This window comes from Pleurodeles waltl, chromosome 7 (assembly GCF_031143425.1).
Source record: "Pleurodeles waltl isolate 20211129_DDA chromosome 7, aPleWal1.hap1.20221129, whole genome shotgun sequence".
Lineage (NCBI taxonomy): Eukaryota > Metazoa > Chordata > Amphibia > Caudata > Salamandridae > Pleurodeles > Pleurodeles waltl.
This window is the reverse complement of record NC_090446.1, coordinates 498,645,533-499,222,248: the sequence shown is the minus strand read 5'-3', so window position 1 is coordinate 499,222,248 and position 576,716 is coordinate 498,645,533. Positions and strand designations below refer to the sequence as shown.

The following is a 576,716-nucleotide window of genomic DNA, read 5'->3' as shown; positions in this document are numbered from 1 at the left end:
TCCTGCCACACGGTATCAGCAAACCGCGCTATGTGGGTTGCAATGTTATCAGCCTCCGCCAGTGGGTGTTGCGCATTGTTTCTCCAGCTGAATGCGTCGATCTTCCAGCCGCTATGCAGGTGGAGCGTAGATTTGATTACAGGGCTACTCATGTCGGTGGCACAACCAGTGCTACACTCCCAGTAGTAGCATTTGATTTACAGGCCCTGGGCACCTCTAGTGCACTGTACTAGGGACTTACTAGTAAATCAAATATGCCAATCATGAAAAGCCAATTACATACACATTTTACATAGGAACACTTGCACTTTAGCACTGTATAGCAGTGGTAAAGTGCCCAGGGTAACAAAAACAGCAAAAACAGAGTCCAACACACATCAACAACCTGGGAAACAGAGGCAAAAAGTTGGGGGGACCACGCCAAGGATGCCAAGTCTAACACGTGCCCCCCCAGCTGAAAGTGGGGAGCACCAAGGCGGAAGAATCTGGACAGACCATCAGCATTGGCGTGTTCTGTGCCAGGGTGGTGTTCCACCGTAAAGTGCATCCCCTGTAGGTAAATGGACCACCTCAACAGTTTGGGATTCTCACCCCTCATCTGCATTAACCATCTGAGAGGCATGTGGTTGGTCTGAATCTGGAAGTGAGTCCCAAACAGGTAGGGTCTTAGCTTCTTCAGCACCCAGACCACAGCAAAAGCTTCACGCTCTATGGCACTCTACCTACATTCCCTGGGAAGTAACCTCTTGTAATGAAGGTTACAGGTTGATCTAGGTCCTCTTCATTAAGCTGTGAGAGTACGGCTCCAATACCATCCGAGGCATCTGTTTGCACAACAAATTCCTTGGAATAGTCAGGTGTGTTCAGCACAGGTGCTGTGTACATGGCAGCTTTCAGGGCATCAAAAGCCGTCTGGCAAGACTCAGTCCAGATCACCTTTCTGGGCTGGCTTTTGGAAGTCAACTCAGTCAAGGGAGCAACAATTGTGCCATACCCCTTGACAAACCTTCTATAGTATCCCGTGAGACATAAAAAGCTCTCTCACTTCAGTCTGTATCTTGGGAGGCTCCCAAGCCAGAATGGTATCAATCTTAGGCTATAGGGGTGCCACCTGGCCACTCCCCACTTGGTGTCCCAAATACACCACAGAACCCTGCCCTATTTGTCACTTGGTTGCCTTAAGAGTGAGGCCTGCCTTTTGCAGGGCCTCCAACACTTTGCAGAGGTGTTGCAAATGTTCCTCCCATGTGGAACTGAAGACAGCAATGTCATCCAGGTAGGCAGCACTGAACTCATCCAGCCCAGCCAACACCTGGTTTACCAACCTCTGAAAGATGGCAGGGGCATTTTGTATCCCAAATGGTATCACCGTAAACTGGAAGTGCCCATCAGGGGTATAAAATGCAGACTTCTTCTTGCCCCTCTCAGTCAAGGCAATTTGCCAATACCCAGACATTAAAACAAACGTGCTGAGGTATTTGGCAGCTCCCAACTGATCTATGAGCTCATCAGCTGCGGGGATGGGGTGCGCATTAGTATTACTGACAGCATTAAGACTCTGGTACTCCATGCAGAACTGGAGTTCAGGGTGGCACCAGGAGCAGCAGCTTTTGGGACCAAAACCACAGGGCTTGCCCAAGCACTGCTGGAATGCTTAATAACCTCTAGGGTTAACATCTTGGATACCTCATCCTTGATGCTAGCCCTGACTTTGTCCGTCACCTTGAAAACCTTTTGTTTAATGGGTGTACTCTCCCCAATGTCCACATCATGTGTGCACAAGTGTGTGACCCCTGGGATCAAGGAGAACAGTGAGGCGAACTGTCCCAGCACCTGGCGACTGTCCCTCTGCTATTCAGCAGTCAGGGAGGGGGAGAGGTTCACTCCCTCCACAGACCCATCTTTCTCTCCTGCAAACAGGAGGTCAGGAAGAGGCTCACTCTCCTCCTCCACCCTGTAATCTGTCGCTTGGGGCTTGGACAATTCAGTCCGCTCAAAGTGTGGCTTGAGCCGGTTCATGAGCAGGACCTTCTAAGGGTTCCCAGGAGTCTGCAAGTCCACCAGGTAGGTGACTTCACTCTTACGCTCCACCACCTCAAATGGCACAGTCCACTTGACCTGGAGCGCCCTAGGCTCGACTGGGGCCGTCACCCACACCTTTTGACCAGGTTGAAACTTGACCAGAGTGGCATTCTGGTCATACCAGCCTTTCATATCATCCTGGCTTACTTCTAGGTTCTTCTGTGCGAGACTCCTGAAGCGGACAGTCTGGTTTCTCCGAACCAGCATGTAACTGAATACATCCTGGGGGGTTTACTAGGAGCTTTTTCCAAAGCATCCTTTACCAGACTTAACGGTCCCCTCACAGGGTGGCCATAGATCAGCTCAAAGGGACTAAAGCTAAGTCCCTTTTGAGGCACCTCCCTGTAAGCGAACAGAAGGCATGGCAAGAAGACGTCTCACTTCCGCCTCAAGGACTCTGACAGGCCCATGATCATGCCTGTAAAGGAACGGTTGAATCTCTCAACCAGACTATTGCTTTAGGGGTGGTAAGGTGTGGTGAACTTGTAGGTTAAACCACACACCTTCCACAGAGACGTACAACACTTTATTCGGTATGAAAATATTCAACCATAAAAACAAATAACAATACAATACATAAAACCAAATTAGCAATAAATCAATATATAAAAATGTCAATCCAAGATTCATTTAAAAAAAAAAAAAAAACATCAATATTGAGAATTATAAAAACCATTCTTAAAAGTACTCTAAATTACTGCCCAAGTGATAGCTCCCTTCAGAAAAGATCCCAGCCCCTGTCACACCAATACATCAGAAACCATTCGCAGCCACAAAAAGGCAGGGCGATATTGCACAAAACCCTTGGGCCGCTGCAGGGGGAATAAAAAACAATGCCTAAAAGGTGCATAAAAAACACAAAACAATGTAAAATGAGTCAAGGTCTGCAAAGACACCCCATCGCAGGTACGAGGTCTAATGGATTTTTCATCATACTGGCCTAGCGGGAAGCATAAATTACTTCTAATAACCCCAAGGCGAAATCATGTAAAATCATCACTAATCTCTAAAAGATAGGGCTCATGGCCCGCTCCCATCTTAAGCATGATAAAATCCCTAACAGATTTTTTCCTTAAAACCTCCTCCTCTCTTTTGGCCCCCAGGATTCTCATATAATTATCCTTTACCCAGTTTTTATCACGGCTGGTCAGACCATCTGGAGTCTCAAACATATCAGGCCGCCCCAGTTCGTAGGCCACCTTTCTTATATACATCAGCCAGGGGATATTCTTCACATGATCACAAGCCAAGCAATCCCGTAAAATCTCTCTATTAAAAGAGGCATACTCATTAATCCAAATAGAGATTCATAACAAGAGGGGAGTAAGATGGATGGTGTCTTGTACAAACTCGAGATCTAATTCCAAATGAAGGCAAAAACCAGAGGTGTTTTGGCCAACTCCCTGTAACCTTCTGCAAAAACTATTTTCTTCTACAGCAAGGGCTTGAGTGTCCATATACCCCCAAAGTGCAGCACCATACAACAGGAATGGGAGACATATATGCCTGTAAACTTCTAACACAGACTTAATGGGTTTGTTTCCTACTCTAGCAGCAAAGTCAAATGTAGCACCAACTGTAGCATAAAAAAGTGTTCCTCTTCTGGCAATACAGGGTTTCCATCTACCTTTATCATCAAAGATAACCCCTAAATAGGGGAAGTCGTGGACCCTGCTAATAGTTTGCTCTTTGATCTTCAACTCCCCCACCCTGCTAAGAGGTTTTCCGCAGACCATAAAATGTGATTTTTTACAATTAATCTCTAAGTCCAGAGCTGACATAAAAGAAACATAGGCTCTAACTGCTTCACGGAGGCCATTCATAGTGCAAGCCATAAGGACTGCATCATCCGCATAAATCAATACAGGGACACTATTACCATTAACCTTAGGAACATCCCTACAGTGTTCCACCAAAAAATCAAACAATCCATTTGTATAGAAAAGAAAGAGAGTAGGGCCCAGGACACAATCCTGGTGTACGCCGCTATTAAGCTTGAAAGCATCCAAACACTCCCCATTTGTCCCCACCATCACATTTGCAACCGTTCGTAAGTGGAGGTACTGAAGCAACTCCACAATGTTAAGATCCATCCCTAACTGATTAAGCCTCTCCCACAGTTTAGCCCGATTTACCTTATCAAAGGCACAGCTGAGGTCCATAAAGGCAAGATAAAGGGTGCCCTTCCTGGCTTGAGTATATTTTCCAATCAGCATCAGCAGATTTAGGCACTGTTCCTGGGTACCAAGCCCTTCCCTAAAGCCATACTGGGCCCGGCTCAGAATTTCATTATCGGCCATCCAGGGCTCAATGCGCCTTAAAATAATCCGACCCATGATTTTCGCTGTAGAATCAAGGAGGGAAATAGGGAGATAAGACTTGGGATTATTCTGGTCCCCCTTTTTAAACACTGGAATGGTACAGGCCGATCTCCAAGAGGCGGGAATTCCCACAGTGACTGCTGCATCGAGAACATTTAGCAGGATAGGCACCCACAGAGACTTCATATACGTTGATATGAAGTTGGCACCCCTATCGGACACCACTTCCTTGGGGAACCCAATATGGGTACAAAACTCCCATCAAGGCACGGCCCACCACAGGGGCGGCGATTGATCGTAAAGGAATGGCTTGCGGTTACTGGGTGGCATGGTCTACCAAGATCAGGATAAACCTGTTGCCCATGGCTGTCTTGGGATCCAGAGGCTCCACAATGTCAATACCAACCCTTTCAAAGGGGGTACTAACAACAGGAAAAGGTTGGAGGGGAGCTTTACATTTCCCCCCACTCTTGCCACTTACCTGACAAGTTGGGCAACACCTACAATGAGCAGCAGAGTGCCTGCGCATTTAGGGCCAATAAAGGTGGGTGACAAGCCGCTCAAAGGTCTTGTCCTGCCCTAAATGACCAGCTCAAGGCACGTCATGAGCCAGACCCAGTAGGAAGGCTCTAAAGCACTGGGGTACCACCAGCACACAGGCTGACCTTGTCTCAGGAACCTTGGGCTCACTATATAGGAGGCCATCCCCCCAGTAAATCAAATGTGATCCAGGCTCCCTGCCAGATGCCTGGTCTGCAGTCTACTGCCACAAACCCTCCAGAGTAGGGCATGACTTCTGTGCCTCACTGAATGCTTCCCTGGTGGTCCCTCCTTCCTGCTGCCACTTTGACATCTCAGGGACCTCACCCAGTTCAGCCACCTGTGCCCCTGTAGGCTCCAGGGCTGCCCCCTCAGGTTCAGCTCCTCCTGGACAGTGGGAACTTCTGGGGCCGGTTTCCCGTGTCCCTTGCCCCTCCCCCTTCTGGCAGACACCTGGGCCTCTCTTTCAGGCTCCAGGGTCTCCTGATCACCCTGATGGGCTGCCATGGACCTGGTGGATATGCATACCCACCCAGGCAAACCCAACATCTCCAAGTGTGACCTGTGTTCCACCTCGTTCCAAGGAGAATCCTCCAGGTCAGTGCCAAGCAAACAATCCACAGGCATGGTTGGACTCACAGCTACCTTCAAGGAACCTGAGACCCCCCCCCCCGACATTCAAAGTGAGCCTGCGCCACTCTGCACAGGAGCTCTGAGTTGTCCACAGCAATAACTTGGTGAAGTACCCAGGGATCTATCTGTTCTTCAGACACCAGGTGACTTCTCACTGTAGTCACACTGGCTCCTGTGTCCCTCAGGGCCTCCACCCTCTGTCCATTGATGGTCACCCACTAGTGTTCTCAGGCACTAAGGTTCTCTGAACCATCTCACTGTCCCCTAATGAGACAAGGGTCATCTCAGCTGGCTCCCGCCCACCTGGAACAAACTCCTCCCCAAGTGCTACACTAGCCATTCCCTGGGACTGTGCACCAGTAGGTGCCGGTGTACTTTTGGGGCATTTGGGGTCCCCCCTCACATGACCCACTTGGTCACATGCATAGCACTTACGTGGGGGAACCCCTGCCACAGGTTTCCCTTTGGAAAACCATGGCTTCTTCTCACTGGGGGGGGTGGGAATCCTTACCCTGGGAATCAGATTGGGGCCCTTTAGAGAACTCCCCCTGTTTACCCTTACACCCCTTTCTTCTGAAAGGGACCCTGCCCACCCTTGGCGTGGTCTCCCCATACCTCTTCTGGACCCTGGTGCTCTCCCAGCAGTCCACTTCCTGCGCAAGCTTCCTGGGGTCAGTCAGCTTACTGTCAATCAGATGCTGGCGCAGCTCTGGAAAACATAAACTGTACAAGAGCTCTCAAGCAATCAGATTGTAAAGCCCCTCATACGTTGTCACCTTACTGCCCTTCACGCAACCGTCCAGTGACCTCAGAATGAATCAACACATTACAACCATGTTTGAGATTCCTTTTTCTTATAGGACCTAAGCTTGTCCTTATACTGATCAGGGATGAAACCATACCTAGTGATCAGGGTGTCCTTCATAATAGGGTAAATGAGCCCCTGGGGATCCCCTAAGGATGTCAGAGTATCCCTTCCCTCTACCTCAACGTGCTTTCACAGACCCGCCCCCAATGAGCTTCAGGGGCCAGATTCATATGGAGAGCAGACTCATACCCCTTAAACCACAACAGTATGTCATCCTCCCTCTTGTAATCCTTCACAAGGTCCTTAGGAATGTGCACCCTGCTCTCAGGCTGCACTGTGTTATTGCTGCCACCATCCCTTCTAGACTGGCTCCTCTGATCCAACTCCCTCAAGTTGAGCTCACGAGCCAACAATAACTTTTTTCATCTATGGCCAACCTCATTTTCTCCAACTCCAACTGGTGAGCCCTCTCTGCCTGTCTGTTCTGCAACTCTTCAGGAGTCAGCCCCTTAGATGAGACACTGCTACCTGCCCTAGAGATCCTCCCCCCGGACAGAACAGGCCCACTACAATACCATTGTGGATACTCTGCACCTCCTCCTCAACCTCATCTACTGTGTGCCCCTCCGCTTCCTTGGATGCCACCCAGGCCCTCAGTGCCTTTTGCAGCTCCTCCATCCTGGTGGAGCTCTTAATGCGACAGGCAAGATCCTTTCAGAATTGTTTCAATTGGGCCACTGTGTAACTCTTCAGTTTCCCTAAATCAAAAGAAGCCCCAGCCGATGCATCTCCAGACTGAGACATGATGAAAAGCCAACAGAAGTGCAAAGTTCCAAAGGCAGAAAACAAGTTCCCAATGAATTTCAAAAGTCAATCAAGGATTACCACAAAATGGAAGTAGGGAAAAATCCAAAAAAGAGAAAAAGCTAAATCACAGTGTATGTGGTCACGTAGTGGTCTGCACTGAAAACAAATCACTGTATGTCAAGTACAAATACAAGTCCAATCCCAACCGTTGATCACCAGTATAAGAATGGGGTCTTTGGTTGGCAGTCAAGTTACCCCCTGTCCAAACAAGGACCCTCACTCTAGTCAAGGTAAAGGAGAATCACCCTAAGTTAACCCCCGATCACCCCCTTGGTAGTTTGGCGCAAGCAGGCAGCTTAACTTAAGAGTCTAGGTGTAAAATATTTGTACCAACACACACCGTAACTCAGTTAAAACACTACAAAATGACACGACAAAGGTTTAGAAAAATAGGTAATGTTTATGTAAATAAAACAAGTCCAAAACAACAAAAATCCACCATACACAAGTCAAGTTATAAATTAAAAAGCAAAAAGAGTCTTAAATCCTTAGAAAAAAGAGCTAATGCTGTTAGCGTGAAAAAGTACCTGGGTTGCTTCAAAATAACACGGCACGGGCGAGCATGCGTCGGAAAAGGCCAGCAATGTGTTGATTTCTCAATCACAAGCGAGACCGTACATCGTTCCTCCTCCAGTCAAGTCGGCGTGCATCATTTTTACTTTCCGCAGGAGAGTGGTGCATTGATCCAAACAGGCCCCTCGGGTCTGGACAGGCTTTGCATAGTTTTTCCGTGCCCAGTGATGTTTGCGTTGAAAATTCTACTGCATGGTATCAGTAAAACCGCACTATGTGGGTTGTGACATTATCAGCCCCCGTCAGCGGGTGTTGCATGTCGTTTCTCCAGCCGCGTGCATCGATCTTCCAGCCGCGATGCAGGTGGAGCATAGATTTCAGCTGCGAAGCTGGAGGCGCGTTGTTTCTCAGCCGCGTCTCGGAAGATGCATGAAAATGTTCCCTGCACGGCTGTCTGTGTGTGGATTTTCAGTCTTGGTCTGCCAGCTTCACCTTTCAAGGCCCTAGGAACTGGATAGGGCACCACTTGGCAGGGCAGGAGTCTCAGCAGAGAGCCCAGGTGCTGGCAGGAGAAGTCTTTGATGGCCCTGAGACTTCAACAATAGGAGGCAAGCTCAGGACAAGCACTTGGAGATTTCTTCACAAGTAGGAATGCACAACAAAGTCCAGTATTTGTCCCTTTGCACAGGCAGAAGCAGCAACTGTAGGATAGCTCAACAAAGCACAGTCACAGGCAGGGCAGCACTGCTCCTCGGCTCTTCAGCTCTTCTCCAGGCAGACATTACTCTTGATGTCCAGTAGTGATCGAATTTTCAGGGGTTTAGGTGCTCTTCTTATACCAATTTTGGCCTTGGAAGTAGGCCTACTTCAAAGGAAAGTCTCTCTTCTTTGTGAGATCCTGCCTTGCCCAGGCCAGGCCCCAGACACACACCAGGGGGTTGCAGACTGCATTGTGTGAGGGCAGGCACAGCCCTTTCAGGTGTAAGTGACCACTCCTCCTCTGCCTCCTTGCACAGATGGCTCATCAGGAAATGCAGGCTACACCCCAGCTCCCTTTCTGTCACTGTCTAGAGAGAGGTGCAAACAGCCCAACTGTCAAACGAACCCAGACAGGGAATCCACAAACAGGCAGAGTCACAGTATGGTTTAAGCAAGAAAATGCCCACTTTCTAAAAGTGGCATTTTCAAACACACAATCTCAAAACCAATTTACTAAAAGATGTATTTTTAAATTGCGAGTTCAGAGACCCCAAACTCCAGATGTCTATCTGCTCCCAAAGGGAATCTGCACTTTAATCATTTTTAAAGGCAGCCCCCATGTTAACTTATGAGAGAGATAGGCCTTGCAACAGTGAAAACCAAATTTGGCAGTATTTCACTGTCAGGACATATAAACCACATTTGTATATGTCCTACCTTCAACATACACTGCTCCCTGCCCATGGGGCTACCTTGGGCCTACCTTAGGGGTGTCTTACATGTAAGAAAAGTGAAGGTTTAGGCCTGGCAAGTCGGTACAAGTCAAATTGGCAGTTTAACACTGCACACACAGACACAGCAGTGGCAGGACTGAGTCATGATTACAGGGCTACTCATGTGGGTGGCACAACCAGTGCTGCAGGCCCACTAATAGCATTTGATTTACAGGCCCTGGACATAACTAGTGCACTGTACTAGGGATTAACTAGTAAATCAAATATGCCAATCATGGAAAGCCCATTATATACACATTTTATGGAGGAGCACTTGCAGTTTAGCACTGGTTAGCAGTGGTAAAGTGCCCAGAGTAACAAAAACAGCAAAAACAGAGTCCAGCACACATCAACAACCTGGGAAACAGAGGCAAAAGGTTAGGGGAGACCACACCAAGGATGCAAAGTCTAACAGGGTGTGTAAACACTATTGTGCCTCTTATCTCCCAAACATTTGTTCAACTGTATATTTTGGAGAGGGTTAGATTTGCTATCACAGGTCTCCATTAAACATTGGGGACAGTGTACCAGTAGTTGGGTGGCAAAATTACCTTTCTATTTAAAGTTTTAGGTCTTTGCTACAGACAGCTTACGCTGTTTGTTGAAGACCTATGGTTTATAACACTTTACACATATATAGAGTGGGCTTTCCGTGAAGTCCTTGCCCGTGACTGGATACATTTTTTTTCGTTTCACTTCCCTGCTCCTGATTTGCTGTCTGTCTGAATTTCTTGTGTTTTCCATTCAGAAGAGGTTAGGGCTCACAATATTTTGCTTGGGTGATGTATCCTTCCAGTGCTGACATCACACCTTACTTCTTTGAAGTGAATGGACAGGACTATTACCTCTCCCTCTCTCACTACTACCCTCTTCTTCCCCAATACTCTCTCCTTACCCCTTCCCACTTCTACTTAGAGTCCTTTTGCCTCCGCATCCTCGTTTACTATTTTAACTTTTTTGCTGGTGAGAAATTAAATAGAAATCACTTAGGAAGTCAGTGAAAGTCTGAACATAGTTTACTTGCCAACACAGCACATCAGCAAGACTACGTAGGATATCTGGCTTGGATGGACCAGGGCACCACCATTAAAGTATTCATTTGAGGACATATGCTTTCGAGTATAACTTTCACATTGCTTTTCAAAGTTTTTCACTAAACTGGAGTAAATGAAAGTAAAGCGTGATCAAAACCAATATGGTCATTCATATCTCTGGTACAGGCCTGCTCTTCTGCATAACAACCTAGCTGTGTCTCCTTAAAATGTCTCTAAACAAGAGGCAGGAAGAGCTGGTTTCAGCTAGATAATGAGGCACCGTTTAGGCAGCCTTGATTGAAAATCTCTGGGAAATCCCTGGTGGAATAAAAGGCCTGTCTGGCCCTGCCGAATGTGCCTCTATTTCTGCGTTTTTCCCTCTGATTCCGCACTTTGTATTTCCGCTTTGCTCTGCCATCCTCGGCGTCTCTGTGCCTCTATTTCTGCGCTTTTCCCTCTGATTCTGCACTTTGTATTTCCTGCTTTGCTCTGCCATCCTCAGCGTCTCTGTGCCTCTATTTCTGCGCTTTTCCCTCTGATTCTGCACTTTGTATTTCCCGCTTTGCTCTGCCATCCTCGGCGTCTCTGTGCCTCTATTTCTGCGCCTTTCCCTCTGATTCTGCACTTTGTATTTCCCGCTTTTGCTCTGCCATCCTCAGCGTCTCTGTGCCTCTATTTCTGCACTTTTCCCTCTGATTCTGCACTTTGTATTTCCTGCTTTGCTCTGCCATTCTTAGCGTCCCTGTTGTTGTGACTGTGCCCTCCCACTGTTTCTGATTTCATCCCTCCTGTAGCCTCTTACCTTCCGTTGCTTTTTCTGCATTATTTCTTTGTACTTTCAGCTTTTCCCACTGTTTCCTCCTCGCCGGGCCATCTAGAACCTGGTGCGATCCCCCTGCTCTGTTTACTCCCTGCCCCCTCCCGCCCCCATTTGCTCTCCCGTTCCCGCCCGCCTCCCGCCTCCCAGCTGCCCCTCCCTACCACCTCGCCCTCTTAATGGCGGTCGCTGCGCGACGCAGGTGAGAGAACCCTGACCTTTCGGCCGGAGCTCGCTCCCCTGCGCCGACAGCTCCACCTTGCTGCAACGCCTCTCCCCATCCCCGCCCACGCGACCGATCGCGAGTTTGAAGCCCCCGTCCTCTTCCCTGGTGGCCAGCGGAGCTGGTAAGCGCCAACCCAGTGCTCTGTGCCTCTGCTATCTGTGCCCTCTATCCAATACGTCCACTTTGTATTTTCCGCTTTGCTCTACCATCCTCGGCATCTCTGTGCATCTATTTCTGCGCTTTTCCCTCTAATTCCACACTTTGTATTTCCCGCTTTGCTCTGCCATCCTCGGCGTCTCTGCGCCGCTATTTCTGCACTTTTCCCTCTGATTCTGCACTTTGTATTTTCCGCTTTGCTCTGCCATCCTCGGCATCTCTGTGCCTCTATTTCTGCGCTTTTCCCTCTGATTCTGCACTTTGTATTTCCCGCTTTGCTCTGCCATCCTCGGCGTCTCTGTGCCTCTATTTCTGCGCTTTCCCCTCTGATTCTGCACTTTGTATTTCCCGTTTTGCTCTGCCATCCTCGGCGTCTCTGTGCCTCTATTTCTGCGCTTTTCCCTCTGATTCTGCACTTTGTATTTCCCGCTTTTGCTCTGCCATCCTCAGCGTCTCTGTGCCTCTATTTCTGCGCTTTTCCCTCTGATTCTGCACTTTGTATTTCCTGCTTTGCCCTGCCATTCTTAGCGTCCCTGTTGTTGTGACTGTGCCCTCCCACTGTTTCTGATTTCATCCCTCCTGTAGCCCCTTACCTTCTGTTGCTTTTTCTGCATTATTTCTTTGTACTTTCAGCTTTTCCCACTGTTTCCTCCTCGCCGGGCCATCTAGACCCTTGTGCGATCCCCCTGCTCTGTTTACTCCCCGCCCCCTCCCGTCCTCATTCGCTCTCCCGTTCCCGCCCGCCTCCCAGCTGCCCCTCCTTCCCACCTCCCCCTCTTAATGGCAGTCGCTGCGCGACGCAGGTGAGAGAACCCTGACCTTTCAGCCGGAGCTCGCTCCCCTGCGCCGACAGCTCCACCTTGCTACGACGCCTCTCCCCATCCCCGCCCACGCAACCGATCGCGAGTTCGAAGCCCCCGTCCTCTTCCCTGGTGTCCAGCGGCGCTGGTATGTGCCAACCCAGTGCTCTGTGCCTCTGCTATCTGTGCCCTCTATCCGATCCCTCCACTTTGTATTTTCCGCCTTGTTCTACCATCCTCGGCATCTCTGTGCCTCTATTTCTGCGCTTTCCCTCTTATTCCGCACTTTGTATTTCCCGCTTTGCTCTGCCATCCTCGGCGTCTCTGTGCCTTTATTTCTGCGCTTTTCCCTCTGATTCTGCACTTTGTATTTCCCGCTTTTGCTCTGCCATCCTCGGCGTCTCTGTGCCTCTATTTCTGCGCTTTTCCCTCTGATTCTGCACTTTGTATTTCCTGCTTTGCTCTGCCATTCTTAGCGTCCCTGTTGTTGTGACTGTGCCCTCCCACTGTTTCTAATTTCATCCCTCCTGTAGCCTCTTACCTTCCGTTGCTTTTTCTGAATTATTTCTTTGTACTGTCAGCTTTTCCCACTGTTTCCTCCTTGCCGGGCCATCTAGACCCTTGTGCGATCCCCCTGCTCTGTTTACTCCCCGCCCCCTCCTGCCCCCATTCGCTCTCCCGTTCCCGCCCGCCTCCCGCCTCCCAGCAGCCCCTCCCTCCCACCTCCCCCTCTTAATGGTGGTTGCGCCGCTGGTGCGCTGGAGGCGCGCCAGAGGCAAGCCCGTCTGCGCCCGTCCGTGCCCGAACCGCGCCCAGCGCCAGTCCCCCTGGCCCTGCCAGCCAAAAGCCCCCCAGACTATACTACCACCCCCACTCTCTCCTTTACCTCAACCCCGTAGTCCACCCCAACTGCTTCCTAACCACCCCCACACACACACAAGGCCCCTTCTCCTGCCGCACCTGCCTATTCTCCTGCTCCACCCCAACGCACCGCACCACAACACCAAACACTCCAGCCCCCACACAACAACCCCCGCACCTACCAACACACCCCACAACCCACACAAGCCCCACGCCAAAGCCACCCCCACTCTCAACAACACCACAAACATCCATACAAACACTATCACACACCACAACAAGCACACCATCCGCAACCACCTCTACTGCCTACTACTGAACACCCGGTCCCTACACAAACATGCCATAGAACTCTGGGACCTCAGCACATCACACTCACCCGACATCGTCTTCCTCACTGAAACATGGACAAACCCCACATCCGAGCCAGACATAGCCATAGCCACCCCGGAAGGCTACAAACTCCAACGCAGAGACCGCCCCAACAAACCAGGAGGCAGCATCACCATCCTCCACAGAGACACCATCAAGGTCACCACCAACACCCTCGACACCCTCAACAACGCAAAACACATGCACTTCCTCATCCACGTCAACAACACCACCACCCTCAGAGGCACACTCATATACAGACCCCCGGGGCTGCGCCCCCCATTCTGTGACACCATCGCGGACACCATCAGCACACACGCTCTCACCTCCACAGACTACATACTCCTCGGCGACTTCAACTTCCACCTAGAAAACCCTCACGATCACAACTCCTCTTCCCTCCTAGATAACCTTTCAAACCTAGGACTCAAACAACTGGTCACAGCTCCCACCCACTCAGCCGGACACACACTCGACGCAATTTTCACATCAAGCCAACACGTCACCTACACCCACACAACTCCAATGGACTATCACTAATGCGTCCACTTCTCCTACAACACACCTCCCAAACACCACCACCATCACACCACACCCTACCGCATGTGGGACAAGATCCCCACGGAGCACCTAATCTACCAACTGACGCAAACCCCCCCAACATAACCAACCCCAACACCGCCGCTCACAACCTCAACGAATGGATCACCTCCTGTGCCGACAATCTCGCCCCCCTCAGAAAAAACATCACTACCCGCAATATCAAGAACGCACCATGGTTCACCACTGAACTCCACGAATCCAAACGCAAATGCCGCAAAGCAGAGAAAATCTGGAGACAAGAACCCACCACCACTAACTTCACCACCCTCAAAACCACCACACGCATCCACCACCAACTCATACGCACCGCCAAAAGAGCACACTACAAGGAACGCATTGACAACAACTCCCATAGTAGCAAGGAACTCTTTACCATCATCAAAGAGCTCTCCAAACCCAAGGCCAGCAACCTAGACCCCACGCACACACAAACCCTCTGCGACTCCCTCTCAGATCGCTTCCACCACAAAATACTAGACATACATAACAGCTTCACACCACACACGTCCCCCTCTCACACCACTCACCCCACACACACAAACCCACCACACACATCCCACAACCTACTCACCACCTGGGCCCCCACCACCGACGAAGAAACTGAAACCTCTATGAACTCCATTCACTCTGGCTCCCCCTCCGACCCATGCCCCCACCGTATATACAACAGAGCCAGCTCCGCCATCGCCCCCATACTCCGAGCCACAATCAACAGCTCTTTCGAAACCGCCACCTTCCCAGACCTTTGGAAACACGCGGAAGTCACTGCGCTCCTAAAAAAAAAACAAAGCCAACCCAGACGACCTCTCCAACTACCGCCCAATCTCCCTCCTCCCTTTCCCAGCCAAGGTTACGGAAAAAATAATCATCTCCCGCCTATCCCACTTCCTCGAGACAAACAACACACTTGACCCTTCCCAATCTGGGTTCCGCAAGAACCACAGCACAGAAACCGCTCTCATAGCATGCACTGACGAAATCAGATCCAGAGTCGACATGGGCGAAACCGTAGCACTCATACTCCTGGATCTCTCCGCAGTCTTTGACACTGTTTGCCACCACACACTCAGCACACGCCTTCACGATGCAGGGATAAGACACAAAGCCCTGGACTGGCTCACCTACTTCCTCACCAACAGAACCCAAAAAGTCAGTCTCCCCCCCCTTCCAATCTCCCGCCACCAAAATCACCTGCGGAGTCCCCCAAGGCTCCTCCCTCAGCCCCACACTATTTAACATCTACATGACCCCACTAGCCAACATCATCAAACGACACGGAATCACCATCTTCTCATACGCTGATGACACTCAACTCATCCTCTCCCTCACCCGCAACCCCAACACTATCAAATCCCACATACACAACGCACTCCTCGACACCGCCACATGGATGACAGCCAACCACCTAAAACTCAACTCAAGCAAAACCGAAATAATCCTCTTTGGCCCACACAAAAACACTTGGGACCCCTCATGGTGGCCCACCACGTTAGGCCCCGCACCCACCCCCGCCAACCACGCACGCAACCTCGGCATCATCCTGGACTCCTCCCTCTCGATGACCCAACAAATCAACGCTCTCACCTCCTCATGCTTCAACACACTCCACATACTGAAAAAAACATTCAAGTGGATCCCCACAGAGACCAGAAAGACTGTCACTCACGCACTCATCAGCAGCAGACTTGACTACGGAAACGCCCTCTACGCTGGCACCACACTAAAACTCAAGCGCAAACTACAGCATTTCCAGAACTCAGCGGCACGACTCATCCTCGACCTCCCCTGACACGAACACATCTTACCACACCTCAAATCCCTCCACTGGCTCCCCATAGACAAAAGGATCACCTTTAAGATCCTCATCCTCGCACATAAATCACTCCACAACACAGGCCCTGACTACCTCAATGAAAGAGTCACCTTCCACACGCCCACACGCCACCTCCGCTCAGCCGACCTCTCTCTCGCCTCTGTCCCCCGCATCAAACACACCACCCCCGGGGCCAGATCCTTTTCCTACCTTGCACCCAAAGCCTGGAACTCCCTCCCAACCCACCTCCGCAAGACCCAAAAACTACTTCTTTTCAGGAAGAGCCTCCAGACTTGGCTTTTCGAACAGTGATCCTCCCAGCCCCATCCCCCTCCCCCCAGCGTCTTGAGACCCTCACGGGTGAGTAGCGCGCTTTATAAATCTCTTTGATTGATTGATTGTTTGAATGTGCTCTTATCGTGGTCCTTTCACTGTGGCCTGGTGTGGCCTTTTGCTGTGCCATGGTGTGTTTGGAGGTGTAAATAGTGAAAGATAGGTCACTGGGCTTATAAAGGCACTATTGTAATTGTTGCAGAAAGATGTACAAAGTGTGGCCTGTGTGGAAATGTTTCAGTGATGCATTGAAGTGAACATTAACATGCGTGGAGTGAAGGGTTGATACCTGAATCACGTATCAAGATATAGTTTGAGCATAATATTCTGGTGAAAATGTTGTGAGTGCAAAAATACCATGGGACACAATGTGCCAGGTAAGCAATTTTTTAATGTTTCACAATAATACTGATTACAAATATGACATTAAATATTGTGGCGTATAGCACAATTTTACTACATGTGTGTGCTACAATTTTATATATAAATACTGGTTAGAGCATTGTTTTATGATAGTATAATTTTTTCATATCTTTTCAGTTTGTGGGTTTTATTGAGAATTGGCTGGGTAGTGTTTTATTTTATAGATATTTTAATTAATTTCAAATTATTTTTGTTTAATGCTTTTCATTTAAATTGATATTTAATTTCATGAATGAAAGTTTTTTTATTGTTATTAAAATATTGGGACACATTTATTTGTGTTTTGTATTTTTTTAATACCAAATTAGGCATTTTGGGGTGAATTGGATGGGTTGATTACTACTATAGTTATATAGTAATTTTTACCAGGTTTGACATTGCTCACAGACAACACTTTGTTCTTTGTTTCTTCTTTCACCTCTTTAGCTGGGGGTGCTAGATTCATTTAAATTAATTATCCCTTCTCTTTTCTGGTAATGCTCAGACATTTAAAGATTGATTATGTAATAAGCATAAAGTCATTGCGCAATATGAGAGGTAGCTGTTTTGTGGACTGGTAATGCATTGTAATGTAGTCTTGTTTCAAGAGGTGAGTCTTCAACTCTTTCCTAAATTGGAGCAGTAACAGAGTGGTCCTGGTGGATACAGGGATGTTGTTCCATATCTTGGGTGCATAGATGGAAAAGGAACGCTGCCTTGTTTGACCTGATCGTTTTACTTTTTTACACTTCTAGACTACAGTCTGATGGTGTAATTTTGACTGTGCCAAGAACCACCAGAAATGTTGAGCTTTTCTGCAGTGTAAGCATGGGTGCAGGTTTTGGTCACTCTGTAAATGATGAGGCTGGTTTTTGAAGATGATGTGGGCCAGCAAGGGGAGCCAATTGAGCTCCATCACCATGGGGGTCATGTGATGATATTTCTTCAGACCCTGAATGACGTATGCTGTAGCCTGTAAGGTGACTTTAAGTGGTGCTTATAATCATCAACTTCATTTGGGGCACCAGGAGTCACAGCTACAAACCCTGACTTTTCCCTTATGATGCCAAGCACTGCTTTTGTACCTCTGGCCTCAAAGATGGGAAATCTTTGTCAAGAACAGAGGGGTGGCTCGTCCTTCAAGGGGTGGGATCCACCCCACCTTTCTGTTTATTTTGTATGCTAATAATGAATAATAGTGCAAAACAATGGAGCACAAATCATTGGAACAAGACCTTCATTGGCACCTGTGGTAAGTAAAATAAAATACTTTTAAACTTATGTTGTGTGTATGCACATGAGAGTGCATTCATGTGAGGCTGTGTGAAAATCTGTCTATATGTGTTAGTATGTGTGTGAAAAGGAATGAGTGACAGTTAGTGAATAAGAATGAGGGAGATTGGAGAACAGCTTTATCAAGTGATTGTTCTTGTGGAAAGTAACACAAAGTGATGTAAACAGGTTCTCAACCTAGATAAAGCCTTGGTAAAGTATTCACTTTGCAGTACAAACCTTGTTTATGCTGGAGTAGCCTTAAATTTGCCCAAACAGCAGTTTGTGCTTCTTTGCATCTAAGCAAACTACAACTTACTATATACTACAAATTGTTGTTAGACAGAGTTTTGTGCTGAAAACTATTGCCTCCTTGAGGCAGGTGTTAGGCGGGAGAAATGATTAATTTCTCCTATAGTCCACACATAGCATGTGTGCTGCACAAAAGTTTAAAAGTATGTCTAGTATTTGGTACTGGAAATGTATCCTTCCAGTAGAAAATCTGTGTTAGACATTACACACACAGCTTTGCACTATGGTACAAATGTGTGCTTGCGGTGCTAGGCAGCCTGTTTGTGAGCTAGCACAGGGGAAGAGACAGCAGTGCCCTCCAAGTATAACACACATTGTATTATTTTTCCAGTAAATGCGCCTTTGTCATACTACCATGCAAGGTCAACAGTTCAGTGCAAGCCCACCCTCCTCTTGTAATCAGGACTCCCCAGGCATGTTTGCCTCCTAGCTCTAGTCCCATACATTTGGGGGGGGAGGGGTCTAGCTTCCAAAAGGGGTGCTTTCATTGATAACTGTAAGGAAACAGTTCCCTCCCCCCACTTTTTTCTCCCATTTGGAATACTAGCTGCTCGTTTTTCAACTTCGAGAGTACACTGAGGCCTGCAAACCAGACCTCTGTGCCAGTGTTTTAATCCCATACAAAGTACATGTCAAATTGGATACACCGAATTGGCAAGGCCTGACTCTAAGACAGGAGGTCCTCTTAGGGCTGTAGCACTATTTTTGCCACCCTTTTTGTAACAAGGTACCAAATGGCTCCCGGCCAAATCCACCTTATCCCTTAACATTATATATGTCTCCCCTAGTAAAGCCTATGGAGTCCTATGGCAGAGAGCTATATTTTGTTAAATAAGACATATGTTTTCTCATGTGTCTCAACAGCAGCACTTCCAAATTGTCGTTTTGCTGTGGGTAAAGTGGGTAGCCCCATTGGCTAACACAAGGTTACCTGGTGGCACCTGTGGCATCCTGACCCTCAGATCCTGCCAAAATTGGAGAGAGTACTGAAGAATGACTGCCCAGCTGCCCTTGGACCCACCCAAAAAGAGGCACCACACTCGGAAGGCCTGCACCTGCTGCACTTTGGACTAGCAAAGATTGGACTGTGCCTGCGGTTCCTTGCTTGGGGAAAAAATGATTCCAGACATCCAACAAAGGCAGTGACTCCAAGGATCAGTCAGGTGATCTCCTGGAACCAGCTCCCAGGACACGAAAGCTGAAGTTGCCCAAGTTGCAAAGTTGGGAGCCACAGCAGACGTTTTGCTGCAAGCAGTCACCAAGCACTCAAGAGGACAAACCTGAGACAGCCAAAACCTGTGTCTGCTGAGTCTGAGAGTGCTATCCAGGACTGGATTCATTGTACCCAAGGGACCCTAGCCCCGACCAATGGATTTTTCTCCAACCGTGGTGCAGACTGAGCAGTAGTCCAACAGCGACTGGCCGGCTATTGCAACATAGAGGACTTCGAAAGACCCAACCTCTGTGAACAAGTTCTCACTACTACACCGGTAGACTGCAGATTCACCACAAAGGCACTACCATTAACTGCACCACAACTGGAGCATCCAATGAGCATCTTTTTGCCTGCATCTCTCACCATCAAGACCACTCCATTGATGGCTGTGGCGTTCATCCTGTGAAGTTTGGATCTTGCATTAAAAACACTGTTGTGGCCAGATAACTGTGCTCAGTATCCTTTCTAGCCCCCTAGACCTCTGTCCTGCCAGACTTGGTCACCCACCTTATACCGGAGTTGTTGAATTACCTTTTACAACTTTTCAAAAGTTTCCAAACTTTTTGTTGGCCAATGCTTGTTTGTGGTTGATGGAAAAGTTAGTGATTAACTCTAAAATGTGTATCTCCGGAATCCTCTGTTGGATTTTGATGTTTTAGGTCTCTAAAAATTCATAAAAATCAAATCTATTTTTATAAATTGGCATCTTGTTTTTTTCATGTTAGGTCACTTTCTTCTTCTTTTGTTTGGTGTTACCAAATGCTTTACACATTGCTTCTTTTCAAAGCCTTACTGCTTACAGCCACAGCTACTCAGGGTTGAGGTTATGGTTAAGTACACGTACCTGATTGGACCCAAGACGGTATTTGCATGTGCAGTGCATGATGATGCCTTTCATCCATATCATATAGTACACCCAAATCCTTAGAATTGCACTGCTAAAATCTCAGCCCATACGCAACACACTATCTCAGCCACACAGTCCAGCGTCAATCAAGTACTGACAGTGATATACACCACTGTCTTTTGGTTTTAGGTCAATAATCTGTTTGCACAGTGCTGCTATCTGGTTCCACAGTGCTGCTAGAGCGCTTTGTGTGATTTTGACAAACATGTTGTCTACCACGAGACTGACCAAAATCATGCGAGATTTTGGCAACTCTCGGTTATCTTAGCCATGGTCAGTATTTAAACTGTGCCCAGACTTACTCACATGCTTTGCCTTAAGGACTTCGAAGAATAAGGTTCTCCTCATCATCTCACACCTACCTGAATGCATCCAGCGAGGACGCCAGCTTATTCAGGAACCTGACTGCTTCTTCGTCTTGAGTCTTCCGTCCAGTCTCCAATTTCTGATCCTCCGGCCACCTGCAGAATTGCCTGCAAAGAAAAGAAAGACAGTAAGTGTGCTCGCCTACTTTAGAAGATCAAGATTAAGGTACACACTTTTCTAGTCAATTGTGCCTAGCTACGCGTTAAGAAAGACAAGAGTCAAGAGAATAATAACCAATCAACATAAAATTGTACTTGACGGCATTGGATTTCCAGAAAATCAGAATACATGACCATTCCTCTAAACAGGCTTCTTTACAAAACCTCCAGGAACTAAGTGATAAGAGATATTATATTTACAGCGTCTTTGGTGTGAAAGAAAAACCTTAGAGAAAGTCGGGAACTTGAAAACTACAGTCAGTTGTCATTTAAGTAGATGAATGAAACAGTGTAACAATTGCATGATTTCTAAGACTGTTACAAACAAAATGTAAGTAAGTAATATTTGTTTTATAGATTGATCTGACAAACGAAACCCACAGAAGACTCAGAGAGGATCATGTGACGTGTTAATAAGGCCCTATGCAAATGCCATCCGACATACCTGAGCAAGATGATCGCTGGTAGATACTTGTGAGTGCAAGTTTGGAAGATTAGTTAGGAATTTCACAACAGAAAACCACTAAAACTAATAGGATCCTTTGCCTTTGAAGGTTCAACAGCAGCTCATTGGGGGACCCAGAATAGTGCTACAAAACAAAACTCTTTTCTCTAGTCCTGACCAGTCGTCCTTGTCAATTTGAACATGCACCAGTAAGAAAGGTTGGGCATAAGGAGTTTGGTCCATATCATCTCTGCAGAGCCACAACGCAGACGCACAAGGTAAGGATTGCATTGTTAGATCTGACATACACTGAATGTCATTGAGTATAAGTGAGTCAATGAGAATGAGTGAGTGAAAGAGTACCTGCAAGTGAACGAGAGTGAGAATGAATGAATGAGAAGGAGTCCTAGAGAATGGGAGGGGAGTGTAAGCAAGAATGAGTTAGAGTGAGTGACATTGAGCATGCTTAACTGTGAGTGAGAATGATTACATTTGAGTGAGGATAAGTGACAATGAGTGAGTGAGAGCAAGAATGAGTGTGATGAGAATGTAGGGCCTGATTACAACTTTGGCAGAGGGGGTTAATCCGTCCCAAATGTGACGGATATCTCGCCCGCTGTATTACGAGTTCCATGGGATATAATGGACTCGTAGTACGGCGGGCGGGATATCCCTCAAATTTGGACAGATTAACCCCCCTCCGCCAAAGTTGTAATCAGGCCCGTAGTTATGGTAGATGAGATTAAGTGAGTGTGAATGAATGAGTTAGATTGAGAAGTGGGAACGAGTGAGAATGAGTGAGAATAAGAGTGAGTCTGAGTTAGTGAGTGAGATTGGATACAAAAGAGTGAGTGAAAATGATTGAGTGAGAGTAACAGTGAGTGCAAGAGAGTGAGTGAAAGTAAGAATAAATGTTATTGTGAGGTTTTATGTGTTGAAAATAAACTTTCAACTCCTTGCACCCCATGAGTGATAGAGCCTTGCAAATTATCATTCAAATCAAAAATCAAAAGGGGTAATTTAAGCCAATAACATAGTTCATATTTAATATACTGTCTATATAATTTATTACATGTGAACATAACTACTACTTTTTTAATTAAATCTTTTTATCTCTTCCCAAGATTCATCAATACCATTTCTTGTTGCAGTGTACACTAGGGCAACTGTTAACTCATGTCAGGTTGTACGTTAAATAATTGACCTTCCTAGTGCTAGTCTGTGTGTTGTGGCGCTATATTTTCTTCAAATTATTAGTTTTTCCAGTACTACAAAGAGAAACAAGTAATGTTCACCTGGCACAGCACATTAGCACCCTAATGTAGGTGGTATTTAGAATACACATCTGTCTATGTTGCATCATATTACTCATTCGGTTATTATGGAACTCCAATTATGTCAATTATTGTGATGTCATCAGGGTTAAGGTCCTGTGACATAATTTCCGGGGAAGATTGAGGGTCAAAGATTATATCATGTCACTTTCTGTCATGCCATTAAGATCAAGAGTGTGTGGTGTCCCCACTGCCATTTTATGGAGAAGGAAGAAATGTAGACTCGAATGAATAAAATAGAAGTAGAGCATGTTATTCCAATTCTGAAATCGGGATCTCTCCTCCACTGGATGGATTCTCCATCAACTTCTTCAAACTTTCAGCAAAAGGGTGGGATGGGGGGTTGGGTTTAGCCGAACCCCTGGCAAGATGGCCACCTTAGCCGCCATCTCATGACCTACTCCACAATTTCTAAAAAAAATAAGATACAGTAGGGCAGAAGGGCCCTGAATAAACAGAGACCACTGTTTATCAGAAACCCTTGCTGCCTGCTTTGGGCCCAGTAAATTGGAATGCAGTATCCTGTTAAGTTGTGCAAGTTGCCACCTGTAACGACAGAGACCCATGGAGGCAGGTTGGGCATGAGGGAGCCAGGGAGATCGCAGTGCATGGTAGGAGATCCCTGGACGAGGTGGCCCCACTGGAAAAAAACACAAGAGCATAATGAGAATCTAGAGCCCCTCCGGCGGGCAACTGTTGTGATGCTGGGCTGCCTGGAGGCTGCGCAGTGCTGCTTTATATAAGTTGCATGGGGCTGGAGACATAAAAACGCAATGACAAACCCTGGCTGCATATGGAGATGTCAATACAGCAGTGGGCACGTGAGGGAGATAATTGAAAAAAAGGTATACCACATAAACAGTCAAACACGTGGGTCTACTGCGTTTACTACTGAGATGAATAAGCAATATAAATAACTCTTAGCCCTTCATCTATTAAAAGTTTACAACAAAGCACTGGGGCTTGGCCTACTCCCCCTACTACTAGGGCACTAGGGAGTCAATAATAATGCCTCTCCTTAAGCCTGGGAAGGATGACAAAAGGACCACTCAAACCATGTGTTATCTTTATTTATTCAAGAAAATAAAATATTAGCTAAAATTGTTTCTATGAGGCTCAATCCAGTATGTAAATAAACTGGTACTCCCTGAGCAAATTTAGTTTCACACCAATCTAAAGGTAGAGTAAGAGTAAATAAAACTCTGACTCTTAGCTTCTCCATCAGTAGGGGAACAGGACAGGGGTGTCTTCTATCACTTTTTTGCTTGTTTTTTGCAGTAGAACCTCGGCTTGTAACCTCAGAAATCATTCACACAGTGGAAATCTCTTCTCTTGACAGACAGATTTTACTCTCACTATAAGCAGATGACGTATTGGTTTTCATCAAGACACAATATGACAATCTGGTCCCACTGATAAGGGAGATTATAACACTTTGAGGGTTCTTGGGACCAAAAATTAATTTGGGTAGAATCGAACTCTTTGCACTGATGCCTTGTACTGCTCATCTATCATTGGAATACCTTTTTAATGGTGTACTGACGCCAATAAATACATGGGTATCAAGAGTGGAATCTTTGAGGATGCCATAATCTGATATATTAAGAATATGGTTTTGGACAGATTGAAATCAAAGTAGGGACTTGGATAAGACTGCCTTTAGCCATGGTGGGACAGGTTGTGATCAGAAAAATGGCAATCTTTGCGAAATGTGTTTATCTGTTAACAAATATTCCAGTACCCCAATAACAAATTATTTGGGGAGCTTAAATATGTACTTGTACAACTAATATGCACTTGAAACCAGCCTAGGTTGAAGTAGGAAGTTGTTACCAGACCCACTAGTGAAAAGTGGATTGGGGGGTCCCAGATTTCCAAAAGTACCACCTTGTTTGCACAAACCCAGTTGCCGTGTATTCGACAAGTTCAGTACCCCAAATACCACACCTTGTCATCAACAAAGATCAAATTGAAAAGGGATCTCTAAAGACTGTATTATATACACCACAATCTGGGCCTGTGTCTTAATACATATTGTTTGATGTACCCCTTGGGAGTGGCGAACTTTGGCAGGCAAGGTGTGAATTGTTATATTGTACTCTCCTGAAATTATCCTATTACGTAATCCACTTTTGATGTTCACATTGGAACTCTCAGTTGTAAACTCTAATAAAAAAGGAGTTTTCTTTTCAAAGATTTGTCAATTGTTCCCAGATGGTGAGTTTATGTCGCTAAATAATTTCAAATCGTAGGCTGAGATTAATTCTTTAGACCTTTTCACATATTTTCTGAATTACACTTGGTTAGATCAGTATAACCATACTTCTGTAGCAGCCACAGGACTATCGCCCACTGATGAATATTACCACTTTTGTTAGTGACTGGAAATGGGCCTTGAAGTTATATTGAATATGTTCAGACACAATGAAGACAACAACTTCCCTGTGGGGTGACAATGGGAACTGGCTCTTAATATCACTATAGAGGATTAAATATTGTTGCTTGCAGTTATGGTGGTATCAAGCATTTACAGACACAAACTATTGCACTTTAAATATATGAAAAGAATGTACAAAAATGGGACAAAGTACCTTGTGCCTTACATTTCAAGTCAGAGAGGATTTTTATAATGAAATAGAGGAATGAGCCCGAAGCTGAAGATTCTTTATAAGGTCCTTATCATGTATGCCACGTGGTACTTTATCCCATATAATTCATGGTCACACCATTACCTTTCCCACAAACCACTTAAAACCCTGGTGCGTAGCTCTTTGATTTGAAAAAGCTAGCATGTTATAAACATAAGACCTCTAGTGCAAAATCAAACACATCAAAAAACTGTTAGGTATTTATTGCAAACACATATTAGAAACAGTTCAATACAAGCCAGTTTTGTTTTAAAAAATAAACTCTGGTTGTACAAAACGTGCACAAACATGCAGAAACACACTAGCTTTTCTCTAGTTATCTAATGAGTGCTAAAAATAAACATGTTCTCTCTGCTTGTCATTATAAACTAAAATAATATAGCAGAAGAAAGAATAAAAATGTTCCATTGGTTGCTTTAAACAAATGCTTCTCTTCGACCTGTCCTGCCTTTAATCTCGGCTGCTGGCCCGGGCAGCAGCCATTGTGACATCAGAACTCTGACGCCTTTCGTGATAATCGACAACTGAGTGCGTCATAAGGCGCAGACTGCAAAGAAGTTAGAGGCAGGCATTAATGCACGGATTACAGAATCCAATGTAATGTATTCCAATAACACTGAGTAAAACTCATCCTATCGCAGCATCAGATTGCCGCTGCAATGCACGAAGGGAAGCGGGATTTGTACACCTCGCCTGGGAGTGTCTTCCCATAAACACAAATTGTAAAGAACAATTTCAATCCTTTGCTAGTGTTACTGATGCACCAGTCGGCCGGCCTTTCTCATATTTAAAGGAAATAGCCAATATGATTATGAGGACTATATATCGCCACTCTGAAGGAAATGAAGGGGCGTGGTTGCCGGATATAATACAGTATTGATATATTTGTCACGGTTAGGGTGAAGGAGGCTGCTGTACTGAGGTTGTTTTACTATGGAAGAGTTTAAATAAAGTTTAAAAAACCTTCAGCAAACAACACACTTCCATAGTAGTAAAAATGTATACATTTCGGAATACGAATGGGAAGTGAAAGTATCGGGCAAGAAGGGGCTCTAGTTTGTGAAGAAACCACATCAATGTTAAAGTCCGCTGAGCAGAAAACATGCAGAGGTGCAGTTTCATGAGGTGCTCGGCGAGCCATGTTCACACAGTGGTTCACTGCATAGCCAGAGGCTGAATAATTGTTCTCACAGACTTCCGGGTTGCTTTAACGAAAAGTGTAACACAAAACCTTTTGTGGCTGGGTTTTGTATCCATTGATGGGGGCAACCCGACCCCTGGCTTTCTGCTGGCACGGAGGTTTCATAGGTCTGTATGTCTCAAGGACAAGGTAGATAAGATAGAGAAGGGACGGGTGCAATTCTCCTTCGTGAAATTGTGAAAGGCCACGCTTCTGAACTGCAACTCAGTTGGTAACTACACACCCCTTTCTAAAGGTGCAATGTGGACTATGTGTGAGCTTGTCTTGAAGGTTCATTTCAACAAAGGTAAATATACATTTTATTTCTACAATGCCTATTTCCGTAATAAGCAAACTGTTTTAGCCCAGTTTGCTTTTTTCCCACTATTTTGTGAATGTATTATAAACAAGCAACAGAAAACGGACATAATCAATTTAACAAGCATAGGCAAAACCAATAGGTATGGTGCTGGTCGCTGGCCTTTTTGTAATTCTTGTTTTGTTTTGTCACAGTTTTTGCAAAACATTATTGTTCAGGAAGCTGCTGAGCCCTCATCAATCTAAACAAAAACAACGGCTAAAGCCAAAAATGTTGGGTTGGTGTCAAAAAAGCACACATTGCCAAAATAGTTCCTTTATAAAGGTTGTGTGTTGATGTGCTCCTTGTGAAAGGGCAGTATACAGTAACACATAGTGAACTTAACAATAGCTGAAGTGGGCTGACACATTGTCCCTTAATGCATGTTGGGGTGGGTGTAAAAAAATGTAAATGACAGAACTTCTGACTAATGGATGAAGTCTGGCTGAAAATACATATACGTTACTATGTTAAACACATAATTTCAGTCAAATAAAAAGGTATTGGATGACACAGACATACACATTTTAATTGGTCTGGCATTGACTGCCAGCGTCTTGCTTTTGGGAAAGAAAGAAAGAAAGAAAGAAAGAAAGAATGACAGAAAGAAGAAATAACACACAGCTGGAGTTGCAAAATTAGGGTTGCAAGGATGGAGCACTCTCTTGAGTTTATATGCAAAGTTCATGTGAGGTGCTGGTGGGCCGTTAACGAGCAAACAAAGCCCACAACAGCATTGGCAGGAGACAGGAACTGATAAAGCTGGAATGTGTCCTGTGCTCTCATCTGGTAGAAAGCATCCTGCTATCACATCAGGCTCTACAAACTAAGGCAACACTAAAGTAATAATAAAGTAAAAACACAAAAACTAGCATTAATGGGGAACTACCTTATGTGTGGACATCCTCCTTGTGAAAGGGCTAAATGCTGTCACTCAAAGTGAAGTTAGACTGTGGCTGAAGATGGCTGACCTATTGCCCCCATGCTGTAGTGGGCAGAAGCAAACTGTGAATGACACAAAAACCGACCAATGGACAGAGCAATGGATGAAGAGAGGTGGCTGAAAGTCCCTTTATGTAATTATATTAGACATATAACTTAAGTAAAATCAAGAGGTCTTAGCTAAAGAAAGACCTAAACATGTAGTGCTTCTGAGGAGGCATGAAAAGCATATAGGGCTGGGGCAGAATCAGATGAATGTGAAGCAGAGTCCAACCCATGACTGATTATGCTCAATCTCTACAGTATCTGCCTTTCAAGTGCACTCACTGTGAGAAATGTCTTCTCCAGATTTCTCTATAGGCTAGCCTGGCTCAGTAGCTTTGTATTTGCTTTGTACAATCATACACAGAAGTGAAAGTGTGCATATTCTCTCAGTGCTCTGCAGTAGACGCCAAGCAGATCAAAGCACTATAAATTGGATACAATGAAGCAATCTAATAAGTAAAGAAAAAGGTATGGTTTGTATGATGAGGAAGTCTCAGGTAATTACTGTTAAATGTATCCTGCCAAATACATATCACTGAAAAAGAAACAATAAATTATACTTAAAGGGGCAAAATCACTTATGTTTTGTGTAAGTGAGTGTTATGCTTACAGCTGCGAGATCCTCATTCAGAGCTCAGAATCTGTGAAAAGCTTACTGTATGTGTAGAGATAGCCACAATCGTGAATTTTCCACATGGTGTGTAAACATTCCACGTTGTAAATGACACTGGGGCATATTTATAAGCCACTAGCGCCACCTTGCACCACATTAGTGTCATTTTATTTTATGCTAATATGGCCCATCGAGGCCAAAATCCTCACGCCATATTTACAAAGTGGCGCAATGCATGCATTGCACCACTTTGTAACCCTTTGCGCTACATTATGCCTGCACAAGGCATAATGTATGCAAATGGGGGGGGGTTCCCCTGTTAGAGGGGCCAAAAAAATGGCACAAGGAAATATAACAGATTTCCTTGCGTCATGTTTTATGGGACCTTTTAACTCCTGCTCAAAGCAGGCATTAAAAGGGGGCTTCCATTATTTACAATGGGCCCCTACATACCCTGCAAGGGTAGCGCCAATATTTTGTTGCTACTCCTGCAGAGTACATCAATAGCGTCAATAAAAATTACGCTATTGCCCCCTACCCTGCGCCATGGTGTGCCATTATTTAGATACGGCGCACACATGGTGGCGGTAGGGGAGTGCTAAGGGGTGCTAGGAAAGTGGTGCTTTTACTTAACTATGACCCTAAATTGGTGTCTCCAGCGGTGTCAGTTGAGTGTTCCAGCAAAAGCTGTCAACACCCACAGAGGTGAGACTTTATGGGCAGGCAAGGCAAATTATGTGGAAGCAACTAAGATTTACCAACCAGACATTAGAAAAGCTGAAGCTACCAGACTCCTCATCTTTCTTTACAGGGTGATAGACGACCTTCAAAACTAAGCTGGAAACTTCCCCAACGCCGTCCTATCACGAATTGCATCCTGTTTATAACTAGATCGGGAATATTTGCAAAGATATGGCGCAAGAAGAGGCCCCGATTCCCCCTCACTTGAGTTGGTGAAGGTGATTGCCAGTTTAACCCTTTCCTTCCCATTCCCGATGGGGAATCTGCAGACATAATTGCTAAGAGATGCCTGTCAGGTAATCCGCAGAACACATGCCCTACTAGATTTGTGACACAACTGTTCCCTCTGCTAATTTCTAGTTTTGCACCAATCTCTAATGGTTCTTTTGCGAGTGGCGAGGGCCCGGACGAGGGAAAAAGCATCTTTGTTAAAACAATGCTTAAAAAGCTACTCTCAATAAACAGGACTACAGTAATTACCATCCCATCTCTCTAACACGATCATGGAGAGGCTAGGGTATATTCAGCCCCATGAGTTTGTTGTCACGGAATCCCTTCCAAAGGGCTTTTGCCCTGGTAGGGTAGAGAAGTGGTAGTAATGTTGGTGCTTAGAGTGTTGGTATTGTTGGATCTGTCTGCCATGATCTGTCTGCCATGATCGACCACTCCATTCTCATGTCCAGGCTCAAAGATGTAGGCTTAGGGAGAGGCCTTCATTCCGGTACAATTGTATGCTGATCAGATACATCTATAACCTCAGACACTGCCTGGACAGTCATCTTTCATTAGATATGCAAGTTTCCAAGGTGTCCAGCTCATGTTTCCATCAGATAATACTTTTCAAGATGCTCTCCCCTTTCTTATACCACAAAATCATATTGCTATGGTTAACGCTGTAATTCAATCAAGGCTCAACTAAAGGAATGTCATCTGTTTCAGGTCAACAGTAAAGATCTTCGCAAGTTTTCAGTGAGCCTAGAACATAGTTACTAGGGTCCAGTAGGGTCTCTAAAAGCAAGGCTACGTATGCCACTTTATTAAAAGTTGGCACTGCCTGCCTGTTAAGTAGAAAGTTGCATTTACAGCTCTGGATATTACTGGCAAAGCAGTATACAGTGAAACCTCCTAAATTGTTGGCCCATTCATTTAAATGTCGCTCACCCCTTAAATCAGCCTGCTCTGTGCATACATGAAAACTTTATGGACCTAAGACCCACAATACCACCTCTGGCAATCAAATCTTTTCCATTGTTGTAGGGAGGTCCTGGAACACCCTCCCTTTGCGTTGCCGGCAGAAAAAAATATTTCCTTCAGCTACAAGGTACAAATCTGGCATTTCTCTTCACCAGAACAAATTAGGAGCCCTCAAACTGTGGCAGTTAGAATTCTTAGCTCCTTCTCCAGCATTTTGTTTTTTTGTTTGCTTCATACAGTTCTTTTTCAGTTTGCTTTAGCCTAGTGTTATGTTACGTTTAGCCTGTGCCCAGTAGAAATACATATTCATACTGTATAAGTAAACCATAATATAACATATTATAACATAACAACTGCAATCAAGTATCCCAAAAACCTCCCTGTCAATAAGAGCATGGTTTGAAAACATAAAAAGAAATAGAAGAAAAGCAAACCCCATGATGACCTAATGCACTAAAATCTCTTTCTTCATCATGCAGACAACTGAAAATCTCAGTCAAAGCCAAATGCTATACCAACATATCAACAAACCATCTCACAGAGACAAAAACACTCTGTAAGTCAATCAAGCATTGTGTTAACCTCCCTCAGAGTCACAAGACCAACACTACTCAGGGAAGTGCTCTTTCAACTTATTCTTCAGTGACACAACACAGACTTTTAAAAGCACATCAACAGCATTAAGCCTCCCTCCTTCTCACGACACATCCCACTGTGGAAAACCTCAGAGTGGTTACATTCACTCTTCTTTCTAACAAACATCAGCAACATCCTCGAGTCCCTCAAAACCACCTCTTATAAAGAGGTTTCCCTACCCTCATCAAACTCCTCAGTGGGGAAGTTGTCTCACCACTGCTCACCTAAGTCAATGCCTCCTTCACCCAAGGTGTATTCTAAGGCTCTCAAGATTGGCCAGACTGAGCAACTGCTCTCCTCCAACTAAAGCATTTCTCCTCAAACTCTATCTTCTGGATGAAGGCAATTCCATGCCCCAAAGATTCTCCAGACTCAACACTGCCCCTGCCAAGAGGCATTCTACATGACACACATGGCTTATTGATTGCCTGGAGAAATTAGACCCCAACCTAGATTGAACTCCACTGGCTCATACTCACATCGTCTTCAAGGACAGTCCCATGACCTACAAGGCCACCATGACTTACTCACCACCTTTCTCACTTCCAGACTCACTACCTCTGGAAGATCTTGATATACTCATAGCGGGGAGATGAAAAAATGCAAGAAAAGGACAAGGAAACAGGCTTTATCCATCTAGGCATCCGGGATTTAGAAGACTATCTATGTAACCATCAGAACATACCCACCTCTCCTCCAATTCAGGAAAGAACTCATGACTCACTTTTAAAAGAACATGACATCTTGTTGCCTTAGAAAGTATTTTCCTGTTACTGATTACTGTTCCCTCCCTCCCTTTCTACCACTCTGTTCATGACGACCTTCATGAGCTAGCTCTAACAAGCATAATGGCAGATCTAACACTGCAAATGGTGTAGATGAATCAGCATCATCTTCCATGGACTTATCACACCATGTCAGACCTGGTGGTGGAGCCTGCCTTAACTACCGTGCGGAACATCTGCCATGTCTAACCCCAAAGCAATAGACTGAGCTCAGTTTTTTTGCATGTTCACCGTTATGTTTCCAGATAAATCAGTCTGTTATCACCAGCAACAAAGAATGAGTTACAATGCCCTCTTACTAGTTTAAAAAGAGGAAATAGAAAAAATTAAGGGGCATATTTATACTCTGGTTGCAAAACTTTTGATGCAAATTCCGCGCAAACCTAATACCATATTTATACTATGGCACCCGACATCGCCGACGGTTAAAATTCCTCCGTGTGCGTCATTTTCTGGATGCATTAATGACATGCAAGTTAGGCGTTCCTGTCCAAATATGACTTTTAGGCCTGTGCGCCTTATTTATACTCCTGCGTCATTTTGATGCACAGGAGGGGGCGGCCCTTAAAAAATGGCGCACAGCCTGATGTGCGCCGTTTTTTAACGCCTGGGTAAGGGTAGGCGTTAAGGAACCTGTGGGCTCATTTCCATGGTCTCTGACCATGGAAGGAGTCCACAGGTGCCCTTCCCTGCCTCCAGGGACACCCCCTGTCACCCTCGCCCACCCCTGGAGGACACCCATGGATGGGGGGACCCATCCCAGGTAAGTACAGGTAAGTTGAGGTGAGTATAATTTTTTTTTTTTTTTTAACTTGGGCCCTCCTACATGCCACTGGGTCCAATGGCCATGCCCAGGGGACAGAGGTCCCCTGGGCATGGCCATTGGGCAAGGGGGCATGACTCCTGCCTTTGCTAAGACAGGAGTCATTTCAATGGGGGTTGTGCGTCAAAAAATGAGGCAAGTCCGGTTAGAGCCATGATTTTTGACTCTGACCCGACCTGCACCATTTTTTGACGCACAACCCCCCATTCTTCCCTATGGCGGCGCTGCCTGGTTATAGTCATTTTTTTTTTACTCTGACCAGCCCGCAGCGCCGGCTATCGTCAATCCATAAATAAGGCGCCCGCCTGGCGCGTTGGAATGGCGTTAGCAGGCGGTAAATTCTTTTATGCAAACCAGCGCCGACGCTGGTTTGCGTCAAAAAGTATAAATATGGGCCTAGATCTCTAGTGCACAGACCCGCAATTCAGATCAGGAGATACAGTGTAAGGATATGCACACAAAGTCTGTTTTCTCTTTCTGGAAACTAAAAATTGAAAGGGTAACTGTAGAACCTAGCCAGAATTCAATTGAGAACATCTTCCTGGGTGGAGGATGAAAGAGGCAAAGCCATACCGGAACTGCGGAACATAGGTGAAAACAAAGAAAAGTTTTTTCCATTCTTACAAGTTAAATTAAGATAGAAGTATGTGTTTATAGCACTAAAGCAGAGGCAATAGGAGTAATCTGCTGCATCGTTCATGGTCTCACATAATCACTAGGACAGCGACGGTAAAAAGAGGTGCAGAATTCCTAAAGAAATCATTATACTTTAGGCTCCCTTCACTACAATGCATCACTAGCAACACTTTACTGGTGATATCTGAAACAACATTTTGTGCTTTCAAAGAGTAGACGTGCGCCAATCCCAACTTTTCACTCATGCGATTAGTAACGGAAAGTCAGTGGCTATGGTTCCTAGAGGAGAACCTTAGGGTTGTACTGGTGAGATATTTATCCTTTGAGGAAAAAAAATGCCCACCTCAATTACACAGCTAGATTTCACGAATGTTGAAAGCTCCCAAAGTTATTTGCTAAAGGAGACACAGTCTAGAAGCTCTAAGGCCCTCATGTATAAATATTTTGGGAGTATGCAAACAACCAGATTCACAGAATCAGGGTGTTTGTGACTGCAGAAAAGCATTTTGTAATGTACAGAAGTCGAATTGCGATTCAGAAACTTGTTACTTAATCTCAATTTGGTTCTGTGACTTGGTATTAGGAAAGGGCGTGTTTAGGGCGTCCTTCCAATTACAGAATTGCGCGGTATGTATTAATGTTTTGCAAACAAATTCTGGTTGCAAAACATTAACAATTTGCCACCTCCTGGAATATGGGCAGGTTGTCGCAGATGTCCCTAGAACAGTAACCCACAATTTTACATCTTGTTTACAGAATTAAGACCTAGCCTTAACAGAGACGCTAGTACATGGGAGTTACCTAACCATAACTAGGCTGTTCCTGTGCATTCAGCAAAAAACATAACTGTTCCGAGGGACATCATGACTGACTTTGGGACCCTTCCTCTTAAAACTCCTCGTCCATAAAAAGACATGGATGGGTCCCTCCCATGGATGTCATTTAGGGGTTACCAGGGGTCGCTGCTGAGCCCCCTGGCTTGCCCTTTGTGACCCCTGGCACTTCCACTGCGACCCCTGGTCTCTAGAAGTGGCAAATTCAGTGTCAGGAACACAGTGGCAGCTCAACCTTATGGGCGCCAGCTGGGGCTGCAATCTTTTTATTTTCTGTCAGTTTGTTATTACACGTATATAACTCACTATCAGTGTAATAAACATGGAGTGCAATTATCTGAAATATGCCCTTCCGTGGCAGCTGAGATATGTAAAAGTGCTTTCAAATGTATATTGTGAGTGTGCTTGCAGGTGAGAGTGTGTTTATGTGAGAGAGAATGTATGGAAGAGTAACTGTGTATGTATGTGTAAGTATTTGTGTGAGTGAATTGGAGGTCAAAATATCGTGTGATGTCATTTCCGCTACCCCTGGCAGTTCGGTGAATTGACTTCCATGGTCCCTCCTTATGGGAGAACCTCGCTGACCGCCCTCCCATACCGGGAGTTCCTGTGCACGGGGCCCAGCTGCCCTAAGGATACCTACCTCAGGCACCCCCTGCACCTACATTACTCAGCACCCAAGGGCCTGTGCAGGCTTGCACCAACAGCACCTGCGTGGGTGTTTGCCACGTAAGGACCGGGTGTCAGCGACGGCCCTCAACCCCGCACTGCTAGAACCTCATTTTGACTTGCTGCCAGCACCCCTAGGAGGGTCCAGTGATGCTGCTGTTATTTTGGTATGAAAGGACGTTGTACATGAACCCAGAATGTCCCCACCAATCATGACTTAACCCGTAACAATGCCAACAAGTTATCAAGAAATATTTTGTTACCTTCCCTAAACAAGTGGACCCCATCGTACAAGAAAAACTGTTCGCCCTTGATGCAACTCTGAGGAATAATGAAAGCCAAGCCGTCCTAAACACCTTACCAACCTTCCTGTTCAACCACTTAACAGAGTCATTGAGGACTCTGATCAACTTATCACCTCTCCAATTTAGCCAAGGAACAATATTTGACCATTTCAATCACACTCTCAGGAAACTTTTTTGCAAGCCAGCCAATCTCTGGGATACCCAGCTCAAATAAGTTCTTCCTTCCAAGCTCTCTCAGATAATTGCCTCCAAGATGCATGATTATAATCCCTGGGAGCATAAACCCCTGGGTCAAGATTCTGTACAATGCAGTCCTCAAATGGGCCAGGCGCAACCCTCTGTGACCACAGAAAGTCAGCTGATATCCTTCTTCCTTAGCCCTTGCCACATTTCACCTGTGGAATAGAAAGCCTTTCATTGCCTCACATAGGAGTGGCCCAATACTAGCACCTCTTTAACACTCCCCACATTGACAGGAGGCAACAAAGTTTTCAGCGGCCCCCTCAACTCCTCACGTCTTCCACCTGCATCAACAGTAGAATACAATAAAGGAACGGGTAGTTTCAGAACCTCACAACAGGTTTAATCTCATATAGCAATGGTAGCAGTCAGATTTCCACCTGCACTGCACCAGCCCCATCGCCGCAGCAGCGGTGGCAGACCAAATCCTAAATCAATGAGGGCTGTATTCAGTAAGGTCCAATGCTGCTTCCTTCAGGGCAACACTAAGCACTCCACAAAACTGAAACCTTGTGAGCGGTGTCCTGTCCTCATGAATCGAAAGGGGGCAATCAGTCCTTTGTGGACAGTGGGCCAAAAAGGCTTTCATGTTGCCTAGGGAAAAACACTCATTCCCCGGGTCCTATGTAGCAGAATATGGCCACCCCAACCCATCTAGTTTTAGGACAGGTAATAGTGATTGACAAGGAGCTGTTTAGACACTGAATATTTGCTTGCTGCAGGCCACCACTCCTGTCTCCTTTATGTCTGGTCACCAACTCTCCCACCCTCAATACCCTATAAAATGATTTGCCTCCCTCCAACTGCTGCCAACCCTTCAATGCTCCCTGAATCAGCAAAGTCTTTGTTCCATCTGTGGACTATAGCATCTAGGAAAAGAAGGGTATTGCCGCAATATGCCAATATGGCTGGTGAAGGATACCATTCGCCCCACCTCTCTCGAAGAACCCAGAAATGCCATTTGTGTCTTGGGTGAGAACCAATCCCCAATCCGAGCACACTTCAGAAACTTGCAGAATGTTCAATATGCCACCTCATAGGCATGCCTCGTCCTCGGGGCTAAACTGGCAGCCACGAGGTCTGGTGAACTAGGGCACCAAGTCGCAACAGTTGCTCCGGGAACGGTGTCAGAAACTCTGCTTCTTGGTGGTGGTACTTGAAGGCCTGCATCTTAAAACAAGATAGAGCATCCACTGTATTGTTCAACATACCAGGCATTTGTTTGGACTTTAAACAGAGAAGTACCTCTTCCATCTGCCTCTGGATCATTTTGCCCTTGGCTGCTGGTTGGTTAATGCATTCCACCCAGTCTTGTTGTCTGATCAGAATATTGCAGACTGATTGCAGAACTGCCCTGGCCAAATCATGAGGGCCACCAAAATGGAAAGAGGTAAAGGAAACCAATGTTTGTCACCAACCCAGTATCCACCCACTCCTTTGGCCACTGTTGAGCACACCATGAGGTACCTAGAATGGTGCCGAAGCTCTTGCTGCCAGCAGAATCTGTAAACAAACCTATCTCCTCATTGATCCTGGCTGGACTTGGCCACACTACTGAACCATTAAAGTCTCTCAAAAATGCCTCCCAGAATCTCACATCCTAGTGGTCCTCACTTGACAACCTAGTATGGGGTACTTCAACTTCAGGCCAGACGTGACTTGGGCAATGGATCGGGAAAAGGGCAGCCCATAGGAATGATGCAGGGAGCAAAATGTAACTGCCCCACTACAACCTGCAAGGTCACCTTAGCCGCAAGGCATTCGTTCAATGCCTGAGAAATGGCCTTAACATTTTCCCCAAGGGAGCCTAGCTATGGCTGCCACAGAATCCAAATAAATACCCAGGATTTTAATAGTTGTAGCTGGCCCACAAGTCTTACCTTGCACCAGGCACACTCATAAGATCCTCATGAGCTCCAGGAAGGACTGAAAGGCTCACTCACACTCTGCCATACTGAGGGAACCCAGAAAAAGGAAATCATCAAAGTAATGTAATACCCACCGGTGCCCTGACCTGATCCTTGGGATGCCTATCATTTCTAATGGGTTGCACACTGCGACCTACCTCATTAATATTCATGAGGTAGGTCAATCTGCGACCCACTAGGAATCACTATTTAGAAGTACAAATAATTATTACATTAGAAACGGAGATTTCCTAATTGGAATTCGGTAAAAATTGCAGTTCGGAGATCGCATTTCATAGTTTTTGTACATCTGGTCCTAGCAGTGCCCCTTTTATGTTTAGTATCCAGATCCTGGAGTAACACTCTACCCAGTTTTGTCTCCCTTTGAGTCCTGAGCCCGTGCTGGTGAGAGATAGACTTCAGCACTTAGCCACTGGATTCGCAGCAAGGATTCTTAGAAGAGCCACTAGCCCAGGGTTCTTCATGGTATCTGGCGGCACGTTGGACTGATGAATATAGCTTGACAAGCCAATGTGTCTTGAGGAAGCCCAGATACCCAAATACCAATATAGTGTTGAACAGATGCCAGTGCGGTATAGTGAAGCACTTCTCTTGGAAATAAAGTTTTCACAACATGTTGTGATTTGCTTTCCATTTTATTAGACACACTGGGGCATATTTACAAGAAGTGAAGCATCACTGCAGTAATACAGCAATGCATCAGAAAAACTTGTGCTTCAGTACGACATTTCCTAATGCCATGGATGCATTGTATTTACAGCGCACCATGGCGTAAGGTCCCATGGTGTGTCCATAAAAAAGACGCATCTGCGGGAGGGATGTCATAGGAAACACTGGCCCATGTGCTGCAGAAGTAACGCATAGATGCTTGCGTTACCCTTGAGTGCGTAATGCGATAGGAACCCTTCAAAAAGTGGCGCATTTAAAAAAAACATTTCCTCATACATCTAAACGAAGATATGGAGCAGACAGTGCAAAAACCCCAACAACCCCAGCACCAGCCAGGATGTCCAGATAGAAATCCAGGGGATTAAAGGGAGAGTAATTTTAGTGAGGAGGATAATCAAATACTCATAACAGAGGTGACAAAATATGAACATCAATTTTCATCACCTCAAAATTGCCATTAGGGAAGTAAGAGGTCATTTGGAAGTCTATAGTGGATAAAATCAACAGTTTAGGGCAATCAAAATGACAGTGACAGACTGTAAGAAGTGCTGGCATGATTACAAGGACCGAGGAGAAACTGGCCAGCAACCTGAAGGCAGCCACGCAGGCTTGAGGAGGAGGATCTGAGGTCCTGGAGAATCTGATGTCTTTGGAGGAGCAGGTGGCAGCAGTGATCAGGAGTTGGTGGCAGAAGTTGAAGGACCCAACAGGGCAGCATGGGATGATCCACAGGGTAAGTGGCAACAAGGGGCAATATCACCAAATATGCATCTCCAGCGCAGCATGCTCTGTTTCTGCGCTGCACTGTGCTCAGTGCAAGGTAAAGGGATGGTAATGGACACGTCCAGACACCCATCATAGAAATGTAAGTCCAACTAACCAGTCACATGTTTCACAGCCCAGTCTAGCTCTGTCAAATTTGTCCAGTCCATGGGTGATATGCAGTACCAGTCCAGGTTCACCTTTGTATAATGGGACATGTTGGGCAATGTTTAACATTAGTGACCAGGACTGCAAGTCCAACAATACCAAGCAAAAAGATACAGGCATATTTAGAACAAAGTAGCGCAGGGCTTCGCAGCAAGTGACCTTGCTGCATTGCCCTGCTTCACAGGGAAAGGGCAGGAATACGCTGTAGATTCATTATATGGTAAATGTATGTCCCTTCCCCCTGCACTGGGCCCAATTGGCTGAATACTGCCAATGCTGGTGTCTGTGTTGGATGCAGGATTGTGTTTGGGCAGGAAGGGACACCTTCCTTCACAAAAACAATCCATAGAGACATTTTCCTCTGTCTATGTGTGCAGTAGAATGTAGCACACATGGAAAAAACAAGGTGAAATGAAAATATGTTTCCTCCTAACCCATGGGGAGACGTATGGTTTTGATTCCTTCTCAAGTTTACACACCCTCGTAAATCTGGGAATGCGTCAAAACTCATGGCTGTTGTGTCAAAAAAAACACTGCAATGCCCACGGAATATGCAGATTAAGACAATGCAGCCACTTGTGCTGCCTTGCCTTACTTGATATCTACAAATTCACACAAAGTGGCTTTACAAGTCCTCATAGATATGGTTATGGTTATGGTATGCTGGAGCAGCAACAAAAACTGACACACTGGGGGTTCATGGGGCTTATAAGCATGCTCTCTGGACTAGAACAACACAACATGGTAGGACACTAGAATCCTGGGCACACAGACTTGGATAAAGCATGCCTTCTTGCACCATTAGACTAGTGGGCTTTTTCCTTGGGGCTATACAGCAACATCTGGCATAAAGCAATGGAGTGGAATGGGTTGTCAGGGAATAAACCCCTCATCTGAGATGGAAGCCGTGTGTTGGGCATGTGAAGTACCACCACATAAGAGCCACGTCCATAGTCACTAGCATGAAACTCATTGCACACGGCTGCTCTGATGAATGGTGTAAGCATACAGGTGTAGCCTGCCATGGCAATCAACACCCTAACGCCTGTTATGTACAGAATCTTAGTGGGGTGCATGTGATGCATAAAATATGAACCTGTGTGTTTGTACAAACAATAGATAGAGTGTAAGACTGGTGGGCCTCTGGTAGTGCTGTTCAATGTAGGTGTGACTGAGCACGTTGAACTGGCACTGTGTTATAATGGGGCACATTGCATATAATTGGGGCACATTGCATAGCAAGGAGGTGAGAAGTGGCACGTGTACTGCAAGGGAGCCTGAGCAATACATATGCACTGATGTGTCTGATAGTGGCACACTTCTGCTGCAGCTGGGAAGGGATAACATAAAAGAGGGTATAGATGTACTACATTCTACATGTTATGTGGACCAGGGTGAAGAAGTAGCTTGTGTAATGAGTGAAACAAAAGAACAACTTTCATACCAGGCCACATATGGCAAAGCAGAAGAATGTTAAACGGAATTTTGAAGTGACTGGATGATCCAGGTTGCCCGACTATGTGCATGATTCTGTGATTGTTGTAGGCAGAGAAGTATGGTTCTGGTTGTGTGGCTAACCAGCGTAGGAACATGTCAATGAATATAAGCCTATGTGGGTGCAGCTTAAAACATAGCCCTTAAATAAAGGCAGCCATGTTGGGCAATTGGAAGTGGTGAATCTTATTGTAGGGTTTGGCGTCACATGACAGTCAATGTATGATCAGGCATCCATCTGTGTGTGACACTAAGTGGAATGCCTGAGCCTAAATGAGGATGGCCAGAGGAGAAATGGACATGTACAAGTAATTTGGGCAGAGTCAAACATACTCTGCAGATAACCAAATCTGGCAATGATAAAATGGGGAGAATGTCAGTCCCAGCTAACTACCTAGTTTCACTGGGCCTATCCCCTCAGAGGTAGCATACACTGGCAACTGTTTTCACAGATAGCACAACCATGGTAGGGCATGCACTTACACATTCTTGCAGTGCAGTAAGCTTGCTAGCTATGTAGAGTAGTGTGGATGCATGACCAATATGATCCTTGCCCACATGAATGCACAATGTGAATGCAAGACAGCACAACAAGGCAGACTGCCGTAATGTAAGGTGTACAAGGCTGACAGTAGGATCCAATTAAATAAATCATCACACCCACTTCACTTTCGCAGGAGGTGTGGCCTGAGTAGTGGCCAGAGGGAATGCATGGCACCCTGGTGACTTGGTGCAATGTGTACAGTAGTGCTGTCAATACATGAAAACACATTAACTATACCCATCACGGAAAAGAATGATAATCTCCAAGGCAGATTTTGATCTTACCTCAACTTTCCTGCACTAGCAGGGTAGCAAGCTGTGTAACTGTGCTGTAATGTGTGGTGTGACAGAAACAGTAACCCTTTTCACACAGTGATGTGTGAACAATGCACAGAGACTGCCATCTGAAAGGTTACTACAGTGCCACTTGGCCTCAAAACCTAAAAGTCACATAGGTACTACACATCAATGTTGAAATGAAAGTGGATGAGGATAAATAATGTATGTCAGCCAGATTACTTATCTCAACATCTAGCAAAGATCTCCATTAACATACCTCCATTTTATTGCAGAGCAAAAAACTACTTACCAGCTGCCTGTCCTGGATTACCAATCTGCTGCCAATGGCATTCGGCCCCCTGGACAAGGACACATTTCAGCAAATCCTGGGCTACATTGTATCACCTTCTCTGGTTGTGGGAGGGGCTAACAGTGTCAATGGGTCTCCAGAGGAACTGTCTACAAGGGGATCGACCCCATCTGCGAGCCCCAGGCCAGCACTGGAATCTGAGGACTGCCTGGTAGTCTTCCAAGCGGCAGGTGTCCAGTGACAAATGGCAGATGAGGTGTGGGTGGGGATGGAAACCGCTGTGGGCACCCTCACAAATATATATACAGCATCCATCCTAGGAAGGAATGTTGTTTTGTGATGCTTAGCTTGCTCACATGGTCACATAAGTTCATCTGATTCATACGCCTAGCTACTGGTACATGTATGGATCCCAAAGCATTTTGGTTAGTGAATGGAATTAATGTCTGATCATGCCTTTAATCTTTCACACTGTACCAACTGTGGTAGTTGTAGGGAAGTGCCATCTTGCCTGGCATGTTACCCCCATTTTTACTGTATGTATGTTTGTTTTTGCCTATGTGTCACTGGGATCCTGCTAGCCAGGAGCCCAGTGCTCATAAAGTGTGCCCTGTATGTGATCCCTGTGTGGTGCCTAACTGTATCACTGAGGCTCTGCTAACCAGAACCTCAGTGTTTATGCTCTCTCTGCTTTTAAAATTGTCACTGCAGGCTAGTGACTAATTTTACCAATTCTCATTGGCACACTGGAACACCCTTATAATCCCCTAGTACATGGTACCTAGGTACCCAGGGTATTGGGATTCCAGGAGATCCCTATGGGCTGCAGCATTTCTTTTGCCACCCATAGGGAGCTCAGACAATTATTACACAGGACTGCCACTGCAGCCTGAGTGAAAATAACGTCCACGTTATTTCACGGGCCATTTTACACTGCACTTAAGTAACTTATAAGTCACCTTTTGTCTAACCTTCACTTAGTGAAGGTTAGGTGCAAAGTTTCTTAGTTTGAGAGCAACCTTGCACTAGCCAAGGTGCCCCTACATTGTTCAGGGCAATTTCCCCGGACCTTTTGAGTGCGGGGACACCATTACATGCGTGCACTACATGTAGGTCAATACCTATATGTAGCGTCACCATGGTAACTCCAAACATGCCCATGTAACATGTCTAGGATCATGGAATTGTTACCAAAATACCATTCTGGTATTCGGGGGACAATTCCATGCATTCCTGGGTCGCCAGCATAGAGCCCGGGTACTGCCAAACTAACTTTCTGGGGTTTCCTCTCTAGAGCTACCGCTGCTGCCAACCCTCAGACAGGTTTCTGCCCCCCTAGAGCCTGGGCAGCCCAGTCCCAGGAAGGCAGAACAAAGCATTTCCTCAGAGAGAGGGTGTTACACCCTCTCCCTTTCGAAATAGCCTCCCCTGGCCTCTGGAAATGCTTTGAAGGGCACAGAAGGTGCCCTCCTTGCATAAGCCAGTCTACACCGGTTCAGGGATCCCACCAGCCCTGCTCTGGTGCCAAACTGGACAAAGGAAAGGGGAGTGACCACTCCCCTGACCGGCACCTCCCAGGGGAGGTTCCCAGAGCTCCTCCAGTGTGTCCCAGACCTCCGCCATCTTGGATGCAGAGGTGTGAGGGCACAATGGACACCTCTGAGTGGCCAGTGCCAGCAGGTGACGTCAGAGACCCCTGCTGATAGGTGCTTACCTTTCTCTGTAGCCAATCCTCCTCTGAGGATTATTTAGGGTCTCTCCTGTGGGTATCTCACCAGATAACAAATGCAAGAGCTCACCAGAGTTCCTCTGAACTTCTCTCTTCGACTTCTGCCAAGGATCAACCGCTGACTGCTCCAAGACACCTGCAAAACCGCAACAAAGTAGCAAAAAGACTACCAGCAACATTGTAGCACCTCATCCTGCCAGCTTTCTTGACTGTTTCCTGGTGGTGCATGCTCTGAGGGCCGTCTGCCTTCACCCTGCACCGGAAGCCAAGAAGAAATCTCCTGTGGGTCAACGGAATCTGTCCCCTGCCAACACAGGCACCAAACTTCTTCATCACCAGTCCTCTGGGTCACCTCTCATCTTGACGAGCGTGGTCCCTGGAACACAGGAGCTGGATCTAAGTGTTCCCGACAGTCCAGTGGCCCTTCTGTCCAAATTTGGTGGAGGTAAGTCCTTGCCTCCCCACGCCAGACAGTAATCCTGCGTACTGCGTGAACTGCAGCTGCTCGGGCTTCTGTGCACTTCTGCAAGACTTCCTTTGTGCACAGCCTAGCCCAGGTCCCCAGCTCTCCGTCCTGCATTGCCCAACTCACTGAGTTGGACTCCGATTTCGTGGGACTCCCTTTTGTCGTGCTGAGTCGACCGTCATGCTCAGATCTTCTAAACACCTGTTCAGGTGCTGCTGCAGGTGCTGCCTGCTTCTGTGTGGTGTATCCGTGTTGTTGGATGCCCCCTCTGTCTCCTCCTCCAAGGGGAGACGTCCTGGTCCTTCCTGGGCCCTGGCAGCACCCAAAACCTTAAACCGCAACTCTTGCAGCTAGGAAGGCTTGTTTGCGGTCTTTCTGCGTGGAAACAACTCTAAATCCTCCAGCGTGCCGTGGGACATCTTCTGACCAAAGTAGAAGTTCCTGGCACCTTTTGTTCTTGCAGAATCTTCGGCTTCTTCCACCCGGAGGCAGCCCTTTTGCACCTTCATCCGGGGTTTAGTGGGCTCCTGCCTCCCCCCCCCAGACACTTGTGTGACTCTTGGACTTGGTCCCCTTCCTTTGCAGGTCCTCAGGTCCAGGAATCTGTCTTCAGTGCTTTGCAGTCAGTTGTTGTCTTTGCAGAATCCCCTATCTCGACTTTACTGTCTTTCTGGGGTAGTAGTGTAACTTTACTCCTACTTTTCAGGGTCTTGGTGTGGGGTATCTTGGACACCCTTAGTGTTTTCTTACACTCCCAGCGACCCTCTACACTACACTAGGCCTGGGGTCCATTCGTGGTTCGCATTCCACTTTTGGAGTATATGGCTTGTGTTGCCCCTAGGCCTATTGTCTCCTATTGCATTCTATTGTGTCCTACAGTGTTTGCACTACTTTTCTAACTGTTTACTTACCTGATTTTGGTTTGTGGGTATATTTTGTGTATATTACTTACTCCTAAGGGAGTATATCCTCTGAGATACCTGAGATGGCATATTGTCACTAAAATAAAGTACCTTTATTTTTAGTAACTCTGAGTATTGTGTTTTCTTATGATATAGTACTAAGTGATTTAAGTGGTATAGTAGGAGCTTTGCATGTCTCCTAGTTCAGCCTAAGCTGCTCTGCTATAGCTACCTCTATCAGCCTCAGCTGCTAGAACACTTCTAATCTACTTATAAGGGATAACTGGACCTGGCACAAGGTGTAAGTACCACAAGGTACCCACTATAAGCCAGGCCAGCCTCCTACAGTAGTGATGAAAATCTTATTCTGCATGTATGGGCATAGTATGATGTGAGCACAATAGCAGGACTATTACATTTGAAAACATGTTTACTGTGTTTAGTTTCCCATAAACATATAATGTTAACTACTGCAATGTTGTCTGGGATATGTTACACCCCAACCCCATCTGTGTCATTCTCAAATTTGGACTTTGGGAAAAATACCGTGGCCCTCATTACAAGTGTGGCGGTCGGACCGCCGCAGATAGGGCGGCCCGACTGCCCTATTATGACCGTGGAAGATGGGCCACGGTCCGACTGCCAGCACCGCTAGGTTGCCGCCTGTCGGCAGCCTAGCACTCAGAATCCGCCAGGCAGTTCTGCAAGCAGAGCTGCCCCGGGGATTACAAGTCCTCTTTCTGCCAGCCTTTGCATGGTGGTCTCACCGGCATTCAAAGGCTGGCAGAAAGGGGTGTTGGGCTCCATGGGGGCCCCATCGTGCTTTTCACTGCCTGAATTACGGACAGTGAAATGCGCGACAGATGCTGTTGCACCCAACACACCTTATCATTGCCGCCAGTTCGATTACGAACCAGCGTCAATGTTGTGGTGAGTTTTCTTCTGGGCCAGTGGATGGAAACGCTGTTTTCGCCTGCTGGCCCAGCAGAAAACTCCTAATAAGGCAGCCAGCATAACGCCCACACTGGCCGTCAAAGCCGTAATGAGGGCCCATGTCTTGAAAATCTCAGCCCATCTCATGTAACTTTTCTGTCACAGATTTTTGAGAGATATTTGTAACTTTCTGTCCATGGAATGGGTGCTGGTGATGGTATATGTGCTATAAGCATCCACACTGTAGCTGGTCAAACCTTACCACAGCAGAATATGAATCATCAATCATGTGAGCCATGCATACATTGGTAATACATACACATTGACATTTGTCCCTATCTATTATGCATGCCACAATGTACTACTTCATTTGTGATTTTTACATGTAAGGAAATTTGTTTACAGGTGAATGCTAATAACCCTTACACATCTCAATTCTGCCAACATCAGAGATCACACACAATACTTAAAGAGCAGAGAGAACATTCATTAACACTCACTGATAGCATTATGACCTCTGAAGGTGTCCAGCTCAGAAAGTGTGTATGTTGCAGGTCCACCTACAAGACAATAATATGGTACATTGCTCTGTGAATATTTAACATGTAGATATGAAGCACAGTACATTGGCTTCACAAATGTCTGGTATTGTCTGCACTTTGGACATGTAGCATATGGTAAAGTTGACATGGCTTAATGATGAACATATGTATACAGTGTTTAAGGATAATATCAGACAATCACATCTCTAGTGCACATAGTGCAGACCATGTGCAGACCATTCTTCCTTGTTATATGGTGCAAGTGTGCATGGCTTTGATGGCTATATGAACAGTCAAATTTAACAGACCACACTCTGCAAGGTATTAATTTTGCTGGGGCAGCCTCAACTCTATACATGTTCTGAACAATGCAAGACACATCAGACAGTCAACATGCGTGTTTTTCTTCTTTACTTAGCTCATTGCATGTTACAAGTGCAGGATAAATAAACATTAACCTTTCATGCCCTGTACAGGATAATTTGTGAATTGTGAGCATCTTTCCAAACACGCATATATGAAGTTAATTAGGGTGAACCGAATACCCTGTCCATCCTGCGGCGTGATGAAATGTGAGTGTGCTTCCCTGCAACATACATTGCGGATTGCCCCCATGGTCTGGAGCCAGTAATGAGCTAGCAAGCCAGAGGACAACACTTCCTACACAGTGCTGTAAGGGCTCCCAACACTGTGGGTCTCTCCTGCATGGTATGGTCTGTTGAGGCTATTGTTAGGCCACTGTGAACAGGCCCTTGGCACATGGTGTTCTCATTTAACTGAATTAGCCTGTATTATGGCATTCTACCCCTGATAATATGATGCTTCAAGTAGAATAATCAATGCCAGAATTTTACTAAAGACACACAGCTACATGCTTATGGAATATATGTACTTTCCAGCCGGGTCACCAACTTTCGATCCGAAATGATCAATCAGATCAGCTTCCGGGCTTACCACTTCTGCCCACCTGTGCTTCAACTGGTGGACAGTGCGGTCTACTCCAAAAACATGACTCATGTGGTACCAGACTTTCTCTAACTGCTCTTTTCGCTCTCTGGTAGGTTATTCATGACTCACCCTACCTCCAATAGATATCATGTGCGGGACAGAGTGGACCAGATGCCAAAGCAGGCCCCCAAACCCATCCTCGTGCAGGTCCTTGGCTCTGTCCATACCGACATTTCCCTACCCAAACACCCCACCCTTAACAGTAACTAAATTAAAACTAACCCTTACCCCTACCACTAAAGCTACAAACCACTAAATAGACTTACACTCAACAATACAATGACAAAACATTATGAAAGACAAATATAATGCACAAATAACAACATGTAAACACAACAGGGACAGCACAGACACCAACAAGACCAAATTTGCAATCCAGAACAAGAGTACACACCTAAAACCTCCAAAAGCCAGCACAGACAAAAAGACTGTAAGGTAAAATAACTTCACACTTCCTAGTTTACAGCATGGCATAGCCATGGCATAATTTCATGGTTGGATGCTACATGTTTTTTACAAATGGGTAATTTTTTTCTGATGCATTTGTATAGAAATAGCCAATGAATGATCAATGCACAACATGTGCCAATGCACAATGCATTGTTTTTCACGCATTGGCGTTGTTGGGTGTCTTCTGTCCGATGCTCTGGGTGCAATGCTTTGCACAAATGGCCAATGCATGTGTTTTGATTGATGCAACTAGCCTATTGTGTATGGTATAGTGTAGTGAATTGTGCAATGCAGGTAAACACTCCCAGGGCTGACTCTTCTTACTCATCATTTCTTACCTGAATGCATGAAAACTTGAAATGTGTTGCATGTCTATGTTAAAAGTGTGCATATGTGTGACTCGTTGCATTTATGGTGCAGACATTGCGACTGACTGTATATTTATGTAAAATACATATTGTGAATTGTGGGGACCTTTACATTATTTATAGGTATTACAGTTTGTATTATGTTTAGATGAATGTAGATAGCTGCGAAAAAGGCCTTTTTTCTTCGTATATATATTCGTGTCCTATGCAAATTAAATACATACTGTTATACATGATTATCCACAAAGTTAAAAAACATACTACCTGTCTGCATTCCGCCAAAGATGTGTTACAGATGCCATTCACGCTCAGGGAACAACATACACTGGCTGCTTCAGCCAGTCTACAGTGTATTTGGCATCGAGCTCACAGATTGAATTTAAAGATATGAAAGTTATGTGGCTAGGCCTATATGATTACAAACACAAACAAGGTCCCCTCATTGTGATTCTTTGCCACTCAAGCCACACTACCTGCTTGTAACTCTAGGATACACAACCAATATATACTTTACATTTGCTCATAACCCATTATAACCACAGGTGCTGATATGAAAACAAATGTTCACAGGATATAAAATCTATATCACCATAAACAACCTTGTCTCACTGTATAATTATAAAAATATTTTATTTATTTATGGAGCTGATCTTGTGATTACTACTGCAAAACATCATCCACACCTTTAAAATTGTAATCACATTACAACACCATATCATAATAATGCAATGCATTTTTACATATTACAGTTTGTGAATCACACGCCTTTGCCAATCTATTCACCGTAGTGCACAACAATTTTTGAAAGGAATTCTTAAACATACATTTAAGTAAAAAAGCTGTTGACACAGAGTTACGGTGTTTTTTAAGCTGATCTACCCAGCCTTCATCAGTATATATCAATGCCAAATTACATGGAATTTCTACCATACATGGAAATATGAATTCATCAATAATTTCCATATAGCCCTTACTTTACAGGATTACTATATATCAACTGACATAAGTTATGTCCATATGTATCAAAATCCTGAGTTGCAGAAGAGGGGCCATATTTATAGTAAACTCTTTTCCAAATGGTATTTTCAAACTGATCTACCCTACTATTAGCAAGACATATCAAGAAATAACACAGGAATTAATCCATAATTTCCCCACTCCCATATATACCTGTAGTGCTTAATGTGAGCCTGTGGGTGCCGGTGAGGGGCGCTGCCATGTATTTCTAGGGACCAGTATTTATTTCTTTTCATCAAACCACAAAGACTGGAGGAGGAGAAAATCCATTGTCAATGGAGAAAGCAGACCTGTGAGAGTGAGATAAGGGGGAGGGGAGGGAGTGCCTGGCAGGGAATTAAAGAGGCCTGAGGTGGATTCGGGAGAGCGTGCCTTGGGTATTTGGTATGCTGACTTTTTATAGCGCCCAGCTGCTGGTATATGACCAATGCTTTGTGCACCAGCACTTTTTATTTTACAAATAAATTACTGTGTACCTGTACTGTAAGTTGTTGCTACATTTCAGTTAGCATACCATTTTTACATATATATCGCCATCCTGGGTTACAAAAAAGGGGGGTCATGTATGTAATAAGCCTCTTGTCCAATTGAGGTTACTACTGCTCTGTATTTTAATCATTACTAATATGGAATTCATTTGTAGACTTCATTCCTACAATAAGTTTCTGCAGTATTAAAATAATCAACCACTGGAAGTTGCATCCATCCTCATCGTGTTGTTCTGGAAGGTCCTAGGGCTAGAAGCTTCTGCCTAGTAAGTGGCAAATATCCATCATTATGGACCGTATTTTTAATATTGACTACTTTAATTCAAGATTATATGAACCTTTACTTACTTCTGTAGTATAATTTTGCATTGTACTCTCTCATTCGGTCATTAGGTCTCCGCACTACATACAGGCCCAAGGTTCCAATGTACTATGAAATCAAAGATGTAGTAGCATGTCATAATGTCCTGTTCTAAGTTGGAGCCTTCTTATGCTTATATTTAACAACTGGCAGATGCTGGTTTCACTCACCTGTGTCTTCATACAGTTTACCGAAGGAACACCTGCACTATGCTTTTTAAGACTTTTCCTCAGTCCGTTGGTTTACGAGGGACCCGTACTCAATCATGTAATAGCTGGCCACTTTGTACTTTATGCAGACATATGTAAGTTGGAAATAATTTGTGCTTATTATTTCTACAATATCATAACCTTCTTATTATCTACATACAAATTATTCCGGTTTAACCTTCCTTGTTTATTTTTAAACTCTTTACAACTCTATTACAAGTTTCTTTCAATTGTCCACAAAATGTATATCTTCTATATTGGACAATCTGTTCTCTATTATCATTTTTATTGTTATTGTGACCAATATGATGTATTGGCACCTATGTAACACGAGGTTCTTCAACCCGTTAGGTGCGTGTGTTCTCCAGTGGGCGACACACACACTCACCCTCCCAGGTGCGGGTCACGTCCATTGGCCGACATCAGGGACGGCTTTAAAAAATCCTCCGGAGCTCTGCCCCGGAGGATTATTTTTAAATGCTCTTGGGAAATGCGGAAGAGTTTCCACGTCTGATCCTGCACTACCTCCCGTACATCTGTGATATCAACATGCTGCAAGCAGGTAAGCATCTCTCCACACTCCGGTGGGGGGAAAAGGCCGAAACTGGGTCCCCAGATGCCAGGAGGACATCAATGAAAAGGGGAGAGTCTCCCCTTTCCATTGATGTCTTCCTGGCACTTTTTCCTGGCCATAGAGCACAGCGCAGCTGCGATCCAGGGCTAGCAAACTTCCTAGGCCCCAGGGATCTTGTCTGAGGGGTTGGCCCGAGTAAGTAGTATTTTTTTTTTAAATGGTTCTTCACTAGGGGGGAGTAAAAATAACAAATTAAAAACAAATAAAAAAAATGATGGGATCTGCCCTCCTGACACGGGTCGACCCCCTAGGTGGGCATTATTTATAGAAAAAAGAATAGTTTCCCCGCATGGGCCAATAGCGCCCCCCCAGGGGATATTAAAAAAAAATCATTGAATATGTTGTAGTCGGCGCTCCTGACATGGGTTGACTACCCTATGGGGGCATACTTTTTTTATACATGTGTGGTTTGCCTTGGGGTCACGATCGACCCCAGGGAAAGCACACATGTACAAAAAAAGTGATATAGAGAGAGACTCTCTCTATATATTTTATATATATATATATATATATATATATATATATATATATATATATATACAGAGAACTCTCTCTCTCTATATAAATGTATATATCACTTTTATTTTTACATGTGTTGTTTTCTGGTACATGAGGTCGGCTCCCAGGGAAACCACACATATATATAAAAAAAGTGATATATATATAAATATATATATATATATTTATTTATAGAGAGAGATTTCTCTCTCTATAAATATATATGTATATAGACTCTCTCCACACACACATATATATATATATATATATATATACATATATATATATATATATATATATATATATATATATATGTATATTTATGAACATATATATAGGGGTATCTCTATAAAAGATACAAATGGATCTATTATATCTTTCAGGAATATATAGCTTTTAGGCAGCAATAAAAATGTCAAGATAACTCTTGTTGTTATGTTCCTGCTAGAGAAAGAGATCGGACTTTTGTCTAGTGGCAGTTTGACACCATAAAGTAGCGAAGATGATTTATATGCCTGCTCCAAAGAACAGATCTGTATTTTATGTGAATAGCTGAGTGGATTAGTAAAGGCAGGCATTATCTGCGCTTCAAAACACATTACATGTGTGGGCAAGAGGGGATATGGAGAGATGAAGGGCACTTTTGCTGGGTGGTAGTGAGGGAATCGGAGGAGGAGGTCATGGGAGGGGGAGCACCAACAATGATTGATGACCTGGGTACCACCAGCGCTAAAGGCTGTGATGATAGGTATGTGGTAAGGTGAAGTAATAGTGTGCCTTTGTTGTTTTTTTTCAGTGTCTTCAGAGAATCTACTGATTGAAAGAAGAAGCAAAGGTAAGGTGACTGACATTTACTGTTGCACTCATAACACGCACCCACCCACCCACCAACAATGTTGTGACCCTATCTGCCTTCTACATAGGCCAGTGCTTTTGAGGGACAGTTTAGCCAGTAGCAGAGATGGCGCCTCATTGGATGACTGCTGCTCAAGCCCTAACTCAGATTGTGGAGGACAGCTACTGAGATAGCATCTAAGGGAGAGGACAAGGTAGCAGAACCTGGGAGTGATTTTTCATTCATCAGAGTCACATCTGACCACTCCTCTACCAGTGATTCTGAGGGAGATGATGAGGACAGTTGCACTGTCCCTTCACAAGCACAGTCTGTGCAGCGGGACAACAGCAGGTTAGCCCAACCCAGAGAGCAGGTGTGTGCGGCGGCAAGCACAGGCAGAGTTCTCTCTTGGCAGTCCCCCAATTTAGTTCAGCTCCAAATTCCACCTTTTACTGGTGACGATGGATGTAAGGTCGATACTGTCAACATTTTGCCAATTTACTACATCCATCTCTTTTCGGATGTTGACTTCCTTCTGCAAATTGTGCAGCAAAGAAAGTTGCATGCTGAAGAATTTCTGAGGGAGCAGGGAGGCACTCTAGGGCTCCGTTCCGGGGCACGCCAGTGGACTCCCACTTCGCTGGCAGAGTTGAAGATATTTTTGGGCCTTATGCTCAAAATGGGTTTAGTGCAGAAACCCACCTTACAGTCCTACTGGATGACTGGCACAGTTTGGGTAACGCCTATCTTCGCACCATATATGAGCAGAAATAGTTGTGTGCTATTGCAGAGCATGCTGCATTTCAATGACAATTCTGCTGCATTACCCCGGGACCATACAGACAATGACAGGTTGTTCAAAATTCAGCCTGTCGTGGAACATTCGTCTGTCATGTTTCCAGAGATCTGTACTCCTGGAAAGAATATAGCAGTTGATGAGTCCTCAATCCTGGACAAAGGGAGGCTTCTGTTCAGGCAGTACATTGCAAGCAAAAAAAGCTTGCTATTGCATCAAGCTGTACATGCTATGTGAGAGCTGAACTGGCTATGTGTACAACTTGAGAATGTATACAGGGAAGGACTCCACACTAAACCCTGTTGGCTGCCGTCCCACGCTAGGGGTCATAGAAAAGATTATATGGGAGCTTGTCCAGCCACTCCTTCACAAAGGTTATAACCAATATGTGGACGATTTCTATACAGGAGTAGAGCTGTTCAGGGAGCTCTACAAAGCTGGCACCTTGGCCTGTGGTACAGTTCGTTGTCACTGCAAAGGATTCCTGCAGGACCTTGTTTGTAAGCAGCTCCAGAAATCCCAGAGTACATCGTTGCATCCCAACAAACTGCTTGCAGTCAAATTCTCAGATAGGTGTGATGTGTACTTGCTCACTACAATTCATGACTAGAGCACTTCCCCCATCATGATTTGGGGTCAGATGGCCGAAGTCCACAATCCCACCTGTATACTTAATTACAATAAGTACATTGGCGAAGTGGACAAGAACGACCAGGTTCTCCAACCATACAATGTGAGCCGTAAAACCTGCACTTGGTACAAGAAACTGTTTACCCACCTAATCCAGATGGCAGCATACAATGCGTTTGTTGTGTATCGTCAGACAGCCACAGGATGACTCATGTCTTTCCTTGACTTTCAGTTGTCTGTGATTGAAAGCCTCACTGCTGCTACAGGAGCCGCAGCCTCCAATTCATATGTTCTTAGGATGTGGCAAGGCTACAGGAGCGACACTTTGCTGATCGCACTCCTAAAACACCAAAAAAGGATTGAACACGTCGTTGATGTAAAGTGTGTGCAAAGCAGGGAAAGAGGCAGGGGAGTCATGTTTACTGTCCCAATTGCCCATGCCCTGTGTTTTCCTACTTGCTTTATGTTATATCATACTAAAGCAAACTTTTGGGAGGTGGCGCTGCTATTGGGTAAACTTTGCAGTGGCGGTGCATGGATACCTAATGTCCATGGGCCACTACTTCGTTAGGCAAGCAGCCACAGAATTGTAGTTCATCTACTTCAGGACATCATGGACTTCCTTATGGCCTGTGCAACACCTTTGTTCACCATCAGAATGTGGTAGGTGTCCTGTTCGATGATTGACGTGCATTACAGTCCCCCAATGCTCATACTAGTGGACAGAACATATGCCACATTGTCACAGAGTACTATGTGTGGCAAAATGATAAAGGCTTGACTGAATTCTGAAGTGCTTGTTAGGGAACTTATGTATACTGCACAAAGACCGCCCCAATTACCAACGAGAACCAGAGTAAGTGAAATAAGTCAAATAAATGCCTTGTGGGATATATTCACCAATATTTCTACCTGTTTGAAAGTGTGCAAACTCAATTTGTAGCTCCACTTTCGAAGCAAAAGTAGAAGTGTTGGTGAATGAGTCCCACAGGATATTTTATGGCTTTTTACTTTAGAGACATTAGGTAGTATTCACCATCATGTCTACCTTAGATTCATCAGTAGATATGCTTGCTCATTGAGGAATAGGTCCCGCAAGGCATATTTGGACACCCCCAACTTGCATCCACAAACTGGAAGTAGTTGGATTTACCACAGTAAGGGGGTGATTTAGGGTGCCCCTAGAAACCCCTTGTGCCACATTAGTGTCAATTTGTTTTTTACGCTCATGTGGCCCAAGAAGGCCAAAATCACTGTGCAGGATTTACAAAGTGGCACAATGCATGGGTTGCACCACTTTGTAACCCTTTGCGCTACATTATGCCTGCATAGTGCATGCAAAGAGGGTATACGCCATAAGGGTGGCTGAAAAAATGGCACAAAGAACTCTAAGAGATTTATTTGTGCCATATTTTTCAGCACTTTTAACACCTGCTCAGAGCAGGCATTAAAGGAGGCACACCATTGTTTTCAATGGGCTTCAATGGGCTTCAATGGGCTTTGCAGGATTAGCATTTTTTACGCTAGTACTGCAAAGCTCAGAACTAGCGTCAAAAATGTTGATGCTAGTTTCCCTAATGACCGCCATTGTGAGCTATATCTTAGATACGGCGCACACATGGTAGCATTAGGGAAGTGCTAAGGGGTGCAAAGAAAGTGGTGCTGCACTGGGTGCAGCACCACTTTCCTTAAATCAGGCCCTGTGTGCTGATGGCGCATGAAAAGCATGTTTTCTTGAGCTTCAACTAGCTAGGGATGGGAGGCACTAGTATAAGTTCACTTGGCAAATATACAGGACTAGTCAGGACTCTGGTGAGAACAGAGACATGAACGGGTAAGAAAAGCTTACGGTAGGTGCGCTTTCCCATTGATAATGCTTAGGTAGAAGGCAGATAGTAAAGGTAGTACAGATACATATCATTTAAACCTATGGATTGAAACCCATGGGTGCCCCTATCAAGCTAAAATACTATGACACACGTGAGTTAGTGTTTGACTTGCTTGCCAAGTTTATCCTCCGTCAGAAGTTAGTAGATGTTCCATTTGCTGTATGATAAGTGCATTACAGTCACAGCCCTGCATATAATGGTAGCTGGGACATATGCTACGTTCTCACAGACTACCCTGTGTGCCAAACACTACCCTTCTTCATAGTTTCTTTAGGGAACTTCGTGGAAATTCCCCAGCATGTCTGCCTTAGTTTCAAAGGTAGATATGCTTGCTCAGTTTGAGGAATAGGCCTCACAAGGCATAATCGACCACCCACAACTTGCATCCACAAACTGGATGGAGTTGGATTTTAGTACAGTGAGGCCCATAGATATACTTTTTTAGCGCCACATTTGCGTTAAAAAGTGGCACAAATGTGGTGCTAAAAAAGTATAAATACGGGCCTTAGTGCGCTAAAGACGCATGAAAAACATGTGTTCCTGAGCCTCATGTGGCTGTCATGGGAGCCAATAGCAAAGGTTCCTTATGCGTGTGTTTGGTAATGTTCAGGAAGAAGGAGGTGGTTACTTGACAGGCGGTAACATGTAATCAAACTTATTTCGTCCTGTGGTGAATTAAGTGATGGGCCCTTGTCTGGTGGCAGTAAGTTAATGTGAATGCAATGATCAGTTGGATTGGGCCTTGCCTGGCGGTATGAAAGTTCTGTGTGTTGTTGGTGAATGGCGTGTGAATGGACCATAAAGCAGTTGGTGCAGTGAAGGGGCTTTATGGATCACCTTCAGAAGGCTTGGTTTTAATATTCAGATACTTTGATAAGTATTTATGCTTTTTAGCCAGAATTTCTGGAGGTGCTAAAACCCACCAGTATGAGTGGTGGATTAACTTTAACATACTAGTGCCAGGGGAGTCCAAGGGTGCAGAACTTGTGTGGTTCTGATCATTTTTACCTCACCCAGAATCCCCTGCAAATCACAAACTTTGCTTAAAAAACACATTTTCCTTGCATTTCTGTGAGGGTAAGTCCTAGGATCTGCAGGCAGCCACGAATTTCCTACCACCCAGTGTTCCCCTAAGTGTCCTGAGAAAAACGTTGCCTCACCTGTGTGGCGGAGCAAGTGGCCATGACAGGGAAAGGCCCAAAATATATTGCGGAGACATCATAATTATGTATCACAAAAAAATTGGTTTTGTAAGGCCTGTGTTTTTGGTCCTGGGCTCCAACCTACCAAACCCAGACATTTCTGAAAACTAGACACCTGGGGGAGCCCACAGAGGTGTGACTTGGGTGGATTCCCCTACGTTTTCTTACCTATAATACCCTGCAAAGGTGAAACGTTGATTAAATCACAGTTTTTCCTTGCATTTCTGTCATGTAAACTACAGGAAGGTGCAGGGATCCACAGAAGTCCTACCACCCAAAGGTTCCTCCGGTATCCTCATAAAAACGCCACCCCACTTGTATCCCGCATCAGGAATGGATTACACCAGGGCCAACATTATGCTAGGAGTATCACTGACCCCTGTGTTATCCATTTTTGTCATGGGCCCTAGGCCCAGGCACACCAGTGGGGTAGTGTTTTTACTGGGGCAAGCTGGGGAACACTGTGTAGTAAGAAGTTTCTGGATCCCTGCACATTGCTGTAGTTTACGTCACAGAAATGCAAGCACAAATAGCGTTTTATTCAATGTTTTACCTTTGCAGGGTAATCTGGTTAAAAAAACTTTGGGGAACCCACACCTTCCTGGACTCTCCTTGATGTCTACTTTTCAGAAATGTCTGGGTTTGATAGGTTTCCCAAAATGGTTTCCAATCCAAGGACTAATCAATACACCCACGTTAGTTATCATTATCGCCACAATAGGTTTTTGGGCCCTTACATGTCACGGGCACTTGGCCTACACACACAAGTGATGTACTGTTTTTATCGGGGGACCTGGGGTAATACTAGCTAGAAGGAAGTCTGAGGCTCTCCCCAGATTGCAGAAATTTGCAGCACCAAAATGTGAGGAAAATTAGTTTTTTTTTAGCCAAATTATGAGGTTTGCAATGGATTCTTGGTCACAGAACCGGGTGAGAGCCCCACAAGTCACCCCATTCTGGATTCCCCTAGGTGTCTAGTTTTCACAAATGCATAGGTTTACCAGGATTCCCTAAGTACTGCCTGATATAGAGCTCAAAATCCACAGCTAGGAACTTTGCAAAAACTGCATCAGTTTTCATTGAAAAAATGTGATGTGTCCACGTTGAGCTTTGGGGTGTTTCCTGTTGCGGGAAATAGACCTACCCACACAAGTGAGGCACCATTTTGATCGGGAGACTTAGGGGAACACAGAATAGAAGACCAAGGGCTATTGTGAATTGTACATTTGTGCCTTCCAAATGTAAGATGGTGTGTAAGAGAGAAGTAATTTTGAGAAATGCCCTGTAGTTCACATGCGAGTATGGGTACCCCCAAAAGTAGAGATGTGCAAATAACCAGTGCTTCTAAACTCCATATCTTGTGCCCATTTCAGAAATACACAGGTTTCCCTGATACCTATTTTTCACTCTTTATATTTTACCAAATGAATTGCTGTATAGCCAGTATACAATGAAAACCCATTGCAAGGTGCAGCTCATTTATTGGCTCTGGGTTTCTTGGGTTGTTGTTGAACCTACAAGCCCTACATATCCTCACAACCAGAAGGGTCCAGCAGACGTAACGCTATATTGCTTTAAAAAATCTACCATAGCTGGAAAAAGTTACAGAAAATGGAAACAGAAATGACTGGTTGTTTTCAAGTCAATTTCAGTATTTTTTTATTTGAACTGTTACTTTCTACAGGAAAACCTTGAAGGATCTACACAAATGACCCCTTGCTGAATTCAGAATTGTGTTTACTTTCCTGAAATGTATAGCTTTCCCATTTCTGTTACTAACTGGAAGGAGGTTGAAAGCTGGTAAATGGTGATTTTAGCACTACAAACCCTTGATTGATGTCATTTGCAAGGAAAAAAATAGATGCTTCCTTCTGCAGCACTATTTCCCATTTTTCCCAAAACACCCACATTTTAGGTGTATTCAGGTAAATTTCTCAGCCCTCACCAGGGGAACTGACAAAATCTGGGTACCTTTAGAATCCCCAGGATGCAAATTTGCCTGGAATCCCTGTTCAACTCAGACATTCCACTTTTTTATATACGCCTCATATTTATGGCCGCAGTGAGAAATACTTTCTGCATTTATCGTCCCTGCTTGTTTGTGTTTGTGCTCTACTTGCACAACTCATGACGCTAGCAGAATCGGGCTCATACTTAAAATATATCTCAAGCTGCCCTGATTTGTGGTCTACACTGCCCGACTCACTGCCAGGATAATGTCAGGCTTGTATTTGGTGTATCCACACCATCTACTGTACTAAAGCCCATACCATTATTATACTACAATATAGAACAAATGACACAATTTATCTCACAATAGAAAGGAGTTCTAATGAATCCCTTTAATCCTGCCTCTTTATTTGATCTCACTTGTAGGTTAAAGTAATACCGTACTGTCGTCTCTATAGCAGCCGTTGTGTCAGAATCATCTGTTTGTAACTTATTTCACTCTATTTTGAAAGATATCATTCTTTTATGGGTTTTGCGACATTTGACAGTTGTGCTTAATGAGAATTCTCTCTACCAGTTCCCCAAACAATTACCACATGCCGGTCCTCTCCTCACCTGTAAATTCATCGGTGCTGGTTCCACCAAAAAGAGTGTGGCCATATTGTTAGGGTCTCCTTTTATACTGTGGTTCTCTGCCACCTGAGACCAATTACCTGATTCCATAATGTCATAATACCTTAATCTGGATCTTTACACCATTGAAAGGCACACACAATGTCTTGACATGTTTAACTTGCACTCCCCTACTACAAATGTGCCATCTCAGTCGGAAAGTACAGAAATGGTTATTTTGGCATACATTATTTACTGTTCTTAGGTCTGTTATGTACTTCAGATATACCTACTAACCATTAGGCCATTCCCATCTCTCCCATTCTGGAAGCTCTCATTGATGATGGAATGCCTAAAGTTGTAGGCATCATGAACACTCCCAGAATATTTGGCCAGCACCTTAGTAAACATCCCCAGATGGTCCACAATTGCCTATACGTTCATGGAGTATGTGTGCTTTTGACTGCGGAACAGCTGTGAGGTTGCAGCACAAGAAACCAGTTGCACATGTGTGCAGTCCATAGCCCCCAAGACATGCGGAAAGCCAGCAATGGCATAAAAGCCTTGCTTTGTGTCCAACTGTTGTTGCTGTGTCTTGGGGAACATGAGGCACTGGGGTGTCAGGCTGATGATTGCATCAAGGACGGTGAGTAGAAAGGCCAAAATAGATGGCTGGAAGATTCCTGACACTCTGGCTGTGGTGTCCTGGAATGACTCAGATGCCAGCATGTGGAGAATTGCCATCTGCTTGACCTAGGGAGGGAATTTGGTGGACCTCTGAGATGTTGCCTGCAGCCTTGGTGCAATCTGATGCAGAAGCTGCATAATCAATTCCTTCCTGAGTCTGTAGTAAGTGATGACGTCCTCCTCCCTGAGGTCAACGACGGTAGTTCTCTGGCAGTACAAATGCTCCCTTCTCATGCGCTGCCTACGTGGTGGTGGTGGTGGAGGTGGTGGTGGTGGTTGTGGTCTCCTCGCTAATCCAAGTTGAAGTATCAGCACCTCCATGGCGTAGTTGAGCTTGCCAAAGCGATTTTGTGTGTTTTCTGTTAATGTAATTTTTTACATCTGGGTTGCTGAAGCGGAGACATTTGACGCATTTCAGGCTCTGCGAGTGGCTTGCCGAGGATGCATCACTTTTTCCTAAAGTTATAAATATTACTGAATTACATTAGGATTCACAAAGGAACGCCTACCTTGCATATTTTAAGCAAGTTGGTTCAGGCACAGGTATATTTTGATGCATGCCTACAACCTGTGACTCATTGGCCTAAATGCATCACCTTGTAAATATAGAGAACTGACTGGGCTGCCAGAGCGTCAACAATAATGATAAATTGGCAAAGCAAGCTCCTTCTAAATTTCCACACCCCATCCTGAGTTCTCTAGCCCTGCACAGAACTGTTGCTTCAGAAGGCCAATAAAAGAGAATCCAATGAAGTTTAAAATGGGGTCATAAGTGGTGTGAGACAACTTTTTGAACTTAGCTGACCTTGAAAATCCATACAGATCAAATGGATCATGACTAAGTGGATATGGTGAGGACTGTTTTATAAGTGTCAGAGATCATGATCCTCTCACAGCTAACACTGACAGCCAGCAGCCTAGCCCAGGCTGTATTGAGAAAAGTTGTGGCATGCAACATATTTAATATATCAGAATGCTAAATGCACATTTGCAATTCAAGATCATAGCTTTTGATTGGGGTCTTCATACAAAGGAAGATAGCCCCTCGCTAAACAGAACAAAGAGGAATGCATGGGAAGATGCATGAAGGACTCAATCAAATGCAAGAAGCAAAACCAGATGTGTTACACTTGAATGCAGCTGGCAATTGCAAGCTATTTTATGACTGGTCACCTTAATGTGAATAAGGTAACAATTTAGGCGTGAACCTGTCACCAATGGATTTTGGGACAGGTACTTGGTCAAAGTACCGTGGGAAACAAGGATTTGGTTAAATAAAAACATAAATGGAACAGTGTACACACAATTCAAGTATAGACTTTTTTGGATGTTTATGCTGATCTTTAAATGGTCACCAGGATGATCCAAAGTGCAGGGAAACAGACACATGTGTAGTGAATCCATTTTAGTTTCCCACTAGGCACAGGAGTTAGCTTAGCCTTTGGCTTACAGGCCTGCTGCCCCTGTCATCTTGTGACCTTTTAGCGCATTAGCATGCTCTGTTTTATTTCATTTATTTTATTACTTCTTTTAGCTTGCTGTCATTGCTTACATTTTATAAGAAATATTTTGATGTTCATTATCAGTGCCATTCTGAGAAGGCGTCATCAGCGTCACTATCAGTGATACATGTAGGTATTGTCAATATGTCCCTCTCTCTCCTACATGTGATAAGAACGTCATGTGATATGTGATTGCTGACACAAGTCTGCCACATTATCAGTTGTTTAGGAACATACCTTTGTCAGAGATCCTACATGCTCTGTATATATACATCTCACAAGGAAAAGGTCATTAGGGAGGTTCCTTACAGATGCCATCTATGCTGCACATCACCTTGATGCAGAATTCAGCCTGTGTGTCACAGTGGACCTAGAGACCTCATTCCAAGGTAACAACGGGTTGGGGGGCACTTCTCATGGACATGGTACTGGCGGATTAGGTTTATCAGGCCTAGCTCTCACTAGGGTAGAGAATTAGGCTTTCTTGGCTAGGAATTTTATATCTAATGTTTATTGTAAGATGATGGCGGTTTTCATATTCACAACTCTCATCTTCACAATTCTGCTTTTATTACTGTTCATTGTCCTAATCATTGCAGCACATGCGTTTTATCATAGATTGCAGTGTTTTCAATAAATATATTGAAAACTCTCCTGCATCTCCTTCATTGCCTATGTGTGTATGAGACTTATTGCTAACAAGAGAAAATGGTAACTTCCGTTCCACCACGACTTCCCTAAGAGGTCTTATTTAGAGTCCATGCATAAGGCTGCCAAAAATCATCTTTACTTTCTGAGTTTTGATGAGGTACTGCATGTTAGCCGAGAGGGATGGGCTGATAGATGTGACTTGCTGTAGAAGTGACTCATTCACCTACAAACAAAAGTGCTGTCATCCGTAAATCAGCACTCTTGCTAAGTCCAACTACGACACATGGTGTGACAGTCGTGGTAATTAGTTATGCTGGCACCTAGGAGATATATACCAATAAATTCAGGGCATTAGTCACTGGGTGTGACAAGGTTGAGATACCCTCTCCAGGTTATGAGTTACAGTGAATGATTATGCCCAGTGCATAGAAAGAAGGTGACAGTCAGAGATTGGTCATGTCAGGACCCATGTGCTGGTTACACAAAGTAATTTGTAAGTGGTTGAAGATACAGGGGAGGAGAAGCAGGTTCAGAGGAAAGATGCTGTTGGCCAGAAGGAAAGATGCCATAAGTCTCCCATGGTGAATAACAAAAAATATAAAAAGCAATAAGTCCCAAAGCAGGCCTATGCATATATATTAGGGCACTAGTGCAGGTGATGACAGCAGCAGAGGGCCAATCCTAGTAGATAAAATAGAATGTATCAATCAATGAAAGACAAAGATAGGCCTGATTATGAGTTTGTCAGTCGGACCACCAGGCCACCTAGGTGGCAGTCCCAAAAAGACTACTGCACCGACGGTCTCCAGACCGCTGTATTACGATGTTTGCAGCCTGAACTGCAAAACACCAAAACAAATAGCTGCCCGCCAGCTGTGCAGCAGCCTACAATCTTGGCGGTGCACACTCCATCACCATCATGGCTGCATGGAACCACTGAAACCATTACAAAAACACAGTCAACCTGGTGGTCTCCTTGAGGGGATCAGCTGACGGTGCTTGGCCACTGCAGAACTCATTCAGCAAAGACACAGACAAGTGCCTATTTGATGGATTAAAAAACAACACAGCTAACATGCCCAGTGGACACACCTGCAAATCACACTTCAAAACACATACCTTCCCAGACCATTATTCTTTGCCTCTTCACTGCAAGAAAGCGACCAGAGCCCATCGATTTTCACAACATTGATAGGTAAGGCACCCATTTATTCACTATCCTATTTGACCCCTTTCACACTCTTTTGTCCATTTACTCCCTATATCTCTTTTTTTTGCTAAGTAAGTCCCTATCACCCACTTTAATCTACATCCATGTCACATCCCAAAAAAACCCTGTTTTTCTGAAGATGAGTTGAGAGTCATGATGGATGAAATCATAAGAGTAGAGCCACAATTGTTTGGAGAAAAAGTCCAGCATACTCCTCTCACTGAAAAAATGGAAATGTGGCAAAGGATAGTTGACAGAGTGCATGCTGTAGGCACCACCCTGTGCACAAAGGAAGACATTAGGAAGAGGTTTAATTACCTGAGGGGGAAGGTGCATTCCCTGGCCTCGCAGCAACACCTGGATTCCCGGAAGACTGGTGATGATCCTCCCAGTGTCCTATTACAACTCTTTCCCTGGGCGGAGAAGGACTTGGCCACCCTGCATCCTGAAGGCTTGACAGGACCAGCTGGAGGACTGGAGTCTGGCGAGTTACAACACAAAAACTGTCACAAATCTTCAATGTCTGCCATGCTCACATCTCACCTTTTGCCACTGCGTTGTTCATCTACTTTCGCAACATGCAATATCCAGAGTTGCAGAGATGTAAGCTTGTTAATGTGCATTGTCGTACATAACATCACATGTATCAATCCACATTACATGCCATATGTGGGAATGGGGTCTGTAAGTGTTTTAATATCAAACGATCATCCCAGGACCCATGGTATGTGTCAACATGTAAATGTATGGTCCAACCTCACTGTAGTGCGGCAACAGATATTTAAGACTAAACATTTGTCAAGTGTTGGGAAGTACAGAGTGGCATGATTACAACTACCAGATGTTCCTGTTTCTGTACCTCTAACCAACAGGCATTTCTGCACTTGTTTATATACACCTTTGTGCCATCTCTCAAATGATGTACCCTCCCCTGGGAGTTTAGCATTTGTGTAGAGTGGGGAGGCAGCATGTGACATGACAACTACCAGGAGTCCCTGTTTCTGTACTTCAAACCAACAGGCCTTTGTGCATTTGTCCACATACACCTGTGTGCCATCTCTCAAATGATGTTGACTCACATGGGAGTGAGCAATCTACATATCATGCTCCACGCAGAGACATGTCTGTCTACCTAGCTTGCTCTTGTCTTGGTATCCCAAAATGAAACTACTGATGACAGGAATGACACCTTAACAAGTTTGTATATCAAGTATTTCTAAAGCATTAAGCTGCTTCATCAAATTGATAGTGGCAGTTAACACATTGACTCAGCACTGCTCATATGATAGCTACAGCTGCATATACAACAAAGTTGTATGTTCACCTGTATCTCACAAAACTAGGACTTGGAATGGTCAAATACATTTGTCTCCTTTCCAAAGTGTTGGCTTAACTGTTTCTAATAAGTCATGTACATTCCCTCATCTAAAGTGCAATTGATCAGCACATCTAATAAGCTGATTGAGTCTAATATTTTCTGCAAGGTTCACACATGTCATGTCAACAACTCCAATACCAGGGGAACCTAACACAATCAGCAAACATACCACTCAAGATTGTACAACTTACAGTGACACAAACCCTTTGGATGTAGATCACACACTTTACCTAATAACAATGTACTCTATTTTTCAACAGGTGGAGCTGGCACAGCACCTTGCCCGACATTGCCTACCATTCAAATTCCCAACCTACCTCTGGATACAGCCCTCAATGATGATGACATTCCTGGATATGTGGACATGGTTGATGGTCCTTACCATCATGCAGCCTGGTCTTGCTGTGCTCACAAACCTTCCACCCCAATTGCTTCAACATCACAGAAAACAACTTGTACCCCAACCTGTGTACCTAAGACACTTACTGTTTATCTTTTTGTTAAACATAGACATATAAGCTTAACAAACGAGGTGCAGTATACACAAAAATCCTTATCGGTTAGCTAGCCATGTGCACAGTACTCCCCAAATGTCTTGACCTTTCCGTCTCGCCTTTCTCCCCTTACGTTCATACAGTGCATGTTCGAGCTGATAAACCGAAAAAAGTCGACCCAACCACGACTGAAATGCTGGAGGTTGCTGGTCGAAGTATAAATCATTTTATTTTATAATATTGTGCCTGAAGTGCAGCAGACAATAAGATGCTATGACCTAGCCCAAAAGATTCATAAAATTCTGCCTCATTCACATTAAGTTGGGCTTCCCACTTCTTACAATGCTTCTGCAGATCATCTGTGAGCTCATCATTGAGTCTGGCATAAGCTGTCTTTCTAGTAAACCTATCTCTATTTACCAACATCTCCATCATGTGGCATTTTACAAATCCAGCTGCACCCCCCGTTTTCTTATGTATAAAATTCCTAACTTGTAAGTATTTGAAGAATCCCCTCTGCTCTAGACCGAATTTCTCCCGGAGGTACTCTAATGTGCATACTGTGGATCCAACAAAGAGGTCCCCTAACCTTTGTACCCCTTGTCTATTCCACCGATCGATGTAGTTATCCCTAAATATCTCAGGAAGCGATGTGTTATTTGAAATCATCGTATAATAATTATATCTACCAAGTCCCATTCTTTTCCGCCAGGGATTGCAACACTTATATGCAGCATTTAAGACCTTAAACCGCGTCTTCTTATAATAACTGGGTTCCATAAATGCCAAGAGTACACCCCTAGCCAAAGATCCTATTAGTAATTCGTATATATCCGGGAGATACCCTTCACTACTCGTGGGTCTTCTATCGTTAAACAGAGGATGCATGAACTGGAGTGCAGCGGCCAGCTGGTATGATTTAAAGTTTGGAAGGGACCAACCACCTTCTCCCTAGATAGCATCATATATCTACCCACCCTCCTGATCTTACCATACGACCAGATGAACTGCATCACCATTTGATCCAGCATGTTAAACCAAGATTTCTCAAACTCCAACGGGATAGCCCAGAATAAATATAAAACCTTGGGGAGAAACATCATCTTCACCAAATTACACCGCCCCACAATTGACATATGCAAGTTATTCCATCTACCAAAATTACATCTAGCTTTTTTTATGATCTGCAATAAATTAGACTGAACTATCTGCTCTACATTGGGTCTAATACCGATCCCTAAATATACTACCCACTATCTGGGTCTTATCTTTATTAAGCAAATAACCAGATACCATCCCAAAAACATGTGCGACCTCTTCTATTTCTTTGAGGGCCACGTCTGGATTGGCGGTGACAACTGCAACATCATGAGCATAAGCTAATATTTTGGTGCCCCAACCATTGAGAATCACAGGCTGAATGGCTATATTCTTTTAGAGTTCTGAAGAAATGGATCAATATATAAAGCGAATAGCAAGGGTGAGCACGGGCATCCCTGCCTTGTATCACGTTCAATCTGAATATCACTGGATTGACTGCATAACATTTGGATTCTAGCACTTGCGTATCTATACAGGGCCTTGAGTGCTATAATGAAGCTGTCTCCCAAACCATAGACCTGCAATATTTCCCACAAATATTCCCAGCGGACTCTGTCAAATGCCTTCTCTGCATCTAGCAGAATCATTGCCATAGGCTCCTCTGCGACATGGGTGGCATCAAACAAACCCATACTGGTTCTGCGTTACCAATTTATATATGCAAGAAGAATAACTAGTTGCTAGGATTTTAGAATAAATCTTTACATCGCTATTAAATGAGAGTAATGGGCCTACACGTGCCCAGGCTGAGGGGATCTTTACCCTTCTTAGGAAACACTACTAAATAGCAGTGCCCCAGGATGGGGGAGGATTGCCCCCTTGCTGCACTTGGGTGAAAATTTCTAGCATCACTGGTAACAATAATGTCTTAAAATGCTTATATAATTCTAATGGGATACCATCCGTCCCTACCGCCTTACCGCTTGAGAGCCCACACACTGCCCCTTCCAACTCCTCCATTGTGACCTTTTTACCCAATGACTTTTGTTCCTCAGAGGTAATCTTACCCCCAATGGTCTCGTTCAACCAACCGCAATGGGCTTGTTACCCACCTGTGGGAGTGGCTTGTAAGGTTCAGTGTAATACTCCCGGAAAACTTCCCTGATTAGGTCGGGGTCTGTGACTTCCTTCCCCAGCTTGTTTTTAATCTTCAAGATTGAGCTACATGTGGCCCTTTGGCGAGCCCGTACAGCTAATAAATGACCAACTTTCTCACTAACTTCATAGCACTCCTTCCGCCTTGCTAAATATTTTTGCGCCGCACTTTCCACCGAACGTTCATCGATTAACATTTTGGCTATTGCTATTTGCTGTAGGACGTCCTTAACATCTGTACCACCCTCGACCGCCACAATAAGTTGCCTTTCTGCTTTGTAGAGCTTTGTAAGGAGCTCCTGTATCTGACCTGCTATTTGTTTCTGTCGCCTTATACTAAAGCTGAGCGTTTACACCTTATTCCAGCTTTCAATGTATCCACACTATCTCCGCTGGGGCAGACCCCCTGTTGACTTCCAGAAATTCCCTCAACCATGTTTCCATGTGTTGTAAATGAGCGGGGTTATTCAATAGTCCTCTCTCGAATTTCCAGCCTTTCCTATCACTCCACCTGCCCACTCTCTTAACCTCCAAAAGTACGCGGTTATCATCTGAAATAAATCGTGGGAATAACTTAATTTCCGCCCCCGCCAAGAGTTCAAGCAAAATTAGAAAGTAATCTAGCCGGGCCAGTTTCCTATGAGGAGCAGAAAAATATGTATATGCCAGATACATCCCCTTCATTGCCAACCATGCATCTACCAGACCCACTTCCTTTAACAAATTCCTAAGGGCCTGAAATACTCTTGGTTTCCGTCCCAAGTACTTTTCAGTCTTAGCATTCTTTACCTTATGTGATCTATCCCATGCCCCACTGAAATTCAAATCCCCGCACACAATGTACGGGCAGGCCATACTGCTAATTCCACTGAAATTAAGTTTAGCAGAGACGGGTCCTCAAACACCATATAACAAGCAAAGCGTAAACTTTCCTTTATCCAACAAGCACTCCACAATAGCCCATCTTCCTAGCTCATCGACCCTCCTCCTGGTAGCTTTACATTTAGTATTACTTGCTAAGATAGCCACCCCTTTTGTCTTAGTCCTCTGTTCGGTACATGCCAGAAGCTGCAAACCAAGGGGCTCCAGCAATGCTTTATCAGAATATTCGATGTGTGTTTCTTGCAGGCAATATATGTCTACTTTTAATGTTTTACAGTCTTCAGCTACTTTCCTTCTCTTGCGGGGATCATTTAAACCACATATATTTATGGAAGCTAACTGGAAAACGGCCATGTATAAAACTCCAATGAATTTCTCCCGGTGTCATCATATTTCACTATAAAGTCCCTGTTCTTATAACTACGCCTGTAGTCCATTACCTCAGTCCTCCCACCCAAACCACTGGGCATTAGGCCAGCCTGTATCTTATTCCTGCACTTCATCTGCTTTCCCTCAAGTAACCATTTTGTTTCTTTTTTAATCCCATCTGCTGAGCCCTCCATCTACACCCACCCCCCAACTTCCCCACCCCCTCCCACCCCTCAACCCCCCACCTCTACTTCTACTATTACACCTCCCCTTCTTGCTTTCCTCAACTGCCAGCAACCACCCTCCCCCTCTCTGACCCCCCATCGCCCGGAGCAATTAGACCACCTCTGGCCTGGATGGTGGTTACCCAGGATGTCAGCCGTAACCCGCCCCCCCCTAGACTGCTGAGCTTCCTACATATTTAGCTGCCCCTGCCATCCTTTCCGCTGAGATACCTTAAACCCCTGCCTGTTTCTACGGGGCTTTCAATTCCATCAAGTATTCTTTTGCCTGAATCTCAGAGGTAAACATTATAACTTTCCTGTTTACCACTGTCTTAAGCTGAGCGGGGGCCAGCAGATAAGCCTCCCCTCCCCTATCATGGAAGAGTTTAATCAGTTGTCGTAATCTACACCTTCACTCCACGGTGGCGTGGCAATAGTCTGGACGAGTAAAGAAAGTAACATTATCCACATAGCGTGGGGCATCCGGCTGGGCTTTTTCGAAGATGGCCTGCCTTAACAGATAATTGTCAAAAAACACCAATATAGCTCTTGGGTATTTAGATTCCACATTGCGATCCCCCTCCTGTCTAACTACTGGGAATCTATGTACCCTTTGAATCTCCCTCTCCCAGTCCCACTTCTTAAGCTCTGGAAAAGCACTCTGCAGGAGCTTGACCATATACGCCTTGATATCGTTGCCCTCCACCCCTTCTTCAACCCCCAAAAAATGCAAGTTATTTCTCCTTTGCCGGTTCTCAAAATCTTCTAGTTTCCACATAATGTCAGTTAATTGACCTCCATGTGTTTCCGTCTGCTCTTTTACGGCCTCGATATCCACCTCCACCGCAGCCGTTCTGTTCTCCATTGCACTTAATTTTTCCTCAATTTCTGTGCAGGACTTCACAACTTTGCGGACCACACCCTGTAAATGCTTGGTAGCGATCCAAGTCCTCCGGCTCTCAGTCCTTTTCTCTATTTGGAGTTCCCTTATTGTGTCATAAATCATCTGTAGCATTTTTGCTTCTGTGCCGGTCGCGCTATTACTAGAGGCCAAACATTCCACACCCCCATCAATATTGGGGGGTGGGTCAAGCATGGAAACTGTCTCCAATCCCGTCAATCTGTTCCCTGAGTAGTCCCATTTGAATGAGGGCTCTACTCCCCCCATTGCTCCGGACCATGTTTTTATGCATCTATGTTGCCGTCGCTGAGGCCGCACTGTGGACACTTCTGCTGACAAGGCACTCTCGGACTCTGAAGGTGTGCTACCTACCACTACACTGTGGTTGCAACCACTGCTGGAAGCTTCAGAGTCCTCAGTTAGCAAATAGAACTTATCTCCACCGTCCCTCGACCAGTCAGGGACCTGTTTGCTCCTTCCGGTTTTCCTGGCTTCTACATGCAGCAATTTAACATTGCTGATACCCTCCGTTAAATCCTTTGAACATAATGCAGGGGATGTGCCAGCGAGATTATGAGCAGCCTGAATGCCGCGGTTTATCTCCACAATTGGTAGCTGTGCACTATCCCTGCATGATACCAGAGCATTTGTGCCATTTAACACCATTTGCTCTTTGCCATACCCCCGTTCGGGTATTAACTGCTCCTCAGCATCTTGTGGCCAGAACGGGGGAAGGTTACTCACGGAGGGCCCTTCCTTGTTTCCTTTACCTTGCTCAATCTCTTCTCTAACTGCCTTGGGATTCTCTTTGGTAGAGTCTGTCGTACCTTGTGGATGAGATAGAGAGCTGTCAACACCATTCTCTTGGGCCCCGCTGGTTAGAAAGTTCATAATAGTGGGCTGTGACTTGCCCTTCCCCCTGGAATCAAGCGGGCTGTACTGGTACTATCCTTGCCATCTATGGTATCTTTAGTGGTTCCACCTCCGACTCTACCACCCAGTTTAGTTCCTCCTGAGATAGGCCGCCTGTTGGTCGGGCCTGTATCCCTGCTGTCTTTTCCAGTGAGTGTTGGCCGGGCGCCCTCCCCTTTATCTCCAAAGTTCCGTACAGTTTTAGGAGCCATAATCACTCTTATGAGCCACGGGAGAGCCCGAAATGTTTTAACAAGCCTTCAGTTCCAACAATCTGTGCTCCTTGCGACAGATTTACTGATATTCCTCAATAATGTGACAGGTGCGCGCGATGAGCCATCACAGAAGCCAAACCGCGCTCCTTCAAACCCACCGTCCTTATCCGAATAACAAAGCCCTATCAGCATTAGAATCTACCAACCAGAGAACCCCTTGCTAATATTCGCTGCCCGGGTAGCCACAGTTTTCAGTCACACCTTACGATTCATTACTGTGCCTGGGAAGCAGCTCTTCCTACCTTCCATGGGCTTTCTTCGAAGTCGCCGTAAAATTCCAACTTTTCATTACGAGCGTAGCGCTGCAACGGCTCTCCTCCGCAGTTCCTCTGCTCCACAGTCTCCGCTGCTTCCTAGAACTGAGTGCTGATTCAGGAGTCTAGCCCCGAGTGCTGGGCGCTCTCAGCCAGAAAATAGGGGGGGGGGGGCGTTACCGGCACTCTGTGCCGCATCTGCTCCTCCACCGACAATGCACCAGTCTCACCGCCGGCATCCGGGGGGTGGCAGGGCTTAACGGCTGTCACTTACGCGGCCACCATCTTGCTCTTCCCTAAGACAGTTATTGCTAATATCTTGTGCCCCCCGGTCTTGGATCCGGAGGTGGAAATCAACAATCCTGACACTGACGGGCCAGGACCCACTTGCAAAGGTTACTCTGTGCCAAGAGCAGAGGTTTTGTGGGAGTAGGGTCAGTGAGAGGGATGCTGTGGGCCGTTTGAGTGAGGCTACTGGGACTCCACATGACCAGGATACCATCAGCCAAGTCTTGGTGGTCTATCAGAAGTCCTAGTGCGTGATGGGCAAGCTGCTGATCGAACTACAGGAAATGAAGCAGCTGCAAAGGGACATGAAGCAACATATGGAGGACCATAATTTCATCATGGCTACCCTGAGCAGGGCTTTTCCCCCAACATCTACCCCGTTCTGTGGACAAACTACATGAAGCCCAAACACATCTGCAGCAGACACAGGAAGGGAGGCCCTGCCAGAGGACCAACCACTCTCAGACACCCCTGCCTCTGCAGCAGCTGAACCCGACCACCCTCGCAAGCAGGGCTGTCCATGTAAAAATCCAGGAGGTGCGGATGGCAAGACACCCACCACTGACATCAAGAAGCCTCATCCTTAATGTCCTCATTTGTGTGTCACACATTTACACTGTGGACTGATCCTGAACCCCATTCCATTTCTGATGGGAGGAGTACTCTGAACTTTGGACTTCCCATGGTGTGGCATCAACTCCTATGATTTCATTTACCATGAATAACCTCTATGCTTTTTATTTTTGTTACTTTTTATCACAAGTTTGTTTTCATCCTTAACATTGTAATAAATTCACCAGTCACAAACTTATGAACTGCTCTCTTAAATGTCACATTTAGCAATATAGATATGTAAGAACATATGAACCATACAATGAAAAAACAAGCTACTTGTGTAAGTTGGGATATGCTGCATGTACACAGTGTCCAGTGCAGGATTACGACCATTCCACAAAAACACATACATATAATTGTCTTGTCAAAGAAGACATTTTATTATATTGTTCAACTCATAGGCGGTCAATATGTATGAAACATAGCAAAAAATACATGATTGAATCATACTGGGTGAATTATCGAATTTACAGGTCTCCAGACCATGAAAGGAATGGATATATCAGACATTGTGCTGTAAAATAGGCAAATATGAAATTGATTGATGTCATCAGCTAGAGCCATGTTGCCTAACTCATAAAAATAATCCAATATCATATAATGGAAGATTTGGACATATGGCAGTACAACAGTTTCTGATCACAGGGTCATTACAATCCAGTGCTTCTGCATCTGCTGGTATGCCAAAAACAAATGTCAGTGATGTGCCGCAGGCATTTTGGCCTACAATTATGAAACACATCAGTAGCTACATATAGTTCATACAAAAAGGGTGTTTAGCCAATGTGAAGAGAAACTTACATGAATTCAGCCTAGGACTACATATATTCTGACCACATGATGACACACATGATGGATCAGGGCCACCACATGACAAGGAACAAGTCCAATGGCACTTCCATCCTATCACTGCACAAGTTGTCTCGCACAGGTCTTGTACACCCAAAGTCTGTAACCTACATTCCCAGGAACAATCCATGTCCACTTTTGTATGTCCTACCAGCATCATATACCTGCCAATGTCACAACTCGGAGATATCCCAATGAAGATGTCATGGTGAAGATACCTGAACAAACGCAACAACAAGGAGTATAGATATCAAACCATACATATGACATGGCAATCGTCTGGAGAACAAGTCCATGTTATAAATCTCACATAAACAAAGCAACACCTCCAAATGTGATTGTGTCAAAAGCTTGCTCATCAGACACACTTTGCCAGTATTCACCAGAGCTGCTTCCGAACTTTTCCAACAAGTATACGCCTCACAAGAGTTCATTGTACAGTCGAAGTCTTGACACCTCATGACGTATTTACAGTCATGAGAAGAAGCTGTTGATTAGATCTTGTTGCAAGTTGTCTCCTTCCTCTTCACCACTATCATCCCCATTTGGCATTTCCGGATCCTCACCCAGTGGCACCGCAGGCTCCTCTTCTTCTGGGATGTTCCTTTTCAGGGCGATGTTATGGAGCATGAAGCACACCACAGTGATTTGACACACCTTTTCGGGTGAGTAGAGGAGGGCTCCCTTAATCTTATCCAGACAGCGAAATCTGTCCTTCAGGAACCCAAAGGCCCACTCAATTGGCCATGCCGTGTTCTTCCATGGGACTCATTGAAGCAGACTTCCCCTGGAGTAGTTCAATTCCTCAGCAGTGTTAACAGCCAAGGACGGATGGGATATGCTGAGTCTCCTGTTTTATAGTGAGACATAAGTACCAAAATGAGTTACCCACTTTCTGATTGTTGCACCTGAGATTGCACAGACAAGCTGTAACTTACCAACATGCCAGGCCCTCTCCAATTGCAATTGTGAGATTTGCTGGAGTATGGTGCTGTTCGGCATAACAAAGGAATCTTGGGCCGAACCTGGGAACAGGGTACAGAAATTTGAAATGTACAGATCTGACAAGCAGACAACTTGTATGTTGATCGAACGGAAGTGCTTCCTGTTTGGATAGACCTGTTCACTGGCATGCAGCGGCACCAATGCAATATGGGAGCCATCAATGGCCCCCACAACATGTGGGAGGCGACCAAATCCATAGAAGCCAACCTTCACATTGGCTAAATCCTGATGTCTGGGGAACCTGCTATAGGTGTCAATGTTTTTCATCATTGCTGATACCATGTCTTTTAAATTGCCACTAAACATAAGTTGTGACAAACTAATAGATATAGTCCCTGTATATTGAAATGACATTGTGGCCGGGAAGTGTAATACTGCCATGTGTCTCACAATGGGTGGTACACATGTTGTATTATTGTTTAGATGCATTAGATCTGGCTCCATCTGACGACATAGATCTAGGTTTGTTTGCCTATTCAGACCGAACTGCTTTATCATGTCACGTTCTTCCATGGTCTGGAGCTCTGGAAATGGACACTATAATGGAGGTTGTAGCGTTCTCCCTCTCCCAGGGTACATATTTGTGGAATTAAATGAGTTAGAGCATTAGTCACTGTGTCCAGACCAACATATCTGATGAGTAAGAACAAAGTCATGTGACAAAACATTACTGACTTGAAATACATTACACCCATTACACATCAAAACTGTCTACTACTCAAGGTCCAGCTATGATTCCCATGGTTGTCCAGACATGTGTCTCAACATATATGTGCAGATAACATACCTATCTGCTCCTCTTCTGCCCCTTGATATTGTAAAGTTCCGACAGCCAAAAATACCGTCACTTGTGGATACAGTGCACTGTGGTTAAATGGCATTTATGACCAGCAACGCACTACACTGATGATTGTGTAGGAGAATCTACAATCTTATATCTGTGGGGATGTTGATAAACATTAATAGATGTTGTGATGCATTTAACAGTCACCAAACCTGTAGTTTCAACTGTCCAAATGGCGGATGCCTGACCTCGTTCATTGGACTTTAGGAACCTTCCGCTGCTGGCCGAAGTTGACCACACTGTGGGCAGTTCAAACCGCGATGGACACAGCCAAAGGGTAACGTTGTTGACTGTGACACCAATGCCAGCCCTTTCATTGTCATCTAAGTCTTACGGTGTAGTCTGTACCATGTTAGTTGCCTGTATGGACTGTATGCAGCAGGTCAATGTGCCTGATTGTAAAGGTGCCTATACAGGTATGCACAAGTAGTTTGCCCATCAGAAGGTCAAAATGGAGTGCTGTGTTTCCTAGTGGTTCACATCACAATACATGTTGCTTAGCCCCGGGCTACCTGATGGAAGTGGGCTTGCTTAGCCAGTGTAGGCCATTACCAGTTTGTGGATAGTCAGCAGATGACTCCAAAAGTGTGTATTTATGTTCCTGTACTTATCACCATGTGTGCTTTACACATGTTGTGTGTTAACAATCACAAAATGCTTGTGCTAGGTGTTTCCTAAATATGTGTTAAACAACCAGTTCCCCTAAAAAAGTGCAATTGTGACCTCCTCATTTGTCTATTACATCCATATAGGTCAATGCCCTTCAGATGCAAGGGATTTAGAGAGCCATCACTCGGAAGATGCGACCCTGAGTGTCTATCGCTGGGGGAGCATCCAATGTCGAAAAAGGTGGGATGACCTCAGACGCTGGCCCCCGAAGATCATGGAGGTCCAGCTGGGGCTGTCCCGCCAAAGTGGGCAGGGCACACACGGGACCCTGCCCCCCAATGGCCTGCATACTGGCAGTTGCCTATCCCGAGCTTGATGGGTGTTTGAGAGGCGCACAGCAGCTACAAAGGAGTGAATCCTGGGCAGATTCATACTTGTTACATTGCCAGGTTGATGTTTTAGAGGCAGCCATCTCACTATGAGTATTGGAGAGGGACAATGTGCGATACACAAGATGAGGTATTGTTTTTGTAGGTATGTTAGTTGGTGCATGGAGATGTACCTTTACCCTTGTCCTAGTGACCAGGGATACAACAGAGCACAGTCCGCTACCAATATACTCTTTTGGGCAGACAGATGGCTGAGTGCAGTGGTCAATCCTCCCATGCTGTTTCATGTTGTGGATATAATTTGTACCTACCAGTCCACTTGTCTTCAGTATGTCAGCCCAGGAATCAAACAACATGAGGTAATGGATCACAGTACTCAGTCATGTGTTTGCTCAGGAGAGTATATTGGCATCTGTACCCAACAGACCGCTTGTCTTCAGTGTGTCAAAAGTGCTGGTGCCTCAGTACTGTCTCTCATGTGGTGGTGGTCATCATACATGTGATATAGCATACATTGTCCTTTGTATGCAGTCACTGAGCAATACTTTCCCTGGTAAGTAGGGAGTTTATAGTTAAATGATTTAGGCAACATCATTTTTTACATCAGTACTTGTGCCTACATGTTAGCATGTGTACCTGGCACTTTGTTAGTATCATTTCCACTACTGTTTCATACATGAATTACCTGTCTTCATGAGGTGATGTCTGATTCTATCAGAAATGTTGGAATCATATCCAATAAAATGTGTGTTTGCGTGACAAAAAGGTACAGAGATGTGTGTACCCATTGGGAAACATATTAAAGGCCCTCTTCAGATATTAGAGATTCCCTGAGCCACAACAAAATTCAATGGACTATTGCCTTTTATACAATGTTGTCAGGGTGTTCTCAGCAGTACCAATCAAAACAGATAATTTTCCTAGGCCTAGCTGGTTCATTGCGCTGTGGATATTTGAAGACAAATATCCCAGACATTTTGACCAGATCACCGCCAGTGTACTTTTCTGTGCAAGATGTGTTATCTAGCAAAGTGACAGTAGTACACCTTCCATTACATTATTTAGACAATGTACATATTGGAAGGTTACCATTGGTGAGTTTTTACGGTGTGACATGGGTGTTTCCATGTCACCTTCTTTGGGCTATTATACTTCTTACTGCAACATCACTGGATTATTTACATCATTTTATCATGATGTGGTACTGTGTATATGTACATTTGCTGATTACAGGACCTTGTGTGGAATCTGTGAGAATGTCCTTGGCATTCCCATTATATTTGATGCCAACAGGCTAGAGAAGGGTGCTACAAGTGCAAAACTATTCAAGGCGACAAGGTCGCCTATTTGATCCATGGGCATTGTGAGTGGACAACTTCACTCATGCAATTGGAGTTGTCTGTGGTTTTGATTTTTCTATGTGCAAATGTTTACAGTTCATGTATGTGGTGTTGCAAATGTTGGTGGCACTTCTGAGGACCTTGTGGCTGGGGGCTATTGTACATTATGGTAATGTTTTGTAAGCAAAGCTGTTGTTCAAATGTGTTCAGGCACATGGACTGACTCTATTTGTATTTGTCATATCAGCATCATCACAGGCAAGCGGCGGAGACAGGGCCAACATCAGTGGGGAAGCAGCTAGCCACAGTATCTCCGGTCATGCAACATCAGGCAAGGAGGGACCTAGTGGCTTAGAGGGTAAGGGGAGTGCCACAGAGGAGACAGGCTCCACATCATCTTCTTCCGAGCCGACCTCCAGTGGATGCTCCCTAGTGGTGGCAGAACACTCAGGACCTACACCTGCTCCATCCTTGTCCACCATCCCCAGTTCTAGCTCCATCTTCCCTATTGCCCCCCCCCCCAAGTTGGCCAGGCCTGCCCCACCAAGAGGGTAGCCATCTCCTTCGTGCCACACACCTCACCCCCTGCCCCTGCTATCCCTGCCTCCCTGATTAAGGAGGCTATTGACCTCTTGAGATCATCTCTGTGGGTCAGACTGCTATTCTGACTGCCATCCAGGTGCAGGGCACCAAGCTCTAACAGATAGTTGTGTTGTGAGGCTATTTTAGTGAGCTCCTATGGGCACGTTATTTTAGCAATAGGCCTGACGCTCGTGCCCTTTAGGCTACTAATAATTCATTTTAATTTCTGAGCAGAAGCTTCATTCTGTGGTGATGTTTTATTTGTTTTATCTCATAGACGTTTAGCCTAGAAACTGTTTTAATTCTTCTTAGTAGGACATTCTCGTTCTGTACCATGCTCAAGGCTGTACCTGATATTGTTGTCAGTACAAAATAGGAACACCACAGTCTTTGCAACTTCATGAGAAACGTACGTATTCTTACATTAGGACAGTTTTCTCAGAACACCAGCTGTTTTATTTAAAAATATCCTTCTGCCCCCTGTACATTAGGGGCAGAGTTCCAGCCGGTAAACTGACACTGCATGCTGTCACTTCACTGCAGCTGTCTGCTGAGATTTGATGTATTTTCCACTTACATGGGAGAGGATTGTCAGTAAACCAACAGCCCTCTTTGCTACTGCCATATGCAGGTATGGGGAATGATGTCTTCTTTGGGATCCTGAAGGGTGGATTATGGCTAACACTTCTGTACTCTAGTAGTACCCTAGTAGTATAAAGAGAAATTCTAACCCATAGCATTCTGACCGTATGGTGGGACTTTTCTTATGTTTCACTTTCTTTGTCACCGCATTGCCATTATCATGTTTTATCATCCTAATCATTGCAATATATGCTATTTTATCTAGAACGCACTTGATTCAATAAAGCACATTGAAACAATTTCTGCTTCTGCTTCTCTTTGCATGTATAAGACAAATGTAACTGAGAGAAAAAGATGAGATCTGTTAGACCATGATTTCCCTTAGAAATCAGAATGTCATGCGCACAGCTGCCACAAATTACTGCCACTTCCAGGTGTTGGTGAGGTATTGCTAGCTGGCCGGAAGGGTAAGGCCGACAGTTGTCACACAGTGTAGAATTGGACTCAGTTCCCCACAACCTGGTGGTGCTGCTGCCCGAGTCCAGCAGTCTCATTAGCCTGATGAGAGCCAACACAACAGTTGCATACCTGGAAGGCATTCACAGTGATATGTCTACCCTAGAGATTTCTTTTCAGTCTCTGGACTCCTTCCTCATAGCAGCCTTCCACCCCCCACAATCCTCCTCCCACCACCTTCCTCTTCCCCATCCAATTTCCCTAGTCCCATGCCAGTCCAAATCACACTCACACATTCACATGCACACTCCTCAATAGCCAGAAACAGCACACATAAACACAAATACCACAAGACACACAAGCATGCAGGCACTCAACAGTCACTCACCCCACTCTCAACCACCACCATATCCACCTTACCCCAGATACCACCCCAACACCCACAGACACAGCCACCACATCCACCATATCCACAGACACCATCCCAACACACACTGACATAGCCACCTCATCCACCATACCCCCAGACACCACCCCAACACCCACAGCCACCACTCGCACTATACCTCCAGACACCACTCCCACCCACACAGTCACATCCACCACTCACACCTTTCCCAAGCCACAGCGCAGTCCACTAAATGCCCACACTCATATTATATTACATAAAATTCCAAACTTCCTAGGGGACCAGCAATATACTGCTACTGTGCCACCCACTACTTAATTTTAAACAAGTGTTTGCACAAAGCATTATTTACAATCTACCTTTTTTCTTTTTCTTTTTCTTGATATAGCTACTCCTGCTGGTCCACCAGGCAGGAGAAAGAGGTCCATCTGTGGCGGCAGAGGCTGGAGACCATCTGGGCAGAATACTGGTGGTTGGTGGTCTTGGAGAATGAAGAGACAGAAATAGCTGCCTCTAACCCAGGTCCCAGTTCAGCTCACCAACCCCAGCCTCCCGGACATTACATCGCTGGCACCGCCGTCAGTTGACAGGAGCCATGACAAGAACTGCTGCCACCTCCTTCCACTCTGACAGGGGATTGCTTGAACACATCCTGCAGTGGATGGACAGAATGGAGAGTGGGCTCAGGCAGGATAGAGCAGAACCTGGACCAGCACTGGACCCAAATAGAGCATGGTGTCTTCTGGGACCTTTTTAAATGTTTTGTTTTGGTGGGAGGGACTTGTGGGTGGAGTGGGTAGGAAGGGAGTTGGGACCGGGTTTTTCACTTCACACTTTCATTGGAATTTTGAGGACGGGCCATTTGTTTGGTGAGAGGGGTAGGCCTGTTGTGGGCAGAAATGGTGGGCTTTCTTAGTTGTAAGAAATTAAAGGGGATCATTTATTTTACTTCATTTATGCCTCCAATGTTTACTTTGGTGTTTTAGTTTGCACTGCTGTCTTTTAGTGTAGCCTGTTTTTGAAATCTGCAAAAAGATTGTATGTCCTTTACTTATACTCTTGCTCTACTGCCCTCTATAACTAAATTGACCTCTACGGGATGACTGCATTGCCTATTTTGCCTACAAAAACCTATATACACACAAACAATATGTTCTTCAGTAGAGTTAATTACTAATTAGTTCAGTTTATTTCAATCCATAGTTCTTATCTTACCTGAATAGATGAAGCGAGGGCTGATACCATATTCTCCTTTCTGCAGGGTTTTCCCAAGGTGGCATCTTCTCTTAACTTAGGGGGGTAGTAGTAGTAGCAGGCTAGTGTGCTAACAGCGAAAACACAAGGTGCCACTCCCACCTGTGCAAACTCCAACTGCAGGATTCATCAAATGGCTATCCATCACTGTCAACTAGATTGAAAGAAAACAGAGAGTTAGTGTGTCATAGATTATATCGTAACTTTAGGAAGACTAAGATCAGACTACCACTTTGACAATATTTGACACACAACAAAGAAGACCTGCTATGAGAATAAATCTAGCAATATCATCTTCTTCTGAGCAATGGGGAGTATTTAAAAACTAAACTTAGGAAATGTAATACTTTAGCCAGGAGCAGTGGGCTCAGAGTCAAGGGTGGTTGGATAAGGTTAAGAGTTTACGCAACACACAACACAAGGCCTTGATGATGATGTTGATGGGGCAGATGTGGAATATTTTTCAGGTAATAGAAGGTCATGCAGTAATCTGGTGTCACTTTCACCACATCCGCCCCAGCAAGTGTGTGATCTGTTTGTGGTGTAAAATTAGGTTACACCTCAATAAATCACACAGCCCGGGGGAAGAGGGAATGGATGGAAAAAGGGATTTGGGGAAGGTTTGAGACAGACAAACACTGCACAAAAGAAACCACAATAATAATAATCATAGGGCGTTGAGCAGCACACCATCACCAATCTGTTGTGGAAGGGAACAATTAAGGGATAATTATGACACAGTTCAGTTAAAGGCATTGCAAACAGTCCTTCATAAATACAAATTATGAAGGATTCAAGTTAACCCACCCAGTTCTAGAAAATTATGATTGTTAAAAAGAAAATGATACTGTATTACCAAATTTGGAATGTCCGTCACTCTTGGGTGCCTGAATGAACCCGTCTGGTAGGTAAGCTGGAGTGTTGAGCTTTCACCAAGTTTTGTTCGTGCAGGACAGGACTAGGAGAAGGCCTATGTATTGAAAAACAGTAACTGTGTTACAGAGCAAAGGAGAAGGACAAAAGGAAGAAAGGTAAGCTTCATGAGGAGTCAGGAGTGTACCAAGAAGACTCAAAGGCAGATCAAGAACATAAGGAGAATTTTCACATTTGAGCCAGCAATGTAGCCAACATACACTCAGCAGCATTTTCCAGGCCAATGCAGCTCTCTCCAGTCCCCAGAGCTTAGAGAGGACTAGGACTCAGAGTCTTCACATTCATTATGGTTTCTCTTTGAAGTCACTAATGTTCTCCTTCTAGCTGTTGAGATAGTCCAACCCTGAGTCCTTCCATCCTCCTCCTACTTCTCCAGATTCTGAAACAAAGTGAGGTAGACGTGTGTAGTGCACTGCTGTTGAACAAATAGAGAAACAGAATTGGAGCATTTTGTGTAGAGTTTGTTTGCTAATTAAAGTGACTGGTCTGGCCTCTGAGGAACCATAAGAAAAGAGTGGACCCTGCAGGTAAATTTCACTATGTTTGAAAGGCCAATCACTTTAAATGATCACCCGTCAGCCCCCAAATATTGCAAGTCATTGAAATCAAGTTTACAAATTTGTTGAACTCCCTCTCTCACTGTCAGCCACCACATACATCATCACTCACAATCACACAATACATCATGACTCATAGATCCAATAGTTAGTAGTTACCTCTTGCTCTTCCAAACTAAGCATGGTGGGTGATACAAAATATTATCTCATTTGAGGGTAGCAATATATTGGAATTTGGCATTGGCTCTGGCAGTCTTTTAATCAATGATCTTCTTAGGCAGACCAGCTAGAAGATGTAAAAATAAAAAAAGATAGGCAGTGGCATGTGAGAGAGGCACGCATTGGCTTGAATCTCCTGAAGGAAATGTGAGAGCTTTTTCACGGGTCCAACTCTAACCTGGCCATATATGTGACTGTGATATTTTTTTTTGCAAAGAAAGCTAGACGTTTAACAAGAAGTAATTAAAAAGTTCTATGGTGGCACTGGCATACTTGGTCTGGAAGTAGAGTTCAGCCTCAAACTCAGGTGGTTCACCCAGAAGCTGGTCAGCAAGCACACTTCATTCTGTCCAGTCCTCCTCTTCCTCCTCGTGTAGTGTCTCAGGAACAGTGTAATCAGGTGGTATAAAAAGTTGGTTCATTTTGATCATGATTAAAATCTCCATGTTTTGAAGAGAGAGACTGGTCCTTCTCACTGTAAAAATTGTGAGAGCGGCACTGAACGCATGTTCAGCAGACACACTGGCTACAGGACAAGCATGATACAATTTTGTCAGCCTGCTGAGCTATGGCCATTGGCTCATCTTGCCATACAAATACACAAATGGGTTTTGATCCACAGACACCTCTTTTGGGTCATCTGGATACTCCTGGAACAGCCTCTGACGTGTCATTGGTGCTGCAACCTCTTTTGCCTTCACAAGTGCATTCATCTACTGAGTTAAGGGTTGGGGCAGGTCTCTGCTGGGGCCTTACAAATATGTAAACTGGTGGTTAGTTCTGTGCCAGGGCAGGTTGTATAGTAATGTCAGATTTTCCTGTGCTGGCTTCCACAATGACAGGCTCGTCATCATCATCCTCCTCGCCATCATCCCGTTCCATGATTATAAGGCTTTTCTTTTCCCTTGCTTTCCCTGGCATCTTTCTCACTCTGCTGGGATCCGCTCCATGTCCCTATCATCCTCATCAGAAGTGTTGCTTGGGAAGATGGTGTAGTAGTACCCTTCCTTTTTCTTGCTGGAGATCCGGGAGCCACTGATTCTAAAGAAGAGTTTGTTGTTCAGCAGGAAGCTTGACCTCCTGTTCTGCTCCAACTTTAGGAAGATCTACTATTGCTGGCTGTGGCTCCTGGCTGTCCACTTTGCTCTGTTTCCTGAAACCCCTGGGGACTAGTTTGCAAAAGGGACAAATCTAATTCAACATCACTGTTCATCATCAGTGCCATAATGGCAGTGGCTGCTTCAATGACAGACATGGTTTTGTGCTTATGTTGGGGTGATGCTGTTGATGTGGGAGTGCTGTTCCCAGGTTCCTCCCAGAGGGCCGGTGTGGTAGGCACACGCCTCATGAAAAAGGTTGCAGTCGGCACACCATTGGTGGAAAGCTGCTTCTTCTCAATGACCACTTTCTTGGGATCAACTTTTTTTTGGGGCCATCTTAAAGTTCTCAGTTGGCAGTGGCACTAAACTGCACTAGGGTTGTGGATTGGAGGTCTAACTGTACAGGCCTCCTCTTTGGCAGCACTGCAGGTGATGTGATATCTGTTTTCTTGTGCACCTAAAAGCAACCAAGCAAGAAAAACACACAGTTATTAAAACATGGCCTTGTTGCAGGTTCAAATAGTAGAGACAAATGCAATATTAGTGAGGTTGGTCACTTCTTCTTCTTTAATACTTTATTCAGTACAAATAGACCATAAAAGACATTTAATAAATACAGCCATACAAACTTCGCAAGCAAATAAAACATTATTGATACAAGTTCCGAATTCCAAAAGCAGCATGTATATAATTTAACATAGCCTGTATTGTCTCTTCATCTCCCAACTTGTGCAAATACAAATAAGCAAGCTGGCTAGTTCTAATACTTTTAGCTAAAAGAACAGGACGTAAAAAACGTTTCCTTGGAATAATACAAAAAATATAAAAAAGTATAAAGTGCAATGTACTTTGAGATGATTTTCCATCACAACAACATAGTGGAAGATTCTTAAACCAAGTTCCACAGGAGGGAAATGCTGCCAGGTAGTGCAATGTATTCAAGCGTAACCTGGTAAGTAAAAACTTTTTACGTTCAGAACTAGTAATATCCAGATATAACATTGGTTGTGATTGCTGAGGCTGGGTCGACTCCTGGTTTCTCTCTAAACATTGGGTCCCTTATTTGCTGCCAATATATTTCATTTACCCTTTTTATGTCCCTGTTTGTTATAAGATTCGGCTTAGAAAAGAACTCCCCTACCCCAAGGGAGAAAAACAGAGAACCCACATATCTAAGCCAAGGTATATTCAATGATCTTGTTAACGAGAGGCAGTCCTGTATCACCATCCGACATAAATGAGTTTCCGGTCTCGCCCAAATTTTTAACTAGAGTAATACTGGTTGGAGCTTTATAAAATCGTATATTACCCTCAAGCCCACTTCATCATGACAGAACTTTACCGAAGTTGATTGCGGGACTGCTAATAACCTCCTTAGGAACTTATTTTCTACAACCTGGATACTTGATAAATCAGCATAGCCCCAAACCCCTGCTCCAAATGTTGCGATAGAAAGACATTTGCTAGAAAATACAGTCATCATCTCTTTTATGGGTTTATGCTCCAGCTTTTTTGAAAATCTAAAACCGGCATCTATAGCTCTTTGAAATTGTATTAGGCGTACATTTACTAAAAACTTCCAATTAAAATCAACATCAAGACGAACCCCCAAATACGTAAAATGTATAACCTTAGATATTTCTTCCCCCTCCAAAATAAATTTTTTGGTTTTTGCTAGCTTTCGCCTACTCATCACAAATGACTTTGATCTATTAGTTTTAAGGCCAAGATTTCCCATAAAAGCATTAAAAGCATTCAATAGAATTTGAACACCATTTGCTGTCCTTGAGATGAGTACAGCATCATCCGCGTAAAGCAGTACTGGAATTGGGGAATTATTAATGCTTGGAAGGTCCTACCCCATCTCACAGAGAAATTTCTCTAGTCCATTTATATAAAGAAGAAAAAGAAAGGGGGCCAGCACACAGCCCTGTCTTACCCCTTTTAATGAGGAAAACTTATCTGTTAAATCACCCTCCTGGGAGTAACGAACTCGTGCTGAGGTACATGCATGGAGTCTGCTGAGTAAGACAATTATATCCTTGTCCATCCCCCATTTTTGACATGACCATCCACAATTTATCTCGATTAACTGTATCGAAAGCACATGATAAGTCCATAAATGCTAAATGCACACACCCTTTTTTGACTTTCGTATATTTCTGTACTATCAAAGTATGATTGAGTGTTTGTTCAACTGTGCCCAGCCCAGGTCGAAACCCAAATTGCACTTCTGAGAGGCAATTAGTCTCCATTGCCCAATTTTCCAGCCTATTTAGGATCACTCGGCCTAAAATTTTTACCGAGCTATCCAAAAGAGAGATTGGTCGATAACATAAGGGGTATGCAATATCCCACTTTCTAAAAATCGGGACAATGATCGCCTCTCTCCAGGTATCTACTAGTGGGCCTGTCATAGCAGATCTCAAAACATTAGTAAGGAATGGTGCCCAAAAATCTGGTAGCACTGCAGTTTTTTGGCCATATACTTTGTCAAGGAAGAAAAAGCATAAACAATTTCATGAGGGGGAATATTTTCACCCAAAGCTATCATGACATCAGTCCACTTGTTCGCAATTAAATCTTTGAAAAAACTGTTACTGTCTATTTTCCCCCATTTAATAGTCAGGCCTTTACGAGCTGAAAACTTCATATCTGGATATCGCTTCTCTTTTCTTGAGACATTGTTCAATCCCAAACTTTTTTCTATAATTAGCGTATTATAATCACTAACACAAGTTAGCATCACCCTGAATTTCCCCAAAAAAGGGATAAGCTCTTTAGAATAAATAATAACATCAATTGTAGTTTGGGTGTCACCTCTTATAAACGTCGGTACCCCCTCTACTAGTGGAGTCGGGAAGAGCAAAAAATTGGCTACTATCAGACGATTTAAGGTGGGAATGTTTGAAGTGTTGAATGGGACAATCATATTTGTCATAGAGCCCACAGCAATCTGAAAGCTCTAATTCACAGCGATGGATGTTAAAATCTCCAGCCCAAATTATTCTTAAATCCTTCTTACTTGTGTTCAAGGCCTGGTGTATTATCATTTCAAGGCTATCAGTCACACTAGTATCCGAATGGTCAAAGTTATTATTGTAATAATTAACCAACAACACATCAAATGGCTCCAAAAGTTTCAAAATTAGAGCCAAAAAATAGGGGATGTGCCAATTACACGCACCTCCACACCCCTTGCCATTACAGATACAAAGGTGGCTAATCCTCCCTTGGGCCTACCTGCAGGGGATTTAGTTGCAGGAACACTGTATGTAGTGTAGCCATTAACATGCGGCGGCTCTATGAGCCATGTCTCTTGACAACAGATACAAAAATTGGTTGTCACTAATCCCAGCCAATCAGGGTTTCCCATTTTTTATTTAAATCCTGCCACATTCCAGGAAATAATCCCTGAAACTCTTGTACCTAATACACTGGGAACTCCCTCAGATTGCAGGTAAGGCTGGTGTAATATATTTGTCTCAGAGTTATCCTCTGAGTGAGACCTTGTTACTAATGGTCAATCTAATTGCTCTAGAGAGACCAAGGGCTCGAACCTATTAGACAGCGTCCGGGCAGTATCATACCACTTGGGTCCACCAGAATGACTGGGAATCTGTGCTTCGAGACGATTTATATCGAGAAATTTAGGGGGAGCTGGAGGTAAAATAAACTCAGTTAAACGTTTGACTTTTATGAATCCTATAGATTGCATTGTGGTTGAGAGATGTTGGTACAAGATATTAATTATCCGGGTAGTTCTAAAATGTATAATTATACAATCCCCCTGCGAAGTTTTAAGCGATTTGCCAACCCAAGGGACCCGTCTCACAGTTATAATATCCTTACAAATATCGGGCCTCTGCCCCAAAAACTTCCCAACCTAATGTGTAACTTTATTTAACAAGGATGTGTGAGACTCCGAGTTTTCCAAAATTATAACATATGGAGCACAAACCAGTGGAATCTTTGGGTATGGTATTTCGGGTTTTATGAGGACCTGACCCTCACAACTCTCTTGATTGTCTCTTCCCCGCTGTAACAACCTATTTGTGGAATTTTCTGCATCCACAGAATTAAAAAAAATTGTGGCTGAGATCAGGGGAAAGTTTTGCCTACCTTTTTGATTTAATAGAGTAACTGGGATAGATGGACATGGAGAGTCAGTACAGCTAGACTGGGTTTCCGCCCCCGGTTCCATCCTCAGTTGTGGCGATTTCAGTATCACTGATATAGAGGCAACCTTCTCCTCAAGAACAGCCACCTTCTCCAGAACTAGGGAGCATAGCTTTCTAATATCATCTAGCTGGCTATCAATATGATTAAGAAATTCATTGGGATTTTCATGGTTTTCATATCTCTTGTCTGTTTCCCCGTAGATTTCTTCTGTGGTTTAGATTGTAGCTTCCCCTTACTATTCTCTGTATCTACTAAAGCCTTTTCAGATACACTGGGTTTTACAGGGGGCAGGGCCGAATCTATAAAAGAATCTAAAATGTGAGGAGAAGTCAATTGCCTACTCTTCTTAATGGGTGGGCTCTCAGGGGTTATGGAATTAATTTGGTCAGCTTGCGGATCCTTGTCCCTTATGACACAGGGACTTCTTATCCTATTTGATAACGAGTTTACTTGAGGAGCTTTTACTTCTATCACTCCTTTCCCTGTTTTCTCAAATGTTGATTCTAGGGTGGCTTCCACCTTTCCTATTTCCGTCTCTCCACCCTCCTCCGACGTTGCCCAGCAACCAAGTCCAAACAAAGGAAGTGAATCGGCGCGTCCCGTGAAGCGGGAGCGCCAGCAGCGCTTTATGTGCTCTGCCCCGGAGTCTCTCCGCCCTCCTCCGACGTTGCCCAGCAACCAAGTCCAAACAAAGGAAGTGAATTAGCGCGTCCCGTGAAGCGGGAGCGCCAGCAGCGCTTTATGTGCTCTGTCCCAGAGTCTCTCCGTCCTCCTCCGACGTTGCCCAGCAACCAAGTCCAGTCCAAACAAAGGAAGTGAATCGGCGCATCACTTTTGTAATAAATACCTATTTAATCAAACATTGCAAAACTAAACTATGCCAACACAACATAACATTGTATTTAAAACCAGGTAGCACAACATGCAGATATAGCTCTTTACTTTATTTCTATCTGTAAATGAGACACCTGTGGTAGTCAGAGAGAGGTCTATTGGTAAATGGAATGCATCCTTCTCAACACCCGCTCAGTCCACAAGCACGCCATCGAACTCTGGGACCTTCTTGACTCATCCTCCCCGGGCATCACCTTCCTGAGGGAGACCTGGATGAACCCATCCTCAGCACCCGACATCGCCACAGCCATCCCGGACAGTTACAAGATCACCCGGAGAGACCGCACCAACATACTGGGAGGAGGGATCTCCATCGTCCACAGGAACACCATCAGAATCTCGACCAACACCGAAGACACCCTCAGCACCGCCAAACAAATGCACTTCCTAATCCACTTCGATCCCAAGACCACCCTCAGAGGAACCCTCATCTAGAGACCCCCCAGATGTCGACCACCGTTCAGTGACTCCATCGCCGATGTCGTCAGCCCTCAAGCCCTCAAGCCCTTGCTTCTACAGACTACATCCTCCTCAGAGACTTTAACTTCCACCTCAAGAACACCAATGACAGCAACTCCACAGCCCTGCTCGACAATCTAGCCAACCTCGGACTCAAACAGCTTGTCACGTCACCCACCCACTCTGCCAGACACATGCTCAACCCCATCTTCTCCGCCAGCAACCACGTCACCTTCAGCCACACCACTGAACTCCACTGGACCGCATCCACTTCGCCTTCGAGAAACCCACCAAGTACCACCACCCGCAACGGGTTCACCTCCGCAGCTGGAACAAGGTCACCAACAACCAGCTGATCTCCACCCTCACCCGAGCCCCACCAGCCGACACCACCAACACCGACACAGGTGCCCGCAACCTCAGGCAATGGATCGACAACTGCACCAATGCTCTCACCCCGATCAAGAAGCCCTCTTACAACTGCACCATCAGAAAAGTCACCTGGTTCACCGCCGACCTCCGGACCTCCAAACAGACTTGCCAAAAACTCGAGAAGAAGTGGTGCCAAGAACAGACACCGACACCCACACAGCCCTCGAGAACTCCATCCGCAGGCACCACCAGCTCATCCGGACCGCAAAGAGATCTTCCTTCAAGGAACACATCGACAACAACGTGCACAACAGCAAAGAGCTCTTCAACATTATGAAGGAACTCTTCAACCCCAGCTCCAGCACCAACGACATCTCACCTTCACAGGACCTCTGTGACTCCCTTGCCACCTTCTTTAACTGCAAGATCGCAAACATCCACAACAGCTTCAACACCAAGACCCCACCGGCAATCGGCAACACCTCAGACTCACCGCCCCAAAGCCACACCAACCTCCTGCTCTCCTGCACCCACGTCAGCAACGATGACACCACCCAAGACATGAACACCATTCACTCCGGTTCACCATCTGACCCCTGCCCGCACCACATCTTCATCAAAGTGAGCTCCATCATCGGTCCCCAACTCTGGATGATCATCAACAGCTTCTTCAAGACCGCCACATTACCAGAAAGCTGGAAGCACGCCGAGATCAACACCTTACTCAAGAAACCCACAGCGGACCCAAAGGACCTAAAAAACTACCGGCCCTCTGCCTGCTCCCATTACCGGCAACGGTCATCAAGCAGATCGTCAACAGGCAACTGATCCACCTCCTTGTGGAAAACAACATTCTGGACCCGTCCCAATCCGTTTTTCGCAGCAACCACAGCATCGACACCACCCTCATCACCGCCACCGACAACATCAGGACCCTACTGGACAAAGTAAAAACCACGCCCCTCATTCTTCTGGACCTCTCAGACGCCTTTGACACCGTCTGCCACCACACCCTATGCACACGCCTCCACGAAGCAGGGATCAGCGACAAAGCCCTGGACTGGATCACCTCCTTCCTCACCAGCAGAACCCAGAGAGTCCGCCTCCCTCCTTTCTGTTCTGAAGCCATCAAGACCATCTGCGGCGTACCCCAAGGATCTTTCTTCAGCCCGACTCTCTTCAGCGTCTACATGGCACCGCTCACCAACATCATCCAATCTCACAACCTCAACATCGTCTCATATGCCGACGACATCCAGCTGATCCTCTCCCTCACCAAGGACCCCGCCACCGCCAAAACCAACCTCCACGAAGGAATGAAGGCCATCGCCAACTGGATAGATAACAGTCGCCTAAAACTGAACTCGGACAAGACAGAGGTCCTCATCCTCGGCCCCACCCCCTCTGTCTGGGTGCGTCTCGTGGTGGCCGACCACACTGGGAGCCGCACCGACACCCACCAACCACACACCCAACCTGGGCCTGGCTCTCCATGACCCAACAAGTCAAAGCCGTCTCAACGTCCTGCTTCAACACCCTCTGCATGCTCCGGAAGACCTTCAGGTGGATCCCCATCGAAACCAAAAGGACGGTCGTCCAGGCCCTGGTCAGCAGCAGACTGGACTACGGCAAAGCTCTCTACGCGGGAACCACGGCCAATCACCAGAAAGACTGCAACGCATACAGAACGCCTCCGCACACCTCATCCTCGACATTCCCCACCGCAGCCACATCTCAGCCCACCTGAGAGACCTACAGTGGCTCCCCGTCAACAAGAGGATCACCTCCTTCAAGCTACTCACCCATGCCCGCAAAGCACTCCACAACACCAGACCAGCATACCTCAATGAACGACTCACCTTCTACACCCCGAACCGACAGCTCTGCACCGCCGACCTCTCCCTCGCCACTGTTGCACGCATTCACAGGACCACCACCGGCGGCAGATCATTCTCCTACCTCGCTGCCAAGAACTGGAACACCCTCCCCATCCACTTACAGCAGACCAAGGACTTGCTGACCTTCAGGAGGCACCTCAAGACCTGGCTGTTCGAGTAGTAGTATCTCCCCCTCCTCCCCCTCAAGCACCTTGAGACCCACGTGGGTGAGTAGCACGCTCTACAGATGTACTGATTGATTGATTGATTGAATAATCCTTTAAAAACCTATGGTGGCAAGGTGGTCCAGGGGAAATTGAATAATTTATTTAAAAAATGATTAATGTTGCTGATGTGTCTGCAGTGTGTCCAGGAGAAAATGGAATTATTATACACCCTAAAGAAACCGAATGCTATAACGCAAGTGTGTGTCTTTGGCAAATGGATGGATGAATGAAAGGATAGATAGATGGATGGATGGATGAATGGATGGATGAATGGATGGATGGATGGAGGAATGGAGGGATGGATGGATCGAGGCAAAATACAGAATTATATAAAGTGAAAAAAAATATAAATATATAAAAAAAAAATAACTCAAATAAAAACTGAAAAACCAGTAATTGGAAAAAAAATAATTTAAAAAAATAAAAGATTAAAGTAACAATGTAAAATAAAAAAATAAAATACAAAATTAGAATGAAAAATCAAATAAAAAACTAAAATAAAAAATAAAATAAAAGATTCAAATAGAAAATTCGAATCAAAAATTGAAATGTAATCTTAAAATAAACAAAAGATCAAAAATGGACGATGTTTGCATGCAAGCCTATGACAAATGCACACTGGCTGCATGCACAAAATGTCTGCCAGCCACATGGTCGAACAACAACATCAAGGAGCAGGAGGCATGGCAAACAAAGGACACATGCAGGCGTTTGGCAAAGGGACACTGGCTGGATGAACAAAGTGGCCACTAGCCTCATGGTCAAAAAACAACAACAAGGAGGCACGGGAAACAAAGAACACATGCAAGCCTATGGCAAAGAGACATTGGCTGGATGCACAAAATGGTCATCAGCCACATGGTCGAACAAACAACTGCAAACAAGGAGGTATGTAGAACAGAGAACACATGCAAACCTATGGACATAGACTACACAAAATGGCCCCTGGCCACTCAGCATGGAGTACCGGGACAAATGGTGGATGATGACAAACACACACATAACGCACACACTGGCCTTAAGGAGGCATGGTGGTAACACTGAAGAAAACACTACCATTAATTCAGCAATGCAAAACAAGAAAATTAACTGAGCTATACAAATTTCACAACAACAGTACCAATGCCATCAAATATTACCCCACAACATATACACGTTTTGCAAAAAAATGAAATGCAAACAATAGCCAATATTTTTTATTTAATCCAATGCCATCCCTTCCCTAAATGAAGTTTGTTTTAAAAACACATAAAACTGAAACATTTATTTCATGCACTGATGACTATTAGTACTGGGCCTACTGGTTAGATGACCCGTTGGAAATCTAGGCCACATAGTAAAATAATATTGCCAATGTTCCAAACATGTAGAAAAGGTACCAAGTTGTGCAACAATTTTCCTTTACAAAAGATGAAAAATCAATGAAATGCTAAATAAATAATAACTTGGCCCATACTTAAACTCCATGCCTCCCACCACCATAACATTTTAAAATCAAAATAAAATGCAAAGAAATACTGGTGCAAGCCCAAGCAAACAAGCAACACCCTCATACAATAGTTTTTTAACGTACTTGTGTGATTTGACAAAAACAAAGTCCTTAAATCCAAAAGTGTCTCTAGGAGACAAAGGGTGTGATACTTGCACCTCGGAATCCAAAAGTGACGAGGAGATGGAAAGGTCACTGGAAGGAGCCTGCTGGACAGGAAGAGGAAGTTGGAGTATCTGGGGCACTTCCTTCCTATTTGAAAAAATAAGAAAAGGCTTCTCAAACTAAGAAACAACTTGAAGGGTCCATTGGAGAAGAAAATCCACTCAAAAACCTCTTTCTGACTGGATTTAGATGCATCTTGAGTAGCAAATCTACTCCAGATGTCTTCGCACTTGCTGCCGGGGGTGTTTTGCCCATTGACACGGCCGGAAGCAATGCGGATAAACGCAAAGTCTAGTGCGCTCAGATGGAAGCAGTGCAAGTGAATGCAAAGTCTTGCATTCCCTTGCTAGCAGCCCAAGAGTACTGTGGCGCTCGCTCGTGGGGGTCAAAACCAAATCTCGTGTGCTGGAATGAATTCCGCTGTGCACTGGATTGCTGAATTCAGGAACTCCGTGCAACACCAGGTTGTGCAAAGTGCCCGAAATCCACAAGCTCCGCCGGCTGAGCAGAGGTCTATGCTCAGGCCTATTAACCTGTTGGCTGCGGGCGTCGGCCACTGGCCGACGCCCACATTCCTTCCCTGGTGCGGGTCACGACCAGTGGCGACACCAGGGAGGGACGCACACGAGGATTTTTTTAAATTTTTTTATAACCCCGGGGGACACGGAAGCTTCTGTGTCTCCCCTCCACCCCCCACCCGCCCCTTTTGAGGCGTGCTGACGTTACAAAGTTGATTTCCCCATCGGAGCAGGAAGCAGCCTTGCGGCCGCTTCCTGCTCCAATGGGGAAAACGGCCTTCCCCACGTTCGGGAAGGCCTCATAAGAAAGGGGAGAGTCTCCCCTTTCTTACGAGGCCTTCTGAAACTGTTTCCTGGCCCCCGATCGCAGCACAGCTGCGATCGGGGGCCAGGAAACACCTCTAGACGCCAGGGATATCACTTGGGGGGGTCGGCCCCCTCGGAAAACTGGCCGCCCCCCCCCCGGGGGCATATTTTTTTTTAAAGAAAGGTAGGTGCCCCCTGGGGGGGCGCGGTCGCAACCCCCACCCACCCCCGGGGATTTTTTTTTTCCGAAAAAATAAAAAAATATAAATAAATGGACAGGGGATCGCCCGTGGGCAGGGCGACCCCCTGTGGGGGCAATATTTTTTTTAGATGTTGTAGGGTTTCCCTGGGGGGCATTTTGGCCCCCAAGGAAACCATACAACAACTAAAAAAAATAGATCTATATATATAGATAGATATATCTATGTAGATATATCTATGTACATGGATATATCTATAGATATATCTATGTAGATAGATATATATATAGAGATAGATCTATATATATATCAATCAATCAAAGAGATTTATAAAGCGCGCTACTCACCCGTGAGGGTCTCAAGGCGCTGGGGGGGTTTAGGGGGGGGGGAAGGGGCTGAGAGGATCACTGTTCGAAAAGTCAGGTTTTGAGGCCCTTCCTGAAAAGAAGTAGGTTTTGGGTCTTGCGAAGGTGGGTTGGGAGGGCGTTCCAGGTTTTGGGTGCAAGGTAGGAGAAGGATCTGCCCCCGGTGGTGGTTTGTTTGATGCAGGGGACTGAGGCGAGAGAGAGGTCAGCTGAGCGGAGGTTTCGTGTGGGGGTGTGGAAGGTGACTCTCGTTGAGGTAGGCAGGGCCTGTGTTGTGGAGTGATTTGTGTGCGAGGATGAGGATCTTGAAGGTGATCCTTTTGTCAATGGGGAGCCAGTGGAGGGATTTGAGGTGTGGAGAGATGTGTTCGTGTCGGGGGAGGTCGAGGATGAGTCGTGCTGCTGAGTTCTGGATGCGCTGTAGTTTGCGCTTGAGTTTTAGAGTGGTGCCGGCGTAGAGGGCGTTTCCGTAATCAAGTCTGCTGCTGATGAGTGCATGAGTGACAGTTTTTCTGGTCTCTGTGGGGACCATTTGAATGTTGTTTTCAGTATACGGAGTGTGTTGAAGCATGAGGAGGTGAGAGCGTTGATTTGTTGGGTCATCGAGAGGGAGGAGTCTAGGATGATGCTGAGGTTGCGTGCGTGGTTGGCGGGGGTGGGTGCAGGGTCTAGCGTGGTGGGCCACCATGAGGGGTCCCAGGTGTTTTTGTGTGGGCCAAAGAGGATTATTTTGGTTTTGCTTGAATTGAGTTTCAGGTGGTTGGCTGTCATATATATATCACTTTTGTCAATATGTGTGTGGTTTCCCTGGGGGGGAAAAGGGTCAGACTTGTCTAGTGGCAGTTTTAGTGCCATAAAGAAGCGCAGAAGGTTTATATGCCTACTGCAAAGAGCAAATCTTTATTTTATGTAAATAGCTGAGTACATTAGTAAAGTCAGCCATTACCTGCGCTATAATACCAATGAAATGTATGTGCGGGGTGGAGGGCGGCTATGGAGAGATGAAGGGCACTTTTGCTGGGTGGTAATGAGGGAATCTGAGGAGGAGGGAGTGGGAGCACCAATAATGATTGTTGGACTGGGCGCAGGAGGTGCTAAAGACTGTGACGAATGGTATGTGACAAGCTGTTTTTTGAGTGTCTTGAAAGAACGTGCTGATTGAGGGAAGAAGCGCAGGTAAGGTGGCCTCTACTGTTGCACGTATCTCACACACACCATTGATTTTGTGACTGTCTACGTAGGCTTGTGTTTTAGAGCAACAGTTTAGCCAATAGCAGAGATGGCATCTTGATGGATGACTGCTGCCGGCACTCGGGTTATAGAGGACAGCTCTGACATAGGATCAGGGACTGAGACATCAGATACTGAGACAGCATCTGAGGGATAGGACAATGGCGCAGACTCCGGGAGTGATTTTTCAGTCGAAGGAGTCCCATTCGATAACTCCTCTTCCTGTACATTATGAGGGAGGTGATGAGGACAGTCCTGCTGTCCCTTCGCAAGCTGTTTGTGCAACTGGGTAATAGTGGGTTAGCCCAACCCAGAGAGCAGGTGAATGCGGCGGCAAGCAGAGAGAGAGAGAGTGCTCTCTTGGGAGCTCCCCAATTTAGTTCAGCCCCAAATTCCACCACCCAAATCGTATTGTGGAGACATCAAAATTATCTATGGCAAAACAAACTGGTTTTGTAAGACAGGCACCTGTGTTTTTGGTCCTGGGTTCAGCGGCCATATAGAGAAACACACTAAACCCAAACATTTCTGGAAACTAGACATTCAGGGGAGTTCACAGAGGTGTGACTTGTGTGGATTCCTCAAAGTTTTCTTACCCAGAATACCCTGCAAAGCTGAAAGGTTGAATAAAAACTCTATTTTTCTCGCATTTCTGTCACACAAACTACAGGAATATACTGGGATCCACAAAATTGCTACCACCCAGTGACTCCTCACCTGTCCTGATAAAAACACTACCCCACTTGAGTGCCTACACCTAGTGCCTGCGTCAGGAATGGATCACCCCAGGGTCAACAGCTGCCTCATGTAAGGACCAACATTGACCGTTGTGTGATCTATTCCTGTCGCGGGCACCAGGCCTACCCACACAAGTGAGGTATCATTTTTATCGGGAGACTTGGGGGAACGCTGGGTGGAAGGAAATTTGTGGCTCCTCTCAGATTCCAGAACTTTCTGTCACCGATATGTGAGAAAAACGTGTGATTTTAGCCACAGTTTGAGGTTTGCAAAGGATTCTGGGTAACAGAACCTGGTCAGAGCCCCACAAGTCACCTCATCTTGGATTCCCCTGGGTTTATAGTTTTCAAAAATGCGCTGGTTTGCTAGGTTTCCCCAGGTGCCGGCTGAGCTAGAGGCCAAAATCCACAGGTAGGCACTGTTTTCTATGAAAAAATGTGATGTGTCCACGTTGTGTTTTGGGGCATTTCCTGTCGCGGGCGCTAGGCCTACCCACACAAGTGAGGTATCATTTTTATCGGGAGACTTAGGGGAACGCTGGGTGGAAGGAAATGTGTGGCTTCTCTCAGATTCCAGAACTTTCTGTCACTGAAATGTGAGGAAAACGTGTTTTTTTAGCCACGTTTTGAGGTTTGCAAAGGATTCTGGGTAACAGAACATGGTCAGAGCCCCACAAGTCACCCCATCTTGGATTCCCCTAGGTCTCTAGTTTTCAAAAATGCACAGGTTTGGTAGGTTTCCCTATGTGCCGGCTGAGCTAGAGGCCAAAATCTACCGGTAGGCACTTTGCAAAAAACAGCTCTGTTTTCTGTCAAAAAATGGGATATGTCCACGTTGTGTTTTGGGGCATTTCCTGTCGCGGGCGCTAGGCCTACCCACACAAGTGAGGTATCATTTTTATCGGGAGACTTGGGGGAACACTGGGTGGAAGGAAATGTGTGGCTCCTCTCAGATTCCAGAACTTTCTGTCACTGAAATGTGAGGAAAATGTGTTTTTTTAGCCACGTTTTGAGGTTTGCAAAGGATTCTGGGTAAAAGAACCTGGTCAGAGCCCCACAAGTCACCCCATCTTGGATTCCCCTAGGTCTCTAGTTTTCACAAATGCACAGGTTTGGTAGGTTTCCCAATGTGCCGGCTGAGCTAGAGGCCAAAATCTACAGGTAGGCACTTTGCAAAAAACAGCTCTGTTTTCTGTCAAAAAATGGGATGTGTCCACATTGTGTTTTGGGGCATTTCCTGTTGCGGGCGCTAGGCCATCCCACACAAGTGAGGTATCATTTTTATCGGGAGACTTGGGGGAACGCTGGGTGGAAGGAAATTTGTGGCTCCTCTCAGATTCCAGAACATTCTGTCACTGAAATGTGAGGAAAACTTCTTTTTTTAGCCACGTTTTGAGGTTTGCAAAGGATTCTGGGTAACAGAACCTGGTCAGAGCCCCACAAGTCACACCATCTTGGATTCCCCTAGGTCTCTAGTTTTCAAAAATGCACAGGTTTGGTAGGTTTCCCTATGTGCCGGCTGAGCTAGAGGCCAAAATCTACAGGTAGGCACTTTGCAAAAAACAGCTCTGTTTTCTGTCAAAAAATGGGATGTGTCCACGTTGTGTTTTGGGGCATTTCCTGTCGCGGGCGCTAGGCCTACCCACACAAGTGAGGTATCATTTTTATCTGGAGACTTGGGGGAATGCTGGGTGGAAGGAAATTTGTGGCTCCTCTCAGATTCCCGAACTTTCTGTCACTGAAATGTGAGGAAAATGTGTTCTTTTAGCCACATTTTGAGGTTTGCAAAGGATTCTGGGTAACAGAACCTGGTCAGAGCCCCACAAGTCACCCCATCTTAGATTTCCCTAGGTCTCTAGTTTTCAAAAATGCACAGAGTTGGTAGGTTTCCCTAGGTGCCGGCTGAGCTAGAGGCCAAAATCCACAGCTAGGCACTTTGCAAAAAACAGCTCTGTTTTCTGTCAAAAAAATGGGATGTGTCCATGTTGTGTTTTGGGGCATTTTCTGTCGCGGGCGCTAGGCCTACCCACACAAGTGAGGTATCATTTTTATCGGGAGACTTGGGGGAACATAGAATAGCAAAACAAGTGTTATTGCCCATTATCTTTCTCTACATTTTTTCCTTCCAAATATAAGAGAGTATGTAAAAAAGACGTCTATTTGAGAAATGCCCTGCAATTCATATGCTAGTATGGGCACCCCGGAATTCAGAGATGTGCAAATAACCACTGCTCCTCAAAACCTTATCTTGAGCCCATTTTGGAAATGCAAAGGTTTTCTTGATACCCATTTTTCACTCTTCATATTTCAGCAAATGAATTGCTGTATACCCAGTATAGAATGAAAACCAACTGCCGGGTGCAGCTCATTTATTGGCTCTGGGTACCTAGGGTTCTTGATGAACCTACAAGCCCTTTATATCCCCGCAACCAGAAGAGTCCAGCAGACAAAATGTTATATTGATTTCAGAAATCTGACATCGCAGGAAAAAGTTACAGAGAAAACATAAAGAAAAATGGCTGTTGTTTTCAGCTCAATTTCAATATTTTTTTATTTCAGCAGGAAAACCTTGTAGGATCTACACAAATGACCCCTTGCTGAATTCATAATTTTGTCTAGTTGTCAGAAATATTTAGCTTTCCGGGATCCAGCATTGGTTTCACACCCATTCCTGTCACTAACTGGAAGGAGGCTGAAAGCACCAAAAATAGTAAAAATGGGGTATGTCCCAGTAAAATGCCAAATTTGTGTTGAAAAATATGGTTTTCTGATTCATGTCTGCCCGTTCCTGAAAGGTGGGAAGATGGTGATTTCAGCACCAGAAACCCTTTGTTGATGGCATTTTCAGGGAAAAAAACACAAGCCTTCTTCGGCAGCCCTTTCTTCCCATTTTTTGGGAAAAAACTAAATTTTCACTGTATTTTGGCTAATTTCTTGGTCTCCTCCAGGGGAAACCACAAACTCTGGGTACCATTAGAATCCCTAGGATGTTGGAAAAAAAGGACGCAAATTTGGCGTGGATAGCTTATGTGCACAAAAAGTTATGAAGGCCTAAGCACGAACTACCCCAAATAGCCAAAAAAGGGCTCAGCCCTGGGGGGGGGGGGAAACGGCCCAGCAGCTAAGGGGTTAAATATTCAAATCCTTTCATGGTGTACCAAGCCAATGAAACCTGACTTTTCCCAAGAGTTGGGCAATTTGTTTTTCAAAATGTGGTATGGGTACCCCCATTTCAAGAATTACCTCCATTGTGCCTGGGCCCGCATTTTGTCCTGGGTACCCCTTATATAAAAAATTACATAAAATATGCCAGTGCCAGAATTTTGCTAATTTATGCTGTCTGTATACCATAAGTGAACCTCATGCCAAAATTTACCTCAATATGTCTGGACCAACATTTTGTCATGGTTGCCACCCTCCAATATGCCAGGCTGTCCACCTTTACTCCAAGAATTTCCTTCATTGTGCTAGCACCAGTATTTTGCCATTGATGTCCATATGCCATGAATTTCCTTAAGTATGCCAATATTTTTCAACAGGTGCCCTACATGCCATGAATTATCTCTAGTATGACAGCACCAGTAATTTACCATTGGTGACCTTTATGCTGAGATTTACCCCCAATGTGTGAGTGCTGTATTTTATCATAGGTGTCTGCCATGCTAAGAACTGCTACAAGTTTGTCAGGACCAGTATTTTGCCCTGGGTGGCTCTATACAACAATAATTACCTTCAGTATGCCTGGCTAACAACAAACTAGCAAGCATCACATCACGTTGTCGCTCATACTCACATTCACTCATTCACACTCATTCTTTCATTCACACTCACTCATTCCTTCTCACTCACACTGTCTCACATCCCCTTTCACTCATTTTTATTCATTCTCACTTACTTCCATTCACTCTTAATTTCACTCATTCATACTTATCGACACTGCTGTACTAAAAGGTTGTGCTGGGATTGTGCCACATTTGTGTTGCAAATATAGCACAACGTGTTTGTGGGGGTTATTATCCAACACCAATCAGGATTTGCATTGGGTAGTATCCCAAAGTAAAATAAAGTTGAGCGATGAGCTGCTTTTCCTTATTTTTCATCAAGTGGGTGTTCAACGGGGTTTGAAGCAAATCCCTATCTGCAAACATTGGTAGACAGGAATTAGCACCAAAATCTTATGGTTCCTCGAAGCAGACATAACAAGGAAAACATTTTTAATTTCCCCTCATCTTTCCAATTTTGCATGTGTGCATCATTGTGCAGCATACACACGAAGAGGAAAAAGCCTTAAAGCATAGTTGTTTGTTGTTCTGACAACTTCCAGTAAACAAAAACCTATATTTCAGAGAACACACGCCCTTGCACTATGGCAGAAGGTTAGGTGCATTGGCACATGGCTGTCAAAAGTGCGTCAGAGCATGGGGAGAGAAAAAAATGCACCATATATTAGTAGATATAGAACATTTGTTTCTCTCTCCTTTTGACGCAAGGCAGGACAGAAACTTTGAAGCAGCGTTGTCTTGCTTCAAAGAATAGTAAATCTTGTTCTCCATCTTAAACAACCTCTCTTGACTACCTTTCACTGACTCTCGCTCATTTCCACTCACACAGACACACATGGGTACACGTATATAATTTCACTTACACATACACACTCTCACATCAACATACTCTCACTTGCAAGCATGCACACAACACACAGTTAGAACCATCTTTACTTACCGAAGCTGCCACCAAAGGTCCTAACTGTGCGCCATTTTTTGATTAGACCAACAGTGAATAATAGATAACATTCACTATTAGAATAATAAAAAATAGGCAGAAAATAAAGAATGCAAGAATTCTTGGCACTCGCTCTGTGACCTCTGAGGCCATGGCTCACAAAGGTAGCATCAGAGGTCGCAAGGGGCAAGCCAGGTGTGGCAGCTGCCACCCTTGGTGACCACTAAATGATAGCCATGACCAAGTGGTAGATCCATTGCTTCTTTGTAGGACCTTAAAGCAGACAGTTCTTTGTGCGGCTCTGTAGATTAGTGCACCGGGCATGGGTCAGCGGAATAGGCAAGTGCAGCAGACACACTGGTTGCACACGGAAGACAGACCCTTCTGCACCTAGAGTTCGCAACACTCCCAAAATTCTGGTCTACTTTTTTGTCAACTTACACCTTTGACTATCTACTCAATTTAGGAGCTTTCATCTTGGCACGCACTAAGCGCCATTCAACATTTTTCGATTCATCACCTTAATGGTCCAGATTAATGCATGCTATGTATCTTTACCTTATGCACTCATGTAGAGGTTGCTATGCCTCCCCACACCACAGATAAATCTCCACCCTCAAACTCAGACCAATCTTTTACTACTCCTGAGATACTCAAACCTTGACTTGTGAATGTCACATCATTTTCTAAACATCATTAGATATCTTTAATTCAAACTACAAATTTATCATGGCTTTCCTCGCGGAAACCTGGACCAATGAATCATGAGCCTTCCTACCCAGACTTTCCTCTGGCTATAGCTAAAGGCTTTTCATCAAGTTCATCACAACCTACTCTTACACAAAAGTATTGGTATAGCTATTATTTTTCACTCTACTTTTGGCTGGTCAGTCAAAAAGCTCAGTTATCTCTCTGAAGTCAAAGGTATGGTCTTTCATTTTAAAATAACCCCTAATTTTTCCTTTTATGTGTTTATCCATTACACATCTGGGTATTCTTCATCTTTTATTATCTCTCTCTCAGAGATCAATGACTCCCTCTGTGTCCAATACTCCAACTTCATCCTTTTGGGTGGCTTGCGCACACATGCTTAAGATACCAACAACCCTCACTCCAGGTCCCTTTTGGATTCTGTGTTTGCTTTACATTTTTCTCCAATTAGTCAAGCACTTGATGCATGCAGGAGGGCACATGACCAATGTACTCTTTTCCAAACTCTTGCTTATGCAAGTATCATGATCATTACCTCTTACCTCCTCTGGCCATATCATAGCCCCTTTTAATTTTCTCATAGAAACCCGCAGGAGAACGCCCCTTGCAGCTCTTAGTGGCAACATTCTAGATAAGTTAATTCATTCAACAGTTAGCTCGCATCTGCCCACAGCAGGGGCACTCTCCAGCCTGCCCTGCAACCAACCCTAATGCTGCCTGCTGATTGCAGGCAGCATGAAAGCTAAGTTAAGTTTGGCTAGAGTGGCCTGGCCTGGTGCTCCAAGGCAGACTGAGAGCTCTGTCTGCTGTCTCTAACCCAGCAACACAGTGCCAGATTGGAGAGAACGCAGTACGCATGTGTGTTTGGACAGCCCAAAACAGCCGGCCAAACACACATGCACACTGAGGGGAATGCACACCACTCCCCCTCTGTGCTCGTCATCCCCTTCCCAGTAATCTGTTGATCTTGCTTTGCGAAAACCACTCTGGGTTTTTCCGAGACAAGATCGACAAAATACACTGAATTTTGAAGCTCAAGCTGACAGTTTTAGGCACCCAGACCCCTCTTCCTCTCACTTCCTTTCTTTCAACAAATGTTAAAATGCTTTTCTAGCCTGCAAATTGGACTCACTTTTGGACCCCTTTCAATCCCACATCTTGACTATGGCAGTCCATGTCATCAATCCTATCGTGAATGCAATTTTCAACACCTTCTTTTCAATAGCAACCATCCCCAGATTTAGAACCAAGCCCAAGTAGTACCCCTCCAAAGAAGTGATCTGTGGACACTTCTGTAGGAGGCTGGACTGGCTTGGGTACTTACACCTTGCACCAGGCCCAGGTATCCCTTATTAGTGTACAGGGTGTCTAGCAGCTTAGGCTGATAGATAATGGTAGCTTAGCAGAGCAGCTTAGGCTGAACTAGGAGACGAGTGAAGCTCCTACAGTACCACAAATGTCATATGCACAATATCATAAGAAAACACAATACACAGATATACTAAAAATAAAGGTACTTTATTTTTATGACAATATGCCAAAAGTATCTCAGTGAGTACCCTCAGTATGAGGATAGCAAATATACACAAGATATATGTACACAATACCAAAAATATGCAGTATAGTATTAGAAAACAGTGCAAACAATGTATAGTTACAATAGGATGCAATGGGGACACATAGGGATAGGGGCAACACAAACCATATACTCCAAAAGTGGAATGCGAACCACGAATGGACCCCAAACCTATGTGACCTTGTAGAGGGTCACTGGGACTGTAAGAAAACAGTTAGGTTTAGAAAAATAGCCTACCCCAAGACCCTGAAAAGTGAGTGCAAAGTGCACTAAAGTTCCCCAAAGGACATAGAAGTCATGATAGGGGAATTCTGCAGGAAAGACACAAACCAGCAATGCAACAACGATGGATTTCCAGTCGAGGGTACCTGTGGAACAAGGGGACCAAGTCCAAAAGTCACAAGCAAGTCGGAGATGGGTAGATGCCCAGGAAATGCCAGCTGTGGGTGCAAAGAAGCTGCTACTGGACAGTAGAAGCTGAGGATTCTGCAGGAACGACAAGGGCTAGAGACTTCCCCTTTGGAGGATGGATCCCCCAAGCCGTGGAGAGTCGTGCAGAAGTGTTTTCCTGAAGAAAGACCGCCAACAAGCCTTGCTAGTTGCAAGTCGTGCGGTTAGGGTTTTTGGATGCTGCTGTGGCCCAGGAGGGACCAGAATGTCGCCAATTGCGTCTGGGGACAGAGGGGGCGCCCAGCAAGACAAGGAGCTCTCTCAGAAGCAGGCAGCACCCGCAGAAGTGCCGGAACAGGCACTACGAAGAGGAGTGAAACGGTGCTCACCCGAAGTCGCACAAAGGAGTCCCACGTCGCCGGAGGACAACTTAGAAAGTCGTGCAATGCAGGTTAGAGTGCCGTGGACCCAGGCTTGGCTGTGCACAAAGGATTTCCGCCGGAAGTGCACAGAGGCCGGAGTAGCTGCAAAAGTCGCAGTTCCCAGCAATGCAGTCTGGCGTGGGGAGGCAAGGACTTACCTCCACCAACTTGGACTGAAGAGTCACTGGACTGTGAGAGTCACTTGGACAGAGTTGCTGGATTCAAGGGACCTCGCTCGTCATGCTGAGAGGAGACCCAGGGTACCGGTGATGCAGTTCTTTGGTGCCTGCGGTAGCAGGGGGAAGATTCCGTCGACCCACAGGAGATTTCTTCGGAGCTTCTAGTGCAGAGAGGAGGCAGACTACCCCCACAGCATGCACCACCAGGAAAACAGTCGAGAAGGCGGCAGGATCAGTGTTACAGAGTTGCAGTAGTCTTCTTCGCTACTTTGTTGCAGTTTTGCAGGCTTCCAGCTCGGTCAGCAGTCGATTCCTTGGCAGAAGGTGAAGAGAGAGATGCAGAGGAACTCTGATGAGCTCTTGCATTCGTTATCTAAGGAAATCCCCAAAGCAGAGACCCTAAATAGCCAGAAAAGAGGGTTTGGCTACTTAGGAGTGAAGATAGGCTAGCAACACCTGAAGGAGCCTATCAGAAGGAGTCTCTGACGTCACCTGCTGGCCCTGGCCACTCAGAGCAGTCTAGTGTGCCAGTAGCACCTCTGTTTCCAAGATGGCAGAGGTCTGGAGCACACTGGAGGAGCTCTGGGCACCTCCCAGGGGAGGTGCAGGTCAGGGGAGTGGTCACTCCCCTTTCCTCTGTCCAGTTTCGCGCCAGAGCAGGGCTGAGGGGTCCCTGAACCGGTGTAGACTGGCTTATGCAGAAATGGGCACCATCTGTGCCCATGAAAGCATTTCCAGAGGCTGGGTGAGGCTACTCCTCCCCAGCCCTGACACCTTTTTCCAAAGGGAGAGGGTGTAACACCCTCTCTCTGAGGAAGTCCTTTGTTCTGCCATCCTGGGCCAAGCCTGGCTGGACCCCAGGAGGGCAGAAGCCTGTCTGAGGGGCTGGCAGCAGCAGCAGCTGCAGTGAAACCCCGGGAAAGGCAGTTTGGCAGTACCAGGGTCTGAGCTACAGACCCGTGGGATCATGGGATTGTGCCAACTATGCCAGGATGGCATAGAGGGGGCACTTCCATGATCATAGACATGTTACATGGCCATATTCGGAGTTACCATTGTGAAGCTACACATAGGTAGTGACCTATGTGTAGTGCACGTGTGTAATGGTGTCCCCGCACTCACAAAGTCCGGGGAATTTGCCCTGAACAATGTGGGGGCACCTTGGCTAGTGCCAGGGTGCCCACACACTAAGTAACTTTGCACCTAACCTTTACCAGGTAAAGGTTAGACATATAGGTGACTTATAAGTTACTTAAGTGCAGTGGTAAATGGCTGTGAAATAACGTGGACGTTATTTCACTCAGGCTGCAGTGGCAGGCCTGTGTAAGAATTGTCAGAGCTCCCTATGGGTGGCAAAAGAAATGCTGCAGCCCATAGGGATCTCCTGGAACCCCAATACCCTGGGTACCTCAGCACCATATACTAGGGAATTATAAGGGTGTTCCAGTAAGCCAATGTAAATTGGTGAAATTGGTCACTAGCCTGTTAGTGACAATTTGGAAAGAAATGAGAGAGCATAACCACTGAGGTTCTGATTAGCAGAGCCTCAGTGAGACAGTTAGTCACTACACAGGTAACACATTCAGGCACACTTATGAGCACTGGGGCCCTGGATGACAGGGTCCCAGTGACACATACAACTAAAACAACATATATACAGTGAAAAATGGGGGTAACATGCCAGGCAAGATGGTACTTTCCTGCACAACCCCCCCCAAACGAAGGACAATAAGACTAGCCATGACCTGATGAGTCTTCATTGTCTAAGTGGAAATATCTGGAGAGTCCATCTGCATTGGAGTGGCTACTCCCAGGTCTATGTTCCACTGTATAGTCCATTCCCTGTAGGGATATGGACCACCTCAACAATTTAGGATTTTCACCTTTCATTTGTTTTAGCCAAAGTAGAGGTTTGTGGTCTGTTTGAACAATGAAGTGAGTGCCAAACAGGTATGGCCTCAACTTCTTCAGAGCCCAGACCACAGCAAAGGCCTCCCACTCTACGGCAGACCAACGCTTTTCTCTAGGGGTCAACCTCCTACTAATAAAAGCAACAGGTTGATCCTGGCCCTCAGAATTAAGTTGTGATAGGACTGCCCCTACTCCTAATTCAGATGCATCAGTTTGGACATATAATTTTTTAGAGTAACAAGGGCTTTTCAGGACAGGTGCAGAGCACATGGCCTGCTTCAGCTCCTCAAAAGCTTTCTGACAGTTTGCTGTCCATAATACCTTTTTAGGCCTTTTCTTTGAAGTGAGGTCATTAAGAGGGGCTGCAATGGAGCCATAGTTCTTTATGAACCTCCTATAGTACCCAGTGAGGCCTAAAAAGGCTCTCACCTGAGTCTGAGTAGTAGGGGGAACCCAATCTATAATAGTTTGGATTTTCCCCTGAAGTGGTGCAATCTGTTCCCCACCAACAGGGTGTCCCAGATAAACCACCTTCCCCTGCCCTATCTGGCACTTTGAAGCCTTGATAGTGAGGCCTGCGTTTTGCAGGGCCTCCAAAACTTTCCATAGGTGGACCAGGTGATCATCCCAGCTGGAGCTAAAGACAGCTATATCGTCTAGATATGCTGCACTAAAAGCTTCCAGCCCTTGCAGGACTGTGTTCACCAACCTCTGAAAAGTGGCAGGTGCATTTTTCAATCCAAAAGGCATTACTGTGAATTGGTAATGGCCTCCAATGGTTGAAAATGCAGTTTTTGCTTTTGCATCTTCTGATAATTTGATCTGCCAATACCCTGCAGTCAAGTCAAAAGTGCTTAGATACTTGGCAGATGCCAGTGTATCTATGAACTCATCTGCCCTGGGTATAGGGTGAGCAACAGTTTTGGTTACCTGGTTGAGACCTCTGTAGTCAACACAAAACCGCATTTCCTTTTTTCCATCTTTGGAATGTGGTTTTGGTACAAGTACCACAGGAGAAGCCCATGGGCTTTCAGAGTGCTCAACCACTCCCAGTTCTAGCATTTTCTGCACCTCTTGCTTTATGCAGTCTCTGACATGGTCAGGCTGCCTATAGATCTTACTTTTGACAGGCAAGCTGTCTCCAGTATCTATAGTGTGCTCACACCTAGAAGTGGTGCCTGGCACAGTAGAGAAGAGTTCAGAAAACTGACCCAGGAGATTTATGCAGTGGTCTTTTTGCTCAGCAGTAAGACAATCTGCCAAAACTACACCTTCCACTAGAGCATCTTGTTCTGTGGAAGAGAAGAGATCAGGGAGAGGGTCACGCTCTTCTTCCTGTCCCTCATCAGTTGCCATGAGCAGGGTGAGATCAGCCCTGTCATAGTAGGGTTTTAGGCGATTGACATGGAGCACCCTAAGGGGACTCCTGGCAGTGCCCAAGTCAACTAAGTAGGTGACTTCACCCTTTTTCTTAACAATTGTGTGGGGTCCACTCCATTTATCTTGGAGTGCTCTTGGGGCCACAGGCTCCAAGACCCACACTTTCTGCCCTGGTTGGTACTGAACCAAAACAGCCTTCTGGTCATGCCATTGCTTTTGGAGCTCTTGGCTGGCCTGAAGGTTTTTACTGGCCTTTTTCATGTACTCAACCATCCTTGATCTGAGGCCAAGCACATAGTCCACTATGTCTTGCTTTGGAGCTTTTAAAGGTTGTTCCCAACCCTCCTTAACAAGTGTTAGGGGACCTCTCACAGGGTGACCAAAAAGAAGTTCAAAGGGGCTGAAGCCCACTCCTTTCTGGGGTACCTCCCTGTAAGCAAAAAGGAGGCATGGTAAAAGGATATCCCATCTCCTGCGGAGTTTTTCTGGGAGTCCCATAATCATGCCTTTGAGAGTTTTGTTAAATCTCTCTACTAGTCCATTTGTTTGTGGATGATAGGGTGTGGTGAATTTGTATGTCACCCCACACTCCTTCCACATGGCCTTTAAGTAAGCAGACATGAAATTACTTCCCCTGTCTGATACCACCTCTTTTGGGAAGCCCACCCTGGAAAAGGTTCCCAGGAGGGCCTTTGCCACTGCAGGAGCTGTAGTGGTCCTTAGAGGAATTGCTTCAGGATATCTGGTGGCATGGTCCACTACCACCAAGATAAACCTATTGCCTGAAGCAGTAGGAGGGTCAAGGGGGCCAACTATGTCAACCCCTACCCTTTCAAAGGGAACCCCAACCACAGGTAGTGGAATAAGGGGTGCCTTTGGAGTGCCACCTGTTTTGCTACTGGCTTGACAAGTTTCACAGGACTCACAAAAATCTTTTGTGTCCTCAGACATTCTAGGCCAATGAAACAGGGGAACAAGCCTGTCCCAAGTTTTCATTTGCCCCAAATGTCCAGCTAAGGGAATGTCGTGAGCAAGAGTTAGGAGGAACTTTCTGTACTCCTGAGGAATCACAAATCTCCTGGCAGCTCCAGGTTTTGGATCCCTTGCTTCAGTGTACATGAGGTTGTCCTCCCAGTAAACTCTGTGAGAGTCACTGACATCCCCATTTGCTTGTTTGACAGCTTGCTGCCTTAGACCCTCTAGCGTGGGACAGGTATGCTGTGCCACACTCAGCTCCTCCCTGGCAGGCCCCACTTCACCCAAAAGCTCAGCAGTGTCTGCTTCCAGCTCCTCTGGTGTAGGTTCTGCACAGGGTGGAAATTCTTCTTCCTCAGAAGTAGAATCCACTGTAGAGGGAGGGATAGTAGGTAGTGCTTTACTTCTAGTAGCCCTAGCTTTAGGGAGCACTTGGTCCATTCTTCCAGGATCCAAGTCACCCTGTCCTTTTTGCTTTTTGGCCTGAGCCCTGGTCAAAGCAAAAATATGCCCTGGAATGCCCAGCATTGCTGCATAAGCCTCCAACTCCACTTCTGCCCAAGCTGATGTCTCTAAATCATTCCCTAATAGACAGTCTACAGGTAAATCTGAGGCAACCACAACTTTCTTTGGGCCAGTAACCCCCCCCCAGTTGAAATTCACAACAGCCATGGGGTGGCTAAGGGTGTTGTTATGAGCATCGGTTACTTGGTACTGGTGACCAAGTAGGCGTTGTTCAGGGTGGACCAGTTTCTCTATTACCATTGTAACACTGGCACCTGTGTCCCTGTAGGCCTGAACCTCAACACCATTTATTAGGGGTAGTTGCTTGTACTTATCCATGTTAAGGGGACAATTAACTAAGGTGGCTAAATCAATAGCCCCCTCAGAAACTAAAACAGCCTCTGTGGTCTCCCTAACAAGACCAACCCCAACTAAGTTACCAAAAGTGAGCCCAGCTACTCCCTTAGATTGGCTATTAGTAGGTTTGCTCCCACCACCACTGCTATTAGTAGGGACACTAGGTGTAGCAGTAGGGGTTGTAGTGGTAGGAGGCTTGGTGCTTTTCTTTGGACAACTGGGATCTGTTGTCCAATGGGCTTTTATTTTACATAAATAGCACCATGGTTTCTTTTCTTTGTTTTGATTTGAAGAGGATTTGGACCCACCACCCCCACCAGAGTGTTTTTGTGGGCCTGATGAAGACTCATTTTTAGATTTGTCCCCACCCTTGTCAGAAGACTTACCATTCTTCTTCTTATTGCCATCTTTGTCACCCCCTGTATGAACTTTTCTGTTCACCCTTGTTCTGACCCATTTGTCTGCCTTCTTTCCCAATTCTTGGGGAGAGGTCAGATCAGAGTCCACCAAGTACTGGTGCAACAAATCAGACACACAATTATTAAGAATATGCTCTCTCAGGATCAAGTTATACAGGCTTTCATAATCAGTAACATAACTGCCATGTAACCACCCCTCCAAGGCCTTCACTGAATGGTCAATGAAATCAACCCAGTCTTGTGAAGACTCCTTTTTGGTCTCTCTGAACTTCATCCTGTACTGTTCAGTGGTTAAGCCATAACCATCCAGGAGTGCATTCCTAAGAACTGTACAATTATTGGCATCACTTTCTTTCACAGTAAGGAGCCTATCCCTACCCTTTCCACTAAATGATAGCCATAGGATAGCAGCCCACTGCCTTTGAGGGACATCCTGTACAACACAGGCCCTCTCAAGTGCAGCAAACCACTTGTTAATGTCATCCCCCTCCTTATAAGGGGGAACTATCTTGTGCAGATTCCTAGAATCATGCTCTTTTGCAGGATGACTATTGGTAATACTGCTGCTGCCACCATGGGTTTCTAAACCCAATTGCTGTCTCTCTTTCTCTACTTCTAAGGACTGTCTATCCAAATCCAGCTGTTGCTTCTTGAGCTTCAGTCTGGTTTGTTCCACTCTCAATCTATTGAGCTCCCTTTCTAACAATCTGTCATCAGGGTGGGTGGGTGGGCCATTCCTTGAAACAGAAGTATGGTGAGAATGAACAGAAGGAGACCCATCCCTTACTGAAGGCATCCTAACAGGTTGGTTAACAGAAACATCACTTCTACTGTGCTGAGAAGGAATACTCTTGCTATGATGTGAGACAACACTATCAGTATGGTGTGACTCTACATCAGTACCAACTATGCTAGGCTGTCTACTAATGGGCAGGCTAGGAAGTTTCTTTCCTGAATCTTTTTCTAGGGGAGTCCCTGGATCAGATTGTGAACCATTAGCTACTTTTTCAACAGATGGGGCACCTTTGGCCTTATCTTGTTCTATAAGCATGTTAACCAATAGTTCTCTGGGGGGATTCTTCCCTACACTTAAACCTCTTTCTATGCAGAGACTCCTTGCTCCTTTCCAGCCAAGTGATCATAAGCAATTTTGGACAGATCAACAGTTTGGCCTGTACCAGACATTTTAGAAAGTGTTTAAGTGACAGAAAAAGTGAGAAAAAGTTTTTTAGAACTTTTGAAAGAACAGAAAAAAAAACTTTAAAAACTTTTAAGAACTTTTTAGAAAGTTAGAGGTACTTTTCAGCACTTAGAAAAGAGTGAAAAGAGGAAATGCAAAACTTTTTGGTTAGGTGTACATACACTGAACTTGTTTTGTATATTTTTCTCTTATGAAAAGTACAATGACAAAAGTGGTAAGTAGTTGCAAAGGACTTATCCCACCGCTGCACAACCAATGTAGGAGGCTGGACTGGCTTGTAGTGAGTACCAAGGGGTACTTACACCTTGCACCAGGCCCAGGTATCCCTTATTAGTGTATAGGGTGTCTAGCAGCTTAGGCTGATAGATAATGGTAGCTTAGCAGAGCAGCTTAGGCTGAACTAGGAGACGAGTGAAGCTCCTACAGTACCACAAATGTCATATGCACAATATCATAAGAAAACACAATACACAGATATACTAAAAATAAAGGTACTTTATTTTTATGACAATATGCCAAAAGTATCTCAGTGAGTACCCTCAGTATGAGGATAGCAAATATACACAAGATATATGTACACAATACCAAAAATATGAAGTATAGTATTAGAAAACAGTGCAAACAATGTATAGTTACAATAGGATGCAATGGGGACACATAGGGATAGGGGCAACACAAACCATATACTCCAAAAGTGGAATGCGAACCACGAATGGACCCCAAACCTATGTGACCTTGTAGAGGGTCGCTGGGACTGTAAGAAAACAGTTAGGGTTAGAAAAATAGCCCACCCCAAGACCCTGAAAAGTGAGTGCAAAGTGCACTAAAGTTCCCCAAAGGACATAGAAGTCGTGATAGGGGAATTCTGCAGGAAAGACACAAACCAGCAATGCAACAACAATGGATTTCCAATCGAGGGTACCTGTGGAACAAGGGGACTAAGTCCAAAAGTCACAAGCAAGTCGGAGATGGGCAGATTCCCAGGAAATGCCAGCTGTGGGTGCAAAGAAGCTGCTACTGGACAGTAGAAGCTGAGGATTCTGTAGGAACGACAAGGGCTAGAGACTTCTTCTTTGGAGGATGGATCCCCCACGCTGTGGAGAGTCGTGCAGAAGTGTTTTCCTGAAGAAAGACCACCAACAAGCCTTGCTAGCTGCAAGTCGTGCGGTTAGCGTTTTTGGATGCTGCTGTGGCCCAGGAGAGACCAGTATGTTGCCAATTGCGTCTGGGGACAGAGGGGGCGCCCAGCAAGACAAGGAGCCCTCTCAGAAGCAGGCAGCACCCGCAGAAGTGCCGGAACAGGCACTACGAAGAGGAGTGAAACGGTGCTCACCCGAAGTCGCACAAAGGAGTCCCACGTCGCCGGAGGACAACTTAGAAAGTCGTGCAATGCAGGTTAGAGTGACGTGGACCCAGGCTTGGCTGTGCACAAAGGATTTCCGCTGGAAGTGCACAGAGGCCGGAGTAGCTGCAAAAGTCACGGTTCCCAGCAATGCAGTCTGGCGTGTGGAGGCAAAGATTACCTCCACCAAACTTGGACTGAAGAGTCACTGGACTGTGGGAGTCACTTGGACAGAGTTGCTGGATTCAAGGGACCTCGCTCGTCGTGCTAAGAGGAGACCCAGGGTACCAGTGATGCAGTTCTTTGCTGCCTGCGGTAGCAGGGGGAAGATTCCGTCGACCCACGGGAGATTTCTTCGGAGCTTCTAGTGCAGAGAGGAGGCAGACTACCCCCACAGCATGCACCACTAGGAAAACAGTCGAGAAGGCGGCAGGATCAGCGTTACAGAGTTGCAGTAGTCGTCTTCGCTACTTTGTTGCAGTTTTGCAGGCTTCCAGCGCGGTCAGCAGTCGATTCCTTGGCAGAAGGTGAAGAGAGAGATGCAGAGGAACTCTGATGAGCTCTTCCATTCGTTATCTAAGGAAATCCCCAAAGCAGAGACCCTAAATAGCCAGAAAAGAGGGTTTGGCTACTTAGGAGAGAAGATAGGCTAGCAACACCTGAAGGAGCCTATCAGAAGGAGTCTCTGACATCACCTGCTGGCCCTGGCCACTCAGAGCAGTCTAGTGTGCCAGCAGCACCTCTGTTTCCAAGATGGCAGAGGTCTGGAGCACACTGGAGGAGCTCTGGGCACCTCCTAGGGGAGGTGCAGGTCAGGGGAGTGGTCACTCCCCTTTCCTTTGTCCAGTTTCGTGCCAGAGCAGGGCTGAGGGGTCCCTGAACCGGTGTAGACTGGCTTATGCAGAAATGGGCACCATCTGTGCCCATGAAAGCATTTCCAGAGGCTGGGGGAGGCTACTCCTCCCCAGCCCTGACACCTTTTTCCAAAGGGAGAGGGTGTAACACCCTCTCTCTGAGGAAGTCCTTTGTTCTGCCATCCTGGGCCAAGCCTGGCTGGATCCCAGGAGGGCAGAAGCCTGTCTGAGGTGTTGGCAGCAGCAGCAGCTGCAGAGAAACCCCGGGAAAGGCAGTTTGGCAGTACCAGGGTCTGAGCTACAGACCCGTGGGATCATGGGATTGTGCCAACTATGCCAGGATGGCATAGAGGGGGCAATTCCATGATCATAGACATGTTACATGGCCATATTCGGAGTTACCATTGTGAAGCTACACATAGGTAGTGACCTATGTGTAGTGCACGTGTGTAATGGTGTCCCCGCACTCACAAAGTCCGGGGAATTTGCCCTGAACAATGTGGGGGCACCTTAGCTAGTGCCAGGGTGCCCACACACTAAGTAACTTTGCACCTAACCTTTACCAGGTAAAGGTTAGACATATAGGTGACTTATAAGTTACTTAAGTGCAGTGGTAAATGGCTGTGAAATAACGTGGGCGTTATTTCACTCAGGCTGCAGTGGCAGGCCTGTGTAAGAATTGTCAGAGCTCCCTATGGGTGGCAAAAGAAATGCTGCAGCCCATAGGGATCTCCTGGAACCCCAATACCCTGGGTACCTCAGTACCATATACTAGGGAATTATAAGGGTGTTCCAGTAAGCCAATGTAAATTGGTAAAATTGGTCACTAGCCTGTTAGTGACAATTTGAAAGAAATGAGAGAGCATAACCACTGAGGTTCTGGATAGCAGAGCCTCAGTGAGACAGTTAGTCATAACACAGGTAACACATTCAGGGCACACTTATGAGCACTGGGGCCCTGGCTGGCAGGGTCCCAGTGACACATACAACTAAAACAACATATATACAGTGAAAAATGGGGGTAACATGCCAGGCAAGATGGTACTTTCCTACAACTTCTGTCCTAGCCAACATCAGGCCTAAATTCCTTCCCCTTTCAACCTCTAAAATAGTAGAAAAATAGGTCAATACTCAGATATCTCATTATCTTGGGATACATTCACTTCTCCATGACTCCCATGACTCACAATCAGGTTGCAGGCCACAGCGCAGTACAGAAACAGCCTTACTTGCAGGATCTGAGCACTTAAAATCTGCATTGGACATAGGCTGAACCTCCACCTTCGTGCACCTCAATCTGTCTGCAGCTTTTTACATTGTGTGTTCCATGCCAAACTATTGCAAAGACTCGCTAACTTAGGTATGAATTGCAAAGGATCTGCTCTTTCCATACCAATAGATGCAAATCAGTCTCTTTTCCTCCTTTTTCTTCCTCTTCTACTTTTTCAAATACAGGATACTGTGAACGCTGAATTTATTACTAATGAATTTGATATATTATGAGTTAAGAATTTGCATAGAATTTGGCTAATAAAGAAAATAACGGTCGATTTGGAAAATGTGAGTACTTTAGTGGCAACCATTAAATATGTAATGCTTTTAGAGAATGCATATTAATGATCAAAGTGTATGTGTAGAGAAATTATAGTAGCATGTTATATTAATGATTTGATGTTACTTATTTTCTTATTAATTGTAGGCCTTAAATGAGTGAGCTCTGGGCTTAGTTTGCACAGCCTCATATTAAGCTGCAATGTCTGAATAAAAATCATGGGAATGTATGTTCAAAGAAATAGCGATGTATTGTTCACACTATGTTGACCAAACATTTAGCAGATTTAATTAACTTTCTCATGAGAACTGCTTGCTAGAATGTCTTGCACTAGCAGTCTCTACTTTGTAAAGTTTGATGCGTGAAACAGCGATGTTCCCAGGAACCAACAATGGATGCACTGACTGGAGTACGGATTGTTACAAGAATGTTACGTGATGAGCCGGATGATGGGAACAGGAAAAGAGGAGACAATCATTGACATGTGAAAGGCAGCTTAGTTATATCTTAGATTTGGGGTTTAATTATTATTGGATTGACTGTAAACATACTATTTTCTGACCAGTTGCAACGTGGGAAGTTCTTTAGGAGATTTTAATTCAGCCTGACTGCACAGAGAAGAGGGGTGCCTTTTCTATTTTGATTTTCCTCGTAGAGGTTCTGTTTGAGGAGCTGGACAGTTAATGATGGCTTTAATTTTAAACTTTGACTTTCAAGCTTAATGGTAAATAGTGAATGCTGTCCATTAGAGATTTCCTCTTGGATGGGTCGGATTGCTTTGAGTCCCCTGTGTCTGAACCATTCCCTTTCATTGCCCTTTTTGCTGAAGATAACCAGATGGATGTCCAACTGATGAAGACAATCGAAGCTTGCTGATCTATCTGAGGAGAGGTATACCAAAATGCTATTGTCTTGTTTGAAAGTTATATTCTTTGTTTCTGTGTACCAACCGCTATTTTGATAGGGCCATAGTTAAACTTTTTCAAAACTAACTTTGACTAAAATTGTTTTGCATGAAGCCCAAACATGCTATTCTAATCAGTAGGTTAGTTAGGTAGACACTGGAAATGCTAACAAATTATTACAAAAAAAAAGCTGATATTGTTCATTTGCTGAATCTAGATGAATGCCATTTCTAATGCACAGTTATTCTTGCTATTTATTTGTACTGTGATTTTTGAATGCCTAATACTCAATGCTTTAGCCAAATTGAGATTCTTTAGAAAATGTGGTCGACTAGTGTTGTTTGTGTATGTCTATCAGTTGGTTTTGAGACTAATTTATGTGATATTAGCATTGTTATTGTAGGGAAATAAACATTTTAACTTTTACTAAAGGTGTGCTTATTCATGGCTGAATGAGTCATGTTGCGTGATAATTATTGAATCCAGAGATATTTGTTGGTGATTATTGCTTATGATGTTGTATTTTTATTGAAAAAGGACCTATGGTGGAATCACTCTAAGCATAGTCAAAAGATCTATCAAAGCCTCTAGTGCGTCCTCTTATAAATTAACAATAAAAGGACCAAATAAAGGCTGACGCACTAACAATACCACAGGGCAAATCCCTCAGTCCCACACTTTTTGTTTTTGACCCACTAGCTAAACATGTTCAGACATTTGAACTCAGGCCCATATTTATTCTTGTTTACGCATTTGCGTCATTGTTTGTGACGCAAAAGCAGCGCAAATTTACAAAATACAATTGTATTTTGTAAGTTTGCGCCGATTTTGTGTCAAAAAACGACGCAAATGCGGCGTTAAAAAAGTATAAATATGGGCCTCAGTGTCATCTCCTATGAGGTGACATGCAATTGATTGTTTATTTTGAGGACAATTCTCTGCTGGCCGGAGACTCTTTTAAAGATTGCCTCACTGCTGTTGTCTCTTGGATCAAAAATAGCAGTCTGGAGCTAAAATCCCCAAAAATAAGAAATTCTGATGTGTGGCTCCTTAAACTCCACCTGGTTTCAATCATGAGGCCACCTGGTAACTTGGTAAAGTTCCCCCTCTCACCACTGTGGCTATGAATCTGGGTGGTCAAATTTGATAAAAACTTATCTTTTAACCTTCAAATCTCAGCTGTTGTGGCCACGTTTTTGCTTTTCTATGTCCTCTGAAGAAACATCTTGGACATTTTTTCTCCTGCCAAGCGCACAACTATTGCAAACCCTGTTTCCTGCTGGACTGAACTGTACCAATCCCCTGTAACTTGGTCTTCGCAAATATCTTACACACCATCTACAACTAGTGCAAAAAGTGACAGCCAGACTCAATCCTGAAGTGCCCCGGTACCAGGCAGCTTCTCATTGTCTCAAGGTACTACACTGACTTCCAGGGCAGAAAGAATACTTTCTAAAGCCTTTATGATCACCCATAGAACATTTCCCAAAAGGCCCTAGTTATTAGCTTGATTTTCTCCAACCATATTGTCCTTCTCACCCCTTGATATCCTTGAATTCAAACCTTAGTCAGATCCCTAGGGGGCATGTCTTTATTCGCTTCATTGCCAATTGGTGGAACACACTTCCTCCCAATCTCTGTCTGATTCCAAAAAAACGGAAAAGCTAGCTGTTTGCAGCCCTCTAACTATTCTTCTCAGCTTGACCTCTCTCTACTTTTCAGCGCCAGAGTATCCTTTTCAGGCAGCTTTTCGTACTTTACAAAACCTCTTCCTTGTAAGGAGTAGGGGCCTACATTACAGTCCTAACACGTTATGAGACAGAGGTAAATGACTAGGATTTTCTTGCCTGAGTCTTCTTCAGCTAACAGCTTGTCATTAAGAAATTAGCTATGTAGTTTAGGCACCTATCAACATTAGGACTGGTAGAGGCTTCTGGCCGCATGCCTGCAATGTAAACATTAAAATAAAGAAATGACTAAAAACGGAGATAAAGGGAGAGAAATAAACTAAGATCATAACATTTATATCCATAAAGCATCAATTTCTTATTCTTTGAATAAACCTTGGAGCGTTGGAAGCAGGTCTGGCTTTAGGGGGTTGCAACTGGTGGAGCCTCACATGGCGCTGACCTGAGGGGGGAGGGGGCACTGTGTTTAGCAATAACTTAAGATTTTAAAGCCCCTACTGCTGAGTTCCTTCGGCGTCCAACCCTCAGGCATCCATAATAATTTCAAGGTAACACTTGTGATTAATATTCTTGCTAAGGAGAGAGATCAAGGTTTTGTCTAGTGGCTGTTTTCACTCGCCATAAGGTAGCGCAGATGATTAATATGCCTGCTGCAAAAAAACAGAACCGCATTTTAAGTTAATAGCTGAGTGGATTAGTAAAGCAAGCCCTTACCAGCGCTTTAAAACAAATGAAAAGCATGTGAGAAAAGGGCTATGGAGAGATGAAGGGCACTTTTGCTGGGTGGTAGTTAGGGAATCCAAGAAGGGCATGGGGGAGCGCCTGGAAAAAGACTTGGCCACCTGGCACCATTACCGCTAAAGCCAGCCCTGGGTGAGCGCCTCTGATTGTCTATTTAACTCTCTGATCCCCATATGCATTGAAGTTACCACTATAAAAAACACCTCTAACACAATGACCCAAATATCCCTGAAATGTATTTAGTAGCCTACAGCTCACTAAAAGTCAGTGATGTTCCACATCTCTGTGAAATCGATGCTGTAGGTACATAAAAATATGTAAGTATATATTTACTATTCTGAACGCCACACCTGCATAATTTAGCAATACACATATTGTGAAGGGACATAAATATGCACTTAAGAATGGTAGTTTTATAATTAACTGTAAATACAAACCTTCACAATATCCTTGGCTGTAGCAAATACTATATGATATATGAGGGTGCGATATCTAAATTCTGATAATCTGGAAAAATATCGAATCATTTAATAAACCTTAACTTTTCAAAATACACTGCTGCAAATACACGACTCTCAAGTTCCTCACTATCACCGCCTCATCATCATTCTGAACTGAAAACCTCACCAAATAGTCCAGTTTTGCGGCAAAAAGTTTAGCACCTGCTTGCGTCTTTAACAATGCCAGCTGGTTGCTGTGTTTAATGAATGGCACAAGCCGGCGCTATCTTGGGCTAGCGTCTTAGAAGAAGACGCTAGCTGGGTGGGGGGGTGGCGGTAGGGAAGGAGGGGGTTGTGCTTCAGAAAATTACGCTAGCCTGGTTAGAGGCAAAAAAATGCCTCTAACCAGACTAGCGCCATTTCCTGGCGCACAGCCATAAAAAACATGACTCATGTCTTAGGAAAGACAGGAGTCATGCCCACCACCCCAATGGCCAGCACAGGGGACAAGTGTCCCCTGGGCATGGCCATTGCACCCTGTGTCATGCAGGGGGCCCCAAGTTAGGGCCCCCAATGTCACTTAAAAAAAAAAAAACTTACCAATGCTTACCTGGGATGGGGTCACCCATCCTTTGGTGTCCCTCTGATGTGGGTGGGGGTGTTCCTGGGGATGGGGAGGGCACCTGTGGACCCATTCCATGGTGTTTAACCATCGAGATGGGTCCACAGGTCCCCTAACGCCTGGTCTGACCCAGGCGTTAAATAATGGAGCAAAGCAAGATTTGCACCAATATTTAGCCCCTCCTTCCACACGTGTGACATTTTAGCATGGGTGATAAATATGGAGCTATGGGATAGCACCATTTTCTAGATGGGAACACATACCTTGCATCTCATTGACGCAAGTTATGTGAATGCATCCAAAAAATTGTGCCAGCTCTTATAGTTTGACGTTAGACGTGTCTAACAGCAAAATATAAATATGGAATTAGGTTTGTGCCGAATTTGCATTAAAAAATATGCAAATTTGGTCCGAATTGTTTTCTATGAGTGACGTCCATTGCTATTTTACCACATACATAAATGGTTTTATACCATGTGCTCTAGGTTCCACAGCTATTTAAATGCTTGCAAGAATGCATAGGCTAGGGACACAGATTACTTCATGCATCAATTCAGAGAGTGAAAATTGCATGTCTACATTATGTATTTCAGTGATATGAGGTATGGTACTCTTGCCCATTGAGAAACACACAATAGGCAATATATGCTTAGTTATATTGATCATGAGATGTGTAATTACATGGGGCATGAGATGTGCATTCATCCAGACCACTAGTCGTGCAGTTACACTAAGCCCTAACTGTGCTGACAGAGAGGGTGCTGTTTGTGCAATTACTCACAGAGCTAGCAGTGTAGGTATAGGGCACTAGTTGAGCAATCACATGGAACACTTTTCATGCTTATACAGTGTAAACTAACCTCCTAGTAGTGCAGTCTTAGGGAACCTTGACCTGCCGGCTGGTCAATTGCAGTTAGCACATTTCTCTTCTGGGGTGGGTGGGACTGAAAGGTTATGGGTTTCATAAGTGTTTTTTTTTTTTTTATAGTGGTGTTCTACTCACAAAAACAGTGCCTGTGAGATATCACAAGGTTGAACTTGCGTTGAGAGACACCCTGTTACGATTTGTTTTGAAGTTTGCAAGATACTCAGTGTGAGTGTACGTTGAAAAACACCAGGTTATGTATTAAAGGATGTGCAGTTGAAAGAGATCTACAAATTCACAATATGTCCTTGTTAGAAATGGGGTCTTTGGTTGGCAGTCAGGTTGACCCCTGTCCAAGCAAGGACCCTCACTCAAGTCAGGGCAAAGGAGAAACACACCTGGTTCACTCCCGCTCACCCCCTTGGTAGCTTGTCACGAGCAGAAAGGCTTAACTCAGAAGCAACGTGTAAAGTATTTGTACCAACACACACAGTAATACAGTGAAAACAGTACAAAATGGACACAACACCAGTTTAGAAAAATAGCTAATATTTGTCTAACAGGACCAAAATGACAAAAATCCAACATACACAAGCAAAGTTATGAATTTTTAAAGATTAAACACAAAAATAGCACTTAGAAACACAAATGCTTCATTTTAGGTGATATTGCTTTGTCGTGACAGAGTCGTTCTCAACAATCTGACGCCGTGGTGTCGGTCACGGAGTCACACGGACCCCCAGGTACAGTACCTTGTGAAAATGAGGAAACAAGCCGGTGCACGTAGTCGGGGATCGCGGCATCGCTGGATCCGAGGTGACATCAGTTCCGGTGCTGCAAAGCAAAGGAGTGGAGGTGTCACAAAGAGGCGTTGGGTATTTGGTGCGGAGCCGTAGAGGTGAGGCAGCATTGGTGCGAAAGGTTGGAGCTGTGCACTTCCGGCAGAGTCACAGACTTTGGCAGGGCTGTAGTGGCATCGGGCCTGGGGGGTCATCACATCCGAGCGAGGACCATGGCTTCGGTTGCAGGCGGCATCACAGGATTCACAGTTGCGTTGGTCCGGAGTCATCCGAAGTCAGTTCACTTGGTTTTCTTTGGTTTTCCACCAGCTTCTCCTTTCAAGGGCCCGGGACTGGATTAGGCACCACTTGGCAGGGCAGGATCTCAGCAGAGAATCCAGGTGCTGGCAGAGGAAGTCTTTGATGGCCCGAGACTTCAGAACAGGGGGCAAGCTCAGTCCAAGCCCTTGGAGATTAATCTCGAGCAGGAATGCACAACAAAGTCCAGTCTTTGTCCCCTTTCACAGGTAGAAGCAGCAATTGCAGGATAGCCCAACAAGGCACAGTCACAGGCAGGGGCAGTACTTCACTTCAGCTCTTCAGCTCTTCTCCTTGGCAGAGGTTCCTCTTGAATTCAGAAGTGATCTAAAAGTCTGTGGTTTTGGGTACAATACTGATATCCCTTTCTGCCTTTGACCATAGGCAAACTTTAAAGGAGAGTCTCTCTGTTGTTTACAGGATCCTGCCTTGCCCAGGTGAGGCCCCAGACACACACCAGGGGGTTGGAGGCTGCATTGTGTGAGGGAGGCATAGCCCATTCAGGTGTAAGTGACCACTCCTCCCTCCACTCCAGCCCAGATAGCTCATCAGGATATGCAGGCTACACCCCAGCTCCCTTTGTGTCACTGTCTAGAGGAGATTCACAAACAGCCCAACTATGTGTCTGAACCAGACAGGGAACCCACAAAAAGGCAGAGTCACAGAATGGTTAAAGCAAGAAAATGCCTTCTTTCTAAAAGTGGCATTTTCAAACTAACCATCTAAAAACCAACTTCACTAACAGATGTATTTTTAAATTGTGAGTTCCGAGACCCCAAACTCCATATTTCTATCTGCTCTCAAAGGGAAACTGCACTTTAAGAATATATAAAGGCAGCCCCCATGTTAACCCATGAGAGAGGTAGGCCTTGCAACAGTGAAAAGCAAATTTGGCAGTACTTCACTGTTGGACATGTTAAACACATCAGTAAATGTCCCACCTTTAACATACAGAGCACACTGCCCCTGGGGCCACCTAGGGCCTACCATAGGGGTGCCTTACATGTATAAAAAGGGAAGGTTTGGACGTGGCAAGTGGGTACACTAGCCAGGTCGAATTGGCAGTTTAAAACTGCCCACATAGACACTGCAGAGGCAGGTCTGAGACATGTTTACATGGATACTCATGTGGGTGGCACAACCAGTGCTGCAGGCCCACTAGAAGTATTTGATTTACAGGCCCAGGGCACCTCTAGTGCACTTTTCTAGGGTCTTACTAGTAAATCAAATATGCCAATTATGTATAGGCCAATTTCACACTCAATTTCACATAGGGAGCACTTGCACTTTAGCACTGCTCAAAAACAGAGTCAAGCACCCATCAACAACCTGGGAAGCAGAGGCAAAAGTTAGGGGAGACCACACCATGGAAGCCAGGTCTAACAGTCCTGATGTTATGGGATCAGTTGGGGTTGAAAGGCACCCATTGCGTATTGCTAGACTAAGGGTTGAAGAAGAATGGTCATTGTGTATTGATACACTAGGATTGAAATACACCCAATGCTGGCACATTCAACAGAAAATATAGCATTTTTGGGTTGAAAGACATCCATGGCAAAGAGGTATCAGTTGATTGTTTAGCGTATTTTCTTGTACATTTTTTGTGTGGTGGTTTATGTGGTATATGTGCATGTGTTTAAGGCTACTCAGGTTCACTTTGTGTGAATTGTACAGGTTTGCAGGAGATGCTTAGAGGGACGTTTAGGAGATATGCTGCTTTGCTGCTGGAATGTCTACCGTGCAGACATAATAACCTGGATTTAAGTATTAACAATCCATGGTTGCTTTATTTTGACACCATTATGGCAGTATGTTGTAACTTAGTGTAGTAGATGCATGTCTGAGGTCTATGTGATGTGTGTCTATACTGTAACTTAGCAAGAACTATGTTTACTTTTGTGTGCATATTGTTGTCTCTCCAGTAACATAATAACCTGAGTCATGAAGGCATAGTTGTGGTATGCCATTTGTGTTTAATGCATGTTGTGCTTCCCTCAGGTGACAGGAGAACCTGAGCTGTCAGGGTGTCTCTGCAGTTTTCCCTATTTGTATTATTGTTGTGGTGACATGTCTCTGGTGTGGTAGTTGTGTGGCTTTGTACCTCGCCTAGTAGAGGTGCTGTCCTCTAGGTTTAAAGAGGCCTGAGTCGTCAGGACATTGCTGGGAAGTGCCCTTTAGGTTTGCTTTTTGTTGTACCCTGTGCCTCAAGTTGCAAGGGTGTAGCTCTGTGCATGATGTGATGGGGTGTTGTCCCTCAGATGTAAGATCGCCTGAGTGGTCAAGGTATTGCTGAGGTATGCCCTGGTTGTATACTTGATGTTATACATCAGCCTGTATGATTTTCTATTGATAGCTATGTGAGTTATACATAGAGTGATTTGGTGTTTAATGTTAAAATATGTACTAATGCTTCGAATGGGTCATGTGTGGTTGCATGTGTGTGTGTTGTGTCAGGAGAGAGGTATGTGGTATCCTGTTTAAGATGAGTGAACAGGTGCCCGAGTGTGGGATGTTAGTGCTTGGAATTGTCACCATCTTTTGGGTCCCCAAGTGACTGTTGGTCGAGGCGTGTAGACCTGGAGGCTGAACAAGATACACTTAGCTTTTAGTGGGGTGCCTGTCTGTGACCTGATACTTGAAGTAAAGTATAGAGTCATAAATCTGGCTCTGCGTAGTGTCGATGTCACCAAGTAATGATGAACTACAGGAGCCCGCTTAAGTATGTACCTATTGCCAAAAAGTACTCGTATCGATCCACATTGTACTTGAATCACGTTAGAGTGTGATGACTTTTTAATGAAGAAGCAGAGGCACAGTAGACCACAGTATGCACAACAGCTTGAAGAGCAGCCTCAAATGACTCACACACATTCCACCATCCCAGCATTCTGCTCAGAAGATAGAACTCCTGCAGAGCGGACTGCACCTCACACCACATCATTTGTACCACAAAAAGACTCACCCCCCAAGATACTACATTCCTGATTTGGATTTGATTAGGGATTGTATGGAAGATGTAAGCCCAATTTAACAGGTATTTGTGAGATGGTCATTCTAAGACCATATATGCCACCATTGGCAATTTAGGCTCTAGGGGCAACCGCTTTTTTGACAGTCTTATGACCTACTGGTGTTAGACTGAAATCTTACAGCTTTCCAGTGACTGTTGCCCATACTTACGCTCTTTCAATTGCAAATGGTGAGGTTAGATAGCAAAAACTAGTTGTAAATTTGCATCTGATGTTTGAGACCTATCTCCAATTCTGCTACGCGACAGATGTACTAATTGTCACATTAGAATATCTGTAGCTTCAGGGGCTTAACATCCTGTCTAATAAATATTAAATTACTAAGTGCGAACCTCTGGGATTGGCCACAAATTCAGGGGTGGCAGATTGCAAGCATGCTGAGGGAGTACTAGTCATGGGATGCATAGGACTGGTACTCATAGTCCTGTGTATGCCATTAAATATTCAGTAGTACAAGTACCAGAATGCAAACAAAAAACATAAACGTGATGAGCTACTAACAGATGGAAATGGGAAACTAGAGGTGTCTGTTTAAACTGGCATTAATACTGGGACTGAAGGAACTGAGCAGGAGGATGGAAGCAGGGGCAGAGTAACACGGGCAGAAGGCAGTGGTATAAAAAGCTTAATTTCAGGTCCATGAATTACCAAGATTCCTCTGGTCTGCACAGGAATTTAAATGCGCTCCTCACTACCTCTACTAGAGGTACCTAAATAGCGTTAGTGAGTGTAAGGATAGCCACGGTCATCAAAGCTTACTCATTTATGTCATCACATTATTTCTCATAATGTCATTGACATCAGACGCGCCACTATCATTTGTTCTGATCAGGGTCCCTTTCATATCTTGGGACTTTTAATTACGTTAATGTAGGGGTCGGGGCGTTTTGATGCATTTTCCATTGATGTCACCAAACTACTAATTAGTGGTTTTGATACTTAAAAAATCACACCTCTTTTTGCTTGTGAAATGCTGAACAAAGATGACTCCAAAGGGTCTGTGTTGGCTGCCTTTAGAGTGGATAACAGTTTACCTGGAATGTTCTGGTAGTATGCCACGCAGTACTTCATCTGTCATACAACTTTGCCTTGTTTAGCTATCTCTGTGCAAATTACAGCAAGGAATAGACTTCCGAAAGGAACATGCTTTGAGGTGAAGCAGCTTCACACCAGCTTTAATTTGAGGTTCAAATAGGAGGTTGCTTTCGAAGATCACCACTAGATTCCTAACAGAAGGTGTGTAGGAAAGTAGCCGCTTTCTAGCCTCGTTACCCCCACTTTTAGCCTGTTTGTGAGTATATGTCAGGGTGTTTTTACTGTCTCACTGGGATCCTGCTAGCCAGGGCCCAGTGCTCATAGTGAAAGCCCTATGTTGTCAGTGTGTTTAATATGTGTCACTGGGATCCTGCTAGTCAGGACCCCAGTGCTCATACGTCTGTGGCCTATATGTGTTCCCTGTGTGGTGCCTAACTGTATCACTGAGGCTCTGCTAGCCAGAACCTCAGTGTTTATGCTCTCTCTGCTTTTAAAATTGTCACTGCAGGCTAGTGATTAATTTTACCAATTCTGATTGGAATACTGGAACACCCTTATAATTCCCTAGTATATGGTACATAGGTACCTAGGGTATTGGGGTTCCAGGAGATCCCTATGGACTGCAGCATTTCTTTTGCCACCCATAGGGAGCTCAGACAATTCTTACACAGGCCTGCCACTGCAGCCTGAGTGAAATAATGTCCACGTTATTCCACAGCCATTTTACACTGCACTTGAGTAACTTATAAGTCACCTATATGTCTAACCCTCACTTGGTGAAGGTTAGGTGCAAAGTTACTTATTGTGTGGGGGCACCCTGGCACTAAGTCAATACCTATATGTAGCGTCACCATGGTAACTCCGAACATGGCCATGTAACATGTCTAGGATCATGGAATTGTCACTCCAATACCATTCTGGTATTGGGGGACAATTCCATGCATCCCTGGGTCTCTAGCACAGAACCCGGGTAATGCCAAACTGCCTTTCCGGGGCCTCCACTGCAGCTACTGCTGCTGCCAACCCCTCAGACAGGTTTCTGCCCCCTGGGGCCTGGGCAGCCTGGTCCCAGGAAAGCAAAACAAAGGATTTCCTCTGAGAGAGGGTGTTACACCCTCTCCCTTTGGAAATAGGTGTAAAGGGCTGGGGAAGAGTAGCCTCCGCCAGCCTCTGGAAATGCTTTGATGGGCACAGATGGTGCCCTCTCTGCATAAGCCAGTCTACACCGGTTCAGGAATCCCCCAGCCCTGCTCTGGGGTGAAACTGGACAAAGGAAAGGGGAGTGACCACTTCCCTGACCAGCACCTCCCATGGGAGGTGCCCAGAGCTCCTCCAGTGTGTCCTAGATCTCTGCCATCTTGGATACAGAGGTGTTGGGACACAATGGACATCTCTGAGTGGCCAGTGCCGGCAGGTGACGTTAGAGACCCCCTCTGATAGGTGCTTACCTTTCTCAGTAGCCAATCCTCCTTTTTGGGCTATTTAGGGTCTCCCCTCTGGGCTATTCCTCAGATAACGAATGCAAGAGCTCACCAGAGTTCCTCTGCACTTCCCTCTTCTGCCAAGGATCGACCGCTGACTGCTCCAGGATACCTGCAAAAATGCAACAAAGTAGCAAGAAGACTACCAGCAACATTGTAGCACCCCATCCTGCCGGCTTTCTCGACTGTTTCCTGGTGGTACATGCTCTGATGGCTGTCTGCCTTCACCCTGCACTGGAAGCCAAGACGAAATCTCCTGTGGGTCGACGGAATCTTCCCCCTGCTAACGCAGGCACCAAACCTCTGCATCACCGGTCCTCTGGGTCCCCTCTCATCCTGACGAGCGTGGTCCCTGGAACACAGGAGCTGGGTCCAAGTGTCTCCCACAGACCAGTGGCCCGTCTGTCCAAATTTGGTGGAGGTAAGTCCTTGCCTCCCCACACCAGACAGTAATCCTGTGCACTGCGTGATCTGCAGTTGCTCCGGCTTCTGTGCACTCTTCCAAGGATTCCTTTGTGCACAGCCTAGCCTGGGTCCCCAGCACTCCGTCCTGCATTGCCCAACTCGCTGAGTTGGACTCCGACGTCGTGGGACCCTCCTTTGTGACTCTGAGTTGACCACTGTCCTCAGATCTTCTAAGTGCCTGTTCCGGTACTTCTGCGGGTGTTGCCTACTTCTGCGGGGGCTCTCTGAGTTGCTGAGCACCCCTTCTGTCTCCTCCTCCAAGGGGCGACATCCTGGTCCTTCCTGGTCCCCAGCAGCACCCAAAATCCTCAACTGTGACTCTTTCAGCTAGCAAGGCTTGTTTGCAGTATTTCTGTGTGGAAACACTTCTGCAACCTCCAGCAAGCCATGGGACATCTTCTGACCAAAGGAAAAGTTCCTGGCACTTTCCGTTGTTGCAGAATCTTTGGCTTCTTCCACCCAAAAGCAGACCTTTTGCACCTTCATCCGGGGTTTAGCGGGCTCCTGCCCCCGGACACTTGCGTGTCTCTTGGACTTGGTCCCCTTCCTTTACAGGTCCTCAGGTCCAGGAATCCGTCTTCAGTGTTTTGCTGGTGCTTGTGGTTCTTGCAGAATCCCCTATCACAACTGTTCTGTCTCTCTAGGGTAGTAGGGTAACTTTACTCCTTCTTTTCTGGGTCTTGGGGTGGGGTATCTTGGACACCCTTACTGTTTTCTTACAGTCCCAGTGACTCTCTGCAACCTCCCATAGGTTTGGGGTCCATTCGTGATTCGCAATCCACTTGTGGAGTATATGGTTTGTGTTGCCCCTAGACCTATGTCTACCAATTGCATTCTATTGTGATTCTACATTGTTTGCACTACTTTTCTTACTGTTACTTACATGTTTTGGGTTTGTGTACATATAATTTGTGTATATTATTTACCTCCTAAGTGAGGGTATCCTCTGAGATACTTTTGGCATATTGTCACTAAAATAAAGTACCTTTATTTTTAGTAACTCCGAGTATTGTGTTTTCTTATTATATTGTGCTATATGATATAAGTGGTATAGTAGGAGCTTTGCATGTCTCCTAGTTCAGCCTAGGCTGCTTTGCCATAGCTACCTCTATCATCCTAAGCTGCTAGAAACACCTCTATTCTACTAATAAGGGATAACTGGACCTGGAACAAGGTGTAAGTACCACAAGGTACCTCTATAAGCCAGGCCAGCCTCCTACAAGGTGTAGAACCTTAAGTGTCATCATACGCAGTCACAACTTGATTACCTTTGGGAATTGTTTGGATAATCAGAAAACTCTCTCAAGAATTGAGTGTTTTCAGCTCCAAACTTACTAATTTGTTGTGGTGTCAGTGTTTAATTTGTGCCTGTGGGTTCCGGTGGTCAGCACTGGCACTTAATTGCTAACACCAGCACTTATGACAGTCTGCCACATGGTGATGCTGTTTGACTAATTTAGAGATTAATTCAATATCCATTAAAATGACTAATGCCTGCCTCCCACGCCATACTTGCACCTTTGTAGGCCTGAAATAGTCTAAATTATCATACTTGTAGGAGTGTGATGGTTAGTAGTCTTGCACATACTGTCATGGCAGCTCTGGCAGGGGCAATGGGTGTTGCAATCTGCAGAGGCCTCCTGACGATTGCCCTGGCACTTATTTGTTCCCAAATTAAGCACTGTGTGGCATTACTCTAGTATGAAGCCAAATGGGGTGGAAGACAACCAAAATAACTGCCTCTCCAACCAACCTTTGTAGCTAAGCAAGGCTCAAAACTCAGACTATAATCCACTCAAAATGGATGTACTGTGTGCAATAGTACTGGAAGACTGCAGTCTGTGAAATCCTGATGGCCTCTCACCCTATTAAAGACTGGCTAACAACACACACGCACCTTGCACTGATGTCTGGACACTAACAACAGAAATGAATGAAAACAGCAAGAGAAAAACATTCAGTATCAAATCCGATCGTAACACATTCAATACTCAAAGTGACCGATCCTTTTTGAGAGACTAGCACTGAAAGCTGCACATGTCACAGATGCAGCAGCACCAATCCTGAGCATTTGAGCCTAGAAGTGCCTAGGTTCTGTCTCAATGCCCTACAGCGATGCAGAGCATACCTTTGCAAATTGTAGGTGTGATAAAGGCAGTTGTACTCGTGGATGAGTAAACCTTTGGCTTACCCAGTTGGACATGCGGTCATGAACTCTTTCAGTGTATTCACAAGAAATCAAGATATGTGATAGGGTTTTTCAAGCACCACCAGACCACGCTTTAAACATGCATACCTGAGCAGAATGCGTGATCCCTCAAAATGGGGGTGGTCCACCTGGAGCCACCCTAGATAGTTACTCTATGGTTTCCCTATAAGCTCCTCCTTGAATTGCTCCATAGAAAGCCAGTGAATATGTCAACTTGAACAACAGCAACTTACTCATTCATGGAAATAGGGAGGTTGTGCCACGACCTGCACTAACATCTCTGTATCCCATTGCCATTTTACTCTAGATTTTGTTAACTCCGTCCCTAGTGCCTCTTGTGCATGAGCGTATAATCTAGTCACTACTTTGGGGGGCTTGGGATCCGCAACAACCATGGAATGTGCTTGCATTTCAGGTGGTTCCTGCAACTCATCCCCCAGCAGTGTGCGCATAGCACGGCGTGCCCGGTATAACTGATGAGTGCATGAGTGAGGAAGTTTCCTGTATTTGTACCTTGATTGCTGCCCAGGTGCGCATTAACCCTTCATTAAAAAAATCCCCCACCGACTGCACTTTTGTCTCGCCCTAGCGGGAACCATGTGCACCATTCAATTGGTATGTGAGGAGAATATAATCGGGGAAACGCTTGTCTAGCCATGAGGTTCTGCCATGTGTGAATGGTAGTGTTGAGGAAGTCAAGTGTTCCATGTCTACGGACTGGGGATAATGGACAATGATAGCCTAATCCATCTTTCCACATTTTCAGTCAGCTTTTGTATTGCTTTTCCGTAATTGTCCCTCACGTCTATTTGTGAGTGTGTGTGTATTTGGATGCCTAAGTAGAGCACAGAGTCTGTTTCCCATTTGAGAGGGAAATCCATGACTATTGTAGTTGTGGCCCGTGCAAGGGGGAATGCTAAAGATCTATCCCAGTTAATCCGAAAGCTGGAAAGGGTGCCAAATTTTATAACCTCTTGGGAGTGCAGGTGAAAGGTATGTCTAGGGTTACATATGTACAGCAAAGTGTCATCTGCATATGCAGAGACAATCAGATTATATCCTGGAAATTGGATGCCCCTGTGCCCATGATATTCACGCAGCACAGAAGCCAGCGCTCCGCAGCCAATGCGTACAGCAGGGGCGATAATGGACATCCCTGCCTGGTGCCTTTGGTGATGGATATGGCCTCTGAGATAGATCCATTAATTCTAACTCTGGCTACGGGAGCTGTGTAGAGGATTTGAACTAGTTGTGTAAAAATTTCTTCCACCCCTATGCGGCACAGCACTACCAGCATGAAGATCCATTCCAATCAGTCAAATGCCTTTTCGGCGTTGATGAAGACTGCTATCGCACTCACCTCTGGGTCTATGTGTTGTATAGCACCAAATACTGTTTGCTAATTTGCCGTTAGGTTGCGGCCGGGGATAAATCCTGCTTGTTCTAACTTCACTACTTTCAGCAGCACTGTCGCCAGCCTATCTGCCAGGATTTTAGCGTAGATTTTTGTGCCGACGTTGAACATGGATAGCGGTCTATATGAGGAGCATTGTGTGGGGGGGTTTTACCAGGTTTATTAGTGTAATAATTAGTGCTTCTCTCATTGAGGGTGGCATTTCTGTAGCACCTGCTATTTTCTCATACAGTGTCATCAAGTGTGGGACCAATAAGTCTTGATACGTCTTATAAAATGACACTGTGAGTCCATCTGGACCGGGGGTCTTACGGTCAGCCATATTATTAAGGGCTTTACGTACTTCGCCATTTGTAGCGGTGCCATTAAATATTCTCTGTCGGCATTAGTCGACCATGGCATGTTGATCTGCGTTAGGTAATCTGTGATTGCGTCTATGTCCGGGGATATCTTTGTGGTGTACAGCTTTGCATAGTATTCGCAAAAGCAGTTAACTATCTTTGCTGGGTCTTTAATGAGGATACTGTCTTCTTCCTGTACTTCAAGGATTGTCTCTCTCTCTCTACTGGGGCACATCATACCTGCCAGTGTCACACCAGGTCGTTGCCCCTCCCCATAAATGCGGGCCAACGCATACTTCCCCATGCGTTGAACCTCGCTTTGTGCTATATCGTTGAATTCTGTTAGTTTCTCATAGATTTGACCCAGTAATCGCTTGTTTTTTCTTGTCAGGTGCTCCCTTTCCAGCTGTGCTATCTCCCGCTCTAACAGGGCCAGTCGGCTACGAATTGACTTCAGAAACCCTGCCTGCTTAGCTATTGTGATCCCACGGATATTTAGACTTTGAACACTTCCCACACTGTGCCAAACTTAGGAACTGAGCCTATATTTACTTGAAAATATTATTTGATCTCCTTAGCCAGGTTGTCTTACAGTACAATGCTGCATCCAGTAACGAGTATGGCGGAAAATGCCACATGAATGGGGCGACCCGACGCAACTCGAGTAGGAGGGGGACTGGTGCATGACCTGAATATGTTGGGCCATGGCTCATGTGTGTGCGTTCTGGGGACAAGGCTTCTCGACACCAACCAAAAGTCTATGTGCGTATGCAGATCATGCACTGTCGAGTGGTGTGTGTATCCGCCCCTATCAGGGTGTCTGTGTCTCCAAATGTTCACTAGCCCATTATCTGATGCAATGGCGGGCACCGTTCTCACGGCGGCGGCCGGCCCACTGTTTTTGCCCCCTGATCGATTTATTTCCAGGTCTAGTAAGCAGTTGAAATCGCCTTCCCATATTTGCGGTAGGCTCCCCCATGCAGCAGCTTTCGTGGCTAAGTCTGTGTAGAACGGGGAGTCATCATAATTGTGACCCGTAGAGCCCGACAAGTAGGAAACTGAGTTCTCCTTTGCTGCATCGTGCCAGGACGCATCTACCCTGTGGATCAGTCTGGAGTTCCTGAATATGTATGCTAGTTTGTTTAACTGCCCATATCATTTTTCCCCGGACATGTGAAGTGAACCCAGGTGTCAAAATCTGACCCCTCCAGCCTTTGAATGTGAGGGCCTTGCTATCAGGGACTAGGTGTGTCTCCTCTAGTATTGCCAGGTCTACTTTGTGCCTTTGAAGGTAGACTACCACCTTCTTCACTTTTCTGCTAACATTCAGCCCTCTAAAATTCCATGTTATCAACCTCACGGTATTGGCACTCCCTTGTTTGGTAGTCTCCAAAGCTTGCTCAGTTATGTTATGCATGTTGTGCCATATTCTGTTACCTTTTCGTATCTACTGTGAGTTGACAACTGTCACATTACCCCAACAAACCCCTTTGATGATCTAACAAACATGTCTCACGCCCCACCACTTTGCTGTTCACCACTACCGGTAGCTTGGCTGCATATAACATATGGTAGTCCATTTGTAGCTCCCTCAATTGGCGTTTTGCCTGGGTGAATTGGCGCCTCACTTCTTGGACCTGCTGCAAAAATTTGGATAGAGAGATATGTCCATTCCCTCATGTTGTAGTGTCTTTAGCTCTCTCGCTTGTCACAGGGTGGCATCTCAGTCCCTATAGTTTAGTAATCTGGCTACCACAGGTCTGGGCGGTGCCCCCCGGGGGGGCATGTTGCCAGTGATTGGTACGCCCTCTCCACCACAAACATCTCTGAAAAAGTTTGACCATACTTATATTTCTCCATGTTATCAATGGAAGTGGATTCAGCAATACCCATAATGTGCAGATTGTTCCTCCGAGAGTGGACTTCCAAATCTTTGACTTTCATCTGTAAGGCCGCCAATATCTTGTGCGTGTCAGATTGATCTGTTGTCATGGTTGCGTGGTCATTTTCCATATCCGATATGCGGCGCTCTGCCACATCAAGTCGCTCTGCTTGTTTATCGAGCCTTTCTGTCATTCTATCCATCCTGAACAACAGTGAATCGATTTTACCACTGATTGTAGCCAGACTTTTCTGCATTGCTGCCAGTATCTGTTTAAGTTCTGGTTCAGTTTCTGCATTTGTGGAGCACGCGCTGGGGTCCGGAGTGTTCATTTGCTTCTCATGTGTTTTATTTGCTTTCCTTTGATCGAAATGGAGATTGGGCTGTTTTTTGTCGGTTTAGCCCATGATGGTAGGCTAGCCATGGGGACCCGGGCGGAGGAGGGCAATTACCAGTTTATTGTTTTTGCAGCCACCCAAGCAGTAGCAGTCGCACTCAGTTGCGGCTGTAGATCTGCTTACACTAGTTTCAGGATGCTCTGCATCCCGTCCGCTCCGCTCGGGTCTGCCTGCTAGCCAGAGTGCTCCTGATCGCACTTGGGCTGCAGCGTCTTTGGCCCCCCTCACGTTCCAGCTGGCCATCGCCATCTTTCCCAGGGGGACAGCTCAATCCGAGGGGTGCCCCTGCCACCCGGATCCCCACTTGCCCACCTGTTCAGGTCACCTCGGACACCTCGGCTCTGCTGGGCAGCCTCCAGGCCTCCCAAGTTTCCTCCGCTGCTAGGCCTTGCATTCTCCAGGCCACACTCGAGATCGCTGCGTACAATATCTCAGGCCCCAATGGACGCCAGGGCCCCAGGGACAAATCAATCCACTCCTCACACACGGGGGCCTCCGGGGACGCACAGCATGAGGGGTCTACAGTGTTTTAGGCTGCAGGATTATGTTCGGATTGATGGTGGCTGGTAGAGCTTGTTTATTGTGCGGACATCTTGTTCATAGGCAAGTCTCACCTCCCTGGTGGCTGCATTTAATACTTTTTGGGTATAGCGCCTGTACCCAGGTGAAATGCCTACTGGTCTAGCTGTAAAAAGACTTGGGGCTGATGTGTGACACCACATGTTTCCTCTTTGAGTGGTTGTGATGTTTGAGATCCATATTACCTAGTTTGTGCAACACTAATTTGGGAACATTGATGCATGAAAGCATGATAAATGGTTTGGACACGTTAGCGATAAACCTGTGATGTGGGTTAACTATCAACTACCTAAGGGTGAATATACAAGCAATTGGCGCTCTACCTCAATATTTACCTCTTCTCATAAATCTAGTGGTGCCAATAACTAGAACCTCACCCTCACTAAGGTTCCAATTGACAATGAAATTGTCACCCAATAAACATACTGCAATGGCACACGCTACTTCTTAGTTTGTATCCTTGCCAATAATAAAGACAAGCCTCCTCCAAATGACTCCAAATGTTGCATCCAATCGTCTTTTATTCTTCTTCAAATGACTTCCAATATCCGTTCAAAATTCCAACCATAATCATTAATTCACAGTCCATACGTCAACACGTGTTTCATCTGGGGACTACCCCTTGACTTCATCAGGACTTCCTACAACAGATATTACATTACATTCATAAGTAACAAAATTTTATGTAATCCATAACATATCCCTTAATTTCCAAAGTGCCATAGGTATTACAAAATTATAATGTGGAAACCGTGCTCTTCCCTACATATGCATCAATATGTTTGTATAATGAAACCGAAATTATCAGTATATCAGTTGTACACACTAATGTAATATGTATAATGGTGCTTTTTGTGTAACAATATTTAGGTTTTCACACCCAAATTCTGATAATAAGTAACCCCTTCACACACCATCACAATGGTGAAATCATAACCCCGCAATGGTGGGGAGCAAGCAAAAAAGGGTTTTATAACCATGTGCCAAATACCTCTCTGTGTCCTCAGAGGTACCTACCCATATCACAACAAATTTGTGCTTCCAACCATCCTTGTAACTCAATTTTCACCAAATAACTCGTCTGCATTTAAGATATAATTTCTAATTAATATTTCCTCCTATGTCAATAACTATCAATTGTATACTAATTCAAAATAGTGAGTTATGATACCCCCATGCCTTTTACCTAACTGTTCGTATCCAAACTCCGTGTCTCCTGTCAATAAGTGCTATGATGCCTATGAATCGGCGTATCATGAAATTATAAATTAAACTTGATGACCACAGCCTCCCAATCAGGTAAAACGAACGTATTTCTTGCTAAGAGTGCCCTTACCTTCATGTCTGTTGCAAGTTCTATCCGCAAGTGCGTCGGAAGAACTGTCAAAGAATTGCAGAGTGTCTACTTCGGCGTTTTAATACCCGCCCCCTAAGTACCAAAACAAAGAAAGGACTTTCTGCCCCACATCAACACTGAAGACGGACTCGTCTTCATCTCGAGTGTTTACTCTCCTTCTTCAATGGCTCCCAAGTGCCAAATGCAATATTAGAAAGTAAGAAAAGACCAGTAATCTTATATAAACAAAAAAGACTAACTCGTCTTCCTAAACATACTTTCTCCCTACGATGTCATAATCATTCGCCACATAACATCGTGAAACCTAATTACCACATCATTAGTGCTCATTTACCTCCATATTAACCACATAATGGTATCTACAAACTGGTACACAGTATAATTAAATCTAATAATCAAACCTATGTTCCGTAAATTAGCAATCATATCTTAATGCATATCTCCATACTGTTTACAGTTAAAGAATATTCAATAGCTGCTCTACAACACTCAATTGTGACAGTTGTAATGAAAATAAAAATAGATAAAAATAGATATAAAAATTTGCCACCACAATTATTTACCAGATTCATATGAGAAAAAGGAAAAAGCTAAATTTAAAACGCCAACACTTTGCAATATTGTGCAGTATCACCAAAATATATATCATTAATAGTGTTAACAATCCTTGAAGCCATATAGTTGTATCTGATCTGCTCTATTTATCTATCCCCCAGGAAGTATTCCATCTCATAGTCAGAATTCAGACCCTGCTCCACTGCCCCTAGACGCATAATCCAAACGGATTCCTTCCTTCTTAGCATTAATTCTCTATTTCCACCACGTGGATTTTGTTTACACCAATCAAATCCAAAGAACTTAAAGTATTTATAGGTTCCCTATAACTCACATGCTTTCATATGAGAAGCTATAGGATAACGTTCATCTTCCTGGCGTATAGCTCTCCAATGTTCCGAGATTCTTATCCTACGGGGATGAATGGTACTGCCCACATATATCTTACCACACTTGCAAACCAGCATATATACCACAAATGTAGTATTGCAATCTATGTGAGATTTAACATCATATTTGTTACCTCCGATACCATAAAAATCCTTTTTTGCATGCCACGCCCACCTACACATTGCACAATTACCACATTCAAAGAAACCTAAACTCTCTGAGTTCAACCAATTAGGCTTTGTTTTCCCTCCCAAATAACTCGGACTCAAAAGATTATTTAGTGTATTACCTCTTCTATATGATACCTCTGGTTTCTGACAAATATGTTTTTTCAGAGTTTGATCTTGAATAAGGATGGTCCAGTGTTTCCTCATGATTTTCAGTAACCTAAATGAACTGTCCGTATAATCTAGTATTATCATGACTTTCTTATCATCCTTCTTCAATTTTTCTTTCTTTCCAGACTCATTGTGTGCTAATGTATGGGATCGAGATATTTTACATGCTTTTTGTTGCGACCTCTTCACAATGTCCTTAGGGTATCCCCTAGCAATAAATCTATGTCCCATATCCTCAATGCACTTATAAAAATCACTGTTCTTACTACAATTACGTCCCGCTCTGACCATTTCCCCGAAGGGTATTGCCTCTATTTGATACTTTGGATGTGCACTTGTAGCATGTAACACTGTATTACACAACGTCAATTTTCGGTACAACCTACTTTCTATCTTGTTATTTTCCACAAACAGTTCCACATCTAAAAAGTCAATACATGTCTCACTATATTTGTACATGATCTTAATGTTCACCTCATTGTCATTAAGATAATCACAAAATCTTATTAAAGTCTCTTCATTGCCTGTCCAAATCATGAAGCAATCATCAATGTGTCTCCCCAATATAAGATGTGTGTTTGCCACTCAGCTGCTCCTGAGCCCCACACCCATTTCTCTTCAAACCATCCCATAAATAAATTATCATATGAGGGAGAAAATCTCGACCCCATCGCCACCCCCTGTTTCTGTTTGAACCAATCTTTTTTTAAAAGAAAGTAATTATGATTCAGGATAAGATCAGTCATTTGTAATATCATTTGAGTATGCTCCATTAAGCTAGCTGATCTCCTATTGAGCATATATTGAATGGCTTGCATTCCACATGCATGTTGAATACTGGTGTACAAGGCCACCACATCCAGAGTGACCATGATCATACCAGGCTCCCACTGTATATCCAATAATAGGCTTAATATGTGTTTAGTGTCCTTAAAGTATGAGGGGAGATTACAGACAAAAGGTTGTAAGAATATGTCAACGAACTCCGATAATCTTTCTGTAGGACCCCCCCATACCCAAAACTATCTGTCTTCCTGGTGGGAACTCACACTGTTTATGTATTTTCAGCAACGTATAAAGACAAGGAAATTTGTGACGATTTACAAGATGGTGGGATGCAATAACACTGAAACAGTATAAGAAACTAGATAGAATACCTAGGGGCTTAAGATCACATGTTTTCCCCACATACAATGATTTGGATGTAGATTTATTGAGGAGGTGGGAGGAGGAATTAAAATCTAATTCAATGAAACTCATTGATATTTTTATACAAAACGCAGAGAGAAAAGTTTTGAAATTTCAATCGGAGATTGAGGCATTAGAAATAGATATAAGAGAGTTAAATCTAAAGGAGGCAACTGAGAAGAATTATGATATTTTAAATGATGTGATAATGAAATTTCAGGATGAGATCAAACGTAGAAAAGCTAGGAAACAGAAGAGAGATGAGATGGATTACTTGAGTGGCAGAGTATTTACGTTTTCAAGCAAGTATGATCATTTAGTAAGAGATGTGTTACCCAGAATACAATCCATGAATTCTATGGATTCTGCATCCACTTCTAGAAGTAGTCTAGCGACTAGTTCTAGTGATACGGAGGGAGTGGAGGCGCACACATTTAAGCGGGACACGCAAGGGGGCACTTTTTTACAAGAACTCAAGAGAATAAAACAGGGCAACTGGGAACTGAATCAAAAGAAAAGTCGGGGAGGAAGACAAGAAGAGGGAAAAGAGGTAAGGGCAGAAGAAACGTACTCAGGCATGAGGACAAGACCATGGGACAAAAAGAAATGAGTTCCCCTGAGGAGGCAGACAACAATGTGGTGAATATATCCACAAAAGATTTATCTCTGGATATGGTGCGACTTCTGAATAAGGGATTGGGGTTTTGTCCTAACTTCAGAGGTGACACATGCAAATCAAAGATAGATTTATTTAAGTACGTGAGAAAGTTGAAATTGAAGAAATGTTTTGATATGCAAACAATGAAGGTGGGGGTACCTCATCAAGAAACATCAGTACACCGTGGGCTATCCATTCAAGACCTGCATGATACAATGGCACTGATGTCCATCACAGATTACGAGGAACATCCGACAACTATATCTAAAGTGTTGCAGCAGTTGAATGTGATGTCAGATGTACATGTTACAAGTGGACTAAAATAAAAATCAACTTGGGTACCCCAACTAGTTATGGATAATAGTATTGATGTGTTTTTCAAACTGGTATGGCGGGATTTGAACAGAGAGGAAGCCAAATGTAAAAGATCTATAAGATCTAATCTAAGATTTGAAGAATATTCTGCATTAAAAAGCTTGAAGTTAGATGATGATTTGGTTATTAAAAGAGCAGACAAAGGGGGCAAAATAGTGGTGATGGACCGTGAAGGTTATGAAAAGGAGATATATACACAACTTTATGATACGAACTGTTATGAAAGAGTGCTATATAACCCTATGACGTGGCTATCCGTAAAGATAAATGGTTTACTTAAAGGATGGTATGATAAGAATTTACTAGACGATGAAGAATATTCATACTTACTTGTAAATCGTCCCAAATTTCCTTGTCTTTATACGTTGCCGAAAATACATAAACAGTGTGAGTTCCCACCAGGAAGACCGATAGTTTCGGGTTTGGGGGGTCCTACAAAAAGATTATTGGAGTTCGTTGACATATTCTTACAACCTTTTGTCTGTAATCTCCCCTCATACATCAAGGACACTAAACACATATTAAGTCTATTATAGGATATACAGTGGGAGCCTGGTATGATCATGGTCACTCTGGATGTGGTGGCCTTGTACACAAGTATTCAACATGCATGTGGAATGCAAGCCATTCAATATATGCTCAATAGGAGATCAGCTAGCTTAATGGAGCATATTCAAATGATATTACAAATGATTGATCTTATCCTGAATCATAATTACTTTCTTTAAAAAAAAAGATTGGTTCAAACAGAAAGAGGGGGTGGCGATGGGGTCGAGATTTTCTCCCTCATATGCTAATTTATTTATGGGATGGTTTGAAGAGAAATGGGTGTGGGGCTCAGGAGCAGCTGAGTGGCAAACACATATCTTATAATGGGGGAGACACATTGATGATTGCTTCATGATTTGGACAGGCAATGAAGAGACTTTAATAAGATTTTGTGATTATCTTAATGACAATGAGGTGAACATTAAGTTCATGTACAAATATAGTGAGACATGTATTGACTTTTTAGATGTGGAACTGTTTGTGGGAAATAACAAGATAGAAAGTAGGTTGTACCGAAAATTGACGTCGTGTAATACAGTGTTACATGCTACGAGTCCACATCCGAAGTATCAAATAGAGGCAATACCCTTCGGGGAAATTGTCAGAGCGAGACGTAATTGTAGTAAGAACAGTGATTTTTTATAAGTGCATTGAGGATATGGGACATAGATTTATTGCTAGGGGATACGCTAAGGACATTGTGAAGAGGTCGCAACAAAAAGCATGTAAAATATCTCGATCCCATACATTAGCTCACAATGAGTCTGGAAAGAAAGAAAAAATGGAAGAAGGATGATAAGAAAGTCAGGATAATACTAGATTATACAGACAGTTCATTTAGGTTACTGAAAATCATGAAGAAACACTGGACCATCCTTACTCAAGATCAAACTCTGAAAAAACATATTGGTCAGAAACCAGAGGTATCATATAAAAAAGGTAATACACTAAATAATCTTTTGAGGCCGAGTTATTTGGGAGGGAAAACAAAGCCTAATTGGTTGAACTCAGAGAGTTTGGATTTCTTTAAATGTGGTAATTGTGCAATGTGTAGGGGGCGTGGCATGCAAAAAAGGATTTTTATGGTATCAGAGGTAACAAATATGATATTAAATCTCACATAGATTGCAATACTACATTTGTGGTGTATATGCTGGTTTGCAAGTGTGGTAAGATTTATGTGGGCAGTATTATTCGTCCCCTTAGGATAAGAATCTCGGAACATTGGAGAGCTATACGTCAGGAAGATGAACGTTATCCTATAGCTTCTCATATGAAAGCATGTGAGTTATTGGGAGCCTATAAGGACTTTAAGTTCTTTGGATTTGATTGGTGTAAACAAAATCCACGTGGTGGAAATAGAGAATTAATGCTAAGAAGGAAGGAATCCGTTTGGATTATGCGTCTAGGGGCAGTGGAGCAGGGTCTGAATTCTGACTATGAGATGGAATACTTCCTGGGGGATAGATAAATAGAGCAGATCAGATACAACTATATGGCTTCAAGGATTGTTAACACTATTAATGATATATATTTTGGTGATACTGCACAATATTGCAAAGTGTTGGCGTTTTAAATTTAGCTTTTTCCTTTTTCTCATATGAATCTGGTAAATAATTGTGGTGGCAAATTTTTATATCTATTTTTATCTATTTTTATTTTCATTACAACTGTCACAATTGAGTGTTGTAGAGCAGCTACTGAATATTCTTTAGCTGTAAACAGTATGGCGATATGTATTAAGATATGATTGCTAATTTACGGAACATAGGTTTGATTATTAGTTTTAATTATACTGTGTACCAGTTTGTAGATACCATTATGTGTTTAATATGGAGGTAAATGAGCACTAATGATGTGGTAATTAGGTTTCACAATGTTATGTGGAGAATGATTATGACATTGTAGGGAGAAAGTATGTTTAGGAAGACGAGTTAGTCTTTTTTGTTTATATAAGATTACTGGTCTTTTCTTACTTTCTAATTTTGCATTTGGCACTTGGGAGCCATTGAAGAAGGAGAGTAAACACTTGAGATGAAGACGAGTCTGTCTTCAGTGTTGATGTGGGGCAGAAAGTCTTTTCTTTGTTTTGGTACTTAGGGGGCGGGTATTAAAACGCCGAAGTAGACACTCAGCAATTCTTTGACAGTTCTTCTGACGCACTCACGGATAGAACTCGCAACGGACATTAAGGTAAGGGCACTCTTAGCAAGAAATAAGTTTGTTTTACATGATTGGGAGGCTGTGGTCATCAAGTTTAATTTATAATTTCAGGATACGCTGATTCATAGGCATCATAGCACTTATTGACAGGAGACAGGGAGTTCGGATACGAACAGTTAGGTAAGAGGCATGGGGGTATCATAACTCACTATTTTGAATTAGTATACAATTGATAGTTATTGAAATAGGAGGAAATATTAATTAGAAATTATGGCCCATATTTATACTTTTTGACGCTAAACTGCGCTAACGCAGTTTAGCGTCAAAAAATTTTGCGCCGTCTAACGCCATTCTGAAGCGCCATGCGGGCGCCGTATTTATGGAATGGCGTTAGACGGCGCAATCAGACCGGCGCTGCCTGGTTTGCGTGGGAAAAAACCACGTAGACCAGACAGCGCCGGCGTAGGGGGAAAATGGCGTATGGGCGTCTTAAAATGGGGCAAGTCAGGTTACGTCGAAAAAATCGTCGTAACCCGACTTGCGCCATTTTTTTTCGACGCCCATCCCCCATCAACATGACTCCTATCATTGTAAAGATAGGAGTCATGCCCCCTTGCCCAATGGCCATGCCCAGGGGACTTCTGTCCCCTGGGCATGGTCATTGGGCATAGTGGCATGTAGGGGGGCACAAATCAGGCCCCCCTATGCCACAAAAAATTAAAAAAAAAATACTTACCTGAACTTACCTTAATGTCCATGGGATGGGTCCCTCCGTCCTTGGGTGTCCTCCTGGGGTGGGCAAGGGTGGCAGGGGGGGTCCCTGGGGGCAGGGGAGGGCACTCTGGGCTCATTTTGAGCCCACTTTTCCCTTAACGCCATGCCTGACCCAGGCGTTAAAAAGCGGCGCAAATGCGCCGTTTTTAGCCACGCCCACTCCCGGGCGTCTCTTTTGCCCGGGAGTATAAATACCACGTAAAGGCCTGGGAGTCATTTTTTAAGACGGGAACGCCTCCCTTGCATATCATTAACGCAAGGAAGGGGTTCACGCTAAAAAATGACGCACATTCCGGGAACTTTGGCGCTAGACGCCTCTAACGCCATAGTATAAATATGGCGTTAGTTGGCGTTAGTTTAGCGTCGAATTTGCGTCGAAAAAAACGACGCAAATTCGGCGCAAACGGAGTATAAATACGGGCCTATATCTTATATGCAGATGAGTTATTTGGTGATAATTGAGTTACAAGGATGGTTGGAAGCACAAGTTTGTTGTGATATGGGTAGGTACCTCTGAGGACACAGAGAGGTATTTGGCACATGGTTATAAAACCCTTTTTTGCATGCTCTCCACCATTGCAGGGTTATGATTTCACCATTGTGATGGTGTGTGAAGGGGTTACTTATTATCAGAATTTGGGTGTGAAATCCTAAATATTGTTACACAAAAAGCACCATTATACATATTACATTAGTGTGTACAACTGATATACTGATAATTTCGGTTTCATTATACAAACATATTGATGCATATGTAGGGAAGAGCACGGTTTCCACATTATAATTTTGTAATACCTATGGCACTTTGGAAATTAAGGGATAAGGTATGGATTACATTAAATTTTGTTACTTATGAATGTAATGTAATATCTGTTGTAGGAAGTCCTGATGAAGTCAAGGGGTAGTCCCCAGACGAACCACATGTTGACGTATGGACTGTGAATTCATGATTATAGCTGGAATTTTGAACGGATATTGGAAGTCATTTGAAGAAGAATAAAAGACGATTGGATGCAACATTTGGAGTCATTTGGAGGAGGACTGTCTTTATCATTGGCAAGGATACAAACTATGAAGTAGCGTGTGCCATTGCAGTATGTTTACTGTGATGAGGGTTATCCTTATCTTTTGTGGGCATTTCTTTATTTGCAAAAGTAGAATTTTTAAGATAGAGGATAAATGCTGCCCACCAATGAGAACACAGACAGCCCTTTAAAGAAAGCCCAGCTCAAGCTCTTCTGGGCTACACTGTTGGTGCTGCTAACCTTGCCCACGGGGATGTCCCTAGATAGTTCAATGAGTGCAAGAAAATAGAGCTACAAGTGCAGAGGAGAGGAGTGGTGTCTCTGACTGGTGAGGACATCCTTTTGTCAACCACCTTTTGTTATTTCTGCTTTCCTTGGCTCGGGTGCTGTCTGGGTGCACCTTGGTAGCCAGACCTAAACAGTCTTGCCTGGCCAATGCAAGCCCTTTTTGCCTCTGGGCATGCACGTTCCTGCAGGTCAAACTGCAGTCTGTCCACCTTCACCAAACACTTTGGCTCCTCCTTGAGTGAGGAGGAGTCACTGACCAAGACCTTGTGTGACCCCAGGTCATGTACAATTCCCATTTTAAGGGACCCACCCAACCTAAAAGATGGCCTTATCTTCGTAGCTACAATGTTTTCTTTGCTTCAGGTTATTTGTGGTTACAAACAGTAGGGTTGCGAACAGAAAACTCAACAATGAGTAATCTGTTATTGTATCATTGCCAACATGGTCAGACCATTCCAGTGTTAAAGTAACTGTAGCACTCTCACTGTGTTTTCGCTTTCAGGAATGAGCAGGCGTTTGCAAATATTTAGTGATCCTGAACAGTATGTAGAGTGTATGGCCTCGGGCATAAGGTTTGGTATCTGTCATGTGCGATGCCTTCTCCTTGCTGACTGTGAACTCTCTCCTAGCTATTTCATGTGCGCTTCCTAACCCAAAATAAAAAACTAAACTGTTTTAGGTGTGCAGCAGCAGCTCGAGTGGGCCATCCCATTTAGGAAAACCTAATGGGGTGAGGAGGGATCCCACTTTTAGAAAAATGGACAACAAGTAAGGTGATAGGCTGCCTCATGGAAGTGGACCATGCAAGCCAATCACAGCTTTGTTACTGAGTGGACACTTACCTCCCCCCCCATTTGACCTGCCTTTATTCATACTGTTGCTTAAAAAAAGTTCTAAGGAAGCAGCACAAGAAACAAGCATTGGTAAATGCATTAAGTTTCTCCTATGTGATTAATATTATCATTTTTGTGTTGTAAGATTTAGCTTGGTGAGCAGCTGTGCAAAATAAGTTACGGAAACTCCATAAAAGTGTCATGACTTGTTTATTGAGAAAGCCAATATATTGTGCAGTAAATAGTGGTAATATGATGCCGAAAGATTAGGTGAATGGCGGTGGACCAAGAAAAAAAAATATGCAGTGGCCAAACATGTTTGAAATGCGTGCCATACTTGAACAAGCTCGTTAACTAAACTTGCAAAGAGCTGTGAAATGCTCTGACCCCACCTCAAAAAGAGAACTGGAAAAAGAGTAAAGAGTGTAAGACACACAATATTCCATATAATGAACTCGGTCACCTGTAAGTGTCTGTGCAAGTTCATGTTGTGGGTGGCTGTTTATAATGCAGCAGGTTTAAAAGCTCTGGAGCAGAGGATAAAAGGCAGTGTGTATATCACACAGTGCCTGTCACTGGGGCAGGGCACAAAGGTGTTCAGAATACATGCTCATGTACCCCTTGGTGAGAGAGGACGGTCTTTGCAGAGTACAAGAAGAAGCAAACTCAAAGTGCTCAGAAAAGCCAGGCTTCAATGGAAGAAAGAGTAGCTACCATAACTGTTGGCAGAGTCGTTTTCATACCTTTAAAGGAACGGGTGTCACGAAATGGAGAGAGGCTGATGTCACAGCTCTGTGCGCCTCTGCAGAATATTCACTGTCACCTGCTACTCCTATCTCCCACAGAAGAACACTCCGGCACCAGCCATCCAACAGATGTAAACATGGAGAAAGGACTGCAGAAGATGTTTCCTCATAGCGTTGCAACTAAGGCCACGGTTGTAAAATGTTATTCCTAGTTTTGTAGTCTTCACCAGCGCACTGAGGGAGGTATTTGCTGGTGCCCACTATCCCCTTAGCAATTACAATTAATTAAGTCCCAAAATATTACATTTTGTTTTAAATAGATGTATGTTTCTTATTTTCAATAGTTTAAAAGTAATATTTAAACCATTATTCGGAATGCACGCATGTCAGAGAGATGTTTCAAGAAAGACTAGAGTGAGAGCAGCCTGCCTGTGCCTCATTGTTCTGCTACAGAGGCTGTGTGAGCGCAACATAAACAAGAGCAGACATGAAACTGACGCGTCGGAATGGATGCACCTCAAAGAGATGTACTTTCATTGAAAGCAACATCCTGAGAGGTGGCGAAATGTAAATCATGCTGTGTGAGTGCGACAAAGATAATAATAATAACAATAAGAGAAGAGCCGGAATAAAACTAATGAGGCACATGCAGTTCCATATGATGGGGGCCGCGCGCAAGCGCTGTGCAGGCAAAACATGAAAAGAAAAGTTCTGCTTCAAAAGCCGATGAAAACAGTGCTTGAGTCGTGGAACACTGATAAGCGCAAACATACAAGGAAGAACAGGAAATAGCATGCTATAAACAATAGAAACAGAGGGAAAGTAAGTGGCAAGCACACAAACCAATGAAAAACAAGGAGGTAGAACGTAAGCCCCTTTTAAGATATATATTAACAATAGATTTCACAAGCACAGTGCAAGCCCTGTGCAGGTGAACCCTTAAAAAGTGTGCAGAAAGCATTGTGTATGCTAACCCACATGTAAATAAAAATGCTCAGTTTGGAAAAGTCGCTGCCCCATTTCATGTATCAGTGAACCTCCAATGGTGAAAAGTGTTGACACTAGTGATTTTACCACTGCACTATGTTGCATTACAGTAGTATTGTACATTATGTTTTGTCTACTTTGTGCTATTTCCTTTCTATTAATACTTCATCCATGGTCTGATATTTTTATCTAAGTACTGTGTACCTTACTTAGGACTTGAAAGCAGCTCATCCATGTCTGCTGGGAGAGTCAAGGAGGTTCAGAAGTTCACTTTTCTATCACAGGTCAAGTACCTAAAGTATGAGTTGGGGGCTAATCCTGCACTTTTGAGAGATTATGGTTGTCCCTTTAACTACCATGAACAACCCTTTATTATCTTGATATCCAGCATTATCAACCCAGTGCAAAACCCACCGATCAATTGTGGTGACACAAACACGCACTACTGAGACTGACGGATGCCATCTACTCAGAGCCAAACCTACTGACTTGTGAGTGATGTTGTTGGTACCAAACTTTTTGCATTGCTCTTTGACTCATAAAAAAAACGGCCTGCAATTAACTTTCTCGAAATCTAGTCATGTGTTGGCGACCCTATTATTTTACTAGCACTTTTAAAAGAGTACACCAACTAGGTGGCACTAATCAAACAATATTTCTTACTCATTAGTTAAAATCTGAATTTTTGCTGTAATATGTATGTATCCAATGACTCCTGTATTGACGTGTTTTAGCTTCCCTCTTCCAGATCTGTCGCTTTCAGATGATGTTGTTTTATTTTATATATTACAAAAATACAGTAGCAAATCATTAATAAGTATTTTTGTGAGAGGCTTCTGTTGAGTTTACATTTAATAATATAACACTTTGAGATGTCTTCATAATCTTTCCCAACAACAGGTTCTTCTGCAACCATGCTTCCTTTTCACCTCAGTAGTGCTAATTACATCCCAGCATCAGAGCCTTCTCGAACCACACTTTTACCTACCTTCAGTCATCTTAATAACATCTCCTAATCCCATGGTGTGGAGAGAAGTCAATAGGCCCCTTCGTAAGCAGTGCCCTCCAAAATATTATTGTTTGTGTTCTGTAGAGGATTTGGAGAACACACTACGACTGAGAGGGTATCTTGGTGCTCAAAAACAGGACAGTTTTGGAGTACATGTCAGAAAACTAATTATGCTTAAGCCTTCTCAAATATAAATGCTTTTAGTTCTTTCCTGAACCGAGGATTTATAAGAATTGATCTTGGACTCAGTTGCAGAAAGTTCCAGAGTGTGGGAGCCAATACTGAGAAAGAGCCAGTACTGAGAAAGAGCATCCAAAAAGAGCATCCACCTAAACAAGCTTTATGAAATTTAGAAACTTAACGCAGAAGTTGCTCAGCAGACCAGAGAGGTCATGGCCAAGTGGGGGGGCAATGAAAATTAAAGAAGGTCCATAAAAAAGTGATAAACACCACAAAAGATTTCGGAGGAAATTCGAGTTTGAAATGGTAACCAATTCAAGGACTTCAAAGTGGAGGAAGATTAGCTAAATCAAGGTGCCCTACATGTGAGATGGGCTACATGATTTTGTATAGACTGCAGACTAAGAGTCTGATTATGATGTGGTCGGTGTAGTCTGACCTGTGCGTAAACCCCTCTTTATGCATGATTTGGCATTACAAGTTAAAAGTTATTTAACATAGCTTATAATTATTGGATGTGTTAAAGTTCATAAGGCTTGTTACATTTCGACAACATACGGGGCTCATTTATGACAATGTGAACAACCGAACAAAGTTAATTTAGGAGAAAATTGTGATTAACAGTGTTAAAATCCTGTGCTGGGTCTAAGAGAATCAGGGTGCTGACACTTCAATCTTCAACCTCAGCGGCAAGACAAAGATGGTTGAGAACTGCATTGGTGACAGTCCAACTGACAAAGAGAACTGCAGCTTGCTGATCGATCGGAGGAGAGGTATGCCGAAATGCTTTTGTCTTGGTTGTAAAATATATTATTTGTTTCTATGTACCAACTGCTGTTTTGATAGGGCTATAGTTAGAATTTTTCCAAATTAACTTTGAATAAAATTGTTCTGCATGAAGCCCAAACATGCTATTCTAATCAGAAGGTTAGTTAGGGAGACACTGGAAATGCTCCGTGATATTAGCATTGTTATTGTAGGGAAATAAACATTTTAAGTTTTACTAAATGTGTGCTTATTCATGGCCGAGTGAGTCATGGTGTGTGACAATTATTGAATCCATACATAATTTTTGGTGATTATTGATTATGATGTTGTAGTTGCAATAAAAAGCACTTATGGTGGAATCACTCTAAGCGTAGTCAAAAAGTCTATCGAAGCCTCTAACGCAATCCCCCTATAAATTAACAATAAAAGGACCAAACAAGGACTGACGCGCTAACAATACCACAAGGCTAATCCCTTAGTCCCACACTTTTTGTTTTTGACCCCATTAGCTAAATGTGTTCAGACATTTGAACTCAGTGTCAACTCCTATGGGGGTGACATGCAATTAAATGTTTCTTTTGAGGACATTTTCTGCTGGCTAAAAACTTTTTTTAAGAATGCCTCACTGCTGTTGTCTCTTGGATGAAAAATAGCAGTCTGGAGCTAAAATCCCCAAAAAAGAGATTCCTATCTTTGACGCCTCAAACTCCACCTGGTTTCAGTCATGAGGCCACCTGGTAACTTGGTAAATTTCCCGCGCTCACCACTGTGGCTATGAATCTGGGGGTCAAATTTGATAACAACTTATCTTTTAACCTTCAAATCTCATCTGTTTTGGCCAAGATTTTGCTTTTCTATGTTCTCTGAAAAAACATCTTGGACATTTTTTCTCCTGACACTCGCACAACTATTGTAAACCCTGTTTACTCCTATCTTACACACCATCTACAACTTGTGCAAAAAGTGACAGCCAGGCTCAATCCTGAAGTGCCCTGGTACTAGGCAGCTTCTCACTGTCTCAAGGTACTACACTGACTTCCAGGGCAGAAAGGATACTTTCTAAAGCCTTTATGATCACCCATAGAACATTTCCCAAAAGGCCCTTGTGATTAGCTTGATTTAGTCCAACCATATTGTCCTTCTCACCCCTTTATATCCTTGAATTCAAACCTTCTTCAGATCCCCAGGGGGCATGTCTTTATTCGCTTCATTGCCAATCCGTGGAACACACTTCCTCCAAATCTCTCTCTGATTCCATCAGAAACCTGCTTCCAAAAAAACTGAAAACCTAGCTGTTTTCAGCCATCTAACCATCCTTCTCAGCTTGTGAAGGGACACAGAAATGCACTTAAGCATAGTAGATTTATAATTAACTGTAAATACTTACCTTCACAGTATTACTGTGGCTGTAGCCAATATTTTATGATATTTTGAGGGCGCGACACCTAAATTACGATTTTATAGAAAATATCGAATCATTTAATCAACCTGGGAATTAGGGCAGTCTGTGTGGGCCACACTGGGACTGACCTCGGTGCCTCTGAGAGTGCATGCACGCCTCTGCAGCAGAGCCATTAACCCACCGGCCTCTTTTGCTACTTGAGTAAGTACAACCATTTGCCTGAAAACGACGCGGTGACTTTACATCTCTCTAGAATTGATACAGTGATGCTCCCCTGTCACTGAAAGTGGTGCTTTGACATCCAAAACGTCCTCAAATGCATGCCCAAATGCCCCGGGGGGACAGACCTCCCTCCGGTCGGCTCTCCCCCAACCCTCCTTTGTGATTTAAAAACCTCAGCCTAGGGTTTCCTGTTGAACGCTCTCCGTGTGCATCCTGCACTGACGGAGCAATATATCAGTGGGGACGAGGTCGTGATTTAAGGTTACGGGGGAGACAGGTTCTTGGAGGGGTGGGGCGAGGTGAGCTAGCTTTGCCGGGGAGGGCCAGCCTCTCACAAAACCTTCCATCCGTCTCATTTTCAATTAAATAGGGTTTGGAAAAAGCCATCAGTCGCCCTCGGGACAGGCTGCGATCAATAGTTTGCATCTGTCGCCGCAGCTTATCACTGCTGGGAAGGGAGATGCTCAAACAAACAGGACGGGCAGCTCAACCTATTGCCCCTCCCACCCCCTCCGTTTGGAGAGAGAGTGCTCCCAAGGATCAGCGACCTTTGTGAGTCGGTGCACCAGCAAGCGGCCCTGTGCAGCCGCACTCCAACCACCTGTGGGTTCTTCGCATCGCCTCCCAGCACTAGGGACTTTCACCACCCTTTCCTGCCTTGGCACCGATTAGGAATTAGGCGGTGCAAAATTACGCTATGGGATTTCGCTCTTCCTGTTTCTGAGTTGCTAGTTTCTTCCTTACCTGGTTTTTCCGACTGATAATTCTGGTTGTATGAATCGTGTGATGCTTTGGCTGCAGCAACAACTAAACCTCATAAACCTTTCTTTTCTTTTTTTTTTGTTGCAGCGAGAGCAAACAACGCCCCCTCATTGATTAAATTTCCCCTTCGCTCATCTAATTCTTCCACTCCCCCTCTTCCCACCCAGAGAAAGTGACAAATGTATGTGTTAAACCCCACATAATTGTGAATTCCTTGTGGTTTTACTACCAGAAACAAGCATTTGCAATGAAATCGGCCAGTAGTGTAGTCCTCCCCCACCAGAAGCAGAAGCTGCAAACCTTTCACAACGAAAGGATAATAAACTATGTTTATTATCCTTTCGTTGTGAAAGGGGCGGGGCAATGTGGGATGATGAAGACGAGGGAAGTGCACTGTGCACTCCCCTCAGTGCGCATGTATGTTTGGCCGGGTGTCTCGGGATGGCCAAACGCACATGCGCACTGTGCTCTCTCCAGCCTGGCACTGTGCTGCCGGGCTGCAGCGAGCAGGCACATGCTCCCAGTCTGCCTAGGAGCGCCATGGCTGGGTACTCCCAGCCAATCCTAACTCTACTCTGAGCAGTGTCCAGATTCACCTCAGGGAAGGCTAGGAGTCTATGCTGTGCCTGCCTACAGTGATGAGGGAAAGAGGAGCGGCGCTTCATGGCGGCAACAGAGCAGGTAAGTTTTTATTTAATTTTATTAAATGTTCTCCCGCCCCATGCCCCCCATGGGCCTCACTACTTCAGAGCGCAGCAAGCAACCCTAATCGGTCTCACATTTGCTCCAGTTAGAGCGATTGGCGTTGTAATATCCTAACTGGACTTTTCTTTCCACATAATTTGAAAATGAAAAGTAAAACAAAAGCAAGCCGATTCAAAGCGCTACTGCAGCCAGGAGCATGAGCGCAAAGGAGAGACACAAAAGGAAAAAGAAGTTCACTCACAGTCAAACATATCGCCAATCGTGCAATTATCCATGTAACAGGGTCAGTCTGCAAGGCAGTAACAAAACCTCCCCAAGGAAGGTAAAACGTAGTTACCAATGATAACAAAGGATTTTTGAAAGGCACGCCCACAAACGAGTGAAAGTGATGGGTGTGAGGTGGGCGTGGTTAAAAGCCCACAATAGTAACAACAGTTCAAAGCGCTTGCACGCTCAACCTAAAAATGACCCTCCTATGGGGTTTAACTCTTAATCAGAAGGTACTGGGGTTGATGTATTATACAGTAATGGTAGAATTTGCTTGTGAATTTACTATTCCCACAGTATCGTCCTATCAGTGCCCTAGAGGTGGGCTGGTCACTGAAAGCTTGAGCTCAGCTTGAGGTGATCTTGAGGTCCTCTTGAACCCTTGTGCCGAAAACATGTTGAATTTTCATGGCAGGAGAGGTATGGCCTAGGGAATAGAGCAGCCACTTTCAAACATGGAGAACTAGTTTTGAATCCCAGCTTCAAACCTTTATCCTGTGATTCTGGACAAATCGTTTCATTTCAAAACTTTATTTGGTTCATAATGAACAAACCATGCAATTATCATATCAGTTATTTAGAAAGATGAGTAAAACATCCATCTCACAAAAGGAAACCAGTTCACAAATTTGCGTATAAACATAAGAGCTTGATTAATACAAAATTGTTAAAATGTATCTAACAAAACACCTAACATAATACATAAGAGGGCAGACTCCAAGTCACATAATAAAATCGTCGGGCACATTAATTAATTCAACAAATCTCAAACAAGGAGCACCTTGGAAAGAAACATAGAAACCCCGGTGCTTAATTTGAGCCGGTGGTTGCCAGTGGTGGCCAGCAGCACTTATTTTTGGGCACCAGCAGTTATTTTTCCTCTTCAGACATTTCCTGAGAGCAGGAGAGGGATAAAAACACACAAAACAGAAAGATGGAGGATAAGACAAACAAAAAACCCATCAACAAGAAAGCAGGAACATGTATGTCACCGGGTACGTCAGTGACGACACAAAGGCAGTGGGATATGAGGTCAGGTGAGTTTTATTTATTCTGTTACTTCTGTTAATTCTGGAGTGACATATAAGCTATTGATGTGGTATTGTTCGTTTTTCGTCTGTTTTCCGCTGGATTTCATGTCTTCTTCTTTTCCTCTTTCTTACAGGGCTCCCAGGAGGCGCCCATGGGGAAGAACAAGAGAAAGCATCGGTAAGTTCCTTTCCTTTATCCCCGCGTTCTTTGTTTTCCTACTCTTCCCTATTTCTTCTCTCTGGTCTGAATAGTTTTCCTCCCTTTCTTCTCTAGTACTTTCCTGTTCTTTTATCATCTGATAGGGTCTTCTATGTAGTTCGTTGCCGGCTTCTGTGTTGTTTTTTTTTCTCTAGCCACAACTTTCTGTTGTACTGTTCTTTATTTATTTCTGTATCTCAGCCCTCTTGGGTTGCCCTTCCTTTCTATCTTTAGCCTCTTGTCTTCCTCTCTCACTTTCTGACCCCTTTTTGCTTTCTGTCTCTTATGATTTCCTCAGCTGTTTGCTGGTATCCTTTCTACTTTCCTGTTGCCTTTTGCCTCTTTCACTTTATCTTTGTTTGTTCTCTCCTACCTCCTTTCCCCCCCTTTTTGTGGTCTCTTTGCTTCCTTCCCGCTCCTCCTTGTCTTTCTTCCCCACTCCCCCTCTTACTTCCCCTCCACTCCTATAGCAAGTTTATACGTGGTGAGATTGATTTGTTCTATAACTTCGTATGGTCCTTGCCATCGGGCCAGTAATTTGTTTTCACAACTGGGCAACAATACCAACGCTTTATCTCCCACTCTAAGACTACGGAGGGTATTTTTGGAGTCATATGCTCTTTTCTGTTTGTTTTGGGCCTTTCCTAAAGCGGTGTGGGCTTCCTCCCATACCGTATGTAGGTTATCCCTCAACTCCCTGGTGTATGTAAGGATATCTTTGACCTCTTCCTCTGATGCTTCCCAGTGTTCTGCTAACATTTCTAAAAGTGTACAGGGTTGCCTCCCAAACAACAACTCAAAAGGGCTATGTCCTGTGGAGGCCTGGACATGTGTGCGTATGGCATAAAGAACCAATGGTAGCTTCTTTTCCCAGTCCTTGACTGCTTCGGAAATACTTTTTCAGAGTAGTGTTTTGATAGTCTTATTATACCGTTCTACTAACCCGTCTGTCTGTGGATGATATACCAAGGTTCTTATCTGTTTGACCCCTAGGGAGTGGCATATATTGGCCATAATTTGCAAAATAAATGGAGTTCCCTGGTCTGTAAGTATTTCCTTTGAAAAACCTATGCGGGAGAAAAACTCGATCATGGCCTGCGCAATGGTTTTCGTATGCATGCTGGAGATAGGTATAGCCTCGGGATACCTGGTCGCGTAGTCGACCAGGACTAGGAGGTACTGGTGTCCTTTCACCGACTGGGTTAAGAGGCTTACAATGTCTAGTACGACTTGAGAAAAAGGGGTTTCAATAATAGGGAGGGGTTGTAGAGGGGCCGGCCCATGAGGGGATGGATTCATTAGTTGACATTTGGGGCATTCATAACAGAGTTTCCTGATATCCCCAAATATCCCCGGCCAATAGAACCGTCGTAATATCGCTGCCTCTGTCTTTTCTCTCCCCATATGTCCCTCCCCATTATCCCCATGTGCTAAGTGTAAGACCTGTTCTCTGTGTGTTTGGGGAACTACCAGTTGAGACGCTCTTCCTACTGTGTTGGGTGTACATCTATACAACAAGTTATTTTCTATTGTGAAGGTAGGACCTACCGATCGTCTGTCTGGGTGTAGGGCCTGTTCCCAGGCGTTTTTCAGGGTGGGGTCCTCTCGTTGTGCTTGTCTAAAGTCCCCCCGCTGGTTTGTGGTACGGATTCGTGGTTCTCCAGAGTCTGGGGGTTTTGATATTCCTGTCGTTGTTCCCTCTTTTGTTTTCGGCTGAGTTTCTTTCTCAGGGGTCTTGCTTCTATCTTGATTGTTCCAAACGGTGCTTCTTCCACCAGGTGTTGGTTATATGTTCTTGGCAGGCCTTTTCTAAGAGAGGGGTGAAGTTCACATAGTCCGTACCGAGGATAAGATCCTCGCCCAAGTTTGGGATCATCCCCACGGTAATTGTTTCATCGGTCCCTCTCCAATTGAGATGGACCATAGCCAGAGGATACAGCCGTTGGTCTCCATGGACGCATGTTATCAGGACATGGGATTGAGGGGTCCATTGCTCAGGTGTCTCCAGATCCTGTCTAACCACACTTTGACTACACCCTGAATCTACTAGAGCTTTTCTTTCTATGTCATTAAGATAGACCGTTAGCGTATATTTGGGCCTCTTATTGCCAGACCATAATACTCAACTCTTCATCATTCCGATCTCCATGGGCTCCTCCGTTTCTTTCTTCAATGGACAGTTACGGGCGATGTGTCCCCATTCTGAACAATGGAAACACTGGGGTCCAGTTGTGGGATGACTTGGAGCAGAGGAAGAGGTAGGGATTGCCCGATCAGAGCCATGTAGCGTCATGGTTTGTGGATGTATGGGTTTCACTGGGCCCGAACGTGGGGTGGTGATGGTCGTTGGTTTGGAGGGGACACTGCAAAAATCTGGGGCCCGATGATAGGCACAGGCAGGGTCTATTGTGGTGTGATTGGTTAAGCAAGGGTGTTGACGGACCCAATTTCGGGTGCTGGGAGGAAGGGCCTCCAAATACTGTTAGAGTATGATCGCATCAAACATCTCCTCTTTTGTAGTCTCCGTGGGATGCAACCATTTTCCCCCAGCATGGTGTACCCAGTAATACAAAGTGCGGGGATTCTCCTGGTGTTGCCACTTAGTCTGTCGAAACTTAGCCCTATAACTTTCCTTATCTAATCCTATACGCTCTAGGATTGCCTTCTTTATCTCATTGTAGGGGGTGGTCCCTCCGGGATTTACCGCTTGATAGGCGGCTTGTAGTTGCCCAGTTACCAAGGGTGCTATATACTGTCCCCACTTATCCTCAGGCCAGTTGGCAGTACTTGCTACCCTCTCAAAATTCGTAAAAAATGAATCGGGATCCTCCTGTTCTTGGTACTTCTGAAGGACACTGCTAGGCATGTTAGGATCTACTTTGGTGTGCGCAATGGTGTTGGTCAATTTTACCACAGCGGTCTCATGGACCAATTGATTGTTGGCCATGATGGTGGCCTGGCTTTTCAGTGCTGTTTGCAGTGCCTCTCGCTCTTCTTTGGCTTCCTTGAGTTGTTGTTCCCAGACCAATTGTAAATTGCGTTGAACTTCGGCCAGTTGTGCTATCATGTCCGCCAGTGTGGGTTTCTCCTCCATGGCGTCGGGCTTCTTACGACAAAATCCCACTTCTGACACCACTTGTCACCGGGTATGTCACTGACGACACGAAGGCAGTGGGAGATGAGGTCAGGTGAGTTTTATTTATTCTGTTACTTCTGTTAATTCTGGCGTAACATATAAGCTATTGATGTGGTATTGTTCGTTCTTCGTCTGTCTTCCGCTGGATTTCACGTCTCCTTCTTTTCCTCTTTCTTACAGGGCTCCCAGGAGGCGCATATGGGGAAGAACAAGAGAAAGCATCGGTAAGTTCCTTTCCTTTATCCCCCTGTTCTTTGTATTCCTACTCTTTCCTATTTCTTCTCTCTGGTCTGAATAGTTTTCCTCCCTTTCTTCTCTAGTACTTTCCTGTTCTTTTATCATCTAATCTGGTCTTCTCTGTAGTTCGTTGCCGGCTTCTGTGTTGTTTTTTTTTCTGTATCCACAACTTTCTGTTTTACTGTTCTTTATTTATTTCTTTATCTCAGCCCTCTTGGGTTGTCCTTCCTTTCTATCTCTAGCCTCTTGTCTTCTTCTCTCACTTTCTGACCCCTTTTTGCTTTCTGTCTCTTATGATTTCCTCAGCTGATTGCTGGTATCCTTTCTACTTTCCTGTTGCCTTTTGCCTCTTTCACTTTATCTTTGTTTGTTCTCTCCTACCCTCTTCCCCCCCCCTTTTTGTGGTCTCTTTGCTTCCTTCCCGCTCCTCCCTGTCTTTCCTCCCCACTCCCCCTATTACTTCCCCTCCGCTCCTTCACCCAACCGCAATTGTTTCCCTATCTCAGTTTCTGGACGCACATGAGTAGACCACGCTTCTCCTGAAGCGTGGCTGGAAGCTTTGCTGTGCGCCTCCTGTGCCACAGCTGGTGTTGTCGATAGCCCCAGGCACTTTCCTTCAGGTTCCCGCCTCCGTCCGCGTGCTTGCTCTTTTTCAGTTGTCGTGCCGCCGTCTGTCTTTGTACCTGCCCAGTCTTGCTTCTTTCGCTCCTCTCCCTCCCTTCGCCGTCCGTCCTCTTCTCCTTTTCTGTTTCCTCTGGCGCGCGATTCGGTTGCGGCTGCCCCTTTGACACCGGAAGTCCAAGGGGACTGGCTGTTCCGTCGTCAAGTTCCGGGGTAGAGCCGGCAGCGACAGTACATGTTGCGTTCGCGGACGGGCCGAATAGTGCCGGCCCGTCACAATGTAAGAGTGAGATAACGAGGCAGGGAGCACTTGGCAGCACATTAAGGCTGCCTAAGGGAGTTTCAGGACTAAACACCCTTGGTATTAAACATGCTGATATTTTATAGCAGTGGCCGCAGGTGTCTGAACAGCGTTTCGGGCACTGGAACTTAATATTTTACAAATAAAACACTGATCAATGCTATAACACACAGTTGCATCCCCTAGGCTATACATATACCTAAAAGTCACATGGTGATGGATAATTCTTTCTTGTAAAAAGAGAGGTTTATGATAGAATTTCCTGGTGGTTAAATAAAGCCTGCAAAAAAGCGATAAGTGCTGGATTGACTGCTCTGACTGATTATCACAAAGGCATTTCCGAGTAATAGTTCCCCACTGTTAGAAATGGGGGTCTTTGGTTGGCAGTCAGGTTACTCCCTGTCCAACAAGGACCCTCACTCCAGTCAGGGTAAAGGAGAATCAACTTTAGCTAACCCCGCTCACCCCCTTGGTAGCTTGGCACGAGCAGGATGCCTTAACTTCAGAGTTTAGGTGTAAAGTATTTGTACCAACACACACAGTAACTTAGTGAAAACACTACAAAATGACACAACACAGGTTTAGAAAAATAGGAAATATTTATCTAAACAAAACAAGACCAAAATGCCAAAAATCCAACATACACGTCAAGTTATTAATTTTAAAAGCAAAAGAGTCTTAAATCCTTGAGAAAACAGTAAAAACACTGTTAGTGTTAAAAAGTACCTGAGTAGCGTCAAAATAAGACGCAAGGGCGACTGTACGGCGAGCGTTGCGTCGATTTCTCACCCGCAATTGAGACCGTGCATTGTTTCTCCTCCTCCGGTCGGGTCGGCGTGCGTCATTGTTGCTTTCCGCAGGATAGTGATGTGTCGATCCGGGCAAACACTCATGTCCGGGCAGGCTTGGTGCCGTTTTTCCGCACCCAGCAAGGTTTGCGACGAAAATCCTGCTGCACGGTATCAGCAAAACCGCACTATGTGGGTTGTGACGTTATCAGCCTCCGTCAGCAGGTATTGCATGTCGTTTCTGCAGCTGCGAGTGTCGATCTTCCAGCTGCTGTGCCGGTGGAGCGTAGATTTCTGCCGCGAAGCCGGCGATGCGTTGTTTTTCCGCCACGTCTAGGAAGGTGCATTGATATTTTCCCTGCATGGCGGTCTGTGTGTGGATTTTCAATCTTGGTCTGCCAGCTTCACCTGTTAAGGCCCCGGGACCTGGCAGGGCACCACTTGGCAGGGCAGGAGTCTCAGCAGAGAGTGCAGGTGCTGGCAGGAGAAGTCTTTGATGGCCCTGAGACTTCAACAACAGGAGGCAAGCTCAGGACAAGCCCTTGGAGATTTCTTCACAAGCAGGAATTCACAACAAAGTCCAGTCTTTGTCCCCTTGCACGGGCAGAAGCAGCAACTGCAGGATAGCTCGCCAAAGCACAGTCACAGGCAGGACAGCACTTCTCCTCAGCTCTTCAGCTATTCTCCAGGCAGAGGTTCCTCTTGATTTCCAGAAGTGATCTAATTTTCAGGGGATTGGGTGCCCTTCTTATACCCAGTTATGCCTTTAATGTAGGCCTACTTCAAAGGAATGTCTCTCTTGTCTGTGAAATCCTGCCTTGCCCAGGCCAGGCCCCAGACACACACCAGGGGGTCGGAGACTGCATTGTGTGAGGGCAGGCACAGCCCTTTCAGGTGTAAGTGACCACTCCTCCCCTCCCTCCTAGCACAGATGGCTCATCAGGATATGCAGGCTACACCCCAGCTCCCTTTGTGTAACTGTCTAGAGAGAGGTGCAAACAACCCAACTGTAAAACTAACCCTGATGGGGAATCCACAAACAGGCAGAGTCACAGAATGGTTTAAGCAAGAGAATGCCCACTTTCTGAAAGTGGCATTTTCAAACACACAATCTCAAATCCAACTTTATTAAAAGATGTATTTTTAAATTGTGAGTCCAGAGACCTCAAACTCCACATGTCTATCTGCTCCCAAAGGAAATCTACGCTTTAATCATTTTTAAAGGCATCCCCATGTTAACCTATGAGAGAGATAGGCCTTGCAACAGTGAAAAACTAATTTGGCAGTATTTCACTGTCAGGACATATAAAACACATTAGTATTTGTCCTACCTTAAACATACATTGCACCCAGCCCATGCGGCTACCTAGGGCCTACTTTAGGGGTGCCTTACATGTAAGAAAAGGGAAGGTTTAGGCCTGGCAAGTGGGTACACTTGCCAAGTTGAATTGGCAGTTTAAAACTGCACACACAGACGCTGCAGTGGCAGGTCTCAGACATGATTACAGGGCTACTCATGTGGGTGGCACAACCAGTGCTGCAGGCCCACTAGCAGTATTTGATTTAAAGGTCCTGGGCACCTCTAGTGCACTGTACTAGGGACTTACAAGTAAATCAAATATGCCAATCATGGATAAACCAATCAACAATACAAGTTACACAGAGAGCATATGCACTTTAGCACTAGTTAGCAGTGGTAAAGTGCTCAGAGTTCAAAAGCCAACAAAAACAGGTCAGAAAAAATAGGAGGCAGGAGGCAAAAAGATTGGGGATGACCCTGCATAAGGAAAAAAATCCAACACCCACCCTTCATGTTTTGGAAATACAGTCATACAATGAAAAATAAGATGAAAGCGAGTTAAAAGGTACCTATGCTGAACATTATTGGTTGTCGTAAGACACGATTTACAACTGGGCTGGTCATTCAGTACGGTATAGCGACTCACTGACACATTATGGAGATTTGTTTGGGCCCTTTTCTCATGTCACAATGAACACATACTCCTTTAGATCTCTTTTGGAGTAACTAGGGACGTTCTCCAAGTGTACCTAAAGATCCCTTTCTGTCTACCCCAGGCTCAACAATGCCTGTTTTATACACCGTAACCATGGGATTTTGTTTATCTTATCTAGGCTCATATAGTCCATAATGATTGATCTAGTGAACATAGGCCCTCATTACGACCCTGGCAGTGAGTGATAAAGTGACAGTAATACCGCCAACAGGCTGGTGGTAATTACCGCCAAATTATGACCATGGCAGTGATAACTCCCATAGACAGCCAATCTACCACACCAACCACCAGGGCGGAAACAACACTCACCACGACGGTAGCTGTCAACAGCCAGGCGGAAGACAAAGTACTGCCCACCATATTAAGACACAGCAAACCGCCACCTTTTCAGCGGTGGTACCAACGCCATCAAAAGCCTGGCAGAAACACATCACAGAAGAGAAAGGACTCACCATCGGAGACACAGTGAGGAACAACGCTGCCATGGAACCCAAACTGCAAGTTTTCCCAATGATCTTCTACGTTATGCTCCACCTGGAACACCAACGCCGACGACAACGGTGAGTACAGCCACCTAGCACACAAGGGAGGACGGAAGGATAACGACAGTGACACACACACGCAGGACACACACCGACACACACCGACACCATACACACAACCAGCTGTACACGTAAAACAATTTGCCCGATACACGGCAGAATAATGCAAGGACAACAGGAATGGACAAAAGTGGTTGCATTCAAATAAACTTCTAAAATAATGTATTGATTTGTCAATGAAACAGATATGCACACATGTGTACAAAGGGACACTGCCCAGTCCAATGTTCAAAGGGCCCAAACAGCCACTGGGCACAGTCTAAGGCCCAACTTGAATCCTGACTTCATCGGGACAGAACTCTGAAGGGGCATCAGTTTGCAAATGGACAGGCACCTCAGGGGGAGGGGGCACCTTAGCAGGATGCAGGAACAAGCCCACTGGTTCTGGAGGGGGCTCCATACCCATTCCTCCTGGGCAGCCTCTGCAGTTGGTGATGGGTGCAGTGTGTTGGTGGACGGAGGTGCCTCCTGGGCAGGCCCTACAGTTGGTGATGGCTGCACTTCCTCAGCTGATGGTGGGGGCCCGGTGACAGCTAGAGGTGTCACCCTAAAAGCCCACGCTGGAGTAGAAGGCTTTGTCTTCTCCATTACATGGGACGATGGAGGTGTGGTATCCTTACCACCACGAGTAGGTGGTGGCACCACTGTCCCTGTGGACTGTTTGGCTAAGGTGTTGGGCAGGCTCTTTGGTACCCTGCTCATACGGGTACGACGGGGAGGGGAGCGGTCAAATTGGGCAAGGAAAAGCTTCTTAGGGATGGTGGGGCGGGAAGAGGTAGGAGTGATGGGAGTGGAGGTAGAGGGAGTGGTTGTAGGAGGTGAATCTCTGCTGGATTTGGGTGCAGGTGCATGGGCTGTATGCTAATGTGAGGTGGATGGCTGTTGGGTGTGTGAGTGTTTGCGTTTGTGTCCTTTAGGAGGTGGGGGACAGACAGGGTGGGAGAGGACAGATGTGATGAGTGCATGGCTGTTGTGGAGGTGTCTGTTAGTGAGGTGTGTGTGCTGCTTGGTGTGGTGATGTTGGTGGTGGATGTTGATGTAGAGCATGCATGTGTGAGCGTGGACATGACTGGGAGGGAGGTGGAGGAGGAGGAGGAGGAAGGGGTGGCAGTGAGGCAGTGGATGTTGTCATGTCTGCAACTGTATTGTGTCTGCATGAGTGTTTGTGTGATGAAATGTGGTGCTTGTGTTTGCCTGTGACACTCTTGGGCGTTGTCTTGTGTGCATGCTCGTCTATATGTGTATCTGGGATGGGTTGGGGTTGAGGATAATGGGACTGGGAAGTGGTAGTTGGAGCTGGGATGGCAGAAAGAGGGACAATGGCTGCCATCAGAGAGGAGGCCAGAGCCTGAATCGATTTCTGTTGGGATGCCAGTCCACCGTAAATGCCCTCCAGGAATCCATCTGATTGCTGCATCTGGGATGCCAGCCCCTGGATGGCATTCCCAATGGTTGATTGCCCTACAGAGATGGATCTCTGGAGGTCAATAGCCTCCTCACTCAGGGCAGCAGGGCTCAGTGGGGCATGGCCTGAGGTACTTAGGGTGAAAGAGATGCCCACCCTCCTGGGTAAGCGGGCACAGGCAACTCGCTGAGGGGCTGCTGGGAGGGCGGTGCTGGTACGGGGGTGGCAGCTGTACCTGCAGCTGGGGTGGACACATAGGTGTCTGCCACCACCAGGGAGCTCCCATCAGAGGAGGTATCTGGTTCTGTGTTGTCTCCTCTAGTTTCTGCAGTGGTGCTCCCCTCGCCCTCCGCCCCCCTGGTTTCCTTGGCGTCGGTGGACTCTGCCTCCTTGGTCCTGTAGGATACAGCTCCCTCTGTCACCAGTGCCCCTGCTCCTCCGCCAGATGATGGTAATGCACACAAGGACAGAATGAAAAAACAAGAAAGGGGAGAGAAAGACAAAGGATACACTGGGTTAATGACTGCAACAACACCACTATTGGCATACACATCACCGTCACACACAGGTAACAGGCTTAAGCACTATGCATTGCACTACCAGTGATATGGCTAGTCACTAAGGTAAGATGAGGACCACATACCATCAACTGCAGCACCCCTGGGACCCACGATGCCTTGGCTGAAATTGACTGCTAACAACCTGTATTTGCCATACACCCATTACCCTTCAGATGACCTACGCTGCAATGTCTGGTCTGGCCTTAGGGGCACCCACTAACACACATCCATCACCCGGATACCACCCCAACAGCCAAAATATGTAATGGTACCCACTGTACTCACCCCCTTGTGACTACTGTGATTCCCTCAAGTGCCCCTTCCTCGTTGGGACGCCATACCCAGCTGGGCCTCCGCGGTCTTCCGTGCCCAGCGTCTCAGGTCCTCCCACCGTTTCCGACAGTGGGTGCTCTGCCTGTCATAGACCTCCAGGGTCCGCACGTCCTTGGTGATGGCATGCCATAGTCCCGTCTTTTGATGGGCGCTAACCTGCAGAGGCAATACAGACACCATTAAACAAACAGTCCAGCCTGTCACACAAATGGCCCACCATACCTGTTTCCATCACCATTGGCACACACATAGCCCAGCGCACACCATGTACACCACCACAAGACATTCCCCCATCCCCCACCCCCTTACACAATGCTTGCACACACATCTCCATTCATCCTTCACACATGCATTGTGTCCAAAGGGTACTCACCTGTTGGTCTGGGGGCCCATACAGCTGTCCGTACTGGGGTAGGACCCCATCCACCAGTCGCTCCAACTGCTCCGAAGTGAAGGCTTGGGCCCTTTCCCCAGTCACAAGGGCCATGGTAGGTTCCAGACACAGGTCACAGCAACACACGCAGTGTAGGTGTTCTCCTGTTGAAAGTCCAGGAAACAAGTGAGGAATCAGATAGAAAATGGCGGTCACGTCCGCGGAGGTGTACACCATCATGGCCGGCGTAGATCCCCATTGGCCACTGTACTCCATAGAGCCCCATAATATCCAATGAGGAATTGCACGGTGGAGTAAGACCGCCTTCCGCCACGACGCCCAACATCGGCGGAGTTACCTCACTTCCACCTGCCCCTACATACAGGCGGTCGCCATTTCGAGGGGGGGGGGGAACAGTCATATCGACAATTACTGCGTCACAGATTAGATTGGCACATATTTTGCCATTAATACTGTCCCAATACAGAAGTGCACCATGTGGACTGCAGTTTTGGTTTCATTGTTCCAATTGTGACAGCCTTCTCACTCGTGTGTACCTTAGATACCTACCGCTGCAGATGAATAGGAGGTAGAGACATACCCTCGTGTACAGACCCCTGGTGGACATTATCCACACCTATAGACACAGAGCTGTGTGCCCAATTGGTACCTGACCTGATCTCATCTATCCATCATCCAACTGGAATCCCCCTCTTTTACAAGTGTTATCAGTGCTCCATTTATTGGCAACTGGTTCTTTCCAAGTGGCAGTGGGCTTGGCAGCAGGAATGCCACAGCCAATGTTCTGGTAAAACACATGGGTGTTCCCCCAGGTGGAAGATTTGGCCACTGTGAAGGCCGGATTCTATGCAATGGGACAAATCCCCAATATTATTGGGGCAATTGATGGTACACATATTGCGTTTGTCCCTACCAGAATGAATAGGTGTTCAGGAATCGTAAGAGTTTCCACTCAATGAATGTGCAGATCTTGTGCCTGGAGGACCTGTACATCTTCCACATCAATGCTAAGTATCCTGGGTTGGTGCATGACCCCTTTGTTCTGAGGAATAGCAGCATCCCAAATGTGATGGCCCAACTACAGAGGCACAGGGTGTGGCTAATAGGTGAGCCTTGGTCCCCACCCACTGTATGTTAATGCATGCCTCTGGTTTTAACCCCATGGGATTGTGTGTGGCTAAATGTGCTCCCGCAATACTTGCTGGTGACTCTGGCTACCCAAATCTATTGTGGTAGCTAACCCCTGTGAGGAATGCCAGGACAGGGGCAGAGGAACGTTATAATGAGGCCCATGGGTGAGCCAGATGGATCATCGAAAGGACCTTCGGCCTCCTGATGGCCAGGTTCAGGTTCCTCCATCTGACAGGTGGATTCCTGTGCTACTCACACGGGAAGGTCTGCCAGATAGTGGTGGCATGCTGCATGTTGCACATCCTGCCCCCCTGACACCATGTACCCTTTCTGCAGGAGGAGGAGACCGGAGATGCCCCTGTGGCAGCAGTAGACCATGATGACAGTGAGGAGGAAGAGGCTGAGGATGAGGATGAGGACAACAGAACATCAGTTATCCTTCAGTACTTCCAATGACACATAAGTGAGACAGTGCAACTGATAATTAATCTGACTATTGATGTATTCTGTGTGGCTGTTGCATGATGGCATTAACTTCCATTTATCTCTACTTACTGTCACCTATGGCTTGACATTTTACAGATGTTGGTGATATAACAACTGTGTACTGATGTGCTGAGTACAGCCAGCTACAGGTCATTATATCTATGCTCTCACAGTGTACAGTTCATTTGCAATGGATGTGACTATTTCCATAAATACACATTTTCAACACATAACATACTAGTAGTCGAGTTGTGTTCAAGGGTGTTTATTGTAGTGCTAAGAAATTGAGGGAAAAGTGCAATGGAATGGGGTGATAATGGAGGAAAGTCCAGAGTATTCTTCCAGTCTGTTTGTAGCATAGAAGCAGTGTCCATGGAGCCATTGGAAGGGGAGAAAAGGCAGTTCAAAGTGGACATGGTGACAGTGTGGGACACAAGGGGGACAATCAGGAGATTTCATTTCCTGGTGGTGGTCTTGGGAAGTGTCTCTGGCTTCTGCCTGGGTCGCAGGGAACGTTTGTGGGGTGGTTCACCTTCTGCAGGGGGAGGGATGCTGGTGGCCTGTGGGTCCTGTGGCAGGGCCTCCTGCCCACTAGCTGCGGCGGAAATGGAGGGCTGGTCAATGGACTGACTAGTGGAGGGGCCCGCTGGTGTGCTGTTGCCTCCCTCATGATGTTGGCCATGTCTGCCAGCAGCCCTGCTATGGAGATCAGGGTGGTGTTAATGGCCTGCAAGTCCTCCCCGATCCCCTGATACTGTTCCTCCTGCAGCCGCCTGTTCTCCTGCACGTTGTCAAGGATCTGGCCCATCGTGTCCTGGGAATGTTGGTAGGCTCCCTGGTCCTGTCCTCCCACTGGCGCACAGCAGTCCTCCCAGTGTCCCTGTTGGCCTGTGCCTTCTGTCCCCTGAATGGTGTGCCCACTGTCAGTGCCACTGACCCCAGGTCCCTGATTGTCTTGGGGCGAGGTATGGCCTGGAGTCCTTGTACAGGTAGGCACAATGTTGATTGACATGTCCTGGGGACAGAGGTGTGGGTACACTGGGTGGGTGCTGTGGTGTGGGATACTGAAGTGGGTCTGTGAGTGGGCTTGGGTGACCGACTGTCCAGTGGTCCCTGATGGGCCAGGTAGGTCATCCAGATCCTGAAGTCCAGAGTTACTGTCATCACTGGGGGCATCGTCTGCTGGGGGATTAAATAGTTGTGGCACCTGCTCTCCACTGACATTGGCTGGGGTACCTGTGGGGATGTAAGTGATGTATTATGCTTTATTTGTACATCCCTGGCTTCCCCTCTATCGTTGATGTTGCCCTGCCACCTTTGTTTGTGTATGTTGAGGTATTGTGGGATTGTTAGTTTCCCCATGCTGTGCATGCTTTTGTGATGGATGTCCATGCAGGGCTGGGAGGGCTGTCAATGCATTGGTATGGCAAGCAGGGCCTGGCATTGGGGTTAGTCTATGTGTAGGTGCAGTATGTGGGATGGAGTGGAGTGATGGGAGTGAGGGTGAGAGGATGTGATGGCATGCAGGTATGGGGGTGATAAGTAGTAAATGTCGACTTACCAGTGTCCAGTCCTCCTGCTACACCAGCGAGTCCCTTGGGATGCAGTATTGCCAAGACTTGCTCCTCCAATGCTGTGAGCTATGGGGGAGGAGGTGGGGGTCCACCAGCATTCCTCTGTATGGTGAGCTGGTGCCTTGGTGCTAGGGAACGTACCTTCCCCGTAGGTCATTCTACCTCTTCCTTAAGTCTTTCCTTGTTCCTGGGTGGTGTCCCACTGTGTTCACCCTGTCCACGATTCTCCGCCATAGCTCCATCTTCCTGGCCATGGATATTTGCTGTACCTGTGCTCCAAACAGCTGTGGCTGTGCCCTGACAGTTTCCTCAACCATGACCCTTAAACTCCTCATCAGTGAAACGGGGGAGCCTTTGTGGGGACATGGGTGTTGTGTGGTGTGTGTTGTTGAGAGTGTGTTGAGTAATGTAGTGGGGTGTGTGATGTGGGGTGCGTGAGGGATGTATTGGTGTAAGTGGTGTGTGTGTCTAGTTGTCGCAGTGGTCTTGGTGTCAGTCTGGTGGCAATGATTTGTATTCTTAAAGGGTTGTGGGTAATGTGAGTGTGTTTTTTATAGTGGTGTGGGTGTGTGGGTGTGGTGTGTATATGAGTGTCAGGTGTGTGTTTTTAGTATTGGCCAATGTGGTGGTGTTTTGTATGTGGGTGTCCATTCTGAGTGCGGCGGTATGTACCGCTAATGGTTTACCACTGTTGAATGTCTGCCGTGGTGATTCGTTGGTCATAATGTGGTGGGTGTTGTTTTGATGGTGTAACGGTATGGGTGTTGGTACTGCCACTTCATCACTGACCTTTGGGCTTGCGGATTTGTGTATGTGGATGAATTCTGTCGGTTTGATGTGTGTGTGTCATAATTTGGCAAAGAGATATTCGCCACGCGGGGTATGTTGGCAGCAGTCAGCATGGCACTAAGCGGCATTTACCGCCAATGTCACAATGAGGGCCATAGTCTCTTTTTTGGGCCATACAGATCGCCATAATAAAAGCGGTTTGCTTTCTAGGGTGTCTGATAGAAAGTCAGCTCCTACTTCCCAATGAACAATAGATTCTAGCATAGAATGGGGTGCAGCTAACAACCTCCTTAGAAATTGGTTTTCTCTATTTTGGAGAATGTCCCCGATACTCCATATCCCCTGCCCATATACTGCAGCAGAAATTGTTTTTGCATTGTAGAGGGTTAGCAGCTTTACAATGGGTTTGGTTTCTAGAGGCAAATCTGGTAAAACCTTCATTATTTCTGATCATGTTAGATACACAGATTTCCCTGTGGTGCTTTCGATCCAATTTAGAGGACAACTGAATCCATAAATAGCTAAAGGTATTTGTACTTTGTAGTTTTCTCTCATTGATGAAAAAAGTGTTATGTTTCCCTCTAGCTCGACCACAGCTCGTATTGTACATTTTTGCAATGTTAATTTTTATACCTCTCCCTTCCATAAAATCTGAGGAATCTATTAAAACCTGTAGGCTGTTTGAGTAAGTGCCAAGATGGCCGTGTCATCAGCGTACAAAAGTATTGCAGTCTGCCACCTCCCAATCAGAGGGATATCCACGCCAGCTGCCTTGAACGTTTCTTCCACACCATTTATGTATAGGGAGAAGAGGAAGGGTCCTGCCCATGCCAAAGGATGGGGTCAATTCACCCTGCATTCCAAAACAGATTCTGGATGTTATTATACAAGTGGGCAAAAAGACAGATTGTCTCCTGTGGTGCCCCTATATTATCCATGTATTCCCAGAATATCTTATGATCGACCAGGTCGAATGCACTGCTTAGATCGGAAAGCACATGTGGAGTGACCTCTTTGGATGGTGTATACTTTCCCATCAAGAGGTTCAGGTTGAGTGATTTTGGACAAATCACTTAATTGCTCTGTGGCTAAAAAAAGTGTAACACAGTTTGGTTCTGTTGGAAAGCATTCTAATTTTCTTGGGCCAGTTTCGCACTATAACAACTACAAAATGCCTATACAAAAATTCCCATAAAAATGTCTGTCACCCATTTTCCAACCTCATGCACCAAGAATTAAAGGCAAGTTATTAACATTTGGGCCCTGATTACAACCTTGGTGGTAAATGTTGCCTACCGACGTGCTCACGGCCGCCAACATACTGTGACCGCAGCGGTATACCGCTATAGGTATTATGACCCACACGTGGAAATCCCCCACTATACAGACACCCTCACAAGTCTGCCAGTACAAAGGTCAGTGATAAACTGGCAGTGCCAAAACCCACACCATTACGCCAACAGGAATACGCCCACAGTACCAGGACCCACGAATCAACGCAGCAGTCTTTCAACCGTGGTAAACCATTGACGATACACACCACTGCGCTCAAAATACACACACACTAACAAAATTGCACCACATTGGACATTTCAAACTACACACATCTGACGCACATACATACACCACACCCACACACTCACAGCACTATAAAACACACACCCACATTACCCACAACCCTTTCAACAAAAAAAAAGGATTGCCAACGGAGAGAGAGAGACAAGCCAGGAGCAGCCACTCACCCATACACCATCCACACACCTCACAGCACACACCACAACACATCACCCCACACATCCTCACACATACCACTTACACCACATCCATGGCAGCCCAAAGACACTCCAGGTTTTCAGAGGAGGACCTAAGGGTTATGGTAGAGCCACAGCTATTCGGATCACAGGTGCAGCAGACGTCCATTGCAAGGAAGATGGAGCTATGGTAGAGAGTCGTGGACAGGGCCAATGCTGTGGGACAGCACCCCAGAACAAGGGATGACATCAGGAAGAGGTAGAACGACCTATGGGGGAAGGTGCGTTCCATAGTTGCAAGACACCAGGTAGCCGCTGTGGAGGACTGGCGGTGGACCCCCACCTCCTCCTCCACAACTAACAACAAGGGAGGAGCAAGTCTTGGCAATTATGCATCCTGAGGGCCTCGCAGGAGTAGCAGGAGGACTGGACTCTGGTAAGTCAAATCTTTACTACTATATCCCCCAACCTACCTGCATGCCATCACAAACTCCTCCCCTACCCTCACCCCCATCACTCCACCACCTCACAAGTACCCCACTATCACAACCTACCCATCCCAATACCAAGCCATGCATGCAACACCTATGCATGGACACCCATCACAGACCTGCATGGACACCCATCACTAAAGCCTGCCCATCAGAGACAATCACCTAGCCCACCAAATCACCACGCACACAAGCCAAAGCTGACAGGGCTATCACAACCGTACAGGGAAACACACCCATGCACAAGATGGCACACTCAGATACAATAACACTGCATTTACATCCCCACAGGACCCCCACTCAATGTCACCGGAGAGGAGATGCCACCAACATCCAGTACCCCCACAGAAGAGGCCCACAGTGATGACAGTAGCTCTGCACGCCTGGATCACGATGACCAACCTGGCCCATCAGGGACCTCTGGACAGTCGGTTACCCTGACACAGTTCCATTCCACCACAGAGCCTCCCCTCTCAGGAAACACCAGCACAGCACCCACCCAGCAGGCCCATACCACTGTCCCCAGGACACGTCAATCAGCAGTGTGTCCACCACTACAGGGACCCGTAGCAACCCCACAAACCCAAGAAAATCAGGGACCTGGGGTCAGTGGCAGTAGGCACACGGTTCAGGGGACAGAGGCACAGGACAACAGGGAAGCTGGGAGGACTGCTGTGTGACAGGGGGAGGACAGGCCGAGGGAACCCACTCTCCACAAGGCACTTACAGGGATCCTGGGAGCATACCAACATTCCCAGGTAACCTTGGGCCAGATACTGGCCAAGTTGCAGGAGACCCAGCGGCTGCAGGAGGGACAGTACCTGGGGATCAGGGAGGACCTCAAACACATCCACACCATCCTGGTCACCATTGCAGGGGTGCTGGCTGAAATGGCCAACACCATGAGGGAGGCAGTGGCACAACAACGAACCCCAACCACACCGATGAACAGCCCTCCACCTTTGCCGGCGCTTGTGGACAGGAGGCCTCGCCACTGGAACAACAGGCCACGCCACTGGAACAACAGGCCACCAGCCCCCCACCCCCTGCAGAAGGAGAACCACCCCGCAAACGGTTCCTACGATCCAGGCAGAAGCCAGAGAACATTGCCAAGACCCCCGCCAGGAAATAAGACTCTCCTGATTGTCACCCTTCTGTCCCACTCTGTCACCCTGTCCACCTTGAACAGCCATTGCTCCCCTTCCTATGCCCATTGGACAATGCACCTGTGATACCAAGAGATTGGACTCTAACTGGACATTCCTCCACCATCACACCAGCCCATTGCACATCCCCCTTTAATTATTAGCACTTAAATAAACACCCTTGGAACAAATACAATTCTGGAGTCTGTCAATTGATTGAAATATGTATTAGTACAACATTCTGAAAACATAGCAATTCATATGTACAGTAATTTATACATTGGTATGGCCTGTAGTGGGCAGCAGTAAACATACCAGGAGCCAGCGTGGGGCACAGAGATCTGAAAATAGAGATGCCAAAGGGTACAGTAAGTGGCCATAGACATAGGGAAATCAGGCTGCCATGTACAATGTCCAACAGAAAACTGAAAGTAAAGTGAAGTTACAGTGTCTTACCTGTGTGTCACTGGAAGTACTGCTTTATGATATTACTTCTTTTGTCCACATCTTCTTCTTCTGCCTCCTCTTCCTCACTGTCTACAGGCTCCAATGCTGCCACATGACCATCTACAGGCTCATCCTCATGCAGAAAAGGCACCTGGCGTCTCAAGGCCAGGTTTTGCAACATGCAACATGCAACGATGATCTGGCACACCTTCTTGGCTGTGTAGTACAGGGATCCACCTATCAGATGGAGGCACCGGAACCTGGCTTCAGGAGGCCAAAGGTTCTCTCAATAATCCTCCTTGTTCGCCCATGTGCCTCATTGTAACGTTCCTCTGCCCTTGTCCTGGGATTCCTCACTGGGGTCAGTAGCCATGAAAGGTTGGGGTAACCAGAGTCACCTGCAAATATCGAGGGACAACTGTTAGACACACACTAACCCTTAGGGACAACCCCATACCCAGACACCAACATATACTGGGTGGGGACCTTGGGCTCACCTATTAGCCACACCCGGTGCCTCTGTAGTTGAGCCATCACATATGGGATGCTGCTATTCCTCAAGATAAAGGCGTCATGCACAGAGCCAGGATACTTGGCATTCACATAGGAGATGTACTTGTCAGCCAAACACACCATCTGCACATTCATAGAGTGATACCTTTCTCTATACGGAAACACCTGTTCATTTCTCCGGGGGGGGGGAGGGGACAAATGCTATATGTGTACCATCAATGGCACCAATGATGTTGGGGATATGTCCCAGGGCATAAAAGTCAGCTTTCACTGTGGCCAAATCCTCCACCTGGGGGAATACGATGTAGCTGCGAATGTGTTTCAGCAGGGCAGACAACACTCTGGTCAACACATTGGTGAACATTGGCTGAGACATCCCTGATGCCATGGCCACTGTTGTTTGGAAGGAACCACTTGCCAGGAAATGGAGCACTGACAGGACCTGCACTAGAGGGGGGATACCTGTAGGCTGGCAGATAGCTGACATCAGGTCTGGCTCCAATTGGGTACACAGTTCTTGGATTGTGGCCCGATCAAGTCTGTAGGTTAGGATAATGTGTCTGCGCTCCATTGTCGCAAGGTCCACCAGGGGTCTCTACACTGCTGAATGTCTCCATCTCATATTCATCCTCAGCGGTTGAAGCCTAGGGAGGAAAGCGGTGAGCAGAGGGTCATATTCACACATCAATAGCAATAATGATGTATCTCTTCATTCATAGAACCACTATGTGAATCCGAGAGTCAGTTGATGTGCCAATGCCTGCCATGACACAGTTAGGTGCCATCGCCTGTGCCCCCCTGAAATGGCGGCTGCCTGACCTGTGAGGAGGGTCAAGTGCAAATGAGGTAATTCCGGTGGCGTTGTGCGCCGTTGCGGTAGGCGGTTGATGACCGCCGTGCAACTTCGCATTGGTTATCATTGGGCCCTATGGGTTCCAGGAGCCAATGGCGATGTACACTGGCGGTGACGGTACGCACCGCCGCGGACGTGACCGCCATTTTCTATCTCTTCACTCACTTGCTACCTGACCTTCAACAGGAGAGGACCTACACTGCAAGTGCTGCTGTGACCTGTGTCTGGAAGCGACAATGGCTCATGTGTCTGGGGAAAGGGCCCCTGCCTTCACTGCGGAGGAGTTGGAGAGACTGGTGGATGGGGTCCTACCCCAGTACACTTTACTCTATGGTCCTCCAGACAAACAGGTGAGTACACTGTGAGCATGATGTGTGGGCCATGAATGTATGGAGTGCTGTATGTGTAAGCCACATGTAGAGGGGGGCTGAGGTGTCCTTGGCAGAGTGCTGCATGTATGGTGGTCAATGTATGTGCGTTAGTGGATGGGAGGGATATGGTGGGCCATGAGTGTGATGCTCCGGATGGTATTACTAATCCCTTTTCTGCTGTATTTTTCCTGCAGGTCAGCGCCCATCAGAAAAAGGGTACTTGGCATGCCATCGCCAAGGAGGTGCAGCCCCTGGGGGTCTTTGACAGGAGTAGCACTCACTGCCGCAAACAGTGGGAGGACCTGCGCTGCTGGGCAAAGAAGACGGCGGAGGCCCAGCTGGGGCTGGCCTCCCAACGAGGAAGGGGTGCCTGTCGTACCCTGACCCCCCTGATGTTCTGCATCCTGGCAGTGGCCTTTCTATAGTTGGATGGGCACCTGAGGGCATCACAGCAGCCACAAGGGGGTGAGTACAAATTCAGAATCATGAGTTGGTGCGCATTAAGGTTTTACCTGGGTGGGGGATGTGGACTGTTAGTGCCCCTAGGCCAGGACAAACATGGCAGGGTAGGTCCCTTGTTGGGCAGGCTCTGAAGCACTTCAAACCCAATGGTGTTAGTGGGCATCTACTACTGGGCAGGGTCCTGTAGGTTTCAGGTGTGCAGCTGATGGCATTATGCCATATCCCCCATGGGCTGGTGACTAACATTGTAACTGGTAGTGCATGGCCTAGTGCATAGGGCAGCTCCCTGTGTGTTGTGTACGCCAACGGTAGTGTTGTTGCTGGCATTGACCAAGTGTATCCTCTGTCTCTTCCTCCCCTTTTTGTTTTGTCAACCTGTCCTTGTCTGCATTAGCATCATCTTGCGGAGGAGCAGAGACACCAGCGACGGATGGAGCTGAATCCCACATGGGCCTGGAGGCTGAATCCACCGAGGGTGAGGGCACCAGTGGGACGGAGGGCGAGGGGAGCACCACGACGGAGACAGGAGGGGACACTACAGACAGCAACTCCTCCTCCCTGGTGGTGGCGGACACCTCTGTGCCCACCCCAACAACAGGTACAGCCGCCACCCCCCTACCAGCACCGTCCTCCCAGTTGCCCCTCAGCGTGTTTCCCGTGGAGGGTGGACATCTCCTTCACCCCAGGCCCCAGTAAGCCCTGCTGCCCTCAGTGAGGAGGCTATTGACCTCCTGATATCCCTCACTGTTGGGCAGTCAACCATTCTGAATGCCATCCAGGGTGTCGAGAGGCATTTGCAACAAACAAATGCATACCTGGATGGCATTCACTCTGGCGTGGTGGCGCAACAGAGAGCGTTTCAGGCTCTGGCCTCTGCACTGATGGCAGCCATTGTCCCTGTCTCTAGCCTCCCCCCTCCAACTTCCTCTACCAATCCCCTCATCCTCAGCCTATCCCAAGCACACCTTCAGACCAGCATTCACCCAAATCAACACAAAAAAGTGGCTCAGGCAAACACAAGCACCACACTTCATCTCACAGGCACTCACATGAGCACCATCCCCATGCAGACACACCAACATCCACTGCCTCCACTGTGTCCCCCTCCTCCTCATCCTCATCCTCCACCTCCCTCCCAGTAGCATCTCCACTCACACCTGCATGCACTACATCCTCATCCAGTACCTCCATCACCAACACGCCCATCACTACACACCCCTCACTGGCAGTCACCAGCCCCACATCCATGCACACGTCCCCTGTGTCCTCTCCACTGTGTCTGTGACCCCTCCTCCCAAAGTACACAAACGCAAGCACACACCCACCCAACAGCCATCCACCTCACCACTGCATCCAGCTCATGCACCTGCACCCAAAACAGCAGACTGCCACCTCCTACAACCGCTCCCTTTTCCTCCACTCCCAAACCTTCACCCTCTTCCCACCCCAATGTCCCTAAGAAGCTTTTCCTAGGCAACATTGACCTGTTCCCTACCCCCCCATCCTTCCCCTCGGGCCAGGGTAGCCAAAACCCAGCCCAGCACCTCAGCCACCAAGTCCACGTCCGCTGTGGTTCCTTCAGCTGTCAGAGGCTCAAAGGGGGCACTCGTCATGCCAGCCAGTGTGCCACCAACCCCTGCCAAGGCAAAGTACATTCCGCCACCTGGGAAGGTGAAGAAGGGGACAGCATCCAGTAAGGGGAAGGAGCCACAACCTCCCAGCAAGTCCACCTCAAAGACTCCAGCTGCCAGACCCAAGGTGACACCACCATCTGCCAAGGGCAGGAAGGGGCACAAAACACCAGGCAAGGCACTTCAGCCGTCCGAGTCTGCAGGTGAAGGCCTGGTGGCTACCAGCACAAACGCCAGCACCGCCACCTGCACCGCCGCAAGCACCACCACAAGCACTGCCACCTGCACCACCACAAGCACCACTACTATCAGCAGCAGTATCCCCAGTGGGCAGCCGTCCAAGGCTGCAGGACAAGGGCTGAAGCCCCCCCCACCACCACTGGCAGCACCAGCACCTCCACCGCAGCCAGCACCGCCACCTGCACTGCCGGAAGCACCGCCGCAAGCACTGCCACCTGCACCGCTTGCAGTAGCATCACTGCCAGCAGCAGCATCCCCAGTGGCCAGCCGTCCAGGGCTGCAGGAGAAGGACTGGAGCCTCCCCCACCACTGGCAGCACCCCCACCCAGAACAGGCACTACAACCACTGTGCAGCCGTAGCCGCCGGCGGATGGACAGTAGCCCTGCCTCCATGGACTATCATGCATCCTGACCACTGCAAATCTTGTGGCTCTGACACCCAGGTGAGGGACTGTGACCTGGCACCCCCCAAGTGGTGCATCACTGGGCACGAAGCCCCTTCCAGAACCAGTGGAGAAAGGCATCTACTCACCCTATCCTTTGCAGGATGAAGCAGACTGGGCACAAAACCCCCTCCAGAACCAGTGGAGAAAGGCATCCACTCACCCTATCCTTGGCAGGATGAAGCTGATTGGGCACAAAGCCCCCTCCAGAACCAGTGGAGAAAGGCATCCACTCACTCTAACCTTGGCAGGATGAAGCTGACTGGGCACAAAGCCCCCTCCAGAACCAATGGAGAAAGGCATCCACTCACCCTATCCTTGGCAGGATGAAGCACACTGGGCACAATCCCCCCCCCCCCAGAACCAGTGAAAGAATGGAAGAAGCCATCCACTTGAAAGACTATGGCCTTGCACTCCCCAGGACCAAGCAGTGGGCAAACTACCCACTTGAGAGACAGTGGCTTTGCACTCCACATAACCAGTCAGTGGGCAAACCACCCACTTGAGAGACTGTGGCTTTGCACTCCCCAGGACCAAGCAGTGGGCAAACCACCCACTAGAGAGACTGTGGCTTTGCACTCTCCAGGACCAAGCAGTGGGCAAACCACCCACTTGGGAGACTGTGGCTTTGCACTCCCCAGGAGCAAGCAGTGGGCAAACCACCCACTTGAGAGACTTGAGAGACTGTGGCTTTGCACTCCCCAGGACCAAGCAGTGGGCAAACCACCCACTAGAGAGACTATGGCTTTGCACTCCTGAGGACCAGGCAGTGGGCAAATCACCCACTGGAGAGACTTGAGAGACTGTGGCCTTGCACTCCCCAGGACATCGCTGTGGGCATGGAGCCCCCTCCAGGAGCAGGGGCGTTGTACCATCTTCTGGCTGAGGTGCCCCCCCTTCTCTGTCCCCCTGAGGTGCTTGTGTGTTTTCGACCTGATGCCCCTGCAGTGTTCTCTCTGTTTTGAGGCAGGAGTCAAGTGTGGGCCTGGCCTATGTGTTATGGCCCAGTGGGCCACAGACTAGTTTTGTGTATATTGTATATATTGTACATACTGTTTATTTATTTATGAACGTAATTCTCTAAAATCCTAATATTACACTAATTTGACTCAATTTCTTTTGATCTTGTGTTATTCAAGAGGGTTACGGGGTGTATTTGTAATGTTGTTGCGAGTTTTTGTGTGTATGGTGTTGGGGGTGAGGGTGGGGTGGGGATGTTGCGTGTTGCATGTGTGTGTCACTCTCTTTTTCCTCCCCCCATCTCCTGTATACTAGGTGCTGTACTCACCATGGTCGTCGTTGCCGCCGTTGGTACTCCTGATATATGAGAAGATACACCAGCATGGGAAGGACGTGCAGCTCAGGCTCCATGGCATCCTGATTCTTCCTTGAGTGTCGAGAGGTGAGTGGTTCCCCTTCCAAGTTCTGTTTCCGCTGTGCTTTTGATGGTGTTGGTACCGCCCTGGAAAAGCTGGCAGATGGGCGGGTTGTAATGGGGTGGGCGGTACATTGTCTTCCGCCTGGCTTTTGGCGGTTACCGCCGTGGTGTTTGTTGCTACCTTAGTGGCGGTCCGAGTCTTAAAGTGGCTGTATGTGTTGGCGGTTTCTGCCATAGTCATGATTCCATTTTTTTTACCGCTGGCCTGTTGGCGGTATTATCGCCGCTTTAACACCGTCCGCCAGGGTTGGAATGAGGGCCTTGATGTACAAAAGGAGAAAGAAAGAGAAATCTGTGTAGTGGCTGAATTGCACAGCTTGAAACCATAAAACCTGGGATCAGTACAGGTTTCCTGCTTGACAGAATTATATGATCCTAGCCAAATATTTTATTTCACAATGCCTCTGTTTTCTTCATCTTCATTATCAAATATGAAAGCGCCTTCAAATATGTGAGTTCAGGATGTGCACCATACATAAACCTCTTGTGTACGTATTAATAGCCTATAATGTTGCTCCAGCTATAATAAGAATCTAGGCCACACATAGGCTTCACCTGACAGCTGACTTGCATCTCAGTTCATTAATAGCATTTTCATCATGGCTGGGGGTGGAGGCTTGGGGGTTCAGGAATGTTTCTAAGCTCATGCTTAAAACAAACACTTTTAATGCATTCCTCTCAAAGCAGCAATATAATGTGACATACTAAGTTAAAATGCTTCCACATGTTGAAGAGACTAGATCATATTTTTTACTTTATGTTTGTTGCCGGATTTACATGCCAAATATTTTCATGACTTGGCTCGTGCATGAGCTCTTTGAGCCAAACCAGACACTTGGCTCAACTTATCTCTCCCTGTTAATTTTTTAGGTTTCCCATCCTTATTGCTACACACCTTATACTTTTAGTAACATGGGGTAATGACATGCTGAGGAGCAATGGGCCATCCCTCGTCACTAAGGGAGGAATTTGAGTCACTCATTAAGGAAAGATTTTTCTCCTCATACTGACAGTGGCTTATATCTGTTTATTTCACGTCTCCCCTATTTATTTTCCACGGCCTCGGTTGTCAGGAGGTATAAACTACTATATGCAGATGGTCTTCGTAGGCTGAGGATGTTTATATAATGCGCCCCCTTCCTCCCATGAGCCATTTCCTACAAAGAACCTTGTTGGCGTTCTATAAGTATAGTTACTGCACAAAATATCACAATTAAAATTTTACTTAAAATAGGCATAAACCATACATGTGTCACCAGCAAAAATGTGATCTTATCAGGATCCCCCAAACAAAGGGGTGTATATTGAGGCGCTATTAGAGAGGAGCATCATGGTCAAAACAGTGCTGTGTTTTAGTTTAAAAAAAAATCAGATTGGCAATGAGCCACTTTATAAATGGTCATCAGTACAGAGACATTCTACAGCATAAGTGTTAGACTTTTCATCCTTGGCGTGGTCTCCCTTAACTTTTTGCCTCTGTTCCCCAGGTTGTTGATGTGTGCTGGACTCTGATTTTACTGTTTTTGTTACTCTGGGCACTTTACCACTGCTAACCAGTGCTAAAGTGCAAGTGCTCCTGTTTAAAATGTGTACGTAATTGGTTCTCCATGATTGGCATATTTGTTTTACTGTTAAGTCCCTAGTAAAGTGCACTAGAGGTGCCCAGGACCTGTAAATCAAATGTTACTAGTGGGCCTGCAGCACTGATTGTGCCACCCACACAAGTAACCCTGTAATCATGTCTCAGACCTGCCACTGCAGTGTCTGTGTGTGTATTTTTACACTGTAAATTCGACTTGGCAAGTGTACCCACTTGCCAGGCCTAAACCTTCCCTTTTCTTACATGTAAGGCACCCCTAAGGTAGGCCCTAGGTAGCCCCAAGGGCAGGGTGCAGTGTATGGCTAAGGTAGGACATATAGTAATGTGGTTTATATGTCCTGACAGTGAAATACTGCCAACTTCGTTTTTCACTGTTGCAAGGCCTGTCTCTCTCATAGGATAATATGGGGGCTACCTTTAAATATGATTAAAGTGAAGATTCCCCTAGAGAGTAGATGGACAAGTGGAGTTTGTGGTCCCTGAACTCACAATTTATAAATACATCTTTTAGTAAAGTTGATTTAAAGATTGTGCGTTTGAAAATGCCACTTTTAGAAAGTTAGCATTTTCTTGCTTAAACCATTCTGTGACTCTGCCGTGTTTGTGGAGTCCCTGTCTGGTTCAGTTTGACAGTTGGGTTGTTTTTCACCTCACACCAGACAGTGACACAAAGGGAGCTGGGGTGTAACCTGCATTTCCTGATTAGCCATTTCTGCTAGGAGGGAGGGGTGGAGTGGTAACTCTCATCTGAAAGGACTGTGCCTGCCTCTGACAATGCAGACTCCGACCCCCTGGTGTGAGTCTGAGGCCTTGCCTGGGCAAGGCAGGATTTCACAAGTAGGTGTGAGTCCCCTTTAAAGAAAGGTGACTTCAAAGACTAAAATGGGTATAAGAAGGGCACCCAAATCTACAGACTTGAGAAACACTTCTGGAACCAAGAGGAACCTCTGCCTGGAGAAGAGCTGATAGCTGAGGAAAAAGTGCTGCCCTGCCGGTGACTGTGCTTTGTGGAGCTTTCCTGCAGTACTGCTTCTGCCAGAGTAAGAGGGCAAAGACTGTACTTTGTGTGCCTTCCATCTTGTGAAGAAATCTCCAAGGGCTTGATTTAGAATTAGCCTCCTGTTGTTTGAAGTCTCAGGGACAGCAAAGACTTCTCTCTGCCAGCACCTGGAGTCTCTGGAGAGACTCCTGCTCTGACAAGTGGTGCCCGATCCAGTCCCTGGGCCCTTGAAAAAAAAGCTGGTGGAAATCCAAGGAAATCGACTTCGGACGACTCCGGACCGACGCCGCTGCAGAATCCGGAAACGCCGCCTGCACCCGACGCCGTGACCTTCGCTGGAACGCGACGCTCTTTGCAGGCCCGATGCTGCAGCAGCCCCGCTGACGTCCGCGACTCCGTGGAAGTCACTGCACCACGTCGTGACCGACGCCGCTCGAAGTTCACGGATTCAGCGTTTCGCACAGACGCTGCGATTCCCGACTTCGCTCATCGGCTTGTTTTCACTCTTCACCAAAGGTACTGTACTTGGGGGTCTACACGACTCTGTGTCCGGCGCCGCTGGTGTCGGCTTGTTGGGAACGACTCTGTCACGACGCCGTGTTAACATCTCATCGAAGCATTTTTTGTTTCTACACGCTATTTTTGAGTTTAATCTCTAAAAATTCATAACTTGACTTGTGTATGTTGGATTTTTGTCATTTTGGTCTTGTTTTGTTTAGATAAATATTTCCTATTTTTCTAAACTGGTGGCCTGAAGGAGGCCTTACTCACCAGGTATGGTCTCACCCCTGAGCAGTACAAGGAGAAGTTTAGATCCTACAAGAGAAAGGAATCCCAAACATGGTTGGAATGTGTTGATTCTTTTTGCAGGTCACAAGATGGTTGGGTGAAGGGCAGTAAGGTAAACACGTATGAGGGGCTTTACAATTTAATTGCTTGGGAGCACTTGTACAGTTTATGTTTTCCAGAGCTGCGCCAGCACCTCATTGACAGCAAGCTGACTGACCCCAGGAAGCTTGCGCAGGAAGCGGACCGCTGGGAGAGCACCAGGGTCCAAAAGAGGTATGGGGGAGACCACGCCAAGGGTGGGCAGGGTCCCTCTCAGAAGAAAGGGGGGGTAAGGGCAAACGGGGGAGTCCTCTAAAGGGCCCCAAACTGATTCCCAGGGTAAGGATTCCCAACCCCCCAGTGAAAAGAAGCCATGGTTGTCCAAAGGGAAGCCAGTGGCAGGTGGCCCCCCACGTAAGTGCTATGCATGTGACCAGGTGGGTCATGTGAGGGGGGACCCCAAATGCCCCAAAAGTACACCGGCACCCACTGGTGCACCGTCCCAGGGTTTGGCCAGTGTAGCGCTTGGGGAGGAGTTGGTTTCAGGTGGGTGGGAGCCAGCAGAAATGACCCTTATCTCACTAGGGGACAGTGAGATGGTCCAGAGAAACCTAGTGCCTGATAACACTAAGAAATACAGGCAATGGGTGACCATCAATGGAAAGAGGGTGGAGGCTCTGAGAGACACAGGAGCCAGTGTGACTACAGTGAGGAGTCACCTGGTGTCTGAAGAGCAGATTGATCCCCGGGTACTTCACCAAGTAGTTGCGGTTGACAACTCTGAGCGCCTCTGCAGAGTGGCGCAGGCTCCCTTTGAATGGGGGGGGGGTCTCAGGTTCCTGGAAAGTAGCTGTGAGTCCAACCATGCCTGTTGATTGTTTGCTAGGTAACGACCTGGAGGATACCCCTTGGAAGGAGGTGGAACACAGGTCTCACTTGGAGATGTTGGGTCTGCATGGGTGGGTATGCGTATCCACCCGGTCTATGGCAGCCAATCAGGTAGTCAAGAGCCCCTGGAGCCTGAAACAGTGGCCCAGGGGACCGCCAAGAAGAGGAAGGGCAGGGGGCGCGGGAAACCGGCCCCAGAAGTTCCCACGGTCCGGGAGGAGGCAGAGCCTGAGGGTGATGCCCCGGAGCCTACAGGGGAACAGGTGGCTGAACTGGGGGAGGTCCCTGAGCTGTCGCAGTGGCAGCAGGAAGGGGGACCCACCAGGGAAGCATTCTGCACAGCGCAGAAGGAGTGCCCTACTCTTGAGGGGCTACGGCAGCAGGCTGCAGCCCAGGCGGCTGGCGAGGCACCAAGTACTCACCTGATATATTGGGAGGATGGCCTCCTGTATAGTGAGGATAAGGTTCCTGAGCCTGGGTCAGCTCGTATGCTGGTGGTACCCCAGTGCTTCAGGGCCTTCCTGCTGGGTTTGGCTCATGATGTGCCTTTGGCAGGACATCTAGGGCAGGACAAGACCTATAAGAGGCTTGTCTCCCACTTTTACTGGCCCTTGATGCACAAGCAGTCAGCTGCTTATTGTAGGTCTTGTCAGACTTGTCAGGCAAGTGGCAAGAGTGGGGGGAAATGCAAAGCTCCCCTCCAACCTTTACCTGTAGTCAGTAGTCCCTTTGAAAGGGTCGGAATTGACATTGTGGGGCCTCTGGATCCCAAGACAGCCATGGGCAACAGGTTCATCCTGGTCTTGGTGGACCATGCCACACAGTACCCAGAAGCCATTCCTCTAAGGACGGTCACTGCCCCTGTGGTGGGACGTGCCTTGATGGGAGTTTTTACCCGCATGGGGTTCCCCAAGGAAGTGGTATCTGATAGAGGTACAAACTTCATTTCCACTTATATGAAGTCTCTGTGGAAGGTGTGTGGGGTAACCTACAAGTTCACCACCCCTTACCACCCCCAAAGTAATGGTCTGGTTGAGAGATTCAACCGCACCTTGAAAGGCATGATTCAGGGCCTGTCAGAGCCCTTGAGGCGTAAGTGGGACGTCCTCTTGCCATGCCTTCTGTTCGCTTACAGGGAGGTGCCTCAAAAGGGACTTGGCTTTAGCCCCTTTGAGCTCATCTATGGCCACTCTGTGAGGGGACCGCTCAGTCTGGTGATGGAGGCTTTGAAGAAAGCTCCTAGTAAACCACCCCAGGATGTATTTAGCTACATGCTGGCACTAAGAAACCAGACTGCCCGCTTCAGAAGTCTCGCTCAGGAGAACCTGGAAGCAAGCCAGGAGGATATGAAACGGTGGTACGACCAGAATGCCACTCTGGTTGAGTTTCAGCCTGGAAAAAAAAGTGTGGGTCATGGCACCAGTGGAGCCTAGGGCTCTCCAAGATAAGTGGACTGGGCCTTTTGAGGTGGTGGAAAGAAAGAGCGAGGTCACCTATCTGGTAGACTTGCAATCCCCCAGGAACCCTTTGAGGGTCCTACATGTCAACTGCCTCAAACCACACTTTGAGCGAACTGAGCTATCCATGCTCCTAGCGACAGATGACGGGGTGGAGGAAGAGAGTGAGCCTTTCCTGACCTCCTGTCTGCATGAGAGAAAGATGGGTCTGTGGAGGGAGTGATCCTCTCCCCCTCCCTGACTGAGGAACAGCAGAGGGACTGTCGCCACGTGCTGGGACAGTTCGCCTCGCTGTTTTCCCTGATCCCAGGAGTCACACACCTGTGCACACATGATGTGGACACTGGGGACAGTACACCTGCTAAACATAAGGTTTACAGGGTGACTGACAGGGTCAGGGCATGCATTAAGGAGGAAGTCTCCAAAATGTTAACCCTAGGGGTTATTGAGCACTCCAGCAGTCCTTGGGCCAGCCCAGTGGTCTTGGTCCCAAAGGCTGCTTCTCCTGGTGCCACTCCAGAACTTAGGTTCTGTGTGGACTACCAGGGTCTCACTGCGGTCAGCAAGACTGACGCACACCCCATCCCCCGAGCTGATGAGCTCATTGATCGGTTAGGAGCTGCCAAGTACCTCAGTACGTTTGATTTAACATCTGGGTACTGGCAGATTGCCTTAACTGAGGGGGCAAAGGAGAGGTCAGCATTCTTTACCCCAGATGGGCACTTCCACTTCAATGTGATGCCCTTTGGGATGAAGAACGCACCTGCCACCTTTCAGAGGTTGGTCAACCAGGTGTTGGCAGGACTGGATGAGTTCAGTGCCGCCTACCTGGATGACATTGCTGTGTTTAGTTCCACATGGGAGGAACACCTGAAACACCTCTGGAGAGTGTTAGAGGCCCTGCAGAAGGCAGGCCTCACTATTAAGGCGAGCAAGTGCCAAATAGGGCAGGGTTCTGTGGTGTACTTAGGACACCAGGTGGGGAGTGGCCAGGTGGCACCCCACAGCCTAAGATTGACACGATTCTGGCTTGGGAGCCTCCCAAGACCCAGACTGAAGTGAGAGCCTTTTTAGGTCTCACAGGATATTACCGGAGGTTTGTTAAGGGATATGGTACCATTGTTACCCCCTTAACTGAGTTGACTTCTAAGAAGCAACCCAAGAAAGTGATCTGGACAGAGGCTTGCCAGAACGCTTTTGGTGCCCTGAAGGCTGCCATGTGCACAGCACCTGTGCTGCAGGCACCTGACTACTCCAAGGAGTTTGTTGTGCAAACAGACGCCTCAGAGCATGGTATTGGAGCAGTACTCTCACAGCTTAATGAAGAGGGCCTAGATCAACCTGTAGCCTTCATTAGCAGGAGGTTACTACCCAGGGAACGTAGGTGGAGTGCCATAGAACGTGAAGTGTTTGCTGTGGTCTGGGCACTGAAGAAGCTAAGACCCTACTTGTTTGGGACTCACTTCCGAGTTCAGACCGACCACAGGCTCCCTCAGATGGTTAATGCAGATGAGGGGTGAGAATCCAAAACTGTTGAGGTGGTCCATTTCCCTACAGGGGATGGACTTTACGGTGGAACATCGTCCTGGTACAGAGCACGCCAATGCTGATGGTCTGTCCAGGTTCTTCCGCCTTAGTGATGAGAACTCCCATGAGGTTGGGTAGTTGCTCCCCACTTTTAGCTGAGGGGGACACGTGTTAGAGTTTTCATCCTTGGCGTGGTATCCCTTAACTTTTTGCCTCTGTTCCCCAGGTTGTTGATGTGTGCTGGACTCTGATTTTACTGTTTTTGTTACTCTGGGCACTTTACCACTGCTAACCAGTGCTAAAGTGCAAGTGCTCCTGTTTAAAATGTGTACGTAATTGGTTCTCCATGATTGGCGTATTTGTTTTACTGTTAAGTCCCTAGTAAAGTGCACTAGAGGTGCCCAGGGCCTATAAATCAAATGTTACTAGTGGGCCTGCAGCACTGATTGTGCCACCCACACAAGTAACCCTGTAATCATGTCTCAGACCTGCCACTGCAGTGTCTGTGTGTGTATTTTTACACTGTAAATTCAACTTGGCAAGTGTACCCACTTCCCAGGCCTAAACCTTCCCTTTTCTTACATGTAAGGCACCCCTAAGGTAGGCCCTAGGTAGCCCCAAGGGCAGGGTGCAGTGTATGGCTAAGGTAGGACAAATAGTAATGTGGTTTATATGTCCTGACAGTGAAATACTGCCAACTTCGTTTTTCACTGTTGCAAGGCCTGTCTCTCTCATAGGATAATATGGGGGCTACCTTTAAATATGATTAAAGTGTAGATTCCCCTAGAGAGTAGATGGACAAGTGGAGTTTGGGGTCCCTGAACTCACAATTTAAAAATACATCTTTTAGTAAAGTTGATTTTAAGATTGTGCGTTTGAAAATGCCACTTTTAGAAAGTGAGCATTTTCTTGCTTAAACCATTCTGTGACTCTGCCGTGTTTGTGGATTCCCTGTCTGGTTCAGTTTGACAGTTGGGTTGTTTTTCACCTCACACCAGACAGTGACACAAAGGGAGCTGGGGTGTAACCTGCATTTCCTGATTAGCCATTTCTGCTAGGAGGGAGGGGTGGAGTGGTCACTCTCATCTGAAAGGACTGTGCCTGCCTCTGACAATGCAGACTCCGACCCCCTGGTGTGTGTCTGAGGCCTTGCCTGGGCAAGGCAGGATTTCACAAGTAGGTGTGAGTCCCCTTTGAAGAAAGGTGACTTCAAAGACTAAAATGGGTATAAGGAGGGCACCCAAATCTACAGACTTGAGAAACACTTCTGGAACCAAGAGGAACCTCTGCCTGGAGAAGAGCTGATAGCTGAGGAAGAAGTGCTGCCCTGCCTGTGACTGTGCTTTGTGGAGCTTTCCTGCAGTGCTGCTTCTGCCAGAGTAAGAGGGCAAAGACTGGACTTTGTGTGCCTTCCATCTTGTGAAGAAATCTCCAAGGGCTTGATTTATAACTAGCCTCCTGTTGTTTGAAGTCTCAGGGACAGCAAAGACTTCTCTCTGCCAGCACCTGGAGCCTCTGGAGAGACTCCTGCTCTGACAAGTGGTGCCCGATCCAGTCCCTGGGCCCTTGAAAGAAAAGCTGGTGGAAATCCAAGGAAATCGACTTCGGACGACTCTGGACCGACGCCGCTGCTGAATCCGGTAATGCCGCCTGCACCCGACGCCGTGACCTTCGATGGAACGTGACGCTCTTCGCAGGCCCGACGCCACAGCAGTCCCGCTGACGTCCGCGACTCTGTGGAAATCGCCGCACCACGTCGTGACCGACGCCGCTCGAAGTGCACGGATTCAACGTTTCACACAGACGCCACGATTCCCAACTTCGCTCATCGGCTTGTTTTCACTCTTCACCAAAGGTACTGTACTTGGGGGTCTACACGACTCCGTGTCCGGCGCCGCTGGTGTCGGCTTGTCACGACGCCGTGTTAACATCTCATCGAAGCATTTTTGTTTCTAAGCGCTATTTTTGAGTTTAATCTCCAAAAATTCATAACTTGACTTGTGTATGTTGGATTTTTGTCGTTTTGGTCTTGTTTTGCTTAGATAAATATTTCCTATTTTTCTAAACTGGTGTTGTGTCATTTTGTAGTGTTTTTCATTAAGTTACTGTGTGTGTTGGTACAAATACTTTACACCTAGCACTCTGAGGTTAAGCCTACTGCTCTGCCAAGCTACCAAGGGGGTAAGCAGGGGTTAGCTGAGGGTGATTCTCTTTTTCCCTGACTAGAGTGAGGGTCCTTGCTTGAACAGGGGGTAACCTGACTGTCAACCAAAGACCCCATTTCTAACAATAAGCAAAGTAGGCAATTGCTCTGGGCCCTTACCTTCTCCGGGGGCCACTGGGAAAGTGAAGTTTCTTTCCATTTTCTCTCTACTTTAACTCTGTCTATCCTATCTCTCTATGTAAACATTTCTCCCTCTCTGCTATCTTTGACTCTGGTGGTCATTCCGAGTTTGGCGTTAACCTGATTGCCACAATGGTGGCAGTGTTGTGACCGCCTCCAGGGTGGCGGTGCAGACCGCCACATAACGAGTAATGCGGTGAAGCCAACGCAACACAGACAACTTATTGCCATACCGCCACCGTCGACGAGCAGGAGGCAACTTCAGGGTGGTGGAAACCTTTGTCCCACGCTCTACATTCCTAGTCACCACACCGCCAGGATATCCGGGGCGGGCTGGCCACTACGAAAAAACCTGGCGGAAACAGCAAGTACAAAAGGAGATACCCACCTCTAGGCACAGAGATGAATCAGCAGCCTCTATGGCAAACAAAGTGCTAGTCTTCCCAGTGTTGTATCTCGCCATACACCTTCAGGGCAAGTGACAACGACATAGACGACAACCGTAAGTATGCCTTGCATGGATTGGAGGAAATGGCAGTGATACACTCCCACACATAACACACATTCCCCACACAGACAGCGAAGGCCACACACAGGCGCACACAAAATACGTCAAAGCCAAGTATCAAATACACAAACAAAGTCAAGCAGGCACGTGCCAAACATACAGCACAATGCACACAAACACCACCAACCCACCCAATAACCACACAACAACTAAACCACAAACACCTCAACGCAGGCATAGACAGCCATGTTGTGCAACACCAGAGATACACACACAAACTGTATGTAGGAGTGACACAAAATCAATAGCAGAGAACACACATTCAAACAATGACACAGGTGACACATCACATACAACCAACATACAAGGAAATCCACAGATGCACCACCATACACACGGATGCACACAACACCCCATACAATACCACAAGCAAGCAATCAGACACATAACAACATGCACATGGGACAACCCATCTTCCCAGAGCATTCAACAACACAGACACAACCCATACACAGACCACACACACCATTGCACATAAATGTCACACCACCAAGTAGAAGGAAACCAGGACAAGCATCTCATCTTGCCAGCCACAGCAATGTGGGCAGATGTAATTGTAACCATGAAAAATATTTGAAATATATACAAAATCTGCAAAATGGCAAGTCCAATTTGCATAAATGCAGAAACGCATAAAGTCCATATATCATGGCCCCAACTTGACTCCTAACAGCAGATAGGCCTTCACAGCATAGGGGCATCAATGGTACAGGCAGGCACCTCAGGGGCTTGGGGGTGGTCAGGGTGGCTTTTATTTCGAAGAGGCATGTCTTGGTTTGGGTTTGGGAGTAGGGACTTTGGCTCTGGAAAGGATGGATTTCTTGCTGGGTGGAGGAGCAGGGGAAACACCAGAGGGGGCACCCGAGGAATGGGAGGTGGAAGGGCCTGGGAGGGGAAGGAGGACTCTATGTTTAGGGGTAACACCGGGGGGAGAAGAGTAGGGAAGAGATCAAGGGTGGTAAGGAAGACTTTTTTAGGTACACAGGGGTGGTCACGATTGAGGGTTTGGAGTGGAGGCAGAGGGAGTGCTCATCTGACATGTAGGTGTGCTGTATGTGGATGCTGGTGTGTGCAATGTGTGCATGTCTGTGCTGGGCGAATGTTGGGTGGGTGAGTGGGTGCGTGTGCATTCATTGGGAGGAGGGGTAGAGATGCAGGGAGAGGGAATGCAAGATGTGTGAGTGAATGTTGGGGTGGGGTGTGCAAGTGAGGTGGATGTACTGCAGGTGACAGAGAAGGTTGTCGCGGTGAATGTGGATGTGGTGTGTGGCATTTGTGTCTGTGCGTCTGCTGTTGTGGTGACTGAGTGTATGAAAGGAATGTTAGCAGGACCAGTGTGTGATGATGCAGTGCTGGCAGGTGTGATTGGAGATGTGACTTTTAGGGAGGAGGTGGTAGGGGAAATGTCTGTTGTTGAGTATGCAGATGTGTGTTGTGTGTGTGCATGCCTGTGGGTTAGTTTGTGATGCTTATGCCTGTCTTTGAGCACCTTTTCTGTTGTAGTGGGTGTATGCTGGTCTGTATGTGTGCCCTGGACAAGTGTTGGAAGAGGGGTTCTGGATTGGGAACAGGTAGCTGGAGGGGGGACAGGAGATGAGCGCACACTGGCTGCCATCAACGAGGAGGCCAGAGCCTGAAATGATCTCCGTAGGCCAGACAAGGCACTGTGAATGCCTTCCAGGAACGCATTGGACTGCTGCATGTGAGATGCCAGTCTCTGGATGGCATTCACAATGGTTGTTTGCTCCACAGAGATGGACCTCAGGAGGTCAATAGCCTCCTCATTGAGGGCAGCAGAGCTGACTGGGTCAGGGGCAGAGGGGCCTGCTGCAAAGGAGACACCCACCCTCCTGGGTGAGCGGGCACAGGCAACTGGGTAGGGAGCTACAGGGAGGAAGGTGCTGGTAAGGGGGGTGGTGGACAAGTATGGTGATAGGGTGGTCCCAGATGGGTCCGCCACCACCAGGGAGCTGCCATCGGAGGAGGAATCTGAATCAGATGCCGTGGTTGCTCCAGTCTCCCCGTGGTGCTCCCGTCACCCTCTTTCCCACTGGTCCCCTCGGCTTCACTGGTGCCAGCATCCTGGGTCCTATGGGCTGCTGCATCCCCACTTGCCGGTGCCCTTCCTCCTTTGCCAGATGATGCTAATGCACACATAGACAGAGGTGGAGAGAGAGAAGGAGGGTGGGAGGAACAGAAAGGGAGAAAAGGGTAATAACCCACACATCCACTTCACATACAAACAGTACATTGAATAGCCCCTGCCGGGTAAACAAGAGACCATTTTGCAATCAATAATAATAGAGTCATGCAAGCGATACCCAAACTTATCAGCAATCACCTCAACCCTGCAGCCAATACACCTGATTGAAAACTACTACATGCCTGTCAGCTGGCTAAATGACTGATCCAACAATTCAGCCCAAGAACATACCCAACCACATGTCATTCATTACAGGATGAAACAAGTCTGAGCTCAGAGGAACTGTGCACACAAACTGACATGCATGTGTGGAGTACATGTGGTACAGATGTCCATTGTTGTTGCAATAGAAGCAATTGCAATATTAACAAAACATACCTGTCATTACCCAAATACAGTGCCAGTATGATCCCCTTGTACTACTACAGTACACGCAGAGATGGAGGATGCAGCCAGTGACATGATAGAACATTTGAGTGACCCATATGTACAGTTGAATGTGTCACAGTACCACCACTTCTGTTCCTGCATGCCTCTACATAGCTAATTTGTCACACTCCTACATGATTTGTGTGACAACCAGGACTGTACCCTCTCTAAACCTAATCTGACCACATAAATCCCAAAGCCAATGAGGGTCACAGTACACAATCATGCAGAAGTCACCTAACAGTCTACATTTACCCCTTTGTGGCCGCTGTGCTGCCCTCAAGCGCCCATTCAACTCTGGAAAGGCCACCGTCAGTATGCGGATCATTAGGGGGGTCAAGGTCCGACGGGCACCCCTTCCATGTTGCGAGGCCGTCCTCAGCTGGGCCTCTGTAGTCTTTCAGGCCCAGCTTCTCAGGTCCTCCCACCGCTTCCTGCAGTGGGTGCTGTGCCGGCTATGGACCCCCAGGGTCCGCACTTCCTTGGTGATGGCTCTCCATAACCCTTTCTTCTGGTGGGCGCTGACCTGTAAATGAAACATTTCGAAAATGGGGGACATGGTGTAAATAATACCAATACAGCTGCAACCTGTGGTGACACACAACTTACAAGGACCACGCACATTGGCAATATACTACACAAATCATGTGCATGCAAAACCCCAATCCAGTCATAACATATCAATGTGCACACACCTTCATCGTCAAACACCACCCAACATGTGGGACGAAGGATGTTGTAATGACCTGTTGCCCTGGAGCACTGTACAACTGCCTATACAGGGGTAGGACCCCTTCCACCAGTTTCTCCAGCTCCTCACTTGTGAAGGCTGGGGCCCTATCCCCTGCAGTGTGTGACATTGTTACTCCAAGATTCAGGACACAGCAGCACATGAAGTTGAGGACTTACTTGCCCGAATGCCAGGAGTCAAGTGAGCTGGCCCATACAAAATGGCGGTTATGACCGCAGCGGTCATGACCGTACCCGCCGGCAGTAATCGTCATTGGTCCCACTCTCCCATAGACGTCAATCTTGTCCAATGAGGAGTTGCATGGCGATTCTGACCGCGTTCTGCCATGACGACTGTCGCTGGTGGAATGAGGTCACTTCCATCTGTCCAAAGAATGCAGGACAGCCGGATGCCATTTTAGTTTGTAACATGACTGTCATGGGTTCACACTGCGTCATTACCTGCATATCGTCCTAGTTGATTCATTTAGGATACACTTTGTTGATAATCACATATGTAGTGAGTGTCTGGTGACATCACCATACTTGTCACTACATTTGTCAGTATTTACAATCAATATGGTGGAACACCTGGCAGGTGTATGTTTACATGTCCTTTACATGTCCATTGTCACAGGGATTATGTGCCATTGTCTGGTTAGGAATGGTGTGGAGTAATGTGTCTTCCCACAACATGACAGCCAACTTACATGAACAATAGTTTCTGATTGTCGTATGTCATACTTTGTGCACAACATTGCGAGAGGTTCCCAGATTGTTGTTTGTCTCCCTGCCTAGATAGCGCCAAAATGGAGTGATGAGAAATGCATAAGTTTACTGGCCACTCGTAGATCTTGAAACCATGGAAGAGCGTCACATCATCCTGACCTATTGACTGAACCGTTTGTGCACCAGGGAACTGGTCGCCCAGTTGAAGGCAGACCTCCTGCTGGCTTTGAGAAATCCCCATGCCATCCCTCCAACAGTCCTGGTGTTGTGAGTCCTGCATTTTCTTGCATGTGGCTCTTTTAGGTTACTGTGGGACTGGCTGAGGGATGTCACAGCCCCAGTTCAGTAAGGTGTTGCAGGATGTGCTGGATGCCCTACTGAAGCATGTGAACAGGTACATTAGGTTCACACAATGTGCAGAATTGGCCACTGTTAAAGCTCCCTTCTACAATATATCAAATATCCCACATGTAATAGGTGCTATTGATTGGACTCACATTGCCTTGGTACATCCAAGGGCCAATGAACAGGTCTACAGAAACCGGAAGAGTACATATTCGCTCAATGTACAAGTGGTGTGTCTTACAGACGAGTACATAACACATGTAAACACTAAATTCCCTGGATCAGTACATGATCCCTACATCCTGAAGAACAACAGTGTCCCTGCATTGATGTCACAGCTACAGGGAGAAAGGGCCTGGATCATAGATATGTGTACTGCTCTCCATGTCAGACGTTTGTACCCCTCCCTACACAGTCTGTGTTCTGCCTAGCATTGTTACCTATAGTCATGTCCCCTTTTCCACACAGGAGCCAGGGCAGGTTGGGGTATCCGGAGTCACCTGACACCTGTTTTATAGTTCAACTACAGGAGGGGAGAACAGGTACATAGAGGTACATGGCCGGTCTAGGCAAGTGATTAAGAGAACTTTCGGTCTCTTGAAAGCTAGATTTAGTTGCCTCCATGTGTCTGGTGGTGCCCTAAAATACCGACCAAGGAAAGTCTGCAGGATCTTTGTTGCATGCTACACGCTGCATGCTGCATGCTCCATAATCTGGCCCTCAGAAGGCACATCCCACTGTTGGAGGAGGGGGGCAGTGATGCTGGAGCAGTGTTTGGGGCCGGTGACTCTGATGCTGAGGAGGAGGCAGACGAGGCACCAGGCAACAGGACTGGCCTGATTCGTCACTACTTTTAATAATGAACATGTATGTGTGAATTGTACGTCATCTGCACTCGAATATGTACTGTTAAAGCCAGTTTGTACCCAGATTTTGCATGCATCAAGGTGTGTGTGGGGACTACAGCCTTACATCTTGTTTTTTGACTCTGAAAGGTAGCTGACTTACCATGAGGGGTAGTGGAAATACATTGCTGCTAATGGCATGTGTGGAATGCTGGTGCCATTACGGTATATCCTTATGGTAATACCAAAGGTTTTAGGTCCTCAGTCTGCCTGTTTGGGTAAATGTAAGGGGGACTTATGAGTCTTGTCCTGTTGTGTAGGCATGTCATGCCGAATTGTCAGCTGCTGTGTGGCAACCACCTGTTCCTGAATACGCAGGGAGGTGAACAGTAGAGGATGTTACCTATGTGACATCTTTCCTGTCCTACACATGTGTGTGAGTGACAATGCAGGCCCTTACATATGTGATGTCATAGCTGCTGGGACAGTCATCCTGTATTTGTGTTCAACTGCTTTAGATATGTGACTGTGGATTACATGTCTTACAACATTGTGCCTAAATCCATTAGTTTTCCCTCTTCAGGTCACATCTCTGTCTGCAAGCTGATTACTGAATTGCCTGTTGGCATTGTTGACACTGTATGTTACTACAATATGGATATACTTATACACCTGCTGGCGTATCCCACTACATCTGTCACCTTAACATTATTGTGGTACCAACATGTGTATATATTTGTTGCTTGTAAGCAGAATTTCCACTACAAACAATGAGGAGACATGCCTCATGACTTGTAATAATTTGTGTTTGTTTAGTGTATGGCACCACAGTCCAGGTGAGTGGGGTAATGATCTAGGTGAAGATCAGAGTGGGTGGTACAGCTGTTTGTTTCACAAGTCCTGTATCCATTTGCCTCGGAATAACGTGAACATTTTATCGGACAGCCAACAGGGTGAAACAGTGGCACACAAGTGTGACAGTTCAGAAGAGAGATCACTTCCTGGTGGGGGGATTGGGTTTTGCCTCAGGTCCTGCAGGATGTCTGGATGGGTGACCTCTTTTATGGGGGTCCCTCAGCTGTAGGGGTAGGGGTGCTGGTGGCCTGTGGCACCTCCTGCCAGGCCTCCATTCCAGTAGCAGGTGCTGATGTTGAGGGCAGTGGTGTTGACTGACTAATGGATGGGGCCTGCTGTTGGGTGGAGGATGTCCGCGGGATATTGTTCAGTTCCTTGAACTCCCCTAATATGGAGACCATGGTGGCATTGAATACCTGCTACTGCTGCATGGCCTCCTGGTGGTATTCCCCCTGCAGCCTTTGGGTGTCCCACAAGGTGTTCAGTATCTGGCCCATCTTGTCCTGGGATTGCAGGTAGGCTCCCGGGACTTTGGAGACGGCCTCCTGGCCAGTCGTGTCCTGTACCTGTCTCGTCCTTTGGCCCACGACTGCCCTCACACTGGCCCTTGCCCCGGTGCCTGCACCCCTGGTGCAGTGCGCCCCCTCCAGCTGACACCAGGACCATCATTGTCTACGGTCTGCGTCATTGACTCCTGCCCCTGTCCTGTGTGGCACACTGATGTGACCTTGGGACACAGGTTTGGGAGGGTGGGCTCTGCTGTGCAATGGATGCTACAAGGAAGGTTGTTTCAGTTGTAGGCAGGGTGAGGCTGGTGGTGGTGGACAGACCACTCATGCCTGATGGGCCAGGTTTGTCATCCATATACAGACATCCAGGGGAGTCTTCCACCTGCTTCCAGGCCTGGGCTTTCTGCCACTGGCCTCCTCTTCTGTGGGGCAGTACATGGGAGACCTGTGGAATGAGAGGTATTATGTCACATGATGGTATTGTAGAAGTGACACACATGGTTGTATGCCACCATTGACTGGATTTGCAGGGAAGTAATGGCATTGACAGTTACTAGACCACTGCTTGTGGTTCCATCAGTTGAATGTTGCAATGGTCCTATTTTCAGGAATAGGTATTATCTGTCTTGCTACCGTCATTGCCATGTACTGATGTGCATTCCAAATACTTTTTGGTGAAGGGGAGTGAAATGGTTTAATGTGCAAGCGCAAAGATGTGAAGTGGATGTAGCAGTCATGCAAGGGTAGGGAGTGTTGCATTGTGGTAGTCGTAGTACTTGCTGCAGTGTGGGGAATCCATGTACTAGGTGGGCCTGTGAGGGAATGGTGTCAGTAGGGTGTTGTGGCATGCAAGGATGGGTATTGGGTCCATGGTGGGTTTGTGCATGTTAGGTTGGTGTGAGGGGGTGAGAGGGTGGTGAGGCTACATGCTGTGCACGGTGACATGTTGGCGGGGTTTGTAGTTGACTTACCAGTGTCCAGTCTACTAGGTATTCCCGTCAGCCCTTCTGCGTGTAGGATGGCCAAGACCTTCTCTTCCCATGATGACAATTCTAGGGGAAGCGGTGGGGGCCCACGACCAGTCCTCATGACGGCGATTTGGTGCCTGGAAGCCATGGCCTGTACCTTCCCACATAGGTCATTCCACCTCTTCCTAATGTCCTCACTTGTGCATGGATGGTTCCCCACAGCATTCATCCTGATGACTATCCTCTAACATGAGTCATTTTTCCAGGCAGTGGATGTCTACTGGACCTGTGCTCCAAACAGTTCCGGCTCCACTCTGACGATTTCGTCAACCATTGCCCTCAGCTCCTCGTCTGCGAATCTGTTTTTTTTTGTGGTGCCAAGGTGGTTGTGTTGTGGATGGGGGGGTTGTTGTGCAGGGATGCTGGGTGTGCTGTTTGTTGGGTTGAGATTGGGTAATGGTATGTGTGTGTGATTTGTGGTGTTTGTGTGTGTACGATGCGTGTTCAATGTGTTGGTGCTTGTGATAGCTAGGTGCAGTGCCTTCATTCAGTGTGCTCTTGCCTCGCTCTCACAAAGTTTCTGGTTGCAAAGGGTTCTGGGTATGTGTGGGGGTGTCTTTTGTAGTGCTGTGGTCAGGTGTGTGTAAGTGTCTCAGGTATGGGTTAATGGTATTGTCCAATGTGGTGCAGTGTCCTGGTGGAGGTGTCCTTTTTTCCTGTGGCGGTTCGGACTGCCAATGGAATAGCTCAGTGATGAGACCGTGGTGCAGATTTGTGAATCGTTATTTGGTGGGTGGGATGTTCTTGTCTTGGCTGTGCTGGTGGTGCAGACGCCTCCTTCACGCCTTCATTTCAGCAGATTGTGTTGTTTTTTGGGTAGACCTCTGTCTCTCTGCCCTGTATCATTTTTAAGCTTTTTGGGGTCCTACTCAAGACATATACAACTTTTTTGTGTGCCTGTGTTAAAGTTTAACATATAATTTAGTGTTGTTTGACACCATGTAGGCTTGAATTAGAAGGAAATAGGTAATACAATTCAATTTTTTCTGGACAGGGGTCCTAAATATGTATTGCCTGTGGCCCCAAAATTCTTAAGCTGACAGTGCATCAGCAACATCTTTTGTCTTTCATCAGGGCAAATAACCCTGATTAAAGTCCCTCACCCCATTTCTGATAAAGGATAACATTGTGGAAACTTTTAAAATTTGGAGGCCATGCTGCTCACAGAATGTTGGCAGTCATGTATTTGATTTCATTTTTAAAAGGGATTGCTGATCACAAGTTCAATGTTTAAACTGTTCAAAATGTTTAGAATTGCCAATTTTATTGTATAATTGTGAAAAAATATATTTGCCATTCTTCTTGGCCCCCTATGATATTTTTTACATGAGTGGATGGAGCAGCATTTAAAGGTTTGAAGACTACTGATCTTGAAAGGGCTGCAAGGTAAAGGGTGGTAGTCCTCAATGAGTATATATAAATAGCAAAACAAAACTATTCTCGTAATAATGCTAACAGAAAACATTCAATAAAATTAAAGTGTGTAAACACAGTATCAAATAAGAATCAGCACCTTAGTGAGGGCGAGCCACTCAGATGTCAGACGCATAAAAAAGGCAGCTCCCTGGATCTGGCTAGTCGTGAGACCGTCTCATTGGAGACAGGACTACCCCTCTTTATCTTGAAGAATGTGCTTTAATCGAATTTTAGGTGTCACAGAACTCTTTAGTTAGTGAGATCCTAATTAGTGAGGTTCTTCACTCGGTTCTGGCAACTTTGAGATGGCCACCATTTTGTTTGTTCCATGTGTATTATTCCACCAATAGTTTGAGACTTTGCCGGAGAAGATGCATCTCATAGTTTTGTGGTCGGTGAATAGGTCTGCCAAATTCTTAGGCATGCAAGTCTTAATAAGTCTCCAACTCAGGGAAAAGGTTCTTTGAAGCAATCAAAGCACAACAGGAATAATGCTAAGTGGAAAGAGTATTTACTGAAAAATGGGAGGCACAGCGGGTCTCCATCTGCGCATTAGCATGAAGGTCAGCCTCCGCTGGTTCAAACATTCAAGTCCTAACATTGACCCACCTCAACATTCTGCTTGGAACATAGAACCCATGGAGAGGGGGCTGCATTTCACACAATATCATAAGCCCCGCAGCAAGACACCTTACCAAGTTCCTACTTAGGCATTTCCCCTTAAAAAGAAAAACAAAACAAAAAAAACAATAAGTTGAAACAGAACATGACTCAAATGAAAGATAGAAGAAAGTGAGAAAAAATACATATAAGTATATCTGAAGTAAAAAGGAAGTCTTCAAGACCAAGTGCCCATGAAAACAACAGCTTTGTCTGACATTGTAGATGAGTCAGACATCAATCCTAGACTTGAAGGCACATCTATTTTGACTTGGTCACCTGGTGTCTTGCCTATCTTGACAATTCTGTCCATGTTCCATCAATGTCAGCCCCTCAGCCTAACAACATTACTGCAACTCTATCAATAACAACATGGTTGCCAAACATTGGCTTGCCCTTGGTGACATGACAAAGTTTATTTAATCACACCACATCCCCTAGACAGACTGTAACAGACTTGCACGTTTTCCTTCCATCAAAAAGTACTTTTTGTTTGCCTGAGCTACTTACATCAGTATCACCAAACTGGTCTGAGCCCCCTTTGTTCACCCATCTCGTCATCTAAGTCAGACACAGTTTTAAGAATGGTTCCTGCCTCATGAAAGCTCAGAAGGTCACATTCCCACAGTTGAGTGAGGTGGGCTGTGGTAGAGTTACAGCATGGTCCTGACAGCCCTTAACAAATCACACTTGCTCCTTAGTGCCCATTTTATGCACACCCTCAATACATGGTTTATTTACTCAACAAAGCCATTGGTCTGGGGGTGATGGAGAAAAAACTTTGGCCCAGCTTTTAAGAGGGCCTAGCGCCTCCTAGCGCCACTAGCGTAATTTTTTATGATGCTAATGTGGCCCAATGAGGCCAAATTTGCAGCGTCATATTTACAAAGTGGCGCAATGCATGCATTGCGACACTTTGTAACCCCTCGCACCACATTATGCCTGTGCCAGGCATTATGTATGCAAGGGATGCCTTCCCCCGTTAGAGGGACTGCAAAAATGGAGCAGTGGAATCTACAAGATTCAAATGTGCCGTTTTTAGGAGCTATTTTTAATGCCTGCACAGAGCAGGTGTTGAAAAGGGGCATGCCATTGTTTTCAATGGGCCCCTATGTACTCTGCAGGATTAGCACCAACATTTTGGTGCTAATCCTGTACAGTACATCAGTAACGTCAAATATTTTGATTCTATTGCCCCTGCCCTGCTCTATGGTGCACGTATATTTAAAACGGCTCACACATGGTGGCGGTAGGGGGGCTCTAAAGGGTGCATGAAAAGTGGCGCTGCATTGGATGCAGTGCCACTTTTCTTAAGTTCGGGCCTTCAAATGTTTCACTCTTATACACTTGAGGAACAACTCCATCTCCACACTCACAATCTCTATTTTCCAGTACCAAATATTCTGCAAAACCCTCCGTAGCAAAACATATTTCACTCTGTTAGGATCAACCAAAACCTGCCCTCAGTCTACTTTGTACAGTAATATAGTAAAATAACAGCAGAGTTGTGGCCTGCAGGTTACATCTTAATGGACCCTAACAAACCAATTCCCACTTTCATCCAGGCACAGCATATTAACTCAATAGTTTTCAAGGTAGTTGTGCATACACTCAAATTTTTATCTCAACGAGCACACACCATCCAGTTTCCCCCAATATCCTTGAAAATAACTGGCCCCCTGAAGGTGGCATGAACTGTGTGCTTGGTGAGAATGCAATCCATGTGTCCCTCCTAAACATTATAAATAATGGCAGACGGCTGTTCCAGAGAAAACCATGTATCTGCCTGAATCAAAGCACCTTCTTCTACCAACAGCTCACCCCAAATATTTACAAAAGGCGGTTCACTATCAAAAAGATTGTTTTCCCTTTGGTCAACTATCCAAAATGATCTGAATAACTCCTTGCAAAATACTATCCCCAGACAAGCACCTGTCATCAGTTTCCAGAGATCGCACTTGACTTCTCATATACTGCTGCAAATACACGACTCAACTTCCCCATTATCACCACCTCTATCGCCAACCTGAACTGAAAACATCACCAGATGGTCCACTCTGAAGATTGTTCCCCCAGCAACGTGGTGAATGTTTAAATGATATTTCAATAGTTTTGATGACAGTGATGCAATATGTGGTTTGTAACTCTTAACGTTGTCACTGTTAAAAATGAATACTAACTGTTTAAATCAGTTCATGAGAAACTTCCTCACCTAAAGATCCTCACAGAACTTTTACACAGTCATAGGCATCCAAGTCATTCTTTTGCCATTACAAAATATAGAATTTTAGTTCTCCGTAGACCACACGCAGTAGACCCTAAAGTGTACTCCACTGTATCTTTCTTTTGCACCATTTCAGCATCCACAGTGATATACAAGGTAACACAGCATCAAATGGCTTGAGAACTATGGCACCCAGCAGGTCTCCCTTCACTCACTTAAAGGCACCCTTGCATTCTTGATCCCATGCGAATGGGACATCCGTCCTCAACATATTAAGACAATGCATGGCATAATCAGGAGAAAGCCATGAATATAATTCACAAAGCCGTAAAAAGCCTTCAAGCTTGGCTAATCAACAGGAGGAGAACTGTTAGTGAATACCATCCGCTCAAACTACACGCTCAAGATAGTTCCTCACTTCTCAAGAATTCACAGTTCTCTTTTTTTAAGCCCCTCTCTCTAAACGGGAGTACACACAGCACTTGCTCTAAAATCCTATCATGTTCCACGTAGTTCAATGCACAAATTAGACTGTTATCTTGGAACAACATGACTCCTTTATTGTCCTTGAACATTTGGTCCTAATCCTCTGAAATATGGACGACGCCTGTGAAGATAGTCCAAATGGGATCTGTTGATATTGGAAAGACCCAAACTGGGACACAAAGGCTGGGTAGCGTCAGGACTCACATACGAGCTCCACCTGGTGGTAGGCTGCAACAAGGTTTAGCTTTGTGACCCAACCAACACCCCCAAGTTTGGCAAGGATCTGAATTTTCTCGGGCAAAGAATGAGAATCAAATCATATTTCTCTATCCAAACTCTGTAGGTTAACACAGACCCGAGTTCCGCTTCAGCTTGCAAGCAGCAACCCAGTTGAAAGCCAAATCGAGGATTTATTACCTTTGATTATGCCTTGTTTGCACAACTATTCTGGCTCCTAGTAAAGATCATCTTTGACAGTGAATGGCACCCCTCCATTTGTGCCTTAATGGGAAAGTATCTTCCTTGGTTTTGATCCTGTGTTTCAACCCCTTATCTTACTGGGTCCACACAAAAAATAATTGATGAATTTGTCCAAATCCCCTTCAAATAAGCTCTCCTCTCTGATTGCCAAGACCTGTTGTAAAGTCCCTGGTCTCAACACCATATCAAAGAGGTCTTGGTGGAGCCATCCTAGAAATGTTTAACTTTTGATGGCTAGAAAAATCTTCCCTTAAGTGCATCTTCCTTTGAACTCCAAGACATCATAAAAAATCCCAACAAACCAGAAACTTCTGCCCTCTTAGGAGACATGTGCTGTGTTCGGAGGGGATGAAATGACTTGTTACCAGGCACTCACATAAAGTTATTTTGCGATCATAGTGATCCCTGCACCTGAATCTATGCATAAATGAAGCACCCTATCTCCCACTTTTATGTCAAATACGGAACAACATTCTCTTCCACATTCCCAACTGTTACAAAGTCATCCATCACAATAGCACCATCCTTTGGAGATCCCTCTGAACCTGATCAATACAGTCATGCTATCAAGCCATTTTGAAGTACACGGTTTTTGTTCTTATTTGTGACTGGGGGACTGCGTCACGGCTATCAAGTGAGTTGAGCTGGCAAGTCATTTGCGATTCACAGACTCTGTCCACTGTAGGGTTTCTGCCAAATTCTTGATCATTGGCAATGGGGTATACTTTTGGATTGGGTAATATGGCACTGTTCAGGGTAATATTCTTGAGGTGATCCACACCATTAGGCAATATTTGTATGTTACTCTATTTGAACGCGAGTCTCTGAGTCTGATTCTGTTATAACCTGTTGGAATACCAAATGAAAAAAAATATTTGTTGCATTTGGGAATCATAAATATGGAAAACAAAATGTGTTACACATGTGACGTCCGTTGCAATTTTACAACATACATGAAAGGTTTTATCTCATGTCCTCTAGGTTCCACAGCTATTTAAATGGTTGCAAGAAAGCATAGGATAAGGACACGGATTTTGACATACAGTAATTCAGAGAGTGAAGATGGCATGTCTACATTATGTATTTCAGTGATAAAAAGGTACGGTACTCTTGTCCATAGAAAAAGACAATAGGCACTGGATGCTTAGTTATGTTGATCACGAGATGTGAAATTACATGGGGCATGAGATGTGCATTCATCCAGAGCACTAGTCGTGCAGTTAAACTGAGCACTAACTGTGCTGACAGAGAGGGCGCTGTTTGTGCGGTTACTCAGAGAGCTAGCAGTGTAGGTACAGGCCACTAGTTGAGCAATCACATGGAGCACTTCCCATGCTTATACAGTGTAAACTAACCTCCTGGTAGTGCAGTCTCAGGGAACCTTGACCTACCAGTCGTCAATTGCAGTTAGCACATTTCTCTTCTGGGGTGGCAGGGAACGAAAGGTTATGGGTGTCACAAGTAATTTTATTTTATAGTGATGTTCCACTCACAAACACAATGCCTGTGAGATACCACATGGTTGAATTTGTGTTGAGAGACACCCTGTTATGATTTTTCTCAAGTTTGCAAGATACTCAGTGTGAGTGTATGTTGAAAAAAACTGGTTTAACTGTTAAAAGATGTGCAGTTGAAAGAGATCTACAAATTAACAATATGTTAGAAATGGTGTATTTGGTTGGCAGTCAGGTTGCTCCCTGTCCATGTAAGGACCCTCACTCAAGTCAGGGCAAAGGAGAAACACACCTGGTTAACCCTGCTGACCCCCTTGTAGCTTGGCACGAGCAGAAAGGCTTAACTCAGAAGTAATGTGTAAAGTATTTGTACCAACACACACAGTAATACAATGAAAACACTACAAAATGGACACCACACCAGTGTAGAAAAATAGCCAATACGTATCTAAACAAAACAAGACCAAAACAACAAAAATCCAACATACACAAGCAAAGTTATGAATTATTTTTTAAAGATTAAACACAAAAATAGCACATAGAAACACAAATGCTTCGATTAGGTGATATCGGGGCATCGTGACAGAGTTGTTCCCAACAATCCGATGCCAATGGCGCCGGTCATGGAGTCACATGGACCCCCAGGTACAGTACCTTGTGAAAATGAGGAAACAAGCCGATGCACGGAGTCAGGGATCACAGAGTCGCTGGATCTGAGGTGGCGTCAGTTCCGGTGCTGCGGAGTGAACAAGCGGAGGCGTCACAAAGAGGCATCAGGTCCTTGCTTCGGAGACATGGAGATGAGGTGGAGTTGGTATGAAACGATGGATCTGCGCAATTCCAGCGGAGTCAATATCTGGCAGTCACAATGTGGGGCGGCGACTTCTGGAGAGTCGCGGACTTTGGTGGGGCTGCAGTGGCGTTGGGACTGGGGGGTCATAGCACCCCAGTGAGGACCACGGCTTTGGTTGCAGCTGGCGTCACGGGATTTGGCAGCAGGGTCAGTCCGGAGTAGTCCAAAGTCGGTTCACTTGGTTTTCTTTGGTTTTCCACCAGCTTCTCCTTTCAAGGCAAAGAGACCAGGTGCTGGCAGATGAAATCTTTGATGGCCCTGAGACTTAAAAACAGGAGGCAAGCTCATTTGAAGCCCTTGGAGATTCTTCTCAAGCAGGAATGCACAACAAAGTCCAGTCTTTGTCCCCTTTCACAGGCTGAAGCAGCAACTGCAGGATAGCCCAACAAAGCACAGTCACAGGGAGGGACAGCACTTCTCCTCAGTTCTTCAGCTCTTCTCCTTGGCAGAGGTTCTTTTTGAATCCAGAAGTGATCTGAAGGTCTGGGGGTTTGGGTCCAATACTTATACCTCTTTCTGCCTTTGAAGTAGGCAAACTTCAAAGGAGAGTCTCTGTTTTTTACAGAATTCTGCCATGCCCAGGCCTGGCCCCAGACACACACCTGGGAGTTGGAGACTGCATTGTGTGAGGGCAGGCACAGCCCATTCAGGTGTAAGTGGCCACTCCTCCCTCCACTCCAGCCCAGATGGCTCATCAGGATATTCAGGCTAAACCCAGCTCCCTTGTGTCACTGTGTAGAGGAGATTCACAAACAGCCCAACTGTCAGTTTGACCCAGTCAGGGAATCCACAAACAGGCAGAGTCACAGAATGGTAAAGCAAGAAAATGCCTACTTTCTAAAAGTGTCATTTTCAAACTAACAATCTAAAAACCAACTTCACTAACAGATGTATTTTTAAATTATGAGTTCAGAGACCACAAACTCCACATTTCTATCTGCTCCCAATGGGAAAGTGCACTTTAAGAATATGTAAAGGCAGCCTCGTGTTAACCTATGAGAGAAGTAGGCCTTGCAAAAGTGAAAACTGAATTTGGCAGTATTTCACTGATAGGACATGTAAAACACAACAGTACACGTCCCACCTTTAACATGCACAGCATCCTGCCCATGGGGCTACCTAGGGCCTACCGTAGGGGTGCCTTACATGTATAAAAAGGGAAGGTTTCGGCCTGGCAAGTGGGTACACTTGCCAGGTCAATTTGTCAGTTTAAAACTGGCCATAAAGACACTGCAGAGGCAGGTCTGAGCCATGTTTACAGGGACACTCATGTGGGTGGCACAACCAGTGCGGCAGGCTCACTAGTAGCATCTGATTTACAGGACATGGGCACCTCTAGTGCACTTTACTAGCATCTTACTAGTAATTCAAATATGCCAGTTATGTATAGGCCAATTACCCACACAATTACACATAGGGAGCACTTGCACTTTAGCACTGATCAGCAGTGGTAAAGTGCCAGAGTAGCAAAAACAGAGTCCAGTACACATCAACAACCTGGAAAGCAGAGGCAAAAAGTTAGGGGAGACCATGCCAAGGATGCTAGGTCTAACAGTCCTGTTGTTATGGGATCAGTTGGAGTTGAAAGACACCCACTGGGTATTGCTAGACTTAGGGTTGAAGAAGAATGGTCATTGTGTATTAGTACAGCAAGGGTTGAAATACACCCAACGCCGGCACATTCAACAGAAAATATAACGTTTTTGGATTGAGAGACATCCATGGCAAAGAGGTATCAGTTGATTGTTTAGAGTATTTTTTTTGTATATGTTTGCGTGGTGGTGGATGTGATATATCTGCATTTATTGAAGACAACTCAGGTTCAATGTTGTATGCTTTGTACAGGTTTGCATGAGATGCTTAGAGGGACGTTTAGGAGATATGCTGCTTTGCTGCTGGAATGTCTACAGTGCAGACGTAATAACCTGTATTTAGGTATTAACAATGCATGGTTGCTTTATTTTGACACCGTTATGGGAGTATGTAGTAACTTATGGGGTCATTCCGACCTCAGCGGTAAAAGTCGCTTACTGCCGGCCAGAAGGCCGCCATAACACCGCCGCGGCCGCGGGAAACCGCCACGGTCATTCTGACCCGCAACTGGCAAACCGCCAAAAACCCGACATCCACAAAAGTCCACCACACCAAAGGTCATCGGGAAACTGGCGATGACCAAACCTCCACCGTCACACCAACAGAAATACGCCCATGCCATTCCGACCCGCAAATCCCCGCAGCGGTCTTTCAACCGCGGTATTCCATTGGCGGTACACACCGCCGCGGTCAAAATACACACACCTTTACAAAACACTACCACATTGGATAATTCAAAATACACACACCTGAGACACATACACACACCACTCCCACACACCCAATTAACTATAAAACACACACCCACATCACCCACAAACCCCTATGACCACAATTGCGAGTGAAGGACAGAGAGAGAGAGCACAGCATAGAGTACACCATCACACAGAGGCAAATCACAACATCACCCACACAATTTCCACGCACAAAACACCATACACCACCACACTCACCACACTCTACAACACATACACCACCCCTCACCTCATCCACTCCACCCCATGGCACCCCAAAGACACCCCAGGTTCTCTGACGCAGAACTCAGGGTCATGGTGGAGGAAATAGTTTGTGTAGAGCCCCAGCTCTTCGGGGCACAGGTGCAGCACACCACCATTGCCAGGAAGATGGAGCTATGGAGCAGAATAGTGGACAGGGTCAACGCTGTGGGACAGCATCCACGCAATCGGGACGACATCAGGAAGCGGTGGAACGACCTACGGGGAAGGTGCATTCCATGGTATCAAGGCACAACATCGCGGTACAGCGGACTGGCGGCGGACCCCCACCTACTCCCCCAGAATTCACAGCATGGGAGGAGGAAGTCTTGCACATCCTGCATCCTGAGGGCCTCGCAGGAGTAGGCGGAGGAATGGACTCTGGTAAGTCAAATCTTCACTACTCCATTCCCCCCACCCCACCTGCATGCCAAATCATACCCCCACCCTCACCCCCACCCCCATCACACCAACTCCTTGCAAATGGCTCACCATCACATCCCACCCATCCCAAAACTAAGCCCTGCGTGCGTCCCCAAAGCATGGACACCCATCCCCAAAGCATGCCCACTGCACACACCCATCACCCCCACAAGCCACCGTCACAAAAGCCCCCACAAGGGAATGCCAGCACTGGGGGACACGGCCACCGACCCATTACACGAAATGCCACACACAGAAGCAATAACCATACTCTTATACCCCTGCAGGACCCGAACGCCACCACACCGCCACGGAGGGTCCAGAGATGTCCATCCCAGCCCCAGAAGAGGCCCCCAGTGATGACAGCAGCTCTGTCTCCCTGGACCCTGATGACCAGCCCGGCCCATCGGGGACCTCGGGACAGTCGGTTCCCCACAGACAGCCACAGGCTACACCAGACCTAACCCCCTCTGGGAACACCAGCAGAGCTCCCACCCAGCGGGCCCATGCCTCTGTCTCCAGGACACGTCAATCAGCGGTGTGTCCACCACTACAGGGCACCCAGGTTAACCCACCACCCCAACAACAACAGGGACCTGGGGACAGTGGTAGTGGGCACACCGTCCAGGGGACAGAGGCCCAGGGAAACAGGGGAACTGGGAGGGCTGCTGTGCGACAGGGGGGGGACAGGCCCAGGGAACCGACTCTCCAAGAGGCCCTCTCCTCCATCATGGGAGCATACCACCACTCCCAGGAGACGATGGCTACGGTACTGGCCAGGTTCCAGGAGATCCAGGTCATGCAGGAGCAACAGTACATGGGGTTCAGAGAGGAACTGAGGAACATTAGTTCCGCAATGGGGACCATCGTCGTGGCCCTAACCCAGATAGTCACCACATTGCGGGACCATGTGGCACCACAAAGGGCCCCTGTCACTAGCCTGGACCGGGAACAGCCTACCACCTCCGCTGGCGCTAGTGGACAGGAGGCCCCCACACAACGACAGGCCACCAGAACCCCACCTCCTGCAGAAGAAGAACCACCCCGCAAGCGGAACCTGAGATCTCACAAGAAGACAGAGTAGGATTGCAAGACCCCCACCAGCAAACGATACCCCCTGATGTCATCCCACTGTCCCACATTGTCACCCTGTCCAACCTTGAACTGCCCCTGCTCCATCCTTCCACAGGCATGTGGACAATGCACCTGTGCGACTGAGAACTGGACTCTGCCATGTACATTACTCCACCATCACCCATCCCCGTTTTACAATCATGTTCCTTAAATTTAGCACTTGAATTAAATCACTTCTTGCACTAAAAAAATCTGGAGTCTGCTTGTATTTTGAACAAATGTATTAGACATAACGGTGCCAAAATGTTCAGTTACATTGTGATGACAACATACCACTGTCACACAGCTGTAGTCCATGGGCAAACAAAGCAGAGGTCACGCAGTGGGGCCCCCAGCTCTGAAAACGGAAGGGAAAGTCACAACTCAGTTAACAGGAACTGGGGGGGAACTCAGACAGTAGAGAGGCAGGAGACTTTAAGTAAATGTAAAATGGCGTGGTTGATTCGTACCTGTGTGCTACTGAAAATACTGTTGTATCACTGTGTCCCTGTTGTCTGTGTCGTCCCTGTCGTCCTCCTCCTCTTCACTCTCCACAGGCTCCACAGCTGCTACAACACCACCATCTGGACCATCCTCCTGCAGGAAAGGCACCTGGCGTTGCAAAGCCAGGTTGTGAAGCATACAGCAGGCCACGATGATATGGCACACCTTCTTTGGTGAGTACATTAGGGATCCCCATGTCATATGCAGGCACCTAAACCTGGCCTTCAGGAGGCTGAAGGTTCTTTCTATAATCCTCCTAGTTCGCCCATGGGCCTCATTGTAACGTTCCTCTGACCTTGTCCTGGGATTCCTCACTGGGGTCAGTACCACGACAGGTTGGGGTAACCAGAGTCACCTATTAGCCACACACGGTGTCTCTGTAGCTGTTCCATCACATAAGGGATGCTGCTATTTCGCATGATGTACGCGTCATGCACTGACCCAGGGAACTTGGCATTTACATGGGAGATGTACTGGTCAGCCAAACAGACCACCTGGACATTCATAGAATGATAACTTTTTCTGTTCCAGTACACCTGCTCACTTCCACTGGGGGGAACCAAGGCCACATGGGTCCCATCAATGGCAGCAATGATGTTGGGGATATGTCCAAGGGCATAGAAATCACCCTTCACTGTAGGCAAATCTCCCACCTCAGGGAAAACAATGTAGCTCCGCATGTATTTCATCAGGGCAGACAACACTCTGGACAAAACCTTAGAAAACATAGGCTGAGACATCCCTGATGATATGGCCACTGTTGTTTGGAATGATCCACTTGCCAAAAAATGGAGTACTGACAGAACCTGCCCCAGAGGGACAATCCCTGTGGGTTGGCGAATGGGGGACATCAGGTCTGGCTCCAGCTGGGCACACAGTTCCTGTATAGTGGCTCGGTCAAATCTGTATGTAAGTATGACATGTCTTTCTTCCATTGTCGACAGGTCCACCAGCGGTCTGTACACGGGAGGATTCCTCCATCTCCTCGCAAGTCCCAGCGGACGGTGCCTAGGAAGGACAACATGGAGCACAGAGTCAATCAACCCACAGGTACGTAACCACAGCTTGCACATCACACGATTCGCTATGCATTGAATGGCTTGTATGAGTGGCAATGCAAGGCCTAGGCCTGTGTGACGCCGTAGAAATTCAGCCATGTGGGCCCTTGAAATGGCGGCTGCCTGACCTGTGAAGTGTGACAATGGGATGTGAGGTCAATGCGCTGGCGTGGCACACCGTGGCGGTAGGCGGTCGAAGACCGCGGCGCAAAGCAGCATTGGTTAACATTGAACCCGATGGGTCTCAGGAGCCAATGACGATGTGCGCCGGCGGTCGCGGTACGCACCGCCGCGGTACGCACCGCCGCGGGCGTGACCGCCATTTTCTACTTGCTTAATCACTCGAGACCTGATCATCCACAGGAGAGGACCTATACTGCAAGTGCTGCTGTGAACTCGGTCTGGAAGAGACAATGGCTGCTGCGACTGGGGAAAGGGCCCCTGCCTTCACATCTGAGGAATTGGACTTGTTGATGGGGTCCTCCCCCAGTATGCGCTACTCTACGGCCCTCCAGACCAACAGGTAAGTACACTGGGAGCACGTAGTATGGGCTATGCCTGTGTTGAGTGGGGTGGATGTAAGATGGTGGGGAGGGGAGCGAATGAGGAGTGCAACGCACGACAGATGAGAGCATGTGCCACATGGCAAGGTTGGGGAGGGGGGGCCGCGCACATCGACCATGCAGAAAAGTGAAGAAATTAATTTTTCAACCCTGTACATGTCACATAGGTCAGCGCCCATCAGAAGATCGACATTTGGCGTGCCATCGCCAAGGACGTCCGGGCCCTGGGGGTCCACAACAGACGGGGCACCCACTGCCGCAAGAGGTGGGAGGACATCCGCCGCGGGAGCAGAAAGACCGCCGAGGCTCTGCTGGGGATGGCCTCCCAACGTAGGAGGGGTGCCAGTCGTCAATTGACCCCCCTGATGTCCCGGATCCTGGCGGTGGCCTACCCCGATTTAGATGGGCGCGTGAGGACATCACAGCAGACACAAGGGGGTGAGTATCAGCACATTCCGCTATATTAGCGCACAGTGGAGGCGTCTGGGTGGGGGAGGAGGGCTGTGGCTATCTCTAGGCCAGGGCGGTTTCTGTAGGCTAGGCCCCTCCGTTAGACATGGCCCTGTGCCCCTAACCCCCACCTCTGTAGGGTGCTAAGTACAGCTATCCATGGCCCGGGCTCACCTATGTGTGCATTTGTCGTCCATAGACTTGTAGGCCAAGTCACTATCATTGAGTAGTGTAACCCGAGTGCGCGGCGTAGTGCAAGGGGCTTCTGTGTCTGTCCTCTCCGCCAACGGTGTCGCCAATGCATGCACTCAACATGTCTTCCTTTCTTCTCCCCCCCCCCCTTTTTTTGGTTTTCCTGTTCATGTGTGCATTAGCATCATCAGGCGGAGGAGAAGTGGCATCGGCGCACGAGGGAGCTGCATCTCACATGGCCCCGGGGGGCCCTGCAACCGACTCCGAGTTCACCAGTGAGACGGAGGGCGAGGGGGGCTCCACAACGGGGACCCGTGGAGACGTCAGCGACACCGACGCGTCCTCGGAAGGGAGCTCCCTTGTGGTGGCGGCAACATCCGTGCTCACCGCAACAACAGGTACAGCCGCCACCCAGCGCACCAGCTCCGCCCTCCCAGCAGCCCCACAGCTTTCGCCCCGTGCCCGCTCGGCAAGGAAGCCGTGTGAGAAAGTAGCCTCTTTCTAGCCTTGTTACCCCCACTTTTGGCCTGTTTGTGAGTGTATGCCAGGGTGTTTTCACTGTCTCACTGGGATCCTGCTAGCCAGGGCCCAGTGCTCATAGTGAAAACCCTATGTTTTCAGTATGTTTGTTATGTGTCACTGGGACCCTGCTAGTCAGGACCCCAGTGCTCATAAGTTTGTGGCCTATATGTGTGTGTTCCCTGTGTAGTGCCTAACTGTCTCACTGAGGCTCTGCTAACCAGAACCTCAGTGGTTATGCTCTCTCATTTATTTCAAATTGTCACTAACAGGCTAGTGACCAATTTTACCAATTTACATTGGCTTACTGGAACACCCTTATAAATCCCTAGTATATGGTACTAAGGTACCCAGGGTATTGGGGTTTCAGGAGATCCCTATGGGCTGCAGCATTTCTTTTGCCACCCATAGGGAGCTCTGACAATTCTTACACAGGCCTGCCACTGCAGCCTGAGTGAAATAACGTCCACGTTATTTCACAGCCATTTTACACTGCACTTAAGTAACTTATAAGTCACCTATATGTCTAACCTTTACCTGGTAAAGGTAAGGTGCAAAGTTACTTAGTGTGAGGGCACCCTGGCACTAGCCAAGGTGCCCCCACATTGTTCAGAGCCAATTCCCTGAACTTTGTGAGTGCGGGGACACCATTACACGTGTGCACTACATATAGGTCACTACCTATATGTAGCTTCACAATGGTAACTCCGAATATGGCCATGTAACATGTCTATGATCATGGAATTGCCCCCTCTATGCCATCCTGGCATAGTTGGCACAATCCCATGATCCCAGTGGTCTGTAGCACAGACCCTGGTACTGCCAAACTGCCCTTCCTGGGGTTTCACTGCAGCTGCTGCTGCTGCCAACCCCTCAGACAGGCATCTGCCCTCCTGGGGTCCAGCCAGGCCTGGCCCAGGATGGCAGAACAAAGAACTTCCTCTGAGAGAGGGTGTGACACCCTCTCCCTTTGGAAAATGGTGTGAAGGCAGGGGAGGAGTAGCCTCCCCCAGCCTCTGGAAATGCTTTGTTGGGCACAGATGTGCCCAATTCTGCATAAGCCAGTCTACACCGGTTCAGGGGACCCCTTAGCCCTGCTCTGGCGCGAAACTGGACAAAGGAAAGGGGAGTGACCACTCCCCTGACCTGCACCTCCCCTGGGAGGTGTCCAGAGCTCCTCCAGTGTGCTCCAGACCTCTGCCATCTTGGAAACAGAGGTGCTGCTGGCACACTGGACTGCTCTGAGTGGCCAGTGCCACCAGGTGACGTCAGAGACTCCTTGTGATAGGCTCCTTCAGGTGTTGCTAGCCTATCCTCTCTCCTAGGTAGCCAAACCCTCTTTTCTGGCTATTTAGGGTCTCTGTCTCTGGGGAAACTTTAGATAACGAATGCAAGAGCTCATCCGAGTTCCTCTGCATCTCTCTCTTCACCTTCTGCCAAGGAATCGACTGCTGACCGCGCTGGAAGCCTGCAAACCTGCAACATAGTAGCAAAGACGACTACTGCAACTCTGTAACGCTGATCCTGCCGCCTTCTCGACTGTTTTCCTGCTTGTGCATGCTGTGGGGGTAGTCTGCCTCCTCTCCGCACCAGAAGCTCCGAAGAAATCTCCCGTGGGTCGACGGAATCTTCCCCCTGCAACCGCAGGCACCAAAAAGCTGCATTACCGGTCCCTTGGGTCTCCTCTCAGCACGACGAGCGAGGTCCCTCGAATCCAGCGACTCTGTCCAAGTGACCCCCACAGTCCAGTGACTCTTCAGTCCAAGTTTGGTGGAGGTAAGTCCTTGCCTCACCTCGCTGGGCTGCATTGCTGGGAACCGCGACTTTTGCAGCTACTCCGGCCCCTGTGCACTTCTGGCGGAAATCCTTTGTGCACAGCCAAGCCTGGGTCCACGGCAGTCTAACCTGCATTGCACGACTTTCTAAGTTGGTCTCCGGCGACGTGGGACTCCTTTGTGCGACTTCGGGTGTGCACTGTTTCACGCATCCTCGTAGTGCCTGTTTCTGGCACTTCTCCGGGTGCTACCTGCTGCTGAGAGGGCTCCTTGTCTTGCTCTACGTCCCCTCTCTCTCCTGGTCCAATTTGCGACCTCCTGGTCCCTCCAGGGCCACAGCAGCGTCCAAAAAAGCTAACCGCACGATTTGCAGCTAGCAAGGCTTGTTGGCGTTCTTTCGGTGGGAAAACACTTCTGCACGACTCTCCACGGCGAGAGGGATCCGTCCACCAAAGGGGAAGTCTCTAGCCCTTTTCGTTCCTGCAGAAACCTCAGCTTCTTCTGTCCAGTAGAAGCTTCTTTGCACCCGCAGCTGGCATTTCCTGGGCATTTGCCCATCTCCGACTTGCTTGTGACTTTTGGACTTGGTCCCCTTGTTCCACAGGTACCCTAGATTGGAAATCCACAGTTGTTGCATTGTTGGTTTGTGTCTTTCCTGCATTATTCCTCTAACACGACTTCTTTGTCCTTAGGGGAACTTTAGTGCACTTTGCACTCACTTTTCAGGGTCTTGGGGAGGGTTATTTTTCTAACTCTCACTATTTTCTAATAGTCCCAGCGACCCTCTACAAGGTCACATAGGTTTGGGGTCCATTCGTGGTTCGCATTCCACTTTTGGAGTATATGGTTTGTGTTGCCCCTATCCCTATGTTTCCCCATTGCATCCTATTGTAACTATACATTGTTTGCACTGTTTTCTAAGACTATACTGCATATTTTTGCTATTGTGTATATATATCTTGTGTATATTTCCTATCCTCTCACTGAGGGTACACTCTAAGATACTTTGGCATATTGTCATAAAAATAAAGTACCTTTATTTTTAGTATAACTGTGTATTGTGTTTTCTTATGATATTGTGCATATGACACTAAGTGGTACTGTAGTAGCTTCACACGTCTCCTAGTTCAGCCTAAGCTGCTCTGCTAAGCTACCATTATCTATCAGCCTAAGCTGCTAGACACCCTATACACTAATAAGGGATTACTGGGCCTGGTGCAAGGTGCAAGTACCCCTTGGTACTCACTACAAGCCAGTCCAGCCTCCTACAAGCCGGGCATCTCCTTCGCCCCTGGCACCTCAGGTCAGGCCCCAGTTACCCCTGCTGCCCTCAGTGCGGAGATCATTGACCTCCTCCAGACGCTCATTGTTTGGCAGTCTACCCTTTTGAATGCCATCCAGGGGGTAGAAAGGGAGGTGCATCGGAGCAATGCATACCTGGAGGGCATTCATTCGGGTCAGGCTGCCCATCAGCGATCGTTCAACGCTCTGGCCTCAGCACTGACGGCAGCAATTGTCCCTGTGTTTAGCCTCCCCCCTCCAACTTCCTCAACCCAGTCCCACTCCCCTGTTCCTCTGCCTATCCCAGACACACCTACAGACCAGCCTGCACACACATCAACACCCAAGGGCAGCTCATCCAGACATAAGCACCACAGATCACACAAGCATTCACCCAAGCAACATCCACATGCAGACACAGCAACACCCACTGCCTCCACTGTGTCCCCCTCCTCCTCGTCTCCCTCCTCCCTCCCTGTGACGTCTCCACTCACACCTGCATGCACACCACCATCAGCCAGTACATCCATCACCACCACACCCACCAGAACAGTCCGCACACGTGCAGTCACCACCCCACTACCATTTACACGTCCCCTGTGTCCTCTCCCAGTGTCTGTCACCCCCTCTTCCAAACCACACAAACGCAGGCAGCCACCCACCCAACAGCCATCCACCTCACGACAGCCTCCGTCACAAGCACCTGCACCCAAAGACAGCACACTTGACTCTCCTACAACCACATCCTCTTCCTCCACTCCCATACCCACTACAACTACCCGTCCCTGTCTTTCTAAATTGATTTTCCTTTCCAACCTTGACCTCTTTCCAACAACTGACACACCCCCTCCATCTCGTAAGACTCCAACCAGCACCTCAGCCACCACAAGCCCTGCACCTACTAGGACCATCGTTCAGGGCTATTGGAGTCCACCAGCTCCTAGAGCAGGAACATCGGCCAGCAGCAAGGGTACAGCCAGCCCACCCCCTGGGAAAAGAAGCAAAAAAGGGAAGGGCCGGCGCCACAGGCCTGAGACGGCTGCCCCCAAGGACACCAGCCTTGCACCGTCACCTGGCCCATCCACCAAGGGAGGCAAGGGCCCCAGAGATTCTTCCAAGGGAGGCAAGGGCCCCAGAGATTCTTCCAAGGAGGGCAAGGGCCACAGAGATTCTTCCAAGGGAGGCAAGGGCCCCAGAGATTCTTCCAAGGAGGGCAAGGGCAGCAAGGCGAAGAAGTCCGGCAGCAGGCGAGCTGCCCAGGAGGGCCCTACCAGCCCCATTTGGGGTGTGACGGAGGACACCCAGGGGCCCAGGAGTCCAGCACAGGAGGGCCCCGCAAGCGATAGGTCGGATGGCGACTGAGCGGGAATGATTGCCCAGATCTGGTTCCCTAGGAACACAAGAGAAGCATCGCTGAACAGGGCCCCGCCGTGAGAAGCACCGCTGAACAGGGCCCCGCCGTGAGAAGCACCGCTGAACAGGGCCCCGCCGTGAGAAGCACCGCTGAACAGGGCCCCGCCGTGAGAGGCACCGCTGAACAGGGCCCCGCCGTGAGAAGCACCGCTGAACAGGGCCCCCCCAAGAGAAGCACCGCTGAACAGGGCCCCGCCGTGAGAAGCACCTCTGAACAGGGCCCCGCCGTGAGAGGCACCGCTGAACAGGGCCCCGCCGTGAGAAGCACTGCTGAACAGGGCCCGCCAAGAGAAGCACCGCTGAACAGGGCCCCGCCGTGAGAAGCACCGCTGAACAGGGCCCCGCCGTGAGAAGCACCGCTGAACAGGGCCCCGCCGTGAGAAGCACCGCTGAACAGGGCCCGCCGTCTCTGCACCGCTCCGCTGGGCCCTTCATCTCAAGCACCGCTCCGCTGGGCCCGGCCGTCTCTGCACCGCTCCTCTGGGCCCTTCATCTCAAGCACCGCTCCGCTGGGCCCTTCATCTCAAGCACCGCTCCGCTGGGCCCTTCCTGTCAAGCACCGCTCCGCTGGGCCCTTCCTGTCAAGCACCGCTCCGCTGGGCCCCGCTGTCTCTGCACCGCTCCGCTCGGCCCTTCCTGTCAAGCACCGCTCCGCTGGGCCCTTCCTCTCAAGCACCGCTCCGCTGGGCCCTTCATCTCAAGCACCGCTCCGCTGGGCCCTTCCTGTCAAGCACCGCTCCTCTGGGCCCTTCCTGTCAAGCACCGCTCCGCTGGGCCCTTCATCTCAAGCACCGCTCCGCTGGGCCCTTCCTGTCAAGCACCGCTCCGCTGGGCCCTTCATCTCAAGCACCGCTCCGCTGGGCCCTTCCTGTCAAGCACCGCTCCGCTGGGCCCTTCATCTCAAGCACCGCTCCGCTGGGCCCCGCCGTCTCTGCACCGCTCCGCTGGGCCCTTCCTCTCAAGCACCGCTCCGCTGGGCCCCGCCGTCTCTGCACCGCTCCGCTGGGCCCTTCATCTCAAGCACCGCTCCGCTGGGCCCCGCCGTCTCTGCACCGCTCCGCTGGGCCCTTCATCTCAAGCACCGCTGGCCCATTGGCAGGGCCGGATCTGTGTCGGCCAGGGCTTCACGAAGCACTCTGGGCACCATGCCTCCTCCATGACCAGTGGAGTCTGTAATCCACCAGATGGACTGTGGCTTTGCACTCCCCAGGATGGTACAGTGGGCAGTCCACCCACTGAAAAGACTTGTGAGACTGTGGCTTTGCACTCCCCAGGATGGTACAGTGGGCAATCCACCCACTGTAGAGACTTGTGAGACTGTGGCTTTGCACTCCCCAGGATGGTACAGTGGGCAATCCACCCACTGAAAAGACTTGTGGGACTGTGGCTTTGCACTCCCCAGGATGGTACAGTGGGCATGGAGGCCCCTCGTGGATCTGGCGTCGTGGACTCATGTGGCTGAGGTGCCCCCCCTTCCCTTCCCCCTGAGGTGCCTGTGGTTTTATTATCTGATGCCCCAGCAGTGTTCTCTCCAATGGAATCGGGTCTTATGTGTGGGCTTTGCCCATGTGTTTATGCACATTGGCCCACGAACAATGGCATGTAGCCAAGATGTGCCGGACTTTTGGAATATGTATACATTGTTCATGTTGTGATTTATTTGTTTTAAAAATCTCATATTTCACTTAAGTTTAAATATGCTTTAATATACTTCTATTTTAATGATCATTTTATTTTGTCTTTGAATTATTCCGGGGGGTTTGGGGGGTGTAAATCTGACTTGTTGCTCTGCATTGGTGTGTGGGGATTTGGGGGGGGGGGGGATGTTGCGTATGTGTGTGCCCGTAATCTTTTCTCCTCCCCCCTCCCCTGTGTCGTAGGTGCAGTACTCACCGTTGTCTCCTGCGGCGGCGTTCGTGCTCCTGGTAGAGGAGCAGGTGGACAATCGCTGGTAGAATGTTTAATTCGGGTTCCATGCTGTCCAGATTCCTTGTGGAGTGTATAGAGGTGAGCGTTTTCCCGTTCGTGGTCTGTTTCCGCCGTGTTTTTATCGGCTGGGCTCCCGCCCCGGAAAAGGTGGCGGATTGGTGGGTCGTGATAGGGTGGGTGGTACATTGTCTGCCGCCTGTCTGTTGGCGGTGACCGCCGCTCTGTTTGTTTGCCCCGCCGTGGCGGTCGGAGTGTTAAAGTGGCGGGCTGTGTTGGCGGTTCCCGCCAGGGTCAGAATTCCATTTTTTTTACCGCCTGCCTGTTGGCGGGTTGGCCGCCGCTTTAACACAAACCGCCAGGGTCGGAATGACCCCCTTAGTGTAGTAAATGCATGTCTGAGGTCTATGTGGTCTGTGTCTATACTGTAACTTAGCAAGAGCTATGTTTACTTTTGTGTGCATATTGTTTTGTCTCCAGTGACAGAATAACCTGAGTCGTGAGGGCATAGTTGTGGTATGCTATTTGTGAGGGATACATGTTGTGCTTCCCTCAGGTGACAGGAGGGCCCGAGCTGTCAGGGTGTCTCTGCAGTTTTCCCTACTTGTATTCTTGTTGTGGTATCATGTACCTGGTGTGGTAGTGGTGTGACTTTGTACCCCGCCTAGTAGAGGTGCTGTCCTTCAGGTGTAAAGCTGCCTGAATTGTCAGGGTATTGATGGGGAGTGCCCTTTAGGTTTGCTTTCTGTTGTACCCTGTGCCTCAAGTTGTAAGGGTGTAGCTCTGTACATGATCTGATGGGGTGTTGTCCCTCGCATGTAAGATCACCTTAGTGGTTAACGTATTGCTGAAGTATGCCCTGGTTGTATGCTTGTTGTTATGCTTCAGCCTGTATGATTTCCTATTGATAGCTAAGTGGCTTATACATAGAGTCTCATGGAGTGAGAGTGGTAAGATTTGGTGTGTAATGTTAAAATATGTACTGATGCTTCGAATGGGTCATGTGTGGTTGCATGTGCGTATGTTGTGAAAGGAGAGAGGTGTGTGGTATCCTGTTTCAGATGAGTGAACAGGTGCCTCCAGTGTGGGATGTTAGTGCTTGGAATGTTCACCATCCTTTGTGTCCACAAGTGCCTGTTGGTCGAGGCGTGTAGACCTGGAGGCTGAACAAGATGCACTTAGCTCTTAGTGGGGCACCTCTCTGTGACCTGATACACGAAGTAAAGTATAGAGTCATACATCTGGCTCTGCGTGGTGCCTATGTCACTAAGTAATGATGAACTACGGGAGCCCTCTTAAGTATGTACCTATTGACAAAAAGTACTCTTATCGATCCACATTGGACTGGAATCACGTTAGAGTGTGATGACTTTTTAATGAAGAATCAGAGACACAGTAGACCACCGTACGCACAACAGCTTGAAAAGCAGCCTCAAATGACTCACACACATTCCACCATCCCAGCATTCTACTCAGAAGATAGAACTCCTGCAGAGCGGACTGCACCTCACACCTCATCATTTGTACCACAAAAAGAGTCACCCCCAAGATACTACACTCCTGATTTGGATTTGATTAGGGATTGTAGGCAAGATGTAAGCGCAGCTTAACAGGTATTTGTGAGATGGTCATTCTAAGACCATTGTTGCCTACATTTGCAATTTAGGCTTTAGAGGCAACCCCTTTTTTGGCAGTCATACAACCTACTGATGTTTGACTGAAATCTTACAGCTTTCAATGTGACCAGTGACAGTTGCCCATACTTCTGCTCTTTCTGTTCCAAGTGGTGGGGTTAGATAGCAGAAACTGGTTGCAAATTTGCCACTGATGTTTTGAGACCTGTCTCCAATTTTGCTAGCGACCTATGTACTAATTGTGACATTGCAAAATCTCTAGTTTCAGAGGTTTAACGTCTTACCCAATGAATATTAAATCACTATTTGCAACCCTCTGTGATTGGCCACAAATACAGGGGTCTACCCTATTAACCCCACTATACCTGGGTAAACTAAAGCAAAAACAAGTGGTATAATAGTAGGGAAGAATGCAATCATCAGTATCACACTTTTTCAATTCATTATATTTTAATCAAATGATAAAATAGCCTAAAGCACCATTTTAGAACATACTTCAAAAAATGTTATACCATACTCAACATATAACACAAAAACATCCTTATACATAAAACACCACCAACATATATTAGAATATTTCAATTCACCAGTACAATACTTCAATCATCTCCTTACTTTAAAAGAAATGTGGTTATTAACAATACTTTAAATGTTAATCCACATGAGAGAGATGGTTGTACACATCTCCACACCGCCACTATTTTTGTGAAACATTAATAAAAACCTATGACTAAAAAAACACACTTGTGTCTCAACAAACTGACCTCATCATTACCATAGTGACACACATGCAAAAGGGAGTGATAATCATTAAATAAGAATCTCCCCTTGGTGACAAACCATTACGCAATAGTTCCATTCCATGTGAGGATAATTTGTACAGTCTACTTACGTGCTGCCACACCAAGCCCACCATGTCAAACATAAACTGCTGTTTACCTACTCCCTATAAACCAGGGTCCGTCATCAACAATAAATCTGTAAAATTCAAATCACCCCTAAAAAATAAAGTATACCAAATCAAGTATAGACAATGACTTTATATCTCACTAAGTTTAAGCCAACACTCCGATATTACTGATCTTATTACTTTTAGGAGCTTACTTAAAATCGAGCGTAGATGTCACATCGCGGCTCTTCCGTGGAGCATTTGTATGTGTGCCACCGTATCCAGGACAGACCCCGATCATTCGTGTGTTTGAGGACCCTGCCAGTGGCCTCCACCCATGCCAATTCCCGCCACGGCACTCACTTTCATCCCAGCCAGAATCCTTATTGGCGGCCGTCATAAAGCAGAGTTAAATACATCTTCTCTACCCTCCCTGGCGGCTATCTTTCTCTTTGCCTACATATTATCAATGGTGGCCATCTTTGAATGGACACATATCTGATCACCTTATCTTACAAACAACTTACAAGTGGCCTAAATCTCTCTTCATCCAAAAATCTCTTTAAAAAAAACCATAATATTGTAGTTAAACACAAATAATATTGTAGTTTAGCACTTATCTGTCAAAACTCGAGAAGAATGCCATAACGGCCGTTAGTGATGAAGGCTGTACCCATCCAATACCTCATGGCTTGGAAGTACACTGTACTCTTCAAATTCAAGGGAGATATCTCGTTCCCCATGTACATCTAATAACCTCATTAGAGATCTAGAGCATAGTTGTGAATAAAAAACGATTATAACAATCCACAAAGGTACAAATAAAAACAAGGGTCTTCCCCATGCTAATTTCATTGTGCACTCTTACATATTAGTTAGATACAGTCAAGAATAAACACTGCATACAATTGGGACATCTAGATCAGGGCACACATTTCATCCAAGTCATTCAGGCCATGTCGCGGTGTTCCATATTTCTCAATAAATCTCGCTTAAATTTTATCCAGACTAGTCTATATAGATCGTCCACTTTGATTTGCATGTACTAACAGAAGTACTGTCCACCAGATATCATCTGGTGTGTGGTTAAGTTAACTGTAGTGCTCCATTAGTGGCGCTCCTCTTATTGCAAATCTGATTCTTGATCTGTGTTGGAGAATTCTTGATTTAACTGGCTGCGACGTTTGTCCTATGTACATTAACTACTGAATGGACAAATACACTATCAATCGTGTTTTTCTAATTGTAACACTAAAAATGTGGTTTACTGTATAAACTGCCCTTGCAAGTTAATGGATATAGGACAAACAACGCAGTCAGTTAACCTCATAGTTGCTGGGCCTTTCCTCCCCCCTACCCCCAGGGCTGAGCCCTTTTTTGGCTATTTGGGGTAGTTCGCCCTTAGGCCTTCATAACTGTTTGTCCACATAAGCTATCCACGCCAAATTTGTGTCCTTGTTTTCCAACATCCTAGGGATTCTAATGGTACCCAGAGTTTGTGGTTTCCCCTGGAGGAGACCAAGAAATTAGCCAAAATACAGTGAAAATTTCGTTTTTTCAAAAAAATGGGAAAAAGGGGCTGCCGAAGAAGGCTTGTGGTTTTTCCCTGAAAATGGCATCAACAAAGGGTTTCTGATGCTAAAATCACCATCTTCCCACCTTTCAGGAACAGGCAGACTTGAATCAGAAAAACACATTTTTCAACACAATTTTGGCATTTTACTGGGACATACCCCATTTTTACTATTTTTGGTGCTTTCAGCCTCCTTCCAGTTAGTGACAGGAATGGGTGTGAAACCAATGCTGGATCCCGGAAAGCTAATCATTTCTGAAAAGTAGACAAAATTCTGAATTCAGCAAGGGGTCATTTGTGTAGATCCTACAAGGTTTTCCTACAGAAAATAACAGCTGAAATCAAACAATATTGAAAGTGAGCTGAAAAAAACAGCAGTTTTTCTCCACGTTTTACTCTGTAACATTTTCCTGCAATGTCAGATTTTTTAAAGCAATATACAGTTATGTGTGCTGGACTCTTCCAGTTGTGAGGATATATAAGGCTTGTAGGTTCAATAAGATCCCTAGGTACCCAGAGCCAATAAATGAGGTGCACCTTACAATGGGTTTTCATTCTATACCAGGTATACAGCAATTCATTTGCTGAAATATAAAGAGTGAAAAATAAGTATCAAGAAAACCTTTGTATTTCCAAAATGGGCATAAGATAAGGTGTTGAGAAGCAGTGGTTATTTGCACATCTCTGAACTCCAGGGTGCCCATACTAGCATGTGAATTACAGGCCATTTCTCAAATAGACGTCATTTTTACACACTGTCTTACATTTGGAAGGGAAAAATGTAGAGAAAGACAAGGGGCAATAACACTTGTTTTGCTATTCGGTGTTCCCCCAAGTCTCCCGATAAAAATGGTACCTCACTTGTGTGGGTAGGCCTAATGCTTGCGACAGGAAACGCAACATGGACACATCACATTTTTACATTGAAATCTGACGTGTTTTTTGCAAAGTGCCTAGCTGTACATTTTGGCCTCTAGCTCAGCCGGCACCTAGGGAAGCCTACCAAACCTGTGCATTTTTTGAAACTAGACACCTAGGGGAATCCAGGATGGGGTGACTTGTGGGGCTCTCACCAGGTTCTGTTACCCAGAATCCTTTGCAAACCTCAAAATTTGGCCAAACAAACACTTTTTCCTCATATTTCGGTGACCGAAAGTTCTGGAATCTGAGAGGAGCCACAAATTTCCTTCCACGCAGCATTCCCCCAAGTCTCCCGATAACAATGGTACCTCACTTGTGTGGTTAGGCCTAGAGCCCGTGACAGGTTATGCCTCAAAACACAACGTGGACACATCACATTTTCCCAAAGAAAACAGACCTGTTTTTTGCAAAGTGCCTAGCTGTGGATTGTGGCCTCTATCTCAGCCGGCACCTAGGGAAACCTAGCAAACCTTGGCATTTCTGAAAACTAGACACCAAGGGGAATCCACAATGGGGTGACTTGTGGGGCTCTGACCAGGTTCTGTTACCCAGAATCCTTTGCAAACCTCAAAATTTGGCGAAAAAAACACATTTTCCTCACATTTCGGTGACAGAAAGTTCTGGAATCTGAGAGGAGCCACAAATTTCCTTCCACCCAGCATTACCCCAAGTCTCCCGATAAAATTTATACCTCACTTGTGTGGGTTGGTCTAGCGCCCGCGACAGGAAATGCCCCAAAACACAACGTGGACACATCCCATATTTTGACAGAAAACAGAGGTGTTTTTTGCAAAGTGCCTACCTGTAGATTTTGGCCTCTAGCTCAGCCGGCACCTAGGGAAACCTATGAAGCCTGTGCATTTCTGAAAACTAGAGACCTAGGGGAATCCAAGATGGGGTGACTTGTGGGGCTCTGACCAGGTTCTGGTACCCAGAATCCTTTGCAAACCTCAAAATGTGGCTAAAAAAACACATTTTCCTCACATTTCGGTGACAGAAAGTTCTGGAATCTGAGAGGACCCACAAATGTCCTTCCACCCAACGTTCCCCCAAGTCTCCTGATAAAAATGGTACCTCACTTGTGTGGGTAGGCCTGGTGCCCGCAACAGGAATAGATCACACAACGGTCAATGTTGGTCCTTACATGAGGCAGCTGTTGACCCTGGGGTGATCCATTCCTGATGCAGGCACTAGGTATAGGCACTCAAGTGGGGTAGTGTTTTTATCAGGACAGGTGAGGAATCACTGGGTGGTAGGAATGTTGTGGATCCCAGCATATTCCTGTAGTTTGTGTGACAGAAATGCGAGAAAAATAGAGTTTTTATTCAACATTTCAGTTTTGCAGGGTATTCTGGGTAAGAAAACTTTGGGGAATCCACACAAGTCACACCTCTATGGACACCCCCGAATGTCTATCCAGAAATGTTTGGGTTTGGTATGTTTCTCTATATGGTCGCCGAACCCAGGACCAAAAACACAGGTGCCTGCCTTACAAAACCAGTTTGTTTTGTGATAGATAATTTTGATGTCTCCACAATACGATTTGGGTGGTGGAATTTGGGGCTGAACTAAATTGGGGAGCTCCCAAGAGAGCACTCTCTCTCTCTGCTTGCCGCCGCATTCACCTGCTCTCTGGGTTGGGCTAACCCACTATTACCCCGTTGCACAGACTGTGCTTGCGAAGGGACAGCAGGACTGTCCTCATCACCTCCCTCATAATTTACTGGAAGAGGAGTTATAAAATGGGACTCCTCCGACCGAAAAATCACTCCCAGAGTCTGCGCCATTGTCCTATCCCTCAGATGCTGTCTCAGTATCTGATGTCTCAGTCTCTGATCCTATGTCAGAGCTGTCCTCTATAACCCGAGTGACGGCAGCAGTCATCCATCAAGATGCCATCTCTGCGATTGGCTAAACTGTTGCTCTAAAACACTAGCCTACGTAGACAGTCACAAAATCGATGGTGTGTGTGAGATACGTGCAACAGTAGAGGCCACCTTACCTGCGCTTCTTCCCTCAATCAGCACGTTCTTTCAAGACACTCAAAAAACAGCTTGTCACATACCATTCGTCACAGTCTTTAGCACCTCCTGTGCCCAGTCCAACAATCATTATTGGTGCTCCCTCTTCCTCCTCCTCGTATTCCCTCATTACCACCCAGCAAAAGTGCCCTTCATCTCTCCATAGCTGCCCCCCACCCTGCACATACGTTTCATTTGTATTATAGCGCAGGTAATGGCTGACTTTACTAATGTACTCAGCTATTGACATAAAATACAGATTTGCTCTTTGCAGTAGGCATATAAACATTCTGCGCTTCTTTATGGCACTAAAACTGCCACTAGACAAAAGTCTAATCCTTTTGTAGCAGAAACATAATCACAATACTTACGTGACTTTCTTATTGCTGCCTAAAAGCTACAGTTGAAATGCGTCAGTTGAAGTATGTGCATTGCTTTGAAGACGCAAGCTGCAACTGCAAGACAACTGGTGGCATGTATATATATATATATATATATATATATATATATATATATGTATATATATATAGATCACTTTTATATGTGGGTCTGGTTTTCCTGGGGGCCAATCGCAGCCCCCAGGGAAACCACACATGTATTGACAAAAGTGATATATATATATATATATATATATATATATATATATATATATATATAAATCTATCTCTATATAGATATATCTATCTACATAGATATCTATATATATATATATATATATATATAAAAACACGATGCTGAGGCTCGGTTCCAGTTGACTCCCAGGGTTTAATTTTATTTTAAAACGGCAGCACCACCCAAATCCTGACGCGTTTCGACTAAATGTCTTAATCATAGGTAGGTGGTTGGAAAATGCTCACAGATCAGGTGCTTTTAAGTCTCATAGCACGTGACTTACACATCACAGCATACATTTACCATAATGCACTGTTCAAGTTCTTCCTATCTTATTGCAGAGTTGTGTCATAATCAGGCTGAAATAGCGTTGAAAAAACTCCACAGCTGATGTTTATATCTATATTGACAGTGCTTGTAACCAAATTCGCAGTGCAGAGACAAAGCCACATGTTTCATAATGTAGTTCGTATATTTGTAGCACCGTTTCGTCAAAGCTGCTGCCATTAAAGTAATAACGAACACAAGGAAGTCCAAAACTGTTTGAAAGAGAGGTCAAATGCCTCCCTCCCAACCCTTTCTCACCTCCGTAGAATCATAAATATCAGGAGGCATTGAACAGTGCATTATGGTAAATGTATGCTGTGATGTGTAAGTCACGTGCTATGAGACTTAAAAGCACCTGATCTGTGAGCATTTTCCAACCACCTACCTATGATTAAGACATTTAGTCGAAACGCGTCAGGATTTGGGTGGTGCTGCCGTTTTAAAATAAAATTAAACCCTGGGAGTCAACTGGAACCGAGCCTCAGCATCGTGTTTTTGTGTTTGTTACTGGGATACTCCACCCTTTGCGCTGAGGCCGCCCTGCAGGGTTGTGTGCCCCTGATGGAGAATTTTGACTGTCTTGTATATATATATATATATATCTATATAAATATAGATATATATATATAGATCTATCTATAGATATATCCATGTAGATATATCTACATAGATATATCTATATATATAGATCTATATATATATATATATAGATCTATATATTTTTTAGTAGTTGTATGGTTTCCTTGGGGGTGAAAATGGCCCCCAGGGAAACCCTACAACTACTTTAAAAAAATATTGCCCCCACAGGGGGTCGCCCAGCCCACGGGCGACCCCCTGTCCATTTCTTTTTTTTCAACTTTTTTTTTTCTTTTCTTTTCTTTTTTTAAATAAAATTTAGCCCCAGGGGGGTGACCGACAGTGATCGCGCCCCCCCCAGAGGGCACCTACTTTTTTAAAAAAAATATGCCCCCGGGGGCTGGGGGGCAGCCCGTTTTCCGAGGGGGCTGACTCCCCCCAAGTAAAATCCCTGGTGTCTAGTGGTTGCGATCGGGGGCCAGGAAACACTTTCAGGAAGGCCTTGTAAGAAAGGGGAGAGTCTCCCCTTTCTTACGAGGCCTTCCCGAACGTGCGGCAGGCCGTTTGTGGCCGTTTTCCCCATCACATGGTGACGTCAGCGCGCCTCGCTGCGTGCTGATGTCACAAAGGGGCGGGTGGGGGGCGGGGGGAGACACGGAAAAGCTTCTGTGTCTCCCAGGGACAAAAAATAAATAAAATAAATTTATTTACCCCCTCCCTGGTGTCGGCCACTGGTCGTGACCCGCACCTAAGGGGTTAAAGCAAAAATTCTCCAACACAGATTTGTTCTGCATTCCATCCATCATCAGTTGTTTTTGCATTTGTCGCCCCAAGTGGGATGGGTATGCCCAGATGTGGGTCCCGTGCTTGCTATACCACCGGATTCAAGCTAGCCTGGTTGATGAAGGGTGATACCCTGAAACCGGTCCCAGGATGCTTGTTTCTGGGCCAGGGAGAACCTGGCCTGGTAGTTCAGGCTGGATTGTTCCACTGGGGAACAGGGTCAAGACTGATTTGCATATGGCTGGGTCCAAACTGGAATGGCATAGCAAGGAAAAAAACTGATGGATTAAACCCAGATCTGTGACTGGGGGTGAATGTTTGATTTGTTCTGCATTCCGTCCATCATCTGTTGTTTTTACACATACAAATGCGCCACAGAAGAGCAGCTATGTGACACCTACGCTCGATTTCAAGTAAGCTCCTGAAAGTAATAAGATCCGTAATATCGGAATGTTGGCTTTAACTTAGTGAAATGTAAAGCCATTGTCTATACTTGATTTAGTATACTTTATTGCTTAGAGGCAATTTGAATTTTACCGATTAATTGTTGATGACAGACCCTGACTCATAGGGAGTAGGTATACAGAAGTTTATGTTTGGCATGTCGGACCTGGTGTGGCAGCACTTAAGTAGACTGTTCAAATTATTCTCACATGGAATTTAACCATCATGTAATAGGTTTGTCACCAAGGGGAGATGCTTATTTAATGATTATCACTCCCTTTTGCATGTGAGTCACTGTGGTAATGATGGAGTCACTTTGTTGAGACACAAGTGTGGTATTTTAGTCATAGGTTTTTATTCATAAGTTTTAAATAGGATCTTTCACGGTGGAGGTTTCATCAGTTTTGAGTTGGCCTTGTGGTAATTTGCTTTTTGCATTTTATTAGGTACTTCTCTCTCCGATAGTCCTGATGAGGGCCGCAATTAGAGGGGACCGAAACATATCAACCTTTTCCATTTAAGGAGAGGTTGTGAGGAAAACTAAATACAACCGATAAGGAATGTTTATGCCACACATCTTTCTTCAAATTGAACGAAAATAGTGGCGGTGGGGAGGTATGCACATGATGCAACCATCTCTCTCATGAGGATTAATATTTAAAGTATTGTTAATAACCACATTTGTTTGAAAATAAGGAGATGATTGAAGTATTGTACTGGTGAATTGAAATATTCTAAAATATGTTGGTGGTGTTTTATGTATAAGGATGTTTTTGTGTTATATGTTGAGTATGATATAAATATTGTTTGGAGTATGTTCTTAAATGGTGCTTTAGGCTATTTTATTGTTTTGTTAAAATATAATGAATTGAAAAAGTGTAATTGAATTGTGGTTTCAATGACTGATTTATAGTTTCATTGGGATACTGACGATTGTATTCTTCCCTACTAATATAACACTTGTATTTGCACAAATACAGGGGTAGCAGGTTTCGAGCATACTGAGGGAGTACTAATCATAGAATGCACAGGACCGGTACTCATAGTCCTGTGTATGCCATTAAATATTCAGGAGTACAAATCCCAGACACTAAACATGATGAGCTACTAAATGTTATGAGCTACTAACAGATGGAAATGGGAAACTAGAGGTGTCTGTTTCAACTGGCATTATTATCAAGGAACTCAGCAGAAGGAGGATGGAAGCAGGGGCAGAGTAACATGGGAAGAAAGCAGTGGTATAAAAAGCCACCTAATTCCAGCTCCATTAATTACCAAGATTCCTCTGGTCTGTACAGTAATTTAAATGCACTCCTCACTACTTCTTCTGGAGGTACCTAAATAGTGTTAATGAGTGTAAGGATAGCCACAGTCTTCAAATTATTCACATTATTTCCCATAATGTCATTGACATCAGACGCGCCACTATCATTTGTTCTGATCAAGGTCCCTTTCATATCTTCAGACTTTTAATTACGTTAATGTAGAGGTCAGGGCGTTTTGATGCGTTTTCCATTTATATCATCAACCTACTAATTAGTGGTTTTGAAACTTAAAAAATCACACCTCTTTTTGCTCGTCGAATGTTGAACAAAAATGGCTCCAGAGGGCCTTTGTTGGCTGCCTTTAGAATGGATAACAGTTTACATGGAATGCTCTAGTAGTATGCCACGCAGTACTTCATCTGCCATATGACTTTGCCTTGGATTACAGCAAGGAACAGACTTCTGAGAAGGAACATACATTGAGGTGAAGCAGCTTAACACCAGCTTTAATTTGAGGTTCAAATGGGAGGTTGCTTTAGAAGATCACCACTAGATTCCTAACAGAAGGTGTAGAGCCTTAAACGTTATCATACACAACAACAAGATAATTACCTTTGGGAATTGTTTGGATAATCAGAAATCTCTCTCAAGAATTGAGTGTTTTCAGCTCCAAACTTGCTAATTTGTTGTGTTGTCAGTGCTTAATTTGTGCCTGTGGATTCCGGTGCTCAGCACTGGCACTTAATGGTTAACACCAGCACTTATGATAGTCTTCCACATGGTGATGCTGTTTGTGTAATTTAGAGATGAGCAGAACAACAGTTGTTCATTAATTCAATATCTATTAAAATGACTAATACCTGCCTCTCAAGCCATTCTCACATCTTTGCAGTAGGCCTGAAATAGTCTAAATTATCATACATGTAGGAGTGTGATGGTTAGTAGTCTTGCACATACTGTCGCTGGCAGTCCTGGCAGGGGCAATGGGTGTTGCCCTCTGCAGAGGGCTTTTGACTTCCTGGCACTTATTTGTTCCCAAACTAAGCACTGTGTGGCATTACTCTAGTATGAAGCAAAATGGGATATAAGACAATCACAACAACTGCCTTTCCCACCAACCCTTGTAGCTGAGCAAGGCTCAAAACTCCAATGGCAAGCTATTCAAAATGGATGTACTGTGTGCAAAAGTACTGGAAGGTTGCATTCTGTGAGTATGACGGCCTCCCACCCTATTAAAGAGTGGCTGACAACCAACATGCTCCTTGCACTGATATCTGGACACTAACAACAGAAATTAATGAAAACAGCAAAAGAAAAGCATTTAGCATCAAATCAGATCATAACACATTCAATCCTTAAAGAGATCAATCCTTTTTGAATGACTAACACTCAAAGCTGCCTATGCCACAAATGCAGCTGCACCTATTCTGAGCTTTTGACCGTAGAAGTGTTTAGGGTTTGTCTCAATGCCCTACAGCAATGCAGAGGATAACTTTGCAAAGTATAGGTATGATAAAGGCAGTTGTCCTTGTGTATTAGTAAACCTTTGGCTTACTCGGTTGGACATGTAGCCATGAACTCATTAAGTGCATGCACAAGACAGCAAGATATGTGATAGGGTTTTTCAAGCACCACCTGACCACACTTTAAACATGCATACCTGAGGAGAATGTATGATCTCTCAAAATAGGGGTGGTCTGCCTGGAGCCACCCTAGATAGTTACTCTATGGTTTCCCCATAAGCTCCTTCTTCAATATTTCAACTTGAACAAGAGCACCTTACCCATTCACGGACAAAGGGAGTTTGGCCACGACCTGCACTAACGTCTCTAAATGACAGACCTCCTCTCATCCATGGAAGTGCCTGCTTAGTTTTCCCATTCTGCCAATGGTTTATGCAGATAAAGAAATTGGAAGAATGGCAGAGTGATTCAGTTAGGTTCACATTGAAAGCTATAGCCACTCTACGGACCAAAGTCTTCAGCACACATTGCAGCTGTTGCATCCTTGGCATTTATATTTTTTCCTTCTAATTTCCAATGTCATTTTCCTTTTCTGCATGAATTATGCAGGCCCCATATTCTAACGGACCAATCAAAACAGGTTCTCCGTGGGGACACCCTTTCGTGAGCCCTGAGATGTGGGGATAAGTGGTGTCCCTAGTATTTATTGAAAATGTGTTGGTCCATATTGTCCTCTGCGTAGGTTCTAGATGATGGCAGCATTTAATACTTTTGGGGTATAGCACTTGTACCCTGGTGAAATGCCTGCTGGTCTCCCTGTAAACATTATGTCAAGAGGCTTGAGGATGATGAGTGCCACCACATGTTTCTTCTTTGAGTGGTTGAGATGTTTGAGATCCAAATTTGCATAATGTGTGCAACACTGATTTGCAAACATTGATGTATGTAAGCGTGATAAATGGTTTGCAAACTTTAGCGATAAACCTGTGATGGGGTTACCCTTAACTTTTGGGGGCATTTCTTTATTTGCAAAAGTAGCATTTTCAAGATGGAGGATAAATGCTGCCCGCCAATGAGAACACAGACAGCCCTTTGAAGATAGCCCAGCTCGAGCTCTTCTGGAGTACACTGTTGGTGCTGCTAATCTTGCCTATGGGGATGTCCCTGGATAGTTCAATGAGTGCAAGAAAATACAGCTACAAATTCAGAAGAGCTGAATGGTGTCTCTGTCTGGTGAGCACATCCCATTGTCAACCACCTTTTGTAATTTCTGCTTCCCTTGACTCGGGTGCTGTCTGGGTGCACCTTACTAGCCAGATCTAAACAGTCTTGCCTGGTTAATGCAAGCCTTTTTTTCCTGTGAGCATGCACGTTACTGCAGGGCAAACTGCAGTCTGTCCACCTTCAGCAAAGACATTGGCTCCTCCTTGAATGAAGAAGAGTCACTGACCAAGACGTCATGTGACCCCAGGTTATGTAAAATTCCCATTTTAAGGGATCCACCCAACCTAAAAGATGGCCTTATCTTCGTAGCTACAATGTTTGCTTTGCTTCAGATTGTTTGTGTTTATGAACAGTAGGGTTGTGAACAGAAAACTCTACTTGTTAAAAAGTTTCAAATTTTTAGGGGAAGATTGCAATATCCGTCTGTGTGGTGCTTGCAATAAGTTAGCAATTATTTATCTGTTATTGTATCATTGCAACAAAGTCAGACCATTCCAGTGTTGAAGTAACTGTGGCACTCTCACTGTGTTTTCGTATTCAGGAATGAGCAGGCGTTTGTAAATATTTAGTGATCCTGAACAGCATGTAGAATGGATGGCCTCGGGCGTTAGGTTTGGTATCTGTCATGTGAGATGCCTTCTCATTGCTGACTGTGAACTCACTCCTAGCTATTTCCTGTGCGCTTTCTAACCCAGAATAAAAAACAAAACTGTGTTAGGTGTACAGGAGCAGCTCAAGTGGGCCTTCCCATTTAGGAAAAACTAATGGGGTGAGGAGGGATCCCACTTTTAGAAAAATGGACAACAAGTAAGGTGATAGGCTGCCTCATGGAAGTGGACCAAGCAAGCCAATCACAGCTTTGTTACTGAGTGGACACCTACCCCCCCCATTTGACCTGCTGTTATACATATTGTTGCTTAAAAAATGTTCTGAGGAAGCCACACTACAAAAAAGCATTGGTAAATGCATTAGGTTTCTCCTATGTGATTAATATTAGGTAAATGGTGGAGGACCAAGAAAAAAAACCATGCAGTGGCCAAACATGTTTGAAATGTGTGCCATACTTGAACAAGCTAATTAACTAAACTTGCAAAGAGCTGTGGAATACTCTCCCCCCAGTTCAAGAAGAGAACTGGAGAAAAGAGTGTAGGCCATACAATCTTCCATATAATGAACTCGGTCACCTGTAAGTGTCTGTGCAAGTTCATGTTGTGGGTGGCTGTTTATAATGCAGCAGGTTTGAAAGCTCTGGAGCAGAGGATAAAAGGCAGTGTGTATATCACACAGTGCCTGTCACTGGGGCAGGGCACAAAGGTGTTCAGAATACATGCTCATGCACCCCTTGTTGAGAGAGGAAGGTCTCTGCAGAGTACAAAAAGAAGCAAGCTCAAAGTGCTCAGAAAAGCCAGGCTTCATTGGAAGAAAGAGTAGCTACCGTAACTGCTTGGTAGAACCGTTTTCGTACCTTTAAGGGATCGGGTGTCAGGAAATGCAGAGACGCTGATGTCGCAGCTCAGTGCGCCTCTGCAGAACATTCACTGTCAGCTGCTACTCCTATCTCCGACAGAAGAATACCCCCGCACCAGCCATCCAACAGATGTAAACATGGAGAAAGGACTTACCCCATGGTATCAAAATTTATCAGGTGTGCTAAATGGCACCAACACTTGTAATCAGTGCCAATGAATCAGAGTGCAATTAATATTAAGGTAGGTTCCGTTACTATTGACAGTCTGGACTCAATAAGTGACAAAACAGCAATTAAGTAAGCATCTTGTGAAAAGAGCAGAAGTGGTGTGAGTGTCTTCCGCATAACAAAACTGTAAGAGGAAATCATCAAGGACACCTGACGCTGCATTTAAAAGGAGGTGGCAATTAACACCAAGTTTCTTCACAGATTTAGAAGGGTTAGGGCAGGGAATAAACTCCATTGACCATAGAGAGGGCTGCCAATGACCAAAACCTACATTTTTGTTGTTCAATTTGAGCAATTGGTGGCCCATCCACAGCCTTCAGAGAGGCTGTAGTGAGAGATTATCAGATGATATAGAGTACTGAAACTGCAAAGACTATCAGTGCCTATAGGATGACATTGAAAGAGGAAGGAGTGAACAAGAGTAACTTGAGGTTTTAATATAGATTGAAAACATAATGAGAGAGGCTGCACCCTTGGAGCGTGCCACATCTAAGCTTGTGTGACAAGAAAGGACAGCCTGCAACATACTGGGTTTGCAAGCGCGCCTGGTCCTTAGTAAGTAAACTTACAAGGGGACACGTATAGTCCGATGAACCTTTTGAATCGCATGAAGTATCCTAGCTATGTAGTAATCGATGAACATCAATTATCAGTGTAATTAATCAACAACCACTAAGAGAATCATTAAGCATGAGACAATATATCAACATTTCATGAATAACCACAACTCAATTATATGTTTTATCAATTTTATTTCCCTATTAGTTACAATACTTTATTCAACTTTATTCAATCAACTCAGAATTAGATCATTAATGACCACCAATAACATAATCTAATCAGAATTTGAGAAAACATATACTCGAAAGCTTCAGCATAATCCAACAAAGATTAAGATAACGGCATTAATAGCAGAGTTCAGCAATCAGTCTGTCAATTATTTGTCACTGTCAACGTCACCCAAAGGACACTTACCTAACCCAGATTAGCCTTTAGCATGTGGGACTTCATGCAAAAACAATTTAGAAAACGTACATTTGGAAAACATCTAGCTAAGAGAAAAACTATAAAACAGCGCAGTTGGTACCTAGAAAAAGGCATAAAAGTCAATCAGTCATATTGTCATTGTCAGCAACAAAGTCAGCCTTCGTCTTCACATCATCAATCGATCAGCAACGCATCAGGCTCTAAAGAGCATGAGCCCAAAGACAGAATCTCGAATCGCGTCTTCTGGCATCAGCATTTCACCCCTCGCATCTCACATCTGCCCTCGCATCTAAAAGTTTTGCTCCTTGTCATGACTTTTTATTAAGAGTTTTTCAGTCCATCCCCCTAACTCCTAGTTGGTCAGTCAGTCAGCAGATATGACTCTAACCTATAATATTAATTTTACAAATCTATAAGTTCTAATATTTCCCCATCCCCGATTTGTTGATTGGTGCACTGTACGATGTCCTCATCATCCGGCTCATCAGGTATCGAAATTGTTGCATCTTCTTTATCAGTCAGTGCTTCTAGTGTTTGAGTCCTGGGAAAGTACATCAAGTCTGTCTTACATCAAACTTGTTACATTTCCTAGCCCCTCATCTCCTGTTCGTCGGTACATTGCAGAAAATTCTAGCTAAGCTGATTTTTATTAAACAGCAAACAGTTCACGGTCAGTTCAATGCACTTGCAACTTCTACTTTGTGCGTCCATTAATTCAGCTCCTGCATGAGGCTTGGAAAGACTAGGCCACAACTTCAGCTAAGTTAACTCTACAATATAATGCAAATCATAGGTTATACATCTCAATATGACATATTAATACTTTATTCTTATACATTTTCATCATTTCACACATTTTTAGTTTTTTTAGTACAAGTTCGTATAAGTGGCTGACATACCCCGTGGGCATATTTTCAAACATGCACATTAATTTTTCTCTATGATTAATTTCACTATGAACTTTTGTAAATCATAACATATAAGTGTTTTATTAATAATTTCTAATTATCATATCTGCGTCAACTGTCCCTCCTCTGATGACTAAATATGTCATCACACCTTTCTTTCCCCATCATTTCACAATTCTGTTTCTGTTGTATTTTGTCTCTTTCTCAAATCTTCCCTATAAATTCTTTCCCTGTTTCGTTCCTCCCTCCTCTGATTATTTTTAGATCTTTTCAATTTTATCTTTTGACATAATTTACACAAACCCCATAATCCTAATATGCAAGCAATCACAATTAATATTCCTTGTATAATTTTTAATAACACCTCATTCCAAATTTGACTAAGCCAATTTCCCACTGACGCAAATCATTTTCCAACATTTTCACAAACACCAGGTTCTTTCAATCCTTTTAAATCCTTACTGGAGTTAGTCAGGATAGTGAGTAAGGCTCTTATCTCCCTTTCATAATCTGGGATATAGGAACAACAATGCCTAACATTAATCATTTTACAGACTCCGCCGTCTTTCGCTAAAAGAATGTCTAAAGCACGCCTATTTTGAAGTGTCATAGCTCTATCCGTGGCTAATTCAATATCTATCAGGAGTATTGCCCCTGTAAAATGTGTCAGCATGTTATCCACAATAAGCAACAACTTTTGTATCTTGATCGAATTCAGAATGACTCCCACTGAAGGAATCACTGCACCAAAGATATCTCCCACAATTGCAGAAGAGGTTTCCCTCATCTGTCGCCTATGATGTAATTCAGTCAATTTCAAAAACTTCTCTAAGTCATCTATCTGGTAAATGTTAGGGAAAACTATCCCCAAATAACATGTCCCATACCATCCTCTTGGAAGATGGTAATAAGCATTTAATCCACAAATATAGTAGATCCCAGGAATAGCAGGGTCCTGACCATTCAGCATAAAAGTCCACTTACTCTGAAATAAAAACACATGCCTACATTCACTCGTTCCCACAAATAAAGTGTCAGTGCGTGATTTTGGCCTATATATACAAAGCTTCCCTACATGTAGTGCACCTAATGCTAGTTTCCTTTGCGTTTTAATTGCAGTGTAAGCATAATCATTTTTGTAAGTCCTTTTCTCTAAACCTTTTTCTAATTGTTCTTTTAATGCTTTTCTTCTTTCATCAGTATGGCTTATGAAGCTCTTTTCTAAAGGTGTAAGCAAGCATGTAAGGTTATTACGATGCGCATATGCTGTCCCAAATGTTAATGTGTGCTCAAAGAATCCTCTAACTAATACTATATCATGTTCTTTAGCTACTCTATTCAGATATCTAATAATAAGAACAAATGAAAACACATGTCATAGTTGGAATAAAAATACTGTATATACTCTTGGTTATAGAATCTTGTTGGTAACAAGCTACAGCTTATTCCATATGTTAGCGGAAGACTATGGTATGTAACCCCTTCTTCTACTGACTAAGGAATTTGCGTACACACAAGACAGTTCCTCGCATCCATTGTCTCAACATACTCACTTAACAAGCAATAGAAAACGTTAGAAGAAAGCTCTCCTTGTGCGTTAGTATAATCATGCAAGTATTTACCATCTAGCTTAAACCTCTTTAAAGCTGTTAGTGTAATAGTTTCAGGAGCAGAAGTAAAAGTAGGTCTTTTCATATCATGAACAGACATTCCCACAATCATTATTATAAACAAGATTCTACACATAACTGCCAATCCAACACAAGTGTATCTACAGCGCCTAGCAGTTCTATCTTGATTATTTAGCTCAGCCGTGATCTGTGAAGAATCAGAAAGCAGAAGTAACTCTTAAAGTGCAGTAAAATCAAAAATCTAAAATTCTTCTCTCACAGTTCAGTTCACATCCAGGAACCCTTTTCCTTTGTCAAAATCGATTAGCAGATTGTCACACCCGGGTTTACGTCAAATCAGGTTATCAATGTCTCTTCCAGTATATATTTTCAGCAGTCTCTTTTAAGTTTTTCAAATCAGCTCAATAATTCAGCTTCTTGTTTCCCTTCAGGTTACATCAAAGTACTGACTCTGAACTTCTCTATCAAAACAAAAAAACATAAACTCGTGTTGCCATTCATTGGTTGTTGCATACGCCCATTCAGGACCTGCGTAACATCGACTTGCTATTCTCTTTCTTTTTAACCTTCGATCACCACTTAGTTCTCCTTCACTCAATTCTTCTTTTCTTGTGATATCTACTTCTTCCTCCATTGTCTCATTTATTACCAATTCTTTTCTCTTCTCTATTTGCGATTCAGGTCAATTATCTCCTTTTCTTGTTCCTTCTGTTAAAAGTCTTCTCAAGATTGGACTTTTCTCTTTCTCTTTTTCTATGGTGTTTTCTCTTGATGGGCCTGCAGCGGGCTCAGGAGGAGTCGGATCACTCTAAATTTGATCCGTCTCAACTCTTTCACTCTCTTGGTCTGGCACTTGCTCTGTCTGCTTTTCAGCAACGTCTGCTTCTGGGAGAAACTCTGCTGAGTTAAGCTCTCCTGCTCTATCCATTGAGATTGATTCTTCCGCACCCTCCTGTAATTTTTTACTCTCATCTCTTACAGGGGTAAAAGAACCATCTTCCATAAGCTCTGGTTCAACTTCAGGCTCTATTGGCTCCTTTTCTGGCTCAAGTGCGGCGACCTGTTTTACTGTTGTTGGTGCTTTCAACAACGCTTCTTCATGATCTGGTGGACATACCACTCTCTTTGTATGGCTCATGTGTATGCAGTTTGGAAGTCCTGCACACTTCACAGCTGTGGTAGTTGTTAACACCACCTGACAAGGACCTCTCCAACACGGTTCCAAACAGGTCTTGCGAACATGCTTTCTGACAACGACCCAGTCACCAGCTCTCAGGTTGTGCCCTGGATCGTGGATGGGTTGCAGGGTGGTGGCCTGCACCTGCTGAGAGAAAGAGCGAACTACATCAGCCATACCCTTGCAGCAATCCAACACCATATCATCTGTAATGTTTAAAAGTGCATTGGCCGGAACTGCTGGTTATCTCATTGCTCTGCCCATGAGGATCTCATGGGGCGACAGCCCTGTCTTCCTGTCAGGTGTGTTTCTCATCAACATCAACACCAAGGCAATGCATCTGGCCATTTCGTAGCTGCACACATCTTTGCAATTCTTGATTTCAAGGTACCATTCATCTGTTCCACCAGTCCTGATGCTTCAGGACGGCAACTACAATGCAACTTTTGCTCGATGTTTAGTGCTGAACATAAGAGTTTAATCACCTCGTTATTGAAGTGAGTTCCCCTATCTGATTCTAAAGAGATCGGGAACCCCGAAACGTGGTATCAACTCCCTAAGCAACAACTTTGTTACTGTGAGACTGTCATTTCTTTTTGTAGGGTATGCTTCAATCCAGTGACTAAAAACACACACAATCACCAACAAGTACAGTATTTCAAACCTCCACACGCAGGCATCTCAAGGAAATCCAATTGCATTCTGCTGAATGGACCTCTTGCTCTTCCAATGTGGCTCAAATTCACCACTATCCTTTTTCCCACATTTAGGTGCTAACAAATTATACAGCGATGACACACTGCCTCTGCTGCCTGCCTGAACTTAGGGTTAAACCAATTGATCTTGAACAATCTAACCATGGCATCTCTCCCAATATGTGCCTGGCCATGATAATACCTGGGCATTGGCGACAATAAACTATTGGGTAGGACCATCTGACCCTTCTCAGAAACCCAAATCTCATCAGGTCGTTGAACACATTTCAATTTAGCCCAAAGACGTTTTTCATCCTTGTCAACATTACTTTGCAATGTTTTTAACTCTTCCAGAGTATTGATCACTTTTAATGCAAAACTTGTACATGTGTTGTCTTCTTCCGACATCAGTTCCCACTTGTCTTTGAACGATATACAGTTCAGTGCAAACCTTGCGGCTTGATCTGCATATCCATTTCCCAGTGAGATGTAATCCTGTGCCTTTTGATGTGCACTGCATTTTACCACAGCAATTTCTTCAGGTAACTGTATCGTACACAAAAACACTTTTATCTTGTCGCCATTTCTTACTGGTGTACCAGTAGAGGTCAGGAAACCTCTTTGCGACCACAATTGACCAAAATCATGAACAATTCCAAATACATGTTGGCTGTCAGTATAGATTGTGACTCTCAGTCTTGCAGAAACATGGCATGCTCTAGTAAGAGCTACCAATTCTGCTACTTGTGCAGAATATACACCTCAAAGCCAGGAAGCTTCTAATGTACCTGTGATTGTGCATACAGCATATCCTGCTCTCAATGTCCCTGTACCATCTCTGAGACATGAGCCATCACAAAGACAATTTTATCATTTTCTTCCAATCGAGTATCTCTGATATCAGGCCTTGGTTTTGTACACAGTTCAGTTACCTCAAGACAATCATGCTCAATGTCTTCCTCCTTGTAAATTTCAACGGTACCACTTGGAAGTAATATTGCCGGGTTCAATACTGTACATCTTGTCAATGTTACATTTGGAGCACCTAGTATGCTCGTCTCATACCTTGTCAATCTTGCACCAGTCAAGTACTGTGTTTTCATCCTTGTCAGTAACATTTAAACAGAATGAGGAACCATTACCATCAAAGGGTATCCCATCACTAGTCCCTCACATTGTGAAAGGCTTTGACCAACTGCGGCAACAGCACGCAGACAGCCTGGTAAAGCTGCTGCAACTGGGTCCAAGGTAGCTGAAAAATAGGCTACTGGGCGATAAGCACCTCCATGGACCTGTGTCAAAACAGACAAAGAACAAGCATTACGTTCATGACCAAACAATGTGAATGGCTTTGAGTAATCAAGTATTCCCAATGCTAGAGCTCTGCACAAACTCTCTCTCATCTTAATGAAAGCTTTAATCTGATCCTCATCTAAAGTTATGGGATCTGTAACATCCTTGTGTGTCAGCTGCTGCAATGGTTTGGCACTCTCAGCAAAATTTGGAATCCACTGACGACAATGACCTACCATTCCCAGAAACATTCTGACATCTCTCTGTGAAGTCGAAGGACTTCTCTGCAGTATCATTGTAATCCTCTCTCTGGATATTCTCATTGACCCCTTCTCCATCTGGTGTCCCAAGTATTTCACTGACTTCTGACAGTACTGCAATTTCAAAGGTGACACCTTATGTCCAAATTTCCCCAAATGATTCAACAGGGCAATCAACTCTTATTTACACTTGTCCCTTGTCTTGGATGTGATCAGTAAGTCGTCAATGTACTGCACTAGAGTCAATTGGTACGGTAGTTCCAGTGACGCCAAATTCTTTTTCAGGATCTGATTGAACAGAGACGGTGACTCCGTATATCCTTGTGGAAGCCTGCACCAGCTGTAGACTCTGTCTAGGAATTTGAAACTAAAAAGAAACTGACTATCCTCATGAAGAGGCACAGAAAAGAAAGCTTGTGACAAATCAACCACTGTGAACCACTCGGCATCGCAAGGAATCTGGAACAGTATCACTGCTGGTTTTGGCACTACAGAGCAACACTTGACCACCAGGTCATTCCCTTTTCGCAAGTCCTGCACAATGCACACTTTCCCACACGGCTTCTTTAAGCCCATTGTCAGTGAGTTACATGGACTGCTCAACACTTCTTTCAAAACTCCTTGTTTTAGAAAACCTCCAATTATCTGCGCCACATTGATCAGAACATCTTGTGCCATGTTATACTGTGGAAGCTGCTGAAACACTACATTCGGCTTCAAAGTAATCTTAATCGGTTCCACTCCCTTGATTAAACCCACTTCTTTACCTGTCAAATCCCACACATTCTCTTGTACTGTTCCCTGCAAGTCTGCATGCAATTCTTTCACAGCAAACATCGGGAAAAACTCAATCAATGGATACTCTTCATTAACGCTTTCAGTCTCAGTTTCAGGTGCCTGTTCTTCCTCATCATCACTATTTGTCTGAACCTCTATTCCTGCAGTTGAACAACTAATTGAACGTTTGGTCTTGCACAACAAGTCCCTTCCCAGTAGAGATACTGGACTTGAATCACAGACTACAAATTTATGCAATCCCTGGAAGTTGCCAATCTCAACCTGTACTGAATCTGTGATCGGATTTGTCAAGTGTCTGTTTGCTACTTCCACAACCTTGAATTGTTCTGCCTGAAAGAGGTACGTTCGGAACTTCTGCACTTCTCACTGTAGAGCGTGTAGCTCCTGTGTCCACTAAAAATTAGACTCTGTGACCCATCACCTTTCCCTTGATAAAAGGTCCTCTCTGATCTACCTCTAAGGACGCTGCAAGCATACATGGCTCTTCATCCGAACTAATACTCATCCATTCATCGTTTATTTAATTCTCACTATGTTACGGGAATTGGTGCACTGTGTCATTACTTCTGTCTTGTCTCCGACCTGTAACCTGCGAGTAAGCATCATCTGTTGCTGTTCCATTGGGGCTTGAGGTATCTGCATTTGCTGTCTAGGTTTCATAGGAACCTGCTGCTGCATTGGTTGTAACTGTGTCACTTGTGCACACGGCATTTGCACCTGCTGCATGGGTTGAAAATTCTGCACTTGATTCCGCAAATTCAAATTAAGTTCTTTCATTCTAGGGACTTTCACAGTTTGAAATGTATTGACATCACCACTTTGCTGAACAAGACCATCCTGCACCATCAAGGGACACTTCCGCTTCCAGTGTCCCACGTTTCCGCACAGATGACACAGTAACATCTTTTTCATCCCTTGCACATCATTTTGAACCACTACAGTACTGAAATCCGGACCACAAGACATATTGACTCCACGACCCCTCCCTCTCATAGGAGGTTGGAACATGACAGTTCCCTGCTGCAGTGGTATCTGTTGCACTAAAGCTCCCTACACTCCTGTCTGAGCTGCCTTGATTTGCATCACCATCGCCTTCTCCTTCAACTTTTTCTGCTTCAACTCAATCTCATCACTACAGTATTTTGCATACTTCAATACCTCATCAATCGGCTTTGCTTGCCAGCAAATCAAATGACTCTTAATCATCTGGCCTATTTCAGGTCTCAATCCTTTGACAAACCTAAACACAAAGTACAACATGTCTTTTGGCTCACTTGCTTCTTTACCACTGTACTCCTTGAATGCTTTCAACAATCTCTCATAATAGGTATGTGTTGACTCTTTCGCCTCCTTCACTGTCCTATCAATCCTCTGCCAGTCAATGTTTTTAGGCGAGATTCTCATCTTCAGGAAGTTCATCACCTTATAGTAATTTTTCATCACTTCAGGTGATGGTGCACTTGCAACTCTGTCCCTTTCCGGTTCACTCATCAGCCAATCCACTGCTCTCTTACATTCAACCCACAAGTCAGCTGGAACGACTATTTCCAGCAAGGTATTCAAGTCTTCCCACAGACATTTAGAAAGTTTCACAAATCTATCTGTCTGCTGGTACCACTCAACCGGTTTCTCTCTCAATTTCGAATAATCATTTGTGAATGACAGAATATCACTCCTTTGCCATGGAACATAAACAAACTGCCCTCCTGGAATTTCCCTCATCTGTATAATGTTTACTGGATCCTTTTCTTCCTGAGCACCTTCAGACCCTTCTTGTAAATCTTGTTTTCGTTTATCCTTCTTCTTTGCTCATCTGCCTTCCCACTTCTCTACTGCTCCCCTGATCTAAGCACTCTGCAATAACTCCTTTAGGTGTGCCTTCATTCCTGCTGACCTCATGTGCTCAAAATCCTTTGCCTCAAAATCTAACCTGTAGCTTTGTTTCAAGTGCTTTGTTTTCTCAATTTCTATGTCACGTTTATCTGCCAGATCTGTCAATTTCTGAAGTATCTTGCCCACCTCTCTCATAATCCTCAGACACAAATACCTCAGCTCTTCTTCTGTATAGGATTCTAACCTATTCACTCCCATTGTTCCCTCAACTAGCTCGGTTATCTCGGTAGCCAACCTTACACGATTTATCTGCTCTTCACCCTTGGAAGTGTTTCGAGGAGTATTCAAACTATCCAACCACTCATTCAATTGCTGTGCTGTCAATCCCTATAATGAGATGTTACCCGCATTCGGCAATGGTACCTGTTGTACTACTGCACCTGGAGTCTGCGGTATCAAAAGCTTGAGGCTCTGACTTGCACACGGGCCATTTACCGCATCTGGAAGCGCAACAAGTGAACTAAGATCCATTAATGGTCTAGATCCTTCAAAGGTCTAACCCATAGACGATATCACATGCACATGATCACTCACTGCCCTCCTCAAGAGGCTTTGTGACATTTCACCCTGTTCTCCTGCAATCGTTTTCTTTTGCGCAAACAATGGTACTGCTGGACCAACAGTAATCGGCAGTGATATTGCATCTGGTGCTGCTCTAACACTCGCATTTTGTGGAAGGACTACTCCCATGTTCTGATTCATCACTGGTGTCACATCTGACTGTGTCCTTGTTATTGGTGTGAACTTCTGCAAACCCTGTGACTGTGCCTGAGGCAACAACATTGGAGTCGGCTCAGTCTGAACTAGCATTGGCCTCAGAACCACTTGCTCCGATGGCACCACTAAGTTCGAAGTTGTCTCAAGAACTGGTACATCTGGATAAATCCTCTGTACCAATGGTGGGTGCATCTGCTCTTGGACCACCGAAGTAGTCACTGCATTAGGAGTACTCTTCACTAACCCTTGTACCTGCCCAGTATCTGTCTGCACTGGTCCCACTGTTCCTGTCACTTGTGCTAGAGCAGTCGAAACAGAACTAGTACTTGGTCCCCCATCATGTGCTGCATATGGCGGAGGTCGATTCCTCAATATCTGTGCAATAAGATCCTCAACATCTGAGACTTCTTCGTCCACATAAGTCTTTTTCTTCTTCTTATCTCTTGAACCCTTTTCACTTTTGTCATCCTCTTTTTCATCTGACTCATCTTCCTCTGCAATAGCAGGAAACAACCTAACACCCTGTAACGTTGTCATTCTCCACTTCTTCTGTTCCCAATCCCACCTTGCTTCTGCCAAGGACTTTTGTACCTTCCTTACTCTCCTCTGGAACTTAATCTCTAGCTGCTGTCTGGGTACGAGCTCCCAAACCGCTAAAGCCTCAAACTGTGCTGGCCTCGGAAGTGGCTTTGTCTCATATAATGTAATTCGCAACTGATCCAAAATTCTCAAATTAACCATTCCATGCTCTGGAAACGCTAAAGCTCCCTGTTTCTCTGTCAATTTGCACCACTGCTTTAACCAAAGACATAGTGTGACACCTCGCTCCTCCACCACAATAAATGCCGGAGAATTTTACGGTGGGGTTGGCTCCCCAACTGTCGCCTTAATGTAAGAATCACCCTTCATGGCACTTCTGAACGCTTTGAAAAACTTAATTTTCTCTGTTGCATTTATTTTGATTCAAATAAGGAAATGACTTTTACTCCCAAGATTCCTTTCACCTGCTTACTCAACCAATTGTCTCTTATGGACGGCTGCCAATCCACTCACTACTCTTCTCACTAACCAACCTATCCCAGCGCGGCTCACTCTGATGTCACACTCACACTCTGCAGCTGACAAAGTCTTGCTGCTTGTCCTCCTAATCTTCAATTCACATGGGACTAATGCAAAATAATAGCAAGCACTAACCAAAAAACAATAACCAAAACAAACCTGCTGGTTTACTACAGGGAAGGTACACAATCGCTTCAGAGACCTAACGGATTTTCACTAATGGCCCTTTCGTGCACATAGCTATTCCTCTTTCTCAGTTTCCCACATTCGCAAGCAAAATTCGACCCTCGAATTTTGCTCTCAACTGTCTGTCCTGGTGCACATAGGACTCGCCAAATCTCAGTCGAAAAATGTCTTTTACTCACTTAACTCACACACTGACTTGTTGACCACGCCCGATCAACCTACTAAACCAGGCAGATTACAACATCTAACCAAGTGTCTCCTACACTTGTCACTATACTCCGGAGTCTTAGACCACGCAGGGTCCATACATCACGAGCAACCATGTGGACAATTTTTGAGCACAAAGCGCCACACACATATGAAGTTCGACGACTTCCCTAATCTTATACTGTGGAATATGCACACTCCTACTGAACCTCAACTGGAGTACGCAACTCCCTACTTTCCTCACATACGCCACAATTCACCTACGATTTGCATAAGCCTTTGCAAGTGCAACCTACTACTTTCACACTATCACAAAGACACCGAGACCATACCCATCTTTACTAGCGGGATCCAGGATCTGGGAATGTCATTTCTGGGCTTATGGGGACATCATCTTTGCTACAATTACCATTTCAGAAAAACAAAATTCAAACCTCATAAAAATGAACAGCTAATCCTAACTTACACTATCACCATAACCAACGGTCACCACATAACTAGTTCTCCAAGGAAACTAACCATCAAGCTGCTACCAAAAACTGCAAGCGCGCCTGGTCCTTATTAAGTAAACTTACAAGGGGACGCGTGTAGGCCGATGAACCTTTTGAATCGCATGAAGTATCCTAACTATGTAGTAATCAATGAACTATCAGTGTAATTATTCAACAACCACTAAGAGAATCATTAAGCATGAGACAATATATCAACATTTCATGAATAACCACAACTCAATTATACGTTTTATCAATTTTACTTCCATATTAGTTACAATACTAAGTCATCAGGTTAGATCAACCTTATTCAATCAACTCAGAATTAGTTCATTAATGACCACCAATAACATAATCTAATCAGAACTTGAGAAAACATTTGCTTGAATGCTTCAGCATAAGCCAACAAAGATTAATATAATGGCATTAATAGCAGAGTTCAGTAATCAGTCCGTCAATTATTTGTCACTGTCAACGTCACCCAAAGGACACTTACCTAACCCAGATTAGCATTTAGCATGTGGGACAATTTAGAAAAAGTGAATTTGGAAAACATCTAGTTAAGAGAAAAACTATAAAACAGCACAATTGGTACCTAGAAAGAAAGGCATAAAAGTTAATCAGTCACATTGTCATAGCTACCTATCTACGAAATGGATCAGCAACAAAGTCAGTCTTCGTCTTCAGGTCATCAATCGATCAGCAACACATCAGGCTCTAAAGAGCATGAACCCAAAGACAGAATCTCGAATCACGTCTTCTGGCATCAGCATTTCACCCCTCGCATCTGCCCTCGCATCTAAAAGTTTTGCCCCTTGTCATGACTTTTTATTAGAGTTTTTCATTCCATCCCCCTAACTCCTAATTCAGCAGATATGACTCTAACCTATAATATAATATTAATTTTACAAATCTATGAGTTCTGATATTCGTTGATTGGTTCACTGTACGATGTCCTCATCATCCGGCTCATCAGGTATCCAAATTGTTGCATCTTCTTCTCCAGTCAGTGCTTCTATTGTTTAAGTCCTGGGAAAGTACATCGAGTCTGTCTTACATCAAACTTGTTACATTTCCTAGTCCCTCATCTCCTGTTCGTCGGTACATTGCAGAAAATTCTAGCTAAACAGATTTTATTAAACAGCAAACAGTTCACAGTCAGCTCAATGCACCAGCAACTTCTACTTTGTGCGTCTATTAATTGAGCTCCTGCATGAGGCCTGTAAAGACTAGGCCACAACTTCGGCTAAGTTAACTCTACAATATAATGCAAAACATAGGTTATGCATCTCAATATGACATATTACTACATTATTCTTATACATTTTCATCTTTTCACACATTTTTAGTTCTTTTAGTACACGTTCGTATAAGTGGCTGACATACCCCGTGGGCACATTTTCAAACATGCACATTAATTTTTCTCTACGATCAATTTCTCCATGAACTTTCGGAAATCATAACATATAAGCATTTTATTGATAATTTCTAATTAGCATATCTGCGTCAACAGGTTCATTTAGAGAGAAATGTGCAAAACAACCGTAGGACAATGTGACCAACCGCACAAAGTTCATTTAGGAGAAAACTGTAATTAACAGTGTTAAAAGCCAGTGCTGGGTCTAAGAGAATGAGTGTGCTGACACTTTTGACCTCAGCGGCAAGACAAAGATGGTTGAGAACTGCAGTGGTGACAGTCTGTTAGGTCTAAAGCCTGCTTGAGCATCATCCAGACTGTTATGAAATTCGAAGCACTGGTCAGACAGTGAGCTACATAGGCTTCCAGAATCATTGCTGCAGCTGGAGTAAAAATATGACTATTTACTGAAACATTGGAAATCATTGTTAGAAGCAATAGTTATATTGCCAGATAATTCATTTATAATTTTGAACAGTTGGTATTGTTTATCTTTGGTCACAAGCATTACGGCTGAACAATGGAGGAGGCAAGTTTCTTTAAAATTAGACTTAAATTTTGAGACAGCTTCTACTTCTCCATTTCTTGCCAGTATTGTTATAACATATGAATCCTCCTGTTCTCATATGTTGTTCTCCATCTTGGCAGTTGTTTGAGTGTATGTTTAGTTTCTGCAGCAGAACTAAGGGGTCCTCCTTCACCCTGAAAGGGCATAAAGATTGATGAGGATGTGCTGAGACTGGAAGATATCAAGCTCTTTATGCTGCAAATGTGATGTTTTTTAGCGATTATCTAAAGGAAGTTGGTACAATCTTCAGTACAAAGCAGCCCCTAGGCGGTCCTGGTATGATGGCAGTCCAGATGCTGCAGTACATGATTAAGAGTTTGTTTCTAATAAATATCAAAAGCACGTTCACCTAAATTAGCAACCTACCTTTCCTAGGAAACCCATAGAAGCGACACTCAGTCACTTGATGATCAATGTATGATTGAGCCTTCATGTGAAACTTCACAGTTCCATTCTCTCACAGCAAATACAATGGAGCACTTGTATCTGTTTCCGTCACCCAGTCAGCCTCCTCTGGTCTTTTGTAGGACCCTAGTCTGTCAACTTCTATTAAATCAATGCTGAGTATGGAGTCATTCTGAATAGTCTTTACTAGAATGGGATGAACCTCATAGAGAGCCTTCAGTATCAAATGTTTAGCTACCAAAGGCCTATGGTATCTGACTTTATAAAAACGTATTCCGTACTCACTTTAAGTCAAAGAATCCAATTTTATGATGCTGCCTGCCTTAGGCTGTTCTCCCCTGCAGCAAAGTAATTCATCAAATACATCTTAGTACAGTGAATAAAATAGGTGAAACGCTCGAAAATTGATTTAATCTCCTTTTTGTGCTACATGGAAGTCATGTCTAATGTTTGCCATCGCTATTTCTGTGGCAAGTGAAGGCCTGAATCCAGACTAGCAATCATTCGTGGTCGTGATTTGTTCCACATCCTTTGTGCAGTAGTCTAGTAATATTTCTCTCTAAATTCTTGCCTAGTTATGACAGGTTTGAGATTGGACAGCAGTTGGACATTACTTGAGAGCCTGCTGAAGGATTTTAAGACGGGGATGTAGATTACACAGTTCAAGGCATCAGGGACTGAACCACTCAGAAGAGAAGCATGGATAATGCACAAACCGTCAGTTGCAAGATTGAAAGGAGAAGGTTCTTCAGAAATATGGTTGGGCTTCATTCAGGGAAAACCACTTTTGTCAAGGTATGTATATGAAATCCAACACTCATCTTTTTCATACTGTGACAGCTCAAGCCACTAGAAAGATCGGCTCCAAATTTGCCACAAAAAAAGAGCTTTTCATTTTTTTTGTTTTGATTTACATCCGTTCCTGAGGTGTTTGAGCCAATTCAGTTTGAAAGGGATGATTATGTTCTTGACAGACCCACAGTCAGGACACCATAAGACTACTGTCAGAGTGCAAATATTATTAATAAGATGAGTGGCATTAAAATATAATATGAAATAACATATATTAAAAGGCCTAATTGAAATTGTGTAACTGATATGGTGGACACCATAAATAATATGTATAAGCATGAGAAAATAATGTCTAAAGAAAATGTATTGTGTTCAATAAAAATTAAATATACTGAAAATTAATGTTAATATGTACTAAAAGGATTAATAGTTTAAATATTATGAAATGGTTTATTCTTCATGTTTTAGCATTGGTTTTAAAGGCCTCACATTTTAGTAATTTTCCAGAGGCTATGCTTTAAAAGTGTTAACTCTGCAAAATGATGTTTCCCTAAGCATCCTGTGTGACTTGCTCACTGTGGAAAAGTTATGTTCTTCTGCTGTAACATTTGTCAGTCTTCCTGGGATGAGATAATGTGTACCCGGGAACGATAGTCTTCAGTGCTCATTTATAACCTGCAACAATTGTATTCTACTGTGGAATCTGGTGACCTGGACAGAGAAAATGAGCCAATTATGGGTGCAGAAGTTGAAGAAATATATTTCTGAAACCCTGGATTGCAAGTTATTGGCTGAACAGTAAAACACCCCATAGTTTGACCAATAGAAACTTAGCTAGTTGCTTTCTAGGATTTAATATAGCAAAGTTTAGATGATGTAAGCTCAGATTTCCTTTATCTAAGCTAGTGAAAGGATTGTTATGTCCCTTAGCTCTTTGCCTATTATTCTGGCAGTTCAGATGCATTAAGGCCAAATAGTACTGAACTGTTTCCTATCATGCCATTATCAAATGAAGAAGACCAGAAGGTGCTCCACCGATGAAGACATCGCTGCTTGCTGATCCATTTAGGAGAGGTAAAACCAAATGTGCAGGTGTCTTTCTTACAGATTTTTATGTTTCCTCTTTTCAGAAAATCCAACCGCTTAAGTCAAATGTTTTCCAAATTAGTTTTTGTCTTCTTTTGTTTTGCATGAAGCCCAAACATGCTTATCGAATTAGAGTAATAGTTAGGGATGACAAATTCTAAATTCAACTTATATTTATAAATTGACTGTAATCAATTTATCTACTATAACTAAATATATTCTGTTTCTATCATTCAATTGTTATTGTTATTATCCTGCATGGTGGTTCTTGAATGTTTAATGATAAATATTCTGTGGAGGTTAAGATTCTTTGGAAGGTTTGGTCAGCCTGTATTGTTTCTGTATTTATATCACTTGGTCTTGTGTTTAGCAAGGTTAATCCAGAGGGTGGCAAATGTTTGAAGTGATGTTTATTGATTTGATATTGTTAATGTTGATAGTTAGGAGGTTATCACACTCCTGAGTCCAAAGATTTGTGTCGACCTCTAAGGGTAATAGATTATTACCCTATACATGTCATCTTATAAATATCTAAAGAAATATAAGGCTGGACACGGCAACACTATGGAACAAGAAGTGTGGAAAAGAAAAAACAAGGCAGCAGGCCTTTTCCATCTATTCACAAGAATCTGGACCAACATCCCCTTATTTATCAAGATCGACCCAACGCTGCTCCAATTTAGGAAAGAGTTGAAAATGCACCTCTATAAAGAATACTACATCACAATGTATGAACAGTCCACAAACCAGTTACTTCTATCACTCATTAGCCTTATGCTTGTATTCGACACTCCGTTGCTTTTCAGCTAGGTTTGCACTGTAGGAATACCACATACATACAAACATAAATATACTTGTACGGTACCGTTAGATTCACAAACTAATACTGCTACTTTGATTTGTATTAATCATTTCAAACTGATTAGCTAAAAGGTCTCTGGTTCACAAACTAATATTGGTTATTTGTAAACCCAGCATCATCAGAGATTAAAACAATTTAAATGTTTCTGTCAGCCATTATGCAGTTTGCAAACCAGGACGTTCAGATTTCGAATCATGTACTGCAAAAAACGTTTTCAGATGTCTATATAGGAGCAAGCTATTCCAGATGCCAGAAGGGAAGAGGGTGCACCCCAGAGTTGTTGAAAAATAGCTTTATGTTCTTTAAAATCCATAAGGAAATAGAACAAGGTTTGTGGACCTGACTATTAGTTCATAAACCTGGACTGATGATGTTTTAGAGAGTCAACAGCCTGACCAAACATGGTTCTCGATCCTGGATTTGGTGTTTTATAAACTAAATACTGATCATGATCACATAAGCCTCACACAACACTTAGACCCGTTGAAAAAGGACAGCCCTGTTTACAGGGATTGAACTCACGTATCCCCACTCTTTTTAACATTTATGTGGCCTCTCTGTCTGCCCTTACTCACTCATTTCATCCGCGCCTTTATGCCTGTACCAACAACACACAAATAATTTTCCATCTCAACGTTATCCAACTTCGTCAAATTCAATTTAAAGACTGTAAGTAGGATGCCTTTTGGATGAATGCTAACAACCTACACATCAATATTGATAAAACTAAAGTTCTTACCGTTAGCAACAGTTCTTCCTAGACCTCTTCGTAGTAGTTGAGGACTTTGGTCCTCTCCCTTTGATGTCCACTACCTGAAAGTAATTTTTGACACCCAGTTCTCATTTGACCCTCACAGTGACAAACTTACCTTCACTTGTGTTCTCCTCCTGGGAGTTTTGCACAAGCCTTTCTATTTTTTATTCACACTCTATTGTAACATCATTATCCAGTTCATTAGTTTAACATCTGTAGATGACTAAAGTACCCTCTGCCTGGTCCTTCCTGCCTGTTCAAGTATAAAACTTCCACTGATTCAGAATGCATCTACCTGCCTAATCCTAGGATTTCATAGGTGTCCCAGAATATTCAGTTATCTAAAATCGCTTCACTGGCTGCCCATCCACAAAAGGTACACTTTCAAAGCTCACTGTCACAAAGCCATTTTCACCTCCACCCTCTCACCATATGTTGGCTCTCTTCAACTGCTATTATCCTTTCAGAACACTATACTCCAGCTCTTCCAAACTCTTAGCAATCCCTAGGTTTTGCAAACTGGGTTCAACAGTAAGACCCTTTAGACCCTTACCAACAAAGCCTGGAATGCTTATCTGCTCCACCTATGATCCATCAATGACCTCACCTCTTTTTGCAAACAGCTGAAACTCATGTCTTCTCCATTTAAACTTTCTCCCTGCTTGGCTGTTTGCTCTCAGATAACACTAAGGCATCCTATTCTGGGTAGCCATGTGCTTTATAAAATCTCAGGTCAATCAGTCAATCAATGTATAGCTACATCAAACAATAAACATTTGAATTGAATTAGCTGTGATTCAAGAATGACTACAGCCTATTCATGAAAAAATAACAAATAAAAAATATAATTAAAAAACACAAAAAAAACATTTTAAGGCATGCTTCAATTGCGATATAAGTTAAGCACTAGAAACAATTACAACTGGACAGTTTTGGTTAGTAGAACAACTGAAAAAAACGCACCCACATGCCTTCTTGAATGTCAATAACTGTGAATTTGCCCAGCACTGGAGTGGAGTTAGTTTCGATAATTATAGTTACGTGCAGTGGGCACTGGGGGCAGTGAGTGAGCTTCAGCCATATGCTGCGCTCAGCTCCTTCTCTCAGAACTCCGTGCCTATGGCCTTCAGCCATGTACAGCAGTCTCTGGAAGCAGGGAGTGACCAAAGGTCATGCCCTGAACTCAGTAGCCCTGTATCAATGCCTTAAGGGTTTCTCACCATCCTGATGTCATTATCACTGCAATAGAACTTCATGGAATATAAGGGATGTGCAGGCAAAAACTCACAAGTAAGATGTGGAGATTGTGGAACCTGATAGCATAGCGGAAAAGACACGGAGAGACTCATAGCAAAAGGGCTTAAATAAGCATAATAAAGCACACAATAAAGTCATCTAGAAGCATCACTATTTGTGTCATAGTGGATGCGGAAGTCATATAGGTTCAGACCTTGTATCATATCATGGGGTATCATGTAGCAGCGTAAAACATTGTACATCACATTTGTCTTCTGGTTCAGTAATTCTTGTAATCTAGAGTTAGCGGTGGCCAATATGGATCAAACTTTACTACAAACAAATAACATAGCAAACCAAACTTTAGTCCTTTCTAGGGGTCATCTATTGTTATCTAGTGTTATCATCATGTGGCCTCAATTTAGTCATAATCAGAAGGTGTGCTCTGTATACCACCTATCTTCACTAGAGTAATGTGGGGGTTCCCTTTTGAGGGGGAAGGCTGTGATACCTTCCTCTATGTGGTGACTCATTTGTCTTGGAATTCCCTTATGAAATCATAAATAGGTCTCAAGGAATATATATCACAACTGTTAATTTCACTCATGTGGTTTCTGCAAGCTCTTGTATTGAATGGGATTCTGTACTCGTGTCTGCTCCCTAGTCTTCTCCCTGGTTTTCCCAGACGTCTAGTATGTCAGACCAGAGCCCCACCAGTCGCCCTCTCTATATTTGCTTTATGTCATCTCTAAGTAGTGCTCTCTCCCTTGTCCTTGCCCATATTGTCACTTCTCGTTCCAAGTCTGGCACTGTCAGACCCAACACTATTTTCTATTGTTTCACTAAGCAGCGTTTGGCCACTTCCATTGCCAGAGCCACAAACCTATTGCCTACCTTTTTGGGTTTAGGCTTAGGGTACAATCCCACTAAGCAGGTCTTTGGTATGATATTTCTCATTCCATGATAGTGTCTTTCTCTAATCTGGAGTATGTGACTTTCCCTTTTCAAGATGGCGCAGATCTAGTACTATCAGGTTAAGTGAAGAAGAAACAATATATAAATATTCACAACCAATTCCTCTTCACATGGCAACTGTGTCCCGTGTTGGGTTCCTCCACTGTTGTACCAGTTTGCACCAGCTTCCACTCTATGTGCATTTTGTTTGCTACTTACTTGGGTTCCTCTTTGTTTCTCTTCTGAATTCCCATCTGCTCATATCTTTGGTTCCAGAAATGCTGCCACGTCTGACTGTTGATGTAAGCAATTGCAGATCCACCTCCTCTGAGTTTGCTACTGGTGTTCTACTTACTCTGTGGGTGATGCCTTACCCTTAACTTACAGTGGTGAGCACTGCAAACCTTATACATACTTTCACATATTATTATTGTTATTATTATACATAATAGCACATAGTAATATACTGTGTTTTACCGTAGGTGGAGGACTAACCGCAGAGGGAGTATGGGACTCCTCCAAAGTCCGCAGGATGACTCCAGTATTCCTCCTTCCCTAAACTATGATAGATCTCCTTGGTGTGCAGGGGATCTCTCGTTGCGCTCATATAGCGTCCAATTTTATGTGATCAGTGATTTTTTTTGTGAGCAGCTACTAATCACAATTATGTCTTTTCTGTGGACCTCTTGTGATTGCTATTGTTTTTTTAATATGTGTCCTTCATGTTTCTTCGGCCACAGGTACAATCCGTAAAACTCATTTGTAGATTTTTGTCACCTTGAAAAAATAGCATCACATACCATAAGATAGCATAGCAACATAAAATAGCATCACATCTTGCAGCAGGTCACAATAGCCCTGTGCCACACCATACCATAAGATAGCATAACTTAGGATACCATAGCATAATATCTTAACACAATATAGCATAAATTAAGAATGACTAACACCATAAAAATAACACGCGGAATAACAGCACCTAATAAAATAACATTACACAGCACTGTATGAGTGGGCTTAAAACAAAGTAATGTGTAAGTATTGTTACATCATTCCGAAAGAGACTTGTTATTGAGTCTGGTGTCCTAAACCACTCGCCCATCCTGAAAACCTTAACACCACTGTTTCACCCGACAGCCTTAGGGTGGTCTTCTCCTAAACCTTTTGCTTTACTCTTCCATTTTTGTTGATCTCGCTTTTGTTGTCCTTAGGACTGCTAACCAGTGATCAAGTGTGTGTGCTGTCTCCTCTAACCATGGTAAAATTGGCTTACATCCAGTTGGCACATTTAAAATACTTAAAAGTCCCTAGTAAAGTAGTACTACATGTACCCAAGCCCTGTAAATGAAATGCTAGTAGTCAGCCTGTAGCACTTCTTGTGCTACCCACTTAAGTAGCCCTTTAAACCTCTCACAGGCCTGTCATCACTGCTTCTCTGTGTAGTTTTAAACTGTCATTTTGACCTGGCAAAATAAACCTTTTGCCAGGTGTAAGGAAATGCCTCCTTGGCATGGTTACCCCCTGACTTTTTGCCTTTGCTGATGCCAAGTTATGATTTGAAAGTGTGCTGAGGCCTGCTAACCAGGCCCCAGCACCAGTGTACTTTCCCTAACCTGTACCTTTGTTTCCACAATTGGCACATCCTGGCATCCAGGTAAGTCCCTTGTCACTGGTACCCCTGGTACCAAGGGCCCTGATGGCAGGGAAGGTCTCTAAGGGCTGCAGCATGTCTCATGCCACCCTGGGGACCCCTCACTCAGCACAGACACACTGCTTGCCAGCTTGTGTGGGCTAGTGGGAATAAAACGACTAAGTCGACATGGCAATCCCCTCAGGGTGCCATGCCAACCTCACACTGCCTATGAAGTATGGATAAGTCACCCCTCTAGCAGGCCTTACAGCCCTACGGCAGGGTACCATGGCATGGCACTATACCATAGGTGAGGGCATAAGTGCATGAGCACTATGCCCCTACAATATCTAAGCAAAACCTTAGACATTGTAAGTGCAGGGTAGCCATATGGTCTGGGAGTCTGTCATGCACGAACTCCACAGCACCATAATGGCTACACTGAAAACTGTGAAGTTTGGTATCAAACTTCTCAGCACAATAAATGCACACTGATGCCAGTGTACATTTTATTGTAACATACACCCCAGAGGGCACCTTAGAGGTGCCCCCTGAAACCTTAACCGACTACCTGTGTAGGCTGACTGGTTTTAGCAGCCTGCCACACACCAGACATGTTGCTGGCCACATGGGGAGAGTGCTTTTGTCACTCTGTGGCGAGTAACAAAGCCTGTACTGGGTGGAGGTGCTTCTCACCTCCCCCTGCAGGAACTGTAACACCTGGTGGTGCGCCTCAAAGGCTCACCCCCTTTGTTACAGCACCCCAGGGCACTCCAGCTAGTGGAGTTGCCCGCCCCACTTTTGGCGGCAAGGCCGGAGGAGATAATGAGAAAAACAAGGAGGGGTCACTGGCCAGTCAGGACAGCCCCTAAGGTGTCCTGAGCTGAGGTGACTCTGACTTTTAGAAATCCAGATGGAGGATTCCCCCCAATAGGGATAGGAGTGTGCCCCCCTCCCCTCAGGGAGGAGGCACAAAGAGGGTGTAGCCACCCTCAGGGCTAGTAGCCATTGGCTACTAACCCCCCAGACCTAAACACACCCCATAATTCAGTATTTAGGGGCTCCCCAGAACCTAGGAACTCAGATTCCTGCAACCTAAGAAGAAGAGGACTGCTGAACTGAAAAACCTGCAGAGAAGACGGAGACACCAACTGCTGTGGCCCCAGCTCTACCGGCCTGTCTCCCCACTTCTAAAGACTCCAGCAACGCGTTCCCAGGGTCCAGCAACCTCTGAAGCCTCAAAGGACTACCCTGCATCTAGAAGGACCAAGAACTCCCGAGGACAGCGGCTCTGTTCCACAAAGACTGCAACTTTGCAACAAAGAAGCAACTTTGAAACAACACACGTTTCCCGCCGGAAGCGTGAGACTTTGCACTCTGCACCCGACGCCCCCAGCTCGACTTGTGGAGAACAAACACCACAGGGAGGGCTCCATGGCGACTACGAGACCGTGAGTAGCCAGAGTTGACCCCCCTGAGCCCCCACAGCGACGCCTGCAGAGGGAATCCCGAGGCTCCCTCTGACCGCGACTGCCTGCTTCAAAGACCAGACACCTGGTAAAGACTCTGCACCCGCAGCCCCCAGGACCTGAAGGACCCGACCTCCAGTGCAGGAACAACCCCCAGGTGGCCCTCTCCCTTGCCCAGGTGGTGGCTACCCCGAGGAGCCCCCCCCCCCCCTTGCCTGCCTGCATCGCTGAAGAGACCCCTTGGTCTCCCATTGATTTCTATTGCGAACCCGACGCTTGTTTGCACACTGCACCCGGCCGCCCCCGTGCCGCTGAGGGTGTACTTTCTGTGCTGACTTGTGTCCCCCCGGTGCCCTACAAAACCCCCCTGGTCTGCCTTCTGAAGACGCGGGTACTTACCTGCTGGAAGACTGGAACCGGGGCACCCCCTTCTCCATTTAAGCCTATGCATTTTGGGCACCACTTTGACCTCTGCACCTGACCGGCCCTGAGCTGCTGGTGTGGTAACTTTGGGGTTGCTCTGAACCCCCAACAGTGGGCTACCTTGGACCCAAACTTGAACCCCGTAGGTGGTTTACTTACCTGCACAAACTAACAAACACTTACCTCCCCCAGGAACTGTTAAAAATTGCATTGTCTAGTTTTAAAATAGCTATATGTCATTTATGTGAAAACTGTATATGCTATTTTGCTAATTCAAAGTTCCTAAGTGAAATACCTTTCATTTAAAGTATTGTTTGTAAATCTTGAACCTGTGGTTCTTAAAATAAACTAAGAAAAGATATTTTTCTATACAAAAACCTATTGGCCTGGAATTGTCTCTGAGTGTGTGTTCCTCATTTATTGCCTGTGGGTGTACAACAAATGTTTAACACTACCCTCTGATAAGCCTACTGCTCGACCACACGACCACAAAACAGAGCATTAGAATTATCTCTTTTTGCTACTATCTTACCTCTAAGGGGAACCCTTGGACTCTGTGCATGCTATTTCTTACTTTGAAATAGTGCATACAGAGCCAACTTCCTACATCAGGCCTAAACCTTCCTTGTATATACACATAAGTCACCCCTAGGGTATGTCGTAGATAGTCCATAAGGCAAGGTGCAGTGTATTTAAAAAGATGGGCATGTACTTTTAACTTTTACATGTCCTAGTAGTGAAAAACTCTTACATTCGTTTTTCTCTACTGCAAGGCCTACCTATCCTGTACGATAACATTAGGTTAACTTATTACATTTAATAAGTGAGTTTCGTGTCTAAAGAATTGTAAATTGAAGCCCTCCTTAAAGGTAAAGTCTGATTTTAGATCACAATTAAATCATAAATCAAAATGACCACTATCTAAAAATACAGTTTGTAGAAAATGGGCATTTTCTTGTCCCACCCATTTGGTGCCTGCAGCCTGCATCCTAGGTTACAAGACTAGGTGTAGCTAGCAGTTGGTCTTTGTGTATTGCTCCCAGACAGTGAGACAAGGGGACGATAGGTGCTGGCAGGATGGGCCATCTCTGACTTGATGAGGGGAAGGAGCTGTCACCTACCACATTTGCACATCACAAAGGCTCTGCCTGGGCACACTCACACATGGTTTGACAATAGTATTTTGTAAATCCAGATGAGCTGGGGGCAGGGAAGGGAGGCAGAAAATTTAAAACACCTCTGGGGGTGGAAACCTCCTGAATCTTCTCCTATTTCAAAGCTGCACCAGGTATAAATAATGACCTTTCAGACCCAACTCTTCAGTTCACCTCCGGACTTGTGAAAGACTCAGAAAGACTGTTGTGCTGCTCTGCCAAAAAGACTGCTTCCTGCTGCCCTGCTGCCTGAGTGAAAGAACTGAGCCTGTATCCTGATCCAAGGGCCATCAGAGTGACTCCAAGGGCTACTTGCCTGCCCTGCTGATCAGAGCCTCAGGGACAGAAACATTCCAACCACCTTGACTCCAGCACCTTGACTCTGTCTGCTATGAGTCCTACTCCAAAGTGGTCCCACCCCAGTCATGACCCCTTGGAAGTGTACCTGATGGTGCTCTGCCAGCCCATCTGTAGACCTGTAAGCAGAACCGATGGAGCATGACGCATCACCTCGCAGCGCCTTCAGAACTGCTGCAGCACACCGCATCCTGTGTGCTGAATCTCACATCACAGCCCGCAGTCTCCTTGGACCCATCCTCGACGTAGGCCTTGGCATTGCAAGTCCTTCACTGACAGCATCCTCCACAACAATGCAGGACTCTGAATCGCAGCCCAGCAGGTTCCTCAGAACTGCCACTGGGCGATGCATCCTCGAGGCAGGATCTCTCAACACTTTGCAAAAACGGACGAAGGGTACTTTGTTCAGCGGGATTAACTGGGTCTGTATCCAGTCTGCGCTCCAACATGGTCGGCCTGAACTTGTGACTTTGTTCTGGTCTTGTGCAATTAGATAACCACAGTTCATGCTTTGTTCTTCTAGACACTCTCTTTACTTAAATCTTCACAATTGCATACCACTGGTTCTCTGACTGGATTTTGTTGATTTCAAATAATTTATAAAATGTTAATCTAGTTTTCTAAATTAGTGTGGGATTTTTCTTGTGTTGTATTTTCACCTTAACACTGTTTCAAGTGCTGCATACATACTTTACCCATTGCCTCTAAGTTAAGTCTGACTGCTTTGTGCCAGGCTACCAGAGGGTTAAGCACAGGTTAATTTGGGGTTTGCTTGTGCTGCACCCTGACAGAAATTGTGATTGCTGCTTGAGTAGGGTTTCATCCCCCCACAACCAAGAACCACCTTATGAAACAACATAACACAACACTCTGTAACAGAAAATAACACAAAGTAATGTGTTAGTATTATTAAACCATAATACTGCATGGTATAGTATACCATGCCAAGGGCCAACGTAACTGAACATCACTTGATGTAACATACAGCATAGCATAATAACGTGATATCATATATAACAATACAGCTGCATGATATAGCATGAATCATAATCTGAATAAAGTTTGTTCAGGGATGTAACCCCTTAAAAAAAGCATAGTAAACAATCACTTCATCCACAGTATTCAAACATCAATCAATAATTAAAATATCAAGATTAAATAGCCCAGCTAAAAATTAGTATGCATTTAAAAACCCTTGCAGTGGCTGAATTTACATTGCCTACCTTAACACTCTTACATATTTGTATATTATATCCTCATGCACCCCATAACCAAAAGGAAATTAGCCATACTACAAACAATCAGTTCAACTGGCGTTGGATCTAAGTATTCTTAATACTATCGCATGTTACCTCATCCCAATCATCTGACGTACCCGAATTATCCCTTACCTACAGGGGCTAATTCGCCATACAACAAAGCAGCACATGAGCCAGAGACTCCTTCGTCTCTTTGCTGGCTGGACATTTGTCAGAAACAACATTCTGGTTATAACATTTAGAGCAGAAACTATTTGTGGCAAGTGTCCGATATCTAAATTTAAGATACAACTGTTTAGCAACACGCAATGTATTAAAGTCAGAAAAGGGCTCAAATTGGAAGGAGCAGTTAAAATCCAAGAAAGCAACCATAAGTGACCCATGCATTACTTTAACACATTCCATTTCAGAGATATGTTGTCAATATGTTTTTTTGCAACTCTTTAGATTTCATTCAGGCTCCTTCCTTCACACACCCCGACTGCTTCATAGCTTTTCTATCCCCAGATAAATAAACTGTGAAAGTGCACTTTTGAGCCATGCAATTTTATGATAAGTATCTAAAGCAATAATCTCTTCTAGTGCTAACCAATATTGTGACAACTCTTCAGTGCTCCTGAACCCCTGCCAATATACCTGTTGCCTAATATCTGTCTCTAGGGCAATTGACTTTACCCCCAGATCCTTGTGAAGGGGTGGTGATGGAGCACTCTGCGGTAAAACAGCTAACCGCATTCTTTAAAGTTTGGCGGAGAGGGCACTCTGTCTGGCAAACTGAAGGTCCACCTGCCTCATTTAGAGTCAGGCTGACATTCGTTATATCGATGGCAGAGATTACTCCATTCTGTCTCCGACATAAACTTCAGATGGCCCAACGGGGTAAGAGCCATTAAAGGTTTGGCCTTGTGCCCGCCCACCCAATTTAGAGTGGACTAACACATAGCAATCCCATTGTCCAACACCATCAAGAAAGGTAAAACTTGGTGGTAAAGGGCAGTGAAAACTGCACAATGCCATAAAGTCCCATGGCAAAGGGGGCATTGTTTTTTATTTTCCTAAAAAAAATTACACTTTGGGGCAGAGCCGTCTGTCAAACATACAATGCATTGACAGTAACTGCCATGCTGGCGGTTCTTGCCAATGCTAGAGAAGTCCTCTGGGCCGCTGGACATTGTTAAGGCAAAGGAGTACTTTACTCAGTCACCTTGATGAAGTAAACACCCATCTGCCAAACTCTAAATCAGGTCAAAGACCTTAAAAAAATTATTTCCTTTTGCCATCAGCTGATTTACCTTCTTATGTTCCCACAATTCTGTACCAATTAATGCCCCACCTAGAGCTTGTACATTTTAAATGTGTGGGGTGCGGAGAAAGGCCGCGAAGTAGTTGTTTAAGAAATGTTTCTGATGTGTTCTGTTGCAGCTGATGTGAGCTCTTTTTTACCCTTTCAGTTCCAAAATCTCCATTATTAGACTACGTGATATGATGTATGTGGGTTGAGAGACATGTATTTTGTTTAAGAGGGGTTTACTTGAGCCCACCGACACTGCAAAACTCCATGAACCTATTTGCAATGTCCATGGGGTTTGAGAGACGTTGCTTGTGGTCCGCAAGAAGCAGTGCGGGTATTCTACAACCAGCTACTTTTGGGGAGTCACTGACACGTATATCTTGATGGTTTATAACATCATCTGTATGTAGGGAAAATGCTGCTGGTGCCATAACACAACCTTATTGTATCCCTTTTTTAAAACATATACGATCAGTCAATTCACCCTGACTTCTCGTTCTAACTGGTCATAGTTTTCATTGTGCAACTGTGTGAGTATTGACATGATGTTACTTGGTACACCCATGTGTACTAACAAGGACCATAGTTTTGAGTGGAGTAGCAGGTCGAATGCAGACTTAAGATCTACAAATGCAACATAGACATCACCCACATTCAATATCACTGTTTTTCACTTGATGATGTTAGAACTAAAAAACTGATTAATGGTCTGATATTTTTCTGGAATCCGCTTGTAAAGTTGTAAAAACATTATGGGGGTCATTCTGACCTCGGCGGTAAAAGGCCCTTACCGCCGGTCAGAAGTCCGCCATACTACCGCCGCGGCCGCGGTAGACCGCCACGGTCATTCTGACCACCAACTGTGAAACCGCCAAAAATCCGACATCCAAGGAAGGCCGCCACATCAGCGGGCCGCGGAAAACTGGAGATGACCAAACCTCCACCGTCACGCCAACACAAACACGCCCATGCCATTCTGACCCACGAATCCACGTGGCGGTCTTTCAACCGCGGTATTCCATTGGCGGTACACACCGCTGCGGTCAAAATACACACACAGCACCAAAACACTGCCACATTGGACATTTTGAAATACGCACACCTGAGACACATACAAACAACGCTCACACACATCCAATCAACTATAAAACACACACCCACATCACCCACAAACCCCCACTAGTTGGAAATCGGAGCGAAGGCGAGAGCGAGAGAGATAGAGATAGCGAGCACAGCATTAGAAAACCCCAACACACACAGGAACCCAACTTCATCACCCACACCACATCTAGGCACACATCACCACATATCACCACGCACATCACCACAAACACCACCCCACACCTCATCCAAACCACCCCATGGCACCCCAAAGACACCCACGGTTTTCGGACCAAGAACTCCGGGTCATGGTGGAGGAAATCATGAGGGTTGAGCCCCAGCTCTTCTGCACACTGGTGCAGCACACCACCATAGCAAGGAAGGCTGAGCTATGGCAAAGGATCGTAGACAGGGTCAACGCTGTGGGACAGCATCCCAGGAATCGGGAAGATATCAGAAAGCGATGGAACGACCTACGGGGGAAGGTGCGCTCGATGATCTCCAGGCACAACATCGCTGTGCAGAAGACTGGCGGCGGACCCCCACCCACCCCACCCCAATTCACAGCATGGGAGCAAGAGGTGGTAAACATCCTGCATCCTGATGGCCTCGCTGGAGTACACGGAGGAATGGACTCTGGTAAGTCGAATCTCAACTACTTCACCCCCCCCAACCACCAGCATGCCAACCCCCCCCCCCAATATCACCCCCCAGCACATAACCTCCCTGCCAATGTCTCACCAGCACAACCCACCCTAAACAACACCAACCCCTGAATGCCAACACAAACCATAGACAGCCACCACCAAAGCATGACCATTGCACATACCCATACACCCCCCCCCCCCAACCCTCACAACACCTCCCACAAGGGAATGCCAGCACTGGGGGACAAGGGCACCCAAAATGCACGCCATGGCACACACAGAAACAATAACCATACTCCTTCACCCCTGCAGGGCCCGAACGCCAACACACCGCCACGGAGGGTCCAGAGATGTCCATCCCACCCCCAGAACAGGCCCCCAGCGAGGACAGCAGCTCTGTCGACCTCGAACCTGACGACCAGCCCGGACCATCGGGGACCTCTGGACAGTCGGTTCCCCACACACAGACACAGGCCACAGCAGACCCAAACCCCTCTGGGAACACCAGCACAGCTCCCACCCAGCGGGCCCATGCCTCTGTCCCGCGGACGCGTCAATCAGCGGTGTGTCCGCCACTACAGGGCACCCAGGCTGACCCAACACCCCAACAACAACAGGGACCTGGGGGCAGTGGTAGTGGGCACACCGTCCAGGGGACAGAGGCCCGGGGAAACAGGGCAACTGGGAGGGCTGCTGTGCGACAGGGGGGGGAGGACAGGCCCAGGGAACTGACTCTCCAAGAGGCCCTCACCACCATCATGGGAGCATACCATCACTCCCAGGAGACGATGGTGACGGTACTGGCCAGGTTCACCGAGATCCAGGCACAGCAGGAGGAACGGTACATGGGGTTCAGCAATGAACTCCGGGACATCGCTACTGCAATGGGGTCCATAGTCCAGGCCCTCAACCGGATAGAAACCACATTGCGGGACCATGTGGCACCGCAAAGGGCCCCTGTCACTAGCCAGGAACAGCCTACCACCTCCGCCGGCGCTAGTGGTCAGGAGGCCCCCACAGAACGACGGGCCACCAGAACCCCACCTCCTGCTGAAGAACAACCACCCCGCAAGAGGAACCTGAGATCTCAAAGGAAGACAGAGTAGGATGCCAAGACCCCCGCCAGTCTAATATCCCCCCGGATGTCATTCCACTGTCCCACAGTGTCACCCTGTCCAACCTTGAACTGCCCCTGCTCCATCCTTCCACAGCCATATGAACAATGCACCTGTGCGACCGAGAACTGGACTCTGCCATGGACATAACTCCACCCTCACCCTTCACCGTTTTAATATCATGTACCAAAATATAGCACTAAAAATAAATCACTCATTGCACATAAATCATTCTGGAGTCAGCCTGTATTATTTACAAATGTATAACACATTACTTATCAATAATGTTCTGTTATTTATGTGTGGACAACATACTGATGTCAATAAGCATTAGTCCATGGGCTAACCAAGCAGAAGTCACGCAGTGGTTCATACAGCACTGAAAAGGGAAGGGAAAAGTAAACTTCAGTTTAAATGAACTGGGGGGAAATACACAAAGTAAAGATGCAGGGGGCATTCAGTAAATGGTAAATGGCGTGGGTGATTCCTACCTGTGTGCTACTGAAAATACTGATGGATAACTCTGTCCCTGTTGTCTGGGTCGTCCTCTTCGTCTTCCTCCTCTTCACTCTCCGCAGGCTCCACAGCTGCTTCAACACCACCATCTGGACCATCCTCCTGCAGGAAGGGCACCTGACGTCGCAATGCCAGATTGTGAAGCATGCAGCAGGCCACGATGATCTTGCACACCTTCTTTGGTGAGTACATCAGGGATCCCCCTGTCATATGTAGGCACCTAAACCTGGCCTTCAGGAGGCCAAAGGTTCTTTCAATGACCCTCCTAGTTCGCCCATGGGCCTCATTGTACCGTTCCTCTGCCCTGGTCCGGGGATTCCTCACTGGGGTCAATAGCCAAGGCAGGTTGGGGTAACCAGAGTCACCAATTAGCCACACACGTTGTCTCTGTAGCTGTTCCATCACATAAGGGATGCTGCTATTTCGCATCACATACGCGTCATGCACTGACCCAGGGAACATGGCATTCACATGGGAGATGTACTGGTCAGCCAAACAGACCACCTGAACGTTCATCGAATGGTAACTTTTCCTGTTTCTGTACACCTGCTCATCGTCTTTTGGGGGTACTAAAGCCACATGGGTCCCATCAATGGCACCAATTATGTTGGGAATATGTCCAAGGGCATAAAAATCACCCTTCACAGTGGCCAAATCGACCTCCTCAGGGAATACAATGTAGCGCCGCATGTGTTTCGTCAGGGCAGACAACACTCTAGACAAGATCTTTGAAAACATAGGCTGAGACATTCCAGATGACATGGCCACTGTTGTCTGGAATGAGCCACTTGCCAGAAAATGGAGGACTGACAGAACCTGCACTAGAGGGGGAATTCCTGTGGGTTGGCGGATGGTGGACATCAGGGCTGGCTCCAGCTGGGCACACAGTTCATGTATAGTGGCTCGGTCAAGTCGGTATCGTAGTATGATGTGGCGTTCTTCCATTGTCGACAGGTCCACCAGCGGGCGGTACACACAAGGATTCATCCTTCTCCTCGCAAGTCCCAGCGGACGGTGCCTAGGAAGGACAACATGGAGCACAGAGTCAAGCAAGTCACAGGTACGTTCACCACTGCATGCACAGTACACGAAAAGGTATGGATGGCTATGTTTGGATGTGTGGCAATGCAAGGCCTAGGCCTGTGTGACGCAGTTGAAATTAAGCCATGTGGGCCCTTGAAATGGCGGCTGCCTGACCGGTGAAGTGGGACAATGGGATGTGAGGTAAATGCGCTGGCGTGGCACACCGTGGCGGTAGGCGGTCGAAGACCGCTATACGAAGCCGCATTGGTTAACATTGAACCCTATGGGATTCAGGAGCCAATGACGATGTGCGCCGGCGGTCGCGGTACGCACCGTCGCGGTACGCACCGCCACGGTACGCACCGCCGCGGCCGTGACCGCCATTTTCTAACTGCCTAATCACTCAAGACCAGATCATCCACAGGAGAGGACCTATACTGCAAGTGCTGCTGTGACCTCGGTCTGGAAGTGACAATGGCTGCTGCGACTGGGGAAAGGGCCCCTGCCTTCACGTCTGAAGAGTTGGAGAAACTAGTGGATGGGGTCCTCCCCCAGTCCTCCAGACCAACAGGTGAGTACACTGAGTGCACATTGAATGGGTTATGCCTGTGTGGAGTGGGGTGGATGTAAGTTGTTGGGGTGGGGAGAAAATGAGGAGTGCAACGCACGACAGATGAGAGAATGGGCCACATGGCAAGGTTGGGGAGGGGGGGGCATGTACTCCAAACATGCCGAAATTTCACGTTTTCTCTTTCCCACCCTGTACATGTCTAACAGGTGAGCGCCCATCAGAAAATCGACATTTGGCGTGCCATCGCCAAGGAAGTCCAGGCCCTGGGGGTCTACACCAGACGGGGCACCCACTGCCGCAAGAGGTGGGAGGACATCCGCCGCGGAACCCGAAAGACCGCCGAGTCACTGCTGGGGATGGCCTCCCGACCTAGGAGGGGTGCCAGTCGTACCCTGACCCCCCTGATGTACCGGATCCTGGCGGTGGCCTACCCTGATTTGGATGGGCGCTTGAGGACATCACAGCAGACACAAGGGGGTGAGTACCTGCACATTCTGCTATCCTTAAGCGCAGTTGAGGCGTCTGGGTGGGGGAGGAGGGCCGTGGGTGACACTAGGCCAGGGCGCTTTCTGTAGTGTAGTCCCCTCCCTTAGACCTGGCCCTGTGCCCCCGCCCCCCACCTCTGTAGGGTGCCAAGTACAGCTATCCATGGTCCTGCATCACCCATGTGCGCGTCTGTTGTCCCTAGACCTGTTGGCCTAGTCAGAAGTACTGAGTAGAGTACCCCAATTTCGCGGCTTAGTGCATGAGGCACCTGTGTCTGTCCTCTCCGCCAACGGTATTGACAAGGCATACACTCAACTTTGTTTTATTTCTCCCCCCACCCTCATTCTTTGTCTTCTTGTGCATTAGCATCATCAGGCGGAGGAGAATTGGCGTCGGAGCACAAGGGAGCTGCAAGTCACAAGGCCCCGGTGGGCACTGGAACAGACACCGAGGGCACCAGTGATCCGGAGGGCGAGGGGAGCACCACAACGGGGACCGGTGAAGACACCAGCGACACGGACACGTCCTCGTTTGGGAGCTCCCTAGCGGTGGCGGCAACATCCGGGCCCCCCGCCTCCACAGGTACAGCCGCCACCCAGCACTCCAGCTCCGCCCTCCCAGCAGCCCCTCAGCCTTCGCTCCGTGCCCGCTCGCCCAGGAAGGCGGGCGTCTCCTTCGCCCCAGGCACCTCAGCCCCTGCCCCAGTTACCCCTGCTGCCCTCAGTGGGGAGCTCATTGACCTCGTGAGGACGCTCATTGTTGGGCAGACTACCCTTTTGAATGCCATCCAGGGGGTGGAAAGGGAGGTGCATCGGAGCAATGCCTACCTGGAGGGCATTCATTCGGGTCAGGCTGCCCATCAACGATCGTTCACTGCTCTGGCCTCAGCACTGACGGCAGCCATTGTCCCTGTCTCCAGCCTCCCTCTTCTAACTGCCTCCACCCTTTCTCTGTCTCCTGTTCCTCAGCCTATCCCATCCACACCATCAGACCAGCCTGCACACACCTCAACACCCAAGGCCAGATCATCCAGACACAAGCACCACAGGACACACAAGCATTCACCCCAGCAACACCCAGATGCAGACATTCCAACAGTCACTACCACCTCTGTGTCCCCCTCCTCCTCGTCTCCCTCCTCCCTCCCTGTGACGTCTACACTCACACCTGCATGCACACCACCATCAGCCAGTGCTTCCATCACCAGCACACCCTCCAGTACAGTCCTCACACGTGCAGTCACCACCCCCACTGCCATCTACACGTCCCCTGTGTCCTCTCCCACTGTGTCTGTCACCCCCTCTTCCAAGACACATAAACGCAGGCAGACACCCAAACAACAGCCAACCACCTCACGACAGCCTACGCCTCAGTCACCTGCACCCAAAGACAGCACATCTGACTCTCCTACAACCACATCCTCTTCCTCCACTTCCATCACCACTACTCCTACCCTTTACCTTGGTCCTAAGAAATATTACCTCTCTAATCTTAACCTCTTTCCCTCCCCTGACCCACCCCCTCCATCGGTTAAGAGTCCCAAGAGCACCTCAGCCACCACCAGCCCAGCTTCGAGTGTCCAAGTGGTGCATGGCTTCTGGAGTCCACCCTTTGGCGGCAGTGACACTTCACTGAGCAGCAAGGGGACATCCAGCCCACCCCCAGGCAAGAGGACACGTAAACTGAAGGGCCGCCGTGAGAGGACTGAGACGACTGCCCCCAAGGAGCCAACAACGGCCACTTCACCTGCCACAACAGCCAGGGGAGGCAAGGGCCCGAGAGCCCCATCTAAGGAGCAAAAGGGCAGCAGGGCGGAGAGGTCATCCATCAGGAGCGCGGAGCTGGAGGGCCCCGCGAGCCCCATCCCGCCTGCAAGGGACGACAGCAAAGGGCCCAGGACTCCGTCCCCGAAGGGGCCTGCCACTGCACAGTCGGAGGGCGAGTGAGCAGGGTGTCCAGCCCAGGTCTGGCTCCCTAGACTTCCTTGAAGAGCACCGCTGAAGAGGGCCCCGCCGTGAAGACAGGCACCGCTGACCAGGGCCCCGCCGTGCAGAAGAGCACCGCTGAAGAGGGCCCCGCCGTGAAGACAGGCACCGCTGAACAGGGCCCCGCCGTGCAGAAGAGCACCGCTGAACAGGGCCCCGCCGTGCAGAAGAGCACCGCTGAAGAGGGCCCCGCCGTGAAGACAGGCACCGCTGAACAGGGCCCCGCCGTGCAGAAGAGCACCGCTGAACAGGGCCCCGCCGTGCAGAAAAGCACCGCTGAAGAGGGCCCCGCCGTGAAGACAGGCACCGCTGAACAGGGCCCCGCCGTGCAGAAGAGCACCGCTGAACAGGGCCCCGCCGTGCAGAAGAGCACCGCTGAAGAGGGCCCTGCCGTGAAGACAGGCACCGCTGAACAGGGCCCCGCCGTGCAGAAGAGCACCGCTGACCAGGGCCCCGCCGTGCAGAAGAGCACCGCTGAAGAGGGCCCCGCCATGCAGAAGAGCACCGCTGAAGAGGGCCCCGCCGTGAAGACAGGCACCGCTGAACAGGGCCCCGCCGTGCAGAAGAGAACCGCTGAAGAGGGCCCCGCCGTGAAGACAGGCACCGCTGAACAGGGCCCTGCCGTGAAGACAGGCACCGCTGAAGAGGGCCCCGCCGTCTCAGGCCCCGCTCCGCTGGGCCCTTCCTGTCAAGCACCGCTCCGCTGGGCCCCGCCGTCTCAAGCACCGCTCCGCTGGGCCCTTCCTGTCAAGCACCGCTCTGCAGAGCCCTTCCTGTCAAGCACCGCTTCCGCTGGGCCCCGCAGTCTCAAGTACCGCTCCGCTGGGCCCCGCCGTCTCAAGTACCGCTCCGCTGGGCCCCGCCGTCTCAAGCACCGCTCCGCTGGGCCCTTCCTGTCAAGTACCGCTCCGCTGGGCCCCGCCGTCTCAAGCACCGCTCCGCTGGGCCCTTCCTGTCAAGCACCGCTCCGCTGGGCCCCGCCGTCTCAAGCACCGCTCCGCTGGGCCCTTCCTGTCAAGTACCGCTCCGCTGGGCCCCGCCGTCTCAAGCACCGCTCCGCTGGGCCCTTCCTGTCAAGCACCGCTCCGCTGGGCCCCGCCGTCTCAAGTACCGCTCCGCTGGGCCCCGCCGTCTCAAGCACCGCTCCGCTGGGCCCTTCCTGTCAAGTACCGCTCCGCTGGGCCCCGCCGTCTCAAGCACCGCTCCGCTGGGCCCTTCCTGTCAAGCACCGCTCCGCTGGGCCCTTCCTGTCAAGCACCGCTCCGCTGGGCCCCGCCGTCTCAAGCACCGCTCCGCTGGGCCCTTCCTGCAAACACAGTTCACGGTTCGCTGTGGCCATCATGCATCCTCCTTGACCAGTGGAGCAATTCCTCCACCTGATGGACTGTGGCTTTGCACTCCCCAGGATATGGCAGTGGGCAATCCAACCACTGTAGAGACATTGAGAGACTGTGGCTTTGCACTCCCCAGGATATGGCAGTGGGCAATCCAACCACTGTAGAGACATTGAGAGACTGTGGCTTTGCACTCCCCAGGATATGGCAGTGGGCATGGTGGCCCCTTCGTGGGTCTGGTGTCGTGGACTCATGTGGCTGAGGTGCCCCCCCTTCCCTTCCCCCTGAGGTGCCTGTAGTTTTGTCATCAGATGCCCCTGCAGTGTTCTCTCCAAAGGACTCAGGTCTCGTGTGTGGGCTTTGCCCTTGTGTTGCTACACTTTGGCCCACGGACATATCGTTAATACGTAAAATGTGCAGGACTGATTTCTTCAGTTGTCCACTGCTGTGTATATAGACTTTTTAAATGTAAATATTCTGGCTAGTTGACCAATACTTATCGGAGGCTATTTTGGACATAAATATTTATTGTCAATTTTGAAATGTCATTGCATTTTTTACGGGGGTTTGGTTGGTGTCACTGTGACTTGTTGCTCTGCATTGGTGTGTACATATTGGGGGGGGGGTTTGCATATGTGTGTGCCCGTAACCTTTCGTCCTCCCCCCTCCCGTGGGTCGTAGGTGCTGTACTCACCGTTGACGTCTGCGCCGGAGTTCGTACTCGTGGTAGATGAGTAGGTAGACGAGAGCAGGTATGATGTTCAATTCGGGTTCCATGCTGTCCTCCGTACTCGTGGAGTGCGTAGAGGTGAGCGTTTTCACATTTGTAGTCTGTTTCCGCCGTGTTTTTATCGGCGGGGCTCCCGCCCCAGAAAAGGTGGCGGATTGGTGGGTCGTGATGGTGTGGGCGGTACATTGTCTGCCGCCTGGCTGTTGGCGGTGACCGCTGCGCTGTTTGTTTGTCCCGCCGTGGCAGTCGGAGTGTTAATGTGGCGGGCTGTGTTGGCGGTTCCCGCCAGGGTCAGAATTCCATTTTTTGGACTGCCAGCCTATTGGCGGGTTGGCCGCCGCTTTATCACCGACCGCCAGGGTTAGAATCACCCCCTATGTTCCTCTATCCATTCTTGCAACTTGTCAGGCACCTGACGACAAAACATTTTTGAATGCTGTCTAATAGGCTTATTGGTCGGTAATTACACAGGTTATCCCTTTCACCTTTCTTATAATGTGGTATTATTTCTGCCCGTTTCCATGTTGTGAGAATGGGATAGCCTCCCAAAATATCATTTGTTAAGTGGTTTATTTACGATGCCTACACTTGTGTTTAACATAACACATTCTGTCAGAGCGAGGCATTTTGCCTCATCTTATAACTTGTATAGCATTAAAAGTGCCCTTAAGATCAATTTTTAAAGACTCAGAAGACATATATGGTAAGATTATTATTGTTAGTTCTGGTCCCCCTTTACAGTCTGTCCTCTACGATATATGTATATAGTTTAGAAAAGTGCTCTATCCAGGTCTGTGGTTCAATGTGAAAGTTAATTCTAGTCAAGCTACTTCGACTGCCTTGAGCAACTATATGTATGTATATATATGTATGTATATATATATATATATATATATATATATATATATATATATATTGTCTTTGGCCTTAGCTACTGTAAGCATGTCCTGCCGCCTGTTGTCATCCCATTCTCTGTTAGCAGTTCCTCGTGACAGTTTATAGATTTTTCTGGCTTCTCTTAAAACATTGTGGTTACCATTTTTGATACCTCAAAAAACATCAGTATCTGCTTGCTTGCATTTATTATTATGCCATTTATTATGTTTTGATTGCTAGTAGTTTACTTAATTTTGGACGTAAAATGATTACTTAGAGAAGCAAATAGGTTTTCATAAATATAAGTAATAGTCCTCAAGCTTGACTCATAACAATGACGAGATACTAGGTATTTGAGAGTGTAAGTGATTAAGTTATTGGTTGAAGGTGTTGAAATTCCCACTCAGGCAACAATCACAATCCATGTGAGGGTGAAGCACAAAAGTCACTAAATGAGCCTGTGCTTAACCCGTTGCTAGGTTTGTCCAAATTCAGTCAGGCTTAATGTAGAGGCACAGTGTAAAATATTTATGCAGCACACAAACAGTAATAAAGTGAAAAACACAACACAATAAAACATTCAAATCAATGTAAAGAAATACAAAAATTGTAATTTATAAAATGACAACAAAACAAATTAAATCCAATCAGTAGAACTAGGGTTATAATATTTTTAAGTTTTAGTGAAATCTAGTGCTTGAAAGATCAAAGCATCAACCATGGGTATCTGGTCACCCAAGGCCAGGTCAAAGTCAAACGTTAAGGCTGACCGTGATGAGCGCAGGTTGGATTCAAGGGACGGAATAGGCTTTGTCTCGGCTTTCCTTTGTACTTAGAACAATTTCAGAAGAAAAGCTCCTGAGAACGTAAAGTTTAGAGAGGAAAGGCAGCAGGCTGTGTCTGAGGAGGAGTCGTCAACGTCAGGGAGCCAATGGATGAAGCCTCAGGAAAGCCATTGACAATGGTGGGAAAAGCTGGATTTTCAGGCCGAGGTGGTGATCGGCTCAATGGAAGCCAGTTGTGGTCGAGCAATTGAAACGTTTTACCTTTAGACTCAGACATCTTTTTGGAAGTTGAAAATATCCAGTTGGATGAAGCCGTAGGCTAAAGCCAAAGAGGTCTCCAAGAAGCAGGTCCTGCTGATCAGGATTTGCTATTGTGGAGAAGAACATAGTGAGAACTACCACAAACTCAATCCGACCGGTGATGTCCCATGGGTGGATTGGCTTGCAGGTTGGTCCTGGTCTTCTGTCAGTTCCCCAGGAAGTTTTTTGTGGAAAACAAATTCGAATTCCTGACTTTTTGAGAAGCATCACCACCAATAACAGGGGTCCAGGACCTGGAGAGTACCACTTGTAGGGTTAGGACTCACACCAGCAGAGGTCAGCAGTAGAGTTCAAGGCTTCAGTAGCTTATGTCCCTGTAGCTCAAATGGGGGGCCATCCAACTAGCCTTTGGAATCACTGCTGGTGATCCTGGGTTCAAGAAGATGGTCCAGCTTTCCTTCAACCAGTAAAGTAGTCCTTCAAGCAGGAATGCAGTCCTTAAGGGATCAGGACAGTCCTTCTGGCAGCAGAGCAGTCCTTCTGAATATTCTATAGCTCCAGGAGTGTACTGAAGAGTTGTTCTGAGGGTCCATTATGTATATCTGGTGCCAGCCTTTGTATGTGGGGGAGCGCCCTGTCCCACTCCGCATCTTTTCTGGAAAGTTCTTTCCTTCCACTTTCAAAGCTCCAATAGATAAGGGGTAAAAAAAAGACTAGTGTCAGTTTCCTTTGTGATATTCTTGAGGCAAGCCCTTTAAAGTGTAAGTGGGACAAGCAATAGCTCTGCTCCCAGCAATACTGGCAGGATGGGCCATTCTGCCCAGACATCGTTCCCCTTTGTGTCACTTTCTGGTAGGAATACACAAACATAGGGCAGCTGAGCCATTCACAGCCATGTGACCCAGGACACCGGCAGAAGGCAGAAATGGTTAGGACAAGAGAATGCAAGATTTCTAAAAGTGGAATTCTCAGAATTGTGACTTCAAGTCGGACTTTAACATTAAAGCAGACTTTAAATTACAATTCAAGTGAGTCTAAACATGACATCTCCCAATCCAAAGTTAACACTTATTAAATGTTCTAAGGTAACCCAGTGTTAGTCAGTGGGAGAGGTGGGATTTACAGTAGTAAAAAATGAGACTAAACATGCCATCTCCCAACTCAAAGTTAGCACTTATTAGATGTAATAAGGTAACCCAGTGTTAGTCAAAGGGAGAGGTGGGCTTTACAGTAGTGAAAATGACTTTAGGAATTTTCACTACCATTACATGTAAAACTTAAATCCACGTATCCTACTTTTCAAATAGAATGCACTCTGCCCTATGAACCTTTAAGGTCTAGCTTAAGGGTGACCTAAATGTATTAAAAAAGAAGGTTTAAAAAAAATGTTAATTTTGCTAGGTCAAAATGACAGTTTAAAACTGTACTACAGGCTTCAGTGGCAGGTCTGTGATATGTTTTAAAACACTGTTTTAGTGGATGGCACAATGAGTGACACCAGCACGCTAGTAGCATTTAATTTACAGGCTCTTGGTACATGTGGTACCATATACTGGAGACTTAGAAGTAAATTAAATCTACAAATCAGGTAGATGCCAATTGTACAATGTCAACAAAAATTGGTACAGCAACAGAAGGCAAAAATCAGGGTGAGACCCTCCTAAAAGGGCCAGGTCCAACAGAGAGCCTCAACCATGTCTTTGCACATACATGCTAACTTTTCTGGTGATTGTTGGATCTGGGCTCATTTGGCAGTCCGTTTATTATTTGAAATGGACAATTCGTTTCATGTTGTTGGGGCTTGCAGGACTTCAACGGAATTGAGAGTGCCTTCCATAGTTATGTGTAATCCATTATGGTTGCTATCTTTGTGGTCTATTATCTCCATGTCTATCAAATATTGCCAAAGATGGAGAGATAGCATTATATTATCTATTCTGCTAATATGACCAATTCTGTTAAAGGTGTACTGTTCCTTAGGATCTAATTGAGCACGACTGTTACATGCCCTGACTCGAAGGGACATGGTTATAGCAGACCTTTGAATTGCTGAGAGGATTCACTTTTTTATTGGTGTTAAATCTCATCCAGGGATTTCCCATGTCTCATCTTCCATCTCTGTTATTGGAATTTCATTATTATTCAACAGTTCTAAGGTTGTGTTAAACTCCCCTGCCATTGTTGTATTACCTGGTTTGTTGTTTTTTTATGTATGATTCAAGGATACACAAGGTTTTGGTTTCACCACTACCCCTAATTCTTTGGTTATAGATTTTAAAGATATTCATTTTTTTATCCCCGGTTTGCATTCAAATGCCAAGTATGTCCTCATAATCGATAGTTTTTAACCAATATAGTAAGTCTGCCATATGGCCTTCTCACTCCTTTTGAGAATATGTTAATATAAAAATTAATAAAACCTGATTTAAACATTAGAGGGTACACTATGTCTCCTGGAAGATACAGATGTTGTACGGTTAATACAAAAATGATTTCTACCCAGAATCAGAAATCACAAATAGAGATTACTTATTTGTGATTCCTATTCTGATGTACAAAGTATTTCCTGAATGGGATTTGGGCATTTAGGAAATGCAATTACCATCGACTTGAAGTTGATGGTAACTGTGTGCAAGTTTAAAAAAGCACCCTAAAATGTTTTTTTTTTAATTGCAATAGAGCACACACATATCCCTTGGGCATATGTGTGTGCCACATGTGCACCACTATTTTTGGGGTGCACCAAGAAGGGCCATTGCAATCCTTTGTTTTGCATTTCCTAAATAGTGATTTCCTCATAGGAAATTGCTATTTGGGAAATGCAAAACCGGCACATTGACACAAATGCAATGGGATTAGTTATTTGTGAGTTCCTAATAGCGATTCCTACTTTGTAGAAATTGCTGTTAGGAAATCGGTATCTCTATACTTAGCATTTTGCATTTCGTAAATAGAGATTTCAATGAAGTCACTATTTAGGAAATGCGAAATTGCATTTTAGTACATCTGGCCCCATGTCTCATGGAAGATACACATGTCGCACCGGTCTATAAAATCACCCCATTCTGTAACTTCTATTTTAGATTTAATTCCTGCTATATTCCAAGATAAGATATTTAATTTATTAATCAGCCTTCTCAGTGAAGATAGTTGCTAATTATTAAATGCTGCAATACCATTACAATTATTGTCGGCTATAGGCATATTATCTTGGCCTATACCGACAGTGGGTGATTCATTGGGTATAAAGCTTGTAAGTCCACAGTTAACCTTCGAGGCTATTACCTATGTCCCAGCCCTAGTTCTAGTAACCAGTCAAATCACAATAGCAAGATGTGAATTATGTTTACTAGCTAGGATCTTGTTAGTACATTGGGTGGTATTTTGCTGAGAGAGGTTTAGCCGTACCAGTGGTTGATTATATTTAAATTGTATCATAAAATTGGTGTGAGGGCTTGAGCGTATGTCGAATGACACAAGAACATCTACCAATGTCCTATTCTTAAATTACAATTCTATATAATCAAGAATATTTGCCTCCTATAAAGCAATAGTATATTGTGTGGCTTTTCAGATGTTGGAGTGTATTACTGAGTGTCATTGGCATAGATTCATATCCAATGAATAACTTTATTTTTTCACTGTTGCTGGCTGAAGGATGAAGTTTTGGTAAATGAACCATAAAAACGGAACCACCCCGTACCTCACAATATGCCTTCCATGACCCCTTATAGATGTATAACTGAGCTCGCTTTAGTGTCTCTCTTTCATTCTTTTCTTCTGAGACCATGGGGGCCGAAGGTGGAGACTATTTCTTGTCAGTGGTCTCACCATTAATCCTCCTCCTGCCGGATGGTTAGTACAAGGCCGATCACCCCTCATTTTGGGGCTCCGCACTTTCGGAGCCACACTTTGGGCTGGGCATTGCAAGCTTGCCTATTCAGGTTGATCGAGTGACTCTTAGAGGTTCGTTCTCAGACTCACAATGCGAGCGTGAAGCCGGTCTCTGGAGTGTGGTGTATTCCTGTGGACAGCCTGAAGCAATTTTCATCTTCCCTACTTCGGCCACAAGCCAATTACCCGTGAATGTTAACACCAAAATCAAGGTTTCAAATTCTCTAATTTCTATTTTAAGCTCCATCTTGGACTCAGAACAAAAAGCCCCATTAGTTGACGAAACGTTAATTAGGTAGACATCATAAGTTCACGTAGCTATCTTGTTCCCCTGCCCGTCATTATCAACTCTCAACAGCGTAAATCTGTTTTCGCATTCAACGGTTGGTTCAAAGGGAACATTGGGACCTGGTGGAGGAGGAGGTGCAGTTCCTGTTTCTGTCTGTCCAGATTCTTGCAACGCCTCATGATTCACAGTAATATTTTAATCAACTTCAGTTGAATATTCACCACTAGAGGTTTTTTTAAACATTTTCGTTATTTGATGATTCTCAGGTGTATATTTGCGATTAATCTTCGCAGGGTTTTTAATTTTAATTGCACCTCCTCGAGCCATGTGTCTTTTCATTCCAGGGTGCAGTTCCCAGTGGCTTGTGATGTTGGATTCTTTAAATTAGCCACCCCTTGCAATGACTCTGCCCCTTCCTTTTTTCCTATTTTAAAATGAGCTCCATTTAGAAATGTAAGTAAGTAGTTTGTCAAGTGAGATACTGTTCACAGTCCGTTATGTAGAAGGGGAAAGGGACACTATTTCAGCACTATTAGATTTAAAACAAGTGCGAGTGAAGTCAAGTGAGCAAGAGCCCTAAAAACGATATACAATCAAGATCAATAAAGTCTTAATCGAGAGAATACCTCACTGGCAATTTCAGTCACAGGTTGGAGCCAAGGGGTGTGGCCCTGCTCTGTCTCTTCCTGGCGATGACGGGAGAAGATGGGCCTACCTTTGTCCTGGGCTTTGCCCAGGCATGGACTGCGTACATCTCATGCAGCGGGGTGAAGCCTGCACTTTGTATATCTTCGCAGGAAGGAGAGGCCCATCATCCCAGGGCCATCCTTACAACAGAGAATCCTGGGGCTTGGAGTGCCCTGCTCCCAGCTATAGTGTTCCGCGCAATGAGGGTGAAGCTTGCACTTTGTAGCATGTCACAGGAGGAAGGGGCCCGGCCCACTACTTAAAGCAACAGTGAATCCTGGGGCTGGGGGTCCCCTGCTCCCAGCGACATTGTCCCACGCAGAGGGGGTAAAGCCCGCCCTTTTTAGCATGTCGCAGGTGAGAGGGGCCCACCTCCTCTGCTCCTCATTACAGCAACAGTTAATCCTGAGGCTTGGAATGATTGCTCCAATCAGCTGAAACCAGTATATTCAGGACCACTATGTTGAACTAAGAATTTGATTATATATAGAGACCCATTATATCCTGCTGGAGCGAACGCAGCACTGGATTTGTATGAGGCTTCCAGACATGTCTGAGCCATCTCCATCTGAGCAAAAATGTATAGTAGAGCTCTCAGGTTTCCCAGGTCCACCAGGAGTAGTTAACCAGTCCAGTTCTTTTATTTATAAAAGTTAATATATGACACAACGTAACAGCATGACATAGCATTCCGTATAACCTTAACTAATAACCACAAGCCTTGTTTTCCAATCTAGGGTGCTATCCACTTAAAGTGCATAACACCTGTGAAAAATTGGGTTGCTGGTTGACTGCAACCACTATTCTTGTCAGGGTAGGGCACAAGCAAAACCCCAAGTTAACATGTGCTACTTGTGCTCACTCTCTGGTAGCTTGGCACAGAGCAGTTAGGCTTAACTTGAGGGCAATGTGTAAAGTATTTGTGCTACACCTCAAACAGTGACCCAGTGAAAACACCACACAAAAAAGGATCCCACACCGGGTTGGAAAAATAAAACTTAATTTAATAAATAAAACAAGACCAAAACAACCAAAATCCAATCAGTATCACTTGAGTTATGGTTTTTCAAGGAATAAACTGTAGAATAGCACTTAAAAGCAAAAAGCGCACAATTAAGCTGGAACCACCGTTCAAGATGGTGGTGTGATAGTGCAGCTCCATCACCCGAGTGATTAAAGTCCCCAACATCCATCTACAGTCCACTCCCTCACACTCACTAAGTACTGTTCAGTGCTGCTGGGCACACAGGGGGACAGTTGCCACGGGTCCTCGGATGGCTCCCAGGTGGCAAGAGTGTTTGAGCCCTGCAGCAACAATGGAAGTTGTGGCCTTACATCGCAAGGCACACGTGAGACCGCAGATTTGGCGCCGAGGACTAGGTGCCCGGGCTTGGGCCCCCTGGAGGTTTGCGGCCAAGCTGCCCCTCCTGGCACACTGAGGACAGTGTGGATGCAGGTTCTGCCCTTCGCCCCTTCAAACACCAGATACTGAGCAGCCAAATGGTCAGTGAGGTGGCCCGGAGAGGTTCGGTGGATAAACTTGAACCAGACAGCTGGGACCCGGGACCTCTGCCCTCCCCACTCACATATAGATCAGCCATGTGAGCAGACGTACGAACCTGAGGCAGCGGCAGGGAGTGAAGTTCAAGAGATCTAAAGGGGGACTTTCCGGACTCACCTGCATACACAACACATGTGGGGCCTGCAAACAAGAAGGCCTTAAGGATAAGTGAGAAGGCTATGAAATATGAGCTTACAGAGTGGAGAGAGCACAGACAGTGACTTGGGGGCACAGGTTGATATCTAAGGGCCAGGCTGCAAGGATAAAGGGCAGACACAGCCAACCTATTGGCCAGACCACAGGGTTGCCTTCAGCAAATGCTAATAGTCTGGACCAAAGGCAGAGACACAGTCCTAGCCCTGAGATAGAGACATAATCCAAACGGGGCAGACAAAAACAGAGAAGGGGCCACTTGGTGTCTGATGCGAAAGGCCAGGGGGTGGGCTCCATGCGGCAGTGAGTACCATTGCACTTCCAAATGTGGCCTCAACAGTGTCACAACCCACGATGACGGGGGCAAAGGACCTAAGACCCCTCTGCAAATGAAACTCGACAAATATACCTGACTCAGAGAGATGGTGGGGGGAGCCCCGGAGGGAAACATGCAAGAAACCTTGGAAGACCCCCTGCAGGAAGGAAACTCACCACGAAGGACATCATGGAGGCAATACGGGGGCTACATGGATTCTTGGAATACAAGATCAACTTGGTCATCACAGAGGTAACTCCGGTCCGGGTAGACCTCCCCAACATGGAAGAGAAGGTAAAGGAGGCTGAGGACTCAACGCCACCCTCACCAGGGAGACTAAAACACTGATAGAGCAAGTAGACAGCCTCTGGGCTAATGTAGACACCATGGAAGGCCACCAAGAGGACTTTGAGTGTTGCTCCAGGAAACATAAGATCAGGGTGGTGGGGATCCCAGAGAGGGCAGAGGGCCCAAGTGCAGAACTCTTCTTGGAAGATTTATTCCTGAACAAACTCAAACCCAAAGGAGGCCTGGAAGTGGCTGGAGGGTTGTAGGATGGCTGAGGGAAAGGGACTTGAAATCACCCCTAACAACAACAAAATGACAGACAGGTATGAAACTGGAGGGCCACAGATGATGAGGAGAAAATACCCCAGCGGACACTGCAGAGGTTGGACCTACAAGTGGCTACAGCTGAGGTGACCCAAAGGGACTGGATTGAGGCTGTAGGCTGAAGCCCAATGCCTCCGGCACACATGTGAGCTCTGGGTGGGGGGCAGACAGCCAAAACACTTGTAACATAAAAGAAAAGTACACCATATGCCTAAGGACAGATGGGCTGGCCAATTGAAAATCGGCCGGATAACGATACATAGTAAGACTTTAAGGGGAAAGACGGAAGCAGAAGGAAAATTTATAGCTGAAACCACGAAACCCTATTGTTTTAGATTCTAGTTGGAGCATCAGATGGTCTGCAATGTTGCAGTTCAAATCCTGGGATGCAGGGAGGGGGGATTGAGAGGAGACTGTTTCAATTGAACCAGGTGAGGTTTGTTCCTTGTTATTTCTTCAACAGCACTGTCAACCTATACTAGATAGCATAGCCACCTACACCGGCCCACTCAGACCCCAAGATGAGAGAAGGAAACACACAAGCCCTTGCAGGGTAAGGCCTGTGGAGCAATAAGGATAAGATGGCAGGAGAGGCCCCAGTAAAGACACTGTCCTGGAATGTAAACAGGCTTGGCGATACAATTAAGAGAGGGATAGTACTGCAATATCTCAAGCATCACACTCCTGATTTAGTTCTACTGCAAGAGGCACACATGATGAGTAATATGTACCAGGCATTTGATAGGTGGGGTGTGAAATGGTGGACCATGCAGGAAACACATCAGGCTCAAGAGGAGTGGGGATTTTAATAGTGATCACTTCTCCTTTCAGTCTAAAGTACCTGGGAAGATTTGAAGGGGAGATATGTGGCTTTATCCAGAAACTGGGTGGTCGGACACTTAAGATATGCTCAGTATATGTGTCACCATGCTTGAATGTCTCCACATTCCCCAATTTGAGTGCCCTGTTACTGCAAATACCAGATGGAATGTTGCTCATGGGAGGGATTTTAATCTGACACTCAATGAGGAATGGAATGAATGGACGCACAAACCCAAGGGGCCCAATCCGACAGTGCTCTCCGAATTCTTAGCTGCCCTTGACATGGTAGAGATATGGTGAACACACAACCCCAGGGAACAATAGCACACATTCCACAAGGTCACACATGGAAGCCTCTCCCACATAGACTAATTATTTTATCATAAATCACCAACAGGTACAACACTACTCAGAGATTAGACATCTGGTGAGGGGGATATCAAATCACTCCCTAATATCAACAGTGCTAGTGCTGAGTCAATAATCCATGGCGACGATCCGACCAATAAACCCTTGGTATCTGAAGCAAAGAGTTATAAGGGAGGGTCTCAAAAAGATTACAGAACTCTACTTTACGGAAAACGTGTCCACAGTCGACTTGGCACAAACCCTTTGGGAAGAACAAAAAGCTGTGACAAGGGGCTAGGCTGTATCTCTTTGTCTCAGGCTTCAGGAGAGACCAGTGAGCCAAAATGGATGAACCTGAAAAAGACATCCTGTCTCAAGTTAACAAGAGATTGGTATGATGGTGGCACTGAGCTGCCAGATACACAAAAGTATCACTGGTTGGCGCAGCTAAGCACGATTAATGGCTGGGCTTTCCTCACACACGCAAAACCTGCATTCCATATGGACAGGAGGGTACTGCAACCAAGGCAATACCTCAAAGCTATATATGGGGGGGAGACCCAGAGACTAGACACAGCCTACGATGATAGTAGTGCAACTTTGAAAAACAGTGATGAAATACCTGTGGTGGAAATATAAATTAACAAAAACTATGCCACTCTGGGACATTGACATCCTAGGCATGCTACAAACACACAGCCAGGATTTGATAAATGGGCCCTCATAGGAATCTCCAATGTGCACAACATTTGTACCTGGGGTGATGTCACCCCCCCATCCCGACTTGCAATAAGACTACCAAATAGCACCATCTGAAAAGTACAGATATATGCAACTCAGTTATGCGCTTAGGTCTGTGTTACCCAGGGGTACAGATCTTCAGAATCTTCACCTCTAGAGGACAGGCTATTAGATGAATTAATGCCCTACAATGCCAAATCGCGGACTTATATAAAAAAACTGCTTAATCACACACCAGTTGTCCTACAGCATATGAGAGAACAATAGGATCAATAGGTAGGGGGACAGAAAACTAGGAATGAACAAAGGCACTTGCAGCCCCCAGAGAGGGATGCCATACAGTCAGCATTCCGACTGGTCCAACTGAGGATCCTGCGTTACTCTTACTATGCTCGAACAATGCTAGTAAAGATGGAAAGGGTGATCGATGGCCACTGTCTATGCGAGGGTGGGCGCAGCCACATCCTTTGGCACTGCCCAGTTAATACGGCAGTTCTGAGAATCAGTGGTTGAGTGCTTGCGAGAGGGAGAGATAGAGGGCATAAACGTCCCTGCTAAGCAGTGTATTGTGAATATCTGGGGAGACACAGAAACGTGCATGTCACGACAGACATGGCTGGCACTAGGCCTAGCATTGGCAAGGAGAAATATAGCAAGGATCGGGCAGGTAGGCCCCAGGAGTGGAGGTGTGGAAACACAATATGAACTGGTATATGATGATGGAAAGGGTGGTTTATAAAGGTAGAGGATGTCCCTGAAAATGGGATAAACTTTGGAATGTCTATAGATGCTGAATATGTAAAGACCTGGAGCTCCCCAAAGAAGATGTGGCATAAGCAAGGAACACTATGAAGCCACAGGGCAATGAGGAAAGGGACATTAGAGGCATCGGTTGAGATGTGACTGACTCTTGAAAATACTGTGAAATGTATGACAGCGCATTGTTTCAGGATCGATGTTATATTCCAAATGTCAGTAAAAAATATCTGTTAAAAGAAAATGCAAAAAGCGCCAACCATGGAGATGTGGTCGTACCGGACCAGGACAAAGTAAAAAATTCAGGCCGACAGTGATGAAGTGCGGGCCAGCTACACGGACGGAATTAGACCTGCTTAAATCTTGGTTGCAGAGCATTGCCTGGATCCCAGTCATGCAGCTAATGCAATGCGTTGGTTACAAGATGCAGCAAGGCTGCGCTGCAAGGTCCTGTTGTGTCAACACTGAGGATCGACAGGGCTTGCGATGTGAAGGCTGGTGTCAGGGATGTGTTGCGCAGCCGAGGTGAGGTCTTGGTTCTGATGAATGGTGAGGCTCCGATGCAGAGCTGATGCATCGTCTTCAAGGCTGCAATCAAGGAGGAATGCGAGGACCTGCTCGAGGGAACTACCCATGCCATTCCACTGATTTGCCCAGCCATATGCAAATCAGTCTTGACCCTGCTCCTCATGGGGACAGTACAGCCCAAACTGCCAAGCCAGGTCTTCCCTTGATTGGAAACAAGCATCCTGGGACTGGTTTCAGTATATCACCCTTAATCAGCCAGGCTAACTTGACTCTAGTGGCATGGGGAGCAAGGGACCCACATCTGGGCATACCCTTCCTACTTAGGGCGAAAAATGCAAAAAGAACAAGTGATGGATGGAATGCTGAACAATGTCAAACATTCACCCCCAGTACAGAGATGTGGGCCTAAATCCATTGGTTTTTTTTCTGCCCATGCCATTCAACTTTGGACCCAGCCATATGCAAATCAGTCTTGACCTGTTCCCCATGGAAACTATCCAGCCCAAGTTGCCAAGCCACATCCTTCCTGGACTGGAAACAAGCATCCTGTGACGGTTTCAGGGTATGACCCTTCATCAGCCAGGCTAGCTTGACTCCAGTGGCATGGGGAGCAAGGGACTCACGTCTGGACATACTCTTCCCAGTTAAGGTGACAAACTAAAAAAGAACAAGTCATGGATGGAATGCTGAACAATGTCAAACATTCACCCCCCTTTCTAAAAGTGGCATTTTCAGACTAGCAATTTAAAATGCAACTTCACCATAAGTTAGGATTTACAATTGTTATTCCAGAGATACTAAACTTGAAGAGGTTATCTCTTCCCATTTGAAAATGATGCTTATAGGGTGTAATAAGGCAATTCCAATGTTAACCTATGAGAGATATAGGCCTTGATGTGGAGAAAAACAAATTACAATGTTTTCACCACCAGGACAAGTAAAACTAAAAAGTACATGTCCTACTTTTAAATACATTGCACCCTGCTCGCTGGGCTGTGCAGGGCCTACTCTAGCTGTGCCTTATTTGTAGTAAAAGGGAAGGTTTGGGCCTGGCAAACCTTTTATATTGTCAGGTTGACTTGGCAGTTCAAAACTGCACACACAGGTCCTGTAATGGCAGGCCCGAGACATGTTTAAAGGGATACTTAAGTAGGTGGTACAATCAGTGCTGCAGGCCCACTAGTAGCATTTAATTTACAGCCCCTGCCCACATGTGGTGCACTTTGCTAGGTAAATATAAGTAGCCCAAATATGCCAATTGGGTTTACGCCAATGTTACCATGTTTTAGGGAGTGAGCACAAGCACTGGTCAGCAGTAGTAAAGTGGGCAGAATCCTAAGACCAGCAAAACTGAAGTCAGCAAAAACGGGATGTTTGAAATAAAAAAGTTAGGGGGAAACCACACTAAGGTTGTGAGGTCTAACAAAGCCTCATCGGGTGTAGTAAGCATAATATATATGCTATCACATTATAGAATAATACATTATCATATAGCAGAGTAGTGAATAATATAATTTGACACAAACAACATAACATGGCATAACTTAGCATAGTGTGATAAAGCCTAGTGTATAATATCCTAAGATAATAGCATAAACGAGACGCCATAGTATCCCTCAACCACTTGCAGTTATTTCTGTCTTGGTTCCTCTGATTCCCCATGCCCTGTCCTGTTGTAAATAAAGGATCTTGCTTTTCAGGCTTGGAGATACAATCTCCGTGTTTTCTGTGTGCTTCATAAGACGTCCGTTATTAATAAGAAAAGTCTCAGGAACCCTGTCAACGCATCTCGATTTCCCAGGACTACATCTCCCGGCATTCCTCGGTCTACACTTTTCCCCAGCCCCTCCCATTCTTCTCCCTCCCTTCTCCCACTCCGTCCTCACCCCAACCCCGCCTCCCTCTCCCTCTCCTACTCCTGCATCCCTTTCTCTGCTGCATCAGCACCAGTCTCCATCCTTGGAGCATCGCCCTGTGGAGCTTTCCAGCCCCCCCGGCTATCCCTCCCCTCCCCCCTCCCCGCCTACACCCCGTAAAGACAGATCCCCCCTACCCCCTGCCGCCACGCTCTACGGAAAAAAAGGTGGAGGGGCAATAGCCTATTGAATTAAAACACACACATTCACACCAGGGAAAAATCACAAAAAGGCCCAACGAGGGGACCAGCCGCGTCCATCCCGGGGAAGAAGGGCATTTTCTCTGAGAGAGAGGGAAGAGCATCGCGAGGGGGGGCACAGAGACCGGACCGGACCGAGCTCCCCAGCCCCTCCACCCCTCGGTCCAGGAGGACCGGCAGCCATGAAGGACCGCACTCAAGAACTGAGGAGCGTAAGGCAGATTTTCTTTTCTATAACCCCCAGCTACTCCAGGGAGGGAGGAGGAGGGGAGGGTGGGGGTGAGGGGAGAGGAGGAGGGATGCTGAGTCTGTGAGGATGAATGGGACTCTGGGAGGCGGGAGGAATTTGTGCAGCACCAGCAGCCTTGAGGTCAGGGGACAGGGAGCTGTCCTCGGCCGTGTCTATCAATCTGTGTCTGTGGGTTTAGCTGTGCATCTGAGCTAGAAAAGAATGTTCCTAGAGGGAAGGGTGCACCACACCACACGCTGCTTATGTCATCGGTATATGTATAACTGCAGATAGGCGCGCGCCAAGTGTAAGATTCCTGGTGGGTGGTGAACGCTGGCCGTGCACGCACACATTTCCGTGTCAGGTGTGGAGAACGAGGTGGGGTCCGTGGCTGCTGGTGCGTTCTGCAGATTTTCCTGTCGTGGGCAGGTGTGCTGGCTGTGTGTGAAGACGCGATTGATTTCCCATGTGTTGCCACTGGGAGGGAGAGCGCAGGTGTGCGTGAGGGGGCGGGAGGATGGCTGGGTTCCACCAGGGCCCGTCGCTTCTTTGGTGTGTGTCCAGCCTCCACCCCACCCCTCGAATGCACGGTTTTCACGGCTCAAAGCTCTTCAGGCCTGCACCCTTCCTCCTCCTCCATGTGCTGCTGCAGATCTTTCTGTATTAAATATTAAAGAGTGGAGTGGAGGGGTGGGAGAGAGGGTGGATGTATGGGCGAAGGATACCGAGGGGGTGAGGGGAAGTAGTCACCTCCCAAGCACTAAACGGAAGGATGGCTAGATATCGCACACATGGAGGGGGTGTGCCGGGGTCACGTGATATTATACCGGGGTAGGATTGGGTGGGGAGGCAGAAGCACTTTGTATTTGGAGGGCAGCGGGGAGGAAGACTAGAAGCAATGGATGATCAGCTTTACCATGCAGCATCTTTCTTGAGTGTCACTGTGCCGCCATCCTCTCTGGCAGGTTGGTCATGTGATTATCACAAGCCAGTTTCAACATGTAAAGGCCTGCTCTCAATTTCAACATGCAAATATCACGTGCCAGCTTTAGAGCCAACATCAACCTGTGGAAATATCACCAGTTTGTTGGAACACGTACATGTTTTCTGTCTGCCTTAACACCTAAATAATCTATTCTTTGTTTTAACACGTATAACACTGTTGTGAGCATGCAATACGTGTCTTTCAATTACAAAATACGGCATTTCTGTTACAGTATGTGGAGACAACTGATTGTTAGCCATTAAACACCTTCTGTCGCTTCTAATATCCCAACATTGCATCCTATTTTATTCATATCACCTTTCAGGTAGAACATGCTAGAAACACTCCTGTTTCTTTAACATGCATATATTTCCTACTTGCCTCAAGATGTAAGCTCCCTGTTTCATCATGTAAATATATATTGCGTGAATAAAGACACGTAAACAACGTCTCTCACGTTTTAGCATATAAGTACACCTTTTGTTTCTTAGAACACGTAAATATCACCTGGCAATGTTCACATGTAATCACTTGCCACAGTTAGCGTGCGAATCCTTCCCTGTCACTTTCAACATAAAACTAATTCTGCCCTCTCACTTTCAACATGTAACGAATCCTCCGCTGTCACTTTCAGATTGTAAATAAAACTGCCAATATCTACATGGTAACAACCTGCTGTCACTTTCAACATGCATATCTCCTCGAATATCCAACAGGCAGCAGAGGATCACGGAGCATGGTTTGTTGAAGTGGTGGACTCGCATCTTCCACGCCCACTCTCCTCTATATGTGGACCTGAGTCGTACATGAGCGTGCGTGTGTGCCTTCTTGGAACGTGGCGGGGTGCCTGCGGCTGGGGTTTCCGGTGTGGGAGGGCGTTTCTTGCCTACAACGTGAGGTTTAGTTTCTGATGCGAAGTGGGGGTGGGAGAAGTTACAGTTTGTTAATTCTGTACGGCTGCCATAATGCCCCCTCCGCCCTCTGTCCCTGTCAGACTCTCCTCACAGCCCCCACCCAGCTCTGGTTGCAGCACTGACTGCAGATACCAAGCCCATCCAGAGATGCCTCCTTTCTCTGACGGGGGCGTGTGATGGCAGCGGGGGATGAGGAGCGTGGTGTGAGATCAGAGGCTCATTACAGCCCACACAGGTATCCGTCACGCTCGCGCGGTGCATCCGCAGGCTTCTCAGGTGCGCGCGGGCGCACGCGGCTCTCCATCACTGCAGAAGGCGAAGAAAATGGCATACCGTGTTTTATGAGTGCTGCACTGCACGGAGGTGGGAGGGGTGGCTGCAGGAGGCCGGCTCTCACCAGGTGGTTCCTCTTCTGTCTGCCCATGATTAACCACAACTGCCCACCAGGGCAGGGAGTCCTACAGTTCTGAATGCCTACTGGGTTTGAGCGTTGTGGAAACTCACAAAACAGAAAGGGACTTACTTGAAGTTGGGTTTATCAGAGCAGAAGGATTACGCTGTCCTGACAGCAAGCACATCTCCCCTCGGTGTGGTCTGGGACAAGGTGGCTCCTCCAGGTGGACTCAAGTAGGGCAGTGCACTGGTGCTTCGGGGGTGGAGGGGTGTGAGTGCAGTGAGGGGATGGGGCCTGTCGGTGATTCCGGGTACAGCCTGCTGAATGAGGGACCCCTCATGCTCTCTCTGTGTTTAGTTTGTGCCGGTGGTTGCAGGACGTCGGCGAATGAACTCATGTTCTGGGACTAGAGAGAGAGTGAGAGATAAAGTGTTAGTTGGTGGTAGAAATAGGCAGGGTGTGGGATCGTGACTAGACAGCATTAGTAGCCAGAGGCACTGACTGCAAGCTCCCAAGAAAAACCTCTACTTATGTTCTTTTGTAAACTCAACACTGACTGCACTTCTTAAAAGATATCAGGCAGTTATGGACCTTGGGTGTGAGAAAATCTATCCCTGATTCCAGGGCTGTGGGGTAAGCGCCAGCAATAGGGGGGTGACACTCTGCAGAGAGGAGAGGTGGGCTAAAGGCGGAGCTGCCGATTTGGGGATTGAGAACCAGAGTGGGGTATGGGGTCAGCTCAACATCCTATGCTTCTAGGAAAATCAGTTAAACTACCTGTGCCTAACATAGATAATCTGGTGCTCACGAAAAGCACTCTAATACTTTTGTGCCAAGTTTGCACTAAATAAAAACTGCAAAAAAATAGCATCTTTGCTGGGGTTGAATATCTTTGGCATTGTAAGGAGTTTCTGTTGGCCAATGCAACATGCTGCATATGTGTGGCCTGAGGGTCTCATTTAGAGTTTGGTAGATGGGATACTCCGTCAGAAACATGGCTACCAGAATACAAGTCTAGTATAGCCTATAGCACTTGTAATATAGTGGACAGGATATCTGTCACATTTTGACAGCGTATCCCATCCGCAAAAATCTAAATACGATTAAATGTCTGGTTGTCTAATTACCGTATATGTTCTACATGGGACAACAAATGACAAAATCTCCAGTTCTATGCATTGCAGAACCATAAATCAACAAAATGTAAATATGGGTAATGCATTGGGATCTTCATGTTATCTCTACCCACATGCCTACTTATTGTATTTAAGAGGATGTCAGGTGAATGATGTCACAATAAGTTTTACAACCCAACCAGAGGTCATGGAAGAGACACTCTGGATCCCTTACTGTTGGTGATTGTTGATTCTATAAGATGGGATATGAGGCAAACATTTTATTCAACAGTTTATTTTATTAAGTGCACAATATAACTATACTCACTCACTCCTTTACTCTGTCACTCATTCAGTCACTCAGCTCACCGTACTTTGCTTTCCAATGACCACTACTTACCCCGTGTTTATGTGAAACATGTTTGAATAAAAGCTTCATAGATGTTGACTGATATGGCTACTAAAATATGAGTTTCCTCGACTCCAACACACTAAAGTCTACAAACCTGCTTTCAACGTCATGAAAAATTATGGGATGTATATGCTGTGGTCACATTCTTTAAAAAAAAGTCACATGAGAGGAACGTTATCTAAAATAATAATGATAATGATGCCAACTAGACAACCATAAATTGCTGGTCATGAAGAGTAAGGATGTGTAGCCTCGTGTCCCTTAAATGCATGTATATTTTTAAGCTAGGAGAGCTACATAAAGTGCACAGGTTATGTAAATCCAAAAATATATTTTGGGGTGGCTTTTAGGGCAACAAATGGGGAAGCATAATTTACACGGGTGCAGCTTGGCAGCTGGACACTGCACCCTCATTAGAAGCTTGTGTCCAACAGATAGAATCAGTGGTCTTTGAGGCACTACCAACCCAACTCACTGCTGGCTCAGAATTCCCCACACCCTACACACTCACAAATGGGACACAATTTGGGTGCTACATGTACACATTTATCCCACTATTGGGAGGTTCACATGAGTAGCAAAAACTGTACACAGCCACAACAAAGAGCTGACCAGTGTGTCCGACACATGCCTTGCTCCATGGGTTGGTCACAGCTTTGCTCATATCATAGTTACAATCTCCTCCTCCATAATGTTGGGGCATTTAACTCATTCACCTCTATCCTGAATGGCAGGTGGTGGGCTTTGCACCCACACACTTCAGTGTGTGTTCTTTTTGAGTTTTTAGGTGGTGGAAGGTATTGGATTGGGGTCACCCTGAGGTTGGTGTAAAGCTGCTCAGTGGGGTCGGTTGGGTATGGCTTTCTTTAGGGACCAGCTGGTTCTGCTAACCCAGGCAGCAATGCAAGAGGATCACTGGACATAGCCTGATGGAAACTTCACACATTTGTTGTTTCTCCATTGGTACCATATGCCAATGGGGGATGGTCCTGTTTGCTGCTGTTTTAGCAACACTTACCCCTGTCTAGTTGGGTGATATAACATTTCCCATTAAGTGGGCTTTAGTTCTCTTGTGATCCTTTGAGACGTTCCTAATGATACTTGCATTGAAGTGACATTTTTTATAGATCTGTTAATATTTACATTTCTTACTGAAACCTTTACAGCACTGGGCCCTACTCTTCCGATCATTCTAGTGCTTTAAATTCACTAATACATTTTAGCCACTCCTGTGACCTGGTGACATGGACATCTAACATTCTCACACAGAAGCCGTTTTGTAGGAGCTAAACTGTGACATAATGGCGGAAGACACAGGCCACGCAGGAGGCGGGAGGGAAGAAATCAAGGACTGCAACAGGGAAGACTGGGACTCAGAGTAAAGAAAGTTGCCTGCAAGTAAACAAAGCATTACCACTTCACCTCTGTTCATTGTCACAGTACTAACAACACAGCAATAAACCACACAGTAACACGTCTGTCAGCGACAACCAACAGTAGACCCCCAAGAGACCTGCACCAACCTTGACTCATGACGGAACCGGTATTGTCCAGCCTGCTGGTTGAATCAGGGAAACAAACAAACAGGGCCTCCTGGTTAGAGTTCAGGCATTTATTTCTCCACTGCGTAGGGAAGTACTACAGTTCAATTGTTAAATTTAAAGGGACAACACATTTGCCTGCCTCCCTCAAGTGCCCCTCCCTCATACTATTTAGGAATGTGACAAGGAGATGGGGCAATTTGCCCTTGCCTTTGGGTCTTCCATTCAAGAACACTTTTCTCCTCTGTTCAATTTAACTGCTTCACTTGTCAGTGCTCTGTGGAAAGTACTTGGACATGAAGGGAGGGAATCCTCTCCCACCTTTACTGAGACTGACATACTAGCCACATAGTAGTCATTTTCCGTCAAATGCAAAGAGGCTGGAGTGGAACTGGGATATTACAGAAATGTTGGTAGGCCCAAGGCAGCGGCATTCACACATCAGGCTCACCTGACGCAGCTGACTCTTTGCAAGAACAGCCAGGCTTTAGGAGGCAAAATCCGTGAGGAAATCAGGAAATGTCTCAGCTTTCCTGTAGACAAATCAAATCTGACAGTGCACCAAATTTTTCTCAATATTGTCTTCTTAGGTAGCTCAGAGACTCTCCAGTTCATGGACTTTCACATTTCTCTGAGATTTTGGATGCGGAACTTGTGGTTTGTGTTTGGTGTTGAATCAGTAGTTTTTGTGCTTCATGTAAAATTAACATTTATTTTATGGTTCATTGTAGCTCATAAAATCGAAATACAAGAAACAGGCAGCCAGTCATGATACTTCCGGAAATATGTGTATTCTGTCTGAAAATAGGGCGCATGTAAAGCACAGAGAAAATAGCAGAACTGCACCTTGCTTAGCATTCATGTTCCATCAAAAACATAAACTTTTCCCAGTCCAAGTCGAGAGATTTTAGACCATCTACAGGATCCTAACTTCGAGAACCTATTCTCTTTCAGGTCCCCGTGGTGCCTGTTTCTAAGAGCATAACTTAAATTTTCCACGAAAAGCATAGATTTGTCTTCTCTTGAATTTATTGAACATGTTAGTGTCTTCCAAGATGCAAGTGTTCTGTAATCCTTTTTTTAACCTCTTACAGACTCTGTAATTTGGAAAGCACTACCTCAAAACTTGCATCCCGAGATTAGGGACAATTTTGAAAATGGTTCAGGTGAACAGCCTTGTAAGAACGGTGTTCCCAAAAATGCTCCTTCATCGTGGCTGTTCCGGGTGAGTATTCCCCCATCCCACAAGTGAGCACCATATGATGAAAAATCTAAGGTCCTGATTTTAGGTTAGGAGGTGATATAAAATTATCTGACTTGAGGAGTATGTGCTAAACCCACCTTTGGAGGATTCCTCTCTGGTGGTGCATATCCCAGAAAACAACCTTCACAGTGGCGGAAAGTCTCAATTTTATTTGTTTTCTCCAACCCCAGTGCTTAAGAGAAATAATTCACAACAGTGGAAGAAAAGTCTCTTCATCTCAAACATAACTCAATTATTAAAGGAGCATTAAGGACCATTTATTAATTAGGGACCCCATCCCTCATAGGGTCTCACTGCGCCAAAGATAATAACAAATATATGCACATGAGATGCAGTTGACCTAAGAGAAACTTTATGGATCCCTGACCAAATTTGTCACAGCCACCCATCATTTTGACCTCATTCATTGTTTAGTCAGAAGCCGTTGACCCCCTATATGTACTTTCTAATCCAGGCTTCCTTCCCAAAACTTGTCTGATATTTATGCAGTCAACACTAATCTTCTCTGATGCCCCCTAAATGCTGCCCATGAGACAATAGGTAGAGTTAAGGCTGGAGGTTAGGTTTCAAATAGTGGGTTGTGCAGAATAATGTCGATCTTTTCAGCAGCAAATACTTAAGCCCGTTACATGGTCAAAGATAAATACAGAGCCATCTGCAACTCCTATCTATGAAATCACTGAAATTAATACAAGTGCAGTAATTACCGTACCCTCTGCAATTTTCCCCAGGTATACTTTGGCAGGTCACATTTGCCAACATTTACTGGTGGAAAATGTGTAGTAAAGTTTCAGGTATAAAGAATCTGATCTGAAAAGTACCAATAACTCAAGAAAAAACCTAATTTTCAAAGACGGAAATTCACTCTAGCATATAGGCACTAAGGGGTACCGGTATTTATTTGGTTTAGTAAATACTTAACGTCCATCCTTCCCACTTGTAATCTTCCATTTTCCAATGTTTGTTTTTTTATAATTCAAACGAAAAAGGCGCTTGTTGTTATTTTCTTCTGTCATTCATTTGTAATAAATGTAAACACTTGTAAGGTTTTTCTGGGTGTGGCGATTCGTGGATGTGGTATTTTTTTCTTTATATTTTCGAAGGAGTAGGCAGTTTTTTAGTTGTGCTTCATCTGAATCCAAGAAAGGAATGATGACACTTCTAAAACAACATTTTTTTCAAACAGTGCCACTTTTCGAGTGTTCTGACTAACGTGTGAAACGGCCTCCTTTGCCAAGTAATGTTCTTCCCGCTGATCTCGACCCTCTCTGAATTGAAAAAAAGATATACCCACCTGAGGAGATGCAATGGGAAGTCGTTGGAGAAAGAACAGCTCGGTCACACCTCGAGACATATTCAGATAGAAAAATTTCAAATGCCAGATTTAAGGCAAAATTACGGTGCGCGTCGCTGCGCCAAATTTGGCGGCATCGCGCACCGCCATTTTCATAATGCAGGGTTGCGCCGTATTTAATGGAATACGGTGCACCCCGTGTTTCCCCCTGCACCGGCACTGAATTTGCTGCCGTGCGCCAACACATCAACTCTTGCACTGTTGTGCAAGGGTGGCTGCATTGAGGGGGTGATTGTTTTTGTGCAGGAAAGAACACCTTCTTGCACAAAAACAATCTTAAATGGCTATTTGCTCTTTCTATGTGTGCTGCAGAATGCAGCACACATAGAGGAAAAAACGAGGGGAAATTAAAGCATTTCTCCTTGTTGCGCCCTGCTAACGCCACCCCTGGGGTGGCGTTAGATTTTGCCGCGGCCTCAGATTTACGAAAACTAGAAAATCTGGGGCAGCATCAAAATGCAAAGTGTGTTGCTGTGGCTCGCCTACAGCGACACACATTGCATGCCCCTTACACACACAGTGCTGCATGTGAAAGGGCCGTATTTAAATATGCCCTATGGTGTGATTCTTTGACTGGGAATGAACGCAAGGACTGATCTGTACTTTCATGAACTTCAAAGGTGACAAGACACATCCTCACATTTTCTCCCTGACCTTTGATTGGCCTGGAACAGGCTCAATAAGGCTCTGCGGACACAGTATCATGGTAGAGTCAGTGAAGTGTTTTTTCAGCGTAACCATACGCGAACTTGCTGATTTTTTACCCTCGGGGTGAAGTTTCCAGTTTTCCTTCGAATGTGCATTTTTCCCTACATGCTGAGATAAATTTTATGCTATAAAAAGTCAACCCAGCAAAACACAAATCACTCTATGTGATTTATGCCACACTGTACTTTTGCAACATGATTCTAAGCTGGAAAACGTGTGCATACATTTTCTTTGCAAGTTTACTCTTTGAGGATCTTTTCTGTGCACAATGCAATGCGGAGGAAAAAAGCGCTAGATTTTTTCTGTGAAAAGAGATCTCTGCAGTACCATTTTTTAATAGTAAAAGAGTAAGGGCACCACATAAATTGATACCAAAGTTTCAATTTGTACGCAGATATCCTGAAGTGAAAAACATTGTAACTTAGGTGAAGGTGCAACGTTTTCAATAGTTGTTTGAGGAGGTTTAAGAAAAGTGTACACCTTTTCAAACTCCCAGAACTCTCAAGTTTCCTACTTACAGACACCAGCATTTTTGTCTCTCAAGAGTCAGCCATTCTCTTGACTTCTTTTGACTCTTTGTTAGTGCTAATTGGAATATGCAGATGTTTTCCATGAAAGTTTTTTAAGACTGATGGTGCTAGCCACTATTTCTTCTCGATGTATTTGATTTATTTTTACTCCTTGATGGTGCTATGCTTCTGGATTGACTATTATTCATCCTCTTTCAATGGGAGTTCTATATACTATACTAGGCACTTATAGAGCGCATGGCTACCTAACAGGCCTCCCAGCACCAAGGGGCATAGTTACAAAACGTAGTACAGCACAGCCCCTGCGCCAAAACTGGCAGGGCCACGCTGCATCACTTCTAAAACACAGGGATGCGTGGTATTTACTAGAATATGGCACATCCCTGTGTTTCCCCTGTGCTGGTGCTAAATTAGCTGCTGAGCGCCAATACAGCCACCCTTGCTCCATGGTGCAAGGATGCCGTGTTACAGGGGTTAAGGGATACACTTCGGCACAAAAACAATCTTTACTAGTGATTTCAAAATGCAGCAGACATAGAAAGAGCAAAAAACGAGGAGAAATTAAAGCATTTCTCCTCATTGCATCATGCTAACGCCAACCCTGGGTTGGCGGTAGATTTTGGTGCTGCCTCAGTTTCATGAAATCTGGTAAATCTGGGACAGCATCAAATGCAATGAGTGTTGCTGTGTAACGCCCACAGCAACACCAATTGCATGCCCCTTCCGCGCAAAGTGCTGCATGTGAAGGGGCTGCATTTACAAGGTGGGGGTAAGCTACAAAAAGTGGCCTAACACCACCTTGTAAATACGACGCAGTGTGCAGTGCCACTGGAGCATCACAAAAAGTGATGCTCCGGTGGCACTTGGGGTTTGTAAATATGCCCCTAAATGTTGTGTCCATCACTTAGGGCCAGATGTAGCAAAAAAGCTAATTGCGACTTGCAATTTGTGAGTCCGTGCGACTCGCAAATTGCAAGTCACAATTTGCTATGAAGAAAGGCGTCTCAGACACCTTCTGCAACTCGCAATGGGGTCGCAAAGACCCACCTCATTAATATTAATGAGGTGGGTCGCAGTTTGCGACCCCATTGCGAGTATGGGCACTCACGGGGATGGTGGCCTGCTGGAGACAGCAGACCACCATGTCCGTGACTGCTTTTTAATAAAGCAGTTTTTTTTTTCTATCTGCAGCCCGTTTTCCTTAAAGGAAAACGAGCTGCACTTAGAAAAAAAAACGAAACCTTTTGTTTCGGTATTTTTCAGAGCAGGCAGTGGTCCATAGGACCACTACCTGCTCTGAAAAATTATTTTTGTTTCCATTCACAAAGGGGAAGGGGTCCCATGGGGACCCTTTCCTTTTTGCGACTGGGTTACCATCCACTTCAAGTGGATGGTAACTGCGATTCCATTTGCGACCGCTTTTGCGGTCGCAAATGAAATTGCATAGCATTGCGAGTCGCAAATAGGAAGGGAACACCCCTTCCTATTTGCGAGTCGGAAATGCATTTTGCGAGTCGGATCCGACTCGCAAAATGCATTTCTGCATACCGGAGAGGCTTTTGCACCTCGCAAACAGCGTTTTTCGCCGTTTGCGAGTGGCAAAACCCTTTTTACATCTGGCCCTTAGTTCCCAATAGAAGAAGCATACTACTCAAACAGGTAAGTCTTGAGATGCTTTCTAAAACTAAGCCTCATTTAGAGGTTGGTGGAGATGTTCTTTATCACAACAGTGACAGATATCCTGTCCACCTAAAAATAAATTCCATTATATCCCAGGTGTTTATATTTCAGTGGTCGGAATATCCGTCACCGTTGTGATGGAGTAACCTCCCTGCCAAACTCTAAATCAGGCCCTAAGGGCCAGATGTAGCAAGGTTCCAAATTGCGAGTTGCAATTTGCGAGTCCCAGCGACTCGCAAATTGCAACTTGCAATTTGGAATGCAGAAAGGTGTCTCAGACAGCTTCTGCGAGTCGCTATGGGGTCGCAAAGACCCACCTCATTAATATTAATGAGGTGGGTCGCAATTTGCAACCCCATAGCGATTCAGGGCACTCACGGGGATGGTGGCCTGCTGGGAACAGCAGACCACCATGTCCGTGACTGCTTTTAAATAAAGCAGTCTTTTTTTTTTCATAGTGCAACCCGTTTTCCTTAAAGGAAAACGAGCTGCACTTTAAAAAAAAAACGAAACCTTTAGTTTTGGTATTTTTCAGGGCAGGTAGTGGTCCATTGGACCACTGCCTGCCCTGAAATTTTTTTTTTTTTGCCAGACACAAAGGGTGGATGGTAACTGCGCTTTCATTTGCGACCGCATTTCTACATAGCAAAGTGCCTTTAGCGACTCGCAAACGGCGATTTTCGCCGTTTGCGACTCGCTAAACCTTTGCTACATCTGGCCCCAAGTTCCTTATTTGATCCTTCTTTGTGGTAGTGGCAGAGTGTTCCAGAGTTTGGATGCCAGGTAGGTGAACAAATGTCCTTTACGCCTTGCTTTCTTGGCCATGGGCACCATGAAAACCCTTAGATCAGCAGATCGTAAAAGTCTTTTGGGCTTAACAGCCGCTGGACTAGATGTGGGCTTTTCTTGGGCATCACCAAACGAGCTGCGCAGAGAGATTTAGTGAAGAGACAACAGGGTAGAGGTGACAGAATAGAGCTTTGGAATTTTTAGCAGAATGTATGCTGTAGCATTCTTGACAACTTAGAAACGTTGGATAACAAAAAGAGGACTGCCCAAGTATAGTGTATTACCATAGTCAAGGCGGGAAAGCACCCGTTTCTGGATTACTGTTCTGCGGGTGGCAGGCAGAAGCCAATTCAGAACCTTCCTAAGAGTCCTGAGCAAGCCAAAGCAGCAGGTAGCCAGTTTCCTCATGTGAACCTCCGTAGCGAGGTCACTATCTATCGAGAAGCCACAACTTTTTATTTCTGCCTTTTGAGGCTGGTGGCAGTTGTGCCACCATAGTTCTGTCCAATGGAAGGGCTTATTGCCATCTACCAGAACCTCCGCTTTGTCTTCATTTACTTTCAGACTACTTATCAACATTCATTCAGTAACTTCCTTTAAATTTAAACAGACATTTAGTTGCTTGGAGAGTGCTGCTGTGTCTGGGTTAGAGAGATAATGATGTGTGTCATTGGAGTAATACACTGAGAATCCGTAACCAATTATGATATTTGCCAGCCGGCTCACATCGTGGGGCTCAATGACAAGCCCTGTAGCACTCCATGTTCCAAAACCTGTAAATCTGAGCAGAATGTTTCCTCACAAACTTGGAAGCTTCTGTTGTTCAGAAATGAGCTGTACCCTTAAAACCCACTTCTTCCGTCCCCTAATACCCACCTCTTCCATACCCTTAATACCCACTTCATCCAATTTCTTGATAAGTATTTTGGTGGGACCCAGTATTGAAAGTGAGTTATTTGTTTACTTCCCTTTTTTGTTCTAAGGATGACCTTACATACTAATGGTTGTAAGGAACAAAGGGCCAGATGTACCATCACGGCCCATTGCGATTCGGTAATAGCGATTTCTTAAAAATCGCAAATGCTATTACCGAATCGCAAATTGCGATACCGGCCCCATTCGCAGCAATGGGCCTGTTGGCCCATAGCTGCGAATATTTAGCATTTCCAAAATTGCGATTTCTGAACCAGAAATCGCAATTTTGGAAATGCAAAAGGCCTGGGTGCTGGGGGCCTAAGGCCCCCTCTCCTGCACCCCCAAAACTTTTTTTTAAACATGTAAGGTACACATATGCCAAAAGGGCATGTGTGCTTTACATGTTTAATTTAAAAATGCAGTTTAACTGCATTTTTTAATTTTGCATCAGGTTCCCACCTGGTTGCAAAGCATGGTATTTTGCAAGTGCAAAATGCAATTTTTTGAAAAATCGCAATTTCCAGGTCGCAACGCAAGAAATCGCTATTTTAGCGATTTCTTATCGGTGGTCTGCGAATGCATTTCATGCATCGCAGACCACGGTTTTGCACTCGCAAACGGCCGAATTTACCGTTTGCGAGTGCAAAACTTTTTAATACATCTGTCCCCTAATCATCAACCTTTTGATGCTAAAACTGCTATGGATTGTTGAAGTCCAAGATCATCTTTAAATTCTCTACTCTGCTGCCACGAACTGAGTGTATACATTCTGGAACTGTCTAGTTTTGCTTCTCTTTGTGCATTCAACATCTTTAATTATTTGTTTATAACCCATTCAATAAATGGGTTGAGTTTCACTTGTATTATACTCAAATTGATATACCTTAAAGATATTGTACATTGAAGATGGTTACTTTGATTCTGACTAAATAGAAATTTGACCAAACCTTTATTACCCCTTCTCCTTACAACTTCTTTCACCTAATTAGTTGGTCTTTTAGAAATACTTTGGAATATCCTATCAGGACGCGAATAGTGTTAAATAGATCCAAGTCAATTCCTCTAGGGATCTCCACCTTGTAAATGTGCCAGTACTCATGATGAAATCTAGCTATAGTACCACAGATAAAAAGAAATGCGTGAAAACACAACTGTAACATGAAACCTCTGGTACATGTAAATGACATGTGACAAATCTTTATCCCCTCCTCCATTCGCCACACTATGCTTTTTGCTGGTGATTGGGATTATACCCTTCCTCTACCCTGCTTCTTGTGTGCAGTCCTATTTCTGCCTCATTTACAGTTGTAGTACTCAATGTTGAGGCTTCCTCGCCTTTCATCCTTACCAGTGCTGCCTTAGCTTTGGTAGCCTGAAATTCATCTTGTGCTGATGTGATATGGACAAGTCCCTACCTCTAGACTGATTGTGTACACGTATATCATAGAACCTGTAATGTCCAGTCTATCTACAGAATGACCAAAGGTCTGTTGCAGCTTCTCAGGATGCTATTGTTGACACCTCTGTGTCTCAGACCCTGTCCATATTTCCACAGAAGAAATACCTTGACAAATCATCACTTCCGTGTTTGCTGTTTGACAAGCTGGTGGTGCTCGTTGCTCTGGTCATCCACCTTCCTCTCCACCCATTCTATTGCCATCAGTTACCTCTGCTAGACCCAGAGCAGCGAACTCTTCACCACTCTGAATTGTCCTGCTCTTTGGGTTTCCTTATAATTCTCTACTGTCAATGCTTGTTGTTTCCTTATGTTTTGGCTGAAAGTTACAGTTACTGGTCGGAGTGGGTGAACAAGTGGTACATCTGATTCCAGCTTCAGTAGTATAGGGAGATGGTAGGTGTAGATGGTACTGCTGCCAGGGATGGGGGTTGGCAGCACAGTTGGTTATGGAGATTGGACTTTGAGTGATGAATGAATATCATACTCTAGTTGTGTACTTTCATTAGTCCCTTTTAGCTTTGTTTGTGTCCTCATGTGCTTACATATCTTAATAATGTGATAACGTGGAATTGCATCATCTGAAAGAGGCTGACAGTTGTAGAGTCCATGTAAGACGACAGGGGCTTTGGCACTGCATATACACACTCTGCGTTTATAGACAAACTACATTGTTCATTACTTCATTACTGGGATAATAAGATATGCAAATAATACAATAAGAAATACAAGCAATATCATTGCTCACATGTGTGTTTCCCTTCTAAAGATCATCACTTTTTGTGTCCCAGAGTCTATCTTTTTGGACTACAAGTACCCAGATTCTAGCTGCTTAAGGAAGGCACCAGTAGACAAGAACACTCCTTAATTTTTTATATGGGTTTCTGCTTTGCTAGGGTTTCCTGTCCTTACCAAATGTTTGTAATACATTTCTTGGAGGTGTGAAATGTAATATTAATCTTGTGAGGGGGGATTACCTGTGAATGTGGGTTCTCGAGTACATCACACAATGTTCATTGTTCTGTTGGTCCCCCAACAGCCTTGATTTTTCTAATCAATGCTAAGCATCTCTGTTTTGAGGGACAGTAAGTAAGGAGTTCCAGAAATACCTTTCACTTACCTGCACATATTCCTCCACAAGAATTTCCAGATCTGTAAACAACTTCTTTCACTTCCTGAATAATAATCCTTATCATGTGCATCCGTGCTTCCCACAACCCTACAGCTGTGTCTGTAGGAACTTTCCTCCTCTTCTGTGCTCCCCAGCTTTGTTAACTTTTCTTGATAGATCCTCAAGGGCTCAGAGCAGCACGCACACACTCTTGGTCCTTGCCACTTGCCTAACCTAGGAGCAGTCTGTAAGGGGTTTTGAGTGTGTGTCCTGAAGTTAGCGGCTGCCTGGTAATGAGTAAATGAGTGTGATTTTTAAATCCTCCATGAAAGCTTCAACAAATGTCTGGAAATTTAGAGTGGTGGTCAAAAGTTTATAATGTCCATCAGAATGGTTAATGCCACAACTCTGTAAGGCATCTACGGCCAGATGTATCATGCATTTTACCAGTCACAAACAGCGCGATTTGCAGAATTGGGCTATTTGCGGCCAGTACAATGCATTTTGGAGTGTTCAGAGTGTCCCTTCATAATACTGAGATGCAGCCGTATGTAGGAATGTTTTCTGACCAAAATGTGGTTGCAAAACATTTGCATTTTACCACCTACATCAAGTAGATGATAATTCATTTGCAAATGGGAAGAGGCTTCAAAGGGACATATTTGTGAAAATATTTTTTTAAAGCACCACTGCCTACCCTTAATAATTGAAAGTATTTATTTATTATATTTATTTGAACATTTATAAAGCACGCTGTGACCATTCAGGTTTCCTGTCGCTAAACGGAGGCCACTGGACGTAGGGGGGGAGAGGAAAGGGGAAGAGTAAAGAGCTGCAAATGAAATAATACCAAAAAATAAAGATGCTGCAATATATAAATGCTATAGTGTATGCCGACATTACTATGAGAAATGCTACGTTTTCTGGGCTATTCTGAATTGCAGGAGGCTCCTAAGAGATCTAATCGGCCTGGGGAGCTCATTCCAGAGTTGAGCTGCTCTTACCATAAAGGTATGTCCACCATGTCTGGACTTTCTAACTTTTGAAATGCACACAAGCACAGCAGGGGCAGATCTAACACACCTTGCCGGATGGTATCTTTTTACTTTATTTTGTAATGGCACTTGCCCCCTGTCCTGGAGAACTTTGAAGACAATACAAAGTGTTTTAAAAACCATGTACTGATGCAGAGGAAGCCAGTGCAGATCGTTCAGTGCCATAGAGGTAGTCTGTTTAAAGCCAGCTTGGAAGCAACAACCTGGACTCTGTACAGTCTGCTTAAAAGGTACTCTGGAGCACCTAACAGGAGGGTTTTCAATAATCCAACCTGCTCAAAATAATACTGCAAACAAGGAGAGTTTTAGCTGAAGGAGGCATCAGCGGGAGAATCTTCCAAAAATGTTGGAGTAGTGAGAAACAGGTGCCTGCTACTTTATTCACATGCGTTTCCATGTATGGCTTATTGTCAAACATACCTCCTAAGTTATGAACGGATTCAGAAGAGGATTACTCTGCATGAAAAGGCCAGAAGATCGAAGGAATAACAGTCAGAACTTCACTTGCAAAGCAACACAAGAGCTCGGTTGTGTCCCCGTTAAATTTAAGGGAATTAAGATTGAGCCTGCTGGTGACATTGTTCATACAGTTGTGAAAGGCTGTGACAGATGCTGAATGACCATTGTCAATAGACAGAATTAACTGTATTATCTGTATAGTTCACTACACTGAAATTATGGGATTTGATATGAGTAATCAGAGGTCTGAGATAAATATTAAATAGGACCAGACTCAAAGCTGAGCCTTGCGGAACACCATGATACAAGCTCTTAAATTCGGAGCAGTAGAGAGAAAGAGCATTTGCCTGAGAGCGTTCAGATAAATAAGAGCACATTCATTTGGGTGCAGTGCCACATACACCAATTGAAGCAAGCCGACCCAAGAGGTTGCTGAGGTTCACCATTTCAAATGCGGCTGAGAGATCTAGAAGGACCAGGACAGCAGAATGGCCTCCTTAAGTCTGCATTCTAAGTTCATCCAATGCCATAAGCAAGGCTGATTCTGTACCATGAGTCAGCTTAAGGCCAAATTGCCCTCCTTCAAGGATAAAATTATCCTCCAGTAATGGAAACAATTTCCGGCAGACAAAACATTCCAGGATTTTGACTGGAAATGGCAGGAGAGGAATATGCCTACAGTTACTTAGGACCCCAGGGTCCGAGGAAGGTTTTTTAAATATAGGAGTCATAATTGCCTTTTCCCAGCTGAGAAAACAATGCCTGAATCAAGAAATGGACTGTAAAGTTGAATTAATGGCAGAAAGAATAAGTCCACAAATTATTTTCGGACTCGTTGAGGTAAAGGGTAGAGAGGAGAGCCAGAAGGGTTAGACATTGCAATGGTATAGAAACGATCCTCTGTAAAGGGTTCAAACCAATCCAACTTGTTGTCAAGTTGAGGAGTATTCTTATTAATAGGGAGAGTGGCCTCAGGACTTGGGTCAGTTGGAGAATGAGGAACACTAATAGTCTCCAAGATCTTGCGGATCTTGTCCTAAAAAAAGATAGAGAGTTCATCACAGAACTCTTGTGAGGGAGATTCTGCCTGTAAGGCTTGTAGGTTCATCAAGAACTCAAGGTACCTAGAGCCAATAAATGAGATGCACCTTGTAATGGGTTTTATTGTATACTGGGTTTACATCAATTCATTTGTTAAAATATAAAGAGTGAAAAATAGGTATCAAAGAAACCTACGTATTTCTGAAATGGGCACAAGATATGGAGTTTAGAAGCAATGGTTATTTGCACATCTCTGAATTCAGGGGCACCCATACTAGCATATGAATTATAGGGCATTTCTCAAAATGACTTATTTCTTACACACTGTCTTACATTTGGAATCGACAAATGTAGAGAAAGATAATTGGCAATAACACTTGTTCTTCTATTCTGTGTTCCTCCAAGTCTCCTGATAAAAATGGTACCTCACTTGTAGGTGTAGGCCGCAACAGGAAACACCCCAAAACACAACATGAACACATCACCTTTTTCCAATGAAAACAAACTCTATTTTGGCAAAATACCTAGCTTTGAATTGTGGCCTCTAGCTCAGCCAGCACCTAGTTACCCAGCGGAATCCAGAATGGGGTGACTTGTGGGGCTGTCATCAGGTTCTATCAACCATAATCCTGTGCAAACCTCAACATTTGTGTAAAAAACACATTTTCCTCACATTTCAGCGATGCAAAGTTCTGGAATCTGAGGGAGCCACAAACTACCTTTCACCCAGCATTCCCCCAATTTTCCCAATAAAAATGGTAACTCAATTGTATGGGTAGCCTAGTGCCTGCGACAGTGAAGGTCCCAAAACATATTGTGGCGATAATGATAACTAAGGTGAGTGTACTCATTAGTCCTGGGATAGGGAACCATTTATGGAAACCCATCAAACCCAGACATTTCTAAAAAGCAGACATCAGGGGGAGTCCAGGGAGGTGTCGCTTGTGAGGATTCCCCAAAATTGTTTACCCCAGAATGCCCTGCAAAAGTAAAATGTTGAATAAAATCACTATTCTTCCTTGCATTTCTGTGACGTAAACTACAGGAATATGCAGGGATCCCCAAACTGCTTATTCCCCAACTTGTCCTTAAAAGGAATGAATCACAAACGGTCAATGGTAGTCGTTACATGAGGGATACTGTTGACCCCGGGGTGATCCGTTCCTGACACAGGCACTAGGCAAAGGCACACAAGTGAGGTAGCGTTTTTATTAGGACCTGTGGGGAACGCTGGGTGGTAGGAATTTTGTGGATCCCTGCATATTTCTGTAGTTTGCGTGTCAGAAATGCAAGGGAAAATAGAACTATTCAATGTTTCTCCTCTGCAGGGTATTCTGGGTAAGAAAACTTTGGAGAATCTACATAAGCCACACCTCTGTGGACTCCCTGGGGTACCCAATTTTCAGAAATATCTGAGTTTGGTAGGTTTCCCTAAATGGCCACCGAGCCCAGGAGAAAAAATGCAGGTGGCCACCTTACAAAACAAGATTGTTTTGTGATAAATAATTTTGATGCCTCCACAATATGATTTGGGTCCTTCTCTGTGGGAGCCCTGTGCGAAGATGGGGGTTACCAAAACTATGCAAGTCGTTCAGTAGGACTGCAAGGTGGGTTTCTGCACTAGCCCCGTTTTGAGCATAAGGCCCAAAAATATCTTCAGCTCCGCCAGCGGAGTGGGAGTCCACTAGTGTGTCCTAGAGTGGGCCCTAGAGTGCCTCATGCTCCCTCAGAAATTGTTTGGCACGCAAATTTGTTTGCTGCACAATTTGGTGAAAGAAGTCAGCATCCAAATAGAGATGGATGTAGTCGATTGGCAAAAAGTTGGCCGAATCGACTTTACATCCAACGTCACTGGTAAAAGGTTGAATTTCGGGGCTGAAATAAATTGGGGGGCTGCCAAGAGAGCACTCTGTCTGTGCTTGCCGCTCCACGCACCTGCTCTCTGGGTTAGGCTAACCAGCTGTTGTCCTGCTGCACAGACTGTGTTCGCGAAGGGACAGCACAACTGTTCTCATCATCTCCCTCAGAATCACTGGAAGAGGAGTTGTTGGATGGGACTCCTCCGACTGAAAAATCACTCCTAGTGGCTGCTCCATTGTCCTCTTCCTCAGATTCTTTCTCAGTATCTGCTGTCGCAGTCTCTGATCCTGCCTTAGAGCTGTCCTCCAAAACTAGAGTTAGGACTTGAGCAACAGTCATCCAACAAGACGCCATTTCTACTACTCGCTGAACTGTCCCTCTAAAACACTAGCCTACGTAGACAAAATTGCTGGTGGGTGTGTATGTGTGATGTGTGCAACAGTAAATGTCAGTCACCATACCTTCGCTTCTTCCCTCATTCAGCAGATTCTCTGAAGACACTGAAAAAAACAAAAAAGACACCCTATTACTTCACCGTTTTGAAAGTGGTCCAGTTGTCATAGTACAACCACAGGCTGTGATATGAGCAAAAATGTTTTGTAAAAGTAATGCCCTGCAAACCATTGTGGGGTGAGTTTCCATGCTGCGAATATTGTACTATGTTGATATGTTGACTGTAATGCTTAGAGCAGCCTCCAGAGGACACCACAATGAAAATAGCATTTGTAAGAAGCAGGATCATGTAACCATATAATTAGCCCCTAGAGAGCATAACCCCATGAAAAGAAAATGTCAGGAAATAATGCAGTGTAGTCATATATTTAGCCTCTATAGTGCATTACAAACTTTCAGGCTTAACAAACCTACTGCAATGACGTTACAAACAAGGCCCTTAAAACAGAAACTACTCCCAACTGTAAAACTAAAGTTACAGCCAAGAGAGAGCTTAAAATGAGACTGAATGGTGAGAGGGGTTATTATTTTGGGGTCCCACTATCCTAGTTTGAGGACACAGAGATGATGTAGACAGAATGAGCATGTTGTTGTGAACGTTTTGGTGATGGTCCCATTGTCCTAGAACCACTTCAGGCTGAGTTCTTGGCAAAAATGTTTTCTAAAAGTAATGCCCTGCAAAGCATTATGGGGTGAGTTTCCCGAGTGCAGTGAATATTGTAGTATCGGGTCTCCTGCTGTGTCGGGAGAGCTACTTTGAGGATCTCTGTGTTTTTTTCCATAAAGCATTTATCAATTACAGATGTTTTTTAAGCTATGGAGCATGAAGGGGAGAGCCAAAAGCAATGAGTTTGATTAGGTAAGAGTGTGAAGAATGTGACCAGTGCTTCAATACCTCTGATGGAGTTCGCACTGCTCTGCACTGTGAGCGCCATGGCCGCCTAGATGCACGAAGTGGAGAGACAACAGAAAAAATAGTTCACTCATGCTGAAGTATATTGACACTCTTGCAATAATCCATGTAACAGGGCCAGTCTTCATGGCGTTAAAAAAAAAGCCCCAAGGCGGGACGAACGTAAAGCATTTACCAATGACATCAAGGGATTTCTGAAAGGCAATCCCACAAACGAGTGAAAGTGATGGGCATGAGATGGGCGTGGTTAAATGAAAACCCCACAGAATACTTACAACAGGTTGAAAAAGACTTGCGCATGCAACCTAAAATTGACACATCTGGCCCCTAGATTTGAGGCTCTGAATATAAGATGGGTGGCAGCTATGTTGTCCCAAGAAATGGTAAACCTCCCATGAGAAGACAATAGGGCACACAGTGCAGATATTTTGAGTGGAGTTACTATCACATCTGCACAAGCTTACCCAAGTTAGAGGGCAGCTGTGGTTTGCAGTTTTACACATTTAGGCACAATGTTAGCCCACTTGGGCCCACAATTTATCAACTACAAGAAAGCGCCAAAAACCTCAACATGGTCCTCCTAACTTCTCTAGAAAAGATGTCTTACAAATTACTTGGTAAAGAGCAGATTGTGGAGTAGATAACTAGAAATGTACATTTAAAATCAAACCACTGAAGCATTAGATGTTTATAATCTGATATTTAACTTGTTGCCAGCTTTTTGTATCTCTGTTTTACACCTCCTCTATTTCTAGGTATATCTCACACATCTACGTTGCCTCTCCCTCTCACTCTTTCTGTCATATCTGAAACAGTTTACATTATTCGCCCCTCACTCGATGTTAATGAGAGTGAATACTTTTCTTAGATTACATTTTTATTGTCAGTCTTTATTACATTTGCCTTAGCATACATGACATTGTGCGCTGCTTAATTGTCATATATGTCATGGAAAACGCCTAATATATTGTTACAGAAATCCGTGAAGCAATCCCTTGTGTCTTCCGCCGGAAAATGGCACCTGACTCCATCCATTTAGTGGCATACCTTGGCAAAGCCTTGTATCCCTTATGAGGTTATTATTGCCCATATGCCCATCTTGATGTCTCTTCCAGTACCAATAATTGGCCACACGGAACCGTCACACCGATGCAACTGGAAAAGGATAGCTAAGCTGAGGTGAAATCCTGCTTGATCAGAGAGCAAAATGTTCAGGAAAAGCCAGTCGTAGCAGGACCTGTTGAAAGGAAGAGCCTTTCGGTCATCAATATGGAGTGACCAAACATACAAGACTTTTGGGGATAGTACGTGGGCTGCGGGTCAGATTGTCCGGGATCTCAATCGAATGGTTAGCGAGGCGGATGCTGCTAGGAATCTGGAACAACCATCCTTCACCCAGATGCAAAAACTGTTCATAGACAAGGCCTTGCCTGTGGCCAGATGTGTCAGAGCACAGAGGGAGTGGGGGATGAGCAGGGAACCAGCTCCCTCACAAATAAAGCGGGATGTGCAAATGTGACATGTTTTTTGCAAAAAAAGTGTTTACAAAGCAGTGGTTCCCCATGTACGTTTTTTAAAAGTTTGACGACGTTGAAAGTGATTTAACAACTTTGTCTGAACCAGTGCTGAGTCACACAATGGAGGAGAATGTGTATATATATATCTATATATATATGTATATATATATATATATATATATATATAATGATGATACATAAATATAAACTGACAAGAGAGTCCTTGGTTGTTATTGCTAGCTGTCCTCTCCATTCCCCTTATCGAAGTACTATACCTCTGGAATTCGAGGTAGTGTGCTACATGAATAAGGATATTTATACTTTTTTAACGCCGCATTTGCGTGATTTTTTTTACGCAAAAGTGGCACAAACTTGCCAAATACAATTGTATTTTGTAAGTTTGCACCGTTTTTGCATTAAAAAATGACGCAAATGCAGCGCTAAAAAAGTATAAATATGGGTCTAACAGTGTTGCTTGGCATTTCTGCAATAATATTGGAAAAAAATTAAAAGACTAATGAAATTGTTTTTTTGCAAAAAACAGGCCAGTGGAAGTTTCAGTCAGTCAATGTATACAGGGCCAGACTGGGGAGTCAAAAGAAAGCATCCCTGGCAAATATTTGCAAACTACCCCTCTCCCTTTGTCTCCTCGTGCTGTCTCTCTTTCATTATCCAGCCATACTCTCTGTCTCTCTCCTCTCCTCCCCTCCTCTCCCTCTCTAATCACTTTCTCTCAACCTTTCCCCTCCCTCTCTTTTCTCTCTCTTGAAGCCTCCCCGATGCATTTAACCTAGGTTAGCTAGGGAAAGTACCAGACACAGGAAGAGCAGCCCTAGGCTTCAAAAACGGCCTCCAGTGGCCTCAGCCCAAAGGGGAAATGTCAGTCAGAATAAAAGGCCTGTTTGGCCCTGGCTGAATAAGTGCATTGTAACCCTCTGAAACCAACAAAGGTGCGCTCGAATCTCATTCAGTACATTTAACTACTGTATTCATTCACTTAAGGCTGAAGGCTATACCGATTGTTAAAGGCCCTGAACCTGAGTAATAGGCCTGATCCGGAGGCAAGGGCCTCTAACGAAGTAGAGGGCCTTTAACATCCAGCATAGCCAATGGCACAAGGGCTACAAGGCTATTAGAACATTCCACCAACTGAGGGTAGAAGGTTCTAAATTAGAAAGGAAGAAACAGGAAGACAAACATTGATGTTGGAGCTCCGGGCTTATTACAGCCATTATAAACCTGGAGCTACTCCATTGTCCTTAATGGAGCACACAACATTCTAATGTTCTAATTTGTATTAAATAATTTCATTAATGTGTTCTTTGTGTTCTGCACTGTTTTTATGGCATTTTAATCCTGTATTACTTTATTCTAACCTTTTACACGTCCAATAAGCCTTTATTGGAGGATTGTACCCCTTTATTGGAGGATTGTAAAGGCTCTGGCCTCTAATGTCCGGTAGAGCCTGCTACGGCGGGTTCTAAGACTATATTGGTGTGCTCTGAACTTTTGGTTGTACAACACTATATAGAGGTCTATAATACTTACCTACACATATATTGGATCTAGTACATCACCTACCAACTCATCACGGTAGGTATATTATTACTGTTTTACTTCCAAATCACTTAACTAACACTACTAACTATTGTTTTCATCTGTTATACCTAACTGTACTTACCTTGCACTGCAGTGGGTAGGTGTGTGCAGTGGATGAGAAGTGCCATACGATAAAAAGCCTATGCTATAGCATGGGATATACCAAGCTGTCACCTATGCATTTTAACGCCCATATTTATCAAGGTTTTCAGTTGTCCTTGCAACACAAAACCTAAATGAGATTTATCAAGCAATGTTAGGCCACCTTGCGTGGCCCAACATGGCTTGATAAATCTAGAGTAGCGCAACACAGCTCTAATTACTGCCTTGCGTTAGTCTGCAGGATGGAGGTGTGCCATGGGGTGGAGCATGGGTGTTCCCACGCATCCACCCATGGCACACCTTCTTCCTGCAGACTTATCAACTGCCTTCTGGCAAGGATCTGTCAGCAACTGGTAGGGAAGCCATATTGATTTCTATGCACCACCGCCTCTCTCATGGCACCAAGGATGGGCTGACGAGTCCCATTGGCCGCGACCTCAACATGGTAACCGCCGCAGGCTCTCGGCAGGCTAATGACGCCGAGAGATGTATGCAGGACAGCTACATTTGGGTGGCTGTCTTCCCTCCCACTTCGGAGCCCACTGCCAGTGACCCCCATACCGAGGTAACAGCACAGCACCATTGCGCCTGGCAGCGGAGGTGCAACGTTGGGCCCAGGCATCGGCGGCTGCGTGGTTTAGAAATAGTAGCAATCCTGCAGGAGTCTGTACAGGGTGTCAGTGGGCATGGCCCTGGCCACAGCAGATGAAAAACACACCACAGCACCTATGGAAACAGCATTGAGACAGATATCGAAGGCCAGAGCTGCATCATGCCGGCTCCCTGGGGCTGTAGGAACTGAGGGCCTGGCCAGGACATAGCATCTGCCTACATAAGGTATGCCTCTGCTTGTGGGCCTCTGGCACGCATAGACTCACAACCATGAGTGCTTCCCCTCTCCCCCCCAGGAAGGCTCAACACAATCATTGCACACTTTCCTGGGTGATTCGAAATCGAGGCAAACCTGGGGTACAAGTGAGGCACTGTGTGTCCACAAAACGGGGCCGCTGACTACCAAGCTCACTCCAATAAACAACAGCCTGCACTATTTGGGGATATTGGGGGCTATGCATCATGCTCTGCGCTAGGCGCCAGGGCCTGGGTATTTGGGAAGAACCCCATATTGCATTTTGACAGAACTGCTGGGCTTTAAGGTGGATGCACTCGGAGCTACTGTACACTGGTTTCCTAACGCTGTCTCCACTCACGGCAGGCATAGAGGAGGTGCTGTGCACAGTGCATGTTAACAGTGCTGAAGGGACATTGTTTCATTGGAGATTTGGTACCAGTCCTCCCCTCCCTCCCACAATGCAATCTGCCCATTTGAAAAACTCTGTGAAAGTTAAGACACCCACAGCTAGGTGGGCCCTGGGCTCTGAGCAGAAGGCCACAGTTGTTGTGCCCAGAACCAAGGTGACACCACACTGGTCTACCATGTCCTTCAACTGCGGCTGCAAAAAAGACACTACCCTCAAAGACATGTTCACTAAAACTCCCTAAAAAGCCCAATCATAGGGGGGACACCTCCTCGTATATTCCCGAGCCCATTTCTACATCCAACTCTGGGCTCCACTAGGAGTAAGAACCAGTCACTTGGGTGTTCTTGGAAAATTTGTTTGGTGCCCTAAGAGAAATCCTAGTTGTCCTAAAACGTGGCATAGCAACAGACATCAAAGACATTAACAGGGACATCCACAAGCTGGGTCAGAGAGTTAGTACCCTAGAACAGACCAATGACTCACATGAAAAAGAAATGGAGGATCATGAATGTGAACTACTAGAACCGAGAGACAGGAACACTAGACTCCTTTATCAACTGGAGGACCTTGAAAATAGATCTTAACGTTCCAATATCCAAATAAAAGGGGTCTCGTGATAAGCAGATTCTGGAAAGCTTAAGGACTGTATCACCTGCCTGTTTCACCATGTAGTCCCTGACCATGTGGAACAAGAAATGGTATTGGAATGTACACACAGAGCAGGTCGTTCAGCCAAATCCCCTGATATGCCAAAGGACATACTCACTTGCCTTCACTCCTATTGTCAGAAGGAAGCCATCATGGCGCAGTGCGTGCCAGAAACGTTATTGAGTTTGAGGACACAAAAATATGGCTATACCAAGATCTTTCCCCTAAAGCACTGCAGCGATGCAGAACACTACGGCCCATAACTGACTTCCTACAGGAAAAAGGAATCTGGTACAAGTGGAGCCACCCATTCAGACTTATTTTCATGTGGAAAAACATAACTCAGAGGCTCCTTCATTATTGGAAATAGACAAGCTTCAAGAGGAGGATCTCACACATACTCAACCACAGCACCTTGCGAGACCTCCTGTGGGGAGTTGCTGCTCCTCTCACTCTACCAAGAAGCATCTTAGCAAACCTAAGGAAATGGAGAGTAATAAGGAGAGAGCTGCATTACTACATCAGCTACAGCAACAGGACAATGTATCTGACTCGGATAATGACTAAAGAGGATTTGGATCCTCAGTCATCAAGTACTAACCGCAGGCCCCCAGTGGGATGGGTCACAGTTCAATCTTGGAAATAGTGGGCACTGGGGTGCTGATCCCCCTCACAAGCAGTCTTCAAATATAGGCAAAGCTCTCCTTTGCTACGTCTGTCAACGGATATGAATATTTGCCAGTGACTTGAACCTTCTGCTATTTGATTGTTCAGGGAGGGGAACTCCTCAGTTGTATTGTAAATGTTCTTTCCCTTTTTCCTCTACTTGATGACCCCCGCCCTGCGATACACACTTCAGGCACAGCTAGCTAAAAAGACACACAGAGGAAACCACTATACTAACCGCCCTGTCCGGTCCAGTCTAGATCTCCCCCATGCAATAACACATGGTTAAGATACTAAGCCTTAATGTCCGAGACCTCAATACACCAGCAAAGTGGCTGGCACTTCTTTCCTTTCTCAAGGATTCTAAATGCAATATCTGTCTACTACAAGAACACACTTCTGCCGAACTGATTAGAAACACTAACGGTCACATTGGTTTGACCGTCAATACCTCTCTTCTGGACCGGAGAAGAGGGCTAGTGTGGGAACATTAATAGCCTCATGTTTCCCAGGGAAGGTCTTGCAGACACAAGCAGATCTGCCCGGCAGGCTGTTATCCCTGCACCTGGAATTGAAGGGCTATACCTTTAGGCTCCACTAGTAGGACCACCAAGAGACCTATCTTAAGCATGCAGTGAGGTGGGTGGTGCCCACACCAAATGCAGACATACTCCTAGGGGGCGATTTTAATATTGTCACCGATGCTCTCCTGGAGAATTCGGCACAAAGGAGGGGACAAACAGGTGTTCTTTCCTTAACAAGCCAGAAATGACTGACAGACATGGGGTTGGTAGATGTATGAGACAGCATAACTTTGCAAAGGAAGCTTACATATTCTTTTCGGCAGTCCACCAGACATGCACATGAATTTACCTCTTCCTAACGTTCCTGCACATCATTACGGTCACTTCAGCAGCAGAAATTGGAGTTGCAGCTCTTTCTGATCCTTCACCCATTGTCATCACATTAAACTAACCTGGTTTGATATCGCACTTGGTGCCTAAACCACAAGCTAGTCACAAGCTACTCACATATGACTCCACTATCTCTGAATTAACTGATGTCATATGCACCTTCCTGGGCACTAATGATACGCAGGAGACTCCCATAACCTTATTGTGGGAACTCTGAAGGCAGTCATCCGAGGCCATTTCATAGCTATATCGGCTTGAATTAACAGGGACAGGAGGGAGAATTGCTCTCAGTTAGAGGATGGAATAAGAGACTTTGAGGAGGCACATAAACACACTGGCTCCCTTAAAATGCAGCGCCAACCTCTGACAGCCTGCAAACAACTCAAAGCCCTAATTATGGACAAGACTGAGTATGTTGTTTTGTGCACGAAACAGAAATGCAAGGGATACAAAGCAGGCCACCTACAGGCTCAATGGCTCCTCACTCACACCGTACAGCAACAGGTGGTTGAGATCGAGGGAACACAGGGCAATAGAATTAATCAGGATGAACAAATTTCACAGGAGTTCGAACACTTCTACTCTACTCTATACACAATGGAAGCACTCAATCTGGGCAATGCTGAATCCTACTTAGCACAGGCAGCGTTCCCCCAGCTCCCCCAAGACGAGGCCCTACAAAATGAATAAGACATCCACGTTGATGAAGTTCTCATGGCCAGACAATGCATGCCACCGGGCAAAGCACCCAGTCGAGACGGCTATACTTCAGATTTTTAGAAAACCTTTCAGGCTAAACTCTTGTGGCCCGTTTGTATAACTCCTTCAGCATCACTGGCACCCTCATAGACACTATTAGCATGACAACCATCACAGTCCTCCTTAAGCCCGGTAAAGACCCGGCATACTTTTCTTCATACTGACCCATTTCACTATTAAATGTTGATGCTAAGATCTTTACCAGCATCTTGGCCTCTTGTCTAGCCCCCTACATGCAAGAACTAATTGACCCTGACCAAGTTGGATTGACACCTGAGAGAGGCTGCAACCATAACACCATACGCATATGCCACCTCCTTGACCAAACACAAATCTCATGTTTGCCTGCACTTCTTTTTTCAGTCAAACGCCCAGAAGGCCTTCAAATGTGTGTACAGGCCATACCTCCATTTGGTGTGTGCCAAGATTGAGCTAGGTGCAAGGTTTCAACTCTGGATCCGGTGTAGTTGCGCAGATCCTAGTGCAATGGTCAGGATTAATGGGCTGATGTTGCAATCATTCAGGGTGGCAAGGGGCACCCAACAGGGTTGCCCCATGTCCCCATTATTATTTGCCCTTTATATGGAGCCATTTGCTGAATGAGTACGAAGGCAACCACACATAACAGGCCAACCAATGGGGGGTAGAGAGCACAAGCAGGCATTGTATGCTGACAATGTCAGGATTGCTGTGACACGACCATTCTCTTCCCAACTACCACTGATGTGCGAGATGGAGGAATTTGGACAAGTGCCTGGGTTCAAAATTAACTTTCAGAAAACCTAGGCCCTCAAAAAGCTGATCAAGCCAGGCTCAAGCACCTATTTCTCTTTGCGAGGGCCACCTGCGGAGTAAAGTACCTGGGCTTGCAGATTTACTCCACACCAGGGCGCAGTGCAGATAATAATTATGCTACACTCCTCTCCAATACCCAATCTGAGCTTTCCTTCTGGAAGAGATACACCCTTTCCTGGCTAGGGTAACTTGCAGGGGTCAACATGACCTTGCTGGCCATGATCCTCTACATTATGCAGACACTTCCCTTGCAACCCCCTGAATACATGCTGTACAAATTGCAGCATCTCATAGACAAATTTATCTGGGCAGGAAAATAGGCCCTTATGGCAAAGAAACAAACCTTCCTGACCCAGGCAGAGGGAGGAAATGGCGTACCTCGTCTAGTGAGATATTATCAGGCAGCTTAGCTTAGGTATCTGGTGGAATGGGATAGAACTAGTACTGAGAAAAACTAGTGCTTCATAGACCAAGCTGTTGCTGGAATCCACATATGGAAGGTGCCATGGTTCCGCAGATCCTATCATCCGGCAGGGGTTTATATATCACCTGCAACTCGGGCAACAATAGGGGTCTGGGACAGAGTACAAGAATCACAGCACATTTTCTCCCACATCTCACACCAGACCCCGCTAATAGGGAACATGGACTCCCCCCAGCATTACAATGGTCCGCCTTCCTATGCTGTAACTGTCAGAGGGTGAGGGACTTCTTTGATGTAGACGTTATAATGGACTTCATTCAAATCCAATATAACTATGGTCTTCCCTCCACGGCATAGTGGCAGTACATCGCCATTTGCCACTGGGTTATGCAACACCACATTCTCCCTCATGCCAGTAAACCCCTCACACCATTTGAAAAATGGCTTCTCATGAAATACTCCAACAAGCGTATTATCTCTGAGATTTATGCATTCCCCATTACAACAGCAACCCCCCTCAAATCACCACACAGCAGGGCTGGAATATGAATGCACATTTATCCCCAGAGAGTGGCATTCCATCTTACATAGAGCCTGTGCTTGGAGCACCTAAGGCAAAGAAATCTTGCTCAAAACTGCACATTATTGGTATTATACGCCAGCCAGAGTGGCCAAATGGAGACTGGGTGGAAATGCCAATTGCTGGAGGCTGTGTGGTCAGCCTGGCACATTGCCACATCTCCTCTAGCATTGCCACAAAATGCAACAGTTTTGGACCGAGGTTTTGGACAGAGGTCTTGGCAATTATATGACACTGAGCTATCCAGGTTCCTCAGTTAAATAGTTATATCCTCTGAAATAGGTGTGAGGCCGGCCATCACCCTAGTCCTTGGTGCAGCTAAGCAGGTCCTTCTATCCCGCTGGGGTACTGACATGATTCTAACAGAACTAGACTGGCTTCACAAACTATGGGAACTCTTAGCAATGGAGAAACTGATGGTGGTAGCTGCTTGCACGTTGCCACAGTTTTATAAACCCTGCGGGCCCCGTATAAGGTTTCAATCTAATGTGTTCTGGTAGCTGACCTGTCCATGTTATCTACATATACTCTGCCTCAAACAAACTGATTATACTGCTGATTGAAGCATAAGTTCAAACCTCTCTGATAACCCCCTCCGGCATGTGGTCTACGTGTCCTATACATTACACTTCAACAACTGTCGAGCACCTACTCTCCCTTTCCTTTGCCCGCTTAACTCCTAACCTTCCCATCACCCACTAGCCAACTGTTGTTGTCATTTACTTCCTATTGTCCCTCACCGGCCACTGGATGTAGGTGGGATGTTGTTGTATTTTACCCTGACTTAAAACAATAAAACAGATTTAAACCTAAAACTGGAGTTCATGAAATGTAGATCAGAAAAGGAAAAAAAGTCTAGTTTAGGGATTTTTATTTTCACAAACAGAAATCAGATTGTTGCTTGAATAACAGAGTGATTTCCCCAGCTGACTAGTGATTCGAAGACTTGGGCTCTCATTTTGATGTTCCTCCGCCCGCCAATGCCATCCTGCCATCAGGCCGCCTGTGGGACCTGATCCCCGCCGGCCTAATATGGCTTTCCCTGCGGAAACAGAGTTTCCGCCCGCCGGTCCAGTGGGGAACAGGGCCTTAACATTGCAGCCAGCACCTGCATTCAGGCAGTAGAATGCGCGATGGGCTGTGCACGGGGGCCCCTGCACTGCCCATGCCAAGTGCATGGGCAGTGCAGGGACCCCCAGGGGTCCCTCGAGTTCCCCATTCTGCCAGCCTTTCCATGGCAGTGTTTACCAGGCTGCAGGCTGGCGGTGTCGGCCCCTTTGGTGGCGTTGCAACTGCGACCGTAACCCTGCCACGGAATCCCTGGTGGTAACAATACTGGTGACAGGAATGTTCATTCCTGTCGCCACTGCAGGATTCCCCAACCCCCCACCCCTCCATGGAAGACCCTACCCCCATCCCCCAACCTCATCAGAAGCCCCCACCCCCAAGCAGTGACACCCCCCTCCCACCATCCCCATTCAGAGCCTCCCACCCCCGATTCCCATTCAGAACCCCCAACCCCGATCCCCATTCAGAACCCCCCTACCCCCGTACATCCACACAGGCACACATACATACGTACACGCACACATACATGCACACTCATTCACACACACATGCACACACGGCCACTACACCACACCCACCCCCCGCATACACGCATTCACACACGCACACATACACTTGCATACACATGCACACAAACACACACGACACCCCACCCCCTCCCCTCCATTCACACAAACACACCCCCCATTCACACACACAACACTCAACACCCCCGTCCCCCTCTCCTGTCGGTCGATCACCTAACCTGGTGGTCGTGGTGGTCGCCCAGGAGGGAGGTCAATCACCTTACCTGGTGGTCACGGTGGTCGTCCAGGAGGGAAAGGGGTCCATGGTGCTTACTCAGCCGCCAGCGCCCCGCTAAGACGAAATCCGCAATGCCTATTACTAAGGAGTACCAGGCGTGGTGGTGTTGTGTTGACATGGAAGTGCCAGCGGAGCAACCTCCACTGCACCTCCAGCCACCAGTATGGCTGCTGGTGGCTCTCCATCCAATTTATGACGGGGAGCCACCAGCAGTCATAATACTGGCGGTCTTGTGGCTGGTGGGACTTCGGCTGTCTACGTTGTAGACTGCCAAAGTCATAATAAGGGCCTTTGTGTTATTCTTTGTATACAAATTTCTACCATTACCTCTCGTGGCATAATTCCCAGTCCGTTATTGTAAAAAGTCCTATTGCGGGAGCCTGTGGCCAATGAGCAGTTGTTGTTCATGGCACTTGTATTTGTGTGCTACTTTGTTTTAACATGAATTGCATCCTCACATCCAAAAAGGATGGAAGGATGCATGTCATACAAGAATATATCACTAAACACCCAGTTTGCATGAATTACATGAACTTCACACACCCCTACTAAAAATTGTCATATTGGTCTTTCCTATATGACTCAGAAAGCGAGTGGCTGTTGTTCGCTGTAATTGTGTTTTTGAAGTTATATTTTTCTAGCATGAAATGTGTCTTCACATCCAAAATGGGCACAAAAACACATTTTGTCTCTAAAATAGTGATAAATGCCTTATTTGCATTTCTTATAATTACACACCATTTTCCCAAATGTTTGCATAATTGCACAAAAGAAAGTTACACAAATTTTGCACACTACTTACTACTTGTAACTTTTCAGACATATGTAAAGACCTCAGCCACCTTGGTGGAGCTATCCATCACCTTGGTGGAGATCTCCATCACCACGATGGACATCTCCCAAAGGAAAGAATGAGGAAAATTATCAACGTTTATTAATTTTGCGATAAAGAATTATTGATTTATTATTGCATTGTAAAGTATAAATGTGAAATCAATTAAAATAATTGTTCTCACCTTTGAACCAATAAAATACAATGTTAGATCATTTTATCTCTTCAATTTAAGACTTTAATAAATAACTACCTAATTTAAAAATATTAATTTATTTTACAAATATGAATTTTAAACAAAATAGAAGAAAACGCCCTACCTAGAAATTTAATTCATATTTAATAATTAGTACATTTAATCAAAAGTTGTATTTATACATACACCTCTTTTTAAAGTTGAAATAATTTAGTTATTTTAGCATTATTTCCTGTGTAGTGTTTTATTAAATCCATGCCTCCGCTATTTTCTGTAGAAACGTGTTGTAGTACCCGTAAATGGCCTTGTGTGGTGCTAGACCTACTCCATGTTGGGCTAGAGTACATTACTGTTTGTCCTGTGAGGGGGTAGTAACCTTAGAAGTGTACTCTATGAATGGCAATGCTCTTACTCTTCTGAAGATGGGCGTTTGCGTTGGGATGTTCCTTCATAAACTCTTCTTTACTCTCAATTACCAATATGTAGTAAACTTACACGTGCACAGATCTCCACATGGAAAGTATAGGAAAGGTGGAGATTTGCACTCCTAAATTTGTCAATTGCATTTTATAGTAAGAGAGCAGTACTACTGTAGTGCTACTTTATGTACCTCAAGATCCAGTTTGTGAATTGTGCACTCAGTCCCTGCCTTCCAGCCTAATCCAGTGCTTTCATGGGCATTTAACCAGCAGTGGGTGGAATATTCTGATGAAACGTGAAACACACGAATCTGCTCAAGAAGACATTGTGCTGATGGGACACATTTGACACTTGTTTGCAAATCTGCCCTAATAGCAGAGATTTCTTAAATTTTACAGAATGTTGTGGTGTTCATGAAACGTTCACTTTCCAACCTACACAAACCACCAAACCATCACAAACCAATACAAATGACCATTATGCAGTATTCTTTTCAGAAAAACGTAAAAATGTGGCACATTCTGAACTTTGTTAAAATATAACGATTCAGTCCGGACTAACTGCAACTATGAATCTGCAATTCTAAGATTTTATTTGCTCATTCTCATGCCTGTGCTGGGAGAGTTCATTCCAACCTTTCATCAGTTCATTTTACACCCTTCTCACAGATTTCTGCACTGCACCGGTGCATTGTGCTACTTTAATTGCTTATTGGAACCCTGCATAGGCGCAGTACATTCTAATCCTGTATCAGTGAATTGTAGCGATGTTCATCTTTACATTTTAACTTTGTTCATTGTTCACTCATGTCTCTTTCTCACCCTAAATCTGTGCTTTCTTTTTATTTTATTAATCTATGCTTGTCCTAAAAGGTGCAAACGTGATCTCATCGGGTTCAGAGTTCTTTACAGCAAATATAAGAACAGAAAAACATTATTTTTTCTTATAGAAAAAGCACATCTTTGCATAAGCTTGTTGAGACAGATAGGTTCTAATGGAAAAGTAATGGCATCTTTTGTACAAAAAATGTTAAAGAAATGCTACATTAAATTCATAGTACAGTTATAATACAGTTTCTTTAAACATGTTGTGTTTCATATTTATACAGGACTATCAGGCACTCTTAAAAAATCTTCAATGAACCGAAAGGTTACCTTTTTAGGCAGACCTTGAATAGCAAAGCAGGTGTAAAGAGAGAAGAGAATCGTTGAGGACGAGAGTTGTATATTATGCATTTAGATAGCGCTTACTACCTCTGACAAGGTACTTTCAGGCTCTTGGATTCAAGGGTTTTTGTAATTAGCAGGTTTACTAACAATGTTTTGGGGATAAGAAACGAGTGGATTTCTGAATGAACAGGACAGAGCCTTCCAACATTGCCCAGGAAGTACCTAGTGTGCTAAGAGCATAGCTATAAATAGTGCAGCAGGTGCAGTGACGCCAGAGCCCCAGGGTTTAGGAGCCCCCTGAACCTGACTTTTGGCTTTACATTGCCACCCATCCAGAGGAGAAGGCGCCAATTTTCCTGATTTCCAGCAGGGCCCCTGACACTCTTGCTATGCCACTGTCGATACTGTGCTCGTTTTAAAGAAAATGGTGTCATGTAAGAGTTTGTTTTTGCTTCCAATGATTATTGCCCTCCTGCAATCCTTAGTTTCTTAATCAGACAGTTTGTAGTATTGAAGTTCAGAGCTTTCTGCCTTAGGCAGGCAGTTCTGAGTGGGTTGCATACCTGAATAAGGCAGCTGTTTGAGAAGACAAAGGGAGAGGTGGTGTGCTTGGTTTTCTTGGTATTAGCCCGGAATAACCAGAGAGCAGTTTTAAGGGAGCAAGACAGTCGTTGGGAGCCTAGAGGAGTATGTACACCCATAATACACGTAAGAAGAATCTTTGGCCCAGCAGCTGATCATGTTCTGAAAGTATATATTTGAGGTGCCTCGTTACTGTAGGTTAAACCTCGGTGATTTAGCCTAGGTGTAGACATGGTGTTTAATGTGGAGATTTCATTGGGAGTTGGAAACCCAGGGATGCAGCCGAGTCTGCTTTGCTCAGGATTTATATCTGCATCTTTTATAACGGGTCCCAGCTTGTTTTGTGGGATTATTTTGATTAGGACAGACATTCAGTCTTAATAGGGTCGAATTTCAAGTGCCTCTGCGCCACCCATGTTTTAATATTGTTTTTTCATCTTATTCAGCCACGAATAGGGATTGTCATTAGGGGCGACCATCTTTACATACACGTCAGTAGTATCCAGATATTGATGGAAGTTGATTTCTAATTCAGTGAGAAACTCACAAATGTAAAGGTTGCAAGGATGAGTACTAGCATGGAACTCTGTGGCATCCCAAAAGGAGAGATGTACAAGTTTTGATGCATTGAGGTCACTTTGACAGGTAGGAATAAGTACACATCCAGCCATAAATATGCTATTTTGAAGGACGCCTTGTAGTGTTTTTATGATTGAACTTTGAACTTGTCATGCACAGCCATTAGCTTCAGTAGGATAGGGAGATAAGGAAGACCTTCAGCAATTTTTCAGAGGTTGTGAACAACTGGTCTTAAGGAAGAAAATTTGAGCTAGGTGTTGAGATGTAAAACGGAATTGGTGTACATTAAGCTGTTTTGTTTTGAAAGAGCTTCTAAACCTATTTCTGTAAATTATAACTCTGTATCAAATAATCTCTTTGTCTCTGTACACTCTCATTTTGTATTTGTGCAGCTCAGACTAAGATCCTGGTTTAGAGTTTAGCAGATTTGCTGTGCTATGGCAAAGGTATTCTTCTTGCCAAATTTTGGGAGGTCACTGACCCAATTGACATCTCTTGCTTTTTCAGGAACTGCTGTCACGTGGTCCCTGTAAATGCACTGAAACGGGTGGCTCCATCAGCAGGACAGAGCTGTAACACAAACTTTCAAAAAAGTTTATTTTTAAAAACTAAATTCCAAAGCAGAATTTTGTTTTTGAAATTAAATGAATCCATGGCCCCCTTGTGTAGGAGTTTGCTCCATGGTGTGAGGGTCATTTTACAGTTCTTGTCCCTTACCGCCAGGTGTTACTTGATGGAGATGACCAGTGTAATCACGCCATTTGTCCGCCCACTCTAAATATAATGGGCAAGCAAATGGCAAAACCTCTGATGGCCATTATTCTGTCAGGCTATGGAGGTGTATGTTGGCAGGCAAAATACTGAAAGTCCGCCCTACTCTAAATGAGCAGGCTGATTTCCAGTTTGGCAGAGTGGGTACTTTGTTGCCTTTGTGATGGAGTACCCACTCTGGCAAACTCTAAGTCAGGCCTAAATCTGTACATTCCAACCCTGTATACATTTAACCAAGACCTATATGAATCTAATAATTACCTATACATTCTAACAATTTATACGTTATGGGGGATATCTACTACTTTTTTACCAACACAGAGCAGCAAGCAAAGTTGCTGCGCTGCGTGGCATGTAAGGGAAAAAACAGATAAACTAAGATATGGTTCTAGCCATTTACCTCTTTCTATGTGTGCTGCAGAATATAGCACACCTAGAAAGAGGAAGTAACAAAGCCAAATAAAGCCAAATAAAGATATTTCTCCTTGTTATGCTTGATTCAGGGAGGCATAGCATTTTGGGACAATTCCCCTTGACCTTAGTAAATCTGGCATTGTGTCAACATTCATGGGTGGATATGTGGCAGCGCCCATGCTGCATCCATGGAAGGCCTCCCTGACACATAGTGCTGCCTTGCATTACTTTGTAGTTACTAAACCACACAAAGCCATGCAAAGTAGAAAATCCCAGTTATGGACTTCTATTATTTTTTTATTTTTTTTAACAATTTGTTTTGCTTTTCTATTAAAACAGAATTGAGTATCGTATTGCTACATATTATTACTGCTTATTAATAGATTACATTTAACATCTTGACCATATTCAACCCATTGCGTATGATTGTGAGGGATTGTGAAGGCAAATGTACACATTGTATTCAAGGGTGACGTACAACTCGATCAAATAAGACGAGCATATTATAAATGTCTTGAGACTACTCATGTTTAACAGCATATTTGACTCTGAACAATTTCCCTTCCCTCCCCCCGGTAACTTCACATCTACTCTCTATGCTAATTACACAGCAGTTGTATGCTCTGATCCCTGTAAGTTGCAATGTGACAAGCAGTTATTGGATAAATCGAACACAATAAGACTTCACATATCTACCCCTGGTTAGAGGTACATGTGCACTATGCGAAACTCACTGACTCAATTCCCCTGCTTCAATGTCAGCAACATGGGGGGGTGTAGATAAAAGGCCTAAGCTCGTGAGGCCGGAGGTAGAAGCGACATCACCCAGTCTCCATCTCGCTTTCGGTGACTGTTATAAAAGATTCCAAAAGACCATCCCATACCAACACTATTGGGCATCTCTGTAGACTCTGTACTCTTCTCTTCAAAGGGCTGTGCTTTCAGCTAGGTCCTACTCTGCCATCCACTGTGCCACTGAATGTGCCGTGGTGGCTTTCCAGTGCCTAATAATTAAGCGCTTCGCTAGTATTAAGGCTAAATCAGCAAATTGTGATGTCACCTTTCTTTTCTTAGTGTGTGAGAAAAGTCCTAAAAGGCAAGAGTCTGCCGTTCGCCATTCATCTCTCCCGTTACCTCCTTGAGTAGTGTTCCAATGTGGGACCAGTAAGGGAATATACTAGGGCAATTTAAGAGCATATGGAATAATGTCGCTTCATCTGCTTGCACCTTGGACATGCTGGTGATACTTCTGGGAATAAAGTGTGTAATATATGTGGAGTAAGATATGCTCTGTGCAGTATTGAATATTGTCTAAATTTAAATCTGGAGTTTCGTGATACTCTTTTAGGGTATGCTAGTATGGAGGCTAATTCTTTATCCATGATGTCCCTTCCAACATCTCCCTCCCATTTGATTCTTAGGGGCTTCAAGGGAGGGCAACAGGTGTGCCCGTAGACCTTTATAGAGCCATCTGATTAAGTGTTTCCCATATCCCATGGTATAGACTGCCTGGATAAATTCATGTGTTGAGGGTTCAGTTCCTTCAGGTGCCCAATAACGCTTGATATAATTTAATTGTTAGACTTGGCATCATTGGCATGGTCTCCCCTAACGTTTTGCCTCTAATTCCCAGGTTGTTTCTGTGTGCTGGACTCTGTTTCTGCTGTTTTGTTTGCTCTGGACACTTTACCACTGCTGACCAGTGCTAAAGTGTAAGTGTTCCCTGTATAACTTGTATGTGTACATTGGTTATCCATGATTGGCATATTTGATTTACCAGTAAGTCCCTAGTAAAGTGCACTAGAGGTTCCCAGTTCCTGTAAATCAAATACTACTAGTGGGCCTGCAGCACTGATTGTGCCACCCACATTAGTAGCCCTGTAAACATGGCTCAGACCTGCCACTGCAGTGTCTGTGAGGGCAGTTTTAAACTGCCAATTCAACTTGGCAAGTGTACCCACTTTCCAGACCTAAACCTTCCCTTTTTATACATGTAAGGCACCCAGACGTTTAGCCCTAGGAAGCCCCATGGGCAGGGTGAAGTGTAGATTAAAGATGGGATGTGTACGTATGTGTTTTACATGTCCTGACAGTGAAATACTGCCAAATTCGTTTTTCACTGTTGCAAGGCCTATCTTTCACATAGGTTAACAAGGGGGATGCCTTTAAATATGATTAAAGCACAGATTCCCTTTGGGAACAGATAGACATGTGGAGTTTGGGGTCTCTGAACTCACAATTTAAAAATACATCTTTTAGTGAAGCTGGTTTTTAGATTGTGTGTTTGAAAATGCCACTTTTAGAAAGGAGGAATTTTCTTGCTGAAATCATTCTGTGGCTCTGCTTGTTTGTAGATTCCCTGTCTGGGTCAGTTTGACAGTTAGGCTGCTTGCACCTCCCCTCTAGAAGGTGACACAAAGGGAGCTAGAGCTGGGCCATCTGGGCTGAGGGGAGGGGGAGAGCGGTCACTTACACCTGAAAGGGCTGTGTCTGTCCTCACACAATGCAGTCTCCAACCCCCTGGGGTGTGTCTGGGGCCTGGCCTGAGCAAGGCAGGATCTTGAAAACAACAGAGACTTCTCTTTGAAGTAGGCCTACTTCAAAGATAGAAAGGGGAAGAGGAAGAGCACCCAAAACCCTTGTCAATCCGATTACTTCAGGAGCCAAGATGAACCTCTGCCAAGGAGAAGAGCTGAAGAAGCTGGAGGAGGGGTAGTGCCACTTTGCCTGTGACTGTTCTTTGCTGGGTTGGCCTGCAGTAGCTGCTTCTACCTGAGAGAGGACAAAGACTGACTTTTGTGTGACTTCCCACTGATGAAGAATCTCCAAGGGCTTGAACTGAGCTTGGCTCTAGTTGTTGATCTCAGGAGCAGCAAAGACTTCTCTCTGCCAGCACTTGGGCTTTCTGCTGAGAGTCCTGCCTGCCAAGTGGTACCCTAACCTGTCTCTGGGACCTTGAAAGGTGCAGCTGGTAGAAAAGGACAGAAATCCACACAAAGACCGCTGTGCGCGTAAGCTCTTGACGCACCACCGCTTTGAGGCTGAAAAACGATGCGCCGCCGGCCTCCTGGATAAAATCGATGCTCCGCCTGCATTGCGGCTTGGAGATCGATGCAACGTGGCTGGAAAAACGACACGCAACACCTGCAGCGGCTGCTGTTAATGATACAAGCCCCCATGCAGCGTGATTTCTTGACACCATACAACCGGATTTTGACGCAACATTGCTGGGTACGGAAAGCCAACGCAAAGCCAGCCTGGACCGGAGGTGCCCGTCCGGATTGCCGCATCGCTCTCTTGCGGGAGAGAAGAAACAACGCATGCCGACCTGACCGGAGGAGGAATGACTCACGCTCTCGCTTGCGAGTAAGAAATCAACGCATCGCTGGCCTTTTTCGACACACACTTTTCCGTGCGGCTTTATTTTGGTGTTATCCATGTACCTTTGTACACTAACCATGTTTTCACTGTTTTCTAATGGATTTAAGACTCTTTTGCTTTTTTAAATTCTCAACTTGACTTGTGTATGTTGGATTTTTGTTGTTTTGGTCATGTTTTGTTTAGATAAATATCTATTTTTTTAAACCTGTGTTGTGTCATTTTGTACTGTTTTCAATGAGTTACTGTGTGTGTTGCTAGCAATACTTTACATCTTGCTTCTGAAGTTAAGCCTGCCTGCTTGTGCCAGGCTTCCAAGGGGGTGAGCAGGGGTTAACTGAGGGTGATTCTCCTTTACCCTGACTAGAGTGAGGGTCCTTGCTTGGACAGGGGGTAACCTGACTGCCAACCAAAGACCCCATTTCTAACAGTAATATATTAGCATGTAACAGAAACAGTAAGGTGGGTAAGGTATGTTCATAGGTGTAGTCAGTGTGAGTGCGCAATGCTCAATCCCATAATAGCGATCTAATCATTTCCACCACTTCCTGTGTCCATAATTGTATCCTAGATTGTGTCAGAATTCCATCCTTCGTGGGAAACTCAAGTATTGGAATATTTGGTACTTAAGGCACTATGGCAGAGGTATAACACAGGGTCATCTTCCAGTGTTGGAGGGCTACACTTAGCAGGAGCGGTAGATTGCCCGGGGTGGGCAAGACCCCAGGCAGATCAAATAATGGAGCCGGCCCCTGCATAGCATGAATTGCGTATATTCTATTTCCTGTAGTTTTCGTCCAGCCAACCAATCAGCTAGCCACTGTAGCTGTCCTGCTATGCAATAGGCCTTAAAGTCTGGCACTCCCATTCTCCCTTGATCTGCTGGCATCTGCAATTTCACTAAACTGACTCATCGCCTACCAGCACCCCATATCAAGTCAGTCATAAGGGATTGCAGTGTTATAAAATAAGTAGTTGGAACCATTACAGGCAGGTTTATGAAATAGTACAGTAGGTGTGGCAACATTATCATCTTGGCCAGTGCAAATCGGCCAGCAATGGTGATCCAAATACGGATCTGTGATCTCAGTGAAGTTATCACTCTCTGTAAGTTTCGACTTCTGTTATGTTGCAACAACTTGTGTCATGCAACAACAATACCTCTTGTTTTAGATAAAGCTCATAGAATTGGTCACCATTGTTCAAATCTAATGGCATATGGAGTTGCACAATGTACTCTGCAGCTTTCAAGTGGGCTTTTGCCTGGTTTCTATTGGTCTTGGTACCAGCAATCAACACAGATTGATGTATGTGGTATTTTTCATCTTCATTGTTCTCTCCAACACTGATGATAACATCCCTCTGTTGGGAAGCATGTATCAGGCTTGAGCATGTCTAATGTTACTAGCTAGGGTGCAGTTGTGCATGATTGTCAGACCATTACCCTTCTCCATCTAGACTGAAGTCTCAGAGACTCACTTACAGATAACTCCTTCCATTATCCATCTTCCCACTTTCTCCATGTTTAATAGCAGAACCTTTACGGAATTGTTTAGAGGTTTTGTCTTAATTGCTTACACGTAGACTGAAGTTACCAGAGAAATGTTCTGTTTGAACGAAGATGTAATTGATTTAGTAAATAGAACCAGTGGGTGAATGACAGAGATCTGGTCATTGATGAGAATCAACATGCTAAAATGAAACACTTCAAAAATTGAAATACTTATTTTTATTGAGACATTTGGTGTATGGACGTCCTCCTTCTGCCCGATGTAGTGTGTACGTGTCCAAAACACTTTATGGCCTTTAACATATTCTTCTTCTTGTAAATGGACTTTTGGAGAAGCCTATTATTTTGTAATTTTCACATCAAATAGTGTTTTCATGTTAGGATTACAGAGATTGGTTGCTCTTGGGTTAACAAAACAGATACTGATATAGTCCATTAAGTTCAAAATGCAGCAGCAATTTTTCTGCTCAAAGTTGGGGGAATTAATTATACCTCTCTTGCCATCTGCCCTTTGCAATGCCTAGTAACAGAAAAGAGAATATATTTTGAGAATTAGTCTATCACTCACAGAACATAGTAAGAGATGGACCTGCTCCGTCCTCCTGTGCTGGCCATCTCCCGCGTCTCTCACCCCATGTCGTGTGGGTTGCCTCTTGTGTTCTAGGGGTGTGGGGGTGTGGCGGCCATGCTTATATTCACCCCCCCAGGGGCCAGCGGGTGGGGGATCCCTCTATGAAGGGGATGGAGAGGCTCGGTTGTCCGCCTTATCCATCCGCCATCTTTGCTCCGCTCCCATCATGGTTCTTCTAGTGGTGAAAGTGAAATAAAAGTAATAAGCTAAAACCTCAATCAGTAAAGGCTAACTCGGGAATAATGCATTAAAATAAATGTTTATCATTACCTCCCTTACCAACACTTTGACCATACTTGGTTTAGTGTTCATCATTTTGACTCTGTTGCTTCAACATATTCTTTACTTGGATTTTGATCCAATTATTTGGGACACAAGAGCTATGTGAAGGAAAAGGTTAGCAAAAGTAAAAGTCAGCCTGGTAGTTAAAGTCATGGTGGTTAAAATTAAACGGGCAAAAAATACCACCTGATAATGGCCCATTCTGTCTTTCAAGTGTGCCCTATCCCTCTACTAATGTATTCTAGCCCTATATCAGTGCATACTGACCATGGTTCAATGCATTTCAACCATGTATATGTACATTCTAACCATGTAATAGTGCAATCCAATCCTACAACAGTGGGTCATACACCAGAAATTGATCATTTGCACATCAATAGTCAACTCTAGTACAGAATCCAAACCTTTATCAGTATAATCGATCCCCTACTTGTAAAGGCTAACAATCATGGGTCTGTTCTGGCTTTTTATTTGTCCATACTAACCTTTTATGAAAGAAATCTTCTTGTTCATTGGTATATATTAATCCTGCTTTGGTACAATCCCCCTAACCCTAGCCTAGTACATTCAAACTCCATAACGGTGCACTGCAATCCTTTATTTGTCTATTGTATACTTTGTTCCTGAATTCTGTCCATGAACTGTGACATTCCAGTCCTCTTTCGGTGCATTGAATGTGCATTATAGTCTCTTCATTGGTGCATTCTAAACCTTTATGGTGGTATTAAAAGCATTTATCACTGCAATGGCACACCTTTAGCTGTGCAATCTAACCCTTCATTTATTTTTTAATTATTTTCAAGTTGTATATCCACTTTAGAGCTCTTTGCATTTGACAGAGAAATGCAATTTTGTGAGCAACACAACAATTCAGTAATCATCATTTACAAAGTGGTACTTGTCAATACAATTTTTAAGACGGCAGCAGGCATTTGTGCGTGACATTCACTACAATAATTTATGTTGTTCTAGAGTCAGGAATACGTGCCAGTTCATCTTGGTAATGGAGGTGACTCACGTCGAGCTTCCAAGAAAAGTGAGATAAATTCCTTGATCTTAATAATTAGAGGCAAAGAGTTTACAGGAAAGGAGCTTGGTTTTAGGGAGGTTAGCATTGGCACTAAGTGCTTAAGGAGATAAATGCTGTGTCAGTTTAGCAAAATAATCTATAGGTTAAGTAAATCATTCTTTCATTCCCTTCTTAAAAGAGAAGTTCATAAGGGACTTGAGTGCTGCCACAAAATAGAATTGGCTGAGTGCCCTAGCTTGTTACATCTTGAAATTTTAAACTGGAGTTTCCATTTTCCTTTTCCTGACAGTGAGCAAAAGAATTACAGGTTGGAATGTTAGCAACACAAAATGATGATGGACGGAGTGCTGAACAATGCAAACACTCACTCCCAGTCACAGATCTGGGTTTAAACCATTGTTATTTTGCTCACCATGCCTCCCCAATTTGGACCCAGCCATATGCAAATCAGTCTTGACCCTGTTCCACATGGGAACAGTCCAGCCCGAACTGCCAGGCCAGGTCCTCCCTGGAACGGAAACAATCATCCTGGGACCGGTTTCAGGGTATCACCCTTCATCAGCCAGGCTAGCTAGAATCCATTGGCACAGTGAGCAAGGGGCCCACGTCTGGGCATACCCTTCCCACCCAGGGTCACTTTATCAACTTCCGGTGAGTGTCTGCATTGTTCTGCACTCCGTCCATCATCCTTTTGTGTTGCTAAGGTTGGAATGTTACCCTGAGCGTTTACCAGTGTTTAGACTAATTGCAAGCTTTTTCACCATCAGTTTTTGTGTGCTTGATATAACACCCTAAATGGCCTACGATGTGCCCAGATGTGGGCCCCTTGCCCACTTTGCCACGGGAATTAAGCTGCACCCGACTGGGTTGTTTTCATTCCAGTAGCCAGCATCCACATTGAGGAGGACTATAGAATGACGTGTCAGACACTCCATGCATGTCTGGTCAAAGAACCGGGGTACAGTATGTGCCTGCAGCAAGAAGGTGCTACTGAGCACTGGGTGGTAAAACACATCACCCTCAGAACTGATTTTCTGTTCCCAGAAGAGAAATGGGAGCCCCCAAAACCACCATCAGTGACTGCTAGGTGCATAAGTGTGTTGCTTACGGTTCCCATAAGTGGGAAAGGAAGCAACAACAAAAGTGGCTTGCCATCTGCACTCGGGTGCCTGTGCCCTGCATAGTGCTCATGATTGGTTGAGATTACTTCATTGCCATTAGTACTTTTAGCTTCTCGTGGTTCATTGAGAGTATAGTTGTTTGTAACTTACTTGGCCCATCTTCAAATTAAAACCTGATTAGAAACCATAATACTTCCCTCCATTTCTATAATGAAATCAGAACTTCAGAAACTGGCACTTCAAAAATGTAAATCAAAATGTTGCTTGCAGATAATTCATAATTTTCTGTATTTAATCTTTTATCTGCACAAGTGATGCTGCTGAAAACAATGAAAGAACAAGCACTGGCAAAGTCAATAGCTAGACATATGCCAAGCCTGCAATTGTTTTGGTAAATATATGAACTATGAACTAACAATAATAAAATGTAATTATGGCACCATCTAAAGTTAGAGTGCATATGTTTCCCTAAAAAAGTAAAATATGATCCATTGCCAAAATAAATGTTAACAATACATTTAATGAAATCAGAAGTTAACCGACCACCCTGGCTCTGAAGTAGACTAACGCTTAGGCAGAATTGCACATCTGCAAACTGCCATCACCCACACTGTGAAATCTAATGGCTGAAGTGGGCTCACCCCGTGCCCTGCACTGAAGCTCTGGACGTCAGAAGCACAATGTTAATGACACTTGAACACACCCTTGGATGAAGAAAGCTAACCGAATACCCCAGATTTGATTCACTTCAAGTTTTCTTGGTTAGGATTTTACCAATCAACAGCAGTAATAATATATATGGAATGGTAAAAGGCTTCTGTCTTTTTTCAGCTCTGCATGTATGGCACTTGCTTATTCTATGTGTAAAGACTTTGCTACAAAATGGCAAAAGGGTTTGACACTTTCTAACTCGATGTGAATGACTCTGTGCTAATCCTTTGCTCAAAAACTAGAAAAACAAACCTTTGAGATGAGCAGATTTATCAGTAGTGTTGTGGAGTACTCCGTATACAGAAGCTGCTCTCCATCTAATATTTCAGAACTACCCAGGACTCCTCACTCTTTTTTGCATAATCTATACTACACTCCAAACCCGAAAAGGCATTTTTTTTTGCCTTAAGGATATATACACTTATTTTCACTGTACAGAAAATATATACTTGGATATTTGTCAATATTTTTATACTTAAAATGTTGGCTACCTCCTCAGGGGCCACAGACTTCACATGTATATCAGCATGTTTTTTGTCTCTGTACAGTATGAATGGTGTTAGAACTGTCAGCTTTACTCCTCCATCTTTGCTGATCTTGTTTGTTAGACTTTGGACTCTGTGAACTTTACCACTGCTAAACAGTGCTAAAGTGTGTGTGCTCTCTCCTCTAAACATGGTAAAGTTGGCTTACATCTAATTGGCACAGTTAATTTACTTATAAGTCCCTAGTAAACAAGTGCTAAATGTACACAGGGCCAGTAAATTAAATGCTAGTAGTGGCCCTGCAGCACTGAATGTGCCACCCACTTACGTAGCCCTTGAAACATGTCTCAGGCCTGTCATTGCAACCTGTGTATGCAGTTTTGAATCGCTGTTTCAATGTGGCCAAGTGAACCTTTTGCCAGGCCCAAACTTTCCTTTATAGTACATATAAGTCACCTCTATGGGAGGGTGCAGTGTATTTGAACAGTTGGACATGTACTTTTAACTTTTACATGTCCTGGTAGTGAGAAAAATCTTAAATTTGCGTTTCACTATTGCAAGGCCCTCCTCTCCCATAACATAATTTTGGGTTAAATTGTTACATTTATTAAGTGATAACTTTCAATTGCGAGCAGTTGGAATTTCAACTTTGGTGTCTAAAGAATTTGGATTCAAACCCCTCTTTATTGGTAAAGTCAGATTTTAAGTCATAATTCTGAAAATGCCACTTTCAGAAAGTTTACATTTTCTTGAACTAACCATTTGGAGCCTGCAGCCTGTTTGCTTAGTCAAATGACTGGGTGTAGCTGGCAGTTGGCCTTTCTGTGTTGTTCTCAGACAGTGAAACAAAGGAGCTTAGGTGCTGGCCCGATGGGCCATCTTCTTTTTGATGAGGGGGAGAAGCTGTCACCTACCACACTTGCTTATCACAAAGACTCTGCCTGGGCACATTCACAAAGGGTTTGACATTAGTCTATTGTGACCCCAGACAAGGTGGGGCCAGGGCACGGAAGCAGGAAATTCTAGACACCTCCGGGGTGGAAACTTCCAGAACCTACTCCTACTTCAAAGCTGGCACCAGGTATAAATATTGGACCTGTAGACCCAACACTTTAGTACACCGTTGGGCCTGTGGAACACTAAGACAGTCTGCAAGAAGGACTGGTACTCTGTTGTCATTCTGTGCTGCTGCCTGAGTGAAAGGACGGAACCTGTACCTTGAACCCAGGACCACCATAGTGACTCCAAGAGCTAGCTGGCTGGCCTCCTGATCAGAGCGCCAGGAAGAGAAATGGCTCCAAATGCATTGAACCCAACACCTGGACTCTGTGTGCTATAAGTCTTACCCCCCCAAGTGGTGCCATCCCAGTCCTGGACCCTTGGATTTAGGCCTGAAGTTAGTCTGCCAGCCCAGTTGCAGGCCTGTAAGCAGAATCGGAACAGCTTAACACATCTCCTCGCAGGCGCATAGGAACTGTTGCAGCACAACCCTTCACCGGTGCTGGATTTTGCATTGCAGTCCGCAGTCTCTTTGTAACCACCACTTCATGACACATCCTTGGTGCAGGCCTTCACATCACAAGCCCCTCATCAACATCCTTCTTGATGATGAGACAGGACTTTGCATCGCAGTCCTGCAGCATCTTCTGAACCAGAGGTGCACGACATATCTTTGATGTAGAACTTTGCATTGCAAGCTCCTTATCAACAGCATTCTCAATGATGATGTAGAAACTCACATCACAGCCTTGCAGCTACTTAAACCCACCGCTGAGCAGCGCATCCTCAACATAGGATCTCACAACAGTCAGTAACCATGATCATTCAGTGGGCCTAACCTGGTCCTTGTATCTGGCCTTCGCTCCATCGCAGTTGGCTGAACTTGTAAATTTGCCCCAGTCCTGCACGACCAGATGGCACTTTGTGCTTCTAGGCACTATTTTTACCTAAAACTTTAAAACTTTTTATCTCCAGTTCTACTTATGGATTTTTGTCATTTTGGTCTCAAATTATTTATTCAATTTTACTCTATAGTTGTTCTTTGGTATGGGATTGTTTTGTATTTTCTTTTCACTTTATTACTTTATGAAGTGCTGCATAAATACTTTACACATTACTATTACTGGTTTATGCCAAGCTACCAGACTATTAAGCACAGGTTAAACTGGGGTTTGCTTGTGTTTCACCCTGACAAGAATTGTGGTTGCTGCTTGAATAGGGTTTCACCTCCCCAACCGGTAACCCAATTTCCAACAAATGGTAATGTAAATGTCTAGAAATAGTTAAACAAAGTAGGATCCTGATGAAAATGTTTAATGCTGTGATGAGAGTGGGGAACACTGATTTACTCACCACTCAACAGATGGTTGCGAGAAAAGGTAGGCCCCTAAATTCACACATGTCAAACTTTCATAAAAAAGGAGCTGTACCAGATCAGAGTGGATTAAGTCGCTAAGGCACTGGCGAAAATCGAATAGTTCACAGTAAGAAATGCCTGCATGTCCTGCCAGTTAAAAAGATACATCATCTTTATTTGCTGTGGGAGGAAGTCATCAGAAATAGCTGCTAAAGTGATCTCCAATTTTTGACATAGATTAACCACAGAGTCATTTTATCCAAAGGAAAAATAACAAGTTTTCAGAATGCTTGATAGTAGGTTGACCATCACTTTGCTCATCAACCTGGAAGAGGGTGAACGTTGCGCAATTGGGAACTCGTTGCTTACCAGGCTAGAGTCAAGTGAAGATTTTTTGAAAAGTGGGGTCAACACTTATGTTTTTTATGGTTGGGGAAAACCTTCACTTGCAGAGACAAGTGTATAAAATGTATGATGAGGTGGGTGAAGTAAACTGCAAGCCTTTTAGGAAACCAGTGTTGCTAGCACATTGGAAACCAAAAGGTAGTCCAAAGAGGTTTATATTTCCAAACAATCCAGTCAACTTTGAGATGGAATTATCAGGGCCTTCGTGAATTTGTGTATCCAGACTGCCAGGAAAATGTATTCCTGATCTTGGGTATCTTCGAGGTATTTCTAGATAATATTTACTTTAATGTCGGCAAAATTGTCAGTGGCAGCAGTTAGCTGTATTAATGACGGCAAACTGGAAGTCACACAATGGTGGCTTTCCTAGGGGTTAATGACTGACTTGTAATTGATCAGTTTGACTTCTAAGTTACAAAAAGCTCTTTTGAAACTGACAATGAGAACGAACATTACACCAGAAGGTACTTTAGTGCGTGCCTGTGCTTGTTCTTACTGGTATGTACTCATTGCAGATTTTTGTCACCAGTTTCCCCAAGCACTAAAGGAAGTCAGAGATTCACCACTTCATGCCCTCAGCTTTGGAACTCACAACCCCTCAGCCTTTGACAAGACTCTGGCCATTCCAAATGTAGGACTTCGTCTAAACATCATCTGCTCTTTAGTGTCCCTGCCTACTTTACCCGAGCAGCCGCAGATGGTTCAGTCCATATTGCTGCACTATATACGTGTTGCTAAGCCACACATGCACCCCTACGATGGATATCAACATCTGTTAACCCCTGACCTTTGCTACCTAACCAATTACCTATGAATTCTAGGCCTTTGGCAGCTCTATGTAACCCTTTGTCCATGTAGTAATGCTCTATCCCAGTAATTTCTAAACCCTTTTTCTGAGTTTTCCAGCCATTTTGTAGCCCTGCATCCATCAGTTGTAAAACGAAGGCTTTTCATTTTGATCCACGTATAGGAGTCCTTATTAGCCCTTTATCTACACATTGTGAACCTTTATATATTTATTGTAGCCCGTAATCTGTGCACTATAATATTACATCAGTGAATGCTAATCCTTTACCTGTCCGGGCTAATCCCTCCTTCTTCAGTTCATGTTAACACTTCACTTGTGCATTCTAGACATGCCCCTATGTGTTTACCTGACTTTATGTGAATTCAAAATGCTCAGCCTATGCAACCTTTTGGGCGTGCATCAAAACCCTCACCTTTCCCTGCTTGTTGACCCTATAGCATTACATCCTAAATTATACAGGGTCATATCAGTATTTATTACCCCTGTGTCCCCTTTCTAAGGATTAATCTGTGCATTGTAACTCTATAGCAATGTACTCTGTGCCAAGCAGCAGATTCTAGCCTCCTCCCAGTATATCTTAACCCTATATATGTACATTCACGTGCTCTGTACTGGTGCGTTGCAGCCTTTTAACAGTGCATTATGAATTGGTGTAATCTGACTATTTATGTAGCCACTCTTATTCTGCATCAGTGCATTTTAGCCAGACATCTGTGCGTTCTTGTTCTGTTGCAGTCTATTCTAAACTCCATTCAGTTCATTCTAACCGTACATTAGTGTCCCTCTTTTCCCACCGTCGTCCCTGGATTCAGTTGCCTTAGCAGTGTAAAACTAGCGCCTAGAAAGGATATGATATGTGTAGTGTGCTACACGTGTAATCCACCATCGTCTTCGCTGATATGCTATGCCTGTGAAATCTCCCCCAACCAGTGCATTATATTCCTCATCTAGTGAATGTACCCCTGAGTCAGTGGCCTGGAAGCCCTGACAGTGCATTGTGACATGCCTCTGTGCGCTCTACCCCTATGAGCACATCATAACCCTGCTTCACTGCACTGAAGCTAGTGGGTCACCGAAGAGTGGCCTCTAATTGCTTCTTGGCAGAACTACAATTTACTCAGCCTTTTGGCTTCGAACTCTTATTTTTCAGCTACTGCAATCCAAGTAGTTAAAACTAGAGCTCCTCGGTTGCTGATTTCAAATTAAAAATGACTTTATTCTAGAAATTGCCAATTTAAAAACTGAAATTAAATTTGTGTTTGTGGATCATGTGTTATTTTCCTGATTTAATTACAAAAGTTATGCTGCTCCAGATAAGCAAGAAAAGCAGCATAGGGGCAAGAATTAATCGGATTGCATTCATTGCTTTTATGGACTGCTTGTCTCATTTTGAAAAGTAATTGTTTCAAAAATGTTTTGGCTGTATTCACTGCTTTGGTCTTTTAAGTGACACATATTTGGTTTGCTACTGAAAAGTATTTTTAGCATAAGTTGGATTGTAAACAGTATCAGAACATCATATGTCTTGTAAGTACTTTCGATCATAATATTAAGTGAACTTCACTACACTACTAGGTCAGTCTACCCTTTTACCAATGCATACTAACCCTACACCCATGATCACTGAATTGCTGATATTCTGGTGCTGCAACAATTTTTGCATAATGATGGATTTACTGTACTTACCGCCATCTACTGCCTAAGTAACAAATTTCAACACAAAAATACATTCTAATTTAAACTGATGAAAAGTCACAAAAAGCATCACTCGTGGTGCCAGGCAGTGGCGAGCTAGCAGTGAAGCACGACTGCTTATTGTTTGGTTGATAATTGATGTGTTTAGGTGTTCAGCTTACACCAATAGTGTAAAACCTTTACTTTGACATCATTAATGTGCACTACAGTGTCAAAGTAGTGAAATAAAACAGCCACAGAATGTGCCACAATATAGCGCATACCTTTTCTGTAGTGACATATAATTTATTGAGCACATTTAACCATGTATTAGTGCAGTCCCATATCAGTGCATTCTTTCACATTATCTGTGCAATAATATAACCCTCAAACTGTTCATTGCAATGACAATGACGCATTACCAGACTGGGGGCCTTAATTAGTACACAGTAAATCAATATCTTTGCATTTTGTCTCAGTTCATTTGATCACCATATTGGAAACTTTTAACCCAAAACAGCGTGCTTTAACACTATTAAGTATGTTCCAAACCTCTATCTGTACATTTCAAATTTCCATCTATAGACTTTAGACCTTTTGTGTATTAAAGTCCTTTATCGATCCATTCTAATACTTTTTTACTATAATTTTATTCTTCCTTGTTACCTTTATATAATTAACCTGTATCCCTGTATTTTCCCCCTTTGTCATTGCAATCAACCTCTCTTTTGGGCGATTCTCCCTTCATCTTCTGCATTCTAACCCTCTATCTGAGAGCTTTGACTCATTGTCTATACATTTAAATGCAATATTGGCACATCTACGTTTCATCTGTCCATCAGTAAAATCAAGCACAATACCAATACAGTCTGTGTCCCCTTGATTTTGTTGTTTTAAATTGTGCTAAACATCTAATATTTTCTTTCTATGACGAGGGCAAGCTCTTTAAATTAATGGAAGCAAGTTAGACTTTAGCTTAATTGCCCTAATTCAAATTATGAAACAAGAATGTATCAAACCAAGGACTACATTTAACCATAAAACAGATTCAGAATTGCGTGCCCACTTCCAAACGTAAATTCAGGAGTCACCTTGAATGTAACCACTGCCTTAGGATCAATCAACACCTACCACCAAAGCCTGAAAAAAACAAATAAATCAATCTGAAAATGACACCACCAATCACTGTATGGGTTTTTCTCATGTGCTCTTCTCTAGTAAAGTTGGATTATTTATGTCTAGAAATGGCAGCCACACTTTAGATCTATGGAAGATTGCGTAAAATGGCCTTTATATGCGGGTTGTTTATACCCAAGTTATTTCAACCTAAATTTGAACTGCATCAAATTGATTTCTGATATTAACGGCTTTGGTATAGCCCAAGTCCCAGCTTAACCCATGTGTGGACTTAACAGGGACCAGAAGAGGTCTAGCTTCCACCCCTGCCATGCAATCTGTGACTCCGCCAGCAGTTGGTGTGCTAGCCAGGAAATAACAAAGGGCTCTGGAGTCATCACCACTGCCTTCTCATTTACGTTTCTGTTTTAAGCCCCTCTTCCGTGTTTTGGACAGTGGACTTCTGGGCTCTAACACCAACCGCTAAAACAAAACCTGTGGGCCAGCCTCCTCCAGTGCGAAGAGGAGGAGTCTGGTAGTTGAACAAAGTGAGATATTTCCATTAACAGATTGAATGCCTACCAAGAAAGAATCCTGGATATCTGAGAAAGAAGCCATTAAGAAACAAGCTTGTCAACTTGCTTTAGCCAGCACCAGCCCGCTGCAGGTCAGTGCCCACGTTTTCCACAGAACCCTCAGAAAGTTGGTAACACTGTCTCAAGTGTCCATACTCCCCCTCCCAACAGCAATGAACCTTACCCAATAAAACTGCAAATATTGTACTCTCCCTTTCTTACACAGTATTTAAATGTAATTAGACAGTTTCATTGCACTAAGGCAAAGGATCCGGTATGTGCTAATGAAACAAAACTGTTCGCTAGCTTTTGTGAAATATTGGTGTACAAATATTTTTTTACCTCTCAAATCAACGATGGTGTTTCCTTGACTGTTTTCTGTAGAGGAACATAGAGATGATACCTGAAAACATTCAAGACACCAACCTTTACCTGAAAGTGTTGTGATTTATTTTCAAAGGAATTCACTCATGTCACAGTCAAGAGTTGCTTCCTCAGTTAATGACTGCAAGTTACTTTCTCCCAGATCTTTTGGTCCAAAATAACAATATTAGGTTTTCCATTGTTTTCCAGCTCAATACATGTCTTAGCCTAAGCAACTGTTCACTTTTAGCCATGCATATTCCAGACCATCTTCACATTATTTTCTGAATTTGAAACCAATACGTTCCTTTTGTCAAAAATAAGATGTCTGTAGTACATAGTTATACATAGCACAGTGTTGCCTCTAGCTCCTCCATGCATCAGTAGATATTAAAGAGTTATCTTTTAGGTGTCTACATTCACATTTAGATAAAGGGCAATATTTTTCCAATTAATATGATACTGTATTTTCTCTTCAGATATTGGCACTGTTATATTTTTAAACAACACACTTACAGATCACAGCTGTAGTAAAAGTGTAAAAAAAGAAGATGAAGAGGATGGGTTTTCAAATTGTTTTGGATAAAATTAGCTTACACATAAAAATTCCATATTTGACCCTTTCCTAGGCTGTAGGAGTATGAAAATAGTGAATTTAACAGGATATCCTCTATATACCAGTGGGTAGCATTGCTTGGAGTCAGTGGACGTGATTTATAAAGAATTGTATATGAATCAGTGTGGCTTACCTTTCTTGCACTCCTGGCCTATCTCAAATTCCAGGAGTAAGCTGGGGTGCTCTTAGCTTGCTGGTGGCTTAGTACAGGAATTCGTGACTAAGCTATGAGTGAGTCACAGCAACACTTTTATGAATCTGGCCCAATGCTTTATTTTCCCACTACGGAGCAGGTGTAGTCAAATGACAATAAACCCAGAGGACCCCACGAATACTTGGAAAAAATACAGGGCATCACCTTATGACCCATCTCTTTCAATTGAGGATGGCTACTTTCCCAGCCCAAGTGATGCCCAAGAGATATTGGATACTACAGAAACAGCTACAGACTCCATTTTAGTATTTTTCACAGATTGTGCCTGGACTTTCCACTGAGTTCAAGTGTGAATCACAAATTGTAGAATGATTATCCTTTCACCAGTGCATTTTAACCTTATCAAGCTGCCCTGACCCTTGTTGGTCCAGTATAACAAGGTATCTTTGCATTCTAATCCAATATCTATGTAAACTTGTAAATATCTCTTATCTCTAATATTTCTTTTGTAATAAAAAAATCTCTATAAACGTATTCAAACCTTTTATATGCACATTGTCATCCCACCATCAATGTATTGAACCCCTCCATGTAGGTACTAGGGATCCACACGTTCCCTATTCTTTTTTGCAATCTCAATAAAGGTCTATCAAAACTTTCCAACTTTGCTTAGTCTCCTCTTTGCCCCGCTTGCAGGGCAAGTGACTTCAAACGATAGTTTTTGCCACATGTATCCTTACTTAACACTTACCAAAGTATTCTGCTTAATATATACTTCATAGAAGACTCTTCGGTCCTCACTCCTAGTGCTGAGAAAAGTGAGAAAAAAAACCCAGATGCAAACGTTTATGCTCATGTTTTTCCCTTTCTGCACATTATAGAATGAGTGCAATTAGTGATTACTCTTAGGTTTTATATCTCCTCATAGGTTAACTGTACTGGTAAAACAGTGCAGTGGGGAGTAATAGAATACATTAAAAAAATCCCCATTGATTACTGCTGAGGTTATAATGACCTCGCAATAGACAGAAGATCTTTACACGGGGATGGGCGAGGTTAGGCCACGCTTCTTTGCTAAAGGCAAAATCAGAAGCGCTGCAAAACGTCAGTGGAAAAACAAACTTTGCACGTTCCTAAATAAATACTTTCTAAACCTGTACAGTATGACAGCGTTTTGACTTTGTATCAATGCTGTTGATCAATATACATCTGTTTAGTCTAACCTAAAATCAGTGCAGTCTAACCTTCGAAACGCGAATTATTGTATTCTATGGTCCTTATAACGCATTGCATGCAAATTATAATTATCATCTTGTAGTTCATTTCAGTCCTTTACAAGCGCTTGCTAACCTTATAGATTGTAAACTATGAACGTTGCATTCAAACCCTGTTTCTTTGCATTATGTTTCCACAAATATGTAGTCTAGCCTCTCTCGATACAGTCAAACTCATCATTTGTATGTTCAAACTCTTTGGCCTGATTCACACCCAGATTTTTCAATAGTAGAAGGGTAGTACTACCCACATAGTACAAAATGCAATTCACAAACCTATGGCCAGAAATACTCACCTTCACCTTTCCTACTTTGTTATGCAGAGATCTCTGCTCATGTAGGCATACAAATTGGAAGTAAGGGAGGAAAGGACCGGGGGAGTGATAGGCAAATGGGTGAAAAATACACCTAACTGTGAGAGTATTAGGGAAATATAAGGAGGGGGTTTTGAGAAACTTGCTAATACAAAACACACCCACAAAAAGTAAAATAATTGCAATTCACAAAATACACTTCGAAAGTTAATACATTCCTGAGGGTGTCCAAATGCACCCAAATGAACTCCAGTTCAGCCTTGGAGTAAGTCAAGAACCAACAACCACTTGCACTGCAGCACATGACCATAGAAAACAATGAAAGTAGGCAATCAAAATAACTCCCCATAGAAACTACTTATTATAATGGTTGACTTATTATATTCATGATTATAATTTAATAGTTACCTATTTCAATGTATGATTATTAGTGTCCCGATTGGTACATTTCTTATTTTCCTTGTTATTATTGCTTATGGTATATTCCAATATAAGCTCACCTTGGAATGTTGATGTGGCGAGGGTTCTGATGCGCAGCTGAGTAGAGTGGATGGCTGGAATAAAGAGAACTTCCTCCCTTCCTTCTGACTCACATATTATTTTATAGTCCGCCACAACACTGGCAACAGGATTAATGTGTAGGGGGCACTACCAGCACATCTCCCCTTTCAGTAATCTCTCCTAGACCAAACGCACAAGTTACAAATAATTTGCCAAAAGAGACGGAGCCTCACATTCATCGGGACGTGTGTGATCATCTTTCAGATGCAGGGACTTCTGCTTCTGATGGAGGAAACTCATGTGTAAAAAAGAAGCAATTGTGTTAAATCACAGTGAACCAGCAACAGAAAACCGGTCTTGTAGTTCCTGAATTACCCTTGCGTCACCACGATGAAATCCAGCAACGTATGACCGAAATTGCTTCAGGAACGCAGCAGAAAGCAGCACTTTGTTCCATATGGCTGTGTGGAGAAGCAGCTGTAGTAATAGTCCACAGCTTTGGCCCAAAACAGGACCTGTGATCTTTGGTCACAGCAGATTTTGTTGTATTCTGAATGCTGTAATCGTTACTAGCCAGGCATCATATATTGTGTGAAGCACACTGAGGTGGTCATTCTGAGTTTGGCGGGAGGCAGAGGCCACCCGCAAAACTCAACCTGACACTTGACCGCTAGTGCCGCCAGGACACCGCCGGCCCTATTCCAAGTTCACCGCAGGGCAGACAGGCAGAAACAGTGTTTCCGAGCCGGCACCAAGGTGGGTGCAGCAGCACCTGTCGCACATTTCACTGTCCGTAATTCGGGCAGTGAAATGCGCAACGGGGCTGTGCATGGGGGCCCCTGCAATATACATAACAAGTGCATGGGCAGAGCAGGGGGCCCCAGGGAACCCTGAGTACCCCCATTCCACCAGCTTTTCTACGGCGGTTTAAACCGCCATGGAAAGGCTGGCGTATGGGGACTCAGAATCCGACGGGCAGCACTGCTTACAGAGCTGCCCTGGCAAATTACAACCGCCGGGACCGCCAGGCTGCAGGCTGACCGCAGCCTGGCAGTGTCGGCCATATGACTGCGGCGGCTCAGTGCGGTCGGAATGTGGCGGATTGGACCGCCACTACCGCAGCGGTCTGACAACCACACCGAGTTTCGCGTTCCCAAGACCGCCAGACTCGGAATGACCCCCTGAGTGAGTATTTTCTCCTCATGAGGAACGGTTTGGAATAACTGTTTATACCATATCTTTCCTCTCATTGCTGGTATAATTAACTATGTGATAACTGCGCTTACAATAAAATCAAAGCCGCTCATTCTTAGTTTACATTTCATCAGAATCTTCAAGAGATTACTTATAACTTTAATATTGGATTCTATATTCTTCTATAATATTGAGGGTGGCACACACCAATTATATTGTATGTTACCAAGAAGTAATTCTCTGTAATACACTCACCTTATATAAGGAGTTCAGTTAGAGATTGTCAAACATTAAAAGACTTTACACACAGTGCTTACATACTGTATAATTGAATTAAAATTAAAGTGGAATAGTGAACTAAATTGTACATATTGGCTAGAAGAGTTAGAGCAAATATTACATATTATAACCCATGTTCTTATTTACCTAGTGATAATTTATATTGCGCTCATGGCTGCAGGTAGCATGAATCAGCCTTCTTCCTTCTTAAACAACAGTGGAGATCCTGAGATATATTGGAAAGATTGGGTGAAATTATTTGAGTCTTATTTAATTGCAATAGGAGGAGAAAGGTTAAGTGCAATTCTACACAATTTGGAGTCCATGGTCGCAAAATCTATGAGACAATAACTGAACCAGAGGTTGAAAGAGAAGGTGATAAAGAGGAATATGATGTACAAAATCACGTTTATGAAATTAGAAGCTCACGTTTGGGATAAAGTGAATGTAGTGTTTGAATGTAATAAATTCTTTAGCATGATACAAAGGAAATACAAAAGTGTTGCTAATTATATTGCAGCACTGAGAGGTTTAACAAAATTGTGCGATTTTGGAAATTTGATAGACTCTTTGATAAAAGATCAGTTAGCAAGGTGCACAAATAGTTCTTGATTTCATGAAAAATTGCTTGCTAGAAATCCTACTAAAGAGAAGCAACAGACATTGCACAATCTATAGAGCTTACTACTAACTGTATAAAAGAGATGAAGATGCCAAGTGAAGTGATAACAAAAATACAAGAGGAAAGTCCTGGAAGTGAAGTTTGTAAAATAAAAAGTAAAGAAGCAATTAAATCTAGAGAGGACAAGGAAAGAAGTACATTAAAATACTTTAGATGTGGTAATAATAACCATTTAGCCAACCACATTCAGTGGCTTGTAAGGAATGTAATTTGCAAGAAATGTAATCAGAAGGGACATTTTGCTCGTGTTTGTGAAGATGGTGAAAAAATGAAAGTTATGGTTGTTAAAAATGCAGAATCTGAAGATGATCAGAAAAAGTATTTTTTCCAGGTAGCTGACAATGGAGTAAATATACAAGTAAATTACCCTAAATGTAAGGTATCGCTGAATGGTAATGCCGTGGATATGTATGCAGATTCATGTTCCCCTTTTATGTTGTTGAATTAGAAAGGTTTTGACAACATTTAAAGAGTGATAAGATGTTAATAGAACAACCAGACATGTCTCCTGCAGGTTACACAAAAGAACCCATACCTTTGGTGGGACTGGTAAAAATGCATATGTGTTTCAAATACAGTCCACTGTTGGGAAAGTTTATATTGTAGAAAGGGGTTCCAATTTATTAGGATGGCAACACCAGAAGGAGTTAAGAATAATCATTGATTCTAACAATAAGGAACAAGTCCTCCTTGTAGACCGTGCAATTAGAAGTATGGACATATGTGAGAAGTTTTCAGAATTATTTTCAGATAAACTTGGCAACATAAAAGACTACAAACACAAAATTAAATTAAAAGAGGGTGCTAAACCTATAGTACACAAGTGACGTTCTGTTCCCAACCTGTTGAAAGTTCATTTAAGAATAGAATTAATCAAGCTGTGCGAAATGGGTGTCATCCAACCAATTAATTCCTCTTAGAGGTTATCTCCCATAGTTATTGCATCCAAGGCCAGTGGAGAGGGTATTCGATTAGGCATTACCTAGTTTGAATACAAAACATTTGGGTTTTAAAGACACCCACCTCCTCACATAAATGAAATGTTGAGCACAATGAGAGAGGCTAAATATTTCAGTGTTGTTAGTTTACTGATGGCTTATGACCAGATAAACCTCCACCCTGACTCTAAACCGCTACCTGCATTTATCACACCTATGGGTGCCTATATGCTTTTGAGAATGCCATTTGGGGTTGCCTCAGTGGTTGCTGTATTTCAAAAGATTATGCAGAATATACTAAATAACACTCTATGTTTCCAAGAAAATATACTAATCTATGGATCATCCATTGATGAGCATGGCATGATTTTGACGCAGGTGTTCGAAAGGTTAAGAGATGCAGATGTCACAGTAAAAAAGAGATAAATGCCAAATAGGAGTCGCCTCAGTTGATTACTTGGGGCACACAATTTCCAGGGAAGTATTTAGACCAGAAACCAGTCTAATCCAAGCAGTACAAGAAGCACCTTACCCCAAAAACAAGGATGAATCGAGGTTCTTAATTGGCCTTATTGAATAAATGTCAAAATATGTAAAACTGTTTTTGGATAAATGTGTTAACCTATGTAGTCTATTACAGAAAAATAGTGAGTTCAATTGAGAAGAAGAACATATGCAAATAGTTGACATTATAAAAGAAGAGATCCTTAATTCACTTGTGATAGGCAAGTCTGACTCCACAAAAAGAACCATTTTAACAACTGATGCCAGTAACACTATATTAGGAGCTATGCTGTCACAAAACATGAAAGAGGGAAGAAAATAATAGCGTTTGCCTTCAGTTGTCTTTCTAAAGCTAAAAGGAATTATTCAGCGATAGGAAAAGTGGCTTTAGCTAGCTATTGGGCAATAAAACATTTCAAATTCTTTTTATGGGGTAATTCGTTCACTGTTCGCACTGACCATAAGCCATTGACATACATGTTTTCAATCAAAGGAGCTGACCATAGCATACCTCACATAGCCAGATGAATACTTGGTCTAAATAATTATTGTTTTAATGTAGAATATGTACGAGGAGGAGAATTGACAGGCAAATTAGATGGTTGCACTGGTTCATTTTTGTCCGTGGTTGCAGGTTGTGGCTATAAGTAATTGTTTTTGTGGACCAGGACTTATTTTGCATAAGCAGGTTATAACCCAGAGAAAAAGAAAGAGAGAGAGGTGAAAAGGGATAAAAATCAAAGAAATACATTGTAGAAAAATAGTGACAAAGGGAGAAGGAAGGAAAACTGCAAGTGATAGCAATAAAGTCAGCAAGTGTAGGGTGGTGGTAGAAGAAAGAGACAGAAGCTGCGCCTTTTCGTCAAATAACAAATTAGCAGTGTCGGCTACTGCTCTTAAGGAAAACTTTAGGCCCCTAACATTTTTGTTTCACGAAAAAAGCAGAACAATAATGGCTCACGAGGGTGATGGAGAAGATACCACTGTGAGTGTTCAAAACAAGGCCCACTTGTAGCTATGTGGTTATTGATTCTGTATGGGACAACAAAGTTCCACTGGTTGTGTTGAAGCCAGTTACAGATCAGGAACAATTTGCTTCCCTGCTGTGAGGAATCAATAACTGTCAGTCGTAGATATCTAAGTAGGCGCTCTTTTCTGTGCACTGGCATTTGCCAACTGCTAAATGTATTTACTTGTATTCAGAACAATACCTTTAATGCAGGGTGACCACCTCGCTCCAGGTCACTACAGACACACTCCCCAGCCTTGACCTTTTCACCTACAAATCACTTATTTCAGATCTTACTTTATTAGTTTGGGGGAATGAAAACACGAGTCCAACTCCCAGAATACATTAGACAAGCACACAAAAGCCCACGGCTGAAAACAGTGTCCATGATGTTTTGGAGGGAGGTGGTCACTATTTTCAAGTAAAATGTGTGCCCAGAAAATGCAGTTTGGCCCCGGTCACACTCAAACCTGTGTTTCGGCGACTTTGGGATGATGTCTATACTGCATCAGACACAGTTGTGCACACACTCTTCATTCACAAATCCAGGACCCATAAACTAGGTGTAGCTGTGCCAGTTTGTTAACATTCTCAAAACAAGCAAACATCTGTTGGTAAATTTGGAACGATCATTGCATTAGTGGAATTCAAAGATAGCTGCAAGCACATTTACTTTTAAAACAACATCTTATTAGAACATGTACACATAACATAGATGTTTGTCTTACAATTTTTAATTAAATGAGCAAATTTGTTGTGGGTTCAGATGTGTGTGTGGTGTACATTGCCATTGTATGTGGTAGTGTATGTGGTGCTATGCACGTTTGTGAATGTATGAGTATGTGCAAGGTATGGTATTTGAGGTGTACATTGTGTAGGGGCTAGGATGTGCATAAGATAGGTGTTGTGAATGGTCTGTAGTATAGGGGGCATATGTAGTGTAAAGTATTGTGGAGGTGGTGGTGTATGTGATGTCAGAGGCTTGTGGGGTAAGGTGGTAGTGTGAGAAGCGCAATAATTTGTGTGGTGTATGTGATGATGTTTGTAGGCTGATTTGATTGTGTAGGTTGTATGTTTCTTGGTGGTTAGTTATTGTAGGTGGTGATGTGTGAGGTATAAAGTACAAGGGAAAGTACAGCATGTAGGTTGTATATAATAAAGGGGTCATGTAGGTGCTGGTGTTGATAATGATGTGGGTGGCACACAGTATAAGTGGTGGCCTAACGAATGGGTGGAGGTGTTGGATGTTTCATGTAGGTGATAAGAGTCCAGATGGTGGTGTAACTGAAGTAATAGGTGGTGTAAGGGGCAAGAGTGATATAAGATGTGGTAGTAGTATAGTATATAAGTTGTGCAAGCTTCAGGTGTGGGTGTAAAGTATAAGTGGTATGGCGTATTAGTGTAGAGTATATAGGGTGTAATATGCCAGTTGGGTGGTGGTAAATTAAAGTGTAGGTGATGTGGTGGGTGTTGGAGAATGTAGGTGGATATGTAGGGTGCATGTGGTGGTATACATTGTAGGTAGCACTATGCATGATGTGTGCAGTATTTAGAGGTGTAGGCTACATTTACGGACATTTTAATGTGTGACCCACAAGAGATGATACAGGATAGAAGAGATGATATTAAGAATAGGTGGTTGTATAGGCATTAGGTTAAGGTGTAGCATGCAGATAGAGGTGTAGATCATACTGGGTGAGAGTACGTCGACCATAGTGTGCATGTAGTTGTGTATGCTGTAAGTGTAGGCAGTGGTATAGTGTTTAGGTTGTAAGTGGTGTTACTGGACATTGTTCCTGTAACACCATAGGGGCTGCAGTGGTCTTTGTTACACCACTGTTGGTGTGGAGTAAAGGTGTTTGTGTAACTGGCTGTAAGTGGTGGTGTAATGTATAGGGTATGTGGGTCATGGGTTTAAAGTACTATAGATGTTAAATGGTGATGTAGATTGTTGTTAGTGATACAGGTGTAAGTGGTGGTATTGGGGTTGTGTTTAGGTGGTGATGCGGGCATTGGGAGCCGCCAAATAGTGCAAGGGATGTGTAGGGTGTAATTAATGGTATAGGTGGTGGCCTGTGGTGCAGGGTGACACATGGTGTAGGTGGTGCTGTTGCATGGTTGTCAGGTAGTTACAGCTGGTGGTGTAGGTATTGTCCTAGGTGATGAAGCATGTGTTGATGTATTTGTAGTCAAGTTTCCTAGCCTGCCTTATACCAGCTTCATAAGTCTTGCCCATATTTTAGGCAGCCCAAGTTATTGATTCTGAAAATGGATGACTGCATTATGCATTCATCATTCAGCACCGTAACAAAAAACACACACTAGTCCTTAGTAACAATACTTTAGATGTCAAGGCCTTATGGTGAATAAAATGTATTCAAAGGAGTTTATGAAAAACAATTTAAAGACACAAAGGGGGTTATTCTAACTTTGGAGGAGGTGTTAATCCGTCCCAAAAGTGACGGAAAAGTGACGGATTTACCACCAGCCGTATTACGAGTCCATTATATCCTATGGAACTCGTAATACGGCTGGTGGTATATCCGTCACTTTACCGTCACTTTTGGGACGGATTAACACTCCTCCAAAGTTAGAATAACCCCCAAAGTGGCAAAGTGGCACAGTGAATATTGATGCACAGTAAACATGCACATTACTCTCTTTAGAGGTGATACCCTCAAGTGATAAATCGCGATCAACAAGTGTATCAAAAAACACATGAACAGCACAGCTCATTACAGTAAGTTCTCAACAATCATATAGTGTCCGTGGTTTTAAAGTCGACAGCATTTCTATCCCAATAAAAATGGCAGGATTATCATCATCAGGACGAAGGGGGACTCAACGATCCAGAGAGAGAGCTGAAACAATAATGGAGAAAAGGTTATAAGAGTGAGGCTAAGAGGAAGAAAAGTGAGCCAGTACAGGGCATAGGCAATACTCATGAGATCCTGCTTACATTATGAAAAGTAATGCAGTTGCTAAAGGAGGGGGCCCCAGGGAAGAAGGCTGCTCCAAAATAGTAAGATGTGAACACACGGCCGGTATTTCTTCTACGAAGGGTAGCAACCACTGACGCAGAGTTAAGGTTCTATTTATTTACCTTTGTCATTTACTTACATTTTATGCTGGGGATAAGTAATGCTAGCACTACCAGACTGACTATTGTTCACGTAACAGAGAGCTAGAGAGCATTGCATACTCAAGCCCACCAGAACTGTGGGAGCCTCTCACAATGCCTGTCAGAGACGCTCCTAGCAGGGGGCACAGTCTCAACACTCATTCAATGGCATGCCTCTTTGGGAAGACTGACAATCTTAGCAATTAGATTCTGTTGTAAATGGTTCATGCACAAAGGCAAAGAAATGGATTACTTCTCTTCCCACGACACTCCTCCCCCTTATCCCGAAGGAGAATGAGTTGAAATATTGACTCACCCTGTAGCCTGCCTTTTCCTATTCTATTTCAGAGCTTGAAAAATCAATTACTGAAGACTAGAAAATGTTCCAGAATGTGGCCTGCAGCCAATAGGTGGTCAGAATACTTACGTTGCATTCTAACTGAGCAATTTCGCACTGGTGCCCTGGCATTCTTGAATCAGCATTTCTGCTCACCAGCCTATGCCAAATGGCATTTTCAGTTGCTCAAATGTCGTTCTTGCACTGATAAGTCTGTAAGAAAATAAAATTTTGCACTGGTCAGTCAACACAAATGCCAGTGCAAAACTGAATGATTATTGGTGAACTGCATGTAATCTGTCTGCTTAGTCAGTGAGATTCAGGGGGTGTGAATCTCAAACTTATTTCCCAACTAAAAAAGCAGTGGGCTTCAGGATGAAGGGTGAGATGACCAAGGTACAGGATGGACTGTTTCCAAGTGGAACAGTCAGTACTGATTTGCATTAGGTGGGCCTCTGTCTATAGTAGCACAGTGGGAAATAAAGCATGGGTTAAAATGCTACCCCAAACAATTGCCACTGGTTGGACTATTTGCAAACATTCATCCCAGCACCTTTTGGATGTTTGGTTGCCAGTAGTATGCCTGGATATTTGAAACTAGTGCAGCTTTCTAAGCTTTCTAAGCCTACTAATGCCACTGTTTGTGAATTCCAAGAAGGAGTACTTTTATTGGTGCAGATTTCCTATTTTGTGGTATTCTAGTCACTATATAGATTTAAGGTCCTGATCCAAAAAATGAAGACAGCTAAAATCTTTTAATGAAATGAGAACAACAAGAAAAACGGGCACAGAAGTAGCAAAGCTCCTGGAACCAACTACCAAATCAACAATTCATTTGAGAGGTGTCACAGTGGGAAATAAAGCATGGGTTAAAATGCTACCCCAAACAATTGCCACTGGTTGGACTATTTGCAAACATTCATCCCAGCACCTTTTGGATGTTTGGTTGCCAGTAGTATGCCTGGATATTTGAAACTAGTGCAGCTTTCTAAGCTTTCTAAACCTACTAATGCCACTGTTTGTGAATTCCAAGAAGGAGTACTTTTATTGGTGCAGATTTCCTATTTTGTGGTATTCTAGTCACTATATAGATTTAAGGTCCTGATCCAAAAAATGAAGACAGCTAAAATCTTTTAATGAAATGAGAACAACAAGAAAAACGGACACAGAAGTAGCAAAGCTCCTGGAACCAACTACCAAATCAACAATTCATTTGAGAGGTGTCACACCCTAAACACCCCTGCTAAAGCTATTCCCCTGCTTGTCCCATCTGGGACTGGTAGCGCTCCCATTAATCACATGACTATGGTCACGTACAACACAACAGCCTGGAGTCACTGCTCTTGGATCACTTATTTTAAATATATTTTCACAGCACTCAAACTTCATCTCTGCTACAAGAAGCCTTGATGGTAGAGTTGTCAAACTGGGGCGTGTGGGCAAGGCTCCATGTTTGGAGTCCTCCCCTTTGGCAGATCATTTTATTAAGTGACTGACAACCTCATGAACTAATCCTGAGTCACAGATAGAGGAGGATCATAGGCAAATTAAGAGGGCAAGTCAAGCCAGAACCGAGCCATGTGTCTGGTTTGCCTCTAAGAGTCTGTGCATGAAAACGTTTGGCATATATATTGTGCAACAAACATAATGCAAAAATCTGACACAATCTCTGCAAAATTAAAAAAAGTATATTTCTTTTAGCATGCTGAAGCATTTCACATTATTACATCAGATTATATTATGGCACAGATATACACTTATAGGGTTAGTTTTTAGAGACATGCATGGCTTTCCCCATGAATCAGGTCACCAGTCATGTATACCCTAAATGTGGCCTAGATTCGTATTATAGATGGAGCAAAATTACTTTGTATAGGGCTACTAATGAAGCAACTGCAGAAAACCTAGTGCCCCTGAAGAAAAAATGGAAACAGACTTGGGTAAACCCTTGACGGAAGTGGAATGGGTTACAGGCCTGTGCCACATGGCCAAGGTAAGATTTAAGATTGAAGCTTCTGCAGCATAACTTCACTGAACTATTCACTGGACTTACTTTACTCCTGAACAACTACGCACAATGGGCCTGATTACGACCTTGGCGGTTGAGATACTTTGTCACAAACGTGACGGATATCCAGTCCGCTGTTTCACAAGTTCCATAGGATATCATGGAACTTGTAATAGGGCGGATGGGATATCTGTCATGCTTGTGACGGAGTATACCATCCGCCAAAGTCGTACTCAGGCCCAATATACCCAGCAGTACATGACTCTTACATCAGATGTGTTCGGAATACCACAGATTTCTACCACATAGTGTGGGCCTGCTCTAGGATGGAGGTATTTTAGGGGAGACTGACACTCTAACTACAGTGACAAGAAGGTGCAATTGCCTCAAGACAGAGAGCTGCTCATTTAGGTCTCATGGTGATTTGTCAATCTAGTCCTGGCAAAGAGACTGATAGTGATGAACTGCTGATTGGTGCAGACCCCCAGGATCATTGCCTGAAAGGCCAAGGTATACAGGTGAGCGATGGCTCAAAATGAGGCAAACAAGATCCTTAGAAGAAAGGCTGGGAGGTTCACCCCCCTTAACACACAAGACACAATCCTACTAAAACTGGCATCACAAACTGATAAGTGTCCACCTTAGACATGCTCTCTAAATATCACAATTGTGGGAAAAGTCTATTTACACCCCTGCTTAGACAATCAACAATTACAATGACATAAAGGATGATAAATATTGATTGGTTCAGATGGCTGCAGGGGCTGTGGGTTGTAGCTTGGCAGGGATGGTGAAGAGTCCTAAATATAAGTCATAGGGTTTCTCACTTACCACAACCCATGGACTCTCACAGAAAAAAACAATGATGGGTATAGAGATGATACTGTCTATAGCTGTTTGTATTGCCGTTTGGCAAAAGAAATGTGGAGCAACTCAAGTGTTGGGTCCAATGCAGGAATTGCTCAATGGGCTGTTATAGTGGGGTTATCATTTATTGTCTCCCCTAGTCCTTTTTATTGCTTATTTGTGTGTCTCTTGCTGTGGTCAGCGATGACTGATGCCGTCCCATCTGAGTAGAGAGAATGTCTTACATCAAGATTTGTTTGTATAAATCGCGCCTCATGACTGGGTGGGGGTGGTATGTATAAAATGCAATTTAAAAAATCAAATAGTCCTGCAGCATTGTGAAACTTCAGGTCTCACTAAACAAAACCGGTGAGATCTGAAGTAAAGGTCGCTGTCTACTTAGATTGTTTTAAACAATGATTCCAGCAGGACCTAGCTCCCTGTAAAAGTAGAAGTATTTGAACTTGGGCACCCACTGCAGGTGTGCTGCAATATTTTACACTCTGAAATCCAACATATCTAGTCCAACTTCACCTAGACGGAGCTGCACCTAACTGAATGCCACCAGCCATCTGCCTGTGCTCCACAACAATTCAGTCTACAAAAACTGGCTTATGTAAGCTGGTCTTGAAGAACCTCCATAGGATTAGCCACAAAGAGAGCAGCAGCATGACCATCTAGACGGGGGCCATCTTGCCCGTGGATGACAATGAGATTGCCAGAAGGCAGCCAATTTCCTCAATGCTACGGATACTATATCTATAATGTTGGATTTGGAATGACAGGTGCGAAGCCCCATATATTTAATTGAAGTAAGCCGCCACACTAGTGGGGCACAGTACTTTCCTGAAAACATTAGATTATTATGGGGCCTAACAGAAGCAAGGAAGACTAATGCTAGTTCACCTCTATACCAGACCTTAGACCAAAATGATCCACCTTGTCTATCAGTGGGATTAAATCCTGTCTAGAATAATGCATATATTGAAGAACATCATCTACAAAGAGAACATGCCTGCAATATACAGACCAGCACTGAGAGCTGTCAGCCTAATGCACTGGTTAGAGGTTCTACTGCTAAAGTGAAAAAGGGTGGACAAAGATGACAACCTTGCTGGGAGCACCTCTTGACCCTCCACTGTTAACAGTGGGGCATCAGCAGTTTACTGTAGTGTGCCTTGAAGTTGGGGGAGGTTCAGAGGGTAATCCTTTGAACCACAGATGCTTCCTCTAAATTTCAGTCCTGTCTGCAATGGGGCTGTGGAATGAATGTCTTAACCTTTAGTGGGGCCGTTATCTGACTCCAAGAGGCCAAGTGCCAGAACCTCTCCCTCCAATCTATCCAGCTAGGCCCACAAATGGCAGAAGACTTTGTTCCAGTTGTGTGCCCAAGTTTTATAGCTGTTGTTGGGGAATGCACAAGTATGCTCCTCCATACCCCAGAGTGGACTCAAGTCGAATTAGCAAGTACACAAAGCGTTTTAGGGCAGAGAAATGTCCACTTTTTAGAAGTGGCATTTCTCCATGATTACTGACAAAACCACCTTTACCATAGAAAGGGGTTTGGCAAGATGATAGTAAACACCATGAGGCTGTTCTGCTGCAATCCACTGTTGAGGCGTGGAGAATTGTAACACTTCTCTCATTTTAACCTATGGGCAGAACAGCTCTCCTATGCAGAGAAAACACATGTGGGTATTCTTCATTCTCTGGAAATACATGCCCTTGCACACACACGTCTGCTTTGGCAGGCTGGACACATGTTTAAAAGCACCAAAGGAGCAAGGGTGCACACATGTCTGATAAGTCAGGCTAGTTACATGTTTAAAGCAACATAGATGTTAGTGCACACACCCAGGCCTGCTATGACAGGCTGGATACATGTTTAAAGCACCATAGGTGCTAGTGTGCACACCCAGGCCTGCTATGACAGGCTGGATACATGTTTAAAGCACCATAGGTGCTAGTGTGCACACCCAGGCCTGTTATGACAGGCTGGATACATATTTAACCCCCCAAAGCGGCCAATGCGCACCCAGGCCCGCTATGACAGGCCCAGCACAGGTTTGGCACGCCAGTGGGCATGTGCGCCCACACTGGCCATTGCCCCCTTCCTTGGATTTGTAGGAAGGTGTGCCCACTTTCCCACTGTATTCTGAGGGTAAAAGAGCAGAGGGTCCCAGGGCTACCAGGTAGGGAATCAGCAAAAAACGATGGGAAAGGCTGACCCCCCCTAGGTAGGGGAAACCCACATGGGTTTCTTCCCTACTGGGCATTGGACACCCATGTGTTCTTGCCCAGCCTTACATCTACCACCTACACTGCTGTTCAGAGGGTCCTCTAGGGACAGCGGAGGGTCCCCTTAGGATTGGCTATGACGTTAGTAGTGTCAACCTAGGCCCATGCGCAATTGCACCTCCACAGCCCTGCATTGGCAGGTCCGATATATGCTTGCTGGGCTATTCATGTCGGTGACACACAGTGCAATATGCCACGAGTAGCTGGGGCCGTACCCATCCCAGATTTGGGGTGTACCTTTTTGCGGGGCACTCTAGGGTACAGCACCTGAACAAATCATGTTAGCATCCCCTCCTAACATGTATAGGCAGGGCATGCACGCTTTCCCACTGTAGTATAGTAGGAAAGTGCCCAAAGCTCTAAGGCCATGCAAAGCGAGTCAGCAAAGGACCAGGAGGAAAAGGCAAAAAAATTCAGGGAAATTCCCTAAGAAGGGTCATCTCCAACAGCCCCCTTAACAGATGCTGAAGCTGCAGCAGTTCACTTCAGTGAGTTTCTCACCTACAGCATTGTGAAAGTGGTTGGGTCTCCTCGGTTTCCTCACGCACGGTCCTGCAGTGGTAGAGGCTGCACTCCTCCGATGTTGGTAGGTTTCCTTTGAGCCTTCCCTCAGTTGGAGGGGATGGAATTCAGCGCTCCTGCGGCTGGCCCTCGTTTGGGGCTTCGGTCCGCATGGGTCACTGCGGTGGCCTCATCATCTTGACTATAGTCTCGACCAGACCACACTTCTTGCTTTTTTCTGGTGGCCCCCTTGCATAAGGGTTCACTGCACCCACTCCACGCTCAGGTCTATGGCTCAGTCGGTACAACAGCAACCTTCATGGCAGCCCCACCTGGCATTCAGGGTCACCGACTTCATTCCCCGCTCGGGCTACGGTCCGATCGGTATGGTAGTGTTTTTCACAGAGGCTTCTTCTTGCTTACAGGTTCACCAACTTTCCTTCACACATTGGCTATAGCCCGTTCTGCATGGTAGAAATCCTCACGGCAGCCCTACCTGTTGTACTGATCACTGACATCTTTACAGCAGCCCCACATGGCATATAAGGGACCTCAACTTCACTCCGCACATGGGTTATAGCTCAATCAACCAGCCATTATTACAGTAGCCCCACCTGGCATACAGGGTCACTGACTTCCTTGTGAAAAAGGACTACGACCCGATTGGTGCAAAAGCTGTCCTGTTTATACCTCGCTTCTGAGATCCAATCACCATGATCTCCACTGGACCTCGCTCCCTCCAGCACTCTCCTCTCCCTCACAGGGCACACTGGTCTTGGCAAGCAATGAGGCACTGGTGCTGCCGGGTCCAGAGGCAAGTGATCTTGGATTCCCTGAATGCTGTCCCCTCACCCAGGTGGGGAATTGGCAGTCTTGGCCTACAGTCCTGGACACAGGCACAAGTCTTGCAGAGCATGTCCTCCTGGAACAGCCCAACGGGGGTGCTTGGCAGTTGACAATTTTGGAGGCCTTGTGCTGCCCTCCTTTTAATCCATTTCCAGAAAACATATGTGATTCAGATTCTGAGTCTTTGAAGTTTATATATGGGGTCTGCTGTATTTTGAAGTGCCCTCTCCTCTGCCCTTCCCCCAGAAAGCAGTAGTGACTCCAAATCTGAAAGCCACACAGCATAGGCCATGGGAGTGACTCGAGGTTCACATCTAGATGTCAGCCACAGTGATATCTGTATCAAAAGGTTACCCCACTCTCTATGATTCTCTTGTGAGCTCCTTCTCCTTCCTGAGATGTGCTCAGGTCCCTTCCCAGTGACCTCTCTATGAATCAAAGAGCACCCTTTGAAGTATACTGAAGAGCCTGGTCCTTCCTTCCTCCAGTATGTCCCACAGGAATACAGCAATCCACAAATCTGTCCGGGGGGATTTCTCTTTGTTCTCATGTTTATCCAGTTAGCTTTCAATCTCCCAAACCCCAGAACATTTATTGTATTGTACCATTTACAGGCTCAGATATACCCAGCACTTACATATAACATACACAAACTGCGTAGCACTACATTTTCAATGTATTGTACTATTTACAGGCACACATACATCCAGCACATGTAGATAACACTCACACACTGCCCAGCACTGCATCCTCCTTATTTTGTAAAATTCACAGATACACATACACCCAGCACATGTATATAAACACATGCGCACGGTGCAGCACCATACAACAATCCTATGCAGGCTGAAGGTGAGTTAAGCACACAGCAGCAGAACTTTTAATGAGTGAGCCTGAATGCCTTGCTCCAGGGATGCAGGTGAAAAGGCCTGTTCAATCCTAGTAACCACTACACAGTACGCTGGCACCACTGCGCCTGTGCTCCTTAACTCCTGACAAAGGCAGTAGCCTTTCACTACTATTATGGTAGCACTATAGGCACTCCTCCTGTTCGAAAAGAACTGCAAACAGTGAGACAACCTGTGTCATGGCACACACACTTGATCCATGTTCACTTGTGACAACAAAAATCAGCATTAGTGATCAAGACATCATTACAATCGGGGCAGGGATACACGTCTATCCCCATGCAAGGGACTTTTCCATTCCAACGCTTACATCAGCAGTTTTAGGTGTAACCAAGGGACAAGGACCAACATCATCAAGAAGCCCTAATTTGCTCAGAGCCCCATGGGCACATCAAGTCTTCTTACATGTTCCACAGCCAGATCCTCCTTCTGTGCCATATCTTCCCAACTTCAGATCAGGCATGCCAATTCTACTGGGTTCACAGCTTTCTACTCACAGGATTACCCTCTCTGCCAGTGTCATGGTATGCCACAGAAGTCCCAAACTATCTTTGGATTCCATGAAGTGATGCATCATGCCATCCACAATTAATTTTGACATGATAGAAAAGAGAAGCATATACATGATACTCAGGTCACATAGTTTCTTTTTCACCTGCAGGAATGAAGTGTGTTTGTGCTACACTACCTGGGTGTAGTTTCGGAATAAGAATAATCTGGCATTTTCAAATATGAGAGGGCCACTGTTCCTAGCACATTGTAGAATATGATTTCTGTCTCTATAATAATGGAATCTTGTGGCCTTGGTGATGGAAGAGACACTGGTACCCTGTGCCCATTCCACTGTAAAGAAAGGCAATAGACCTTCAAGGACCACATTTTTCCAGAATAAATTTCCAAACTAGTTCGCTCAATGCCCTTCTGGACCCCAGCCATAGAGGTACCCTAATCTATGGATCTTCAGCCCTGTAATCCAAGAATCAAACTCTCTCAAAAGAGGCCCTTTACCTTTCAATGAAGGTCCTTCACACAAGGTGGTAGCATGCTACTGCAGTTCTCACTGTTGAGATCCTGTCAATCATCTGGTGCGGCTCAGTTCTAAGCAGCCAAACATCCAGGGCCACCATGTCTATTTCACTTTTATGGACTACATGGATATCCTAAATCAAGCGCAGAATACTATTTTGTAGAGTAGCAGATTACCCAGGGTTTCCAGCATCCTGTCCACATCCAAAGTACAGACAGGGACAATCATGGTCGGCATAGTCCTGCTCTGTTTTATGGGAAGCAGTGTTCAGAATGTCTTGGGTTTTTACATGGTGTTAAAGCGATCTGTCACACACTATTTAGGGAATGGTCCACCACTTGATGGGAACGTTCAAACAATTCCACATTGACTATAGTGCTGCACCTAAATTATCCTCAGCCCATGGCTTCAACCTCGATTCATGGAGGACCCCAACGTGAAGAGAGAGAGGGGTTGTCACAGAGCATCAAAATGAAGACAGTCCTATGTAGCTGAACCATAGGAAGTTATTAAAAGTCACTAACGGTGTCTCAGTAAAAGAAAGAGAACTGTCCTATTTGAAGGCCACTGCGGAGCTTCACCACCAGGCTCTCAACACAGAAAACCCTCCAGCAGCACATCAGGACAGCAATCAGAGCAGGGGCAAGGGGTTCCCTGCCATCTTTGCAAGTCACCAAGCTCCCGGTATCCAGGAGATTCAAGCAGGTCTATGGTTGGACATCCACCACTTTAATGTGTTCCAGGACTACATGCCCTTGGCAAGTACTGCGCTTATGAGGTCCCTACTGGCACCACACAGGCACCACAACCAGCCTTTCAGCCACTACTTACAAAAAACGGAAAACAGGGAGCATTGTATCATGGATACCCACAGCTTCTACACTGTGGCAGTTCAGGATAGAGGCAGTTTCGACTGGTGCCGTGGCCTCCAGTGTAAGGTAGGGCTTTAGTAGTCTCTCCCGAGGCCGCCATCTTGTAGAACGCAGGAAGACTCCACCTTATTATGGAGTCCCAGAGCCGAGCACCATGTTCACTGCACTTTTCCAATGTCAGGAACTGCAGGCCAACCCTCTCAGCTTGCAACAAAAAAGTGCAGGAGAAAAGTAGGGCGCAGTGGGAGTGCATGGTGCTCCATTGCACCACCACTATATCCACAGGCTGCCGGCCAGAAACCCCCAACCCCTCTTTTTTCTGGCTACTTTAGAGTGATCTGAGGTGGTAAACAATAAAGCCCTCGTTGCCCTTTGGTAAGGGGTAATGAGGTTTTTTGGATACTGCAGAGGGAAAAGAGTTAAAGGTCATTAATGGGATGCTGCACACAAGCGCTGCTGTATTCACTTTACAGCCCAAACATGTAGGGGTTGTGACCCAGTGCTTAATTTGTGCTTGTTGTTTCCGGTGCTGAGCACCGGCACTTATTTTTGAGGGCCGGGGCTTATTCTTCTGCCTCAAGCATTTGCTGCGAGCAAAAGACACATATGGGAAAGACGGATGAAGGGAAAAACGAAAAAGCGTTACAAAGGGAGAAAGCTGCACCAGTGAGCTGAAGGGGCAGGGAGTGGCTTTGAATGGATTGAAGAGGCCCGAGATGCCTTCAGGATTACGCTGCCTCAGTATACGTGTTCACACATTTAATTGCAGCAGCCAGGAGGGCTTTGGGCACAGGGACCTTTTTATTTACAAATTAGGCACTGTTGTAACCAAAGGGATAGTCATGTTGTCTGACATATGAGCCTGTGAGATATGTACCGTGGGGCAGTGAGCTTCTTTCTTGGTTCTGAGCATGTGAGATCCGAGTACTTTTAGGGGTATCTTTCCTGTCTAAAGCCTCAGCCAGTGGGATCTGTGATCTTGTGAAATCAGGGCAAACAGAGAGATAGTCTTGCTTTCTGAGGACTGATCTTAAGATAACTGTGTAACACGAGGGCTCACTCTACTGTCTGAGACCTGTACCTCTCACATCTGTGTACCTAAATTGTCAGCCCTCTTCCAGAGGCCAGAGCCTCAGTGGTGCATTTACATCTAGTGAAGCAAGTGCATTGCCATTGAAACCTACGATTGTGATGGGCTCTATTAATGTTGTGTTTTTCTATAAAATCTGGGGTAATAGTGTACATTTTATTGTCTTAATTTGGCACCTAATGTCCCTTTCTAATTCACCACTGAGCCTCCGAGATCTGGGTACCCTAAGGAATACCCCTGCTATCTGAGCCTCCAAACAGTGTTGGCTCTCACTTCCCTCCCTAAAATTAAGGGTATTTCTTAAAGACTCCTTTTCAATCTGCGACTATCATATATCAACGTAAACACTGCCCTAGTCTGGTTACCATGGAAACCTCTCTTGAAAACTGGTCCAAGGTTTCTGTGGGAAGCCTGAGCAGCCGGTATGTTGGCTCAGCTTCGTGCGAGGCCCAGTGTGTGTATGAACATAACATGTAAATATAGACTGTATGCAAACCTAAACAGACATGAGGGGCCCTAGAGAGGAGAAGCTCCTCCTACTCATCTGCATCAACTATTGATATCCAATAATAGATCGATATACAGACTGAGCCTGATGCTCTGCCTCAGTCACCCAAATCAAGAGAGCTGCACAGTAACTACATGTATTTCCCTGCAGCAGCTATCGATATCTAATAATTGACTTTCAGCGGATCTGCACCTGCCATTCTGCGTCAGCAGTTACCAGACTCAACCTCTTTCACACTCTAGGCCACACTCACAGAGGGAGAGTGAACTGATAGACGCATCAAGCGTTTTAAGCTCACCCCTGAACTAGGCTTAAGTACATCCACCCCATAACCCGAAGATTCCCATCTGCCTGCTTCCTGGGACAGACGCATGTTTGCCAACATTTTGAACCAGTTAAAAATTGTTTGCAATCCTGGGAATGGGAATTTACTTTCCTCATAAACTTGAATTGAACTGGAAGACGTTTTAAGCAGGTCAAAAACAAAATAAAGCCATATTAGCAGAAATTGTAGGGAGTCTCATGTATGAATGAAAAGTGATGGCGTATGAGCAGACATTCTGTAGCGTGGCCTCCTTTTCTCTCCAATGGACACTGATTCAACTAAATTCCACAAGTAACAAAGTGCCAACACCACACCATTTGACTTCCGGTGATATCGAAGGCACTTACTCGCCTCTCCTCACAGTCTCTCAGCAGCCAGCTATTTGCTGCTCAGGAATCGATCCCCTAAGAAGTCAAGAAATGTAAACTCAGAAATTAAACAGGTGTTTAGAACCCCGCCATCTGAGACGGGGGAAGTGAGGGTAGGAGTACGCCATGCTGCCCCTGTCTTCCTGGGTCCTCATCGTGAGTTATTGCACACACTGTTTAAAACCTTCAGTTTGAGGCCTTCGCCCTTTGTGATTGACTCTGACATGTTGTTTAAATGTACAAATGTTTGCCTCCTGTCCTCAGACAATGGAGCAGCAGCTACTGGTTTCTTTCCTGACTTCAGATACTTCAGATTGTCTCCGGATTCGAGGAAGTTTTCCATTATGCTTTCTTTTGGTTCCACCTCTTCCTGGAAGATTCCCCGAGTCACCACACTCACAAACATGCATAACACTAGCTAGCCCATTCCCACAGGCTGTCTCCAGGCATCATCGTATGGGTGATTGCCTCTTCCTTTAGCTTCCAGGTACTCGAAGCTACTGGGCAGCACGTGACTCACCGGACATTTGTACTTCTGTTATTTCAGGGGCCTTAGACCGGATGTCTCTCGCAGGGGCTCTTGACATGTGGGACTCAGAGCCATGTAAAATACCGAGTTCTAGTCTGATCTGGTATGACTGGTTTCAACCCGGCCTACAAAGAGAACAAGCATTTGCTATGCAACGGGTCTCGCGTTTGCTCATGTTAGAGCTGATAGCGTTTTGAACTCCTAACCTGACTTTTCACCTATCGCAAAAGTGCATTTATGTACGTAACCCAAAAAAGTGCAATTAACTGTGTAACGCGCTCGACTTCTGGCAAGCGAAATCGCTCTAGGAAAATAGAGAAAAAGTAGTCCACGAGCCAGACAGAAAACAGCGAGCCTCGCATGTTTTCTGTACTTGGTCGATGCGCTCGAGGAGTGCTAGCCACCGGAAAAGGCATGACGTGTACATGCCTTCGACTAATAAAAGCAAGCAGATTTTAATAGGCAAGCCCATGAACCAATGAAAAACACTGACGTGACATCGACAGGGCTCCGAGCCCTTTTCTAATACCTAAAGCGTCTCGCTGCGATAAGCACGCTCGACCCTAAAAAAGCAAAAAAGTCTCAACGTGTGTTTCTTTCGCTACACCACCCTCCCAACTCTTGGCTGGGGGAATGCAGAAATGGCGTAATTTTCTTTTGTGTAGTTACGTAAAATTTTGGGAAAATTATGAAAAAATTAGGCTACATCCAAATATGGTATTTAGCGTGAAATGAGTCCTCATGTCCAATGTTGGTTCAAGGACGCATTTTGTGCTAAAAATCATAGCACGAAAACAGAAATGGCATGAGCAAAAGCTGCTCACGTTGCAGTCATTCGTGTTGTTTCTGTGCTCCTACACTACGAATTTTCTTTGAACGTTAACTTAGTTACAAAACATGGCACAATGGCGTGATTAAGGGAATGCAACGTAGCAAGCATCATGCGAAATTCCCAAAATGACACTACTTATGCCAGCCTAACTTAACTTTCGCCAGGCCTTGTCATACCCAAGTGCAGGCCTTGCAGGTTTATTCAGTGGTAGGCTTTGCCATTCAGTAGTGTTACCGAGGCTTATACATGAGGATCAATTGGACGCTGATAAAAATGCCGTTTTACATCCGCATTTGATATTAAGACGCATGAATTTGAAGATCTCAGTAAAATGGACTTTGATGCTGTGAACTCCATGGCTGTAGCTGTAAACATCAGACTATGAGTCACAGAGGGGAATGCCTCGGAAAATCAAGCAGACACTATTTAAAGATAAGGGAATCTGTGCTGCTAGCCCAGAAATATTTCATTCTGAGCCTGAAAAGTATAGTTGTCACAAACGCTTGAGAATATGTAAATTAAAGATTTTGGGCTCGTGTGCGGTGTTCGAGTATCTTGCTATGCTGATAATATTTTATTGGGAGTTTTCCACACCAGTCACACGAGCCCTCCCTAAGTTTGGCCTGAAGGTAAAGTGGATACAATGTTGGATATATGTATATATATATCTCTATATATCTCTCTCTCTCTCTCTCTCTCTCTCTCTCTCTCTATATATATATATATATATATATATATATATATAGAGAGAGAGAGAGAGAGAGAGAGAGAGAGAGAGAGAGAGAGAGAGGATACAATCATTGTTACTGTGAAATATGGTCAGAAGGAGGAGTGGTTTAAAAATGACACTGGAGCCCCGACATAGCAATATGGGACATTACACATGTTAACCATTACATACTTTTTTGTATTACAAGTTTATCTAGGGGTGGCTAGTTTGAAAAAATTATATTTCTTCAAAGTGGAGCTATCAAAGGACACCTATCAGAATTAGAATATGTTGGTTTACCATTCATAAATACATTGTTGATAAAAACGGACAATAGCGAGGACAAGAAGATTTACATAGATCTGTGGCTACATCATTTACCACATAATTATGGATTTACCAGTTTTGTCAAATAATTTGCAACATAATTTGCTAAATTTGCCAGGGGTGGAGATGGGCCATGAATCACAAGAGACGAAGCCTGTAGTGGCCATGCTGTCCGCCTCTCGCACAATAACTGTACTTAACACAATATTACTCGTGACACATCTGTTTGTATGGTTTATGACTCACATTTTTCTCAGTGGTTCTAATAATATGAGAACCAGGTCACAGTCTCCTTGCATAGGTCAATAGTGTGAGCAGTGAAGATCGAGAGAGTATGACAGTGCTGGGAGCAGCTTCAATGTGCTAAGAAAGTGAAAGGACTTTTGCAGTGTGGCAATAAATATCAGCTTCTGTATGTATTAGTAAAGTTGTTTCAAATGACATGATTTATTGGGCCACATTCATTTTCACTGCCATGGTATAAACATATTTATCCCATGGCAGTGAAAAGAAGTGTAGCTCAAAAACATGTAATTTAAAGCAACTGCTCTCATAAACACACATTCACACATTGATTGCTACAATGCAAAGTTGTTATTGCCACAGTACAGTGAAACTCACATGAGAAATATATTGTTTACTATCTCAACAGCTGTATGTTACAATAACTTTACACTGTGAAAAAACACTGTTTACTGCCTCAAAAGCTGCATAGCACCATGTAACTTTACCTTAGTACACAAAATTAGGTCCATATTTACTAATTCTTCACAGTGCGCAGCATTCACATTAGCTGATCTACCTTGAATAAAGAGAAAAGCATAACCTTGCACAAGGAACAAAGCACAGAATAAAACTGACCTGCTGCTGCTTCACCTTCAGTGGCGCTCAAACAAGCAACCTTGCAGCATGATGGAGAAGTGAGTGTGCACATTCTAGCAAAAGATTTGAGCTGGAGGCGTACTCTTCGAGTACAAATCCATAGATGCAGACAACCTTTGAAGGTCCCCACACATTTGATGTTGTGCTGAGAACTACAGTAAATATAGAATGTGGTGTGTTTTTCGGAAATGTGCACATTTCCCCTTGTTTGCAAACACTTCATGGAGGCATTTGTTTTGAAGTAAAGAACCAGTCTGCCTATCATAGTAGATCAAGATTTGCGTCAAAACCTAAAGGTGTTTGCGATGATCCACCTCAGTAATGCCCCTCTTGATAGAAGCCTCTTTACACTGTGAAAATTGACCCTTCTTTTCCACTGGATAATAGAATGCTTGTGTTGCTTCATGTCCCTCCGGTACAAAGCTTTGGCAAATCTGGATTTTATTTCCTTGAATCCTGATCATGGTTAAATACCTTTTTTGTAGAAATAACACAATACAAATAACAACACATACTTACACCAGTAAATAACACTACATTGATATTCTTCTTTCAAAATGTTGTTGATAATATAAATTATTATGTCATCAGTAAGACTATTTATACCATTTGCACAGGCTTTGGTCACATCAAGGGTGTGGTCATCGTTTGCTCCAAAGCTTCACCATAATGGTTCTAGGGAGCTTGTGGCTTGTTCTTGCACCTTGTTGTCATTAGTTTTCTATGGCTTCAGCTGTGTTGCTTCTGCTGAGTATACCTTAGGCACTACACAGCTCTTTTGATAAGGAAAGAACAAGGCACCTAAAAGGCTGCACTCCTGCATGAGGTAGGGTAAGGGCTGATCCTTTCTGGCCTGTGGTCCTGGTATCTGTGCTCCATTGCAGCCTTTACCTTCATAGCATCAGTACACCACGTACCGGTCAGCCCTGAAGATTAAGAGTAGCCTCGGCAGCTTTAAGCTGTGAAGGGAAGTCTCTAGCATATCTACTTTAAGTGTTAACGTTTTGTGCTAGTATATGGTTTGATGCAGCGTTCCTTACCCTGGGGTCTGCAGCCCCCGGGGGGCCACAAAGCTTGCTCACAAAGGGCATCTGTGGCTCTCTATAAAATAAAATCATGTTAGCAGATTAAAGCTCTTTGAAAACATCAAGTAATTTGAAATTGAAGGGTAATGCGTAAGCTGGTATCCTTCTCTTAATTTGTGGGGTTAGCACAAGTATAGCAAACAGAAACTTGTGCCGGTAATTGGTGGTCTCTAATGAAGTGGCACTGGTATGCACTGACAAAAGAGAGAATGCACGAGGAGCAACAAAGACAATGTGATATGCTAGGGTCTAGCATCACTTAGGGCCTGATTTAGAACTCAGTGGACTGGTTACTCCATCACAACGGTGACAGACATCCCGCCTGCCGAAATCAAAACCGCATTATTATCTTCTATAGGATTTAGATTTCAGCAGATGGGATATCCGTCACCGTTCTGATGGAGCAACCCGTCTGCTGAGTTCTAAATCGGGCCCTTAGTCTTTTCGAAATAAAACTACATTTTGAAAAGGTCCAGCCTTCCTATTAAAATTTCCTGTTTTGTATATTTTTTTGTTTATGAATTAAATAAAATATTTCATAATTTGTGTAGTTAATGTTGTATGCTTGTTCCTATATTTTTGTGCATTGTTGTGAGTCTCAAATTATAGAAGTTGATTAGGTGGGGGTCCCTGGTTTGCACTGATTCAGCGGTGGTCCAAAGAAGTCAAAAGGTTTAGAACCACTGGTTTGTTGGATTACAAAGAATATAGGGGGACAGTTGCTGTCTACAGACTGCCAGAACCGTTTGTCATCCTCTGCAAATCTACACAAATCATCAAACCAATCAAATTCAAACAAACAAAGGCTATGTGGCAGCAAAAAGTAAAATAAGTTAACTTCAGTTAGTTACTTGTGTGTGCCTCATATGGAGCTGAGCTTTTATGACCTCTTTCACTATTGTGTTATCATTTACTTCAATACATTATGACCTTCATAATTTCAGACATTGTGAGAAGTCTATCAAATGTTCACATTTCCAAATTTCAGACAGATATTGCCAAAACTTCAATTTATCCTATTTATGGTGATGCAAAAGTGTTCATAAGCGGCATCATTCTTCATCGGTAATTTTCATTCTGTTTATCTACAGGCCTTGGAGTGTTAATTTACCTTCCACTAATAAGGCCTACCTACATAAAGCGTAAATGGTCCTGGTCCTGGGTCTGGGACTTTGATGAATTGGTATTAGCTATCATTATTGTTAGTTTTAATACCTCGTGGTCAGAGGAGGAATGTGAATGAATCAAATGATTATAAGGTCTTTCCTAAAGTACTCGCCTCAAATGATATCCTGCTTAGGATGAACCTGTGCAATGAACCTTCAGAAAAGCTGGGATTAAGGGAAGGAAGTTGGGGTCATTTTGTTTTAGATGGTCATAATGAGAGGATTCCATATCTAGTATTTTTGGCCTGCAACACTTTCGCAGTGTTTTTTGGGGGATGTAATGTTTGCTTTGAATAGGGGGTGGCAGGGATTCTGTTGCTCAGGTATTTTTTATTGTTTGTAGGCGAGAAAGAGGTCTTTGAATGGGTTTTGTCTATTGACGAGATCCTGATGTAGAGAGTTTAGGGTAGAGAGTTTAGTTAATCTTTATAGTTACAAGTCTTGCTACAATACTTTAGACCAGACAGTGACTGCTTATTGGGTATGTTTTGGCAGCCCAAGGTAGAGTGTTTTACTGTAAGTAATTTGAGAGACTACTGGGCAGTGCTCGGGAGCGGGGAACCAATGGGAGGCATCACCAGACTTGGCGGAGTTGATAGGAAGAGACATCCACTCATTAAATATGGATGTCAAGAATAGCTTTTGAGTTAAGGGTTACTCCTTAGTGCTGACGGATACTGACTGACCTAGGATGAGTGGTGGAGTTTGGACAAACCAAAGAGTAGACGTAGGTAGACATTCAGGAGGTTGACATTTGGCAACAGTACAGTACAATAAAAACATCCAGTTTGGGATCAAATTAAATTTAGGAAGCTTCTTCCATTTATGGTATGATTGCAAACACAAAAGCCTTGGGCCCTTGCATTGGTTTTTCTGATTGGTCCTGCTTATCACAGAAGCAGGATTGCACAAGACCTCATTTCAACAGAGAGGGTTCAGTCTAAGTCTCTGGGATCATTCAGAGTGGAAGGGCACGAACTAGGGAAAAGAGGAGGCAGATCTTCCTGTTGCCACTCAAGGAGTTGAAGCTGGATATCTCAGAGTGCACTTTAGAAGAACATATTTATTTCTTCTCCATTAACTGGATCAAAGGTTTCATAACTAATTTAGATGAGGGGCCTTTTGGTACCATGACTAGCAAGGAATCTGGAATCTGATGGGTTGGGATGGGCACATTAAAGTTGGAAGTTTGGTGTAACAGAGCCTTCTGCTGATGAAAAGCCATTCTGGAACAGGGCTTCACACTGTGCATGTATGCCAGTGAATTAAATCCTACCTGTTGAATTTCAATTTTACTTAACGACAAACAACAGTTGATTTTTGTATCTACATGTACTTTGCACATTGTGTTAATCAGTGAGGCATTTCAATTTGTGACTATCAGCAAACTATTTTTGAAAAGTTACACTACGATCGCACTGCATGATGGTCTTGTTTCCATATGGCATCAGTAAAACCCTGACAAAGGAAGACTCTATCCGTTTTTCCTTATTTCATCCCTTACCTTCCCTATCCCTCCTTCTATTTGTCCAGTGCTTAATTTGTAAATAAAAAGGTGCCGGTGCTCAAAGCTCTCCTTTTAAACACGCGGCTGCTGCATTTAAAAGTGTGAGCACATAATATTGATGCAGCGGAATCCTGAAGCCACCTTGGGCCTCTTCAGTCCATTTACAGCCACTCCCTGCCCCTTCAGCTCACTATTGCAGCTTCCTGCTTTTCCCCTTTCTGACGCTTTTTCCTTTTTCTCTTCCTCCGTCTTTCCCACGTGTCTTTTGTTCGCAGTAAATGCTTGAGACAGAAAACTAAGCACCGGCCCTCAGAAATAAGTGCCGGTGCTCTGCACCGGAAACAACAAGCACAAATTAAGCACTGTATTTGTCACACCTTCTGATCTTCCATCACTCTTCATTGGTTCTGGCTATTCTTTCTGTATTCATCCCCTTCTTTGCTTCCATCTGACCTTTGCTTTGCTTCCTTTTCTCTGCACTTCCCTCTTTCGCCTTCTGATTCTTTCTTCTTCCCTTCCTTCCTTTGTACACTTTCTCTAGTCTGTACCTTTAGTGTACCTACTTCCTTCCCATTTCATATTCCACCATCATTTATGCCTCATTTTCATTTTTAGGGGCAGATTTACAAGCTCTTTGCGCCACCTTAGCGCCACAATAGCATAATTTGTTTTAAGCTAAGGTGGCGCTAAACTGGCTTTTATGCTGCGCCACATTTAGAAAGTGGTGCAGTGCTTGCATTGCGGCACTTTTTAACCCCTTGCGCCACATTATGCCTGCGTCAGGCATAATGTATGCAATGGGGTGTGTTCCAGCGCAGGACGGCCCGACAAAATGGCACAGTGAAATTTACATTTCACTGTGCCATTTTTTCTATCATTTTTAACGCCTGCTCAAGGCAAGGATTAGAATGACGCACCCATTATATTCAGTGGACCTCCCTGTGCTTTGTTGCACTAGCATCAACATTTTTGACGCTAGTGTAGCAAAGCACCACAGTAGCATCAAAAATGTTGTCGCTATTGTGCTAACGACCGCCATGGTGCGCCGTTTAGTAAATAAGGCACAACCATGGTGTTGTTAGGTGCCGGTGGGGGGGTGCAAGAAAAGTGGCGCATCATCTATGATGCGCCACTTTCTTGTAAATATGCCCCTTAGTTTCTTCGACTGCTAGACTCTGTGAAGACCCCTCCAGTTGTAAAATGAAAGCCTGCACTTAATCTTGCGAAGTTACAGTAAGTTACCTCACAGTGTCTTCTCTGTACATACTTGCCAACAGACCCAATTTATGCCGGGAACCCCTGATTTTTTAAACCAAAAATGTCTTAAATGTAACGGTCTCCCGCCTCAAATCCGTCTAAAATTGTCTTTGCTTCAATAAAAGTCAATGGGGAAATGTCATTCCACCGATATTTTTTAAATCTCCCATTTTTCTGGAGTTAAATGTTAGCATGTAGGCTTCTACCTTAGACCATTGCCTGTTTTCCGATTGACCGGCTGCACATGCAGTTTTTTTCTTATTTGATAACCGCATCTTCTCGGTGGTAACTCACATTTACTTTACAGCACGACATAACCTGTCATTTTACGACTGCCTGCTATGTGAACACTACTAACATTTCGAGACCTCGCTGTTCTGGGTAAAGCGTGGGGATTGGAAGAAGTCAAAAAAGGCTGCGTGTGAAATTTTTACTTACTCGCTCCTCCGTAAATGAACTTCTAATTATAAACAGTATTAATTTTTGGGAGACAGTCAGAGTTGCATAGTGTGTTTTTTCACACAAAAAACATAATTACCATACAACAGGGTCCCTCCAAAGCGAGGAGCGCTAAAGAGCCCTGCCTTGGCCCAGCACCCAGCGCAGAGGCCTTCCGGCATGGCAGCAGCAACACCTGCTCGTGTGACCTGCTGGTGAACCCATTGACCTTTTTGGTGACCCGGCTGCCGACTCTTGGCTCATCAATCGCCTTACAGAGGCCCCAAATCTGGTTGAAATCAATAGACTCTAAATATATGCAGAAGTCCCCCAGAAGCCAACTAATAAATATCCCAAAGATATCCGTGTCTCTTTCTATTTGCACATGTGGGAAATCCCTCACAACCCCGCAGGAATAGGCCAGGCCACAAAAACAGAAGTGGACCCCAGTGCATTATACAAATAAAAAAAAGTGGCCAAAGTTTGCAAATTGGGGCAGTTTTTAACTTGTAAAGACATGCTGTATACGTTTTTTAAAGTATGAAAATTGCATGGATTTGAGCTTACTGTAGGCAATGTTTGTTTTTATTATAGGCAAAATCAACAGTAAAAATTGCCACAGCAGACCATTACACAGGCCAAAAATAGCCAAAGAACTGCCCACGCTTTGGTCTGTCAGATCGGCCTTTTAGGTGCTGCCTGATTGCTCTATAGGCCAGTCCAACCCTTTTTGATAGATCTTGTTATACTATAGCCGTTGACTCCAGGTAATGAAATGCTCACTTAGGCCCATGTTTATACTCTGTTTGCGCCGGATTTGCGTAATTTTTTTTAACGCAAATTTGGTGCAAACTTAACTCCATATTTATACTTTAGCGCTTGACCCACCCAGCGCCAAAGTTATGGTGTTTGAGTCATTTTTTTGTACGTGAAAACCTACCTTGCGCTAATTATATGCAAGGTAGGCGTTCCAGTGCAAACAATGACTCTAAGGCATGTGCGCCTTATTTATCCTCCCACGTCATTTTGACGCACAGGAGGCGGCGGGCCTTAAAAAATGGCGCCCAGCCGGATTTGTGCAGTTTTTTAACACCTGGCTCAGGGCAGGCTTTAGGGACCTGTGGGCTCATTTCCATGGTTTCTGACCATGAAAGCAGTCCACAGGTTCCCTTCCCTGCCCTCAGAGACACCCCCTGCCACCCTCGCCTACCCCTGGAGGACACCCATTGAAGGAGGGGACCCATCTACGGTAAGTAAAGGTAAGTTTTTTTTGTTTTTTTTTAGGTGGCATGGGGGGGCAAACTTGGGCCCCCCTACATGCCACTGTGCCCAATGGCCATGCCCAGGGGACAGAAGTCCCCTGGGCATGGCCATTGGGCAGGGGAGCATGATTCCTGTCTTTGCTAAGACAGGAGTCATTTCCATGGTGGTTGTGTGTCAAAAAATGACGCTAATCAGGTTAGAGTCATTTTTTTCACTCTAACCTGACGTGCACCATTCTTTGATGCACAACCCCCAGTCTTCCCTACGCCTCCGCTGCTAGGCTAGAGTCATTTATTTTGACGCTAACCAGGCCGCCACGCGGGCTACCGTCATTCCTTAAATATGACGCCTGGCTTGCGCATTGGAATGGTGGTAGCCGGCATTAAACGTTTTTACGCAAACCTGCAGGTTTGCATCAAAAAGTATAAATATGGGCCTTAATTCCTCACTTTGGCATTGTACTTCAAGACACACCCTCTCTTGATGTGCTTCAAGCACAGGTGTAATCATGAACTCTTGAGAGGTGGGCCTGGATGCAAACCATGGACGTAATATACAACGGGCAGGGCAGACTCTCATTTGTTAAAAACCTTTTTTATAAACAAAAATAACTGACTTAGGTTACATATCTTAGTGACAAAAGGTACATTGTATGGAAAGATAAGTTTAGAAGTCAAACATTTAGCAAAGCAAGGTAGTCCAGCAACAAATTTAGGTGTAGGAACCTAGAGAAAAAAGGAATCCACATAATACAGTAACAACTCCCACTAACCAGATGCAACAGTGGGGTGACAGGTGTGGGTTAAGGGATAGGGAGGATTGGCAGGGAGGAAGATGGGTTCAACATGGTAAAAATGTGTAGGTGGGGGTCAGCTATTAGGAGGATGCTGGGTCACACTTTGTAGAGGGCAAGTCTTGGACTCGGTCAGTCACTGCATCAGGTGGAGAGGCGAACCTCACAGGGAGGGAGAGGAGGGGGGCTCCTGATCATTGCCATGGAAACGTAACAGTGGTTGTTCCAAGAGTGGGGCTACTGGATGGCATCCAAGGCCCCTGGAATCTTCCCTATGTAATGCCGCTGCCTCCCCCCCCTTCCCAGTGCACCACTGCAGCTCTCCAGGTTGCATTGCAAGGGGGAGTTGCACTGTTCTAGAGTATAGTCACAGTGTTTTTCACTAAGGCTAAATCAGTAAAACAGGTTGTGATTTTATACTTTTGGTGTGTGTAGATGACTAGTGCACCCGCTTCTGGGTGTCAAGAGGCAGGTAGCCCATAGTTGAGGATATAGCCAATACTTAGTGAGGGTTAGGCAGTCCCACAAAATATGTCAGACATCTGGCCCTGGAGCCTGGCACCAGGCACAGGTGTCCAGGGCTGATGGGAAGAGGCCAGGAATTTGTGGTGAAAGATGCACCATATGTAGTATGTAGAATTGAATCAGTTGTAGTCTGGCATTGCAGGAAATCTTATGTGGTTGTGCCTTCAGCCATTCCTTGTCATGTAGGACCCGACGGAAAATCTGTCTCCCAAGTATCACAGGGTGACTGCTTGAGGATATGTGTATGCCCGATTATGACCTCCGTTAGCCAGGTTATTAGTCTCCTTCCATTGCCCACATCATGTAGGCTAGCCACGACAACATTCGTAGGTGGTTCTGAAGGATCAACCTGCCATCGGTCTCTCAGAAAGCTACGTATGAGGCCCTAGGTCAGAAACGGTCCCTGGTGAAGTCCACATTCCTCCACCAAATCTTGGAAAGAGAGTTCTTGGCCATTAACAAATCGAAGTCCGGTAGTCGAAAGGTCGGAATGGTCACAAGCCCGGAGTGCTCACTTGGAGAGAGTCCTGGCCCTACTGGGGAAGCCCAATAGAGGTATAGAGGGAGCATGGGTGGGAAGATTCTTCGAGTAAGCCAGTAATCTCTATAGAGACATTGAAGCGCCACCAGCATTCTTTGCTGAAGCATTCGAAAGATTGAGCTCCAAGGACCGTTATGACAAACAGTGCCACTGAAGCGGGGGGTGACCGTGCTGGTATCTGCCAAGTCACAGCTCACCACCCAGCGGGTCAGCCATTGTAGTTGAGCTGCTAAGAAGTACAGTTTGAAAATAGGGGATCCAAGACCATCTGATTTTAGTGGCAGCTGCAATTCTGTGAGGGCCATTCTATGTTTACCACGATGCCAGATATGATCTCCCAGCAGTTGGTGCCAGTTGCAGAGTAATGATCGGCAAGGAACCACTGGGAGGGTGGTAAAGTGTTGGAGCAGGTGGTGAAGCTTCACTATTTTTGCAATTTCTATGCATCTTTTCACGGAAGTGGGACAGTTTTCCAGAAGGGAACCTGGGCCTTGAGCGAGGACACCGTGCTCTAGTATTTGGGTCTCTTGCTCCAGAAACGGAGTTGGGGAGCGTAATTCCTCTGGATCATCTACCACCCATCTCACCATGGCTACATAGATCGGTTCCGTTTGATGCAGAGCATCCAAGGGACTGCAGCATTTGCCACATACAGTGCAAATGTAACAGCCTCTGAGGACCACCTTAACGAGTTCCCACTCTGTGCTCAGGGAGTAGGTCGACCCTTCACTATGTTTGAAATAATCCACTATCTGGGCTGAGATCATGGCTGGAAAGGTGGGATCATCCAGGGCAGTGGGATGCAGCTTCCATGTGGGGATTGGAGAAGGAGTATTCCTCCACCACAGACCCATCAATAAGGGATTAAGTTCAGATAGATCTCTGCCCAAATAGTCTGGGGAGAAAGCCAAGGAGCAGATTGAAGCATAACATACTATGTGATCAAGACTCACTTAGTAGTCATGAACAAGGGAATAATAGGAATATAGTCTGGTATGTAGATTGAGGAGACCACTGGAGAAGCTAGGAAGTAGACCATGGGTGGTAACTATCATAGGGCCATTGGGTGTGGGGGTTGGGATTGGTTCAGAGAGGGATCTAGGACATAATTTAACTCTCCTCCTATGACTCATAGTAAGTGGGCCCGGATACCAAGTGAGTCAACAGGCAATGTAAAATGTTGTCTGGTCAAAATTCAGAGCATAAATATTGATTTACAGTAGAGGTGTACCATCCAGTCTGGCCTCTAATAGGGTAAAGCAGCCCTCTGTGTCAATCTCCTGGGCCAAGACCTGGAGGAGGATGACTGCATGCATCCAGTTAAGAGCACCCCCATCGTAGAATGAGTGACTAGTAGAATAGAGAATTAACAATCTCTTCACCATCATTGGACATGTTCAGGTTCCTTGTGTGTGATATGTGATTCTTGCAAAAGTGCTATGTCAATCGATCTGCGTTTATGGTAGGTGATTTTTATAGCAGCGGCCAGGAGTATGCATGCCTATGATATTACAGGAGATTATCAGAAAAGTAAGATCCTGGGTCATTATATCAGACTGACACTCGTATATTCGCACTGGGGTGTTGGGAACAGTGGACTCATCTGGCTGAAGGGCACTGGGAGGGAGAACAGTGGGGAAAGGGTAAGTGCTGTTTTAAAAGTATTAACTAGTAAGTGAAATATCAATTGGGTATTGACAACAAGTATTACTAAAGATGACATACCTTGGGGCCGCTGTCCAAACATCATTGTAACAATCCCAACACGGGGTCTGGGCGTGCGAGGTGGCAGTGAACGTCTGGAGCTGGGCTGTTCTCATTGAAAGAGGATACCGTAGGCACTGGGTATAGGGATGTCTGCAGTGCAGCTTGGGGAACAAGAAAGTCATAACAAATGCCCCCAACAGTAGACCTGTCACCAGGTGCCACAGGGGCCATCAGCCAGATTAGGTGCTGAGTTTCCCAGGACAGCTGGGGCCCTAAGACTGGTGATATTTGCACCCACTCAGATGCCCCCCAGAGGGAGGGGGAAGCCACGGCCAGAAGAGTCAGATAACGTCATCAGCAGTCTGTGGGGTCACCAGTGGTAGGAGGCTCAAGGCCCACGGGGTCAATGAGGAGGAGGTGTTGCCCTGTGATCGAGCACCAGAAGGTCCAGAGGACTCAAGGCGGGAGCCACTGGAATGTAGCAGCAATGTACAAAGCTGAATGTGGGCAATCCTGGACTTGGATCTGGAATGACACCACCAAAACTGTGGCATTTGTGAGGGGCCCCCTTGGAATTAGCAGGAGTGCATCTGAGGTGAAAGCAAGTGAGTGGACACAGGCTCCTATGGAAGACTCCGCCTCCATCCAGGCATCCTTGGTGTCCATGAAAAAATTATTATTTTTTGTCTGCTGCCATTTTGAGTTTCACTGGAAAGAACACAGTATATATCATACACAGAGACATTGCTTGATTTCCAAAAAGGAAGCCCTCTACCTCTGGACCGCCAGGTTGTAATGCAGGAAAATACGAATTTGGTGGTTGTCTCTGAGAATAGGGTCCGGCTGTCTAGCCCTGCACAGGATAGTATCCTGATCTTTATACTGAAAGATCTTGACAATGAAGGGCCAGGAGGGCTGCCCCCAGTGGAGGTCATCCTGTGGGCACTCTATGGGCCCGCTCCATTGAAAAGTATGGGATCAGCTCCTCACCTGGTACCAATTTACAGAGCCAGTTTTCCAGGTCTTACAACCGTTGACCCTCAGTGCCTTCTGCTAGGACCACCACCCTAATGTTGTAACAGTGGGAACAGCCATCTGCATCCTCTGTTTGTTTCTCCAGGAATCTGATACACTCTCCCAGGTCAGTCATCTGGGCCCAAAGATTAGTTGTATTGGGTGTGAGTTCAGCTAGGGTCTTCTGTGATTTGGTGACTTTATCAAAAAGCCTGTGATATCATCGCACAAAAGAGTAAAATCTACTACTACTGAGTGAATGAGAAACCTTAGAGGATAGCATCCAGTTTAGTGGCTTCCCCTGTTTGTTTTGCAAAGTCTGTGGGAGTGAGTGATAGTTGGTCTGGTTTTGGTGGTTTAGTGCAACCCATCACACTGGAGGTCATAAAGATCAAAATGGTAGGCTTCCACGGTGAGTGGAGGATGAACGGAAGTGTGGGCCCTCTTGCAGCAATCAAAAGGGCGTATGCGCAGAGCAGCATGACCAGCCCACCAATCAGTGGCTCAGCACTAACCCCAGTGAAGTCTCTGGGTTCTGATCTGCCCCTCTGACGAGATGTGTCAAGCAGATAAATTATTCTGAATATAGGGGCTAGCAATTAAGACACGTTCAAGCTGTCAAGGGTCTTTGCAAACTTTCTTTGGTATCCTCAGTGCACTATGGGGAGGCTCCAAGTGCTAAGGGCTCCAAAAGGGCAGTGATCAGGAGGAGGTGTTTCTGTGATACATTGCCGGGATCTTACAGGATGGTATATGGTGAGGATGAAATCTATGCCTATGTGATTCCCTTGTGGGCTGCCTGGTGCTCCTGGTCCCTGTAGCACTGTGGGATTATAGCTGCTGTCAGATTAAGCACTGCCAGGCCCTGTGCTCCTAGGCACTCTGATGTGGTCGTTCAGTGGGGCCGTTGAGGGGGAGGGCATTATTTTTCCCAAGGTCAGTCTCTGGGGATCACTTCTGGGCAGCACCCTCCCTCCATTTATCCCCTAAGTCCTGTAGTGCCCATGAAGACCAGATTCTCCTCTGGGCCCAGTGTCAGCTAAGCAGCCACTGGAACTCAAAACACTCACCCCTCTGGCCTAGGTGAAGGTCAGGTTGGGTCCCACAGAGCATCGGCAGGGCCAATCCAGGACACGGAATCCGGTACTCCAATGCTGGTCTCATTAGCAGCTCATTGACATAATTTAGGGGTCGCCTAGCTCCTGGGACGCCTAGCTTGCCCTTTGAAACCGTGACTGTGCCCCCGTGACCCCTGAATTCAGTTCAGGGGTGCTGAGTAATGTTGCTGATACAGAAATGTATGTTTTGTTTTACATCTATTTAAAAAAAGATTAGTGATGTTTTCACTTCTTTCCTGTAGTCTACAGGAGTGCATTTTCAGGCAGAGGAGAAGTATAAGGTCAGGGACATCTTAAGGATGTTGGGGGTCCAGGGTCAGATGTATTTTGGGGACCTTTAGATCTGTTTTGAATTTCTGATCAATTTCAGGTCTTTCGTGTCCTCCTTGGTCAGGTCACTGATAGTGCACAGACGCACTCATCCAAGGTCTAAATACATCTATATCTAATATTCAGGGATAGTGATGTATGTTTTCAATATTGTAGCACAACAGCAGTTGACTAACCTTACTGCAAATAGTCTCTTTGACACCCTCGCATATCTCATAGGTGAGGTCCTGTTTACTTTTTGTATGAATGTTGCATCAAACATAAGCACAGCTTTTCCATGCAAATTGTAATAGACTCGCACATCACCCACATTAAAAATAAATTAAAGTGAAATGGTAATTAAAACAATCTGTTTAAGAATTATTCAGGGTCATCAGGGCAAGCCTCTCTGCAGAAGAGAGATGGCTCTATTTGGGGACTCCCAGAAAGGCTGGGGCCTCGGGCCAGAGCCCACTTTGTCTCTGTATAAGGTGGAATACCCTCCCAAAACCTTTGCTATCGGTTCAAATACCCTGAGAGTGTCGGGTGTTGTTATGCCACTGTTGTTCACCCTGTTCAGCAGCAAGCTTCCGTTGTGCAGACGTGGCCCAAGCACGCTGGAACACTATCAAATTTTAGATTACTTGCTAGCCTCCTTTCTTTTCGTCAATAACTGTCTACCAAATTTACCTCAGTGACCTGACGGTGGAACTGTTCACCTTAGTCATGGACCACGTTGGTACTTGAGGAGCAGAACACTTCACTGTAGCAAGATCAAGTCGAGTTTCAGAGTGTTTCTTCTCCAACAGACATCAGCGCATGGCAGTTGTCTGCTATTTGTAGTGGCTACATCGCTCAGGACAGACAGTTAGACACAGACTCTGGCCCAAATTTTAAGAAAAGCGAGGCTGCATAATAGCATCCTCCTAACACCACCGTGTGTGCCATATTAGACATACGGCACACCAAAGCGCAGGTTAGGGACAATAGCTTCAAAATTTGTGACACTGTTGTAGTACACTGCAGGATTACTGCCAAAAATGTTGGCACTAATCCTGCAGGATACATAGGGGCCCATTATAAATAATGGTGTGCACCCGTTTAACGCCTGCTCTGTGCAGGCGTTAAAAATAGCCACTATAAATGGCACATTGGAATCTTATCGATTCCACTGCAGCATTTTTGCAGTCCACCTAATGGGGAGCCCCCCCCTGCATACATTATTCCTGGTGCAGGCATAATGTGGCGCAAGGGGGTACAAAGTGGCGTAATGCATTCATTGCGCCACTTTGTAAATCTGGCATGGCGAATTTGGCCTTGTTGAGCCACATTAGTGTCATACAAAATTATGCTAATGTGGTGCAAGGAGGCCTCTGTGTTTTTGGGTCTCCAAGTCCCTGTAGCATTGCCACCCCAGGTTCAGTGTGTTGCGTCACCACCTATCTGTCCCTGTACTTATGATACTCACATGGCCTCCTGGGCTGGTAGTGCCAGGGCTTGCCCTCTGAGTGCAGAATTTATCCCAAGCATCTTGAGACAGGGCAAGGAGTCCACCTCATCAGGTAATGATGTGCTGTTTCTTTAGTAGCACTTAATGCAGTGGTCTAGTTGTAAAGCACTGTAAACAATGTGTGTTTCTAGTGTACAATGGTTTGTAGTTTGGAGGGTTAATGTACCTAGTCCAGAGTATTGCATGCAACATTGGACCACAGATTTTTATTTTTTTATTTTGTTTTTACTGTTTTAACAAATATGACACTAATGTAAACGCAAAAGCAGAGTTTAAAACTCAGTGCCCGACTTTATTGCATTTACACCTCTAACAAACAATGTATACCCTCTATCTGTAGTACTCCAGTTGATCGCCCATCCTGGGTGTAGTCTTGGAATGTGAGTGCTTCAGCAATGCAGCCATCCTTTCACTTCAACGTACTTGTGTACCATACCATGACACTCGAGAGGCCTAGACTTTGAAGGGGCAATCATCAGCTAAATTGTAGGGGCCGGTTGGAAAGAAGGAGTAAAAGGTGAAAGGTGGGCAGTAAGTTTTAGGTACAGAAGGGGTGCGGGGGGAGGGGAGAAGAAATAGGTAGTGGTGCTCATACTGCCATCCTAAATGAGGAACTAAGGATGGGGAAGTTGTGCTGGCTGGGCGAGTCAGTGGTACCCTTGGAAGAAACCGCTGAGGGCCTACAGAATTTTCCTTCCTGTAGAGCAAGCCTAGATCCTTAAAATTCAGGGGTCTGCCATCTCGTTTTACTAGTTGGGAGGTGTAGAAAATAAGAAATTACTGATGCCACAATCAGTATAAAGAATCTCCTTGCTTTAATTGTACCTATGGAACACGGTATCTTTGGATGTCCTGCTTTGGGAACAATGTGTCATTATGGCTGAATCCAACAGGCTGTATTTCTGGAAGAAAATGGTTGAAGTTTCCACTGTGTCTATGTCATGATGTTCTAAATACCTACATAGGGCAGTGACCCACTGCTTAATTGCTCATGCCTTTGAAAATGTCAAAACAATCCATTATTCTTTCTAATGTGCTCTGCTATTCATTGCTGAGGATACAGTTGTGAAAGAGTGAGGCTGAACACACATTTCAGAATGTGCCTTTGTAACGGGAAGCCCAATTGGGCAGTCAGTATTTGAGACTGTATCTGAGCATAATGAAGATATACCTCAGCATGGGCTGCTCTTGATTGGCAGGGGCTCACGATGCCTGTAGCTAGCAGTGTAACCTGTGTCTGGCATATGTTACTTTTACCCTGATGTTTGGCTTGTTGCCTCAGATCGCTGTACCTGAGTATTTACTACTGTGCCCGGGCGCATCTGGCCTGCTGCCTGTTAATGAGTCCAGCGCTTGGGCAGTCGAAGCTGTGCCTGGATACCTGATGCTGTGCTTTTGTAAATGATGCTTGTGCTTTGGTATTTGAACTGCACCTTGAAAAATTGAGCTAGTTTTGGACATTTCAGGCAGCACCACGGAATCTGATTTCTACACCCTGGCACCTTATTTGGAGTTATACTTGTGAATTTAGTGCTGTGCTTGGGTGCTTGGGTGTTTGGTATTATACATTACATGACATGCATTTATAAACCACGTTCACTTTTTTTTTGCATCTTGCACTGAATATCAGATGTTTTTATTACCTAATTATATGGTTCTCGTTTCATTCCATGTTGTTGGGGTCAAAGATCATGGGACATTACTTCCTGTGATATCACCATAGTAAACGTCAATGTGACATCACTTCCTGTGATGTCATCAGGAGTCAATGATCTGTGATGTCACTTCTGCTACCCATGGCATTTTGGTGAATTGACGCCAATGTAGCAGCTGCTTTGGATTGAGTAGTAAAGTCCCTGCTGCCCCCAGAGGCAATCACTGCCTCTCCTTGGCCACTGATCCAGGAGGGTGAGCAGGGGTTCCGCTGCAGGTCTGGGCAGGCACCGCACAGATGCGGGTCAGTCCACCAGTGTCTGCAGGTGTCGGTCCTCTTGCTTGGTGTGGCCAGGTGTGGCTGCTCAGGATACAGGCCACGTCTGTGGCCGCAGACCTAAACTATACCCACTCCCCGTCGCAGGACTGGTTCACCAGCATGCACAGCAATGGAGGCGGCAGGGAAAGACTGCATCTTCACATCCTCTGGGCTATGCCCCAGCATGAAGCTCTACACTCCCCACCCGTCAGGGTGGTTCAAAAGTGCCAACCACGCCGCATGGCCGTAGCTCCTGCCAACAGCCCTCTTACTGCACTGCTGCAGCAGCCACCGTGGGTTCCCCACAGCCACCCACAGCACCCCCGAACAGGGAAGCTGTTTGGGACAATACTGCAAGTCTGGCATCAGGGATTCAGGTGAATGTCAAACCCCGATATACGGAGTTCAGCATCTACGCGGTCACCATGTTGGCCAGGCTAGTCCCTGGGCAGACTCTAATGGCACTTAGACATTCTGCATGTTGGGGGCCTGTCCTCACAACAGCCCCCACCTAAACTGCCCTGCAGATAAAGAGCAATTTATTTATTAAGTGCTATCCCTGTACTTAAACCCTTCTTATTAACATTAAATAAAACGTCAAATACTATTAGGGCCTTGGCAAAAGCTGGCATTAATGAAAAATAGTGATACAGATCAATCAATCAGTATTTGTAAAACGCGGCTACTCACCTGTGAGGGTCTCAAGGTGCTGGGGGGGAGGGAGAGGGGCCTCATCCGAAGAGCCACGTCTTCTTCCTGAAGTTGGTGAGCGACAGGCTTTGTCTGAGGTGCAGGGGGAGGTTGTTCCAGCTCTTTACTGCAGTGTAGGTAAAAGATTGTCCTCTGGCGGTGGTTTTGGGCCGGCCAAAACACACATGCGCACAGGACTCTCATCCAGCTCAGCAACACAGTTGTTGGGATGAAAAGAGACTGCACAGGCTCCCAGTCTGCCTGGGAGCGCCCAGGCTGGGCGCACCCAGCTAATCCTGATGCCGCTCTGAGCAGCGTCAGGATTGGCCACAGGGCAGGCTGGGAGCCTGTGCCTGCCTCAAGCCAGCAGCAGAGCGGGACGTGGCGGGACTTTTAAGTAAGTTTATTTTTTTTATTTAATTTTATTAATATTTTCTTCCCCCGCCACCCCCTGCTTTTCCCCTCCCCCGCGTGCACCACCCCACCCCTTTAACACCTCGAGCCGCAACTGCACAAACTGAACATAAACACCTTGACCCTTATTCTGATGGCCTGAATTGAGTGGTCCAATAAATTGTGATCCCTGTGGAAACCCCTCTCTTCACAGGGATCACAGTTATAAGTGCTACGCACTGGGTGTGATAAAGTCTGTACCTCCAGTTAAATCTGAGCAGGTCGAACCTGCCACATACAATGGGTGAAACAGACCTGAAAAATACAGGGACATGAAGATTTTGTTTGGTAAGCACATAACACTGTGTGTTATACCCAACATACTTTCAGTGGGAAATTCCAGGTAGGAGATAATTATTGCACTCGATAAATTCTGGACACCCCAGTGTTGAATTTTATCGAGTTCTAAACCTGTGACACTCATAATTAGGCCCTTAGAGTGCTGGCAAAGGATGAGGTAACACTGATATGGCTGTGTACACTATTTACTGGATCCGGAAAATACCTCCAATCCTGAGTTCTCTGCAAGAAAATAAGGAAGTGCATGTGAATTGGTGCTTTCTACACTGAATGACACATGTATTGGAAGTTGTGACATATTTTACCCCCAGGAATTTTCCTTAGTTTTGACCTTCTGGAATTTACCTGGGTATGCGTGTTTGCAGCAAATCTGGAAATTCCAACCTGTACGCAAACAGACGTTTATGCAGGGATCAGAATTTACCTCCACATGTAATCAGGGCCTTAATGGCAAATTCCAACTTTGCAATGTTTCACTATCATTTATTATTACTTCACTGAAACTTTCTTAAATGCATTTTCTAAGAGCTCCAGTACCCATGTGTACTGCAAAATAGGGCACAAAATGTACCCCAATTTTGTACTCTGTTCATACTCTATCTGTTCATTCCTAATTAAACATACAAAAAAATCTTAATTTTGACAATCCTACAAATAGTACAAGTAAACTGTTGATGCCTTCCATTTCCTAAACATGCACTGTTATTTAGTGTAAATTGTTTCATCTGGCAGCCTTGGAACATAACTAACTAAATAACTAGCTTCTCTCAATGTGCAGCTAAAGATTTGAAATTTCATATAGGACACAGGCTGTACGTGCAATTTCAACAAAGGTTACGGACTTTTAGCAATCTTATTAAGATTGTTTAGCACTCTTACTACGATTCTTTTAGCAATCTTATTACGATTAGCTATCTTATTACGAGTGTGGCGGTCCAGGGTCCGCCACACTCGCGATGGCGGTCCGACCGCCACATTTAAATCATGGCAGGTGGACCCTCCTGGAACATAGGGCTGATGGCGGTCTGAGTTGTATTCAGCCACAGTGGTGCTGAACTCAGCGCCGCCCTGCTGATTACAACTCAGCTTTCCACCAGCCTATCCATGGCGGTCACCTCACCATGGAAAGTCTGGCTAAAAGCCCCATTGCCCAGCCTTATCGGAATGCGCACTGTCTGCATTGTAGAGAGTGAGCATTCTGATGGTGCTGGTGTGCTACGATATTAGCCTCTGCTCCCTTAAAGGAGCAGAGACCAATATCTTACACTGTTCCCGCTGATCAGCCCTGCGGGATCGCATAATAGAATGTTCCGACCAGTCAGCCCGGCGGGAACACTGTACTGTAATATGCTTGGGGGGATGCCACCAGTATGATGATGGCGTCCTCCCCACTAGCTTGGCAGTCGGCGCATTGGACTGCAAAACTCATAATGAGGCCCATAGAGCCTGATGTAGAGTTTGGGGAGTAGGATAATCCATCACAAATGTGGCAAATATATCTCGTCCGCCGTATTACAAGCACATCTGAATATAATGCACTTCCAGTATGGGGACGGGATAACCATCACGTTTGTGACGGAGTATCCCACCCACCAAACTTTAAATCAGGTCCTTACTATAGATTTGAGTGACTGCGGGGACAAGTAGCTTTAATCTCTGAAAATGAGAAATAGCCTTGCATAGAGAACATTTGCAGATTTACAAAGGATTGTTCAATGCTAAAATCAGTTGCATTGACTGAATGGATGAAAAGTGTTCAGCATTGTATTTGCATTGTATTTTCAACATGCTGCTTGCCCTTGTCGTAATTGGCCACGCAAATGATGCTATGTGGGTGTGAAACTAAATGCAGTTCAGCGTTGCGGCATGACTTTTGAACATGAGGCGTATACTTGAGTGCAATTGCCTTCATGCACATGATCCCTCAAGGGTAAAGTGGGTAATATGTATTCTTTTGGTGACTGGCACATGTATTGTAAATCAAAAAAATCATGTGATGTTGCCCAGCCCAGCTTCCACCCATTCTTTGTGTATCGCTTCATCTGGCAGTAATATTCCAGGCAATGCTGCCAGCGTGCGCCACTCTCCGTTACTTTATGGTTTTGCATGGAATCCTGTCGGCGTTTGTGCATTTCCTGCAAAGTAAAGCGCACTGAAGCAGAAGTTTGGTGCTCCGCGAGGCAAAGCCATTTAGCTCTGCACTCACAGAGACTGCTGGTGCAAAGAAATCTGGGTCCATGTTGGACGGAAGTGAAATATTATCTGCAAACCACACATCTGAAGCTGAAGTTTCCTTCTCATTTGAGAGCCTTGGAGTTTAGGGGCATGGGATTTAAGAAGGGGGATCAAGGCATGCATTAGGTTGTTCCGGGTACTCTTTTTTTTGTTGCTTCTATATTGGAACTTTGCGAACTAGATATACCAGTTGCAAGGGTCCTTTATCAACCAGACCGCCATTTTTAATAATTGATTACTGGGTTCCATTGTTATTCTCCAGTTACCTTGTTTATATAACTCAGAAACATATTCCGCTCTCCCTACGTTTATGCAGGTGAGGATGACTGGGATGCAGTCGTAGGTGTACCAGAAGCGGCCATGTACACACACAAGCATCAGGGAGCACTCATGTGAACGCCCACTAATGTGCAACTTGCCTCTACCTCTGTCTGTGATCCTGATTTCACTATCCCATTCTAGATTTGTCACTCTCTTGCCTGGATCATCTTTCCAAGTTCTGAACTAGCTGGTTCCGCTATCTTATTTTTCATAGCTATTTTATGTGAGTACCACTTTCATTACGATTTATCATAGGGTATTGTCTCCTACATCAAGCCTTGTGACTTAAAGCCTATCTTTCGCATTCCCCACACCTAGGCTAAGACTCTCATGCCACCCAGTACCCCAAAACACAGCAAATTCTAAACTAACTGTACACAAAAGTACTCTAACACATCGACGCTGCACATCATAGCCAAATGCCTACTATGACTGATTCTCTATTTCTTCAATCTGAAATCATAAGATGATGACCGTAATATAGTTAGTCCTGGCAGATCTCTGAACCCCACCACTCCCTACCAGGCCTGTTCAGCTCAAAGCCCAGAATGACTAACCATGGGCAATGAGCAATCAAGTGGACAGCACATACAAAACAAATCCAGGTGACCAGCAGAGCTGGCCAAGGCTGCCCCCATGCTACAGACTGCAAACTGTTTGGCTGCCTCACACAGTTCTCATTCGTCACATTGTTAAGCAATGTACCCCATAACATGAAGACTGTATCCTAGTGGTCACCACACATGACTTGAAAACATGTCCCTGCATAGGTTGAAAACAAAAACAGCACCCTTATAATCACACAACCTACTCAGCATAGTACTCTATCCATGCCGGTAACTGCTTCAGTACCTGTTGGAGGGGTAGTCATCGCTGTACAAATGCTCCAATAAATACAATTTGTCAAATGTGAGAAAGATGCAGGTCACCGCGACCCTTACTCACTGTCTGTAATCAGGTCTGTGGTGCATGTATAAAGCACCAATACAGAAACCAAAAGACAGGAGTGACCTGTCCTGTATTAGAAAATGAGCAGAGGCATTACAAAAATGCTGAACTGCACGTTTTGTAATATTGGTGGATGTGTTAGCCACAACACCGAAGCGCATTCTGAGTTGTGCATCAAGTTGAATGTGTTACACACAGCACAATTTCACTCTTCACCGACCTTTCCAGTTTTTTTGGTCTTTAAAATGTAAGAACACCTTATGTGATCGAGAACGGTTCTGATTGGCGTTCAGTGCTACTAACATTCCAATTGCAAGATGGCCACCAGTATTGCCCCTAAGCTATGAGCTAGTGCAGTCTGTCTCTTTATATTAATGACTTGTTATGTTCCCCTGTGCATCAATGGCTTTTGCTGTTCCCCTTTCATGGGACTGTCACTGAGTCAAATTCTGGGACGTGAGTGCAAAAAAGTTGGACAAAAGGTAAATTCCAAAAGTTAAAATCATGGACTAGAGTTTCAATTCCAGCAGCCAAAAACCAGCTGTTCATGCACAGGAAAGAAGTAATCATTTAATTCTGGTCAAATAAGAGTTTTAGGTTATGTCTATCACTCTCTTGCTTTTGTATTAAAAGAGAAAAGATGATGTGTATTTAAAGGTATGATAAGTCCAGATTGTCTCTAGTCTGCCAGCCAGTAGCAGTTGGTAAACAGTGTGACGTGACATAAACAGAAGACGCGTATTGTACCACGTTGGCGGGCATTGCGAGTGATCATGATTTATTCCTGGTTTATCCCTGCAGTGGTATGGGAAGAGGATGGGGTATCCCGAGGTTCGGACTGGCCCTACCGGCATCTGGCGTTTCCTCGGGAGGCTAGAAAGGTGCGGGAGTGGGCACTTTTGGTACTGGGGCGTTGGTTTTGTAGCATTGCAGCAGTTTTAAAAGCAATGCAGAGTTTCTTATTATTCAACCGTTTTCAGGCAACAATAAAAGTGCCAAGATAACTCTGGTGATTGATGTACCTGCCGGAAAGAGATCGAGGTTTTGTCTAGTGCCAGTTTCGAGTCATCTAAGGTAGCGCAGAGGGTTAATATGCCTGCTGCAAAGAACATGTACTATGAAGATCACAGAACATTATTTTATGTTCAGTGGGATACTCCATTTGTCACAGAGATTCCTTTGTTACTGTGCAGTTCATAAGTTACTATCATAATCTAGCACAGTCATCTATGAGCTGCCATCCAAGAGCTCCATGCAAACTGCATGTTACAGAAGGTTATGTCTTTTCCAAGTCTTTGATTATCCTAATTTTGCTAAAAAGAGTTTGGATAGAAATACATTGTTATTATTAAAGTCAACCCTAACCACTGTGTTACGCTCTGAATCCTAAGTTTATGCTTCCCCAGACCACACACTATTAAAAAATGCCTACCTTTTCAGATGATATGTGAAGTCCACACCTTATAGTCCCATTTGTCTTATGTTACATATTCTATACATTGATTTTAACACATATGATTCATTGTCTTTGTATATGTGTGTTGTAAAGTGCTCCAACACCCTACACAGGTAAGAGAGGAACTATAAAACAAATGAAATACATTGAGAGAGGGGCTATGGAGAGATGAGAGGCACTGTTAGAGGATGATGGTGAGGGAATCATTGAATGAAGAGCCCCAATAGATATTTCAGTACCCTTGTGCACTGTAAAGTCATCATTCACTATTCTTTAAAAAGGAATACAATACATTAGTATATTACATTTAATTACATACATTAAGTATATAATGTAAAATGTGTTGTAGAATTGTCGGCTTAAGCCATTTTCCCCACATTTGTTTTGGAGAACCCCCTAGCCCCATTGTAGTGGTCAGGCTTGCTCGCTATGTACCCTATGGGGGCTGTTGTGACAAAATCTGCCAGGGCTGCTTTGGGCTTCCAGTCCGGTCCTGGTTAGCTCACCACCATTTTTAAAGGGGTAAAAGGTGCAATTTACTGCATGATTGCAAACATATCAGTTAAAATCTGTAGATGTTTACAGGATGTCATGAATGGGAACTCATGAAATACTTCTTTAGTTTGGGGTTTGCCACAAAACGCTTTAGCATTAGTGTTCTGCTGCAGCCAGCATTTATTATGAACCCATGAAAACTGGCACCCAATAAAACACAATATGCCCCTCAGACAGATACCAGTTGAACATTGTTGAACCATTGTCTTGTGCCCCATTCCTCTACCCCACCAGAATATTTTAAATCATTCCTAATTCATCTGGTCATAGAAATTAGCGTAATTTTAAATACTGGATAAGAGGTGTTGTTTGCAGCATTGTTTTTGTGGCAGGTACTAAACTATGAATAATCAATGTGCTAGAAAATAAACATGCTGTTTTGTGCCAGGTGACTGTTTGTCATTTTGTGCCAGGTTAGTTCCAATATATATTTGAATTGTGCATACATATTCAAATGTGGTGCCTATAATATCAGGATGGTGTTCACAAATTGCAGGTTGCTGCTGCTATTCTGATGTTCAATGTGCTAGTCTGCAATAGGTGCTGCAGGAATAAGCCAAGTCACTGCTTAATGTGCCCAGTTGTCAGTTTCCACATGCCAGTTTTGCATTTCCCTAATTAGGCACATATTTCCAAGCCAGCATCACCATGCCCCAGTTAAGAAAACATTGCCATGCAGGGTTCACGCTTGCCCCAGTTAGATACTCGATTCTGTGCCAGCATCAGAATGTCACAATTAGATATGCATTTTTTCTATGCCAGATCATAATGCCCCAATTAGACACACATTTCTATGTCAAAGTGGCAATTCCCCTTTATTTATTTTCAGTTTTGCTGGAGTGCTACAAGTCTTATGGTCACTTTAGAGCACTAAGTGAAATACAGAAAGGGAGGGTTAGCAGCTGTTAGACCTGACAGCCTTTGGGTGGTCACCCCTAACTTTTTGCCTGCCTCCACTTTTTAGATACTGTTTTTGCTGGCTGCGCACTTTACCACTGCTAACCAGTGCTAAAGTGCATATGCTCTCTCCCTTTAAACATGGTAACATTGGATCATACCCAACTGGACTATTTAATTTACTTATAAGTCCCTAGTAGAGTGCACTATGTGTGCCCAGGGCCTGTAGATTAAATGCCACTAGTGCCCCTGTAGCACTGTTTGTGCCACCCACTTAAGTAGCCCCTTAAACTTGTCTCAGGCCTGCCATTGCAAGGCCTGTGTGTGCAGTTTCACTGCCAATTCGACTTGGCATTTAAAAGTACTTGCCAAGCCTAAAACTCCCCTTTTTCTATATATAAGGCACCCCTAAGGTATGCCCTAGGTAGCCCATAGGGCAGGGTGCTATGTAGGCAAAAGGCAGGACATGGACCTATGTAGTTTACATGTCCTGGCAGTGTAAAACTCCTAAATTTGTTTGTACACTGCTGTGAGGCCTGCTCTCTTCATAGGCTAACATTGGGGCCGCCCTCATACATTGCTTGAGTGGTAGCTGCTGATCTGAAAGGAGTAGGAAGGTCATATTTAGTATGGCCAGAATGGTGATACAAAATCCTGCTGACTGGTGAAGTTGGATTTAATATTACTATTTTAGAATTGCCACTTTTATAAAGTGAGCATTTCTCTGCACTTAAATCTTTCTGTGCCTTACAATCCACGTCTGGCTGGGTTTAGTTGACAGCTCCTTGTGTATTCACTCAGACACACCCCAAACACAGGATACTCAGCCTCACTTGCATACATCTGCATTTTGAATGGGTCTTCCTGGGCTGGGAGGGTGGAGGGCCCGCTCTCACACAAAGGACTGCAACACCCCCTACTGGGACCCTGGCAGACAGGAGTGAACTGAAAGGGGACCTGGTGCAGTTCTAAGCCACTCTTTGAAGTCTCCCCCACTTCAAAGGCACATTTGGGTATATAAACAGGGCCTCTGCCCCTTCCAACTCAGATACTTCCTGGAGAAGAAACCTGTAACCAGAACCTGCATCCTGCCAAGAAGGGCTGCCTGGCTGCCCAAAGGACACACCTGACTGCTTTCTGTGAAGGACTGCTGCCTTGCTGCTGCCCAGCTGCCTTGTTGCTCTCTGGCTGAGGTGAAGAAGTGCTCTCCAAGGGCTTGGATAGAGCTTGCCTCCTGTTCCCTGAAGTCTCAGGACCAAAAAGACTTCATCTCTTCAAGAAGGACTCCTTGTGCGGCATAATTTGATGCACAGCCTGCCAGAAACAACGCACAGCCTGCCCCGCAGTGAAAATTTCACTTCACGCCAAACCGTAATGACGCAGCCCGACTTCCCAACAAGAAGATCGACACAGCGCCAGAGTAATGACTGGAAATTCGATGTACGGCCCACTGGATCGATGCACAGCCGACCCGGAATGACGCAGCCCGACTTCCAGAAAGGAATGGATGCAGCGCCTGCCGTGCGGTATAAAATGCGACGCAACGCCCACTGGATCGACGCAGCTCCTGTGATAATTTGGATTGTGTGTGACTTACCGTGAGTAGAGTGAGGGTCCTTGCTTGGACAGGTGGTAACCTGACTGCCAACCAAAGACCCCATTTCTAACAGCAGCCATCAGTGAAGGGAGGATCCTGATATGATATTCTTCAGTCACTACCCATAGAGGTGCCACATTAAGTTGAATTCACACTGCAAAAGTTCAGTTGTCTCACCTCTCCTGAAAAGCCTGTAATTTGGTTTCACCCTGTGGATTTGATTTAGTGAGTTCCACAGCCTGGCGCCCCTTACTTCCAGAGATCTGCCTCCATGTTTATTACATATGAGGGCAAATTGAGAGGTAAATTTGGAGTTTGTGATCTCACGTTTCTGTTGGGCACATAGAGGGTAGCCAGTCGCTCCAGGTATTCCGTGCCCTACTACTCCTTGTGCATGGTGAAAGTTTCTCTGAACTGTGCTCTTCTACTGGGAGACAGTAACGTGTTTTCAAGTCTGGTTTTATGTGATCTTGATGCAGCAGGTTTAGACTGCATTCTGGCCTCTTGGTTCTAAGGCCTGTGAAGCCTGTTGTTGAGTTTCCTTGGGAGGAGGGGGTAATCAATGTTACTCAGAGGCACTTATTGAATAGGGGATGGGACTCACATTAGAACATGTGTGAATGAATGAATGAATAAAAGAGTTTATTAAGCACTAACAGCAACCCAGCATGGTAGACCACAGAAATCAGCCAAGGGAATACGAAGTCAGACCAGACTGCACATCCATCATGATCATTACTTCTATCATAACGCCTGGATTATTTACAGTGCCTTTAGCGATCAGAGCAGATGCAGTCCACCTGACCACCACTCAGTGATGCCCCTCCAAACAACAGCATATCCATCTGATCGCTGTTGAGTTTGAGCATCGCTCACGGAGACTACTGCAGGATCAGGAGAGGCCAAGGAGAATCGGCCAGCGGACCAGTATGATGAATAGTACTGGGCAGAGACAGAGGGGGCAGGGCAGTTGACTGGTTCTACCAGGTGCCCACCGCCCATCTAGTTATGGCTGTAGATTAAAACTGCAAGAAGCTGCAAAGAGGAGCTGAAATCTCTGTTCCTTTCCCCATCTTACTGTATTTCTTTTATATAAGTAGCAAACAAAAGCATGGGACAGCCCTCTTGAAAGGCAGTTCCTTCCTGACTCTATATTTGCTAAGCTCTAAACATGATTACATGTATCAGAAATGTGAGGATGTGTAAAGTGAAGGTTTTGGGTTGAGAGGTGAGTGCAGGCCATGACAACCTACCAGCAGTGCCAGGTGCAAATGGTTCTTGACAGAATACTAAGCCCTGTTCACAACATATCATTCTGAGTCAGAATCTTGGCACACCACGCCAGCAGAAGGCCAACAGTAACATTCGTAGCAAAGAAAGTTGAAGTTATAACCTCAACACTATGGCGGTCATTATGAACCTAGGGGGTCTGGACTGCCATGCCGGCGGTGGCGTAAATTACCGCCACCAGCATGGCGGTCCGGACTGCCATATTATGTTCATGGCGAGACCGCCACAGGCGGAACTCCGCCACTGCCAGGCTACTACCGCCAGGCAGCCTGACGATGGCGGAGTTCGGATAAAGAACCTGTGTCCATCAGCCTTTCCCTAGCGGTTTCCCCTACCAGGAAAAGTCTGGTGGAGTGGGGGCCGCGGGGCCCTCCCAGGGGCCCCTGCACTGCAAATTAACTTGTCATGGGCAGTGCAGGTGCCCCAGTGCACAGCCCTGTCGCGCATGTCACTGCCCGTAATGCTACATTGACGACAGCTCCATGTGGAGCCGGCATCAATGTTCAGGCCCTGCATTTAGCTGGGCCGGCTGGCGGAAACACTGTTTCCGCCGGCCAGCCCAGCGGAATGTTCTTTATTGGGCCGGCGGGTTCCTCAACGGGCTGGCGGGCTGTGTTTAGACCGCCAGCCTGAACACAGTGGGAAATCCAGCCGTGTTCATAATGAGGGCCTATGTCTCTGCCTTAACACCTGGGAGAGAGAGGTCCAAGAATGACAGACAATGAAGTTTCTACCTTAAAGGTTTTATTTTAAGAACTTTAGTCACTCGGAAATTAATTCAATGTAGTCAAAATCAATTATTCAATAAATCTCAGGAAGTTCAGGTAAAGCACAGAATTAATCAAGAACTCAGTAAAGTTCACATCAGAAAATTACAGAGTATTAAATTGGGAACAAAGTTGGCATAGATTTGACTTTCAAATTAAGGAGAAATAGCCCCCTATTCATAAAAAAATCACACTCTTATATAGGGTTCCAAAACAAAGGTTGAAAAGTTAGGAATATTTATCTGAGATATAATTACTTTTAATGTACTTATCACAATGTAATGGCTCCCAGTTTTATTGCTGATGAAGTTTAAGTAGCACACCTGTTTGTGTTCTGTGCCGGAGGGAAGCTTGTACTTCTGATGCAGGTACTGTTTATTTTCTGAGTGGAAAGAAGTTTGCACTGCTGCACATGCTGTTTATAATCTAATAGTGAGGGAAGCTTACACCGCTGACTCACATGTTGTTTAGGTTCTGAGCAGAAGGGAAGAGTGTTCTGCTGCTGCACATGCTAAAGATTGATATAAGCTTTTCACTTTATAAAACCACATACTACAGCCTATTAAACCTGGTATCTTTAGGGTGGTCTTACCTCAGACCTTTTGCGTTTACCTCCTTTTTTGCTGCTGTGTCTTTTTGCTGGCTTTAGGACTCTGAGCACTTTACCACTGCTAACCAGTGCAAAAGTGCATGTGCTTCTCCCCCAAACAAGGTAACATTGGTGAATCCACAATTGGCATATTTAATTTACATGCAAGTCCCTTATAAAGTGGTATACAATGTACACAGGGCCTGTAAATGCTGCCAGAAGACCTGGTGCACTGATTGTGCCACCCCCTCAAGTAGCTCTGTAAACATGTCTCAGGCCTGCCACTGCAGAGGCTACATGTGCAGTCTCACTGCCACCTTGACTCAGCATTTAAAACCTTTTGCCAAGCCTTACACTCCCCTTTACTCACATATAGGTCACCCCTGCAGTAGGCCCTAGGTAGCCCAAACGGCAGGGTGCTAAATAAGTAAGAGGCGGGATATGTACTCTTATGTCTTTCATGTCCTGATAATGAAAAACTCCCAAAGATGTTTTTCATTATTGTGAAGGCTGCCCCTCTCATAGGCCAGCATTGGGAATTCCTTACAATACTTTTAAGATGTAATTCATAATCTGAGAGGAGTAGCTGCATCATGTTTAGTATCATTGGAATGGTCATGATAAATCCTCTTTACTGGTGAAGTTGAATTTATCCTTACTATTTTTTAAATTACACTTTTAGAAAGTGGGCATTTCTCTGCCCTTACTGTCCTGTGTGCCTGCAGCCTATCTCCAATACACGCCTGGCCTGGGATAGGTGACAGCTACACATGCATTCCCTTCAAACACCTACAGCACAGGATACGCGGCTGCATCTGCATTTTTTTGCATACTAATGGGTCTTTCTGAGGAGGACGTTGAGAAGGGCTCCTACTTACATCTCAAAGGTTAGTGGTCAGAGCTCACACAAAGGGGCTGATGACCCCCCCACTGATAGTCTGGAGCCGGGACTAAGCTGAAAGTGGGACCTGCGCACTTCACAGAAACCTTTTGAAGTCATCCCCCATATCAACAGCACTTTCTAGTATAAGTATTGGGTCTCTGACCCACTCAAATCACTGTATTTATGGACTCAGAAGGAACTCTGCTAGAGTAAATACTACTGTGTGTCAGGATCGCCACTCTGCCAGATTTGACTCTTGTGCTGGCCTGCCCACCAAGTAATCAAGGACCATCTTCTCAGATTGTCCACAGGGGCCTTGCCTGGCCTGCCCTTTCTGCCAAGATATCGTGAGTGTTGAAAATGGGGTCATTAGTTGGCAGAGGTATTCACCTTTGTCTAAATAGGGACCACAATCCTAGTCAGAGTAAGTCAGACACAATCCAAATTATCCTGTGCCCACTCTCTGGTAGCTTGGCACTGAGCAGTCAGACTGAACTTAGACCATGTGTAAAGTATTTGTGCAATAAAGCATGCAGTAACACAGTGAAACCACCACCAAAATACACCACACAGGTTTAGAAAAATATAAGAAATGTATCTGGTTAAATTAAGGTCAAAACGATAAAGATTCAATAAGCACAAGTTGAGAGATTACTTTTGCAGGATTAAAAAGAGTCTTAAATCTTAGAAATCAACAGTTGTCTCTTGTTTGCCCAGAGTACCTGGTTTGCGTCAAAAATAGCATGCACGGAGACCGCCGAGGAGGAGAAGTGTGGAAAAATAGAGTGTGCGTCAGAATTTTCGGCACGGCACAATCAATCAATCAAAAAAATTTGTAGAGCACGCTACTCACCCGTGAGGGTCTCAAGGCACTGGGAAGGGGAAATCAAGGTGGGCCACGGAGGGTCATTGATCGAAACAACCATGCCTTGAGGTTCTTTCTGAAGACCAGGAGGTCTTTGGTTTTGCGAAGGTCATGGGGAGGGAGTTCCAGGTTTTGGGGGCGAGGTAGGAGAAGGACCTGCCTCCTGTGGTGGTGCGTTGGATGTGGTGGACTTTGGCTAGGGCGAGGTCGGATGATCGGAGGTTACGTGTGGGAGTGTGGAAGTTCACTCTTTCGTTGAGGTAGGTTGGGCCGGTGTTGTGGAGGGATTTTTGTGCGTGGATGATAATCTTGAACGTGATTCTCTTGTCTATGGGGAGCCCGTGAAGGGATTTGAGGTGTGGTGAGATTCGTTCGTGGTGGGGGAGGCCAAGGACGAGGCATGCAGCTGTGTTCTGGATTCTCTGGAGTTTGCATTTGAGTTTGAGTGTGCTGGCATAGAGGGCGTTACCGTAGTCCAGTCTGCTGCTGATGAGTGCGTGTGTGACCGTCTTCCTGGTTTCTGGGGGAATCCATTTGAAGGATTTTTTTAGAGTGCGGAGTGTGTGGAAGCAGGAGGAGGTTAGAGCATTGATTTGCTGTGTCATGGAGAGGGAGGGGTCTAGGATGATGCCGAGGTTGCGTGCGTGGTTTGCGTGGGTGGGTGCGGGGCCTAGGGCGGTGGGCCACCAGGAGTCGTCCCATGTGGTTTTGTTGGGGCCGAAGATGATGATCTTGGTTTTGTTTGAGTTGAGCTTGAGGTGGTTAATGGTCATCCAGTTGGTGGTGTCGAGGAGAGCAGCGTGTAGGTTGGTTTTGGCGGTGGTGCGGGTGAGGGAGACGATGAGTTGGGTGTCATCTGCATAGGAGAGGATAGTGATTCCGTGTGCTCGGAGGATGTTGGCTAGGGGGATCATGTAGATGTTGAAGAGTGTGGGGCTGAGGGAGGACCCTTGGGGGCTCCGCAGGTGATCTGGCACAGACAATGCGTTGTTTCTTTTAACGCTGCATGGGACTTTGCGTCGATTTACGGCACGCAGTCTTGGTTCCTCACTGTGATGCGGGGATCTTTTTGATGCCCAGGGACGATGCGTGGAAATCCTGATTGTGCGGGACGAAGTCATAGGCGTTGCGTTGATCCAGTATGGCGATGCAACAAATTTCCTGTCGCACGGCAGGCGCTGCGTCGATTCTTCATTTGGGAAGTCAGGCTGCGTCATTCTGGTTCGGCTGTGCGTTGATCTGGTAGGGCTGTGTGTCGAATTTCCGGCAGCAATGCAGACGCTGTGTTGATTCTTCACTTGGAAATCTGGCTCCGTTGTTCCAGTTCGGCTGTGAGGCTGTCGTTTCTGGCAGGCTGTGCGTCGATTTTCTGCGCACAGGGAGTTCCTTGAAGAGATTAAGTCTTTTTGGCCCTAAGACTTCAGAAAACAGGAGGCAAGCTCAATCCAAGCCCTTGGAGAGCACTTCTCAGCAAAGTCAGAGGGCAGCAGAGAAACAGCAGGGCAGCAGTCCTTCAAAGCAGAACAGATGAGTCCTTTGGGCAGCCAGGCAGTTCCTCTTGACGGGTTGCAGGTTCAGGTCCAGAAGTGTCTGATTTGGTGGGTCATGGACCCAGTTTATATACAAAAAATGCCTTTGAAGTCGGGGAGACTTCAAAGAGTAGTTTTGAAGTGCACAAGGTCCCCTTTCAGTACAGGTCTGTCGGCCAGGGTCCCAAAAGGGGGTTAGGAAGTCCATTGTGTCAGGGCAGGCCACTAGCCTTTGGAATGTTAGTGTCAGGCCATCCACCCTTTCAGCCCAGGAAGACAAATTCAGTATGCGGATGAGTGCACGTGTGGCTGAGTACCATGTGGTTGTGGTGGCCTGGGTGAAATGCACAAGGAAGCTGTCAACCAGCCCAGCCAAATTTTGTATTACCAGAATTTTGTAATACCATTTTGGCCATACTAAATATGACATAGTCACCCCTTTCTGATCAGAGTCTACTACTCAAACAGTATATGAGGGTATCCCGAATGTTATCCTATGAAAGGAGCAGGCCTCACAGTAGTGGAAAACCAATTTAGGAGTTTTCCACTACCAGGACATATAAACTACACATGTACATGTCCTAACTTTTAACTGCATAGCACCCTGCCCTATGGGTTACCTAGGGCCTACCTTAGGGGTGACATATATGTAGAAAGAGGGGAGTTTAGGACTTGGCAAGTATTTTTAAATGTCCAGTCGAAGTCACAGTGAAACTGCACACACAGGCCTTGCAATATCAGGCCTGAGACATGGTTAAGGAGCTACTTATGTGGGTGCACAACCAGTGCGGCAGGCCCACTAGTAGCATTACATTTACAGGCCCTAGGCACATGTAGAGCACTTTACCAGGGACTTAAAAGTAAATTAAATATGCCAATTGGGTATGATCCAATGTAACCATATTTAAGGGAGAGAGCATATGAACTTTAGCACTGGTTAGCAGTGGTAAAGTGTGCAGAGTCCTAAAACCAGCAAAAACAGTGTCAGAAAAGTGGAGGAAGGCAGGCAAAAAGTTGGGGGATGACCACCCTTAGGCTGTCAGGTCTAGCAGTGAGGATTTGCAGGATTGCACTCTGCGACCCACAACTGTAATATCTGCACTTGTTTCTATCAGCGCTTCTTGTGCACTGCCCGAGTCCCAGGTGAGCTGAGAAACCATCCACCGTAACTCCTTGCTGTGTCCCTCGCGGAAGCACTACTGGACCCGATTGGAGGCCACCGATGTGGCAAGGGATGAGACAGTTGCTGCCTGTTGGAAGAACCTCAGCACAGCAACCCCCATCCCGTTCAGTACTGTTACCCAATCATGAGAAAATCACATGGAGCAGCTCAGTGTTGTATCCCCACTCTGGCTGCCTTTTCTCCATCATCCAAAGCGGACGCAGCTACCCAAGACCCAGTGCCCAATGCTGTCCTGCGAGACAGAGCGCCCTACACCGTCTGGTCTGACTTAGACCAGGTATCGAGGATTGTGGTACATATGAGGGAGTAACTGACAGTCCTCCCGCCTTACAAACTACGGCCATATTGCCCCCGCGACCAGACTCGCATGGGGGGAACCTCTGCAAAACGTTCTAATTAACCTGATAACTGGCTTAAAACAACACTGTAGTGACGTTACTTCGGAAGTCGCAATCCAAGCATAAAGCAGAATCGTTCGTTATTTGACAGCACTGTGGTGACCGTAGTTTTCCTAAATTGCATATCTTTGGCACTATTAATTGGATTTTTGCCATATTGGTCTTATTGAAACCAGAAAAATATCATCTATTTTTCTAAGTCTGTGTGGAGGCTCTTTTGGGGTGCTTTTATTGTGTAAGTGTGTGTTGTTGCAGTTATACGTTACCCGTTGACTTCTAGGTTAAGCCTGCCTGCGCTGCACCAAGCTACCAGAGGATGAGCACAGTTTAATTTAGCTTGTGTGGTTGACTTGTCCTGACTTGGATTGGAGTCCCTACTTGGACAGGGTGCATTCTTCTGCCAACTAGAGACCCACTTTCTACCACTGCCTTTGGTAATGCCTGACCCTTTGAATTAAGTTATCGGTGAATCCCTGCTCAGTCTGCTTTGCTTCTTAACACCTTTGAATCCCTGGAATCGCAGAGGTAGAAAGAAGCAGCACTCTGCCTTGCATGAACCTTAGTACATGGTACGGAAATGAAGGACTGACATAACAGCATGGTACCAATGTGTTTGGCAGCATATTTAGCACAATTGTACATGAGAGATATATGAGACCAGAAATACTTAAAGAGGAGGCTGGACCGGGAAAACTTAGTCAGGCGGTCAGTTATCTGGGCTTCACCAGAGTGATAGTGTGACAATTAAGGCCTCATTCTGAGTGGTCTGGTAATTCAAGATTATGAGGTTCCCACTTTCCCCTGGGGACTCTACCTGCTGAGAGCACTTTAATTCTCGGGGTGAAACTCCAGATCCAGATATTTGGTAACCAGCCCAGAAATGCACATCCCTGTAAGTTATTACTAGAAATCATGCAATAGGGCATATTTCCGCAACCTCAGAATTTTCAATGCTCCCGGTATCGGTAACTCCAGAGGTGGGAAGAATAAGGCTGACATGTAATCCCGTCCTTACCAAGGGCGTGATTATGGATGTATGGCTCCTGTATGCGCCTAAGCATCTTTGACCTTAGGTGCACCGTGTGCAGATAGAGCAGCATTCCCCCACTGAGAAACAAACACACACCCTATAATTACATGCTTGTTACAATTAGTACAGGCACAGGAGAGCATGACATACACAGGGAACGGGGAGCCACATATTACGTGCTACATCTGATCTGCTAGGCACTTCATAGAGAGGGCTTGAAGGCGCTGAAAAGGGCGGGCTCTGTCACAGGATGTGCCCACCCTCTGGAGATCCTCTCATGAGAAAGAGGGCAGGGTCCCCTGCAAAGAAACTAATAATGCAGCACCTCCTGCAGAATCCTTGCTTGCACAGGGGTGCCTCACCAATGTTGGGTCGGGCAGACAAGTGCCTCAAAGGGGGGAATGAGGAAAACAGTGACTGCTCCCACCATCTCAGTACCCCTTACAGCTGCCAGCTCAAAAACATACGTTGAAATGTCGGAAAAGTAGTTTGGGAATTGAAAAAATATTTTCTACTTGCAAAGTACCTTTCCAAACCACAAAAGGAAAGCCATGAAAGAGGTGTCTTCTTCCACATTGAGAGTCACAGTGCTATTTATCTATATTTTGCAATTGCAGTTGCAAACCATTGATAGGTTACCAACATTCGCATGCAGTGGTAACCCATTTGCCAAATAAACGCTCTTGACATGGAGAAGACAGCAGTCCAGGAAACCGTTGCGTGCTCCCAGAATGTCATTCCCCGGTAGCAGACTTATTTTGGAGCTGCTGAAAGCAAAAGTTGAAGATGTAGGGATGGAGAAAGCATGGATAGAGATCTCCTGTACCATGCAGGCCGCCATCACTGCGTTCCCAGGTTGTCACAAAATGCCTCTTGCCCCACATATATCAATGAAGCGGGGAATTTTGTATTCCCCTTTAGATGTCCATTTTGAGATAAGACTAATTCATACATGTGCACGTTGCAAAACGAAGCACATTCTGCAAACCAGTTGCTGTGCAAAAAACAGCAACTGGATTGTGATCTGCCCTTTGTACATCAGACCCTAATATGATTAATAGTGTTGCATACACCAAACTCCAAGTTGTTGTAGTGTGATCTCCTGTGGTCACTGGCTGCCACACACAAGAGTAAAGACCTTCAGCCCTCATCCTGGGAGGGGCAGAACTCCTGATGATTTGACCTGATATAGGGTGCTGAGCCTGTTGGTTTTACACTGACTGGCACATGAACACATTTCTAAGTGTGATGACCATCCGGCGCCGCCCCAACGTGCCATTGTGACTATTGCCCTCCCAGATTTCATCAAATGAAGGGCTAATGCGTTAGGAAGTCATGGGGCACCCCAGCTTAAGGACAGGGGCCCCACGTTATGCCACAAAATACAGGATGGAACTTCCCAGAGGGGATCATGATTTACCCATCTGTTGGGTCCAGTCAATACCATGTCCATGTGTTGCTGATTGTCTGGTCCTCTAAGGTTGCAGGACCTGCTGCTGTTGCTGTGCTGACTGCCTCTATGAACAGCTCCCTGTACCAAGGGTCAAACAGCTGCTGTGCCCAGCACTTGGAGTGAGCCCCTGTGGCCCACCAGTATCCCACCTAGAGATCTCCCTCGCCCTACATTTCCTGTCTCTTTATCTTTTTAGATTCTTTTCCCTCCCTGAATCTGTCTTGTTCTGTATCAAAGTCTGAGTATGAACAATATGTCCTGGTCACCAAAAATGGGTGCCTGTGCCACCCACCTGCAACTGGCGCCACAGATTAATCACAGAGTCCTGCCTGGGCTCTGTAGGAAGGGGTATCTACGACAGGACACACAGTCACCATTGGCGGTGGGTGACTGAACTCAGTAGTCACACGATGCCTTCAGCTGTGCCATGCAAAACGTGTTGTTGTTTCACGCCTGTTGATTGGCTCTGAGTACGAGTGACGCTATGATACACAGTTTCCAGGGGTGGAGATATTCTAAATGTATAAAGACAAGCCTTTGCATCAAGGTGTGCACCAGCACCTCCGCATGAAGACTACAGTATCACCAGACCTGCATCCATCTCTTCGGATCACCGGCTAGGCCCGTCACTTTTGACGGTCTGTGAAGTACTGTGTGCAGAATGGACAGGTAGCTTTAAACTTCACATGCAGAGCACGGTGCATGTTCTACACGAGCCTTACATTTTTACAGGTCGGTTGATTTTTCAAACAGTGGCGTTTTACATAATTTAATGCTGCACTAAACATATTGGGCCCAATTCATAAAGCTACTTGTTTGTGTGACTTTTCACTCGCTAAAAGCAGCGTCCTCAAGTGCAAAACTAGTTTTACAATTCACAAAAGCTGTTGTGTACCTGTAAAGTGTGTACTCACATAAAGGTCCATGGGGGTAAAGCTCCTTATGTGAGATGGGAGTGGCATTTTGGGATTGGTATGGGAAGTCCCTTGATGTTATAACACGTTTGTGGGTACGCACATACCCCTGTACAAGCCCTTTAAGGTTAAATTGATAAGAGATGCATTTCTTACAAAGGAAAGAGCAATGGTCGGTTTTAAATATAGGCGGTGGAATATCCTGTCTGGCAACGTATATATACAGGCCAACATTTTACAAGGGCCAAGTGGGAGGTTTAAAAAAACACAGAATGTATTTCTCTCATTGACTTCTATTGAAGGAGAGACAATTTCAATGTGGGTGACAGTCAAAATAAAGTCATTTTATTCTTCAAAAATCAAGAGTGTCCCACCTGAATAGGGTCTATTGGCATGTATGCGTAGAACCAGGGCCTAAATCCCTACCCAGGAAAGGGAAGGAAAAGGGACCACTCCAAAATCTGTGAGGGTTTGGTGGGGGCTTGGGTTTTTCCACTCCGAAAAATAATTGGTGAATAAATAGAAAACAGTTACCAAGTCCCTTTGCTCTAGCTCTTTTTCTTATGTCAAAACATGTGCATGTATATTTTCAAGTCGACAACATAGAATATCCAGAATATTTCAAGATTATGCTTGGAAAGCTGTTCCCGAAGCAGGTTTCCAGATGTAACCTAGAAATGTTTCAGAAGACCCAAAAGCTGCAAATCTGAACCCGGATGGGGTAGTTGAAGATTTAAGACTTTGCCTGTGAATCAGGTCCAGAATGTGTGCATGTATTTATTTATTTATCAGGTGGTTTTATACAGTGCTGTGCGTTTCCTTTTGGTCACTTCAGAGAGGTGTAGCTATTCTGGAGTCTGTGTATGTCAGGTGAGAGATGTTAGAGTCACATCGGAGACGGGAGGGTCCTGGCTGTTTAACATTCAGTTCAGTTTTGTGGCTCAATTCTTTCTTAGCTGTGGTTTAAGAGCATTCCATTGCCTCGTACCCTGGACTCCTAGGGTCCTTCCTCGATTCTTATTCTGTAAACCACCTGAAAGGCCGCCAGATCGATGATCACATGGGCATGCGTGAGTTTCATCTTTTCCCACCAGCAGTATCTCAGACTCGCCTTCCTTCACGCTTAGAAACCCTCTATTATCTAGTGGAACAGACAGTCAGGTATGGGGTGATATTAGCCTGGCTCAGTGATCTTTTTTACGTTTGGCTTCATCTAGTGTTCAGAATATAGAAAGAGCAGACTTGAGTCAGCCTTCTTTAAATATTTGCTTCACTGGACGCCCTTTTTCTTCCATTGTTTGGAGCCAGTGTCAATCATATCTTGTGTCATTCCAGAGGAGCATACCATTTTCACGTATTGCTATTGGCTGTTTGGTATATCATTCCAGGGCCTAGGCAGTGCTTCCACTGCAAACCCTAAGGACTAATTACATCTGAAAGGTATGCTCAATAATCACTCTTTTGTCACATTCAGCTCTTTACATCATAAATAAATGGCACTCCAAAAGCAATCCATTTTAGGTCTGTGCTAATAGTGCATCTGTTGCCATTCGGTATGTGACCAACAGAAAACAAGCTTTAAGAAGCACTTTTAGAGAGGAGCTTCTGCTCCACGCACACATTGGTTGGCTTGAGTGCAACATTTGATTGTGCAGATATTGTGCGCTTCCACTAAAAGGGTGCTAGTTCTGCACTCCTTTTGGCTCAATGAGGAGTTACCCTTAAAATAGCTGCTGCTTTCAAAAGTAATGCTGCAGAGGCAAATAAGTGGAAACCTTTAAGATATGGCAAGTGCATCAGCATGAAAGGGGCATGTTTAGACTGTCACTTATCCCTATCGGTGGTCATATTAGCTTCTGGTTGTCTTTATTGCTTCTGGTAATAAGCAACCTCTGAGTTGTTAACTTAGGCTCCCTCTTCTGTAAGTCTTTATGAGGCAGGAGTCAGTAACTAGCACTGATGTTCCCTGCAGCTGATCATTTGGTGAGACTTTAGGTGTCTCGCTGGGAAACTTGCTACTTTAATTTCTTGTGCCATGGCTGCTTACCCGGAAGGAAAGTTCAGAAAATGTCGTGGAAGGATGCTATCCGGAGGGTTTCTGTAACAGCTTCTCAATGGTGAGGACTCTGCTTTCTGGACACTGGGTGGTAGTACTGCTCACTGAGAGTCAGAGTTGGGGTGCTGGGAGAGGAGGGAATTAAAATCTGTGTCTGAGGTAGAACAGATTTCAAACCATCTCAAAAGAAGTAGTGCTTACTTTGAGATGGCGGTTTCTGGTGCTCGGCACCAGAACAAAGTTGTCAACCCCAGCATTAATGACAATCTGCAACATTGTACTGGTGTTTGTTTAATTTAGAGATTAGCACAACAGCAGTTGTCTATTAATTCAATGTACATGAAAAATGTCTAATATCTTCTGCCCAAGCCCTTCTTATAGCTCTGAGGGCTTGGAATAGTCTGATTTGTTCCACTTGTCGGAGTGTGATGGTTAGTGGTTGTGCTGGTCCTGTCATTGGCCACACTGGCAGGGGCAACAGGTGGTTCAAGCTGCAGTGGCGCCTGATGAGCGCCATGCCTCTTATGTCTCTTAACAAATTAGACACTGAATAGAGGTAACTAAGAGGCACCGAGACCTCCTAAATCTAGCCCTGTGTGTAGGGGGTGGTCAATGCTAGGGGTTTCTAGAGCTGCAGGTACCTAGCACTGGAAACATTTAGCCAGAGCTGCCATATTTTTTCCCCACTATAGAGGGTTTCAAATTCTGACCCTGCTCCCCTCATTGAGCTCCTAACATCTTTCCCAACCACGTTCAGAATTTGTGGAATTGTTGACTGTGGGCCCAGGAATCACGGTTGTAATCCCATATTTCCCACTTAACACTCAGTCTACCACCCCTAGCTGAAAACTTTGTATACACCTAAAAACTTTGAATAAACTAACTTAGGTTATTAACTGTGGGAAATGGCTATGCAAGTTTACTTCTCCTCCCTCTCCTCTCCCATGATGCACCACGCTCGGAGCTGCCTGCACACCTTGTCCCATCAAACACTTATACTGATAAACTGTGTCATTCTGAAAAAACACCCTTCTCCCCTGTGCCCCAGTTCCTTTCTTTGCAAAACTTGGGAGCACTTAAAAGGAAGCAGAATATCACCATCAACGAAGCGCTATATAGAACCGGCCTGTACAACTCCAGCGGTTGCTCGGTCCTCCCAGACTGTGCTCCGCTTTTGGCTGCCGAGTAATGGATGCTGTACATTTCTGCGCCTTGTGAGTTTACTCCTTAGGGACCGAGGCTCGCTTGGCAGAGATCTCAGGCAATGAAGGTTAGTGCTCTGCACGCAGCGCTGCCACTTGATTCCTTTGCCCACATTCATATAACTGATGTAACTAGGTGACTGCGCCTGGAGGTCCCGTGTCTGGGTGCCTATATGCTTACGGTGCTATAAGAGGGGATTTCAGAGGCCTCAGAAACATCCTGTACCCTGTAAAAGGGCTTGTGAATACATCTGGAGACCAGCAAAGGGTCCCAGAATGCTGCAATACGGCGATGACAGATCTGTGGGTTGCCTGCCTTCTAGGGAGACCTGAGTGTAGCCTGCAGACGTTAGTAGTCTGGTATCAGGCGGACCAACTTTATCCTTCATCCTTTAAAGTTGATGAAATGAATGTCATTACATTGGGTCATACTAACGCTCATTTTAAGACCACAGCAATGAGAAGCTGTATTGTTACAACTGCTGTACTGATCCACTAGTTAGTGGTACTATTATGGCAGAAAGGCAATAATAAAAATAATTGGGTGGTGGACTCAAAGGTGACAAACTCACCCTCCGGAAGGTCCCAAAAACAAACGACAAGACTCGAAAAAGCAGTCGCCTCTCTTCCAAACAAAATCTCTCTATTCTGCATTTCCATCCACACCCCCGCCCACTGCCAGCTCCTAGAAACAATAAAGGTTAAGCAGCGTGAGTGTCTGAGTGCACAGTGAGGGGCGTGTCCCCATGTGGAGAGTAAATGGTGTGCCAGAGAGAGGGAATGGGGACAGGTGTCTTTATGAGTGCAAGGGAGGCTCGTGCCTGTGTGAGAACAGGGTGAGTGGTGTGCCAGTGTGAGTGCAGGTTGAGTGGTGTGACAGTGTGAGTGGTGTGCTAGTGTGAGTACAAGGTGAGTGGTGTGTCAGTGTGAGTGCAGGGTGTGTGGTGTGCCAGTGTGAGTGCGAATGCAGGGTGAGTGGTGTGCAGTGTGTTAGTGTAGGTTGAGTGGTGTGCTAGTGTGAGTGGTGTGTCAGTGGTGTGCTAGTGTGAAAACAGGATGAGCGGTGTGCCAGTGTGAGTGCAGGTTGAGTGGTGTGCCAGTGTGAGTACAGGGTGAGTGGTGTGTCAGTGTGAGTGCAGGTTGAGTGGTGTGCCAGTGTGAGTGGTGTGTCAGTGGTGTGCCAGTGTGAGTACAGGGTGTGTGGTGTGCCAGTGTGAATGCGAATGCAGTTTGAGTGGTGTGCAGTGTGTGAGTGCAGGATCAGTGGTGTGTCAGTGTGAGCGCAGGGTGTGTGGTGTGCCAGTGTGAGTGAGAATGCAGGGTGAGTGGTGTGCAGTGTGTTAGTGTAGGTTGAGTGGTGTGCTAGTGTGAGTGGTGTGTCAGTGGTGTGCTAGTGTGAAAACAGGGTGAGTGGTGTGCCAGTGTGAGTGCAGGTTGAGTGGTGTGCCAGTGTGAGTACAGGGTGAGTGGTGTGTCAGTGTGAGTGCAGGTTGAGTGGTGTGCCAGTGTGAGTGGTGTGTCAGTGGTGTGCCAGTGTGAGTACAGGGTGAGTGGTGTGTCAGTGTGAGTGCAGGGTGAGTGATATGCCAGTGTGAGTGGTGTGTCAGTGGTGTGCCAGTGTGAGTACAGGGTGTGTGGTGTGCCAGTGTGAATGCAAATACAGGGTGAGTGGTGTGCAGTGTGTGAGTGCAGGATCTATGGTGTGCCAGTGTGAGTGGTGTGCCAGTGTGAGTGCAGCTTGAGTGGTGTGTCAGTGTGAGTGCAGGGTGAGTGATATGCCAGTGTGAGTGGTGTGTCAGTGGTGTGCCAGTGTGAGTAAAGGGTGTGTGGTGTGCCAGTGTGAATGCAAATACAGGGTGAGTGGTGTGCAGTGTGTGAGTGCAGGATCTATGGTGTGCCAGTGTGAGTGGTGCGACAGTGTGAGTGCAGGTTAAGTTGTGTGCCAGTGTGAGTGGTGTGTCAGTGGTGTGCCAGTGTGAGTACAGGGTGAGTGGTGTGTCAGTGTGAGTGCAGGGTGAGTGGTGTGCCAGTGTGAGTGCAGGTTGAGTGGTGTGCCAGTGTGAGTGCAGGTTAAGTGGTGTGCCAGTGTGAGTGGTGTGTCAGTGGTGTGCCAGTGTGAGTACAGGGTGAGTGGTGTGTCAGTGTGAGTGCAGGGTGAGTGATGTGCCAGTGTGAGTGGTGTGTCAGTGGTGTGCCTGTGTGAGAACAGGGTGAGTGGTGTGCCAGTGTGAGTGCAGGTTGAGTAGTGTGACAATGTGAATGGTGTGTCAGTGTGAGTACAGGTTAAGTTGTGTGCCAGTGTGAGTGGTGTGTCAGTGGTGTGCCAGTGTGAGTACAGGGTGAGTGGTGTGTCAGTGTGAGTGCAGGGTGAGTGGTGTGCCAGTGTGAGTACAGGGTGAGTGGTGTGTCAGTGTGAGTGCAGGTTAAGTGGTGTGCCAGTGTGAGTGGTGTGTCAGTGGTGTGCCAGTGTGAGTACAGGGTGAGTGGTGTGTCAGTGTGAGTGCAGGGTGAGTGATGTGCCAGTGTGAGTGGTGTGTCAGTGGTGTGCCTGTGTGAGAACAGGGTGAGTGGTGTGCCAGTGTGAGTGCAGGTTGAGTAGTGTGACAATGTGAATGGTGTGTCAGTGTGAGTACAGGGTGAGTGGTGTGTCAGTGTGAGTGCAGGGTGTGTGGTGTGCCAGTGTGAGTGCGAATGCAGGGTGAGTGGTGTGCAGTGTGTGAGTGCAGGATCAGTGGTGTGTCAGTGTGAGCGCAGGGTGTGTGGTGTGCCAGTGTGAGTGAGAATGCAGGGTGAGTGGTGTGCAGTGTGTTAGTGCAGGTTGACTGGTGTGCTAGTGTGAGTGGTGTGTCAGTGGTGTGCCAGTGTGAAAACAGGGTGAGTGGTGTGCCAGTGTGAGTGCTGGTTGTGTGGTGTGCCAGTGTGATTACAGGGTGAGTGGTGTGTCAGTGTGAGTGCAGGTTGAGTGGTGTGCCAGTGTGAGTGGTGTGTCAGTGGTGTGCCAGTGTGAGTACAGGGTGAGTGGTGTGTCAGTGTGAGTGCAGGGTGAGTGGTGTGCCAGTGTGAGTGGTGTGTCAGTGGTGTGCCAGTGTGAGTACAGGGTGTGTGGTGTGCCAGTGCGAGTGCGAATGCAAGGTGAGTGGTGTGCAGTGTGTGAGTGGTGTGCCAGTGTGAGTGCAGGTTGAGTGGTGTGCTAGTGTGAGTGGTGTGCAGTGTGTTAGTGTAGGTTGAGTGGTGTGCTAGTGTGAGTGGTGTGTCAGTGGTGTGCTAGTGTGAAAACAGGGTGAGTGGTGTGCCAGTGTGAGTGCAGGTTGAGTGGTGTGCCAGTGTGAGTACAGGGTGAGTGGTGTGTCAGTGTGAGTGCAGGTTGAGTGGTGTGCCAGTGTGAGTGGTGTGTCGGTGGTGTGCCAGTGTGAGTACAGGGTGAGTGGTGTGTCAGTGTGAGTGCAGGGTGAGTGATGTGCCAGTGTGAGTGGTGTGTCAGTGGTGTGCCAGTGTGAGTACAGGGTGTGTGGTGTGCCAGTGTGAATGCGAATACAGGGTGAGTGGTGTGCAGTGTGTGAGTGCAGGATCTATGGTGTGCCAGTGTGAGTGGTGTGCCAGTGTGAGTGCAGCTTGAGTGGTGTGTCAGTGTGAGTGCAGGGTGAGTGATGTGCCAGTGTGAGTGGTGTGTCAGTGGTGTGCCAGTGTGAGTACAGGGTGTGTGGTGTGCCAGTGTGAATGCAAATACAGGGTGAGTGGTGTGCAGTGTGTGAGTGCAGGATCCATGGTGTGCCAGTGTGAGTGGTGCGACAGTGTGAGTGCAGGTTAAGTGGTGTGCCAGTGTGAGTGGTGTGTCAGTGGTGTGCCAGTGTGAGTACAGGGTGAGTGGTGTGTCAGTGTGAGTGCAGGGTGAGTGGTGTGCCAGTGTGAGTGCAGGTTGAGTGGTGTGCCAGTGTGAGTACAGGGTGAGTGGTGTGTCAGTGTGAGTGCAGGTTAAGTGGTATGCCAGTGTGAGTGGTGTGTCAGTGGTGTGCCAGTGTGAGTACAGGGTGAGTGGTGTGTCAGTGTGAGTGCAGGGTGAGTGATGTGCCAGTGTGAGTGGTGTGTCAGTGGTGTGCCTGTGTGAGAACAGGGTGAGTGGTGTGCCAGTGTGAGTGCAGGTTGAGTAGTGTGACAATGTGAATGGTGTGTCAGTGTGAGTACAGGGTGAGTGGTGTGTCAGTGTGAGTGCAGGGTGTGTGGTGTGCCAGTGTGAGTGTGAATGCAGGGTGAGTGGTGTGCAGTGTGTGAGTGCAGGATCAGTGGTGTGTCAGTGTGAGCGCAGGGTGTGTGGTGTGCCAGTGTGAGTGAGAATGCAGGGTGAGTGGTGTGCAGTGTGTTAGTGCAGGTTGAGTGGTGTGCTAGTGTGAGTGGTGTGTCAGTGGTGTGCCAGTGTGAAAACAGGGTGAGTGGTGTGCCAGTGTGAGTGCTGGTTGTGTGGTGTGCCAGTGTGATTACAGGGTGAGTGGTGTGTCGGTGTGAGTGCAGGTTGAGTGGTGTGCCAGTGTGAGTGGTGTGTCAGTGGTGTGCCAGTGTGAGTACAGGGTGAGTGGTGTGTCAGTGTGAGTGCAGGGTGAGTGGTGTGCCAGTGTGAGTGGTGTGTCAGTGGTGTGCCAGTGTGAGTACAGGGTGTGTGGTGTGCCAGTGCGAGTGCGAATGCAAGGTGAGTGGTGTGCAGTGTGTGAGTGGTGTGCCAGTGTGAGTGCAGGGTGAGTGGTGTGCCAGTGTGAGTACAGGGTGAGTGGTGTGTCAGTGTGAGTGCAGGTTAAGTGGTGTGCCAATGTGAGTGGTGTGTCAGTGGTGTGCCAGTGTGAGTACAGGGTGAGTGGTGTGTCAGTGTGAGTGCAGGGTGAGTGATGTGCCAGTGTGAGTGGTGTGTCAGTGGTGTGCCTGTGTGAGAACAGGGTGAGTGGTGTGCCAGTGTGAGTGCAGGTTGAGTAGTGTGACAATGTGAATGGTGTGTCAGTGTGAGTACAGGGTGAGTGGTGTGTCAGTGTGAGTGCAGGGTGTGTGGTGTGCCAGTGTGAGTGCGAATGCAGTGTGAGTGGTGTGTCAGTGGTGTGCCAGTGTGAGTACAGGGTGTGTGGTGTGCCAGTGCGAGTGCGAATGCAAGGTGAGTGGTGTGCAGTGTGTGATTGGTGTGCCAGTGTGAGTGCAGGTTGAGTGGTGTGCCAGTGTGAGTGCAGGTTGAGTGGTGTGCTAGTGTGAGTGGTGTGCAGTGTGTTAGTGTAGGTTGAGTGGTGTGCTAGTGTGAGTGGTGTGTCAGTGGTGTGCTAGTGTGAAAACAGGGTGAGTGGTGTGCCAGTGTGAGTGCAGGTTGAGTGGTGTGCCAGTGTGAGTACAGGGTGAGTGGTGTGTCAGTGTGAGTGCAGGTTGAGTGGTGTGCCAGTGTGAGTGGTGTGTCGGTGGTGTGCCAGTGTGAGTACAGGGTGAGTGGTGTGTCAGTGTGAGTGCAGGGTGAGTGATGTGCCAGTGTCAGTGGTGTGTCAGTGGTGTGCCAGTGTGAGTACAGGGTGTGTGGTGTGCCAGTGTGAATGCGAATACAGGGTGAGTGGTGTGCAGTGTGTGAGTGCAGGATCTATGGTGTGCCAGTGTGAGTGGTGTGCCAGTGTGAGTGCAGCTTGAGTGATGTGTCAGTGTGAGTGCAGGGTGAGTGATGTGCCAGTGTGAGTGGTGTGTCAGTGGTGTGCCAGTGTGAGTACAGGGTGTGTGGTGTGCCAGTGTGAATGCAAATACAGGGTGAGTGGTGTGCAGTGTGTGAGTGCAGGATCTATGGTGTGCCAGTGTGAGTGGTGCGACAGTGTGAGTGCAGGTTAAGTGGTGTGTCAGTGTGAGTGGTGTGTCAGTGGTGTGCCAGTGTGAGTACAGGGTGAGTGGTGTGTCAATGTGAGTGCAGGGTGAGTGGTGTGCCAGTGTGAGTGCAGGTTGAGTGGTGTGCCAGTGTGAGTGCAGGTTAAGTGGTATGCCAGTGTGAGTGGTGTGTCAGTGGTGTGCCAGTGTGAGTACAGGGTGAGTGGTGTGTCAGTGTGAGTGCAGGGTGAGTGATGTGCCAGTGTGAGTGGTGTGTCAGTGGTGTGCCTGTGTGAGAACAGGGTGAGTGGTGTGCCAGTGTGAGTGCAGGTTGAGTAGTGTGACAATGTGAATGGTGTGTCAGTGTGAGTACAGGGTGAGTGGTGTGTCAGTGTGAGTGCAGGGTGTGTGGTGTGCCAGTGTGAGTGTGAATGCAGGGTGAGTGGTGTGCAGTGTGCGAGTGCAGGATCAGTGGTGTGTCAGTGTGAGCGCAGGGTGTGTGGTGTGCCAGTGTGAGTGAGAATGCAGGGTGAGTGGTGTGCAGTGTGTTAGTGCAGGTTGAGTGGTGTGCTAGTGTGAGTGGTGTGTCAGTGGTGTGCCAGTGTGAAAACAGGGTGAGTGGTGTGCCAGTGTGAGTGCTGGTTGTGTGGTGTGCCAGTGTGATTACAGGGTGAGTGGTGTGTCAGTGTGAGTGCAGGTTGAGTGGTGTGCCAGTGTGAGTGGTGTGTCAGTGGTGTGCCAGTGTGAGTACAGGGTGAGTGGTGTGTCAGTGTGAGTGCAGGGTGAGTGGTGTGCCAGTGTGAGTGGTGTGTCAGTGGTGTGCCAGTGTGAGTACAGGGTGTGTGGTGTGCCAGTGCGAGTGCGAATGCAAGGTGAGTGGTGTGCAGTGTGTGAGTGGTGTGCCAGTGCGAGTGCAGGTTGAGTGGTGTGCTAGTGTGAGTGGTGTGTCAGTGGTATGCCAGTGTGAGAACAGGGTGAGTGGTGTGCCAGTGTGAGTGCAGGTTGAGTGGTGTGCCAGTGTGAGTGGTGTGCCAGTGTGAGTACAGCGTGAGTGGTGTGTCAGTGTGAGTGCAGGGTAAGTGGTGTGTCAGTGTGAGTGCACAGTAAGTGGTGTGTCAGTGTGAGTGCACAGTAAGTGGTGTGGCAATTGGAGTGCCGGGTAAGGGATGGGAAGGGGAGAGGGTTGGCGTAACAGCCTGAACTGCCAACTTTGAACTGGGGGAACCAGGTTCAAGGCTTAGCATCGACTCAACATCATGTGATTCTGGGCAAATCACTTAGGGGCAGCTCCACTTTCCTTGCGCCCCTTAGCGCCCCCCTACCGCCACCATGTGTGCACCATATTTAAAATACAGCATGCAGGGTAGGGGGCAATAGAGTCATTATTTTTTAAGCTATTGATGTACGTTGGCGTTGGCGCTAATCCTGCAGAGTGCACCAGGACCCATTATAAATAATGGTATGCCCCCTTTTAACGCCTGCTGTGAGCAGTATTCATGCAGGATTTGATTAATGACAAATAGTCATGAAACTCTTTATGAACTTTCGAAGATCTTACCCATCTATTGTAGAATAGATATCCACTGGGTCACCTCTTCCTTTGTTCAGAAAAGGCATATTAATGGCATGCTTAAGAAGAATCCATTAACCATAGACACAAAGCTGGCTCTAGGAACTCTGGGATCCACCTGCATTCCAATCAACCTAGTCTAGAAAACAAGCCTGGGATTCTACATCCAGCCAGCCACCACCAGAATCGGGATCTCTAGTTCAGGACATCCTGCATCCTTCTTTGGGGACCGGTTGGCCACTTTTGCCCTAATAGGATTGGGTGAAATAAGTGGCTCATTTTGTATGATCTGTGGAACAATCTGTTTGGCCTGATATTCCACACAGGGCGAAATGTCCATGCAAGGTGCTGGTTCCCTCAGCACGTTTGATGCAATTTTGAGTAGAGAGCATGATGGCATGGCTAAATTACCAGTACCATTAGTTTGCTAATGTTCCCATTGGTAGGGTACTTTGTACTTAAGAGGAGGGATTCTGTAATACGAATAGGTACTTTGATGAATGCTTCTGTGAGTAAACGTCTGCATACGAAGGAACTACGATTCTAAGGCTGGCCAGTGCTCTGGTGTGTATTGGTTGGGTACAAGCAGAATTAATGTAAACAATCGCAAAGGCCGGAAACAATGAAGTGTTGCTGTTCAGAAGAGTGACCAAAAGCTTAATGAACAATGCTAGCCTCCTGTCTTGGCACAAGATCTTCCTGCACACGAGCTAGATGCACCCTGAGCACACACCTAACTTTGCTGAGAAAGTTAAGCATTCCAGGCCTGAGTCACAAAGGTAACTTACACTTTTGAAAATGTTTATGACTTTTTGGCAATGCACAAAATCTGTGTAAGTTATACTTTTGTAGTAAATTTTGTAAACAGCCAAGAAGTAGTAATGTTCTCAAAATTAAGTACTCAAAAGTGCATAGCCCACTGGTCCTCCAATTTGTTGGAGATGTCTAAATTACACTTTCGGAATCAATTTACACGTGGATCTTGTGAATAGCTAAAAAGTTGTAAATCTACTCAAAAGTGTACGTTTAGTTTGTGAATCCAGCCCAGAAGCTCTACTGGGAGCCTAAGACCTCTACAGCTAAGCTCTTCCATTATAAATCATTATAAACAAGAATGTATTGATTATAGGTCATGCAACTTTCAATAGTACCAAGAAAGTGGTCAATCTGAGAGTCATTGGGGAACTGGACTTATAGTTCATCATCAGACTTTGCCCAAGAGCTGGAGAGAGAAAGCCAAAAAGGGAGAAAGAATAATGAAGAAGAAATGATAGCGAAACAGTCACAAATGGAGAAAGATGGATGGAATGAAAAAGCACTTGCACGAGTGAGGCAAAGAGACAGAAGCGTAGGTTGCCGAAAGAAAGAGACATGAGGTGGAATTAAGACTAGACAGCCTTGTCACATTGCAACCTCGGAATTCAGCAGCACATAGCTGCTAAGAGACACCTTTTCAAGCACTGCTCTTTGCCGATTTCAAGAGTGACTGATGGGAGTGTACACCTAACACAGCCCAAGGGATACGTTGGCAGGTTCAAATGGTTGAGTATTTCTGGTGGTCAGCACAATCCACTGCAGTGACAGCCAGTGACGAATAGCAGTGAGGTACAAGTGAAAAGTGACCATGCAGAATGCTATTATTAGAGAGAAGGTTGAGCATGCAGAATGCTATTATTAGCAAATGTGAGCCCTATATGATGGTATTGGATTTAAAGCTCACAGCAGGAGACTGAGGCTATGGTACTCAGGTCAGACAGTACTTGGGGGACATTATACCAAGGATTCTGCTGCCCCATTTTTCTGGTTTGCATTGTAAGGAATTCCATTGCATTTACAAATGAGTTTTGTTGATTTTAAGTTTACATCTTTTGTGTGGTGGGTGCATTGAGAGCAGGAACAGAGGAGAGTTATACGACTTAATTCACAGTAGCAGCCAAGAAAAAAACTGTCATTGCTGTTGCCGCTTGTGAGCGAGAAAAGCTTGTTTTGCTGCTGCTATGCTCTATCTGTTCCGTGACAAAGTGAAGCTTATATTTTGTATTATGCGTGGGAAGCTCGTGCTGCTCCTGCCCCTAGCTGTACCTGTTATGTAAAAATGGAACACTTGCATTGCTGTAGTGCAAGCTGTACCTTTCTGTGAGGGAGGGAAGTCTGCACTGCTAGAAGCCATAACTGTCTTCTTCGGTGAGAAAGGGAAGCTAGCACAGCTACTGCTTCTAGCTTCCCTGTTCTGTGGGTGATGGAAGCTTGCACTGCTATGGCCCCTAGCTGTCCTCTTCTGTGAGGAAGGGAAGCTTGCACTGCTGTGGCCCCTAGCTGTCCTCTTCTGTGAGGAAGGGACGCTTGCATGGATACTGTCCCTACCTGCCCTCTTCTGTGAGGAAGGGAAGCACGCACTGCTATGGCCCCTAGCTGTCCTCTTCTGTGAGGAAGGGAAGCTTGCACTGCTATGGCCCCTAGCTGTCCTCTTCTGTGAGGAAGGGAAGCTTGCACTGCTGTGGCCCCTAGCTGTCCTCTTCTGTGAGGAAGGGACGCTTGCACCGCTATGGCCCCTAGCTGTCCTCTTCTGTGAGGAAGGGTAGCTTGCACTGCTGTGGCCCCTAGCTGTCCTCTTCTGTGAGGAAGGGAAGCTTGCACCGCTATGGCCCTTATCTGTCCTCTTCTGTGAGGAAGGGAAGCTTAGACGGTTAGGGCCCCTAGCTGTCATCTTCTGTGATGAAGGGAAGCACGCACTGCTATGGCCCCTAGCTGTCCTCTTCTGTGAGGAAGGGAAGCTAGCACTGTTAATGCCCCTATCGGACCTCTTCTGTAAGGAAGGGAAGCTTGCACTGCTACTGCCTCTATCTTCACTGTTCTGTGAGTGATGGAAGCTTCCACTGCTATGGCCCCTAGCTGCCCTCTTCTGTGAGGAAGGGCCTCTTGCACTGTAACTGCCCCTAGCTGCCCTCTTCTGTGAGGAAGGGCCTCTTGCACTGTAACTGCCCCTAGCTGCCCTCTTCTGTGAGGAAGGGAAGCTTGCATGGATACTGTCCCTACCTGCCCTCTTCTGTGAGGAAGCGACGCTTGCATGGATACTGTCCCAACCTGCCCTCTTCTGTGAGGAAGGGAAGCTTGCACTGCTACTGCCTCTAGCTTCACTGTTCTGTGAGAGATGAAAGCTTGCACCGCTATGGCCCCTAGCTGCCCTCTTCTGTGAGGAAGGGAAGCTTGCACTGCTACTGCCTCTAGCTTCACTGTTCTGTGAGAGATGAAAGCTTGCACCGCTATGGCCCCTAGCTGCCCTCTTCTGTGAGGAAGGGAAGCTTGCACTGCTACTGCCCCTAGCTGCCTTGTTTAATGAGGATAGAAGGCTTGCACTGCCTTGCCCTAGGCTGTCCTCTTTTGTGAGGAAGGGAGGTATGCACTGTTACTGCCCCTAGCTTCCCTCTTCTGTGAGAATGAGAAGCGTGTACTGTTACTGCCCCTAGCTTCCCTCTTCTGTGAGAATGAGAAGCTTGTACTGTTACTTCCCGTAGCTGAACCTGTTCAGTGAGAGAGTGAAAGTTGCACTGCTGCAGCCCATGCTGCTCCAGACCTATGAGAGAGGGAAGCTTGCACGGCTACTGCCCCTAGCTGCCCTGTTCTGTGAGGTAGGGACGCATGCACTGTTATTGCCCCTTGCTGCTCTCTTTGGCGAGGAAGAGAAGCTTGCACCAGAAGCTTGGACTGCTAGGGCTCTTACCTGCCCTCTTCTGTGAGAAAGTAAAGCTTGCACTGTTAATACCCCTAGCTTTCCTGTTCTGTGAGGAAGGGAAGCTTGCACTGTTACTGCTCCTTGCTGCTCTCTTTGGTGAGGAAGGGAAGCTTGCACTGCTAGGGCCCTTATCTGACCTCTTCTGTGAGAAAGGAAAACTTGCACTTTTACTGCCCCTCGCTGTCCTCTTCTGTGAGGAAGGGAAGCTTTCATTGCTACTGCCTCCAGCAGTCCAAGGAAGGGAAGTTTGCACCAGAATCTTGCACTGTCATTGCCCCTAGCTGCCCTCTTCTGTGAAGAAGGGAGGTTTGCAGCAGAAGCCTGCACTTCTATGACCCTTCTCTGCCCTCTTCTGTGAGGAAGGGAAGCTTGAATGGATACTGACCCTCGCTGTGCTGTTCTATGAAGGATGGAAGCTTGTAAACTGCCCCTAGCTGCCCTGTTCTGTGAGGGAGGGAAGCTCGCACTGTTACTACCCGAAGCTGCATCCATTCAGCGCACTGCTACTGCTTTGCCGTAGCTGTGCTACAAATAAGAAGTACTTCCACTAGCACTACGCATGTGCACCAATTCTGTGAGGTAGAGAAGCTTGCACTATTCATACTCAAGTTGTACGTATTCTCTGAGGAAACGTAGCTTGCACTGCTGTTTCCTGTGTGTAAGTGTTTTGTGTATGTGACAGACTATTGCTCTGTTGCTGCAAGCTTTATTGCACCTATTTTTGTTTAGGGGGAGTTTATACTGATGCTCCTACCCATGTTGCACCACTTTTGTGTTAACAAAGCTTGGTATTAACCTTTTCACTATACAAAAGCCACAATGATTGCCATTGGCAATATGAGTGAAAGGGTGCACTCTCACAAAAAAGTGAAAATAGTTTAGGTTTGGTTTTGCATGTAGAATGTCACAGTTTTCAAATGGATAAAACCACCTAGTAAATGTGGAAACATCGCTGCCCAGTAGCCCCATGTCACGTCCACCTTCAGGCAAACCTGGCTCTTTAGCCAAAACCACATTATGTTTTAAGCCTATTTATTCATCTTCTCGTGTAAATGCCATGAATACTGAGGCTGTGCAGATGCGATGTTTTCATATGTACAAGCTACATCATTCGTCATATTTACTGGGCTGTTTGTATAGCTCAATCTTCTCTCCAGATTATAGGGGTTCTCTGGCTTCTCCAAGTTCCAGAAGAATGAATTCTAGGGGTCGGCGAGTGGCTTCCTATACAGACCCTTCCTCTCCTCAGCATGGAGATTAGGCTTTCGGACTTGGCCCATTTCCTCATATAATACCATTAATCGTGGAGGTTCTCCAGCCCTCCAAGGCATCACTGTGCACCGTTTGGCTAGAGTTAGCGCCTCGCCTACATATCTGTTACCAACCTTGCTCAATTTCAGTTTCGGATACAAGCTCAGTATGCAGGCCTCCTTTCCCAGCATCAATGTTAGTCTTTTAGGAGACAGGTAGGTCATGTGTAGGTAATTAAGTTGAGTTTCTGTGAGCCTCGCATTTCTGAAGACCTTCTCTGGTTCATTGGTGCATTTCCACCTGTGTTGACATTTTGAATTATGGCTCCATAGGTCGGAAATTGAGGGACTAGAAGTCTAAAGTCATCTGCCCGTCTAGTTAGGGACATGAGCGCACAGTCCTGTTAAAGGTGGCCCACAGTGAGCAGTCCAGCCTCCATCCACTGGACCCTCATAGGGGCCCCATACCGACCAGTCATTCTGGAGTTTCTTCAGAGGGATGGTAGGGGTCTAGATCAGTCTGGGTGTCAATCTCCGCATACATTTCACCCAGCATCTTGTCGCTAATTACCACTGAATTAGTCGCGCACCCATCTTTCTCCTCAAGCTCAGAAGTCTTGCCACTAATGCCCCTCCGCCTGCCACAGATCCTATATGAACTAGTTCCTGGTTAAGCCTACCAATTAGCAACCTGTTATCCATTTGATCTGAGCTGACAAAAAACACAACTCAAAGTCATGGGAACCCAGACCTCCTTTCAGTGGTGATAGTTTTGAGACCCTTAGGGCCACAGTATGTCGGGTCCCAGGCCATATAAATTCCCCTAGGAGCAGCTCTAGGTCTCTGAAATCTTGGGAAGGCACTTATGTAGGTAAACTACTAATATAATGAAGCAGCCTCAGGAAATTCACCATTCAGTCGGGGCTCTATGGCTCTTTACTGACATTTGCGAGGATTGATAATAGTCAGTACTGTCTTGCAGATTTCTCAGTGCTGCTCCTAGATTGCCCCATCAGGTCTTCAGATCTGTCCTATACCCCTGTGTGTTGCTCCCAAGATACATCCCCGTGGGTCAGTGATTCTATGCTTGTTCGCATGGCTTTATCGCTGGGAAATGCACATGTCTTTGTCCAATTAGCATACAGGCATGGCATTTTGCCAAACTTCTCTAAGTACCCAACCTTAGGCTCCAAACCCTTTGCCCCATCTCTCAGGTACAACATCATATCCCCCTAAAGTGAGATGAAGTGGTCCATACACTAGTGGAACTTATCTGTCCCTCTTTTAAAATCTTAACATCTCAGCACAGAGAGCTGCAGGCAGGGAAAAGAGGATGAGGGGCACTGGGCAGCCGTGCCTGCTCCCCCAGCGAAAGGAATATGATGAAGAAATCACTTTGCTGCTCTCATCTCTCAGCTCTTGCTGTGGGTCTGTAGTACAGGAGTGTAATCCACTTTACCTAACTCTCCCCCTTCCAATACTTCTGAGTACTTCCAATAAAAATCTCCCAATTAGCGCGCTGTATGCTTTTTCCAGATTTATCACCAACACCATGGCACTTTAATATAAATTGTCTGGTGTTTTCGTCCCTTATTGTCTTAAGGCATCTGATATCAATGGAGATATTGCTAGTGGGTTTTCTGTCATAATATATTAACAACGGAAGATATGTGTAGAGTCTCAACACCACTTAACTGAGAATCTTATAATGTAGGTTCAGAATTGAGAGTTGTCTGTATGAGGATCTGTTAATTGGGTATCTGGATTGTTTGGCAATAGGGATATTAAATGTTTGAGGGAGTCAGCCCACATCCCAGGCTGTAGTGTACTGAGGTACCAGAGAGCGGCATAAGTGTGGTAGGACTCAGTGCGCATGCATCCGTACCAGGCTTTCTCCCACTGGCCAGTAGTGCTGTTCCTCTTCAATCTCTCCTTCCATAATGGAGCTCCCCAGTTGCTTGATGGCTGCTTCTGAGACAGTTTGCAGGGCCAATCTGTCTAGATAAAACCCTAGATTGGAGGCAGAATACCCCCCCAAAAAAAGCCCGCAATTCCCACTTTAAGGGGCATATTTATACTTGTTTTGCATCATTTGTTTTACGCATATTCGGTGCAAAACTAACTCCATATTTATACTCTGGTGCTAGACCCGTCTAGTGCCAAATTTATGGAGCTAAAGTCATTTTTTGGACGTGGAAACCTACTTTGCATCAATGAGATGCAAAGTAGGTGTTCCAGTGCAAAAAATGACTCTATGGCCTTAGAACCATATTTCTCACCCGTGCTAAAATCATGCACGGGGGAGGAGGGGTCAAATAATGATGCAAAGCTTGCTTTGCACCATTTTTTTATGCGTTGGTCAGGGCAGGCGTTAGGGGACCTGTGGGCCTATTTCCATGGTGGAACACCATGGAATAAGCCCACAGGTACCCTCCCCAGGCCCCAGGGACACCCCCACCAACACCAGAGGGACAGCGGAGGATGGGGGACCCCACCCCAGGTAAGTATAAGTAGGGACAGGTAAGTATTTTCTTTAACTGCCATTGGGGGCACTGAAATGGGTTCCCCTACATCGCACTGGGTGCAATGGCCATGCCCAGGGGACCCTCGTCCCCTGTGATGGCCACTGGGGTGGTGGGCATGACTTCTGTCTTTTCTAAGACAGGAGTCATGTGGTATGGATAGTTTTGCGTCAGAAAAATGATGCTAGGCTGGTTAAAGTCATTTTTTTTTACTCTAACCTGCCTAACGTCATTTTCTGGTGCAAAACCCCCTTCTTCCATACCGCCAGCCCCACCCAGCTAACATCATTTTTTTTTTACATTAGCCTACACTTTGCACCGGCTTGCACCATTCCATAAGCATGGTGCCCTGCTGGTGACCAGAAATGGTGCAAGCCGATGCTAAACCTTTTGGTGCAAAACTGCGTTAGTGCAGTTTTGCACCAAAAAGTATAAATTAGGGCCCAAGTTTACCCAGTTTTGCTTAATACATAGGGCTTACCTAACACGGCGCAGACTCCACTCAATGTTCCCCATGGTGCCTTTCGCATTTACCCAATGTCACACCCCAGACGCTAAGCTCCTACACAATATGGGACTGCCCAGTATTGTTTTTTACTGGGAGCAAAACAGGGCTATCCAGTTGGAATTAACCGAGCACGACCTTTGGCAGTCAGCAGATCACTGCATTTTGGGCTTATTCCGTAGACCCAAGGGAACTGAGGTGATGGCACACTTCATGGACCTAGCACTCTTACTGTCACTCAAAATGTCTTTTAACAAGATGGCAAAAATCCTCAATGGCACCCAGGGTTCCCCATTGGCGGGAAGAGGTAGAAAAATGGGGGCTAGGAAAGAGTTGCGGATTGTTCCTGGAAGAATATCGGGGTCTGCAGAAGAAACCAGTAGCAATGGGATGGAACGCTCTGTTGGAGTCCTTCAAAGCCCTAGAAACCAGTACTTAGTCCCCCTCATACATACCATTCTATTAACCTCATAAAGACACCACCACCCCACCCCACAAATACACTTAGCAAGTATGTCTTTAGGGCAATGCTGGATTCATGTCACGAGTTGAAGCTGCCGCTGGTGCTTGGCGCACTTCTAGCACCCATTAGTTACAAGCCCACAACACTATCCTTAAACACCTATGGATTATGACATTTTTATTACCCACAGTGACAATATCCAGTTCAGGGGAGGGTGAGTGGGAGTTATTTAGTCAGATAACTTCAATATTTGTATTGTTTGCATATTACTGATACATTTCCATGATAATCTGCTTCATACTTGCATGTCACACATTCTACTGGAATGAAAGACAACTACTGTGACCATCGTCCTATCAACTTTATAAACTGTTCTAACCTATTAATGTTTATTGGATGATGCTGATTATATATAAATCAAAAATGCAATAAAGTTTGTGGAAAAAAGGCTCTCATTTGGAGGCTGGGGACTCATCTGCCCTGTATAGCTTTCGGTAATAGTCTATTAAGGGCGCATCAATGCTGGCCTGATCCTAGTTCTCCTGTCCAAGAAGCCACCGGAAGTCGACTTGAGCAGCCATGCCAGTAGGTATCCTGATTGCTCCCCTTCAACATGTGTGCTTGCTAACTATCCCCTGTGGCCCAAACACCTCAGCTTCTCAACTAGAGTGGCATATTCTTTCCCAGGGATTCAGCACTTATTGCCTTTTGTGGAGGGGTTTAATACTTCTAGTTCCAACTTTCGCAGGGATTCATCCATATTAATCAATTTTCTTGGCATTGATAGTCTTGCATGGTATGCCTTCTTCGTTGTATTTTCAGAAGTAACGTGTTGTGATCGGACCCAGTTCTCACCAAATATTTGCGTAATGTGAGCTCATGGCTATGGTAGTCGACCCCCACGAATGAGTCAAAGGGGTCATGTCTGTGGTATGCTGGAGTAGAAGTAGGAATACTTTCTATGCTTACCATTGCATCTGTTTCCAAATATCCACCAGTTCCCAAGTTGAGTGCCATTTTGCAAAGCTCTAAGCCGTCCAATGGTTGTGTGTTCGTTAGTGGCAATAGAGATCGTTCCAAATCTATGTTTAACACTGAATTGGTGTTCTCCTCACCCCCATTATGATGGAATTTGGGGTCAGCTTGTTACCCTGGCATAGAGAGTGTCAAAGAATAGCAACCGGTCAGAGTTTGGAGCACACAGACATCCCAGAGTCATGTCAAGGCTTTCAAGTCAACTTTGGACAAACGTATTGCCCCTGCTTATCTAGAGCTACATGTGTGCCTATTCCAAGCCTAATACAAATCAATGATCCCCTTGCGAATACAGAAAAACCATTTGTAAATCTTGGCCCCTCACACAGCATTTTAGTCGATCTGTTTCCTTCAGGAAGATCACCTATGCTACTGTTATCTTGTAATAGGTATGTATTGTATATCTCTTAGCCACAGAGCCTATCTCTCTCACATTCCACAAGAGGAATGTGTTGTCATTTAATGAGGGCATTGCATCACTTTCAGCCTTATGGGCACGCCCAGATGTAAACTCCTCCATCTGGTCACCCAACTAGTTAATCACCCCAGTTGTCTATCCCAGGTTTCCATTGCCATCATCTTTACTGTTGGAATCACTAAAGGTCAAAATATAACTAACTCCAACTCCCATCCCTCTGGACCAAATCACTGCTCCATCCAAACCACACTAATATCAAACATGCATTATTCCCACAGTCATACTACTGGGGAAGACGTAACAGGAACAGGGGTGTGCCCTAGTGTTTCATGGCCAGCCCACCTGAAGTCTCCAAGTGGAATCATACTCTGCATAAACAGTTCCCCTTCCACACTGATAGACCCAAGAAACTCAGCATCTTAATCCGATGAACTGGTGTTTTGCATAGGCAGACAGCAAGTCAGCAGTCACAGTTTGTTGGTGGTTTGTGGTGTCACAATAGATAGGTTAATCTCCTAGCTCTCTGAAGTGTTCAAATGTGAACCCTCTCTTGAGCTACTAATAGTGGATAATTTCACACTGGCAGTTCTTTCTTTGCCTTGGATCATTTTCACCAATATTGCTCTCTCAGCTTCAATTTGCTGCTTTGTGGGGCATTCTGCAGCCCCCTATTAAGATGGAGTCTTTACCGCTTTCTCTGTTGCCATTTTAGTCTCTGCCCTTCCTGGCTGGCTCTACCAGCATTATATTTGTAGCCAGTCCCAAGCGTCAGAAGGTTGAGTAATGAATAATGAAGCGCCATCTATCATAATCTGTTTTGCAGGAACCACGCAATTCAGCAATTCCTCACCTGTCTCGGGGACTTTTTTAAGTTCAGTGAAGGGGCCCATTTACACTGAACAGCAGCTAATGTGGAAATATCACGGCAGATTGTTTTTCTATTTTAAAAAGGCCGACTAGTCTGGCTTTCAAGAGGATCACGTACGTGTCCAGATAATGCAGAAGGCTGCCTACTGCTGGTGGTGGTGGGGGTGGGGTGGGGCCAGTCTTGTGGCTAGGCCTCTGTCTTGTGAACTGCAAAGAAGCTCGAGAGCCCTGCAGAGACCATTGTCTCTGTTATCCACTATTCAAGACATGACAATGTGTGTTACCTCACTCCTCAGAGCCAACCCAACAACTATAATATTGTTGCTGCGGTTGTAGCCCTTGGAGTCTTCTGCTTTATATTCCACTTTTTCCATGAGTTCTACAATCTGTGTCCATAGTGTGTCTGAGGCGGGGTGCAGTTTATTGATGGCATCTTCACTGACTTTGACCCTCTCCATCACTTTTCCACTGGTCCTGTTGCAGCAGGCCCATGCCCACACCGACTGTATCAGTCTTAGTTGCACGAGTCTCTTAGGCCACCAGGGTGAGTTGTACCTGAGTTGTGTCTCCCTCGTCCCCAGTATGTGTTCTTTCTTGCTGGTTTATTTCAGGATCACTTCCTGCTGCTAGCTTTTGGCAGTTTCATTGGGCTTATTGTCTATTAGCAACTCTAGCATTGATCTGCTGATTGGCCCATGGGCCCCATGATGGGGGTGTCAGTCGACCTGTCAGGAATTAAGCTAAGCACCTACCACAAATAGTGAAAGAGGAAGGTGGAGGAAGGCCACATGGCTCTCTGAATGCAGACAAGTAATTTGCTTGAGGTTCAATCGCCACTTGGTGTCACAAATGATTAACTCTAGATGATTATGAAACAAGTGTCCAACCTTTTCTGTGCTTGGGACCCGGTGCACTTCTTAACAAGTTACCCAACTGCCTGCCTGGTGGGGTGAACCTTTGCAGACTTCCCTTCTTGGTGAAGTCCAATGCCCAGGGTGTACAAATCCTCGGGGTCCATGAGTGCCCACTTTCACCTTGTGTTTTAGTGATAGGGTCCCTGAGTTGCTGTTCCAGGTACTCAGTTGAGCTCAAGTCTGCCCAGGGCCATAGCACTGTATCATTTCCCTGGTTTTGGCTTCCCTAAGTTCTGGGGGAGATTCCTGGTAGGGTCCGATTAAGCCAATATCACTTTGTTAGGGTTTTGAGCCCATAGTGACAGTGTTAAAAGTAAAAACTATAAGCTTTGCAACACAATGTTGTCTTGCTTGAGAAGAGAGGACTAGCTGATGGTATGACATGCAATTGAGTCACTTGGCAGCCTTATGGAAGGCAAAAATCAATTTGCTATTTTCAGCCTTTTTTCTTGGACGCAGGTGGCCTCTAATTTGCAAAGGGGAAGCTGCCCTTCTTGGACAGCTGCATTTCTAGGAATCATCAATGCTGGCATCGGAGAGAGCAGACTGTGGTCCAGCAGCTCACTGCCCTCCCCATTACTGACAGATTAAAAAACACGTTGCACGCGTCCTTTTGAGAGACACAGGCTGCTTTTAAAATGGGGTTACCTGCCAGGAATGCCAATCCAGGACTGAAGGTCTGCTGTCCCTAGCAGCTTACATTCCTGCAATTGCAGGCATTTGAAGGAGTCCACAAAATGTCTCCCTCCTACTTTATATTCCCAAGGGAGGTGGCTTTTGGGCCTACCGCAAATCCAAAATCTACGATGCGAGTGATTAATTCATAAGTCAGATTCTCAAATACTAGGCGTGCCGCATAAATTGGGTGCACTGTTTGCAACTACTATTTGCAACCTCTCCAACCGTAAATCAGGCCCTATCTGTTAGGCAAGTGCTGATTGAGTTTCCCTCTTACTGAGCATGGCAAGAGGAGTTAGGTCTGCAGTCTGATTGGTGAGACAAAGGGCACTCATTGGAGGCATGCTGATCAGATACTGCTTTAAAACTCAAAAGGTAAGCGTTCAGACCCACCTAGCTGTGCGCTCTGTCCAGCCCACCGGGCTCTCGTCCCTGCCCTGTCACGCAGCCTTGCACAGGTATTGATTTCTAGGGCGCTTGGGGCTTCTGTATAATGCGTTGCACTGAAGCCAGGTGCCCTCTCATCACAAGACACTGCATTGCACCTCTGCTCAGATCCTTCCATGTGTGCCTTCCAGTAATAAATGGGGACTGAGGGATGGAGAGTAGGAGGGTGGTGACAGTAAATAATGCGACAAAACAGGAATAAACAGTAGAGTGAACCAGATTTTCAGCATCTGAGTGCTATTAAAAGTTCCTAGAAGAGAAGTCCATAACAGTTATCAGCTGATGACACACGATTTTATTTTTTTCTTAAATTAAGGCCCCACCAGAGACACTAACTCCAGTGCTCTCTAAGCAAAGGCAAAGGCAGCTGTTGGGAAGAGCAGCCCCACCGGGACCCTCTGTCTCACTTTAAGGAGACAACAATCACCTGTATTATGAGGGGTTGTAAAGATTTGTATATTTTTGGTGGAGCAGCCATGGTTGTCAAATACAACTCCTATTCCAACTGGGACCTGGATGAGTGGAAATAGACCGTGGTGTTTATGTGAAAAAGGTTGATAAATCGTGTGAAGGGTTTGTGTGAAGCACAAGTGGAAGACGTCCAGTGTCTAAGTTGAGCTGGTGGTTGCAAGTGGTGACCAACGGAACTTATTTGGAGATAATGGGACTTATTTTCTATCATCAGACTTTGCCTAAGAGCATGAGAGGGAATTACAACATTTTAGTAGATGGGATCATAAATGAGACCTTAGGTTTTTGCTAAATGATTAGAAATGTCGATGGAATCTTTGTGGATGGTTGCTAAACCCGTCCCCCCAGTCCTTAATTTGCCAATATTCATTGGCTTCTCTGGGACTGGTAAGAGTTTTAGGCTCAACAATTCCCAATTCTTTCCAGGACATTGGTTTGACATAACCTGTCACCTACTGTTGTGATCTCTCTGGGACCTCTTAGTCAACTCCAGCCAAATTCAAACAAATGTGCTGCGGTGGACAATTCTGCAGATGGGAAGAGAAATACAACTTCCACCATGAGCTTGTATGGCACAGCTCACAATTCAGTGACAGGGTTGCACCTATTCAGAGACCGGACTTCAGACTGGCAATCCCTCTCCTTAGACAATCAATACACCAGATTTAATTGTGCATGGCACATCTGAAGCCAAGTCTGTGTGACCACTTTGACCCATGGAGCCATCTATCCCAGAGCACCTTAAAGCCATTGAGCTGTAGTGTGAGCAACTGAAGAAGTGCCTGAAGGTTTCCAGGGGCCTTGGGATTTGTATTTCTTTAGAGGTATTATATAGATTGAACCAGGCCATTTTCACGAGTCATTTACTCATTAGTAAACATCATATGTAGAATTAAAGAGCAAAAGATTACTGAGCAAAATCCTGGAGACATTAGAATATCAGGTTTCTATGGAAGGTTTCCTACACTGCTGTGTATCTGGATGCATCCTAATACTTTGGTGGACGGACAATTGTGCTTTCTGGCAACCAGACTGCATTGTCCTTTCTGAACAAATCCTCTGTCCTGGACCCTGTGAAAAGATATATTTTTACATGTACATTGTTCCTCTCATGGCATTCCATGCACATGTGGCAGATGGAATCCGCAGATAAAGGACAAACAGTGAGTAAGATTATCTTGAGCTTGAGCTGAAAGTGAAGCACACAGAGGACAATTGGTCACTGATGGTCAAAGCGCTATAGGACTGGACTTTCTGGGACTGTTGGAGGGGAATAATGGCTCCAGCTCCATCATTTCTTGAGGCAGATAACTCCTGCATGCACGAGAGTTTTATACAGCCAGTTCACAATGAACCACTGGTCAAAAGGAAAAGATTCCAAGGCACAAGAGCGGAGAGAAAACGAAGCCCTGAGAATTAGGAAAACTTAATGTACTATATGCAGATAGTGGGTTAAGGAGCGAAGCAGCCGGAACTGTGATGGTGGCATGGGAGAGGGAGTGGGAAAGCACTAAAATTTCCTTTAACATTTCATTAGCCCTGAGTAAGAGGGTTGAATAAACCTGTACATAGTGGTAGAATGTAATACCGAACAGGTTCATATGGGTCCTAGAAATAAAGTAGTAAGAGCCAGATAAGTCCAAATTTTAAGCTGTAAAAAATCCAGCCACACCTTAGACCCATATGCAGAATTCCCCCTGTATTAATTGGTTTTAAGTTGGGCTTTTGTGTTTAGTTTCCTGAAAACATACATTTCTTAGGAGCCCACTTCTAGAGCTGCCAAATGCTGAGATTACCGAATGTAAAGACTGCCAATTCTTGATTCCATTTTATGCCTCTTTCTTCCTCTGCCTATTACATTTCCTTTCTGTTTATCTGACTCCTCGAGGTTCTCTTTTTAGGTCAAGCGTAAGCGTACAACCTCTTGTATACTTTTAAGTATACTTCTTCTGTGGGCTTCCAGCTATTTCATTTGTTAGATTCAGTGTCATTTAAAAATCTTTGCTTGCTAGTGGTCAGTCATGCCTCTTTGTCCCTCTTTATTCTGTGTGGGAGCAAGGACCAACTACTGTATAATTACGCTTTGTCCTGTTTATCTGGTCTGTAGGAGACTTTGTTTTTTACTTTGTTTCCCACTCCTGTCCAGGGAAGCTTCACTTTTCATTAGCAGAGCATTCTTCCTCTAAGCTTATCTGTAAACAAGGCTATTTTTCATGCTGTTATCTTGGTCAGATTTGGTCTTTGTGGTCTCTCTGCACCGTCTCTCAGCTGCCTGGCCCCCGCCCTTCCTTAGCTTGGATTTTCTTTACCAAGTGTGCCTGCCTGTGTGGTGAGAGCAAGGACGGAGGATCGCTTGTAATTGCTTATAGCCTAAACACCCAGCTCTACCGGGGCTCCAAAATCCTTAGAGATGGTGCCCACTTCTGCTCCATGCTGGGATCCCTCTTGCAGCTCTATCAGTGCACCTCAGTTCACACACTCCAAGCCTTCAGCTGTGCCAGTGCCCGGAACCCCACACACGCTGTCTGCTAGAGCACCTCAGTTCTTGCAGTCAGTACACTCTGCCGCTCCAGTACTGGGACATCGGGCACAGTTCCATCAGTGCACCTCAATTCACACATTCCAAGCCCTCAGCTGTGCCAGTGCCAGGAACCCGACACATGCAGCCTGACAGAGCACCTCAGTTCTCCCAGTCAGTACACTCTGCTGCTCCAGTACTGGGACATCGGGCACAGTTCCATCAGTGCACCTCAGTTCACACACTCCAAGCCGTCTGCTGCGCCAGTGACAGGAAACCCACACATACTGTCTGCCAGAGCACCTCAGTTCTTACAGTCACTACACTCTGCTGTTCCAGTACTAGGACTTCAGGCGCAGCTCCATCAGTGCACCTCAGTTCTACCCCGGCGAGGTCGCTTCCTTTCCTATACTGAGACCCCGCTCACATACAATTCCATTACAGTAGCTCATTTCTAATATTTAGTCTCACTGCCAAGACAATACAGGACCCAAAAGAGCAAAACACATCTCAGCCAGTGCACCTTAAGCCTAACATCCAACGCCACTGTTGATGGGAACCACCACAGCTCTACCAGAATCCATACATTCTAACATTCAGTGCACATTTCTTCTCAGTACTAAGGCTCACAAACACGCCCTTCAGGACTCCTTGTTTCTGTGGTTCAGAGGCAATAGCACTCCCATATTGGGCTCCATTCGCAGCTTCACCAGGGCACCGCCAGGCTAACACTCGGCAACACCGGCACGCCAATTCTAGGTTCCACACATAGCTCCATTAACATAACTCATTTCTGACCTTGTGTGCCTGTTACTATTCCAGTACTGCAGCCCACATACAACTCTGTCAGTGCACCTCAACCCTAACCTGCAGCGCCCCATTATCCCAACACCAGCAATTACACGGTGCTCTGTTTCTCATTCCTCACGCACTGCCTCTCTGTTATTCCAGCACTAGGCTGGGACACAGCTATGTCTTTATCCCTAATCCTAATCTGACGCACCCCAATATTGCTGTATTTGGGTTCACATACAACTTTGCTAATGCACCACCTGCTGTTCTGCAGTGCCCCCTGCTGTTTCACACTCTGACTTCTGTTTGAGGACGTGAGGGAGCCAATTAAATCTATTCTTATCTGCCGTCTTTATTTGGAAGGGTCTGTTTCACCTATCTCACTCCATGTTTTCCTTTACTCCGTTTACTCTCAATGTTTTCTTTTTCTCCCACTTGTATTTTTCCAGGTCTTAAAATCCACATGTTAACAGTTTTGCTCTTTCTTTCCACTGTTTATTTCTACTCCTCTCCCTGTTTTTTTATTTCCCTCTTCCTCTTGCTACCTCCTCTTTCAAACTCGCAAAAACTTGGTTGTTTCTTTTATTGTTTCATTCCTCTCTTTTTTCCTTCATCAGGTGTTCATTCTTTCACTATTTTTTCTCTTCCCTTCATTCTTTCTTTGTCTTTTTTATGTGCTCTTTTCCTTGACTCTGTATGCGTTCTTTTTTTTTTAAGCTCTTCCTTCCTTTCTCTGGTGTTTTTTATCATCTTTATCTGTCAATTCACAGGGTTTTCCTATTCTGTGTCTTTGGGAAATGTGTCAGTGCATACATGCCCTGGTTCTTCCGCTGCTTGTTTTTCTCACCATCTCTCTTTTTCCTCTAATGTTATTGTTTTTTTCACACTTCTTTCATTATTTTTCCTCTTTATCTTCCGTTCACCAACGTCCTTCCCTTTTTCTTTTGTCTCACACATTTGCTCTAATTCTTCTCTTAGTTGTGTTTTCATTTTCTCGTTCTTTCTTTACCTTCTTTCTTTTATTTCTTTGCGACCCCTTAGCTTTCTTCCTTTTGTCTGTTGTATTCCTGTTTTTCTCTTTTTCTGACCCATTAACTTTCTCTCCTGAGGCCTAGTTATCAATGGAGCAACAGGTGCACTGGCACCAGGGCACAGAAACCTATGGATCTCACTCAACTCTAATTATTGCTGTATTTTCCTACTGAAATTGCAGTTCAACCATTTTCCTTTCTTACTCCAGGGACCATGACTTTGTTTCTATACCACTTGTCCTCTCCATCTTTACTCCCGACTCCATCTGTCCTTTCACCCTCCAATCCATTCCAAATTATATATTTGTTATGATGTTTTGAGTATTACAATCTAATGCCAAAAGTTTATTTTTGATAAAGGTTTCTATGATAAGATAGAGGAACAAGGTAAATAGTGAGTGCTTTAGTTAAATGCAGGACCACTGGAATTATATGGCAGGAAAAGGCGAAATTATAAGGCAGGGTTGACCAATTTATGTGGCAAGAAAAGTCCAGTTATGAATTAACAATGCCAATAGCACTAACTCAAGAAAATGCGAGAACTATTGCATTGCAAATGCTTGTTACCTTTGCTTTCTAACTTTGGCCCTCATTTTGACTTTGGCGGTCTTTTTCAAAGACCGCCAAATCTGCGGGTGTCAGAAGACCGCCAGTGTTGGCGATCTTCCGCACACCATATTACGAGAACAGCAGGATTTCCGCCACATTTTGGGTGGAAATTCAGCAGAAGTCGTACTGGCGGGTGGAGGCGCATGGGCGGTTCCACCACCGACCCCGCCCCGCCAAAAGGACTCCACCAGCCGTATTACGAACAGTAATACAGCCTGGCGGTGTCTTGATGGCAGGGCGCTGCCGGCGGTGGAAGCACCAGTTCCCTGCCGGACGACCTCCTTGCTAGATAAGGTAAGTCGGGCGTCCGACAGGGGAGGGGGGTGGGAGGTGTTGTGTGTGCGTGTGTTAGTGGGTGTTTGTCCGCGTGTGTGTATGCATGTGTGTATGTATGTATGTATGTATGTGTGTTTGTCTATGTGCGTGTATGCGTGTGTGTGTGTATGCGTGTTTGTCTGCATGTGTGTCTGTGTGTGTGTATGCGAGTATGAATGTTGAAGTGAATGCGTGTATGAATGTTGCAGTGAATGCGTGTAAAGATGCATGTAAGTGAATGCGTGTATGTCAGTTTTGTGAATGAGTGTATGCTGGGTGGATGTGGGTGTCTGTGTGCGTGTGCATGTTTGCGGGAGGGGGCGCTGTACTTGAAGGGGGGGTGGAGAGTGCTGTACCTGGAGGGGGCATAGGGGTATTGTGCTTGCTGGGGGGGAGTCATCTGCCAGTGACAGGGAAGAAATCCCCTGTCACCGGTAGCTTTTCTGCCAGGGTTTTTGTGGCGGTGCTACAGCTCAACATACCGCTGGCAGTCTTCTGTGGAGTGCCAGGTCGGAGATGCTCCTCTCCGGCCTGGCGGGTCCAACCGTCCTGGCAGCTGACTAGTGATGTGGCGGGTTGGCAGAGGCCAACCCACCACACTCATAATGTGGTGTTCTTCACTGCCAGCCTAATGTGGCGGTCAGAAGATTGCCAGGGTCATAATGAGGGCCTTAGTCACTATGGGCCTGATTTAGAAGTTGGCAGGGGGAATACTCCATCACAAAGGTGACGGATATCCTGTCTGCCCTACCACGATCCCCATAGGATAGAAAGTGATCGTAAAGCGGAGGATGGCATACCTGTCACATTTGTGATGAAGTATTCTCCTCTACCAACTTCCAAATCTGAAACTATTTTACAAACTTTCTCTTCCTGTTTCATTCACCTGTTCCTGTCTTTCTTTCTCTCACTCTGGCTGAAAGTATGATGATGAAAAATAAGTTGAGGTTCCCATAAATGAGTGCTGGTGCGGGCCACCTTCAAACACTAGCACAAATTAAGCACTGGTCTGGCATCACAGTATCTCAGCATAACTTCAATAAAAGTAAATGAAAAAACTGCATGTTACACAAAACCACATTGCAAAACCACACTGTGCCAGTGGGGGAGCAGCTGACCTGCCTTCAAAATGTTCTGCTCAATGTCAATTAACAAAAGATCATGATTCAAAGCAATCTTTCTGGCCTGCAAATTTGTATGGTCTGAATTCTCCCTGTGCCGTAGAAACATATGAAACCACATCTACCCGAATAGTCACTCAGATCAGCCAAAAATGTGCCTTTGGTAGCCCAGCCTACCACTCAAACCTTCTGGACTAAATACCACAGCACTTAAGTGTACCTAACTCTGGAATACGCCTCCTAGAGACCTTCAAGCTGTCCCCATTCTGGCTCTCTTATACAAAAAAGGACAAAACATGTTTTTCTTTAGTTTAACTCGGGCAAGACCTCTGCATACTCTCCATGTAGTATTCAATCAATCAATCATGTAGAAGCGCACACATCAGAATCAAAGTGCCTGTCATCCCATGTGCTCTGTCTTCTAAGCATTGAAACTATTATTAAAACTCATGGTTTATATGTCATTTGTTTGTATTCTCTCGCCAATGTGTGTATTTGCACCTATATTCTAAGTCACAAAAGATGCTTATTTGTGGTAAATAGGTGGCACATGTGTGACCACATAGTAATGCAAAAGAAATAAATGCAGATAGCAAAAGGCAATGAAGAAAAAGAGGCTGGAAAATACATAATAAAAAGAAGCTCTGGAATATATATGTCAGGAGTTTTTCTATGTTTAATATTCTGACCTACTTTTTGAGTATTAAAAAGTCTCCCTCTTCTGTATTCTTTTCTTCTCGTTCCTCCATTGTAAAACTCACTGTTGCTTTGTTAAAAATAAAACAGAATGTGTCGTGAAGCCCAAACTCTAACTTCTGCTTAATGCAAAATAGCATTCAGCACAGCAAATGATTAAAAGAAAATGGTCATTTCAACTGACGAGCTCTGGCTAGATAAAAGGTCAGGTGGAGCACAATACCAAAATACCTACAATTTAGGACAGTTTATATGGTTTTTCCCTCAGTGCAAATCTATGGACCCTAATGATGTGACCAAAACGTGTTACTTTCAGCAAAAATGTATCCAATGAGCAGGTGGCAGGATATTCTCCCAGGGGAAGCGCAAGACGTCTTTCAGGGGAAGATATAATTCATGAATACAACACTAAACTCACTATTCTCCCAAAATCCTGCTTCCATTTGCCAATACTGGAAGCAATGTAACGCTTTGCAGAGATATGCAAATATACTTCTCCGAATAAAAGGACTTCTGTGCCTACAAGAGCCATGAAACTTAGCAAGCATATTAAAGACTAAAGAAGACTTCAAACTAAGAAGATATAAACCCCATATTTGATCATAAGACATATAGCTTTGCACTTTGTCATGCAGATGTGTCAGTAGCATAACGAAACGTGTGGGGGCCCTCCTGCAAAGTAGCTGAAGGGGGCCCCCTTGGCCCAGTCAGGAGCCCACCGCCCGTGCACAGGATACTGTGCGGAGGGGGTGCCCTGGAGCCCGGGGGCCCGCCTGTACCACTGGGGCTGCGGGGCCCTTTGTTCGCCACTGAGATATATACAAAAAAAACTACAATACATAGGAACATATGATTACGTTTTTACAGTAAGTTTCTTCTAGTAATTGCAATGCAGAGAGAACCTGATACATACAATTATTCTATTCGTATGTCAGTGCTAAATGTGTAGAAAAAATAAACAATTAAGTGCAGTGGCCTGACGTTTTTCGTAGGACCATGCCACTGTGGCTGCTGAATGTCAGGATTGAGGAATACCCAAGCTTGCCTAGTCGGTATTCCATTTTATTCCACTTTCTTCTACCACACTACATGCCCTGTCTATTTATGTGTATTTCTTTTCAAACGGAACACTTTCACTCACATGGATTTTCTTTGAGCTACCTAGGACACTTATTATTAACTCTACTGAATTAAACACAATTATTTATGTATTTTGAAACAATAGCGAGATCATTATTTTTTCCTAAGTCAGTGAAGGGTGAGTTCTGAGGAAATTCTTAATGAAAAAGTGTCTCACAGCAAAGAAGCTTGAACCCTAAATTATTTACCACCCCATCGTCTGAGATTAGTTTTCTGGATGGCAATAAGGTAATACTTTAGAAACCTTGGGCCTTGGGTGACAGTGTATTTTGTAAATTTGTTTGACAGAAAAAAGGTCCTGAATTGTTATAAATCGTGTATGTCATCCATGCTGCTTTTAAACACAATACACATATGGACCTTATGAACCGTTTGCCAGTAAATTTGATCCATATGGGGAGTTACACGCTCAAAACTTTTGTAAATTAAAGATGAATCTCACTGTAACAGAACTAGTTGTAAATTGCAAATGTTCTTTTCAAGGAGTCCAAGGTAGAGTAGCAAACGTCTAGCCATGATTGGATGACAGCATTGGCCCCATTAATCGTTTGAGAGAATGTAAGGAAGGGAAACATTAGTTTGAAGACTCGTAGATTGAAAAAATACTCTTGCAAGATCTTTTTAGTTCATGTTGTTATATTCGTCTTTGTCTCTCTCTGTTCTGCCAGTCTCACAAACTAAGTCTGATGATGAAAAATGTGCCACGGTCCCAAAAAAATGAGTCTGTCTGGTAGCCTACCTTAATTTCATCTCCAAAATATCGTTGACAAAGCACCAAGGACTAAAATATGAACACAGTAAGTGTATCTAGATAAGTACAGGTTTACTTTACTTGATTCTACGTCTATGTCCTTGACAATACATATCTTCAAGGCACAGAGATATAGAGTTAAGAATAGTTCAGCTATACTTCCCTATTGGCAATTACAGTCGTGCTGTTTTGGTCCTTCATTCTTTCACCACAATATTTTGGTAGCCTGATATTTCTGAAGTTGATATTTCAACTTAAAACCCTCCAGCTCCAACCACTGCCACAAATTAAGCACTTTCCTAAGCACTCCCAAATTTGTGAGATAAGGAAACAGAGGGACATTTTGTATCTTCTAAACACACTATTCAGACAAAAGTGAAGGCCAGTCATAGCGGTCATTACCACCCCAAGAGGTAGGCTGCAAATCCACCAGTCTGACAAAGGTTCTCATCTCACATCAATAGTAGCCCTGGCAAAAATGCTAAAACCAACTCGCTACCTTCCCATCCTCGCTCGATCTCGCCCTTTCTGTCCATCCATTTGCTCCCTTTCTGGTCTCTTTCTCTACACCTTTTTCCTTTTCTCTCTCTTAAAGCTGTCCGGCACTTGCATCAGTTAACCTTGGGGAAAGTGACTGCTCTCCACTGTCTCCAGTCCACCAGGAAAATGCCCAATAGAATTAAAACCAGGCCGGCCCTACTGATCACACGTGACACGCATAGCTGCAAAGTTTCCCCATGCACATGCTTGATGTGCTGCTCAATTTCAGGTTATTTTCTTTGAATTGTGAGATTTGCAGTCCTGTTTTATAATGCAATAATCAAGACTACAATTCCCAGAATTCAAAGAAAAAACCTTGCGTGGAGTAACACATCACTCATGGACCTGGGAAACTTGGCAGGGCTGGACAAGGTGGTCTGAGCAGGAAAGCTGTATGTCAGACGGCCCACCCTATGTGCAGGAGACAGGACAGGAGAAAGCCTGGCGCCAAGAACCCTCAGTGAGCAACTTCTCTGCCCTCAAATCAGCCATGCACAAACATCACCAGCTCATCCGGACCACCAAACGATCCTTCTACAAAGAACGCATAGACGACAACGCACACAACAGCAAGGAACTTTTTGCCATCATCAAAGAACTCACCAAACCCAAATCCTGTGCCATCGACCCTCCACACTCCCAAGACCTCTGCAACTCCCTCTCCAACTACTTCCACCGCAAGATCGCAGACATACACAACAGCTTCATATCATCATCACCCACCATCACCACCACCGACTCAATCAACACCACAGCACCCTGCCGCACCAACATACTGAACACCTAGACCCTCACCAACTATGAAGAAACCGGCAAAACCATGAGCTCCATCCACTCAGGCTCCCCTACAGACCCTTGCCCCCACCACATCTTCAACAAGGCCAGCCAAATCATCGTTCCCGAGCTCCGGGCCATCATCAACAGCTCCTTCGAGACCGCAACCTTCCCAGATATTTGGAAAGACGCCGAAGTCAATGCTCTTCTCAAAAAACCCAAAGCAGCCCCTGAAGACCTCACAAACTACCGACCTATCTCTCTACTCCCCTTCCCCATGAAGGTCATAGAGAAAATAGTAAACGAACAACTGTCTCGCTTCCTGGAAGACAACAACATACTCAACATCTCCCAGTCTGGATTCCACAAAAACCACAGCACCCAGACTGCCCTCATCGCCTGCACAGACGACATCAGGACCAGATTGGACAAGGGCGAAACCGTCGCCCTCATCCTCCTAGACCTCTCCACAGCTTTCGACACCATATGCCACCAAACCCTTCGCACACGCCTCTTCGACACCGGAATTCGCCACAAAGCCCTGGACTGGCTCACCTCCTTCCTCTCTGAAAGAACCCAAAGAGTTTGCCTCCCTCCTTTCCGGTCTACAGCCACCAAGACCATCTGTGGGGTCCCCCAAGGATCCTCCCTCAGCCCCACCCCTTTCAATATATACATGGCTCCACTCACCAGCATCATCCGCCCACGGCCTCACCATCATTTCATACGCTGACGACACCCAGCTCATCATCTCCCTCACGAGGAACCCATCTACCACCAAGAATAACCTACACGCTGGACTCCTCACCATCGCTAACTGAATGACAGCAAGCCACCTCAAATTGAACTCAGAAAAAACGAGATCATAATCTTCGGTCCCAACAAGACAGCATGAAACGACTCTTGGTGCCCACCACCCTAGGACTACCCCCAACACCCACCACCCATGCATGCAATCTCGGCATGATACTGGACTCATCTCTCTCCATGACTCAGCAAATCAACGCCATATCATCCTCCTGCTTCAACACCCTCCGCATGCTACGCAAGACTTTCAAATGGATTCCTTTAGAAACAAGAAGAACGGTCACCCACGCCCTCATAAGCAGCAGACTGGACTACGGCAACGCCCTCTACGCAGGGACTACAGCCAAGCTTCAGAGAAAACTCCAGCGCATCCAGAACACAGCCGCACGTCTCATCCTAAAGCTCCCTCGCCACGAACACATCTCCGCCCACCTCAGATCCCTTCACTGGCTGCCCATCAACAAAAGGATCATTTTCAAAATCCTTGTCCACGCTCACAAAGCCCTCCACGACACCGGACCGGCCTACCTCAACGAACGAATCAACTTCCACAACCCAACTCGACAGCTCCGCTCCGCCAACCTTTCCCTTGAAACAGTCCCCTGCATCCAACGCACCACCTCTGGCAGCAGATCGTTCTCCCACCTCGCCGCCAAAACCTGGAACTCCCTCCCCACCAACCTACGCAAGACCCAGGACCTCCTAACTTTCAGAAACCACCTCAAAACATGGCTTTTCAAGCAGTAATACTCCCCCCCCGACCCCCAGCGCCTTGAGACCCTACTGGTTGAGTAGTGCGCTTATGAAATTTGATTGATTTTTTGATTGATTGCTGTGCTGACCTGGCAGCCCAGTGGAGGACGGCCCCCCTGGGCGTAGGTTTCTGACAGCACAGAGAGCTACATGCATGCCAAGTCACCCGCTTCAGGCGGAAGGCTCTCGATTTTTAAATCCAAAACTGGCTTTATCTTAGCTGTATCTAACCTAAAAATGACTCTGTTTTAATGTTAGTCAATGGGGAGAAATAAATGACCCCGATTTTTGTGTCACTTTCTCGCTCTTAGGGAGTGTTGGCATGTACGGCGGTGGGGTTCCGTCGTTAGAAACCCGCTGGGTTTCCATACCTTTTAAGTGAGGTACGGGAAATGTGGGGTTGGTGTGGCGGGGTTCGGAGGCGGACATCCGCTCCTACACACGCAAAATAATCACCTTTGTTATTTTTATTACATAGTAACTTAAGCAGTGGATCACGCAACTTGTGTTTGTTTTTCGAGCGTTTGGACGTTCTCTTCTGATCGAACAGCCCCAGAATCCCACCCCAACTCGTGTTCTCTTTATTCCCTTTCTCGAAAGAATCAAATCGGACCCTGCAACTGTAAATTAAACATTCCTTGCCGTTTAGGTCCATTGACCGAAGCTATGTTCCGTCATAGGAAGAGGTCATGCGCTGCTCTCTAGTGGCAGACATTGAGAACTGCGGCTAAAGCCATGGACTGGGTGAATTTACCACGGTGGCAATTGCTTTGCTGTCAAATGAATGACGTTTTTCCCCAGGCCTTTCACGCCGTTTACCAAACAAGGGACGCATTATTCAGTAAAGGTTCCACCCGAATTACACATTGTTTTGTTGCGATTCCCATATTTGTCAAGTTCGCATTCATTTGCATTGTAGCTTTATCCTTATTACATTAGCTGACAAGAGAGCAGCATGAAACCTTTTGGTATAAATGTATTTGGTGAGGTAAACACATAACATAAGTGCTAGGAATGTTTAACTTTTATTCTAAAAACAAGTGCATTTTGCTGAGAGTCACATAGTTGGTTGAGGCGTTTACGCTTTTGGTGTTGTTGATTAATTGACGTTCACGCTTTTATCCTTGAAATCTGGTATAAAATAACTAGTTTCCATGGCAGGACCACCCTGTTCTATCAGTCTGCTCTCTGGGAGCCCTGTAACTCTGTCTGGGCCCAATGCTCCAGTAGATCACGCCCAAGTGTCCGTTAATTGGCATTAGGCCAACGTTGCTATGAAGTCAGGTCTTTCAGGAGGTTGAACTGAGCCCAGAAAGAGAAAATCAGCATTTTAAACCCCTCTCGTTAAATAGAAATTCAGTTATTGCATTCAAATTACTAATTCCTTTTTAAAATGGTAAAAAGAAATAGGCTGGTGGGTGGAAGGAAATAGCAGTAAGAAATATTGGAGTATTATGACAGACGGTGAGTCTAATTTATTGTGACTAACTTACAAATCTCTTTGCTTCCCAGGCCAAAGACAGTGACGATGATGATGAGGTGGTGCACGTGGACCGAGATCACTTTATGGACGAGTTCTTTGAACAGGTGAGGATGAGAGTACCAGATGAATATTCTCGGCTGGTCCTATGTGACCTTCATCGAACCCCTGACTTATTTCAAAGTGTTAGGATTTTAGGTTTGCCAGATCTGTGGGGGTGTGGATGGATGACTTTATTGTTTTGAGGCTTCATGGTGGAGATCAGGCCTATGCAGGGTTGTGTGCTTTCTGTCCCCTCGTGGGGCTCTGCTTTGGCAGCATGCTTTTTCTCGTTTGAACGCCTGACAGAGGAGGTAGGCACCTGCAGGGCAGAATGCCTTTTTAGGTCTTATCTACAAGACAGCACGCGCTGTCCGGTTGCGACGGACATAATATGGGCCAACCAATAACTCTCGGTGGGCTCACAGTCTTCCCATAGCTTACCCTTGGGTAGCTTCATTGTCACTCTCATTTGCTAGCTTCCTGTTCAGTGGCTTGCCTTCCTCTTCTTGTGCTTGTGTCTGCCCTGGATCTAGCCTCTTAACCATCCTTTAGATTTACTGACTTGCTTTCTTCCAGTGTTCACTTTTAAGGAAGTATATTTTAAAATGGTTGCTTAAGCGCTCCATGAGAGCACGTGAGTTTTCCCGCTCCATGTGCTCCCCCACCCTGCCAAATATTCGGACCCCCGCACTCCTTATTTCGCTCCACATTGGGCGATTCTCCCCCTGCGTCCAATGTTGCTCTCTCTATTATGTCCTACTTTCCCCACCCAGCTTTATTTTTATTAAATCAATCCCGCCTTCCTGTTGCTTCCCCCAGCTGCTCCTCCATTACCTCCCCACTGACCTTTTTTTAATATATTTTAATTTTTGGGGGCAGAGCAGGCAGCAAAATTAATGCCAGTCTCTCCAACTAACACTTTCTAGGTAGCTAAACTTACTGATCCACTATGGATTGATACACAAATAGTGCTCACATCATTTCGTAGGTGTGTCATGCATGGTTACGCATGTGTGTGCTTGAGTGGAATCACAAATGTGCTCATCTATGAAATGGCACGGGGATGTGTCATCAATCCTTTTTTTCATTTTCTGTGATGCTGCACAAAATCAGCAAAAATATTTTTTGTTGCTAGTGCTGCAAATGTGACCAAACAACATTGGCAAAGCCAATGGCTCAGAAAGCCGAGACCTATTGACTTTGCCAAAGCTTGTTCAGTCCTCTGAAGCCCTGCAGACAAATCCAGAAGCCGCAGGAAAGTACAGCTTTTTCAAAAGTTTTACTCACCTGATGCCAGCTCTCACGTCTGGCTGCAGACTGCCACCTGGTGCAGGTCTGGTTTTTGGAGCAGCATGTTTACTACATATTTATAGTAAACAGCTTATTAGTATATCTATAATAAAGAGAGTATGCGGATTACCTGTTTACTACGCCCACGGTAAACAGTCTGTGTGTTACAGAGGCTTTCCTGGCAGAGAGAAGGATGTGCTGCCCATTGGTTGTGACTGGTGGTAGATAAGTAAAATGTAAAAGAAATCTTATGTTTTCTGGAGGATATCTGCCCTCTGCCACAGGACTTCATGGGTGGAGTTGAGAACAGGAAATACCTACTGTTTCGCAGAGCCTGCCCTACCCACAAGAATTAAAAAAATAATAGAAACCTACCCTCAGGATTCCTGGATTCCGATGCACGGATCAAAAAATAAAATAAAAAATAAAAACTCGCACTGCCTTATGGGGCCCACCCCTCTAATCAGGATCTTGTGGTAAAACTTTTGTTAGTTTCCAAGAAAATTTAACTTTCGGTCACAATCGGTGATAAGAGGTAGAATCTTATGGAATACTCACCAACCCCCCTGGAACCATTCAATCTCCTCCAAAAAGTTGGCAGGCCCCAAAGTGTGGTTTTAAAAATGTCCTTCCAGACCTAATAGCAACATGTCATTGTCACGGATGTGGTTTGTTTTTGTCCCAACTACCCAGCGGCTGATAACATGGAGAATTCCATGATCACTTAGGATATTATTATAGCCAACACTAGCTTTAATAATATCCATAGATGAATCCCTATAGATGAGACCTATATAATCACAGCCTACACCCTCTTCGGCACCCCTGTATTTGGATAGGGAAAATAAACAAAAATTCACACGCCTTAAGCGCCTGGAGAGGATGATTTGTTACTGTGAAAAATCAGTTTGTGGTGCTAGAATCAACTTATTTTATAGCAAATTTAATAAGGCCTAAAGTAAAATCAAAGAGGCCTTTGACTTTCTGAAAAAACAACTTAAGGATCGGACATGTTGCCATATCTCATGCGCAACATCACAGTCATTGTATGATCACCCCGGCCTATATTGCACCACCCAAAGTCATCCTTAGAAACAACACGAGTGATATGCAACTCATTGATTTTACACCTATTGAAGAATCGTTTGCATTTCAGAAACTGGCCACACTAAAGCCGGGTTCCCCAACCAACCCTTGTACTTCCAACTTACATTCTGGCAATCTTTCTTTGCCCCTTCATTTTTTTTTATAACCTGTTGCCTAACTCTGGCATCGTACCAGATTATTACAAACATGCATCAGTTTTTCAGCTACTAAAAATCTTCTTCAGAATCCAAGCTTATATCCAGTTGTAGGCCTATGTTCTTGCTTCTGGCTCCAATCAAAAATCGTGGAAACCCATGGAATTCCGAGCACTTTCTTTTCTAAAAAGCCTACACTTACTGTGATTTCCATCAGTGCGGCCTCAAAGCAGGTTTCTCTGTAGAATCAGTCCTGGTGACAGTACTCAACGAAATCAGACGTACCCTGTATGCTGGCTGTTAGAAATGGGGTCTTTGGTTGACAGTCAGGTTACCCCCGTTCAAGCAAGGACCCTCACTCTAGTCAGGGTAAAAGAGAATCACCCTCAGCTAACCCCTGCTTCTCCCCTTGGTAGCTTGGCAGAGCAGTAGGCTTAACTTCAGAGTGCTAGATGTAAAGTATTTGTACCAACACACACAGTAACTTAATGAAAACACTACAAAATTACACAAAACAGGTTTAGAAAAATAAGAAATATTTATCTAAACAAGACCAAAACGACAAAAATCCACTATACACAAGTCAAGTTATCAATAAAAATGCAAAAAGAGTCTTTAAGTAGTATTAAACACACACTAGCGCTGCTAGCGCGAAAGTGTACCTGGTGTGCATCAAAAATAACCCCGCACGGGCGGGTGTGGGTCAAAAATAACTCCGCACGGCGGTACGTGAGTTGGAAATCCAACCGCACGATGATCCGAAATCCCCGCAGCGCAGATTGTGATCTCCCAGCCTCCGTCAGCGAAGCTGCGTGTCATTTCTCCTGCTCCGTGCGTCGATTCTTCAGTCGCGTTTCCTGTGAGAGTCGTTTTCTCAGCTGCGGAGCCGGTGGCGTGTCGTTTTTTCAGCCGCAGATCGGAGTCGCATCAATCTTTTCCCCGCACGGCGCTCTGTGCATGGATTTCCTTGTCTTTAGGCTGCCAGCTTCTCCTTTCATGGTCCCAGGAACTGGATGGGCACCACAGGGCAGAGTAGGAGTCTCTCCAGAGACTCCAGGTGCTTGCAGAGAGAAGTCTTTGCTGTCCCTGAGACTTCAAACAACAGGAGGCAAGCTCTAGATCAAGCCCTTGGAGATTTCTTCTCAAAGTGGAAGGCACACAAAGTCCAGTCTTTGCCCTCTTACTCTGGCAGAAGAAGCAACTGCAGGATAGCTCCACAAAGCACAGTCACAGGCAGGGCAGCTCTTCTTCCTCAGCTATTCAGCTCTTCTCCAGGCAGAGGTTCCTCTTGGTTCCAGAAGTGTTTCTCAAGTCTGTGGTTTTGGATGCCCTTCTTATACCCAACTTCTCCTTTGAAGTAGGCCTACTTCAAAGTAAAGTCTCTTTTGAATGTGAAATCCTGCCTTGCCCAGGCCAGGACCCAGACACTCACCAGGGGGTCGGAGACTGCATTGTGTGAGGGCAGGCAAAGCCCTTTCAGGTGTGAGTGACCACTCCTCCCCTCCCTCCTAGCACAGATGGCTCATCAGGATATGCAGGCTACACCCCAGCTCCTTTTGTGTCACTGTCTAGTGTGAGGTGTAACCAGCTCTACTGTCAAACTGACCCAGACAGGGAATCCACAAACATGCAGAGTCACAGAAATGGTATAAGCAAGAAAATGCTCACTTTCTAAAAGTGGCATTTTCAAACACACAATCTTAAAATCAACTTTACTAAAAGATGTATTTTTAAATTGTGAGCTCAGAGACCCCAGACCCCACATGTCCATCCGCTCCCAAAAGGAATCTACACTTTAATCAGATTTAAAGGTAGCCCCCATGTTAACCTATGAGAGGGACAGGCTTTGCAACAGTGAAAAACGAATTTAGCAATATTTCACTGTCAGGACATATAAAACACATGACTATATGTCCTACCTTAACCATACACTGCACCCTGCCCTTGGGGCTACCTAGGGCCTACCTTAGGGGTGTCCGACATGTAAGAAAAGGGAAGGTTTAGGCCTGGCAATTGGGTACACTTGCCAAGTCGAATTTACAGTTAAAACTGTACACACAGACACTGCAGTGGCAGGTCTGAGACATGATTACAGAGCTACTTATGTGGGTGGCACAACCAGTGCTGCAGGCCCACTAGTAGCATTTAATTTACAGGCCCTGGCACCTCTAGTGCACTTTACTAGGGACTTACTAGTAAATCAAATATGCCAATCATGGATAAACCAATTACACACAATTTACACAGATAGTATATGCACTTTAACACTGGTTAGCAGTGGTAAAGTGCTCAGAGTTTTAAAGCCAACAGCAACAGGTCAGAAAAAATAGGAGGCAGGAGGCAAAAAGATTGGGGATGACCCTGCATAAGCAGAAAAGTCCAACACAACCCCCTACCAGCCTAAAGCCAGGGGAGAACAATCAATACCTTGATGTACTTCCCTGATTGGGGCGATAGAACAAGGACCCAGGCCCACAACAGCAGGGGCATGTTCCAGTTCTACACCTTCCTGACTCCAGTCGGATCCCTCTGTCCATACTCTCAGGGCCCACTAAGCTAACCCATGGGGAACCCTTCTCCACATCTGCAGATACTATCTGTGCAGCACCTAATCTTACTTTGCTCACAGATGTATCCCACTGGGCAGATAGCACCACCAGGGCCAACACAGTGGTGTTGTCCACTCCACCCCTGGGGTGTGACTCTCGTCCCTTCCCCAGGGGCAACTCTGTCCACCAGGACAGCAAGACACGGTGGCCCCGGACAACTGTCAGGGATGAGAGCCCGACTTCAGGCCTCTCCAACCACTGTGACTGCAGAGAGTGGGGGGCGGTGGCCCCAGGTGCCTGGCACCCTTTGATCACTCTCTCTTCCACCAGGTCAGGGATGACAACCTGACCCTGGTCCTCCCCTCTGGGACTCTGTACCCTCCCTGCAGGAGCGGCACCACCAGAGTCCAAAATTGTCAGGGTGCTTGTAGAAGCAGTCCTGCACAATTCTGCACAATTCTTCTACCAGTGCAGGGATGTTAACCTGCAACTGGTCCTCCAACCTGGGGTCTGTACCTTCAGGTTGCACTAGGGCCATGGGTGAGGCTTCCCTCCCCCTGCCCTCCCTTCTGGGGTCCTGCACCCCCCAACTAGGAGTGGCCCCCCCAGAAGACAACATGGTAGGAGCACTGTTAGCAGTAGCCCTTTCCTCCAGGTCAGAGGGGAACACCCTGAACCTGGTCTTCGAGTCTAGGGTCTGTACCCTCAGACTGGCGCACCAGGACTTCCTTGGGAGTGCACCTACCCCCCATCAGGTCAGAGTTTACCCCCGAACCTGATCATTCTACCCAGAGTCGCCACACCACCACACAGCGGTTGAACAATTGCCTGGCACACCAGGACTTCTGGGGGGGCACACTTAACCCCCTCAAGGGACACACCGTCCCCAAGGGCCACACAAGAGTCTGGCTGGTGCAGTTCTCCTGACCTCTGCCCATCTGATAGAGTCTGGATTCCCCCCAACCCAGAAATGGTCTCAACATTCCTGGGGGGTCTGCTCTCAGAGCTAACCCCTGACCCTCCAGGTTCTCCACTGGGGTCCGCAACCCCCTCTCAACCCTCTGTCTGGACTTCTGCACCCCCTCACTAGGAGTGGTACTGCCAGACACCAGAACTGGTGGGACGTTGGCTACAGCCACCCCCCAAGTTCTCCTGAAACTATGGGATCTCCCTCAACAGATGGCCCTATGGTACAGGCTAGGCTTCCCTCCTGGAGTTCCCTCATGGAACCCTCCAGGACCAGGGACCGGATCTCGGGCACCTTGGGCCTCAGCCCATCCCCATTCCCTCTCCTCGGAGACTGGACATGGGGTCCCTCACCCATCCCACTACACTGGGACCTACCTGTGACACTACAATCCTTCCCTACCTCACCTGGTTGGGAAATACCTAGACCACTTCTCTCAGGAGCACCCCCAAATGCCTCTTCAGACTCTCTGGTACTCACCCAGAGGTCTGCCTCCAGTGTAAGTTCCCTGGGGTCAGAGAACTCACACTCCACCTGGTCCTCCAACCTGGGGTCTGTACCTTCAGGTTGCACTAGGGCCAGGGGTGAGGCTTCCCTCCCCGTGCCCTCCCTTCTGGGGTCCTGCACCCCCCAACTATGAGTGCCCCCCCAGAAGACAACATGGTAGGGGCACTGTTAGCAGTAGCCCCTTCCTCCAGGTCAGGGGGGACACCCTGAACCTGGTCTTCGAGTCCAGGGTCTGTACCCTCAGACTGGCGCACCAGGACTTCCTTGGGAGCGCACCTACCCCCCATCAGGTCAGAGTTTACCCCCTGAACCTGATCATTCTACCCAGAGTCACCACACTGCGGTTGAACCATTGCCTGGCACACCAGGACTTCTAGGGGGGCACACTTAACCCCCTCAAGGGACACACCGTCCCCAAGGGCCACACAAGAGTCTGGCTGGTGCAGTTCTCCTGACCTCTGCCCATCTGATAGAGTCTGGATTCCCCCCAACCCAGAAATGGTCTCACCATTCCTGGGGGGTCTGCTCTCAGAGCTAACCCCTGACCCTCCAGGTTCTCCACTGGGGTCCGCAACCCCCTCTCAACCCTCTGTCTGGGCTTCTGCACCCCCTCACTAGGAGTGGTACTGCCAGACACCAGAACTGGTGGGACGTTGGCTACAGCTACCCCCCCAAGTTCTCCTGACACTATGGGATCTCCCTCAACAGATGGCCCTATGGTACAGGCTAGGCTTCCCTCCTGGTGTTCCCTCATGGAACCCTCCAGGACCAGGGACCAGATCTCGGGCACCTTGGGCCTCAGCCCATCCCCGTTCCCTCTCCTCGGAGACTGGACTTGGGGGCCCGCACCCATCCCACTACACTGGGACCTACCTGTGACACTACAATCCTTCCCTTCCTCACCTGGTTGGGAAATACCTAGACCACTTCTCTCTGGAGCACCCCCAAATGCCTCTTCAGACTCTCTGGTACTCACCCAGAGGTCTGCCTCCAGTGTAAGTTCCTTGGGGTCAGAGAACTCACACTCCACCTGGTGTTGGTGTAGCTCTGTAAAATAAGGACTAGACATATGCTCTCCAGCAATTACATCACTCAGCCCCTCACATGAATTAACCAAAGTACCCTTAACCCAACCATCCAGTGACTCAGCCTTGAAAAAGCACCCCACATAACCCTCCTGAGACTGGTGAGACAGTACCTGACTGTCCCTGACACTCAATCCACACTCTTCTGGAATGTCTTCACACTCCATAACTAGGACTTCTATCTGGGAGGAACCCCTCTCCCTGTCACTCTCACCTAGAGTCAGTAGAGTGTCCCTCCCACCAGTAGGAATATGACTCCCCATGCCAGTTCCCCAATCCACCTCAGGGACCCTGTGCATCACTGGAGCTACCTCATACCCCTGAACCTCCTGGTGTGTGTTAACTCCCTCCTTCAAGTAGGGCACCATATCTCTGGGCATGTGCACTTCTTCAGCAGCACTGGACATAAAATGGTTGCTGCCACCATTCCAGCTGGACTCAGCCCTTATGACTTCCAGCTCCTTCATTTTGAGCTCATAAGCTCAAATCCTCTTTTTAATCTCTAAGTCCCTCCTCATTTCTTCCAACTCCTTCTCCCTTTGCATCCTCAACTCCTTGAACTTCAACCGGCGAGCCCTCTCTGCCTGTCTGTCCTGTAACTCTTCAGGAGCCAGACCCTTGGGTGACACCCTGCTTCCCCTGCTGGGACCCTCCCCCCAGACGTAACAGGTACCTCCACTACACCACTGTGTATCCTCTGCACTTCCCCACCCACATTCTCCACCCCTGTGTGCCCTCCAGCCTTCTTGACTGTCACCCAGGCCCTCTGTGCCTTTGGCAGCTGCTCTCAGTGAGACAGTCAAGATCTTTAAGGAACTGTTTCAATTGAGCAACTGAGTACTCCTTTAGTTTCTCTATTCCAAACACAGCTCCAGCTGTTGCATCTCCAGATTGAGACATGATGGTCACAAGTGCAAAGTTCCAAGGGCAGAAAATAAGTTCCCAATGAAGTAAAAAGAATCAGTCAAGGGATCAGCAAAATCATGGAAGTAGAACAAAAAGGAGTCCTTAAGAGAAAAAGCAAAAGATCACCAAACAAGTAGTATGTGGTCACGTAGTGGTCTGAACTCAAAGAGTAGTGTACACTTAATCACTGTATGCCAAGTACAAATACAAGTCCAAATCTCAACCGCTGATCACCAATGTTAGAAATGGGGTCTTTGGTTGACAGTCAGGTTATCCCCTGTTCAAGCAAGGACCCTCACTCTAGTCAGGGTAAAAGAGAATCACCCTCAGCTAACCCCTGCTTACCCCCTTGGTAGCTTGGCGGAGCAGTAGGCTTAACTTCAGAGTGCTAGATGTAAAGTATTTGTACCAACACACACAGTAACTTAATGAAAACACTACAAAATTACAACACAGGTTTAGAAAAATAGGAAATATTTATCTAAACAAAACAAGACCAAAACGACATAAATCCACCATACACAAGTCAAGTTATCAATAAAAATGCAAAAAGAGTCAAAGTAGTATTAAACACACACTAGCGCTGCTAGCGTGAAATTGTACCTGGTGTGTGCCAAAAATAACCCCGCACGGGCGGGTGTGCGTCAAAAATAACTCCGCACGGCAGTACGTGAGTCGGAAATCCAACCGCACGATGATCCGAAATCCCCGCAGTGCAGGTTGTGATCTCCGAGCCTCCGTCAGCGAAGCTTCACCTAGTTTCTCCTGCTCCGTGGGTCGATTCTTCGGTCGCGTTTCCTGCGAGCGTAGTTTTCTCAGCTGTGGAGCCGGCGGCACGTCGTTTTTTCAGCCGCAGATCGGAGTCGCGTCAATCTTTTCCCCGCACGGCGCTCTGTGCGTGGATTTCCTTGTCTTTAGGCTGCCAGCTTCTCCTTTCAGGGTCCCAGGAACTGGAAGGGCACCACAGGGCAGAGTAGGAGTCTCTCCAGAGACTCCAGGTGCTGGCAGAGAGAAGTCTTTGCTGTCCCTGAGACTTCAAACAACAGGAGGCAAGCTCTAGATCAAGCCCTTGGAGATTTCTTATCAAGATGGAAGGCACACAAAGTCTAGTCTTTGCCCTCTTACTCTGGCAGAAGCAGCAACTGCAGGATAGCTCTACAAAGCACAGTCACAGGCAGGGCAGCTCTTCTTCCTCAGCTATTCAGCTCTTCTCCAGGCCGAGGTTCCTCTTGGTTCCAGAAGTGTTTCTCAAGTCTGTGGTTTTGGGTGCCCTTCTTATACCCAATTTCTCCTTTGAAGTAGGCCTACTTCAAAGTAAAGTCTCTTGAATGTGAAATCTTGCCTTGCCCAGGCCAGGACCCAGACACTCACCAGGGGGTCGGAGACTGCATTGTGTGAGGGCAGGCAAAGCCCTTTCAGGTGTGAGTGACCACTCCTCCTCTCCCTCCTAGCACAGATGGCTAATCAGGATATGCAGGCTACACCCCAGCTCCCTTTGTGTCACTGTCTAGTGTGAGGTACAACCAGCCCAACTGTCAAACTGACCCAGACAGGGAATTCACAAACAGGCAGAGTCACAGAAATGGTATAAGCAAGAAAATGCTCACTTTCTAAAAGTGGCATCTTTACTAAAAGATGTATTTTTAAATTGTGAGCTCAGAGACCCCAAACTCCACATGTCCATCCGCTCCCAAAGGGAATCTACACTTTAATCAGATTTAAAGGTAGCCCCCATGTTAACCTATGAGAGGGACAGGCCTTACAACAGTGAAAAACGAATTTAGCAATATTTCACTGTCAGGACATATAAAACACATTACTATATGTCCTACCTTAACCATACACTGCACCCTGCCCTTGGGGCTACCTAGGGCCTACCTTAGGGGTGCCTTACATGTAAGAAAAGGGAGGTTTAGGCCTGGCAAGTGGGCACACTTGCCAAGTCGAATTTACAGTTAAAACTGCACACACAGACACTGCAGTGGCAGGTCTGAGATATGATTACAAAGCTACTTATGTGGGTGGCACAACCAGTGCTACAGGCCCACTAGTAGCATTTGATTTACAGGCCCTGGCACCTCTAGTGCACTTTACTAGGGACTTACTAGTAAATCAAATATGCCAATCACGGATAAACCAATTACATACAATTTACACAGATAGCATGTGCACTTTAGCACTGGTTAGCAGTGGTAAAGTGCTCAGAGTTCAAAAGCCAACAACAACAGGTCAGAAAAAATAGGAGGCAGGAGGCAAAAAGATTGGGGATGACCCTGCATAAGCAAAAAAGTCCAACACTGGCAATGGTTTTCTACTCCATACTTCTGGAGCTGGCAGGCATGAGGGGCTAGCCTTTAAGTGGTTTAGCTTCTTTCTCACACACAGAACTCAAACTGTCCCACTAGACTATAAGATGGTAAACCTCTGGACTCAGTACTGAGTCCTTGACTATAATGTGGCATACCTCTGGACTCAGTACTGAGTCCTTGACTATAATGTGGCATACCTTTGGGCTCAGTACCCTGTCCTGGAATATAATGTGGCATACCTCTGGGCTCAGTACCGAGTCCTAGGCTACAATGTGGCATACCTATGGGCTCAGTACCCAGTCCTAGAATATAATGTGGCATACCTTTGGGCTCAGTACCCTGTCCTGGAATATAATGTGGCATACCTTTGGGCTCAGTACCCTGTCCTGGAATATAATGTGGCATACCTCTGGGCTCAGTACCGAGTCCTAGGCTACAATGTGGCATAACTGGGCTCAATACCGAGTACCGAGTCTTAGACTATAAGGTAGCATACCTCTGAGCTCAGTACTCAGCCCCACTTTGTTCAGTCTTTATCTTGTGCCTTTAGCTGACATGATTGACTCCTTTGGGTTCCTCTGCTTCTATGCCAATGACACCCATTGGATTGTCATACTGAAAGGTAATTAACCATAAATTAAGTTACTTTTTAAACAATGTATGCTGAAAGTTGTAGAATGAATGAACTCTAATTCTTTAGTTCTCAAATCATCAGAAACAGAGGTCTTAGTCTTTGGTGATAATTCCACCTGGAACAGTGTCTGGTAGACACCGATCTTGGCTCTTACCCAGTCCCTCTGCTCATGACCTAGGTATCCTCTTGGATACCCACTTGGCTTTTCAAGAGCAAATCTCTAAACCCACCTCCTCATGCTTCTTTCTCTTTAAGGTTCTCAAGAAAACCTGTAGTCTCCTGCCTATTGATTCTTGGAAACCTTAGTCCAAGCTTCTAGATTGTTGAGGTTGGGCTACTGTAAACGGTTCTATCTGAGGCTCTCAAAAAAGAACTTCACAGGCTTCGGACTATGCAAAATGCTGCGGCTGCGTACTCCTTCGTCTAAAACACTACCACTCAAATTCCCAACATCTTTGCTTTGTCCAGAGATGTTGCTACCGTGCCACAAATAATCAAGGCCTGAAAACCCAAGGAACATGTTCCCCACCCGTGAGTTCGGGCGAGGCCACCACTGCTACGGTCTCTCTAACAAAGAACAGCACTGGAGGAGGAAGATCCTTTCCATTTCTAACTTTCACTGTGGAGTAAGCTGCCGACCTCTCGCCGCATCCTAGTGTCCAATTTACTTTTTAGGAAACACCTAAAAGCGCATCTTTTTGCTTTATGAATCAGTGGCCCCGTGAGGTAACACACAGCACCAGGTCACCCCGTCTGCGGTAGAGGCTACACCTGGCTAAACGCGCAATGAATCGACCTGCATGTCCCCAACTTAGTTGCCAACAAGGCATGCAGCCTGTTGCTGCATCAGTGCACCCCCATCCTGCAGAGGTCTCCATTTCCTTTTTTAGCCAATGAGATCACACGGAGCTAATCTCTGACACCAGTAATATTCACCTCAGCGCCCCATCTTCACCATCACTCCTGACCTGAAGGATAATCACTACTGTGAACCTGCGGCAGAGGCACCATGGGAGGCACCATGGTTTCTTTCCCACTGGGCTGTGCCTGTCTAGACTTTCCCTCTGTTACATCGCTGCCTAGCTGCGAAAATGGCTACTGCAGTTTAAGACGGCACGCAACCAAAATGCACATTTATGAGCGACCCATGACTGAGGGTAGCTTCTGGTTACTCTCCCTTGTCTGATTGATTGTTGGCCACTTGCCCCATGTGCTTTACCTGCTCTGAAGCTGGGATAAGTGCTTATTTGTGAAGCCTGTCCTCCTTGTGAATGCGAAGGGACCCTCTGGTGACCATGAGGTTCCACAAAGAATGCTTGAGCAGGACTCAGCCACTTCACAAGCGTCGCTGGCATACCGATAAGGAATCAACCGGATGCTTTTAAAAGACAACGCTGACCATAAACGCTTTGTTTGAAGTGTTAAATATTGTACTATAAGAAAATTTAAAAAAGCACTGTGAGAATCATCATGTTTCGAACGTCTTATAGGGCTTACAGACAGAAAATAACAAGCAGTGGCAAAGCCAATATATCTTACCTTTGGGGCCTACTGGCTTTTCCAAATATGAACAACATCAATAAAAAGCAACGTTTTTGCAGGTTCTGTTTTACAAAAAGAATGGCACAGGTGTGGGTGGCAAGCCCACAGCAGAATGGGAGAGGGAGTGGGTTGGGGGAAGCTGTGGAGACTGGGAGGGCATGAAGGACAGAGCAACCCTGGGGCGAAGAGAGAAGCACATAGGGAGTTAGCTGCTCATGTCGATGGGGAGAAGTGTACAAGAAAACAGCAACACAGGGCACAGTGTGGTAAGCAGGGAAGTACACAGGAGAGGGAAAGCAAGCAGCCACCAGGGAGAGACGAAAAGCAGAGTGCGTGTGTGGACATTTGGCTGGGGAGGTTGTGTGGACATGCAAGAGGGAGATAGCTGGAAAACATGCGCACTCTGATGGTGTGCTTAACCAAAAAGAAAAAAGTAGTTCCCAAAAAGTGAGCAGTGAAAGGACACAAGCCAACCAGTCAAGAGGAAGGTAAAAAGAATATGCTCCCATGGAGGGACAAACACACGATTGACAAGGAAAGCCATTGAATAAGCAGCAAGCAAATGTGAGATACAATAAACCCAAGCAATGGCAAGCAATGGACAAGTTGTAAGTCCCTGGACAATCTTTTGTTATCCCACAATAGGTGTTTGGCAACCAGATATTTTGGGCTGTCTGATAATTTCGAGCTAAAAAGCAGAGAAAAATCTGATTTGGACATTGGTTGTTGGAAGATGACTTCATCCTCCTAACCCCTTGGTGCAAGTGTTTTGCTTACTCACTCTCAGAGTTTTGTATTCCATCTGATTATTGTGGAAAAGTTAAAAGGCACTTGTGATTGTAAGCTTCTGTCCACATTTCAAAGTAGCCTCTCCACTTTGATGGCAGGCTTGGTATAAAATGTATAGATAACATGTGTAAGATAGTAAAATGTACAACAATCATTGTTGGAGGCATTAAAAGCGTTTCATAAAATATTTCTTAATTTTTTTATATTCTCACCCACAAGGACCAGAAGAACCAAGGACCAGTTATCACGTCAGATCAAACTCATGGTTGAAATGTGGATCTTGCACACAAAGGACAATAGGCTGATGTTCTGAGTGTCTAAACAAGCACTGGCAAAGACAATGGCGGTCATTCTGACCGCGGCGGTCGGCGGTCACTGCCCGCCAAGCGGTTCCCGCCGAAAGACCGCACCGAGGTCAAAAGACCGCGGCGGTCATTCCGGCTTTCCCGCTGGGCCGGCGGGCGACCGCCAGAAGACCGCCGGCCGGCCCAGTGGGACAGCCCCTTCAACGATGAAGCCGGCTCGGAATGGAGCCGGCGGAGTTGAAGGGGTGCGATGGGTGCAGTGGCACCCGTCGCGATTTTCACTGTCTGCTAAGCAGACAGTGAAAATCTTTGTGGGGCCCTGTTAGGGGGCCCCTGCACTGCCCATGCCAGCGGCATGGGCAGTGCAGGGGCCCCCAGGGGCCCCACGGCACCCGTTCCCGCCATCCTGGTTCTGGCGGTGTACACCGCCAGAAACAGGCTGGCGGTAAGGGGGTCGGAATCCCCATGGCGGTGCTGCAAGCAGCGCCGCCATGGCGGGTTCCCTGGGCCAGCGGGAAACCGGCAGGAAACCGCCGGCTCCCCTTTTCCGACCGCGGCTTTACCGCCGCGGTCAGAATCGCCCAGGAAGCACCGCCAGCCTCTTGGCGGTGCTTCAGCCGCACTCCGCCATGGCGGTCATGGACCGCCAAGGTCAGAATGACCCCCAATATGTCTTGCCTATACAAGAGCAATTGGCTTTATCATTGCGGTTTAAAAGAGAATGGAGTTGCATGTCATAAATTGGAGTAGTGCAGAGTGTTGTGAAGTGGCATAGAGAGTTGTGGCATGGTGTGGCATAGAATAGAGTTCAGTGGTGTGGAGTGTCATGGATTGGAGTAATGTAGAGTGTTGTGAGTGTAGTGAAGGGAATAGAATGTCATAGTGTGGAAGGGCATAGAGTGGTGTAGAGTGTTAGAGTATCGCAGAGTGGAGTGGCACAGAGGGTCATGGAGTGGTGTAGAACAGAGTGGAGTTCATAGAGAGTTTTGCGTACAGTGGAGTAGAGTGTTGTAGAGTAGAGTGGCGTAAAGCACAGGGAATTGTGTAGAGTGTCGTAGAGTGGAGTGATGTCATAGAGTGGCAGAGTGGAGTAGAGTGTTGTAGCATGAAGTGGCACAGAGTGGAGAAAAGTTTAATGAAGTACAGTGCCATTTAGTGTAGTGTCATAGAGTGGAGTGCCATAGAGTGGTCTTGAGTGAAGTGGTGTAACATACAATGGTGCAGAGTAGATTGGCATAGAGTGCAGGGGTGTAGAGTGCATTGATCTTGAGTGAAGGAGTGCAGCCTTCATTGGTGCAGAGTGCAGTGATGTACAGTAGAGTAGAATGATGCACAGTAGATTGCAGTGGCACAGAGTTCAAGGGGATAGAGTGGAGAAGAATGCCATACATCACAGTGGTGTAAAGTGCAGTGACATACAGTAGATTGTTTTAGAGGTGAGTGAAGTGGTTTAGAATACAGTGGTGCAAGGTAGAGTGGAGTGGTGCAGGATTGAGTGCTGAGGTGTAGAGTAGAGAAGCATAGAGTGAAGTGGCATGGACAACAGAGGTGCAGAACAGATTACAGTGCCGTAGAGTGGAGTGATGTAGCGTGTACTGGCATAGAGTGCATTGGAATAGAGTAGAGTAGAGTGGCATACAGTTGAGTGGCACAGATTAGAGTGCAGGGGGTAGAGGGCAGTGGGGTAGGGTGCAGTAGGGCAGGATGCAGTGGCACAGGGTGCAGTGGTACAGGGTGCAGTGGAGGGGTGCAGATTTGAGAGGATTGGTACAGGGTAGAAAAGAGTGACACACAGTGGAGTGGTGCAGGGTAGAGTGGTGTTGAGTGGAGTGGCATTCAGTGGTGCAGGCTAGAGTGGAGTGCTTTGGAGTGCAGTGGCATAGTGGGGTGTGGCGAGGACTGGAGTGGGCAGAAGTGGTGCAAGGTAGAGTAGAGTGGAATAGTTTGAAGTGGTGCAGGGTAGAGTGGAGTGCAATAGAGTGGAGTAGTTCAGGGTACAGTGCAGTGACATACAGTGAAGGGGCAGAGAGTGGAGTGGTGCAGGCTAGAGTACAGTGGCCTGAAGTAGAGTGGTGTAGAGTGGAACACTGCAGGGTAGAGTGCAGTGGAGTGGTGTAGAGTGGAATGATGAAGGGTAGAGTGTAGTGGTGTGTGCACTGGCGTAGAGTGCAATGGGACAGAGTAGATTGTGCTTGTGCAGAGTGGAGTGGTCTAGATTGGAGTGGTGTAGAGTGTAGTGGCGAAGAGTGCAGTGGTGCATTGTGGAGTAAGGTAGAGTGCAGTGTTGCACAGTAGATTAGAGGGACATAGAGTGCAGTGTCATAGAGTGCAGCGGTGCACAGTAGAGTGTAGTGGTGTAGAATGTGTTGGTGGTAGAGTGCAGTGTTGCAGAGCAGAGTGTCGTAGTGTACAGTGGCATGTAGTGCAGTGGTGTGGAGTGCAATGGTGTGGAGTAGAGTGGTGCAGAGTGGAGTGACATAGAGTGGAGTGGTGCAGAGCAGACTAGAGTGGCGTAGAGTGGACTGGCACAGAGTGCATTGGCCTAGAATGCATAGGTATAGAGTGAAGTGTTTCAAAGTAGATTACAGAGGTGTAGAGTGGATTGGAATAGAGTGCCTTGGCCTAAAATGCAGTGGCACAGAGTGCAGTATGGCAGAATTGAGTGGAGTGGTGCAGAGTAGAGTAGGGTAGTGAACAGTGGAGTGGTGCAGAGTGGTGTGCCATAAAGTGCACTGGCATAGAGTAGAGGGGTATAGAGTAAAGAGGCATAAAGTGGAGTGGTGCAGAGTAGAGTGCAGTGACACAGTGTGCAGTGGCATTGGCATATATTTATGGAAAATGAGGCACAACTGCGCTAGCACAGTTGTGTGTCAAAAATATTAACACAAGCTAACACCATTCCTTAGTGCCATCCTTGCGCCGTATTTAAAAAAGACGCACAACGGCACATTAAAAATGACGGTAGCCGTTGCTGGGTGGCATTCTGAGAAATGGAGCTAGTGGGCCAAGAATGACACTAGACTGATTAGCAGCAGATTAGCGTCATTTTATCCCGCACAAGCAGCCAAAAAATTACTCCTGTCTAAGACAGCAGACATTACCACAACTCCAATATCCACCGCAGGGGACAAGTGTCCCTAGGGCAACCCCAACACAAACAGTGCCAGCAGGGGGGCCCATGTAAATGGCTCCCAGTGGCACACAACAGACACACACGTATACTCACCTGGGAAGGGCTCCCTCATTTTGTAGTGTCCCTGTGGTGTGGGTGGTGGTGATGCTGGCGGTTGGGGTGAACATCTATGTGCCCAATATGGTGACACAATAGTGTTTCCCCATGGAAATGGGCCTACCAGCACTTTAATGCCTGGTCTAATCAGGCATTAAATTTTGATGCTAACTGGCCTTAGCATCATTCTTTAGTTCCACATCCTAGGTGCACGTCGTAGTAGCATCAGAGGTAAATATGGCGCCCGGGTCTAGCGTCATTTTTAGGAAGGGAACACCTACCTTGAATATCATTGTCACAATCCGACAAATGGTGGGTTGGTGCTTCCTAAAGATGGTGCTAACTCTGATATTTTGACGTTAGATAGGTCTAGCATCAAAATATAAATATGGAGTTAACTTAGTGCCACTTTAGCATACAAAAATGACGCTAAGGTGGTGCTATCTTTCAATAAATATGGGCCATAGTGTTTAGTGGTACGGAGTAGAATGCAGTGGTGTGGAGTTGTGCAGAGTAGGGTGGAGTAGGGTAAAGTGAAGTATGCATGGTGTGGTAGCATACTGCCATTACAAAGAATACATCTTCAATTGAAATGACCATTACATTTGCACAGACATAAGGTTTTACTGATGAAAGTTGACAGTGTTCAAACAATAATGTGTGGAAATGTCATCACCTAGTCTAATAATATGTTTTGCTCTTATTAAAATATTTGTTTTGAACACACTTTAGAGTTACCAAAAATGTGCTTCATTTGTGTTGTCCTAATTCTGATACATTCTGAGATATCGGCACAGTTCATTTACAGACATTTACATTTTGTTGTGTGCTAGAAAAAAATAACATCATATAGCCTTCCGACCAACACTCCCACTGTAGCCAGCATGATTGTCACATAAATCCTCTCAATTTGAAATCAGAGAAAGAAAAGGAAACTCCAAACTCCCTGGAAGACAGAGCCTGACATTTGACCTCTGTCTTTGACTGCACAGCATATGTGAAAAGATAAGGGCAAGATTTAAAGGGGTGTTTACAGAAACCCCCTACTGGTGGAAGAATACAGTAAATAAGGTTTGGGCAGGGGAAGGGACAAACTCAAGCTGGATAGCCTAAAACAAATAATGCAAGCAAAAAGAAAGCAAACACATGCGGGTTATAAACCTCAAAGCCAATGGTAAGCAATTGGCGGAATGCATTCCCAGGTGAGCTTTCCGAATGTCCCCAGGATTGTGTTAGCAAACCGGAGAGCTGTGCCGTCTGGTAGGCTTTGACCTAAAAAGGAAATACGATGGGATAATAATGGCACTTTTAAACAAAGTAGTTCTATTCATCTTGAACATGTGATTATTTTATAAAAGTGACTACAGTCGAATGAGCGATTTTTGTCCAGAAGAAATAACGGAAGCCTTTAGTGAAATTTTACCTGTTGACAGTTAATCTTTGAAATGGACGAGAGATTTTATGAACACTAAAAAGTGCTTCATATAAGAATGAGAAAATCAAGAATAAAAAATGAGTAAAAAGTATTAAGTGAAGGAACACAACTTTGCTAAAATGAGAGCACTAGCACTGGAGGTTTGCCAAGACGCTTAAATTATTTCGCACTTTATAAGGTTATAAAATGCTTGGGGCAGCTGTGAAATACTGTGACAGATGCACGTGCTGGTGAAGTACTGGGCCTTTTATCTATGTTGCAGAAATATTAGGATAGCTGTCTGCGGTGCTAAAATACAGGGACTAGCGTCTGTGTGGCTGAAATGTAGGAAAAGCTGTCCTGGCACTAGAATATTCAGGTGGGTGTCTGTCTGAAATAGCCGGGCAGCTGTCTGTGGAGCTGAAATACCGCGATAGCTGCTCACAGTGCTGTAATGTCGGGATGGCCGAATGTGGTGATGATACACTGGGGAAGCTCAATGCTAAATATTAGGGCACTGTCAGTGGTGCTGAAACTTTCGGGCAACAGTGCCGCGCGCTGAATAGTGTGGGTACATGGGGACAATCGCCATGGTATTAGTATGCTGGTCTGTGGTGTCGAAATATTGGGGCAGCTGTCTGCGACAATGAAATATTGTGACAGCTGCCAATCGCCATGAAATGTAGAGCCATATGTCTGTGGTGCTCGGATATTGGGACAGCCGTGTGTGCTGCTGAAATATTGTGATAGTTGCCCACGGTGATTAAATACTGGGGCCTCCGTGTCTGGTGATGAAGTATCGGGACTGCTGTGTATGGCTCTAAAATACTGAGGGGACAGTGTGACGAGTGCAGGGCTGCATGTGTGGAAAATACCCTGGAACTATGGGCCATCAGTGAGGACACAGTTTCCTGTGGACACAGACTGGGTAAAACCCCTTTGGTACATCTGGGCCTATATGGTGTGCTGACATCCTACTAGAGGACAGGGTGGGTTAAGGGAAGAAATACAGGGGCACTGGGTGGGCGATAAAATATCAGAAGGGCTGTTTGTCATACGCAAATAATTGAAAATGTGCCTGTCGTGCTGGAATAATTGGGAGCTTTGTCTGATTATTTAATTCTGAGGAAACTGTGTGAGATCTAGTATTGGGAAGGAACGGAAAACTCAATAACAGTTACCATACTTGTTATTCTGCTGGAATCATCTCTCTTCCTCAATACACCAAGATTGGTTCGCTCTTTACCCACTGACGAAACCGCTGATGTGTTTTTTGCAATCAATATGTAAAATGCTTGTGTGCGGCAGGGCGTTCTTTCACTCCCCCAGCACCACAATGATAGAGGGAGAGGAAAAGTGGCCAAACGCTTTGAAGACAAAGGCACTGATGACGAAGTGCGCAAATAGTGTCGGGTATTTACCTGCCCCGGAGCGCAGGCGCTATTTATCGCACACGAGAAAATCGCATTTCCCAGGATTCGGGATTTGTTGGGAATGATAAATGGTATCTATTGTGAGTGACTGGGAATAATGGGTGGCTTTTAGCGCGTGTCAATCCAAAATCTTCTTATCACAGTAAAAATTATTCTCTTTTCACAATTTGAAATTCTAGCAGGTTTGACCTGCCAAAATTTAACAAAGGAATCATACTTTTATTTCATCCAGTAATTACCAGGTAAGGGAAACTCGGCACGACTCAGACTTCCATCCCCTGCACAACCAGAGGTTTGGTCTGGGATCGGAAAACTCTGGTATGCCATAGTAAATACCATTACCCTGGTGTGAATTGTTCCCACATTCAGTAAATGCCAGTATATTTGTATGAGACATTTACAGGGTCTGCTAAATGTCTCCTATTGTGGGTTTGAACTTGAGGAATAACATGCAGAATCAGTACTTAAAACACTACATTTTCTGGGCATTTCCCCCTTGTGCAGGGACTGGAATTTGACTCCCGCCTGGTAATCTGGGGCTGAAGCACTAGATTATCCATGCGGTGACGAGATGCTTGGGAAACTGTTGGTGATGCTGAAATACTGTTCTATTGAAATGCTGAAGGAGCTGAATGTGTTTTTTTAGGGAGAATGGTGACGAAATACGAGACAGCTTCCATGATTGTATCTGTGTGTGGTAATCACATACTGTGGGTACCCTGTGGTCCTGACATTCTTGACACAGAGTGATTGGTGATAATGATGAAGTCTGACATCCCAGAGACTGGTATTGTGTGAGGTAACTATTGCCCACTTTGAGTGAAACCATCAAATATAGGGCAGAACACGCAGATTTTGGGACCTTCTGCTTCAAATCCACATGTCCCGATAATTATCTGACCTTTCTACCCCAAACAATTCTGTCAAGTTTGACCTGACCACATTTTTTACAGCGGTTGCAGCCATTATAGAAAGTCTACACAACTCATAATTCCGACCTTTGAGAAAACAAAGCTTTACACGTGTTGAATTTTCTGTACCACTTGTAATCAGGGGCATATTGGAGGTCAGTGAGAGGAGGTGGCCGATGGGAAAACTACGTTTGGTGTTGGGAGTTGAGGTTATGAAACTGTTGTTTGTGATACAGAATTATAAAGGATGGCTTAATATGTTGAACTGTTCCATGAGTGCTCTTTGTATTGTCAAGCACGCACAAGAGCTGTCTCTAATTGTGAAATATCTCTATATGATGATGCAGTACTGTGCTGTCTGTGGTGCTAGTCATATATCAAAGGGCCTGCTCCAACTGTCATTAATTCTTGATTTCCTCTTAAGCTAATTCTGCCCAGAGTTCTTGACATGCGCAGTGAGTAGCACTGTCTCTCAAATTTCTGTGGGTCTCATCATGGCGAAGTCTATGCTAACCCCCTGCCCCACACGGTTGCCATCACTGAGGGAATAGTTAACTCAGGGAGGGTGTCGTTACTAGAGACTACAAGTGGAACTCTGAGGATCTATTTAGAAACGAGGAATTACCAGGGAAATCAGTCGACGTAGTCTTCAGGTGAAGCACCAAAGATCGCAGCGATAGCACAGATCTTGTAATACTGATTCGATCAGTGACTTCTGCTAGTTGCCAAATCGGCTTGAAAGGGGACCTCCTAATGAGGAAACAGACCATATCATACACATCTCACATCACAGCCTCTCCTTGTTATGAGCTCATCTTGACAGGTGCTGGTTCTGATGAAATCACTGGCCCACCCCCAAAAAGAGGTAGGCAGGCAGTGGGGCTCTTGACAGAGCAGAGCGGCTTCTCATACTTGCACGGGTAACTGCATTGCAATGCTAACTCAGAATGTCAAAGTAATGAACCATGGAAGCATGTTTGAGAGCAGTCTAACACTGTAACTGTGGCCACAGGTGGAGGAGATCCGCGGGTGCATAGAGAAGCTCTCCGAAGATGTGGAGCAGGTGAAGAAACAGCACAGCGCCATCCTGGCTGCACCCAACCCAGACGAGAGTGAGTAGAGCTCCAAGTGCAGACAAAACTCTGAAGTGTGAGACCCATCCCTCCTTCCCTCACTTTGTGCCTTGGAACTAATCTTGTTCTTGCCAAGCCTGCCTGCTGTCAGCATGCTAGCATCATCTATGTATCTCTATCATAATGTTATCATAAAATTGCTCACAACATAAGAAGAACATTGAATTACATAATTTCTAATTGTATGGCACTTTCTTTAGGGGATATTTGTAAATATATTCCCAAATTTTGCCGGCATTTGGAATGCCTGTTTCCCTTTCTCCATGTTCATTTTCTGAAAAAGAGAGAGAGAGAGAGAGAGAGAGAGAGAGAGAGAGATAGACAGAGAGAGAGAGAGAGAGAGAGATATATATATATATATATATATATATATATATATATATATATATATATATCGTGCTCTAGGTCAGCCATATTCCAACTCTTAGATTGCCTGAGTGGGCCTGCTCCAGCCGTTGGCTTGAGACATTGTCAATAACATCTTGGATCATCTAGAGGAATATTTTAGTTTCTTCATCATGCTACTAGCTACTTTGATGTGTCCTTCTGCTTCCTAGAAAGTGCTTTCATAGAAATGCATGAAAACACTATTTCACATCTCAAGAGTGCATTCAGGTACCACATTTTTTCTCACATTTAATTAATTAGCTCAGCCATGTACTGTATAAAAAATCAATCTTTGTTATTTGTTTTCACTGTGAGACACATTTCTCCATTGTACGGCAAAACAAATAAAACACTAGTACTTCCATAGGAGCGTTGCTCTAATGTTGCTCTCTACATTTACATCCCGCTACCAGCAGATGATAAGATTCGGCACGCCAGCCAGGTTTTTTCCCCAGAACAATGCTAATGTAAAGGTTTAGCATACAGGGTGGCCTTGGCAAAGCCATTTGGTCTGCATCATAACTGAAAATAGAAGCCAGACCTTTTAGCTTTGCCAATTGTTGGTTTAACAGGCAACCTTCAACATAGTCCAGTTGCCCTACTTTATTCTGGGATGCATTGGTCATTCAGGCATGCTGGCATTACCTGGTGGTCTGGAAGATGTGGGTGCTTTTAGCCAGCATTGGATGCCTTAGCTCAGTCATAGATGTTTCCAGGGTCATATTGTAGGCACAATCCTCCACCAGTGCCAGCAGCTCTGAGTGGATTGCTTACTCACGTGACTCAAAAAAGCATCCATCTTTGTTTTCAAGGTTAGAACATCAAGTGGGCAGTGTAGGAAAATCATTGGCAATGTTTGCTTTTCATACTAGGGCCTACGTATCCTCAAAACCAAATACAAAAATACACCTCCAGGTATTTTCTTCAATAGAAATATTTGTAGGAACATATACATTAGCTACAAAATTCCCACAAACCAGATTAACCTTAGATTGAAAAAAGCATAAATCCTATAGCTTTTTATCCATAGTGTTTTAAAAAAAGTTGTTAAGCTCTGCACCGTTATGACACTTTTCGTAATTCTATTTTCTTTGGGGATAAAATCTGCTTCCTAACCACTGAAGAACATCAGCCTTGTTCAATATGTTCACTTACGTAGTGCATTGTGGGCGTATGTTTTGCATTTTTTTATAGCGATTGTTCCAGCTCCTCGGTTTGGTCCTGGGCATATCTAACCAAGTACGTACCACTGCTCCACCAAATGTTCTAATGGTCACTGAGGTCTCAGTTGAGACGTCACACTCAACAGCAGGCGCTTATATAGAATGTACAAGACAACTTTACTGCAACTGACCTGCACTTACTTAAATTATGCTGTGCTAGCCGGGCTGTGTCTCTTTACAGCAATACCCTGAAGAGCAACCTAATATATGAACTGTTCTCTCCCTTGTTCTCTAAATTCACCACCCATTGAGCCCTTGGGCCTTCTGGGTTTTGCATCTCCTTTTAAACCCATTCCTTGACCACCTGGTCATTCGTCATTTCCTGAACCGTGCAGTCCCCTTTTGCCAGCTTGATCATCAGGTCCTCCTACCTGCTTCTGGAGTGACTAGCTATCTGGAGCTATGCAGACCACTAGCCTGCCAGCTCCTGCTTAAGTCTGTCTGTACTGGAAAAACCCCAAGGCCCCTGTACCATTCCTATAGGGAATAACCAAAGCTAACAATAAACCTGCATCCCCCTGATTGGGTTAGATGGCCTGCTGCTCCATCTAGTACACAGTTCTCTCATTTGTAAAAGAAAATAAAAGTACCCACATATTTTCTTCGGATCCTGCCACTAGTGTTGCTTAATGCTGGGTTTGTTAAATACAAGGCTTCCGGATCTGCGTCCACCCATTGCATCTTCCTTTCACCAGCCTACATTTTCTGTCTCTTGATCCTACTCACCTAAGTTCAATACTTTTCATCCCTGCTGTCTGCCTTTGTCACGGTTTTCCTGTATTGTTTTCCTCCTCCTTTCTTCCCTTTGTTCCTTTCTCTCCCATGCTCAGTATCAAAGTCTGATGATGACTAATAAGTCCCATGTCCCAACAAATGAAAGCCGGTGCCCACCACCTTCAACCACAATCAGAAGGTAAAAACTGCTCTTAAGAAGCAAAACAGCTTTCTTTTGTGTCTCTCCCACTTACCCACTACACCTTAACAATTAATCTCATTTTTACAAAAAATTACATGAAACAGCTGGCCCAAAATACAAGAAGGTCACCAAATGCCAGCAGAAAACACATGCAGGGTGGGCGAGAAAGACGGCTGCACAATGGTGGCCCACCAGAAAATTCTAAAAAGCCATCAAGGGATCAGGAAATATCAGATCTTCTGCAGTTACCGACTGCACGACCTGCCAAAGATAACAAGGCCCGTCATAGGTTTTTGTGGAGATGGAGCAACAACTTAATCCCTTAAGTGTGGGTGTCAGCCAATGGTGGACGCTAGTGAGGTATTAAAAGACCCCTCTGTTGCTCTGCACAGGAGGGAGTCCTTTATTTTATTTTATCCTCGGGCTGCTCAGGATGAAATTCCCGAGCATCCTTAGTGCAGACAGCACTGATGTCATTACAGTAAAGTGAAAGTAAAACGAGCCAATGGGCCCATTTAAATTTCATTGCGTCAGTGCTAAGGGGGTGTATCTAAGCCCCCTGAGTACTGAGTGCTTTGGAAGAGGTATTGCTGGAAAGGGGAGAATCTCCCCTTTCCAATTGTACCTCTGCCCAGTGGGTCTCTGCTTAGGATCGTCAGAGGAGAGCAATCCCCAAGCAGGGATCCACCAACTAGGCCCCAAGGACATGGCAGGGTGGTACCTTAAGCAAGGGCTTATGTTCCCCCACTGCCCTTAAATAATTCAGTCTCTCTGCCCCAGTCAAGTGTGTGATTACCCTGATCTGCCCTCCGGGGAAGTACAATGTCTACTAGATACCAAGGAAACTATAAATAAATAGAAGGGAGGGATAGAGGCTGCCCACGATGGGCATAGCCATGCCCCCACCCCTAAAAATGCATTAAAAGTCTTTCTGTCCCCTGGGGGGAGCTGATCCCCAATCTGCCCCATGGGGGAGGAAAGCCCACTAGACAACAGGGAATTAGCCAAAAAAGTACTGCAGTGGGGGCTTCCAACCATAGCCATGGCCATGCCCCACCCCAAAAAAGCAGCAACAGTCTTTTAAATCCCCCCCCCCCCCCGGGGACCAGATAGGGGTTATTACCCGCTATTTGCCCCCAGGGAAAACAAAGAAAAGAATGTATGAGTGGGGGCTGCCTACCATGGGCATGGACACCCCCCACCCCAAAAACTGTGGCATCAGTCTTTCTATCCACTAGGGGGGCTGATGCGGGTAGTCACTCTCAATCTGCCCCCTTGTAGGGGCAAAAACCACACTAGACACCAGGGGATTTGCAAAACAAAGTGTACAACGATGGAGGCTGCCCACCATGGACATGGCCATGCCCCAACCCCCAAAAAAGTGGCAACAGTCTTTCTGCCCCTCATGTGTGGATGGAGATGATTGTCCCCAATAGGGGCAGAAAGCCTGCTAGACAGCAGGGAAAGCAAGCACATTAATGTAGGCATTGGGGCTCCCCACCATGGGCATGGCCATATCCTTACCCCCCAAAAATGTGGTATCAGGGGCAGAAAGCCCTCTAGACACCTGGGAACTTGTAAAAAATAATGTAATGGGGGGAGCTGCTAACGATGTGCATGGCCATGCCCCACTGCAAAAAAAGCAGCAACTGTTTCTCTGCCCTCTTTCAACATAGCACTTTAGGGCCTTTCCTGTTGTGGTCTCTTGGCCCACCCACACAAGTGGAGTACCATTTGTATCAGGAACATCTGGGACCTTGAAGTGGTAAAAAATATGTGGCTCCCTGCAAATTCAAGAACTTTCTGTCACAGAAATGTGAGGAAAATATGTGTGTTTTTTTTAACCAAAGTTTGACGATTGCAAGGGGTTCTGGAAAAAATTACCGCTGGACTCTCCTAGTTGTCTACTTTTAAAAAATGTGAAAGTTTGCTAGGTATCCTAGGTGTGACTGAGTTAGAGCCCAAAATCCACAGCTATCCACTTTGAAAAAAAGGGGCAGTTTTGAGTGAAAAAATGTGATGTATACATGTTGCGTATTGGTCAGTTTCCTGTCATGGGCACCAGCCCTACCCACACAAGTGAGGTACCATTTTTACCAGAAGACTTATGGAAGCATAGAATTGTAGAACATTTATAATTGCCAATTGGATGTTGCTGCATTTGTGCATTCCAAAGTTAAGTCGGTGTGTAAGAAAAAAGACATTTGAAAAAAAATACTCTTTAAATCATATGCTAGTACGGGTACCCACAAATTCAGGATTTACAAATAACCATTACTCCTAAATTCCATATCTTGTGCCCGTTTCAGAAATACAGAGGTTTCCTTTATACCCATTTCCACTTTATATATTTCACCATATGGATTGCTCTATACTTGGTACACAGTAAAAAAAAAAACATTGTACGGTGCAGCTCAGTTGTTGGCCCTGAGTACCTGAGAACCTACAATCCCTGTATATCCCCACAAGCGGAAGGGCCCAAGGGATGTAATGGTATATTGCTTTTGTAAACAGCCATCGTGACTAAGAGTTACAAATGAAAATGTTGTGGGAGATGGCTGTTTTTTCCTACTCTTTTTCAATATTTATTTATTTCAACAGTTAGTTTCTTTAAGAAAACCTTGAAGGATGTACACATACGACCCCTTGCTAAATTCAGAATTGTGTCTACTTTTCAGAAATATGGAGCTTTCCTGAATCATACAGGAGTTTCATACTGACTTCCACCATAAACTGGAAGTGGGTTGAGAGCACAAACAATAGGTAAATGCACTACATCTTTAAGAAAAATGTCAAAACTGTGCTATTTTTTTTTTTTTATTATTCAGGAAGGGATACCTACCTGCACAAAAACAATCCCCTGGCTAATTTTACCTTTTTCTATGTGTGTTGCAGAATACAGCACACATGGAAAGAGGAAAAAACAAGGGAAAGGTGTGTCAGTTTTCGTGCATTCCCAGGTCTACCACTTATGGTAAATCTGGAAATGCATCTAAATCCACGTTTGTTTCATGGGAACACCCACGCAGCACCAACGGAACGCCTCCCTGGGGTAGAGTAACGCAGCGATTTGCACTGCACTGCATTACTCTGGAATTATCACACCACTCAGGGCCACGCAAGGTGGCTTTGCGTGGCTTGATAAATCGCAATTTGTAGTTGTGTCACGCTTGCATAGTGCAAGAGCAATGCCACTTGTTCGTAAATTAGGCCCTCAGTGTGTCTGCTTTGTCATAAAATATAACCATATTTGTCATAAAGTTTGAGAAAATAATTGTTTTTCAGTCCCAAAAATATTCAAATTTATGTTGATTTTTTTTCAGTTTGTGTGCTTGCCCCTGCCAGCCACCACCTTCTCTCCCTCCTGTTACCCTGCTGACTTTTATCCATGTCTCCCCACTCTAATTCTCTCACACCCCGTCTCTCCGTACGTCTTGTGTCACAGGATGGAAGACCGATGAAGGACCTCGCATCCATATACTCTTTCTATCTCCATCCATTCCACATCACTCTCTCTCCGTCCTGTCACTATCTTCTCACCCTCGTGGTCTTCCATCTCTCCTCTTTATTTCTTCCTCTCTGTGCACTTGCCTGGCGATGGTGTAGCTGTATTATTGAAGCATGTGCAGTGACCAGGCGACAATAGTTATGAGGAGGCTTTTACAGCCCTCTTTGATTTTCTTCGATTGTCCAGCTGGAAGTCAGTGGGCCCATTTTCCTTGCTTGCTCCAGGGCCGAAGGCATACTTATACGTCACTGTGTGCAAGATGGTCAACACCTCCACCCCTCGCCCTGTTTAATCCTCTCTGTCTTTCAAACGTCACCTTTCAGAGACCAAACAAGAGCTGGAAGACCTGACAGCCGACATAAAGAAAACCGCCAACAAAGTGCGCTCCAAGTTGAAAGGTAAGTGGTGGCGCCCTCTGCATAGCTCCTAGATTGTCGTGCTGAATATTTACAAACATTCGATCCAAGTATGTAGCAATCTTGCTTATTTAAATAACTATAATGCTGTGACAGTGTTAACCGCAGGCCTTTTTGAAGGCCCCTACATCAGGGCTGTGCTTCGCTGGCATGGCCATTTCAACAAGCCCTGGTCAATAGGCTGGGCCAGGCAAGCCTTTTATTTATTTGTATTAATTTATTTTTTTGCAAAGATACACAGTAGAATAAAAGTGTAAAAGTAACAACCTATAGGTGGTTTAGGTGTGCTTCCAAACAGCAATTAAACATTACAGTTTAAAAAAGAATAAATAAAAAAGTATGGCCCTTATGAAAACTTTGAACCCCTGTACTTATCTTATTAGGAACTAAGCAGTGATTCCCTTGAGCTCCCAGCAACCCCCAAACCCATATGATAGAACAGGTCTCACACATCTAAAAATACCCCACCAATTCAGATCAACTTTGAAAACCGAAAAGCAGGATATTCCATAAACATGGAAGTAGGACTACAATCTTGCATTGACCTAGGCGCACGGAAAGCCCACTGTCAGAGCTCACATTGAAAACACAGACAATGAGGTACTTAGGGACATGGCATGTGGTTCTTACACACAGTAACATCTGTGTGAATCAAACTGTTTTCTATTAAATGCGGATAAATAATCATGTACAGGACCACCTAAAAATTGCCTATTGTATTTAGTCGAAACCGAGACGTGGCAAATTAAATCAATTTTATGAAAATAAATGGTTTAAAAAACTGGAACTATTACCCCATCTCTCATTTCTAAGAAATGGACTAACGTTTTCATCATGCCGTCGAAGCAAGAGAGAAACACAGAAAGACAGAAACAGGTAAAAAAAGAGAGAAGTAAAAGAAAGGCAGGTAAACAGTGATAAAAGGAAAATGCAGATAAGAAAAGGAACCCGGAAAAGAGAGCTATCCACCCAGGTAGTTTAAGGTAAGGGAAGAAAGAAACACAAGGTGGGATCGAGGCCAGACAGCCTTGGTATGCTGCAATACCGGCTTTCAGTAACACCAACAGCGCTGCAGGTTTTGCATTGTGAGGAGCGCACACACTCCAGGTGACGTGGGTAGGATTAAGGTCCTAACTTAAAATGTGGAAGAGAGTGGCACACAGCCACACTCGCCTTTCCACTAGACTATCAACCTGGAAACCTTCTGATAATTTATAACCGTCTCCAATGTTCCTATAACCAGTTGAGGTGCCTCCTCGGGGGCTTGAGGGCAAACTCCAGCCACCTGAGCGTTCACCACACGAACTTTTTAACATGGCCCTTTCTGCTTTGAACTCCTGATGGGAGGAGGAGGAGGAGGAGGGGGCTTATAGTGTCCTGCTGGACACGTTCTAGTGTTTCCACTAGCCACTCTGCTGAGGGCTGGCTTCCACACTCACCCCACACCCACCCAACACAGGCCCAGCTAATGAAAAGGGCAGGGCGCACGTGCCCTGAGGCCGGTTATGTAACCCACTACCACTGTTTCTGTGTCACCTTGTTGCAGCATGACTGCCTAGGGCCCCCAACTCTACAATGGCGATGAGGCAGGTCTAACACCCAGCAGTAATGGAGCCGGAAGCCCAGCGTTTCCTTGTGAGGAAGAGTGGCACCAGCTCGAGTGACTACAAGGGCAGGGAAAGAGGAGGAGGGCAGCAACAGCACCAACAAAGTGCCTGCTAGCCTACCGGGCATGAGATGAGCCCACGGGTAGCAACGGACACCCAGCGCGGGCCGTGCACCACCAGTAAGGCCCCTGCAGCCGCCTGTTTGCTGAAGCCACTGCAGACGTAATGACAACCAGTCCTGCGGCTTGAGTTCTGGGACCCCTAAGATACATGAGAAGTGGTGCGGAATTTCCAACCCATTTGCACTAAGCGAGCGCCCTCCCCCGCCTGGCAGTATCCTGGCAGGTGCAAGGAAGGACTGTGTCAGGGGGATGCCATGACGCAAAGGGCCCCCAAGGAAGAGGTGTAGGCAGCCCCTGCAACTCACCGGGCCAAAAGTGGCGCAGTGGCCCACAAGAGAAGTGCAGGCGGTCGGCTGACAAACATGCGCCTGCCGAGGAGAGGACGTTTTACTGCCCGTAGCGAGGTGGTATGAGAGAACTGCCCTGGTGACCAAAAGGAACATGCACATCATCTGCCTGCTGAGATGCTGCCGAAGGGAAGAGGAGCGCTTGATCAGCCCGGCTGCACCTGTAATCAGTATCACACACCTCAGGAGAGAAAGGCTCTCAGGATTGTCCTTGGAGAGGAGCGAGCTCCCCAGCATTGTGTCGCTCTACGCCAGTCTTCCCCCACCCCAGCAACAACCAAGTATGGCCTGTGAGGGCTAGCACAGCCCACAGCACATGACTGCGACAGCGTATGTCAAAATTGCAGACCCCTGCTCCAAGCAGAAGACAACCCGTGAGGGCCAGCACGGCCCGCAGCATTGGGAAGGCTGCCGCAGCTGTTGCATACCATGAGACTGCTGATCCCCATCACAGCAAGTGCTTGCCTCTCCACGCAAGGCTGAGAGAAAGAAAAGGGAAGAAAAACACAAAAACTGCACTTACCTGCAGCCCCGGCCAATAAAGACTAGAAATCACCAGCATCTGCACCAATGAGGCACAGTAGGAGGAAAGAGTGCCACAGCCTATACAGAACAACGCCACAGAGACATCTAGTGGCCAAACATAGGTACTGCACCTGTTCAACAGAGAAGCTGTGTGCTGGGCTGAAGAAGAGGCCCGTAACACTAAGGAGATTTCCAGGTAGCAGCAGTACTCCCAGAGAGTTACTGCGCAAGAGCAGCGCCCATAGACTGTAACTGCGCAGAGGTGAGAGAGACGTGTGCAACCCTGCACAGCGGAGGCAAAGACAGCAGCTGCCCCAGCCGAACAGCAAAACCTTAAAAAGCACGCAAGTGCCACAAGAGGCGCCAGGAGAACGCACATGGCATGGGCTACACCTAGCAGCCATCTGCTGCCACCGCCACCAATGGGAAAAGAGCGTCACATGCCCCCGACGGTGACGGACATCACCGCAAGACAGGAGATGAGCATGATAGGCATCAGCAAAGGACGCCCATGTAGAAAGTGACAATGTCAGAGGTGCGCAGAGGGCCAAGCCTTTGAACCTGACAGCACAGGCAGGAGCCCGAGAGACAGACAGAGCCCTACAAGAGCATGACAAAATGCCAGGGAGAAGAGACCATGCCAACCGGCCACACCACAGCTCAAGATGGCCACAGCTGGCCCATTGTTCAGCAGGTCAACAGAACTGACCAACCCTGCCAAGCAGACGGAGGCAGAAGCGAGCGCTGCAACAGCGCAGTCTCGAGGTGCAAGAGCAGCGCCCTCAAGCGAAGATGCAGAGGAAGAGAATGGTGACTCTCCAGTCAGGGGCGGACTACCAAGAAGACCCTGGAACAGATGAGACCTGCAAGAGGTCTTTCAGGAGAGCGGATCAAGTCCTGCTGACAGGACTCAGCCTGCGAGAGGCTGCGACAGAAGACGACGCACCGGCAGAGGTGCAGTGCACACCAGTGAAAGGTCCATGTGACCCAACATGCAACCTGTGGTGCAACGCCATATTGAGAAGGAAAGAGGAGAGAAGAACGTGGCACAATGCCACAACGTGAATGGGTGAAGAGAAGAAGGGTATGGCAGACCAGTCACACAGAAGATCAACAGCACCACAGGTGCACAAGCAAAAGGAGAAGAGTGACAGGACTGAGGACTTGTGGCAGCAGACAAGAGGGCATCCATCACCACAAGCCATCCACCGGGGTGAACATACATCACTGGAGACAGCTCAACGGGTGGACCAACTGTAAGCCACCAACATGTACAAACTGCGTCTAGGCCCCACGTTTCCCATCTCAACCATCCTGCCACCTGTCACCGGCTGCTTGGCCACGATGGCATCCCTGGTCCCAACTGCATACACCAGACAAGAACCGCCAGTGGCCATGAAGTCCCTCAAATCGTCCTTTCGCCAGAGAAGACACCGCCACCTGTTGATCTGTCGCAAGATATGAAAATATCGTCATCTTTATGAGGTGCATCACGCAACCACTAAAGCAGCACACACCACCCGAGTAGAGCCAAAGTCAGCAACAAGATCCGACGTTGACAAGACATCCCCGGCACGCTGGGAAGTTAACCATCCGGACACCTGCCATGAGCCCCCGTGAACCGGACACCTGCCGACGAGAGCAGACTAGACAATTCAGATCATCCACCCTTGGGGTTGCACGAGGCCCGGACGTTGTCCCGTGGCAATCCAGGGACAAGGGCCTCAAGAGAATTCCAGTGAGAGAGGAATACCGCCATGGGAGATGTGTCTGAGGCAGCTCCGTGACAGGCAACGGGAAGCACGGAGGTCACAGACGGAGACAGGTCACCCAAAGACTATTACACTAAGGCCAGAGCACCAGAGTCCTGACGGCCCAAGCACGACAAACCTGCGACAACCACCCTTGTGGCTCTATGAGCGACTGAGATGTGGTCCTGTGAGCAGTTCCTCAGCAATGCTTTTGCTTGGCCTGCGATAGCCCCGGCACAATCCACATGGTCCCGTGGCACCCGGCCAAAGGGCCTCGAGGAGACTCCTATCTGAGGGAGCACTGGCATGGGAGGGAAGCCTGATGCTGCTCTACCAATGGACGTCAGGTTGTATCAAGGCCTTCAAGGACGATACTTCTTCGTCCAGGTCATCCACAGTCTTTGAATGCTTGCCATCCCTAAAGCGGGAATGCCTTCCTGAGATCCTTAAAGTGGACTCCCCACTGCTCCTGAGGCACCAGCATCAAACTGTGTAAATAGACTTTAACACCATGAGCCAAGGTGGGACAGGACTGACAGTACCCAAGCGAACTGAGATGTCATGGACAGGCGACTGTTACATCCTGTCTTCATCCACACAGCCATTCATGTCCAGAGCCGTCTGGTTAAACAATAGAGGCGTGCTGTGATGCAGAGTGCCCAGCTGTACCTGTTCCATGCAGCATGTCCGGTGGACCGCCTGAAGAGACTCGGTGATTGTTTATTGTTGATTTTTTCTCTCCCACAGGTTGGACTTTGTTTCCTTTTTTCAATAAAGTCTGGGAGGGATGTAGTGTCCTGCTGGACACGTTCTAGTGTTTCCACCAGCCACTCTGCTGAGGGCTGGCTTCCACACTCACCCCACACCCATCCATCACAGGCATCACCAGTCATGTGACCCTGCTGATAAAAAGGGCTGGGCGCATGTGCCCTGAGGCCAGTTATGTAACCCACTACCACTGTGTCTCTGTCACCTTATTGCAGCATGAGGGCCTAGGGCCCCCAACAATACAAGGTTGAAGGTGCTGAACAATGATCTATCTACAGAGTGCTGTTTAAAAACACTGCACTCTGCAGATGAGTATCTAGATTGCACATGTGACCGGCCTAGGTCAACTATGACCCTCCTTACATAGGTACAATTCATGTTTTTTTAGCAGACATACTAAGTATGCATAGGGAAGCACAGTTTGTCTGCTAAAATGGGGCTGACAGGGCACACATCAGGGCATGCCTGAGGCCGTCGAGGAGCCACACAGAGCAGCAGGGGTAGGATCCTCAGCACTGTCCCCACTTCTGATAGGGCTGTGCTTCCAGTGCAACAAAGAAGCTGGGATGTGGGTCTTCCTCTTAATCCTGGCCCTGCTAATCTGTCTGGCTCCAGTTCTGTCTTGGCTTGCTGGTTCCAATGTCCAGCACCAAATTCCCAAACTGCTGCTGCCATTGAGCCTTTGAGCTGCCAGCAAAGGAAGAAAGGTAAGTAAGAAAACACTGTGTTGTTTTTCTGTGCATGTGTGAGTGAACGTGTGCCTGAGAGAGAATGAGATTGAATGAGAGTGTGTGTTTGTTTAGTGTGTTTGAGAGTGTCAATGGAAGTGAAAGTGTAAGAATCAATGAGTAAGTGTGAGAGTGAGTTTGAATAAGTGAAAACAAGGGCAAGGGAGTGAGTAAAGCAGTGTGACTGGGTTAGAATGAGACAGTGAGAGGGAAACTGTGAGAAGGAATGTGAATGAGTCAGAAGTGCTGCTATTATTGGTGCAGCAGAGCTCAGAGGCCTCAGGAGCCTACTAAAGCCTATTTACTAATAGCTCAAAGCATCTGTATCCCAGGAGTTCAAATCAGAGCCCCTGTACACCAGTATGTTTGAGTGTCTGTCACTGATTGTGAAAGAGAGACTGTGTGTAAGTGCAGTGTGAGTGTATGGATATATTTGTGTGTGAGTGATGTTGAGTGGGGGTGAGCATGAACCAGAATGAGTGAGTGAGAGAGTGTGCGTCAGAGTGAGTCAGGGGAGAAAGAGTGAATGAGACAGCGAGTGAGTATGAGTGAGTGAAAGTGAGTAAGAATGTGTTTGTTAGCATGTTTCATGCATGTGAGTCTGTTGTTGGTCATGGCATACTTGAGATAATTCTTGGCTTAACGGGATACCCAAGATAACTTGCTGTCCCTAGCGTATTGTTGGCATAGGGGAGGGCGCCGTTAAAAAATCTAGGCCCTGATGCACCGGTTGCAATTCTTTCCACACAGAGGTTTCCTATAGCAAACTGATGATAATTGCATAATGAAGGTAAGACTTGGCAACCATTGCACATTGGGGGTGGGAGGACTGGTTGGATGAAGCAAACTATGAGAAATTGCTGATTCTTACAATATTTTTTTGAATATGGTGAACCCATGGTATCAACAGCAAAATTCTAGTACTTATATATCATATGTAATTCTTGGCATAAGGGGGTACAAATGACAAACTTCTGGCACTGGCACACTGAGAATAATATAGGGACACCCAAGGCAAATTTTGTAAATAATGAGGTGAACCTGTGGCAAGTACTACACTCCACCACTTTCAGGGATCACCAGCAACCACTGCACATAACCATGGCCACTGGAATTATGCTATGATGTTTCTACTGACTTTTTGGCACAATTATAGATTTATCTCATTTGCCACGCAAACTATCATCTTCTGCGTAATCTGCAGATGTTAACAAAAAAATTGTTTCTAGCTCAAACAGTTCAAAAGTTAAGAAAAACAAAATGAAATGTGTTGATGCACCATGGAAGTCCCTTTGTAAATGTGGACTGGTAATCTCTCTGGCATTTATTGCCATAATTGGGTGTTAAACTGGTACTAATGAGGTGCCACCAATGCCCAGACTATTTTCAAGTGTAAAAATGACAAAAAAATGAAGTAATGAAATGTGCCGCATTATGCTGCATAATTTGCCTTTTCTTGCCACATAATTTACTCAACCCTGCTGCATAAACTGGCCCCTTAGTGCTGCCAAATTTCAGTGACTCTGTCTTTAACATCCTTATATTTCTACTTCCTGCTCATAATATGCTCTGTGGCGCCATCTAGTGGGGGAAGGAGAAGGTGATGAAACATCACTCTATGTGGCTCGTCCTCAGAGGCTGGATACAAAATGATGGGCCCCTTAAGATTTAATTAATATATTGTCCCATATAAATTGCCAAAATACAGAAATTTAATTAATTTGTTTTTTCTTCCAAGTGATCGAGCAAAATATTGAACAAGAGGAGGGACAGAACAGATCTTCTGCAGATCTCAGAATTCGGAAAACACAGGTATCGCACGCTGGAAGCCACTTTGTACATGTTTATTGAGACTTTTCTTCCACAGGTCGTAATTCCTTTGTCATATGGTTTGTTATAACTGTATCTGTATTAGGAATAACATTCACGTGGCCGGAAATGTGAGAGTCAGGCACATTACCAACATCATTTTAACCGATGAGTTGCAGTAAAAATATCTGCACCCACTACATAACTGGTGCAAACATTATATTTACACCAATTAACCGGTATAAAACAATTTTTTTGCACCCCTCAGTCTGTTGAAATGTCCCCTGTCAATCAATGCAACTAGAGATGCAAAATTGCATTGTATCAGTGCAAAATTGTCATACAGGGAACAACGTATATAATTCACTCCACTGATTGTGTGTTTGTAAGAACAGAACTAGAGGTACGTAAGCTGTGAAGTGAGGTACGTAAACTGTGTTCAGTGGGACATCTTAGTCATTGTTTTCCAACATTCACTTTCCTATTCTTTCTATGAGTTCAGTCTCCAGCTTTAACATCCCTTAAAGCCTCTTCAGTTACTGGCAGGTTTGCGAAGTTTGAGTGCAGGGTATGACCGGCCATTTTCAGAGCCAGGTCACTGGGCCCAGACATTCCACCAGGCAAGGGCTTTGGATATTCATAGAGTGCTCTGGTTGCATGGTGTGCCTTCTGGTTATGTCCTGTATTCAAGCCCTGGCCATTAGAGCCCACAATGCTGTGTGCACACCTTTGTGTCTCTGGATTTAACTTCATTACTTGGCTTTCAACCAGGCCCTGCACTGAGCTCCTCTGTGGACAAAACCCTCTGAGCGATTTGTGTCAGGTTTGGCCACATGCCAATATTTTAGAAAAGGAAAGTGTGGGATTAAAAGAAATCGGAATAATGTATTTTCCCCTTGGTTTATATTGAAGCAGATGTAATTTCAGGTGGTAGACAGCTAAATAGAAGCCATTTTCAGCTTAAGAAAATTGGGAGTCTCCTGCCTGAATCGGGTTTATTCGCACATATGGGTTTTATAGGAAAGTAGCACCTTTCTGGCATACTTACCCCCCACGTTTTGACCCGTGTCAGTGTGTTTAGACTGTAGTGCAGTTGGATCCTGCTAACCAGGACCCTAGTGTCAGTGCTCTCTCCCCTACATTGAGTTGTATGGTAACTTTTACCCCTCACAATTGGTATACTGGTTCACCCATGTAAGTCCCTAGTGTATGGTACTTAGGTACTCAGGGCATTGGTACACCAGGGGGACCCTCCTGGGCTGCAGCATGTATTGTGTCACACATGAGGACCCATGCAAACTGTGTGATGACAGGCCTGCCATTTTCAGCCTGTCTGAAATGGTGCATGCACCTTTCACTCCAAATAGAAGAATTGCCTTATATCATGGTCACTCTACCCTGACCCTGTAATTCACCCATAAGGTAGGCCCTTTAGCCCAAGGGCAGGGTGTATGGTTCTAAGTGTAAGGACATCCCTGCATGAGCAGAAGTGCCCCTACAAACGGTAGACCCCAATCCCTGGGCTTTGTAAGTGAAGGGAAGCCATATTAAGGTATGTAGTAGACACTGGTCAACACAAGTTGTCCAACTACATAATGGCTTCACCAAACACAGGCATGTTTGGTATCAAACATGTTGGAATCGTGCAGCTACACTGATTCCAGTGCTAGTTGCATGTTGTCATGTACCTTAGGGGCTCCCTAGGGGATCCCCCAAAGTCTGTCTGCATACCAGCCAGTGCTGCTGCCAACCCCTAACTGTTGAGCCTAACCAAGGCAGTGGAAGACAGAATAAATGATTTCCTGTAAGATTTAGGCTGGGATGGGGGTGCCTCTGAGCACCACCAGGTTGCTTTGAAGGGCACATTTGGTGCCCTCCTTGCATAAACCTGTTTGCACCAATCCTCTAATCCCGCTTTAGCGTGAAACCACAAAAAGGACAGGGATGTGACCACCCATGTTTCCAGGTCCTTCCCTAAGGAGGTGCATAAAGCTCTGCCAGGTGGCCACTTCATTCTGTCATCTTGGAATTAAGATGAGCAGAGGCCCCTGGGGTCATCTGACTGATTAGTTTAGCTGAATTATGTCCCTGACACCCCCTGATAGGTGGGTCACTGCAGTGTGTCCCCCCATTTCCTGGGTTACTTAAGGGCTCCCCTCAGGGTGGGACCTTGGATTCGTCTGCAAGACTTCAGGAACCATCTGCAAGCCTCCTCTGCACGACACTTCTGCAACCATGACACCGGAACCGCAGTTGTTCTTTACTTTAACTAAGAGCAAGACTGTTACCAGTAGAAGGGCTTCTACTGCAACTTTGTTTCCAAGTTCTGTATAGACTTCTGCAACTCCATGGCCGTTCATCCTCCAGAGACACTAGGACTCTGCCTGTACTTAGGAAACCAGGAAGAAATCTCCCTTGGAATGAAGGAGTCACTCCCCTGCACCCACAGGCACTTCAACAATGACAACTGGCGTGTGGATTCTGCTGTCCCACAGACTCCTTGAGGCTCAATAACACAGGTGGTGGTTCTATGGCTCTTCAGAGGTCTGACCTATCATCCTTGCAACCGGAAAGCCTGTGGTCCTTCGCTGGAGCTGCTTGACCGGAACCCCTGTGCACTGCCTTAGTATGTCATTGCCAAGGCTTGTTGGCTATTGAAAATTAAGAACTCCTAGCTCCAAGAAGCCCCGGCCACCAGCACTCTCCAACTCCAAGAACGATATCCTCTCTGCAACTCCTGTGACGTGGGCATCTCTCTTTGCTGTGCTCTTGAGGCCTCCTTGTGCCTGCTCCCAGATGGTCCTGCTGGGGGCTCCACTGATTTGTGATGCTCTCCTGAATGCTGAGGGCTGGCCCTGACCTACCTGCCAAGGCGGGTTGTCTGAACCTTGCTGGTACCCACAACTCCTTCAAACCCTGTGCATTGCTTCCCTGCATTTGCCAAGGCTTGTTGGTGGTCCCACTGACCCTCTGCAATTCGACGACTGACATGGGACAGCTTTTGGACTACTCCTGGGATCTTTCTGCATCTTCTGGACTCCAAAGCTGCACCTCGTCGTCCACCATCCTGCAGGAAAGCATCTCCAAGAAGGGTGGGCATTACCCTCCCGGACCACCTGGGCACCTCCAGGTGATCTGGACTCTGTCTCTTCTTCCTTGGGTCCTCTTCTTCCAGAATCCACACTTGGGTTCCACCGACCTGGTCCACGGGTCACGTCAGCAGCTAGACAACTAAGGTCCCCATTGACTTCAGCAGGAGGTTCCGACACAACTTCACCCCTATGAATCTGATCTCCCTGGTGTAGGTACTCCATTGTTCTGGGTATCATTGGGTGAGAGCACTATCCAACCTCCCTTGCCACAATGGGTTTCCTTGTGGTCCTCAGGGAAGGGTCCTAAAATGCGAAAATTCCAACAGTGACTTCCCAATGTTAGCCTATGGACACTGACCCGAAATTACTACTCTGCACACGGGCGCCTAGGGAATCCTATCTACTAACCTTTGTGGTTTTACCACTTCCCCAGTCCTAGGGGTCCTTGGGTGGTAGTGTGGGTTGGGAGAGATTTTTGCATTCCATTTTTTTAAGTATATATATTTTGTCCCCCCCACAGGGGCCTATGTTATTTCATGCCTTTACTTACCTGCTGCTAAGTATATTTTTGTATGTTCATATCTCCAGTTAGGTGATATACCAAAGTTAGTTCTAGAATGTGTGTTACAATAAATATAACATATTTTTCTAATACTGGTGTGGTTCTTTCCTATGTATATATCACTGACTGGCCTGTGTGGTATTTGCAACTGCTTCACACCCTCCTGGATAAGCCTTAGCTGCTCTCCACAGCTACCCCTAGGAATGCTCTGGTTATCCAGAGCCACCAACACTATTACTATGGGTTGCTTGGACTCAGTACAGGGACTCTCAGCTATAGGTGTACACCATTTTCTGAGCCCGCCTCCTACAGGTACGCTGATTGCACAGTCACAAAAAGACAGCTATTCGGTTCACAAACCCAAGCCGTCCCAGAACATCCACAGCAGTGATTTTTTATCTCTTTTTATGGAGAGCGGTATTTAGCTAACTGGGCCTTCTAAACACATTGTCACAAGGGTCAAACTATGCTCCCATCCCATACATGCCAACAATTATTTTTTGATCTATGGTCCCAGGACTGGGTCCCTAAAATCAAAAAAGGCACAGTGGATCGGCAGCTGGCCTAGCTGTTTGAGCTCTAAGAGGCAGAGGTTAGCAGAGAAGAGAAGGGTTGACCTACAGAAATAGACAGAAGTGAGAGAGAAAAAAAAGTTTATTTTCCCAGGGGAGCCTTTGGAAGGTGGAGCCCTGGGCCAATTGACCAATTTGCCCATGCCTTAAAAGATCTCTGCCTAAAATTCAATCAATATAAGTTTACGTTTATTGCGTTGAAGTCTATCTAACACCTCTGTATAACACAAATATCTCAAAAACTACTGAGTGGATTTACACCAAAAACTAACTAAGACATATGTTAAGTAAAGTTCTAATTTTGTGCCACCTTTGGTATTTATTCTATTCAGGATTTTTTATTTTTCACTGCATCAAAAAACAAAAGGGAACCGAATTGCTTCAAGCTTGAGGGTGAAAGAGCTAGGACGATGTGGCCCACCATAGCTCGTGAATATATAAATATTCCTTAGTTAGTTAGTTGTAACACTGTGCAACATGGGATGTATTTACCAAATATTAAGATGATTTCTCTACTCTGTCTTATTCTTCCCACATTCTACAGCACTCCACGCTCTCACGCAAGTTTGTAGAAGTGATGACAGAGTACAACGCCACGCAGTCCAAGTACAGAGACCGCTGCAAGGACCGGATCCAGAGACAGCTGGAAATCAGTATGTAGTCTGCAAGGGTCTTCCCTGTGGGGGTTCAAGGAGGATGGTGGGTTCCTGAATGGGGCTGAGGGGAAATGGGATCCTTATAAACAGATAAGACTATAACATTGTACGTGGTGACATTCAAAATCAGCACAGAGGACCTCATAAAGAGGTCTCTGTTGTGAGGCTCAAAAACTCATTGTGGACCTACCAGCATCAAAGGTACCAGTATCTCATAGTAACAGGGGTTATGATTGATAAACTGAAGTTCCACATTTGATCCACTTATAAATGAGGAACTGCCAGTGGAATCAGTAAATCAGAGTCCAAATCCTTCTTAGAGAGTTGCCCAGTGGTTCCAGCATTTTTAACATTACAGAGCGCTCAAATCTCTGAACTGATCTTCACCTAGAAAGTGAGTGGTATGTTTAGGTTTATGCTTTGGCCCTCATTTATTAACATTTTGCCCTGACACTCGTGGCAGAAATGCAACGAAAAAAGAGCATCAGTTTACCATTTTAAAGGTTCTTGTTCTAAGAGCAAAGTTGTATTGTGTTGTGCAAGCACGCACACAAACTTTAGTAATTGAAGAACTTTGTGTAGAGGACATGACAAAATGCATAGACCAGAGGAATATGTGGATGTGTAATTGAAGGAGGAAATAATAACCAGAGGGATAGGGAGGAATTATGGTCCAGTGTATGCCCTCCCAAGTAATACGTCAATATATATATAATACACTGTTCCAGCTAAGCAAGAGAAGAAAGATACATGGGGGGTCCTAAATTTTAGGAGCAAGAAACCTCACACACCCATATGGGTGTCATGCTTCATCATCGGAGTTGCTCCTCGTCAGACCGGCACTGCAATGTCTGACGGGCACCGCCCCATATGGGGAGGAGCCTGTAACGTTGGTTTATATTTGAAATATTCGGTAAATGTAGGCTTTCAAAATACTAAGCATTATATGCAGATTAAGTATAAGGTTGGGAACAAGTGGTTCAAATTCTATGTTGTATTCATAGGTGTGGGTATATGTTGGGTGTATCAAAATGTGGCCCTTGCGGGTGGCTGATTTTGGTGTTTACTTCCTATGGTGGTATGATGGGTGGGATAACTTACAAACATAAAGGATGGGGGTGTTAAAAAGGAATATTTGAGACAAAATATAGATACGAAAGTGTTAGTTGGAAATAATCAGACCTAACTCTAGGTGCAATTATACTTAGTGCAGCAGGTACAGTGGGACCATGGTCCAGTGGAGTGAGGAGCTCACTGCCCCGTAATCACAGTTCCTTTACTAGCCAGCAGTGTGGCAGGGGCTCCCACTTTCTTTGCTTGTATCAGGGTCCATTGTACTCTTGTTAGAACACATCTGCTGCTTTCGTCATCACTCAACATAATGGTATTGGCCTAGGAGTGATCTTATTTGTGCTGGAGTAACTTCAGTAATTCCAAATTGCTCTTTGACATGGAATTAATAACAATAACGCACTTATGTCCACTCGTGCAATTAAAAATAAATTGGCACAGTTAGCGAGTGCCAGCAGCTGCTCGCACTGCTGTTTATGTTCTTTTGCATTTAGCACGATTTTCTTCGTGAAAAAAGCATCCTCACATCCATTTGAGTGCAAGGGGGAATGTTTGTAATAGGAAAATGGAGCTAAATGCAGAATTACTATTTTTGTGTAATTCCACATAATGTTGGTAACTAGCGTGATTACGCAACGCTGAATTATGCCAGTTACACCCACCCTAGTAGTGAACTGAAAATGCAGCATTTTTTACTGTAATATTTTAACATTTATGGGCTTCCCATCATTTCCCAGTTTATAATACCCACTCAGCTAGAGCTCAGTTGCACTGAGTTACAAGAACTGCCTATTCACAAAGGTGTATGCAGCATTAATGCCTGGAAGTACCTTCTTTATGACTGTCATGTTTACTACTGTTGATTTCTGTGTCACGAGCGTGGAGGAACCTGCAGGAGTAATTCCCACTTCCGGGGTCAGAAGTGGGATGTCCAAGATGTGGTTTGCTTTTGGTAGTTTGGGAACGCCTTCAGCATGTTGTTTTATGGTTCTTCTCAAACTTTGAACCAAACACTTTCTTCCCTGGAAATGATCAGAGATTTACTCAAACCCGGGCTGAGACAGCTTCCTTTCCACTGTGGGAAGGGGGTCAGATTATCCCCAGGTTTGTTGGTAGTGTACGGGAAGGGATTACTCTGCAGAAATAACGGTTTTTCTTACAGAGAAAGCAAGGTGCGTTTGCATCGACGGCTTGATTCCAACTGTGTCTAATTGCACTTTATGTGGAAATACGCACATCAGGAGAGGAGACCTTGAGGCATGTCACGTGACATCCCCAGTAGCACGCCTAGAAACTCGCACCTGGCATGTCTTTCCAGGCATATTACTAGGGAAGTTGGCGAACCGGAAGTAAACATAAAAGTATGCTTAGATGGATGTGTAAATCTCTACCCGCAGTTTTACTTTTTTTTTTACGAATAGGGCTATTTGTGCCTTGAAGGGTAAGGCTGTTTGTTTCCATTTATTTTCGTGGATGTCTGTGCTCTTTTGCTGCAGCAAAAATCAATATTCAGATTTTGTCTATGTCGACGTATATAAACATTGATTTTTGTAGCCACAAAACACTGTTGCCGACTGCAAAAATAAATGCATTCTACATTGACAACATATGAACATCGATTTTTGCTGCCACAAAAGAGCACTGATCGCGAGGAAGAAAAACTGAGGAAAAAACATCCTAACATTAGCAACTCCTGGGCGGTTTAAGTAATGCGGTGCAAATTAGCGCAACCAAGTAATCCATCCCCAGAAAGTCTAATTGTTTCTGAGCCAACTCATTATATTACTCAGGCTTCACAGCTGCTATCCATTACAGAAATGTAGAGTTGGGTTATAGAGTCCCCGATGGTTTCAAATGGGTGACCACTAAACCCACAAAACCGCTTCACTGAGCACAGCGTATCACTGTCATACGATTCCTTCTCCACTGAGCATATCCTCATGCAGATGACCTTTAAAATTCACAACAGGGCATGCACAAAGTAACCCTTCACCTACACATTGAGGCTTCATATTACTGAAAATGTTGGCATCAGAAGCTTCCTCTGGAAATCACAAACGCTTGAGGACAAGTCGTAACACACCTTCGGAATACAGTTAGCGGGTCATGTAGAATGTGGGTGGTTGCCCACCAGCCTGCTAGGTCATCGGAGCCTGTGACCTCTGCTCCCCTAACAGAAAGCCGCCTGTCATATTTAGAGATCATCACATGACTGGCGAGGACCTGTGCAGTGGAATCACTTTTATCACTGATGAGCACCAACTGGGTTGCCATGTTGAAGTATTCTGCTCACCATTCTCTTTAGCAGGGAGATTTTACTGCAGATCGAAAGAAATGTGTCCATAAAGAGCAGGGCGGTTCATGTGCATCAGGGACACTAGAACACTTTTCTTCCCTGGATTGCCATGACTTGCAAGGAAATAGAAGTGATGGTCACCCTGCTGTTAATAGGGCATGCAAACACCATGGTGACCTGGCAACCGAGCGCAGATGGGTTGGGAGGCGAAGGGTTTTTAGTGGCAGAGCCAGCTGGGGCACCTATGACTGAAGCCCATCAGTTTCCCAATCTCTCAATTTAGCAGAGGAACTACAAGTTAGGTGTGTGGGACACTTGCCATTTTTTGTGGATGCATAACATTTGCCAAACTGACCCTCAGTAAACTGATCGGACACTCAGACCTACTGTCCAAGCTACTGACTGCTGTTGATGCGGTTGAACACAACAGAATAGGAAACAAATAATCCAAACCCAATTGTGGATACTCCCGTGATCATTTTGAGTTGGGTGAACGGCCCACGATCCTGCTGATGTGGGAGAGCTCCTCACGTGTTTCTTCCTAGTATTGGAATCTCTGCTCAGTCTAGAGATGCCCATCAGCAGGTCAGGATCACATTGTCGAAAGTACTTCCTCCTATAAGGGAAGAAACACTTTTGTCAAAGCTTTTATACCAACCTGCAGCCTTCAGAACGCAGCCTGGTGGAATTATTTTGTATTTCAGAAACAAAGAACTAAAGTAAGTGTATGTTTCTGGAACAGCTCAATGGTCTTGATGTGTTTGGGTGTATTTTCAGTTGTTAATGCTGCCAAAATATTGAGATTGGGGTTGGGTGCGAACCTTAAAAAATGACATTGTCAAGAATGCAGACCTTGTGGAACGTAATAGATGTGAACGATAGTGGTGGCTTAATCAATACACAATTCAGCACACTGGGCCTTGGCATGAAGGAGAGTAGGCATAGAGGGGGGCGTTTGTTAGACAATGCATAGGTCTTAAGGACTTGTGGCCATTTGAGTTACATGGATAAGTTACATGGATAAGGCAGTTGTCTCTACTGGCCTTGAAATTAGGTCCCTCGCCCTTTCAGGGAGCTTCACACTTGTGGGCAATCTCTCATTCATTTTCCCTCTTCTACAGCTGGGCGGACGACGACAAATGAGGAGCTGGAGGACATGTTGGAAGGCGGGAAGTTGGCCATCTTTACTGATGACGTAAGTAGCCATCACTCTGCTTTGTGCATGTTGGGGGGGTATTATGACCCCATTAGCCTCCAATACCACCTATGGTTTCAATTGGGCAAGCTGTACATGAGTAGCATGGGTAGTGTGTTCCTTCCTTAGCTGGCTGGGCACCTATCCTCCATTCCTTTGGGATGGGATCTTGTTAATAATATGAATGGAACGAAGATTGTTAGTGTAAACGGTTCCCTAATAATCCCTCTTAAAGAGTTGATAAATGAAACTCATTACACAGGGGAGGGATATAAAGTGGCAGCAAGAGAGACTATGTAAAATATTAGGGAATAGCACCGAACTGAAAAACACAATTCTGTTTTCATGTTTATACTTTCTCAAAATTTGTTATACCTGTTCCTAACAGAGACATCATAAAACTTTACAACTTAACATAACATCTGGAAAGAAGAGAGAGTTACAATAACGGATAGAGAAGAGAAGTAAAGAGAGAAAGCTGAGGAAGCCAGTAGGACAAGAGGGTCTTGATGTCCTGATGGACTAGAGTTAGTGATGGGGAGGGAGGAAGCAATGCAGGCACACGTTCTGAGGAGGAGACTGGAGGACAGCATATCTGTGCCAGATGCCCATGTGTATATGTGTATACCAAGATACATACACGCAGGTGGTGGTCCATTCAGATGTCACCACCTTAGCAAGTCAGATCTACCAAAGGTGCAGGCCTACTGGAGTCATGGAGCTCACCATCCGCTCGCGAGGGAATCCAAAACCCACTTTCAAAAGCTGCCCTCGTGCAGACACTGACAGTGCAGAAGTGACCTTGCAGCGATGATACGTGCAGGAGCGCTCTATATCCAACACCGTGAGGGATCCCCTTAAGCACTAAATGAAGGTGGGCACCTTGTGTGATTGCACATAGCCACGCCTGTCCCTAGGGGTTTCCTCTCCCTCTAACCCAACAGTGGTTGTCTGCGCCCATCAAGCCACAGGTGCACCAAGACAGAGTTAGTACATGCTTTGGAAGCTCGGCTTTTTTAATTAAAGGGTGCATTCATGAGCATACTAGGATTTAGTGTCGCTTCAGTAATCTGACCTTTGCCCTCGGAAACAAAAACAAATGAAATAACAGGTCCAAAGAACTCCATAACTGCAAATATTGCACCCATGCAAGAAATCAAAGAGATCTCCATAGTAGGACTGAAAATAGAAAGTCTCCCCCTGAGGTGCGGGGGACGATCCCATGTGGGGCAGTAACGTTGGCGATGCACGTTTGCAACAGTTTCAGTGCATTGTCGGCCAACCAGTATTGTGCTATCACTAGGTAATGGCCCAGTAAGAAGTCATACCAGGCGGAATGCAAAGTTGTTGCATGTTTTCTGCCCTAACAGGCTATTTACCTGGCATGAATCCCACCTGCTCTTGAACTATGCCTGACTTTTATTCCACCTGATTATGTCGAGTTCGGTAAAAATGAGAAACGTGCATTTCTATATGTAATCTATATAACGGAACGGGATTCCCATCTTCACTCGTGTTCAGGCCTAGCCTTGGGAAGAAGTTGTAGCTCAAAAATTGAAAGCTGGGCCAACACTGAATCCTTGAGTAAAAAATCTTAGAAGCTACGTTTATGACAGGGAAGCTAATATTCGGAGCTATAATCCTCAGCTCGTTGGAAAACCGAAAAGATGGAGGGAATGTGACACTAAAACCAGAACTAGGTCAGTTATTTCAAATTGAGCATTCTCCCTAGCTCCCAACTAGACCACACAAACTGATGAAGCCTGTAGACAAGCCAGGACCCATAAGAATCAATAAATTAAGGTAGCAGGCAGTACTGGCAATTTACAAGCAGCCAAAACTCATTAAAACTCACCAATAGCCACATCTCACCACCTGTTCACTAACTCGAACACACAAACTGATGAAGCAAACAGATAAGCAAAGTCCTGCCATAATGAGTAACTTAAGATAACAACAAGTACTGTCCATTCTCAAGGCAGTCAAAGCACCCCAAAACTCACCACCTATTAACTGACGCACTCAAACTGATAAAGCCAGCAGACAAGCCAACACCCTAAAATAGCAGCAAAAATTCAACGAAACTCACCGAGAGCCAAAACTCACCACCTGTTCACTTACTGGAACACACAAACTGAGGAAGCCAGCAGACAAGCCGAGATCGTAAGATAGCAGCAGAAACTCAATGAAAGGCACCGACAGTCAAAAGTCACCACGCGTTCACTTACTGGAACACACGAACTGATAAGGAGTTCACATAAGCAAAGGATATAATATTGAGGGGCATATTTATACTTGTTTTGCGCCAAATTTGTGACATTTATTTAATGAAAATTTGGTGCAAACTAACTCCGTATTTATACTTTGGCACTAGACCCGTCTAGCGCCAAATTTATAGAGACAGATATTTTTTGGACGTGGAAACCTACTTTGCGTCAAAGAGATGCAAAGTAAGGGTTCCAGTGCATAAAATGACTCTATGGCCTTAGCCCCATATTTATCCCCCATGCTAAAATCATGCACAGGAGGGAGTAGGGGTCAAAAAATGGTGCAAAGCTTGCTTTGCACCATTTTTTAACGCCTAGGTCAGGGCAGGCGTTAGGGGACCTCTGGGCCTAGTTCCATGGTGGAACACAATGGAATAAGCCCACAGGTGCCCTTCCCAGGCCCCAGGGACACCCCTACCCACACCAGAGGGACAGCAGAGGATGGGGGACCCCAACCCAGGTATGTGTAGGTAAGTACAGGTAAGTATATATATATATATATATATATATATATATTTTTTTTTTTTAAGTGCCATTGGGGGCCTGAAATGGCCCCCCTACATGGCACTGGGTGCAATGGCCATGCCCAGGAGACCATGGTCCCTGTGCTGGCCACTGGGGTGGTGGGCATGACTCCTGCCTTTTCTAAGACAGGAGTCATGTGGTATGGACAGTTTTGCATCAGAAAATGACTCTAGGCAGGTTAGAGTCATTTTTTTTAACTCTAACCTACCTAACGTCATTTTTTGATGCAAAAACCCCTTCTTCCATACCGCCAGCCCCACCCGACTAACGCCATTTTTTTACGCTAGCCTTTCGTTTGCACCGTCTTGCACCATTCTATAAATATGGTGCCCGGCTGATGACCAGAAATGGTGCAAGCCGGTGCTAAACTTTCTGGTGCAAAACTGCATTAGTGCAGTTTTGCACCAAAAAGTATAAATCAGGGCCTCAGAATCTCAAACCATGAAGAAATGGCCAGTGTTTTTCTCTGTGAAAGGAGACAACCCTAGGTAGAGAAACCCTCACCTTATGCAACCACATTTGCAACTCATATGGGCATTTTCTGATGTAAGTGCTTTAGTTTTGGTGCTTTTTGTGTAGCAGAGGATTTTCAGGAAGAATTACAAAAAGCAATTCAAGGTATCCTCAATTGTCAATAATAGTAGCAACGAGTTAGAATTTGAAAAAAAAAAAAACAAGAGCATGATGACACATTAGTGAAGATTTTTAGCTCCCTCACCCAGCCCAAACTGGCACTGCTTTGAAGTTTTACTGGTGCATCTCCTTCCATGCAGACAAGCACCCACATCTGGGGACAGAGGAGGTACTTGCATCAGCACCCCCACCGTAAGACATGTTTTTACTGTGCTCATTCCAGGATATGGCTAGTTATTATGCCAGACATGTGCACAACTTTACATCCATCAATGTTCGACTGAGGTATCTAAAACAGACACGTATGAGTGGTCTCAAATGTCACGATGGCACTGTAGCAGGCATTGAGGAAGCAAGCCATTCACCCCTGCATTACTTTCTGAAGTCATTGCTGATGCCCTTCCATACTGACTATGCGCCACAGCCGTCCACCATAAGCCTAGGGCCTTCTCTACAAAGAATTGGCGCAGTGCTGCAAGTCATTTTGTTGCACTACCCTAAGCCAATTTGAAAGGGTAGGAATGCACCGTATCTAAAAGATACAGTGCATTCTTGTCCTTTTAGCCAGAGCCGGCGCACACATTGCAACCATGGTGCAAGGGTGTCTGTGGTGTTGGCATGATTGTTTTTGTGCAGGAAGGGGCATCTTCCTGCACATAAACAATCACAGGCGCTTTCCTCATTCTAAGTGTGGTGCAGAATGTAGCACAGATGGAAAGAGAAAAAAAATTAAGAGAAATGTAAACATTTCTCCTCGTTACACTGCTCTAGGGAGGCATATGTTTTTGTCGCTGCCCCAGATTTACACTATTTTGTAAATCTGGGGCAGTGTCAAAAACCATGGGTGTTGAGTGGGAACACCCACAGCAATGCCCATGGCACGCCTCCCGACATAGTCTGAGGCAATGCAGTGACTTGCACTGAGTTGCCTTACACCATATTCACAAAGCCATTTAAAGCCACGCAGGGAGGCTTAACCTGGTGTAGTGCTTTCCTCTTATTTAGTTTCTAAGCACTAACATAACACAACAGAAATGCACTTCTGAGGTCAAAGAAGACTTTTATTGTTGTTATATGAATGACGAATTAGTAGCTTTCCAGTCCGCGTTAATCAAACAAAATATATCAGTTTGCAATATACACAGCAGGTTATATTTATACGATATTGAATGCAAAGCAAAACAAATACTTCACCGTGTAGGAACTATTTACAGCTACATCTTTCTAAGGTCTGCAAGCTGATGACCCCTGTCAGCCGCGAGAAAGAGTTTCATCTATCCACACGGGATGCTGGCAGCTGGCGCCAAGCTCCAGCACGAGGTCCGGCAGATTCGAATCTCACTCTCTGCAGCCTGTTACATTCGTTACAAAGGTGTGCCCCCTCCTCCCAGACCTGGGAAACTGAGCAAGCCTTTTGGAGACTGGCCAGGTCTCCAAGACTACTCCTGTTCCCAAGCTCAAGCGAAGGAAAAACAACACCCATGTACTCTCTCTTATCATGTCTAGTCTACTGTGAGAAAAACATCTTGGTTCTCCGGTGCAAAAACACAGCTTGGAAAAATACAGCTTGGATTCTCAACTGCAATGTCTAACTCCACGTTAAAGGCAATAGGCAGCTAACCTAAATATCAAATGCAATGTCATGTTAAAGGCAATAGGCAGCTAACCTAAATATCAAATGCAATGTCTAGTGTCATGTCAAAGCCAATAGGCATCTAAGCTGAATACAAAATGCAATGTCTTATATCATGTCAAAGCCCACAGGCAGCTGAGCTGAATACAAAATGCAATGTATAATATCATGTCAAAGCCAATAGGCAGCGGAGCTGAATACAAAATGTAATATATGATATCATGTCAAAGCCAATAGGCAGAATATCTAATAGCATGTCAAAGTCAATAGGCAGCTAAACTGAATACATCATGTCAAAGCCAATAGGAATGCAATGTCAAAGCCAATAGGCGGCTAGACTGGATACAGCATGTCAAAGCCAATAGGCAGAATACAGAATGTAATGGCTAATGCAATGTCAAAGCCCATAGGCGGCTCAACTGAATACAGAAAGTAATGGCTAATGCAATGTCAAAGCCCATAGGTGGCTAAACTGAACAAAACATACCATGTGCTACTGGTGAACATTGAGCAACTAATATGCGCAGTGGTGAAACACAAAGTCATTGGTCAAAACAAACTTTATCAAATGGCAGTACACCTGGCCTTCTAGGTATGGGTCTGCACTGTGTGGCACAGGAGGATCAAAAACGTGACGCTCCAGTGGCACATGGGGGCTTGTAAGTAAGATCCCCTAGTCCTGACCCTCCAAGAGGTTTCAGTGATGATACTAGCTGGACCTTGACAAGTCCTTAAAAGGTTTACCCTCGGACTGAAGAGAAGAGTTTTGCAGTAATGTGGGTTTTTGAACATCTCTAGTGGTTTTTATAGGGAAAGTCTTTCACCTTCATCCGGGATCATCAATTCCTAGTCGCTATTTTTGAGACACAAAAGCCAAGATACCAAAACATATCAAGAGATGAGGCCTAGATGTTCAGGACTGTAATTTTGGGTTTGTGAAGGAACCTGGAAAGAATCGTAATCATGCTGACTTTCCTTCTGGATTCCCTTTCTCAAGCACCAAGTCCCAATCCTCCATCAAACAGTACATTTGTTATTTGTCGAAAAAGGCACACACCGAGAATCTGACATTGTTGACCATTTCAGCCTCATTTACACCCAGTGCTGGAGAGTTCTAGACAGTGTAAAGGGAACCCAAAAACGCAGCAGACACACGGAACAGAAAGCACGGACAGCCTCTCAAGGGAAGAGGCCCCTGCTCCTTGGAAGAGAACTAGGGAAGATGTGGACCCAGCACATGAACGTCACCATGACATTGTGCATATAAGACATCTGTAGCGACAAAAGGTATGGTTTCCTTTCTTAGATGAAATTGTCGTAATGCTCCGTTCCTGTCATGTGTGCCTGGGACTGAGCAAGCACCCCTGAGTGGAACCATTAATACTACATCCAGTCCCTGGGGCATCTGGGAGGATTTCTTTCTGGCCATTACCACAGGACAGTATTTTCTTGTGGACATAGTACACATTGATGAGTATTTAAGATTCCCTGATGTGATGGCATTTCCTCAGCATGGTGGCTCATTGGCCCAATACATGCTCTGCAAGTATCGACCTTTGACTTCCCGTCACAGCTTCTAAACTCAGCAGGACCACTTTCATCCGTCAAAAGTCAATAAAATAAGTACCATTGAGTTCAGTCATAATAAATGCATTTTTTCCTTGCTGCAGGCAATGTTTGTAGTAATATCAGAGTACAGAGAATTGATCGCGGGATCACAGTGACGTCCACTGACGGAAATGACGGAAGCGGAAGCTGAAGCTCTTGCGGGATCTCTTGGGGCCTGCGGGCCAGATCGGCGGTGGCAGCGGTAGCAGCTGGGCCCCCCTGCGGCATCTTTGAGCTTCCCCAGATCCTTCCCCAGGTTCTTTTCCCCAGCGGGTGCTTGAGGCTGGACACCACCATTCCAGGAAAGAGCCGGAGAAGAGCTGCGGAGGTAGCGGCGGTAGTAGCTGCGGAAGGCCTGGAGAGCCGGAGAAGAGCCGCGTCAATAGCAACAGCGGCAGGCCCAGAAGTGCTGTGCGCTTAGGAGAGACGCCGCCCAGGCGGGACAGAGTATCGGCTGGCTAGTGGCTGGCTAGTGGCTTGGCTGCCAGTTGAGTTGCGGTTGCTGGGCAGTGGGTTGTGGGCCTTGGGCTCTGAGCCTTGGGCCTCGTGCACGAAGAAACCCCTTCATAGATCAGCATAGCTCTGCACAGCCGCTCCTCACTTTACTCCCTCACCTACGCCCATACCGTACATTAGACAGGCAGAAGATGCTGGTGAGGACTAATGAGGACTTCGGGGCATTTTACGGGACGCTGTTACCCTACCAGGAGGGTCTGATAAGGTAAAACGGCGGTAAAAGTATAGAACAACAAGGCAATTATAGACAATAAAAAAACAACAAAAGGCAATAAAAGTCATTGGGAGCACCTGGCCAGTGGCCTGAGGAGCAAGACGGCGGCACAGTACTGTCGTACTTGTACCTCTGTAGTGATATTGGGGAGTGAAGAATCGAGGGTGGAGAGGCGGGAGTGTAGTATTATTCCTATTACACTCTCATAACCTAGCCATCCATGCTACCTGCTCATTGACAATTTTGTTTGACTCTCCATCCGTCTTCATGATCTTTAGTTTATACTGCTTTAACCTAGAGCTCCTACTCTGGTCTACTTTGGTCTACTCTGGTCTACTCCGGTACACAAAATTTTCACAAGTTGGGAATTAAGGTGCTGAATAAGAGTTGATAAAGCTGATAAAGAGCCTGCGAGAACTGAAAACGGGTTGAGAGATAAAAGTTCAGAGTTGTTGGCCAATTCCCCAAGGTAGTTCCTCCGCTGGATATGACGGCCAAACGTCTCCGAATGGGTAGAGCTTTCCTTAACCGGGAATGTAAAAAGACTAAATCGAATCCCCTAAGAAACAAGAGCATTTCTCACCTGAATACAAAAAACTCTTGCGCCATTCTTCCCTTTTTTCAAAAGGAGTTACTTGATGAGCCACCATCTAAAGAGTAAGCTAACATAAAATCTAATGTTTTTGATAACTCTGGAAAGAGTGTGGCTCTAATTCCCCCAATCAGTAAGCCGCCTATCTGTGGGGGAGGATTCAGAGAACATAATCCTTCCCTCTACCAACATGGGACCCCCTGATGTAGGGGATCTTACCTTGCCGGACATTGAGGTGAATGGAGCGGAAGATGGAAAGAGCCTTTCCTTTTGTTGTGTGACCCCGCTCTTCGAGGGAAGAGATAATTCACACGGCCTAAGGCTTATTAGCTGTACACCTTCGGATCCCACCTTATCTCCAGTATTTTCTTCATTGACCCCCGATTTTATGCTTCCTGGGAACTCCCCAAGTGTACCTTCGTATCAACACATAGTAATTTCGGAGTCCATTAAATGCTTAGAGAGAATATTATCTCTTCTCTTAGCGCTTTTAGAAAAATCAATAAATAGTTTTGATCATTCTCAAGACAATCTCTTGGCTATATTGAAAGCTCTGACAGGCCAAAAGAAGGGTGGGCTAACCCTGGTTGAGAACGTTCCGATGCCCACAAAGGAAGCCCCCAATAAATTGGGATGCAGGAGTCCTAGTACACCATTGTGTGCCTTGGATGCAAGTTTGAATGAGAACTCATCCAAATATCCAGATCACACAAATAAGGGAACCCATGCTGGTAAACCACAAGTGTCCCTTAAATCCCTTGATCTGCAAGGAAACCCTTCAATCAGAAAGTATTGACTATTCCGTGGAAAATCTATTTTCAACTTCACTTCCTCAGTCGAATATCTTGGTGCCAGCAAATCTGGAGGAAAAGTCAACTTCCCCTGTGGTCCTTTTCCCCATTTTTCGACCACAGTCTAAGATACCTACCAAGTCCTCAATTGTCGAGAACAGTGGGAATGTATCTATTAAGCAAGCAGAGAACGAAAGGAATATGGGAAAGTCATTAAAAGGGAAAAAACTGGGAAGAAAGGTTTAACAGTGAATTTCCAAAAAAAACAAGAAAGGTAAAGTTCGACGTCCAGGTACCCACAGGAACCCCCTCTCCTAAAGAAGACAATAAAAAGGTCCCAAGGAAGGATAGGCTTAAAGACTTGGAAAATTTGGAAGACGTAGGATCTTCCCCGTCCCTGGGGTCCTCCTTTGAATAAGTCGAATGACCTACCTAATGTAAAGAGGGTTTCGTCCTCCCTAAATCCATATGCCGATTCGTTTTGTAATGCAAAATCAAACTCAGCGACCTCAAACTTAAATTCTGACCCCTTAGGTGGTGGGGATGTTAATTGCGAGATGGAGAACATCTCCCGGCAATCTGAGACGAGCATTTTTGTAAACTTTTGTTACACCTGAAACTGAAATCTGCCAAAGGCCTTCTCTCTTCAAAAATAAGCAGTTCAAGGACTTGTCCGCCTACATCGTCTTAAATCACTGAAAAATCACTCCACTTTCAAACCAGACTATTGCCACAGTGGGAGATTTCATGACCACAGTAAAAACTGACAGGGAATCCTGAATAGTAGGTAACCTTCTAAATGACACACAGTGCAGCACCACTGGGAAACCATCAGCTGTGCCTCTCTTCAGAAGAAAAGTAACCAGGGGGTTTCTGCAAAGAACAGAACCTGCCCTGCCCCCACGCACGAGAAAGAGCAGCAGGAGGAGGATGAAATGATGTGGAACTTAAACAAAGTTCCGGACACCAGGCCTATATCAAAGTGACCTTGTGCTAGTGCAAAAAGAAACCATTGTATAAGAGTGATGCATAATTTTATCATGGGCCATACATGGTGACCAACATGTAAGGGTGAATGCTTTTTTCTTGGCGCATGAGGCGCAATTGTAAAAAATTCTTGAGGTTTAATCTTGTGCCTTCTCTGAGAGAGAAAACAAGGAGGTGGAAGGTGCTACAGGTGATTGTGACTGGCACTACACACACCTGAATCTCGTGGCTCATGGTACCCACTATCCCTTATTCCTTCTAGTCCTGAGCGACCAGGCTCCTATCCCCACAATAATACCAACCCCCTGCAAGACAAACTACTGTAATGCTCTGAAAATGCTGTAAATTGTTTTCTCAGTCAGGGAGATACACATTCATCTCTCATCTGGGTTGGACTGGCCTATAGGCTGGGACACTGGGATTATGCAGCAGGGAAGGGCCAAATTATGCAGCAGGCTTGAGTAAATTATGCAGCAACAAAAGGCAAATTATGCGGCACATTTTGTGATTGTATTACTTCATTACTTTGTCATTTTCAAACTTTGTAACATTGTCTGGGCATTGTTGGTCCTCATTAGTACCAGTTTAACACCCAAATATAGCAACAAAAATGTAACTTTGCAAAGGGTGTTCAACTGCGCGGCAACACATGCCGTGCATTTTTAGTAACTTTTGAACCGTTTGAGCTAGAAACATAATTGTTTTTTTGTAAAAATCTGCAGATTATGCAGCAGATGATAGATTATGAGGCAAATCAGCAATTATGCAAAAATTGTTGTGGCCGCACGATCACATAATTTCAGTGGCCCTGCCTATAGGGCAATCCCCCAGGACACAAAGGGCTGGTGTGACAGCTTAGTGTGTGTGGCCTTTTTCTGCTGCTTGTGTGCCTGTTTTATTGTCTGGTGGGTTGCTTTCTGCTGTTGATTTCCCTGATATTAAAAAAAAAAACGCTTTGCGGCAGCAAGCACAAATGAATGCAGTCTCCTATACATTCCAAAACATCTATACAGCATGTTTTTACAAGTTCAAAACTGCCCGGATTTGCAAAGGTGTGTCACTTTTTTGGCTATCTGATTTGCCAGGCCACTTTTATTTTGGTGCCAGCCTGTTCTGTGTCCCAGTCCGACCCTGACACTTATGATGTGAGCTTCATTAGCACTTGAGAGCCTCACAACTTCGACACACCTGTCACGGATGCACTAACACTTACAGACCGAGTACCAGGCAGACCTGCCCTGAGACTTCTCAGGCACAGACATGTCTCCTGTGCACTGAGAAAGTTTCTCTCTTCCCCAGGAGACTACAGCAAATTGCCTGGTTTTGCATGATAGAGTGATGTTATGCTTGGAGCGCCCATCAGTGTCATTATTTACTGGGACAACACACACTTTACCCCAATCCTGGTCAAAAAAGCTAAGTTATGTGAATCACAGGGGACAAAATCATACCTGAGCACCTGCTTTTATAAAGACAGATCCATTCATCATGGACCACCGGGTATTGCGCCTCCAAAACTGGGACAGTTAGGGCACATTTGCATAATAGGTCTCCACTGGCAAGTCTCAGTATATGTTCTCTGTCTCTAAACACGTAAACAAGCTTTTTTTTTTTGCAGCAATCCCATGTTAACTGAGCCTTTATCATACATGCCAACAGACCCGATGCAGGTGGAGACTTCAGATTTTTTAAGCAAGAAAGGCTTTATTTTAGCTGTTTATTGCCTGCAATTCCCTCTGCTTCAATAGAATTCAAAGGGGAAAGTCATGCAAAGACTCATACAAGACCCCTGTGAGGGAGAGAGGAAGAAGCTGATGTCCCTTGTCTCCTGTTCTGTGCTTTTTTATGGCGCCATTGTTTCACTATATTAGTTTATAATAAGCAACAATTAGGGTAGCTTCCGATAAGATTTCATGCAGATGGCTGTATTTAGTACTATTAATAGATTGTCTAAAATATCAGTGTACAAGAAAAAACGACAAAGATGGAAGCCCTTCTTGTCAATGGTAGCCCGTTACATTTGCATATGAAGTTCATAATATGGTCAGCGCAAGAGCTAAAGTATTTGGGAGTGCAAGTTTCATCAACAGTGTACCTCATGTATCTCTTTAATTCTAAAGGATTGCTGTCTAAAGGCAAGGGAGATTTGGAAAACTGGCGTAATTTATCCATTGATCAGAGCAGAGATTAACATTACTAAAATGGTGATATTGCACCAATGGTTATCCATGTTTAAGAATCTCCAGCGCTACTTGTATCCACACAGCTTGAAGAAAATGAATGGAATGACTTCATCATTTGTATAGGTTTATAAAAGACCAAGGGTTGCCAAGAAAACAACTTTGCTTTCAATTGGAGAAGGGAGGTGCGCTTCCTAATGTAGAGCTTTACTATATTTCTGCCTTGTATCAGATATTACAACAGATCATCATACAGTGGATGAATCACTCAAAATAATGCAGACCAGTTAAAATAAAGTAAGGGAAATTTTGGCTACCTGGCTTTGCTGGCAAATTCTGTACCCCAGAGACTAAAAACGTACATCAGGGCTGCTCTTTGTAGATAAAAAAGGACTAGGATGCTTAGTCAGCAAGAATGCCTACCACTTTTGAGAAATCCAGAGCTCCATCAATATTTATCAATAGCAATGCCTCATTTGAAGGAGAGAGGCTTATGGGAATTGAATCAGCTGTGAGATCAGGAAGTGATCTTGATAATTGAGGGAAATCTTCAAGATGTGATCAGTTGAAGGGCAGTTTTTATGAGTCATTGGAGTTTAGAAGCCACTTCACTGATGTTCAGGAAGTAAAGGGGTTGAGAACATTCAAGGAGGCTTTCAACCATCTACTGAGTGAAGGTTTTATTATAAGGTTATATAGAAAATTTCTAGATGCAGAATTTCCAAGTTGTCATAGATTAAAATAATCCAGAAAAATTGATTTAAGATACCAGTTCTGGGAAAAAGAACAGGAAATTGTTAACAGAGAGATAGAATACATTTTCCACTTAACTCAAATCATCCAAAATCCAGTATTTCTCTGGTTTGTGGCTGTATTGAACCCCAGAACAAATAAAAATATATTATCCATTAATCACATCAATATGTAGGAGGCACTCCACTGTGCAGCACAGTTGGGAGCATATGCTATGGAATTATGATAAAATGTGCTAGGCCCAGACCCTTAACTCAATCAATGAAGGGGGTCTTGTAGAGCGTGAATTTTTCACCCTGGGAGGTCTCCAGGTGCTGGAGGGATGCTGAGGACCTCGTCCGGCTGGCGATGGTGGTCGAATAGCCAAGTCTTGAGCTGCTTTCTGAAGTTCTTCAGAGAAGGGGAGTTGTGCAGGTGGAGGTCATTACAGGACTTAGTGGCGAGGTGGTAGAAGGAACAAGCTCCAAAGCGTTCGCAGTGGATGTGGGGGACGTGGGCCTGGGTGAGGGTGGCTAAGCGGAGTTCTCTGGTTGGTTAGTGGAATGTGAGGCAGTTGTTGATATAGGGAGGTCCAGCGTTGTGGAGGGCCTTGTATGCATGTGTCAGGAGCTTGAAGAGGCATCTTTGCTGGATGGGAAGCCAGTGGAGGGCACTGAGGAGCGATGCTGGTTCTTCTAGGGAGGTCGAGAATGAGTTCTACGGCCACGTTCTGGATGGTCTGGCGTTGGTTCATTAGTTCCAGCGTACAGTGCATTGCAGTAGTAGAGTCGGCTGGAGATGAGTGCCTGAGTGACTGTCTTCCTGGTAGAGATGGGGATCAATTGGAAGATCTTGCAGATGATGCGGAGGATGTGGAAGCAGGCAGAGGAGACGGCGTTGATCTGTTACTTCATGGTCATTTGGGTGTCCAAGGCAATCTTGAGATTGCATGCGTGGTTGCGGGGGTTTGAGGGGGACCAAGGGTGGTGGGCTACGACGTGTCATCCCAGGGCGAGGGCTTGTTCCTGAAGATGAGTACCGCCTTTTTTTCTGAATTTAGCTTGAGGCAGTTGGTCGTCATCCAGGTGGAGATTTCGGTCATGGCGTTTTGAAAGTTGTTTCGTGTTGTGGCAGCGTTGTCTGTGAGGGATAGGACGAGCTGGGAATCATCAGCATAGGAGATGATGTTGAGTCCATGAGTGCATGCAATGTCTGCCAGTGGAGTCATGTAGGTGTTGAAGAGAGTGGGCTGATAGAGGAGCCTGAGGGACACCACAGATGATATCTTTGGGTGCAGAGATGAAGGGTTGGAGGAGAATACTCTGTGTTTGGCCAGAGAGCAAGGAGGAGATCCAGTTGAGTAATTTGTCTTGGATGCCAAAGCTGTGGAGTCTGGTGATGAGAGTGTAGTGGGAGACGGTATCAAAAGCTGCTGAGGAAGATGAAGGCCGCTGTTCCACTTAGAACAAGGCGGCATCTGATATCGCCGACTGCTGCGATCAAGGTGGTCTTGGTGCTGTGATTCGGCCAGAGGCCGGATTGGGATGGGTTGAGCACATTTATTTCTTTGAGGTAGTCTGTGATCTGGCAGTTGATGGCCTTTACCAACACTTTAACAGGGAATGGGAGAAGCGAGATTGGGCAGTAATTGTTTAGCTGGATGGGGTCAGCTGGGTTTTTTTTTCAGGAGAGGCTTGACCTAGGTGTGCTTCTAGGTGTCGGGGACAGTAGCTGTGGAGATGGAGGTGTTGAAGATTGCTGTGAGGGAGGCTCTGATCATTTCTCTTTCCAAGTTGTGAGCAAGGGTCCTCAGGGGATCCTGAGTCGATGGAGGTCATGATGGAGATGGTGTCTTTGACAGAGATCTACTTCCATTTGGTGATCCGGTGGTGGGGGGAGGGTTGTGCTAGGGAGTGGGGTGGTCGAGGTCAAAGTTGCTGTAGATGTCGAAGGTCTTGTGGTGAAAGTAGTCCGATAGCATGTCGCAGAAGGCTTGAGAGGGGTGGATCGGATTCTCTGTAGCAGAGGAGCAGGAGAATTCTCTGACGATGCTGAAGAGTTCTTTGGCGTGGTTGGTGCTTGCTTCGATGCAGTTGGTGAGTGCTTCTTTCTTAGTCTCCCTGAGTTGGTGATGGTATCTGTTGAGGGCGGATCTGAAGGAGTTGACATTGGTGGGGTCTTGTTGGAGTGCCAGTGTCTCTCTAGTTTCCTGCAGTGATATTTGAGTGTCAGAACGTCTGGGGTGGATCATTTGGCTTGCTTTGTGGGCTTGCTGGTGGTGGTGTTCTTCAGGGGGGTAATGGTGTCAGCCGCTGAGGCAATCCAGTTGGAGAAGTTTAGAAAGGGGCATCCGTGGTTGTCTGCGGGGATGGGTCTAGCTTCTTTGATGGTGGCGATCCAGGGTGTTTCAGTCACTTTGCTCCAGTTGCAGCAGGAGAGGGCCTTGTCCGAGCTTCATGCAGTCCATCGATGGTGAAGTGGATGGTGTAGTGGTCAGTCCATGTTACTTCTTTGGTGTAAGAGAATTTGGCTCTGTCGCTAATGAAAAAAATGGGGTCCAGTGTGTGTCCTGCTCTATGCGTGGGGGTGGTGAGCAGCTGAGAGAGGCCAATCATGTTCATGTTTTCAAGGAAAGAGGCGGGGTTGGCGCCGTCTGGGGTTTCTCAGTGGAAGTTCAGGTCCCCCACAAAGATATAGTGGTTGGAGTAGATTGCGAAGGGGGTGATGAAGTCCGGGATGGAGTTGCAGAAACTGGGTTGGGGTTGTGGAGGGTTCCTCTGATAGTAGTTTTGGCATTCGGTTTGATCTGGAAGTTGAGGTGTTCCATGATTGTATTGTGTCGTCCTCCGAGGCGGTGCAGTAGAGGGAGTCTTTGTTGATGATGGTGATGCCCCCGACGTGTCTGTTGGAGCGGCTGTGGTGGATCATCTTATATCCGGGGGTGTTGCGGTGGCAATGTCTGGTGCAGATGAGGAGGTGAGCCAGGTTTCAGTAATGATGTCTGTTACAAGGGTGGTAATAGTATCCCAGATATCTATGGCGTGCTTGCAAAGGGATCCGACGTTGAGTAGTGCACAGTGGAGTTAAGGTTTGTGGCTGGGAGTTTGCTGGGTGGAGATTGCGGCGGTTCCTACATCGTAGGAGAACTAGTATTTGTGGCAGGGGCCTTTGGTGGATCAAGGCGAGGCAATGCTGCAGTTGGAGTTTTGGGTCTTTGGTCTGAGATTTTTGATATAGTCGGAGGAGAACCAGTGTTGGCTGTAGATCCAGGGGTCCTGGAGCTGGGTGCAGTCCAGGTGCAGATGGGCTTGCCTTTGGCACACCAGCAGCTCGACTGCCATTAAGTAGGTCCTGGGGAGGGCAGGGTACACGGATAATAAAAATCAAGGCAAGCACTACAAAGGGGAAACAGGCACTACAGAGGGTAAACAAGAGACATATAGAGGGAAAACAATACCATAACTCCACTGGAAAACAGGACAATCAGCAGCACAGCTCAGGAGGGCAGAGCACGGATCAGGTGCAGCGGGGAAGCATTGCTCAGGACCTGCTCAGTGGGGTCATGCAGCGGCCTCCGTTAAGTAGTTCCTGGGGAGGGCAGGGTGCAGTGGGAGCCGGGTGGGCAAAAGGGTACAGGAGAAAAAAGTGGGAAAAGGTAGCAGGGGTCGGGGCTGGAAGGGCAAATACAGCAAATGAAAACACAAATAATAAAGAGCAAGGTAAGCACTACAAAGGGAAAACAAGCACTACAGAGGGTAAACAAAAGAAATATAAAGTTAAAACAATACTCTAGTAGGTCCTGGGGAGGGCAGGGTGCAGCGGGTGGTGGGTGAAAGGGTGTGAGAGAGAAACAGCGGGAAAAGGTGGCGGGGGCCAAGGGCAATACAGCAAAGGTAAACACAGATAATAAAAATCAAGGCAAGCACTACAAAGGGTAAACGGGCACTACGGAGGGTAAACAAGAGAAATATAGAGGGAAAACAATACCATAACTCCACTGGAAAACAGGACAATCAGCAGCACATCTCAGGAGGGCAGAGCATGGACTGGGTGCAGCGGGGGGAGCAGAGCTCAGGACCTGTTCAGTGGGGTCATGCAGCGACCGCCATTAAGTAGGTCCTGGGGAAGCCGGCGCAGTGGGAGGCGGGCGGGTGAAAGGGCACAGGAGAGAAATGTCTGGGAAAGGTGGCGAGTGCTGGGGCAAATGCAACAAATGAAAACACGTATAATAAAGAGCAAGGCAAGCACTACAAAGGGTAAACAAGCACGACATATGGTAAACAAGAGAAATATAGAGGGAAAATAATACAGTAACACCACTGAAAAACAGGACAATCAGCAGCACAGCTCAGGGGGGCAGAACACAGATTAGTTGCAGCGGGGGTCAGGGCTCAGGTCCTTGCACTCAAGGGATGAAATGGACCTGTTTTATTTTTGTTATTTAGTTCGTAGGTCCATAACAGCACAGAAATGGACAGCCCTACATTTGAAGAACTGGTACTGAAGATGAAAAAGACATTCTCATTGGAGAAACTGTGTCAGTAAAAGAAATAGGCTACATAAGAGTTTGATGAAAAATGGGAGGAACTCAAGGAGTAGCTAAGAAGATAAACAATTATTACCGAATTGCCAAATTATTGAACCAATCCGCCAAATTTGTCTAAAGATGTGTTCCTTTTTAATATATGTAGCATATGTGATTTATTTCCCAAATAAAATACATATAAAATAAACTCCTCAAATATGACAGATCATGAAAATCAAGTATATCTCTCTGTAAAAAAACTAGAAGTTTTGTACAAAATCACAACCCGACTTCTAGTAATTGAAACTCCCTAAAAGCCTACCTTTCCTAATGAGGATGGAAGCAGTTCATATAATCAATTATCCTGAGGAAGATTGTCTTTATTTTACCATTTACCACCAATGGACACTGAACAGCCAAGATCCCCGACTTTAAAGATTAATCAAGAAACACATTCTCTAAATTTTCATCACCAAATTTCAGAAACCATTTCTAACACCCTTTCAAGATTCAAAAACTCTTAATTGCACTAGCTCCAGAAAATGTGAGAGGCCTGGGTTTTAACAGGTACAGCATTATTCCCCTGGACGACCAGACAAATCAAACAAATTCTTTGATTCTAATATCTTAAACAATTTCCATTTGCCATTTCTTTCCAAACAGTGACTTTCACACACATTTTAAATGTATTGGACACTACAGATAGGATGAGCTATGTGGATCCCAAAGATCTTCACTTCACTATTTCCATGAACAAGAAGCATCAAAACTACCTGAGGCATTCAATTATAGGGTAGCATCAGACCTGCCAGCTCATACGGTTCCCCAGTGTGGCACACAATATCAGCTCTTATCACACGGTCACCTGGTAAGGAGCTGATATCACACAGTGGCAGGGAAAAAGAGTTGAAAAGTACCATTTTAGACGGTGGTTTTCGGCTCATTTTCGGAGGTTTTGAACTACAGATGTCCATTTATAGGGGTAAAAACAGCCAAGGCCATCGGCAGCAGCCGCAGCAAGCTTTTTTTTTGGGGGGGAGGAGGAGGGGGTTAGGGGGCAGGGAGGGGCAAAAAGTGTGGCCTAGATACTTCTCGGCACAAGTACTAGCCCCCTCCAAGGCCCCACCCCTCCTCAAACGGTGAGATCTGCATTCAAGTTGACAGGTCTGTAGCATTATCTGTGCAAATAATTACAATCTAGCTGGATAGATCACTACCATTTCTCTGTTATTGGTGCCCATGTCCATCTGCTGATCACTGAGTCTAAGCATGATTGGATAAACAGAACCCTACAATTACAATTACTATTAGACTCCTCCACTCTACTTAAGGATGTTGAGCAAACAGGAAAAAATCCCATTTGGTGCCTTGTTAAAGCAAATGTTTTACAGGGTCCTGACTAGAAAAAATGGTATCTATTCACAAACTGTATTTTGTAGTACATTTAGTAGTACTACGGTAGCACTGCTAAAGTAGTACTATATGCTGTTCACAAACCTACAGGTGTAAATCTCTATCTCATCTATCTTTTCTATGGGCAAATCCACTAACATGTAAGTTTATTTCTTACTAGTAAATGTGGGTGGGACCGGGGGTGGTTGAAAAATGGGCTTATTTACTGCAAAATAGGTGGTTATTAGGGAGGAAGAAGGAGGCATTAAGGGAGGGTTAAAAAAGAGTTGGGGAGGGCAGACACCCTCCTCAAACTTTCAAATTGAAAGTAATAATGATGTAGAATTTGTTTTATTTTGTACTACATTAAAAAAATATTAAAATAATTTACAATAAGCCCATTAATCGATCTCCCTATGGTAAAGGTTAGGGAAATGTAAAAAGTTTACTATCTTGAAAAATAATATTAACAATATTTTATGTTAAATATTAATGTACAGTAATGTTATATATTTATTTTTATATGTAATACAAGAATGCTACAATACTATCAACTTAATTTTGATTCAAATATTTCATTAATTTAAATATATTAAATTAAATGAAAATACATTTTAAAGACTTATTTAAAAGATATTTGGATGGATTGGTATTTATTGTGTGTTATTGTTATGGCCGGATAGGCTGACAACAAATAAATAAATGGTAAAATGGTAAAAGATATTTAACAAATCTTACCTAATTAAAAATACAATTATTTGAAAGTAATGTAAAAATATTCAATAGTTACCTTGATTTTTAAACTAAAAAGGGTATACAAATATTTTAGCATTAATTCATATTTATTTTTACTATATGTATATTTTTACATTCAATTTCATTTATGTATATTTTTAGAAAGTGAAGATAAAATATTTTAAGTTCATACTATTTCCTATAGGGTTCACTTTTAAGTCCTTGCCTCCATTATTTTCTAGAGGGGGTGTTGCAGCGCTGCTTCTTTTTGGCTGTGGAAGTAACTTTGTACACATAAATTTGACTTTAACCCCAACTTTAGGAGGTGGGGACAAAAGTCTACACTTATGAGTAATTTCAGACTTGTAAATGATTAATTGCAAAACAAAATAAAATTACTCAAGAGTAAAGTTATGCATTCAGATTTACTCATATGTAAGTTTACGTTTGTGAATAAGCCCCTTCCTTGTGAAATATGCATAATTTCTGTTATGCAAAATGCTGGCTTCAGCATTTCGTAAAAAACAATTTTAGCACAAAAGGCTTCCTCACATCCATTTTGGCATGAGGACACATTTTGTACACAAAAAATTGTACAAAATCACGTGTGCCGCGAACACAGGAAATCATGTTTAGTCCGTTGGCTTTCTTCCTGTGCTCACTCAATTGGATTTTTACCTGAATTAAGTCTCAATCATGTGACATGGTGTAATGGTGTAATCTCTGGCATTTCACGTAACAATTGTATCACAAAATGCCAAAAAATAATCAAGATTGCACCAGCATAAATTACATTTCTCCTGGTCTTATCCATGGGTCTGGCATCTCCAGCAACCATAAACCTGTTGGCTGTAAATCAAAAGATTTATCATTTTCTTGGAATTAATTGAGATTGGGTTGGTGAATTCTAAGATGCCTAGGATGTGTGGTCTTGTATTCACATGGTTCACTAGGAAGATTAATCAGAACTGGGATTAGTCTGAGACACCTTAAAAAGAGAGAATACCAGTCACAAACTAGTGGTGCAGTATCTCCAATCAGAAGTCAAATCAGCCAAAATGTTCTTCTTCCCAAGCCTCTGTGGCACAAGTAATTGTAACAGAAGTGTTGCAAAAGTATGGAGTGATCAGCATCAGGATGACCAGACAAACAGCCCCTGCACCATGTGAGACAAGATGCATAAAATAAAATGTGCAGAATTCAATGCTATTTTTCTGAAACTCTTTCCTACCTCTTCAAAGAAATGTCTTCAGCTCCTAACTCACAATACAGCTGCTCTTTTATGTCTGAGCATGGTCAGAGGGACCAGGTCTCATTCCTTTTTTCATTGTGCTTTTCAAAACGTTTCTCATGTGGTGGGAAAGATAAATGTGAATCTGAGAGTTTCCTTTCTTGGACATCTTTGCCAAAAGTAACAGCATCTATTGCCCCAAGGCGCCCTTTCACACTATTAGAGTCCCCTCTGACCATATTTATCAGGGAAATTGATGTATGCCTTCCCACTGATTTTATGAATATAAACCAGACTCTGCAGATGTTTAAGGGATACAAGAGATTGGCCTGTTTTTAGGCTTGCTCGTTTTGATTTTTAGACCTCTTTCTCTGAGTAGACTGTTTCTATACATCGCCTAACAAATTACAACATTGTGGGCCCGGTGCCTGGAAGCATAGTTATCCACATTGAGGCATATTTGAAGAAAGTATTATCATTATGTGTATTGAAACAAACAATTCTACTGGGAAGTAGCACTAAAGTTACTGGCACAGTTACTTCAACTGGGCCCTTGACTAGGAAATTCAGGTGGTGATTCCGATTGGTGGTGGTCTTCACTGCAGACAGGCCAGCAATGAAGCCCGCCAGATTATGATTGTGGCGGTTTGGCCTGTGCCAAACCGCCACTTACCCGTTCCTCCCGCCAGGGTGGTTGGACCCGCCGGGCCGGAGATGAGCATCTTTGACCCAGCAGTCCACCCAGTACAGCTGGCGGTATCACGAGTACCCTTTCCACCAGGGATTTTGTGGCAGTAGCACTGCCACGAAATACCTGGTGGAATGGCTACCGGTGACAGGAATTTGCATTCCTGTCGCTGGTAAACAACTCCCCGACCCCCCATCTACCCAAGAGCTCCCCCATCCCCTTTCCCTTACAACATTCCCACCACCCACCTCCCCAGTAACACCTCTGCTCCCAGTGGTGACCCCCCAACCTCCCCGATCCCCATACTTAGCCCCCTGCATACACAGATGCACCCACACGCACCCAGAGACACGCACACCCTGACACACACACTCTCGCATTCCCAACACCCTTACACTCACACGCACAACACCCTCACTCACACACGCACTCACTACATTCACCCCCATTGACACAAATACACTCCTTCCTCCACCCCCTCCTTTTCTCAACATACATACACACACAGCCCCCACCCCTGTCTACATGTATGCACACAAGCAGCCTGACCCAGCATTCACCCACACATGCATCACCATCACCACATTCATACACAGACATACATGCACGCACAAACACTCCCCCCCACCCCCATTCAATAAACGCATACACACACTGACACACATCCATTCACACACCCCACTCCCCTCCCCTTGCGGAGGACACTTACCTCGTCCGACAAGGTGCTCCTCCCTGAGGGGACCGGACCGGGCACACCCAATGCCGGCAGTGCCCCGCCTTCAGGACCCCATCAGGCCGTATTACAGGTCATCATACGGCTGGTGGAGTCCCATTGGCAGGGCGGGTCAGAGGTGGAACCGCCTCTGCGCCTGCAACAGCCAGCACGACTACTGGAGGATTTCCGCCACAATTGTGATGGAAATTCTTCACTACTCATAATATGGTGATCGGTCCTTAGACTGCCGAAGCCGCGGGTGCCAGAAGCTGGCCAGTGTTGGCAGTCTAAGGAAAAGCCCACTAAAGTCGGAATTACCCTCTCAGTCTCTTCACCCAACTCAGGATAATATCTGTAAGGAAGTGGCTCCCTGTTGCAGTTACCCCCCCCCCTTTTTGCCTGATACTGATGCTGACTTGACGGAGAAGTGTGCTGGGACCCTGCTAACCAGGCCCCAGCACCAGTGTTCTTTCACCTAAAATGTACCATTGATTCCACAATTGGCACACCCCTGGCACACAGATAAGTCCCTTGTAAAAGGTACCCGTGGTACCAAGTGCCCTGTGACCAGGGAAGGTCCCTAAGGGCTGCAGCATATGTTGTGCCGCCCTAAGGGACCCCTCACCTAACACATGCACACTGCCATTGCAGATTGTGTGTGTTGGTGGGGAGAAAAAGGCAAAGTCGACATAGCATCCCCCTCAGGATGCCATGCACACAAAATACTGCCTGTGGCATAGGTAAATCACCCCTCTAGCAGGCCTTACAGCCCTAAGGCAGGGTGCACTATACCACAGGTGAGGGCATAGCTGCATGAGCAATATGCCCCTACAGTGTCTAAGTCTATTCTTAGACATTGTAAGTACAGTTGTGGCCATATTAAGTATGTGGTCTGGGAGTTTGTCAAAAACGAACTCCACAGCTCCATAATGGCTACACTGAATACTGGGAAGTTTGGTATCAAACGTCTCAGAATAATAAACCCACACTGATGCGAGTGTTGGATTTATAAAAAAATGCACACAGAGGGCATCTTAGAGATGCCCCCTGTATTTTACCCAATTGTTCAGTGCAGGACTGACTGGTCTGAGCCAGCCTGCTGCTGAGAGACGAGTTTCTGACCCCATGTGGTGAAGGCCTTTGTGCTCTCTGAGGACAGAAACAAAAGCCTGCTCCGGGTGGAGGTGCTTCACACCTCCCCCTGCAGGAACTGTAACACCTAGCAGTGAGCCCGGCTTCGTGTTACAATGCCCCAGGGCACTCCAGCTAGTGGAGATGCCTGCCCCCTGGACACAGTCCCTACTTTTGGCGGCAAGTCCAGGGGAGATAATGAGAAAAGCAAGGAGGAGTCACCCCCCAGTCAGGACAGCCCCTAAGGTATCCTGAGCTGAGGTGACTCTTACTTTTAGAAATCCTCCATCTTGTAGAAGGAGGATTCCCCCAATAGGATTAGGGATGTGCCCCCCTCCCCACAGGGAGAAGGCACAAAGAGGGTGTAGCCACCCTCAAGGACAGTAGCCATTGGCTACTGCCCTCCCAGACCTAAACACACCCCTAAATTCAGTATTTAGGGGCTCCACAGAACCCAGGAAATCAGATTCCTGCAACCTGAAGACGAAGAAGGACTGTTGACCTGAAGCCCTGCAGAGAAGACGGAGACACCAACTGCTTTGGCCCCAGCCCTACCGGCCTCTCTCCCCACTTTAAGAAAAACTGCAACAGCGATGCGTCTCCCAGGGTCCAGCGACCTCTGAAGCCTCAGAGGACTACCCTGCATCTAAAAGGACCAAGAAAGTCCTGAGGACAGCAGCCCTGTTCCAAAGAAACTGCAACTTTGCAACAAAGAAGCAACTTTTAAAGACCACACGTTTCCCACCGGAAGCGTGAGACTTTCCACTCTGCACCCGACGCCCCCGGCTCGACCTGCGGAAAACTAACACTACAGGGAGGACTCCCCGGCAACTGCGAGCCGGTGAGTTGCCAGAGTTGACCCCCCTGAGTCCCCCACAGCGACGCCTGCAGAGGGAATCCAGAGGCTCCCCCTGACCGGGACTGCCTGCTTCAAGGAACCCGACGCCTGGTAAAGACACTGCACCCGCAGCACCCAGGACCTGAAGGAACCGAATTCCAGTGCAGGAGCGACCCCCAGGTGGCCCTCTTCCTATCCCAGATGGTGGCTACCCTGAGGAGCCCCCCCCCCTTTGCCTGCCTGCATTGCTGAAGAGACCCCTGGGTCTCCCATTGAAACCTATTGCAAACCTGACGCCTGTTTGCACTCTGCACCCGGCCGCCCCTGTGCCTCTGAGGGTTTACTTTCTGTGCTGACTTGTGTGTCCCCCGGTGCCCTACAAAACCCCCCTGGTCTGCCCTCCAAAGTCGCGGGTACTTACCTGCTGGCAGACTGGAACCGGGCACCCCTATCTCCATTGAAGCCTTTGTGTTTTGGGCACCACTTTGACCTCTGCACCTGACCGGCCCTGAGCTGCTGGTATGGTAACTTTGGGGTTGCCCTTGAACCCCCAATGGTGGGCTACCTTGGACCCAACTTTGAACCCTGTAAGTGCTTTACTTACCTGTGAACCTAACAAATACTTACCTCCCCCAGGAACTGTTGATTTTTGCAGTGTCCATTTTTGAAATAGCTTATTGCCATTTTTGCCAAAACTGTACATGCTATTGTGATGATTCAAAGTTCCTAAGATACCTGAGTGAAATACCTTTCATTTAAAGTATTGTTTGTAAATCTTGAACCTGTGGTTCTTAAAATAAACTAAGAAAATGTATTTTTCTATTTAAAAACCTATTGGCCTGGAATTGTCTTTGAGTGTGTGTTCCTCATTTATTGCCTGAGTGTGTACAACAAATGCTTAACACTACCCTCTGATAAGCCTACTGCTTGACCACACTACCACAAAATAGAGCATTAGAATGATCTCTTTTTGCCACTATCTGACCTCTAAGGGGAACCCTTGGACTCTGTGCATGCTATTTCCTACTTTGAAATAGTACATCCAGAGCCAAATTCCTACAATATCTATCTATTGATTAATTATTTTTCACATAAGGGAACGCTCGTGGGTTCCCGTGAAAATGACCACCTTGTCCTTGTAGTACATCTTAGCACCCCTCATTCTAATTGATATCTGGTTCCTCATTTGACTGTATGCCTTTAACTGGGTCCTATGCTGCCCATTGAGCCTGTGGCCTCCAACGATGAAGATCACTGACCTTGCGGCCTGATAGTCAGACTTTCTTTGGTAGCAACCACCACTATCAGGAGGATTAGCCAGAGGTTCAGTTAAGTATGCTGTGCACACTGGAGACGGAGCAGAGGTAGATTTATTTGGCTTATTCTCGTACAACACATCAAGCTACCCAGCTTCTGTCAGCGAGAAGTGGATGAACAGAGAATACACCATGACATCACACAAATAAAATAAGTCCCCAAGGCAGAGCACGAGCACACACCACACTCATGACTTCTGAAAAGCAGTTCATTTGCTTCCACAAAGGTAAGGTGATCCTTCAGATTCAGCAAGTCAATACGACAATACCATCAATATACAGTATGTTTTTTCCTGTTCCGAGCTATCAACCCAGTGTATTACATTTTCCTCCACACATATTTCTCCAGATTTTAACTGGTGACATTTGTGCAGGGTGAAACTGCTAGGTCTGTGCTCACTTTGCACTCTACTTGTAATTCTGACTTGGACTCATAGGGCCATATTTATACTTTTTGACGCACAACTGCGCCAACGCAGTTGTGCGTCAAAAATTTTAACGCCGGCTAACGCCATTCCAAAGCGCCATGCGGGCGCCTTATTTATGGAATGACGTTAGCCGGCGGAGCTGCCTGGTGTGCGTAAAAAAAAATGACTTACACCAGGCAGCGCCGGCGTAGGGGAAAATGGAGATTGGGTGCCAAAAAATGGGGCAAGTCAGGCTGAGGCAAAATTTTCGCCTCAACCCGATTTGCGCCATTTTTTTTTACTCCCAACCCCCATTTAAATGACTCCTGTCTTAGCAAAGACAGGAGTCATGCCCCCTTGCCCAATGGCCATGCCCAGGGGACTTATGTCCCCTGGGCATGGTCATTGGGCATAGTGGCATGTAGGGGGGCACAAATCAGGCCCCCCTATGCCACCCAAAAAAAAAAAAATAATACTTACCTGAACTTACCTTAAGTTCCCAGGGATGGGTCCCTCCATCCTTGGGCGTCCTCCTGGGGTGGGCAAGGGTGGCAGGGGGTGTCCCTGGGGGCATGGGAGGGCACCTCTGGGCTCCTTCCGAGCCCACAGGTCCCTTAACGCCTGCCCTGACCAGGCGTTAAAAAATGACGCAAAAACGGCTGGACGTCATTTTTTTTTGACCCGCCCACTCCCGGGCGTCATTTCTGCCCGGGAGTGTAAATACGGCGCACATGCCTCAGAGTCATTTTTTAGAAGGGAACGCCTACCTTGCATATCATTAACGCAAGGAAGGTGTCCACGCTAAAAAATGACGCAAACTCCAAGATCTTTGGCGCTAGACGGGTCTAACGCCAAAGTATAAATATGGAGTTTGTTTTGCGTCGGATTTGCGTAAAAAAAACTACGCAAATCCGGCGCACACAGAGTATAAATATGCCCCATAGTCTTAATTGTGACAGACTCAAGATTAATGGGACTCTCACAATATGACTCTTTTTTGCAATGGACAAGCGACATCAAAGCATCTGGTTGCTTAAAATTCTCTTATACTGGATTTACCCTAAGCAAGAATGCAGTAAAAGTCTCTTTGCGAGATGCAAAATGGATAACTTCTACTTTCAAATGATGTAATATTTGAAGAACCAGGCCCATATTTATACTGTCTTAGTGCCGCATTTGCGTCATTTTTTAATGCAAAAGCGGCGCAAACTTACAAAATATAATTGTATTTTGTAAGTTGCGCCGCTTTTGCGTAAAAAAATTATGCAAATGGGGGGCTAAAAAAGTATAAATATGGGCCTCAGTCTCTGATATCAGAGCTACTTTGCTCACTCCACCAGAGTGTTGTCAGTGTTGATGGCATTTCTAAAACATTACCTATTGCAGATATATGTTGGGCATCAAGAGAGCCAAGTAACTTGCTTTTGCAATCCACTTGAGGCAGGACTTGGACAGGAAGATCTGCATAGACTATATTATTGAAGCCTGACCCTGCCCACTGTGGGGCATATTTACAAGACCCCTGCACCAACTTAACGCAGCCATAGCATAATTGTTTTATGCTAAGGCGGAGCTATGGTGTCTTTTCTGCCACGCCATAGTTACAAAGTAGCGCAATGCTTGCATTGTGCCACTTTGTGAACTCTTGCGCCACATTATGCCTGTGTCAGGCAAGATGTATGCAAGGGGGCATTCCGGCACAGGGAGGCCCAATAAAAGTGCGCAGTGATATTTACAACATTTCAGTGCACCATTTTTCCATCATTTTCAAAACCTGCTCAGAGCAGGCGTTGAAATGACGCACCCATTATGTTCAATGGGCCTCCCTGTGCTATGTGCAGCAAAGTGCCACAATAGCATAAAAAATGTTGAGGCTATTGTGCTAATGACCATCATGGTGCACTGTATAGTAAATACTGCTCAACCATAGTTAGTTAGGTGCCGGTAGGGGGGTGCAAGACAAGTGGCACATCATCTATGATGCACCACTTTCTTGTAAATATGCCCCTTATCTTTTCTAACCAAGCTGGGAAGAAGGATGTGCAGACCACAGACAGGGACTTAGCTTAGTTATTACACATAGAGACAAACAAGGAAAGTTATAACCCCCATACTACCTCCCAGAGTCAAAAGCCATCTACACAAAAGGTATGGGGGGATCTAGTGAATGAACCAGCAGGGCTTGTTCAACTTGTGATAAGATCACTCTTTTCCATGATCTAGTTAGAAACAAAGTATGATTGTGATAGCCATGTGTTGGGGACCTATTAGAGGGGTTCCTCTGTATGGAATAGGTGGTCTCATACACATTATAGTGTCATGCTTCTTCATTTGACCACCTATCCCCTCCCAGTTAGGATAATACCACCTGGGCGGACTAAACCTCATGGTTAAATGAACCCTGAGGGAGTGCTGAAATGATATTTCTCTGGATAATATAGGGATCCAGTCATATGAATAATAAAATACCTAGCAGATCACCAGTGTAGCTCACACCTTTTAATGATGGTGTCTGTTGGTAAAATAAAAACAAAGTTGGGACACTATTGAGTATGATGACTCTTAACATCGCTCTAATCCTACTGGCCAACATGTTTCTGCCCACAAATCTAGCTTTTACTGGTCTGGGGCATTGGTCTGGCCTGGGATCTCACCTAAATATAGTGTGAAGAGGATGCCTCTCCTAAATTGGTGGTGAGAGGCTCATACATAACACACTTTGGGACTACCTGAGTATTAACTCAAAATTGGGAGGGCCATCACAAGTGGCTGGGGAGCGGCCATAATAGGTGCAACTAGAGATTACTCCCTTTGATGAAAGTGTGACTGTAAGGGGAACCCTCCCTCCCCCAGACCAGGGGCCATCTGCCCTTACTGTTTAGGGCCTCCCAACTTTGAGTTAATACTCAGGTTTGTTAAGGTTAGTTAACCTGGGATAGCATAAAAATAGTATGCGTTCCCAAGTGAGGCATGACAAGCAGAAAGGCCTGTATTTCTCCTCATTACTTCCTCTTCTTATAAGTGTTCCATTCTGCCACACACATAGAAAGAGAAAAATGCCTCAAAGGATTGTTTTGTGCAGGAAGGTGTCCTTTCCGGCACAAAAACAATCCTACTCATACCACAGACACCCTTGCACCATGGAACTGGGTTCCCTAAATTGGCGCTAGTTCACCAGCACTGGGAAAGAGCAGACATGTGTCATACCTTATTGGATATGGATCATTTCTCCTCTCTCCCTGTCACTCAGCACAGCCAGCAAGTTGTCTTAACCAGGTCGCTCAAGTTTGGAACAGGAATATGTGAACCCCAGAGTACAGCACTAGGTAGACCACAGAATAGTGAACATGTTGATTAGGAGTATGTGTGTGTGTAAGAATTGTGTTTAAATGTGTATGAAAAATGATTTACTTTATCGATTCTTCTTCTATATGAGACTGTCCTCTCAGGATATGAGACTACATCCATGTTATCACTGTGGAGTGATGCACCTTAGGCTGAACACAATTTCAGAATTGTTTGCCATGTTTGGTTCTCGTCAGTGTGGTGGAGTTGATCTGCTTTGATAGTGGTGCACCTGGAGTAAACTGCTGATATAAAAAAAATCACAAACATCTAGGGAGAAGTAAGAAGAAAACTGCAATGTTTTTGTGCAGGCAGATACCACCAATAATGACTCCTTTCGCTTGTTGCCCATTCACTGGAGTTTTCACCCTATGACCAAGGCACGAACAAAATGTTGTATACGCAAATGTTTGTCTGAGGAACACTACCTTCAGAACTGATATATCCCTTATGTTTGCCATATGAGCATTCTTTCTTTTAATTTTTTGAAGATATTAGATCATGGTTTTGAACTGGGGTCCCCTGAAAACTAATGAAAAATAGCTTGGGTAAATGTATTGAAATCTTGGCTTATAAACTATGAAATCAAATGTAGTTCATCTATCTCAGAATGTTCATGTCACAAATAGAGTTACTCAACGGAGTCTGCAGACGTTGGAATCAACATACTGTTGGTACACCTTGGCACAGTGAAAATTCAAGCCTTAGGGACTCACAAAAGGCACTTTTCAATCATGGGACGTACTCTGCCTAAGCTCAAACTGCATTGTTGATGCATCAGCCTGTTGGGAAACCTGCCCATTACCAACCCCCTTGACTCGTGTGTGGCCTCCATGGTAATGTTTGATGGAATGGGTTTTTTGTGCATGTGACTTGGTTGTGTTTCTTGACAGCTATGAAGTGATTATTGTTCTGATTTGCCGTCTCTCTCCGGTCTGCCTTTCAGATCAAAATGGACTCCCAGATGACAAAGCAGGCACTGAACGAGATTGAGACGAGACACAACGAGATCATCAAGCTGGAGACGAGCATTAGGGAGCTGCATGATATGTTTGTTGACATGGCCATGCTGGTGGAGAGCCAGGTAAGGATGGCGGGCGAAAGTGATGGAGGTATCTGATAGATGAACAAGTAGAGGGACGGATAGATGAAGATAAGGATTAAATAGATATGGGGAAAGGGGGTTGGAATGCTAGATATGTATGTGGCTGGAGAGATCAACTGACTGGGAGGTGGAATGATATCTACGTATAAGGGAAAGAGAAATAGATGAATGGAGTAGTGGGCGCTTGTAGAGAAGGGCAATGGAGAGATGCGTGCTAGGCATACAGACAGAGATGGATAGATGTATAGGCAGATGGAGGAATAGACAAAGAAACATGGATGCATAAAGAAATTGACAGGCTTTACAGACTCATTCAGCATTGGACATAGAGAGATAGATGGATAGAAAATGGAAGGATAGGAAGGTGGAAGACAGGGATATGGATGGCAAAACAAAGCTAAGTAGAGAGGTGTGGTAACATTGAGATAGAGGGATGGAAATATGGCTTAATAAACAGAGATCCTTATAAATATATTATGGTAGACAGATGTATAAACGGAGGTGGATTTGATGCCAAGGTGTGTGGATAGAGTGTGGGATGCATAGAGAGGTGAAGGTATAGAAAGATGTAGCAATGGCCAATGGAGAGATGGGTGGATAGACAGATCAATAGATGAAGAGATGTACAGAAAGATGGGTGAACAAATTGCAGGTAGAGATACTTATAGTGAGGGGAGTGGATATACATATAGACAGGTAGAGTGTGGAAAGATTAAACAGATAGAACGATAGAAACACAGAAAGATAGGAATAAAAGGTGTGAGACAAAGTGATAGTGAGGGGAGAGGCTAGTGGAACGTATAGATAGGGAGATAGATGAACAGAAAACATGGATAGATAGAGCAGTCAAGAAAAATAAATGGTTTGCTATGGAGATGACAGACAGAGGTGAGTAGCTGGTGGAATACTGGAGGGATATCTTAATGGATAGCGGCAAGAGAGATGGAGGGACAGTGAAAGATAGATGCAGGAGGGATGTGTTTGGATGAAGGGAGAGTGAGGAGCTATGGACTATGAAATGAAAAAGTGTTTAGGTGGCTGAATCGAAGAGGATAGGGATGCTTAGGAATATATCAATTGATTGGTTAATAAATGTAAATGTAGAGATGACAGACGGATGGATACCCTCAATTAGAAGGTTATTGTTCACATCCTAGGACAGCAAGAGGCTGGGTTTGTGGCTGTCCTCTCCAATCTCGTGAACTTCTTACGTTGTTCCTCCTTGGTTGTAGGGGGAGATGATCGACCGCATTGAATACAACGTGGAACATTCCGTGGACTACGTGGAACGAGCTGTGTCTGACACCAAAAAGGCTGTAAAATATCAGAGCAAAGCACGCAGGGTGAGTGAAACACTCCTTCAACCCTACCAACCAGGATTGTGCTATGTTGGTAGCATGGAGCATGTGTGGGCCTCGGGTCAGGGAGAGGTTGTCCACATGAGCAAAACTCTGTTAAATTTGGTGTCTTTGGCGTCCATCTTGTTGGTATAGGAAGATAACAAGTCAATATTAATCACATATTTATGTATTTCTTCAGAAAAACGTAATTTCTGTGAAATCCATCAGGTATTTTATCACTCTTACATTTCACAGCTTTATTCTGCATTTACCAATGCAGTTCATTGACTGAAAAGAGTTGCTTATATCGCATCTCGTGAGGCAAAGATTCCAAGTCTAGCTATAACATGAAACAAACAATGGGTTCAGAATAGAAATTAAAGAACGTGTTGCTCTTTAAACACTATTTCAGTACAGAGAACCAATACTGTACGGAAACACAGAGGGCCCGGATCATAAAACAAAGCTCAGCTTGGAGTTCGAGATTCCACTCGCTTAGGATTTTTCCTATATTTGACTTCTCATGTGTTATGGGTTCCCAAACGCCCACAAGAGTACTCCTGGAAATCTATGACGACTTTAGATTTTATATTTATGAAAGTATTTTCACCAGACTTTATGTACTCGTGCAGATTAACCAATAAGGTCCTCATTACAAGCATGTCAGAGTTTGGCAAAGGGACACCGACTGTCTCCCACTCAAAAGTTCAGCAATTACAAGATTTCACCTAAAAATGGTGAATAACTATCTGGACCCAGTAACACTGGGTTCCTTTTCGTGTACTTAATTCACAAAAAAGGTTAACATATTCCACCCGTTCAGAGTAAACCGAAACTGTTCACATGAGAGCTAAACTAGTAGGAGGCAGGGGTCTTGGGTTTTGGAGCAACAGGTTTGGGGCAGGCTTGAACCTGTCTGGGGGAGCATTGTCTTCTCCCCCCTCACTGCTCAGGCCCGCCTGTCACAGGAGACAGGTGGGCCTGAGCAGTGTTCTTGCCACTGTCCCTGAAAAACAGAGCGTGTAACGTCTCTGGACCTGAAATGGTCAGGTCTGTAGTTCAAGCATCCAATAATTCGGGGCCTCAGGATACAGGAACACTCATAAATGTGAGAAGCTGAATTCCATCCGCAATCATTGCTCCAGACAAAAATGCCATCACTCATAATGAGGACTTAAGAAGAAACTCCATTTGCAGTACTTTAGCAGAAATGCATGTTTGCACTTAGAGTTCTTTTGATATTGTTCTCCAAAGTGGAAATCGTTTCACTACAGGAAACCCCTACCTAGACTGGGCAATTTTTTTTTTTTTACATTTTTGGTGATTGGAAGTGACTTGCTGTGTGAATCCATGAAATGTCTCAGATCCTCTTCCGCGAATGAATAAAATGCAGAAAGAAACCAGCAGTGCTGGTAAAAGTCACAACCTGCCAAAGGAGAAAATAGCTACTGTCTGTTTTCTATGAGAAGGAAAGGAATTCAGCCCTGAAAAAGCGAGTCCGCAAATCCCCAGCTCCACCAACCGTTGCATGACAAGGGTATGAGACTGCGCTGACTCAAGGCGCCCTTCTGTCCATTGTGTAATGAGATTGTAATTGTCTCATACACCTCTCATTAACACATTTCATTACATTGTTGAATAGTAATGAGACTGTGCTATGTTGAGATTTAGACTCAGAATAAGTGTTATGTAAAAATCCATTCTGTTGCAAATATTTAGACACTAGATTATTTACAAGTTTTTCTAGCGTTTTTGACAATGTGGGGAACAAGAAGACGGGCCTGTAACGATACAAGATTCCAGGTTCTTCACAAGACGTCTGACTTTAGGTCACTTCTAGACACAGGGCACCTGCTAACTCTGATGACGTGTTAAGCAGTTTATTAATTTGGGTAGTAATTATTTGGATGCCTTACTTTATTATTTTATGGGGGGCATGGATCATCAATGAATCCAAACTTGCAGTTTAAACTCATTTGTTCTGTTTGTTCTTAAATAAAATGGCTGGATTTCACTAGTGAGCTGCTGGAGTTGGAACGAGGTATAATCAAGAGTTCCAATTCTATATCTCACGTTCTGCTTTTTAAAATCTTCTTAAATCTTCTGAATTCATCAAAATATTTTGCCAGTTCGTCACAGAGTTTCTGAGAAGGTTTCACCTCTACTTTCCCAGCTTTAAGATCGAGGAATTGTTTGGTTATTTTGAAAACAAACTTCTCTTAGGGTGTTGCTTGCTAAATTGATTTTGTCCCAAACGTATGCTGCTTGTGCTATTTAGTTGGGCTGTGGTACTGCTTGATAACTTTCCAATATGTCATTGTCCTTCTCCAGATATTATAGCATCCTCTTCTTTCTAAGTTGTTGCACCTTGTTTTCCCTTTTGCAAGAGAGGATGAGAACCACAGGGACTGAACATTCCCTACTTCGAAATTGCTCAATTTTGAGTCAGGCCACCTTATCCATTGTTAAAGGCTAACCAGTTGTTAACTAGATCGATGTCAGTTTTTAGACAGCCTGGTCAAGTGGGTGAAGTATTAGCTAATTAATTAATGTCCGGCTTACCAACAATGCTTTAGGTTAAGACAGGTCCAGTAAAATATGTGACTTTCTAAATGGTTGATTTAAATTGAAAATGGAAACTGTTTCATTAAGTGGTCGAATAGCAGCATTATTTATTTCGTCATCCCGAAGAAGAAAATCTTCAAGTAAAGTAACTCATCAATGTAGCTAAAATCTTAGTCAGCTAATTCAAACCTTCAGCACTATGACAAAGGTGGGCGATACACTAGCCCCATGAGAAGAATGATTGCTCAGAGGTCTTACCACAGAAGCCAATCATTCGGCTCCTAAAAGGTTGTTTCAAGCAGCACTGAAGGTTAGTTCGAAAAATGATGGCTAGTCCTCCTCTGCTCTTTCCTATTCTGGCTCTATGTGAGATAGAGCACCTATGGGACTACTAAAGCAATGTCTTGGTTGGTAGATTCATTAGGCGTGGTCTCAGCAAGAAAAAGAAAATCTATAGTTTTCTCTGTAAGTGGGTTAAAATTTCAAGAGCACGTTTATGAAGATATCTTGCTTTTATCAAACACCCAGAAAACTTAGGTTAACCTGCTCTGACTTATATGGAATGGCACACTCTGTTGACCATTTGATGTCCATATACTTGCAACAATTACGGCATGAAAGGGCCTCTCATATCTTGTATTGGTGTCCAGTATGTTTTTAATAATAATAAGTTGTTCAGTAGTATGTGACCGTCTATAGCTAAAACCTGACGAATAACTGGCAGCAGGACTGGTGCAGGGCGCGGACAGGTGCAGACAATTTTGGCTTTGTTGGGCCTTCGGCCCACTAGCGCCATAGGCTTCTTTTTATATCTCATGTGCGGAGTTTCATTCCCCCGCCTACTTCTAGCCATCAGCACCTATTGTTCAAAAAGTGGCAACACTTTGTGACAAAACCAAAGCTTAAACATGGCCCCATTTAAAATACTCTCTAAGCTTCAACTGAGCAGCCTGGTAAGTGACAAAGCCAAGCAAACAATGAAAATCAGTACAAATGAAAGAACCCTTGCAACTCTGCGAAACAAATTGCAGTCACCTTCAAAGTGACGCGAAATAAGTCAATTAGGTCTAGAAAGCAGGATTCAAAGCCACGCAGGGTTCTTTTTATTCCGTTTTCAAGTCTATTATTGCCCCACCCACTCCTAGCCACTACAGAGTCTCTTGTTAAAAAAAATCACACCTCTTCTATGAAAAAATCAATGGCAAAAAAATGCCCCACCCGCCTTAAAATACTCTCTACGCTTCAACTGAGCGGACCGGAGAGTGGCAAAACCAAGTAAATAAACAATGCAAATAAAAACTGTTTAATTAAAAGATCCCCTGTAACTGCGCAAAACAAAATGCTGTGAACTCCAAAATGGTGATGAGCAGCAATATTAGTCTGTTAACCATCGAAAGGTGGCCCTTCTTGTGCACCTAAGTTACAATCAGGAGCACAAACGCCTTTTTGAATGTGGCCCTCAGAATTTAGAAGACATTGTTAGATTGAGCTGGAAGGAAATGCCGGATGGGCCTGAGTTCCTAAAGAGTTACTTTACCATAAGATGTAGTTATGACTGTCCTTCTTTGGACTAAGAAAGACTGGGGTTTGTGGCATATGACAACCCTAAAACGGTCCTGAACCAGGCAAAACCTCAGCAGTCGAGGTTGGTGAGCCCCATTCAGAGAAAACGCTTAAATCTGTACACTTAGGTTTATGCCCACGTTTATTAATTTTCTGGAATTTAATTAGAACTGTAAGGTTACGTCCGGGGAGCTGTTACAGTCCAGCTTTCTAGTAGTCACATACAAAGCAATTACATGTGTGTAAATGTCACCAGATCATATTAATCCAAGTTTAGATGCTTAGCAAAAATGCATTTGCACTTTCTATTTTTTTATTTGCTCTTCTCTGCTGAAACATGCCTTCTCCAGCATGCACATCAATTCTGCTGATGCTTGCTGACTCCCAATTCCCACCCTGGATAGGGTTTTATTTTCAAATGTATCCTGTTGAGAATGTGCCTTGGAAATATTTGTGAACATCCAAAATCTCATGTGTTGGTGGATGTATCATGTTCACCAAATGTCTTTTTGGAATGCCTATTCCCATTACTAATAGCAGATTTACAAGGTCAATGTCACTTTTGAGGAAACTGTGGTGTCGCTAGAAGGGGTCAGATGGGGCCCATGTCCCAGCTCTGTTGGTCTTGGCCCCACATTGGGCCCCACTACTGCTGCTGTTTAATGTGCAAAGAGGCAACACAGAAAAAACACGCTGCACCACTGCACGTTGCCACACACATTTATTGTCACTTTACCTTTCCCACAAGCATACACGTTTGCTTAAATGTTTAAGTTGGCTTTCTATGTATTTGTATCTAAATATCCATATATAAGGATATATACACAGAGCACCTTGCCACAACACTTATTGTCCCTTTACCTTTCCCACAAGCATACACGTTTGCCTAAAATGTTGACTTCTGGCTTTCTTTGTATGTGCATCTATATATACATATATAAAGATACACATATTCATAAATAGATTTAAACATTTAAAGCATCTATCTATCTATCTATCTATCTACACACACACACACACACACATATATATATATATATACATACATAGGCAGTTGCACAAGTAGCTATACCTGTGTTTCCATAGGATAAGCCTTTTTTGTTTTTCTAATAGCTGTGGCTCAATTAGACAAAATGTCACGAAACTCTCCATAAAAAAGTCTCATTCACCTCAGCTCCTTACTGAAAAGTTTTAAGATGATCCGTCAGGTGAGGGCCGAGAAAAGGGAGGTCCCAAAATACTTTTTCCCCATTTATTTTTCCATAGGAAAATTGAACAGTGATACCACAAAAACCACTGAACGGAGTTACACCAAATTTGGCAGAAAGCTAGACCTTGATCCAGAAAGCATGTATTTTGTGAGTTGGTGTGAATCTCTTCAGATAATAAGGCTAAAAAATGTTTTATATATATATATATATATATATATATATATATATATATATATATAATATATAACAATCATTCCAGAGGAGATCCGCCAACCTGACAGATCTCAAGATGACATCTGATTGACTGCCATTGCATCAACAATAAAGTGGCTGCAGCCATCTTAGTACTCGAGACTCAGTCCTAAAAAAATCCTTTACAAATAGAGATAAGGGGGCAGGGTGAGGATACCCTACAGCCCTAGGCTTGGTTGTCCAGAGGGACCCACCCTGGGGCCAATTTGTTTTTTAAAAACTACAGTGAATTTGCAGTGGATCTGCAAATCTGCGCTAAAATGTGAAAGCCTGAAAAACATCTGCCAGCTCCCACTGCATCCTGGATCTTCCCCTCTGGCCCCCAAAGTGTGTGCTGTGGGTGCCCCGTGGCACCCAACTAAGGCCTCTGAGAATGGGGTCCCTGAGGCTGTAAACACTTGAGGAGTTGGGCCAAGCGCCCCCTCCTGTTAAATTAAAAAAAGGCCCTGCTATGGGTCCCTGGGGCTGTAAAGTCCTGGGGATGGGAGGTTGCGCTCCATCCCCTTAAATTAAAGAAAGGCCTTGTTGGATGGGGTCTCTGGGACTGCATCCCCCCCACCAAGCCTTTTTTAATGTTTAGGGCTACAGAGAGTTCAGCTGCCACCCTCCCATCAACGTCAGAAAAAACAGTAAGTCTCCTTGGTCATTAAAGCCATGACGCCAGCAGAACTTAACATATTTTTTAAAGTACTCCTAGCTGAAGCTCTGTGTTCTTCAGCAGGACTCAAAGGTTCTCTTGTGATTGCTTTTATTATTGCATTTTGTGTCCTGCAAAATGTTAAAGGAAATACTCAGACATGTCTTTTTTTTTTAATATGTCTATGACTAGTTATTTTAACATTTTTCACCCACAAAATGTACTAATAAAAACTTTGTTAAATGAAAGACTCAAACATTTTTTTAATTAAAACTTTCTTAAACATTTTTGTAATAATCACTATTATTAAACATTACATTGTATGAATTATTGAAGTATACTTCTGGTTAGAAATATTACTTATTTTTTTAGAAAGACGATAGATCTTTATATATATTTATATGCTCACCTCTTGATAAAACCAATAGACTCAAGTTTATAGTTTGGGGTTGAGACTCCTCGATAAAGTCAGCAAGTCTGACTGAGTTCGGCTAGGACCAGCAAGATCAACCACACTCTGCGCATGCTCTTGGCCATATGTGGTGAGAGCTTGCTTGTCTAGGAGATGTTGGACGGAGGACTTGACCACAGGCCAGGCCCTACGTTCAACCCCATGCTGTGCATGACCAAAGGCCATGTGTGAATTTGGCAGTCCGGAAGTGTTTGGAAGCGGGCAATTCCACTCTTTGGCTATGCACAGTGTGGGGTTGGTGCTAGGTATGGTAATAATATAGGAACCCTAGGACAAAAACAAAGGCCAAAGTTAAGTTATATTTATGGTAATAAGATATTACTTTTTGTGAGAAAAACCTTAGAAATTTACTGAAAGAAGAAAGCTTAAAGGGGTGTAATAGTTAGATGAAAATGCCAGTTAAAACATACCATTTTAAATGAACAAACAATCTAACCTCACCAGCTATATTTATCTCAAGTAACCATAAACGCATGCCCTAAGGCAGTGGTTTTTAAACTTTGTAATGTCACGCCTCTCCAAGTTGAAAAATAAAAATCATTCTGCCCCACCTCAGAATCTTTCAAAATTATTTTATTAAGAAGACAATGTTTATATATGTCTAGACTTATTTAAACATTGCAGTTAAGTACTGTTACCATTTTAAAAATGCAATAACAGGTTTCTGCTTAAAACAAAGCACGGTTATCTGTATAATGCTTCTTTTGGCAAGAGCCTGGTGCACCCACTGGGATCACTTGAGGGACCCCTAGGGGGGCCCGCCCCCCAGTTTGAAGACCCCTGCCATAAGATGTCAATAACTTGTGCCCTTCCCATGCACTGCAAATTACCCCATATAACAGATCACTCATGACATGTTTATGACATAATTGATAGCATGACTGCAACATCTGAAATGACATAATTGATGGCAGAACTATGCATGGTGAGGAAGCAAGTTATAGTTACCTTAGGGCAGGAAGTAGGGTAGGAAGAAGGGCATCAGCCGAAAAATCAGTGGATGATCCTCTGCCAAACCCACTTGTTTCCCCAACCCATTTAGAAATATAGGAACCGCTTGGTGTCCAGCGGTGGGGCCTCAGTTTAGTCTACAGGTGATAACATTTCACCTGGCCACCTGTCTGCCACTATGTCCCCGTGTCTTGATGGTGGGTACCCCACAGTAATTGGGACAGCGTGTCTACGAATTTCCCTGCACATAATTGCAACTGTGTTTCTGTTTTTCTAAGACAAATTCCTGCTTTTTGTGGTTTGGGTTAGTTTTAGAAAAACAAATACGTTTTTCAAGTATGGCAAAAAAATATGACACCCGCCTGGCAAACTGTTTTGTCTAAATTACCTTTGCTATACCATTAGATATATTGCAGACAGTGAGATTTCTGCCAGGTCATCATGGATCTCAAAATATGATAAGTGGTCCTCCGCCAGGGAAGAGGAGGCCAGGGCCTCTGATTACCGGGGGGACTAGCAGACCATCCAGTGAGGTCTAAATTATCTTCTTAATGCATTTTACTAAATTAATATATGGAAAATGATAAAGAAAAACTCATGGAGGATAGAAGCTTACCCATAGATTTGTAAAGACAAAGGTAAGTTAACATGGCCATGTACATTTACTTCTGCGGATATTCAGTTTTCTGAATATATAGACTCCTTCAAAATTCCAGGGCATCAACTTCCCTTTCTGGGTTTAAAAGTTAGCTGTGTATTCAGCCTCATATCACAGAGACTGAAATAATGCGAGCTGCCGAGCATGGTGCTATAAATAAACAAATGGGTCACTGTATGACGACTGATTTGCCCTAGTTGTGTAGGAAACTTCCTGGCTTTGCGAGCACACACACCATTTCTGGAGCCAAATTTACATTTAGGTACAAGAAATAAAGGATGAAGGAAGCTTGTGAACAGCACTTCATACTGTTGACCTGCAGAATTGCACCATCCTGTAGGAGTCTTCCGGTGCTTCAACGATCTAAGTGTGCAATTAACGTGGCATTCCTACATAACCCAGTTAAAAACCAGTACCGCAGTACACCTGGAGTCTCCCACTGAAATTCCAGGGATAAATGAAGAATAATTAGGAAAATCAAGCCTTCAATGTTAGAATACAGAGTGACATGCATAAACTGTGTGTCGAAAATAGGAACAAACACAATATCATGAAGGTATGTATATATTGACAAGTACAGATTTAATATTCTTAAATCTACATTGAAGATTATTATTTCATCAAGGTACTTATATGTGGACTTTAGTATAGTAATTCTATGGTTACTTATCCGTATCTTCATGATATTCTGAGAGTTGATATTCTGGCCACAATATTTTTGTATGTAGATATTAAAAACTCAGGGCCTGATTTAAGAAAAGTGCAGTTGCATGCAGTGCAGCGCCACTTTTCTTGCACCCCTTACCACCCCACTAATGTCACCATGTGTGCACCGTCTCTAGTATACGGTGCACCATGGCGGTAGTTAGGGAACTAGCATCATAATTTTTTACGCTAGTTCGGAGCTTTGCAAGATTAGCGTAAAAAATGTTGACGCTAATTCTGCAAAGCCCATTGAGGCCCATTGTAAACAATGATGTGCCTCCTTTTAATGCCTTCTCTGAGCAGGTGTAAAAGTGCTGAAAAAATGACACAAAGAAATCTCCTAGATTTCTTTGTGCCATTTTTTCGACTCCCTTTAACGGGGAGTGCCTCCTTTGCATACATTATGTCTGGCGCAGGCATAAAGTCGAGCAAAGGATTACAAAGTGGTGCAATGCATTGCGCCACTTTGTAAATTTGGCGTGGTGATTTTGGCCTTGTTGGGCTACAATGGCATTAAAAAAAATGACGCTAATGTGGCGCAAGGAGGCGCTAGGGGCTCTTAAATCTGCCCCTCCGTATCCTGACACCCTGTCAAATTGGGAACAGAATTCCTGATCCCTCAACCAATTCCTTATTTATCATGGTATATTCATGGACCAACAAGTAATGGCCAGTACCTCCACCCACTCTGAATAACCAATATGCCCAGCATCTGTAATGGGGAGGGTGCTGGTTAAAACAGGGCCTTCTTAATGAGGTCTGTTAAGGAACCAACTTATGGAGAATTCTTTGATTTGGCCAAAGCTCAGTCCAGCCCAGCTTATTAGAAACCTATCTCTGTTTCTCCTCAATCAACTTGATCAATCATAATGTGTTTGCTATAGATTTAGATCTTCTTTTGGAAAAGACTGCATCACTCTCTCTGCTGAAAAATCCTGCATCTCACAAGCTGAAAAGAGCAGCCACTTGACACCTGAAATCTAATTTGGTCACCAACAAAACCTCTGATCAGCTTCAATTTAATTCGGACCATGTCCGGGGCGTCAAAACTACTCAGCTACATCCTGATTGTGAGTGGACCTCTGAACTGTGATCCTATGCAACCACTGTTTACACAGGGATCAGAACTCTGTGTTTTGTGGTATTTACCACACCCACACAATTTTCCCCTTGTAAATTTTGGTAGGTCAAACATGAGAAATGTGATGAAAAACCCGTAGTTCATTCGGATGCATGCAAACATTGGCGTGGAAAACACCAAACTGCCTGCATTCTACATTTTCAGGAGTAAAACTCAGATTAGGGGGTATTTCTGCACCAAGTAAATACCGCATCCCACCTCTGTCAGTATTTATAGGGTACAGTAAATATCCCACTCTCAATAATGGAGGACCTTTGTAGCATGGAAGACCGGGAAAGGGAATTCCATTTACCATGCTAGACTTGACAGCTGTACGACACCCTTCTCCAAAGAAGACAAAAGGCGTGTAGTGTCAATACAGTCAATCGAGTAAATCACCCACTTTTTCCTGCATCTGTAGAAAAAAAGATCTTTTTTGGGTAACGTTTCAGTCCTACCCCATTTGCCACATTAAAGAGTGGGATCCCACAGGAGCTGCAGCATTCCCCTCGCATTTCCCCTGTCTAGAATCTTTTGATGTTCTGTTCCTCTCCCTCATAAGAATAGGACACTAAAGATATTTCTTTCTTAAATTTCAGGCCATACAGTTAATCGGCATTGCAGATTAGTTCCTCAAAATATGCCATATAGGCCCTCATTACGACCCTGGCGGTCGACAGTAATTTGGAGAAAGGTACTGCCAATAGGCTGGCGATACCTTTTCCCAAATTATGACATTGGCGGTTTGGCTCAAGCCAAACTGCCAATGTACCACTCCGTTCGCCAGGGTGGTAACGGCCACTGGGCTGGAGACTTCAGTTTCCAGCCAGGTGGCCATCAAAATCCCACCCTTGGGATCTTGACCCCGCCTTCCGCCATGGTTCTCGTGGCAATCATGCCATCATGAAAACAATGGCGGTAGGCACTATCAGTGCCAGGGAATTCCTTCCTTGGCACTGATAGGGGTCTCCCCCGCCCTCCCTCCTCAGAGACCTCCCCCACTCTCCCCCTCACTGTCCTGCCCCGCACATTTACACACCGACACGTGCACACACACACTCATACACACACGCATACCCACATCCACCTACACATGCACACATGCATACCCACACACCGCCAAACACACCAACATTCATTGTCGCACACACTCATTCACAACACACAACAAACACGTACACTCACATTCAGTCATTCACGCACTCATTCAACGTGACTCACACCCGCATGCATGCATACAAAAACAGACACACACTCCCCCACACACACACACAACACCCCCACACACACCACCCCCCACCCCCTCTTCTGTCAGAGAACCCAACTTACCTGCTTGCAGGGTGTCATCCGGCACGAGACCGGATGCGACGCTGCTGCCAGCAGCAGCGTCTGCCAGCAAAACACCGCCAGACGTATCATTGCTCATGATACGGTCGGCGTTGTTTTGCTGGTGTGGCGCGGCTGCTGACAGCAGCGCCACCTTACCGCCGTCCGCCGCCATGACCGTCGACGGTATTCCGCCAGCCTTCTGGCGGAATTCCATCTACGGTCATAATGCGGGTGGGCGGCTGGTAGCCACGCCACTGTGGTGGCAGTAGGCGGTCAATACCGCCAATATTGTAATGAGGGCCATAGTGCTTTGAAAAAACATCATTCCTGCATTCCCCTGCCTTATTGTTTGTTCCCTCCCATCCACCTAACAGTTCCCCCACCCCACCTCCTCTTCACTCCTAATGCTTGTTGATTTGACATCTGCTTCCGAATCTCTCCTTCATTTGCTTCTTATTGCCCTGAATTATTTTTAAGGTTACATGCCACCATTTCCCTTCCAATCCTTAAAAAAACTGCAGTTTTTGGTACAAGGTTGATTCCCATGTTGTCTGTGTCAGCAGAGAGGCCAGGTTTTGCATCAGCATGACCTCTGAACTCCCCTGTCTGCCTCCAGTAGACACTCCGGATTTTCCTCCATTATCAAAGTTTGAAAGTAAACACCACTGGTAAATGAGGTTCTATTATTCTGCTGGCTATATTTAATGGTAACGTGAAGGAATTTTACCACCATGTGGCAGAAATACAAACTGCAGTTAAAGACACAAATTATTAACTATTTTTAGGAACCTTCATAGGTTGTAACTAAAATGCTATTTGGTGGTACCTGCGTAGGGCCAGATGCATCATTATTTCAAATAACGATTGCCTAATTGTGATTCTCTGCGAATCGCAATTAGGTAATCGCTATTCGAATGTATGAAACACCATGAGTTTCATTTAGCATTTCCCAAAGGGTCGCAAATCAACCTACCTCAATAATGTTAATGAGGCAGGTCACAATTTACAACCCACTAGGAAATGCAAAAAGCACAGGGATGGTGGCCTGCAGGGGTCTGTTGACCACCATGTCTCTGACTGCTTTCAATAAAGCATTTTTTTTAATTGCAGCTCGATTTCCTTAAAGGAAAACAAGATGTATTTAGAAAAGAAAAATGAAAGTTTTGTTTTCATTTTTTAAGAGTAGGCAGTGGACCGTGGGACCACTGCCTGCTCTTAGAAAATGTTTTTGGTTCATTCACAAAGGGGAAGAGGTCCCTTGGCGACCCCTTCCTCTTTGCAAATGGGTTACCACCTTCTTGAAGTAGGTGGTAAAAAGGAAATGTTTTGCAACCACATTTTGGTCACAAAACATTCCTACATACAGCTGCGATTCGACATTAGGAAGGGATGCCGTGAACAGACCGTACCTAATACCGAATAGGTACGTAGTCACAATTTCAAATTGCGATTCGGTAACAAGTTACTAAATCGCAAATCGGAATTCATACATACCAAAATGCATTTTTATAGTCGCAAACGGCCTGATTGTGCTGTTTGCGACTGCAAAAATGCATGATACATATGACCCTTAGTGCGCTGAACCAAAAAGTACTTTTCTCACAGCCTATGGAGGTTCCAGTGACTACACAGCGTGCTCTAGTGAAGGAAGTGGGACACGCCAATGTTGGAAGTGGGCAGCAGTCTTCTAAGAAACATTTTGGGCACCAGCACTTATGTAAATTTTTTACTTAAGTAGCATTGCATGAGTGTATATATTTGTGGAACATTTAAGAAACTCACTCTACCATGAACAACTTCTGGCCCAAGTCTAAGGGCCAGATGTACATAGACCTCCATTTGTGATTTCCTAATAGCAAATTATTGCGATGCTCTATTAGGAAATTGCAAACAACTATGTACAACAGTGTGTTTTACACTGTTTGTGATTTCCAGTAGGTCACAATTGACCTACCTCATTCATACTCAAAAGGTAGGTCACAATTTGCAACCCATTTTTAAATGCAGCCCATTTTCTTTAAAGGAAAACGAGATGTGTTTAAAAAAAAAAAAAAAAGAAGTTTCCATTTCATTTTGTAAAAGCAGGCTGTGGTCCGTGGGACCACTGCCTGCTCTTAAAAAACGTTTTTGCAACCATTCACAAAGGGAGGGGGTCCCTTGGGGACCCCTTCCCGATGGCCAATGGGTTACCACCTACTTAAAAGAGGTGGTAAACTGCAAATGTTTTGCCACCACATTTTGTTCGCAAAGCATTCTGACTTGCCTTTGCAAGTTGCTATTAGGAAGGGACACCCTTAACACACCCCTTCTTAATACCGGATTGCTAACCCATTTTGCAATTCAGTAATAGGTTATCGAATTGCAAAATAGATTTAGCACGTAGTAAAAGGCATTTTTCCGGTCGCAAACAGACTGATTCTTTGAATCAGCCTATTTGTAACCTGAAAAAATCTATGTACATTTGGCCCAAAATGTTTATCAAACAAAAAAATCTATTTCCTAAATTGTCCCAATCTCCTACATGCAGTTCAGATATTAGTGTGAGATAAGCAAGAACATTCATTATCTGCTATTGGTTAAATTTGGTGTAAACCTTAGACAACTGTTCCATTTTTGGGTTCGGATAGATAATACATGTGACATTCCAATTCCACAAAATTGACTTATGTAGCACTTTCCAGTATGTAGATCGGGTTCGGTGTAGGGCCTTCTCCCACTAGTAAAGCATGGTAACACTTCATTAACTTGGGTCCCCTTCAAAATGACACGGTGGTCATAACCAGACTTATTACAGCTTTGAAGAGAAATAAAACCTGGGTGAGATCCAGCATACTCTTTTGTCACACACGCAATATGATAATCAAAAGTTCTATTATCGCAGTATAAACGAACAGTCTAAAGAACATTGGGGGTCATTCTGACCCCGGCCGGCGGCGGAAGCCGCCGGCCTGGCTGGGACCGCCAGAATACCGCTGCGCGTTCAAAAGACCGCCGTGGGTATTCTGGGTTTCCCGCTGGGCTGGCGGCCGCCAGAAGGCCGCCCGCCAGCCCAGCGGGAAACACCCTTCCATGAGGACGCCGGCTCCGAATGGAGCCGGCGGAGTGGAAGGGGTGCGACGGGTGCAGTTGCACCCGTCGCGATTTTCAGTGTCTGCATGGCAGACACTGAAATCTTGGTGGGGCCCTGTTACGGGGGCCCCACGACACCCCATACCGCCATCCTGTGCCTGGCGGCCAAAACCGCCAGGAACAGGATGGCGGTATGGGGGTCGGAATCCCCATGCCATGGAGGATTCCCCAGGGCAGCGGAAAACCGGCGGTACACCGCCGGTTTTCCGTTTCTGACCGCGGCTGTACCGCCGCGGTCAGAATGCCCAAGGGAGCACCGCCAGCCTGTTGGCGGTGCTCCCGCGGTCGTTGGCCCTGGCGGATTTTACCGCCAGGGTCAGAATGACCCCCATTATCTTGAGATAAGCAGTGCTGGAAGAGAGGCTGATCCAGCAAGGGCCCAGGTCTGGCAGTTATTATTAATCTAGATCCGAGATCTGGGCCGGCCAAAGTAAACCATGCTGAATTTGTCCCAGTGTCATCTGCCGATACTGGGACACACAGTGCCGCCCATGGTTTGTGTGGTTTACATTAAGAGAGGCAACCCGCATGGTGAGGGTGTCTTCCTATTTTCAGTTCTAGGTGGGGCCCAACACAAAATCGTCAGTTAATGGAACATCTGCTCTTTGGGAAACAGCCTTTACTACTCAATGGGAATCACGCACTTCCTTAGCAATGCAGTCTCAACAGCGAATGCGTCTTTACCACGCATTCCTGAACCACGCAAGTAATTGCAACAACTTGTTTTAGGGGACGCTTGTTGGACTGTTGTTGGATTCTATGTCCAACACCTTCCCTACTGTAGTGCGGGCTGGAGTTGGAATAGTAAATTATACTATTCCAAAAGCCAGCGCCCCCTGAAGCAAGTCATTGTAAAGATCTGCGTGGATCAGGAATACGTGGTAAAGACGCATTTGTTGTTTAAACCGCATTGTAAAAGCACACGTTAAAAAGGCCTGCGTAGTTCTGTCGTACAACCCAAAGAGAGTCACTTATTTACTCCATAGGTGTTAGGAGATAACGTGAAATGGAGCCAAGTTTTTTTTTTTTTTTACTTCACTGTGCTTTTTGTGAAATGATATTCATGCAATTGAAAAATATGGTATTGCATTGTAGATTTATACAACGCTTAATATCAGATGTATACGGTAACAACAAAAAATGCAAACAAGAGGCTCATTGGAAAAAAAAGTACAGAAATACAAGGTTTTTTTGAAGAAATATATTTAATCGTTCATAAATAAATTCAATCACGTCATGTTATCGTGTTTTGACTCAATTAAAATTAAATTTGGAAAATATAACCAGAGTCTTTAATATGAAAAAATATAGTTTACTTTTTTCAACAAACTACATTAACCAGTTATATTTTACGGCCTATTCCCAACCCAGTAGATGGTGAAGGGGTTATATATTCTAGCACACACCACTCAGAGAACCCTAAAGAAGTTCTTTAGAAGCAGTTCTCTGAAAAGGGGTCAGGTGAATGCTGGTCCACTCTGCCAAATCAGAATCTGTCGTAAAGAGTAATCGACAGATGAAGCCAAATTGGCTGGAGCTACTTAGGTGGCAAATAATGGAAACATGTCAAGATTTCAGTCTCTCGGTTAATTAATTGATGAGACCATCCTCAGGACAATGGTTAGATGATAATTAAATAAACCTGTGGAGTCTTACAATAGACTTATCCAAAGATAACAATCAATTCTAAATTGTGATTCGGAATGAATCGAGCAATCCAAGCTAGCTCAGTTGACAATTGCTCAAACTTTGGCATATATCAGGCATGTCAGCGCATATCAGATGTGTCAGTTTATATGAGTAGTACCACTAATAATCATTTATATAGCACCTACAGTAAATGTTTTGATGGTACCTAAAGGAATCATTTTTAGCAACGTTACCATAAGGAAAGATGATTGTAAGATTAAAAAGTTGGGTTTCAAAGTTTTGAGTTGCAGTTATGCAACAAGTTGCTTGGTGCCAATTCATAACTCTCTAAGCTATTATAAAGAATTGTAACTTGTCACATGCAGTTAACATGAGATTCTTTGCAACAAAAGTAGTAACCCACTGAGTTGTTTACATTAAATACAAATGGGGCACACTGTGTGTCTGGAGCAGGCGCAGTAATCATCTGCTGTATTATGATGAGTCTAACCTGTGATTAGACTGCACACAATATTCCAGCAAAGGCATTATCCACTAGTGTTACCTACTATTATACCCCTGAACTTGCTGGTTATATTAAGATCTCTGTCACAGGTCACTCCATCACATATGTTAGCGCGCCCGGTCCTTAGTAAGTAAACTTACAAGGGGATGCGTATAGATCGATGAACCTTTTGAATCGCATGGAGTATCCTAGTTATGCAGTGATTACTGAGCCAATAATCAACATCAATAGAACAAGATAAAGCACCTTAAGAAACCACAAGAAAACCACACTGTAAGGAAATGCCTCCTTGGCATGGTTACCCCCTGACTTTTTGCCTTTGCTGATGCCAAGTTATGATTTGAACGTGTGCTGAGGCCTGCTAACCAGGCCCCAGCACCAGTGTTCTTTCCCTAACCTGTACCTTTGTTTCCACAATTGGCACACCCTGGCACCCAGGTAAGTCCCTTGTAACTGGTACCCCTGGTACCAAGGGCCCTGATGCCAGGGAAGGTCTCTAAGGGCTGCAGCATGTCTTATGCAACCCTGGGGACCCCTCACTCAGCACAGACACACTGCTTGCCAGCTTGTGTGTGCTGGTGGGGAGAAAATTACTAAGTTGACATGGCACTCCCCTCAGGGTGCCATGCCAACCTCACACTGCCTATAGGTATAGGTAAGTCACCCCTCTAGCAGGCCTTACAGCCCTAAGGCAGGGTGCACTATACCATAGGTGAGGGCATAAGTGCATGAGCACTATGCCCCTACAGTGTCTAAGCAAAACCTTAGACATTGTAAGTGCAGGGTAGCCATAAGAGTATATGGTCTGGGAGTCTGTCATGCACGAACTCCACAGCACCATAATGGCTACACTGAAAACTGGGAAGTTTGGTATCAAACTTCTCATCACAATAAATGCACACTGATGCCAGTGTGCATTTTATTGTGAAATACACCCCAGAGGGCATCTTAGAGATGCCCCCTGAAACCATACCCGACTACCCATGTGGGCTGACTAGTTTTAGCAGCCTGCCACACACCAGACATGTTGCTGGCCACATGGGGAGAGTGCCTTTGTCACTCTGTGGCTAGTAACAAAGCCTGTACTGGGTGGAGGTGCTTCTCACCTCCCCCTGCAGGAACTGTAACACCTGGCGGTGAGCCTCAAAGGCTCACCCCCTTTGTTACAGCAGCCCAGGGCACTCCAGCTAGTGGAGTTGTCCGCCCCCTCCGGCCACGGCCCCACTTTTGGCGGCAAGGCCGGAGGAGGTAATGAGAAAAACAAGGAGGAGTCACTGGCCAGTCAGGACAGCCCCTAAGGTGTCCTGAGCTGAGGTGACTCTGACTTTTAGAAATCCTCCATCTTGCAGATGGAGGATTCCCCCAATAGGATTAGGGATGTGCCCCCCTCCCCTCAGGGAGGAGGCACAAAGAGGGTGTAGCCACCCTCAGGGCTAGTAGCCATTGGCTACTAACCCCCAGACCTAAACACACCCCTAAATTGAGTATTTAGGGGCTCCCAGAACCTAGCAAGATAGATTCCTGCAACCTAAGACGAAGAAGGACTGCTGACCTGAAAGCCCTGCAGAGAAGACAGAGACACCAACTGCTTTGGCCCCAGCCCTACCGGCCTGTCTCCCCACTTCAAGAAAAACTGCAACAGCGACGCGTTCCACAGGGTCCAGCGACCTCTGAAGCCTCAGGGGACTACCCTGCATCTAAAAGGACCAAGAACACCCGAAGACAGCGGCTCTGCTCCAAAGAAGAAACATCTTTGCAACAAAGAAGCAACTTTCAAAGAACACACGTTTCCCGCCGGAAGCGTGAGACTTTGCACTTTGCACCCGACGCCCCCGGCTCGACTTGTGGAGAACCAACACTACAGGGAGGACTCCCCGGCGACTACGACCCTGTGAGTAGCCAGAGTTGACACCCCCGAGTCCCCCCAGCGACGCCTGCAGAGGGAATCCAGAGGCTCCCCCTGACCGCGACTGCCTGCTTCAAAGAACCCGACGCCTGGTAAAGACTCTGCACCCACAGCCCCCAGGACCTGAAGGATCCGACCTCCAGTGCGGAAGCGACCCCCAGGTGGGCCTCTCCCTTGCCCAGGTGTTGGCTTCCCTGAGGAGCCCCGCCCCTTGCCTGCCTGCTTCGCTGAAGAGAACCCTGGGTCTCCCATTGAACTCCATTGCAAACCCAACGCCTGTTTGCACACTGCACCCAGCCGCCCCCGTGCCGCTGTGGGTGTTCTTTTTGTGCTGACTTGTGTCCCCCCTGGTGCCCTACAAAACCCCCTTGGTCTGCCCTCCGAAGACACGGGTACTTACCTGCTGGCAGACTGGAACCGGGGCACCCCCTTCTCCCCTGAAGTCTATGTGTTTTGGGCACCTCTTTGACCTCTGCACCTGACCGGCCCTGAGCTGCTGGTGTGGTAACCTTGGGGTTGCTCTGAACCCCCAATGGTGGGCTACCTTGGACCTAACTTGGAACCTTGTAGGTTGTTTACTTACCTGCAAAACTAACAAACACTTACCTCCCCCAGGAACTGTTGAAAATTGCACTGCCGTCCAGTTTTAAAATAGCTTATTGCCATTTGTGTGAAAACTGTATATGCTATTTTTCTAATTCAAAGTTCCTAAAGTTCCTAACTGAAATACCTTTCATTTAAAGTATGGTTTGTAAATCTTGAACCTGTGGTTCTTAAAATAAACTAAGAAAATATATTTTTCTATATAAAAACCTATTGGCCTGGAATTGTCTTTGAGTGTGTGTTCCTCATTTATTGCCTGTGTGTGTACAACAAATGCTTAACACTACCCTCTGATAAGCCTACTGCTCGACCACACTACCACAAAATAGAGCATTAGAATGATCTCTTTTTGCCACTATCTGACCTCTAAGGGGAACCCCTGGACTCTGTGCATGCTATTTCTTACTTTGAAATAGTACATACAGAGCCAACTTCCTACACACACTAATCAGAAATAACCATCACTCATGGAAAAGGTTAACAACTTTTATTCCCTATTGATTACAATTCTAGTCAATTGTTAATTATCTCTTTATTAATAAATCTTTATTATCATCAAAAGAAAAACATTTTCTTCAATCATATCGTGTGTGACAATGCAAATAATAAGTCAATGAACATCAGCATTAATGGAGTGATTCAGCGTATTAATTTGTCAGTCATTTGTCACAGTCAACCTCGCCCCTAACAGCCTACCTAACCAAGATTAGCATTAGCATGTGGGTCTTCATGCAAAACCAATTTAGGCAAAAAAATTAAGGGGGTCATTACAACCCTGGCGGACGGTGTTAAAGCGGCGGTAAGACCGCAAACAGGCCGGCGGAAAAAAGGGAATTATGACTGTGGCGGAAACCGCCAACAAAGACAGCCACATTAACAGTCTGACCACCACGGCGGTACAGACAAGCAGCGCGGCGGTCACCGCCAACAGACAGGCGGGAGACAAAGTACCGCCCACAGTATCACAACCTACCAATCCGCCACCTTTTCTGGGGCGGATTCACCGTGGATAAAAACATGGCGGAAACAGCCATTTCAATGGGAAAACGCTCACCTCAAACACTCCACAAGGAAGGAGGGCACCATGGAGCCGGTACTCCCTGCGATAGTCTTCCTGCTCCTGTACGATCATCAGCAACACCGGCGCCGAAGACAACGGTGAGTACTGCACCTACGACATAGGGGAGGCAAAAGTCACGGACACACACACGCAACACCCCCACCCCCACCCCGACCCTCACCCACTACAACACACACACCAATGCATATCCAAACATCACAGTAATAACCCCCAACCTCCCCGGAAGAATGCAAAGACAAAAGGAAATGAGTGCAACCATTGTAATGTATAAAGTAAGCTAATATATACAGATATTTATACACATTCAACAAAATATACATCACGATTAGTAGTGCAGGTATGCACCATTCAATGTCCGTGGACCACTTGCCCCAAAATGCATGGGCGAGGCCCACACACGATACCTGAGCAAAACGGAGAGAACACTGCTGGGGCATCAGATCGAAATACAACAGGCACCTCAGGGAGAAGGGAAGGGGGGGGCACCTCAGCCGGATAACAGCACCACACCAGATCCACGAGGGGGATCCATGCCCATTGATGTATCCTGGGGAGTGCAAAGCCACAGTCTCTCAAGTCTCACAAGTGGGTGGGTTGCCCACTGTACCATCCTGGGGAGTGCAAAGCCACAGTCTCACAAGTCTCTATAGTGGGTGGTTTGCCCACTGCTGTATCCTGGGGAGTGCAAAGCCACAGTCTCACAAGTCTCTATAGTGGGTGGTTTGCCCACTGCTGTATCCTAGGGAGTGCAAAGCCACAGTCTCACAAGTCTCTATAGTGGGTGGGTTTCCCACTGCTTTATCCTGGGGAGTGCAAAGCCACAGTCTCACAAGTCTCTATAGTGGGTGGGTTTCCCACTGCTTTATCCTGGGGAGTGCAAAGCCACAGTCTCTCAAGTGGATGCCAGTCTCCACTGGTTCTGGAGGGGGACAGGTGCCCAGAGTGCTTCATCCTGCTAATGACAGAGGTAGTTGATGGATCCCTCCACTGGTTCTGGAGGGGGACAGGTGCCCAGAGTGCTTCATCCTGTGAAGGACAGAGGTAGTGAATGGTGTTCTCCACTGGTTCTGGAGGGGGACTGGTGCCCAGAGTGCATCACTCTCCCCGTGAAGGTCCCAGTTCCGTCACTGCCCCTGCCGCACATGGGCTACCGGTGCTTGAGTTGGCGGTGCTTGCCCTGTTCAGCGGTGCTTGCCCTGTTCAGCGGTGCTTGCCATGGCGGTCTTTGCCCTGTTCAGCGGAGCTTGACTTTGCAGTTTCTGACCTGTTCAGCGGTGCTTGCCCTGTTCAGCGGTGCTTGACTTTGCTGTCTCTGACCTGTTCAGCGGTGCTTGCCATGGCGGTCTTTGCCCTGTTCAGCGGTGCTTGCCCTGTTCAGCGGTGCTTGACTTTGCTGTTTCTGACCTGTTCAGCGGTGCTTGCCATGGCGGTCTTTGCCCTGTTCAGTGGTCTTTGCCCTGTTCAGCAGAGCTTGACTTTGCTGTCTCTGACCTGTTCAGCGGTGCTTGCCATGGCGGTCTTTGCCCTGTTCAGCGGTGCTTGACTTTGCTGTCTCTGACCTGTGCAGCGGTGTTTGCCATGGCGGTCCCTCATTGCCCAGCGGGGCTGTGGCTGCCGGGGCCCTCCTGGGCACTGACTCTGGCGGTGGTCTCCTGACCAGTGACGATGGCACTGCCCTCCTGGGCACTGACTCACTCTGGCGGTGGTCTCCTGACCAGTGACGATGGGACTGCCCTCCTGGGCACTGACTCTGGCGGTGGTCTCCTGACCAGTGACGATCGGGCTGGCGGAGGCCTCCTGAGCAGCGGGGATGATGGCGGCCATCTCCGCTGCGCTGCTCTTCCCAGACTTTGGCGCTTTCTTCTGCCCCTTCCCCACCTTGGGAGGAGTCACAGCTTAGTCGACACTCCCCCCGGGACCCTTGTGAGCGGCTTTGCCGGCTGGAGTCTTCCCCCTATCCCGTCGGGCACTGTCCAACTTCTGGTGCTTCACAGGGGGGGGATTGGCTGTGCTTTGGCTCCGTGTCACACTGGCTGCCCTGGTGCCCGGTGCACTCCACATACCTCTGACAGGCACCACTGGTACCGGAGAATTTTTGGCTGAGGTGCTAGTACGGGACCTATGAATTGGAGGGGGGGGTGGTGGGAAAGAGGTCAACGTTGCTCAGGAAAAGTTTCTGACGAACACTGGGACGGGTAGCTGGAGGGGGTCTGGGAGTGGAGGAAGAAGAGGTGGTTGTAGGAGGTGTAGCTTTTGATGATTTGGGTGCAGGTGCATGTTCTGGAGGCTGTTGTGAGGTGGATGGATGTTGGGTGTGTGTGTGCCCGCGTTTGTGTACTTTGGGAGGGGGCGTCACAGACACACTGGGAGAGGACACAGGGGACGTGTAAATGGTAGTGGGGTGGTGAGTTCAGGTGAGCGGGGTGTGGTGGTGGGTGTGCTGGTGCGAGTCCTAGTGGCTGTAGTGGTGGTGCATGCAGGTGAGAGTGTAGACGACACAGGGAGGGAGGAGGGAAATGACGAGGAGGGGGACACAGTGGAGTCAGTGGATGTTGCTGTGTCTGTATGTGGGTGATGCTTGTGTGAGTGCCTGTGGGATGTGTGGTGCCTATGTTTGCCTGAGCTTCCCTTGTGTGTTGACGTGTGTGCAGGCTGGTCTGATGGTGTGCTTGGGATAGGCAGAGGTACAGGGGATTGGGTCTGGGTGGAGGAAGTTGGAGGGGGGAGGCTAGAGACAGGGACAATGGCTGCCATCAGTGCTGAGGCCAGAGATTGCAGGGTTCGATGATGGGCAGCCTGACCAGAATGAATGCCCTCCAGGAATGCATTAGTGTTTTGCAACTCCCTTTCTGCACCCTGGATGGCATTCACAATGGTAGACTGCCCAAAAGTGAGTGACCTGAGGAGGTCAATGGCATCCTCACTGAGGGCAGCAGAGGTGACAGGGGCAGGGGCTGAGGTGCCTGGGGCGAAGGTGATGCCCACCCTCCTGGGTGAGCGGGCACGGGGCGAAGGCTGAGGGGCTGCTGGGGGAGGGCGGTGTTGGTAGGGGGGGTGGCGGCTGTACCTGTAGAAGTGGGGGGCACAGATGTTGCCGCCACCACAAGGGAGCTCCCATCGGAGGATGAGTCCGTGTCGCTGGTTGCTGATCCGGTGACCGCCGTGAAGCTCCCCTCGCCCTCCGTCCCACTGGTGTATTCTGAGTCCGTGGTGTGGCCCTCCATGGCCATGTGGGATGCAGCCCCCTCGTGCTCCGGTGCCACTGTACCTCCGCCTGATGATGCTGATGCACAAAAGAACAGGGAGAGCACAAAAAGGGGGGGGAGGACGCAGAAGAAAGACATGTTGAGTGCATGGCTTACCGCTACCGTTGGCGGACAATACAGACACAGCAGCCCCCTGCACTACGCCGCGCTGTTGGGCTCTACAGATGCAGTTCTTGGGATATGGCCTACATGGCTATGGTGGACATCTGCACACATAGATGACACAGGGGCATGTATACCTGTACTTGGCACTCTACAGAGGTGGGGTGGAGTGCCACATGGCCTGCATTACTGAGGGGCCTAGCCTACGGAACTCGCCCTGGCCTAGGGAAACCCACAGCCCTCCTCCCCCACCCAGACCCCTCCACTGCGCGCAAAGTCAGCTGAATGAGAGTGTACTCACCCCCTTGTGTCTGCTGTGATGCCCTCAAGCGCCCATCCAACTCAGGGTAGGCCACGGCCAGGATCCGGAACATCAGGGGGGTCATGGTGCGACGGGCACCCCTCCCACGTTGGGAGGCCATCCCTAGCTGAGCCTCCGCCGTCTTCTTGCTCCTGCGGCGAATGTCCTCCCATCTTTTACGGCAGTGGGTGCTCCGTCTCTGGTGGACCCCCAGGGTCCGGACGTCCTTGGCGATGGCACGCCAAATATCCTTCTTCTGGTGGGCGCTGACCTACATGACATGTACAGGGGAAGAAGAGTAGTCATTACCAACTGCACCGTCGAAGTGAGTGGCCCACATCCCTGCCCTTGCCATGTGGCACATGCATTCACAGTCCTTCATGCTCACATAACACTGCCCCCTTCCTTCTTACAACCAGCCCTCTCCACCCAGGCATAGCCCATACAACTTGCACCCTATGTACTCACCTGTTGGTCTGGAGGACCGTAGAGTAGCGTGTACTGGGGGAGGACCCCGTCCACGAGCTTATCCAACTCCTGTGCAGTGAAGGCAGGGGCCCTTTCCCCAGACGCACGTGCCATTGTCTCTTCCAGACCGAGGTCACAGTAGCACTTACAGTATAGGTCCTCTCCTGTCGAAGATCAGGTATCGAGTGATTCAACAGATAGAAAATGGCGGTCACGTCCGCGGCGGTGACGTCCGCGGCGGTGCGTATCATCACCGCCGGCGCACTTCGTCATTGGCTCCTGGGACCCATAGAGTCCAATGTTAACCAATGCAGCATTGCGCAGCGGTCTACGACCGCCTACCGCGACGGTGTACAACGCCAGCGCAGTTACCTCACATCCAATTGTCCCAGTTTAGAGGTCAGACAGCCGCCATTTCAGGGGCCCACATGGCTTCATTTTCAACTGCGTCACACATACCTAGGCCTGGACTCAACACTCTTACAGACAACTTTTTGGATTATGTTTCGTGTTCTGTGTAGCTGGGGGTACATACCTCTGAGTTGCTTGACTGTGTGGTCGCTTTTGTCCTTCCTAGGCACCGTCAGCTGGGACATGTGAGGAGATGGCAGAATCCTCCAGTGTACCGACCGCTGGTGGACCTGTTGACAATGGAGGAACGACATTCAATCATCACCTACAGGTTTGACCGTGCCACAATCCAGGGACTGTGTACCCAGTTGGAGCCAGACCTGATGTCAGCAATCCGCCATGCCAAAGGGATCCCCCCTCAAGTGCAGGTGCTATCAGTGCTCCATTTCCTTGCAAGTGGGTAATTTCAAACAACAGTGGCCATGGCATCAGGGATGTCCCAGCCTATGTTTTCCAACGTGTTGTCCAGAGTGTTGTCTGCCCTGCTGAAACTCATGAGGAGCTACATTGTTTTCCCTCAGGTGGAGGATTTGGCTACTGTTAAAGGTGACTTCTATGCCCTTGGACATATCCCTAACATCATAGGTGTCATTGATGGGACCCATGTAGCTCTGGTCCCCCCCCACAGGAGTGAACAGGTGTACAGGAACCGGAAGAGTTATCATTCCTTGAATGTACAGATGGTATGTTTGGCAGACCAGTACATCTCCCAGGTAAATGCTATGTTCCCTGGCTTGGTGCATGACGCCTACATCCTGCGGAATAGCAGCATCCCTTATGTGATGGGTCAACTCCAGAGGCACCGGGTGTGGCTATTAGGGGACTCTGGTTACCCCAACCTGTCATGGCTATTGACCCCAGTGAGGAATTCCAGGACAAGGGCAGAGGAATGCTACAATGAGGCCCATGGGCGGATTAGGAGGGTGATCGAACGCACCTTCGCCCTCCGAAAGGCCAGGTTCAGGTGCCTCCATATGACAGGTGGTTCCCTATTCTACTCACCAAGGTGGGTGCTGTGCTGGTGTTTCCAGAGGGTGGAAGGTCTGTGTTGGGCTGTGCCTGTGCGAGGGTAACTGACTGTCCTGAGGCCCACAATGGCCCGGGCTGGTCATCGGGATCCAGTTGGCCAGAGCTGCTGTCTTCACTGTGGGCCTCTTCTGTGGGTGGGGTAGAGATGTCTGGACCCTCCTGTCTGGTGACGTTAGGTAGTGGTCCTGCAGGGGTGTAAAAGCATGATTATTGCATGTGTGTGTGTAATGGTGTGCAATGGGTGGGTGAGCGTGTACGCCAGTGCTAGCATTCCTGTGTGGGGGCTTGTGTGATGATGGTTGGGGGGATGTTATGGGTATGTGCCGTGGGCATGCTTTAGTGAGGGGTGTCCATGCTTTGTTGTGACATGCAGGGCTTGGTGTTGGGATGGGTGGTTTGTGTTATTAGTACATTAGTGAGGAGTTGGAGTGATAGGGGAGAGGGTGAGCTTGGGGGTGTGTGATATCATGCAGGTAGGGTGGGGGATATGATAGTTAAGATTTGACTTACCAGTGTCCATTCCTCCACCGACTCCTCCGAGGCCCTCAGGATGCATAATGGTCAAGACCTGCTCCTCCCATGTTGTTAGTTGTGGGGGAGGAGGTGGGGGTCCGCCGCCAGTCCGCTGTACCGTGATGTTGTGCCTGGAGACCACGGAACGCACCTTCCCCCGTAGGTCGTTCCACCTCTTCCTGATGTCGTCCCGATTTCTTGGGTGCTGTCCCACTGCGTTGACCCTGTCGACTATTCTTCGCCATAGCTCCATCTTCCTAGCTATGGAGGTGTGCTGGACCTGTGATCCAAATAGCTGTGGCTCTACCCGTACGATTTCCTCCACCATGACCCTGAGCTCCTCCTCGGAGAACCTGGGGTGTCTTTGGCGTGCCATGGGGTTGTGTAGGTGATGTGTGGGGTGGTTTATGTGGTGATGAGTGTGGTGATGTGTAGTGGTGTGTGGTGTTTTGTGCGTGGATGTTGTGTGGGTGATGGTGTTGTGTGCCTCTGTGTGGTGGGGTTGTCTATTCTGTGCTCTCTCTCTGGCCTTCTTTCAGATTTTTTTGTCGTAGGGGTTTGTGGGTGATGTGGGTGTGTGTTTTATATTGTGTTGGGTGTGTGGGAGTGGTGTGTGTATGTGTATCAGGTGTGTGTAATTCGAATTGTCCAATGTGGCGGTGTTTTGGAGATGTGTGTGTATTTTGAGCGCGGCGGTGTGTACCACCAATGCAATTCCGCGGTTGAAAGACCTCCGCGTGGATTCGTGGGTCGTGATAGCATGGGCGTGTTTCTGTTGGCGTGACGGTGGAGGTTTTGTTTTCGCCAGTTTATCACTGACCTTTGGTGTGGCGGACTTGTGTGGGTGTCTGAATTTCGGCAGATTCCGAGCTGTGGGTCATAATAGCTGTGGCGGATTTCCGCGGCCGTGTATTGGCGGTCTTCTGCACGGCGGTAAGCTGCTTTTACCGCCAATGTTGTAATGACCACCTAAGTTGGAAACAAAAACTACCTATGAGTAAATCACTATAAAACAGCGCAGTTGGTACCTAGAAGAAAAAGCACAAATTTGTCTCATTTTTATAGCTACCTATCCAGGATGGATCAGCAAAAGGTCAGTCTTCGTCTTAAGGTCATCAATAGTCAGCTATAGATCAGGCTCACAGAGTATAAGCCCAATATCAGCACCTCGGACAGCTTCTCCTGACGTCATCAACTTTCTCCTCCCAGTTCTGAATCCTTTACCCCTTGTCATGACTTTTTATTAGGGTCTCCCAGTCCATCCCACTAATTGCTAATTGGTCAGTCTATAGGAAGGTATGACCCTAACCTATAGTTTTTGTTTACCAAATCTTTGAGTTTGCATATGTCTTGTGTCCCATAAAACTGATTGTTTCTTCTTGCGATGAGAACATCATCCGGCTCTCCAGGTAACAAAATTGTTGCATCTGTCTCTTCAGTCAGTGCCTCTGTTGTTCAAGTCCTGGGAAAGTACATTTAGCCTACACTACACACAATTGTATCAAATTGTCTTCATCATCTCCTGTCCGTTGGTACATTTGCAGAATGTTCTAGCTGAGGGGCTTGAACTCTGAGCGGTTCAAGGTTGCAGTCCCCGGTTACCAGTCCTTTGCAAAGCATTCGAAGTCTCCATGTTCAGAACAAGCGAGGCCCAGGGGAACCAGGCCCTTAGTTCGTCTAATTTAAGAATATTAATTAATATAAAACAGAGGTTTAACATTGCATTATGACATATTAGTATTTTTCTACAATTCATTTCTCTATGCATATTTCTCATTAATCAACACACACATAAGTAATTAGGAATTTTGTAATCAACATATCTGCTCAATCACATAATATGTCTTTAAATTCAGTCTGTTTGTGGAAAAGTAGGTAACCCAGAACAAACTTACTTTCACATTTTTCCTTGTTATCAATTTCTTTGGGACAGAGTTTTTAAAAAATGTATAAGCTGATGGTCAGACTCTGCTCCTCATGGCTTCACCACCTTTCCACTGGCATACGTTTATTCCCAATTGATATGATTTCAGAGGAATTGTATCCATTGTCAGCACTGGAAATGAATACCCACCACTATGAAAGATGAGAAATTAGCACACAATATTGCCCTTTGTAGTGCACATTAATACTATAAGCTAATTCTAAACGAGACAGGACGAAATTAGAAAACCTCTGAGGCTTTAGTTTGGGAAGCTCACATAATTTAAGGGTTTTTGTTTAACATGTTTACTAAGCAATGCCAGCTGATAGATACTGAGCTGTGACCTAATGATTACGCTAAAAAAAGTTACGCAGTTGAAGAGAAAACCTGTGAGACTGATATCCCGAATGACTTGTGTGCTGCTGTTATAGTGTATGACAGTCGCGGCTCGCTTCACTCAAAAGGAACGGGAGGGGGGATCTAAAATGTATTAAAATTAAATAAAAATAAATAAATAAACACTTACCTTTTCCACGCCGTCCCACGCTCCTCTTCCCTGCTGGCTGCACGCAGGCTCAAAGCAGCGTCAGGATTGGCTGGGAGCCTGTGTAGGCTCTCTCCAGTCCGGCAACTGTGTTGCCGGGCTGGAGAGAGCTTACCGAGCATGTGTGTTTGGCCGGCCTGAGACGGCCGGCCAAACATACACGTACAGTGAGGGGGAGTGCTGTGCACTCCCCCCTCACTGCTCCTCATCCCAGATGCCCCGCTCCTTTCACAACGAGGGGATAATAAACTCATTGTGAAGGTTTTGCAGCTTCTGCTGCTGGCGGAGGGCAACGCTCCTCCACCCTAATGGAGGAGCCGCCCCTGGTGCATGAGTCAGAGTTGCAGTGAGCAGCACTTTATTGCCACTAAGAGGTTAACTGTCCTCTTTCTGATCCATCTGTTTGGCCAGCACATCCTGAACCTTCTATTGCATCGTCTAATAAGATGTTGAAGTCTTCATTCAGAAAGCCTCATATTTTGACCAAACTGTCAAGGCCTTGACAATGAACTAAAGTCCCAGTCCCAGCAGTCCCTTTGGATTTTTCTGGGGTATGTTGCAGACATTTCAGCCAGTTCTAAAAATAGTGACATGCATTAATATCTGCTAGGACGCCAGGAGAGTGGTGTACAAGCCATACCCATAGAAGTGACTTTTGGAAAGACATAGGGCCACATATACATACGTTAGGAATTGCAATTTCCTAATTGCGATTCCATGGAAATCACAATTTCTAATGTATGAAACTCTGTTGCGTTCAATGTGTGATTCCCAGTAGGTCGCAAATAGACCTACCTCATTCATATTTATGATGTAGGCTGCAATTTGCGACCCATTGGGAATCGCAAAAAACACAGGGATAGCGGTCTGCTGTGGACAGCAGCCCACTATGTCCATGTTTGTTTTTAAATAAAGCAACTTTTTTTTTTAATGCACCCCATTTTCCTTAAATCCTTAAAGAAAAACAGGATGCGTTTCAAAAAGAAAAATGAAATGTTTCAGTTTCATGGGACCACTGCCTGCATGCATACAAAACTGTTTTCTCATGCATTCACAAGGGGCTAGGGGTCCCTGGGGGACCATTTGTGAGTGGATCACCACCAAATTGAATTTGGTGGTAAAAAGTGAATGTTTTGCACCTGCATTTCGGTCACAAAACATTTATACATACCACTGCAAGTCGTTATTACGAAGGGACAGCCTTGACAAACCCCTTCCTAATACCAAATCGCTAACCCACTTTGTGTTTCAGTAATAGATTACAGAATCACAAAATATGGTTTGGTACATCCAAAAATGCTTTTTTCTGCAGATCAGGACGTTTGAAGACCACAAAAAGCTCCGTACATGTGGCCCATTGCCTTCACAAAGCATGTAACAGCTTTTATATCTCCGGATTGAGTAAAAGGGAATATTTTCAATCTGAATGAGAAAGGCTGCTCAAACTCCATAAAGTAAAGCTCAGTACTAGGCCCATTGACTAGAAACAAACCTGAGGCTATACTACAACTCTGCGGACCAGCTCCAATGATGCGGCCGAACTGCCAGCATTAAAACTACAAGACAATCCATTGAGTCCAGAAACTCAAACACAGCACGTAGAAGTCTTGTCTTCTCCTCACCGAAGACCAGTGGAGAGCTGCCAAAGGACCTGGTAAGCATACTAACTCCCTCATCGTGTTTTTTTGTTTTGTTGTCTCTGATGGTTAAGCTTTCGAGCCGAGATTCATCACCCAATTTGCCTTCACAGTATCTGGATTGAGAACATCCTGAAAAGGGCACAGCTCTGCCCTGTTGCTGTGGACTTAATCACTCCTTTGCCTCAATGAGTCAGACAGAAGTCTACACCCATCGTTATGGACAATAGACAACCACCATTTTGTCCAGTTTCTCACCACATAATCATCTGCATCTAGTGTCCCAATTTGTGTGACACTTGTTTAGACATTTGGGTAGCAGTGCACACCCGACTAGGGTTGAGCTCATTGGCCCCACTGTGACATGGTTCACAGCTCCACTTTTCCTACCTGCTCTAGCCTTCCTTGCCATAGATAGAGTGGAAAAAGAGATCATCTATACACATTTGTCCATAATGTGATAAGTACAGTGACTGGTATAATGTTGCCCTAGTTTTGCTTCAAGTACTCTTGCATAGGTATTATCATTCACCAATATTCTGTCTTATTTTCCCCACAGACAGTTTGAGTACTCAAGAGAGGCACGCTCATTGCTCATACATCCAACACAAAGGGGGAATTCTGCACAGTCTCCCCTGGAGGTACTCAATGTCACTACTATTCCAACTTACACCTCAACTCAGATCCCTCTCTGCCTCACTGGACCAATCACCCACCAGTGCAGCAGGTGAGTGGGCACTGCAGTTACTCATTTATTTCCCTAGTTCACAACACCTTGCTACACAAATATTCCATGTATGTTAAATTTGCCAATTCGTTTTTAACTGGTAAGTAGTATGATACAAAACCAAATATATATAACAATTTGTAGAATCTCATAGATACACAGAATACATCATCAAACCAAGGCAGCTCAAGTGGCAATCAAAGAATGTGTGTTATGGTATTTCCTTATATGCATCATCATTAATGTGAAGCAAACTTCTCAGATATGTAGATCATCCAGGCACAGTGGCAAATTATGTTATTTTATTTTGTCAGTTCCTGAGTGATGGTATTTTTTCTGGGAAATGGCCAGATGAGCACCAATCATTTCATGGAAAATCATACCCGACATGAACATTTTAGATGTACTAAAGAGTGTGGAAATGGTGCTTACACAATGCACCCTGCCCACCATTAAGCTCAAACATATTAAAATGTCTTCCCAACACATCTAACATGTCTACACCCTAACAAGCACATACACTGTCTGTCTCTGGTTCCATTATTCTGAAAAACCTCCTTCTCTCCATTCCATTTAGAAATACTTGAAAGGCTGTAGTAAAACTGATATCTTTTTTATTTTGCTTCGATTCAAAAGCTGTAAGGATCAAATGTAATTTTCCAATTTCCAGATAACGATTTATTGATAGAATAATATTGGCCAATTCCCTGCCCATGTTAGTAAATTGCACATTCTTCTACAAAACGCACTCATAGAAACATATGAATGAGATTTCTGAGGACAATATCATTTTAGCAAACAAGAGAAGATTGTAAAATAGTTAATTGTGGCCCCCATCTGATGATATCCCTTACTTGCTGGAATTTATATAATCCTTTGAAAATCTTACATTTGGTGATAATCTTATAGATAATAAATTCAAAAGAGAGTTTTTAGTAGTAAAGTAGCCTTCATTAATTATTGAGATTAGCAGGGGTAGTTTCAGATGACTGATGCTCTGTGTAGGTAAAGGAATGCACGTATTTTATTATTACAACCCAAACATTTAAGAATGCAACCAAGAACGTAAACTGGATTTGTTAAAAAGGGATTTGGTACTGGCAAACGTAAAGAGAATCTTACACATTTTGAAATTTAAAAATATCAAGCAAAGAAGTAATAATATGTTACTTTGTGTCGAAAGCGTGTTGTGGAGATCATCTTTGCTCCATGGGCATGGACAGTCAATAAAAGTGGAGCGTTTGCCATTCGTTTATTAGCTTAATATTAGTGTATAGGGGCTGCTCATAATTGTGATAGAAAGCACAGTGATACACCAATAATCTCTTAATCGATATCCCTAAATATTGAGCAGATGAAACCATGAGGGGATTTATTAGTTATAATGGCACTGCAAGGAGGATCTGGGTTGTATAGCATGTCTGCCACTCAGTTTCTGCAGCAGGCCCCTCTATGAGTCCATTACAACTGGCTCAGACAACTACTCAGTATTACCCCTTGAGTTTACTGATCGCAGACGGAGAGGTGGTCTCTGCAGGATCACAAACCCCGTGAGGGTCTCCTGAGGAAGGTGGTTGGTGAAATACTCTGGACCTGTGATATTAATGTAGGTGCTGTAATCCTGATAGGGGCGGTCATTGCCATAAAGATAACCAGTCCAGAAATACCGAGGAGTTATAAGCAAAAGTTCCAGCTCAAGATCAGGTTTTTAGTTGGCGGCATCATCTGCATAGACTGATGTTTTCACCATCACTGCCTAGCACACAATACTGTAAAACTGCCAACACTAGACAGGAATCCGATACAATATCTCGTAAAGCTTGTCTAGCATACTTTCAAGGCTCCTGCTTTGCTATCCGGGAGGTTCGACTAACTTGTAATCACTATTTTGATTGTAACCTCTTCCTCTCGTTCAGCTTGATCGCTCTGTGAACCTAAAAGTGAAAGGTTACTGACACATTGTGGAGTTTCTGATCTTGTTTTAAGAGGGCCAGAGTGTTAGCAGTACCAGAATACAGTTTATCATAATAATCCTAAGAAACGTACAGACCCATTTATCGTTCCTCTTTGTTCAGAGTTGTTGGGTTCGCAACAGTTTCAATCCAGAAGTGGGAAATACCGTCTGATATTATGAAAGAGATGTTCTAGTCTGAGGTTACCCCAGCTCCAACATCAGCTGCGAAGGTAACTTTTCTGCTATCCAAGCCGATGTAGTAATGTTTATAAGCACCTTTACTTTATTCCAAAATTTGCTTACTCAGGATTACAATGGACCCTGGCGAAATCTGACATTCCATATAATAACCTAACCTTCTGAAAGTCTCCTCAATGCTTCAAATATTGGTTGACCACTTTGTGATTTTATTGGCCTCATATATGCCAAACGGATGGCATGGGTATATATCTTGAGTGACTCACAAATTATACAGACATAACCCATATCCATTTTTACTTGGAAACTAGGAATCCACTGGTCATGTATGCAGAAAAATCTTTTGGGCTTAGTTGAACAAGTTACCTTTGGTAACGCTCTTTCTGGTAGAGATTCTATCTAGCTGCCGATTCCTCACCTATTAAATATTTCCCAGGTATCAGACTGGATCCAGAAACTTTTCAACAGTGCCTCCGCGTGACGGTGGGTGGCACCATGTGGCTTCACACTGATGCCATTCCGCACCAGAAATGACATATGGAGTCTACATAGGCACTACTCAAGCGAGCTGAAATCAGTTGCTTTCGAGACTATACGTGTCCCAAAACGCAGAGCAGCAAAAGCAAATAGGTGTGACCACTCTGCAATTCCTAGACTTGGGATCTTATTAATGGGTAGAGGCTAACCACAGAGCATGGATAAAGGGAGGTTTGGTGACGAATCTGTGGCTAGATAGTCTCCACCAGACAGAGCTTAACCAAAGGTAAGTAACCTGTTCTTCTGAGAGAGACTTCTAGCTGCAGATTCCTCACCTTTTAAATAGATACCAAACCACTACCTTTTTGGAGGAGGGTCTGTGGATGGACTCAAACCAGAAAGTCCTGTAGGACCACACAAGGAAAATGCCCCTCTCAGTGAATATGACTATCTAGACAACAATGCTTCATGAACATATGGAGGGATGCCCATGTAACTCCCTGGCAAATGTCTAAAACAGGGACTCTGTGCTAGCACAGTGGTAGCAGCTTCGGCCCCGGTAGAATGAGCATGTAGTCATTCTGAAGGCTGCTTTAAAGCAGTGCATAGCAGATCTCAATGCAGAGCACTATCCAGCGGGAGATGGTTCTCTTCTGTATAGCCCTGTTCTTTTTCACTCCAAAGAACCCTACAAAGAGCTGATCGTCTTTGGTATGATCAATGTAAAAGCTCAGTGTTGTTCTGCAGTCCAAGCCATGGAGTCTCTCCCTTTCTTAGAGGGATGAGGCAGAGCATAGAACACCGGCAAAGGGATGTTCTAACCAACGTGGAATGGTGTCACAGCTTTAGGTAAGAAAGATTCCCAGCTCCACAAAATCAGTTTGTCTTGGAGGAAGGAGATTTACTCTGGGTTGGCACATAAAACTGAAGCTCACTCACAGGACATGCTGATGTTATGGCAATGAGGAACACTATCCTGCGGGTGAGAAGGTGCAAGGGACATCTGTGGAGCAGCTCAAATGGAGTGCACATCAGAAATGTGAGGACCAAGGTAAAGTTCCACTGTGACATGAAAAAGGGAGAGTGAGAAAACAGATGTTGCAAACCTGGTTGAAGACTGCCTGGGGCAATCCCGCCTTTAACTTTCAATCATCAAGGTAGGGGAAAACTGTCAACCCTGACCTTTGAAGATGTGCTGCCACCACCATGACCTTCATGAATACCTGAGGGGCACTGCGGAGACCAAAGGGCAGCACACTGAAAAGGCTCCTGTCTTACCACTAACCACAAGTAATGCCAGTGGGTCAGCAGAACAGGTATATGGAAATAGGCGTAATGCAGGTCCCATGCATCCTGCATTTGCCATGGTCGAGGGCAGACAAGACATGGGTCAGTGTGAGCATTTCTTATTATTCCTTCTGAAGGAAGGCTTTGAGAGGGTGCAAGTCTAAAACAGGCTGAAGGCCTTCATCTTTCTTGGGCACCAAAAAGTAGCATGTATAACAACTATGTCATACTTCTGGTGCAGGCACCCTCTCGATATCCCCTTCGGCCAAAAGAGCTTGCACGTCCTGCTGCAAAACAGAAAGGTGGTCCTCCATCAATCGTTGAGGAAGGTGGAAGGTGAGGTAGAGCAGAAAGGAAGGATAGGGCATAACCTCTTCCGAACAATTTACAGGACTCACTTTTTGGATGTTATGATCTGCCAAACCTGGCAAGAATGATAGGTTCCTGCCTCCTACCATGTGGCTATGCTATAGTAAGGGCACGTTAAAGGGGTTTGGCAGGTGGAACTGCAGTAGGGCTACTGGGCTGGGGTTGACCTTGATCTCAGAAATGGTGGATGCCTCGGCCGTGACTGCAAAACTGCTGGTTGCCATGCTGGGTTTGGATTGGCTGATGGTATGGAGTACCTCTGCTGCAGCCATGAACATCATGGTAGCACTGATGTGGCTGGCGAGGTGGAACTGATAAGGGAGCTTGTTGTAGCCCTGCTCTTCTTAAACCGCTTGAGAGAGGACTCTGCCTTGTTCCTAAACAGGCAAGTCATGTTGAACAGCATGCCCATGAGGGATGACTGGACATCACTTGGAAAAATGGTGGTCCCCAGTCCAATGTGGTGGAGAAAGGTGATCCTAATGCCAGTGGCCTGCCCAATGAAATCAGTGGTGCCCAAGCCATAACAAATTGTGAACTTGGCACTACCATGACTGTCCTGCATGGCCTGGGCAAGGCCAGTCAGAGATCATCAGGGACACCTGGGAAGACTTGAGCCACCAAGTCCCAAAGGGCATGAGAATAGCGCCCCCACAGGCACCTAGCAGTTATGGACCTGGGCACCAAGCTTGAGGATGAAAAGACTCTTTTCCTGAACATCTCTACCCACTTCGACTCCCTGTCTGGGAGTAGTCAGAAAGGTGTTGGGATTGGTTTTGCTTGCAGGCATCTGCACCACCAAGCGTTAAGGTGAGAGGTGCTGAGATAGAAAATGCTGTGTCGCTTGGCGCAGGGTGATGGTGTCATGCACTTTGGTGGTTGACCAAATGGCCAGGGCAAGGTTTGATCCAATCTCTCAACAAAGTCGCCATAAGGGCCTTGTGAAATGGTAAGAGGTGCTCAGTAGATTTTTGCCCCAGGTAAAGAACTTTCATGAGTACCCTGGCCATGACCTCCAAGGTATGGAGCTGGAGTTCAAGGACTTTGGCCATCTTATGCATATCCGGTCAAGGACTTCAGCCGTCCTATGCAAATCCATGGCATAAGAAGAGCTCTCCTTAGTTGCACAGCCAGGGGATAAGAAGAGTCTCTCAGGTGAGGTATCAAGGCCACTAACCTCCTCGTTGTCATACCAATTCTCCTAGTGATAAATGTGGCCAAATTTGGCTACATTGTAATCATCATCCATATCTGTGGCTAACAAAAAAGCAGAATGTGCTGTTTTTGTGAAAGCAGATCAAGCAGAGGAAATGGAGCCTCAACAGCGGGTGGGTGAGACCTCGCTAGAGGTCAAACCAGCCTTGACTCAACTTCAGAGAGGATAATTGAGGCCTCACCTTCTCGAGATTTGCATCAGGGTTAATGCACCAGAAATCAATGGGGACCGTGGCACCAGAGGTGGTGTTGTTATGGACATGGAGGGTCCAGCTGGCACCAAGAGCAGACGCACCAGTGGTAACCCAGGTGGAGAACCTCTCAGTTCTTCTGGGCAAGCAGGCATGCTGGAGGGAGTCGGCAAGAACCCGAAGAGTCATAGCATGGCCGCACAGAAGTCTTTGATCTGATTAGGAGTGGCAGACATCCCTGGAAACTCGGGTTGTGCCAGAACGCGTTGAGGGATCAGATCTGAAGTAGAACGACCTCTAGAGCCAGATGGAGATATATGGTGATGTCCCAGTGCCTTTTCAGGAGAGTGTGAGTGGCTAAAAGGGTCCAATTTCTGCTTAGATTTCTTGTTTTTTTTCTAAAGCTTACTTGAAGATTTGAATCAAGAGGAAGACCAACCTTTTAATGACTCCAGTGACTTCTGTATCTCGAACAGGACCATACATTCGACTTGGACCAGTTTTGTTGCACCTTGGGATCGAAGTAAGGATCTCAAAGAGATGAGAGGTAGCTCCAGATCTGCGCTGGTGGCATAGAGGGAAAGCAACTGATGACAGCACACTGGAGTGGTCCTTAATTAGGCTAATTTGAGAGCAGAATGACATCAGAGGTACTACTGAAAAGTTTCAGGATCCAATCATATGCCTGGAGAATATTCAAAAGGTGAGGAATCTGCGGCTAAAAGTCTCTATCAGAAGTGCATGTTCAAAAGTATTTTTTGTCACAGTACACTAAAATTTACAAAGACCAAGATGTTGTTTTTCACGCAATGCCAATAATGTATATATTTGTGATGAGCTCATACAGGATAAAACAGCAGGAATCAGAAATAAATAACTCCCCCTTGTTTAGCAGCCACAACATGATAATGAATCCATCAACTGGGAAAAGCATTGCAAACTGCTACATTCTGTCCAACAATTCAGGTTGTTGGTATTTAGACTCACATTTAAATTAAAATACTGCTTGAAACGAAAGGCTCCTCCCATTTCAGTCAGCTCAAGAAAAACTAGGGCTGGTCAAAATCTGGTCCATAAAAATGGACCATACAAGGAAAATAAGGTGAGCACGGAGCTGTCACTAGTGATCTGAATAATGACTACCCAACCCCCGAGTCTTCCCTTTACATTTTACTACTCATAACCAATAACTGAGATTGATGATGGCAACACCTCAAATAGAGGATGATTGAGATTGAAGATATAGGTGCCATATCTCATAGCACTGTATATCCTAAGGTTGTGCTTCTTTGTGACATGGGTGCCCTGAAAGCACAGTATATATGGCTGAAAGATCTGCACTCAATTTTCTAAGTCAACAGTTTCAACCAGACCCAAGAAAGTTTATAGACAAGTTGTCAATTACTACCCAAAACTTTGTACCCATTTTATCTGTGACACCTCCCACCTTCTGCGCCTCAAAGCTAACACCCCCTCCACCTTCCCGCCACAACAAACTGACCCCATTTCCCCTCACCCAACAGGGGCCTCCTGTTTCTCTGGATTTAACGGTTATCCAAAGTTTTCAGAGTATAACAATCTCAGGCAATCTAGGATTTGGAAAGAGAGAGACAAAGAGAGAAAAACATAAGGAACTGTCATATCAAAAACAGTCATCCTCAGAAGCCATTGTAGCTACTCATATCTTGCTCACTTCATCCCTGGAGGGAGTCTCAGTAAAAAATACCCACATCTTCACGATAAGAGCCTCAGAGCTTAGCCACTTGCTGCAGAACTGCATTAGCTGTTTACTTTTATAAATTTGCTGCTCAACTAGCAAAGCTTTCACCTTTTGCCCATGGTGTTCCTAACAAAGTTTAGGTAGACAAATAAAAAGAGATTCTATCTGTTCTAGTTGATGTGCTAAACTGGGCTTCTTGACCCTCTCAGAGAAAATATCAGGTATTATTCAGGAAACATGCTGCTGGATCCTTTGGGAGCAGACGTGAAAGGGATTGACCCACTATTTTTTGTTTTTTTGTTTTTCAAATTCCCACTATGACCATGATACTGGTATCCACAGGTAGTTTTTCTGCTGGCAGTTTGAAAATCGGTTCTCCAAATTGTCATGCTTTGGGTTGTGGTCTAATGCCTGTGTTCTACATGTGTCAGCCATGCGCCCTGTGATGCAGAATGGAGGCTGACTGTGGGCCATATATATATTGTATTGTAATCGTATTTATATAGCGCTTACTACCCTTGACGAGGCGTCGAAGCGCTTTTCGATGAGTAGCACGCTATATATGAACAAACTAGAGTCCTAATCTTCCTAGGGTGTTACCTTTTTGTTCCATGTAAACTGCATTGCCCCTAAAAAGGGCCTCTCTTTCTGACTCTCTCATGATTTGTGAGGATAAGTAGCGTAATAATACGCCCTTCTAATTCCCCCAAGATAGATTCTAACGTGGAATAGTGTTTCTTTTTCTTTTTTAATTGCTCTCCAACTTCCTGTTCCTGTTTATCCTGAGGGGTGAAGTCTCAGCACATATTAAGAGCTAAATCTAACAAATATATTTGGGTGCCTGTGGTTGTAGCTATTACATACTCTATCAAACGCGGAAAACCATTGACATTTGGCAGTATGGCTACCAATGCGAACAACACACGCAATTAATTAGTTTATGCAAGGAAACTGCTCTCCTGCTAGTCAAAGCGTCTTCAATGTAATATAATAGTGGTTTATAAAGTTTTGACTTCGGTGGACACCCAAGTAATCATTACTGGGACCCAGGGATATCCACTGAATCGTTACTGGAATACAAGAACCCCACTGAGTCATTACCGGAAGCCTGGGACCTCAGCCTAAGCAATTTTGATCATTTGAACCGGAAAACACACAAGATTACAGAAACAAGGATTTATCAAACAAATCCATAAACTATGAAATATTTATTTAGTTTACAAACATTAAATATCAAATTGTAATTTTAATGGGAAGGTTGGAGCTTCTCTGAATTAATTTGAGGGCACTCATCGCACATATTATATTAGGTTAGATGTACCTGCATTGCTCCCACAAATCAATCTGAGGATATTAACTTATTTTTAGTCTCAATTTCAAACTCCTTCACAGTTACAGACAGTTTTGGAAAGGTTCAATTTTACGTTTTGCTTATTAGTTTTATACACTTTGTTAATCTGTAAATATTATTACATTTTCTAAGCAGTCGTGACCCCCTGAGTAGGCTTCACGAACCCTCCAGGGGTCCCCGACCACAGGTTATGAACCACTGTGATATAACTTTCTGTACTCCTTTGAGTCATGGTGCCTATCCACACTCAACAATGGTAATAAATTGCATATAATCATATTGGACGGATGGATGGCCTGGGCTTTCATTAAGCATTAACCTTTCTTTCATTAAAACATCAGTCTGCTTGTGGGTTAATAGAAAATAGGGATGTCTGAAATTGCAATTTGATTGTGAAATTTCATTACGATTTGTGAAATTGTGCTGACGTTTTGTAAACATTATGCAAAATTTCCCACAAAATACTTTTCCATATCTCATGGGACAAGAGAACGTGAGGACAAACCTCAAGCTTAAATGTCATCCGGAGTAACAGCAGGAGACTGCTATGGGGAAGAACATGTCTCACCTAGGATATTTTTTTGCTCGAATCAGTCTATCCTAGGAAAAAAATGCAACATTTCAACATCTTTAGGCATAAATATATTTCACCAGATCCTAATACAAGTCCATATTCATCCCTTTCGAAATGTAAAGTGGCCATACTGAATAAGTTTCCTTACTTCACGTCTCAGTGTATTTGACTTGTCTGACATGGGAAGTGCGTTCTATACTTTAATTCCTGTCCTGGAAAAACATGTTTCCAGTGCACGAGTCAGTTCAACGAGTTGGTACAAGAAATTTCAGAAAATCAGTTTCTGTCTTAATCAGTGCTTAATTTGTAAAGAAAAAGGTGCCGGTGCGCAAAGCCCTCCTCTTAAACATGCGGCTGCTGCAATTAAATGTGTGAACATGGAATACTGAGGCGGCATAATGCTGAAGCCATCTTGGGCCTCTTCAATCCAAATAATGCCACTCCCTGCCCCTACAGCTCACTCTTGCAGCTTTCTACTTTCTCCCTTTACGACGCTTTTTTGTTTTTCCCTTCCTCTGTCTTTCTCATATGTCTTTTGCTCGCAGCAAATGCTTGAGGCAGAAGAATAAGCCCCGGCCCTAAAAAATAAGTGCCGGTGCTCAGCACCGGCAACAACAAGCACAAATTAAGCACTGGTCATAATATATCATAACTGTTCCGTGGTAAACTGCATGCACCTCTAGTTCATCATTGCTCTCTACAGTGCTTAATTTGTGCTTGTTGTTTCCGGTGCTGAGCACCGGCTCTTATTTGTGAGGGCCGGGGCTTATTCTTCTGCCTCAAGCATTTGCTGCGAGCAAAAGACACATATGGGAAAGACGGAAGAAGGAAAAACTAAAAATCGCCATAAAGGGAGAAAGTATAAAGTTGCAGGATGAGCTGAAGGGGCAGGGGTGGTCGTAAATGGATTGAAGAGGCCCGAGATGGCTTCAGGATTACGCTGCCTCCGTATTCAGTGCTGGCAGATTTAATTACAGCACCCTCATTTTTAAGATAAGGGCTTTGAGCACCGGCACCTCTTTAGTTACAAATTAAGCACTGGCTCTCTATCATAAATGACCTTTTATTGATCGTCCTGATTTCGTTATGAAGAAAGCACAGTATTGTGAATGTTGTAAAATTCTGAAAACCACAGATAAGAGCAATGTCCATAACAGCTGGAGTGTTCACCACAGATATTCAACAATAATTTTAGTCATTCCAAACATTCCATTCCCTAGGACCATCATTTACATTCACTGTAGGAGGCTGGCCCTCAATGTAGTGTGCAAAGCTAGGCCCACTGTGGAGGGGTCCAGGCAACCACACTTTGGTTTACAGAGGTAAAAACTAGATCACCTAATCCTCTAATTTTTATGGTAGCTTGGTCGAACAGTTAGGCCAATCTTGGAGAAGTGCAAAGCATTTGTTGTACTCACAGTATCAATCACGCAACTCACACATTCGAAGGAATAAATCAAGGCAAATTTAGAACAATACTTCAGATTTTTAAATTTTAAGACCAAGATGATGAAAATTGATTAAGTACTTTTGGAGATATGGATTTTTGAAGTTTAAAGAAAATAGTATTTTTGTGCGTAATTACGCATCATTGGAATCTATGGAAATTCAACTTTCAAAGTACATATAAAACCATACAGTTGAGTCGAGGTCATCGGTGGGTACACTGTGCCAGCTGGAGAAGTTCGGTTGGCTCCCGCTTCCAGTGGGAGCAGTGATGGAAAGTCTCTGGAGCTGGTGCAGGGCCACTGCGAGGGACCACTTAAAAAAAACACTGCACAGGTAAGTTTAGAGGTGGTTCCTTGGGGTCCCCTTGCAGTGTCGAGGTTGCAATAGGGGCGGGACCCCTAGAGCACAGCAGGTTCTTCATTAAAGGGCACGGGGCGGCAAGGTGCAGAGCGAATTGGTGAGCCAGGAGCTGCACAAAGATGCCCTTGAGATCTGGAGAGAAGTCACTTTAATGGTCGCTTGCAGGACAACGGGGGTGCTCTGGTGGGAGGTCTGGGGTGCTCCAAAAGTCCCTCAACTGGGGCTTCCTCCTGGTCCTTTTTCAGTCCCAAGCGGGCTGGTTTTCCTGGTGTCTGACATCAGCTGACCAGTACCAAGGTTATTGGTACGGCCACTGGAGAGTGCAGTGCCACCAAACTTTGTACACTTGCCGGATTTGTCCTTCTGGTTATTGGCGTGTCATCAGTTCCAGCTGCAGCTTCTCGTTCGGGAGTTAGAAACAGGTCAGTGAAGTGACCCTCACTGGGTTGCTGGTATCTTCTCTATTGCAGAGTGGTACCTCCACTCTGGAGGGAATTCTTGAGTGATCAGTGAAGCCTGGTGGTCCTCTGGGTTTCTTGAGGTCAGTCCAGTTGCCCAGCAGCTCCTCAGCAGCAATTGTCGGGTCCTGGGTGCAGCAGACAGGGTTTGGCACTTTTTCTTTGTGCAGCAGGTCCACAGTTCTCGTGCCTTGGATCTTCTTTGAGCTGGTCTTCTTTGTGCCTTTGAATTTCATTATCCAGTCTAGGGATGCCCGCTAAATCCCGAATTTAGTGGGCGTTTTAGCGAGTACCTGGTAGTGCCCAAGAGGATCTTTTGGGTGGCTACACCTACTATAGTGACCACTTCCTTTGGGAAGGGTCACGTCCCTATCCCTGATTGGCTATTTTGCTTTCATCTAAGATGGAGGAAAATGAAATGGAGTGTCCACTTCACAGGCAACACCTTAGGGGTAGTGCATGCCAGGTGGGGCCACTCCTCCTACCCTTTGTGTGGTTTCCAGTCTTTGCTCCTGCCAAAAGTGGGGGCTTGCAAAGGGTGAGGCCATCTGCTGCTAGCAGCAGGCCTGGGGGTCAAGCCCTTTAAAGCTCACCGACTGGGCAGTGCACATTCCTGGGAGAGAGGGTGTTAGCACCTCCATCCAGGAAGGGCATTGTTTTACAAACCAGAGAGACAGGGCTCTCCCCCAAAGTTTGTAGATTAGGCATCTGGAGGTGGCAGGCAGGATAAAACCAGTCAGCAACCATGGCAGGGCAGTTAGCTTTTGCAGGGGGCACCTCTAAGGTGACCCCTGGGTACATTTTATAATAAATCAGGTACTGGTACCAGTTTGGATTTATCATACTGAGTTGTTAGTTACCAAACAAGCCAGGGTTCAGAGTAGCTATCATGTAGCTGGGAAACTCGTGTTGACCAGTGTCCAGCACATGTATTAAAATGGCTGCTCTGTTCACTCACTATGTCCCAGGTTTGGCAAGGATACAGTGGGGGCATATTGCTCATGCAGCTATTCACTCACATATAATATGGTGCACTTTGCCTTAAGCTGTAAGGCCTGCCAAAGGGGTGTCTTCCCAATAGTAAATGCAGTGTATGGTGGACAGGGTACACATGCAGTGTGCCATGTCGAGTTTGTGTTTTAGGTTTGTACTAGGACACTCAGCCTGCAATAGCAGTGCTGGGTAAATCTGGATGCATGGCCCTAGAGGGTGGCACAATCAGTGCGCAGCCCACAGCGGCCTACCCATAGTATCCCATGCCCTGAGTACCTAAGTACCCATTTACTAGGGACTTATAGTGGTAGTTAAGGGTGTATCAATTGTGCCAATGCAATTTTAGGGAAAGAACACTGGCACTGGGAACCTGTTTGGCAAGATACCAGTGCACCGCAGTCCAAGTTGCATCCAGAAACCAGGCAAGAAGTGGGGGGTACTGCAACAAGGTGCCAGCTTCCCACACAACTGTCCCCTCCTCCCCCACCTCAGCTCACAGGCCAGGAGGCTCAGCCAATATCTGGGAGGGGCATCCTGGTCTGTCAGGTGAGGAAGAGAAGGGAAACAGCCTGGCTAGTTGCAGGGCCTTCTGCCTCAAATCCTACTGTCCAGGTCGTTCCCTCTGGGGAACTGACCCGCCCCAACAACTATAGGACCCAATCTGAAATGTCTTATACCTGTAACACCAGTGTCTGCACTTTTCCTTTCTGTCTTGGGGTCAGAGGTGTCCACCTCTCCTATCCCTGTCTTAGCCAGGGCAAACCCTAGCTTACCCAAAGAGGCTACCCATAACTGGGGAACCCACCATGACCAGAAGAGTCAGGGGGCTTATCTTGCTATTTAATATGGGTTCAAACCACAATGCCAAGGACAGTGCAGCCATAAAGGCCAACACCCAGAAGAGGCCAGTGACAGCTGGCAGTGCCCAGAACCACACCTTCACCTCCATACCCACAGGGGACAGGCCTAAGTTACAGGCTTCTTTGCGTTCAGGGTGCCTGAGTGCTGTAAAGGAGTGGGGGATCTCTACATCCTGCAGAGAAAACCATCCTTCCATTGTCTTTCCTGCTAGCTGAAGAGCTACGAGCTCAGGCTGAGCAGGTGCCTGACTAGTCAGGCTTTCTTGGGGTTCAAGCTGGGCTTCACCAGTTCCAACAGTGGAATTCTTCCCTAATGGAGTAGAAACTCCTTGGCTTTCTGGTGCCTTACTTAAAGGTTACCCACCTTTCCTTTTCTTTTGCTTTCCCTTTTTCCTCTGGGGCCTACTTGCACTCACTGCAGGGGCAGCACCTCCAGAATCCTTGGGAGAAGTCTGGTACTGGGCCAATTACTCTTTTGAGCTCTGACCAACCTCTGGGTGGTCATTTCCAAGGAGACTGTCAATGGAGAGGTCTGTGCTGACTACCACCCTACTCCAGTTAAGGGACTCATCTATCTCTATAGGAACTACAGCTACTGGCCTCTCAGTGAGTTTCTCTGGGATAACCCTTACCCTGGCATTCTCTCCTGGGATATACTGGTTTGAGAGCACCAGCCTGTCATGCACAATGTGTGACTGGTACAGGTGTCTCTCAGGGCAGTGGTTGGGATTCCATTCACCAGTAGGTGGTAGAAGTGTCTACTCCCCTCTGGAATCTCCAACTCACCTGTGGGGCCCACTTTCCAGTTAAAGGCTATGAGGACATCCTCATCTGAGGAGTCATCCCCAATGGCTACTGGTTACCCCTGGTAGCTTACTAGTGGGTCTGTTTTTGTGACAAGAAGTGTCCTTGGTGTGGTGCCCTGTCTTTTGACAGTTGTGGCACCATGCCTTAGTGGCATCCCAGTCTTTACCCTGGTACCTACCTTTGTTTTGTGAGGAGTCTTCGGGCCCACCCTCCTGGACAGATTTGCGAGGACCTAAGGACTCCTTTTCTTTATTTCTAGGGTGCTCAACCTTTTTCTCTTTGGGGGGACTTCCCTGACTCTTTCCTTTGGTCACCCCCTCCAGTTCTAGTTTTGGACACCCTAGATCTCACCCAATGATCAGCCTTCTTCCCAAACTCTTGGGGGGAGACTGGCCCCAAATCTACTAGGCACTGGTGCAACTTGTCATGGACACAATTACTCAAAAGGTGTTCTTTCATCATTAAATTGTACAGCCCTTCATAATCATGGACCTTGCCTTCTAACCAACCACCTAGCATTTTTACTGAGAAGTCCACAAATTCTACCCAGGACTGACTGGAATTTTTGAGTCCCCCTGAACTTTATGCGCTATTCCTTAGTGGTAAATCCAAAGCCCTCAATCAGGGTCCTTTCATGAGGTCATAGGATTTAGCATCTGTTTCAGTCAGTGTCAGGAACCTATTCCTGCACTTTCCTGAGAACAATTCCCATAATAGAGTGACCCATTGTTTTTTTTGGACACCCCTCCTAATCTAGGCTCTTTCAAAGGAAGTGAACCATTTCTGGATATCATCTCTCTATTGGTAGGGGGGACAACTCCTTTTGGGACTTTTAGGATGAAAGGTATCTCTTCCTCCCTATTTAATAAGCTGCCACCAGAGATGGTTCCTGGGACCAACTCTTTTCTTTGTTTCTCTATTTCCAAGAGCTGCCTCTCTAAGGCCAGTCTCTTGGTCAGCCTAGCAGTATCCAGCTTCCCCCATCCCCATTTTCCACAGGATCTTCTCCACCGACGACAGATGCATCATCATCTCCATCATCTTGGGGGGGGGGGGGTATCTTTTTCATACCGGGCCACCAGAAACTTACGTTTCTCTGCACTGGGGCTTTTTCAGTACGAATTTAGTACAGTCTGCAGAGTCTACTTAATTGCTCATAAATATATGCCTTATAAGGTTCCTGGTCGAATTCCTGGGTCTTGGTCTCTGCATCTGCCATTTTTATTTTACTAAAATTGGGACGTTTTCAGAAATGTAAAATCCCCTTTTTGGATAGGCCAACAAAAGTCAGGACTTTTAAAACTTTTTGCTAGAGTTGTAGGGACCTAACCAGGGCCCTAAAAATTATTTAAAAATTTTTGAAAAAAATGTTTAGTCAATAAGAAAATAAAACAAAAATTAACTAAAGGCAATTTGGAGAGTTATTATTGTGCTTACAAAGTTGACAAGGTGGTATCAGCAAATGCAAAGTTATTATCACATTGCTGATTCAACAAATGTGGGAGGCTGGCCCTCTATGTAGTGTGCAAAGCTAGGCACATTGTGCAGAGGGTCCAGGCAACCACACGTTGGTTTACAGAGGTAAAAACAAGATCACCTAATGCTCTAATTTTCATGGTAGCTTGGTTGAACACTTAGGCCAATCTTAGAGATGTGCAAAGCATTTGTTGTACTCACAGTATTAATCATGCAACTCACACATTCGAAGGAATAACCCGAGGCCAATTTATAAAAATACTTCCCATTTTTATATACATTTTAAGACCCAGATTATCAAAATTGGTTAAGTAATTTTGGATATATGGATTTTTGAAGTTTAAAGAAAATAGACTTTTTCTGTGCGTAATTGCACACCATTGGAATCAATGGAAAGTCACCTTTAAAAATACATATGAAATCGTACAGTTGAATTACCATGTTCTTCTTTTGCAGGTTGGTCAAGGTAATCAGTGGGCACACTGTGCCAGCTGGAGAAGTTCAGGTGGCTCCCGGTTCTGGCAGGAGTAGCGGTGGAATGTTTCTGGAGCTGGTTCAGGGCCACTGCGAGGGACCACTTGGAAAAACACTGCACAGGTAAGTTTAGAGGTGGTTCCTTGGGGTCCCCTTCGACTGTAGAGGCCGCAAGAGGTGAGGGACCCTTAGGGCACAGCAGGTTCTTTGTTGCAGGGAACAGGACGGCCGGGTGCAGAACGAATTGGTGAGCCAGGAGCTGCGCACAAAGATGCCCTTCAGATCTTGTGGAAAGTCACTTTAAGGGTTGCTTGCAGGACAACGGGGGCACTCTGGCAGGAGGTTGAGGGTATTCCTGAAGTCCCTTGACTGGGGCTTCCTCCTTATCCTTCTTCAGCCCTGGGCGGGCTTGTTTTCCTGGTGCCTGATGTGAGCTGACCAGTACCCAGAATATTGGTACAATATGGCCTCTGGAGGGTGCAGTGCCACCAAACTCGGCACACATGCAGGGTTTGTCCTTGTGGTCATTGATGTGTTGTCAGATCTGGCTGCAACTTCCACTTCGGAAGTTAGTGGCCGGTCAATGAAGTGACCCTCACGGGGTTGCTGGTTCCTTCTTTGTTGCAGAGTGGTACCTCCACTCTGGAGGGAGTTCTTGGGTGATTGGTGAAGCTGGGAGGTACTCTGGGTTTCTTGAGGTCATTCCAGTTATCCAGCAGCTCCTGAGTGGTGATTGTCGGGTCGTGGCTGTAGCAAGCAGGGGTTGGCAGCTTTTCTTTGTGCAGCAGGTCCACAGTTGTCATGCATTGGATCTTCTTTGTGCTGGTCTTCTTTGTGTCCTTCAAATTTCATTATCCAGTCTAGGGATGCCCACTAAATATTGACATTAGTGGGTGTTTTAGGGGGTACCTGGTAGTGTACAATGGTATACTTACCTTTGGGTGGCTACACCCACTATAGTGACCCACCTCCTATCGGAAGGGTCACTTTCCTATCCCTGATTGGCTATTTTCCTTCCATCTAAGATGCAGGAAAATGAAATGGAGAGTCCACCGCACAGGCAACACCTTATGGGTGGTGCATGCCAGGTGGGGCCATTCCTCCTACCCTTTGTGTGGTTTCCCACCTTTGTTCCCTCCAAAAGTGGGGGTTTCCAAAGAGGGAGGCCATCTGCTGCTAGCAGCAGGCCTGAGGGTCATGTTTCAAGGGTGGTAAGCCCTGTGAAGGTCACCAGCAGGGCAGTGCACATTCCTGAGGGAGGGGTGTTAGCACCTTCACCCAGGAAGGGCATTGTTTTACCTACCAGAGACACAGGGCTCTCCCCCCAAGGTTTCTAGATTGGGTGTCTGGAGGTGGCAGGCTGGATAGAACCACTCAGCAACCATGTCAGGTTTTTGCAGGAGGCACCTCTAAGGTTGCCACTTTTCTTAAATATACCCTTAGTCTTTGCAAATGAAGTGAGTGTTTCCACTGTTCCATTCTGCTACACACATACTAGTAGAGGAGTGGGGAGTAGTATGGACTATATCTTAGTGACTGACAACCTGAGCCCATTTGTTCAAAACTTCCAGACCCACACAAATCGCTTCAGCTATCACAATGCACAAAGCATTGAGATAGCAAGTGCTAAATGGGGAGAATTGTCCAAGCACTCACTTTTAGTAAATGAGATAAGGGTCATTAGGAATCATGGCCCACATATAAGGTGGGATAGAGTTAACAGGGAGGGATTTTTAACCAAGCTAATGTGGGGCTAACAAATCTCACTTGGACATTTAACTGAATGAGAATGCAGGAGATCTGAACATTAATAGGGCCTTTACAGAAATACTGAGATATGTTAAGGGGGAGCTCTTGAGGTCACCCACTGGAAGGGATCCAAAGATGAAAGGCTGGTTTGACTATTACTGCTCAAAGGCCCAGAGAGTCTTAAAGGCAGCCCTGAAAAAACACAACAGATCTCAAACCAAGATAGTTAAATGCAGAAGGAGATGTAAGGATGTACGTATTCAAAGGAAGAAAATTATTAAGGATGAAGCATGGGAGGCTTTAGTGGCAGCTAGTAAAAATAAGGACAATTTGGCTTTCTGGTAAGGAATGATGCAGCCATATTTGAGACAGGTGGGGGTCTCGCCCTTTGAAGTTTTTTGAAGAGCAGAGACTCTCTTTGGATAGACACAAACTAAGCTTCACCCTGTATTCCACTTTGCCAGTAGGTGAAGGTCTACAAAGCTGCCTTGCCAACATAACAAATAGTCATCATGTGCATATATGGTTCACCAAGTTATCACTTTTTCTCGATGTAATGGCTAGTCGAGAGAATAAGCTACCTGTCCATGCAACAGAAATTTGATTCAAGGCATGCTGTCCTTTTCTTTTGTCGACTTTCTTAGATTTAAGTTTATCAAACCTCTGTTACAGAAAAATCTCATTAAACAATGTAGACCAGCACTAACCTGTGTACAACAATTACAGTCACCCGAAGTTTGTTTCACAGTTTCCACCTATATTTGGCATGCAGTACGCATAAAAGAGGCATATGATGACTAACGTTGGCTTCCGTAAAGACCGAGGTGGCTTAATAGAGTGTAGTAGTTTCATGTAATGACTTTTATATAGTATTAGAGTATTTCAGCAATTCTATTTTAGGAAATGTTTGTATGTAACGTGTGTATGTATAATTGAATATAGAATTACATTTTTGTTGTGTACTTTTATGGGTTTAAAACATAAAATCGAATACATTTTATGGACAAGTTGACTGGATATCGGAGAACCCCACTATCCTTCTGTATAGCTAGTCCTGATCAAATTCAGCACCCTGAGGAATGCACTGGTTCCTGTGCCCCATGCACATAGGCACGTTTGTCAGAAAGCAGGATACACTGTGCTCATTTCAGGGCCTCCCACTAGGGATGCAATGTCTGTCTCCAGATTGTAGAACAAACCTAGCCTATTAGTGAATGACAAGACAGCTAACACTGTTAATGACAAAGATTTTGGATCTGCTATGGTTTGTGCTTTGCTGTAGGACATTTTTGAAACTTTGAATCAAGTCCTCAACCTATGGTGGCCCAACTAGAGTTTGTTGGTCCCAGCCTGGCAAAACCTACAGCATTCCTCCTCATCTCTTGAGTCCTCCCAGAGAGATAGCAAGTCCTCACCCTCCTACTAAGGGAGGTCAGACCAGTTTAACTAACTTTTTTGTTCTTCTCTACATGGGAAAATCTTGTAAGTCGGACTGTGTGGAAGAAAGATTTGCCTGACTTTCGTTGCCTCTCTGCTTACCCTCCTTACCTGTAAGTAATGCGATGCCCCTCAAGCGGTAAGGATCTGCTGGGAAGAACTCTGCCAAGACATAGGCTCTATAGGAGGTGTGAGTCTTTTCTGGAAGGCTTGATGCAGCATTGCATTTTGTTTGACCTGACTTGCGTGGTTGCAGTTCAGAGTTACTGATGTGCGGTAGAAATGAAAGAGGTGCCACCACCTGTGGATGAGCGTCAGTGGAATCTCAGATCAAACACAATTTTTCTCTGAAAGTTTCACGGGTTGAAGTACCGTTGATAAAAGACACAAGAGTATTTCATATCTTGACTCCATCTAAAAACATTCAAAAGCAGCTCATATCACCCGTATCCCAGCAAAATGTTCCAGTATGTTGCTGTGCCGCTTAAAACTTCTACAGTGCTCATGCAGCCTCGATGCTATGTGCCGCCATGATATGCCTATGATTTACCTATTGTTGGACATGATAGCCTTAGGGTGGTCATCCCCAACTTTTTGTCTCCATCCTTCCATTTTTCTGGCACTGTTTTTGCTGGTTTTAGGACTCTGCGCACTTTACCACTGCTGTCCAGTGCTAAAGTCAAATGCTCTCTCTCCTTAACATGGTAACATTGGGTTCGATGGCATCTGTCGCTGCAGATACACATGTTGTGCATAGCCCGCCATCTGGTGTTGGGTCGGAATGTTACAAGTTGTTTTTCTTCGAAGAAGTCTTTCGAGTCACGGGACCGAGGGACTCCTCCTCCTTGTCTCCATTGCACATGGGCGTCGACTCCATCTTCGATTGTTTTCTTTCCGCCATCGGGTTCGGACGTGTTCCTTTCGCTCCGGGTTTCGGAACGGAATGTTAGCTAAATATCGGAAAAATTACGTCGGTATTGTTGCGTTCGGGATCGGCTTAAATAGAATCGACACCGAATCGAAGAGTGAAGAGCTCCGGTACCCTTCGGGGTAGTTTTCGATCCCCCGTCGGGCCTGGTCGGCCCGACCGCGTGTAAAACAACGCTGATGGAACGGACCCCGTTCCGTTTCTGTCCTAAATGCCACAACAAATACCCGTATACAGACCAACATTTGGTCTGTAACCTGTGCCTGTCGCCTGAGCACAGTGAAGAGACTTGCGAGGCCTGTCGTGCGTTCCGGTCCCGAAAAACACTCCGTGACCGTCGAGCCAGAAGACTGCAGATGGCATCCACGCCGACAGCTCACCGAGAGTTCGAGGAACAAGAGGAAGAAGAAACCTTCTCGATCCATGAATCGGACTCCGAGGAATTCGACGACTAAAAAACTGTGAGTAAGACGTCGAAGCCAACACACAAGAAAAGTGACAAGGCCCAGGGGACGCCACTGCCACCAGGCCATGGCTCGACCCATAAATTCGGTGACCGACCGTTGGCACCGAAAAAGGCCGAAATAGTGCCGAGATCGTCCGACTCCGGTCGAGACACCGGCACGCAGCCTTCTCAGGACCGAGAAAGTGCTGCTGAAAAAGATCGACGCCGAGATAGCGGAGCCGAAACTGCTCGACGCAGAGACAGCGGCACCGAGGAAGATCGACGCCGAGAGGGTTCGACTCCGAAAAAGAAGAAGGTCACCTCAGAGCCGAAAAAGAGTACAGACAGGGTTTCGGTGCCAAAACGACCCGCAACCGACCCAACTACCGGTTCCTATTCAGAGGAGCAATCACTGTCCTCTCAGATGCGAAAGCATAGATTTGAGGAAGAGTTGCAATCCACCGAAGTGGACCACACTCAGAAACGTATTTTTATACAGGAAGGAACAGGGAAAATAAGCATCCTTCCCCCTATTAGGAGAAAAAGGAGACTGGAGTTTCAGTCAGACCAAGCACCACAAACAAAGATGGTGAAAAAGGTAACTCCGCCACCCTCTCCTCCACCTGTAACTAACGTTTCACCAGCACAAACTCCATCACATTCCCCGGCTCACACCACCATGAGCCAAGGTGACCAGGACCAAGACGCTTGGGACTTATACGACGCCCCAGTGTCGGACAACAGTCCAGAGGCGTATCCTACAAAGCCCTCACCACCGGAAGATACCACAGCATATTCACAAGTGGTGGCTAGAGCAGCAGAATTCCACAACGTGTCCCTACACTCGGAACCAGTCGAGGATGACTTCTTATTCAACACCCTCTCCTCCACCCATAGCTCCTACCAAAGCCTGCCTATGCTCCCAGGAATGCTTCGGCACGCAAAGGAAATCTTCAAGGAGCCGGTCAAGAGTAGAGCAATAACACCAAGAGTGGAAAAGAAATATAAAGCACCTCCCACAGACCCTGTTTTCATCACCTCACAGCTGCCACCAGATTCCGTCGTAGTAGGAGCAGCTCGCAAGAGAGCCAACTCCCACACATCTGGGGATGCACCACCCCCAGATAAAGAGAGCCGCAAGTTCGATGCAGCCGGAAAGAGAGTCGCAGTACAAGCTGCAAACCAGTGGCGCATCGCTAACTCTCAAGCACTACTTGCGCGCTATGACAGAGCCCATTGGGACGAGATGCAACACCTCATTGAGCATCTACCCAAAGAGCTACAAAAAAGGGCGAAACAGGTGGTTGAGGAAGGACAGAACATATCTAATAATCTGATACGCTCCTCTATGGATGCAGCGGATACAGCTGCAAGAACAATTAACACATCTGTGACTATAAGAAGGCACGCATGGCTACGAACGTCTGGTTTTAAACCAGAGATACAGCAGGCAGTGCTCAATATGCCATTCAATGAGAAACAACTGTTCGGACCAGAAGTGGACACGACAATTGAGAAACTCAAAAAGGACACTGACACTGCTAAAGCCATGGGCGCACTCTACTCCCCGCAGAGCAGAGGCACTTACAGCACCTTCCGCAAAACAACCTTTAGAGGGGGGTTTCGGGGTCAGGCCACACAAGCCAGCACCTCACAGGCAACACCGTCCAGCTACCAGGGACAGTACCAAAGGGGAGGCTTTCGGGGCCAATACAGAGGACAATTCCCTAGGAATAGGGGAAAATTTCAAAGCCCCAAAACCCCTACAACCAAACAGTGACTCACATGTCACTCATCCCCTCCACACAACACCAGTGGGGGGAAGAATAGGTCAGTATTACCAAGCATGGGAGGAAATAACTACAGACACTTGGGTCTTAGCAATTATCCAACATGGTTATTGCACAGAATTTCTACAAATCCCTCCAAACATACCACCAAAAGCACAGAATTTATCAAAACAACATTCAGACCTTCTGGAAATAGAGGTTCAAGCATTATTGCAAAAGAACGCAATAGAACTAGTACCAAAGACACAAATAAACACAGGAGTTTATTCACTGTACTTCCTAATACCAAAAAAGGACAAAACACTGAGACCAATCCTAGACCTCAGAACACTAAACACCTACATCAAATCAGAACACTTTCACATGGTCATGCTACAAGAAGTGTTACCATTGCTAAAGCAACAGGACTACATGACAACCTTAGATCTCAAAGACGCGTATTTCCACATACCAATACATCAGTCGCACAGGAAATACCTCAGGTTTGTATTCAAAGGAATACATTACCAATTCAAAGTATTGCTGTTTGGTTTAACAACCGCACCAAGAGTCTTTACAAAATGTCTAGCAGTAGTGGCTGCACACATCAGAAGGCAGCAAATACACGTATTCCCGTATCTAGACGACTGGCTAATCAAGACCAACTCACTGACAAGGTGCTCACACCACACGAATCAGGTCATACAAAACCTCTACAAACTCGGTTTCACCATCAACTATGCAAAATCACACATTCTGCCGTGCAAAGTACAACAATACCTAGGAGCCATTATAGACACAACAAAAGGGTTAGCCACTCCAAGTCCACAAAGAATTCAAAATTTCAACAAAATCATACAACGCATGTATCCAACACAAAGAATACAGGCAAAAATTATATTACAACTCCTAGGCATGATGTCCTCATGCATAGCCATTGTCCCGAACGCAAGACTGCACATGAGGCCCTTACAACAGTGCCTAGCATCACAATGGTCACAAGCACAGGGTCACCTTCTAGATCTGGTGTTGATAGACCGCCAAACATACCTCTCGCTTCTATGGTGGAACAGCATAAATTTAAACAAAGGGCGGCCTTTCCAAGACCCGTTGCCACAATACGTAATAACAACAGATGCTTCCATGACGGGGTGGGGAGCACACCTCGATCAACACAGCATACAAGGACAATGGGACGTACATCAAACAAAACTGCACATAAATCACCTAGAACTGCTAGCAGTTTTTCAAGCACTAAAAGTATTCCAACCAATCATAACTCACAAATACATTCTTGTCAAAACAAACAACATGACAACAATGTATTATCTAAACAAACGGGGGGACACACTCAACGCAGCTGAGCCTTCTAGCACAAAAGATATGGCGATGGGCAATTCACAACCACATTCGCCTAATAGCACAGTTTATTCCAGGAATCCAGAATCAACTTGCAGACAATCTCTCTCGAGATCACCAACAAGTCCACGAATGGGAAATTCACCCCCAAATTCTAAACACTTACTTCAAACTCTGGGGAACACCTCAAATAGACTTGTTTGCAACAAAAGAGAACGCAAAATACCAAAACTTCACATCCAGATACCCACACAGGCAGTCCCAAGGCAATGCCCTATGGATAAACTGGTCAGGGATATTTGCATACGCTTTTCCCCCTCTCCCTCTCCTTCCATATCTAGTAAACAAATTGAGTCAAAACAAACTCAAACTCATACTGATAGCACCAACATGGGCAAGGCAACCCTGGTACACAACACTGCTAGACCTATCAGTAGTACCCCACATCAAATTGCCCAACTGGCCAGATCTGTTAACACAACACAAACAACAGATCAGGCATCCCGATCCAGCATCGCTGAATCTAGCAATCTGGCTCCTGAAATCCTAGAATTCGGACACTTAGACCTTACACAAGAATGTATGGAAATCATAAAGCAAGCTAGAAGACCATCCACTAGGCACTGCTATGCAAGCAAATGGAAAAGGTTTGTTTGCTACTGCCATCATAATCAAATCCAACCATTACACGCATCTCCAAAGGATGTAGTGGGTTACTTGCTACACTTACAAAAATCAAACCTAGCTTTCTCTTCCATTAAAATACACCTTGCGGCAATATCTGCATACCTGCAGATTACCTATTCAACTTCACTATTTAGGATACCGGTCATTAAAGCATTTATGGAAGGCCTTAAAAGAATGATACCACCAAGGACACCACCCGTTCCTTCGTGGAACCTCAATGTTGTCTTAACAAGACTCATGGGTCCACCTTTTGAACCCATGCACTCTTGCGCAATACAGTTCCTAACCTGGAAAGTTGCATTTCTCATCGCCATCACATCTCTACGGAGAGTAAGCGAAATTCAAGCGTTTACAATACAAGAACCTTTTATCCAAATACACAAAAATAAGGTAGTCCTAAGGACCAATCCTAAAATTTTACCAAAGGTTATTTCACCGTTCCACCTAAATCAAACTGTAGAACTACCAGTGTTCTTCCCACAGCCAGATTCCGTAGCTGAGAGGGCACTACATACATTAGATGTCAAAAGAGCACTAATGTACTACATTGACAGAACAAAAAACATCAGAAAGACTAAACAACTATTTATTGCATTCCAAAAACCTCATGCCGGAAACCCAATATCAAAACAAGGTATAGCCAGATGGATAGTTAAGTGTATCCAAATCTGCTACCTTAAAGCAAAAAGACAGCTGCCCATTACACCAAGGGAACACTCAACCAGAAAGAAAGGCGCTACCATGGCCTTTCTAGGAAATATTCCGATCACGAAATATGTAAGGCAGCCACATGGTCTACGCCTCACACGTTCACCAAGCACTACTGTGTAGACGTGCTATCCGCACAACAAGCCACAGTAGGTCAAGCCGTGTTAAGAACCTTATTTCAAAATACTTCCACTCCTACAGGCTGAGCCACCGCTTTTGGGGAGATAACTGCTTACTAGTCTATGCACAACATGTGTATCTGCAGCGACAGATGCCATCGAACTGAAAATGTCACTTACCCAGTGTACATCTGTTCGTGGCATCAGTCGCTGAAGATTCACATGTGCCCACCCGCCTCCCCGGGAGCCTGTAGTCGTTCGGAAGTTAGCTTAAGCTTTGTACATTTGTAAATATATTATTTAAACCTTAAATAGGTACATACTTATTCACTCCATTGCATGGGCACTATTACTACAACACAACTCCTACCTCACCCTCTGCGGGGAAAACAATCGAAGATGGAGTCGACGCCCATGCGCAATGGAGACAAGGAGGAGGAGTCCCTCGGTCCCGTGACTCGAAAGACTTCTTCGAAGAAAAACAACTTGTAACACTCCGACCCAACACCAGATGGCGGGCTATGCACAACATGTGAATCTTCAGCGACTGATGCCACGAACAGATGTACACTGGGTAAGTGACATTTTCATTCCAACCTAATTAGCATATTTAATTTACCTGTAAGTCCCTAGTAAAGTGCACTACATGTGCCCAGAGCATATAAATTAAATAAATGCTACTAAAGGGCCTTCAGCACTGATTGTGCCACCCATATAAGTAGCCCATCAACCATGTCTCAGGCCTGCCATTGCTAGGTCTCTGTGTGCAGTTCCACTGCCACTTCGACCCAACGTTCCTCTTTACTGCAAAAGTAAAACAAAATAAACATTATTTTTAAAAAAACATTCACTTCACTGTACCAGTAAACACTGTAAACCACTCAAATACAGGATTGTGGGAGCTAGAAACCATTAATCCAACATCTGCCTGGCCACACACAACTATCCATAGCTACATTACAAGACTTCATAGTTGCCAATTTATAATTAGCGCCTCCTCGCTATTATGCACTTTAAGGAGGAGCCTTCAAATTTTGCGAATTAGTTAGGCTCTGAGTTCCCTATTTTTCAAATTGGTGCGGAACCTTACTTTTCATTTGATTTTTCAATGTGATGTGTTATTGTTTGTTCTTGAATTTGTATTATTGTCACAGGTTTTTGATGTAAGTAACGTTTGTGCAGTGACAATTTTTTACTCGAGGTAATTGCTCACTTTTGTATTTGTTTTTCTGTGTGCGATAAATGTTTTTCAATTACAATTATTTTTCTGGATAAATATTATGAATTGATGCTAGGGAGAAGTAATTGGTTTTGCTTTTTCATCCTGAATAATATTTTTTCCAAGTAAACTACAGTGTTGCATCTTGTTTTTGTGTGTAATTTGATTGGCCTAGTCTTGCTGTTTTAGAGGCCATACCCCTTTCCTACTGCAGTACTTTTAGAAAGTATGCATTTCTCTGCACTTGCTGCCATCTGTGCCTTATAGCCTGTCTCCAATCCACATCTGGTCTGTGCTAGTTGACAGCTCCCCTTGTGCATTCCACCCAGACAACCACAAACACAGGACACTCAGTCACATCCTCACTCATCTGCATACTGAATGGGTCTTCCTGGGCAGGAAGGGTGGAGGGGCTCACACTTATATTTCAAAGGCCAGTTGCCTGCCCTCACACAAAGGACTGATAACCCCCCACATGAATCCTGGCAGACAGGACTGGGCTGAAAGGGGAACTTGTGCACTTCGAAACCACTCTTTGAAATTTTCCCCACTTCAAAGGCATTTTGGGGTATATAAACTGGGTCTCTAACCCCTCCAAATCAGACGTTTCTGGACTTACACATGCACTCTGTCAGAGGAACTGCCTGGCTGCCCAAAGGACTCATCTGGGCTGCTTTGACGCAACGCCTGCAGAAATCTACAAAAAGCCTGCATCGCAGCTGGAAAATCGCAACTCTGCTGACCGGAACAACGCAGCACGGACTTCCCGACAGAAAATGCAATGCAGCGCCTGCCCTGCAAAGGAAAATTTGACAGATAGCCTACCGGATCGACACAGTGCCTGCTCCTTTTACTAGTGGGTCAAAGATTTTCAACGCATCGTCCCTGGGCATCAAAATATCCCCGCATCACAGTGAGGAAATAAGAATGCTTGACTGAAAAATGATGCAATCCCTTGCAGCGTGGAAAGGAACAACGCATCGTCCGTGATGTGCCGGAAAATCTCACGCAACATCTTATTTTTCCACACATCTCCTCTTCTACGGTCTCTGTGCGTCGTTATTTTTGACACATCCCAGGTACTGTGTGTTACAAAGAAACAACTATTGATTTCTAAGGATTGAGACTTTTTTAAACCTTTTAAAAGTGACATTTCAACTTGTGCTTATGGAATCTTTGTGATTTTGACATTATTTTATTCAGATACATATTATCTATTTTTCGAAACTTGTGTGGTTTATTTTTGTGGTGTTTTCATTGTGTTACTGTATGATTTATTGCACAAATACTTTATATATTGCCTTCTAAATTAAGCCTGACTGCTCAGTGCCAAGCTACCAGAGGGTGGGCACAGGATTATATGGATTGTGTTGTGACTTACCCTGACTAGGGTTGTGGTCCCTACTTGGACAAGGGTGTATACCTCTGCCAACTAAAGACCCCATTTCTAATACCTATTCTAGGCCCCTGTTTTATACTTTTTGACAAAGAAATATGGGAATGTCTTTGGTTGGGTTATCAAGGTATGGAGTGACTCGGTATTAGAATACTTACAATAACCAAGGGAACTGTTCTGTAGTTAGCTTTAAAATAAACTGTGTGTATACTCTGCCTTAATGTCTTTGCAGTTTCAGGTATACATTTTATTTACACATCTTTTGTCATATCTTTTTTGCAACTGCAACTATCTGACAAGATTTTTATGTTACAAAACATCATTTTATAAACTAAAATGAGCACTTTTACATCGTAATAAAAGCCTCTGGAAATGCTATACTGATGGAATTCTGGATCGATAGCAAATGTAATTGTTTATTATCCAGCAATGTTAAATGATACATTTACTAAAATTTAATTTTATCTTCTTTTTTCTTTTCCACTTTCTCTGCTTCATGGACTCTTGGGTAATGTAGAAGAAAATTATGATCATTATTTGCTGTGTAGTGCTGGGAGTAGTACTAGCATCTTCAATTGGGGGGACACTTGGATTGTAAATTAAAAATAATAATAATGTTAATTACAAAAAAGCAAATCAATGTACATGCAGTGAACTTAAACAGCACAGGTTCCAGCTACCTAAAGTTAACCCTTTATTTGATCAGTAAATCAAAGTTTATAGCCTGTCCTGCTTGGCGTGGAAGTGGCTTGCCAGTAGAGCTTCCTAGGTTGTCACAAGGCCAAGAGTGACATCACAGGAAGTGGGACACAGAGCTCTTCAGTTGAAGGCTAGAGTGTGGCCTAATGAGACCATAGAAAATGGAACTGAGGCAAGGCGTGTAAATGACCATTGCAGCTGCTTGTTGATATGGAATCTGTCTTGCAATGCAAACGTTTAATTGCAGCTGCAATATATGTGGACACATTTTCAAATACGTTTAAAAAGAATAATTCTAAAACTGAGTTGTATCTGCGATTACGATGTTCTGATGGATACGTATGATTTTGTACTATCTATGAAAATGAGACAACACTTAATTTTACAAGAATAGCAGTAACAATCTGAGTACCCAATAACAGTTATTATCAACATTTCCATGTAAACAAAATCAAAAAGCGCGGTTTCTTTTAACACATTCTTTCATTGGAAGTGCTGATAACTGTTGCGCTTGTTAAATCAATAAGAGATGTGCAATTTTCTGAATTATTTAACCTAGAGTAGGTGGTTTTCATTTCAGTATCCCAATACAGCAAAGAGATCTAGAACCGATTCTAATATGGCCACGCCACTTGGAAATGAAAAAGGATGGATTTCATTGGAAGTCACCATCCTAATACATGCTCAGTTCCTATAGATGAGACTATGCAAGTCCCATTAGGCAGCCATTTTTACCTTCGGCAGAAAAGCAATCTGAAGGCAATGGCACAAAGCTTTCAACTAACTCCCCAGCCGATGAGGGTCAAAGTGGACCATATCAGGATTTTAAACCACATTGAAGCATTTTGTTTTGTGTTGTCCTATGCCTATTTACTAAGGATAACAAGGACAACCCCAGACGCTGTGCATTGTGGGGTGGACTTCAAGAGCTTGCATGCACAAGTATTATTTTTTTAGTAACCTTTTTGAAAAAATATTGTTGATGAATTTCCTTTGTTGTGCGTTTTACAGTATCTTGTGGAAATTATTTTTTTAATGTTTGGGTGTTTTTTGTAACTCCGTTTTTAAAGAATGTATTTTCTTGGGTTTATTTGTGTTTACAGTGAGTTCTGCCTTGACCAACGATGGCTGCTCTTGGTCAGGGGATGGCTGCAAGTGGCACAGTTTTGTGAAAATACTCTGTCAGTCTCTAACTGAAAACCTGTATTTCCTTCTCACACTCATAAGGCAGCCACATTACACTTTTCTGAACAAAAATAACTCTGCTCTGTGTTTGAGGAGGGTTTTACTTAAGACTGGCTTTTGAGGCCTATCAGTACACTAGGTAACAGGCAACCACAACGATAATAAATAGAGATTAGGGGAGAGAGAGACTGTGTTTGTGGTCCATTAATGCAACTGTGGAGTTTAGTGGCATAAAAACCGAGAGGCCCACTGGTTTTCAAGTGTCACAGGAACCCTAATAGTGCATTACAGGGCAATAAAATAAATGTTAACCTTTGTGCTTGTTTTCCTGTTGGATAAACATTCATAATTCTAATGAATTATATATTTCTGGTGAATTATGGGTTTTGAAAACCCTTGTAATTGTGAGCTAAAATGAGTCAAGCCTAATATATAATTTCTTCTTATTTGTGACGTATATGCCATACATTGATGGCATAGTGGCACATTTTTAAAGTTCCAATTTTAATTGCAAACCAATAAGCCCCCACAAAGAAGGAGGCTTTAAATAAAACGTATGTCCCAAATCATTCTGAATGTCCCTCTCAGCCAATTAGCAACCCTAAAATGCAAGGGTCCCTTCACCGCCAGCTGCTGCCCTGCTAAACTGAACTTCGATTTACTGCTCTTTTTTAAAACAAAAGAAAAAAACTAAATCAAAAGAACTATGAACAAAAAAACAAAGTTTGGTAATTGAGCCATGTATTGTTTAAATGTTGATGGTAAATTGTAGTCTGTGGAGTATTGCTAACATTAATACATTTTTATTTATTGCAATTCATTAATTTATTTTTTGATTGAAAGATATATTCATGTTTATCGTAGGGAAAAATCTAAGATTTCTTAAAACTATAAACTATTATCTTCTCTTTACAGATCAGTTAAACCACACATAATGAAAAACGCGAACAAAACAATAAGTAATACAAGAGAAAACATGCAACACATGTACATAAATGTATGCATTTGAAACACAATTTTAATAACTCTTTTGGTGACTGACTTAAGGAGAGAAAAAAAAAAGTAAAAACAAAGCTTATTTTACAGCCTGCACAGAGCCCTTAAATGGAGTGACAACGCCTTTACACAGTTTCCTTCATGGAAGGGTGTATGTGTTTTGTGTCTAGGCTGACGAAAGGCAATACCTCCGTCCTCACAAAAGGGGAACCTTTTTGACATTTGTTTTTTTACAGGCTTATTGTTAGCTAATGTGTATTTGTAATGTATTTTCTTGTGTAAACTATGCCAATTTTATGGGTGTTCATGAACCTACCAGTCCTTTGTGCACCCTCAAATATGAATATTGAACTGGGTTTCGACATTAACAATCGGTCACAAATTGGAGGAGCTGTATGATTCCCACTTCACCGTTAGATCTTTCAATTACTGACA

General features: G+C 45.5%; 1 protein-coding gene across 1 annotated transcript; it reads left to right on the top strand.

The window, feature by feature from the left end:
• The first annotated feature begins 283,285 nt into the window (after positions 1–283,285).
• On the top strand, positions 283,286–576,337 carry LOC138304261 (syntaxin-1B). Its single transcript, XM_069244180.1, has 10 exons — positions 283,286–283,698; positions 436,863–436,937; positions 458,996–459,095; positions 465,474–465,548; positions 473,153–473,226; positions 477,994–478,102; positions 482,594–482,667; positions 512,615–512,752; positions 514,006–514,116; positions 573,919–576,337. Exons 1-10 carry the CDS (start codon positions 283,669–283,671, stop codon positions 573,997–573,999), a joined length of 867 nt encoding a protein of 288 aa, XP_069100281.1. The 5' UTR covers positions 283,286–283,668; the 3' UTR covers positions 574,000–576,337.
• Positions 576,338–576,716: the final 379 nt, after the last annotated feature.

What these genes read in the sequence shown, in the direction of transcription:
- LOC138304261 (XM_069244180.1), top strand. Translation starts at nt 283,669, where the DNA reads ATGAAGGACCGCACTCAAGAACTGAGGAGC. An exon ending in GCACTCAAGAACTGAGGAGC is followed by an intron (nt 283,699 to 436,862) that starts GTAAGGCAGATT and finishes TTTGCTTCCCAG; the next exon opens with GCCAAAGACAGTGACGATGA. An exon ending in TCAGAATTCGGAAAACACAG is followed by an intron (nt 473,227 to 477,993) that starts GTATCGCACGCT and finishes CACATTCTACAG; the next exon opens with CACTCCACGCTCTCACGCAA.